Source organism: Nycticebus coucang, chromosome 1, assembly GCF_027406575.1.
Source record: "Nycticebus coucang isolate mNycCou1 chromosome 1, mNycCou1.pri, whole genome shotgun sequence".
NCBI lineage: Eukaryota > Metazoa > Chordata > Mammalia > Primates > Lorisidae > Nycticebus > Nycticebus coucang.
Window position 1 is genome coordinate 129,676,835 of NC_069780.1, and position 495,085 is coordinate 130,171,919.

General features: G+C 42.0%; 5 protein-coding genes and 1 pseudogene across 8 annotated transcripts; 3 read left to right on the top strand and 3 right to left on the bottom strand.

Moving 5' to 3' along the window:
- Positions 1 to 4,692: 4,692 nt before the first annotated feature.
- Positions 4,693 to 28,686, bottom strand: BHMT (betaine--homocysteine S-methyltransferase). The gene is made up of 8 exons (XM_053587766.1): positions 28,532 to 28,686; positions 25,742 to 25,874; positions 17,086 to 17,204; positions 15,626 to 15,817; positions 14,779 to 14,926; positions 11,146 to 11,328; positions 8,661 to 8,889; positions 4,693 to 6,021 (listed from the first exon to the last, which is right to left on the bottom strand). Exons 1-8 carry the CDS (start codon positions 28,562 to 28,564, stop codon positions 5,835 to 5,837), a joined length of 1,224 nt encoding a protein of 407 aa, XP_053443741.1. The 5' UTR covers positions 28,565 to 28,686; the 3' UTR covers positions 4,693 to 5,834.
- A 30,978-nt stretch (positions 28,687 to 59,664) lies between these two features.
- LOC128583552 (S-methylmethionine--homocysteine S-methyltransferase BHMT2) lies at positions 59,665 to 76,163 on the bottom strand. 2 transcript variants are annotated; one of them, XM_053587777.1, is made up of 8 exons: positions 76,046 to 76,163; positions 69,172 to 69,304; positions 67,003 to 67,094; positions 64,529 to 64,720; positions 62,550 to 62,697; positions 62,210 to 62,319; positions 61,667 to 61,895; positions 59,665 to 60,256 (listed from the first exon to the last, which is right to left on the bottom strand). In XM_053587777.1, exons 1-8 carry the CDS (start codon positions 76,076 to 76,078, stop codon positions 60,015 to 60,017), a joined length of 1,179 nt encoding a protein of 392 aa, XP_053443752.1. In that variant the 5' UTR covers positions 76,079 to 76,163; the 3' UTR covers positions 59,665 to 60,014. The 2 variants fall into 2 exon arrangements, with proteins under 2 accessions (XP_053443752.1, XP_053443763.1); XM_053587788.1 differs by having other exon boundaries at positions 60,034 to 60,256; positions 62,137 to 62,319.
- DMGDH (dimethylglycine dehydrogenase) lies at positions 76,151 to 162,404 on the top strand. 3 transcript variants are annotated; one of them, XM_053587733.1, is made up of 16 exons: positions 76,155 to 76,328; positions 82,821 to 82,995; positions 89,593 to 89,691; positions 91,136 to 91,300; positions 93,959 to 94,163; positions 106,781 to 107,029; positions 108,834 to 109,032; positions 116,277 to 116,446; positions 117,134 to 117,287; positions 118,968 to 119,133; positions 119,620 to 119,750; positions 121,471 to 121,688; positions 123,098 to 123,255; positions 125,285 to 125,344; positions 155,569 to 155,703; positions 160,952 to 162,404. In XM_053587733.1, exons 1-16 carry the CDS (start codon positions 76,228 to 76,230, stop codon positions 161,165 to 161,167), a joined length of 2,601 nt encoding a protein of 866 aa, XP_053443708.1. In that variant the 5' UTR covers positions 76,155 to 76,227; the 3' UTR covers positions 161,168 to 162,404. The 3 variants fall into 3 exon arrangements, with proteins under 3 accessions (XP_053443717.1, XP_053443727.1, XP_053443708.1); XM_053587742.1 differs by lacking the exons at positions 155,569 to 155,703; positions 160,952 to 162,404 and adding an exon at positions 128,479 to 129,226 and having other exon boundaries at positions 76,151 to 76,328; XM_053587752.1 differs by lacking the exons at positions 155,569 to 155,703; positions 160,952 to 162,404 and having other exon boundaries at positions 76,152 to 76,328; positions 123,098 to 123,264; positions 125,285 to 125,333.
- Positions 162,405 to 189,122: 26,718 nt separating this feature from the next.
- ARSB (arylsulfatase B) lies at positions 189,123 to 387,239 on the top strand. Its single transcript, XM_053587824.1, has 8 exons — positions 189,123 to 189,716; positions 208,227 to 208,413; positions 213,431 to 213,621; positions 223,858 to 224,065; positions 298,934 to 299,177; positions 325,238 to 325,308; positions 385,136 to 385,258; positions 386,787 to 387,239. The coding sequence occupies exons 1-8, from the start codon at positions 189,408 to 189,410 to the stop codon at positions 387,050 to 387,052; spliced, it is 1,599 nt and encodes a 532-aa protein (XP_053443799.1). The 5' UTR covers positions 189,123 to 189,407; the 3' UTR covers positions 387,053 to 387,239.
- On the top strand, positions 283,362 to 283,879 carry LOC128583578 (cytochrome c oxidase subunit NDUFA4). Its single transcript, XM_053587834.1, has one exon. It carries the CDS (start codon positions 283,457 to 283,459, stop codon positions 283,703 to 283,705), a length of 249 nt encoding a protein of 82 aa, XP_053443809.1. The 5' UTR covers positions 283,362 to 283,456; the 3' UTR covers positions 283,706 to 283,879.
- Positions 387,240 to 458,204: 70,965 nt separating the features above from the next.
- On the bottom strand, positions 458,205 to 460,626 carry LOC128589245 (ubiquitin carboxyl-terminal hydrolase 10-like; annotated as a pseudogene).
- Positions 460,627 to 495,085: the final 34,459 nt, after the last annotated feature.

The window sequence follows — 495,085 nt, forward strand, 5'->3', positions numbered from 1 at the left end:
CACCAGTAGACAGGGCCGGACGCTAGAGAGGAGCCCCATCCATCCATAAGGGATGGAGAAGGCCCACCCCTCATCTTGCACAACCTAGTGCCAATCTGGAGACCACAGGAGCACCAGATCCATGAGAGGCTGCGGAATTGACTGAAGCCGCAGAAGATGAGACACAGCCACCTCTAGAGGCTGCCCCAACACGTGCAGCAGAGCCTGTGGGTGCAGAACATCTGTAACCAGCCCCGTGAGTGCTGCAGGCCGCCGGCTGCTACAGTCAGAACCCCCACAGGTGAGAGCCAACACAGGGGCCTGCACACTTGGCTCAAGGGTGGCCGGAGTCCTGAACTTGTCCTGTGTCATATGTGAGTCACCCAAACTCGGAGTGTTAGTACCATATTGGGCAGCCCAAACTCACCAGATTTGGGACAGAAACACTGCCTGTCAGCAGAGCCCATCCCTGGAACTGGGGCCAGCATGAATTCTGGGACTTCTTAGTGCACTTGGTCACTCTAGGGGGATGGTGGAGATAAGGGACATGGGAAGGGAATGTAGAAGGTCACTGAGCACCAGGAAAAACCCCAGGACTGGGTCCCCTACTGACTAGTCCAAGTTTGGGGTACCCCTCCCAGATGGCACAGCTGACCCTGGTCACTCCCAGTCACCGAAAGGGGACATAGAAAATTTTGATGAATGTTCCTTTGGCAACAAGATTTGGGGCATTCTGCCTGGATGGCCACAGGAATTGGCTCAGGGCCCAGGGCAAGGCCACTGGGTTGGGTCTAGAGGCCAGACTGATGTCATGTGTCCATGTTCTTGAGAGAGGTCTGGGCTGGAGATATAACCCGGGAGTCATCAAGCTGCTGAGAATGGCTTTATAGAAGGAAAAAATTCTGAGACTTCTAGTTCCCAAACCCTACTACTTATTCTCAAAATGAGAGAAGCCAGCTCTCTCCCTTCCTAGGTGGATGAAGGACTCTAAACCAAGAATTACGGGCGGTGCCTGTGGCTCAAAGGTGTAGGGCACCGGCCCCGTATACCAGAGGTGGCGGGTTCAAACCCAGCCCTGGCCAAAAACTGCAAAAATAAAATAAAATAAATAAACCAAGAATTACCCACTTGACAGTTTTTAGAACTTCTACAACTTAAGCAAACCCACAAAGAACTCAGCCCTGAAAATAGAAACAGTTCACAATATAAAAATCCACAGACTCAAATCTCCTTAGCAAACAGTACCTGTGGGGAGGAATGACATTTTCATTTTTCAATACCAGGCTGAGTCTAGACTAATAACATTATCCCTGCCCTCTGAACAGTACTATTTGTTTTAGTCTGCTATCTGTTTAGCTGGGGAATAATTAATGAACAATTAAATCTGCTGGCAACACACTGTCAAGTGGCACTCGGTAAATATTTATTGGCAATGATGAGGCTATTATTTATACCTTCAAATTGGAAACAAAATTGTGGAGTTTTTCAGCAAGGCATTAGAGATTTGACATCCTACAGATGAGCAGACCAGAAAAGTGAGATGATTTACTCTGCTTACCGGGGTGGGGGTGGGGCAAAACTAGGACTTGTGCCCCAAACTTTGTATTCTAAATGGATCCTTGCCTTTTTTAAAAAACTATGTTGCAACAATGTTTTTGAGTAATGGGTGAATTCCAGTAAGCTATTTCAGGTGTTTGATACTTTAACCTTTCCAAAGAACAGTAAAATCTCATTAAGGCAAAATGATTGGAAGAATGGCCAGGCTGAATTGAGGAAATGTTTGAACTACTTAAAAAGATGTTCAGTTTTTTCCTTTCAAGGTCATATAATAAATTGGTACAAATAACCACAGAATGGGGCTAAGTAGAGGTCTTACTGATCCTGCTTAAAGGAACACGCAGGAATAATTATAAACTTGTTTTGAAGAGATGGCTACTGTAGCTATTTTAAGCATTTGGGAAAATACCTTTTCATTAAAAGTAAGCTAAATGTTTTCTTTAAACTCGTTTTATGTAAAAATTTACATAGGAAACTCACACAAATGTAAATGTAAATGCTCAACCACAAGTTAAAATGATCATGCCCTTGACGTGATGGCATATATGGTTTTATGCCAGCAGAGGCTATTTAGGAAAACTGCTTGTTTGGCCGCATGTCTGTAACTCACAGCAGCACTAATGATGACATCTGTCCTTCTCACTTTCCATCCTCTATCTATCCAGCCCCAACAGAATGCCTCCAGCTGCTTAAAAACTGGAAGCATTTTCTGGCCTTTCCTTTCCTTCACCATACTCCGACCAGTTCTGCCAAATGATCCTGCACCTCTTGTTACTGTTGGTGAGAAGCCTTTGCATTTGGCTTCCTTCAGTTGTTTTCTACCCAGTTATTAAACAGTGGTTCCTGAAGACATTTAGAAATACTGGGCCATGGCAGAACACAGTGGCTCATGCCTGTAATCCTAGTGCTTTAGGAGGCCGAGGCAGGAGGCAGGTGGATGGCTTTAGTTCAGGAGTTTGAAACCAGCCTGAGCACGAGCCAGGCCCCCATCTGTACTAAAAATAGAAAAATTAGCAGAGAGTGGTGGTGAGCACCTGTAGTCCCAGCTACTGGAGAGGCTGAGGCAAAAGGATTGCTTAAACCTAGGAGTTTGAGGTTGCTGCAAGCTATGATGGCCATGGTACTCTATCCAGGGCAACAGAGTGAGACTCTGTCCCACCCCCCAAGAAATTGGGAAAAAAAGAAAGAAAAGAAATATTTGGGGCTGGATGTGGTGGCTCATGCTTGTAATTCTAGCCAGTGCAGGTGGATTGCCTGAGCTCATGGGTTCAAGACCTGCCTGAGCCAGAGCAAGACCCTGTCTCTAAAAATAGCTGGGTATTGTGGCAGATGTGTGTAGTCCTAGCTGTTTGGGAGGCTGAGGCAAGAGAATTGCTTGAGCCCAAGAGTTTGAGGTTGCTGTGAGCTATGACGCCATAGCACTCTACTGAGGGGGACAAAATAAAATAAAATATCAGGCTTTGTAATCTCCAATTCTGTCGTTGGACCATGGGGCCTACTACCCCTGAAGTGGTTCATAGTGCCTGTTTTTCTTTTTTCAATTCTACTTCTTCCTGTTTTGTCTAAGAGTCAGGGTTGTTGACTTGGCAGGTAACACGTGGGAGGTTCCTGCTGGCTGAGTGGTATAGACAAACAGGGAGGCTCATCAGCTCCAGGCAGGGGGAAGGGTGTCTGGGGAAGATGGGGTTCTGGTTGGAGACACATAAGGCTTTCCTTGCTGGGCGGATTGTCCTGGATGGGATTCAAAGATCTGTATGTTTTAGGGGAAAAAACTGATCAAAACCAATAAAGAGGGCTGCAGATATTTCTGCCATTTAATGCTACAGCCTATCCTGATGACACAAGTTCAAAGCAAAGGCAGGCTGGCATGTGGCCTGCTAGTGACCTGCTGCCCCCTTCTGGAGAAGTTTGGAACTGAAGCCTGTGGTTGGCCCTCATCCAGTTGGTCTCCATGATGGGTCTGCATTGCCTTGACGGTCTTACCCAGAGAGGTGCTTTGCTACAGTGCTGGGAAGTGTCAGAACATACACTGCAAACAGTTTATTCAGTGAGTTTATGTTGATGCCGAGTAACACTGAGGATCTTTATTTTATTTCCTGGCTGGAGGATCACTCCATAGTTTTGTGAGCCATCTGTTCCGGTTCCCCCCTCCTTCTACCAAGAGGCTAGGCTAAAGCCATCTTTCTTGGCAGCCTCAGGCTAGCAAGAAGTGCTTCCTGACTTGGCATCTTGCCTTAGTAATTTTATCCTTAAAAGGAAGAGTCTGGACTTTTGATCACTAAGAGCTCTCTCTCTGGCTCTGATTCCTTAAAAAATCTTTACCAGTGAGAAATGCCAATTTAACATAAATAAACTCTTAGGTATTAAATGAGTTTTGGCTTTTAATGAACAAGATTTCTGGAAATAAAATGAATGTGCTTGGAGGAGGGGCTAAATTAAAAAATTCTTTCAAAATATGAAATAGACCACTAGAAGGCAGTGTTGACATATATAAGAGTTTAATTAAGAATTTCTTCAATTACAGCTCCTTTTGAGGGAAATACTTTTTATTTTTAAATTTTTAATTAATTAATTACTATTTGGGAAGACAAAAATCTCACTCTGTCACCCAGAATAGAGTGCAGTGGCTCACTGCAACCTCAACCTCCTGGGCTCAAGTGATCCTCCTGCCTCAGCCTCCAGAGTAGCTGGGACTATAGGTGTGCAACATCCTGCCTAGCCTTGAGGGAAATGTTTTTTAAATCAATGGATATATGCATCATTAAAGGTTACAATATTTTGTTGGCAATAAAGTTCTGGAAAGATATTAAAGGGGCATGCAGTTTGTATGGAATGGTAAGTCCAATGGAGTTTCACATGATTTATGTATGAGTCAACATTTTAAATACTGAACTTGATTTGAGAAGATAAAAGAGATGGTAGGTGGCAACTTTGCAAAAAAAAAGAAGTGAAGTTAGTACATTCTTATTTTAATTCATCCATGTTTTTCTGAAAGTCATGCTGGAAATGTCTTTTTCCTTTAAATATTGCCACCTGCTCCTTTAAAATTCTAGAATACTTATGAAGTAGATTATTATTTTGGTAGATAGAGGCATATGATTTCATACAAGACTTAGAAAATTACAGAATGAAAATAGAAATCAAATTCAACCAAAAGAGTCTCTCACTGTTCATTTTTAATAGCCGAAAAAAATTATAAATTTCAAAATAGCTCAACAAATCTGAGAAGATTTACAAAGCACCTTGCACTTCTTTCTAATACATTGACGGTGGCCGTACTTATTCTAAAAGTCTTGCATTCTTTAGGCTTGAGCTCTTACAGGAAAGCAGATATTAAATTGGTGAAAATATCATAGTTCCCAGTCTAGGAAAACTGGCTAGACTTTGGAGAACATAATTTTTTCTTATTATACTTTTTTTTTAAGCTACCAAAGTAACACAAGTTCATTCTCTTAGCCTTATGGACTGGAGGCTGTAGCTGGGTCCAGTTTGACCAGGACGGAGAGGACTGAAATAGCAATCTCTTCTTCTTCCTCCTCATTGGGCTATATTTCTTAAACATAGAAATGGGTCAGGAAATAGAACTCTGAGAGCAGGACTCTGGGCTTTGGGTACTTATTGATCAGGTCTCATATGCCTAATCTTCTTATAAGAATAAACTTAAACAGGATGGCCCCCATATCTTAAGTGTCCTACAGCAATGTTTTCCAAACTGTGGGTCAAAACCTATTAATAGGTCATAAAAATCAATTTGAAGGGTCTTAACCAGCATGTTTTAGTAATGAACACAATGGAAAAGAATAGAACAGAAAACACAAGAATGGATGACTCTTAATTTCAATGGTTATGTGCTATGTTTTCCTGTGTCATTATATAAATTGTGTTTCTTACAAAGGGTCATGTTCAGAAGAGCTTGGAGGTTACTTTCCATAGCACTTTATCTGTCCTTGGCTGGTTGTTGAATCATTTGTGACAATTCTCGTTCTATCCTCCTTGCTAGCCTACCAACTTCTCCAAGTGCGATTAATGTTGGAATTACTTTTCCTTTGCTGCAGTGATTTCCATAATACATTTTACTTGGTCAGCGCTTAGTAAACCTGTTTAAGATTTACTTTGTGCTTATTTTGCTTCTAATTAAATTTCTAAAACATACTTTTAAAATTGCCAAGTGCTATTTATAAGTCTATTTCCTTCAGCTAATACCAATTGAATGTATAAGCTGACATTAATACAAGCACTGCTTTTCAACTATTTTCCCCAAACATCAAGGGATTCACCAAAAATAGGTTCCACAGAGGCTACTCTGCAGATCTGATTTTCTGCTTCTCAAAAAGGTCTTTCAGCTGCTGCTCAGTTGTGGCTTCTTTCTGCTGCATCAGCTCGGCTGTTCCTTTGGTCACTCCCCAGGCATCTGGCTTTGACATTGAAGGGTTGTACGGCCTGCCTGAGGCTATGCGAAGATTCTCCCAGTATTCCTTCCTGGCCCTGTATGAACAAAGCACACAGCATCAGACCCTTCCTTGTGTCTGTGTTTGAATCATGGAGCCATCTTTGGGCTCTAAGAGGATGTCCATTAAACTACACTTATTAATCTGGACTGAAACTTTCCCCCCTGCCTATGTAGATCTAAATCACTTTGAATTTCTTCTTCTAATCTATGTACAGGGATAATTCAGAATAGGAATATTTTCTAGCCCATACGCCACCCATTTTCACGTCCTCATGAACCAGCTTGGTCTACCTTTGCTGCTCTTCCCTGAACCCTAGATTGCTTCTGTACTTCTGAGGCTGCAGACTCTGCTTCTGTCCTCCTCCTTTCCAGTTCTATCACCTCCTTCTGGTTGGACCTCAGCATGTTTGGTATCCCTCCTGGCAAGGCTTCTTCCTGGGGCTCTTACAACCTGCTAACTTGCAAACCTCACCCTGGCCTGGGTGCTGGAGACCCGCTGTGCTCCTCACAGCCTTTGGGATGAGGTCATATGTAGTTCATGAGCACAAATAAAAGGCCTTCTCCTCCAGGAATGTATCTTCCATTGATTCTCGAACTTCTGATTTCCCACATCACTCTTTCCACTGCTCAGTGCTTTCCTGCAGCCTGTTCCTTTATCAGGCGTTGTAATTCCTCTTTCAAAAGTCAGCTCAGGCATCAGCTTTCTTTTCTTTCTTTCTTTTTGAGAAAGAGCCTCAAGCTGACACCCTGGGTAGAGTGCTGTGCCATAACAGCTCACAGCAACCTCCAACTCCTGGGCTCAAGCAATTCTCCTGCCTCCGCCTCCCAAGTAGCTGGGACTACAGGCACCTGCCACAATATCCTGCTATTTTTGGTTGCAGCCGTCATTGTTGTTTGGCGGGCCCAGGCTGGATTTGAACCCACCAGCTCAGATGTATGTGCCTGGCGCCTTAGCTGCTAGAGCCACAGGGGCCAAGCCAGGCATCAGCCTTCTTAGCAATACTTCATTAGCCCCTGCCTTTTGCCCTTGTGGGTCATCATCTCAGATCCCCGTACACCTGCGCGTAACTTCATCCTTGAACTTACTATGCTCCTTGGGCCTTACCTGTTTATCTCTTTGCCTACTAGATTGCTAGCTCCTTGGGGACAGGGCTGTGCCTTGTTCAGCTTGCTACCTCAGCATCCACAGTGGCACCTGACAGTTGCACTCGATTAATGTCTGTGCATCGGAGCAGAGCTGCTCCCTCTGCTTGAAGCACTCATCCTCCACACCCCTCCTTCTCCACCTGGTGGGAGCCTACTTAGCCTTCAGCACCTAGCCTTAGAAATCCTTTCTAAAATATCTATTAGGCAGAGATAGTTATTCTCTTCTCTTGCTACTTTTCTATCTATGCCTCTACTAACGTGGCTGCCACGGTACACACTGGCTTTCTCATCTCTTTTCCCCTGAAAAGAGTGTATTTTCCCCAATATACTGTCAGGATTTCTAAGCCAGGGCCCATTTCTGTATTCTTAGTGTCCTCCCCAGTACCTGACATAAAATTCATTTATTTGTTTATTATTAACACACACTTCCCCCCCAAAGTGAATGTAAGCTCCCAGGGCAAAGACCTTCCCTATCTTATTTATCATTGGGTTTCCAGCTCTGAAAATGCTTGATGCAGAACAACTGGTATTTGTTATACTTAACTCTTAAAAACCAATGCAATTCAATGTCAGTATCCACCACACAGATGGTGCTTTACTGGAGCACCACATCATTTTCACTGCCACGTACATTATTTACATTCTCTATTCTTTTTTTTTCCAGATTCCTCTACAGCAGTGATTTTCAACCAGTATGCCATGAAAAATTTTTTTAAGATCATTAATTAATTTTGAAAGAAATTCAAAGCACAGTAAGTATATTCTTTTTTTTTACACTTTTTTTAGTGATCAGCATAATTTAAGTGTGCCATGCAAATTTAACTAACTACAGATTCAAGTGTGCTGTGAGATAAAAAAGGTTGAAAACCAGTGCTTTACAGTTCACTGTGACAGCAGAAGTCGTGGGAGACAGGAGGGCACACTCCACACATGATGCAGTGTGGTCAGAGCCTCAGGATAGCCCTTTTACCCTTCAAGCAGCTCAGCCCAAGCTTAGTTCCCTCCCTGTTCCCCTCTAGATGCACACCTACAGCTTACCAAAGTTAGTGCCTATATTCTAAAAGCTTTTGCCAGAAATCACCTAGCTAAGACTTTTTTTAGAGACAAAGTTTCACTTTGTTGCCCCAGGCAGTGGCGTCATCGTTCATTGCAACCTAATCTCGTGGGCTCAAGCCATCCTCCTGCCTCAGCCTCCTGAGTAGCTGGGACCATAGGTGCCTGCCCCACCATGCCCAGCTAATTTTTCTATTTTTAGTAGAGATGGGGTCTCACTCTTGCTCAGGCTGATCTCAAAATCCTGAGCACAAGCAATCCTCCTACTTCAGCCTCCCAAAGTGCTAGGATTACAGGCATAAGCCACTGTGAATGGCCTCATACGGATGTTTTATAAATATCTCTATGAGCGAATTTAAGGAAGATGACTGATTCTTCATGATCACACAGCAAATTAGTTATGCTCTTTTTAATGGCCTCATTTGGACATATTCGTAATCTAAATGATTAGTAAATGTAGTTGAAAGGTACTTACCTTGCTCTAATCCAAGGTTTGGTGTGCATGTCCAAACCACTTCCCCAGCTGCCATGTTTTTCTGAAGCTGGTGGCAAAAATCCCCTTTCTGGGGCCAGCTCCTCTGCGATTGCCCTGATGTGGTAGGGCTCAAATCCACAGCACCCGCCAATATACCTGACCCCCAGGTTGTAGGCCTCTCTGGCATACTTTTGAATATCCCATCTGGTGGCAACTCTGGGCTCTAGTCCTGTAATAAATGGCATTATGCATTATGAAAGCCTTTTATTAAAAAATTCAAGATAAGGGCGGCGCCTGTGGCTCAGTGAGTAGGGCGCCGGCCCCATATGCCGGGGGAGGCGGGTTCAAACCCAGCCCCAGCCAAACTGCAACAAAAAAATAGCCGGGTGTTGTGGTGGGCACCTGTAGTCCCAGCTGCTCGGGAGGCTGAGGCAAGAGAATAGCCTAAGCCCAAGAGTTAGAGGTTGCTGTGAGCCGTGTGACGCCACGGCACTCTACCCGAGGGTGGTACAGTGAGACTCTGTCTCTAAAAAAAAAAAAATTCAAGATAAATAGCTATAAGTACATTATTTTGTGTATATTCCATTGTGAATATTTCACTATTCATTATAGTGAATGAATTATATAAGTTGTCAGCATTCACTTCTTAAACTTTTAAAATTATCAGCTACCTGTGTCTATATATCCGGTTTTACATGCTGTGGTATCTGGACTTTAAGATGGTTTCCAAGGATCCCCACCTTTGCTGCTCTCACCCTGTGCAGTCCCCTTCTGCATTATAATAGGGCTGGCCTCTTAGATCAATAGACTATGGCAGAAGGAATGGCATGTGACTCCAGAGGAAGATTATTAAAAATCCCTATCATCTGCCTTGCTCTCTGTTGGAACACTCACCCTGGTGGAAGCCAGATGCCATGTTGTTAAGAACACTCAAGCATCACCATGGAAAGGCCAGTGAGCTGAGGTGCTGAGGCCTCCAGGCAACAGACAGTGAGAAACAGACACTGACTGCCAGCAGCCAATTGAGAGCACGTGGAAGCAGATACCCCAGCTCCCATCAGGCCTCCGGACTCTACAGCCCCCGCCAATATCTGGACTGCAGCCTCTGAGAGACCCTGAACCAAACTACTGAGCTAATCTGTTCTTGACTTCTTGACCCACAGGAGTTGGGAGATAATAAACTTTTGGGTTTTTCTAAGCCACTAAGTTTGCAGTAATAGGTTATACAGCCATAAATAACGTGAATGCCTTGCTACTCTCCTACGTGGTTCCTCCAGAGTGACTGTATTTCACAGTATCATACTTGTCTGAGGGCGTCCACAGAATATATGACATGGTACGAGGACCCTAGAGTGGAATCGGAGACCACTCTGGCTCCAGATTCCAAGTGGACTCACTTCCTCCTCCCAAGGCGCTGAGCGGCTTCGCCCCCTGCCTAGCCTGCAGGCATCCTCTCACTTCCTCTGCTTCAACTCCAAGTTCAAACGTGCTAAACAGCCACTCGGTGATGGTATTTTGCCCCCACCCCCCAAACTCTGGAGTGTCTGAACAATATTCAAAATTGGAGAGGAGGACCTTGGAGATGACTGGTCTACCCTTCTTATTTTTCTGATGAGAAAGTTGAGATCTAGAGGAGCTCAGGGATTTTCCTAACTCAAAAGCAGTGCTGGAACCAGAGCCAAATCTCTCTGGAGGGCATCCTTTCCACCAACCTAAAAGTAGGACCAGTGGGTTGCCTATGTAGATGCTGATTCATCTCTGATTTCACATGTAAGTTCATACGTATTTGTTTGCTGGCTCATCCCATCTTTTCCTTCTATTACTGTGGAGTAACAAGGGGTTTTGGCTGCAGGGACAAAAACTAAGGCCAAAAGATGAGATATGCAGCCATTTCTTTTTTTCTTTTTCTTTTTTTTTTAATATTTTTATTTTTTTGAGAGAGTCTCACTCTGTTGTCTTGGGTAGAGTGCCATGGCATCATCATAGCTCACAGCAACCTCAAACTCTTAGGATCAAGCAATCCTCTTTCCTAAGCGTCCCAAGTAGCTGGGACTACAGGAACCCACCACAATGCCTGGCTATTTTTAGAGATGGAGTCTTGCTCTGGTTCAGGCTGGTCTTGAACTCCTGAGCTCAGGCAATCCACCCGCCTTTGCCTCCCAGAGTGCTGGGATTAACAGGTGTGAGCCACTGTGCCTGGCCCAACCTCAAACTCTTGGGCTCAAAAGAGCCTCTTGCCTCAACCTCCTGACTACAGGCATCCACCAGAATGTCCGGCTAGTTTTTTTATTTTTAGTAGAGACAGGGTCTCCAACTCCTGAGCTCAAGCAATCCACCTCCCTCAGCCTCCCAGAGTACTAGGATTACAGGTGTGAGCCCCTGCACCTGGCCTCCCATTTCTTTAACATGGCAAAACTTTTCTGGCTATAGATTTATTTGGTATTCATCAAAGATATTGAGATTACTTATATAAGATCTGTCTTACCAAAGGGGAATTCTGGGAGGTCAATGAAGCCCTGTTTGTTGCAGTCGGGAGTGTGGTAGGCCAAGGGCTGGCTCATCAGGTGAGCTTTCAGTCCCGCAGCCCCCAGGCCTTCTTTCATGAGCTTCACCGTCTGCAAACTAATGGTGGGGTCAAAGTGGCAGTTCACACCGACAATGGAAGCTCCTGCAAGTGAGAACATGATAGCTTTAGGCTCCACTCTCTGCTCTTAATCAGAAAGCTTTTATTTAGAATGATGAATTGCAAGTACAGCACTGGGTCCTTACTCCTCACAAACCTATCTTGCTTTTGAGCAAGAATGATTACTGGCAGGAAGGAAGTGCTTTCTGTGAAAACTACTTTGAAGAGTCTGGTATAATTGAAGTGTCATTCATGCACACTTGGCTGTCCATCATTTTTCCCCAAAAGATCATTATTAGAGATCTTTTTTTACTCCAAAAGTTAGTGGCCAATTTTTCAATGCTTGACATTATGTTGCAAGCACAATGATTTTTCAACACTCGCAGCTGCTAGATTGCACCTGTATTTACCATACTGCTTACTTGGGGTGTAAATAAATGTTCCTTTCACCAGGCCAGCTTGATAATTTCACTGTCCTTTTTCAAAAATGTGTTTTTCCAAAGAAATTTTGAATCTAGGCTTAATAGTTTGTAAAAAAAAATCTCAAAAATCCTTTGACTTTAACTACTCAATGTGGTTAACAGCCTATCAATCATTTTGACAAGTTTTCATTTACACTGAGTCTCTACAGCCTCACAGCTATATGGGATTGTCTTCCTGAAACTTTCTTGTAAAATTTGTTGCTGTGAAGTTTAATTTAGGGAGAACAAAATATGTTCTAGAAACCTCATTTAAAATACATTTTTTTTTTTTTTAAACAGAGATAAGGTCTGGCAACTATGTTGCCCAGGCTGGGGTGCAGTGGTGGGATCACAGCTCACTGCAGCCTCCAACTCCTGGCCTCAAGCGATCCTCTCACCTCAGCCTCCTAAAATACAGGGATTAACAGACCTGAGCCACTGCACCAGCTAAAACCTCATTTGTTCAACAGTCTTCTTTATAGTCATTATGTTCTTAATTATATCTGGACCAAAGATGATTTATCATGGCAATCATTAGATATGCTTCTGGAAGTTTCATTCTCCAGAAGCTTAGAGGAGGCCACATGACCTTATAATTCTTTAACTCCATCCTTTCAAAATAGGAGGAATTCCCAAGTCAGCATTTTTTCCTTGCAGGGAGAATGGGGACTGAAGACCCTATTCTTGGCAAAGGAAAGCACCCCCAGAAAAAGAGAAAAACTAAAAAGTAAGCTGAGTGAGTTGGAACAAAGAAAAGTCAGCTAGTTTACTTTTAAACTAGCTTTTACTAGCAAGCTTCCTGCCTTTTCTGAAATTCTAGCCTGTTGGGGATACAGCTTACAAACACCCCTGCTGGGTCTGTGAGCACTCTGAGGAAAAATGGTCATAGAAGAGGCTATGGCAAAGACCTAGAAAAATACATTAACGGGGACATTTACTGCCTGGTAAACAAGCAAAGCAGATACCCATTGTGGAGGTTTGCATTTGCCTGGGACAGAGATCAAGGGAGTAGCTTGAGCTCTGAGATATGGGCATAAGAGCTTATATCCCTTTTTACAGAGGAAGATCCTCTGTGGTGGTGATGGGAAGAAAATTCCTTCCTCTCGCCAATTCCTCAGAGGAGATTAACACCAGTGGAGTTTTACTCCACAGGGAACTAGTGGAGTTTAACACCTCCCTAGAAATCTGTGTGTGTGACCTCAAGCCGGAAGCTCTCCCAATACAAGGCTCAGATTTCAGGTTTCTCAAGGCTACCCTTAAGGTTAATACCAATAACAATAGGAGCTGATATGCTCAATCAGAGAAACTGCTGGCGTCTTTGTTCCCTCCCCAGTCTTACCCTCTAAGCCAATGGTTGTCAACCTGTGGGTTGTGACCCCTTTGGGGAGGTTGAACGACCCTTTCACAGGGGTCACTTGCCTAAGACCATCCTGCATATCAGATATTTACAATTCAAAACAATAGCAAAATTACAGTTATAGCAACGAAAATAATTTTATGGTTGGGGGTCACCACAACATGAGGAACTGTACTAAAGGGTCACGGCATTAGGAAGGTTGAGAACCACTGCTCTAGGCAAATAAACTTCAGTAACAGCAGAGTGGAGCAAACACTAGGTGCCATTGCTGGAATCCCACAAATGGGCAATGGACCCCTGAGCTCCCACCTTTAATTCTACTCTGAGTCTCATGTCTTTGTCTTCACCGTGCTTTCTCTCTCTCTATTTCTTTAGTTGGTCACCGCCAGTTTCCACAGGTCTTAGCAGACCCTGCTCCCGAGGTGGGACCTCGACATTTCCTTTTTTTTTGAGACAGAGTCTCCGCTCTGTCACCCTGGATAGAGAGTCATGGCGTCATCATAGCTCACAGAAACCTCAAACTCTCGGGCTCAAGAGATCCTCTTGCCTCAGCCTTCTGAGTAGTTGGGACTACAGGCATCTCCACAACAACTAGCTAATTTTTCTATTTTTTAGTAAAGATAGGGGTCTTGTTCTTGCTTGGGCTGGTCTCAAACTCCTGAGCTCAAGTGATTCTTCTACCTGGGCCTCCTCAATTGCTAGGATTACAGGCATGAGCCACCTAGCCTGGCTGACAAATATTGATTAAGGACATATTATGTGCTAGGCACAGGGTACTTAGTGTGCAACCAAACATAGGCTCTGCCTACCGATCTTATAATCTAGTGAGGGAGTCAGACATTAAACAGATAAATGAATGAGAAGTGACATGTGCTATGTAGGTTATAAACTGGGTACAGCAATATCAAAACCATGGCCACCTAGTCTGAACAGAATGAGGCAAGTAGAGGCAGGCCAAGCATTCATCCCAGTTAACAACAGGGATGATAAAGGCCTCCTCTGATCTTTTTGAAAAATGTTAATTTGCTTCTCCCTCCATTTTTATATTTTCCCTCAAAAATTAGGATTTGACTCCTAAATCTAAATATTTGTTATTGTTAATGACAAATTTGAAACTGTCATGAAAACTCAGGAGTTAGATAAAAATCAGAAATTAGACAAATAGCCAGTCCATATTTCTTATCACACAAAATGAGTCAGATTCTTCCACTGAGTTATTCCTTAAAGTGAGGCAGCTTTGAAAACAGTCTGTGAGTTTCTCCTAATTGAAATGAGACTCAATATTAGGAATGAAAATTATGTAAAAAGATATATTGGGTGGTTAGTATTTTATTTCAAATGAGTTTATGATTTATTACACCAATTATAAAAGGCAAAGTATACTAGTAATTTATGAGAATGAAAAACTTTGACAAAGAGGGTACCTACCTTTAAAGTTATTGAGGGTTAAAAACTTCATTTCAAGGTGTTGAGCTTCCAACTTCTACTTATTACTTTCAAAAGGCTGGAGTGTGTGTGTGTGTGTATTTTTAAAACTTTTTTCCTTTGAGAGTCAAGAATGATATTCATATTACCAAAAAGTAAATTAGTGGTTTTCTTGTTAACAAAGTAGTACACACCGATTCACAGACGCATGTGCATTAGACTAATGGCAGTCTGACCAACATCTACCATTACCTGCTTTCACCAGGCGCACTGCACACTCCCCGGGGGATATTCCATGCAGATCTCCTTCTGGGCCAATGCACATGGTTGCTGCCACTGGTTTGCCAGATACTTTCAAAGCTTCAACTGCCCACACAGCTTCTTCAACATGTTCAAAGTACTGAAATAAATTAAGATGAGGGTAAATTCAATCTTGTTTCTCCCAAAACAATTTGAAAACTTATTCTATTGCTCAATAACTTAATTGTCACTAGATACATGTTTTTCAAACTTGGACTTGTGACCCATTAGCATTTTTTAAATATAACAGAGTAGAATGGCGATTCCTCCCTCCCTCCCTTCCTTCTTTCCTCTCTTTCTTTTTCTCTCTCTTTCTGACAGTATCCCTCTGTCACCTGGGTAGAGTACCATGGTGGGCATCAGTCTAGCTCACGGCAACCTCAAACTCATACATTCAAGCAATCTTCCTGCCTCAGCCTCTTGAGTAGCTGGGACTAGAGGTGCCCACCACAGCATCTGGCTAATTTTATTCTTGCTTAAGCTGGTCTCAAATTCCTGAGCTCAAGTGATCCTCCCACCTCAACCTCCCAGAGTACTAGAATTACAGATGTGAGCCACTGCATCCAGCCAGAATGGTGATTTCTTATTGTGAATTGACATCAAAAAGCTCGGAAAACACTATATTAGATTAACTGAGTCAAGTTTAGCAGAAGCCCTAAGTTGGAAAAAGATTTCAAAAACTAAATGTTCCTATTACTGGTTGTAATTGGCACCAAATCCCACACGGACCTCTCAAATGCAAAGGTAGAGAAAATGTACTCAGTCTATTTGTCTTATCTTTGCTGGTATCTTTTTTCACCTCTGCAATCAGGAAGTCCACATTCTTCTTCATAAAGACCTCTAGCTGTTGCTGAAATATTTTTTTAACTTCAGTTTCACTCTTGCAGCTGAGGTATGATGGTGTCTGGCTCACGCCTCCTGCCACCAAAGCATCTCCCTCGTCAGCCACTTGCCGGGCAATGTCACACGCAGCTTCATTGACTTTCTGGCCCTAAAATGGGTGAATACATGATACATCAAAATGTTCGTGTGAAATCGAGATAAGTAAAATTATTCAAACAGCTACGTCTCACTTGAGTGTTTACAATGGCGATTCTGCTCCAGAAAATGACAGTTAAGGAATAGTTCAATGCTTGACCAGGTTGAGCAGTTGGCAATAACAACCATAACAAATCTAATGGTAGTATCTAGAACGTTATATTACTGTAAAGATGTGTGAGATGGCAAAAGATTTAACATAAAAGGATGTGATCTGGTATCTGCCAAAGCCTAAATTACACTCAGAAGAGCACCTAGTAAATAGTGGAGGTAGTGATGATCTGCTTTTATGATTAAGATTAAAATTCTATTTATTTATTTATTTCTTCTTTTTGAGACAGAGTCTCATTCTGTCACCCCGGGTAGAGTGCCATGGCATCATAGCTCACAGCAACCTCAAGCTCCTGGGATCCTCTTGCCTCAGCCTCCTGAGTGGCTGGGACTACAGGCACCCGCCCCAACGCCTGGCTAGTTTTTCTATTTTAGTAGAGAAAGGGTCTCGCTGTTCCTCAGGCTGGTCTCAAACTCCTGACTTCAAGGGGTCCACCTGCCTCAGCTTCCCAGAGTGGTAGGATTACAGGCTCAGATGAGCCACTGCGTCCAGCCTTAAAATTCTATTTAAACACAAAATTCCTGAGTTCTTGTTATTATGTGTTTTCTCAGCTAACAGACAAATACATAACTAGTAAGTTCTTTTCTAATTACTTATATATTAAAAGTTGATTGTTATCCTTGAAAAACAAACACCCCCCCCAAAAAAAAACCCTCTAGCATTGTAGACTCAATTTTAGAACTTCCTATTTATTTTAGAGATGAAGAAATCTCAGCCCCAATGGGGCAAATGGTTTATCCAGAATCACAAAGCAGATGGTGGCTGAGCCAGGCACTATTCCAGGCTTCCTGTGCCTGTAATCTTTTTCCTGAGTTATGGCACATTAAAAAAACTATCAGGATGTAAAAGAATTTGAAAGAAGGTACACTTTACTCGGTGATTTAGTCAAAAGATGAGGAGAACAATTAATTATTAAATGCCTCTTCTTTCATCTGTTGACCCGGGGGACTCCAGCTAAAACCTAAGGCTATTATTCACATGTCTCTCAGTTTTAGACTTTTAGAAATAGAACAAAGCTCTGAAGAGGCTCCACATTTTTTGCTGTGAGAGCTATGGTGATGAAATGTGTGTCTACAATGACCTCTTAAGAGTCCCACAGTTTTACTCACAGATATCTTCTCTAGAACATAGTTGCCCCTGTTCTCCAGCTTGTCTTCACTGGCGTAGAAGGTGAACGTCTGCATGACATTCGATCCAGCTCTCAGGAACTCCCGATGCAGCTGGCGAACTGGGAGATTGAATGGGGAAAGGTATAATAATTTCTACCAGTGCATTAACCCATCATGTTTTTGAATGGCTCTTAGATATACAAACATGAGAATAACTGCTTAAACATCTGGTTGCTTGATGTTTGCACATCTTGGGCATTCTTGGGAGGTAGATCTGAAGACTCCTGGCAACTCCTGCAAACCTGGTACAGCTGTGTGGACAGGTTCTCAGGGGCTGCTCACATCCCTGTATTGGTTCATCCTGTTCATTGTTTCACTTTGTCCATCATTCATTGACGGTATTTGTGGAACATACTCGCAAACACAAAGATGAACAACCCATTGTCCTATTCTTGGAGAATTTCACAATCTGTCCAGAAATAACCAACAGCAGCAATGTGGAGTTGGGGTACGCAGGGAAAAAAGAGAAATTCTACCAAGGACATGGCACAAGGGTGTGAGGGCGGTCCCACAGAGGAGGAATCAGTTGAACTGCATTTTGAAGAATTCAGCATTGTTGCCAGGCAGAGAAGGTGAGGAAGGAATTCTCTACAGAGGGAGCAGCCCAGCAGAGACAAGGCAGGAACAGGCGTGGCACTGGGGGGAGTAACAAGTAGTCTGCAGGGATGAAGTTGAAGCTTGGGGGAAATAATTTTTAAAGAATTGAGTGATTCCAGTAGTTTTTGAAAGATAATTTTTTTTTGCATTTGTTAGATAAAGTCCCTCTTATAATTGTGTCTGAAAGATAATTCTTGTAACAAAGTGGAATAAGAATTGGAGCAAGGTTCCCAAGCACAGGTCCGTGGATAAAAACCAAGCGGCAAAGTGTCACCAGCTGGAGGAAGTATGGTGGGAAGTTTTTCTTCCATGTAGCTAAATGTATTCAATTTAAAAAAATTATCTTTTGCTCTAAAATAGGGCTAAATTTAGCTTGAGAAATGCTAAACAAATAAATAAATAAAAATAAAATAAAGTGGTGGCCCTAAGTTTTGGTTGCCCATTAGATCCTCTGCAAGTTTTTAAAAAATTATAGAATCAAGGGGCAAACCCATAAATATTCTAATTTAATAATTTGATTTGAGAGTGACATTTTGGCATTTTTTAAAAAGGGTTTCCCATCTGAGCCTTGTTTTCAGCCTCGTTGAAAACTGCTATTCTACAATAGTAGAAAAACACTCATTTTTATAAAATGATAGACCAGACGGCATATGTTTTGTCAGGGGGATAAACTAGGCAAAATAAGAAATTGGCGATCCTATATGAAGCCCTAAATTTTATTTTGAAATTTCAGAAGCCTATAAAATCCAAAGGTTTGGAGAAGTGACTATATCAAAGGCTATAAAATTACTAGGACATTGGAGTTCTCAGCCCTTCACGGATTAAACTAGAGATGAGTTTGTATCCCTAAAATACAAAAACCTTAGTTTTTGTTTTTAAATGGACAAACAAGTGAGGCAAAAAGAGCTTTTAATGTTAGAAAATGGGTCTCTAAGTCTGAACGCAAACATTTTCCATGACTTTTTAAATCATGAAAACTTTAGTTCTCAGCCGAACCCAAAAGCACACCTAAATGAATGAGTTTCATACTCGTTTTAATTACTAAGGAAACCAGTTAAAAATATCTTATAGGGAGTCCTGTATGTCAGATCAACCCAGAGTTGCTGTGGTTGGTTGGAGAGAGGGGAATAGCCGATAGCCTAGGTTCGTAGGCACTAGGATGAAAGGGTTTATAGCCAGGAAGTCCACCCATGTGGTCCTTGGATGGATTTTCAGAGCTTCCATGCAAAAACCCTGGTCACCCTGGCTAGAGTGTAGTGGTGTCATCATAGCACATTGCAACCTTAAACTCCTTGGCTCAAGTGATTTCCTGAGTCAGCCTCCCAAGTAGCTGGGACTATAGGCACACATCACCAGGCTGGGCTAAGTTTTTAATTTTTTGTAGAGATGGGGTCGCACTCTTACTTAGGCTGTTCTAGAACTCCTGGCCTCAGTGATCTTCCCACCTCAGCCTCCTGGAGTAGAGCTAAGATTACATGGATGAGCTACCATGACCAGCCAACTTCCAGTCTTAATTTCATTATATCCTTATGTTTCTGAAAAACTGCCATCCTTCTCTAAGGATGACCCATCTAAGAATCACCTGGGGGGGATTACTATAACTGCAGGTTCCCCAGACATCTCCAGACCCCAGAACTTCACTTCATAAATTCAGTGCTGCTTCCATTGAGTGCAAGACCTTGGTGAGCTGTGAGAAGATCTTAGGTGTACCTCAAACATTTTTAAAGATTGTTAAATTATTTTCTTTTCTTTTTTTTTTTTTTTGTAGAGACAGAGTCTCACTATATGGCCCTCGGGTAGAGTGCCATGACGTCACACGGCTCACAGCAACCTCTAACTCTTGGGCTTAGGCGATTTCTTGCTTCAGCCTCCCCAGCAGCTACAGGCGCTCGCCATAACGCCCGGCTATTTTTTTTTTTTTTTTTGTTGCAGTTTGGCCGGGGCTGGGTTTGAACCCGCCACCCTCGGCATATGGGGCCGGCGCCCTACACACTGAGCCACAGGCGCCGTGTTAAATTATTTTCAAAAGAAGTTCAAAGCACGGTAAGTATATTCTTTTGTTAATCTTTTGTGGATCAACATAATTTAATTGTGCGGTGGAAGTTTAACTATAGGTTCAAGTGTGCCATGAGATAAAAAAAGGTTGAAAAACAGTGCTCTACCCAATAATAGGATGTGACTGGTTCCTGTGACATAATGACACCGCTTCTATTAATTACCTTCATTTTATGGCCTTTAACTCCTCATTATATTAGTTTCATTTTAACATCACAGAGGCTAAATACATGTTATTGCATGATTATATATGAGCAGAGCATAGTTAGGCATTAGCCTTATAAATGTAGCTTGAGAAATGCAAGTTTTTGAAATTCCACAGCAAACTCTAAAAGGTCAAATAAAATTCTTCAGTATTTCTTTGGTGCAATAATACATTTGCAGCAAAATCACTGGGGAGCAAAATATCACCTGAGGTATTTATAATTTTATCTCAGTTAGGATAGTAATATATTTTGATGCAAAAAAAAGTGTTAATGTGTTTGATAAGGGAGGCTGCTTCAGGGTCCAATTAGAGTGTTATGTAATAGACACACACACAGCACATTCACTGTATTAACTTTGCAAAAGCCCCAAACTTCTAGATTCCAAGACACATTTAGCCCCCAAACTGGCTTGGATAAGGGATTGTAGGCCTGTAGCATAACCTTCTCCTTGCTGCCACTAACCCTAAAACGTCAGTCCCAGGCAATGTTTTAAGTGAAGTCGGGCTTTCAAGACAATTCTTTAGGGTTGTATCAATACTAGCTACCACTCAGTCTAAAGAACAAAAAACATTTGCAGATACTTAAACTCATTTATATACAGCTACTATACTACTAGCATGGTCCTAAGAAGATAGGTTCCAGGAGATTTGTCTGATGTGTCCTGTAGCCTGTTGTGGTTGACAGAATTTGAGCTGGGTACTGGCAGATTCAAACACGTGGGATTTCAGTCTGTTGCAGAAGGGATTAAGTCTAACGACTCAGTGTGATGGAGTTTTCATTAATTCTTGAAATGCCTGGAGCTCCCACAGGAAAAAGTAGAACAAATGCTCAATATCCCTAAATAAGCTCAAAATGCTCAGGACACAGATGGCTAAGAGGAAAAAAGTGCTGCTTTTGCATTAATAAAATTGAAGAAAATATCAGAGCAGTTTCTCTAGAACTCCTGTAACATGTAACTTTTTAAAAATGTGATTTACAAAATTGAAACTTGTGATTTCCTTAAAGCACTTTAATGCAAAGCATGGTTCACTTCGCAATCACCTGCAGACAATGCTTATAAGCTCAGACCTAATGAACCCAAATTTCTGTAAGTGGGGTCTTAGAATCTGAAATTTTGCACACTTTGCTGATGTAACTAAAATTTGAGCTTCCTAAGCCTACTCATTTCTTTTAATTTTTTTTAATTTCCTTTTTTAAGGGTAAAACATAGTATGATTTCTGAATTTATTCAGAAACATAAAAGTTGTGTGCATTTGTCAGGCTTCCCAATAATAAAGCTCTTTTACATTTGGGTACTATGGGGTGTTTGTTCCAAAGGTCGCCACGCATAGGAAATTAACAAATCCATATTTTATATTATATTTAACATTTTTATATTTTTTATATATGTCACATATAAAGAAATATTTTGTAAACATTTTGTAAATTTTTGTAATAAATGTTTTGTACAGAAAGGTACATTTAGCTACAATTTCCCATTTTCCCTATGTATGTATGGGGACCTTTGGGACACCCACCTTTAGGGGACTGTGTGATTTATTCTTCTCTACTTCAGCAGAGATAGATTCTGTTCTTCTCTAGCAGAAGTAGATTGACACAATGAAGAATACTATGGAAAGAAGAAACAACCCAACTAACTTAATGGTAATATGTAAAACACAGGGTGTTTCATGTATGCCCGGCCTGCTTTAAACACTTTACATATACCTTATTTAATCCTCCTAGCAACCTTATGTGGTAGATGGAAATATTATGTTGGTTTTATAGACGAAGCAACTGAGGCCCAGAGAAGCTAAGTAATTTTCCTAAGGTCACACAGCCTAGTAGCTGTGTCAGAATTTGATCCAGGTAGTCTGGATCCAGAGTCTAGAGGCTCCTTTCAAAGCTCTCAATCTATTTACGTGCCTGTTAGTTTTCATCCTTATCATTGAGTTCAGTGAAATGGTCTTTTTAAACAAACAAAATACAGTTGTTCATCATGTGTAATATTCACTAGAACTTCCTCTAGTTTCTCTTGAAAGACTCAGCTGCTTCTTTTTTTATTTTATTTTTTGGAGATAGAGACTCATTCTGTGCCCTGGACAGAATGCCCTGGCATCACAGCTCACAGCAACCTCAAACTCCTGGGCTCAAGTGAACCTCCTGCCTCAGCCTCCTAAGTAGCTGGTACTACAGGGGCTCACCACGATGTCTGGCTAGTTTTTCTATTTTTAGTAGAGACAGGATTTCACTCTTACTCAGGCTGGTCTCAAACTCCTGAGCTCAAGCAATTTGTCTGTCTCAGCCTTCCAGAATGGTAGGATTACAGGCATGAGCCACCACACCTAGCCAAGACTCAGCTTCTTTAAAAGTGTTTTACATGGCTCGGTGGCTGTAGGACAGTGGTTATGGCACCAGCCACACACACCTAGGCTGGCAGGGTTGAACCCCGCCTGGGCCAGCTAAACAACAATGACAACTGCAACAAGAAAATAGCCAGGCATTGTGGTGGGCGCCTGTAGTCTCAGCTACTTGGGAGTCTGAGGCCAGAGAATCGCTTAAGGCCAAGAGTTTGAGGTTGCTGTGAGCGGTGACTCCACAGAACTCTACCAAGGGTGATATAGTGAGACTCTATCTCAAAAAAAAAAAGAAGTGTTTAACATAGTTATCTGAACAAGGTCACTGCCACATTTCCTCTTGCCTTCATAACTGGGGCAAATAGTTAAGATAGCAAATTTTGAGCTGTCTAAATTTAGCTCAAATTCCCTTCATCTCCTTGTCCAAGGGTTATCCTCTAAAACAAACCCATAAAAAAATTAGAATGGCCTTCCTCACTTTTCTCTTTCCCAGACCATTAAGCTCTTCTAAAATCCTTCCTTAATTATACATGATTCCAGCCGATCAGAGAAGACCTGTCTGTCTCCCTTGGCTCAGGTCGGCTTTGAAGTTGGAATCCCTTCATTCACTCCATCTACACATGCCAGGCCGGCCTTCACTGTTCTGAGCACTGGAGATGCATCAGTGAATAAGTGTAAAATTACCGGTGGACAAATAATAACAATAATAAAAAACATAGAAAACTCTGATAGAGTTATGAAGAAGATAAAACAGAATAATAAAGACGCTGTAAAGACAATTAAGAGTGATCATGGGGTTACTTTAGAGTAGGCAACTAGATAAACAGAGGAAGGTTAGGGCGAGCTCGTCACAGGCAGAAGCCTCAGCTTGTGCAAAGGTCTAAGGGGGAGGGGAACACAAGCTCAAAGGAATCAACAGGACACAAAGGAGGTGGTAGTTGGTGATACCTTGTGCCACCCGGATCTTTACCTCCATGAGTCCTTCCTCCAGCTGCTAGACGTGTCAGGTACTGAGACACTCCAGAAAGTGTCTGAAGCCAAAGGGAGCTCCCTTGCCCAAGGCTAGCCCCACCTTGGGGAGGGCTAAGCGTCTGCCTCCAGTGCTAGGTCTACTGGCAGGGGGAAGACACAAAGATCTCACCACCCTACCTCCATCAGGGCAGCTCTGAACCAGCTTGTCCTAACCCAGAACTCCTGGAAGGATCAACTGAGGCTTCTGTCATAATTACATCATGGTTTAATTCCTGCCTCTGCCCAATCCTGCTTCTCTCATTCCCTTACAGGGATTATTATTTTTTTTCTTTCTTTCTTTCTTTATTTCTCAGAGGTGAGGTCTCACTCTGTCATCCAGGCTGGAGTGGAGTATCCCAGTCATGGCTCACTGCAACCTTGAACACCTGGGCTCAAGTGATCCTTCTGCCTCAGCCTCCTGAGTAGCTGGGACTACAGGCATGCCACCATGCTGAGCTAATTTTTAAAATGTTTTTGTGGAGATGGGGTCTTACTATGTTGTCCAGGCTGGTCTCAAACTGCTGGCCTCAAGCAATCCTCCCACTTTGGCCTCCTAAAATGCTGGGTTATAGATGTGAGCTGCCACACCTGGCTGGGATTGCTTCTTAAAAGCAAGTCGTAGGCTGGGCACAGTGGCTTACGCTTATAAATCCTAGCACTCTGGAAGCACTTGGGAGGAGGACTGCTTGAGCTCATGAGTTTAAGACCAGCCAGAGAGTGAGACCCGCATCTCTACCAAAAACAGAAAAATCAGCCAGTCATTGTGGCAGGTGCCCGTAGTCCCAGCTACTAGGGAGGCTAAGGCAGGAGGATCACTTGAGCCTAGGAGTTTGACATTAGTGTGAGCTGGGCTGATACCACTGCACTCTAACCTGGAGCAACAGAGTGAGACTCCATCTAAAAAAACAAAAGCACTTCCTAATAAAACTCCTGCACACAAATCTCCATTCAGAATTTGTTTCCTTGGTGGTCTGACCTGCAATAGTCGGGGCCAGGACTAGCTTAGGAAACAATTCTGAAAGCATCATTTTGGAGCTAGATTCCCTCCAGCCAGCTGGTAATGAGCGCCCACCCACTACTTGCAGTAGCAGGAAGAGTACTAGCTCCTCAAACGCTCTAGGGGTACAACTGTTAAAAGCATTCTCTGGTGAACTGAGGTTGGGGTGGGCTGCCAGGAGTGCACTAGCACCTATAGCATCGCAGATGTCTGAGAGGTTCAGGGGAAGTAGCAAATACAAGGCCTTTGGAATGAGAGAGCTATTGTGGGGCACCATCAATGCACCTGAGAAAGACAATGCAAGGTTAAGGGTGCATTATCCCCAACTTCTCCAGGGTCTCCTGAGTAGCACTAAAGAGATTCATGCCCTACAGCTAGACAGCAGAAATTGCTGAGGATTTGGCCTAGGACTAAGTTACACAGTAGCAGAGCTCCCAACCAGACAAGCCTGCTATGCCACAGTCAGGACCCTGATTAGGAAGAGCTGAGACCCTGAGGCTGGGGTTGAAGACATGTAGGTGGATTCACTCAAGAACCTTGAAAACCCAGGTCCCCCTGCACTCTCTGGCCTGGTCCTCCTTTTTACAGATTAATGAGGAGGACCTTGCTCTGGAAGATAGTGTTATCCCCTCAAGCTCTATCCCACCTCCCTTCCTGGCCATAAAAAGATCTGTAGTCAAAAAAGTGAAGTGAGAATAAAGTAGTAGAGTGCAGGTGCAAAACAGGGAGATAACTGAATTATCCACCTGTGCCACCAACAGGGCTGGGCCAGAATGCTATGAATTGGACTAGTAGGTAAATACACAATGCAGGGAGAGCTTATCTGCAAGATAGCAATTATGGTTTGGCACTGTGGAATCTAAAGTGGGTGAGGAGGGCAGGCCAGACATGTGGGGGAGAATGGGTAAGAGACACGAAGCTGGCCCGGACAAGCAACAGAGGCTCTAGATGAGGTTGAGGGGTGAGACTCCTAGAGAAGTGTGTAGAAGAGACAGGACGAGGTCAGAGAGTGGAAGCTCTGCTGCTGGCAAAGTCTGGGAGTGATTGCTGAGGTCAGGGTGGAAGAAAAGTTCCCTGGAGATGAGGAGCTCAAGGCACTGCCAGGCAAAGTGCTCCAGCTAGCTGGATTATGTGCGTGGCAGTCCCAGTCGCTTAGACGGGGAGAGGGAGGAGCAGAGAAGAAGGCAGACTCACCTAGAGTGAAAGACAGGAACGAAGCAGGCCACCGTGCTTATCTAACAAGCGAATCTACGCTCACAAACCTAGCACAGTGCCCCACACAGTAACACGCATTTGGAAAATGTTATATGATCTTACCTGTTTGATGGTATACTCCTAGACTTGGGTCAACATAGTGCCCTTTATGAGAATGCAGAATAGAGCTCTGCACCAACCTGCTTCTGGGTGCTCCACAGCGGCTTCTGGGGTCCAGGGACCTGCTTTTACATAGCCCCTCTTCTCCAGTGCAAAGACAAACCCTCCATCTCCAATCACAACCTCTCCGGCATTTAAACGTTCTAGGATGCCCTGAGATTACAGATGGGGTTAGGGGAGAAATTAGTTGAGTTTTAAAGATAATTTTCAATTTTTTTTTTTTTTTTGCTTTTGCTAACATATTCTTGAGAGGTATAATTACTTTAGAATTTTCAGAAAAAAATACGTATACATGTATTTTTTAATACCTAAATGTATGGCTACCCTGTAAGGTAAACCAGAATGTTCATATAATGAAAATTTGTATATTCATGTTTATGTATGTGTCCTATTTCTCACCACCTTCTTCAAACCTCCCTCATCTTAATCTTTCCCTCCACTGCCCCTTTCCCATTTGGACAGTCAATGCTCAGAGAGAGGAAACTCTCATATTAACCTCAGCACAGTGGGAGAGATATATCGTATGCTCCCTAATTCCCCTATCAGATCACAAAATTCTCAAGCTGGTAAGTCCATAACATAACAAGCAACTACAAAAATACTGTATAGTAATAGAATGGCTCACATGTAACTTTAAAATCCAAATATTTGTCATGATTGCAATGTTTCTAAATGCTACATCTTAACACTACAACTTTGCTTACTATGACCAGATTAACAAAAAAAAAAACGTGTGTGTGTGTGTCTGCCAGTCCAGTTACATCAAAAACATGAGAATGGGCCACACAAATGAGATCTGACTTTCTACTAATTTTTCATTTGGGTGAAATCGTTCATGACATGTTGGCAGTTAGCAGCTCTCATAATTTGTGTTTTCAAATTTTTGTACCACAACATTTTAAAACACAGCACAGCTAAGTGTCTGATATTCAGTGGTGAGGTGGGTGGTGGTGACTCAGTTACCATGCTGTTCATCAATTTGTTTAGCAATTTCATCTGGAAATACTATCTCCTAGATTCTATTGCATGTTTTAATTACCTGGGCTTTAGGATTTTCTGTCCCTAATTAAACAGATTTTTATAAAAATTGAAATATGCTACAAAAAAGATTTTTTTGTGTGAAAATATTACATAACAGTATGCATAACAGCCCATTTTAAAAAAGTACATATTTGCCTAGATAGCAAACTAGCAGACTACACATTACAATTTAGCAGGCACTGTTCTTTGGGGTTTCCCTAGTTGTTTATAATGAACATGTGTTAGTCAAATTTGTAGGTATGTTATCGTCCATATTTTAACACTTACCTATGCATGGAAGCAAGGTACTGAGGAAACTTATTAAAACTTTATGACCATCAGTGCTGAGATAATCCTTTAAAGATAATTCTTTAAAATTTTAAATTTTCAGAGTATGCATTTGGGGAATGGGCTAGAATCCATGGAGATGTATAACTCTCCCTCCCCCCATGAAATCTCTGTAGGAATTATCCTTTCCCTTCTCCAGGGACTATTCATTTAGTACCTTTACAGAATGGCAGGATTTCTCAACTTACTTTAACTGGTGACAACCCATAATTGTTCACTATCTCAAAATCCTCATACCATCAATATGTACCGGTTAATGCTGCATGGCATTTGAAAAACCTTTTCTCTCCTGTGGAGGTCTTTTTGATTTGGGGGTTACCCAGGGTGGTTTCCTGGGACAGGAAGGGCAGACCCTGAGCATGAGAAGCAGACCTGCCCTCGGGGTCCTTCCAGCCAGGAGTTACAAAGCGCTTGGCCCCTTGGCCTCTCCCTGTCACTTCCTGGGGGCCTCTGCTGGGCCAGGCCCAAGGGCCCGGTGTGTTGGTACCAAACCATCAAGCATATTCCCTTCCCCCTCCCTCCTTCTCTCTCCCCACCCATCAGACTACCCTCACGGGCAGCCAGTCCATCCACCCACCCATTTCCCAAACTAGAGGAGGGCAGGTGGTCTGAACAGAGACACTCCTCCCAATGAGCCACTGGCAAAACTCAAGAACTGGAATTAGTGGATTTGCGTTTTTTTTTTTTTTTTTTTAAATCTTAACAGCCCTTCCTCAGTATCTTACAGCCACTCTGCCCATTTTTTTTCTTAAACCGTGTTTTTGAGGCTCGCGTGGTGCATTTTTCTGTGATTACAGAACCAAATTGCAGGTGAAAACCTACCATCGCCCAACCAACGTTTGGGTCTTGGGTGCAGCGGGCAGGCGCCGCGAGACCCTGCGGGGAGGCGGCCCGAGACCAAGCAGCGCGGGCCCAGGCGCGGGCGGGAACGGTCGGAAGCGGCGCGGCGCGGGGACCAGGGCGGCGCGCGGCAGCCGCGGCGCAGACACAGAGCCGCCCGCGCGCTGAGGGGCGCCAGTCCGGGCCACCGCCGCGGGCGGGGTTCGCGCCTGCGGGACTGGGAGCAGCATCTCTGAGAGGAGTTTTCTGGTCTCGCGGGGCCAGACTCAGAAAGCGTTAGGAGTCTCAGCTCTGGGGACGCCCCGGGTCGGGGATGGCTCACAGGGTACCCTTTGGGTCCGGGAGGCAAGGATCACATAGACAGATCTAGGCTGCTTTCTGGTCCAAAGCGGGGCCGGGAGTGGTGGGGCGAGGGAGGCGCTTGGACCGAGAGCAGGAGTGGGAGGCTCAGGAGAAGTTCTGAAAGCCCATCCCGGTGCGGGGTGGGCGGGAGGTTGCCGGCTCCACAGCGGGGCTCCGGGGCCCCTCAGCGGTCGCCTACTCTGGGGTACAGAGCTGGTGGGCCGGGATGGAGAGCGTCCTCGGGTCCCCTGGCCACTCACCCTCTTGGCACTTTTGCCCCCAACAGGTGCCATCTTCGTGGTGTCCAGGCAGGTAGTGGTCACGTACGCAACCGACTAAGCGAGGATACCCCCTGCGAAGCCCGGAGCTGCCCAGCGCTGGCCGCAGACCTCTTTATACGCGCAGCTTTGCGCGGGGAGGGTCCTCCGAGCCTCGGCCTGGTCCAACGCGGGCCGCGGGCGGGGGACACGCCCCTCAGCCTCTGTTCCCGCCAGCCGCTCGTTCTCTGCCCTGCGGAGATGATCGAGATTGTTCTCCCAAATGGGTGGGAACACTGAGAAGTAAAATAAGAAGAAAAAAAATAAGGTTCCACTCACTCAGGTTTCAAACCTACCTGCACCGCTGTCTCTTTTGCCCCTGGCATGACCCTGACCCTGACATTTCGCCCGAGAGGCCCCCAAGAATTCCGTTCCGTGCTCAAATATTTGTCAAAGGCCAAGTTTCAAGATTATGGGGTGAAGAGGCAATGTCCTGGAAGAAACTTTAGCCTGAAGTGTTATCTCCTGTGTGATACACATCCAGTATAATGGGATATAAAGAGCATTTTTTTCTTTTTCTTTTTTGCAGAACCCGAACATGTGGAAAAATAAAGCATTTCTGAAGGTGCCTATTACCAATCCTGAAAAGTGGGTGTGTTCAAAAAGACCTACCCTTGTATCCAAATATGATTTGCCATTTCTAATAATACAGAGATTTCTAATAGGAATGTCTGTAAAACTTAACAAAGACAGACTTTGGACGTTTAAATGTAGAAGTAGAAACGCACTTTTAACACTTCAAAACTCAGCATGAAAGCTGTGTATAAAAACAAACAGGCTTTAGAAGAACTGGAAGGAAATAGAGAAGTTAAGGGTAGTTAAATATTGATGGTAAATTAGGGCTTGTTTTTATTTTATTCATTTTTACTGTATTTTCCAAAATAGTTGTACAATGAGAACATATTGATTTTGAAATAATAAAAATGTTTTTTTTAAAAAACATGATGCAGGCAGCGCCTGTGGCTCAAAGGAGTAGGGCACAGGCCCCCTATACCAGAGGTGGTGGGTTCAAGCCCGGCCCCTGCCAAAAAGCAAACAAACAGAAAAGAAAACAGCGGCGCCTGTGGCTCAGTGGGTAGGGCACCAGCCCCATATACCAAGGGTGATGGGTTCAAACCCAGCCCGGGCCAAACTGTAACAACAACAACAAAATAGCCGGGTGTTGTGGCAGGCATCTGTAGTCCCAGCTACTCAGGAGGCTGAGGCAAGAGAATCACCTAAGCCCAAGAGCCAAAGGTTGCTGTGAGCTTTGACACCACAGTACTCTACCGAAGGTGACAAACTGAGACTCTGTCTCTAAAAAAAAAAAAGTACATCATGATATTAAACAGAATATAGGACAACTAAATAGTCTGAAACAGAGTTCAGAACCTTTTTTCTTTTTTGAGACAGAGTCTCATTTTGTCATCCTTGGTAGAGGGCCATGGCGTCATAGCTCACAGCAACCTCAAACTTTTTTTTAGAGACAAAGTCTCACTTTGTTGCCCTCTGTAGAGTACTGTAACGTCACAGCTCACAGCAACCTCCAACTTTTGGGCTCAGGCGACTCTCTTGCCTCAGCCTCCCCAGTAGCTGGGACTACAGGTGCCCGCCACAATGTCTGGCTATTTTTGTTGCAGTTTGGCTGGGGCAGGGTTTGAACCTGCCACCCTCGGTATATGAGGCTGGCACCCTACTCACTGAGTCACAGGCGCTGCTCAGGGTTCAGAACCTTTTACCCAAACAAAAGCACATAAGAAAATTCTGAATGTAGATTAACCACCTCCATTTCAACATATGCAGAGAAGGACATTACTGTAGCAAATGATGAATTAATACAAATTTAATTTAATTGCTAAAATGATGTGTGCTTGAGATACAACTGAGAAACTATCTTTTGCTTTTAAACATCAAGTTTAAAATGGAAAAAAAAAATTGAAAAGATGAAAAGTTGCACTGTAACTCAAATCTTTCTTTCACCTGCCACCCCCATCCCTCAGCTGCTGTCTGGGGTCAGCAAGAATGAGGCCTGAGATAATGTCATCCTTCACAATACCTAGATTTTTTACCATGAAAATATTGGTATTAACCTGGTGAGTGTTGGTGAAATGAACCGGTGCCTGGCGAGCCCCACTGTGTCTGCCCGGAGAAGCTGCAGTGGTGGGTACCCGGCACTAGGGGCAATATCAGGGCTGTGACGGTCAATAAAGGCTAAAAGCAGACAGTTAGCCTCAATTGCACAGCTCTGTTGAAATTTGGCAAAACTTGGGAGAAATTTTCAACTGGTAGCATTAATTTAAAAATGAATTAGGAATTTTTAATATTAATCTAGATGCATAAAGACGTGGCAAACATTTTTTTAAATTACATCATTTATTTTCTGACTTATTATTTTACTCCGTGTATCCTAATCAGTATATTTACTAATTGATACAACATTTTTTCTTTTCTTTTTTTTAAATTATTTTTTATTAAATCATAACTTTGTACATTGATGCATTTATGGGGTTCAGGGTACTGCTTTGACATACAATGTGAAATGCTTACATTGAGCTATGTAACACATCCATCACAATTATACTCATTTCTAAATAGTTTTGAAATGTACCGTTCATGGCAAACATTTTAAAAAGTCTTTTTTCAGCTGTTGTCATGGGGACTTGAACAGTTTATTACCCGTTAACTGTCCTTCCAGAGGAACTCTTATGTATATCTAAATATATATGTATATAAAAGGATTTGTATTTAAAGGTAGGGAATTTTTTTTTTTTTTTTTGGCCGGTACTGGTTTGAACCCACCACCTCTGGCATATGGGGCCGGCGCCCTACCCCTTTGAGCTACAGGTGCCGCCCTAAAGGTAGGGAATTTTCTTCTTCAAAACATTTATCCACTCCACCTTTTCCAAAATGATTTCTAGGCAGCTGTCAAAATATTTTTGTTTTTCCTCAGCCTCTCAGTTTGTTGTCCGAACTGTCCCACTCTCCCTACTCCAAAGTAGATCCACTTAAAAATAACATTCACCTACCATTTCCATAACAGATAATAATATCCATTGTTTAGCAAGTGCCTACTATGTGCCAGGCCTGCTTACATATATAGTATTTATTCCTCACAATTCTGGGAGGTAGGCACCCCCTCTTTGTTCTCAACAACCCTGAAGTCAGGGAGTTAAGAGTTTTCAATAAGCTCTGAAGTTCCTTTGTTTTATCTTGATTATCTCTGTAAAGAAAAAAGAATGAAGTTCCTTTGCTCCATTCCCAAAGAACTAAAAGTCTGCTTGGAAAACACTGAGGAAGTGAGTTCTGTAATATGCTGTTCTTGGAAGGCTGCCCATGATCTCTGATCTCTGCTAGAGCAAAGAGATGAGGGAGGTCATAAGACTGAAGTCCTTGGTCTTGTACAAAGATGTTGGAGTTTGAAAATAAATTCCAAAAGAGGGGGGTTGGAGCTAGAGATCTATTCCCTTAGTTTTATAACTTTTTTGTTTTGAGACAGAGTTTCACTCTTTTACCCTGGATAGAGTGCTATGGTGCTACAGCAACCTCAAACTCTTTGACTCAAACAAATCTCCTGCCTCAGCCTCTCGAGTAGCTGGGACTTTTAGGCATGTGCCCCTACGCCCAGTTAGTTTTCTATTTTTGGTAGAGATGGGGGTCTTTCTCTTGCTCAGGCTGGTCTTGAACTTCTGAGTTTCAAGCAATCCACCCACCTTGGCCTCCCTGAGTGCTAAAATTACAGGCATGAGCCATCACGCCCATAGGTTATAATCTTAAAAAAGAAGTTATTGTTCTGTCTCTAACTAGTACTTTGCTCTATTATAACCCCATTTATTCATTCAACAAACATTTATTAAGTAGCATTTTTTTTTTTAAAGAGACAGGCTGGAATGCAGTTGTGTCATCATAGCTCCCTTTAGCCTCAAACTCCTGGATTCAAGTGATCCTCCTGCCTCAGCCTCCTAAGTAGCTAGTATTTTTGTATGTCTAGCATTTAAAATTTATTTATTTATTTTTTGCAGAGACTGGGGTCTTGATATGTTGCCCAGGCTGGTCTTGATCTCTTTGTCTCAAGTGATCCTCCCACTCTGGCCGCCCAAAGAGTTGAAATGACAGGGATGCGGCAGATCACCCAGCCTTAAGTGCCATTAATATAAGATTTCAAACACTATGGTTGGTGCTGGAGGGAAAGGATATCGCCGTACCCCCTTTTTTCCTAACCATGAGATAGACACCATCTCGAATAAGTGCTAAAATCTCCCTTTTAGCAATATGTAGGTAGGAAAATGTTAGGACTTTTCATTTTCTATTTAATTGGAATCTCCTTTAAAATAAAGCCGACTTTTTATAGGCCTTTTTAGACTAAAAATGGTTCATTTAGCCTTAAACCGCTGAGGATGTTTCGCATCTAACACTATATTTAATGATGCTTTACATTTTAACACTGTATTTTATGTTTTAACAGCACACATAACAGTGTTTGCAAACTGGTGACATGGAAATGGAGCCAACCTCTGAGTTTCCGTTAGCGAGGCCAGTGTTTTTAAGAGTCTCATGCCCTACCAACTGAGCTAGCCAGGTGTCTCGGGCCAGTATTTTCAGAAAATTGAATGCAAATTCCTTTATGTAGAGCATCCATCCTTCCTGTTTGTTCATCTGTGCCACACCCAGGTGCCCTATCCTCTTCTGTTCATATATTTACCTTATCTTGAAGGTATTTGGGTTTTTGGCCTCTGCTGTAAAAAGAAGGTGTATTTGGGGTTATCAAATACATGTTTCCCCAATTAGCCCCCACTTGCCTTATATTTTTCTGCTGCCACTAACCTCAGTTATTGTTCATTGCCACTACCTGGGATCATATAATAGAAAGATGATGGGAGTAGATTTTCTTTCCTTTTTTTTTTTTGGAACAGTCTCACTCTGTTGCCCTGGATAGAGTTCCTTGGCATCATCATAGCTCACAGCAACCTCAAACTCTTGGGCTTGAATAATCCTCTTCCCTCAGTCTTCTGAAGAGCTGGGAGTACAGGCACAAAACACCCAGCTAGTTTTTCTGTTTTTAGTAGAGATGGGGTCTCGCTTTTGCTCAGGGTGGTATTGAACTCCTGAGCTCAAGCAGTCCACCCACTTCAGCCTCCCAGAGTGTTAGGATTACAGGTGTGAACCAGCTTGTACTTGGCCAGATTTTCTTTCTAAAACTCTCCCCGCTAGGTACACAGGCTGCCTATTCTGAGGACTCCATTCCTCCTGTCTCCTGCAGTGAGCTTTGTCCCAACACCCCAGCCAGAGCAAACCACATCACACAGCTGCTCCCCACTGAAGGGCCTTGGTTTCTTCACATGTAAAATTGGAAGTTGAAGGTAGGTGACTTTCCAGCTTTATTTTTGCACTTGTCTGGGCATACTTTTAGAGCACAAAACAGCCTTTTCCCAGAGAACTTTCACTGCCCTCCCCATGCGGTGGCCTAGCCCTTCTTCAGCCTGGCTCTGATGGGGCCTCTGGCTCCTGCTGGTGCCTCTAACTTCTGCCCACCATGGAGCCTTCTCTTCAAATTCCTCAGTTCTTAGAAAAACAGCAGACATTTTTGTTTTGGCTGAGTGCTGGGGCTTCTTTCCCCCACAGCTAAAAACACTTCCCTCAGTGCTGTCAAATTGGCCAGCTTGTCTAGCGTCTCCCGGCTTTCCACAGAGGAATCCTCCAGCCAATGTTCCCGTCAATTCTGGACACTTCCAGTCTCCCAGGGCTATCCTTCCGGCATGGCAATTGCATCCCAAATTCTCTTTCTAGCTCTGAAATTTTCTCTTCTCTGCCTTTCCTTTAATGTTTTCTAGCACGATAATTAGCCTGTCACATGCCCTTGGGCTGCTTTTCTTTAGAAAAGCAGATCAGTATAACTTTAGGAACGCTTACTCTGGAGTTGGCTGTGCTGGGTACTTTGCAAGCATTATGTAACCTTCACAGTAACCCCTTGCCGTAGGGACTTTGCAGCCCAATTTTACTGATGACAATGCCGAGCCGTTAACAGAGATCAAATGAGAACTCTCCTCAGATCGTGTCAACAGCACATACAGAGCTGAGGATGCCCTTTGGATAAAGCGAGAGACCACGCTTTTTACAGTTACACTTTCCTTTCTTTTCAGTGTTTTTCCAAAACTCTTCCCAAACTCTTTATAACTTCATCCAACTCATGGCCACTCCTACTCACCTGGCCCAATCCAAAATTCCCTTCTCTGGGTTAGGAGAAATTCAAATTAACCAGAATACAATTAGTTACCAAGAGAAAAGAATCTGCCCTGTTCAGGCTATCACCCACAGAATACACCATGAATTTGTGTTGTGTGTGTAACCCCCTCTGGGTTGTTTAGACATTCTGCAACTTTGTTGTGGTTTTTGGATGGGGATTAGAAAAGAAAAGGACCCAGTTCTTGGAATAGCCATTCCAATCTTGGTTGTCCTTACCTTTTTGAGCTGTTGAAAGATGAGCTAAGCTATCTGTTACCTCTTTGAATGGGAAGCGGTCAGTGGAGGCTAAGACCCCCTTTTTCATTGGGGGGAGGGTGTACACAGTGGTACACAGTGTCCATGTGGTCCATCAGCTTTCATGGTACACAGTGTCCATGTGGTCCATCAGCTCCAGCACGTAGTTCTTGATCTAGGAGTCATACCCCAGGGACAACCCTGTGACTTGGCTTGACCCTGCAGAGGAAATACACAGCAGGTGTGGGTATGTGGTGTGGGCAGGGAGAGATGGGGATATAAAGAAAAGATCAACAACCGCCCAGGGAAAATCTGGTCACAGTGGTAGGAGATGTGGTTTCCCTGACCAGGGGAAAATCAGGTGCGAGCACCACACTGAGGCGCTTACATCTGATGGGAAACTCACTACCACTGTTGGAATCAGTTTCCCTCCCCACTTTTCCCACCAAAAAACCCCATGCTGTTTTCTTATTTCCATTTCCTGTTGGTTTGCATATAACTTGTTTTACTAGTCAGCTGCATCTGAAGAGGATTTGCTGAGAGCTTTTAGTGTGGTGTTGACGTTAGAAGTCTTCATTTATGTGAAGCATGTCTTTGGGGTGGGCTGGCATCTGACATGACTTTAAGATTATTACCAGTACACAGTCCTCAGTTGACTAGCAAAGTAATAACACATGTCTGAGTAGCAAAATTGTCATCCTCACAGCTTTTGAACCTCAAAAATACAGAAATACATATTTTTTTCAAGTTAACACATGCAAATAATAAGAACCCCAAGTATTTAAAAAGCATACACATAGAAAGAAGGTTTTCTCTCTCTCTCTCTCTCTTTTTTTAGATAAGGTCTTGCTCTTCCACTCAGGCTAGAGTACAGTGGTGTCACCATAGCTCACTGTAACCTCAAACTTCAGGGTTTCAGCGATCCTCTTGCTTCAGCCTCCTGAGTAACAGGGACCACAAGCACATGCCACCACATGTGGCCAGTTTTTCTATATTTTGTAGAGACAGAGTCTTGCTCTTGCTCAGGCTAGGGTTCTCTTTAACCAACTGGCACTTTTCTACTTTTAACTTTTTTGGCATTTACAACCAATCCTGCTTCAAGAATCTCTAAAAGAAGTTAGTACATCCCAAGACCAGCCTCTAGTACAGCGGTTCTCAACCTTCCCAATGCCGCAACCCTTTAATACAGTTCCTCATGTTGTGGTGACCCCCACATATGAGGAGCAGTGTCTCAGTTCCAAAGAACACCAGAAATATGTGTTTTCCAATGTTCTTAGGCGACCCCTGTGAAAGGGGAAAGGGTCGTCCAACCCCCCAAAGGGTCTCACCCCGCATGTTGAGAACTGCTGCTCTAGTGGTACCCTACACACCCACTAGAATAACTAAAATGAAAAATACGAAGTGGTGGGGAGACTGGGGAGCCATTGGAAATTTCATCACCGCCGGAAGGAGTGCATACTGGTACAATTGTTTTAGAAAAAATGTTTGACAGTATCTATTAGAGCTGCACATATTTGTATTAAATAATTCTAGTCTTGGGCGAAAATGTATATAAACATTTCCCCAAACGATGTTTGCAAGAGTGTTCAAAGCAGGACATTCATAAATGGCCCTAACTGGGAACTACCCCAACACCCACCAACACTAGAACAGATAAATTGTGGCATATTTACATACTGGCATGCTATGCCCAATAAGAATGAGTGACTTACAGCTACAGTATGAATGAATTTCATAAACTTAGTGCTCAGTAAATGAAGCCAGACACGAAGGCAATACTGTAAAATTACATTTATCTGATGTACAAAACGTGCACTACCAAGCTACACTATTAGAAGTCAGAATAGTGATCACCCTAGGGGACAGGAGAGTGAGAAGGGATGGAAGTGTTGGTACCGTTCTAGTTTTTTTAATCTTAGTGCTATGTACATGGCAGTGTTCAGTTTATGAACAGTCATTCAGGTAGACATTTACAACTTTTATACTTTGTGTATATGGTTTATACTCCAGTAAAAAATAAAAATTAAAATGACATAAAACAGATTTTTGGCATTTTGTGGATTCTAGGAGAGGCCCAATAAATTAATCTAAAATAAGCTAGTCTAGGCTGGGCGTGGTGGCTCACGCCTGTAATCCTAGCATTCTGGGAGGCTGAGGCAGGTGGGTAGCTTCAGTTCAGGAGTTTGAGATCAGCCTGAGCAACAGCGAGACCCCATCTCTGCTAAAAATAGGGAAAAAACCCCAAAAAACTAGCTAGAAGTTGTGGTGAGCACCTGTGGTTCCAGCTACCCAACAGGCTGAGGCAGGAGGATGGCTTATGCCCAGGAGTTTGAGTTTGCTGTGAGCTAGGCTGATGCCATGGCACTTCACCCAGGGCACAGAGTGAGACTCTCTCTCAAAAATAAATAAAATAAAATAAAGTAAAATAGTCTAGATTTTGAATATAGTCATTTCATTGGTGGTAAGCAATGATTTAGTCAGAGAAAGTAAACTTCGATAGTTTCCTTATTATAAAAGTAATCCATTTTGAAAAATAAATTTAGCATTTTGCATATATAATATACATGATATCCAAAAATTAAAAGTTCCTTAATTGTTAATGAGATTAACTATACAAACATGATCTAGAATAAACAATAAAAAGGAAAAATTAAAACACTATTTTATTTTCTGAGTCTCATTTTTATGCAATACTACTTGTTAGAGGTAGTATTACATAATGTGTAAAGGATCCATTTTTGAGAGTTAATTCATTTCATTTTAATTAATTATTTAATGATTTAAAATAGGTAAGATAGTATGTGGTTCAAAATTCAAAAGTTAAAAAGGGGCACTCTGTCCATAAAGCATCCAATTCTTCTTAGTCAATTAAGTTCCAGCTTTTTGGTGCATGTACAACAAAGATATATAAACATTCTTTACCCCCCATTTAACCAAGTGATAGCATACTGTAAACAGTGTCTATAACTTACTTTTTATTTTATTTATTTATTTATTTTTATTAAATCATAGCTGTGTACATTAATGCAATCATGGGGTACCATACACTGGTTTTATATACAATTTGAAATATTTTCATCACACTGGTTAACATAGCCTTTCTGACTTTTTCTTAGTTATTGTGTTAAAACATTTATATTCTACATTTAGTAAATTTCACATGCACCCTTGTAAGATGCACCGTAGGTGTGGTCCCACCAGTTACCTTCCTTCCCCCCATTCTTCCCCGTCCTTCCCCTCTCTTTCCCCTCTCCCCATATTGTTAGGCTATATTTGGGTTACAGCTTACAGCTTACTTTTTAAATGTACAATTATGTCTTCAAACTAATTTCCTATCAATACACAGGAGCTTCCTCTTTTTTTAATGGCTTAGTAACATTCTGTTGCATAGATATACCAAAATGTATAACTTGTCTCTACTGATGGACAATAACATTATTTCCATGCTTTGCTGCTTCAAACAAAGCCAGAATGAATAACTTTCTACATACATTATTTCATGTATTTGAACAAGTATCTATCTGGTGAATCAAAAAGACAAGTTAACTTTGTATCATCAGAGCTCATTGGCTTTCTCTACTTGCTCATTTTTGTTTTGAACTTAAAATGATCAAAGGTGACTCTTAGAGTTACATGTTAGAAGGATCTCAGGGAGGGGAGCTACATTCATTCATTCACATTCATTTATTCCTTCGTTAAGCCCTACTTAACGTCAGACACTGTTCTCTGCAGCAGGCCAGGCACAAAAGACAAGATTTCCTGGTGTCTGGTGTGTGTGGGGAGGGGGAGAGAGGAGATGGGCAATGCACGATCTATACAAATAAATTATAGTTACGTGCTGCTTAACAACGTTTTGGTCAATGACAAATGCATATACAACGGTAGTGCCTTAAGATTGTAATGGGGCTGAAAAATTCCTACTGCCCACTGATGTTTTCCATTGCAGTGTATTGGTCATGTGTTTGCAGTGATGCTGGAGTACTAAACAAAACTTCTGGACTGCCAGTCATGTAAAAATACAGCAGTTACCTGTATAGCACATACGTGGTGTACAGTATACAGTACTTGCTAATGATAATAAGTGACTGTGTTACTGGTTTATACATTTACTATACTATATTTTTATCATTATTTTAGAATGCATTCCTCCTACTACTTATAAAAGAAAAGTTAAGTGTGCAACAGTCTCAGGCAGGTCCTTCAGGAGGTATTCCTGAAGGAGTCATTGTTATCATAGCAGTCGACAGCTCCCTGCATGGTATTGTCTCTGAAGACCTTGCCCGTGGTGGAAGACAGCGATATTGACAATCCTGTAGGCCTAGGCTAATATGTGTATGTGTGATTTTTAACAAAAATATTTAAAGAGCAAATATTTTAAAAATTAAAAACATTTAACAATAGAAAAATGCTGGTAGGATGAGGATACAGCTGTACAATGTGTTTAGGCCAAGTGTTCATTATAAGAGTCTAAAAGTTGCTTTAATTCCCTCAGTCAGTGGGTAAATCAAACTTCTCCTTCTCCCATTTACATTAGGAACCTTCCTCAGGTAACATGCAGATAGTGGGAAATAAAACCCCAAGCCTAGCCTGGAGGGGCCAGAATGAAGTGATTTCAGGGTGGTGCCCGCTGCGTCTCCCATAGTTAGCCTCACATCCCTGCAGGACTGGCTCCAGGCTTCCCTCCTCAGAAGATGGGGAGTGACAGCCAGCTTTTCTCATTGGCTGTTCTGTGGCTGAGCTGGTCTCAGCGCCCAGCAACATTACCAGGCATATTATTTTTTCCCGTGTCCTTTTACAGTCTAGTTTTAACCCAGCAGCCAGTGCAGGCTTTTAAAACGTGAGTCAGAAGGCTGGGCGAGGTGGTCCATGCCTGTAATCACTCTGAGAGGCTGAATAGGGGATCCTTTGAGCTCAGGAGTTTGAGACCAGTCTGAGCAAGAGCAAGACCCCATCTCTACTAAAAAAAGAAGAACTAGCAGAACGTCTTGGCAGGTGCCTGTAGTCCCAGCTACTGGGGAGTTTGAGGTTGCTGTAAACTATGTTGATGCCACTCTATCCAGGGCAACAGAATGAGATTCTGTCTCCAAAAAAAAAAAAGTGAGTGAGTTGAATATGGACCGGACTTAGAGAACCACACACATGAGTAATGCACTCTATTTCAAAGAACAGAAGATTCCAGGGGAAAAACATTAACTTCATAGTGGATAAATCTGGCAGGTGACCAGAAAGAAGTCTTACCCAGATGACCAAGGTTAACATCAGGTAGCTATCGTGTGGCATTCTTTCCAAAAATCCACAACCCGAGCCTAATCATGAGGAAAACAGGTGAACTGTCTAAAGTTCATGACTTTTAGTTCATGAAAGTATAAACTGATGAGCATCCCACAAAACACCTGATCAGTACTGCTCAGACCCATCAGGGTCATGGGAACTGAGGAAGGGAGAAACTGTCCTGGACAGGAGCCAAGGAAACGTAAATGCAATGTGATACCCCCCGACGGCTGGAGCAGAAAAGGGGAGAACGAATGAAAACTTTTTCAAGTCTGCAGAAGCCATCTAATGCTGGTTTCTTAGTTTTGAGAACTGCGCCACAGTATCGTAAGATGGTACCAGAAGGGGAATCCCTCGAGGAGAGTTCTGTCAGCACAAGGTGAGTCCAAGCTGCAGGTGAAGGTCAGCCGGAGGTGGTCGAAGGGGTGGGACATGGCACCAGAGCTGTCTGCTCTCCAGGATGATTGTCACATACAACATGGCAGGCACTGCTGTGGCTTGAGATTTTGGTCCAAGCCCCCCCCCCCCCCACTACAAGATCAAAATAGGAAAGCTTACTACTGTTAACTTTTTTGTATAAGGCCCCAAATTTGATCATGGTAACATCCCTGTGAGAAAGTCTAGGCAGATGTTATTCTTCTACTTTTTTTATTATGGTGATATATATATATATAGCATAACGTTTGCCATTGTGACCATTTTTAAGTGTACAGTTCAGTGGTGTTAAGTACACTTCATTGTTGTGCGAACGTTACCACCCTCCCATCTCCAGAATTTTTTTGTTTGTTTTCCCAAACTGAAACATTATATCCATGAAAAAATAACTATTTAATCTCCCTCTTTTCAGACCCTGGTAACCACCATGGTACTTTCTATCCCTTGAATTTTACTATTCTGATGCTGTGGTTTGGTTGTGTTCCCTTCAAATTCACGTGTTGGAAATTTCATCTCCAAAACCACAGTTGGGAGATGTGATCTTTTGGGAGGTGTTTAGGTCCTGAGGTTCTGCCCTCATGAACAGATTCATTCCACTGTAAACAGGGTCAGCATAGAAAGTTTGACATCTTCTTTGCCTTCTGCCTTCTGCCCTGTGAGGACACAGCCCTTCTCTCCTCTGGAGGATACAGCATCAAGGTGCCATCTCTGAAGCAGAGAGAAGCCCTCCACAGCCAGCCAATCTACCTGTGCCTTGATCTGGAGCTTTTCTTTCTTTCTTTTTTTTTTGGAGACAGAGTCTCACTTGTCACCCTTGGTAGAGTGCTGTTGCGTCATAGTTCACAGCAACCTCCAACTCTTGGGCTCAAGCGATTCTCTTGCCCTACTCAGCCTCCCAAGTAGCTGGGACTACAGGTGCCCACCACAACACCCGGCTATTTTTAGAGACAAGATCTCTCTCTGGCTTAGGCTGGTCTCGAATTCAAACTCAGGCAATCCACCCACCTCGGCCTCCCAGAGTGCTAGGATTACAGGCATAAGCCACCATGCCCGGCTGATTTGGGGCTTTTCAACGTTTAGAACTGTGACAGATTTCTGTCCTTTATAAATTAGCAAGTCTCAAGTATTTTGTTATAGTACCACAAACTTGACTAAGACACCTAGATAGTCTATATTTTTTGAGACAAATATTCTGTTGCCCAGACTGGAGTGTAGTGGCAGAATTACAGTTCACTGCCATCTTGAGCTCCTGGGCTCAAATGATCCTCCTGCTTCCGCCTTCCAAGTAGCTGGGACTACAGGTGCATACCACCATGCCCAGCTAATTTTTAAATTTTTTATAGACCTGAGGGTCTTGCTATGTTGCCCAGGATGATCTCCTATCCCTAAGCCATCCTCCTTCCTTGGCCTCCCAAGTGCTGGGATTATAATCGAGAGCCATCGCACCCCACTGGTGGGTGCTATATAAGTGAAATCAGGTAGTATTTGTTCTTTTATGACTAGCTTATTTCACTTACTATAAGGTCTTCATGGTTCATCCATGTTGTACCATGCGTCAGAATTTCCTTCCTTTTTAAGACTGAATATTATTATTTCATTGTATGTCTGTACCATATTTTGTTTAATCATCCCCCTGTTGATGGACATTTGGGTTGCTTCTACCTTTATAATGCTATTATGAATATGGGAATATAAATATTTGTTTGATTCCCTGCCCTCAATTCCTCTGGATATATACCCAGAAGTGGAATTGCTGGATTATAAGATAATTGTTTTTAATTTTGTAAAGAATTGCCTTACTCTCTTTTCTATAATAGCTGCACCATTTTACATCCCCACCAACAGTGTGCAGTATTCCAATTTCTCCACATTCTCTCCAACACTTATTTTCTGGGGTTTGTTTGTTTGCTTTTTTGTTTGTTTGTTTGTTCTTGTTTTTTTGAGACAGAGTTTCACTCTGTCCCTCTGGGTAATGTGCTGTGGCATCATAGCTCACGACAACATCAGATTCCTTGGATCAAGCAATTCTCTTTCCTAAGCCTCCCGAGTGGCTGGGACTACAGGTGTGTGCCACTATGCCCAGCTAGTTTTTCTTTTGTATTTTCAGTAGAGACGGGGGTCTCACTCTTGCTCAGGCTGGTCTCAAACTCCTGACCTCAAGGGATTCACCTGCCTTGGCCTCCCAGAGTGCTAGGATTACAGACATGAGCCACTCTGCGAGGTCTCTGGGTTTTTTTTGTTTTTCTGAGACAGAGTCTCACTATGTTGCCCTTGGTAGAGTGCTGTGGCGTCTCAGCTCACAGCAACCTCCAACTCTTGGGCTTAAGCAATTCTCTTGCTTCAGCCTCCCAAGTAGGTGAGATTACGGGTGCCTGCCACAATGCCCGGCTATTTTTTGGTTGTAGTTGTTATTGATGTTTGGTTGTAGTTGTTATTGATGTTTGACCCAGGCTGGATTTGAACCCACCAGCTCTGGTGTATGTGGCTGGCGCTCTAGCCACTGAGCTACAGGCACCAAGCCATTTTTTTTTTTTTTTTTTTTTTTAAATAGTAGTCATCCTAATGTTTTGAGCAGACATTCCATTGTGGTTTTGATTTGCATTTATCTAATGATGACTGATGTTGAGCATCTTATACTTGTTGGCTGTTTGTATCTCTTTGGAGAAATATTTATTCAAGTCCTTTGTCCATTTTTGAATCATGTTATTCCTTTTGTTGTTGAGTGGCAGGCATTATTTATATATTCTGGATATTAGCCCCTAACCAGATATATGATTTGCAAATATTTTCTCCCATTCTGGGGACTTTCTCCTGACTCTTTTTTGTTTGTTTGGTTTTAAATGTTGAAACTTCAAGTGATTCAGTGCCTTGTCAAGATCATAAATATCTTCATTGGAGCCAGTGGGGCCTGAACACGGGTCTCTGTACTCTTAGTCTTCTATTTTATCCACTTTACCTCCTTGACATTTGGTCACATCACCCTAAAAAGTATTTTTCCTATGGCAATTGATATTGAATTGGCAAAGTACCAAATAACAAAAAAAAATTTTTTTTGAGATAGAGCCTCAAGCTGTCACCCTGGGTAGAGTACCATGACATCACAGCTCACAGAAACTCAAACTTCTGGGCTCAAGTGATTCTCCTGCCTCCATCTCCCAAGGACCACAGGTGCCCGCCACAACACCTGGCTATTTTTTAGTTGCAGCTGTCATTGTTGTTTGGCGGGCCCGGGCTGGATTCGAACCCGCCAGCTCAGGTGTACGTGGCTGGCGCCTTAGCCGCTTGAGCCACAGGCGCCGAGCCCTGGGATCTTACTGCTCTTCCCTTCTAGTCTCCCTCTGCCACCATCCAGTGTGGTGATGCTTATGGAGACACAGAACTCACCCAGGTGCCTTTAATTACTTTAGTTAATTAATGAGTTAAATTAATTTTCTGTATTATTTCCTTCTTCAAATGTTCTATTCTGCTCTTCAAAATGTTTCTAAGAATCAGAACATGTTTTCCAAAGACTGTTTTATTTATGTTAAAGACTTCTTACTGTTTTGCATTGATAGCTGTTGGATTTTTCTACCACATTTTGAAGAGACTTTTTTTAATATAATTTTTTATTTAAAATGAAAAATATTAATCCATTGGTGGGTCGATGGGCACTTGGGCTTCTTCCATGATGGAATATTATGCAGCCTTAAGGAAAGATGGAGACTTTACCTCTTTCATGTTTACATGGATGGAGCTGGAACATATTCTTCTCAGCAAAGTATCTCAAGAATGGAAGAAAAAGTATCCAGTGTACTCAGCCCTACTATGAAACCAATTTATAGCTTTCATATGAAAGCTATAACCCAATTATAACCTAAGAATATGGGGAAGGGGGAAAGGGAGGGTAGAGGAGGGGGTAGGATGCGTGGAGGGAGGGTAATTGGTGGGACTACGGTGCATCTTACAAGGGTACATGTGAAACTTACTAAATGTAGAATATAAATGTTGAAGAGATTCTTTTATTAGATGACGGCAGGCTCGTTCCCTGCTTGCCAGATTAACCCTAAAGCACCAGTATTAGTAAATGCAGGCCACTGCCTAGTACAGTGCCTGATGCAAAGTAGGTCCCCCTTAGGTATTTGTCACTTGAATGCCGTGATGCCACAACAAAAAAAGATTTGTGAGGAACACAGGTCAGAATGTTTGATTTAACTGAGAAAAAGGAGCAGTATTTCTACATGATGGGCCCACTGGAAATTGGTTTTATTTCTCTCATTTTTCATATCTGAAGCTTTGGGATACAGCACTCCTGGAAGGGGGCAGGAATCAATCTCCCCAGAACACAGCAGGCCCAGGTCGCTGCTCTGGCTGAATATTGAAGGGAGCAAAAACTTAGACCCTTTGAACAAAGCATCCTGATTCATGGCTGCAGTGTAGAAGGCTCTGAAAAAGGATACCTAGAAAAACAATTTAAAAAATTAAAGTTGGCTTTTCAACTTCATTTCTTTTTCAACAACGACTTTGAGTAAATCATTGAACTGCCCTCAGCCTCTGTTTTCTCACATCAACAATAATGGCATTGAACCAGAAAAGCTATTCTCTTTGGGCTTTAAAATGCTATAAATCTATTTTAGTATTAAATTTGAAGGAAAATCTGAAAAAATAAATCAAGTAGGACTAATAGTTACATGTAAATATTTTATTTTAAATCAAGTCCTTATGGTCATTAATATTTCTGAAAAATTTAAATGGATCTCCTATTTATTTTTTTATTTCAATTATCTCTGACTTGTATTGTCAGCTTACGAATTCAAATATGATTTGAATTACATGATTTAATTTTAAGTAGTAACATCATTGTGGTAGCTGGGCACAGTGGCTCATGCCTGTAATCCTAGCACTCTGGGAGGCTGTGGTGGGTGGATTGCCCTGAGCTCAGGAGTTTGAGACCAGCCTGAGCAAGAGTGAGACTCCATCTCTACTAAAAATAGAAAAGCTGAGGCAAGAGGATCATTTGAGCCCAAGAGTTGAAAGTTGCTGTGAGTTATGATGACGCCATGGCACTCTACCAAGGGTGATAGCTTGAGATTCTGTCTCAAAAATAAATCAATAAATAAATTCTCTTTTTTTTTTTCTTTCTTTGTTTTTGGCCAGGGCTGGGTTTGAACTTACCACCTCTGGCATATGGGACCGGCGCCCTACTCCTTGAGCCACAGGCATGGCCCCAATAAATAAATTCTCAAAGAACTCCAATTAGACCTCCCATTTGATTCTGCAATCCCATTACGAGGCATCTACCCAGAAGAAAAAAAATCCTTTTATCATATGGTCACTTGCACTAGACTGTTTATTGCAGCTCAATTTACAATCACCAAAATGTGAACACAGTCTAAATACCCACCAACCCAGGAGTGGATTAACAACTTGTGGACTATGTATACCATGGAATACTATTCAGCCATTAAAAAGATGGAGACTTTACATCTTTTGTATTAACCTGGAGGTGGAGCACATTCTTCTTAGTAAAGCATCACAAAAATCCAGTGTACTCAATCCTGATATGAAGGCAGTAGATGATCTAACACAAGGTGGAAGGGGAACAGGGATGGGGGAGGGCCGGAGGCAGGGAGCGAGGGGGTCACGGTGTATGGCACACCTCTTCTGGGTGGGACATAATTATAAGAAGGACTTGATCTAATAAATGCAATCACTGTGACCTAATTCTTTGCACCCTCAATGAATCCCAAACAAGCAAACCACAAGAACAAATTTATATATATAAATATATATAAAATATATATATAATTGTGGTGTTCCTAGTTAATTGAACATTTGATTTCTATTTTTTTTTTTTTTTGTAGTTTTTGGCCAGGGCTGGGTCTGAACCTGCCACCTCCAGCATATGGGGCCGGTGCCCCACTTCTTTGAGCCATAGGTGCCACCCTTATTTCTATTGTTTTCTTTTTTTTTTTTTTTCAGACAGAGTCTTACTATGTTGCCCTCGGTAGAGTGGCATGGCATCACAGCTCACAGCAACCTCAAACTCTTGGGCTTAAGTGATTCTCTTGCCTTAGCCTCCCAAGTAGATGGGACTACAGGCACCCACCACAATGCCCAGCTATGTTTTGGTTGTAGTTGTCATTGTTTTTTGGCAGGCCCAGGCTGGGTTCGAACCCACCAGCTCCAGTGTATGAGGCTGATGCCCTAGCCATTAAGCTATAGGTGCCGAGCCCTGATTTCTATTTTCTTAAAGTAGTCATTGTTATCTGACTGCCTACAACTTTTGAATAGCCTTCCTATATTTGGGGGGAATCTCCCACTGGGAAACCCAAACTCAATTTCCCAGTTTTCCTAAAGGCTAGGAGGAGGCAGGCCTGTAACTTAGCTTCCATTCATCAGACACACAAACTTGAGACTCTGAGTGAGGAGCAGGGAGTCTGATAAAGCAGAGATGGACCAGCAAAGAGCCCCTTTCCTGGCAGGGCCATGGCTGAGGCACAGAGATGAAGGGCTGTCCGCACCCCTAGTGTCAGGAGTGTGGGCTGCGGTGTCATTGCCCAGCTGCAGCAGCAGCAGTGAGATCACTCTTGGACTGGTTAGGTTGTCCTTTATTCACATTAGCCTGACTCTGGCCCTCCTGGAGTTTCTATGAACTTCTGAATACATTTTAACAAATCCCCTTCCTGCTTAAACTAGATAGAGTGGACTCTGCTGCTGGCAAACAAGAACATTGAAGAATAGAGTTCATTTCCCAAATAATCTCTTATGCATCTAGGATCTAAGTATTTACTTTCCAAACCAGAAAAAAAATCTTCTAAACACAAAAAAAGTTTCATCCATTAAATCCTGTGACTGATGTTTTAATAACAGTTATTTAGTCAGTCAACAAATCTTACGCTCAGAACTGGAAAGGATATAGTAATAAGGCACAAGCCTTGTCTCTGAAAGCCCACCTCTGTTAGAAAGCTGAGCATTTATTCTTGGATGATTCAATAATTATAAGAATGCTGCCCAGGCACAGTGGCTGACACCAGCAGCACTCTGGGAGGGAGGCCAAGGCACGTGGTTTGCTTGAGCTTAGGTTCGAGACCAGCCTGAGCAAGAATGAGAATCCATCTCTATTAAAAAAAATAAAAATAAAAAAACTAGCTGGGTATTGTGGCAGGTGCCTGTACTCCCGGCTACTTGGGAGGCTGAGCCAAGAGGATCTCTTGAGCCCAGGAGTTTGAGGTTGCTGTGAGCTATGATGATGTCATGGCACTCTATCCAGGGTGACGGAGTAAGTCTCTGTCTCAAAAAAAAAAAAAATAATAATAATTTAAAAATAATCGTAAGGATGCTAAACATTAATGAGTACTTACCCTGCTCCAGTCTCACGTGTTAACTTGTTGAACACCTCTTACAACGATAAAAGTAGGTACAGCTATTTCTAGCTATTTCTATTTCCTTTACAAATGAGGAAGCAAGGAGCTTCCTTCCCCAAGCCAATAAGCAGTCGGGCTGAGATCCATGCTCAGGCAGTCGGGCCCCAGACCCCCGTCCTTAACACCCCTCTATGGCTATACATCGATGTTACGATCAGAGTTTCGATTCAGCTAACACCATTCACAGCTGTCATTTTTGACACTACTTCCCTCTCATCATAAACTTGAAAGTCAACAGACACAATTGAACCAGGAAAAAGTAAAGACTCCTACCCTCTTTTTTAAAATGTGAAACTGTGCCCACAAAACAGACTGTAACCTTTACTTCAGCTTCCTTTGGCACAGCTGAGTGGGGCTAGAACTTTCAAAAGGATTATTTAAATGCTAAGCCTCCCTGCTCTTGTTCCTTTGTGGGTTATTTTTAACACAACAGCCGAAGTGAGCCCAAGCGTTTCCTATTCAAAAGCTTGCAGTGTCCTCTCTCATGGCTCTGAGTAAAAGCCAAAATCCTTGCAAAGACTTACAAGTCCTCACAGTCCGATTCTGCTCATGTCTTGGGGCTCGTGTCCTGTTTTCCTGCCCTCTCTTACTGTGTCCCCAGTGGCCTGAGATTCTTGGCCTTAAACATGTCCAGAATTTCCTTGGGGAAGGAAGGTCCTTGCTTTCCTCATCGGTAGGGATCAAAGCCATACCTGCTTGTAGAGTTGTTGGTGGTGTGCAAGGAGTTAACACACGTGCCTGCCTCTGGCTTTGGACTTTCTGGACTGCTCTCCCCAGCACGGCTATTGTCCTCATGTGCTCCAGGTCTTTTCTGGAAAGTGACCTTTCTAGTGAGGGCTTTCAGGGCCTCCCTAGCTAAAATGTCAGTCCCACCTCACTGATGTAGGATGACCAATGTTGACCCAGGACAGAGGGGTTTCCAAGGACACAGGATTTTCAGTGCTAAACCTTGTAGTCCTGGGACAAACAAGGCAGTTGGTCTCCCTTTATGCCTTCCCAGCAATAAATATTTGTTGAATAGAATGACTGACTGGCTGAATAAATGAATGAATGAGCAAGGAGGCAGGAGAAAGAAGTGCTTTAGAGGCGAGTGTAAGATAGTTTTTATTACCTCTAAAATCAGAGCAGAGAGGTATATCTGTCCATTATAGAGACTTGTAAGACTTCTTCAGCATGGAATGAGGCCCAACGTCTATGTGTCGGAGATCAATCTTTGTTTGTTTGTTTCTTTTAATTTTTTATTTTTGTAGCGACAGAGCCTCACTTTATCGCCCTCGGTAGAGTGCTGTGGCGTCACAGCTCACAGCAACCTCCAACTCCTGGGCTTAGGTGATTCTCTTGCCTCAGCCTCCCCAGTAGCTGGGACTACAGGTGCCCGCCACAACACCTGGCTATTTTTTTGTTGCAGTTTGGCCGGGGCCGGGTTTGAGTCCGCCACCCTCGGTATATGGGGCTGGCACCCTACCCACTGAGCCACAGGCACCGCCCAGGAGATCAATCTTTCTTAACCTTCCCATCAGAAAATTATCATTTTTTTTCTTTCCTTTTCTTTTTTTTGAGACAGCTGTCACCTTGGGTAGAGTGCTGTGGCATCACAGCTCACAGCAACCTCCAACTCCTGGGCTTAAGTGAGTCTCCTGCCTCCGCCTCCCAAGTAGCTGGCTGCCTGTACCAATGCCTGGCTATTTTTTGGTTGCAGCCATCATTGTTGTTTGGCGGGACCGGGCTGGATTTGAACCCGCCAGCTCAGGTGTATGTGGCTGGCGCCTTAGCCACTTGAGCCACAGGTGCCAAGCTTATGATTCTTTTCTTTTAAGACAGAATCTCACTCTGTTGCCCTGGGCAGAGTGCCGTGAGCTGCCACAACCAGCCAGAAGGTATGATTTGTCAGTTTTGTTGTTATTGACAGTGGTTTGAAATAGTGTGTTCCACATCCATCCTTTAGATGAGCATTTACAATGGCTGTATTGGCTTTATGTTTTTCAGACTTTAAAACTACTAAAAAAAATAAAAATAAGGTTTCCATATTTTATTGTACATATTTATTTATTTTTAGAGATGGAGTCTCACAATGTTGTCCAGGCTGGGGTGCCACGGCTATTTACAGACACTGTCATAGCACACAGCCTTTAACTCCTGGGCTCAAGCAATCCTTCTGCCTCAGCCTCCTGAGTAACTGGGACTACAGGTGCCCATCATTGTGTGCTTAACTTTGCTTTGTATTTATGTACAATAAAATATGGAAACCATATTTCAGGAGTTTGAAACCAGTCTGAGCAAAAGCAAGACCTGCCTCTACTAAAAATAGAAAAATCAGTCAGGTGTTGTGACAGATGCCTGTAGTCCCAGCTAGTGAGGAGGCTGAGGCAGGAGGATTGTTTGAACCTAGGAGTTTAAGGTTGGTGTTAGCTAGGCTGATGCCACTGTGCTCTACCCTGTTGAGTGACACTCTGTCTCAAAAAAACAAAGGAACAAACAAAAAATCCCTCTAGGTAAGAGAATTCAGCACAGTCACATAAGACACTTTATTCTTCTTTGCATCCCTTAACTCTTGCACAGTTCGTACATTCCTTTACCCATTCCTTCATTCAATACTTTTTTTTGAGACTTATAATGTGCCAGTTCCTGAGAATACAACAATTAAAAAGATCTTTTTACTGACCCTTTGAGCAGGGGACAGGCAAGTAATCAGGAACGACTAAGGGAGTATTAAAATACATTGACTTTATTCATGATAAATATGGGATACTATGGAACATAGTGGAGTGATTAACACCGTCAAGCACTAAATAAAGGTTATATGAATCCAGAGTGGGTGAATGAGTGACTGACTGACTGAATGAATGAATGGGTGAACATAATTAGTATTGAAAGCATAGAACCCTCCAGGTAAGTAATCACTACCAGACGCAAAGATGTTTCTCCGGTTTTACTACTTTGAAGAGCAGGTCCATTTGGACTGATGTCATGAGAAATGCAACTTGTATTTTCCTTTCTCTCTTCTTCCTTCCTCTCTGCTGCAACTAAATAATGGAAGTTATAGATAACATGTGATTGCCAGAGTGCCGCAGCCATCAGCATGCCATCTGATGTCAGGCAAAATTGTACCTCCTGTAACTCTTTTCAGCGTTTTCATTATTGATTAAACAAAATGTGTGCTGATATTCAAGGCAGCTGACTGTACAGCCAAAACGGGTTGCTTAACTTTGCTTACAATTTTGCATAAGGTATCAAATCATGGGTGTGATCATCGCAAAACAGGAATTGTTTTTCCAGCTGACCTTCACCTCTTGTTTCAATGATCTCTTACAGGTGGTTTCCATGCTAGTGATTTGCTGGTCTGTGTTGCTGATTCTGTGCACAGCAGGGTTTATCAGAGGGCCATCTGCTATTCCCGATAACTCCCTGGGACTGCAAACATCTGCTGTGGAACTGGAAAGAACTAGCTCAAACCAGTTTCTCCTAGTTTCACTGGGCACTCTTATTTTTAACAATTGTCTTCTTCTTGATTTCCTCCTACCAAATCAAAACCTGTGGCCATCTTGCCTTTTAAAAAATCCCCATATTTTTATAAGCTAAGATATTCAAAGTGAATTATAAATAGTAATTTAACATTTAGTTTGCATTTTAAAAATTCATATGCATTTCCAAGAATCAAGAACACTTTGCTATAGAGGAAAATTAATTCTGATTCTTTAATACCCAGGTCATGTTCAAATTTCCCCAATTGTTCCTAAAAGGTCTTTTATTGTTAGTTTGTCTAAGGTGGGACCAGGCAGTGTGCTGGCTGGTTACATATAAAAGAGCAGTCCCCCAACGTATCCCACTGTTTTGCTGTGCATTTAACTAATTCTGAATATGTTGCTTATTTTTTCTATATTTAATAGATTAAGATAATCTGCTTTCTAATTTATAGCTTAAGAAAATTCTCCCTTAATTTATCATATGTATGCAAGCATGTGTGGGAACATATTAACAATTGGATTGCTTTAATCTATAAATTTATAATTTCCCCCTCACTCCTTTTTATCCTGTACTGGAAAGATAACAGCAAATATTTATCCCACCTCCAGTAAGGGTACCTTTGAGGGAAGAGTACTTTAGTTTTCCATTGCTTTTGGTGTGATGTCCTATTGTAGTAACTGATCGAGAGGACAATAAGGTTTTTCTGAAAACCTTAAATGGTAGTGAGCATTGAGGGAGGTGGGGAGGAGGCATGTGGGGGGCACAGGAGCAGAGAGCTGGTCCCCAAAAGTTGTCCAAAAGAGAGAGGACATACTTCGTAGGAAGGGAAGAGAAGAGTCAAGTGAGTGAGGCCTGACAGGTACCACATTAGAAGCCAATGTGTGAGTGCTCAGAAGCTGCCTGAGCTCCCAGTCAGGGCCTACAGATCCAGCTCCTCAGTCATCTCCACTGGGAGCCTGGTGCTTCCCTGGGCACTTGACTCAGCAGCCCATCCTGCACTGCCATAGTGGCCATCAGGGAGCGGTGGTGGTGACAATGCAGTCTGACCCCAAGGCTTTGCTTTGTTCCCAACTGTGTATATCTCCCTCTCATCACATTGGTAAGCCCAAGAAGATGGGAGTAGAGTAGGGTTCCGAATGCCAGTCACATGGATGAGTGGCCTCAGCACCTGTGTGGGTGGGGGGAGGGTGGAACTAAAGCAGTGCAAGACCCCCTTCCAGGAGGAGAGGTTACTCTGACCCCCGTTACACATTTTACCCATCTGACTTTATTTTTGTTCAGAGTATTTTTGTATATGTGTATACATTTAAGTTTTTGTTTGTTCGTTTCTTTTTAGTGAGGTTCTTACTCTGTCGCCTGGGCCAGAGTGCAGTGGCATCATCACAGTTAATGGCAACCTCAGATTCCTGGACTCAAGTGATCCTCCGGCCTCAGCCTTTCAAGTAGCTGGGACTACAGGTTTGGGCCATCACCCTGGATAATTTTTCTATTTTTTTGTAGAGATGGGGTCTTGCTCTTTCTCAGGCTGGTCTTGACCTCCTGGCCTCAAGCAATCCTCCCACTTCAGCCTCCCAAAGCACTAGGATTACAGGTGTGAGCCACCATACCCCACCTAAATTTTTTATATGATATCATTTATCAGGTTTTTTTTTATGGGCTTTTCTTTCAGAGATTTATGATCAAAACTTTGATAAACCTTGAACATATTCTAAGGGATCCAGTTTCTTCTTCCCAGGTGGTTGAATAATGATCTATCATTGTTAAATAAGCCAGCTTCTCCTCACTGACTTAATGCCCTCTTTATCATTCATTAACTCTCTCTATATGTATATTAGTCTGTTACGCTGATTTTTTTTTTTTATACAAGTAGCCAGTGATTTTAATTACTCTGTGTTATATCTGGTGATAGTTTGGCAAGGCCACACTTTCCTCATTATCCCTCTTTTTCTAACTTTCCCATAATCCCTACATTTTTTTTTTTGCACATGAACTTGACAGTTTGCATGTATATTCTTCTTCAGTCCTGATGGCACTTTTCACTGGGATTGTATTGCATTTATTAATCAGTTTATAGCAATTTGACATTTTAATACAGGGTATTTGAAATTATCTAAATATACTGTCTAGTTTTGCCAGAAGAAAGTACTAAGCATCCTTTCTGGACTTTATTTTGGGGCATAATGATTAAATTGGAGTTGAAATGGTTTGAAATATGTTTCCTCAATATGCATTTAATATTATTTAAAATGTGATCCACTCGTTACATAAATTTTGGAGCCTTTCAATGGAGGAAACCTATGTTTTAAAATTTTTACTTTATTGGTCTGCCTGCATATCTCTTGGAAGTTTTATCAACTTTAGCCTCATCAACATCCTATGGCAGGCCATGGCCTTACCCAAGGTGAAAATGCGTGTTTAAGAAGCTATAATGAGATCAAACTAAAAAGCTTCTGCACAGCCAAGAACACAGCAAGTAAAGCAAGCAGACAGCCCTCAGAATGGGAGAAGATATTTGTAGGTTATGTCTCCGACAAAGGTTTAATAACAAGAATCCACAGAGAACTCAAACGTTTTAGCAAGAAAAGAACAAGGGATCCCATCTCAAGCTGGGCAAGGGACTTGAAGAGAAACTTCTCTGAAGAAGACAGGTACACGGCCTATAGACATATGAAAAAATGTCTTAATCATCAGAGAAATGCAAATGAAAACTACTTTGAGATATCATCTAACGCCAGTAAGATTAGCCCATATCACAAAATCCCAAAACCAGAGATGTTGGCGTGGACGTGGAGAAAAGGGAACACTTCTACACTGCTGGTGGGAATGCACACTAATATGTTCCTTTTGGAAAAATGTTTGGAGAACACTTAGAGATCTAAAAATAGACCTGCCATTCGATCCTACAATTCCTCCACTAGGTATATACCCAGAAGACCAACAATCACATTATAACAAAGATATTTGTACCAGAATGTTTTTTGCAGCCCAATTCATAATTGCTAAATCATGGAAGAAGCCCAAGTGCCCATCAGTGGTATATGTACACCATGGAATATTATGCAGCCTTAAAGAAAGATGGAGACTTTACCTCTTTCATGTTTACATGGATGGAGCTGGAACATATTCTTCTTAGCAAAGCATCTCAAGAATGGAAGAAAAAGTATCCGATGTACTCAGCCCTACTATGAAACTAATTTATAGCTTTCATGTGAAAGCTATAACCCAATTATAGCCCAAGAATATGGGTAAAGGGGAAAGGGAGGGGAGTGGAGGGGGGAGGATGGGTGAAAGGAGGGTAATTGATGGGATTACACCTACGGTGCATCTTACAAGGGTACATGTGAAACTTACTAAATGTAGAATATAAATGTCTTAACACAATAACTAAGAAAATGCCAGGAAGGCTATGTTAACCAGTGTGATGAAAATAGTTCAAATTATATATAAAACCAGCACATGGTGCCCCATGATTGCATTAATGTACACAGCTATGATTGAATTAAAAAAAAAGAAGCTATAATGATTTGTATCAATAATGTTCAGACAACAAGTCATCAAAGCACAACAGCACACACAAAGAGGTTACACTCTTCTTGAAAACAATTTTCATTGGCTGCACACAGTTTCATCAAGTGGGTGCAGCTGCAGTATGGCTCAGGCTGATCTTTATGTCACATCTCATTTCTCTTGTTCCTCTCAGTCTCTTTGCACATCTTCTTCAGCCTCATTTTTCCTTACTATTGTCCTTATTCACGTCTTTCAACCCATGTCACTTCTGTGAATAACACTTTTGAAAAATATATTTTAATTCTAGTATTGTATATATCACACCTGTCAATCTGGAAAGCTGAAGATTGCCTTTGCTCTTGCTGAAAGTCTAAGTTAGCTGCTCTTTGATGAGATAGCCTTAGCTGATATTCACTGTTTATGGACCAAGGGACCTAGATTTAAAAACACTTCTACAACACCTACCATATATAATTTATTTTTATTACCACTTTGAAACTGTATGCCATGAAACTAGACCATGGTCTTAGTTTATACCGGCACAAACCTAAGGAAGGGGTTCAGAGTGGAGGACAGCTCCCCTCCTGAGGTAGCCTCTTCACTCTTGCTTTCCTTACAATATTACTCACTGCCCTTTCCATGTAACCTACTAAGCAGGCAGTTACCGTGTGAGCAGTCCACTCCTGGAGTGTGGTGTCCAAGACCAGGTACTAAAAATAAGAAGAGGTGGGCAGCACCTGTGGCTCAGTGAATAGGGAGCTGGCCCCATATACCAAGGGTGGTGGGTTCGAACCCAGCCCCAGCCAAACTGCAACAAAAAAATAGCCGGGCATTGTGGCGGGCACCTGTAGTCCCAGCTACTAGGGAGGCTGAGGCAGGAGAATCACCTAAGCTCAAGAGCTGGAGGTTGCTGTGAGCTGTGACACCACGGCACTCTACCGAGGGCAATAAAGTGAGACTCTGTCCCTTAAAAAAATAAAAAAATTAAAAAAATAAGAAGAGGTTGTGACACTGTGACACTAGTCTACTACACTAGAGTCTGCCCAGATGAGAGTCAGTCACCATGAGGATGAGAGGATTGGAAATCAAGTCACGTCATTTTATCACACTATACAATAAATAATGCACAATGGCTGCCTACTATATGCCAGACACTATTCCTAGGTATCTTGTAATCTCATTTAATCTCATAGCACCCTAATAAGGATAGTTCTAGTTTATATTTTATTTATACCCTCATTTTACAGATAAAAAAATTTTTTTGTGGGTTTATAACTTTATTTGATGTATCTGTCAGTCACCAGTTAGTCCTCATCCACGTGGATGGTAGATTTTTGAGGGTGGTAACAGGTACATAGGTTGCCAAAGTATAGAGTTTGTTTGGTGAATCTTTATCTTGATTACGTTTTCTGGACAAGTGCACACGCAAACGGTATGGGACATCCTTAGGCCTTTGGCCCAGGCAGCTTTTTTGGGCCTGGTATCAGTGAGCACATCTGGAGTCCCCATCTCTTGCGTGGCAAATTTATGGATCTCTTTTGAGTACCCCAGAGGCACAATTCTCGAAGCCCATTCCATGCATGCACTTGCGAGTGTTGATGGTATATTCTCGAGTCACCACCTTGTTGATGACAGAACAGCTCTTCTTCTTCTAGCCACGCTTATTTGCGGGAGCCATTTTGCTAGGCCCAAGTTGGATAAAAAAGAGTGTAGGGGATTGTGGGAGGAGGAAAAGGGTAGTTGCAAGTACAACTTATTTTATTTTATTTTTTAATAAACAGGTCTTGGCTCGGCTCCCTTAGCTCAGTGGTTAGGGAGCGGGCCATGTATACCCAGGCTAGTGGGTTTGAACCCGGTCTGGGCCTGCCAAACAACAATGACAACTGCAACAACAACAAAAAATAACTGGGCATTATAGTGGGCACCTGTAATCCCAGCTACTTGGGAGGCTGAGACAAGAGAATTGCTTAAGCTCGAGAGTTAGAGGTTGCTGTGAGCTGTGATGCACTCTACCAAGGGTGATATACTGGGTGAGACTCTGTTTCAAAATAAATAAGTAAGTAAATAAATAAATAAAAATAAACAGGGTCTTGCTCTGTTGCCCAGGCTAGAGTGCAGTGGTGTGATCATAGCTCACTGCAGCCTCAAACTCCTGGGCTCAAGTAGGTCCTCCTACTTCAGCCTCCTGAGTAACTAGGATTACAGGCGTTTGCCTCTACCCCTAGCACGTGTTTTAATTTTTTGTAGATACGAGGTCTCAGTATGCTGCCCAGGTGGGTCTCAAACTCCTGGCCTCAACCACTCCTCCTGTATCAGCCTCCCAAAGTGCTGGGATTGCAGGTGTGAGCCACTGCATCCAACCCAGAAGAAAAGTTAAGTAACCATCTAATGTCATACAGGTAATATATGACGAAGCTCATCTTAAAAATCTATGCCTTTTGGTTGGCATAGATTGAAGAAATGAAGAGGAGTAAGTATAGGGAAGCATTATCTTTAAATTTTTGAAGACTTAGACTTATCACGTGGAAGAAACCATAAATGAGTTTTATGGGTATCACAGTCTAATATTTGGACCAAGGGGTGGAAGTTGTAGATAAGTAGATTTCTGGTTGACATAGGGAATAATGTTTCAAGAATGAGATGCGGTTTGAAAAGAAGTAAGTATTCTAGAGAGGTACTTAGTTACTACTGGACAGGTCTGAACAGGGACTAGATGGTCCCAGTTGGAGACGCTAGCAAAGATATTCAGGCACTTAAACAGCAGTTTACATTATCACCCTCAAGGACCACAGAGGGCTGGAAATGAAGGTAAATTATTCATTCTCGAGTTCCAGCAGGGTGGAGTTGTGTAGTATTACGGGTAAAGGGGCAACAGTGAATGAATTCTAGGTTATCAACACTACAAAAAACCAGGTCAGGATTGAGGGGCTAACTCGTATTAAGGGAAGTTGATAAAAAATACCTTAAATTCAGCAACAGAACACTATGGACAGATTCTGATAAAAGCGACAGCTGTGTGCAGAGTAGAGCCAGTGCAAAAGACTGGTGAAAACATGGATTCTATCTAGAGACACACCACATGGGTTCAAATCCCAGTTTACTAATCCCACTTCCACTAATTGTGTGACCTCAGGCAAGTTACTTCACCTCATTAAACTTTGGTTTTCTTACCTGTAAACTACTGTGTTAAAAACATGTTCTCATTTTTTCCGGGCGGCACTTGTGGCTCAGTGGGTGGGTGCCAGCCCCATATACCAAGGGCTGTGGGTTCAAACCCGGCACCGGCCAAACTGCAACAAAAAAAATTGCCAGGTGTTGTGGTGGGTGACTGTAGTCCCATCTACTCGGGAGACTGAGTCAAGAGAATCACGTAAGCCCAGGAGTTGGAGGTTGCTGTGAGCTGTGACACCACAGCACTCTACTGAGGGTGATAAAGTGAGACTCTGTCTCTAAAAATAAAAAAAGTTCTCATTTTTAATTCCTGTGGAAAAAAATATATGTGTGTGTGTGTATAATATGAGAAAGGGTATATATACGTATATATATTATTCTTATGTATTATAAGACAACAAAAGCAGGGGACTTAATAGGTAATAAATATTTGTCATTATTATCCCTAAGAATGTCTATCAAATTTTAAATATTCAGATGCTATAAAAAGCAAGTTATTTTTAATTTTATTAATTATCACAAATTGATACATTTTGTTGTTGTTGTTGTTGCAGTTTGGCTGAGGCCGGGTTTGACCCTGCCACCCTCGGTATATGGGGCCGGCACCCTACCCACTGAGCCACAGGCGCCACCACAAATTGATACATTGTTATGGGAAAAAGAACCCTGGCACACAGCAAATAACACCATCATAAGAAAATATTAGACGAAGATAGATTTGAACTCTGATTTTTAAAAAGGTCTTCTGTTAATCTATTTTTACTTATTTTAAATAATCAACAATAAGTATTACATTGAACATCTAATACTATGTCTAGCATTATGCTAAGTAAGGAGAAATGGCGTAAGAAGCTTATTGCATGATCTTTGTCCTTAAACAGTTTATAACCTACCTTATAAAAACATTTAAAAAAATTCTAGGACCTAACATCTTTCAGTGAAATTCATCTTTGAAAGGAATCACTTTGGAAGGTCATGCACTTATTTCAATAATCCTGACATTATTCCAATCAGTTTTTGCATCTTTTCTTTTGGGATTGTCTTGGGGTTATTACACAAAGCATCTAAGGAAAGCACACCCATTACTTAACTGCAGTGATTTTCAACTGGTGGGCTGTGAGAGATCGTAGGTATGCCGCGAAAAGTTTTTTTTTTTTTGTAGAGACAGAGTCTCACTTTACCGCCCTGGGGTAGAGTGCCGTGGCGTCACACGGCTCACAGCAACCTCCAACTCTTGGGCTTATGCGATTCTCTTGCCTCAGCCTCCCGAGCAGCTGGGACTACAGGCGCCCGCCACAACACCCGGCTATTTTTTGGTTGCGGTTTTAAAGATCATTAATTAAATTATTTTCAAAAGAAGTTCAAAGCGCAGTGAGTATATTCTTTCTTTTTATTCATTGTTTTGAACAACATAATTTAAGTGTGCCCTGGAAGTTTAGTTATAGGTTGAAGTGTGCTGTGAGATAAAGAAGGTTGAAAAACACTGGCTTAGAGTGTTGCCCCATCTTCCTCAAGCATCTAGCTTAGTCTCTGGACTAATTCACTAGGTTTGATTTATAGTGATTTCTGATTATTTTAAAATGTCAGAGTCAAATTTGGCTCTTCTCGACGACCTTCAGCAGAATGCACAGCAGCTCCTGGACAGTAAGAGGTGGGGTGCTGAGGGGCCGTTCTCATCCTCCCTGCATCTCCACAGCATCCAGCATCCACAGAGGGCTCCATCACAGCAGGAACTCAGCATGCAAACAGCCATCCAACTGGGGCCGCAGCAGGGGGAGACAGCAGAGCAGGCTGAGGAGGAAGGTGAGCAAGGATGCCAGGTGTGGCTTAAGGACAACTTCTTTCTGATCTATGATTTCAGTGTTTTCTTTCACTGTTCCTTTAGACGTCTGGCTTTGAGAGTGAAGGACAGAAAGGTCTGCCTGAAGCTGGCAGCAGATTTTCCCAATACTCCCTTCTAGCCCTGTGATTGAAAATAGATTTAATTAAAAGTCATACCTATTTTATAAGTCCAATATGTCACATACAAATGTGTGTGTGTGTAAACTCAAGATTTAATGGACAGTCAGGCTAACGTGAACTTTTGTTTCAACATGCGGACAAAAAATCTATTTCCATATCCGTTAATGTCAGGGATTTTGTCACGTTTTTATTCTTAATAATAATCCTTAGGTTTCATACCATCTTTTAGAAATAGACAATGCGTTTCAGTTTTACATGCTTTTATGAATTATATTCATTCTGAAATTTCTAAGAGTCCTTTTAACTCTACTCAATATTTCAGTGTAATAAGAAGTACGTGAAGACAGTTTTTATTTTTTATTTTTTTAGAGAGACAGAGTCTCACTTTATCACCCTCAGTAGAGTGCTGTAGCGTCACACAGCTCACAGCAACCTCCAACTCCTGGGCTTACGTGATTCTCTTGCCTCAGCCTCCCGAGTAGCTGGGCCTACAGGCGCCCACCGCAACGCCCGTTTTTTTTTTGTTGTTGTTGCAGTTTGGCCGGGGCCGGGTTTGACCCTGCCACCCTTGGTATATGGGGCCGGCGCCCTACTCACCGAGCCACAGGTGCCTCCCATGAAGACAGTTTTTAGGATAATGAGTCAAAGTTCAAAAAGTAAAAATGCAATATGATTACTTTGTTGGTATTTGTTTCTTGTTGTTAGACAAAGAAGAGTACAAAGGTTTCTGGTCAGACCTTTGTGTTAAACATATTCTTTCAGTTTTTTTCACTTTACTTAAAAATAATAAGAAAATCAATATTTTTGGCTGATGAAATGTCAGAAATCTGGGATTTGTACAGGTTTTTTGTGTAATCATAAATTCCTGCGGTTATCAGTGTGTTTGGGAGTTTACAGTACAAGGAGTGTCTTGCTTTAGTCCACAGAATAGTGTTATAATTCTAACAGCTTATAAGTTTTCAGGATTCCTAGCAGATTATAATTAATAAGGTATTTTTTTCATTTATTCCAACTATTTTCAACATTACCCACATGTGCTTTCCTCATCTTTTAATTAAACTGATATTACTGCTTTTTTCTGAAACATGATACTTACAAATACCGTCTTCTCTAGTAAATAGTCTTATCTCCCAGAAGGCAGTTTTGGCTCAGTGATTCCTTCCTACTTTTACAACCTAAATAACTTTACATTAGGAAAACGGTTCCAGTTCAAATTTCATTCCAGTGGGATTGAAATAGTCTTTATGTTTGACTATTCGATTTCAGAAAGAGGCAACATTTGGTTTTCATTTTATAAATTTCTATACTTTTTGAATTTTCATTAGTTACCGTGTGCATGCATAGTGTTTATAACAATGAATAAAAGGAGGTTAAAGAAAAATAATAAGAATATTAATTTAAAAATTTCTACCTTGCTCGAATCCAGGGTTTGGTGTGCATATTGAGGCTACTTCCCCAGCTGCCATGTTTTTCAGAAGCCAGAGGCAAAAATCCCCTTTCTGGGGCCAGCTCCTCTGCGATTGCCCTGATGTGGTAGGGCTCAAATCCACAGCACCCGCCAATGTACCTGACCCCCAGGTTGTAGGCCTCTCTGGCATACTTTTGTATGTCCCATCTGGTGGCAACTCTGGGCTCCAATCCTGTAATGAAATGTTATGGCATTTTGATTACTGTTCCCATTTTGGACATTGTTTTTCCCAATTTAAAAAACTAAACTTTAGATAATGCATTCTTCAGAGAGCTCATCTTTGGTTAACATTGACTATTTTTGTCCTAGGCAGTCTTACATTATGAAACTGTACAATAATTGATCGTAGCTGTTTGAACTTTGTCACAATGAGAAATATTAATGCAAGGACCTCGAATATGACCTGAGCTTACCGAAGGGATATTCCGGGAGATCCACAAACCCCCCTTTGCCACAGTCGGGCGTGTGGAACCCCAGGGACTGCACCATGAGGTGCGCTTTCAGCCCCGCAGCCCCCAGGCCCTCCTTCATGAGTCCCACCGTCTTCAGGCTGGTCCCGGGCCCAAATCGGCAGTTCACGCCAACGATGGCAGCCCCTGCACAAAGAAACAAAGGACTTTTACATTCATTACTCATCTATTTGTTTGTTTATTCTATTTGGAAGGTACCTTGAGTTTAGTTATCTCCCTCCGTCTCCCAAGATTTAACACAGAAGGAAACTTTCTAGTCTGCTCTTTCATTTCCAAACTGCCCTCACAACATCAAGCCAGTGTTAACATTTCTTAGGCACCACCTGAACCGTTCCCACAGTATGGAGCTACATTACCTGCCTTCACCAGCCTCTCCGCACACTCTCCGGGGGCCACCTCATGCATGTCTCCCGCGGGGCCTATGCACATGGTCGCCGCCACAGGTTTGCCTGATTCTTTTAAGACTTCCACAGCCCACACAGCTTCTTCGACATGCTCAAAATACTAAGAGAAATATCATTTTTTCTACTGGTCCAAATATAAAGCAGCTTTTGAATAGTAAAAAACAGATGTTGCAAAACAGCTATAAAATTTACCAAATAGGCGATACAACTTGCTAAGAAATGTGTCTCTATCAGATTGACTAAAGAATACTGTGCTTATTAAATATTCTAATTTCTTGAACAATAACATATAGGTTTTCATTCTGGGGTCATTGATTCAGGGAGAGGGTGATTATTATTTAAAAAAAGATTTTAAAAGTAATTGAGTACTGGCTCGGCACCTGTAGCTCAGTGACTAGGGTGCCAGCCACATACACCAGAGCTGGTGGGTTTGATCCCAGACCAGGTGTGCCAAACAATGAGAACTACAACCAAAAAATAGCTGGGCGTTGTGGCGGGCACCTGTAGTCCCAGCGACTTGGGAGGCTGAGGCAAGAGAATCGTTTAAGCCCGAGAATTGGAGGTTGCTGTGAGCTGTGATGCCACGGCACTCTACCAAGGGTGACACAGTAAGACTCTGTCTCAAAAAAATTAAAAAAGTAATTGAGTACTTAATATCATAATTTTGAAGGAACAAAAGTTTCACTAATAAACTTTGGACTAATTTTTTATGAAACAAGGGTACTCTCTGAAAAATAATATAGTTTGTCATGCTTTGTATTTCCAAGTGCTTTCATATTCACTTCTGGTTAGATAATCACAAGTGCTCCATCAAGTAGGAAGGGAAATATGATTATTCTTCTGGAGGAGAAAACCGAGGGACAGAGTAGGAGCGATAGCTACTCAGTTTCTTTGCCAGTGGTGGACAGGACGCCTGGTCTGATAAACTCACACCGTCTGCAAGGTGCTTCACCCCCTTAAGTGCCATAACTGAAAAACTGATTTTAAAGGCAACTGGGAAAACCCAGCAGAAATCTTCCTATTTCTTCCCTCTTGAGTGAGAAACACACTGCAGAAGCAGGGTGTGAGGAGTAACAAGGGAAGATCAAAAGGCGGGTTCTCCGGCCAAACTCTGTTCCCATCCATCAGGAAAACAGAGAGGGCAGAGTCCCTGCCAGTCTCTGCGGGTGACTGTTCCCCAGTGGGCTGACAGGGCTTGGGCAGCACGAAGCTTTAGGGAGGCTGAGGAGGCAAGGTTGTCATTAGACATCAGTAGTGCGACTGGGGCAAATAACAGTCTGGAGGCTATTTTCTTGTCCAGGGTAAAGACTTGGGTTGAGGAAATAGCAACTGTGTCGGGAAATGGGGAATGAGAGCTTTCTTTCTGGAGGTGGAGGGAAAAGAATATTCTGGGCCGATCAGTGACCCAATTCTTACTGATTCTGTCTTCAAAATGTCACTCACATGTTATAGCTTGAGCAAAAGCAGAGAGGCAGGAGCGAGCACGGCATGGATGGAGGAGGATGAGGCAGCTGCCTCGGTGCTGAGAACCACGCGGGAGCCTGTGTGACCCTGAGCAGCTGCCCTCCCCTGGGCTCTGCACCCACACAGCCCCAGCCCACACAGGCAGAGCCCTCCTGCCAGGCCACAGTCTCCCTCCTCCCACTCCAGATTGCCGGTGCTCGGTGTTGGCTGCCACAACCACCCAGACCTTAGAGAACCAAAGGCTATGTATGGCCAGGCCGCGCCTGGGTCTGTCCTTCCGCTCCACAGAGAACTTGCACACAAAGGAGGGGATGTTGGCCTTGCTACTGTTCATGTCACAAATCTCTGACCACTCACAGGGGAGAAATGAGGGCACAAGGCCGGCCGATACCCTAACACAATTTGAAGGCTGTGTGGTTATTCCTGTCAAAAGAGGTTTAATCTTTTCTCTCTAATACTAGGCTTACCTCTGCAATCAGGAAGTCCACATTTTTCCTGGTAAAAACCTCTAGCTGTTGTCGAAAAAGTTTTTTAATTCTAGCTTCGTCTTTGTGGTATTTGTACACGGATGTCTGGCAGATCCCGCCTGCTACCAAAGCATCACCTTTGCTGGCCACTTCCCTGGCGAGGTCACAGGCAACAGCATTTACATCTTCCCACTGGGGTTAGAGGGCGAGAGTTGAGATGGCGAGCCTGGCATTTTAAAAGTAAAATGTAACATAACAAGGGAGGAAGTGAGCAAGAAAGACGAGCATCAGTCCCTTGTATGAACTGCAGTATTGAGAAGACAGCAGAGCGGGGTCAACCTCCCCTGTTCCTTGACTTTGTATTTCCATTACGGTTCTCACCATGCTGAGTTTGAATACCTTTATTTGTTAGCCTCCCATCCTTGACGGTGAGCATTTCAGATAGGGTCTTTGGCTTTGTATCATCTTTGTATCTAGCATAGAGAATGGACCGTAACAGGCACTGTGGGAATGTTGGTTGGTTGAAGGAGTCAATGGGCATTAACACAACTGTTAACGTTTACGCTTGCAGAATATTTCACAATACTTCCACACCCTTCATCTTGACTATTCTTTGCAACAGGTCTATGAACTTAACCAGTGCTCAGTGAAGTTACGCGTCTTGCGTAGACGCATAGCCAATAGGTGGCAGTTGGATGTCAAATCTGATTTCTCTTATTTCTAGGCTGATGCTGTGTCTTTTAGGACCTCCATGTCTCCAAATGGACAAGGCAGAAGAGAAGAATGTGAATTGAGAAGGCAGAAAGAACATCGACGAGGTGTATTTTCTCTCCAGAAAACAGCATAAAAAGATAGCCTTTCCAAGGGTTTATTCTATGTCAGTCTTATCCTGCCTTCTACCTAAGGGGGCAGGAAACGCTCTTTTTTTTTTTTTAGTATACACAGGGTGCAAAAAAATGTATACACATTTTAAGAAAAAAAAAAACTGGCTGGGTGTGGTGGCTCATGCCTGTAATCCTAGCACTCTGGGAGGCCGAGGCAGGTGGATTGCCCTGAGCTCAGAGGTTTGAGATCAGCCTGAGCCAGAGTGAGACCCTGTCTCTACCAAAAAAAAAAAGCCGGGCGTTGTGGAGGCTGAGGCAAGAGGATCCCTTAAGCCCAAGAGTTGGAGGTTGCTGTGAGCTATGATGCCACAGAACTCTACCGAGGGCCACAAAGTAGGAAGGAAGGAAGCACGGAAGTTAGGAAGGGAGGAAGGAAGGAAGGACCAGGCTGGGCACTATGGCTCACACTTGGAATCTCAGCACTCTGAGAGGCCAAGGTTGGAGAATCCCTTGAACTCAGGAGTTAGAGACCAGCCTGAGCAAGAGTGAGACCCCATCTTTACTAAAAATAGAAAAATTAGCTGGGTGTTGTGGTGTATGCCTGTAGTCCAAACTACTCAGGGGACTGAGGCAGAAGGATTGCTTGAACCCAAGAGTTTGAGTTGTTGTGAGCTAGGTGAGGCCATGGTATTCTAGCCTGGGCAAGAAAGTGAGATTCTGTTTCAAAAAATACATATATTAAAATTGTAATAACAAAAGATGAATACAAGTCATGTTGAACACCTCTTATAATTGCAGAAGTCAAATGTGACCCTGGACCCAGTGGCTCACCCCTGTAATCCTACCACTCTGGGAGGCTGAGGAAAGTGGATTGCTTGAGCTTAGGAGTTTGAGATCAGCCTGAGCAAGAGTAAGACCCTGTCTCTAAAAATAGCCAGGTGTTAATTTATGGCTTTCATATGAAAGCCATAACCAGTTATAACCTAAGAATAGGGGTAAAGGGGAAAGGGAGGGGAGGGGAGGGAGGGGGGAGGTGGGCAGAGGGAGGGTGATTGGTGGGATTACACCTACAGTGCATCTTACAAGGGTACATGGGAAACTTAGTAAATGTAGAATGTAAATGTCTTAACACAATAACTAAGAAAATTCCGGGAAGGCTATGTTAATAAGTGTGATGAAAATGTGTCAAATGATCTATAAAACCAGTGTATGGTGCCCCATGATTGCATTACTGTACACAACTATGATTTAATAATAAAAAAAAATAGCCAGGTGTTGTGGCAGAGGCCTGTAGTCCAGGTTACTCAGGATGAGGCAAGAGGATTGCTTGAGCCCAAGAATTTGAGGCTGCTATGAGCTATGATGCCACAGCACTCTACTGAGGGTGACAAAGGGAGACTTTGTCTCAAAAAAAAAGAGAAAGAAATTAAATGTGACTTGAGTATTACAAATTTAATACAGTTTTTTCCTTTCTTAGAACATGTATACATTTTTGGCACCCTCTGCGTATGTTTAATCATAACGAATTAATAGAAATTTATGTGGATTTTGTAACAAAGTATTGTAACACATCAAGTCAATACCATAGCTTCCCGGGAAGAGGTTACTTTTGTTGTAGGTGAACTCTCCTCCCCCACCATTACAGTTTACCTTGCTTTCCATATTGTCCTCACTGGCAGAAAAGGTGAAAGTCTGCATAACATTTGATCCGGCTCTCAAGAATTCCATGTGAAGCTGACGAACTACAAAGTCATTGGGTTTTTTTTTAATTGAAATAAGAGAATAAAAATTTGAGAAGCTATCATTTGCTGCAGCAGCTCACCCCTCCATCTCTTTCAGTCATTCCCGGATTCAAACCTCATACTGATAAAAAATTACAGCCTACAATCAGTAGACTCCAAGGGCAGGGCACACGGTTAGAGGAGCCTTGTTTGTCCTGCTGACCTCAATGGCAGGTGCAGTCACACACAGATGGTAAAGTCCCAATTGGCCAACTGTCCCTTGGTCTCGTAGTTTGGAGAGTTTTATTCATAGAGTAGTGCTGTGAGGCATGCAGCTGTCTGCCGCAGTCAGCGTCGGGGTGCAGTCAGCAGCCCCCAAAGAAAAATGAGGAAATTCCCTCCCGGAGAGAAGAACGTCTAGGGTAGCACCCACATCCAACAGATTCTGCGGTAACCAGTCTGAAAGCTTTCCTTGGCCTATGGAAAGCAGCGCCTTTTCCCTGTCATCACCACCTTTGTCCCCACTCCCGTAGTCTTATCTTTGCTACTTCAGTACTTTCTTCCTTTAGTTTAGCAAAAAGATCTTCTAAAACTAAAAATGAGTTTTTTTGTCCGATGAAAACTTCCCTCCAAGCACCAAAGGAACAAAACTTTGTTCTGTCCTACCACAGAAGTCTGGGTGTCTAATGAAACAATAATAGTGGCCACTGGGTACTTAGGCCGTGCAGCATACTTCATATGGGTTAACTCACAAGTTCTGCCAACTGGTCCATGTCATACCCCCATGAAACAGAGGAAGAAATGGGTTCTTGGAGAGGTCAAGTGACGTGTCCAAGGTCACATGGCTGGTCAGTGGGAGAACCAACACAGGACCCTGTGTTTGTCTGACATACTGTGCATACATGAATAAAATCAGAGCGAATCAAAAGTTCCTTTCTTAGCCTATATTCTGTTCCATTAATTCGTTGGCTTTATTTTCCACTTTAATTTCAGAGAGCAAATATACAAGGTAAAATTAGAGTTCCAAGTTGGTGTCACAAACCAATCCCATCACATTTTCTATCTCCAGTTCTTTCCTTTTCCAGTCAAGGGGATGATATAAAATTGTGTGTATTTCTTTGCCCTCCTATCCCCAGAACCTGGCCAGCTGTACTCTGGGAAGCTGGTCACTACCACTACCCAACCTTACTAGGCACATCCTACTATTCAGCAGGATGAATCTGAAACAATGACAGTTTTACTATTTTAAGGAAACTGAGTATCTACAAGGTAAATCTTCAGGGGACAAATATTAAAGTAATATTCAATATACACCATAACATTTGTTATCCTGTATCTTGTATTTCTTATAGTTGCCAAAGTCAAATGTGTTACAATTGTTGCCAAAGACTTCAGTGTTACAATTTTAATACATTTTTTTAATATTAAAAAAAGTGTATACATTTTTTGGCACCCTCTGTATATCTTCGCACTGTCTGTACATGAAAATACAAGTGTGTGTGAGAGAGAGACAGACACAGAGGGGTCGTTTCCTTCCATATGTGTCAGCCGGCCTACTGGCACTGTCTCTACATCTTGGCAATTTTAGCAAGCAAAACAGCTTGTTATTGCTTCTTTTGTTGTTGTTGTTGCAGTTTGGCCGGGGCCGGGTTTGAACCCGCCACCCTCGGTATATGGGGCTGGCACCCTACCCACTTAGCCACAGGTGCCGCCCTCTTTTTTTTTTTTTTGAGACAGGTTCTCATTCTGTCGACCTGACTTGAGGGTCATGGCGTCATAGCTCACAGCAACCTCAAACTCCTGGGCTCAAGGGATCCTCCTGCTTCAGCCTCCAGAGTAGCTGGGACTACAGGTGCCCACCACAAGCCCTGCTAATTTTTCTACTTTTCTATTTCTTTCAGTAGAGATGGGTCTCACTCTTGCTCAGGCTGGTCTTAAATTAATCAGCTCAAGCGATCCTCCTGCCTCGGCCTCCCAGATTGCTAGGATTACAGGTGCCACACATGGTGGCTCATGTTATTGTTTCTTGATCTTCTCTCAATCACATTTAAGCAAAAAGTCACTGAGATGAGCACCCTCACGTGATGTGGGCACTGACCTGCGGCTGGATGTTCTACTACCGCCTCCGGAGTCCAGAGCCCGGCTTTGACGTAGCCTCTCTTCTCCAGAGTAATGAGGAAGCTGCCATCGCCGACCACAACCTCCCCACCATCCAGACGCTCCAGAATACCCTGAAGAAAAGAAAGAAAATTCACCTAAGCGCCCCTCCACTTTTTTTTTCCCTAAAAGCAATTTCTAATTTTAGGCAGGGTGGTATTATGTTCTTAGAGCACCAGTTCTATTAGTATAATGTCTGTTGGTATTTCAGAAGGATTGAGCACATTGTAGTTTATGGCTAATCCAATCAAAGGACTGTGACCACTTTTTTCTCAAATAATATTTTATTCTGAGTCAAATCATAGTGAAGGTGCTGATTCCATCACAGTTATTTAGGTTTTTCAAATTTGTGGCAACACTGCCAGTTGCCTAACTGATGTGCACACTTGCTCTTCTTCTTGGCTAATGTGTTCTCTGTGAGGACACAATGTCCCCATCCTTAAAAAACTCCATCCTTGGCCCTTTCCTCATAGTCTTGTGCTATAGTTGGGTTATAGTCTTCATGTGAAAGCTATAATTTAGCTTCATAGTAGGGCTGAGTACATTGGATACTTTTCCTTTCATTCTTGAGACTTTGCTAAGAAGAATATGTTCCAGCTCCATCCATGTAAACATGAAAGAGATAAAGTCTCCATCTTTCTTTAAGGCTGCATAATATTCCATGGTGTACATATACCACCGATGGGCACTTGGGCTTCTTCCATGATTTAGCAATTATGAATTGGGCTGCAATAAACATTCTGGTACAGATGTCTTTGATATATTGTGATTTTTGGTCTTCTGGGTATAAACCTAGTAAGGAGCGGGGAGGTTAGGGTGGAGGGAGGGTAATGGGTGGGGCCACACCTATGGTGCATCTTAGAATGGGTACAGGTGAAACTTACTGAAGGCAGAGTACAAATGTCTACATACAATAACTAAGAAAATGCCACGAAGGCTACGTTGAACAGTTTCATGAGAATATTTCAGATTGAATATGAAACCAGCACATTGTACCCCTTGTTTGCACTAATGTACACAGCTATGATTTAACAATAAAAAAAAAAGAAAGAAAGAAAGAAAAAAAAAAAACTCCAAGGCTGCCTTGCTGCCAGGAGCGGCCCTGTGACACAGTGCTGGCCAGGGAGACACAGGAGAGAAGCAGCAGAGGGTTTCTGGAAGTTTTGCTTTCCTGATACAGGAAACTTTGCCCACTCCCTTCTGTCTGGTCTCTTTTTCTCCTTCCTGACTGAAATGTCACTATACTGCCTGGGGGCTTCAGTAGTCACCTTGCAGCCACACCATTGAAAGCTGTAAGTCAAGACTGGCAGAGCCGACTAAGAACAGGTTTCTTAATGACATCCTTGTGTGGTTACAGCAGCCATGGGCTGCCAACCTTCAGAGGTCCTCAAACTTTTTAAACAGAGGGCCAGTTCACTATCCCTCAGACCGTTGGAGGACCGGACTATAGTTTAAAAAAAAAATTATGAACAAATTCCTCTGCACACTGCACATATCTTATTTTGAAGTACAAAAACAAAATGGTAACAAATACAATCATACTGCCTCATGTGGCCTGTGGGCCGCAGTTTGAGGACCCCTGCGTGAGACCTCTTGTTAGATGGAAAAAATAAACCTCCTCCCTGTGGACGTCACTGAACCTCGGTCTAACAGACACAGCATTTCGGGAACTCATGTCCTTTATATGTGCGGTGTGTTCATGCACGTGTTATTCCTTCCTGACAGCTCTGTGGGGCAGGACAGTTTTCATTCCCATGAAGAGAGAGACTGAGGTTCAGGAAAGTTGTGACTTGCCCAAGATCACAGGGTTAAGTAAATAGAAAAGCAGACATCAGAGCTTCTCAATACCGAACCTAGTCTCTTTCTATTTGACCACCTTTCTATTTAGCCCGCCCCTAACTTACTGAAGAGGTTGTATCTAGGGCAGTTAGCCTGGACCACTGTTTCCTTCGTCTAAAACATGCCTCCCCCAGATGCCGGCATGGCTCAAGCCCTCACCTCCTTCAGGTCTTTGATCAAGCGTCATCTTTTCAGAGATGCCTTTCTTGACCACTGCAACCCTCCACCCCGCATAGCAATCCTGATGCTTTTTGTACAGACTGCATTATTTGAAGATGCAACCTTTTCTTGAAAACAGGCCAGTTCATTTCAGACCTGCCCACAGCTGGACACAAAGCAACACAAGGACTGGGGAGAAATGCCTCAGGTGTCCGCTCTAACCAGCCACATCCAGTCAATGATATCGCTAGGAAACGCTTCAGTTCCTGAATCCAAGGGAGACATCAAGCAAGGTACAGAGGCAGCTCACGGGGATACATGCTGGGTTCAGGGTGAAGCTAGGAGCTGCTGTAACAAAGAGGCCTCCCCACAAAGTGGCTTAAATAAAAGTAGTGCAATCTTTCCATCACATAACAGTCCCGTAGTACACAGGTCTTTCATCTCAGCACTTTGCCAACCTCCACGGCACATGAACACCTCCAGGCCACATCTATGTTTGTACATATATTCCTGCTGGGCCCTGCACCTTGGTTGGCAGTCAGCGGCTGCTTTTGCACTACAACAGCAGAGCTGAGTAGTTGCAGCTTAGCCTGTATGGCCTGCAGGGCTGAAAATATTTACTTTCTGGCTCTTTATAGAAAGCGTTTGCCAACCCCTGACCCAGGGTACCATCATCTTCAGCCTGGTTGGAATTGGGTCAGAGCCATGTTCATATTCTGTCTCAAACGATGGGCAAACAAAATATGCTAAAGTCTTTAGCTCAGACCTAGAAGTGACTCATATCACTTATGCTCCCTAAGTGAGAATTTAGCCACGTTGCTATGCCTAGCTACTGGGTGAGCATATGCTGTGAGCTCAGTAGCAGATGCCTATGTGTCCAGCTCACCCCAGAGTAACGGAAGGAGGGAGATAGATCTTGGAGAGAAACTGCCTTGCTCTGATCTAGTGCTTGGCAGCTGCTATTTCTCCTCCAACCAATCGTCACCCAAAGTGACTGGCAAAGGTGTCAGGAGCAAGCTTCTGAGGACACCAAACAACCAAGAGTTCCTGACCATATTTTGGCCACCTTACTGGATGTATTATTTTCTTCTTTTTTCCAGGAAGGTGGAGAACCATAAAGACAATAAAGAATAAGAGTAAAACTAATTTGATTTTTGTTACAAGAGTCTTTGTTCTCACCTGCGTTATTCCTGGATCTAATAAAAGCCATCAGGAATTAAAACAGACGAGTGAGCCTCTTCCCACAGAGCCCACTCCCAGGATAGCCCTGTTAACAGTACTGGGCCAAATGAGAAACAAAATATGGCTTGAACAATGTCATAAACTCCATTGAATGACTGACTATGGGCAGGGTTTATTCTGGCTTTACTGCCTATGTCCAGTTCAGCTTCAGGGAATATAATACAAACTATTCCAGCTATTTTTAGCAGAAAGGAATTTAGTATAGAGAAATGGGTGCATAAAAATTTTGCCCTGGGGTGGTGCCTGTGGCTCAGTAGGTAGGGTGCTGGCCCCATATATCAAGGGTGGCAGGTTCGAACCCAGTCCCAGGCAAACTGCAGCAACAACAACAACAAAATAGCCGGGCGTTGTGGCAGGCGCCTGTTGTCCCAGCTACTCGAGAGGCTGAGGCAAGAGAATCAGCTAAGCCCAAGAGCTGAAGGTTGATGTGAGCTGTGATGCCATGGCACTCTACTAAGGGTGACAAAGTGAGACTCTTAAAAAAAAAATTTTTTTTTTTTTTGCACTGGGCCACCAGGAGTGACTTCTAGAAAAACACTACTGAACTGGCTTGCCAGGGGCTGTCTCCTCTGCCACAACTGAAAGAAGCCACTATTGAAGTGTTGGCTTCAGGAATGTATTAAGAGAAAGAGGTTACCATAGCTACCTCTCCCGGCTTTCCCCTGGACACTGCAGTGCGGAGCTATGGCCATGCTTGCTGTGCATCTGCCTTCCCAGACTCATACAGGGGTATCTGCCTGGGGATCCTGATTCTTATCAGAATCCTCCCAGATCCTCCATTCATGTATCCGTCTGTTGGGCAGTATCTGGTTACTGGCTTGCTGCCTCAATTCCACTGGAAGATGCTCAGGGCTAGATGACACATCTTATTGGTCTATATCCCTACCACCTCACAGAGCACCTGCCTACAAGTAGACCCTTGGTAAACCAAGCCAAGAGTTAGAGAGACAGGACTGTTTTGGAATTGTCAGATGTGTCATATGCTAGAATTTTTGTCCTAAAACATGAGAACCAAGTCACTCTTCAGCAGAAAGTTAGCTAGGTTTTAAGGAAAATTATAGTACCTATTTTGCCTGTGTCTTCATGACATTAAGTAAAGGTAGGACATTTTCATTTGTTATTTGGATGTTTGCCCAACAATTAAAATTTGCCATTTTTCTATATAGCCATTAGCAGAAATAACTAAGTTATTTGAATCCAGAGCATCGTTCAGCCCCTCCTTCACTGCTTTTTCTTACCACCTCTATTAATTACCACACCAGTATTATGTAAAGACAGCTCTGGAATGACAAAGACAGAATGTGTAAAAAAAAAAAAAAAAGCACCACAAATTAATTTGCAGTGCATTTATATTTTCACTCCATCCTTTCCTTCGGTTTGGCAGTGAACCTGTCTTACCTCTGACAGTGAGCTGTGGGGTGCATTTATACCCCCATTTTGCAGATATTCATACCTAAGACCTCTCAATGTAAGATCTGGCCTCAGCCCAACTCCATTCATACTCAGAGGAGGAATCAATGGTGGGAAGTGACCATAAAACCCAAATGCCTAAAATATCTCCCTCTCTTGCCTAGAATTGCCAATAGGACTGCTCTCTTGGGTTAAAGAACATATTTGAAGTGTCATCTGTCCTAATTAAATGAGTTCTTAAAAACCTGTTAATTGAGGTGAGAGATGAGATTAGTTCCCTTCCTACTAAACTCTGAATTTACAGGTGCACATTAACATAACATGTGGTAACTTTGCAAAGGTCCTGAAGAGATAGGGCAGGGACAGAGCATTTTACAAACTTAAAAAAAAAAAAAAGAACCGTGGGGCCATGCCTGTGGCTCAAAGGAGTAGGGCGCCAACCCCATATGCCAGAGGTGGTGTGTTCAAACCCGGCCCCAGCCAAAAACTGCAAACAAAAGAACTGTAAAAATTATCACAGAGGAAAATGAGAGAAAGAAGTCAACTCAGGGCTCTTTGCTTCTTTTTCTATTAACTTATTTCCTTTAACGTCCACATTTTACTTTAACAATCTGAAAAGCATATCGCCAAGCATGTTTTTAAAACCTGCATTCCACTTCTTATGTAACTATTATTACTGTGTCTTTCTGTACAGTGCATATATAAAAATATTTTTTGTACAGTTGGGGATCAGCCTTGTGATATATTTTCATATTTTCTTTTGTAACTTAACATTGCTAAAGCACTTTGCCAGTTCTTGTACTTAATTTTTTCTTTTTAATCGAGACAGAGTCTCACTCTGTCACCCTGAAGCACAGTGGTGTGACAGCACACAGCAACCTCAAACCCCAGGGCATAAGCAATCCTCTTGCCTCAGCGTCCAAAGTAGCTGGGCTTTGGACGCTGAGTAGCTAGTTTTTCTATTTTGGGTAGAGACAAGGTCTCTTGCTCAGGCTGGTTCCAAACTCCTGGGCTCAAGCCATCTACCTGCCTTGGCCTCCCAGAATACTAGGTTGTGAGCCACGGCGCTGGCTTCGTACTAAATTTTTTAATTGGTTGCCTGGTAACTTATTAAGTGGATGAACCTTAACTTATTTAGAAAGGCCCCTATTGTAAGTCGCCTGGGTTGTTCCTAACTTTTTAGTATAAATAAATCGGCGGTGCACGTTTCAAGGCATATATTCCACCCCACTCCCCCAAGCCCCACATCCCTGAATTCTGAATTACTGAGGGGGGTTACTTTGAAGGGTCCTGGGGATGTCCTCTGCCAAGTTCAGGCCCTTCCTAATTTTATTTAGTCACTCCTTCCCTCCACCCCCACTCACACTTACCAAGCTTACGGGGAAAGGGGCTTGGAGCCGGGACTCCAAGGTGAGGGTGGAGTGGCCCCGAGAACCCCACCCATCCTCCCCTCGCATCGTGACTCTGGGGTGCCCTTGCCCTGGGGCTGGTTTCAGGGCAGCCTGCGACCCACAGAGCCAGGCTGCTGCCTTTCCCTGAGGAGCTCTGGGGCCCTTTAACTCCCACAGAGCTGCGTGCGCGGCCGATTGAGGGAAGAGACTGTGAGCACGGGGAGTTCCGCTCCACCAGGGACCAGATCCGTGATACTGAGCTAGTCGCCTAACCCTCTGAGCCTTGGTTTCCTCCCTTGTAAAATGGGAATAACGATGATACCAAGAGACAATCTGTGTGAAGCACTCTGTGCAGTACCCGGCACCGCACAAGGGCCAGTAAACTCTATCTCACGGTATTTTTTAACTTTTTAATTTTTTTTAGATTTCACATATAAGTGAGATTATGCAATATTTTTCATTCTGTGTCTAATTTAGCACAATGTCCTCATATAATAGGGTTTATGATGCCTATGACCCTATAATGTGGCTATAAGGTTAAAAAACAATAGGGAATATAAAGTTCCTTAAATAAATACAAATTTTAAATGCTGTAGGGTGGATATTCAACCTATCAGGCAGCTCGCGGCTGAGTCCACCGAGGCTCACAGCCGGCAGCCCAGGGCTTTGCCAAAGCCCCAGGGATTGGGCTAGGGGCTGAGGCGGGATTTGAACTAGAGGCGCTCAGAGCAAAGCTACCAGGGGCTCTGCGAGGGAGGAAGGGAAGGAACTCACCTTCTTGGCCCCGGGGCGTCCAGCTGGTGCCATCGTGCAGACTCCGGTGCCGAGCGCGCGCGCGGCGGTCCAGGAGCCCGCCCTTCGCCCGGGGGAGGGTCCGGCCTGGGCGCGCCGGCCGCGCAGCCCAGGCTGTCCTCTGGCCGCGGAGCAGTTGCGGCGCCCTCTGCCTCGGCCTCGCCATGCTCCGCCCGGGCGCGCAGCGGCTGCGGGGCCTGGCGCTGCGGAGCTGCCAGCTGCGGGGCTCCCCTCGGCGACCGCGCCCCGTCTGCGGCCGGGAAGGGTGAGTGGGGCCCGGGCCGGCAGCCGCCGGGGTGGGAGCGAGCCGCTGGAGGCCGTCTCTGGGGTCCGGGGCGCTCCAGCCTGGGAGAAATGGGCCTTGACATTCCTTCTTGAATTATCTATTAATTAGAAAGTGAATCTGCCAAAAGGTTATTCTAGTGAAGTCTCTCCTGCCCCAGTCCCCCTGTGCAGTCAACCACTGTCCATATGCGGGCAAAACGCAGGGAAGCTCCTTGGCTTATTTACACCTCGCTTTTCACAATTATCAATATGTCTTGGAGATTTTCTACATCTGCACTTAACTGATTTGCCTTGTTCTTTTAAAGGGCTGCATAGTTTTCCATTCTGTCAGTATTCTACACAATAAGCATTCTATTCAGTAACATTTAAATTGTTTCCAGTTGTTTGTCACTGCGAGCAATGTTCATGTGAAAATTCTTATGTGTATATCGTTGGATACATACGGGAGTCTATCTACAGAATCAATTTTTAAACAGGAAATTGTTGGGGAAAGGGTTATGGGCTTCTGAAAGATAGCAACAACTTCTCCAAATGCGTGGCAAACATGTATGCCCCCACCAGTGTGTGTGCGTTGCCCACATCTTTCCTGGGGTGGAAAATTCTATGACCTGAAATTCTGAGATCGGAGACCTGCTTTTGAGTTCCGTCCATCTGTTCTTTCATTCAACAAGTATTTACTGGTATCTGTGATAGGCTAGGGAATAATAGCCATCACGTCATGGTTCCTGCTTCATCAGTTATTTAAAATGTGACCTTACACTTCAGAACTTTAGTTACCTCATCTATAAAGCCGTGATACGAATATTTGCTCTGCCTAACTTACAGGATTTTTGTGAATATTAAAAAAAGAAGCATGTGAAAGTGTGTTGTAAACTGTAAAGCATCACAAAAAATATTTATAATAATGAACTTTTAAAATCAAGTGCAAAATGAAATAGAAATTTAACAAATTGATTTGTTTAAACCTGATTAGGCAAATAAAATTTCAAGACTATCTAAAACTGTGTATTTTGCTGTATTCCTTTTGCAATGTGTAGTTCTATATTGAACACATCAAAATTTAAAGTATTTTATTTCTTTGTATTCTGTATATACCCAATTCCAAACCATCAAAAGGGCTTTTTAATTTGGACAGCATTTAGACAAGCACACAATAATTAAAAAATTTTCATTTCTAATATAGAAGATAGTGACCTGGGTTTTTTAACACATTTCTTCTTTACTTTATTTCAAAAAAATTTATGACTACCCCTGACTATATCCAGAAGGAATTTAAGATAGTTATAATTAAAAACACTGGCCTGGCTAAGGCGCCAGCCACATACACCTGAGCTGGCGGGTTCGAATTCAACCCAGGCCTACCAAACAACAATGACAGCTGCATCCAAAAAAGAAAAAAAATAGCCAGGCGTTGTGGTGGGCACCTGTAGTCCCAGCTACTTGGGAGGCTGAGACAGGAGAATCACTTGAGCCAGGAGTTGGAGGTTGCTGTGAGCAGCTGTGATGCCACAGCACTCTACCAGGGTTACAGCTTGAGGTCTCAAAAAAAAAAAACACAAAAACCTCTAGCCTGGAAGCCATTATGGCATGCTGGGCAGAAGGAACAATGTACATTTAGGTATGCTTTATTGTATATTTCCAAATGGAACCTTTACATCCCCAGGTTTTAGATGAGGAAATTTTGACATTTTGTCTAAATTTCCCTAAAATAGCTATTCAGTTGGATTGGGGACTCAAGCTCAGGTTTCCTGATCTTAAAAAGTTGGGGTGGTGGGGCAGCGCCTGTGGGGTGAGTGGGGTGCTGTCCCCATATGCCGAGGGTGGCGGGTTCAAACCCAGCCCCGGCCAAACTGCAATAAAAAAAAAAATAGCCGGGTGTTGTGGCGGGCGCCTGTAGTCCCAGCTGCTGGGGAGGCTGAGGCAAGAGAATCGCGGAAGCCCAAGAGTTAGAGGTTGCTGTGAGCTGTGTGACGCCACGGCACTCTACCCGAGGGCGGTACAGTGAGACTCTGTCTCTACAAAAAAAAAAAAAAAGTTGGGGTGGTGGTGTTGTTTTGGGTTATTTTTTTAACCGGAGCACTGTCCTAAAAGAAGTAATCTTTCTTCTGAACACATCAAAAACAAAACCTTTAAAATTATTATTGTTTCTTACCACTGTAATGATTTCAGCTAAAGTACAAGGTATATACCCAGGCCATTGAAAACAGATTTCTATGCAAAGTAGTTAAATCATATGGGCATTATTTTTTTTTCTTAACATGGCACACAAAAAGATAACAGTCATTTCAAAACCAGTTAAACAAAAGTACCAGAAGTTATTGTGGCACCAGAAAATAAGAAAGTGCTCCAAGAATCATGTAACCATGTCAAAAGGATACGGGAGTCAACTTAAAGAACCTCCTGCTGGCCAGATCTGAGACAATTTGGCATTAAAATAAATGATGGATAGTAATGGATTGTAACCCACCAAATACTTGAATATAATAAACATTCATAAGTTCTTATCATAATAATATAACCAACAAATAAACAGGAGTGAAAGGAAAAGGCTTTATGCCCACTAATAAATATGATAGGAATGATGGAGTTAGGAAATAAACAATAGATACCAAAACCACTCAGGCAAAGTTTGATAAGGAACAGGATATTCACATGGTTTCAAAGTCACACTCTACATTGTTACTTATACAAAGGAGAAAACAGTAACTTTACTGGATAAATCTGACAGACAAATGATCAGACATCAGAAACACCAATATTGGGACAAATCAACATCATATACTTCCTAATCATATGTCCTGGGAAGGACACGGCATCACTGCCATGATATTTTTGCCCAACTGCATAACCTAAATCTAATCATCAGGAAACACCAGACAAACTCAGAGTAAAAAAGGTTGTATCAAGTAGAACTATAGGTTCTATAATAGGTCCTATAAAGCTAGAACTATAAAGTAACTGGCTAGCACTCTTAAAAAATGTTAAGCTCTTGTACCCTCAATGAATCCCCAACAATAAAAAAAAAAAAAAATGTTAAGCTCATGAAACGTAAAGGAAGTCTGACGAACTATTCTAAATTAAAGGAACTAAAAAGTCAGAACACTGGACTTGATCTTTGACTGGAAAAAGTGGCTATGGATACATTATTGGGATAATTGATTAAATGTTAATATGAATTATAGATTAGATAATATTATTATGTTGATATTAAATTTCTTTTTTTTTTTTGAGATGGAGTCTCACTGCGTCACTCTCAGTAGAGTGTTATGGTATCACAGCTCACAGCAAACTCAAACTCTTGGGCTCAAGTGATTCTCTTGCCACTGGCCTCCCTAGTAGCTGGGACTACAGGCACCCGCCACATGCCTGGCTAATTATTTTTGTTTGTTTGTTTAGCAGGCCTGGGTCAGATACCAACACACCAGCCCTGGAGTATGTGGCTGGCGCCCTAACCACTGAGCTACAGATGCCCAGCCAATATTCCATTTCTTGATTTTGATAACTGCATGATAGTTATGTAAGAGAATGTCTTTTTTCTTAGAAAACAGGAATGTTTATAAGTACATAGATTTGATATTTGCAATTTACTCTAAAAGTTGTACACATATACATATTATGCATATATATGCAGTCACATGCTGCATAATGAAGTTTTTTTTTTGTTGTTTTTTTTTTTGTAGAGACAGAGTCTCACTTTATGGCCCTTAGTAGAGTGCCGTGGCCTCACACAGCTCACAGAAACCTCCAACTCCTGGGCTTAAGCAATTCTCTTGCCTCAGCCTCCCAAGTAGCTGGGACTACAGGCGCCCGCCACAACGCCTGGCTATTTTTTGGTTGCAGTTTGGCTGGGGCCGAGTTTGAACCCGCCACCCTGGGTATATGGGGCCGGCGCCTTACCGACTGAGCCACAGGTGCCGCCCATGCATAATGAAGTTTTGATAAACAGCAAACCACATATAATATGTAATGGTGGTCCCATAAGATTATAATGGATCTGAAAAATTTCTGTTGCCTAGTTTTTAATACTACACTTTCTTTTTTTTTTTTTTTGCTTTGAGACAGAGTCTCACTCTCGTTGCCCAGGCTAGAGTGCCGTGGCATCAGCCTAGCTCACAGCAACCTCAAACTCCTGGTTTTAAGTGATCCCTTGCCTCAGCCTCCTAAGTAGCTGGGACTACAGGCACCCACCACAATGCCTGGCTAATTTTTCTATTTTTAATAGATATGGGATCTTGCTCTTGCTCAGGCCAGTCTTGAACTACTGATCTCAAGGGATCCTCCTACCTCGGTCTCCTGGAGTGCTAGGATTACAGGCATGAACCACCTCACCTGGCCAGTTTTTACTATACTCTATTTTTTATCATTATTTTAGAGTATGATCTTATTTATTAAAGAAAAAAAAAGCTTACTATAAAACAAGCCCGGGCAGGTCCTTCAGGATGTATTCCAGATGAAAGCTCCATGCCTGTCATTACCCCCGAAGACCTTCCAGGTGGTAGAAAACAGTGAAGCTGATGATCCTGTTCCTCTATAGGCCTAGGTTGATGTTTTGTTTGTGTCTTAGTTTTTAACAAAAGCCTAAAAAGTAAACAAAATTAATGGAAAAAAAGTATATAGAATAAAGATATAAAGAAAGATAATATTTCTGTACAGCTATGCAACATTTTTTTTTTTTTTGAGACACAGTTTTACTATGTCACCCTGAGTAGAATGCCTTGGCATCACAGCTCATAGCAACCTCCAACTCTTGGGCTTAAGCAATTCTCTTGCCTTAGCCTCCCAATTAGCTGGGACTACAGGCACCTGCTATAATGCCCAGCTATTTTTTGGTTGTAGTTGTCATTGTTGTTTGGCAGGCCCGGGCTGGATTTGAACCCGCCAGCTCTGGTTTACGTGGCTAGCACCATAGCCACTGAACTATGGGAGCCAAGCCTGTTCTCACAATATCAAGACTCTTTAGCAATATTATATTCATCAGGTAAATATATTACCTCCTTCCAAATAAAGGTAATAAAATGGATGGTATAATTAGTATCATTATGTCAATTCTAGGGAAAGTTTCTATCTGGTCTCTTCTATCAGTTTAAAACTCATCCTCAGAATTACAATTTTTAGACTTTTGTACTACCAGAGTAAAATATGCAGACTCTTCCTAGTATTTTTAATAACTCATGTTGTAAAATCGCTAAGTTGGAAGTTAACGTGAAGAAAGGATTAGTGACTAGGAAAGAAGAAAATAGTAAGAAAAAGCATATTATTCATTAATATACTCAACAGCATTTATTGAGTACCTACTGTTTTAGGCGCTCAGCAATGAACTACTAGACTAGACCAAAAGAGCCCTTTGAATGGGACTTGTCTCTACAACTTTGTGGTTGTTCAGTGTCCTGGATCCTCCCTGTGCTTTCCTGCCACATAACGTCCCCACAGCCTGGAATATTCTTCCTTACTCATCTTTCTCTCTTTCTCATCCTTCGGACCTCACATAGCAGGCTTCCTCAATCCTTTAGTCCTCCTTGTAGCAACTTGTATTGCTGTAATCTCCACATTCACGTTTTATTTGACGGTTCCCCCAGCCCAACTATGTTGTGAGCTTAAAAGAATAGAGATAATGTTTGTTTTGGCTCATCACTGATCTGAAGTATAGTACCCTGTTTATGATAGGAAATACTTGATGAATAAGGGAAGATCAGATGAATGAAATGTATAAAGTATAACCCGTGGTGATAATTAACAACCCTTCCTCCCCCAGTGAGCACTGCCTCTACTAGATTTACATTCTTTGGAGGAAAAGTATGGTCAATAGAGGCTGGAGAGTAAGTCATGGCAATAATCAAATTGGTATTCATTCAACACACACACACGAGATGGGCACCATGAGGGGACCAGGAGCAGCGATGAATAACACATTGTCTCTGCCTTCACGAAGCTCATAATCCAGCTAGGAAGACAATCATGCAAACAATTATATTAACCACTGAGTGATAATTACAATGAGTGAAGCATGTCCCCAGTGCGAAGAAGGCGAGCAAGCACAATCATTTTATTCCGCCTGGCTCTCTTCAGCCTGGAGAGCACGGGCAGTGATCCAAGATTTAAAGGTGCTAAACGTCATGATTATAGATTTTTTTTCATGGAATAAAATGATTATATGTATGTTCTTTAGGTAAGAAAAATTATTCTCTAGGTTCTTTGGGGGGAAAAAGCAGCTACTAGTTCATTTCCTTAGCTCTATTAATTAGACTGGACCAGAATCATTATGTGGCTTGCGGCTCAGAGGCCCCCTCTTCTCTTCCCTAACCAGGTTGCCATGGGTCAGGGCTTAGATGCACCCCAGATGAATAACTTAGCACTGTGCAAATCTTATTGTCACTAGGTGTTAAGTACAGAGAAACGAGGAGAAGCACATTAGATCAAAACTATAGCTGCCATAGCTGAGTAAAGTTTATATTTTTTAAAAAATTTCTTCCAGAGACGAAAAGTCATCCTTATCTGCAGAAACAAAATGGAAAGACAGAGCAGAAACGGTGATCATTGGAGGGGGCTGCATCGGTGTGAGTCTGGCCTATCACCTGGCTAAAGCGGGGATGAAGGATGTGGTCCTGCTGGAGAAATCGGAGCTCACGGCTGGGTCTACCTGGCACGCAGTAAGAAAAGCACCCCAAACTGTCCTATCCACGCAGTTGTGCACCTGTGTAGTCCATCTCCTTCCTGTTCACAACTCTCGACTGCAGGCTCTTTGGAGAGCATTCCTTTTCAGTAGAGTTGAAGCACAATTGCAGTTTAACTGGCGTACTTCGAGGCAGGGATCTACGTTCATGATGTCTTTATTTGAACATATGGCTTCTGGATTCAAATCCTGGCTTTGCCATTTTCTACCCACATGACTTTTAGCACTTTACATTATGTTTCCATTTTCTGATGCCTTAATGGGAACATCAATAGTACCAACCTAATAGGGTTGTGATGAAGATCAAGTTCATATGCGCAAAGTTATTAAACACATGGTATGTGTTAGCTTTTGTATCAAAGGATATTGGCTGGGTGATCCTAAGACATTTACCTATACTCCGCTTCCCTGCATTGTGATTTGAATTTTGTGTGGTGAGACAACCTGGCCTCGTGAGGACTTAAATATCAGGACTACAGATGTGGGTCACAACCTTTGCATTAATAAAACACAAGACCAAGTCACGCTTGCATCCTTAATGGTATACATAACTGTTCCAGTGCTGCACAGTAATTGGGCTTAACTAGAAGGCTACTCGGGTAAATGAGGTGACTGACGCTGCCCTCATATTGCCATTATTTCTGAAACCAGCAAAGAATAGGAGAGGAAGTATTTATGGCTACTGGTGCGGTTTTCTTTTGGAGGGAGATTCAGGCAGCATTAGCCACTTTGCACCATCATCCCTTTTTGTCCTTAGCCTGCTTTCCTCTGCTGAAAAGAGGGAACTCTGCTTTCAGGGACTTTTTGTTTGTTTGTTTGTTTGAGACAGAGACTTAAGCTGTCGCCTTGGGTAGAGTGCTGTGGCGTCACTGCTCACAGCTACCTCAAACTCCTGGGCTTAAGCGATTCTTTTGCCTCAGCTTCCCAAGTAGCTGGGACTACAGGCGCTCACCACAACGCCTGACTATTTTCTTTTTTTTTGGTTGCAGCCGTCATTGTTGTTTGACGGCCCGGGCTGGATTCGAACCTGCCAGCTCAGGTGTATGTGGCTGGCACCTTAGCCGCTTGAGCCACAGGAGCCAAGCCTCAGGGACTTTTTGATATTCAGCAGCTGCTTAAAGATAGGCAAGGAGGGAGTCTTGCACGAGAAGGGTTGCCTGCCACTAGCTGACTCTGGGGAGGGTGCTGCACAGACTGAAGTCCCAGTGAAGCCCTTGTCCTCATGGAGGGCACCTTCTAGTGGGGCAGAGAGAAAGCGCGCAACAGTGCTAGGGAGTAATCAGCGCCATGAAGAAATGAAAAATAAAGGATGTAGAATGCTGGGGAAAGAGAAGGAGGCTTAAGGGAGGCTACTTCAAAGAGGTGGCACTCGAGCAGGGACCCGGAAGCAGTAAGCAAGAGGGCTGTGACGTTACCCAGGGAAGAACATTTAGGTGGAGAGAAATTTAGGCAAGTGGAAATACACTGTGAGGGAGGGCTTACAGCCCCTCACTGCTTCTGGGGTGTGAAGGAGGGCATATGCTTTGATGTTTGAATTCTTTATTTACTCATTTATAATAATGACTTGATGTGGCCTGCATTTTATTTATTTATTGATTTATTTATTTATGAGACAGAGCCTCAAGCTGTTGCCCTGGGTAGAGTGCTGTGGCATCACAGCTCACAGCAACCTCCAACTCCTGGGCTCAAGCGATTCTTCTGCCTCCCCCTCCCAAGTAGCTGGGACTACAGGTGCCGGCCGCAACACCTGGCTATTTTTGGGTTGTAACCGTCATTGTTGTTTGGCAGGCCCGGACTGGATTTGAACCCGCCAGCTCAGGTGTATATGGCTCGCGCCTTAGCCATGGCCTGCATTTTAAATAGCTTATAAGATTCCCTGGGATTTTATTTCTTAGATGTCCACTAGATGAAAAGCAACATACCCTTCATCTAAGTTCTTTTAAGAAAAGTGAGCAAAGTTTTTAAGGTGATGTTTTTTGTTAAAAGTCAACAACACACAATCATTTTCCTTATGCAGGAGATACCAAATGAATGGAAAAGGCATCATCTTCCCTTGTAGACAAGTTTACACAATGAGGATTCATGCAGTGTCAGCTCAAAGTGGAATCAGGCATCAGAAGCCAGGTTCTTTGGTGTCCTTGGAATAAAAGATAAGAAAGTTGTCCTAAGCGTTTTGTTTTGTTTTTTCTTTTTTTGCAAGTTATAGAGGTCTCCCTGTGAGGAGCAACATGAAGAAATCTCATATATTAGAAATTTTTAGCACAGAGAAATCTGTAGAGAAGCTATGAGAATATGGAAGGTTGAGGAGCCAGATTAAAGGGGCAGACTACAAAAATTAAGTCAGTCTCACTGTAGTATAATCTGTGCTCCATGACAAAAGCATCTAGAGAGTGCAGGAATCTAGTGCTTGGGGAAGAAGGCAGGGTGAAGGAGGCACAGCTTGCAAAGTGAATATTCAAAATAGAATCACGAATCCGTAAACCCTAATGTTTTGATATATTTTAGCAATACTGCTTCATCATCTCATGATATTCCTAACAATAAAGCATTTCATGTTGGGTGGAGGGAAAGGGGAGAGCTTGGAGTGAAAAGCAGTTTTGGAGATTGGGGTCCCCAGTAGAGGCTGGGATCCAAAGCAATTGTTTTGGAGAGCCGAGGACTAAAGATGCAAGGCAGTCTATCGGGTGGGGGTAGGGAGATAATATTAAAACTTACCATTTGTTTTTATCTACAAATATAAGAAAGAAATTAGGGTTACTAGTGTTTATAAATAGCCCTCACATTTGATGTCGGTGACATATCGTGTATGGTTTCAAGGTTGACTAAGGGGGAGGTTGGCAGTCCACGGTGAGGGTATCCACATTCTTTCTTTTGTCTTCTGTATATCATGACCTAGTGCAGATTACACATTGTTCAATATACCCATTGTGATTAGTTTTACAGAAACAGGGCTTTAAATAATATAATTTGTAATGAAAGGACAAGGGGTGAACTTGAGAGTCTTATACTACACAGAAATTTAAGGGTATCTCCCAGCCATAGTTAAAAAAGATCTGAAACTTAAAGATAAGTTTTTCTTTTACAAAAAGACAAGTTCCCAAGTAGGCTGACCTTGGCAGTGATGCAAATGGATGCCACTTATTTCTACATAGCAGATTATATGTTTAAAAAATAGATGCAGTCCTTAGCTCTACAAAGTAAAAGTGATGTTTTCAATAAGTGAGAAATAACTGCCTTTTGCAAAATAGTTGTGTTGGGAAGAGAACATGTTGAAAAGGGATGTTTGTAAAAATTGGTATTGTTATCATGTTTTCTGGCCAAAATGATATGAATCACCCAGAAAAACTCATATATGTGAAAAATAAATTTGTTAACCCACTTAACATTTTTCCATATGAGGAGTTTTACTGGGCTTTTAAAATAAAAACAAAAAAGCAATACCTAGTCCAACTAGGTTGTAACAACAACTGATGGTCAAGAAAATGTGAGATTAGAAAACCTAGGGACTGGCATGGAAGAAGGGTGTTAAGATGCTGAGAGCCCAGCACGTGCTTCTCCCATCAGGGTCTGTGTTTTATTGAGAGTTGTCTTCTTCAGCCACTACAGGCATTAAAAGTAGTCTCAAAATAAAACAAACCCAGAACCTGGCCTTTATATTGCTGTATTGCACATGTTAATACAATATATATATTTTAATAATGAAATGCATTCATCACTAGTGCTCATTAAAGTGTTATTATTATTACTATTTTTTTGAGACAGAGTCTTACTATGTCCCCCTGGGTAGAGTGCCATGGCATTACAACCTCCAACTCTTGGGCTCAAGTGATTCTCTTGCCTCCGCCCCCTAAGTAGCTGGGATACAGGCTCCCACCACAATGCCCGGGTATTTTGTTGTTGTTGTTGTCATTGTTGTTTAGCAGGCCCAGGCCGGGTTCGAACCTGCCAGCCCGGGTCTATGTGGCTGGCGCCCTAACCACTGAGCTACAGGAGCCGAGCCTAAATACTCATATTTTAGTAGTTTACGCTCAAAAATATTTACTGGGGTCATGTGCAGTGGGTTCACACCTGTGATCCTAGCACTCAGGGAGGCTGAGCGGGGAGGATTCCTTCAGCTCAGGAGTATGAGAGGAGTCTAAATAAGAGTGAAACCCCATCTCTACTAAAAATAGAAAAACATTGTTCCCTCGTTATGTTCAATGTTGCAAGACTGGCACTTCAATTAACAGTAGGTACTATGTAAGATGTCACACTCAGATAATTTCAGTGGAAACACTAGTGTGGGTAAACCCTCAATTTTAAACACAGATTAAAAGGCAAAAAGCCAATGCTTAAGAGTATAAAAATTAAATAATTTTTATGGCTGGCTGAGAAAATGGAACCCATATCTTACTTCTGACTATCCTAGCAGCAAGGAAATGAGGTTAATAGAAATTGTTCAGTAGGATTACTGTTGCAGCAAGGGAAACTAACTTTTCCTTGACCATGAATTTCTAAAAGAATGTGTTACCTAAACAAAATACACGGGACTAAATGTCTTAATTAACAGCTTTACGAAATGGACCAGTATGACTCTTTCAGATGAAAGAAAAGTAATGTATAATTTCTGGGGTGGGGAAGATGAGGATTATATAATGTAGATAGATAATTTTCTGGAGGTCTGCCTCAACCTAGGTATAAAGCTCGGAAGATCTGGAGAAGTGAATGGCAATCAGCACCCTAGGCCAATGCTTATTATTATCAGTTTTCTCACGGACAAGAGATATATTAAAGACAAAATTGGGGTCACTAGCAGACATGAGGGCCAGAGCTTCTCTTTTATTGAATCACAAAGGTCATATGCACACAGGATACCACCATGTAAAAGGAGAAGGGGATGTGTGACCAGGCGGCCAGAGAGCCTGGCTTGCAGTTTCACCGTAGTGGAAGCCCTTCTCTACTCCTATACAAGCTGCTCTACAGGACAACCAATAAGCCAGGCCAAAATTGTTCTCAAAAAATACAGCTTTAAGGCTGGATGCGGTGGCTCATGACTGTAATCCTAGAACTCTGGGAGGCCGAGGCAGGTGGATTGCCTGAGCTCACAGGTTTGCAACCAGCCTGAGCCAGAGTGAGACCTCTGTCTCTATAAATAGCCAGATGTTGTGGTGGGCACCTGTAGTCCCAGCTACGCGGGAGGCTGAGGCAAGAGGATCGCTTGAACCCAGGAGTTTGAAGTTGCTGTGAGCTGTGACACCATGGCATTCTACTGAGGGCGTCTGTCTCAAAAAAAGACGATTCTGTAGGCTGGCAGAGTGCTCACACCTATAATCCTAGCACTCTGGGAGGCTGAGATAGGAGGATTGCTTGAGCTCAGGAATTTGAGACCAGCCTGAGCAAAAGCTGGACAGCAACTCTACTAAAAATAAAAAAATTAGCCAGGCATCCTGGTGCATGCCTGTAGTCCCAGCTACTTGGGGGGCTAATACTGGAGGATCACTTGAACCCAGGAAGTTTGAGGTGGCTGTGAGCTGTGCTGAGACCACAGCTCTCTAGCCTGGGCAACAGAGTGCGACTCTATCTCAAAAAACCTCCCCAAAACAAAAACCAAAACGTCAGTTCTGGGTAAGCAGAGATGCTTGAACAAATACTGGCTACAAGCCCCAGGGTTTGGGTTCTTAAAGGATGAATGACAAACTTTAATGGGGTGTTTCTGAGTTGAGGAGGACCAAATGCTCACCACTGCCATAGAAGTACCTTATAAATACTCCTAAATGATTTTACTGTGAACAGGTTGTGTTTTGATGAGCTTTCCAGGATAAATGAACTGCAAAATGAGGTCCCAGATACCTAATTGAGAGAACCTGCTTCATTATCATCGCTTAGAATTCTTTGTCTGGATACTAGAGTGCATTGCCCCAGTTGATAAAAGGGAGTTTGATGCAGCTAATGTTTAGATATTTTTCCTGAGAGTAATTAATCAGTGTGAACTCAACAAATATTTGTGGAGTACCATTTATGTGCTTATCAAACAATTAAGCTTTGACAAAAATCTGTTCGCGCCTATACACCAGGCTCCAATCAGAAAGAATTTTCTAACTGTTGAATTTTGCGATTTCCGGAAAGGGACAGGAGGGCTGCTCCATTCAAATGAAAGGTGGGGATGGGGTGAAAAAATACATTCCTTTGCTAGTCCCATGGTCCTCCCGCTTAAGGGAGCCACACAGTATGCTGGCTTGAGCCACACTGGATGCCCTGTCCCTCTACTTCTTAATAGTGCGTCTTCCTAAACCTTTCGTCTAAATCATCCCATTTCTGAATCCCTAAACAGCCCTTTCCTGGTAACTCTTAGAAACTTAATATGTATATTCACTGGCCTGGCTCTCACTTTACTTACGCAGTTCAAATTGCTTCTTGTCATGAGCCTTATGTGCTGGTACGCTCAAGCTGCTGTGGGTCTGTGTGTTCTCATCCCAGAGAACTGGCTGATGCCTCACAGTTTCTTGCCAGCTTTAAATTACTACTGAACAGATAAACTATCAACATTTTGAGAAGGTTAACTTTTTCAGTATTTCTTTTCTTCCTTGCTTTTAAGGCAGGTTTAACAACTTACTTCCATCCTGGAATAAATTTGAAGAAAATCCATTATGATAGCATCAAACTTTATGAGAAATTGGAAGAAGAAACTGGGCAGGTAAATGCACTTAACAGGAATCCATTTGTTAGGTCAGTCTCTCTCACACATCCTGTGTGGCTGGGTGTCGTGATGTCACTGGCACGTGCAGTGATTAACGTGGTAGAGAAATGTGATTGAGGGTGTATGGAAAGAGCCCCCTAGAATTCGCTTGAAAATAAATTAAATTTCTTGAAGTGTATTATCCGTGTAATTAACCCTTTTTTAATTTTTTAAATGAAGAAAGAATAAAAAGGAACTTTCAAAAATATCTTTAGCCAGTTACTATATCTAGAAACTAAGAAATTGGAGCCTTTTAGCAATTGGATTGCAAAGAATCTGAGAGCAGCGTGTGCCAGATTGTCAGACAGCTTTGAAAAGTACTTCACTAAATGCCCCCCACCCCTTATTTTTATCCGTTCTCATATTTACTCATCCTCCCAAAATAAAGTGGCAGGCAGAGGGTATTCATAGGCTGGGATTGAAGCCTACTCAAATTTTTATTCTCTCTCTCTCTATCCTAAAACCATCAGATGGCTCTCCCTACGGCCAGCTGATTAGCATGGCCTTGGGAGCCTGACCTTCCTCGGCTGACCTCTGCCTACCGTTACAACATTTTCTCTTGCCTTGGCTCATGCGCTTCAGCTATTCTCAATTATGTACAGTTCTGGAATGTGCTGAGCTTTCAAATCACTGTTTGTGTTTTCTGTATTGTGTTCTGTTTTTCCTGTTGCCTTCTCTGCCTGAAACTACATTCGCCTCATCTTCATCATCCACCCTCCACCTTCCCTGGGTTCACCCTTTGAGAAGCCTTTCTTGACCATCCCTGCCTGCCAGCCTGGCCAAGCTAGGGGAACGTCTCTTAGTTCTAAGAGCACTTGAACACACCCCTCTTACAACCCCAATACCTCCCTATTCTGATTGTGGCTTTACGGGTTGGTCTGCCCTACAGATTAAGAGCAGCTTGAAGGCAAGGACTGCATCTTTTACCTCTCTAACCCAGAGCCTAGACAAGTGCTTGGCAAACGGAAGGACTTCAGTAATATCATCATCACGTTTAGATTCTTCATAATCTCTCCATAAATTCTGTGTCTTTCTCTTTTTCACATAATTTTCTTCCACTCTGCACATTAACACTCATCCCATGTTGTTGTAATTATGCATTTTGCTGCCTCTTTAACGGGAGAATGTATGGTCCACCGAGCCAGGGTCTTTGCTATTTTTGTTCACCCTTACATCTCTGAGGCTTAGAATATTGACTGGCATAGAGGAGAAATTTAGTATTTACTGAAGTTGATGAATAAATGTATTTTTATAAGATGCAAATATTTTATACAATTATCTTTTTTGCTCCTAGTAAATCTCATTTCTTGTACAGCTGCATTTTTGTTGTGCTGGAGGAGAACCATATTTGAGTGCCAAATAATAATTTATTTACGTGCTTTCATTGGAATTATTGTCACAGGCGGTGGGATTCCATCAGCCAGGTAGTATCAGACTTGCTACAACTCCTGTGAGGGTAGATGAGTTTAAATATCAAATGACTCGGACTGGCTGGCACGCAACAGAACAGTATATTATTGAACCTGAAAAAATTCAAGAGATGTTCCCTTTGCTCAACATGAATAAGGTATTTATCTTCAAGGCATTTTCACCATTTGTTGACTTAAATTAAAATTAGATAAAGTTATTTTAAGAAGTTAATTTGAAATAGAAAAACTTTGCACACACATTTGAACAGCAAAATCAATGATTAATGCTGGAATTTGGGTAAATTACAAGGTGGGCTATTATATATGCTGAATAAAATATGAAAAATCTTAGTTTTTCACCTATGACAACTGATAAAACTTTTTTTGGGGGGGGACAGGGTCTCATTTTGTTGCCCTCGGTAGAGTGCTGTGGCATCACAGCTCACAGCAACCTCAGACTCTTGGGCTTAAGTGATTCTCTTGCCTCAGCCTCCCGAGTAGCAGGGACTACAGGCGCCTGCCACAATGCCCAGCTATTTTTTTTTTTTTTGGTGGTAGTTGTCATTGTTGTTTGGCAGGCCCGGGCTGGGTTCAAACCCGCCCGCTCCGGTGTATGTGGCTGGCGCCCTAGCCACTGAACTACAGGCGCTGAGCCTGATAAAACATTTTTAATACTTTTCTATTACTGTGTCCTCCAGATCTAAGGGTTTCCATACACAAACCTTCTGTTTGGGAACTGCAGAGAGAATGATAACTTAGTATGATAAATACATGTCTAGAAAAATTGTGTTATTAATTTTCTTTTAAATTAAGAAGTACCGTGCTATATTGCTGCACAAATACCACCACATAACTCAAAGCTGTACTTCCCTTATACACTCTGGGCCATGTATAAATTTTGATTTATACCACATTTGCCTGAGAGAATCCAGTTGACTGAAGATTTTGTGTTTTTTCCTACTGGGTGATAACCTCTTTTGAATGATGATAACAATGACTGACATTCTAGCATATGTCTGTATTTATGTACCAGTTACTATGCTAAGCCCTTTACATGCATAATTTCATTTAACTTCGCAGTAATATTATAAGGTATATATTATTACTGAGCAGGAATGGTAGCTTAGACAGTGTAGGTAGCGAGCCCAGGCTCATTCATTGGAAAGAGCTGGAGCAGAGCTCTAAATCCAGGCTTTCTGCCTCCATTGCACTGTGCATCCTTTCCAAGTGTGCCAAGTGGGGCTGTTTGGGAGGCAGATATTTGTTTCCCTGAGGGTGAGTGCTTGCAGCAGTTCCAACTTCCAAAGGTTCATGTCATTGATCTGGGTGCTAGGGTTGTTTGTCCCTGTGTGTTTACAGGCTGCTGGCACTCCCTTGCCTGTAGTTTTGTGTGGCCCCTTGTGATGGCAGGTCGGTGTTGCACAGCATTGTTGGCATTGAAATCCCATCTCTGATATTAGTAAGAATATGCTTTAATCTGTTTATATGTCAATGCTGGAATGCTTTGCTGGAAGTCCTCACCATCACTAATTTTTCTCCAGGGCCTTAGGCAGTGGAAATACTGGATCTGAGACAGGGTACTGACGCTAACAGATATGGGACCACTACAATGAGAGTGTATCTATTATAAAGCACCAGCACCACATTTGGAAGTCTTCAGAAATGTGAATTCCGGGTGGTGCCTGTGGCTTAAAGGAGTAGGGCACCAGCCCCGTATGCTGGAGGTGGTGGGTTCAAACCCAGCCCTGGCTAAAAACTGCAAAAAAAAAAAGAAAAGAAATGTGAATTCCATTAAAATCAAAAGTCCTTTGCGCTAGACCTATAATAAGTGAAAGGATTAAAGTAGTAATCAAAAACTTCCCTCAAAGAAAAGCCTGGGCCCAGATGCCTTCACTGGTTTAATTCTACCAGACCTTTAAAGGAGAATCAATACTAACACCTCACAAACTTTTCCAAAAATAGAAGATAAGTGAGCCCTTCTCAACTCATTCTATGATGCCAGTATTGTCCTGATACCCCATCCACACCAGTCAAAAATATCACACACAAAAAAGAAAGACTGGTATCCCTTATGCATATACATGCAAAAATCATCCACTAAATACCAGGAAACTGAATTTAGCAACATATAAAACAGATCATACAGCATGACCAAGCGGAATGTATCCTAGCAATGCAGGGTTGGTTTAATATCTAAAAATTAATCAATGTAATAATACCACATTAATAGAATAAAAGACAAAACCACACAATCATTTCAATAGATGCAGGAAAAACTCTTGACGAAGCCTTCTTGCTTGTATTTTGTGCTCAGTAGACTTTTCTTGAATAGAAGTGACCTAATTATAATACTTCCCTATTCACCCCATCAGCTCGTTTCAGCTAAGTTTCATTCCCCTTTATTTGCTTTCATCATAAGCCCTAGCCTGAAACCCTACCACAAAGGATTCAAGAACTAGTTATTGAATCAAGCATAAATTTTCCTGACACCAGATATGTATTTAACATGTGAATTTATTGATAGCATTAAACAGTTGCATATAAATTATAATTAATATATTAGTTAGGATTAGACTTGCCTTCAAATGCCAGAAACCAAAATAATAATGCTTAAGCAAGCTAGAAATTTATTTATTTTCTTTTCATTTCAGCAGTCTAAGACTTGAATGGTGGCACTTTTTCATGAAGACTTCAGGGACCTAGTCCCCTTCCAGATTAGGAAACACTTTTAAAGTCCAGTTTTCCAGCAGAATATGTCTAGACTGAGTAAAAAATGTATATCCATTTGAAAATTGACTCTGTTATGATTGATTTAGGTTTTAGCTGGATTGTACAATCCTGGAGATGGTCACATCGATCCTTACTCTCTGACTATGGCCCTGGCTGTTGGGGCTAGGAAATATGGTGCTCTTTTAAAGTACCCTGCACCAGTGACTTCTTTGAAACTCAGGTCAGATGGAACATGGGACGTTCAAACACCCCAGGGATCTTTGAGAGCAAATAGAATTGTGAATGCTGCAGGTAAGCCTCACATCTTTTAAAAAATCTGTGTTTTTTTAAATGGCAAAGAAATAAGATAGCTGTAAAGTAATGTTTTACATTATGGGCATTGTTAGGAAGCACTGTGATCCTTGCAAGTTAAACATTTTGCATGTTTCTAAGCTACAAGGGCCTGCCTCTATCACTTTGCCCCTCATGACTTTTGCCCAGCCACATCCACTCCCTTTCCCTGGTAATTCCAGGCAGCTCTTTGTTGAAAGTTGTGCGAACTATCCTGTCTCACTCAATTCTTTATCTCATTCAGATCAGATCTGTGCCCATAATTTTTTTTTCTTTTTCTTCTCCATCTCTTTTCTTCCATAAGGTGAAACTTATTGGCGAAAACCTCACCAATTACATAGGCCATAGGAGGTATGTGTGTGTGTGTCCGTTTTCAAAAAAAAAACTTTACTTAAAGGATAGAAGCTCTCCAAAGTGTAAGCTTCAGTAATCAGAGGCAAAAGTTTGGATATGCTCCCTTCTAACAAAGATCAGTTTTATGAATTAAAGCAACCATCTGCAGAAGGCATTTTGCTGAAATGGTTTTAGAATGTGTGGCTGGTAGAATGCTTCCCAGAGTTACTCAGGGAGACTAGGAAGTCTCAAATTCAGACAAATCCCCCAGGCCAGCTATGAAATTTGATTAAAGCAATCAGAATACAAACTTTGAAATACAACCAAAATGTAAAATATATAAAGGCTGCTGGGTCTTCAGAATATCCATAAAAAACAGAGAGTGTAACAGAGTAGCATTCTGGTTACCAGATACTGGGAAGGGTAGTGGGGAGGGATAAAGTGGGGAAGGATAATGGGTACAAAAATATGGTTAGATAGAGTGAGCAATATTTGGTAGCACAATAAAGTGACTATAACCAAAAATAACTTAGGGCACACTTTAAAATAACTAAAAGAGTGGAACTGGAAGGTTCCTAACACAAATGTTAAATGCCTGAGGTGAAGGATCCCCCATTACCCTGATCTGATTAAATCATATTGTATGCCTGTACCAAAAATCGCATGACCCTATAAAGATATACAGCTATTATGTACCCATAATAATTAAAAATAAGATAAAAAGGACAGTCTAAGAGTAAAGATGTGTCAGTTTGCTGATGTGCTTCCAGCATGGTCCGTGGCATGGTGCTCTCTGGCCCAGAGTCATGGGCATTGCCAACTATTGACTTGGGCAGGTTACTCATCTGTTAAGATGAGAAAAATATTGCCCATCTTGGAAAGTTATTATGGGTAGTAAATAAGCTAATAATATAAAGTGCACAGAACAGGGTAGAAAGCACTAAAACAACTAGATAGAATCATTGCTATGATTATTACAGTTATTTCCTTGATAGTCTCTGCCCTAGTCTGGAAGACAGTAGCATCAGCCTTAAGAACTTCCAACTCCTTTCTTTTGCCCGATAGCCATCCAGCATCTATTCTGCTAATAAATTGACTTCCCAAAGAGCTTGGTTATAGTGTGCGCAAGAAATCACCCTGGAAGTTCCCCAGGCTTCAAAGAGAATCTAATTGAGGTATTCTGGGTAAGGGCTCAGAAGCCCCATTTAAAAAAATACTCCAGGTACTTCCTGTACCAGATATTTGTTAAAAAATCTCTGGGGAGAGGCTACTCTATGGGTGCTCCTATAAGGAGAGACATTGGACTTTGCAGTAAGTGAATATATCCTTGAGCATTCGGGACTGTGGAAGTTTCTGAGGCTCCAGAGCTTTTGGTGTGCAGTAGTAGAGCTTGGCTTTAGTGCCAGAAACTTTCAACGTGGCCTTCATTCTATCCCTTCATGCAGGTGCAACTCAGGGATACAGGCAGAAGCTATTTATTTATTTATTTATTTATATTTATATTTTTATTTTTTTTCTCATTTAAGCATTTTTTTTTTATTAAATCATAGCTGTGTACATTGATATGATCATGGGGCATCATTCACTAGCTTCACAGACCGTTTACCAAGTTTCACATATACCCTTGTAAGATGCACCGCTGGTGTAGTCCCACCAATCCCCTTCCCTCTACCCACCTCCCCCTTCCCTCCCCTCCCTTTCCCCCTTCCCCCTATTCTTAGGTTGTAACTGGGTTATAGCTTTCATATGAAAACCCTAAATTAGTCTCATAGTAGGGCTGAGTACATTGGGTACTTTCTCTTCCATTCTTGAGATACTTTACTAAGAAGAATATGTTCCAGCTCCATCCATGTAAACATGAAAGAGGTAAAGTCTCCATCTTTCTTTAAGGCTGCATAATATTCCATGGTGTACATATACCACAATTTATTAATCCATTCGTGGATTGATGGGCACCTGGGCTTCTTCCATGACTTAGCAATTATGAATTGGGCTTGCAATAAACATTCTGGTACAAATATCTTGGTTATGACGTGATTTTTGGTCTTCTGGGTATATGCCCAGTAGAGGAATTACAGGATTGAATGGCAGATCTATTTTTAGATCTCTAAGTGTTCTCCATATCTCTTTCCAAAAGGAATGTATTAATTTGCATTCCCACCAGCAGTGCAAAAGTGTTCCGTTTTCTCCACATCCGCGCCAACATCTCTGGTCTTGGGATTTTGTGATAATAGGCTAGTCTCACTGGAGTTAGATGGTATCTCAAAGTAGTTTTGATTTGCATTTCTCTGATGATTAAAGATGATGAGCATTTTTTCATATGTCTGAAGGCCGCACGCCTGTCTTCTTCAGAGAAGTTTCTCTTCAAATCCCTTGCCCAGCCTGTGATGGGATCCCTTGTTCTATTCTTGCTGATGCGTTTGAGTTCTCTGTGGATTCTGGTTATTAAACCTTTGTCGGAGACATAACCTGCAAATATCTTCTCCCATTCTGAGGGCTGTTTGCTTGCTTTACTTACTGTGTTCTTGGCTGTGCAGAAGCTTTTTAGTTTGATCAAGTCCCAGTAGATTATTTTTGAAGCTGCTTCAATTGCCCGGGGGGTCCTCCTCATAAAATACTCGCCCATCCCAATTTCTTCAAGGATTTTCCCTGCACTCTCCTCTAGTATTTTTATAGTTTCATGTCTTAAGTTTAAATCTTTGATCCAGTGAGAGTCTATCTTAGTTAATGGTGAAAGGTGTGGGTCCACTTTCAGTCTTTTACAGGTTGCCAGCCAGTTCACCCAGCACCATTTGTTAAATAGGGAATCTTTTCCCCACTGAATGTTTTTAATTGGCCTGTCAAAGATTAAATAATGGTAAGTAGCTGGATTCATCTCTTGATTCTCTATTCTATTCCAGACATCTACCTCTCTGTTTTTGTGCCAATACCATGCTGTTTTGATCACTATGATTTGTAGTATAGTCTGAGGTCTGGTAGCGTAATTCCTCCTGCTTTGTTTTTATTTCTGAGTAATGTCTTGGCTATTCGAGGTTTTTTCTGATTCCATATAAAACGAAGTATTGTTTTTTCCAGATCTTTAAAGTATGACAGTGGAGCTTTAATAGGGATTGCATTGAAATTATAGATTGCTTTGGGTAGTATAGACATTTTAACTATGTTGATTCTTCCCAGCCATGAGCATGGTATGTTTTTCCATTTGTTAATATTTTCAGCTATTTCTTTTCTTAGAGTTTCATAGTTCTCTTTATAGAGATCTTTCACGTCCTTTGTTAGCTAAATTCCCAAATATTTCATCTTCTTTGGCACTACTGTGAATGGGATAGAGTCCTTAACTGTTTTTTCAACTTGACTGTTGTTGGTATATATAAAGGCTACCGATTTATGAATGTTGATTTTGTAACCTGAGACACTGCTGTATTCCTTGATCACTTCTAAGAGTTTTGTAGTAGAGTCCCTAGTGTTTTCCAGATATACTATCATATCATCCGCGAAGAGTTAAAGTTTGATCTCTTCTGACCCAATATGGATACCCTTGATCGCCTTTTCTTCCCTAATTGCAGGGGCTAAAACTTCCATTACAATGTTAAAAAGCAATGGAGACAATGGGCAGCCTTGTCTGGTTCCTGATCTGAGAGGAGATGATTCCAATTTAACTCCATTCAATATGATATTGGCTGTGGGTTTGCTGTAGATGGTCTCTATCAGTTTAAGAAATGTCCCTTCTATACCGATTTTCTTAAGTGTTCTGATCATGAAGAGATGCTGGATATTATCAAAAGCTTTTTCTGCATCGATTGAGAGAATCATATTGTCTTTGTTTTTTAATTTGTTTATGTGCTGGATTACATTTATAGATTTACGTATATTGAACCAGCGTTGAGATCCCGGGATAAAACCGACTTGGTCATGATGTATAATTTGTTTGATTGTTGCTGGATTCTGTTTGTTAGGATCTTGTTGAATATTTTTGCATCTATATTCATTAGTATCGGTCTATAATTTTCTTTTCTTGTTGGGTCTTTCCCTGGTTTGGGGATCAGGGTGATGTTTGCTTCATAGAACGTGTTGGGTAGTCTTCCTTCTTTTTCTACCTTTTGGAACAGGTTAAGTAATATAGGTACTAATTCCTCTTTAAATGTTTGGTAGAATTCAGACTTGAAACCATCTGGTCCTGGGCTTTTCTTTTTAGGGAGGTTTTGTATGGTTGATTCTATTTCCAAACTTGATATGGGCCTGTTCAACATTTCCACTTGATTTTGGCTAAGTCTTGGAAGGTGACGTGCTTCCAAGTATTGGTCAATTTCCTTCAGATTTTCATATTTCTGAGAATAAAGTTTCTTGTAATATTCATTAAGGATTTTTTGGATTTCTGAGGAGTCTGTTGTTATTTCGTCTTTGTTGTTTCTGATTGATGAGATTAGAGATTTTACTCTTTTTTTCCTGATTAGGTTGGCCAAAGGTTTATCTATTTTATTGACCTTTTTGAAAAACCAGCTTTTTGATTTATTGATCTGTTGTATTATTCTTTTGTTTTCAATTTCATTTAATTCTGCTCTAATTTTGGTTATTTCTTTTCTTCTGCTGGGTTTTGGGTTGGAATATTCTTCCTTTTCCAGTTGCTTGAGATGTCCCATTAAGTTGTTAACTTCCTCTCTTTCCGTTCTCTTGAGGAAGGCTTGCAGTGCTATAAATTTCCCTCTTAGAACTGCCTTTGCGGTGTCCCAGAGGTTCTGATAGTTCGTGTCTTCATTGTTGTTTTGTTCCAAAAAATTGGCGATTTCTTTCTTAATCTCATCTCTGACCCAGCTATCATTCAGCATAAGGTTATTTAACTTCCATGTTTTTGTATGAGTATGCAGATTCCTGTTGTTACTCAGCTCAAGTTTTATTCCATGGTGGTCCGAGAATATGCCAGGAATAATTTCTATTCCTTTAAATTTACTGAGGTTAGACTTGTGACCTAAGATGTGATCGATTTTGGAGTAAGTTCCAAGGGCTGATGAGAAGTATGTGTATTCAGTTTTGTTGGGATGAAATGTTCTGTAGATGTCTGCTAAATCCAAATGTTGGATGGTTAGGTTTAAATCTAAGATTTCTTTGCTCAGCTTCTTGTTGGAGGATCGATCCAACACTGCCAAAGGAGTGTTGAAATCTCCGACGATTATGGAGCTGGAGGAAATCAAGTTGCTCATGTCTGTTAGAGTTTCTCTTATAAATTGAGGTGCATTCTGGTTGGGTGCATAGATATTCATAATTGAGATCTCATCATAGTGAGTATTACCCTTAACAAATATGAAGTGACCATTCTTGTCCTTCCTTACTTTTGTTGGTTTAAAGCCTATTGTATCTGCAAATAAAATTGCAACACCTGCTTTTTTCTGATTACCATTTGCCTGAAATATGGACGACCATCCTTTCACCCTGAGTCTGTATTTGTCTTTTAGGTTAAGATGTGACTCTTGTATGCAACAGATATCTGGCCTGAGTTTTTGTATCCAGTCAGCTAACCTATGCCTCTTTAGAGGACAGTTTAAGCCGTTCACATTAATGGAGAATATTGATAAGTCTGGTGAAGTTTTGGGTATCGAGTTTTTCAAAAGTCCAGTGGCCATTTTTAATCCTTTCGCCAGTGTGGAAATTGGAGTTTGATCCGAAGTTTCTGAGTGAGTTTACTTTTGTGGTATAGGATTGGGTTGGTCATTATGGAGGATAGGTCTGAGAATATCCTGAAGAGCTGGTTTGGTTATGGCAAATTTCTTCAACATATGAATGTCATTAAAGTATTTAATTTCTCCATCATAAATGAAACTCAGTTTAGCTGGATACAAGATCCGGGGTTGAAAGTTATTTTGCTTTAGGAGATTAAAAGTCGGTGACCACCCTCTTCTGGCTTGAAAAGTTTCAGCAGAGAGATCTGCAGTCATTCTAATATTCTTGCCTTTGAAGGTAATGGTTTTCTTTCTCCTGGCAGCTTTGAGGATTTTCCCCTTCATATTAACTTTAGTGAAGTTAATTATGATATGCCTTGGGGATGTCTTATTGGGGTTGAGTCGTGCTGGGGTTCTGAAGCTGTCCACTATCTGAATTTCAGAATCTCTAGGCATGTCTGGAAAATTATCTTTCATAATTTCATGCAGAAGGGCCTCTGTGCCCAGCGAGGCCACTTCATCTGTTTCTGGAACTCCTGTGATTCGGATATTTGTCTTCTTCGAATTATCCCAGAGCTCTCTGAGTGAGTGATCCGTTTTTGCTCTCCATTTCTCTTCCTCTTTGAGAGTTTGGGAGCGTTCAAAGGCTTTATCTTCGATGTCAGAAATCCTTTCTTCTGCTTGCTCCATTCTGTTACTGAGGGATTCTACTGTATTTTTCATATCTTTGCAGGCTGCAAATTCTTGCTTCAGTGTGTCTAAGTCTTTGGTGGTTTTGTCTTTAAATTCGTTAAATTCTTGAGACAACTTTTGAATTTCTCCTTGAATTCCTAATTCCACTTTGTTAATCTTGTCTGCAATCCAAATTCTGAATTCGATTTCTGACATCTCAGCCAGTTGTTTATGAATGGGATCTTCAATTGCATCTGCCATATCTTTCCTTGGGGGGGGGGTTGATGTATTCTGGTTATTCATGTTACCAGAGTTTTTCCGCTGATTCCGCCCCATGGTTATTTTACTCCCTCTGATTTTTTCCCTTGGGGCTTTGTCGAGGGCCCGTACAGTGCTATGGCCTGAGAAACTGGGGCCCTGTCTAGTGTGGTGGGGCTAAATGGTTTTGCCTTGTTTTCAGCTGGTTTCTGTTCCACCCTAGTGAAACAGATACTTTGGCTTGAAGTCTCAGCTGTGGAGAAATATCAGCAATTAAGTCACCCCGCCCCCCACCGGCAAACAATTGGAAAAGAAAAATCAAACCTTCCTACCACTGTGCACCTAGGGCACCAACTGATTTGTCCTCAGGTGATTGGTTCAGTTCAAAAATGTCCAAATCAATTGTCTCAGTCTGCACCTGTCTCGGGTGAGAGAGTTTAAGAGGTCTCAGGGAACTGGATCACAGGGGTCTGGTGACTACTCTGGTGTGGCTTGCTCCAGTGCTGCGTGGAGTCAGGAGAAGCCACCCAGCCTATAAATCAGTCTGGGAAGGTTGCTGCCTCCTTCCCCACCTTGCACCACTTCACACCCAGTCACCGATAGCCCTGCAGTTGGCTGACCCAGTTGCCTGTAGTGAATCGGTACTCCAGGAGTTTGTACCTGCCTGAATCGCAAGGAAGTCTGCCAGGCCGCTGCGCTCTGCCTCTCTCTAGCAGGAGGAGGTGAGGCCTGACAACCTCGGGCACTAGATGAAGGTTGAGGGGTTTGCACTCAGGTCCAGTCTCACCCCTGATTAATGTTACTGACAGAACAGAACAACTCTGCGTTTCCCCTGCAGAAGAGAAGCTGAATTGAGTTCCAAATCAGCTTGTCTTTGCTCTTGTATTGTCTATAGGCTAACGATCCCCTGAGGGCCAGGTGCGTCTTAGGTTTAGTAAAGCGGACCTCTGGGTCAGCCCCACCCCCGGAGTTTCCCTGGTTTGCAAGTTTATGTTGCCTCAGGCAAACTCAGAGTCTCTGGTTGCCCAGGGAGACAGGGGGTGTAGCTTCAGAATATTCTGTAGTGAGCCGTATTGCTAGCAAAAGAGGGCTGCTGCCTTATGGCTCAGGCAACCATTGCTCCGGTGTAGCTCCCCTCCGGCCAATTGTCCTCTCTCCGCTCCGTACCCCAGAGTCCGCACCGACAGGCTGCAGCCCAGCACTGTCTACACCCCTCGAGCAATCGCCCAAGAGTCTGGACCCCTGGGGGACAGGCCTCCAGACCTTGGAGGGAGAGCAGAGGGGAGCGCGGGGAGCGCCGGAAACCTGGGGTTGTGGGCAGAGAACACACACAGCTTTACACAGTTTTATGCCTGGCCGTATTATCACTAAAAGACGGCTGTCGCACTGTGCCTCAGGGAACTGCCACTCTGGTGCAGTCCCCTCTGCCCCGACCGACCGGGACTGGCCTCCAGACCCCAGTGTGAGTGAAGGAGAGCGCTGGGAGCTCAGAATTCCAGGTAGAGACCATATACAGGTTATACAGTTTTATGCCTGGCAGGAGGACACCGTGGCACCCCAGTAGGGGAGGTAGGTCCAGTTTTTAGAGGGTCTCTCCCATGGAGTGGAGTGGGAGGATCTTTGAACTCTGCCCGGTTGTTTGTGGGGCACTCTGAGCCGTTCTCATGGGGGAGGGGACTTCCGCCCGCTTGGTGATGGATTTTGTACCTTTTGTTTGTATCCTTGTGGTCGCAGCTCGCCTCAGCGGGGTTGACATGCGTTCTACAACCTTCTCTCTTAGTGCAGCTCAAATGCACCAGGTTACTTGCTGAATTTTTGTCCTTTAACTCTCCTTCTGAACGGGAGCCTCTGTGGAAAGCTGGCTTCAGTCAGCCATCTTGTCTCCTCCCCTGCTATTTCTTGAGTTTTCACTCTTAGGAATTGCGTATTGACCCTCAATGTCAATGTCTGTGAGTCTTTTTATCTCAGGCCAGGTGATTTCCCAAGAGAAGAGTCTTCCTCTCTGGTTTAACTTCTTCTCTGGTGGTGGGAGTCTCCTTTTTCCTGGGCACGCAGCCTCCGGTCAGCGGTCAGCAGTCAGGTCCCCTGACCCATCCTCTCAGCGTCCCTCAGAAGCTATTTATTAAGACATACGCTTTTTTCTGCATGGTATTGAACATTTCTCTTGACCTCATTTCTTTCTTTTTTTTTTTTTTTCTTTTGGCCGGGGCTAGGTTTGAACCCTCCACCTCCAGCATATGGGACCGGCGCCCTACTCCTTGAGCCACAGGCGCCGCCCTGACCTCATTTCTAATTGACTCACTAAGCCTGAGATAACTTTGTAAAATTTATTTAAGAATTTCCCTAATATAGTGAATCAGAAATATTCTGGGATCATGCTAACGTAAAGCCCAATGTCCAGATAAAGAGAATTGTTTGGTTTTGTTTGATACAATGTCAGAGAATGAAGCCATCGTTGTCGCTGTATAAACCATCTAGCAGAAATGAACTTGTCCATGACTCTTGAATCTTTAGTCTAAATTTTGGCTTCATTTCCTTTCTTTCTCCTTCTTTCCTTCCTGCTTCCTACCTTCCTTCCTTCTTTCCCTTCCTTTCTCTCTCCCTCCCTTCCTTCCTTTGACACCATATCCCTGTCAAATAATTTTTATTATTTCAGATTCTAAAATCCCTTCCCTCCCTTCCTTCCTTTGACAGCCTGGTTAGAGTGCAGTGGTGTGGTCATAGCTCACTGCAACCACAAACACCTGCACTCAAGTGGTCCTCCTACCTCAGTCTCCCAGCAGCTGGGACTATCACCAAGCCAGGATAATTTTTCTGTTTTTAGTAGAGATGGCCTTACGCTCTTGCTCAGCTGGTCTCCAACTCCTGAGCTCAGGTGATCCTCCCTCCTCGGCCTCCCAGAGTGCTAGGGTTACAGGCCTGAGCCACCGCACCCACATTTAACTTCATTTCTATTTATCATTGCACTTTTTAAAAAATGTAATTTCAGTTGCCATTTTTATTGACTCTTCATTTGTTTTCCAAAACAACGGCAGACTTTAGAATGAGTCCTCCACATCTGTGTCCTCTTTGATTTTTGTGGGTTGGGTGGGTGTTCTAGCAGGAGTCCAAGGGTAATGCTGGCTAGATTTAGGTTAACTTGATTGACATAGAGAGGAAAAAAATGCCAGCAGACACCATCACTGCAGGGTAAAACAGTGTACAGCTTGCCATGGGATTTGAAGTAATACAGTTGTATGATACTTATGTATACATTTCCACTTTATTTTAATGATGAAGTGCTTTAATAAGCAAGCGTTTGGACTCAGAAGTTCATATATATATTCGAGTAGGGTAGAATTTATTTTCTTCAATTAATGTCTTTAATTGAAACAAGTCTATGGAGGATACTGCAGTAGTTTGAATTGGTAGGCTGAATATTTTGACTTTTTATATTTTAAAACTGCTCAAGTGTATATAACTAGAACATGTGGCTTTATTACACGTTCCTACAAAGTTCTGACATTGGTAATGCCTATCTTCCTACTAGCAAGAATAAATTCTGTCTCTAAATTATTAAAAGACCAACAAGTAGAGCTGATGGCCACAGATCAGATTTCTGGTTTGCAAATGGGTACTCATTTTGAGGTTTATTATAGGAGCGTGATTAACTTAGCCATTAGGCCAAAACAAAGCAATACAAGGGTAATGTTTAGATGGTGAAATGGAAATAAACCTTGCCACACAGGAGCACATAATCTAGATCCCCAACTGACTCATAATTGATGGTGCTGGGTAGGCTCTAAACTTTATAATGATGGAAACTTAAGAACTCCTTTTTAGATTCAGGGGGAAAGGGCTCCAAGTGCTGATGCGACGCGCTGCTGCGCGCCAGGCGAGGGAGGGGACGTTGGCTGGTGAATGGGACTGCTCTTCTGTTTCCGCCCGCCGCGGCGCGTGGGAACAGCGGGTCCCAGTTCCCGCGCCCTTGGCGTCCTCTAGACGCACCGTCCCCACCCCCAGCTCGTCCCTGCAGGTCGCTGTCCCTGCGGCGGGAACAGGTGGACCTCCCCGCCGCCAGGCGCGCGCCGAGCGGGCGCGAGTGTTGAATCTGCCCGGCCCTTTGCGGCGCCCCGACCGCACCGGCCCGTCCCCCAGGGTCGTCGGCGTTCCCGGCCCGCCCTGGTCGTAGCTGCAGACCTGCTGCGCACGTCCCGGAGGAGTCGTTGGAGGGTTTAAAAAAAATTCCGAGAAAAGCAAACAGAAATTATTAAAAATTTAAAGAGTGTAACCTTTAAAGAAATAAATAAGATTCTCTAATAATTTGATTGATTACTCAAAATGATTGTGAAACAAGCGGGCAAATAGAACTCCCTCCTTAAATACTCCATCGGTGGGGCAGGTGACACCATATCCCTGTCAGATAATATTTTGTATTATTTTAGAGTCCAAAATACCTTTACACAAGTGGAGATACCTTGGATTTTTAAAATAAAGTCATTCTGGAGGAAGGAAACCAATAAAATGGGTTGATGACAGGCGTATCTAACTCCTCTGGACTTCAGCTTCCACATCTGTGTTCTGCTGGGACGGCCTGGGAGAGAATCCAAGGTCCTTTCAGCCGCAAATGGAAAAAATAAAAATTATGTCCACCAATAAAACAGCCTCTATGCAAATCATGAAGGGAGAAACATTTTCTTTAGGAATTCCCCACCTACTTTTTTGTGTGTGTGTGTTTGTTTTGAGACAGAGTCTCACTATGTCGCCCTCTGTAGAGTGGTGTCCTTAGCCTCCCAAGTAGCTGGAACTACAGGCATCCACCACAACCCCAGCCATTTTTGTTGTTGTTGCATTTGTCATTGTTGTTTAGCTGGCTTGGGCCAGGTTCCAATCTGCCAGCCCAGGTGTGTGTGGCCAGCACAGTAACCACTGAGCGTGGGAGTGGAGCTCTCCCACCTACTTTTAAGCCTTCCTCTGGCTCATCTTCTTCCCATTTTTTTGGACTCTTTTGTGCCTTCACGCTTTTTACAAAAAAGGTTCTTGCCAACTTATTCAAACTAAATTTTTAAAACAGCAGATAAAACTTAATGTGCTCTCTCTCCCAAAGTGTATACATTTTCAGATTTTAATTTAACAGCACCATTTTGTATTTGTGATGTTAGACATCAACAATTTGGGGAGATTAGGGTTTGAGGCCTACAGAAGTCTCCTTCCAGGGCTTACTTGTGTACCTTCCTTGTGTATTACATTGATTACATCCACACTGAATCTCTGCCTGACAACCCCTGTCCACAAGTAGGGTCAGTCTACTGCCGTATTTTTATTGATATTTATACATTCTATATAGTTGGGTTGTTTTGTTTTTTCTTTTAAATAAAATTCTTTGGGTTTTTTTTCTGCCATTCTTTTCTTCTGGGCAAAATACTTTTTCAGGCATGGAATTCCCTTAGATTACAGATATCTTCAAAACCCCAGGGAATGCAAAATACTACCTTGTCTTCTCCTCCCCTATTCAATTTTGCAATGACAAAAATTTTAAAGGTTGATACAGCATTCTTTAGACTTCGCCATGAGTACTCAAGCCTTCTAAATATTTTATTTTAATAAACATTGCTGTCTTTGCAGGTGTCTGATGTGGTATGCTTATATATGTGCTGACATTTTTAAATGACTTTTTCGTTTAAGGATTTTGGGCTCGTGAAGTAGGCAAAATGATTGGATTGGAACATCCTCTCATTCCTGTCCAACATCAGTACGTCATTACATCCACTATTCCTGAAGTGAAAGCTTTGAAACGAGAACTTCCTGTGATCCGTGATCTGGAAGGATCATATTACCTACGCCAGGAAAGGGATGGGCTTTTGTTTGGTCCTTATGAAAGTCAGGAGAAAATGAAAATTCAGGACTCCTGGGTCACCAATGGGGTTCCTCCAGGTGGGTTCAGCAAACAGAAGTGCGTGCAGGTCAAACGTCACATACGACTCATGCTCTCCACGGTGGGGGCTGATAGAATGAAATGACTCTGTAATACTAGAGCATCACATACCTGGGACATTGGAGATAGGGGTTTGAAGTGAGCTCTGTTCTTTTATTCCTTTGAATAACCACAGCAGGGAGTGAGGAAAGAGAGAAGATGGCTGGTGGGAGTTAAGCTATATAAACATGTTCCAGCTGCTTTGGAAGGCTCCAGGCACATTTTTACCTGCCCTACCAACCTCCTGCCTCCCCCTTTCTCCTTGATCTATGCCAGTGTGGTCTACTTTCAAGATTTGAATATAGCTACCATTGTGCTTTTACAGTTGGAAATATGATAGGTATTAGAGGCTGGATATCCATTCTACTAAGAGTGAAAGCCTGGGGCCTGGGTGTCTGTAACAGAGCAGGGTAGATTGGTGCTGCAAACTGAGGCCCACCCGCGTTACCTGAATGGATGTGGAAAAGGCTATCTGCTAAAGCAGGAGGTACTATTGTTTCTCTTAAATTTTATAAGGGAGATAGGTCTGTTTTTGGTTTTGTTTGTTTCTTTTTCATGAAATACTTTCACAGTGTCAAAGACTGGGTTACCTAAGGAGGTATCTCTGGTTTTAATCTATAAAAGTAGCCAAAAATATCACTGGGATACTGAAATGTGACAGGAAATACAAAGAAATGGAGGAAATGGTACTTTCTAGAATTATACTCTGATAAGTTCCTTGAGACAGGAAATGAGTCCCTCTCTCCTACTCCTCAAAGAATAGGCCCACATAACAACAAACGCTCCCTGAGCTGCATCGGAGTAGGCCAGCTAGCTTCAGGGCTTTAGTTTGGCTGAGTAGGGGGCTGCCCATTTGGGCCTGGAGTCATTCCTGATCCCAGAGGGAGAGCTGACCTGCCACTTGGGAGCCTCCCTCTCTGTTCTCCCTCACGCTGCCAGGCTCTCTTCCAAATAATGTGGAACAAATATTTAAATGATACCAGTTGAAGGGAGAGCCATATTGTTAGCTGTTCCTGGCTGTGGGTGCCCATATGTCCTAGTCCCACCCCAGAGTCTGCAGGCCTCCATGCAGCTGACCCAAATGCAGTCCCCAGGAGAAAAAGGAGGCTCTGCTACCTAACACGTGGAGTATCACCAATAGAAGCTCATTTCGTGCCTTGCTTGCAATCACAGTGACTGTTAGGATAAGAAAATGATTGCACTCCAAGACCCTGCTTCTTTTTACAGGACTCTAGCCTTGGATGTAGGTGGGAGCAGCCTGGGGGAAGGAGGCCTCCAGGCCATTGCTTCCCTGCTGAAAGGAGTCAAAAGGGCCCTAAAATCTACCATCTTCAATCCTGGAGTAGTAGTCCACTTTTCCCAGTGTCCTGGCATGATTTTGTAAACTCCCATTTGCTCTCGTCTTTGGGGGAAGAAACAGGATCTTATGGTTAATAAAGGATAAACTTGACAAACTTATGTATTGTTGCTTTTTAAAATTTGTGATCAGATTATATAGGAAACTATTAATATGCAAACATTTGAATTTTCTATTAATCAAAAGGTTAACTTTAATGATTTTGTTTTAAGAACAATAGCATTGATCTCAGTAATGGAATGGTTACCCATCTACGGATAGTGAATGTCAAATTTAGACTTAAAAACAAAGGGCTGTCCTTCCTAACAGGCCGTATTTAAATGTAGACTATGTCAGAGGCTTAAATCATGTCAGAATACTTGTTAGTACAGCTGGAACATCTTGACTGCCATGGTGTATCTTTTCAGGTTTTGGAAAGGAGCTGTTTGAGTCTGATCTAGACCGGATCATGGACCACGTGGAAATTGCCATGGAAATGGTTCCTGTCTTGAAAAAAGCCGACATCATCAATATTGTCAATGGTCCCATCACCTATTCTCCTGACATTCTGCCTATGGTGGGGCCTCATCAGGGGGTCAGAAACTACTGGGTGGCTGTAGGCTTTGGGTGAGTATCTCTAAGTAATTCGACATTATTATAGAACCTCTTATTTTCACTAAGTCTGTCCAAACTCTCAGACCATAAAAGAAAAACGTTGGTCATGGTAGAGAGAACGAGAGTTTTCTCCCTTTCATGATCAGGAATAATACAAGGAATAAAAAGTTTCAGTTAAAACACAGACTGTATTAAATACTATGTTTCAACCACTTGTGCAGGTTTTAAATATTAGCACACAGAAGGGCAGGGACTTCCTGGGACTTTCTTTTTGCATATTTCATGCCATTTCCATTATTTGTGTCTCATTCCATGCTGTGCAGTTTCAGATAGGTCAGTGTGCCCCGGTTTTATGAGGATGTTTTCATAATACAGCGTTACAAAGATAATTTAAAATATCAACTGTATTTTCCACCATAATTCATGTTTCTCCAACATGATTTGTTTCTTCTTAATTCTTCAGGTTGCTTCTTATTCACGATTCATTGCCTCTTTGCTGTTTCATTTCTATTATCTATTTCATTAATTTGGTGAAATGTCAAGCCCATTTGACTATCAGATCACAGCTTGTGATGTTCTATGTTTCTTCTCTACTTTATGTGGCAATGTATTCAACTAAAAGTTAATGATTTCCAGCTCTGTGCCAGGCTGGGCACTGGGCTACAGCTGGGGCCAGGGCAGTGAGGTCAGACCAGAGGTGGAAGGCTGGCTGGGGTGCTGTTCTGCCAATGAGGGAGAAAGGCTGGGTCTGAACTAAGGTAGCAGCAGTGAGGACTGAAAGATAGGAGATAAAATTTTTTGGATTTTATGATAGATTGCATAAGGTCTTGAGGGAAAGGGGAAAAGATCAAATAATGGCAAACTTCCTAACTTGAGCATGAGTCATGGGGAGAGAAAACCAGGAAAATAATGAGTTGATCTTTGATGACTTGGGTTTAAAGTGTTAAGTTTAGGCCCGTGGGACATCCAGAGAGAGAAAGCCAGAAGGGGATATGGGTCGGGAAGGTGTAATGTAATTGAGGACTTATGTAATTACCAATGGAGTGCTCCTGCGGGCACGTACAAGCAAGAGCACTTCTCTTACATGTCACTTGTATAACTTTTTTGGAGAAATGTCCATTCATATCTATTTCTATTCAGAAATATTCTTTTCCTATTTTATAATTAAATGGTCTTTTTATTGTTAAGTTGTAAGAGTTCTTTACATATTCTAGATACCAGACCCTTATTGGATACACAGTTGGCAAAAATTTTCTTCCATTCTGTGGGATGTCTTTTCACTTTCTTGGTGATTTCCAACAAATTTTTAACTTTGATGAAGCCCAGAATATTTATTGTTTCTTTGGTCACACGTACTTTTTGGTATTGTATATAAGAAATTATTATCTAGGGCAGCGCCTGTGGCTCAAAGAGTAGGGCGCCGGTCCCATATGCTGGAGGTGGTGGGTTCAACCCAGCCCCGGCCAAAAACCACAAAAACAAACAAACAAAAAAACACAAATTATTATCTAGGCTCAACACCTGTGGCTCAAGTGGCTAAGGCACCAGCCACATACACCTGAGCTGGTGGGTTCAATCCAGCCTGGGCCTGCCAAACAACAATGACGGCTGCAACCAAAAAAAAAAAAATAGCTGGGCGTTGTGGTGGGCACCTGCAGTCTCAGCTACTTGAGAGGCAGAGGCAGGAGAATCACTTGAGCCCAGGAGTTGGAAGTTGCTGTGAGCTGCGATGCCACGTACTCTACCCAGGGCAACAGCTTGAGGCTCTGTCCCCCCCCCCAAAAAAAGGAGAAGAAATCATTATTTAACCCTAATTCATGAAGATTTAAATCTATGTTTTCTTCTAAAAGTTTTATAGTTTAAGCTTTTACATTTACGTCTTTAATCACTTTTGGATTAATTTTTGTTCATTATTTTTGTAAAGGTAGGTGTCCAGCTCATTCTTTTGCCTGTGTGTAGCCAGTTGTCCCAGCACTATTTGTGGAAAAGATTATTCTTTCCTCATTGAATTTTGTTGACATCTATAATGTCTTTTTTCTAACAACACTTCTAATGCCAAATGCAGGGTATTTTCCAAGACCAACAACACATTTTCCAATTTTTTATCACCAACTGGGCGTCCAACAATTCGATTCAATTCTGACACCAACTGCTGGAGTTAGTGTAGACTCCACAGGTTAAGGGATCAGTTCCACCATATTGCTCCCACTTTAGACACCAGACTTGAGTCTCAGGAGTGACCTGTTTTTCTGACCAACTAGTAATAAATTTCAGCATTCCCACAATGCTCTCCTCAATTTCGGTAATTGACTGGAATGATGCACAGAACTCAGGAAAATGCTTTACTTATATTTATTGGCTTATTATAAAAGATACAAGTCAGGAGCAGCCAAATGAGGGAGACCCAAAATGGGGTGGAGGTGTCATACCACCTTCCTAGCACATCAGTAAGTTCACCAACACAGAAGCCCTCTGAATCCCATCAGGAAGGGTGTTTGTTTATGGGGGTTTCATTATGTAGGCATGATTGATTAAGTCATTGATAGTTGAACTCCATATCCAGCCCTTCTCCACTCCCTGGAGGTTAGAGCAGGAAGTGGGACTGAGAGTTCTTTCTAATGACATAGTTGGTTTTTCTGGCAACCCTCCCATATCCTGGGGCTGTCCAGGACTGCTCTCCTCTTCCCACAGGAGCCAGCTCATTAGCATTCATAATGAAATCCAAATGTTTTAGGAACTCTGTGCCAAGAGCGGGCCACAGTGATCAAATATTTATTTTTTATTAAACCACAAGGTTCTTCTCATAAATCCATAGACCCTAGAAATGAGCTTATTTCTAGACTCTCAATTTTATTTCATTGGTGTAGGTCTCTTCTTGTGCCAGTACTATGCTGTCTTAATTACTATAGCTTCGTAGTAACTTCTGAAATCAGGAAGTGTGAATCCTCCAACGTTTTTCTTTTTCAAGATTGTTTTATCTATTCTGGGTCTTTTAAAATTTCATATACAGTTTAGAAACAGCTTGTCAATTTCTGCAAAGAAGTCAGCTGAGATTTTGATAGGGACTTCATTGAATCTGTGGATCAACTAGGGAAGTATTAACGTCTTAGTAATATAAGTCTTCTGATTAGTGAACGTGGAATGTCTTTCAATTTATTTAGGTCTTTTAACATTTCTTTCAAAAATGGGTTAAGGTGTGAACTAGTGGACACAGGTCTTGAGAAAGATTTCTCCAGATAAAGATTAGGATAGAAAGAAGAAAACATTTATTGTACTTTTCTAAATGGACCCTTTTCCCCTGCACAGAGGTGGGAGAGAGTTCTGGCAGAAAGATTTTTTTTTTTTTTTGAGATAGCATCTCACTCTGTTGTCCTTGTTAGAGTATCATGGCGTCCTAAGCTCACAGCAAGCTCAAACTCCTGGGTTCAAGAGATTCTCCTGCTTCAACCTCCTGAGTAGCTGGGACTATAGGTATACAGCTAGTTTTTTTTTGTTGTTGTTGTTGTTTTTATTGTTGGGGATTCATTGAGGGTACAATAAGCCAGGTTACACTGATACAGCTAGTTTTTTTTTATTTTTTTTTTTATTTTTAGTAGAGATGGGCTCTCATTTTTGTTCAGGCTGGTCTTGAACTCCTGAGCTCAAGCAATCCATGTTCTTTGGCCTCCCCAGAGTGCTGGGATTACAGGCGTGAGTTATGCTTTTTATTAGAGGCTATAAAGGTGGGTAAAGATGATTTATGGCTACAGCCAAATTAACAGGGTACTGTGAACTGCTACATCCCCTCTGCTAGTCCTTTCTTCTTAGAGGCAAGCTGGTAGCAGAAGTGGAAGACAGGCTTATCACTGGTAATTGTGATCTTCTCAGGGATTCTGCCCTAGAGATAGGCTTTTTAAAGCAGGAACTGGGGCCTGTAACTTGCATCTCCCTGTTCAGGAGCTCTCCAAGCTGTAAAGCTGTAAAAAGAAAGTTCCACAAGGTGGTCTATAGGTCTTTAGTCAATAGATCTAAAAATTTACATTTCCTCTCTGTCTGTTTAGCTCTTTTAAGATGTGAAAACAGAGTCCCTGCAAGGTGCCTGTCACCAAGAGAGGGAGAGGAAGAAAGCTCTGTGATTGATCTTAGCTCTTACTGAGAAACTAGGAGCTAGAGAATTTTTCTGTTATTAATTTTTTCCTGATATTTTAGCAAGGCTGTCCTTTCACAATGGTTTGTAGTTTTGCACTTCTTTTGTTAAATTTATTCCTAAATAGTTTATTGCTTTTGATATTGTGATTGGCTTTTAGTAATAGAAATTGAGGATCACTCAATAAGCCACACTCTGAGCTGTGAACAAGTGATAATGTCACTGAGTTGTAAGAAACAGACAAAAACACTCAAGCATAGCAGCCAAGGGTCATTTAGAAGAATGTGGTTGTGCAGATTCATGCTAGAGATTGAAGAACCTAACCCTCCTCTCCTCGTAAAGTTCCCCTCTACTCCCACTTCACATCTTACTTCCTTATTAAAACCCTTGCAGCTTGGCACAGGCGTACTCCGTTGGTGGTCATACTGGGGCCCAATAGCACCCTGGACTGTTTGCCTATGATGTGCTGTGCAGTGTACCAAATGCTTTTTTTTTTAATTGTTAGGGATTCATTGAGGTACAGGAAACCAGGTTATACTGATTGCGTTTGTTAGGTAAGGTCCCTCTTACAATTGTGTCTTGCCCCCAAAAGGTGTGTCACATACCAAGACCCCCCTCCCTCCTTCCCTCTCTTTGTTCTTCCTTTCCCCCACCCCTCCCTCCTTCTTTCTCTCTCTGCTCTCCCCTTCCCCCACCCCCACTGTGTCCTTAATTGTCATGAATTGTCCTCATATCAAAATCGAGTACATCAAACTCATGCTTCTCCATTCTTGTGATGCTTTACTAAGAATAATGTGTTCCACTTCCATCCAGGTTAATACAAAGGATTTTTCTCCATTTTTTTTTCAAGCTGAATAGTATTCCATGGTGTATGTATACCACAGCTTATTAATCCATTCCTGGGTTGGTGGGCATAAATGCCATGACAGTTAATTCCCCACCGATACCATAAAGAAAATGAGAACATGAGAAGACTGAAGTTTAGGGTGGTCTTATAATTTGCTCAAGGTCACACAGCTAACAGTGGCAGGACAGGAACCATATCCAGACCTCTTTCTCTGCGCTGTTATACTTTTAGCTACTAAGCTATGGGTTTATAGGAAATGTTTTGTAATGCTCAATTGTATGGCATTTTACATATAGCTTGTTAATGGTTAGAGGACTGGTTTATAAAAGATTTACTTTTTAAAGGTGAATTAGATTTGTTTCAGGATTCCTTCCTGTCTACTCCCACCTCCACATTATAGCCCAGAGCCCCATTTCCTTGCTCACATGTATCACAGAAAGGGAAAGAACATGGGGGTGTAGCAGCTAGAACATAGGAAACCAAAGTAAAGGGTGGCTCTGCCCTGGGAGCCTGTCAAAGATGTAAATAGTACAGTATCTGTCGGGTGTGTCTTGGCTGAACAAAGTTTTTTTTTTCTTTGAGACAGAGTCTCACTCTGTTGCCACGGGTAGAGTGCCGTGACATCCGCCTAGCTCACAACAACCTCAAGCTCCAGGCCTCTAGTGATCCTTCTGTCTCAGCCTCCCAAGTGAAACTACTGGCGCTGCCACAAGGCCAGCTACTTTTTCTATTTTTTGGTAGAGACGGGGGCTCACTCTTGCTCAGGCTGGTCTCGAACTCTTGAGATTGAGAACCACTGAAGGTAGTAAAGTCCAAAGGCAAGGAATATGCTGCCTGCGTCAGACAACTGACTGGAAGTCCCGAATCTGCTCTTTGTTGCTGTGTGACCTTATTTCGCCCCAGTGTGACTTTCTCATTGGTAAAATAGACTTGCAAGAAGATAAATTAGTTCATACATGTTAGATGGAAACAATACCCGGTGAATAGTGAGCATGCAATTACCGTCAGCAAAACTTGATAGGCTTCAATTCTTATGAACAGTACTCATAGCTCTCCAAAATGCTCACTGATCTGTATCAACATTGGGCCTGGTTACGTGAGTGTCCTAACTTTAATAAACATTTTAAGTATGTATTTAATACTTTTTTCTCCTTTCTTGAAATTTAGAGAGGTTGGTTCTAGATCATTCGAATGACCCATGTTTCTTTTTTAACTGCCCAGAGAACTGGAAATTTTTGCCTTTTCTTCCTCCTTGAGAAATGTTCTTCTAACAAATGTAGGCTTTCATTTTTGTAAAATAGCAAAACTGGTGTCTTGATGTAGGAAAGTTAGTTAACATTGTCGGCCTTCCTAAAGTTCCTCCCGTTCTGTTAGAAGCTGTGGTTCTGCATTTCCATGTCTTAATATCTGCTCATATGGTTCCTTTTCTTGGTCCTCTTCCCATTACTCTGGGCTCATTCAATTCCTCAGAAGCTTCTCTTGACTTAAACCACAAATGATCCCACAGTGAAGGCCTTTGTTGGCCGAGAGTGAGTGGAATTGCACACGGCCGGTGTAAAACTGACCCCCCTCCATTCTGACTGATATCAAAAACCCTTTATTTGCTGCAATCACGCTCTTGGTTTTAAAGCCTCTTTATGGGAATGGGAAACAAGCCCACCTTTCCTACCAAGTGACCCATTAGTTGCAAAACACAGGGGCTAGCATTGCTTCCTACCTCATCCCCACAAGTCACCAGGGAGGGATTCTTTGCCTAAATGCTTCTAAAAGAATGGTTCAAGTTCCTTGCACAGAGATCTTTGCCTAAGGGGATCAGAACTAAATTGAGTCTGAGAAGAGGCAGACAGACAATCTACGGGACACACGTTTCTCCCACAGGGTCTCCTGTCAGTCAGGATGATCATAGCTCAAGAGGACTGGTGAGGTTCCATTCACATCTGCCTGTTTTCCTCCTCCCCTCAACCTCTCATTTTCCTAAGGTGAAAATCCTTACCAGCTAGAAATTGAAGATCAGTGAGCCTTTTCCCAATAAGGAGCTATTTTGCAAGCATGCATCTCTAGAAACTGGGGAAATAAACCAGCTATCAAGTCAGACATGTTTAACTTGGATGCTACACATGTCATTTTTCAGGAAAAAGTTGATAGCATAGAGATTATATTCCTTGGGTGTTCTGAATAGCTCAGAGCACTCCAACTTTGCGACCTTGTTTAATACTTAGTCATGTTTTGTTATTTGAAAACAACATATGTCAGTAACAGATTATCTGTCTCTGTATTTGAAAGATATGGCATAATCCATGCTGGTGGGGTAGGGAAGTATCTCAGTGACTGGATCCTGCGTGGAGAACCTCCTTTTGACCTGATAGAATTGGATCCTAATCGCTATGGCAAATGGACGACAGCTCAGTACACCGAGGTCAAAGCAAGAGAATCATATGGATTCAACAATATTGGTAAGGTGCAAATTTACTGTTGTCTACGGAGTGTTGACAGACTTGACCTGTTGCGTCTCAGATTTTAGGTGCTCTTTATTCTGTTCATTGAGGTGGGGGTGGTTAGTGACTTTAAAAAGTATCATATTTCTAAGACAACAGGGATATATATGAATGTATGTATGGATATTTTTTTGAGACAGAGTCTCACTCTGTAGCCCTATGTAGAGTGCCATGGTGTTGTCATAGCTCACAGCAACCTCAAACTCTTGGGCTTGAGCAATCCTCTTGCCTCAGCCTCCCAAGTAGCTAGGACTACAAGTGCCTGCCATAATACCCAGCTAGGTTTTATGTTTTTTTAAAGCAGAGATGGGGTCTTGTTCTTGCTCAGGCTGCTCTCAAACTCCTGAGTCAAGCAAGCCACCTTCCTCAGCCTCCCAGAGTGTTAGGATTACAGGCGTGAGCCATTACACCCAGCTGAATGTATGTATTTAATGTGTGAAGTGTATTGCTGGTTTAAAATTTTAAATATATTTTTACTTTACACTTTGATGATCAGTATAATGATGGCTTTCTTTTTTACATAAATTATATATCCCATTATGCTTCTGGATTTTAGAACTTTATTTTCCATTTTCTGAATTCCTTCAAAGTACTCTGTCCTGTTTGGGTTATACACTATTTAACATACCAATTATTCTTTTCCAGTTGGTTATCCTAAGGAAGAACGGTTTGCCGGAAGGCCAACTCAGCGAGTCAGTGGGCTCTACAAAATCCTGGAGTCCAAGTGTTCCATGGGGTTCCACGCAGGGTGGGAGCAGCCACACTGGTTCTACAAGCCGGGCCAGGACACTCAGTACAGGTAAGAGAATGACTTATCCTGCCTGTCGTTCTGACTGAGGGATGAAACAACGGAAATGCCGGCTCCCCCTCCCACCCCATCACTCCACCCCATTCCAAGGGGCATTGAGCTTTTCCTACAAAAATTATTTTCTGGCATTGGAATCAGTAGTCTAGCCCACATGACAATGGCCGACATCTAGGACCCAGGTGGCCCTGAGAGTCTCATAACTAGCCCCAGTGGCCTCTTCCACTTGACATTTACCAGACGCTCGCAGGAACTTTCCTATCCCTTTCCCTCCCCACAGATACCCACATGGGTTCCAAAGGTTTGCCAAGGTTTAGGATGCTTGATCAAATCACTTAGTGTACAACCACAAAGTGAAAATTACCTAGAGTTTTGGATTTTCCATTTATCATGAAATAACTCAAAACAACTGCTTTCTAAAGCGTGTGCACTGAGCTGTGCAAATTAGATGCAGAGTTGATAAATGAGGGAAAAGAAGATTTGCATAACATTTTAGATTATGCTAAAACATGGAGCACGTCACTGACACAGTTCTCAGAAGTCCTGTAAAGTGCTACATGGCATTGTTGCACTTGGGATTAATAGTGATTGTGTATTTTTTCTCATGAGAATCCGTAAACCAAGGGAAATCAAATGGCACACCTATAATTTAACTTACCTTTATTTTTGAGCTGTCATACTGCTTATTTAAACAGATTTTGATGACTATTTAAAGAGCAGACCTAAATGGTGCAAAGTATAGTAGTTGGCCAGTTGTTAATGAATGAATGAATCTGGGCTCTATAGGCAGCCAATCTAGATTATTTGGTGCCTAAATACTTGTTTGCTTTTTCCTAAATGACTCTGATAAATGCCAGCTCTATTCCTCACTTTGTGCTATTTAGATGTGGCCTGCCCCCCCACTTTCTTTTTTTAACATTTTAATAATTAAACTACTGAAAGCTTATTTTGCAGACTTAGCAACTTGCTCTGAAGTTAAAATATTACTTTAGAGGTCCTCTTCAGAAAGTAGAGAGGACACTTAGTAATCCAGCATTGTTATTAACTAATGCAAAGCCCCCCCCCCAAAATTACTCTGTGCCTTTTCTCTGAAAAATGAAGATGCTGGACCAGATCCTTGCTTTGTCCAGGAGGGAAGCGGGTGGAGGGAATTGCCTGGGAGCCTGTCAGGAAGCACACTGTGGGATCTCGCCTCAGACCTGCTGTATCAGAATCTGGACTTTAACAAGTGCCAGTGATTTGTATTCATATTAACGTTCGAGAAGCCCTGGATAGATAGCTTTGCCTCCCAGATTTTCTATTTAATTATGCCCAACCACTAATATGTTTTAGATATTAACTGCTCCCCAGTTAATTCTAATGTGCAACTAAGGTAGACAAACCATCGGACTGGTTGACTTCTAAGCTCTCTTCCAGATCTAAGAGACCACATGGTCACCTTGTTTTCTACTTAATTCATACTTTATTCACCTTGAAATAGGTTAAAGGGATAGAGGAGCAACTTTAAATGGTCAGATTGCAGCACACATACATGCGTATAGCAGACCTGAATGGGAGGTTGCGTGTTTTCTTCCCCTACTGAGATTTTCTAGATGAGTTTGTTAAAATAGCCTTATTCTGTAATTTAAAAAAGCGAATGACAATTGTTTTATGACACTAAACATTGTGTTTCAGACCCAGTTTCCGCCGCACAAACTGGTTTGAGCCGGTAGGCTGTGAATATAAACAGGTTATGCAAAGAGTAGGGGTGATTGATCTGTCCCCATTTGGCAAGTTCAACATCAAAGGCCGAGATTCCATTAGGCTGCTGGACCGCCTCTTTGCAAATGTCATTCCAAAGGTAAGTAGCCTCGTAGGGGTACAAGGTCCAGGATTCTGACCTATTTAATTCTCTATCCTCTCATTCCCCCCTCCCAAAACCAATGTTATCTTATTTAATAGTTCACCTAATGATTTGTGTGAACACTGGAACTCTTCCACTGACCAAAATTTTGTACAGAAGCTAATTTTCAAATTTAAATTTTTGTGGAGCAAATTGTCATCCAAGGACCTTATGATTTCTCTCAATTGTATCACTGGGAACTTAAAATTGACTACTGTTAAATGAAGTGTCATTTTTATGACAAATAGGTTTAAATGATTGTTTAAACTGAGAACTTCAACTTAATATTGGGTTGACGTTTATAGGTAATTCATGCAACTGATAAAAATGATCAGAGTCAGGTGATTTTCATTGGTAACACTCACGTTTTTATTTAAATGTGTGTTAAAAGGACACATAAGACTTTTATTTCATCCTATGGTAAATTTAAATTCCTTTGCATAGGTGGGTTTTACAAATATAAGTCACATGTTAACACCCAAGGGTCGAGTGTACGCTGAGTTGACTGTTTCTCACCGGTCTCCTGGGGAGTTTCTGTTAATAACTGGCTCTGGATCAGAACTTCATGATCTTAGGTAAGTGCACACCACTTATGTAAGAGAATTTTTTTACATATTTTATATTGACTCAATCTTACACTGAGTTTTTCTTTTACCAGTACTTCAAAGTACAACTTTAATTTTTCTTAAACATGATCATTTCAAATAAACTTCACGTCCCCTGCCCCCACCCCCAAGATAATCTATCCATAGAGTTTACTGCTTCTAATAATATTATCGCCTATTTATTAGGCATAATCAACGTGCCAGAACCCCTTTTATATATGACCTCAATTGATTCTCTTAATATTTTTCAAAACATACATTGTTGCCATTTGCAGATGAGGAAACTGAGGTGTGGACTAAAGTAACTTGCTCAAGCCAGACTTTTTTGATTCACCCACATTCAGTACCCTTCAGTAAACTGCCTCCCTGAGTTATTTTCTCCTTTTTTGTTCTGTTTTGTCTTTGAGACAGAGTCTCACTCTGTAGCCCTGAGTAGAGTGCTGTGGTGTTGATAGCTCACAGCAACATCAAACTCCTTGGCTCATGTGATCCTCTTGCCTCAGCCTCCTGAGTATCTGGGACTACAGGCACCCACCACAAAACCCAGCTAGTTTTTCTATTTTTGGAAGAGACAGGGTCTCACTCTTGCTCAGGCTGGTCTTGAACTCCTGAGCTCAAGCAATACAGCTGCCTCGGCCTCCCAGAGTGCTGGGATTATGGGAGTGAGCCACTGCACCCAGCTTGTCTTCTTTTGTGATGCTTTGTGCTTTCTGGCCCACAGCTGGACCTAAATTGTTGACCTGTCACGTCAACATGAATCTCTAGTCTACTATAAAGTTATTAGTTTAATATTCCAAAAGTGTTTGAAATATTATTACTGAATAAATGTTTTACTCTAAGACATTCTCACCTTAGTGTAAAGTGATGCAAATTATATGCTCCAATCCAAGATGTATTGGGGGCCATCTTGCAGGGGTCCTCAAACTATGGCCCGTGGGCCACATGAGGCGGTGTGATTGTATTTGTTCCCGTTTTGTTTTTTTACTTCAAAATAAGATACGTGCAGTGTGCATAGGAATTTGTTCATAGTTTTTTTCTAAACTATAATCCGGCCCTCCAACGATCTGAGGGACATTGAACTGGCCCCCTGTTTAAAAAGTTTGAGGACCTCTGGCAGTCTGTGTAAACCCACACTAACATTTTGTGATAGACTTGCATCGCTCCAGGGACTATTCAATAAATTATAAACCAGCCCTATAGCTGAGTCCCAATAACTCATCAAGACTGAGAAATTGAAACTCGAGTTCTTATCTTTTCCTTATGATTGTCAGAGCAATTATGTGTCTGGTGGCAGGCACATTATTAACCTTTAGCAACAAAAGTGTGTCTCCTGTGTACAGGTATTAGAGAAAATTTGGATTTAAATTAATTTTTTGAAGAGGAATCATTAAGACTAAGAATCATAAAATGCAATAAGTCTGTGACTGTTTAAAAGAACTGTGTGGCAGAGCTCATTTGAATGGAAGGATCATTCTGTACTGTGAGAAATTACCCCAAATTTATAAGATTTAAAGAAAACAGCTTAACATCTCAGCGAGTTGGATTCCTCAGCTTTAAAAATCAGGTGATTTTACGACACTCTGGGGACTTTGTGATGATTCTAGACACAAAGCATGTCTTCAGAGAAATAATGTCACCAAAGTGCCTTATTCAAGCAATATTTAACACAGTGCTTATGACTCAAATGCAGGTGGATTGAAGAAGAGGCAGTCAAGGGTGGATATGATGTTGAAATTAAAAACATAACTGATGAGCTGGGAGTCCTTGGAGTTGCAGGGCCACAAGCCAGAAAGGTCCTTCAGAAACTGACCTCTGAAGATCTGAGTGATGATGTGTTCAAGTTCCTTCAAACCAAGTCTTTAAAAGTTTCCAACATTCCTGTTACTGCTATTAGGATATCTTACACAGGTAAGAACTGGAAAACAACCAGAGTAAGTCTCTGAAATTTAGAAGGCAAAGCTGCCAGAAACGTGTGTGGGCGTGTGCACGACATGCTCAACTCACTTTTTGTCCTTGTGCCTTCTGAAGGAAGATGTCGTCTGCTCAACTCTTATAACAAGTCTGTCTATTCATTTCTGGGCTGGAGCGTGGTCCCACATATGTCCAATTGTTGCTCCAGTCCCATAGCTGACTACCATCTAGAAGGACAGATAAAGTGGGAAGAGTATAGCTGTTTAAGAGGTGGAATATTGAGGCAGCAGACTCTATCTGAATATTCGAGCTGGTCCCTTGGAGATAAAATTTCCCACAGAGACCATCTTGAATGCATCAAGCACCTCTCCTAGAGCTTTGCCAGTCATCCATCTTTCCTTCCAGACTGTACGGTCACTAGGAAGTCTTCATTTAGCACCTGACCTTGCACATGGTAGGGGTTTGATACAGAGAAGAAGGAATGCTCCTCAGTTCCCCAGTAGGGCTGTGGGCTCACTTCCAGGTTCCTATAGACCTTCCTGTCCCTTCACAGAAGGGGTACTTCCTGCCCAAGCACATGCTCGATTACGTGTTGCTTCTGTTCTGGTGTCGTCCTGCAGAAACATATCACCAGGAGCCCTTGACCTCAGGGAACAAGAAGAACACATAGTAGTACAAACCTTAGCTCTCTCCTGGGCTTCCATTCTACACTTCCTGTTCTTTCTTCCACCCAAACTTGGCAAACTGAGGACCAGAATAAAAAATAAGTAGGACTCTTTGGGTTGGTTTCATTTCTTTTGATTTCTGCCCACAGCTCCGATGGCGAATGAAATGATCAAATAGGAAAGAAATGGGGAGTCGGGGAGTCAGAGACTGTGGCTGTCCCACAGTGAAGGCAATTTGAATAATTCTCGGTTGGCTATACTTTTTTTTTTTTGCAGTTTTTGGCCGGGGATGGGTTTGAACCCACCGCCTCCAACGTATGGGGCTGGCGCCCTACTCCATTGAGCCATGGGCGCTGCCCAGTTGGCTATACTTTTAAACCTTGTGATTCTTAGGCAAGAGGTTGGGGTTGGGGTGTCTAACTTTGTAACCTTTCTCTTGATAAACTATGCCATGCTAATTATTCACCCGTTGCCCCTGAAAGCAGTCAAGTCTCACTATGAAGCTGAGGTCAGGGGTAGAGATTAACTCCTGCCTTACAGTCCTCCTGTGCCGTGAGAAGAGGTGTCCCATATACTACTGTCTGTGTGGGAGGCAGGATGGGGCACAGACGCATCTGTGCGTGCAGCTTTTCTTGAACTGGTCTTTAATCATGGGCAATGTCAATGTTGCATGAGCGGAATTCTGCTTCCGTGTGTTTGAGCAAATGCACATTAGACCTAGTGAACATGGTTCTATTTCAGGTGAGCTGGGGTGGGAGCTGTACCACAGACAAGAAGATTCTGCAGCACTTTACGACGTTATCATGAATGCAGGCCAGGAGGAGGGAATCGACAATTTTGGAACATATGCCATGAATGCCTTAAGACTGGAGAAAGCTTTCAGAGCCTGGGGGTCAGAGGTTTGAGATGTTAGCAACTTCATGAAAATTTTATGTTTATTGTGTCTGATTTTTGCATAAGGGCTCCCTCCAAGAGAAATGATATATAATTAGATAACCTTATTTTACTAGGAGAAAGAGATTTTTCTCCTCAATTTCCCAATCAAAAGTTCAGTGAAATTCTGACATAATATTTATTCTGCCTTAATTCCTACTGGTTGGCGAAGAGCCCCGACATCTCTGCCTATGGGGAGCCGGCCTACCCCACAGAATTTGAGCAATACCTTTCACGTTCTTTCTTCCTCTTTTCTTGAGTTGGCCATCCTCATTTTCTCCTTATCTTGCACCTTTTGGTGAATTAACTTTTCTTTCTGAGGGGTAGGCTTCCCTCACCATGAATAGGCTTCCTCCCCTGTTAATAATGGTAACTAACAAAATCAACCACAGAGTCAAATAAAAAGAAATATGAAATAATGGTAAGAGTTTCCTACCATGAAGAGTTAATAACTTTTAACCATTTATACATTTTCATATGCATGATTTCATTTATTTTCTTGACTCTCCAAGAAGTTATTAATTATCATCACCCTTACTCTATACATGATCACACTAAGTATGATTCAGAAAACAACTCGGTCCAGATGACAGTTAAGTGGCCAGACTGTGGTTCAAATTCTGTTCGCCTATTTTGCCTCCAATGTGGCAGGCAGGCTATCTCTGGAACAATTCACTTTTCAAGATTCACTAGTTGTTTCCTTGGAAGACACGGGTCTGAGAGATGAGAAAAGGGATCATGGTGAAGATGAACTCAGAGTGAGGACTCCTGCGTTTGAATTCATCTTAACCCTCTGTAGAACCTTTGTTTGCTTTTCTACAAAATGGAATATTTATCCTACAGAATTACTACAGATGTTAGAGATAGCCTATAAAGTGCCAAGCACAGAATAGTGAATTTAATTGGAGGGCACAGCCTCTGTGAAAGCCCAGGCAGGGAGCCTTGGGCATTTAGACTATGGGCAGAAGCAAGTGGGCTTGGGGTGGAGCCACAGCCTGCCATGGCCTCTGAAAGAGGAAGGGCCCTTGGCAAGGCCTTGTTGAGCTGTCTCTTTCCCAGACGTGGGAGGCGCTCTGCTCGGGGCTTCTCCACCCGCATCTGGGGCCTGCGGGGAGGCTAGCTGCAGGGAGAGAAACAGAGGACAGCTCTGTCCCCATACTCTGCAAGCAAGGAAGCCGCAGACAGTCCATTTTCTCAGCCTCCCTCCCCCTGCCTCTTCCTCTGGAGAGCTTTTCTCCTCCCGCCCCTCCAATTTCCCGGCAGTGCGAGGGCGCCCTCTGGTGGTGTTACAGCAATCTTATTTTTTTCCTTGAAATTCTGCAACTTTGAGCACATAAAAAATGATTTTAGAGCTCAAATTGAGTAAGAAATATGAGACAAAATTTTATATCACGTAACAATCTTATATTCATTTGGTTTGTGTAGTGTGTGCTGTGTTGTCTTTAAAAGCTTCGTTGGAGTGTTTAGTTCTCTGATTTACAGCAAAGAGAACAACAAAACAAACAAAAACCATTAACTCCAAGTCCATTAGCAAATATTGGCTTCAGCCCCAATTTGATGTATATTGTAATGACTTAACTGTATTTGAAAAGATTTTTTTCCTTTTCCCTGTCCTGACGTCATTTTCCTACCATCGGCTCTTCCTTGACTTCACCCTGATTCTTGACTATACATAAATTACTTAATAACTTTTCAAAGCTGAATTACGAAAAATTATTATGTTAAAAATGTGAAATCCCTGTTTCTGGGAGGAATCTCACATGCTATCCCTCAGATGTTTATTAAAATGAAAGAGTTCTGGGAAGAAACTGAATTTTAGTTTCCAAAGTCTACATTTGAATGTTGAATAAAAAATAATTTTAGAGACAGTCCCTAACTTGTCTTTTCCAGAATTTGTGTCAAAAAGTATTCTTTCTCCTAAAAAAGTATGTGAAAGTGATGTTACTGAAACGATTTGCGTTCATCTAAGATTTAAAATATGTGTTTCCTCTTTAGATGAACTGTGATACAAATCCCTTGGAAGCTGGACTAGAATATTTTGTGAAATTAAATAAGGTATGTTTACATTTCAAAGCGTGCTTGAAGTAAATCTTAAAATGATGATGCTATTTCCTGACAGAGCCATGCTTTAAAATTTAACCAAGTCTGATTATAGGAGAAATGAGTTGAACATAAATAGTAAGCTTTGCCCAATGGCTTCATATTAACCTTTTGTTAAAATTTAATCACTTCAAACTATTGAAGTATGCTTGTAGATTGAAGATAAAAGAATATAGGTTGCGCCTGTGGCTCAGTGAGTAGGGCGCCAGCCAAAGGTGGTGGGTTCAAACCTGGCCCCAGCCAAACAGCAAAAACAATAACAACAAAAAAAATAGCTGGGTGTTGTGGTGGGCACTTGTAGTCCCAGCTACTCGGGAGGCTGAGGCAAGAGAATCGCCTAAGCCCAAGAGCTGGAGGTTGCTGTGAGCTGTGACACCATAGTACTCTACAGAGGCCAACAGAGTGAGACTCTGTCTCTAAAAAAAAAAAGAACACAGTATCTTCAAGAGCTAAGTCTAAATTCTAAGATGACATTAGTAAGGATAAGATGATTATCTGTCAGATTTTAGCAGACATTTTTGTAGGAACTGTACCACGTATGCATGTTCCAGTAACTCCTGGTGGCCTGGGAAGTTGCATACTAATTGATCAAACATACTGCACGCATTGACTCTTGATGCCCTCAGCACGAAGTAGCCTCTCCTCGACAGATCTATCCATCTGCTTGTTAAGCATCTTTGTGTGTAGTAACTACAACATCTGGCTATAAGCAAATGACACATTTCATATGTGTTCAGCATAAAATGGATAGCAAGTGAGAAGCTGATACATGCCAGTGTCTCTTAACCGATATTAACACTCCAAAAGGAACCCCACTATCAGTGGTTGTCAAAGTGTGGCCTTCAGACTAACAGCATCAGCCTCAACTGGGATCGTATTAGAAATGCAAATTCCCAGGGCGCACCCCAGACCTACTAAATCAAAATCTCTGGGAGTCAGGCCAACAAATCTGTGTTTTAACAAGCCCTGCAGTGGATTCTGACGCATATAAATTTGGAGAAGCACTACCCTAAATAATTACTGTGAAAAAGCATATCGTGAGGCCCATGTATTACAGACTCACTCATCTACACAAGTCTTACAAATATTCATGAGGTTATCTCATTGAGCACCACCTGAGTACTTAAAAAGAATAGAGTTGCAGTTACTGGTAGTATCAGAGGACTATACTGTTGAGAGCACCTGTTAGAATTACAAAAATAAACCGTCCTGCCCTGGTTGCTTATAAGTTAAAACCTGTTTTCCCATCCTGTGGAAATATGTGAACACAGGTGTATGAAACAAGCTAAAGAGGCTTTTTTCATGCCCCTGCTTCAGTCCCCAAATGCTGAGCTAAAATATTAACATAAAACATGTATGTTTATAGTATTAGATTTCAGGGAAAAGAACCTCCTAAAGAGTTTTAAAGGGAATATCTTTCTGTACATTTTTTTCGTGGCTTTTATTTTTATGATGTACCATCTGCCTCCAGACCAGAGAAAGCAGGTGCTTGGAATGCAGGCAGACCCTGGTGGCAGATTGCTCCTTCTGATAACAGAAGTTTTACTTATTTTAAAATAAGGATAGAAATGGTCTCTTAAAAGCACTAAAGTTATGTTGTTGGTAGCCAATAGGTAGATTAATAACTGATTCTTTTGCTTCAGTTTCTGGATATTATTATTTGGAGATAAGGCATAAATGATCTTTTCACGCTAACATCAGATTTTTAAAACTATGATTATTAGCAGGTGTGGATTGGGTATTTACTAGTTCTTTAACATTCTAGAACCAAATAACCCAAGTTCAGCTCAGAAAAAAATGAGTTGTTTAATTGATACTCATTTTTATTTATGACATGCTTTTGTAATGTCTGAATTGTTGGGGGTTTTGTTTGTTTGTTTTTGCTCTTTTTGGCTGGGGCTCGGTTTGAACCTGCTACCTCGGGCATATGGGGCCAGCACCCTATTCCTTTGAGCCACAGGCGCCGCCCTGAATGGTTGGTTTTCATTTAGGTATCACAAAGGTAATTCCTAACCATTTTATTGGGTAAAGGTTCAGGTGGCCCAAGGACCCAGCCCTAACTGAGTCAGACTTTTTCCATCATGTTGATTCAGGGGGTTAGTTGCTATCAATCTAATCATAATGATGCATTTTTTTTTTTCAGATCCTATTTGGTAGTTTCACAACAACTTTATCATAGTTTTGTAGAAGTCTATAATGTGAAATGGCTCTTAAAAACTTAATATCCTTACAAACAAAGCTTTGTAACTTGGTGATCCAAGTCCTAGGCCTAAAAACCAAAATGTTACCCCAACTGGCTTCATACGAAATTAAAAAAAATACAGTGTACTTCTATATTGCTCAGAAAGTTGATGCTATATGAAAACAGAAGCCATGGATAATACAGAGGGATATTTATATTTGATGCCAAAATAAATGTAACCAAAAAATCCTGTCATCTTACCATCGTTTGAAATCAATTCTTTTCTTTCTTTCCTTTCAAAGCAAAGACATAGACTTCTCTGCCTGGCCTTTAAACATTTACGCTATGATTGTATAAGCCATAATGTAAGCAAAAGATATAGAGAGGCAGACTGTGGCAGAGCTAGAAGGGTCTCTGGAGCCCCGCCCTCAGGCCCCCTTCACTGAAGGTGAGGGACCTGAAGCAGAGAGGTAGAGCAACCTGGGGGAGGTTGAACTGAGATCTCTGACCTCACTGTGGAACCTTCTCACCCACTACTTTCCCCAGCAAGGCCTTTTTCCATAATGGACTTATCAGACTTGAAAGACTGCCCAGAATTTTTTTCTGGTAACATATAATTTGCATGGACTAGCTTTTATTAATTGATACCTCCCCTGTCTTTTTTTTTTTTTTAACTAATTTTATATTTTCTGGCAGAATCAGAATAGCTGCTTTGTTCATTTTAAGAAGGAAAGTGCCTGGGTGAGGAGATGGGTGATAAGGCCTCACTCATTAGGTTGAATTGACTTAAAGGCCTCAGTAGGTTGAATCTTGTTAAAATCTGTAAGTAGGGAAAAGAAAACTGAAGTATTGAAATCTTCAACCACAAAGGAAGACAGTGTGAAGGCCTTGTTTCCTTCCTTCTTAGAGTTGTATGAGCCTTACTCCCCGCTGGCACTTGGCTTGTGTGAAGCTGATACACACGGACTCACATTCATTCATCGGGAGACATCAATCACGTACCATTTATTGAACACCTTGCTAAGCTACGGATCTCAAATCAAAGATAAATTCCTGATGAGTCTCAGATCTCACAAAGCTGGAGACAAATAGTATTTTCAGGAACGGAAGTTGTAGGGATACATTTTTAGCCTTGAAAAGGCCATTCCGCAGGAGGGTTGTCTAGCCATATACAACAGTGCCATCTCGTGGAAAGTAGGCGATGGAGCCCTGAAAGGAAGCATTTTACCATGCAGGTAAAAATGATTGAGTGTAGACTTAAAAAATCACCTTAACTGAAAACCACTTCGCCTGAAACAACGCATATATCCTTGTGCTTAATGGTATTTTGATATGTTCCAAAGGAAGTAATTCGGAGGGGAAATATCAGTGGCAATTTTTTAGTTGGAAATGGAAGAAATATGTTAATCAAGAGCAAGAGGAAAATCAGCTGCCTTAGGATGGAGTCATAGTTTTTCTTGGAATTTTCCTCTTGGAAACACTGAAACTCTGTCCATTTCTGGAGAAACCCCCCCAAGATTCACAGAGACTCAAGTACTAAGTGTGGTGTGTGTCAATAGATCAGAAGGATAGGGTTTTTTTTCTGCAATGTACATTTCTCCCTCTCTTCCTTCTCAAGCTCCCTCCTCCTTCCCTGCCTTGATCTTCTAACCAGTTGAAACAGAATAAAACACAATATATACTAACCACAAGTTAGAAGACAATGTTGATTCTAGAAGATGCAGGGCTTCTTTTTGAGAAAAGATTATTTAAAGCATAACTATTCCATAAACAAAAATAAAACAACGAAAAAACTGGAAAAGAGGTGAATCACACCACTGGGCCTATTACGTCCTAAATGTTCAATGAACAGTAGCTGGTATTAAAACATAAAGTTGGTGGGCGGCACCTGTGACTCAAAGGAGTTGGGCGCCAGCCCCATATACCAGAGGTGGTGGGTTCAAACCTGGCCCTGGCCAAAAACTGCAAAACAAACAAAAAACCAAACATTAAAGTCGGAGGAAACCAGTGCTCATAGACAGCAAGTTAGGGGTGAGGTAAATAGTAATAGGAATTGAGAAGGCAGAAAATTTGCAGTGACATTCATTCTTGGCTGGACATTAGAACCATCTGGGATATGGCTCATTTAAATAATGTGTTGCTAAAATTTAAATAATGCCGGGGCCCAGACTATACCCAAAATCAATTAAAAAATAATCGCTGGGGTGGAAACCCAAGTATCAATCATCAGCTTTGTTGTTTTTTTTTTAATTTCCCCAAATGATTCTAGAAAGACTGAGAATGACTGTTTTAGACTAATGACTTGCAACTGGCTGAAGATTCCTATCCTGAAGAACTTTTAAAAATTACCTGATGTAAAGTGTGGGCCACAAACCAGCAGCACCAATGTAACCTGAGTATTTGTTAGAACATGCAAATAGTTGGGTACCATCCCAGACCTAAAAACAAGTCAGAAACTCCCCAGGTAGGGCCCAGCTACTTGTTTTAGTAAGTCTCCAGGGAGTTCTGATACGTGCAAGAACACTGACCTAGCCCAAACCAATTAGGGGTAGGGTCCAGGTTTCCTATTAAAGATCCACAGGAGTTTTTTTATGTAGTAAAGATTGCAAACCACTGCCTTGGTTATTTAACCTCATACCACCTGCGGTCCTGAGGCTAAATAGGAAAGCAGAAAAACAGGTGGACTGGTGAGACCATGGTGCTACAGAATCAATTCGTGGTGGAAGTGAGTTAGCAGATTTGTGACTTCCTCCGGCTGGGCTACTGGTTAATGATATTCTGCCCCACATCTTTGTTTTTTCTTTTAAAATTAGGCAGTAAGTTAATAGTTTTATATTAAGTCACCAAATTTTAGCCGGGTGGCCTGGGAAAGCCATTTAACTTCATTTTGTGCCTGAAATTTTTAATCTGTAAACTGAAGCATCCCTTTGCAAGTTGAAAACTCTCTGAAGTACCACCTCGCATAGTGGTTGAAGACACTGGTGCTAAACCATCTTTATGAGCCACACAATTGTGGCATTTTAATTAAGCCATCCTATTCTCTTATCCATTTGCATTGCTGAGTGATAAGGGGAAGGAGAGGAGAGGGAAGGAGAGGGGGGAGAAGGAGGAAAGAAGTAAAAGCTAGGCTGAAGTGCAGTTTATCATTCCTGAAACATCTGTCAGAGTATATTAAACTCACAGCCATTGAATCATCATTCTCATATATATCCAATTTCTGTTATGAAACAACACTTTATTTCTACCTTAAAAGCTTAAATGTGCTGTTTAGCTGACTGCTTTAAAATTTGGATATCCATGGAAACTCAGGTCTAGGATTATTAAAGTCATTTTTTAGATTGTTTTTATTTTATTTTATTTTTTGTTATTGCAGTTTGGCCAGGGCCAGGTTTGAACTCGCCACCTTCGGCATATGGGGCCGGCACCCTACTCACTGAGCCACAGGCACCACCCCTTTATTTTTATTATTTTCATTTTAACAGTGTAATTGAACATGCAATACAGTGACATATTCAAAACAAACAATCTGATGGGGTTTAGTATATGCACACACCAGTGACAATCTGATGGGGTTTGGTACACGCACACACCAGTGACAATCTGATGGGGTTTGGTACACGCACACACCAGTGACAGTCTGATGGGGTTTGGTACACGCACACACCAGTGACAATCTGATGGGGTTTGGTACACTCACACACCAGTGAAACCAAAACCACAAGGAAGGCCGTGAACACATCCCTCCTCCCCTTGGGAATCCCCATCCCCCAAACCTGCCAGTGACCTCACTGACCCCAGTGGTCCTCAAAGTGTGGGCCACAGACCAACAGCCCATATATCTGCTTTCTGAAACTAATGATCATTTTGCCATTTTTAGAATAAGTGAAAATCTAATTTTTTTTTTTGTTGTTGTTGTTGTTGTTGTTGCAGTTTGGCCGGGGCTGGGTTTGAACCCGCCACCCTCGGCATATGGGGCCGGCGCCCTACTCACTGAGCCACAGGCGCCGCCTTAGAATAAGTGAAAATCTATATAAATGGAACCATACGGTATATACTTTCGTATGTAGATTCTTTTATTTCACATAATCTGGGAGTCATCCATATTGTTATTTTTATCAATTGTTTATTCCTTTCTATAGTAAATAACATTCCATTATGTGGATATACCACAATTTGCTGATATACTCATTTGTTTTTCTTTTTTCTTTCTTTTTTTTTTTTGAGACAGAGTCTCAAGCTGTTGCCCTGGGTAGAGTGCCGGGCGTCACAGCTCACAGCATCCTCCAATTCTTGGGCTTAAGCAATTCTCCTGCCTCAGCCTCCCAAGTAGCTGGGACTACAGGTGCCTGCCACAATGTCTGGCTATTTTTTAGAGACAGGATCTCACTCTTGCTCGGGCTGGTCTTGAACTCCTGAGTTCAGGCATTCCACTTCCAGAGTGCTAGAATTACAAGTGTGAGCCACCTTACCCAGCCTTCAAAGTCAGTTTTTATTAAATTTTACCTATTTGAAGAGATGTCTATGGTGTCTCATCATGGTCTTAATTTATTTTCTTAATGAGTCATGATGTTGGACATTTTTTACGTGTGTCCTACCATTCCCGTTTCTTCTTTGGTGAAGTCTCTAATCAAATCTCTTACCCATTTTTACTTGGGTTGGTTTTCTTATTACTGAGCTGTTAAAGTTCTTTATGGACTCTAGGTATGAGTCTTTTATCAGACACATGAGTTGCAAACTTTTTTCCAGGCTGTCTTGACTTTTCATTTATCTGATGGTGTCTTTCAAAGAGTAGAAGTTTTTAATTTTTGGAATTTTAAAGTTTGTGTCAGTTTGTCCTGTTATGGATCATGCTTTCAACTCATATCTGAGAAATCTTTGGCTATGCCAGAGTCACAGAGATTTTCTCCTTGGTTTTCTTCTTTTATCCTACTTTTTACATGTAGGTTTATAATCCATCTTTAGTTAGTTTTTATATCTGGTATGAGGTATGGATTGAAGTTTCATTTTTTTGTGTCTGGATGACCAATTGTTGCCAGCGCCATTTTTTTTTGAAAGACAGAACGTTCTGTACTTCCTCACCTGTACCTCTTTTTCAAAAATCAGTTATCCATATGGTTGTAGGTCTATTTCTTGACTGTATGGTGTTCCACTGACCCATTTGTCTTTCTTGATGCTAATACTACACTGTCTTGATTACTGTGGTTCAAATAAGGTTGTGATAGTCCTGCAAATTAGTTCTTTCTTAAAGTCGTTTTGACTATTCTAGGTCCTTTGAATTTCCATGAATTTTAGAATCAGTTTGTCAATTTATACAAAAAAAAAAAAAAAAAAAAACCAGCCTGCTGCGATTTTAATTGGGATTGCATTGTACCTGTAGGTCAATTCAAGCCTTCCAACACATGAACAAGGTACGTCTCTTCATTTACTCGGGTCAGCTTTAAATTCTCTCAGAAATGTTTTATAGATCCTACCTATCTTTTAACATGTTTATCCTTAAGTATTTCATTTTTCTTTCTTTTTTTTTTTTTTCCCTTTTGAGGCAGGGTCTCACTATGTTGCCCTTGGTAGAAAGCTGTGGCTTTACAGCTCACAGCAACCTCCAACTCCCAGGCCTAAGCGATTCTCTTGCCTCAGCCTCCCAAGTCACTGGGACTACACGCACCTGCCACAATGCCTGGCTAAGTATTTCATATTTTTATACTATAGTAACATTTTTATTTCAATTTTCAATTTATCACTAATATATAGAAATACAGTTGGTTTTGTATATTGATTTTATACTCTGGAACTTTGCTAAATCCACTTAGCAGTTCTAGTAGCTTTTTGTAGATTTCCTACATGGAAAATCAAGTATAAAAATAAAGCTTTTGGGCAGTGCCTGTGGCTCGGTGGGTAGGGCGCTGGCCCCATATTCCGAGGGTGGTGGGTTCAAGCCTGACCCCGGCCAAACTGCAACAAAAAAGTAGCCAGGTGTTGTGGTGGGTACCTGTGGTCCCAGCTACTTGGGAGGCTGAGGCAAGAGAATGGGCTAAGCCCAAGAGCTGGAGGTTGCTGTGAATTGTGATGCCACAGCACTCTACTGATGGTGATAAAGTGAGACTCTGTCTCTAAAAATAAATAAAAAAAGCTTTTCTTTGTCTTCTCTTTTATTATTATTATTTATTATTAAATCATAGCTATGTACATTAATGTGATCATGGGGCACCATACACTGATTTTATAGACCGTTTGACACATTTTCATCACACCCGTTAACATAGCCTTCCTGGCATTTTCTTAGTTACTGTGTTAAGACATTTACATTCTACATTTACTAAGTTTCACATATACCCTTGTAAGATGCACTGCAGATGTAATCCCACCAATCGCCCTCCCTCTGCCCACCTCCCACCTCCCTCCCCTCCCTCTCCCCCTTCCCCCTAGGTTATAACTGGGTTATAGCTTTCATGTGAAAGCCATAAATTAGTTTCATAGTAGGGCTGAGTACATTGGACTTTACTAAGAAGAATATGTTCCAACTCCATCTATGTAAACATGAAAGTCTCCATCTTTCTTTAAGGCTGCATAATATTCCATGGTGTGCGTATACCACAATTTATTAATCCATTCGTGGATCGATGGGCACTTGGGCTTTTTCCATGACTTAGCAATTATGAATTGGGCTGCAATAAACATTCTGGTATGAATATCTTTGTTATAATGTGATTTTTGATCTTCTGGGTATATACCTAGTAGAGGAATTGTAGGATTGAATGGCAGATCTATTTTTAGATCTCTAAGTGTTCTCCAAACATCTTTCCAAAAGGAATGTATTAATTTGCATTCCCACCAGCAGTGTAGAAGTGTTCCCTTTTCTCCACATCCATGCCAACATCTCTGGTCTTGGGATTTTGTGATATGCGCTAATCTTACTGGAGTTAATGATATCACAAAGTATTTTGATTTGCATTTCTCTGATGATTAAGGATGATGAGCATTTTTTCATATGTCTGTAGGCTGTGCGCCTGTCTTCTTTAGAGAAGTTTCTCTTCAAGTCCCTTGCCCAGCCTGCGATGGGATCACTTGTTCTTTTCTTGCTTATACATTTGAGTTCTCTGTGGATTCTGGTTATTAAACCTTTGTCGGAGACGTAACCTGCAAATATCTTCTCCCATTCTGAGGGCTGTTTGCTTGCTTTACTTACTGTGTTGTTGGCTGTGCAGAAGCTTTTTAGTTTGATCAGGTCCCAGTAGTGTATTTTTGAAGCTGCTTCAATTGCCCAGGGGGTCCTCCTCATAAAATACTCGCCCAGACTGATTTCTTCAAGGGTTTTCCCTGCACTCTCTTCTAGTATTTTTATAGTTTCATGTCTTAAGTTTAAATCTTTAATCTAGTGAGAGTCTATCTTAGTTAATGGTGAAAGGAGTGGGTCTAGTTTCAGTCTTCTACAGGTTGCCAGCCAGTTGTTAAATAGGGAATCTTTTCCCCACTGAATGTTTTTAATTGGCTTGTCAAAGATCAAATAACGGTAAATAGCTGGATTCATCTGTTAGTTCTCTATTCTATTCCAGACATCTACTTCTCTGTTTTTGTGCCAGTACCATAAGTTTTGATCACTATCAATTTATAGTATAGTCTGAGGTCTGGTAGCATGATTCCTCCTGCTTTGTTTTTATTTCTGAGTGATGTCTTGGCTATTTGATGTTTTTTCTGATTCCATATAAAATTAAGTATTATTTTTTTCAAGATCTTTAATGTATGACAGTGGAGCTTTAATAGGGATTGTATTAAAATTGTATATTGCTTTGGGTAGTATGGACGTTTTAACAATGTTGGTTCTTACCAGCCATGAGCATGGTAAGTTTTTTCATTTGTTAACATTTCCAGATATTTCTTTTCTTAGAGTTTCATAGTTCTGTTTATAGAGATGTCCTTTCATGTCCTTTGTTAGATAAACTCCCAAATAGTTCATCTTCTTTGGCACTACTGTGAATGGAATAGATTCCTTAACTGTTTTTTCAGCTTGACTATTGTTGGTATATATAAAGGCTACTGATTTATGAATGTTGATTTTGTAACCTGAGACGCTGCTGTATTCCTTGATCACTTCTAAGAGTTTTGTAGTAGAATCCCTGGTGTTTTCCAGATATACAATCATATCATCTGCAAAGAGTGAAAGTTTGATCTCTTCTGACCCTATATGGATACCCTTGATCACCTTTTCTTCCCTAATTGCGGTGGCTAAAATTTCCATTACAATGTTAAAGAGCCGTGGAGACAACAGGCAGCCTGTCTGGTTCCTGATCTGAGTGGAAATGATTTCAATTTAACTCCATTCAATACAATATTGGCTGTGGGTTTGCTGTAGATGGCCACTATCAGTTTAAGAAACGTCCCTTCTATACCAATTTTCTTAAGTGTTCTGATCATGAAGGGATGCTGGATATTATCAAAAGCTTTTTCTGCATCAATTGAGAGAATCATATGGTCTTTGTTTTTTAATTTGTTTATGTGCTGAATTATATTTATAGATTTACGTATATTGAACCAGCCTTGAGACCCTGGGATAAAACCGACTTGGTCATGATGTGTAATTTGTTTGATGTGTTGCTGGATTCTGTTTGTTAGGATCTTGTTGAATATTTTTGCATCAATATTCATTAGTGATATTGGTCTATAATTTTCTTTTCTTGTTGGGTCTTTTCCTGGTTTGGGGACCAGGGTGATGTTTGCTTCATAGAATGTATTGGGTAGTCTTACTTCTTTTTCTACATTTTGGAACAGGTTGAGTAATATAGGTACTAATTCCTCTTTAAAGTTTGGTAGAATTCTGATGTGAAGCCATCTGGTCCCGGGCTTTTCTTTTTAGGGAGATTTTGTATGATTGATGCTATTTCAGAACTTGATATGGGTCTGTTCAACATTTCCACTTGATTCTGGCTAAGTCTTGGAAGGTGACATGCTTCCAAGTATTGGTCAATTTCCTTCAGATTTTCATATTTCTGAGAATAAAGTTTCTTGCAATATTCATTAAGGATTTTTTGAATTTCTGAGGAGTCTATTGTTATTTTGTCTTTCTCGTTTCTGATTGATGAGATTAGAGATTTTACTCTTTTTTCCTGGTTGGGTTAGCCAAAGGTTCATCTATTTTATTGACCTTTTAAAAAAACCAACTTTTTGATTTATTGATCTGTTGTATAATTGTTTTGTTCTCAATTTCATTTAATTCTGCTCTAATTTTGGTTATTTCTTTTCTTCTGCTGGGTTTGGGATTGGAATGTTCTTCCTTTTCCAATTGCTTGAGATGTCCCATTAAGTTGTTAACGTCCTCTCTTTCTGTTCTCTTGAGGAAGGCTTGCAGTGCTATAAATTTCCCTCTTAGGACTACCTTTGCGGTATCCCAGAAGTTCTGATAATTTGTGTCTTCATTGTCGTTTTGTTCCAGAAATTTGGCAATTTCCTTCTTAATCTCATTTCTGACCCAGCTATCATTCGGCATAAGGTTATTTAACTTCCATGTTTTTGTATGAGTATGCAGATTCCTGTTGTTACTGAGTTCAACTTTTATTCCATGGTGGTCCGAGAAGATGCAAGGAATAATTTCTATTCCTTTAAATTTACTGAGGTTAGACATGTGACCTAAGATGTGATCGATTTTGGAGTATGTTTTGTGGGCTGATGAGAAGTATGTGTGTTCAGTTTTGTTGGGATGAAATGTTCCGTAGATGTCTGCTAAATCCAAATGTTGGATGGTTAGGTTTAAATATAAAATTTCTTTGCTCAGCTTCTTATTGGAGGATCTATCCAACATTGCCAAAGGAGTGTTGAAATCTCTGACTATTATGGAGCTGGAGGAAATCAAGTTGCTCATGACTGTTAGAGTTTCTCTTATAAATTGAGGTGCATTCTGGTTGGGTGCATAAATATTAATAATTGAAATCTCATCTTATTGAGTATTACCCTTAACAAATATGAAGTGACCATTCTTATCCTTCCTTATTTTTGTTGGTTTAAAGCCTTTGTGTCTGCAAATAGACTTGCAACACCTGCTTTTTTCTGATTACCATTTGCCTGAAATATGGACGACCATCCTTTCACCCTGAATCTATATTTATCTTTTAAGGTAAGATGTGACTCTTGTATGCAGCAAATATCTGGCTTGAGTCTTTGTATCCAGTCAGCTAACCTGTGCCTCTTTAGAGGACAGTTTAAGATGTTCACATTAATGGAGAATATTGATAAGTCTGGTAAAATTTTGGGTGTCGAGTTTTTCAAAGTCCAGTGGACATTTTTAGTCCTTTCACCACTGTGGAAGTTGGAGTTTGATCAAAAGTTGCTGAATGAGTTTACTTTTGTGGTAGAGGATTGGGCTGGTCATTATGGAGGATAGGTCTGAGAATATCCTGAAGAGCTGGTTTGGTTATGGCAAATTGCTTCAGCATATGAATGCCATTAAAGTATTTAATTTCTCCATTATAAATGAAACTCAGTTCAGCTGGATACAGGATCCAGGATTGAAAGTTATTTTGCTTTAGGAGACTAAAAGTTGATGACCACCCTCTTCTGGCTTGAAAAGTTTCAGCAGAGAGATCTGCAGTCATTCTTCCCTTTGCAGGTAATGGATTTCTTACGTCTGGCTGCTTTCAGAATTTTCTCCTTCATAATAACTTTAGTGAAGTTAATTATGATACGGCTAGGGGATGTCTTATTAGGATTGAGTCATGCTGGGGTTCTGAAACTGTCTGCTATCTGAATTTCAGAATCTCTTGGCATGTCTGGAAAATTCTCTTTCATAATTTCATGGAGAAGGGCTTCTGTGCCTTGCGAGGCTACTTCATCACTTTCAGGGATTCCAATGAGGCAGATATTAGCTTTCTTTGAATTATCCTAGAGCTCTCTGAGAATGATCCATTTTTGCTTTCCATTTCTCCTCCTCTTTGAGAGTTTGGGAGTCTTTAAAGGCTTTGTCTTCAATGTCAGAAATCCTTTCTTCTGCTTGCTCCACTCTGTTACTGGGGGATTCTACTGTATTTTTCAGTACTTTGAGGGCTGCACGTTCTTGCTTTAGTGCATCAAAATCTTTGGTGGTTTTGTCTTTAAATTCATTAAATTCTTGAGACAACTTTTGAATTTCTCCTCGAATTTCTTTATTTTTTTATATATTTTTTTATTGTTGGGGATTCATTGAGGGTACAATAAGCCAGGTTACACTGATTGCAATTGTTAGGTAAAGTCCCTCTTGCAATCATGTCTTGCCCCCATAAAGTGTGACACACACCAAGGCCCCAACCCCCTCCCTCCTTCCCTCTTTCTCTTCCCCCCCCATAACCATAATTGTCATTAATTGTCCTCATATCAAAATTGAGTACATAGGATTCATGCTTCTCCATTCTTGTGATGCTTTACTAAGAATAATGTCTTCCACGTCCATCCAGGTTAATACGAAGGATGTAAAGTCTCCATTTTTTTTTTAATGGCTGAATAGTATTCCATGGTATACATATACCACAGCTTGTTAATCCGTTCCTGGGTTGGTGGGCATTTAGGCTGTTTCCACATTTTGGCGATTGTAAATTGAGCTGCAATAAACAGTCTAGTACAAGTGTCCTTATGATAAAAGGATTTTTTTCCTTCTGCATAGATACCCAGTAATGGGATTGCAGGATCAAATGGGAGGTCTAGCTTGAGTGCTTTGAGGTTTCTCCATACTTCCTTCCAGAAAGGTTGTACTAGTTTGCAGTCCCACCAACAGTGTAAAAGTGTTCCCTTCTCTCCACATCCACGCCAGCATCTGCAGTTTAGAGATTTTGTGATGTGGGCCATTCTCACTGGGGTTAGATGATATCTCAGGGTTGTTTTGATTTGCATTTCTCTAATATATAGAGATGATGAACATTTTTTCATGTGTTTGTTAGCCATTCGTCTGTCGTCTTTAGAGAAAGTTCTATTCATGTCTCTTGCCCATTGATATATGGGATTGTTGGCTTTTTTCATGTGGATTAATTTGAGTTCTCTATAGATCCTAGTTATCAAGCTTTTGTCTGATTGAAAATATGCAAATATCCTTTCCCATTGTGTAGGTTGTCTCTTTGCTTCGGTTATTGTCTCCTTAGCTGTACAGAAGCTTTTCAGTTTAATGAAGTCCCATTTGTTTATTTTTGTTGTTGTTGCAATTGCCATGGCAGTCTTCTTCATGAAGTCTTTCCCCAGGCCAATATCTTCCAGTGTTTTTCCTATGCTTTCTTGGAGGATTTTTATTGTTTCATGCCTTAAATTTAAGTCCTTTATCCATCTTGAATCAATTTTTGTGAGTGAGGAAAGGTGTGGGTCCAGTTTCAGTCTTTTACATGTAGACATCCAGTTCTCCCAACACCATTTATTGAATAGGGAGTCTTTCCCCCAAGGTATGTTCTTGTTTGGTTTATCAAAGATTAGGTGGTTGTAAAATATTAGTTTCATTTCTTGGTTTTCAATTCGATTCCAAGTGTCTATGTCTCTGTTTTTGTGCCAGTACCATGCTGTCTTGAGCACTATGGCTTTGTAGTACAGACTAAAATCTGGTATGCTGATGCCCCCAGATTTATTTTTGTTACAGAGAACTGCCTTAGCTATACGGGGTTTTTTCCGGTTCCATACAAAACGCAGAATCATTTTTTTCCAAATCTTGAAAGTACGATGTTGGTATTTTGATAGGAATGGCATTGAATAGGTAGATTGCTTTGGGAAGTATAGACATTTTAACAATGTTGATTCTTCCCATCCATGAGCATGGTATGTTCTTCCATTTGTTAACATCCTCTGCTATTTCCTTTCTGAGGATTTCATAGTTTTCTTTATAGAGTTCCTTCACCTCCTTCGTTAGGTATATTCCTAGGTATTTCATTTTCTTTGGAACTATGGTGAAGGGAGTTGTGTCCTTAATTAGCTTCTCATCTTGACTGTTATTGGTGTACACAAAGGCTACTGACTTGTGGACATTGATTTTATATCCTGAAACATTACTGTATTTTTTGATGACTTCTAGGAGTCTTGTGGTTGAGTCTTTGGGGTTCTCTAAGTATAAGATCATGTCGTCAGCAAAGAGGGAGAGTTTGGCCTCCTCTGCTCCCATTTGGATTCCCTTTATTTTCTTGTCTTGCCTAATTGTATTGGCTAGAACTTCTAGCACTACGTTGAATAGTAAAGGTGACAGAGGACAACCTTGTCTGGTTCCAGTTCTAAGAGGAAAAGCTTTCAGTTTTACTCCATTCAGTAAAATATTGGCTGTGGGTTTGTCATAGATAGCTTCAATCAGTTTAAGAAATGTGCCACCTATGCCTATACTCTTCAGTGTTCTAATTAGAAAAGGATGCTGGATTTTATCAAATGCTTTTTCTACATCTATTGAGAGGATCATGTGATCTTTATTTTTGCCTCTGTTAATATGGTGGATAATGTTTATGGACTTGCGTATGTTAAACCAGCCTTGCATCCCTGGGATGAAGCCTACTTGATCATGATGAATGACTTTTTTGATGATAAGGTGTAATCTATTGGCTAGGATTTTGTTGAGAATTTTTGCATCTATATTCATGAGTGAGATTGGTCTGAAATTCTCCTTTTTGTTTGGGTCTTTTCCTGGTTTGGGGACCAGGGTGATGTTTGCTTCATAGAATGTGTTGGGGAAGATTCCTTCTTCCTCAATTTTTTGGAATAATTTCCGCGGTACAGGAATAAGCTCTTCTTTGAAGGTTTGATAGAATTCTGGTGTGAAGCCATCTGGACCAGGGCATTTTTTGGTTGGAAGCTTTTTTATTTTTTCTTTGATCTCAGTGCTTGAAATTGGTCTGTTCAGGAGCTCTATTTCTTCCTGGCTGAGTCTAGGGAGAGGGTGTGATTCCAAATATTGATCCATTTCCTTCACATTGTCAAATTTCTGGGCATAGAGTTTCTGGTAGTATTCAGAGATGATCTCTTGTATCTCTGTGGGATCAGTTGTTATTTCCCCTTTATCATTTCTGATTGAGGTTACTAGAGATTTTACTTTTCTATTCCTCATTAGTGTGGCCAATGGTTTATCTATTTTATTTATTTTTTCAAAAAACCAACTCCTTGTTTCATTAATTTTCTGAATGATTCTTTTGTTTTCAATTTCATTGATCTCTGATTTGATTTTGGATATTTCTTTTCTTCTACTGAGTTTAGGCTTAGATTGTTCTTCTTTTTCCAATTCCATAAGATCTCTTGTGAGATTGTTGATGTGGTCTCTTTCTGTTTTTTGAATGTAGGCATCTAAAGCGATGAATTTTCCTCTCAAAACTGCTTTTGCAGTATCCCACAGGTTTTGGTAGCTTATGTCTTCATTGTTTTTATGCTCAAGGAAGTTAATGATTTCCTGTTTTATTTCTTCCTTCACCCGTCTGTTATTCAACAGAAGATTGTTTAATTTCCATGCCTTTGGGTGGGGTCGAGCATTTTTTTAGAGTTGAGCTCCACCTTTAGTGCCTTATGGTCTTAGAAGATACAAGGTAAAATTTCAATTCTTTTGATTCTGTTGATATTTGTTTTGTGTCCCAGGATATGATCAATTTTGGAGAATGTTCCATGGGGTGATGAGAAGAATGTATACTCTTTATCTTTGGGATGGAGTGTTCTATATGCGTCTATCAAGCACAGTTGTTCTAGAGTCTCATTTAAATCTCTTATATCCTTGTTTAATTTCTGTTTAGAGGATCTGTCCAGCTCTGTAAGAAGAGTGTTAAGGTCCCCTGTTATTATAGTATTATCAGATATCATTTGCTCAGACTGAGTAAGGTCTGTTTCAAGAATCCGGGAGCATTTAAATTGGGTGCATAAATATTTAGAATTGAAATGTCTTCTTATTGTATTTTTCCCTTGACCAATATAAAGTGACCATCTTTGTCTTTTTTGACTTTAGTTGCTTTAAATCCATATGTATCTGAAAATAAGATTGCAACTCCTCTTTTCTTCTGAATTCCATTTGCCTGAAAAATTGTCTTCCAACCCTTGACTCGGAGCTTTAATTTGTCTTTTGAAGGCAGGTGTGTTTCTTGCAGACAGCAAATGGATGGCTTGTGTTTTTTAATCCAGTCAGCCAATCTATGTCTCTTCAGTGGGGAATTCAAGCCATTAACATTTATTGAGATAATTGATAAGTGTGGTAGTATTCTATTCGTCTTATTTGGTGAGAGTCCATTGCTTAGTTTTATCTTTTGCATCAGTGTGGAGGTTTGGTTCTGTCTTTTAATTTCTGAGTTCTTACTTTGCTGCTGATCCATTGTGGTGGTCAGTGTGCAGAACAGGTTGAAGTATTTCCTGCAGAGCTGGTCTTGTTGTGGTGAATTTCCTCAATGTTTGTATATGCGTAAATGATTTGATTTCTCCGTCAATTTTGAAGCTTAGCTTAGCAGGGTACAGAATTCTGGGCTGGAAATTGTTCTGTTTAAGTAGATTAAAGGTAGATGACCATTGTCTTCTTGCTTGGAAAGTTTCATTAGAGAAGTCTGCAGTCACTCTGATGGATTTGCCCCTGTAGGTCAACTGGCGCTTACTCCTGGCAGCTTGCAGAATCTTTTCTTTTGTCTTGACTTTGGACAGGTTCATCACAATGTGTCTTGGAGAAGCTCGGTTAGAGTTGAGGCGACCTGGGGTCTGATATCCCTCTGAAAGCAGTGTGTCAGAATCTTTGGTGATATTTGGGAAATTTTCATTTATGATATTCTCTAGTATGGCTTCCATTCCTCTGGGGCATTCTTCTTCCCCTTCTGGAATTCCTATAACTCGTATGTTGCAACGCTTCATAAAGTCCCATAATTCTGACAGTGAACGTTCTGCTTTCTCTCTCTTCTTTTCTGCCTCTTTTACTATCTGAGTTATCTCAAGAACTTTGTCTTCTACCTCTGAAATTCTTTCTTCTGCATGGTCTAACCTGTTGCTGATACTTTCCATTGCATCTTTAAGTTCCCTAATTGACTGTTTCAGTTCCTTCAGCTCTGTTATATCCTTTTTATATTCTTCATATCGTTCATCTCTTATTTGATTCTGTTTTTGAATTTCCTTTTGGTTATTTTCCACTTTATTAGCAGTTTCCTTCATTGTTTCCATCATTTCTTTCATTGTTTTCAACATGTGTATTCTAAATTCCCTTTCTGTCATTCCTAACATTTCTTTATAGGTGGAATCCTCTGCAGTAGCTACCTCATGGTCCCTTGGTGGGGTTGTTCTGGACTGGTTCTTCATGTTGCCTGGAGTTTTCTGCTGATTCTTCCTCATGAGTGATTTCTTTTATCTTTTTCCTTGCCCTAATTTTCCTTTCACTTCCTCTTGCTCTTTAAGTTCTCGTGCCTGTGGACTAAGGGTTACAGGACCAGAAGGGTGAGAAGGTTGAAGAGCAAAAAAGGGATGAAAGAAAGGAGGACCGAGTGATAAGAAAAAAAAAAAATAGAGAAAGGAGAGGGGGTGGGTAAAAGGAATATTGACAAAAAGAAGAGAGGCACAGAAAGAGGGAGACAGAGCAATATAGGTGTATAGTAATGTACTTTGATACAACCTTAAAAAAAAAATACCACCTTCTGGGGGTGCCCAGTTGGGTGGTTCCCTTGAGGTCAGCAGCTCTTTGCTAACCTGATCAGACACAGTACCCCACCTCCACCAAGTAGAGAGGAAAGACAAAAATGCTATAAATCAAACCAAAACAAGCAAACAGAAAACTTTACGGGATAAAATTGGGTGGAAAAGCAAATAATAGCGGTAGAAACACTAACAAAAATGAAGTTCTAATTATTGAAATAGGTAGCAATGGGAAATTATAATTAAACTAGAAAAATTGAGAAAGAAAAAGGATCTGTATGGAAAAGGTTGAACTTAAAAAACAAAACAACAATCTACAACATCAAAATAAACCAAAAAAACAACCAAACCAAAAAAAAAAAAAAAACACAAGCAAAAACAAAGCAGTATGTATATGTTATTGAATATTGTCTGGGGAACACGTGGTCTTCTGGGGTATGAGATGTTAATCACAGTTCTGATATGACTGGAGACTGCTAGTTTCTCAAACCCTAGCAGGTAGACACCCTAAATCTCTCTTCAGCCCACCTAAAAGGCTCTTTGAACTTGTTCATTTGCTGAGCAGAAGCTTTCCGAGGGAAGTGCTTGTCGCTGGAATCACTGCTGAAGTGGCTATCCACTTACCCTGTGTGCCAAAACTGGTCTCCCTCTGCCCCCGAGGGTTCGGGCTGTAAGGCGGCTCAGACCCCGCCCTTAGGCTACTTGGTCGCTGGGTTACCAGCTCCCACCCAATTTTAGCTCTGCAACCCTGAGGGCGGAGCTTGCCAGGGCAGATCATTCACAGTGGCTGCCTGTGACCCAGAGCCAAACACTATTAGCTCCGTCTGGCTCAGCGGCTCAGACTGGGGCCCTAGACAAAGGCCAAAGTTCTCCGCACTCCCGCTCAGGCTCTCCCCAAGGCAGTTCAGCTGAGTGCCAAGTCCAAAGACCCCAAAACAGTTCACAGGTAAGGCCTTTCTGGTTTGCAGTCTCGCTGCTACTGAACTTACAGTTGCAGGCGAGTTTAGACGGATTGACCACACGCGACCACTTGCCGGTTTTCCATTGTTTTAGTCCTCCTCTTGGGGTCCAGAAGTCTCTCACTGACTCCCTGTATCCTCTCAGGGGTGATGATAGGCAGATCCCACCAGCCAGAGATGCCTGGAGTCCTATATCCCCAGACTCACGGTGCCCAGATGCAAGGAAGCTGTTACTCAGCTGCCATCTTTCTCCGCCTCCCTCTCCTCTCCTCGAATTTCTAATTCCGACTTTGGAATTGCTCCTTGAATTTCTAATTCCAAATTTTCCTCCATTCTATTAATCTTGTTTGCAATCCAAATTCTGAATTTGATTTCTGACATCTCAGCCAGCAGTTTATGAATGGAATCTTCAGTTACATCTGCCATATTTTTCCTTGGGGGATTTATCTATTCTGGTTATTCATGTTACCAGAGTTTTTCCGCTGATTTCACCCTATGATTATTTTACACCGTTTGATTTTTCCCCTGTATCTTTATTGAGAACCCGTACAGTGCTATGGCCCGTGAAACTGGGGACCTGTTTGGTGTGGTGGTGCTAAGTGGTTCTGTCTTGTTTTCAGCTGGTCTCTGTCCGACCCTAGTGAAACAGTTACTCTGGGTTGAAGTCTCAGCTGTGGAGAAATACCAGCAATTAAGTCACGCTGCCTCCCACAGGCAACAATTAGAAAAGGAAAATCAAACCTTCCTACAAGCACACACCCAGGGCACCACTTGAATTATCCTTGGGTGATTGGCTCAGTTCAAAAGGTCCAAATCAATTGTCTCAGTCAGCCCTTGTCTCAGGTGGGACAGTTTAAAAGGTCTCTGGCAACTGGATTTCAGGGGTCTGGTGACAACTCAGATATGACTTGCTCCGGTGCTCCGTGAAGTCAGGAGGACCCACCCAGCAAATAGATTAGTCTGGGAAGGTTGATGCCTCTTTCCCCACCTTGTACATCTGTCACACCCAGTCACTGATAGCCCCGCAGGGCTGTGACCCAGTTGCCTCTAGTGAACAGATACTTCAGGGGTTTGCAACTGCCTAAATCACAAGGAAATCTATATCTGCTCAGGTAGGCTGTTGCGCTCTGCCTCTATCTAGCAGGGGGAGGTGAGGCCTGACAACCTCGGGCGCTTGATGCAGGCTAGGAGGTGTTTACTCAGTTCTAGCCCCACCCCTGTTGATGTTACTGACAGAACAGAACAGAACAACTTTGCGGGAATTTGTTTCTGTCCCTGCTAAATTCCCCTGCAGTAGAGAAGCTGTTTTGAGTTCCCAGAGCCTGCACCTCAGGCCCTGTCTTTGCTCCTGCAGGTTTGTATTCGGTTACCTGTCAGTTCTAGCCTCCTGCCTTCCTTTGTCTATAGGCTGACGATCCTCTGAGGGCCAGGTGCGTCTTAGGCTCAGGAAAGCAGTCCTCTGTGTCAGCCCCGCCCTGGGAACTTCTAGTTCTCATGCTCCACCCAGGTCGGTACCACCTCAGGTAAACCCTTTACTCACGGGGCCTGCGTTTCCGTCCCAGATCTGTTTCATGGTGGTTGCCACCTGAGAAGATGTCCAGCCTCCTTTAGTTGCCCAGGGAGACGGGGGGGTGGCTTCGGAATATCCCGGAGTGAGCGCTAGGGTGTTTCCAAAAACGGCTGTTGCTCTGTGCCTCGGGGCACCGCAGCTCTGGTGTGGTTACCTCCCAGCCAACCATCCTCTCCTCACTCTCCTGCTGCAGAGTCAGCACTGACCAGCTACAGTCTAGGCCCTGTCCACACCCCTCAAAAAATCACCCAAGAATCTGGACTCCTGGGGGACAGGCCTCCAGACCTCAGAGTGAGAGTGGAGGGGAGGGCTGGGAGCTCAGAATTGCAGGTAGACAATATATACAGTTTTATATAGTTTTATGCCTGGCAGGAGAATGCCGTGGCACCCTAGTAGGGGAGGTAGGTCCAGTTTTTAGAGCATCTCTCCCGTGGAGTGTAGTGGGAGGATCTTTGAACTCTGCTCGTTTGTTTGTGGGGCACTCCAAGCCTTTCTCATGGGGGAGGGGACTCCCGTCCGCATGGTGATGGATTTTGTACCTTTGTTTGTATCTTTGGGGTCGCAGCTCACCTCAGTGGGGTTGATGTGCATTCTTCAACCTTCTCTCTTGGTGCAGCTCTAATCCACCACCAGGTTACTGGCTAAATTTCTGTCCTTTAACTCTCCTTCTAGACGGGAGCCTCTGTGGAAAGCTGGCTTCAGTCAGCCATCTTGTCTCTGCCCCTCTCTTTGTCTTTTCTAATCTAGATATCTTTTGTTTCATTTCTTGCCCTATATTCTTGCATAGATGTACCTTATCAGTTTCCTTCTATTACTGGTGTAAAAGTTTGTTTGTTTAATGAGGAATAGATATTGAATTTTAGCAAATGCTTTCTCTGTATCTATTGAGATAATACCTTTTTAAAAAGTCTGTTATATGATTTGTTGCATTTATTAATTTTCTGACATTATGCCAATTATTTATTTTTGGAATAAAACCCACTTGGTAATGACATATTATCTTTTTATATAATAGTGGATTTTATTGATACTTTTAAAAAGAACTCTTGCAGCTATGTTCTCCTTAAAGGACTTATTGCAATATTTGTTTAATTTTCCTCTTTTTCTTTTGAATACGACATAAGCCTCTTGAGTACAGGTGCTGGTAACGTTTTGTTTATCGTTTTATTCCCAACTCTTAGGGTTGGGCCCTAGAAGATAACCAATACATGGTTTGTTGTTGGAAGCAGTGTCAGGAGGTGACATTAAAAAAGTCCTGAGACTTCATCATGAAGGGTCTTGTCTACCAGGCTAAGACATTTGGAGTATATCCTAGAGACACTGAAAGATTTTAAGTAAGGAGTCACACTCTGGTAATGGAAAACAGATTAAAAGCGAGCTGGTCTGGTGACTGCGATTTTGGTTTTCCAATTACTGAAGAAATCCAGTGGAAGGATGGCAAAGGCTTTTCACTATAGTTGTGGCTGTAGGATAAAGAAAGAGGAGTGAGTGATAGTTAGAGAGTAGGATGGAGACCACAGAGAGTCTGCATGTGAAGGGACAGGGAGGAGGGTGTAGGACGCTGTAAATGAATGAGGAAATACAGGATGAGGGGTGTGGTTGGGTGGTGGGAGGATTTGGGGGGTCTGAGAGCTGTGGGATAGCCAAGTGGAACACATGGGTTTGCAGAGCTCTGGTCTGGAAGTATTACTTTGTGGTTTCATGCGTAGATGGTAATTGAAGTGGGAGAGTAGTGGGCACTCTCTTCTTAGAACCCTGTACTTACCTCTACCATGGTGCTTATCATGACTATTCCTGATAGTCTGACTGACTGACCACCCTATTCCTGGCCTCCTCCATGTGAACACCTCAGGGACAGAGACCAAGAATCCTTAGGGCCCACCACTGTGTCTGGTCAAGTAGAGGCTTACTAAATCCTGAATCGTGGCTCTGCCACTTACTGCTTCTAACACTAAACCAATCACTTCATCTATAAGCACTTCAGTTTTCTCATCTATAAAATGAAGAAAATAGTCACCTCGTAAGTTTGTTGTAAGTATTAGATGAGATAAAGAACATTTGTTCCTCACTAAAATGTTAGTTCCTTTTCATCTTATAGAATCGAATTTGAGTAAATCCTTTAGAGAAAAGCAACTATGCATAAAATCCTTTCTGTTTTTTGAAGATCTCAGCAAGGAGATTCTGGGTCCTTATCAGGGAGTCATTTATTTATGTTTTTCTTATTTCCTTCAATAATTATTTAGTTTGCATTTCAGCTTAAGTGCCATGTGTAAAACATAAATGGGCAATTATTCTTCACTCTAGAGAGATGAAAACTCTACATTTTAATTGTTGCTAAAGTAGTGAAACATTAATTTGATAAAGACACAGGTCCATCTCAACAGTTTTACTTTGAATCATTAGATTAAAAACTGAAAAATAAATGTTCTCTTTACTAGCAAATCTAGGAAAATCCATAGATCACAGGCAAGGAGGACTATTTTATTTTGAAAATCTGACTTTTGGTTTGAATGCTGATTAGCCTGATTAGAGCCTGGCTTACGAAGGATATTTTAAATATTTTCTTGAGTTTCTACTTTATCCCCTCCTTTTACTGAGGTCTCTTTTCTAGTTATGCAAAAGACTTTTTGTAGAAGGAATTCTTAACTGGTCAGTCATTTTGGTGAGAAAAATGCTAGATGAGTTGTTTCTTTTAAATTGCTAAGCACAGAGAATGAGAATTACATGTATGTGGGCACGTTCATTTTTCCAGCCAGTGATAACAGACTGTAGTCGCTAAACTAATAATTTAACATTTTGCTCTCGAAGAGATATTGAAACTGTGGTAGTTGTGAATTTGTGTGAGATGTTAAGAAACTTGGCATAGTAAAAAAGAAACCAAGCATTTAAACACCTGGGTTTTTCTTTTTTAATTTCAGATTAATATGAGGGTACAAATGATTAGGTTACGATGTTTGCATTTGTTTGGTGAAGTCCTTGTTGTAGTTGTGTCCCCCACCCAGGAGGCGTGCCGTATACCTTTCTTTACGTTGTGCCCATTAGGTGGGAGCATACTAATCCCTCTCCCTCCTCCCACTCCCCCCAACTTGAATTGAATTGAATTTTTCTCTTGTTTTTCTCTCTGGGTTTGAGGTTTGGTGCTAATGTGCTTTGTCCCTGTAGGCAAGACCCTTTGTTGGACTTTAGTGTTCTTATAGGGAAAATGAGATTGGACAACATTTTTGGCTTGTCTGAAGACTCCTGTGATTCCGATTCTGTGAATAGGAAGTGAATAATGCTATAATTTGTCTTGTTGGGGGTGGGTGTTAAGTCAGTCCATTCCCCCACATAAACCCAGCACACGGCTTTGTCAGTGTTGGCGAGAGAGGCACAGGTACATAGGGAACTGTACCACTCAGTGAGGAGAGTCAAGTTAACACAGACTGCAGGTGAGTAACGGCCACAGGCTTTACAAAGGGATTCCTGTAAGGGGTATTTTCAGTGAGGACATGAAGCCCATTTTAAATGAGAAACTTTTCAGGAAAGCATGGAGGGAAGTGGGACAGTGGCAGAAGCCTGTCACCGGGATTTCCATCTCCACTCTGCTACTCACAGTAGCTGGTGACCTGCGGGTCTCCCTGCAGCTGTCTTCATGCCTGTTAACCCAGGAGCATGATTCCGCAGCCACAGCTGTGCCTGACTTCCCCGGGAGCTCAACTGTGATGCCGGATGTTAGACTGATTACCCTCATGTTTTTAGATATTTAGGTTAAAAAGATTTTGGCCAAAAAGTTAAATCAACCTGATGATTTCCTTGAAATTGCTGACGGATTCTGACTCCATGCAGATAGAAAATAAAAGGTCCAAGACCACATTTTTGTCATCTCTGCCTGGTCCCTTGTAGCCCATGACCCCAACTCTCTATATTAGACCTTTCCTGCCACTGCTGCCGTCAAGTTTGACCTTTACTGCTACATATCTGAGAACTCTTCATTGCCCTAAGAATCACAAATATATTGCTTTAATTTATTTCATTTACATGTGCTGTTAGGTAATAGGCATGCTTTTAATAGAACAAATAAGAGATGAGTAATTATATTTCACTTAAAGTCTACTTAGTCTTTTCATATAGGTGGATGGTATATTTAATGTGTATTAAAAATGGCTATTTTAATGGTTCCTATTGCTAATTAAAAGTAATGAAATAAAAAAAAAACACAAGTCAATACTGGGCTGTAGTCTCAGTGCCCCAATAGTACATTTCTCAAAGGCATTAACAGCTATTTATACAGTTAATTTGGCAATGACTCGTTAAAGAAATATATTTCTGTTCTTGGGTTATCCTGAAAGTACCAATTTTAAGTATAGCATTAACCTTCAGACACATTTTCTTCTCATTTATAATTAATGACCAGATAGTAGAGTAGAATCTACAATCTTGGAAGCAAAGCCAAGTAAAATGAGAATGAAATGCCATCACCTCACTTTAAATCTTCCCAAGTCAGGAGCCTAGTTAGTTTGGGCAGGGAGATTGTGTCAGGGCAAGTGCCATCTCCCGTCTGTGCTATGACTTTGTGCTGCATATCTCCAATGATTTTTCTTGTTGTTGTTGTTTTTGTTGGTTAGAGTATTGCTTTCATTCACGTCTGAGGATGATGTTACTGACAGTTTCACTTCCTTATTCAGGGATATAGATACAGATGTCAAATTCATGAATATTAACCTCAGGGTATTTTAAAATACTTTTACGTAGTACAAAAATATTATTGTGTAATGTTGCTCAAAACAGATCCAGGGCACCTGGAAGAAATTCAGAAGAAACATTCTTCATTTATATAAGCTGAACTTTCCATTGATAGGCTCCAGGCCCAAACTGTTTTTTTGTTTTTTTTTTTGGAGATAGAGTCTCAATTTGTTGCCCTGATGGAGTGCCGTGGCATCATCATAGCTCACAGCAACCTCAAACTCTTGGGTTCAAGTGATCCTCCTGCCTCAGCCTGCTGAGTAGCTGAGACTATAAGCACCTACCCTGAAAGTCAGCTAATTTTTTTTCTATTTTTAGTAGAACAGGGTCTCACTCTTGCTCAGGCTGGTTTTGAACCCTTGAGCTCAAGCAGTCCACATGCTGTGGCCTCCCAAAATACTAGGATTACAGGTGTGAGCCATCTCCTTTGCCCCAGGCCCAAGCATTTTTAAAAATATGGATAAAATCTAAAGGTGCTGATTTAAATCAGTGTGTAACTGAGCCTCTTCCATAAACTGGGGATATTTGTCTCATAGGATCGTCATGAATGTGAGGCTCTCAGTGCAATATCTGACACATACCAAGGAGCTGATAAATTATAAATGTTACTTATTAATTTTTAAAGGTGAATTTACTACTGTATTTTTTCCTACAGAAAGTTTTTCTGCCCCCACCCCCTTTCTGTTTCCCTCCTGACTAGCTGATACCTGATGTTCCTCCTTAGCCTTTAGTGAATTAAGAATTTGGCAAAGGTAGAGTTAGGCTCCTCTTCTAGCACATCTGGTCCCTCTCCTGGCACTTGCCCCCACGGCTCTCATCTAGCACCCCTAAAAAAATCCCCCTTTCTGAAAGCTTTGGTCATGGCCGGCTTTCCCCTCGTCCCCTCCAGAGGTGCAGCAGATACTGGCTTTAGAAGCTCAGGTAAGGTTGCTCTCAGTAGAGGAAAAGAACAGGGCTGGGACTCCTGAGGTCCTGGTTCTTAACAAGTTTGTTGGGATTGCCTGTCTTTGGCTAAGTTAATTCACTGCTTTTAGACCCCCAAATCCACCACTGAGGTTGTTGTGAAGACCAAATTATAATGTGAGTACAAGCACTTTTGGAAAAGGCTGTACAAACAATAATTATTATAAAACCTACTCATCTTTCAAAATGCAACTCAAGTGACTCCTCTGTACAACTGGTGCTGACAAAATGTTGCCCCCAGCCCAGGTAGAAAGGGTCATATTCTTCCTTGCCCTCCCCCCACCGCCGTCCATGCCTCTATTCTCTATTGTAGCATCTATTAATTTGCATTTCCACCTTCACACATTAGACATTCTTTGTTTTAAATTTACAGAACTTTGGTATTTTTACACTCTCTCATACAACAAACAGAACCAACCGTGAGTCATGTTTCAAAATTAATACCACTGGTAGGTGCCATATACGATCGTGTGTCGTGTTCTGCTACATCTCCACTAACCTCAAATAGTTCTTTTTTCTCTGGTATGTTGAGGAGATATAATAATTTCAGGACCGGGCGTGTTGTGATGCAGAGGGAATGGGTTCACACTTTCCCAGGGGCCTTCCTTGAAGCTAGAAGAACACATTCTCTTAAGTTCCCAGTAGTCCATATGTAACATGGTATCTGACATATAGCAGGGGCTTAACAACAGTTGAGTAAATAAAGAAAATACTTTAATAAGGGATTCAGAAAGATTAAGAATCTTCAAGATCTAAATCAATCTCCTATAATAAAGACTCAGATTTCATAACGGGAGGTGAAGAAACAGGTTAAGACCTGCTGGGACGCTACAAGTCACACTGGATAGTTCATTGCAGCTCAGTGTTGGTGTAAGTGTTTTTCCATACAAGAAAGCATATGACTTATTCATGGTAGTTATTTATTCCCATGTCAATCAGAACTCGAGAAAGTACCCATTGTCATCATTTATCTATGGTAGCAAGTCTCCTTTGAAAAAGATAGCCACACATTTTGTTGTTATGGAGTTCTTTCTGTATTTAGATATACAATTGTCCCTCCACATATATATAGGAGATTAGAGCAATGCTGTGTTTTCCATCAGCATTTGGAGCACTTGGCTGGAAAAAATCTGAGTATGAGTGGTGGACCCTCGCAGTTCAAACCAGTGTCATTCGAGGGTCAACTGTACATGCTTTACAGTGAACTTGGTTTATGACTTTTGTTATGATGAATTTATCCTACACGTGAATTAAAATAAATTAAGCTCTTCCTGTGGTTTTCCCCCCCTCATTAGTCTTGTATGAAATAACATAGGTCCTAGTCCTTCTTACATTTTTGTGGTCTAGCTTCATAGTAAAACTTTATGGTTGGTTCTCACCACCTGGATCACCCTGGGGAAGGAGGGAATACTGGACTTTGATTTTGCACATTATTTTAACCCTGGCTAATGGAAACTAGCTTCCTGTGTAGGTCAGTAATTTAAAGTTGAAATGTCCATAGATATATTTCATTTTGGGTTCATCCTAGATGCTCTGAATCAATAAAGGAATGAACTAGAGGGGTCTCAGCAGAGGGCATGTGAGGACCCCTCCTGCTTCTTCTCTGGGAGGTTTGGGGTGTACTGCACTTAGTCCTAAATATTTCATGTGCAAGAAGAGCTATGTAAGTCTTAAATGTTAGTGGTGGGGGGCATCTTTGACAAGAAATATCGCCAATTCCTTACAGCCAATGAAATTTGTAGGCTGGTTGTGGTGGCTTGAACCTATAATCCTAGCACTCTGGAAGGCCGAGGTGGGTGGATTGCTTAAGCTCAGGAGTTCGATACTAGCCAGAGCAAAAGCAAGACCCCATCTCTACTAAAAATAGAAAAATTCGCTGGACTTGGTGTCAGGCAACCAGCTACTCAGGAGGCTGAGGCAAGAGCATCACTTGAGCCCAAGAGATTGAGATTGTTGTGAGCTATGTCGCCCTAGCACTCTACCCAGGGTGACAGAGTGAGACTCTGTCTCAAAAAAATAAATACATTAATTAATTAATGAAAAATAAAATAACATTTGTGGAATTTTTTTGTCTTTAAGAGACTAATCTATATATGGGAACTGTTTTGAGAATCTTGCATTCTACATTTTAATCTCTGATTAAATCTCATTCACCAGATCTGTATGTCACAAATTCCCTTTTCCCCCAACCTAGATAAGAGATGCTGGTCAGGGCACAGCATTTGGAAGCCTCAGCCTAAGGTCCCCAGAGAACTTGCCTTGCTCTCTCCTCACCTCTGACTAGCTTATCACACTTACCAAAGTGTGCCCTGGAATTTGGTTGGGTAGAATTCTATCTCTCTTGTTAGCTAAGGGCCCCCACTGAGGATCATTGCTGACCTGTATGCTCTATTCAGTTAAAGCATATTACTAAAAAATGCAAAAGTTGTCAAGTTTGTCAGATTCCTATGTATATTTTTTTAACACATAAGAACAGGTTCAAGGTTATCACTGTAACAATGTTGCTTTCACTCACTTACTCAGCACTGGACTAACCTGACTGTGCCCTGGGAGTGTATTAGCACTAGCATGTGTTGCACAGAAGGAGGGAAAAAGGTCAAAAAGAACAGTGTTAGAGAATGAGCTCTGTGATCAAAATGTCTGTGTCTGACCGTCTTTGTTACCCACACAGGGCCTAGGTAGCACGATGCCTCACACAGTAGGGACTCAATAAATACATCCTGAATGAACTAATGCATGCAACCCAATTAATAAATTCTGGGGACCATTATTCTGAACAAGAAAAACATGTATATTGCATTTTGGGATTGTTTTAGCATCACATTCTAAAAAAAAAAAAAAAAGAATTTCTTTCTGTAAAAGTCTTCCTGTAGGTAGAAATTAAGTTGCACTTTGCTCGCTGACAGCCTGTGCCACTGTCTAGACCCATGAAATACAAGGGTTACTTTCATAATCCACCATCACAATATGTCTTATATTTTTCTGCCTAGGTGGTTCTGGTAAAATTGTCATTACAAGTTATTACCCTTATATCTAACATATTCTGAAGGAAGAGGTGGCTGATACTGTCATTTGAGAACAAAGATATACTTGTCTAGACATTTGATCCAATCTGTATTTTTATTCGATGTGTAATTGGTGAGAAAATAGCAAAGACAAATTTAAATGCTTGCATCTCTAACCTTGTCACAGTGTCTGAGCATTCATTCATCATCATTATCTTGGATTCCTGCAGCCTGCAGACTTCATAGGAAAGCAAGCACTGAGACAGATTAAAGCCAAGGGGCTGAAAAGAAGACTGGTCTTCCTCACCTTGGCAACGGATGATGTTGATCCAGAGGGAAATGAAAGCGTCTGGTACAATGGCAAGGTGAGTACTAAGGACCTCATTGCCAGGGGACACAGCATCTTCTATAACAGAAACTCCCCTTGTTCCTATATGTTTCCTTTTATACTCTTTCGTTAGTAATTAATGTATTTATTTATTAGAGCGATGATACGTTTTGATTTTTGCACTAACATTCAAGGAACACCAAGCAATTAACTGAAAGGAAAATGAAATCCTGGTCAGTTTTGGAAACATAAAATTCTATATGCTTTGTTTAAAGAAAATAAACCCAAAGATTAAAAAAAATACATTGAACAGGGCATCGGCTGTGGGTCAGTGGGTAGGGAGACGGCCCCATGTACCGAGGGTGGAGGGTTCAAACCCAGCCCCAGCCAAACTGCAACAAAAAGTAGCTGGGCATTGTGGCGGGTGCCTGTAGTCCCAGCTACTCGGGAGGCTGAGGCAAGAGAATTGCCTAAAGCCCAGGAGTTGGAGGTTGCTGTGAGCTGTGATGCCACAGCACTCTACCGAGGGCGATAAAGTGAGACTCTGTCTCTAAAAAAAATGCATTGAACAATGATGGTAAAATAATCAATGTGTTTGTCATATCCATATCTGTGAATGCAAAAGATGGGTTTTATAAAGAATTGGACATTCTGATTTGGTTTCCCAAGAATCTTGCAGAAGGAGGTAGTTAGCATATTAGCAGAAAGAATTTCCAAATGAAAACATCTATGACAATAAAGGGTAGAACCTTGGAGAGTAAAGTGAAACGTGGCAACCATTTGATTCTTCAGGAAAAGTAAAATCACCTTCTCACTTTGGAATATGACTTTTCATGATCTCTATTTGCATTCACTAAAACCAGGGTTAGTCAGATAACTTATCAATGGGACTTCATTTTCTCCACTTTTTATCACTTTGTAAAACCCAATTTGGCTGACCATTTGGATGTGTGTTAGCTGGTATTATCAGGCAGATGGGGGCTGCCCACCTTAGACCAGGCATGGGGAGGGCACAGGGCCTGCAAGGCGAATCAGAGCAGCTGTTCCATATTGAACAGGGTCAGCTTGGTCAATACCCGAGACTCAAGAGATCCTGTGCCTGGGCTTTTTTTTTTTTCTCATTTACTGCCGCCTACTCAAGATTGTTTCCATTTTCTCTATCTCTTCAGTAACAAAAAACGTGCTAGGGCTGGGGAAAGTCAGTGGTGTCAAAGCACAGCTTTTGGATTACTAGAAAATTGGCAATTTAGGCTAAGGTGTGGACCAGTTTGATGTAGAGCTGATGTCTACTGAGTTCTTACTATTAATGTATAGCAGATACTGCTCAGGTGTTCTCTCAGTTAATTAATTGTGTAATACCCTTCCAGATATGTCTGATTATCTCCATTTTGCTTGAGGTTACACAGCCAGTGGTCGATGGAGCCAATTTCCAACCCGGGTCTTTTTGGACTGTGAATTTCTGGTCCTTTTCTGGAAGGCATGCAGAATACTCCAATCTATTTCCTTTTCTGTCTCCGTTGATCTTTTCCTGTAGTCTCTTAATAATTTACATATACACTCACACAATTCTTAGACATCTGAGTAGCAGGTGGATGTTATCAGATACTACAAAGCCAACAGACTTTTCTCAGATCTCAAGTTTACCTCTCAGACTTGACAGGCTGACCTCTACCTCCTCCTTAAGCTGGGCTAAGCTTGCTCTTCCGTTTGAACTGTTCCTACTTTCCTCTTTGTCTCCTCTTTCTGTTCTACATCTCTGGTTAGCCCTCTTTTCTTAATATATGCGCCTCCTCCAATTTCAGATTTTCCCACAATTCATGAGATTGCTCCTGATAACCAGCTCTGCCATTAACAAACTGCTTGACCTGATCCTGGTCTGATCTTGGGGCCTCCGTTTTCTCATCTATAAAATGAAGCCACTGGAGGAGATAATGTCTAAAGTCCTCTTTACTCTAATTTTGTGTTACTCATTCTGCTAGTGCATCTAGCAAAATATTTTGTATGTGATAGAGGCAGAAGTGTTAAAATGACCATTTAATTAAGTGCCTTACAAGTGTTACATTTCCTCCATTTCATTTTTCCATGGCTTTATATGTATGTGTGTGTGTGTGTGTGTGTATTTTTTTTTTTTTTTGAGACAGAGTCTCACTATGTCATCCTCGGTAGAGTGCTGTGGCATCACAGCTCACAGCAACCTCTAACTCTTGAGCTTAAGCGATTCTCTTGCCTCAGCCTCCTGAGTAGCTGGGAGTACAGGCATGTGCCACAACGCCCGGCTATTTTTTGGTTGTAGTTGTCATTGTTGTTTGGCACACCCGGGCTGGATTCAAACCCGCCAGCTCTGGTGTATGTGGCTGGCACCCTAGCCGGTGAACTACAGGCGCCAAGCTGCCATGGCTTTATATTTTTGACTCTATTCCCATCCAACTATCTCAGTACGGTCTATACTTACCCCTCCACCAACACTCTGTTTTATTTGTTTTATTCAGCCATGGAATGAAAAAGAGTTTAAGTTATACTCTATGCAACCTCCAGGTCAACTACAATTAATGGACAGATTTTTAGCTGTCTTAAATATGACGAGGCCCAAATTAAAATTTTAAAAAACACTGAAAGCCCAAGTTCCACTTTAAAATTTTATTTTCTTTGCCCTATGTGTACTCTGAGTTTACATGCTATATATAACATTTCATCTTTCCCACCTCATGCCATCTGCTTACAGAGCTGCTAATCTAATTATAGAATTATATCTCTTAAATTTCCTAATATATCATCTTATCATGCAGATGGTCCTTCTTTTGATCTTCTTTTTCAAAGGCCTTCCTTTGATCCTCTTTATACTCTGGAATGACAAGGGAATACTTTTTGCTTTTTATTTCCTGACTTTGTCCTGACTTGTGTTGTTTTTGGTATGTGGTATTTTATTTTTGCGAATCTTCGCAATGCTAGAGATAGGATCCACATTTATTCATTTATTTAGCAATTGTTTATTGAGTACCTACTATTCTAGGCACTATTCTAGGCACTGGGTATACAGCAGTGAAGAAAACAGACCAGAATCTCTGTCCTTGTATAGTTTACATTCCAGGGGGGAGAGAGACAGACAATGAACAAACTAAAGTATACGGCACGTCAGATAGTGAGGAATGCCCTAAGGAAAAGTAAAATCCAATTGGCAGCGCTAGAGAAAGTGATTACAATTTTAAATAAGGTTTAATTTTTTAAAATCAAGGCATAAGAGTGGTCCTAAAAAGGGCTTTCGTTATGTTGAGTGGATTAGTTATAAAAGAAGCTTAGCTTGGAAGGAAGTTTTGAAGAAGAGTAAGTTTGGAAGGTTTAGAAGGTTTTCTTTTTCATTATTTATAAACTAAAACATACAGGCACATCCAAAGAAAAACACAAAATTCAACTTAAATTCTGTTAACTTCCTTCAAAGACCATTTGCCATATCGTCTTCTATGAGTTTGTTAGAGATTTCTCATAATTTAAGAGAGGAAAGAGAAAGGGTTAAAAAAAATGAGAATTATTTATATCGGTAAAAAAAAAAAAAAAAAATAGCCAGTGTTCTATTTAACAAAGAATAAGAATCCAGTAGGCAGAGGATGGGGACAGGTTGTTCTTACCATTCACTGAACAAAAAGAAGGAATGGATGTAATTGAACCTGGAAGATTATAAGGGACAACTATTTAAAATTTATCCCAGAAAAACATTTCCCTGGAGATGTAATAATAAGAGGAAAGGAAAGGTCAGACTTCTAAAATACCCTGGGCTGCTCACCCCTGGATTAGAGAGAAATTAAAGTAGAAGTGAAGGTAAATTCTAGCAGAAGGCAAAACATGTTTTTAAAACAGCACTCACAAAATAAGGACTCTATTTCTCTGGGTTACCAATGCAGAGATGACTGCAAGATGGGTTACTGCTAGGATGTTAGGAGAGGGGAAGGGCTGAGGAAATGGCACATGGCTGATTGTGGGCTTTCCACCAGCGAGTCAGGGAGTCGCACCCAGAGACTTGTTCAGGTCTTTTCCTGTTTTCTGAAGACAGGGTACAAAGAGCAAACCCCAGCTCTATTTTACAGACTATACGCATTCGAGGGTAGGTACCAGGATTCTACTTGTTCCTCTAGGGCAGTGTTTTTCAACCTTTTCTATCTCACGCACACTTGAACCTACAGTTAAACTTTTGTGGCACACTTAAATTGTTGATTAAAAAAAAAAAAGAAAGAGAAAAAAAAATTATACACTTACTGTACTTTGAACTTCTTTTGAAAATTTATCTATTTTTATTTTTTTAGAAGCAGAGTCTCACTTTATCGCCCTAGGTAGAGTGCCGTGGCGTCACAGCTCACAGTAACTTCCAACTCCTGGGCCCAGGTGATTCTCTTGCCTCAGCCTCCCAAGTAGCTGGGACTACAGGCACCCGCCACAATGCCTGGCTATATTTTGGTTGCAGTTTGGCCGGGGCTGAGTTTGAACCCACCACTCTCAGTATATGGAGCCAGCCCCTGCCCACTGAGCCACAGGCACCACCCTCTTTTGAAAATTTAATTAATGATCTTTTAAAAATTTCACAGCACACCTAAGACCCTCTCATGGCCCCCCAGTGTGCCGCCACAGTGGTTGAAAATCACTGCTCTAGAGTGCCTAGCAAAATATTTTATACACGGTAGAGCTAGCAGTATTAAAATTACCACTTAAGTGACTTGCAGTTGCCAAGAATTATGAAATATTAGATATGGGGCTGCATATAATCTTTCTTATAGAAAGTTTGCTTCACAGTGACTACTGATAACATGTATATCAATAACTATAGTTAGTTCCCCACTGTTTTGGCAGGCCATTTTCTACATCTCAACAGGGACAGTTGACTAAGTTTGCATTGGATATTTAGATTTTCACTCCTCTTATCTATTTTCCTCATGCTAGTTTGATGATAGAGGAGAAATTTTTATTTTAAGTTTAAAATGAGGGTATCCGATTCTTCCTCCTATTGGATTTCTTGGCATGAAACTGAATAAAACAGCACTAGGTATTGAGAAATTTTGTGTTATTTCTTAAAAATGAGAAATTTCAGAGTAATACGGATGTGTACCCTCAGAATTATTTTTCATAATTTATAAACTCTCAGTAATCTTTTCAACATGTGAAGTTTTCCTCCTGTGTCTGGTGGTGTCCCCACAGACAGCATCTCATAAAACGTCCGTGTTGTAAGTTAAGGTTCTTCACCTGGAGAGGTGGTAGTTCTGTGACTGAGATTCTGGGGACTGTTGTGTCTTGTTTTCCAGGTGGTCGGCAACACAACCTCTGGAAGCTACAGTTACAGCATCCAGAAGAGTCTGGCTTTTGCGTACGTCCCTGTGGAATTAAGCGAAGTGGGACAGCAAGTGGAAGTGGAACTTCTGGGCAAAAATTACCCAGCTGTCGTCACACGAGAACCCTTGGTATTGACAGAACCAGCCAGAAACCAGCTTCAGAAAAAAGGTGGCAAGGACGAAGTTTGAAAAAGACCTTTAGCAATCAACTGAATTATAGCTGCTATATGACTGTATTTGATGTTATTCTAATTCAGCAGTTCTCAACCTGTGGGTCGCGACCCACAGGAACTGTATTAAAGGGCCACGGCATTAGGAAAGTTGAGAACCACTGTTCTAATTGGTTCCCAGGTTATTCAAGGAAACCAAAAATTCATTTCAAAATCATCAAAGTCTAGATCTAGAATCTTACTAAAATCTTTCTCTTCATTGTTTCCTAAGGGAGATAAAATACTGGATTGTTGATTTATATTGTTCTTTCAAATGAAGAAATTTGAAATGAATGTTTTTTATTACCCCATATTATTCAATCAGGGAAACATTTAGTTGTTTGCTAATATATAATCATTATTGTAATTTAACTTAAAGGACATTACCTAATTATAGTAACATATATACCTGTGATTCTTGATAGCTGAAGACAAATTAATTACCTTTTACATAAAAACAAATACAATACTGTTGATGGAGTTACTTCACTGAGATATCTTTCCTTAAGTGGTAAGTGGTAGTTTTATTTTTCATAAATTATCTATAAAGAGAATAGTTAAGTTTAAAATCAATAAATAACTTTTTCCCTCAATTCTCTGGAATATGTGTTCTTTTCTTAATGACCTCCCTGAAAACACCTTTATAGGACATCATTATTGTACTTTCAAAGAGAAAGTACAAAGAACAGAGTCTTCTAAAGGAAGTGGTACTTGTAAACCTTCAGAAATGAAGCTGAAACATAAATAGACTGTGCCAGTACAAACACAGTTTGAATACTGAGCACCTCTTTCTGGGACAGAATTAATGCAAGCTGACATCATGGCGCTGTTCTGAATATTATTTCGCAAAGCATTTGACAAGGCAGGTCAAACAAAAGCTGAAGAGCTGGCAGGATTGTCCTTCGCTCTATGTCCCTCAAGGAAAAAAAAATCCATCTAGAAATAATTCTTTGATATGCTTCTTGAAATTATTTGAGTATAGTTGACTGAATTAATAAAATTTTTTGTGAAGAAGTATCCAGCATACTCAATACTAATAATGTGAAACCAATATATAAACAACTATAAGCCACACAAAAGAAAATACAAATGTAGTCTAGTGAGGGAAAAGGGAGAGGAAAAAGGGGGGAAGCGGGAGGAGGAGGGGTGATGGGTGGGATCTTACCTACTGGGCACAGTGTTAGGGTGCTCAGCACACCCCCTGGGTGAGGGCTCAACTACAACTTGAACTTTACCTTAGAAATGAAAACAATGTAACCTAAACATTTGTACCCTCCTACCGATCTGAAATTAAAAAACAAAATTTTGTAAAAGGTGGTTTTTTCATTCATACTAATAATGAATTTATACACCCATTTGCCAGACATTTATCGAACTTTTCCTAGTATTTAAAAAAAAACTAAATGTGAGGCATGAGATTCTATAATTAGAATAAACTTTAAGATGATTCGTTAACTTGGAAGTTTTGAAACGGTGCCAGGTTTACATTTTAAATGTTTTACAACAATAATCATTAGTACTCTTTAAGATGCCATTTATTTCTCTTTGGTATATCCTCTTACTTAGGAAAAGAGAGAAATGCCTGGGTAACAGACATAGACTAGCTCTCCTGAATATTACCTAGGCTCTCTATCCCAGGTCCAGAGTTGGGTGCTGGTTAAAGTCTTTGTCTGGGATTTGGAAGATCCACTTCTCATTCTCTGCCTTCTGTAGTCCTGTAACCTTAGGACGGTTACCTACCCTCTCTGGGTTCTTCCACTATGAAATAGGTTTAGTTTCTCCCAGTCATTTGCATATTATAGTGGCAGGAAGAAATAATGAAAGTACAGCATTGAATTCACATCATACAGTTAATACAGCACGAAAAGCAATAAATCCAAAGAACATTGAGATGAATGTTAAACTTTTAAGGAAATTCTATCCACAATACAAAAGAAGCCTATTTCCTAATTTCCTTAAGAAGTTGCCCCCTTGTTTCAGAGCCCGTAGCACAGTGGTTACGCAGCCAGCCACATACACCAGGGCTGGTGGGTTCGAACCTGGCCCAGGCCAGTTAAACAACAATGACAACTGCAACAACAACAACAACAACAAAATAGCCAGGCGTTTTGGCACAGGCGTCTGTAGTCCCAGCTACTTGGGAGGCTGAGGCAAGAAAATCACTTAAGCCCAGGAGTTTGAGGTTGCTGTGAGCTGTGATGCCACAGGACACTACTGAGGGCGACATAGTGAGACTCTGTCTCAGAAAAAAAGTTGCCCTTGTTGCCTCTTTTGTTGTACACTTGGTGCTATTAGCTTTGCAGGTCAGACCAGACTCCTCACTCCCACCCAGTCATCATCCTGGCCTCAGCACCAGGTTTAGCATCAACCAATTCATCCACTGACCACGGACTTGAGACACAACTTGACAATGGAAGGACAAGCTGATAACCAGATTTCTTCCATGGGGAACTTGGTCTGTGAACCATCAGAGAATAATTTGATTAGTACTAAAAGCTGCAGCTTGCAAAGATGCACAGAAAGAAAAGCCATGGAGCCGAGGATCAGTGAGCACTCCCAACAGAGAAGACGACCTTGAGAGAAGAGTGGGGGGAGAAAAGACAGCTCCCAAAGCTCTCAGCTCCTGGTGGCTTTTTGGCCGGTTCTTGGGTAAGAGCCTTGGTTTAAAAGAGCCCAAGTAAAACCACTAGCTTCTAGCCTTGCACTGAGAGAGGCCTCAAAGGAATGGGCTCAGGATTAGCGTCAGCCTTGAACAGCAAACAAGCAGCATGCCTGAAGTCCTCTAGTGATGGGCAGGAGACCGTGTCTGCAGCTCAGAGGAACATTCTCAAGAATGTGATGATGGCACTTGCTTCTTTTGAGTGAGGAAAGCTTTTTGGAACTGCAAACACACTTTCCAGTCAACACATGATCAAAACATTTATGGATGTTGTTATGCTGCTCATGTTCACATCCTAACTAATCTGTGTCTTTCTCCTTTTCTACTGATAAGGAAAAGTGACAGAAAATAAAACCATTTTATAGTATGCTGGGTGGGACATTAAATAGCAGGCAGATGAGATCCTGGAATTTTACGGAAAGGATTTTGTGCATAATTGAATTGAACAAAAGGAAGCATTGATATTCTTAGGAAATATAGCAACTGACAAAGGAAGAAAGTTTCAGCTACTCATATAGCATCCTTTAGCCCTGTGGCCAAAGTCCAAAAAAGAAGTCCCAGAGAGATTTCTTCAGCTTATGGTGCTTGATACTGGGGAGTCTAAGAGCAGATGGCTGCACCCGGCAAGGGCCTGGTGCTGCTTGGTAGCATCGTGCAAAAGTGAAAGAGAGTAGAGGGCACATTTGTGGGAGAGAAAAGGGGGCTGGACTGTAATAACTAACTCAATCCCGAGGGGAAGCATTAATGAAAAAGGCCATCGCCCAAACATCTCCCACTTTGCCAGAGCTCCCGACACTGCCACACTGAAGAATTAAGGTTCTAACACGTGAACTATTGAGGGAACAGACTCAAACCATTGTGTGTATAGAAAGCTGCATTATCAATGAGGACAGGGTCATGCGTTATTTACTTGTATTTTCTCCATGTACAGATTTTGGAAGTAGTAGCTTGCCTCAAAGCACAGAGGTGGGGCTGGGGAGGATACACAGGCTACTGGGCTAAAAACCATAAGACCTGCTCCTCCCAGGACTGCCCCCAGCCAAGCACAGTCTACATAACATCTACTAAAGCTTTTTAAATTCTCTGAGTATTGCTTTCTTTAGTGAAGTGTTTATCAGTCTGCACGTGTTTATTGAGTAGTTACCATAGGCCAGATGCTGGAAAAACAGTGGTAAACAAAACAGACCACATGGTCCCTACCTTCCTGGAGCTTCCCAGACAGGCTATAAAGACATCAGTTAGGGCACATTCAGCTGCAAGTAAAAAAAGAAAATCCTATTAATGGTAGATTAAGCAATTATTTATTTTATTAAACTGTTGAACAAGGAGTGCGGAGGTAGGCTCAATGATCATTATATAGATATCAGTTCTCTTTTTCTCACTCTGTCAAATCCTCCCTCCCAATTTTAATCTCACATGTACATATATATGATTAAATCAACACATTTTTTATTGCTTAGATTTTTTTTTTTTCTTTTTTTTTTATTGTTGGGGATTCATTGAGGGTACAATAAGCCAGTTACACTGATTGCAATTGTTAGGTAAAGTCCCTCTTGCAATCATGTCTTGCCCCCATAAAGTGTGACACACACTAAGGCCCCACCCCCCTCCCTCCCTCTCTCTTTCTGCTTCCCCCCCCCATAACCTTAATTGTCGTTAATTGTCCTCATATCAAGATTGAGTACATAGGATTCATGCTTCTCCATTCTTGTGATGCTTTACTAAGAATAATGTCTTCCACTTCCATCCAGGTTAATACGAAGGATGTAAAGTCTCCATTTTTTTTAATGGCTGAATAGTATTCCATGGTATACATATACCACAGCTTGTTAATCCATTCCTGGGTTGGTGGGCATTTAGGCTGTTTCCACATTTTGGCGATTGTAAATTGAGCTGCAATAAACAGTCTAGTACAAGTGTCCTTATGATAAAAGGATTTTTTTCCTTCTGGGTAGATGCCCAGTAATGGGATTGCAGGATCGAATGGGAGGTCTAGATTGAGTGCTTTGAGGTTTCTCCATACTTCCTTCCAGAAAGGTTGTACTAGTTTGCAGTCCCACCAGCAGTGTAAAAGTGTTCCCTTCTCTCCACATCCACGCCAGCATCTGCAGTTTTGAGATTTTGTGATGTGGGCCATTCTCTCTGGGGTTAGATGATATCTCAGGGATGTTTTGATTTGCATTTCTCTAATATATAGAGATGATGAACATTTTTTCATGTGTTTGTTAGCCATTCGTCTGTCGTCTTTAGAGAAAGTTCTATTCATGTCTCTTGCCCATTGATATAGGGGATTGTTGGCTTTTTTCATGTGGATTAATTTGAGTTCTCTATAGATCCTGGTTATCAAGCTTTTGTCTGATTGAAAATATGCAAATATCCTTTCCCATTGTGTGGGTTGTCTCTTTGCTTTGGTTATCGTCACCTTAGCTGTACAGAAGCTTTTCAGTTTAATGAAGTCCCATTTGTTTATTTTTGTTGTTGTTGCAATTGCCATGGCAGTCTTCTTCATGAAGTCTTCCCCCAGGCCAATATCTTCCAGTGTTTTTCCTATGCTTTCTTTGAGGATTTTTATTGTTTCGTGCCTTAAATTTAAGTCCTTTATCCATCTTGAATCAATTTTTGTGAGTGGGGAAAGGTGTGGGTCCAGTTTCAGTCTTTTACACGCAGACATCCAATTCTCCCAACACCATTTATTGAATAGGGAGTCTTTCCCCCAAGGTAAGTTCTTGTTTGGTTTATCGAAGATTAGGTGGTTGTAAGATGTTAGTTTCATTTCTTGGTGTTCAATTCGATTCCAAGTGTCTATGTCTCTGTTTTTGTGCCAGTACCATGCTGTCTTGAGCACTATGGCTTTGTAGTACAGACTCAAATCTGGTATGCTGATGCCCCCAGCTTTATTTTTGTTACTAAGAACTGCCTTAGCTATACGGGGTTTTTTCCGGTTCCATACAAAACGCAGAATCATTTTTTCCAAATCTTGAAAGTACGATGTAGGTACTTTGATAGGAATGGCATTGAATAGGTAGATTGCTTTGGGAAGTATAGACATTTTAACAATGTTGATTCTTCCCATCCATGAGCATGGTATGTTCTTCCATTTGTTAATATCCTCTGCTATTTCCTTTCTGAGGAGTTCATAGTTTTCTTTATAGAGGTCCTTCACCTCCTTCGTTAGGTATATTCCTAGGTATTTCATTTTCTTTGAAACTATGGTGAAGGGAGTTGTGTCCTTAATTAGCTTCTCCTCTTGACTGTTATTGGTGTATACAAAGGCTACTGACTTGTGGACATTGATTTTATATCCTGAAACATTACTGTATTTTTTGATGACTTCTAGTAGTCTTGTGGTTGAGTCTTTGGGGTTCTCTAAGTATAAGATCATGTCGTCAGCAAAGAGGGAGAGTTTAACCTCCTCTGCTCCCATTTGGATTCCCTTTATTTCCTTGTCTTGCCTAATTGTATTGGCTAGAACTTCCAGCACTATGTTGAATAGTAAAGGTGACAGAGGACAACCTTGTCTGGTTCCAGTTCTAAGAGGAAAAGCTTTCAGTTTTACTCCATTCAGTAAAATATTGGCTGTGGGTTTGTCATAGATAGCTTCAATCAGTTTTAGAAATGTGCCACCTATGCCTATACTCTTCAGTGTTCTAATTAGAAAAGGATGCTGGATTTTATCAAATGCTTTTCCTGCATCTATTGAGAGGATCATGTGATCTTTATTTTTGCCTCTGTTAATATGGTGGATAACGTTTATGGACTTGCGTATGTTGAACCAGCCTTGCATCCCTGGGATGAAGCCTGCTTGATCATGATGAATGACTTTTTTGATGATAAGCTGTAATCTATTGGCTAGGATTTTGTTGAGAATTTTTCCATCTATATTCATGAGTGAGATTGGTCTGAAATTCTCCTTTTTGTTTGGGTCTTTTCCTGGTTTTGGTATCAGGGTGATGTTTGCTTCATAGAATGTGTTGGGGAAGATTCCTTCTTCCTCAATTTTTTGGAATAATTTCTGCAGTACAGGAATAAGCTCTTCCTTGAAGGTTTGATAGTATTCTGGAGTGAAGCCATCTGGACCAGGGCATTTTTTAGTTGGAAGCTTTTTTATTGTTTCTTTGATCTCAGTGCTTGAAATTGGTCTGTTCAGGAGGTCTATTTCTTCCTGGCCAAGTCTAGGGAGAGGGTGTGATTCCAAATATTGATCCATTTCCTTCACATTGTCAAATTTCTGGGCATACAGTTTCTGGTAGTATTCAGAGATGATCTCTTGTATCTCTGTGGGATCAGTTGTTATTTCCCCTTTATCATTTCTGATTGAGGTTACTAGAGATTTTACTTTTCTATTTCTAGTTAGTCTGGCCAATGGTTTATCTATTTTATTTATTTTTTCAAAAAACCAACTCCTTGTTTCATTAATTTTCTGAATGATTCTTTTGTTTTCAATTTCATTGATCTCTGATTTGATTTTGGAGATTTCTTTTCTTCTACTGAGTTTAGGCTTAGATTGTTCTTCTTTTTCCAATTCCATAAGGTCTCTTTGTGAGATTGTTGATGTGCTCTCTGTCTGTTTTTCGAATGTAGGCATCTAAAGCGATGAATTTTCCTCTCAAAACTGCTTTTGCAGTATCCCACAGGTTTTGGTAGCTTGTGTCTTCATTGTTGTTATGCTTAAGGAAGTTAGTGATTTCCTGTTTGATTTCTTCCTGCACCCATCTGTTATTCAACAGAAGATTGTTTAATTTCCATGCCTTTGGATGGGGTCGAGCATTTTTTTTAGAGTTGAGTTCCACCTTTAGTGCCTTATGGTCTGAAAAGATACAAGGTAAAATTTCAATTCTTTTGATTCTGTTGATATTTGTTTTGTGTCCCAGGGTATGATCAATTTTGGAGAATGTTCCATGGGGTGATGAGAAGAATGTATATTCTTTATCTTTGGGGTGGAGTGTTCTATATGCGTCTATCAAGCATAATTGTTCTAGGGTCTCATTTAAATCTCTTATATCTTTGTTTAATTTCTGTTTAGAGGATCTGTCCAGCTCTGTAAGAGGTGTGTTAAAGTCCCCTGTTATGATGGTATTATCAGATATCATATTGCTCAGACTGAGTAAGGCCTGTTTCAAGAATCTGGGAGCATTTAAATTTGGTGCATAGATATTTAGAATTGAAATGTCTTCTTGTTGTAGTTTTCCCTTGACCAATATAAAGTGACCATCTTTGTCTTTTTTGACTTTAGTTGCTTTAAATCCACATGTATCTGAAAATAAGATTGCAACTCCTCTTTTCTTCTGAATTCCATTTGCCTGAAAAATTGTCTTCCAACCCTTGACTCGGAGCTTTAATTTGTCTTTTGAAGCCAGGTGTGTTTCTTGCAGACAGCAAATGGATGGCTTGTGTTTTTTAATCCAGTCAGCCAATCTATGTCTCTTCAGTGGGGAATTCAAGCCATTAACATTTATGGAGATAATTGATAAGTGTGGTAGTATTCTATTCGTCTTATTTGGTGAGAGTCCATTGCTTAGTTTTATCTTTTGCATCAGTGTGGAGGTTAGGTTCTGTCCTTTGATTTCTGAGTTCTTACTTTGCTGCTGATCCATTGTGGTGGTCAGTGTGCAGAACAGGTTGAAGTATTCCCTGTAGAGCTGGTCTTGTTGTGGTGAATTTCCTCAATGTTTGTATATCCGTAAATGATTTGATTTCTCCATCAATTTTGAAGCTTAGCTTAGCAGGGTACAGAATTCTGGGCTGAAAATTGTTCTGTTTAAGTAGATTAAAGGTAGATGACCATTGTCTTCTTGCTTGGAAAGTTTCATTAGAGAAGTCTGAGGTCACTCTGATGGATTTGCCCCTGTAGGTCAACTGGCGCTTACTCCTGGCAGCTTGCAGAATCTTTTCTTTTGTCTTGACTTTGGACAGGTTCATCACAATGTGTCTTGGAGAAGCTCGGTTAGAGTTGAGGCGACCTGGGGTCCGATAGCCCTCTGAAAGCAGTGTGTCAGAATCTTTGGTGATGTTTGGGAAATTTTCTTTTATAATATTCTCTAGTATGGCTTCCATTCCTCTGGGGCATTCTTCTTCCCCTTCTGGAATTCCTATAACTCGTATGTTGGAACGTTTCATAAAGTCCCATAATTCTGACAGTGAACGTTCTGCTTTCTCTCTCTTCTTTTCTGCCTCTTTTACTATCTGAGTTATCTCAAAAACTTTGTCTTCTACCTCTGAAATTCTTTCTTCTGCATGGTCTAACCTGTTGCTGATACTTTCCATTGCATCTTTAAGTTCCCTGATTGACTGTTTCATTTCCTTCAGCTCTGCTATATCCTTTTTATATTCTTCATATCGTTCATCTCTGATTTGATTCTGTTTTTGGATTTCCTTTTGGTTATTTTCTACTTTATTAGCAGTTTCCTTCATTGTTTCCATCATTTCTTTCATTGTTTTCAACATGTGTATTCTAAATTCCCTTTCTGTCATTCCTAACATTTCTGTATAGGTGGAATCCTCTGCAGTAGCTACCTCATGGTCCCTTGGCGGGGTTGTTCTGGACTGGTTCTTCATGTTGCCTGGAGTTTTCTGCTGATTCTTCCTCATGAGTGATTTCTTTTATCTGTTTCCTTGCCCTAATTTTCCTTTCACTTCCTCTTGCTCTTTAAGTTCTCGTGCCTGTGGACTAAGGGTTACAGGACCAGAAAGGTGAGAAGGTTGAAGAGCAAAAAAGGGATGAAAGAAAGGAGGACCGAGTGATAAGAAAAAAAAGAAAGATAGAGAAAGGAGAGGGGGTAGGGATAAGGAATATTGACAAAAAGAAGAGAGGCACAGAAAGAGGGAGACAGGGCAATATAGGTGTACAGTAGGGTACTTTGACACAACCTTAAAAAACCCCACCTTCTGGGGGTTGGGTGCCCAGTTGGGTGGTTCCCTTGAGGTCAGCAGCTCTTTGCTAACCTGGTCAGACACAGTACCCCACCTCCACCAAGTAGAGAGGAAAGACAAAAATGCTATAAATCAAACTAAAACAAGCAAACAGAAAACTTTATGGCGATAAAATTGGGTGAAAAACCAAGTGATAGCGGTAGAAACACTAGCAAAAATGAAGTTGTAGTTATTAAAAAAGGCAGCAATGGGAAATTATAATTAAACTAGAAAAATTGAGAAAGAAAAAGGGATCTGTATGGAAAAGATTGAAATTAAGAAACAAAAGAACATCAACAACGTCAAAATAAACAAACAAAAAAACCCAACCAAACAAAAAAAAAAAAAGAAAAAAAAATACACAACCAAAAACAAAGCAGTTTGTATATGTTGTTGAATATTGTCTGGGCAACACGTGGTCTTTTGGGGTATGAGATGTTAGTCACAGTTCTGATACGACTGGAGGCTGCTGATTTCTCAAACCCCAGCAGGTAGACACCCTAAATCTCTCTTCAGCCCACTTAAAAGGCACTTTGAACTTGTAAACTTGCTGAGCAGAAGCTTTCCCAGCTTTCTCGCTGGAATCACTGCTGAAGTGGCTATCCACTTACTCAGTGTGCCAAAACCGGTCTCACTCTGCCCCTGAGGGTTAGGGGTGCAAGGCGGCTCAGACCCCACCCTTAGGCTACTTGGTTGCTGGGTTACCAGCTCCCACCCGTTTCTAGCTCTGCTACCCTGAGGGCGGAGCTTGCCGGGGCAGATCACTGACAATGGATCCGTGTGACCCACCGCCAAACACTATTAGCTCCGTCTGGCTCAGCAGCTCAGACTGGGGCCCTAGACAACGGCCAAAGTTCTCCGCACTCCCACTCAGGCCTTCCCCAAGGCAGTTCAACTCAGTGCCAAGTCCAAGGACATCAAAAGAGTTCACAGGTAAGGCCTTTCTGGTTTGCAGTCTCGCTGCTACTGAACTTACAGTTGTGGGCGGGTTTAGACGGGTTGAACACACGCGACCACTTGCCGGTTTTCCACTGTTTTAGTCCTCCTCTTGGGGTCCAGAAGTCTCTCGCTGACTCCCTGTATCCTCATAGGAGTGATGATAGGCAGTTCCCACCAGCCAGAGATGCCTGGAGTCCTATCTCCCCAGACTCACAGTGCCCAGATGCAAGGAAGCTGTTACTCGGCTGCCATCTTGCTCCGCCCCCTATTGCTTAGATTTTAACACACATTATAGTCTACATGGATGTTAATTTGGAGAACCCTCCATTATACCCATAGGCCCCCAACACTTACAGACTCAGCTACATGTATTCACTTTGAGAGTAAGTTTTTAACTGTTGGAATTATTCAAGTTTACTGCAGGTACAGCTTGTATCTTATTAAATCCCCGTGAAACTAGTTATCCTACATTTAAACAGTACATTGGAAATAAATAATGACAGTAGAGTGATTATAAATAAATACAAAAACCCAGAACTTGTTATTATAAATACAAAAAAAACAAAGTCCTGTCATTCTATGCACCTAGAGTTTCTGTTTATTTTATATTATGAAACAGAGGGCAAACTTTGAGGTACAACACTGTATTTGATAAGTACAAACTTCAGTCCATATATGAAATCATGAAATATCTCTCTGGTTTTGAATTTAGTTTTTAAATTCAAATTTCTTCTTTTAAAAATGTTAATTGTATCAAAACTAAGGAAAGTATTAAAAAATAGGTAACACTACAATTTTATAGTTACCTAAGTTGTAACTTTCTGGTAATTTCCTGGTGGCTGGACAATTTTTTTTTTTACTTTTTTTTTATAGTTTCAGGTTAATTTGAGGGAATAAAGAATTAGGTTACAATGTTTGCAGTTATTAGGTAGAATCTCTCTTATAATTGTGTCCCGCCCCCAAGAGGTGTGCCATATACCTTAACATCACACCCATTAAGCGGGAACACCCCCATACCTGCCCCCCACCTAGAATTGATTTGAATTTTTCTCTTATGTGGGCATGTATTAGATTGTCTACTGGCTTCCTATTAGTATTGAGTACAGTGGATTCTTGCTTCTCCATTCTTGTGATACTTTACTAAGAATATGTTTCAACTCCATCCAGGTTAATACAAAAGATGTAAATAAAGTCTCCATGTTTTTTAATGGTTGAATAGTACTCCATGGTATACATACACCAAAGCTTGTTAATCCATTCCAGGGTTGGTGGGCATTTAGGTTGTTTACACATTTTGGCAATTATAAATTAAGCTGTGATAAACAATCTAGTGCAAATGACAATTATTTATGTAAAATATCATATGTCAGACTCTAATCAAAGGAACAATACACAGAAGTCATGGAGAAGACTATTAACTATGCAACAATAAATTCTAAGGAACTGATCATTTATACTTAAGAAATAATCAAGTTTCAAAGAATGCCAGGAGAAAAAACAAAAGATGCTGGTCTTACACTGCCAGAAGAAAGCAGCAGAGCAATGTTTGAATGCCTTGATCTTTTTCACCAAGAATTGAGCACTTGTTCTAGAGCAGTGGTTCTCAATCTTCCTAATGCCACAAACCTAAGGGGTTGCGACCCACAGGTTGAGAACCGCTGTTCTAGAGTCATAGATCAAAATGTCAAAGCTTGTTATTATTGAGTCATTTTCTCTGATTTTAACAGATGAAGAAAAACTTCAGAAGTTTTTACCACATGTAGTAGAAATGTATGAAGAATTTTCTGACGGAGGTATTTTAGTGGAAAGTTTTCAACTATAAAGATATTTGAAAGCCACTACAATTAGTCCTAAAGAAACAAAGACATAGACTGTCTTGTTGTTTCTGGAGATTGCTGTGAAAGGAGATTTTTATGAATCTCTGCCTGTTGCAGGAAGACAAGTCCCAATGGAGAGAAAACACCCAAACACCGTGTTTAAAAGAGGAAGGGGGGCGGCACCTGTGGCTCAAGGAGTAGGGTGCCAGCCCCATATACCAGAGGTCATGGGTTCAAACCCGGCCCTGGCCAAAATCTGTAAAAGAGGAAGGGCTTTATTTCAGCCAGTGGAGCCAGGGCACAGAAGAATTCAACATGGCCGGGCTTTAGGACTGGCTCAGTCTTCTCCTTCTTATCCCCAGTCAGAAAGTTCCCACCGACAGGTACCTTTCTCATTGGTTGGTTTGAATCAAGCTGGAGAAGCCGGCTGGGGCTTTTACAGAAACAGAAGCAAGCATTAGTTTCCAGGTCCCAGAAGGGTAAGTTTCTATAAATTCTTAAGAGCTGAGTCACCACAAGGAAGCCCTTGCACCTGTGTCCTTGGGCCCTCCTTGAGAAGACTCTGTTCTCCTGATCCTTACCTTTTCCGGGTATTCTCTCTCATGCCAAACTTAGTGCTATGTTAAAGTCTTTTCCTCATCACTTGTACATCCGTTGCTCATGTAAAAGAAACTTCTTGAAATTACAAGATTAAAAATTGTTCTCAATCAATCATGTACAAAGATAACTGAACAAACCTGACTACACTATCAAACATTAAGATGTGAAGAAGACTAATGTTCAGGAAGTCATTGACAAACTTGGAAAGCTTGAGGCTTGAAAACAGAAATGGTGACTTTACTATTCACAGACAACAGACTGCTTTATTACAACAGAGTAATATGTAGGTGTAAATTTTTTTCAAAAAGATTAATATAATTTATAAATATTAACCTCTAGCTTTTTTGCACTATCCATTTTACTTCTATTTTTCTTATTGTAGTTTACTGGCATAATTATATAGACAAAATTTAACAGGAGACAATGTTGACTTTTGCATTCCTTCTCCAGTCATTATTATTTATTTTATTTCAGGGTTATTACTAAAAAAAATAATTGTTTCATATAAAGGAGGCAGGGTTTTGAACAAAATGATTTTCACTGGTTGATCATCCCAGGTGACTCCAAGGGTGTTGAGGGCGTCTCTCTCCACGCGGCCCCTTGCTGTGACTAACTTGCAGGGTCATTCAAAAGAGGGCGCTATACATAGAGAACCACGATGCCCTGATGGGGTTGCCAAGGGACAGTAGCATCATACAGAAAGGGGCTTCCAGGGAAGCTGGAACCGTAGAGGAGACGCAGCCATTCCGCTGAGGATGCTATCCAAAGCCTGGAGAGAAGGGCACAAGGCCCCTGGCCTCTCCCTTCCTCCCATGCTTCAGTCTCCCCCCCCAGTGCCTCTCCTTGCCTGAACCTAGCTAGAAGCCAAGTAGGGAAAGGAAGGCAGGATATGCAGTTTGTAGGATTTGGCCCCACCCCACCCCAGGATACAGAGCAAAGCAGAGGAAGATCAGGAGCTGGACTATATGCAAACAGACAGTGACTGGTGTACATCGCCAGAGCTGTCTGTTGAGCCCTGGCCAAAGTAGAGTCAAGAGGAGCAAATATGGCTACTAGCATGGACTGTAGTTGTGGGACAGGCTAACACTTTTTAAATGTCTACTTTATTATTTTTAAAAGCACTGTGTATCTGGCTCTGTGCCTGTAGCTCAGTGAGTAGGCCAGTCACAACACCGAGGCTGGTGGGTTCAAACCCAGCCGGTCCTGCTAAACAACAATGACAACAACAACAACAACAACAAAAACAGCCAGGCATTGTGGCAGGCGCCTGTAGCCCCAGCAACCTGGGAGGCTGAAGCAAGAGAATTGCTTAAGCCCAGGACTTTGAGGTTGCTGTGAGCTGTGATGCCACAGCACTCTACCCAGGGTGACATAGTGAGACTCCATCTCAAAAAAAAACAAAACATTGTCATGACACTATGAAAAATAGCTAACATTTAGATCCAAATAGGAAAATGTATATATTTAACTTATATTTACATATTTATAGATTATCCCTGGAAGAGTAACACTAGTATTACTGGGGATTGAAGGAGGCTTACTTTTCACTATATGACTTTTGTGCTGTTTAACTTTACAAAAAAAAAGTGTATGTTTCACATCTTTAAAGACTACCATGTATACACACACACATACACACATATATATTGCACTGTCTAATCTAGTAAGAGCAGATTGTTATTTTTTTGTCATACACATGACTGTTTGCATTTTTTAATACAAGTGCTCACATTGGTTTTAAATCCTTAAGCACAGTTGGAAGGAGTTGGCTTAGAGCTGATGCTTAAGAAATGGGTACACAATGTGAAAATTCAGCACAGAAAAAGGAGATGTAGTTTAGTTGTATGTAATGAACACTGTGCCAACACCAAGACCCAGGCAGTGTGAAAGGTAAAGAAAGGAAAGAAAAAATGAAATAAAATGTCACGCCAACATCCTGTTTCTTGATCTGGCTACTGGTTACATAGTGGTTACCTTGTGAGAATTCAATGACCTATATAAATTTTTTCATAAATTTGGAGAATTTTAGAGCAAACAGAAATCTTTCTCCTTTTTCCCCCTCTGATCCTTTTCCTTCCAATGCACACATATACAATAACACACAAAACAAAACTAACAAGATGCTTCGTATAAAGAATTACCTTTCTATATGCTTGGGACCTTCATGGTTCACGATGCGTTGATAGTAATTAGCACTGATGGTAGCTAATGAATGCATGTAACTTAGTAGGAACTCAAAGAAAGATAAAATGACCTAAAAAACACTTCTTTGTAAGACCTTACAGACCGTTAAGAAGATCCTCTTCTCACTTAGATACAGAGTAGGAATAAATCCATCCCCATCCATTTCTAGAACTAAATGTATCATGAAAACAGCATAAGAGCTGGCATCTAACAAAGTTTGGGTCTTTTTTCTGACGTTTCAAGTCTTTCTCTTTCCGAACTGTTGCAGGTGGTAATGGGGCAATGACTAACACCAACCACAACTTACCACACCACGTAGTTACTGAACTCAGGTTTTCTCTCCGAAGAAACATCGCTTACCACACTTATCTGTCCATCTTTTCTTCCTCTACTCCAAAGAGCTGTTAGACACTCAGAGATAAAGTGTTCAAAGTTTCTTAGTCTTTGTATGCAATATTAACCACACTCAAAGGCATTGAGACAAAAACGGTTGGGGAGAAGCACCAAAACCCAGGAATCCCGACTTCTGAGTATAACTCGCAGCCTGTCAGCACAAGCCCAGCACTAGGGGCTCTGCAAACCACAGAAGTCAAGAGGCACAGCATTAGCCTCTGTGGGAGGCTCTGAGTACTTGGCCTTTCGGCTTTACAAACTAGTTCCTGGGGGAAGACTTACTCTTGGCACCTTGTTCTCACTTATAATGAATTTTACTTTTTGTGTACATGTAAATTGCATTATTGCCATTATTTTTAATATCAATATTAGAAATAGGTGGTAACTGTACAAAGTTTAACATTTAGAAGATATAAAAGGGTGTATGATGAAGAGTTAGTCTCTTTCCCATTCCTGTCCCCAATCAACCAGCCTATCAAGAGACAACCAATGATATAATTTCTTCTGTATCTTTCTTGAGATACTCTCTATATACAAGCACTTCTCTTTCTCTCTCTCTCTATATATAAACATATAGGTTTATACACATATATGCATATCTTTTAAAGCAAACGAGAACATAACAATCACAATTTTTTGTGGCTACGTTTTAGAAATTAGTGGCATATTGGACTTTATTCCATATCATCTCTTAAATGATTCCTTAGTGTTTCATAATTAATTTAACCAAATCCTATTATTCGCCTTTTTCTATTGATATTGCAAATAAGGCTAAAACGAATATCTTATTGTATATGCTATTTCTCATAGTAAGTATATCTGCAGGTTAAATTCCTAGAACTGCAATTGCCAGATTAAAGTGTATGTGCATTTAGATAGATAGGCAAAATGGTTCCCTTCAGAGGTTGTACCAAATTTTACTTTTGTGATTAGTGCATAAGAAGGCTTGTTTCTTTCCACCCACCCCCAAACAGTGATTTTTCACTAGCATTAGTGGTATATTATTGAAGTTTCAGTTCAAAGTTCTCTGAGTGAAGTTAAGCATCTATTTATATATTTAATAGCCACTTATATTTCCTTTAATGTAAACAATTGTGCTTCTATACTTTGCCCACTTAAAAATTAGATCATTAGTCTCTTACTCGTTGACTTTAAGAGTTGTAAGAGATTTGTCACTGTGGCTTCAATAGGTTTTGTGAGGATTAGAATGCACACCAGGTAGTTATATGTAATATTTCTATGCAAAAAACATATTCTGTGCTCCAAGCACCCCACCTCCCAAACAATTTTTATCCCACTTGTAAATTGGGAGCTGCTTTTATTTCTTTCCCAATTTTTGTATCTTCTAACTAATTTAAATGGTTTTTACTGATGATGTGACTATGTACTGAGAAATTAAACTTACTCAAATAATAGAAGATAATAACTAATTACTTCAGTAATTAGTGGGACATAAATTACCATACAGAATTACTATACCATCAATAGCCTTCATGTCCACCCAAGTCAAAAGTTACAATGATAGAGAAAGCCCCATTCTATAGCAAAAGCGAAAATAAAATATCTAGGAATAAATTTAACAAGAAAAGCACGAAACTGACAAAAGGAAAATTTTAAGTGTTTTTTTCTTTTTTTTTTATTGTTAAATCATAGCTGTATACATTAGTGCAATCGCCTGTACCCATTCTAAGATGCACCATAGATGTGGCCCCACCCATTACCCTCCCTCCACCAAAACCTCCCCCCTCCCTTCCCCTTCCTTGGCCCTTTCCCCATAGTCTTGTGCTATAATTGGGTTATAGTCTTCATGTGAAAGCTATAATTTAGCTTCATAGTAGGGCTAAGTACATTGGATACTTTTTCTTCCATTCCTGAGATACTTTGCTAAGAAGAACATGTTCCAGCTCCATCCATGTAAACATGAAAGAGGTAAAGTCTCCATCTTTCTTTAAGGCTGCATAATATTCCATGGTACACATGTACCACAATTTGCTAGTCCATTCGTGGGTCGATGGGCACTTGGGCTTCTTCCATGACTTAGCAATTATGAATTGGGCTGCAATAAAAATTCTGGTACAGATGTCTTTGTTATATTGTGACTTTTGGTCTTCTGGGTATAAACCTAGTAAAGGAATTATAGGATCGAATGGCAGGTCTATTTTTAGGTCTCTAAGTATTCTCCAAACATCCTTCCAGAAGGAACGTATTAGTGGGCATTCCCACCAGCAGTGTAGAAGTGTGCCCTTTCCTCCACATCCACGCCAACATTTCTGGTTTTGGGATTTTGTTATGTGGGCTACTCTTACTGGGGTTAGGTGATATCTCAGAGTAGTTTTGATTTGCATTTCTCTGATGATTAAGGATGATGAGCTTTTTTTCATGTGTTTGTAGATCTTGCGTCGGTCTTCTTTAGAGAAGTTTCTCTTCAAGTCCCTTGCCCACCCTGAGATGGGGTCACATGTTCTTTTCTTGTTAATACGTTTGAGTTCTCTGTGGATTCTGGTTATTAGACTTTTATCAGAGGTATAACCTGCAAATATTTTCTCCCATTCTGAGGGCTGTCTGCTTGCTTTACTCACTATGTTCTTGGCTGTGCAGAAGCTTTTCAGTTTGATCAGGTCCCACTAGTGTATTTTTCATACTGCTTCAATTGCCTGGGGAGTCCTCCTCATAAAATATTCACCCAGGCTGATTCCTTCAAGAGTTTTCCCTGCACTTTCTTCAAGTATTTTTATAGTTTCATGTCTTAAGTTTAAATCTTTTATCCAGTGAGAGTCTATCTTAGTTAATGGTGAAAGGTGTGGGTCCACTTTCAATCTTCTACAGGTTGCCAGCCAGTTTACCCAGCACCATTTGTTGAATAGGGAATCTTTTCCTCACTGAATGTTTTTAATTGGCTTGTCAAAGATCAAATAACGGTAAGTAGCTGGATCCACCTCTTGGTTCTCTATTCTGTTACAGACATCTACTTCTCTGCTTTTGTGTCAGTACCATGCTGTTTTGATCACTATGGATTTATAGTACAGTCTCAGGTCTGGTAGCGTGATTCCTCCTGCTTTGTTTTTATTGCTCAGTAATGTTTTGGCTATTCGAGGTTTTTTCTGATTCCATATAAAATGAAGTATTATTTTTTCAAGATCTTTAAAGTATGACAATGGAGCTTTAATAGGAATTGATTAAAATTATATATTGCTTTGGGCAGTATGGACATTTTAACAATGTTGATTCTTCCCAGCCATGAGCGTGGTTTGTTTTTCCATCTGTTAACAATCTTTGGCTATTTCTTTTCTTTGAGTTTCATAGTTCTCTTTGTAGAGATCTTTCACGTCCTTTGTAAGGTATACTCCCAAATATTTCATCTTCTTTGGCACTACTGTGAAAGGAATAGAGTCCTTGACTGTTTGTTCTGCTTGGTTATGGTTGGTATATATAAAGGCTACAGATTTATGGGTGTTGATTTTGTAGCCTGAGACATTGCTATATTCCTTGATCACTTCTAAAAGTTTTGTAGTAGAGTCCCTAGTGTTTTCCAGATATACGATCATATCATCTGTGAAGAGCGAAAGTTTGATCTCTTCTGACCCTATGTGGATACCCTTGATCGCCTTTTCTTCCCTAATTGCAATGGCTAAAACTTCCATTACAATGTTAAAGAGCAATGGAGACAATGGGCAACCTTGCCTGGTTCCTGATCTAAGTAGAAATGGTTTCAATTTAACTACATTCAATACGATATTGGCTGTGGGTTTGCTGTAGATGGCCTCTATTAGTTTAAGAAATGTCCCTTCTATACCAATTTTCTTAAGTGCTCTGATCATGAAGGGATGCTGGATATTATCAAAAGCTTTTTCTGCATCAATTGAAAGAATCATATGGTCTTTATTTTTAAGTTTGTTTATGTGTTGAATTACATTTATAGATTTATGTATATTGAACCAGCCTTGAGACCCTGGATAAATCCGACTTGGTCATGGTGTATAATTTTTTTGATGTGTTGTTGGATTCTGTTTGTTAGGATCTTATTGAGTATTTTAGCATCTATATTCATTAGTGATATTGGTCTATAATTTTCTTTTCTTGTTGGGTCTTTCCCTGGTTTGGGGATCAAGGTGATGTTTGCTTCATAGAATGTGCTGGGTAATATTCCTTCTTTTTCTATATTTTGGAAGAGGTTTAGTACTAGTTCTTCTTTAAATGTTTGGTAGAATTCTGATGTAAGCCATCTGGTCCTGGGCTTTTCTTTTTAGAGAGATTTTGTATAGTTGATGCTATTTCAGAACTTGATATAGGCCTGTTCAACATTTCCACTTCGTTCTGGCTAAGTCTTGGTAGGTGGCGTGCTTCCAGGTATTAGTCGATTTCTTTCAGATTTTCATATTTGTGAGAGTAGAGTTTCTTGTAGTATTTGTTAAGGATTTTTTGAATTTCTGAGGGGTCTGTTGTTATTTCATCATTACCATTTCTGATTGATGAAATCAGAGATTTTACTCTTTTTTTCCTGGTTAGTTTGGGCAAAGGTTTATATATTTTATTGATCTTTTCAAAAAACCAGCTTTTGGATTTATTGATCTGTTGTATAATTCTTTTGTTTTCAATTTCATTTAATTCTGCTCTGATTTTGGTTATTTCTTTTCTTCTGCTGCGTTTGGGGTTGAAGTGTTCTTCTTTCTCCAGTTGCTTGAGATGTTCCATTAAGTTATTCACTTCCTCTCTTTCCATTTTCTTGAGGAAGGCCTGCAGTACCATAAATTTCCCTCCTAGGACTGCCTTTGCAGTATCCCAGAGGTTCTGGTAATTCGTGTCTTGATTGTTGTTTTGTTCCAAAAATATGGTGATTTCTTTCTTAATCTCGTCTATAACCCATGTATCCTTCAGCATAAGGTTGTTTAGCTTCCATGTTTTTGTATGAGTATGCAGGTTCCTGTTGTTATTTAGTTCAACTTTTATTCCATGATGGTCTGAGAAGATGCAAGGAATAATTTCTATTTTTTTTAATTTGCTGAGGTTATATTTGTGGCCTAGGATGTGGTCAATTTTGGAGTATGTTCCGTGGGCTGATGAGAAGGATGTGTATTCAGTTTTTTTGGGATGAAATGTTCTGTAGATGTCTGTTAAGTCCAGACGTTGAATGGTTGAGTTTAAATCTAAAATTTCTTTGCTTAGCTTCTTTTTGGAGGATCTTTCCAGGACTGCTAAAGGGGTGTTAAAATTTCCAACTACTATGGAAGTGGAAGAAATCGAGTTGCTCATGTCTGTTAGAGTTTCTCTTATAAATTGAGGTGCATTGTGGTTGGGTGCATAAATATTAATAATTGAGATATCATCATATTGAATATTACCTTTAACAAATATGAAGTGTCCATCCTTATCCTTAATTATTTTGGTTGGTTTTAAGCCTATTGCATCTGCGAACAGGATTGCAACGCCTGCTTTTTTCTGCTTTCCATTTGTCTGGAGTATAGATGACTATCCCTTCACCTTGAGTCTATATCTGTCTTTTAATGTAAGATGAATTCTTGGATGCAGCAAATATCTGGCTTGAGTTTTTGTATCCAGTCCGCCAACCTATGCTTCTTTAGAGGACAATTTAAACCATTCACATTAATTGAGAGTATTGATAAGCCTTTCGAGAGACCGGTGGACATTTTTAATCCTTTTGTGACTGTGCAAGTTGGAATTTGATCAAAAATTTTTTGGGTGGGTTTACTTTTGTAAGTGGTGGAGAATTATGCTGGTCTTTATGGAGGACAGGTCTAAGAATGTCCTGGAGAGCTGGTTTAGTTGTGGCAAATTTCTTCAACATGTGAATGTCATTGAAGTATTTAATTTCTCTGTCATAAACGAAGCTCAATTTAGCTGGGTACAGGATCCTGGGTTGAAAGTTATTTTGTTTTAGGAGATTAAAAGTCGATGACCATCCTCTTCTAGCTTGAAAGGTTTCAGCAGAGAGATCTGCAGTTATTCTGATATTCTTCCTCTTGTAGGTAATGGTTTTCTTTCGTCTGGCAGCTTTCAGGATTTTCTCCTTCATATTAACTTTAGTGAAATTGATTATGATGTGTCTGGGGGATGTTTTATTTGGGTTGAGTCTTGCTGGAGTTCTGAAACTGTCTGCTATCTGATTTTCTGAATCTCTTGGCATGTCTGGACAGTTCTCCTTCATAATCTCATGGAGAAGAGACTCTATGCCTTGTGAAGCCACTTTGTCACTTTTAGGGATCCCTATAAGACGAATATTGGTTTTCTTCAAATTATCCGAGAGCTCTCTGAGAGAGTGGTCTGTTTTTGCTTTCCATTTCTCTTCTTCTTTGAGGGTTTGGGAGCGTTCGAAAGCTTTGTCTTCAATGTCAGAAATCCTTTCTTCTGCTTGCTCCATTCTGTTACTGAGGGATTCTACTGTGTTTCTCAGATCTTTGAGGGATGCAACTTCTTGTCTCAATGTGTCGAAATCTTTGGCCATTTGGTCTTTGAATCCATTGAATTCTTGAGATAACTTTTGGAATTCTAATTTGATCTTATTTGCTATCCAGATCCTGAATTCAATTTCTGACATCTCAGCTATTTGTTTGTGCATGGGGTCTTGTGGTGTTTCTGCCCCATTGATCCTTGGGGGAGTTGATCTACTCTCATTACTCATATTGCCAGAGTTTTTTTGTTGATTTCACTTCATGATCGTTTTTCACCGTTGCCTCTGGCTGTCCTCAGAGTTGGGGAGGTGTCTCTCCAAGATTAGACCCCAGCGGGATCACTCTATTGTTGCTGGATCTTTGTAGGGAGTGACCCTGTGTAGTTCCTCTGGGGCTGCTCTAGCTGGGAAGTTCTGGTTGTGGAAGCAGCTCCGGTTTGTGACACACCCAGATCCAGCAACAGGGCTGGGGGTGGTGCGCACGGTTCTGGGAGTGCCAGGTGCCCAGTGACTTTGGCACAGAGAGCCCAAGTCTCCAGCAGTCTCTGGCCAGGAGAAGAGCTCTGCGCAGAGGCAGGGAGGGCTCCAAAGGTCACACAGCTACCAGAGTCCCTGTCCAGATGAACGGGCTAGTGTGGAAGCTGGGAGGACACAGGAGGGAGGACGCAGGGTTGTGTGGTTCCCGCAGTTCCTGGTCAGGGAATGTGGAGGCCCAGTGGGTGCGGGTCACGGGTTGGGGGTCGCTGCACAGCTCTTATGGAGGTCTGGGCGGCGCCAAGCCCAGGAGTTTGAGGTTGTTATGAGCTGTGACGTCACAGCACTCTACTCCCGGCAACAGCCCAAGGCTCCAGTGTGCCAAAACCGTCTCACTCTGCCTCTAAGGATTAAGGCTGTAAGGCAGCTCAGTCCCCGCCTTTAGGCTGCTCAGTCAGTAGGTTACTTTGACCCTCCCAATCCTTGCTCTGAGACCCTGAGGGCGGAGCTTGCCGGGGCAGTTCTTTCACAATGGCTTCCTGCGCCCAGCTCAGTGGCTCAGTCTGGGGCCCCAGACAATGCCCAAAGTTCTCCACACTCCTGCTCAAGCTCTCCCCAAGGCAGTTCAACTGAGTGCCAAGTCCAAGAACACCAAAACAGTTCACAGTTAAGACCTTTCCAGTTTGCAGTCTCACTGCTGCTTGTACTTATGGTTACTGGCGTGATTAGGTCGATCGAACACACACAACCACTTGCCAGTTTTCCACTGTTTTGTCCTCCTCTTGGGGTCCAGAAGTCACTTGCTGGCTCCCTGTATCCTCAAAGGGATGATTATAGGCAGATCCCACCGGCCAAAGATGCCTGGAGTCTTGTCTCCCCAGACTCGCTGTTCCCAGTTGCAGGGAAGCTGTTACTCGGCCGCCATCTTTACTCTCTCTCCCTTTAAGTGTTTTAAAAAACTTTCAAAAGTTGCAAAGATAGAGCTTAATAAAAAATAAAAGACACAGGGCGGCGCCTGTGGCTCAGTCAGTAGGGCGCCGGCCCCATATACCGAGGGTGACGGGTTCAAACCCGGCCCCGGCCAAACTGCAACCAAAAAATTGCCGGGCGTTGTGGCGGGCGCCTGTAGTCCCAGCTACTCGGGAGGCTGAGGCAAAAGAATCGCTTAAGCCCAGGAGTTGGAGGTTGCTGTGAGCTGTGTGAGGCCACGGCACTCTACCAAGGGCCATAAAGTGAGACTCTGTCTCTACAAAAAAAAAATAAATAAAAGACACCCCTTGTTATTATATATGACAACTTATTATCATAAGGATTTTTGTTCTGCTCAAATTAATGTATACATTTAATTCAATTCCAATAAAAATCATAACAAAATTTCTAATGGAACTAAACATGTTGCTATGAAAATTCATATGAAAAATAAATATGCAGAAATAGCCAGGAAAATACCAAAAGTAAAAAGTAAATCCTCTAGGACTGAGACACATTGGCACCATGAGAAAACAGGTAGACAAGTGGATGGAACTGAACGCCCAGAAACAGACCCCACTAAATGTGGAAATTAAGCACATGTTAAAGGTCTCATATCCTTGGGGGCAAAGATGATTTCCCTATGGATAGTGCTGAAATAACTGTGTAAATATTTGGAAAAAGAAAATTAGATGCATATTTCACATCATACACAAAAATAAATGCCCATGGATCAGGGATCTAAATGTAATTGGAACCATACACATAACTGCACTAGAAGAATACACGAGTAAATCTTGCTTTCCATGGTAAAGGAATAGTCTATAACTTAAAATCCACCTGTAATAAAATATTGATAAATTTGACATTAAAAAAGTATTCATATTAAAAACACCAATTTGACAACTGACAAACTGAAAGAAATTATTTGTTATACACATCACAATTAAAGGGGTAACTTCTCTAATAAATGAAGAACTCAAAATTAAGTGGGAAGAGACAAAAAATTCATCAAGAATGACATAATTACAAAAATGATGTAATTAAAAGCCCCTTCATAACATCACAAAAGATATTTAGCTTTATTCATTATAAAAGAAATGCAAAAACAAAAAAGAAAAAACTATATCCATTTCTCATGTCAGACTGGCAAAAAATTTAAACTTTTAGAAAAAGTTAAATAAGGCTCAGCGCTTGTGGCTCAAGTGGCTAAGGCGCCAGCCACATACACCTGAGCTGGCGGGTTCAAATCCAGCCCGGGCCTGCGAAACAACAATGACGGCTGCAACCAAAAATTAGCCAGGTGTTGTGGCAGGCGCCTGTAGTCCCAGCTGCTTGGGAAGCGGAGGCAGGAGACTCGCTTGAGCCCAGGATTTGGAGGTTGCTGTGAGCTCTGATGCCACAGTACTCTACCCAGGTGACAGCTTGAGGCTCTGTCTCAAAAAAAAAAAAAAAGTTAAATAAAACTTTTTAAAAAAGACTTTATATTTTTAGAGAAGTTTTAGGTTCACAGCAAAATTGAGAGGAAGGTAGAGATTTCCCATGTATTCCTAGTTCTCACATGTGCATTGCCTCTCTCATGATCAATATATCCCTTATAACTGATGAACCTACATTGACACATCATCACCTGAAGTCCAGTTTACTGTCTCCATAGTTTTGCCTTTTGCACAATGTCATATAGTTTTAATGATACAGTATGTAGCCTTTTCAGATTGGCTTCTATCACTTAGCAATATGCATTAAAGATGCCACAGAATCTTTTCCTGGCCTGATAGCTCGTTTCTTTGCTGAATAACATTCCATCATCTGGATATACCACACTTTTTATCCTTTCATCCACTGAAAGATTATCTTGGTTGCTTCCAAGTTTTGGCAACTATGAATAAAGCTGCTATGAACTTTGGTGTGTAGGATTTTGTATGGGTATTAGTTTCCTGCTCTTTTGGGTAAATATCAAGGAGCATGATTACTGGATTGTAGGGTGAAAGTATGTTTAGTTTTATAAGACACTGCCAAACTGTCTTGAAAAGTACAATACAGTACTTTTCAGTTGCTAAGGTGACAATGAAAATTGGTGCAATCTATACCTACCTGGAAGAGGGGGAATAGAACCGAAGGTATTCACTGTGAACTCATGATTATATATGTATATGTGTAGATATAGTATGTGAATGTGTATATATAAACTTACATATGTAGGTATATACATACATCTAATTTATATCTTTTTCTTGTTAGAAGCAATGACAGCTCAGGAGCAGTGAGCACACAGCATAGACCTTGGTTTCCAAATACCATTCGGCCCTAAAAAGAATTAGAATTTCTTGAAGAAATGCCTCCTTCTGGGGATGGGGAAGAAAAAAACACAAGATTATCCTAGAAAATCTCATTGTACCAAAAAGTAAGTAAATGCTCAAAAATTAAAGAGGACACCAAAAGGATATGAGTCAGATTGAAGGGGCTCCCACTGGCCAAACCAGAGAAAGATTTCAGGGTGGAAATAATTATAGTGAAGGGTTATAGCATATTGATTAATATAGGAATCCATGGCTTCATAGTGAAATAAATAAATAAGGGTGAAGAGGAAGTTCTTCCCTATGATGGGAAGGCAACTCTAAGTATAGAAGAAATGACAGAAAATCACCAGATGGAAGCCATCCTAATTATAACGGAGGCAAAAGGAAGATTCTAAAACTAGTAAGTAAAAGTTTGAGGAATAACAGGAATTTACATATTCTCAAAATCTCTCTTAATCACAAGGGTAAAACTTACAGTGGAGAAATGACCTTAAGGAAGTTATCAAATAAGAGAGCAAATCAACATCATGTTCCTCTAACAGGAAGCAAGGAGAAGCCGACCCTATCACATTTGTAATATTCCTGTAAAAACCCATAACCTGAATTTAATTAGGAAACTTCAAAAAAACTCCAATGAAGAGATTTTACAAAATAACTAAGCTGTCCTGCACATTACAGGTGTTTGATTCATAGATGAAAAATAAATTAACTCTTCCAGGGCCAAGCATGGTGGGCTGTGGCTATAGTCTCATCTACTCTGAAGGCTGAGGCAGGAGAATCAGTTGAGCTCAAAGGTGAAGGTTGTAGTGAACTAAGTTAGCATCACTGCACTCCAGCCTGATGGGTGACAGAGCTAGACCCAGATTAAAAAAAAAAAAATTAAGTCTTTCACTTGCACACTTCCAGAGCCTTATTAGCATACTTTTACTTGAAAACACAGGACCTATATAAGACCGGCTCAGTGCAACTTCAGCTAGTTTCAGGAGCAGTTGGTTAAAGGAAGAATTGTTCCTGCAGATCAGTAGCCATTGTTTGGGCAAAATGATTTTTATCAAGAAGGGTAGGGAGGAACAGTTATGCAAGAGATAGGACATGAAAGGACCACAGCAGAAATTCTCAGTCCTTTAGGATGTCTTACAGGGTAAGGCTAAAATTTCAAAATGCTTAAATTGTAACTATTTTCTGCTGAATTTCATTGATCTCTCTAGACTAGAAAAGTGGATATAACAATCTATTCATGTAAATAAAAAATTATATGAAAGAGGGAAACATTTCATGTGTTAAAAGGATAATTCTCAAAAGGAAAGGTAAAATCATGACCCTTATACAAACACAGAAGTGGCTAAGACTTTAAGGAACTCATTAATGAAGAAACAGGTAAGAAACTGGTGAGACCAGTTCCAAAAACCATCTAAAAATGTTAGGAATACTAAAATAAATGTGGAAATGGAGGCCAAACTATTTTTTCTTCGGTGTGATGGTGGTGAAAGGGGTGGGTTGTCACGTCCTTGGATAGAGTTCACTTGCATATGTATAAACAAGAATTATTTTCCATTGTTATCATTTATCTACAACTTATCAAGTTGTAAAATAACCCCCTTGCTATAGACTCGGCCTGAAAGGATGTGTCATCCAGGCAAGGTGAAAACTTTCTCCTACACCTAATCTATCTCCAGACATAGAATAAGCAGAAAGTCGTGGGTGGCAACAGGAATACACTGGTCATAAGGCTAACTTCTCGAATTCATTCCCTAATTCCCGAAAATTATTTCCTTCCACCCACAGATATTTAAAATTTGATATCGTACTTAACTGATACACTGCTTGGTCAGGGAACCAGCTCTGAATGGGTTCACACCTGGGTAAGTGGACGAGCTAGTCAATGCCCACACAACACTTCAAAACAACCAAGGCCACCTGTAAGTAGACCTGGACCTTCAAAAAGACACTAGACAGTCCGATTGTGTATTTGGCTCCTGTTTGGTAGTGGCTAGCTAGTGGTTCCATGGGGGTACAATTTTCATAAATTAATCTGAAACACCATCTAGACCTGTGCCTCTTCCCTGTCTTCCCACCTGGGTTCTGGTGCTAAAAGCTAGTCAAAACACCCAGGATTCAGTATCTGAGTCAGAGTCTCAACCATTTAGAAGCTTTTTTCTTCTGAAAAAATGAGCACTAATTACAATGCCTGGCGGCCAGGGCTGTTGAAAGATTTACAAGAAATAAGGGCTGTGAAGATGCTTAGTGAACTGTGAAGCGCTATTAAAGTGAACACATCTCTTTTAGGATGCTACAGTGCAAAGGACATCGCTGGGGCCTTGGTCCATTTCAAGCGTGGGCCCAGTTTCCACGCAGCCGGGCTGCAGGGGGCCCAAGGCTCGGCCTCTGCTGGCTCCTCCCCCACCGCAGCCCGGGTTGCAGGCGGTGGGGGTGCGAGCGCCGAGCCTCACCAGCCCACGGCCCGCTGGGGGTGCAGTCCCGCGTCGGGGCGGGGCAGGCCCTCCTCAGTTCCTGCTTCTATCAGCTGTGCCCCGGGCCGGTGGCGCCACAAGCGCCGGGGCGGCGGGCGAATGAGGATGGGCCCTCGCGACGCGGCGAGCCTGCCCGGAGGCCCCAGCTCGGGGCAGCCGCTCTTCCCCGCCGTCCTCCCGCTGCTACTGCTGCTGCTGCTGCCTCCAGGGTCGGGGGCCGGCCGGCCGCCCCACCTGGTCTTTGTGCTGGCGGACGACCTGGGCTGGAATGACGTGGGCTTCCACGGCTCCTCCATCCGCACCCCGCACCTGGACGCGCTGGCAGCCGGCGGAGTGCTCCTGGACAACTACTACACGCAGCCGCTGTGCACGCCGTCGCGGAGCCAGCTGCTCACCGGCCGCTACCAGGTACGCCGCGGTCCTCCGGCTTCCGATCGCACCGCTTCCCTCCTGGCCGCGAGACCTCGGGCGCTGGCGCACTGGCTTCTGGCGGTCAAGTTCTCGGTCTTCGCAGGCCGGCTGATCTCCTTTGCCTCTGCGCATGTCCGGCCCTGGCGCCCCGCCTCTCGGGCTTCCAGCGTGGTTTTCTGACTTTCGTTCCCGAACGCCGGGCAAAGGGGTTTCTGGAAGTGCCTGGTGCCCGGCCGGCGGCAGCGGCCAGGGGGTCGGCGCGCTCAGCGGGGCGGCCGGCAGCGCGCATGTGCGGGCGCCCCGAGCGGAGCAGAAACAAAAGGGAGAATTAAAATGAAAGAGCTCCTGCCGCCGGTGAGACTCTGGTTCTCACGGAACTAGCGGTCTTAGGCTAGAACTGTCAGAATTAAGGTAATTTTTCCTGGTTCTCAGCACACCTGCAAGGAAACCTACTTACGTTGGGTTTTCTTGGCTGCTGACATCCCTTTCAGATTTAACTTGTATTGAACTCCTCTACGCATCTTCATAACTCTCTTTAAAAGCTTCTCTGCAGAGATGTTAGATGACTAATAATGAAATATTTGCATAACGTTTTACTGTTTTCAGTTGTTGAAACAACCCGTGAGGTAATTATTATCTTTAACCCCCGTTTACAGATGAGGAAGTAAGGCTGCATAGGTTCTATAACATGTCAGGAGTCACACAGCAAGAAAGTCCTGCATCCGATAGACACCTCAGGCCTGTAAAACTGGAGTAAGGGGATGTTCCAGGAAAGAAAGAAAAGGAGAGAAGGCAAGGTCTGCTGCAAAGGGTTCTGTATTTGCTCTGAAGAGAATTGCAAAAGAATGAAAAAGCCATTCATGTCTCCAACTTCCTCCCTTACCAGTAGACTTGAACAGGAAAGCAAATACCAACTTCAAAAACCTGTTCCTGTAATTGGTTGCTTTTGTCCCCTAAAACTCTCCCCCTACCAATCTTGGAGAAAAAAAGGAGTATTTAAAGTACTCCCTAATAAGTGAAGGAAGAGTGGAGGCTAGCTACTCCCACATGGTTTAGAGACGTCTCAATGTCACTGACTCAAAGCAGGCTAGCCTCCCAAACATTTTTCACAGCTTTTTTTTACACACTTTATTTTGTTAGAGTTGATGAGACCCTATTAGAAATTGAGTTAGCAGGTATTTTCTTTTAAAGGGGTAAATATTTCAGACAGGGCTAAGGAGCCTCATGGCCCTCAGATACTAAATGCTGGTATTGTTCTGAGCTCATTTCATTCTCACAGTGACCCTATGAAATAGGCACTACTATTCATCACTACTTTTTCTTTTTTTACAAGGAAACTGAGGCTGGAAGAGGTTAAGAAACTCACCAAGATCACAGGACTTATAAATGGTGGACCAGGATTTGACCCAGGCATTATAGGTCTAGGGCTGGTCCTTATACCCACTAACCCATATTGGGAACTCAGAATTATTAAGAATATTGCAACAGCTGCTTCTCAACAGCTACTTCTCCCTGTTATTTTTGGATATTTAGGTCATTCCTAAACATCTCAATTTTAAAAAATCAACCCATCATATTTCTAAGTTGGGAATTGCCTATATTGTGTGTAAAATAAAAAATAGATTTTATTTCTGAGTCGTTTGTTGTGCGTAATTTTAAACAATAAAATGAAATTTTCTGACTATTTAAAAATTAGGTTCTTCAAAGAACTAAAGTGTCAGATCTGCAAACTTGGCAGTCATGCTTTGGGTTTGTTTTTCAGAAACCCCTTTCCCCTGATAATCTAACTTGGGATTAGAGAAGAAAAGCACAAAGTGCTAAACAAGCCTACACTGATTGGACTTTGTGGTCTCATAAAATACTGAGTTTTTGTTTTTTTGTTTTACAAAAGTATGTATTGAGTAAAGAGGATTGGTAAGGAATTATGAGGTGTAGGTACCAGTCTTGGCTATATCTGACTCTGAACTCACTGGACATCATCTTCACATCTGTAAAATAGAGGAGTTGGGCTGAGTTTAGCCTCTTTGTAGCTCTGAATTTCTTTGACTCTGAGGCTCTTGTGTCCATTTGGGCAAGTTTCTAACTTGGCCAATGCATATTTTTATCCCTATTAACCCCATCTATTAGTAGAAAAAGAGATTAATCTTGACTAATATAATGTATCTTATAAATTGCATCAACTACTACTTGTTTTGCTTCTAGAAACTTATTTACATAGGGATAAATTTTTCCCTTCTAATTTGTGTCTATTATAAATAATTCTGCTGTGAATATCCATGTACAAGTTTTTGTATGAACATATATTATTGTTTTCAATTCTCTTGGGTCAATACCTAGGAGTGGAATACCAGATCATATGGTAACTCTATGTTTCACTTTTGTTTGTTTGTTTGTTTTGAGACAGAGTCTCACTCTGTTGCCCCAGGCTGGAGTGCTGCTGTGTCATAGCTCACAGCAATCTCAAACTCTTGGGTTCAGGTAATTCTCCTGCCTCAGTCTCCCAAGTAGCTGGGATTACAGGTGCCTACCAAGACACTCAGATAGTTTTTCTATTTTCAGTAGAGATGGGGTCTCGCTCTTGCTCAGGCTGGTCTCCAACTCCTAAGCTCAAGCAATCCATCCACCTCGGCCTCTCAGAATGCCATCTCTCCCAGCCTCTATTTAACTTTTTGAGAAACTACCAAACTGTTTTTCCACAGCAGCTGCATCATTTTCCATGTCCACTGGAAATGTATGTGGTAGTTAGTCTGTCCATGTCTTTGCCAATACTTGTCATCATCTGTGTTTTTAATTATGTGCCTTCTGGTCATCTTAGTGGGTATGAAGTGGTATCTCATTGAGGTTTTGATTTGCATTTCCCTAATGACTAATGATGTTGATCTTTTTATGTATTGTTGGCTATTTCTATATCTTCTCTGGAGAAATATCCAGATCCTTTGCTTATTTTTTAATGGCATTATTTATCCTTTTATTCTTGAGTTGTAAGAGTACTTATTTTGTTCCGGATACTAAACCCTTATCAGATACATGATTTTGAAATATTTTCTTTTTTTTTTTTTTATTGTTGGGGATTCATTGAGGGTACAATAAGCCAGTTACACTGATTGCAATTGTTAGGTAAAGTCCCTCTTGCAATCATGTCTTGCCCCCATAAAGTGTGACACACACTAAGGCCCCACCCCCCTCCCTCCATCCCTCTTTCTGCTTCCCCCCCCATAACCTTAATTGTCATTAATTGTCCTCATATCAAGATTGAGTACATAGGATTCATGCTTCTCCATTCTTGTGATGCTTTACTAAGAATAATGTCTTCCACTTCCATCCAGGTTAATACGAAGGATGTAAAGTCTCCATTTTTTTTAATGGCTGAATAGTATTCCATGGTATACATATACCACAGCTTGTTAATCCATTCCTGGGTTGGTGGGCATTTAGGCTGTTTCCACATTTTGGCGATTGTAAATTGAGCTGCAATAAACAGTCTAGTACAAGTGTCCTTATGATAAAAGGATTTTTTTCCTTCTGGGTAGATGCCCAGTAATGGGATTGCAGGATCGAATGGGAGGTCTAGCTTGAGTGCTTTGAGGTTTCTCCATACTTCCTTCCAGAAAGGTTGTACTAGTTTGCAGTCCCACCAGCAGTGTAAAAGTGTTCCCTTCTCTCCACATCCACGCCAGCATCTGCAGTTTTGAGATTTTGTGATGTGGGCCATTCTCACTGGGGTTAGATGATATCTCAGGGATGTTTTGATTTGCATTTCTCTAATATATAGAGATGATGAACATTTTTTCATGTGTTTGTTAGCTATTCGTCTGTTGTCTTTAGAGAAAGTTCTATTCATGTCTCTTGCCCATTGATATACAGGATTGTTGGCTTTTTTCATGTGGATTAATTTGAGTTCTCTATAGATCCTGGTTATCAAGCTTTTGTCTGATTGAAAATATGCAAATATCCTTTCCCATTGTGTGGGTTGTCTCTTTGCTTTGGTTATTGTCTCCTTAGCTGTACAGAAGCTTTTCAGTTTAATGAAGTCCCATTTGTTTACTTTTGTTGTTGTTGCAATTGCCATGGCAATCTTCTTCATGAAGTCTTCCCCCAGGCCAATATCTTCCAGTGTTTTTCCTATGCTTTCTTTGAGGATTTTTATTGTTTCATGTCTTAAATGTAAGTCCTTTATCCATCTTGAATCAATTTTTGTGAGTGGAGAAAGGTGTGGGTCCAGTTTCAGTCTTTTACATGTAGACATCCAGTTCTCCCAACACCATTTATTGAATAGGGAGTCTTTCCCCCAAGGTAAGTTCTTGTTTGGTTTATCGAAGATTAGGTGGTTGTAAGATGTTAGTTTCATTTCTTGGTGTTCAATTCGATTCCAAGTGTCTATGTCTCTGTTTTTGTGCCAGTACCATGCTGTCTTGAGCACTATGGCTTTGTAGTACAGACTAAAATCTGGTATGCTGATGCCCCCAGCTTTATTTTTGTTACTAAGAACTGCCTTAGCTATACGGGGTTTTTTCCGGTTCCATACAAAACGCAGAATCATTTTTTCCAAATCTTGAAAGTACGATGTAGGTACTTTGATAGGAATGGCATTGAATAGGTAGATTGCTTTGGGAAGTATAGACATTTTAACAATGTTGATTCTTCCAATCCATGAGCATGGTATGTTCTTCCATTTTTTAATATCCTCTGCTATTTCCTTTCTGAGGAGTTCATAGTTTTCTTTATAGAGGTCCTTCACCTCCTTCGTTAGGTATATTCCTAGGTATTTCATTTTCTTTGAAACTATGGTGAAGGGAGTTGTGTCCTTAATTAGCTTCTCATCTTGACTGTTATTGGTGTATACAAAGGCTACTGACTTGTGGACATTGATTTTATATCCTGAAACATTACTGTATTTTTTGATGACTTCTAGGAGTCTTGTGGTTGAGTCTTTGGGGTTCCCTAAGTATAAGATCATGTCGTCAGCAAAGAGGGAGAGTTTGACCTCCTCTGCTCCCATTTGGATTCCCTTTATTTCCTTGTCTTGCCTAATTGTATTGGCTAGAACTTCCAGCACTATGTAAAGGTGACAGAGGACAACCTTGTCTGGTTCCAGTTCTAAGAGGAAAAGCTTTCAGTTTTACTCCATTCAGTAAAATATTGGCTGTGGGTTTGTCATAGATAGCTTCAATCAGTTTTAGAAATGTGCCACCTATGCCTGTACTCTTCAGTGTTCTAATTAGAAAAGGATGCTGGATTTTATCAAATGCTTTTTCTGCATCTATTGAGAAGATCATGTGATCTTTATTTTTGCCTCTGTTAATATGGTGGATAACGTTTATGGACTTGCGTATGTTAAACCAGCCTTGCATCCCTGGGATGAAGCCTACTTGATCATGATGAATGACTTTTTTGATGATAAGCTGTAATCTCTTGGCTAGGATTTTGTTGAGAATTTTTCCGTCTATATTCATGAGTGAGATTGGTCTGAAATTCTCCTTTTTGTTTGGGTCTTTTCCTGGTTTTGGTATCAGGGTGATGTTTGCTTCATAGAATGTGTTGGGGAAGATTCCTTCTTCCTCAATTTTTTGGAATAATTTCTGCAGTACAGGAATAAGCTCTTCCTTGAAGGTTTGATAGTATTCTGGAGTGAAGCCATCTGGACCAGGGCATTTTTTAGTTGGAAGCTTTTTTATTTTTTCTTTGATCTCAGTGCTTGAAATTGGTCTGTTCAGGAGGTCTATTTCTTCCTGGCTAAGTCTAGGGAGAGGGTGTGATTCCAAATATTGATCCATTTCCTTCACATTGTCAAATTTCTGGGCATAGAGTTTCTGGTAGTATTCAGAGATGATCTCTTGTATCTCTGTGGGATCAGTTGTTATTTCCCCTTTATCGTTTCTGATTGAGGTTACTAGAGATTTTACTTTTCTATTTCTAGTTAGTCTGGCCAATAGTTTATCTATTTTATTTATTTTTTCAAAAAACCAACTCCTTGTTTCATTAATTTTCTGAATGATTCTTTTGTTTTCAATTTCATTGATCTCTGATTTGATTTTGGATATTTTTTTTCTTCTACTGAGTTTAGGCTTAGATTGTTCTTCTTTTTCCAATTCCATAAGATCTCTTGTGAGATTGTTGATGTGCTCTCTTTCTGTTTTTCGAATGTAGGCATCTAAAGCGATGAATTTTCCTCTCAAAACTGCTTTTGCAGTATCCCAGAGGTTTTGGTAGCTTGTGTCTTCATTGTTGTTATGCTCAAGGAAGTTAATGATTTCCTGTTTTATTTCTTCCTGCACCCATCTGTTATTCAACAGAAGATTGTTTAATTTCCATGCCTTTGGGTGGGGTCGAGCATTTTTGTTAGAGTTGAGTTCCACCTTTAGTGCCTTATGGTCTGAGAAGATACAAGGTAAAATTTCAATTCTTTTGATTCTGTTGATATTTGTTTTGTGTCCCAGGATATGATCAATTTTGGAGAATGTTCCATGGGGTGATGAGAAGAATGTATATTCTTTGTCTTTGGGGTGGAGTGTTCTATATGCGTCTATCAAGCATAGTTGGTCTAAGGTCTCATTTAAATTTCTTATATCTTTGTTTAATTTCTGTTTAGAGGATCTGTCCAGCTCTGTAAGAGGTGTGTTAAAGTCCCCTGTTATGATGGTATTATCAGATATCATATTGCTCAGACTGAGTAAGGTCTGCTTCAAGAATCTGGGAGCATTTAAATTGGGTGCATAAATATTTAGAATTGAAATGTCTTCTTGTTGTAGTTTTCCCTTGACCAATATAAAGTGACCATCTTTGTCTTTTTTGACTTTAGTTGCTTTAAATCCACATGTATCTGAAAATAAGATTGCAACTCCTCTTTTCTTCTGAATTCCATTTGCCTGAAAAATTGTCTTCCAACCCTTGACTCGGAGTTTTAATTTGTCTTTTGAAGCCAGGTGTGTTTCTTGCAGACAGCAAATGGATGGCTTGTGTTTTTGAATCCAGTCAGCCAATCTATGTCTCTTCTGTGGGGAATTCAAGCCAGTAACATTTATGGAGATAATTGATAAGTGTGGTAGTATTCTATTCGTCTTATTTGGTGAGAGTCCATTGCTTAGTTTTATCTTTTGCATCAGTGTGGAGGTTAGGTTCTGTCCTTTGATTTCTGAGTTCTTACTTTGCTGCTGATCCATTGTGGTGGTCAGTGTGCAGAACAGGTTGAAGTATTTCCTGTAGAGCTGGTCTTGTTGTGGCGAATTTCCTCAATGTTTGTATATCCGTAAATGATTTGATTTCTCCGTCAATTTTGAAGCTTAGCTTAGCAGGGTACAGAATTCTGGGCTGAAAATTGTTCTGTTTAAGTAGATTAAAGGTAGATGACCATTGTCTTCTTGCTTGGAAAGTTTCATTAGAGAAGTCTGCGGTCACTCTGATGGATTTGCCCCTGTAGGTCAACTGGCGCTTACTCCTGGCAGCTTGCAGAATCTTTTCTTTTGTCTTGACTTTGGACAGGTTCATCACAATGTGTGTTGGAGAAGCTCGGTTAGAGTTGAGGCGACCTGGGGTCCGATATCCCTCTGAAAGCAGTGTGTCAGAATCTTTGGTGATGTTTGGGAAATTTTCATTTATAATATTCTCTAGTATGGTTCCATTCCTCTGGGGCATTCTTCTTCCCCTTCTGGAATTCCTATAACTCGTATGTTGGAACGCTTCTTAAAGTCCCATAATTCTGACAGTGAACATTCTGCTTTCTCTCTCTTCTTTTCTGCCTCTTTTACTATCTGAGTTATCTCAAAAACTTTGTCTTCTACCTCTGAAATTCTTTCTTCTGCATGGTCTAACCTGTTGCTGATACTTTCCATTGCATCTTTAAGTTCCCTGATTGACTGTTTCATTTCCTTCAGCTTGCTATATCCTTTTTATTTTCTTCATATCGTTCATCTCTGATTTGATTCTGTTTTTGGATTTCCTTTTGGTTATTTTCCACTTTATTAGCAGTTTCCTTCATTGTTTCCATCATTTCTTTCATTGTTTTCAACATGTGTATTCTAAATTCCCTTTCTGTCATTCCTGACATTTCTGTATAGGTGGAATCCTCTGCAGTAGCTACCTCATGGTCCCTTGGCGGGGTTGTTCTGGACTGGTTCTTCATGTTGCCTGGAGTTTTCTGCTGATTCTTCCTCATGAGTGATTTCTTTTATCTGTTTCCTTGCCCTAATTTTCCTTTCACTTCCTCTTGCTCTTTAAGTTCTTGTGCCTGTGGACTAAGGGTTACAGGACCAGAAGGGTGAGAAGATTGAGGAGCAAAAAAGGGATGAAAGAAAGGAGGACCGAGTGATAAGAAAAAAAAGAAAGATAGAGAAAGAGAGGGGGTGGGGATAAGGAATATTGACAAAAAGAAGAGAGGTACAGAAAGAGGGAGACAGGGCAATATAGGTGTTCAGTAGGGTACTTTGACACAACCTTAAAAAACCCCACCTTCCGGGAGTGCCCAGTTGGGTGGTTCCCTTGAGGTCAGCAGCTCTTTGCTAACCTGATCAGACACAGTACCCCACCTCCACCAAGTAGAGAGGAAAGACAAAAATGCTATAAATCAAACCAAAACAAGCAAACAGAAAACTTTACGGGGATACAATTGGGTGAAAAACCAAATGATAGCGGTAGAAGCACTAGCAAAAATGAAGTTGTAGTTATTAAAAAAGGCAGCAATGGGAAATTATAATTAAACTAGAAAAGTTGAGAAAGAAAAAGGGATCTGTATGGAAAAGATTGAAATTAAAAAACAAAAGAACATCAACAACGTCAAAATAAACAAACAAACAAAAAAAAACAACCAAACAAAAAAAAAGAAAAAAATACACAACCAAAAACAAAGCAGTTTGTATATGTTATTGAATATTGTCTGGGCAACACGTGGTCTTCTGGGGTATGAGATGTTAGTCACAGTTCTGATACGACTGGAGGCTGCTGATTTCTCAAACCCCAGCAGGTAGACACCCTAAATCTCTCTTCAGTCCACTTAAAAGGCACTTTGAACTTGTAAACTTGCTGAGCAGAAGCTTTCCCAGCTTTCTCGCTGGAATCACTGCTGAAGTGGCTATCCACTTACCCAGTGTGCCAAAACCGGTCTCACTCTGCCCCTGAGGGTTAGGGCTGCAAGGCGGCTCAGACCCCACCCTTAGGCTACTTGGTTGCTGGGTTACAAGCTCCCACCCGTTTCTAGCTCTGTGACCCTGAGGGCGGAGCTTGCCGGGGCAGATCACTGACAATGGTTCCGTGTGACCCACCGCCAAACACTATTAGCTGCGTCTGGCTCAGCGGCTCAGACTGGGGCCCTAGACAACGGCCAAAGTTCTCCGCACTCCCGCTCAGGCCTTCCCCAGGGCAGTTCAACTCAGTGCCAAGCCCAAGGACATCAAAACAGTTCACAGGTAAGGCCTTTCTGGTTTGCAGTCTCGCTGCTACTGAACTTACAGTTGTGGGCGGGTTTAGACGGATTGAACACACGCGACCACTTGCCGGTTTTCCACTGTTTTAGTCCTCCTCTTGGGGTCCAGAAGTCTCTCGCTGACTCCCTGTATCCTCATAGGAGTGATGATAGGCAGTTCCCACCAGCCAGAGATGCCTGGAATCCTATCTCCCCAGACTCACGGTGCCCAGATGCAAGGAAGCTGTTACTCGGCTGCCATCTTGCTCCGCCTCCGATTTTGAAATATTTTCTCCCATTCTGTGGGTTGCCTTTTATTTCCTTTGATGCACAACAAAAGTTGTAAATATTTTTTTTTTCCTGAGACAGAGTCTCACTATGTCACCCTCAATAGAGTATGGTGGTGTCACAGCTCACAGCAACCTCAAACTCTTGGGCTTAGCGATTCTCTTGCCTCAGCCTCCCACAACGCTCAGCTGTTTTTTGGTTGTAGTTGTCATTGTTGTTTAGCAGGCCCCGGCTGGGTTCTAACCCACCAGCCCCAGTGCATGTGGCCGGTGCCCTAACCACTGAACTATGAGCGCCAAGCCAAGACCTGCTTTCTTAATTTTATTTTTAATTGTTCATTGCTATTGTACAGAAGTGCAGCTGATATATATATATGCTGATCATTTTCTAATCTTTCTGAATTATTAGTTCTAAGAGTTTGTGTGTGTAATTGTTAGAGTTTTCTATATACAAAATTATGTCATCTTCCAATAGAAATAATTTAACTTCTGCCTTTCCAATCTGGATACCTTTTATTTCACTTTCTTGCCTAATTGTCCTGTCTAGGACCTCCAGTGTAATGTAGAATAGAAGTGGCAAGAGTGGACTTAGTTGTCTTGTTCCTGATTTTAGAGGGAAAGCTTTCAGTCTATAACCATTAAGTGTGATGTATTCTGTCATTCAACAAATGTTTATTGAGTAGCTAGTTATGCCAGTGTACTCTGGGGATGTCCTAATGCTTATAGGCTGGTGGGGCAGTATAAGGGAAAGGAGTGACCAGGAGGGGAGTGAAATAAATACAAACGGATAAGTAAGTAAGGTGAATTTTAAATGGTATGACAATAAAGGGGGAAGAAAAGAAAGTAATATGTAGTGACTTGAGAAGGTGTCTCCAAGGAGGTAGTATGAGTAGAGGCGTGAATGAAGAGGAATCAGCTGTACAAAGATCTTAGGAAAGAGAGTTGAACTTGGAGGGAGGAGCAAGGGAAGCAAAATCCCCGAGGACGGAATGAGTTTGTTCTAAGAATGGGTCTGGTGCTGAGTGAATGAGGGTGCCAAGGCAGGCCCGAGCTCCAGGGCAGAGCTGGGTCTACATGGGTCTAATGCTGCCGACTCATGGGGAAATGTTAAAACTTCAACTCTTTTTTTGTTTGTTTCTGTTTTGAAGGTTATTATTTACTAAAGCAGCAGTCCCCAATCTTTTTGGTACCAGGGTTTGATTTCATGGAACACAGTTTTTCCAGGGACCGGGGCAGGGGGGTTGGCTTTTATGAGTCTGCAAGGAATTGATCTATATATTATGGTTTCTGTGCAGTCAGACTTCTCTGCTAGTGTTAATCTGTATTCGTAGTCACTCCCCAGCATCAGCATCAGCCCTTCAGCTCCACCTCAGATCATCAGGCGTTAGCTTCTCCTAAGGAGAGCGCAACCTAGATCCCTCTTGTGCACAATTAACAGCAGGATTCGGACTCCTATGAGATTCTAATGCTGCCAGCGATCTGACAGGAGATGATGGGGAGCTATAAACACAAGTGAAGATGCCACCACATACCTCCTGCCGTGCAGCCCAGTTCCTAAGAATGTGTAGTACTGATCTGCGGCCTGGGGATTTGTGAACCACAATAATAAAGAATGTTTCCAATCTAACAGTGTTCTAAGTGAGTATTTTTAGAGATCAATCAAGCGCCAGGTGGCATTTTTTGTATACATTTGATTCCAGTTAGAATTAACTTTTATATTTTCTCTTCCATTAAAAAAGTAAGCATGTTTGTAAACTTGTAGGAAACAACATTTAAAAGGCCTTTTTACATTTAAAAGATTGAAATATAAAGGATTTAAAAATACGCGTGTATATAGTATATAGATACGAATATCTTTTCATCCTGTCTCCTAGACCTCCCTCTCCTAGGTAGCCCCTGTTGATTAGTTTCTTGGTATCTCTTAAAGGCAAGTTATGCATATCAGGAAATGGATTTTGTGTTTATTTTCCTCTTGTTCAAAATCTTAAAATTAAAAATACTAATTTTAAAACACTTCAGCTTTTCAAACAGAATTTTTAGACTGCTTTTAGATCAAACAGAAGACTTAAAAATACTAATTTTCTGTATCCTTACAAATCGATGAAATATACATGCCCTGTCTGTGTTCCTGGTATACATTTTCATGGTGGTTGGTTGTTCTGAGGTCTGACTTCTTGGTTGGATGCCTTGCTGGCCTAGAGAAATGCCTAGTGTTGAGCAGTTAAACGATGAACCTGCTGAGCAGTTGAACACCGGGCAGTTCCTGAAAGAGTTCACTATCTGAATTAAACTTAGGACCTGCATGCCTTTCTAGTCCTCTTGCTTCTTTGTTAAATTAAAAAGACAAAAGGGTAGCCAAAAAGGTATTTCTTAGTGGAAAACACTTTCTTCTAGGAAAAAAGTAAAGAAAAGTAACTCTGGTCCTCAGCGGATAACATTTTTACTTTGGGACCAAGGGCCACTCCACCAGAACTCTCTAAACCTTGGCGGAGAACAGAAGTAATAAAAGACGACTCCAAGGCTTCATTCTTAAGGGACCCAAACCCCATCTTTCTTCATCACATTGATAAACGGACATGACATTTTCACGGCTTTTCACTTGCCCCTGAAGCAGAACCTTGGATGAGAAATATAGGAAGGAGGCCATGAAGGAGCATCACGGACAATTTTTGACTTTTACAAGAATGTGAGCATGCAAGCCCCACGGCTGCGGGCAAAGGGAGTGTGGTGAGGAAGATGCTGTGCCGAGGATGCCCTCCCCTCCTTGCTTATGTCCTCGTGGCCCCCACTGACCTGCCTGCTCTCCACCAGTCCCTCAGTGCACTCCTGTCCAAGCTGACTGCTCCTTGGGTTCTAAGATTAGAAGTGGGGAAAAGAGGAGTGAAGAGCTGGAAGAAATTGGTAGACGGGTTGGGGAAGAATGCCTGTCACAAGCTGGAGTGCTCCTAGGATGCCCTGGCAAAGGTATCTGAGGAGGGAAAGGTCAGAGGGGCCATAGGCTCCTCCACAGGGAAAGTACTAGATGTATTAGCACCACAGTGATAAGCAAGAAAAGCACTGAAGGCACAGCAGGACTCCCAAGGCGGTGACTTGCTCTGGCTGAGGTGTCTTTTGACTTGAGACTTCATTCCTAAGGTTAGCCAGAGGCAAGAGGCATTTTCCCTGGAGGGAGCAGGGAGCCTGGAGGCCTTGTTGTCCTACAAGTTTTAAAGATATACTAAAGAAACAATTCTAAGTTTTTTTACCTCCCAAGAAATTGGAAAATGAGGAACTACAAAAATAAGTTGGGAGAACTTACTTGAATGTGACTAATGGACTTAGGGGATTTTTTTGTTGTTGCTTGACTTATGAAATTTGTTATTTCAACAATCAGTTTGAATATAAGCTGTTGCTCTCTGGTCATTATCTTTTGTTTTTCATTCCTTAATCACGTCGCCTTCCTAAAAATTCTTTTTCCTCAGCTTTCTTCATATTTTCTTTCCTTTTTTGGGCTTTCTGTTGGATTTACAATTTAAACAGAAGAAGACACTGAAATCATTTCTGCCTTGTTTATTCTTTTCACAAACAATATGCCTTTGTGGGTTTAGTTAGAGATTTGTACTCTTTACTAATCAACACCGAAATAAATAGACCCTTAAAACCATCAGTGATGTGGGCCAGTTCTGCAGCCCGAGTCTGGAAGGGCCAAGCCAGATGGCGAAGCCAGGCCCCCAGCACACATAATCCGTGCTCTGTACCTCTCGGCTTCAGCAGCATGGGCAGCTGACTGCTTTTTAGAGGCCTTCAGCGGGGAGGGGGCAGATTTTCCACTATCCATTTGTTCCGGGGGGCATCTCCTGGAATAAACCTAAGGTGCACAAGTGGTACTCAACTAGTTAAAACCTGTCATGTCCTGGCCAAGGCACAGGCTGGGAATTCTGAACTCCTGCTTGGCCACCAGCATATTCTGTGTCTGTGTTCCGGTCATGAAACTTCCTGCTAGGCTCTCTGATGTGTAAGATGGAGGGGAAGAGCAACCCATTTTTCTGAATTTTCCAGTACTATAGCAGGAGGCCTAGTATAGTTCATCTGTGGGTCGGAATGACCAGACAGAGCCTCCCTTCTGTTCTACTCAATATGGTCTTAGTACTGTTGAGGTTAAGAGAGAAATTGCATTCATTGCCTCCTGTGGAGCAACGGTTCACTTAGGCCCTGGAGAGTTTATTATGAGTACAGCTGAAATATTGTGCTCTGAGCTTCCCAATAGATAATTAATCAATAGACTGGCTGGACCTTTGAAAGAGGGATTACAAGAGGTTCTGATTGTTGTCTTCCTCTCCCCCAGCAGGAGATTGGGTTTTCTCATTAAGCTCACGAGACTATACAGTAAGTATTTCCTGGGTCTACAAAGGACAGAATAACTCACTGGACCAAGGGAAAAAAATTGCTTTTTTATTTTTTTTTTGAGACAGAATCTCACTCTGTTGCTCCAGGCTAGAGTGTCCTGGCACCTGAAACTCCTGGGCTCAAGTGATCCTCTTGCCTCAGCATCTCTGAGTAGCCAGAACTAGAGGTGTGTGCCACCATGTCCAGCTAGTTTTTTATTCTTTTTTTTGTTTTTTTAGTGGAGGCGTGTCTCACTCTTGCTCAGATTGGTCTCAAACTCGATGATCCACCAGCCTTGGCCTCCCAGGTGCCAGGCATGAACAACAGGGTGCCCTGCCTGGACCAAAGAAATTGTTACCTGCGCAATTGACGTGTAAACGAAGAGCTCTCACCAGTTACTTCAGAAATGAGCCTAGAAACAAGCCAGAACTGCCACTGGATTTGCAGGTCCTTCGCCTTTGTGAAGGGAGTCCTTGACGCCAAGTAAAATCTTAGGAGAAGCTGTTTTTTAGAAAGAGGATTTGGTTTAATGAAGAAGAGCCAGCCATGCATGGTGGATAGGGAGGTAACTCCTTTGGACGTTCATGTATTTCATACAGAGCCTTCTCCATTCATATGCACTGTCTCCACATCCAAGATGCGTTAGAACGGAACCTGTTTTAGATTCTGTTGTGTTTACAAGGCACCCTTATTTTTTACTATTGATTCCTATTTGTGCCCTGTCCCTGTCTGGCTCCACAAAGCATGGTGTGGCTCTGTAGCTCTGTGCTAAAGTGCTGGGTTGGAACCAGCTTGACATTTGCCTGTTTACTGCTTCCCTACACATTACAGCTTCCTTACTTCAAATAGTGTTTAAATAGACCCAAAACATGTTTTTGGCTGTCATCCAGAGTTTGGCTTCCGCTTCCTAGTAATGCCATAAAATGCTCTGTCAAATAAATTCTCAGGAACTGAAAAGAACAAATTCCCTGCTCCATATGATTGTCGATAATGGAAGCAGGCTTCAGCTGACCACTTGGCCTGGTGCCCATGGCTTAGGCAGACCAAATTGCAGGCATCCCTTGGCAGCACTTTTTAGCCATCAGAGTTAATTCCCTGCATGTGATGGATGAGCGTTCCATTTAAGGAAATTTGCACATAGCATTTATCTCCACTGGGGCTTTGGATTCCACAAAATATTATCTTTACTTATTTTGCTTGGTTACCAATTAGTGTATTATATAAGTTTGTGAGCTCTAGGATCAGTTTCCTATTGAGAAAACTTCTAATGTTAACTATGGAAAGACTCGTTCTTTGATTTGGGGTACGTGTATGTCTGTATGTATCTCTGTGTGTGTGTGTGTGTTGAGAACAGTGTTTCCCTTTCCAATGCTTTTCAGGGTCCCAACTGGAAAAGAGATGGTAAATTAAGGTAATCTGGGGAGGTTTATTTATAAAGGGACATGCACAGGACAGTGTAGTAACCCAGTGGATCTATTACTACCCCTAGACCTGAAGGGAGGAAAGGAAGGGCGGTTATCAGAACCTTGAAGGAGAGGCAGGTAGAGGCTGCCTGCAGAGTGACTTCTAGGAGAGACACGTGTAGCCAGGCTGAATCAATCCGGGAGCCCAAGGCTACTCACTCTCTCCCCACCCCACCCTTCATCTACTGCCAGGGCTGAGTGCAGAAAGAAACCAGCAGGCACAAGAGTCCTTTGATTTGGTCCTCAGAAGTCAGCTTTCCTAGGGAGAGGGCAGGACTAAGAAGACAAGTGGATTAGGAGGGCAAAAGGAAGGCATCCAGCCCACATCTCAGGGTAGGTGCCCAATTATTTCTAGGAGAAGCCTCAACGGTCTGAATAAAAAACATAAACTCTAGTTAACATAGCTTTCGTGGTGTGATGAAAATGTGTCAAACGGTCTATGAACCAAGTGTATGGTGCCCCATGATCATACTAATGTACACAGCTATGATTTAATAAAAAAATAAAAAAAAGCATAAACTCATTTATTCGTTTGTTTATTTACCTCTAGCCTCAGCCTCCCAACTAGTTGGGACTACAGACGCCCACCACTATACCAGGCTAGTTTTTTTGTTTTTAGTAGAAACAGGGTCTTGCTCTTGGTCAGGCTGGTCTCAACTTCCTGAGCACAAGCAGTCTGTCCACCTCGGCCTCCCAGAGTGCTAAGATTATAGGCATGAGCCACTGCGCCAGCCTCACTTTTATTTTGAAACAGCTTTATTGAGACATGATGGGCATACAATAAACTGCACAAAGTTACGTAAACAATTGGATAAGCTTTTTTTTTTTTTTTTTGCAATTTTTGGCTGGGGTGGGGTTTGAACCCACCACCTCCAGCATATGGGGCCAGTACCCTACTCCTTTGAGCCACAGGCACCACCCAGTTTGATAAACTTTGTTAGGTATATATCCATGAAATCATCACCACATCAAGACTGAACTACTCATCATCCTCCAAATAGACTCTTTAACTTGGATATTCCAACATAGTTCTTTTAGGAGGGCGTGGAAAGGTATCTTGAAGTCAAGCAACAGTAGGTGCTTTCTACCTTACTAAAGTTATTGAAGTTAGTGAGTTGCTGAAGTTACTGCCTGAGGTTACAATGCTCACAAGTCATGGAGCCAAAATGGGACTTAATTCCCTGAGCTTTATGCTATTCTGCTTTAAATTATAAGGCAAATCACTGGCAAACACATTTATAACAACTTATTACTAACAAATGGCTTGCTGCCCACCTTGTAGCCAATGGAGGCACTAGTCATGGCCTGTGTTGAGAACTGGTACTCTCATCTTCCATGTCTGCAGAGCCTGTTTATTCTGGGGAAATTAGGAGTTCCCTTAGCTGGAGAAGGCTGGTCCCTGGTGCCCTTCATACAAAGAAGACTGTCTCCCTGGATAAAGGAAGGGAGGAGAGGGGAGGGAGGGATCAGAGGAGGAGAGGGAAGAGGTGGGAAGGGGAGGGAAGAGGAAAACCCCCTGGGGATGCTCTGTCATGTTACGGCAGGGGGTGCAGTGGCTCCCACCAGCACAAGAGCTGTGGCAAGGGCCATGCTGGCATCTGTGCTGGCCTTTTGAACTCCCAGGCAAGTCAAGGCCTTTGTTCTGTTTCATTCCTTAGGCCTGGATTACACATACCCCAGACTTTTCCAAGGGTCACTTCCTGGTTTTATTCTGGTGACTGCTCAAATATCTCCTCCTCAGAGAAGCATTTTTTGCCACTATCGCAAGTGTCACTTCTGTCACTCTCTTCCTTTCCTACTTTATTTTTCCTAATAGTAGTGACCACTATTGGGACATTAGAGCATCAGTTCTCATGCCTTTTAGTTTTGGGACCTCTGCACTAGCTTAAAAATTCCTGAGGACCTTGAAAAGCATACATTTATGTGGGTTATACCATACAAAATTTTATCATGTCAGAAATGAAGTCAGAAATTATAAAATTTTTTATTCAGTGAAAAAAAGTAATAAACTCATGATGATTAACATAAATAACTTATGAAAAAATAGCTGCATTTCCCAAAACAAAATATTGACGTGAGAAGAGTGACATTCATTGACATTTCTATACATCTTTTCTGCTCCTAGGAGCTAGCTAGCTTGTTCCCTCTGCTTCTGCGTTCATTCAATGATCTATTATCCTGGAAAATCTCGATGAAGAAAATCTGGCCTCACAAGATATGTAGCTGGAAAAGAGAGATAGTTTAATAGCTTTTTCATATAATGGTGGCTATTCTATTTAATATTATACCAAACTCAACAAGCGTTTTAAAGGTTAGTTATTTGGACTTTGTACCGTGGGCGTAGGCATGTAAGCCATTCCCAAGCAGTGAGATGGCTGCTTTTTAAAGGAAAAGTTATCACTGTCTTTTGAGATTATTGTTTACATAAAGCGGGATAAGAAATGTACATTGTCTGTTTCATCATACTGTCAAATAACACTTTTAAAAAATCATCTTGTCTTGGAAGATTACAGAAGTTCCTTCTAATCAAACACCAACTTTTTTTTTTTTTTTTTTTTTTTTACAGTTTTTGATCGGGGCTGGGTTCAAACCCACCACCTCCAGTAAATGGGGACGGTGCCCTACTCAATGAGCCACAGGCTTCTTGGAATCGGAGCACTTTTTTCCTTGATACATCCACGCCTCGTGTTATTGCTACATTTCTTGAGATACGAAGTTTAAAGTTAATGGTTTCTAACATTGTGCTTTGAGGAATATTTGTTGAGAATATCTAATGTTTGTTGGAATGCTTTTATTTATCTTTTCAAATCCCGTTTATGTCCGTTACCTGATTCGAATAAGAGGATTCTGCCTTTTAGAAATATTCTTAAGCCAGTACAGGAATAGAGTTAAGCATCCTAGTCAATAGATGTGTCCAGTAAATTAGGCAGCCACTTTATCTGCATGTTCACAATGTTACGATGTCATTAACCTATAATTTTACATTTGTCTCTTTAAGATCCGTACGGGTTTACAGCACCAGATAATCTGGCCCTGTCAGCCCAGCTGTGTTCCTCTGGATGAAAAACTCCTTCCCCAGCTGTTAAAAGAAGCAGGCTACACTACCCATATGGTAGGAAAATGGCATCTGGGAATGTACCGGAAAGAATGCCTTCCAACACGCCGAGGATTTGATACTTACTTTGGTAATGGAAATGCACGTTTCTTTAACAACTCAGACTAGCTGTGGCCATCTCATAAAACACACCCAAGTGCAATCAAATGAAATGACTGGAAACTTTAACACAGAGTGAATCAGTGGGCACCACAGTGGGGCCACTTTCTAATGTTATCTCCATAAACGTGACTCTGCTCAGCTCATGGTGGGCATGGACCCACGGCAAGGCAATTACCTTTGCTTGAGTACTAAATGCCACCCTGGGGCCCTGGAAGAGATTACTACCTCCACATCAGAGACCATCCTACTCTCAGGACCCTTAGTACCAAAAGGGGATGTGGATTGATTTTTTTTTTTTAATTCTAGCAAAACGTACTATAACCTTTCCTTCCCAAAGAGTTCTCCTTGTGGACTATATTCAAAGGGTTTCCCCCTACCCCCCAACCCTGGAGCAAGGGAGAGACTCTTTTATTTATTTATTTATTGCAGTTTTTGGCCAGGGCTGGGTTTGAACCCACCACCTCCGGCATATGGGGCTGGTGCCCTACTCCTTTGAGCCACAGGTGCTGCCCGGGAGAGACTCTTTTATTATTGGTTTCCCTTTCCCATCTGTGAGAAATATGTTTTTGAAATCACTAGGTTGAGGAAGATAGATTTAAAGAAATAAAAGGGGTGGGCGGCACCTGTGGCTCAGCTGGTAAGGCGCTGGCCCCATGTACTGAGGGTGGCGGATTCAAACCCAGCCCCGGCGGAACTGCAACAAAAAAATGGCCGGGTGTTGTGGCGGGCACCTGTAGTCCCAGCTGCTTGGGAGGCTGAGGCAAGAGAATTGCTTGAGCCCAGGAGTTGGAGATTGTTGTGATCTGTGTGATGCCACGGCACTCTACCGAGGGCCATAAAGTGAAACTCTGTCTCTACAAAAAAAAAAAAAAAAAAAAAAAAGGGGCCAGGCTGGGGACCTCATTTCTACAAAATAATACAAAAATTAGCTGGGCATTGCAGCATGCACATTGTGGTCCCAGCTACTCAGGAGGCTGAGGCAGGAGGATCACTTGAGCTCAGAAGTTTGAGGTTATAGTGAGCTACAATCATGCTCCTGTGCTCCAGCCTGGGTGACAGAAGTAAAACATAAAATAAAATGAGGAAGGCACATAACAAGTAGCAATAGGAAGGACAGTAAGATATAATAAGTATTTTATACACTTGATAACCCTCTAAAACAGTGGTTCTCAGCCTTCCTAATGCTGCAGTGTATTTTCATGGTTAAAAAGGGGTCATGACCCACCGGTTGAGAACTGCTGCTCTAAAATATATGTGAAATCTAGAGTTTGTGCCCTCTTTAAACCCTCTTACAAACCATGCTTAATTAATAACCTGTTTATCTTGCCAGTAGCTGTACATCTTTCTGTCAAGTTCTCTTTAAATGGAGCTATCTTTCTATCTCGCTATTTAGCTACTTACCTACCTCCCATCTGTTTCTTTATTTATTTACAACCTGCTAGAGCACAAAAGGGACACATATTGAACATAAAAAGTTTAAATAGAATAAAATTTCAGGGTAAGTAGAAAAAGATGGAATAGTTTAATGGCACCATATTATATATATATATATATATATATAAAAAGGAGGCTTCACATTTAACTCTAAGATTTGAAATCTTTTATGTCCAAACCAAAAAAAAAAAAAAAAAAAAAGAAAAGAAAAAAGAAAAGGCTATTAGAATTACATTATTTACAAGATAAATTGAAACCAGATGTTCAGGAAGAGTAAAGCAATTTTTGGCTCTTAGGCCTGAAAGAAATATCTCCTTTGGGAGAAGGTAAGGTGGACAACATCCTTAAAAATATCACTTTAATAATAAAGTGGTTGTTTTCTTGTAGGTGTTTCTTGGGATATACTCTCCCATTCAAGCTAGGGCCAAAGCACCAAAGTGCAATTCACTAAAAGTCATTATATGGGGGCCAAGACAAAGTAGTTGACACTCATGTCTCTGAAATGCCTTGTTGGGCTGAGGGTTAAAATGAAGATGCCAGGACTTCAGACAGCAGGGACTTCAGATAGGAGAGAATGTGCTCTACTCCCCTCCAGGTCCTAATTAATCGTAGCATTTTTTTTCTTGATGAACCTGGATATGTTCTCAGTTTCCACAAATAGCTGTTAAAAATTGGGAGGCTGAGGCAAGAGAATTGCTTAAGCCCGAGAGTTGGAGGTTACTGTGAGCTGTAACGCTACAGCACTCTACCCAGGGCAACAGCTTGAGGCTCTGTCCCCCAAAAATAAACAAACAAACAAATTCGACTTGGGTATTTGTGATCTTAGAAATTCTAAAGGCACAAACAACCTGTATATCCTTTGAAACTTTTCAGTCAGGCCTTTGCTTAAAGATGCATGAATATCTCCTGTGGCAAGTGGATGGACTGTAGGTATTTTCAACTTTTTATTAAAACCAAGTTATGGGCTCGGCGCCTGTAGCTCAGCAGCTAGGGCGCCAGCCACATACACCAGAGCTGGCGGGTTAGAATCCAGCCCGGGCCTGCCAAACAACAATGACAACTACAACCCCCCATCCCCTCAAATAGCCAGGCGTATCGGCAAGAGAATCGCTTAAGCCCAAGAGTTTGAGGTTGCTGTGAGCTGTGATGCCCCAGCACTCTACCCATGGTGATAGCTTGAGACTCTGTCTCAAAAAAAATAAACCAAAAAGTTATATACTTTGAAATTAATTGTACAGAAGGTATAAATGACCTTCTTTTGTGGTAATTAAGAAGTCTAATCTGGACTTAGATGAACAAACACCTCACATTCATAAAATGGAGACTCGTAGCCAAGAAGGGTCTGATGACCAGGCCACTGTTATCACTACCATAACTCAGATGTTTAGTTAAAAAAGCAATCTAGTGATCATGGGGTGCTTGCACAGCCTTCAGAAAATACACTAGAACACTTTCCATGGGCACTTTGTGTGGTATATGAATTAGATTTCAATACAATTGTTAATAAAGTGGTCAGAGATTTAGTTTTCTAGAATATTCTACTTAGTAAAGTATCACAAGAATGGAAAAGCAAATATCCAATGTACTCAGTACTAATATGAAACCAGTACACAAAAAATACATGCTCACACAAGAGAAAACACCATTAAACTCAGGTGGGAAGGAGCGGGAGAAGGTGGGGAGAAGGGAGCAGGCAGGGGAAGTGCTGTGCTTTCACCCAACAGGTGCAGTGGAAGGCACACCTCCTGGGTGAGGGGCACAACTACGACTTGGACTCCCCCTAACAAACTCTAATAATGTAACCTAATTGTACCCTCATATTAATCTAAAACTAAAACAAAAAAAGAATTATTTTTTAAGTTTCCCTCCCCAAACATAGCCCTCTCTGGTTCAGTATCAAAGTTCAAATTTGTGAATCACTGTTACAATGAAAAGCTCTGTGTGCTTGTGACATGGTTGCTTCGTATCAGTTTGGCCATGTGTGTGAATAATAGTTTTATTTCTGGAATTTGCTATTTGTAATATATTTTTAATATTTACAGTTTGTACATTTTCTAATCAAGTATATTCTCTGTATATATTCCCTCAGCTGATAAAGAACCTGAAGTGGTTTTCCTCAAGCTATAACACCCAGTAGTTTTGAAGAACCCCACATAGGACCCCAGTGTCTTGACTGCTCTAATCACTCATCTAAGGGCTGAAATTATTTTTAAGGATACATTTCATTACTTCCTCTGTTACACACTGTTGTAATTAACAAAAACTTTGGGTTTCCCTTTCTGTTGTATATGCAGGAGAAAAAATTACCACATAAAAAGTTATCTCGAGACTAAGGTATGAATTGAATTCAAGAGCTTGAATTTATTGGGTTGTGAAAAAGGAAGATTTAATTAATAAAGAATTGATTTATATAAGCTATGTAAGGTCGTTAATTGTCATTATAGGGAAAGTTCAAGACTGGGAAAGGGCTAGGCCAATTTTATCATCTTTGTGGTAAGGTTAATAAGCGCTGTAAGTGAGGAGACAGCGGAGAGTACAGCAAAGTGATTTTCTTTCTAATAGCTTTACCAAGGTGCCATTCACATACCATACAATTCGCCCAATTAAAACATACAGTTCAGTGGTTTTTAATAAATTATAGGGTTGTGCCACTATCATCACAATCTAATTGCAGAACTTTTTCATCACCCCTAAAAAGAAACCCATCTCCATCAGTGGTCAACTCCTCATTTTCCCCCCAACCCTGCACCCCTAGGCGAGCACTCATCTACTTTCTGTCTCTGAATTGGCCTATTCTGTATGTTTAATATAAATGGAATCATAAGCAGCACAGATTATTTGCAGAAACAACCATTAGTTGAGAAAACTCGTTTTCTTCCATGTTCATGCCTAAATTGTGGGATAGGCAGTTGATGCCGTTTACATTTGGGATGAAATTGCAATCATTATAGATAGAAAAATCTTATTTCAGCACTATACTTTTGTTTGATCTTTTGTCTTTGTGGTTTCTCGAGATCTTCTATTTGGAAAGGTTTGTGTCTTTCACCAGTGGGTGTCAGTATGTGACTAAAGATGACTCCCTCCTAGAACCGCTTCTATGAATAACCTTGAAGCCAGTCTCCCAAAGACAGTAACAACACACATTATGCACTCATTTATGTGACCACCTTAGAATAAAAACTTGTCACAAGTCACATTAACCATATATTATTTTTAGCATTATTTACTACGTTGCTTTAAAAGATCAAGGTATTATCACCTTTACTGAATTTGAATGCTGATATTTTTTAAACATATTTACTTGGAATTACTCAAGATAGAACCTGTGTTCTAAAGACTCGAGTGAGGAATGGATTCAAATTTTTATGTGATAATGTTTAATACCTTCTGCTACCAAATATAGAGACGTTAAGAAATGGTGCTTTGATTAGCCTTGTCATTTGATTAACCTCGTCATGGGCAATCAATTGCATTAGGCAATTAATACTGAACCATTAGTTTAACAAGTTTTATGTTATGCTGACTATTTTCATCTTCCATTCTTGTTGTAGGATATCTCCTAGGTAGTGAAGATTACTATTCCCATGAGCGCTGTACATTAATCAATGCTCTGAATGTCACACGATGTGCTCTTGATTTTAGAGATGGCGAAGAAGTTGCAACAGGATATAAAAATATGTATTCTACAAACATATTTACCGAAAGGGCTACAGCCCTCATAACTAACCATCCACCCGAGAAGGTAAGTCTCACTTCTTTACTGATGTCAAAATCTCATCAAGGTGTTTCGGCGCTGGTAGCCCAGTGGTTATGGCACCAGCCACATACACCAAGGGTGGCGGGTTTGAACCCAGCCTGGGCCAGCTAAACAACTACAACCAAAAAATACCCGGGCATTGTGGCGGGCGCCCGTAGTCCCAGCTACTTGGGAGGCTGAGGCAAGAGAATCACCGAAGCCTAATAGATGGAGGTTGCTGTGAGCTGTGACGCTACAGCACTCTACCGAGGGTGACAAAGTGAGACTCTGTCTCAAAAAAAAAAAAAAAAAACCTCATCAGGGTAAAATCACTTCAGGTGAATATAGGGAAAAGCCACTGTCGTTTAGGGAAAAATCAAACAAATTCTAGGAAAGTTGTTTTCAAATTTTAGAGTACATCAGAATCAGCCTGGGAAGCATGTCGAAAATGAAGAATCCTGGAGCCCACCTCTAAGTGTGTGATTTATTAGGTTTGGGAGAAATCATACGTCAGCATTCTAAAGAAACTCTGAAAAGGGGATTCTGCTGAGAGTGGTCCCCAGAGCACAGTTTAAGGAACAATGTTGTCTACAGTGTTCCAATAAAAATCGTTTTTAAATTTGGGTTATGATGTGTATATGCTGTGACTGATTATGCTGTTTTTTTTCTTGACTGTATATGCTGTTCTTTTTTTTCTGAATGACTGATGTGTAAGATGGGGCTTTACTATGGCATGCTTTCTGTTAAAGGATATGGAAATTTGGAGTACAGAGCAAGTCCTCTAACTTGGCATTCTACCCCGCCCTCACCCAAAGAATATTTGATGATCCTAGATCTTTTGCATTCTTATGTTAGTTTTATAGTGAGGTGGGCAACTTCTACTCCCCACTCCCCCCCAGAAAGTGTATGTTTGGATTTGGATTTCATTTGTATCTGTAGACCAACGTAGAGAGAACAGATGTCTTACAATGTTGAGTTTTCCAGTCTCTAACCTGGTATACTGATGAGGCTGCATATACCATCCTGAAACCACTGTGTGTACATGCGTCATGTGCTGAAATCTTTTGACATATCTATAGGTAAAAATAAAAGAGAGTCTGAATAGTCTTTTGTCACTGTTATGTCTAGAGAGCTTCTATTTGGATGTTTGTTGTTGTTAACCTAGAGTTAATCTTATGAACTAAAGTTTAAGCTAAATTCTCTGGATTTAGCTTATAAATGCTTTTGAAATTGGGTCAACTCTTTGTGTTGTCAGACACTGTCCTCACAATACGGCTCTGTGAAGAACTGTATCAGCACACCCACAATATTAGTGCTTTAAGAGGACCCTGACACAGCAAATCACAGAATGTGCAATGCTATCTGGGTCTCCCAGTTTTCTGCACTTTGCCTCTGTGACAGTGCCTCGGGGTTCTTGGTACAGGTCTGTCTTAGTCTATTTGCATTGCTCTAAAGCAGCGGTTCTCATCCTGTGGGTCGTGACCCACAGGAACTGTATTAAAGGGCTCCGGCATTAGGAAGGTTGAGAACCACTGAGTCTAAGGAATACCTAAGGTTGGGTAATTTATGAAAGAAAAGAGATTTGTTTGACTCACAGTTCTGTAGTCTACCTGAGCAGCATGGCACCAGCATTTCCTTCTGGACAAGGTGCAGGGGACCTGGAGGTGCACACTGCATGCTGAGAGAGGAAGAGAGAGTTGCCAGGCTCTTTGTTTGTAACAGACAGCTCTCAGGAACGAACAGAGCAAGAACTCATTACCATGAAGATAGCACCACACCATTCCTAAAGGATCTACTCCATAACCGACACACCTCCCACTGAGCCCCACTTCCAATATTGGGGATGAAATTTCGACGTGAGGTTTGGGGGGTCAAATATCTAAAGTATAGCAAGGCCACGGTGTGAAGTCTATTGGCAGACCTGTTGGGACTTGGGATGTGGCTGCTGACTGCTTTTGGTCTCTTCCTGCCGCTCTTTGCCTCCCCTAACTCAGCATCAGTGATCTTTCCTGGTGTTTGTCCTTAGCTCTGTCCCACTTTGGCCTTTTTTTTTTTTGCAGTTTTTGGCTGGGGCTGGGTTTGAACTTGCCACCTCTGGCATATGGGGCCGGCGCCCTACTCCTTTGAGCCACAGGCGCTGCCCTGGCCTTTTTTTTTTTTTTAGAGACAGAGTCTCATTTTGTCAACCTTGGTAGAGTGCTGTGGCATCGCAGCTCACAGCAACCTCCAACTCCTGGGCTTAGGTGATTCTCTTGCCTCAGCCTCCTGAGTAGCTGGGACTGTAGGTGCCCACCACAATGCCTGGCTATTTTTTGTTGTTGCAGTTTGGCTAGGGTCAGGTTCAAACCTGCCACCCTTGGTATATGGGGCCGGCACTCTGCCCACTGAGCCACAAGCGCCACCCGCAACTTTGGCTTTTTAATCACCCTTACGTGCCAGTATCTCAGAGCAGCCATGCTTACTGTGGGACATGAAGGATTGGGAACTAGGGAACTGTGTATTCCCTGTGGAGAGAGGCATCATTTTACACAGAAGCAAATGGGCTTAGAGAAATTAAGTAACTTGTCCTAGGTCACAGGTCTATTGAGAGTCAGGATCAGAATTTAAACTCACACTGTCTGACTCCAGACCTCCTGCAGTTAATTAGCCTCCCTACTTCACAGCTAATATCCAAAACCAGGGAGATTCTGAGTCCCACCCAACTCATGACTCAACTTAGTGAATTCACTCCTGATCGTATACCAGAATCATCTGGGAAACTTGTGGGAAATACTGACGCAGGTATTGTAATCCATTGGTCCAAGGTCAACCCAGTCATTGGTGTTTCCTTACCTCCACCCCCACACTACCAGTGGTGCTGACGGGCAGCCACTATGGACACCCTATGCAGTTAGGAGCCTTCCACAAGGGCCCTTCAGGGCACTCCCCTTAAACACAGAGGGGCAGGCAGAAGCCAAATACCTTTTACAGCCTCACAGTCTAACAATACTTTAATCAAGCAGCAACTGTAACCTCCCCATAATAAAAACTCGTTGCTACTAAGGAACAATAGGGTATTCTGTCACAGGGCTTGGGTAACATTAAGCGAATAAGAGGAAGCAGCTGGTATGAAATCTGTGAGTGGGCCCAGTGTGGTGGGAAGCACAGGAAGGGAGGACAGGGGGAGGCTCTGAGAGCTCGCAAGCGCAGAAGGAGGGTGGTGATGGTTTGGAAGTTGCCAGATGGGAGGATGGTTATTTTCCTACAGTGTCTGAAACATTCCGTAGCAGTACCCACCATTTCCCCTTATCCTCAAAAGAAAGTTTCAAGCATAGACATAAATGAATGAAACAACCAACAGTCAAGTGGTAACCCATGAATGTTTATTGAAGAAAGTCAGGGCAGGTGTTTACATCTTCAATTCTCAGGAAAATGATGCATCTCACCAGTTTGAGCTGTGCTGCTCATCATTCTTCATTCCACCCTAGCATTTAATCTAATTCTCTGCTAATTTCTCAGGTGATATGTACAGATGGTAACAGAGACAATTTGTTCTAAGATGAAAATCACTAGAGAAATGCACAAGAAGCACCCACAAGCTGCCTTAAAAGTTTGCCTATTTTAAAAAGCCTTGAAAGGAAGAAGCACATGGAGATAGTTTGTAACTGACGAGTGGGTGTTGATGCTGGACGCAGGGCAGCGCTGCCAAGAAGCATTTCAGCTGTGTTAGGAAGGCAGGTCCTTTCTCCTTTGCTGCAAGGTAATTCTCCACAGCAAGAACACTGCAGAGTGGAAGTAACATACTCATCAAGTAGCTTCCTGCTAAAAATAGTCCCTCTATAGCATTTCAGAGAATAAAAACGAATGTGATCTCACATGCCTCATCTACTAGAAGCTTCCAAAATAAAATGTTAATCTCTAGTGGTAGACTCTTTGTCCTGGAATAATTTAGGGAAGAATGTCTTAATTTGGAAGTCAAAGATAGAAAATATAATTTCAAGACTGACTATATGCTTTTTCTTCATTTGTGCTTTCAATTAAGAAAATGTAGTAAAGAAATGAAAAATAAGGCTTTCTTCCTACTGCAATAAGTTTTCTTAGCACAGTGAGGATATTTAGGGTGTGTATGGAGGAGCCATACGGCATACTACGACAGGAAAGAACCTGAAGAATCTTACCCATGAATATGCTAATAGCTTTGGGTAATAAAGTCTTGCTTTTTATGTAATACATATATATTTAGTCATGATTTCACATCTAGAATTCCATTTTATTTTCCTAAGACACCTGAAAGTATTAAAGTTAGGATTGACATAAGACTGTCACTGGGCTGATCAGAACGGGGATCTGGACCCAAGGGAAGGCAAGGGAGAGATCAGGCTCTATCTAGCCTAAATCCAGAGACTGGTGGTGATGGACATAGGGCCCAGGACTCCAGTGTTGGAATCAGGATGTCAGTAAGGCTGGAGTGGTCCAATAAGCGAAGGCATGACAGACCTCTAGTAGGAACGAGCCCAGTCCCAGGATGGCAGCTGCTTTGCTTTAGACCGATGCTCTGGTTGGCAGGAGTGGGGAATTGGCCACAGCTGCTCACAGGCAGGCAGAGGTCCTCAAACTTTTAAACAGGGGGCCAGTTCACTGTCCCTCAGACCGTTGGAGGGCTGGACTATAGTTTAAAAAAAACTATGAACAGATTCCTATGCACACTGCACATATCTTATTTTGAAGTAAAAAAACAAAACAGGAACAAATACAATCACACTGCCACATGTGGCCTGCAGGCCGTAGTTTGAGGACCCCTGGTAGTGGCTGCAGAGAGGGTCTTCACTGTGGTTGGGGAACTGTGGAGCCCTAGTTAATAGTTCTTTCCATGGGGCCACAATATAGTACTAAAAATATTACTTTCTCTCTTTTTCAATTTAAAAATAGTATAGAGGGGCAGCACCTGTGGCTCAAAGGAGTAGGGCACTGGCCCCATATGCCAGAGGTGGTGGGTTCAAACCCAGCCCCAGCCAGAAACTGCAAAAAATAAATAAATAAAAATAAAAATAGTACAGAGACCAGGTGGGTGTGGTGGCTCATGCCTGTAATTCTAGCACTCTGGGAGGCTGAGGCGGATGGATGACTTGAGCTCAGAAGTTTGAGACCAGCCTGGGCAAGAGTGAGACCTCGTCTCTACTAAAAATAGAAAAACTAGCACACCTATAGTCCCAACTATTAGGGAAGCTGAGGTAAGAGGATTGCTCAAGCCCAAGAGTCTGAGGTTGCTGTAATCTATGATGCCATGGCACTCTACCCAGGATGACAGAGACTATATCTCAAAAAAAAAAAAAAAAAAAAATCAGTGTAACCTGGCTTATTGTACCCTCAATGAATCCCCAACAATAAAAGAAAATAATAATAAAAATAAAAAATAAAGAGAAAAAAACTCAAAATAATATAGAAATGCTCAATCCCCATTTAGCACTGTTGGGGATTGAGCTCTTTCACAAAGTTGACCTTCTGAGTACTACACCTTTATTTTTTGCCATATAGGATGGAAACATCTTAAAATGAGTTGCATCAGTCCTCACCTCTTGAACTGGGCTGCACTACTCATCATTCTCCATCCTCCCAGTGACCCGTAGCCATCCGACATGTGTCAAGCTGTCTGCCAACACACTAGTAGCTGACAGCTGCTGATGAGAGGGAAGAGATTATCTTTTGTTCAAGAAGTATTTTTATCTATATTTCTAAGTTATTAGGATCTGGTTGACAGGAGTGCAAGGCCTTTGCATGGTCTGGGCAGTCGTGTGGCGGGCTGCCTCTTACCCTTCAGAGGTTTTTTTTTTCACTTCCTTTTCTCATTTACTGCTCCGTATGTTTGAATAAATAGAAGTCTGACCACTGGACTGACGGTAATGTAATTTTATATTTTTAGCCCCTCAAGTGTGATGGTAATGTCATGACTGCTAAGGAATAGTTATGGGAAAAATTTCCAGATTACTTTTTGCTATATAGGCCGTCCCTAGGTTATGAATGAGATAGGTTCTGTAGGTTTGTTAAGTTGAATTTGTATGTAAGTTGGAACAGGTAACATTTACCTATTACCTGTAATAGCCTCCATTCATAGCTGTGAGTCTCATGTCAGATATTTATAATTCAGGGACTTACCATAATAGCCTCCATTCATAAGTGCAAATTGTATGTAAGTCGGATGTTTGCAACTCGGGGACCATCTGTATTTAACAAAATGAGTGAATGACTTCTATACTGAATGTTTGTAAGACCCTCTAATGATGGTCCCAGAATAATTTTTTTTCCCTGGCACAGTTCTAAGGACTGTCCACCACCCTCCCCTGCCATGCCATTAGGAATCAGTTGCTGGCTGGGAATCACCTGCCCTCCCTCCCTTTTCTCTCCTCCACCATGTGGGTTGCTGTGTTGCTGCTAATGACCTGGTGGAGAACATCATCTCCTTTCCCTGTGGTTCCTTCTCTCATTCCTCCCTTCTGTCCACTGTTGAGAGCCACAAACTCTCATGTTTGCAGGGGTCAGACTGCTACCCTGAATAAGTGAAGCAGTTCACCAAAAACAGTGGGAACATTCTAGTAAATTGGATAGCGGTCGGGGGTGGAGCCCCTGTTTTCAAGAAAATGTGTGTAAAAACAACTTTCTTTGTAGTATTTCCTGACTTTTTAAACTTTATGTGGGCTGCAGATCATTGTAGCCTTCCGATTTTTTTTTTTGTAGAGACAGAGTCTCACTGTACCGCCCTCGGGTAGAGTGCCGTGGCGTCACACGGCTCACAGCAACCTCCAGCTCTTGGGCTTACGCGATTCTCTTGCCTCAGCCTCCGGAGCAGCTGGGACTACAGGTGCGCGCCACAACGCCCGGCTATTTTTCTGCTGCAGTTTGGCAGTGGCAGGGTTTGAACCCGCCACCCTCGGCATATGGGGCCGGCGCCCTACTCACTGAGCCACAGCGCCGCCCCAGCCTTCTGATTTTTAATCGTGTCCCCATCCGGACAGATCTATGGCCGAAGGCTCCCCCGGCTAGTCCCGGTGTACACAGTGCACTACAGGGTCAGGTGCCCTGCACAGCCTTCCCTGCAGACGTGCCAGCCAGGTTCTCCTCAGCACCCAGGCGGGTGTCTGCTGGGATGCCCTTCACCACAGGCTGCAAGAATATGGAAGTGTTCCCATCTGACTTGTGCAGCGGGAGTGCAAGTGTGTGTGTTGAGGGGGATGGGAGGCAGACCTCATAGTGTTACAAGTTTTAGTATCTAGGTGTGTCCAAGCCTGCTGATTTTGTAAGGACTTTTTTGCTTATCTGTGGTGTCGGCTATCACCTTTCCTCATCAGCTTCCCTTAGCATTTGTGTGGCCCAAGACAACTCTTATTCTTCCAATGTGCATTGGAGAAAAAAGAAGTTGGACACCCCGGAGAGACTTTTGGAGTAGGAATTTGGGATCTTTTCCCATGGAGATATTGTACAGGTGAAGCACAACTCCTATGTTATGATTGTTTGCATTCCATCACCTACCTCTTTAGTTAAACAGGTTTGAAAGCAATGACTTCATATTTAGCAGTTATTTTTAACTTTTTGATTTGGGGAAAAACATTTTTCTAAATTCCTAAGATCTAAACTACAAATACATTTTTGGTCATCTAGTTAAATACTACATAGATGCTCCTTATTCTATCACAGGGAAGTATAATATCTAATTTAAAAGAACTTATAAACAATGAAGAATGAAATAAGAGGCCTCCCTCCAACTCTGCTTTCTAACCTTTTCCCATTCATTTATGAGATTTAAATGCCTCAAATACTTGAACAGAATTATGTGTTTATTCTTGGGTTGGACCAGTTGTTTCTCTGAGGGTTGTCAACTCATTAAAAAACTCTGTAGGAGCACAATGAAGAGGAATCCTTCAGAAATGCTCATTAAAGAGGAGAGGCTGACCTGGAATATGTTAAATGCTGTGAAGTGGTGTAAGAGGTAAAATGGTATCGCACCTCTTCGTTTGCAGGAATTCAATTGGTCCTACATCAAAGACTAAGAAAGCATAGTTAGTATGTACACTTGTTTTTTCATAAAATATATCAAAAAACACTCTGGGAGGCCTGGATTGGCAGGTGGATTGCCTGAGCTCAAGAGTTTGTGACCAGCTTGAGCAAGAGTGAGACCCCATCTCTAAAAATAGCCGGGCATTGTGGTGGGCACCTGTAGTCCCAGCTACGTGGGAGGCTGAAGCAAGAGAGTTGCTTGAGCCCAAGAATTTGAGGTTGCTGTGTTTTATCTCAAAAACTCCCCCTATATATATCTCTCAAAAAATTCTGAACATTTCCTGAAAGATGGGGACTCATTTTCAGCTAAAGCAAAAAGTGAAAGGATCTAATGCTACTATATTTACATTGTGATAATGAGTTTTCTTTTATTTATTTATTTGTTCATTTATTGAGACAGAGTCTCACTTTGTCACCCTTGGTAGAGTGCCGTGGCATCACAACTCACATTGCTTGGGTTCAAGCAATTCTCTTGCCTCAGCCTCCCAAGCAGCTGGGACTACAGGCACCCACCACATTGCCCTGCTATTTTTCGTTGCAGTTGTCATTGTTGTTTAGCTGGCCTGGGCCGGGTTCAAACCTGCCACCTTCGGTGTATGTGGCTGGCACCATAACCAGTGTGCGACAGGCACCGAGCCATAATGAGTTTTCCAATAAGAAATTGCTCTTCAATGAATGTGGTCTTATTCATATAATAAAAACTTGCTAAAAGTTAACTCATCTGTAAGATGGTTGTAACATACGGTGGTTTGGATGTTAAATGAGATGGAATATGTAAATTATTATCATCTAGTCCACAGACAACATTCGATATATGATTGCCATTATTGATATTATTTGTTTGAGTCAAGACTGTCTATGCCATTCTAGGACTCTTTTTTTTTTTCCATCTTGTGTTTTTTTCTTACATTTTTAACATCTTTATTCAGACACAATTTACATACCATAAAATTCACTTATTTAAAGTTAAATAGTAAATTCATAGTTGTGCAACCATCACCACAGTCTAAGTTTAAAACGTTTTCATCACCCTCAAGCAAACCTTGGACCTGTTAGCAGTCACTTACCATTCCTCTCCCCCACTATTTCTTGTAGCCCCAGGGAACCACTTTCTGTCTTTATAGATTTGCCTATTCTGGACATTTCATATAAACCAAATTGTATAGGGTGACCATAAAGTTTGTGCGTAGCTTAAATAGTTATGAACTTTATGGCCATGATATGTGGTCTTAGATGACAAACTCATTTCATTTAGCGTAATGTTCAAGGTTTATCTATCTTGTAGTACTATCGATACTTTATATTCCTGTTATTGCCAAATATTGCTGAAAATATACCATATTTTGTTTATCCATGCATCACTTGATGGAAATTTTGGTTGTTCCCACTTTTTGGCTATGATGAATAATGTTGCAGTGAACATTCTTACAAGTTTTCACGTGGGTGATGTGGTAATCAGGAATTGCCGAACTCTTTTTTCAAAGTAGCTATATACACCATTTTACTATTAGCAATGTGTGAGAGTTCCAATTCTTCCACAGCTTCACTACTTGTTATTTTCCATTTATTCAATTTTAAACATCCTAGCACATGTGAAGTGTTATCTCACTGTGGTTTTAATTTGCATTTCCCTATCAATTGATGATGTTGACCATCTTTTCATGTGTGTATGGATATTTGTATATCTTTTGTGGAGAAATATCTATTCAAATTATTTGTCCATTTTGTAGGGGGGTTAATTGTCTTTTATTATTGAGTTCCAAGAGTTCTTTTTTTTTTTTTTTGTAGAGACAGAGTCTCACTTTATGGCCCTTTGTAGAGTGCCGTGGCCTCACACAGCTCACAGCAACCTCCAGCTCCTGGGCTTAAGCGATTCTCCTGCCTCAGCCTCTTGAGCAGCTGGGACTATAGGCGCCCGCCACAACGCCCGGCCATTTTTTGGTTGCAGTTTGGCCGGGGCCGGGTTTGAACCCGCCACCCTCGGTATATGGGGCCGGCGCCCTACCGACTGAGCCACAGGCACCGCCCTCCAAGAGTTCTTTATATACTCCTGATATGAGTCCTTTATTACACATTTGATTCACAAATACTTTCAATGCACTCTGTAGGCTATTTTCAGTTATTTTCATTAACTGACGAATCTGGACTTCCTTATCCTTCTATATTTAATGTTTCCATGCCTTCTTAGCTGATTTCAACAAATTCTCTTTCCAGCCTCTGTTCCTCTACCTCGCTCTCCAGTCTGTCCACGAGCCCCTTCAGGTCCCCGAGGAATATCTGAAGCCATATGACTTCATCCAAGACAAGAACAGGCATCACTATGCGGGAATGGTGTCCCTTATGGATGAAGCGATAGGAAATGTCACTGCAGCCTTAAAAAGCAGCGGGCTCTGGAGCAACACGGTGTTCATCTTCTCCACAGGTGAGTCTGTCAATAGGAAAATCATCTCTCAGCAAAGCCTGGGACGGATGCTCAATAACTGGAATGAAGACAAACTGGAGTGATTAGCATTTCTTTATTAAAATAAATGCTGAGCGCAATAGTGGAGACGTGGTAACAATGGGTAGAAAGATGTGTCTGATGAAAAAAGATTATGGACTTTCCCCCTCTTCCTTCAGATACCAAATATTCTGGGAGTACTCTTGAACCAAGCATGCGCTAACTGAGTGAATGTGAGGGGACATCACTCACATGTGGGCTGCTGCGTGGAAAGTCCCTGCAGTGGCCTGTTCTCAGCTCTCTCAACGGCCCCGGCATCTTCCACACCTCCACCTCTGCTGGCTGGAGGGGTTTTTGTGTCAGTGCAAATAGATAGCCTGTGATATTAAGAAATAGAGCCATTTAAATAGGCTAGAGTCTTCAAATGTAGAGCTTTGTTTCTTCATTGTGCAGAGTATTTAGAGAGCACTTCCAATCTGAAAACTCAGATCCCTGGTTCTGGGACATTTCCTTATATTATTTATTTTGGAGCTGTTCAGCCCTTCATTTCACCTTTCTATTTCTTTCTCCACAGAACTCCAGTTATTTGGATATTAGATCAATCCTCTGATTTTCTTAGTTTTTTGCCCTCTCCTAATTTCTTTATCTTCCTTCTGCCTTTTGGGAAATTTCCTTATCATTGTTTTGTAAATTTTCTATTGAATGTATTTCAACTACCGTGTTTTAATTACCAAGAACTCTTTTGTTTTCTGATGATTCCTTTTCTATGAGGAAATTATTACATCTATTCTATAGATGTAATAACTTGTTTTCTCCAAAGCCCGTGCTCCTATTAATTTTATACATGTATGTATATATGTACATATTTTTTAAAAATATGCTTATATTCTCAACATTGTCTCTCTTCCCTTTAAGTTCTTTTGTTTGTATCTTTGTTTTAGTCTGCCTTTCATGAACGTAGCTTTCTCAAATCCATGGTGATCCGTGGCTAAAATCTAAAAATTTGATTGGAAACTCCCAAGCGTGAGGTCAGGGATTGTCACCTGGTAAGTTTTACTGTAAAATGACTGTGTAGGAGTGATATGACATGTTGAAGAATTAATCTTGGTATTCTACTCAGTTTTTTGGTTTTTTTTTTTTAAGCGTTGTTTGTTTTGCTTTTTAGAAAGTGTGGCTATTGAATGTAGCATTTACTGAGCACCTCCTGTGTGCAGGACACAATTCTAAGGGCTTTACATGAATTAGTTCAATTAATCCTACAATAAGTAATTCTCTGAGGACTGTCACTATCTTATCTTGCGGATATGAGAAATGAAGTACAAAGAGGCTGAGTATCTTGCCCAAGCTGGGCAGAGGAGGCTTCAGCATTTCTGGCTTCACTGCAGTCTCCTGCCTCTGAGATGATCTCCATGTCATACACACTGTTAGTCACACAACTTCCATGTCCTGATGTTCTTTTTTTTTATTTTTTTTTTTTTTGAGAGAGAGTTTCACGTCGCCCTCAGTAGAGTACTGTGGTGTCACAGCTCACAGCAACCTCAAACTCTTGGGCTTAAGCGATTCTCTTGCCTCAGCCTCCCAAGTAGCTGGGACCACAGGGACTCCACCCGGCTAATTGGTTGTTGTTGTTGTAGTTGTTGTTATTTAGCTGGCCCGGGACTGGCTTCGAACCCGCCAGCCTGGGTGTATGTGGCTGGCGCTCTACTCACTGAGCTACGGTGCCACCTGTCCTTATGTTCTTATTGGGTCTCGTGATATAGCAGAGCTTTCCCCAGGGTGTCTGCCACATGGATCTAAGGGGACCTGGGCAGGTCCAGGGGATAGACAGTGTCTATCCTGGGCAGCCTTATTCAGTTACTGAAGTGCTGTCCAAACACTACAATTTGCTAAGTGTGCCTGCTGAGAAAAAGATTTAGATAGAAAGTAAAATGTGCTTTCTCCAAAACTTACCCTTCAGGTAAGAGGGAGAAATCTTATACTTTTGTGACAAGATCACTTCTATTACAGGAATCCTTTTCAATTTATATAATTTTGAAGCCTACTATAGCATCTTCATCAGTGCTGGTTTTGAATGCCTATAGAGGTCTCCAGAAAGAATTAATAAAAAAATGGGGCGGGATATTTAACACTGATTTTGTGATTATTCTTGGGAAGTGACCTCACAGTTGCAAGAATTAGAAGTCATAAATTTAGAAAATAAGCCTTTGTTGTAGAGATCACAATTATAACATTTCAGCACAGACAATTTCTTGAACTGAAAGCATATATGGATTAGTGTATCATACGGGGGCTAAAAAGTGCTCAGGCAGAAATGAAGATGGTAGCTCTGAAAGACTGCATTGCACACCTCAGAGTAGCTCTTATGACAACAGCTATTGGTGTCAAGAACACATAAGAAGAGGCTGAATACATTTTTTTCATGATATGTAAGAATGGACAAATATTTTAAAGTCAGGATTTCTTTTATTATATGATTTCAAATGTATACATGTAATTGTATTTTAAAACAGTTGACTTTTATTTATTTAAGTTGGCAAAAATAATATTTAGAACGTCTAACTCAGAAAATGGAGATTACCTTATAGGATGGTCCTATATTCTGATAACTACATTATGTCAGTAAATAATATTAATCTTGGGCCATCTGTGGTTTGGGGGCTAAATCCAGCTTGATGGTGGTGGGTATATACTTTTATTATCCTGCTCAATTCAGATTGGTAGGATTTTATTCAGGATTTTTACATCAATTCAGAAATGAAATTAGGGTTAGTGGTTTCTTTTTTCTGTCAGGTTTTGTTGCTTTGATTATACTCACATCATAAAATAAGGTGGATGGTTTTTCCATCTTTTTTCTATGCTCTAGAACAGTTTGCCGAATGTTTCAAAGATCTCTGTGGTAAACTGGTCCCTGGGACCTTTTTCTGGAGGCATTTTTAAAAATTACCTCCATAGTTTAAATTTTTTGCTGAATTATGGCTAGGTGTGAGTCTTTAAAAATGTTTTAAATTAATTTTGTCTGAAATTTAGTGAGCCCTTTGAGCTGCTTGCTGAGATCGTTATTCACTCCAGGACGTTTTCCTTGCTCACGTTTTAGCTTACTGCTTTTGTTTTGCTTGATTTATATTCCAAAAATATCTTTAATTAATAGAGGCTGAATCACTGATTCAGCCTTTTTCTCATCCTCTTCAGCTTTTATTCCTTTTTCTTGGCTTTCTGGAGCTCCTCTGCACTATGAATCAGGCATTTTTGCAGTTTTAATTCTGCTCATTAGTACCTACAGTGTAGCTTATCATATAATATTTACTGTACAATAAATATCGATTGTATTTTGGGGGTTTTGGAAGCCCTTTCTTGGCCTCCACCAATTCTCTTTTCTCCTAAGCTTGTTAGTACAATACTGACCACCGTTTATTAAATACTGACTGCTGCCCAGGCCCTGTGCTGGTGCTTTTCCTTTTCTTTCTCTTTATCCCTCATGTTGTATGCTTTAAAGCTCAGAATAACCTGTGAGACAGGTTCTTGATCCCCATTTACCCATAAAAAAATCCAGACTTCTTTAACCACTTAAAGAAGTTACGTCATTTGCCCAAAGCTGCATATCTAACAAATGCCACAGCCAGAATTCAAGCCCAGATCCACTTGAGGCCGAGACCTCATTGCTCTAGTCACTTGCTCTTCTGCCATTCCTCTTCTTTTCCTTTTACCTCATCCCCAGTGTCCTTCATTTTTTCTTTTGGCTTTTTACACTTCTATTCACAGAACCTACTTTTTCCTGAATCTTTATGAATGCAAAAAACTTTTCCAGAATATTTCAAATGAACTCAATGCCAGCTGAGTGCAGGCGATGAAGGATCGGCCCACACAGAGTGCGAGGCCATCTCCTGGGCTGGGATCACTGTTTCCTGGTTAATTTTGTCTCACATCTGCAGCTTGAGGTCAGGCTGAGGCACACAACTCACTGAGGTGGCTTTTAGGCATCAAGTGAGCCATCCTCTGTTGAACCTGATTGACCTGCTTACAGTGTCTTCCCTTTTGGCTACCTGGTTCTGTGACAGGCTAAAAGAACCCCAGCATGAAATTACCAGACTCTCTTACCTCCATGTCTTCTGGGCTTTAGCTTTGGGGACGTTACTCAGAAAAGAGTGTGCCCACTGCCAGACCCTTGTCTCCTCCTGCCCTCTGTATTCTGGGGCCCAGGTCTCTAACTGCATATGCAAGTTAGGGAGATAATAATTTTCTAGTCATGTCAAAAATGATCACCATCCACAGTCCTGCTGTCTTCCTGCCTCTGTTCAGGCAGGTGGTCGCTCTGTGTCAGGAGGCAAAGCTGGGCAGGCCAGGCCTGTGCCCTCAGTCCAGCTTCTTTGGCCTGTGTCGTCTGTGGCAGGGGTGAGGAAGCTTGTTGTGTTGGAAGGCTGAATTAATGTAGCTGCAATCACCTAAGGCTGCATTTAAGAAACTTCATTTACATAGACTTAAAAATGTACATTCTTTAAGCAAGCTCTAATGTTACACCCTAGGATCGGGGTCCCCAATGACCACACAAGAGAGCCAGACACTGATGCAATCACATGAGGACGTTTTATTCAAGCTCGAGCCTGGGCTGCCGGCATTCCCAGACACAGCTGGGACCGAGAGCCCCGTGCTTGGGGCACGTGGGGGTTTGTATGGGGTAAGGGTGGGAAAAACAAGGTGTAGTCCCTGGATTGGTTATTTCTTGTACTTATACTGGAGTTTAAAGCTGATTGGGTTCTGCCAATTTTAATGGCGGGGGTGGGGGCAACAGATGCACTCTGGGAGATGGGGAAGGGTGTGGTTTACCAAGAAACGAAACTAGGGACTTTCAGGTTTGCTCTAAAATGGAGGATGAGAGCCCAAAATGTCATCACTGGGTTCTCCATTCCCCGCCTTCTCCTAAGAGGACCCAATCATGGGACCTCAGTGGTGACCTTGAGATCATCAGGGGAGCTTAAGGGCTGATACTGGGCTCTGAGGACTATGAGTTGCACTGCCCCAACTCTTTCCTTTATAAAATTTATAAGTCTGTTAATTATACAAGGTCCTACTGTTAAGGTTAGTAAGAGCAGGATTAGGGGTCCAGCTATGGTAGAAATAAGGGTGATAAAGCCATGGGGACCAATTAAACATAGCCTCATACCAATTCTGGGCCTGCTCTCTTTCTTGTCTGCGTTTCTGTAGTCCTTCCTGTACTAGGGTCATAGATTCTTTACCCCAGAATGGTCAGCATAAAAATAGCATTCTTCACCTAGAGCAGCGCACAAACCTCCTTGCTACAAAAACAGCAAGTCAAGCCCCCTCCAGTTCTGGAGCACTGCCTCAGAGAGGGAAGTGAGGGATTCCTGAAGTAGAGTGATGGATTTTTCTATTCTTTCTATATCTAGATTGATAGCCGCTCGCAGTGTCCCATAGTTTTATCTTGGAGGACTAGAGCTGAGATTCCAGTGCCTGTTACTGCTAATCCCAGTCCTAACAGGGCAGAGATGGTGAGAGCCGTCACAGGTTCCCTTTTGAAACGAAAGCCTGTGTTTTTAAATCTCTGGAAAATAGTCTCTTGTTTATGGTAAATTAGTCTAGATATCAGTTGCACAAGGACACAGTAATCTTTGGTCGCATTTAAGACTCCTGAGTGTATGCATGGGGCCAGGCCCATAGAACAAGCCCACCAGGCATCTTTGGGGGGCAGTAAATACCCGGTTCCATTCCACTGGTAGGTACTGTCACACAGGTGCCTGTGGGAGGTGGCACCTCACAAGTTGCACCACACAAGTTGCCTTCCCTGAGACAGGTTGGAGGGTAAGGAGAGGGCGGCCATGCTGATGCCAGCGGCAAGCTGTGGCCTCACCAGGAGTGAAGCTATCTTGGAGGGCTACGCCCTCATAGTAAGGGGGCTTCACATCAAGACAGAGCCAGCACGCAGCAGTCAGCTCCGGCCGTGATTGATTAAGTACCCGATAGGTGCTGACGAGGAGGTCCCAAGTAGGATCTGGGGGCCTGTTGTAGTTAATTGGTGAGGAGCTGAGAAGGGAACTAGGAGTGGAGTGTGCAGAGGGTAGAGTAACCAGAGCTGGTGGATGCGGTTGAAAAACTGGGTTTGGGCTGACAGCTAGAGGGGGGTGCTGAGTTGGGGATGGTATAGACAGCCTTTAGGGTGAACTTGCCCCCGTGGTCCGTGAGGGGCCACTGGGGGACTTTGTCATACAGGCGAATTCCCAGGTCTTGCCCCATTCCCATCCTGTTGCCTGTTTCCCTGCTGCCGTGAACCTGATGAGTACAGGATCACAAGGTCAATTAGGATAACCCAGCACCCCCGTTCGTCAGCAAGATGATAGGGCCGTGGCTCCCCGTACCATAATGAGGTCTCCTTTGTGAAGGGGGTCCCACCAGATTTGGCCTGTAGAGATGCAACTCCAAGCTTGGCAGAAGAAATGCTTAGCTCTGACACACTTGTCTACCCTGTGGCCAGGGCACAAGTAATAATGGTGGGTATATTCTCGGGGCCTTCCGGCGCCCCCCACCCCAATTAAATCATCTAAATCTACTAGTAAATCTGGGTACCAGGTGCCCTGGAGATGTAAGCCCCAGGTCTGGTTTAGAATTCCTCCCTTGGCTCCTCCCAGCATCTGCCAGGTGATATTTAAAGGCTGGTGTGGGCTGCTAGGGGCTTGGCGTGAGCTTGAGCAAGGATTACATACAGTTAACAAAAGTGCCAGGACCGTCATCAAGGCGACTGTGCTGGGTGCTTGAATTTGAGCTTGAGTGGGTTGGCAGGGTCTTTCTTGAGCTTCCATTGTGGGATATAATCCTCCTTGATGGCAAACGGGTCTGCCAACCGGACGTGGGTGTGATGGACCCATGCAGCGATGCCATCGACCTTGAGTGCAGTGGAGGTGGTCAGGATCACGATGTAAGGCCCTTTCCACCGTGGTTCGAGAGTTTCCTGCCGGTGTCTCTTGACATAGACCCAGTCCCCTGGCCAGAACTTGTGAGGCTCTGGGATCGGGCCTGCCGCGTAGGCGGCACTCAGGCAGTTCCAATTCTCTTTCTGAACCTGCTGGTAACAGCAGAGGGGAAGGAGAAAATCCTCATCATTTGCCTCTGTTAAAAGATCTATGCGGTTGTTTGGAATAATAGGTCTTCCATAAAGAATTTCATAGGGGGAGAGGCCTAGGGTGTAGGGGGAATTTCTGACCCTATATAAGGCAAAGGGAAGGAGAGCCACCCAGTCCCCGCCAGACTCTAGGGTTAATTTGGTTAAAGTCTCTTTTAAAGTTCTATTCATCCTTTCTACCTGTCCTGAGCTCTGGGGCCTGTATGCACAATGTAATTTCCAGGTTGTCCCCAGTGCTGTGTCTGCTCCCTGAGTTACTTGAGATATAAAGGCTGGCCCATTGTCTGAGCCAATTATAGCTGGTCGTCCATACCTGGGAAGAATGTCTTCTAGCTCAAATTGCCACGGTTTGAGCAGTTTCATATTTTGTGGGGAAGGCTTCTACCCATCCTGAGAAGGTGTCTACAAAGACTAAGAGATATTTTTACCCATACCGACCAGGCTTAATTTCCGTGACTTCCCAATACACACCAGTTTTGGTGCCCTCGTGTGGGTGCCTTGGGTAGTAGGCCCGGTACAGGCATTAGTGAGCTGGCAAGCTTTGCAAGTGTTAACTATCTGGTCCACTTTGGCATCCATTCGCTTGATCTTAATCTGTGCATGTCGGACTAGATCTCTTAACTTCCTGCTGCCCATATGGGTTGCCTGGTGCATGTGCTGCAAGATGTCTAGCCCTAGCTGCGCAGGGAGGATGGTTTTTCCATCGGCTGTGCACCACCAGCCATTGTATTGGGAGGGGTTATGTGCCTGAGGGATGATGCGGATCCATGCCAAGTCTTCAGGGGTGTATCTGGGCTCCTCTGGCAGGATTGGAGGCCCAGTGTCGGGTAGGGTAACTGCCAGGGCCTATGTGGCTCTGAGGGCTGCACTTCTGGCGGCCTTGTCCACCGGATGATTGCCCCTTGCCACTGGGGTAGTGGGCTTTTGGTGCCCCGGGCAATGGATGATGGCTAGCTTTTTTGATAGCCAGATGGTGGCTAATAAGTCCAGTATTTCTTGCTTATTTTTAACAGTCCTCCCTTCCGCTGTCAGCAACTCCCTCTCCTGGTAGAAGGCCCCGTGGATGTGAGCCTTGGCAAACACGTATCGGCTGTCAGTATAGATATTAAGCTTTTTCCCTCGGCCTAGAACTAGGGCCTTGGTAAGGGCAATTAATTTAGCCCGTTGGGCAGGGGTTCCAACTGGAAGGGGTTCAGCCCAAAGTGTACCGTCAGCCACCCTTCACAAAGCTGCTGTCATCTGTGAACCAAGTCTCCTTGGCATCATGTAGCAGTTGGTCGGTCAGGTCTTGGCGTGTGCTGTGGACCTGGGCCAGGATGTCCTGGCAGTTGTGGAGTGGTGTCTCCACGTCCAGGTTGGGCAGGAGAGTAGCAGGGTTCAGGTAGTGCTGGGCAAGAACCGGATTTGTGGTGGGTTTAGTAACAAGCTCTGGTAGTATGTTAGCCGCGTTACTCATCCACCAGTCTGGGGGTTGTTTCAAGACTCCTTTGACGGCATGGGGCGTGGTTAGCAACAGTTCCTGCCCCATGGTGAGTTTGTCTGTGAACTTTACAAGCAGCACAGTGGCTGCCACATTGCGGAGGCAGGGGGGGCCATCCTGATGCCGCTGGGTCTAGTTTTTTTGATAAGTAGGCTACAGGATGGGTCCAGGGCCCCAAGGTCTGGGTCAGCACTCCCTTGGCTATCCTTTTATGTTCGTCTACATAGAGATGAAATGGTTTTGTAATGTCTGGGAGCCCCAAAGCAGGGGAAGAAAGCAGAGCAGTTTTAAGTCTCTGAAAGCAGCTGCTCGGGAGGCTGAGGCAAGAGAATCGTGTAAGCCCAAGAGTTAGAGGTTGCTGTGAGCTGTGTGATGCCACAGCACTCTACCCGAGGGTGGTACAGTGAGACTCTGTCTCTACAAAAAAAAAAAAAAAAATTTTTTTTAAGTCTCTGAAAGGCCAATTCTCCTTCTGTTGTCCACTCAAAGGGGCATCCCTCCCTTCTGGATTCATAGAGGGGTTTCACGATTTCAGCAAAGCCTGGTACCCAAAGTCAGCAGAACCCTGCAGACCCCGGAAACTCTCGCACCTGCCTAGGGTTGGTTGGGGTCGGGATCTTGAGCACAGTCTGCTTCCTGGCCTCAGCGAGCCACCTCTGACCATCTTTAAAGGTGTATCCCATGTAACTTACAGTTTGCTGACAGATCTGGGCCTTCTTCACCAATGCCCGATACCCCCAGTCCCCCAGGGTGACAAGCAGGTCCCGTGTACCTTGTAGGCAGTCCTGTTTGCTGATGGCCGCCACTAGGATGTCACCTACATACTGGAGGAGGGTCAGGTTGGGGTGTTGTCTGTGGAACTCACCCAGATCTTCATGCAAGGCCTCATCAAAGATAGTTGGAGAGTTCTTGAACCCTTGTGGCAAGCAGGTCCACGTTAGCTGTCCACCGATGCCTCTTTCCGGATCACTCCACTCTAAGGCGAACAGGGCCTGGCTCTGGGATGCCAGCGACAAGCTGAAGAAGGCATCTTTCAAATCTAATACCATATACCAGGTCTGGGACAGGACCAGTGAGCTTAAGAGGTTGTAGGGGTTTGGTACAGTTGGTTGAATGTCTATTACCCACTTATTAACCTCCTGGAGGTCTTGAACTGGCTGGTAATCATTAGTGAGGGGCTTTTTAACTGGTAACAAGGGGGTGTTCCATGGGGACTGGCAGGGGATCAGAATCTCGGCGTCCAGTAATTGCTGAATGTGTGGTAGAATTCTGTTTCTGGTTTCAGGGGTCATGGGGTACTGCCTTACCCACACCGGTTCAGCTCCAGGCTTGAGCTCGACTATGATCGGGGGCCGGTGTTTCGGCCCAGGCTGACAGGTAGGATTTCAGCCACTCAGAGATATCTGCTTGGCTCCATTGCAGAGGTTGCTGATGGAGTTGATACTCATCCTCTAGGCGCAGGGTTAGGACATGGACAGGATGTCCCTGTCTGTCTTTAACCTGTGGTGTTCCTTGTTTGAAAGAAATTTGTGCTCCGATTTTGCTAAGGAGGTCTCTACCAAGTAAGGGGTAAGGGCAGTCTGGGATGACCATAAATGCGTGTGACACTCACCCTGCCCCTATGTCCAGTATTCTCCGGGTGGTCCACGAGTATTGTTTCATCTCAGTGGTGCCTGGCACCCAGGATTTCTTGAAGGCTAACTTGCTTCTACTTTCAACTAGGACTGAGTGCTGTGTATTGACTAAGAAGTCTATTGGCGCCCCCTCCGCTTTGAGGGTTACCCAGGGCTCGGAGAGGAGATCCAAACCCTGTCCCCTCTAGTCTCTGAGTTCCCCAAGTTGTAGAATGTGGGCTTGGTTTCAAGGGAGGTCCTCATTGTCCCATTTTTGGGGACATTCTCTGGCCAGTGGCCAGTCTTCTTGCATTATGCACACTGATCTCTCCGTAGCCAAGGTCATTCCCCCCAGGGCAGCTCCCTACCTCCTTTGGCAGCCAGTTTCTGCAGCCTCCGCTCCTTCTCTTTGGAGCCACTTACTGTGGCGGTGAGCAGGATCTTAGCGAGGTCCTTGGTCTGCATGTTGCTGGCACACATCTGTTTTTCTTCTGGGCTTTCTTGGTTGTTGTATACTCATTCAGCCACCACCAGCAAGTCCTGCAAGGACTTCTCTGCCAACCTGTCTATTCTCTGAAGTTTTCTTTTAATGGCAGGAGCTGACTTATTAACAAAAGCCAACATAATAGCTGCCTTACTACTGTCCTACTCTGGATCCATGGGCGTGTAGGTGCAGAACGCCTCTGTGATCCGCTCTAGGAAGGCGGCACGGGACTCATCTTTCTCTTGCTGTACATTTCCTATCTTGGCCAAATTAGTTGGCTTCCTCACTGCTTTTAGTAGACTCCCCATTAGAGTCTGGCGGTAAACCTGGAGCCTCACCTTATCTTCTGCTGTATTGAAATCCCAGTCTGGCCGGATCAGTGGGAACACAGCCTCAATTAATGCTGGGTTCATGGTAGGCTGCCTATTGTCGTCCAGAATGGACTTCCATGCATCTGCCAAGATTCGGTCCCTCTCCTTGGTAGTGAAGAGGACCTGTAGCAGCTGCTGGCAGTCGTCCCAAGTGGGCTGATGGGTGAAAAGGATAGAATCTAATAGGTCAATAAGGGCGGTGGGTTTTTCTGAGAACTTAGGGTTTTGCATTTTCCAGTTGTATAGGTCACTAGTGGCGAAAGGCCAGTAGTGCCGGGTTTCCCCCTCAGGAGGGCCCACTGCCCGGAGCGGTAAGGCAGTAGAATCGACCACAGCCTGCCCAGACTGTCCAGATGCATTCCATAAGGACCTCCTGTGGGTATGCGGTGGACTACCAATAGGTGGCGCTGCCACCACTTCAGCCTCTCCTGGGGCTGGCTGGACACTAGGGCATGCCTGGCTCGAGGGATGGTAGAGTGGGGGAAAAAGATCCAGGGGCCACCCCACCCTGCAAAACAGGATGCAAGGGGGCGGAGAGTTTAGTCCCTTTGGGCTTAAGTTTTCCTGCTGGGCAAACACTGTGCTGGCCTTGGGTTTTCTCCGACCGGAGTGGTAGGATACTTTTCAGCCAGGTAGGGGGGTCCTCAACCAGGTCCTGCCAGGTGGAAATGTATGGGACCTGGTCAGGATGGCCCGTCTTAGGCCTGTAGACAATGTCCTTAACCTGGACGATAAAGGGGAGGAGAAAAGTTCCTTCAGATGGCCATCCGACATTGAAGGTTGGCCATTCATTCCTGCAAAAGATCTCAAGTTTATTTTTCTTCACCACAAGACCCACGTTCTGTGCTTGAGCCCGGAAGTCCTGGAAGTGGTCAAGGATAAGTGAAAGGGGAGTCGTCTGAGTCTGTCCCATCATCAGAGTTGCCCAGCTAACACACAATGCAACACACACAATACAAAGACAGAGACAGACACGGCCGCTGACTGATTTGAAGCAAAACTGAAAGTGAATGGACGGCCTGGTGCTCGTCTGCAGGCGCAGCCCGCTCCTACTCAAGAGCCCTAAGGGGATTGATTCTACGTGATCCCTACTGTGTCCCAGTCTTCCCCCAGGGAGGTGGAAACATCTTCTGCTACCTCCGGCCGGTGGCCTTCCAGTATGTCCACCTAGGCTGTCTTCCAACCACACCTCAGAACCCGCACAGCTCAGAGAGAAACAACTCACCACAAAGACAAAGACACGTACACTTACCGACCCTCTGGGTGGAGTCTCTCGGGGTCTTGGGGATCCCGGATGAGCCCCCAAATGTTACACTCTATGACCACACCAGAGAGCCAGACACCAATGCAATCACACGAGGGCATTTTATTCAAGCTCGAGCCTGGGCTGCTGGCACTCCCAGACGCAGCTGGGACCCAGAGCCCTGTGCTCGCAGCGCGCGGGGGTTTGTATGGGGTAAGGGTGGGAGAAACAAGGTGTAGTCCCTGGATTGGTTATTTCTTGTATTTATATTGGAGTTTAAAGCTGATTGGGTTCTACCAATTTTAATGGCGGGGGTGGGGGCAGCGGATGCACTCTGGGAGATGGGGAGGGGTGTGGTTTACCAAGAAGCGAAACTAGGGACCTTCAGGTTTTTCTCTAAAATGGAGGATGAGAGCCCAAAATGGCATCACTGGGTTCTTCACTAACTACTAGGTACTTAAGAATTTCGAACAAATGTAACTGTTCAGTTTTAAAGTTAACTCACCCTTTAATGACTTTTTTATGTCTACTTTTGTTGGAAGGTACTTGAATCTTTGGTTGCAGCATGGAGGTCTGCAGTTCCAGTTGATCCTCCAGATGCATATCAGTTATTTGTGACTTTAAGGGCATCTGGATTTGGGTTAGGTAGGAGAATGTAGATTGCCAGCAGTAAGTAATTAAAAAGCAAGAAAGCCTTTTTCAGGCATGTTGCGGAAGGTGTGGGTGTTCTACTGCATTTTTCTTTACTTCAATCGAATCTTGCTCAGCATCAAACAATGACTTTAAAGTGTCATCTACTGAGAGCTCAGTCAACCATCTGTAATCCTTTAGGTTCTCGTTATCAACTAGGGGAGGCTGAAAGGCTAACTCAGGTGTCCAGTCGTGGTTCTTGGAGTCGGTGAATCTTTCGCTGTATTCTCCAGTCAGCAGGTCTGTAACAGCTGAGTATCATTCAAATGATTCTCACATATCCTTCTGCTCATCAATGACCTTTGCAGTGTTTATCCAAAATTTCCTTTTGAAGAAAAAGTGTTTTGAATAAAGACAGCTCTTTTGGAAATGCTTGGATTTTTTTGCCACATAGCATATACAGACTTAGTTTTACCTTACAAGGAAATATTTAAATCATTTTGATTTGACACACTATCACACAGAAATGCTGCATTTCTATAGAAATCTTCTTTCAGTAATTCACATTACTGATTCTGTTCTTCATAAAACTTAAAATACCTGTTCTCAAAGAGATAAAATTTTGGCTAACACCCATCCCTTGGAGAGCCATTGCACTTTAGAATGATATGGCAAATCCACACTGAAAACCTCACCTTTCAACTTCAGCATGTCAGGAAAGTGATGATGTCTTGTTGCATTTGCACAAAGATAGTTAACAATATTTGTAACTTGTTGCAAAATGTCACAATTGCAGATATGGCACAGAGATTTTGCTGATGTGGGAAAAGAAATGAGAGCATCTGGATCTGTTAATATTTGTTTTATCTGTACAATAAACCCTTCATGTTTTCCGGTCATGGAAGGTGAACTGTCTGTACATACACTTGCTAAATTTCTCAAATTCATTCCAGCTTCACTTCTATCTAAAAAGTTGTCAAAATGACCTGTTCCCCATGTTCTGTTTGCAAGAGTGCCCAAAGTGAGTAACTCTTTGTAGCAAAGAAAATCTGTTATGACACAAATCAACTACAAAACTTACACCAAGTCAGTAGTATGAGTTGATTGAGTAACATATATTCTCCTTAAGTATTGCACGAAGTTGTTCCGTTAAGCTGGAGGCTAATTCATGCTACCAGACAGTTGTGGTTCTCCTTGAAAGAGGTAGTTGCTTGTGCTTTGAAATGTTATCAGGATCTATAAGTATCCTACAACTTTAATGTGCATTCTTCCATAACACTTATGTCACTAAATGGCTTCCCTTTCCCCCTAAGTAATTTTATAATTTGCTTCAGTGCCATTATTTCCAGGTCTGATTTCTGCTTGAAAGAATTGTGTTTGATTTTACTTTTCAACTTTTAATTTCTGCAATATAACCTTTCATGCCTCTCCCTCTAATTGAAAATATTTGTGGTCCTTATGAGTGTTATAATGCTGATGAACATTGACATTTTTTAATGTTGATGTTGCAGTATCACAAAGCAAGCAAATTATCTTACCTTTAGCTGGAACAAAATAATATTTCAATTCCCAGTCCTCATTAAAAAATCTGTTTTCTTCTTTCAGTATTCTCTTGATCTTCTTTGACATGATGGACTGTTCAGAAGACAAAATTAAAAAATGTTGTTGAGCTGCGCAACTATTCACAAATTCTACTTCAAACAGAAACACATTGCACCATTTTCAAAAACTACTAACAGATTGGGGTACTTGACTCCCATAAACTTTCACCAACCAGTCTAATATAGTAGTTACTAGTGCTGGTCAGGCAGAAGTTAGAGCTAAATCATGAGCGCAGCAGCTGTCAATTTAGCCCTTATGGCTTACTTAATGTTCTAACTTTGTGGCTTGGTGCCCATAGCACAGTGGTTAGAGCACCAGCCTCATACACTGAGGGCAGTGGGTTTGAACCCAGACCCGGCCAGCTAAAAAAAAACAGTGACAACTCCAATAAAAAAAATTGCCCAGTGTTGTGGTGGGCGCCTATAGTCCCAGCTACTTGGGAGGCTGAGGCAAGAGAATTGCTTAAGCTCAAGAGTTGGAGGTTGCTGTGAGCTGTGACGCTACAGCACTCTACTGAGGGTGACATAGTGAGACTCTGTCTCAAAAAAAAAGATGTTCTAACTGTGCCGGTCAATGTAGAAGGATTATTTCATTGAGACTTATTTTATTCTTTGGTATTTTAAAAACATTCATTTTAAAAATAAAATAAAGATATAAAAGACAAACAACAATGTATTAATAAAAATAAAAGGATTTGTTCTATAAAATTTCAATTTGCTCAAAATGCCACACTTAAAGACTTAAAGGCCACAGGTTCCCCACCTCTGGTCTGTGGAAACTTCTCCAAGATTCTGGCATCATAAGCCATCTGTCCTTCTTGGCTTCTCATGTTGTGATGGGTTTTCATGTTGTTCTGTGTTTGATTTTTAGCAAGATAGTGATTAAGAGAGCAGCACTGGTGGCCGTTAGGAAGACACCATTTTAACCTGGACACCTGTCACCATGGCTGATCTTTATACATAGTTGCCAACGTCCAGGAATCTGCAGGGAAATCTGACCCAGAGCAGTAGGAGTTAAATTTAGAGCCAACTCTGAAGCAACTAGGTCACGAATTAAAACTAGGAAAACTGATTCTGAAACCTTGAATAAAAAACAGTGATTGATCTCAACATATGAATGTGGCCATTGTATATTTATATTAATAACGTTTTTCAGAATAACCAATTTCACTTAACATGTAGATGAGGGTTTGACGATCAGAAGAAACCTAATTTGCATTTCTTTCTCCAGAGACTGATTCTGTGTTTAGTGACAATTTCATTCCCTGAAATAGAAATTTAGTGTGGTATAATAATGTGATTAAAATCCCAGGGAATAGGACCTGGACTGACTAATCATAGGACAGGGATTAGGGATTTTTTTTCCCCCAGTTCCCCCTTTACTTCACTTAGCCCCGCGCGTATAAGTAGAAAAATACAGACTGCATCCAAACAAGTCAGTGTTAAGTCCATTAGTACAGAAAACCTAAAAAGAAACTGGCTTCTGGGTATCAAGTTTGTGTTTAGTCACAGCAGCAAAGGCGTATGTTTTAGGTTTTGATGTTTGGAGAAGGTGAATTTTTTTAAATTCCTGTTATAATCTGAGATAAATCCATGAGCTTTGCTTTCCTTGCCATCTGCACCCATCATCTCAGTACTTAGGGTGGTTCTTCTCGGGGTGCCATTCTGGGGACCCGTGGAGCAGTAGAGCATTTGTTTAAAACGCAGTTTCTGCGGTGATCACTGCACAGCATCGAGAATGTCCTAAATGTCCCAGAGTTGGGCACTTTAATACGTTTAAATTTTGTATAATGTGAATTTCACCTCAATTTAAAAAGTTCAGTTTCGACTCGGTGCCCATTGCTCAGTGTAGGATGCCGGCCACATACACCCAGGCAGGCGGGTTCAAACCCATCCCAGGCCAGCTAGACAACAATGACAACTGCAACAAAATAATAGCCAGGCGTTGTGGTGGGCGCTTGTAGTCCCAGCTACTTGGGAGGCCGAGGCAAGAGAATCGCTTAAACCCAAGAGTTTGAGGTTGCTGTGAGCTGTGACACTACAGCACTCTACTGAGGGGGACATAATAAGACTCTGTCTCAAATAAATAAATAAATAAATAAAATAAAAAGTTCAGTTTCTCAGACTCTATCACAGACCCACTGAATCAGAAAACCAGGGGTTGAGGACCAGGAATTTCTGTTTTAACAAGAATTCTGAAAGATTTGTTTATACACAGAAATTTGAGAATTTACTCGACTCTTATTCTAACATTGGGAGTTTATGTTACTAAGAATATGTAGTTACTTAACATTTTATATTTATTTATACCTATAGGCCCCTCACCTGCAGGACTATCCAGACACGGCTGCCAGAAACCAACTGGGTTGACGTCACGCTCCCTACTTAGTGTTCATTTCAGGTTAGAGGCTCCCGTTTCTAGAAATAGACTCTCCTATGATAAAAAGCTAATAAGAGAGATTTAAATTTAATCCTTCTGCTCTCCTGCCCTTACTACATACAAATTACAGCCTTGGTTGATAAATGGCGCTCTTTCTGCAGGGCGTGATTAATAATACTGTTAACAAATGTTGCCCATCTCACGACAAACATACTATTCTGTTTTGTTTTTTTTTAATCCAAAGATGACTCTCCTAATGGTTCTTTAATAGGATGTGATGAGACAGCGAGGCCCAGCTGTCCTGCCCATGGGTTATGGAGACCCTGGCCTCAGTGTTATCACCTATTAAATGCATGTTGGTCAATCATCCATTCATTCACTCAGCCTTTAAATGCAGATAAAAAGATAAATAGGACATAGTTCCAGCCCTTCGAGAACTCACAGTCTTGTGAGCAGACTGTGTTACTCTATGTAGGAAGGGCCACTGAAGGTGTTGGGGAGCCCTGAGGAGTTCGAAGTGGAAGATTTTCACATTAGGAGGCTCTCACGGTAAAGAAGGGGAATGATAAGGAGTGCCTGAAAAAAGGTCAAGGAAAACAGATTTAAGAAATACGTGGCTGGGCCCCGTGTGGCTCACGCCTGTAATCCCAGCACTCTGGGAGGCTGAGGCGGGTGGATTGCCTGAGCTTAGGAGTTTGAGACCAGTCTGAGCAAGAGCAAGACCTCCATCTCTACTAAAAATAGAAAAACTAGCCAGGCGTTTTCTACAAGCTGGGCTTATAGTCCCAGCTACTCAGGAGGCTGAGGCAAGAGGACTGCTTGAGCCAAGAGTTTGAGGTTGCTATGAACTATGACACCATGTTACTCTACTGAGGGTAATGGAGTGAGACTCTTTCTCAAAAGAAAAGAAAAAAAGAAATACATGTACACGGGACAGCTTGGAGCAGTTGGTCTGTGAGAGTTGCTGTTGCTAGGAAAGTTGACAGTTCTGTAATTCAGAAGGTTTTCAGAGCTTTTGTCTGTGCTGGTGACAGCCTGTGATGGAGCTGTCCCTTTCACTGGCCCTTGGTGCATTTGCAGGGAGTTGGAGGGCAGCCCATGGCTGGAGTGCCCACATAATCCACATGGCAATAGACCCAATGTTCACGCATTTGTGGTCCACTCGAGACTGTGAGCCAGGAGCATTTACAAATGTGCAGAAATGGCTTCGGTTGTCACAGTGACTTGAGGGTGAAGTTGCCACTTAGCCAACAGGCCCCTTCCGTGCTTGGCTGTGTTCTGCACAATGGGGGAAGTGTTCTGCTCCAGACTTCCGCAGTGCCACCATCGGGGAGCGCTGATTGGGTCCTGTTGAATAGCACATTTCTGCTTAGATGAGTAATTTATGGCAGAACCTAAGTTTAACATTTATGATATGAGCTTTCATAATATTATATGTAATTGAATATCTCAGACGGAGTTAATAAAGAATCCTAACTAATTCTTCTAAATCTTATGTCCCCTTTTCCCTTACGCATAGAATTCCATTCAAAACCAGTAGCTGGGGTAGGGAGAACTCCTTCAAGGTTTTAAATGTACTTACCCAATCGGCAGACTTATTAAAATATTATAGAAATTCTGTGCCAGGAACAAAGTAATATGACCGCTAGCAAACCAGCCTCACTAGATTCCCGAAACACTTAAATGAATTTCTGACAAAGCTAAGGAAAAGCTGTTAAGGGGAATACATCGGATAGTGTGTCTAAATTACCTCTTTCTTTGCACTTATGCATTTATTTAGCACATTGCTCATAAAGGGAAATAACAACAAAACTGTGAGACTCGAATGATCTGTTTCTTAGCCAGTCATTAATCCATGCCACCTCTTTAGATGTTACCAGTTAATGTCCATGATGAGAGCATGTTGGATCACTTTAAAATTTTATTAGTATATGTACTAATTTGTTGATTATTTTCTTGAGTGAAAATAATAAGCACTACATTTTACCAAACAGCCGCTCTGATTTGGCATCGCCTTTGGCCAAGTTCCAGAGCAGAGAGTTTCCAGGGCTGGGGATGGCCCCACCTCCCCCTCTGTCTGTGGCTGTCCCAGTGCTTCCTGGGGGACAGATAGTATGCACAAATCTCCTGCCGAGGAATCCAGGATGGTGTGGAAGCAACTTTCCACCTTGCTCTCATTTTTTCCATTGTAGAAACTGTGAGTTGGGGGAAATTCCCAGGGTACTTGGTGCTGAGCAGGATGGGGGCGGGGCAGCCCAGACGTGGATGTCTGTCTGATTCTCTTACCATGTTCCTGGAATTTTTTCACTTCTCTGTGGCTCTAAGAACTGACTCCTCCTTGAACTCGTGTTCAGCGATGTTGCTGATGATCATCTCGGCACTGGATATTTGTTTTCAGTTTTATGTGTGGGGAAGGGAAGCCAGCTTGCTTCTGTGCCACCATGTTGGAACCAGCAGTCCCAAATTTAATAACCAATACATTTTAAAGCTCCTCCCCCCAAACAGTGCACTTGTATTCTCTGTGACAATCCGTTGAATTCTCAATTCCAGAGTCGAAGGTAAAAACCTCTCTCAATCCCTACATTTATCAGATCTTCAATGTTTTATTATATTTCTTAATCTGTGCTATTATATAATCTTGTCCTGTTGATATTCTGATTTTTTAGCAGGAGAAACATGAAAGAATCATTATTTTCATACTTCTGTGAGAGGAAAGCATTGCGGCCTTTCTCTGAGTTTGAAATTAGTGGAAGATATTTATTGGGCCAAGCATATTTATTGACTAAATTGCAAGAAGCTTTCCAATTTGTTTGGGTTTACTTTCTCCTCTTCTTTTGCATTCCATTTTAAAGGTCACTTCTAAGATGAATCCATTTCTTATACTGTACACTCCTCTTAGAACTCACTGGAGCCAAAATCCCCTGTGAGGTAAGAGGAATGTTGTGTTGGACAGGCTGCAGCGAGGCTGAAGCAAAATGAAGAGTAGATTCTATATGGAAATAGTCTCCTCAAAGCCGGTCACAGCAGGTGGATGGGGCTGCAGTAACATCAGGTCACCACAAGCTGTGAACGCGTGCACGTGGCACTTATATTCCATCTCATCTGCTCTCTCCTACAGCAGCCTGACCAAATAGTTAAAGATGTGAATATATAAAGAGTCATTGTTAATGTGTGTCTGCAAACACATGTTACTGAATGTGTTGTTAGGACTCCCGTTTGGACGAGTAGCTAGGGGAGCCCTGTCATAAAGACCTAGGCAGGGCTCTTCAGACCTCAGCATTCTGCTGAGTAGAGATAAGCATGATAAATAATGAGCTTATTGGGGGCATCTGTGAGACCTGCAGGCTTTGGGGAACCTTTTGAGATGTATGAAAATGGCAGCTTCCCGTGTGAACGTAGGTGTGTTCATTTTGATTAAATCAAGTTAAAGGCAACTTGACCTTTTGTATTACAGCTGTCTACCACCATGCCTTTTTAAAAGAGCTGTGAGGATCTTACCAGATCATCTGATCTTAGAAAGGAATCAAGACCCAGAGAGGGCTTGCTCTGTAACACTCAGAGGGCAGTCTTCCCGGGTTCCACACCCACTCTCCCTGGATACTTAGGCAGTCCTGGGCAAGATTCTTAAGCTTTGGGTGCCAGTTTCTTCATTTGTAAAATGTATATAAAATTTATCCTTACCTGATAGGACTGTTGGGGTTACAACAGTTTCTGAGCATACTAGGTGCTTTATTGTAGGTTGGGTGTGGGATATAATATTCATCATAGCTAAACGGCTGTAAGCCAAACCATTTCCATCCTTTGGTCTCAAGTTTGCTTTTTGTTGTTGTTGTTGTTTGGGGTGTTTTTTTTTGTGTTTTTTTTTTTTTGTCCCATATGGCTTCTATTTCATCATGTTGCTCTCATCAGGACATTTGCTAATACCTCTGCCCATCCTTCACCCATTCATTTCACTCACTCTCAGCTGCACGCCTCCCTGGGCCATACTCGCTGCAAACCCGGGGAACAACAGGAAACAAGGCTGCCCAGTCACAGGAGAAAGTGCTTTGTTTCCTAATTTGACAGTCTGTTAGTGGGCACCAGGAATGTCAAGAATCCTCCTTTTTCAAGTGAAGATGGTTAGCAGTCTGTAGCAATTATTACAACAAACATTTTGCTTATTTTTAGCATTCACGTCCTGAACCCTGAGGAATTCCTTTTAAAAGTAGTCTTTTGTTTTTCAGCTTGGTTACTGAAAATATAATATGTATAATATGATACCATATTTCTTATATTCTTCGTTATGTTTTAATTGAAGGGGATTTATCATGGAAGCTATTGGATATATTTTATAATTGTTGCCTTATTAATGATTAAGGTAGCAAAGTTCAAATTCTACCTTTAATTTGCCTCCATTTTTTGAAAAATTTATGACCTAAAGGAAATTAAATAACCAAAAATGGAATGTGATTCTTTTTTAATTTAAAAATTATTTTCAGTAGATTTGGGAGATATAAATGGTTTTTGTTACTTGGATATATTGTATAGTGGTGATGTCTTTTAGTATACCCATCATCCAAAAAGTGTACATTGTACTCAATAGGTAATTTTTCTTCCCTCCCTCTACTGAGTCCCCAGTGTCCATCAGGTCACTTTGAGCGACCACACATACCCATACCTTAGCTCTCACTTGTAAAGGAGAACATGTGGTATTTGGTTTTCCATTCCTGAGTTTCTTTACTTAGGATAATTGTGATTCTTAATGATCATTTTGTTTAAGCTTATGAATACTATTTTACCAAATACTACTAGAAAAATTAAAATGTATTTTATATTATTATTTAATTTTTATAAATATTTACAGTTTTGTAAGAGTACAAGGTCTAGTTGCTACACTTTCTCTTTTAGTAACTGTTCATTCATTTTTCTATTTTTTAACTATTTTAAAGTTCCTAAATATATACCTTATAATATTAGCCCTCAGATACTGTAGAACCTCGATGGTTGACCACTTCCCTACATTGACCCCCTTTTTAAGTTGACCTAATTTTCATAGACCAGATGTGCACCCCATGTACGTATCAGTTCAGCAGGCCTCCTTATATTGACCACCTCCATGTGTTGACCAGTTTTACGGTCCCTTGGGTAGTCAACTTACAGAGGTTCTACTGTATATTAGTTCTTAAATATATAACATAATACTAGCAGCATTTTACTTTTAAAATAATAAACATTTATACTTTGATCAGGATTTTAACATATAAAGCAAAGCATGCAGGAGGGTTTTCTTTTTCTCCCAATGACATCTAGAATGCATATGTATATTTGAAAGAGACTACTCAGATATCAATAATGACACCATGTAATACACCTGTTTGTTTTACTGCTATAGTTACACTGATTACTTGTGATGGTAAACTATACTTCATATCCTTATTGATCATACTCAAGTTCAAGGATACCAGAAATGACATTATAGTAGGCATTGGACTATTTGGTTTTCTAGGAGCTAATGCAGAAGCTGAGTGATAGATGTATTTGCCTATTGAGGTTGAATTCATATTTATCATTATTTTTAACTCTAGCGTATTAATGATTCTTTTTTATTCTCCCTTTTCAGATGCTCAGTCCACTTTTAAAACACTCTCAAAATCAAGGTGTCAGCAAGGCTGCAGTCCTTTCTGAAGGCTCTAAGGGAGGATCTGTTTCCTTCTCATTGGGTTATAGACAGAATCCAATTCTCTGTGAATATAGGACTCAGATGTCGTTTTCTTGCTGGCTATTAGCTGAGAGCTGTTTCTAGCTTCTAGAGGCTGCTCCTTCTCTAGGAAGAGGAGAGTCTTCAACAGCGGGTTGAGTCCTGCTCATGTCTTGGATTTCTCCATCTCCACATGCTGTGATCCAGAAGGAGAACACGGGGCAGCTCAGAGCATGGCAGCCATGTACAGGAAGTCCAGATCCATGGGGTACTAGGAAGCTAGAGCTGGAAAGGATTTTCAGGGACAATTCCCATATAATGTTTTCATTAAAAAAATGAGGAAACCGAGGCCTTGACAGGCTAAGTGACGGACTGATGTCAGAATGAGACTTAGCCTGTCTCTTGCTCTAACCCCCACTCCCCACACACACACAGTTGAGTGAGTCATCTGATAAAGCTGCAGAGAGGTTAGAGTGGCCCTGGTGGTACCAGATTGCAGCTGCTGGCTGCTCAGTCACCTGGGAGGTAAAGTAGTAGCTTATATAGAAGCACCATTCCAGCCGAAACAAAGAGCCATTTGCTCATGACGTAATGACTGAATTATGTCTTTTTGGTATATGTTCAACCATCTTTAAGAATTGGGTGAGGATTGGCAGAGAAAAAAATGATTTAGCAGTAATGTGAAAACATCACTCTTTACCAAATTTCATTACTGTCTTCCAGCTTTCATTCTACCTCCCCCCTTGGTGGTAAAATGGGCTAATTGCCTTTTTATCCTTCTCCAGTTCTTCTCCTCTTCCAGTGGAAATCTGAGTGAGCAGGCAGCTGGAGGAGGAAAGGGGGGAATGAACGAGGAATCAGCAGAAAGTAGACTGTGTTGCAGGTGTTTGGGGGCTGGAATCTTATTCACATTGACATTACTACTAGACGCAAGCAAGATACAAATTTGGTTTCAAAGGGCAACAGTATTATCAGTTGGAAAACAAGAACTATGCATTGGTTATACTCATCTCTTCTAGAATGTAAACATAGGGTTACAACCTGTAGTGGTATTTTTAATAAGAAAAAAAGAGTAGTTAAATTTTAGCTGCTGAAGAACCAAAGCAGCCTAATTCTTTCCCATTTCCTCTCCTCGTGTGGGGTTTTCCTGGACGGCAGTGGTGACTGCTGTGCATATGTGTGGAATATACTTATGACGAGGTATTTACTCCAAAAATGAAGAGAGTTCCAGGGCTAGCTTTTGTCGGCATTCTGCCCCAGATTCCGCCCCACTTTGGGTTTACACAAAGATGGCTGTGGTTTTCTGACTTGACTTGAGGCCCTGTCTTAGTCAGCTGAGGAAAGGCTGCAGTCTCCTTCCTCCCCAGGAGTGGATCAGAGACTCACTCTTCCGAAGGGGGCCTGGGAACACGGTGCCTGAGCTCTTGGCAGGAGACCACCCTGCTGTGGTTGGCCTCAAACAGGCTGCTCTTGTCCTTTGCTTTCAGAAGCAGGAGTTCGCCCCACCAGGCTTAAAAACAATAATAAAAATATATTGAAAAAAATCCCCAGTCGCTTCTCTTGCTGACTTTGGCAGTTTGGTACAAAGCATCAACAAAACCTTGTATATAGAAATTCTGCCTTCCGGGCTTGTTCCCTTCTTACAGAACAATCCTTAACCTTGTAGGGCTCTTTTTCATGTTTTCTTAATGAGAAAATATTTCAGAGATTATTGGCACCACAGGTTTATTCCTTTCCGGTGGTTTTCACTTTTGACCAACTATAATCTCTAGGATCGCTTTTGTGTTTTTCTTTCGCAGTATGGGCTCCATCTCATCGGCCTCTGTGAGGGATGCTATTCGAAGAACAGTGTCTTTTCTTTTTCTTTCTTTCAGTTTTTTAATCCTTTCCATCCCAGAACAATTTTTAAATGGTGTGCATGTCTGTGGGTTTTTAATAAGTATTGTCTTTAAAAATTTAACCAACATTAAAAATGACATCCACTGCTGTAAAAATTTCCAAAAAGAGTTATAGATCTGTCCTCCAAACAGCCTTTGATCTGGTGACGTGTTTAGACTCACACCAATTAGTCAGAAGTTTTAAAGAAGTGGGGGTGGGGGTGGAGGAGGTGCTCTGTTTGAACTGACGTTGCTGGTGGTATGTGCAGTTTTTAAGTCTACTTTAGTGTCCCATTTGTGGTAGAAGGTCCTTCTCATGTATAGAGACAATAGCAGAGGCCAAGTGGTGGGGGCTGATGGAAAACCTGTCCCTAAGTGCCTATGTGTGGTACAGGCAGCTCACAGGTGTGAGTCCCGGAGGACGTGGCCTGCTTGGTGCCTGTGGCAGGTGGGCGCATCAGGCTGTGACCGTGCAGGGTCACCTGACCACTCATCATTTTCTTTTTGTCAACAAGAATCAGTTAACAAGCATGACTCTAGCAAGTGTGCCTCCATATTGTATTTTATTTAAAACAACGTGTAGGTCCTGAGGAGATCCAAAGCTAAATAAGATATAGTCTCCTGTCTTAAAAACCACCTAGCTTAGTGATAGTGGTCTTGAATTCAGTGTGACACTTAAGTGTCAGATTTCCCTGCAGGTGCAGAGAGGGTCAGGCCAGTGTACAGTGTGGAGAAGGCCTTTCCCATATCTGAGGTCAAGATCCATCCCTTGAAAGAAAAGGCTATGTTTATTCCCTGCCATCCAGTCTGAATATAAGGAGAAATGTTAATATAATATAAGGAGAAATATTACTGACAGGAGAGTGAACGGTAAGGAGGGGAACCAAAAACTATGCTGGGCCACTAGTTGATCCCAGTGTCTGACAAAGAACTCCAGGACTGTCTGAGATGCAGGAGTGTGCCTAGATTCTAGACTCGTCCACCCACCTGCACAGGCCATAATTCCAGGTCGGAACAGAAAGATGAAGTTTTAAGGGTGAGCGGTCCTCGCCCTTAAAACTTTAAGGGGAGGCTTCCCAGGGGAGATATCTATAAATTAAAGTGTGCTGGAAGGATCGCTGAGACACAGGTAGGTGAATGGATGCAGAGAGCAGAACATTTTGGGAATGCAGAGTGGCACACACAGGGGTGGGGAAGAGGAAAGCAAAGGTGTGTGGTGGGCCTGGTGACTCTGCCAGCCCACCCTTTCCATTGAAAGAGGTACCCAAAATCACAAGAGAAAAAGGGCATATCTTCCTGAAATGTTTGTTTTCCTGGGTATATGAAGGGAAAATAAGCAATTCAACTGGTTAATAATTTAAAACATTTTTATACTAAAATTAGGGTAAATTATGTAACAGAATTCAATTTCATGAATTTTTTTCAAGTTCAAAATCTCAGGCTTATAGTCTTCCTTCTGATCTTTGATGGAAGAATTTAAAATTCTTTAAAAGAGATTAACTCCATCCGTCCATTTATAAAAATAGCAAAAATGAACAGCGATCAGAATTGTACAGCGACCCCCCAGTCTTTACTTGGACTTTGAGCCACAAGCTGTGGCTCCTCCTGTCTGCCTGCAGGAGGTGGCCCCTGGCAGGTCTTTGCTGAGCTGTCTGTTAGACCACCCAGTTGGAGGCCCAGGCACTTTGGACTCATCACACTTGTCGTGTGATCACTGGCACCACATTTGCTGGATGACCAATCATGATGATGGTTACTGTGGGGCCCCCTAAAGGATGTGCCTCCACAGGACACACATGAAGCGTCTCCATGCACAGATCTGGGCCGGATTGTTGCCAGAGGCCCAGCTGCCTTGGTCTCCCAGGATAATGAAATTAAGGGTCTCTGGAGGCACGACCTGAGTCTGCAATGTTCTCTTCATTCTCCCCTACTGGTCCTAAGCATGCCATTCCTGTCTTCTGGTCCCTCAGATCCCCTGCTGTCCCCAGGTCCTTGCCCCATTCTATTCCTATGTTTTCAGCAAGCTTGGGTTGAACTTGTTATTAAAAAAGAAAAAATTATATCTCAATAACTTTTCATATTGATTACTTGTTGAAATGATAATTTTTTTGAAGTTCTTTTTTTTTTTTTTTTTTGGCCAGGGCTGGGTTTGAACCCACCACCTCTGGCATATGGGGCCTCCTTTGAGCCACAGGCACTGCCCCTGAAATGATAATTTTTTTATACATTGAGTTGAATAAAATGTATTTTATTAATAATTTTTTATTTTATTAAAATAAAATGTATTTTATTAATAAATGTTAATACATTTATTAACAATAAAATGTATTTTATTGATAAAAGTTCATATCAATATTTTCTTAACCCTTTTAAAATGTAGACACTAGAAAATTTGAAATTATATTTAAATATTTAATATTACATTGTATTTTTCTTGGGCAGTGCTACCTTAGTTTGTAGCTGCATAATTGCAATAGGTTATACCTCTTGAGAGTTCCCTTTGGATTATTTATTGAATATTTTCTCTTTCAGTGATTAGGATAAGATGGGAATAACACAGAGTAGACTATCAGGATCTACAAGGCAATTGCTGTATTTGTTTAACATACTTCTCTGGAGTCATGAGTGATGAGGTCATTTTGCTGATGAAGGCTCATAACCTGGCTTGGAAGGCATTTCCAAAAACAGCTTTGAGCATCATTTCTGAAATGAGGATATTGGCTTACAGTGACTCCATTGAAAAAATTCAATTCATTTAGTTATCTGAGTATGGAGTTGGAATGCTTAAAAACAAACAAACAAAAAAAGAAGTAGCGGGAAGTTTCATGCTTCATTACTTGAAGTCCATAGGTCTAGTGGGCTTCAACATGCAGAAAGGCTCTTGGGTAAGAACCAGTCATACCCCACGTTACTTAATCAATGCGGAATGTGGCAAGATGGACATTGAAGGGAGCAAGAAAGCCTTTTTCAGTGGCCCCAGAGAAAACCCAGAATGTTTAACTTGTTCCCTGTGATGTGATAGCTCTTCCTTCTTGGTGCCAGAAGAAAATTTGTTATAATATGTAATAAGATTAGGGGATTCTGAATCAGTGTTATTCAATGCCTATGTTGTATAATATATTTTCTTTGAAATTTTCATCATAGTGCCTGTATAGTTCAAAGATACTCTTAAGGCTAATGCATGCATGTTCAGGAATCCTTTTCTTTTTTTTTTGCAGTTTTTGGTCGGGGCTGGGTTTGAACCCGCCACCTCTGGCATATGGGACGGGCACCCTACTCCTTTGAGCCACAGGCGCCGCCCCAGTAATCTTTTTCTTTTTTTCTTTTTTTTTTTTTTTGGTTTTTTTTTTTGGCCGGGGCTGGGCTGGGTTTGAACCCGCCACCTCCGGCATATGGTACCGGCGCCCTATGATTATAAAATAATTCTTTGGACAAATTCTCTATTAGTAAAGTATTTCTCCATAAAATAGAAATAATCTTTCTTTCTTTTTTTTTTTTTTTTCTTAAGACAGTCTCACTCTGGAGTACCATGGTGGTGGAGTACCATGGTGTCAGCCCAGCTCACAGCAACCTCAAATTCCTGGGTTCAAGTGATTTTCCTGCCTCAGCCTCCCAAGTAACTGGGACTATACACACCCACCACAACAACTGGCTAATTTTTTCTATTTTTAGAAGAGAGGGGGTCTCACTCTTGTTCAGGTTGGTTTGAACTCCTGAGCTCAAGGAATCCACCAACCTTGGCCTTCCAGAATGGTAGGATTACAGGTGTGAGCCAGTACACTCGCACTTGAAATAATCTTTACCAAAGAGAAAACTGTTATTTTCTAAGTCTTTAAAAATTGCCATTTGTTGTAAAGCATGCTTTGTCTTCTACTTCTCTTGGGTAGGTTAGAAATAATTACCACCTTTTTTAAAATAGGGAAATCAGTACAGGGAGGTTGTTGTAAAGCACAGGGGAACAGAGACAGAAATGGTTTGGGAATTTAGATCTTTTGTTTTCCATTTCAGCTACTGCATTCATGGTATCACATGGCTATAGGAATATGAATGTGTCTTTTGTTTGCAACAGAACGTGCTGTTCTGGGGCGGTGCCTGTAGCTCAAAGGAGCAGAGTGCCGGCCCCATATACTGGAGGTGGTGGGTTCAAACCCGGCCGCAGCCAAAAAAAAAAAAAAAAAGGTGCTGTTCTGGAAGGCAACATTTTTAGCTGCATTTCTTTTTCTTAAATTCTACATTGTGCTTTGTTTAGTAATGTAGTTATTAATATATAGAAAGGGAAGAAAGGTAAAGGAGAATTGAATTATTGATCTTGATACTTTTAGTTTCCTCTCAATAGTAATAAAAAGGACTTAGGCATCCTTGTTAGCTCCACAGAGGCGAAGTTGCTGTGAAGCTACGAGAACATCATTGTCACATCCCCACTGCTTTGTCGGCTCGTATTTGTGAGGAATTTAATCACTTTTATTGCTGTGCCTGCCTGAAAACCAATGGCATTTATTTTCTCTGCCGAAATTTATTTACTTTTTTCCGTGGATGGCTGTCCTTTGTTGATAATATTTTCCCAAGTCTTGAAGTATTAATTGATTTTGGAGCCTAAGCAAGATCACTTTTTACACCAAATGCAGAGACTGTTTTCCTGGGGATTAGAACACGATCTGTGTAAACATCAACTGAAGATCTTGCTGAGAATTGTAAATGAGAAGGAAATTATGGGTCAGGATAATAAAATGTTCCAAGTCTGAAGATTCAGAAGGGAGCAGACATCAGCAGCCTCTTCCTTGGAGACACCCAACCTGTCATTCAAGATGTGTTTTGTTAAGCATTCAGAATTTGAACAATAGAACCTTGACAGTGTGTGTGCAGGTATAAAAGTAATGGTCCACAGATCCTTCTCCTTGTGCATATGTTCAAAAAGTGGAGGGTAAGAAACACATCTGGAAAAGAAAAATGATCTGCCTTAGGATATTTGTTAATTTTCTTTTTGATTTCTTCTTTAACTGGTTGTTCAGAAGCATCTTGTTTATTTTCCACATACTGTATTTGTGAATTTTCTACATTTTCTCCTGTTATTAATTTCTAATTTCCTACCATTGTGGTCAGAAAAGATATTTGATATGATTTCAATTTTTTTCACATATATAATTTGAAAGAGCCACATTTTTGAAAACAAAAAAGAAACAGGTAAAATTAATTTTAGTAATTTTTTAGATATTGATTATTCATATCCAAAATATTATTTTAACATATAATCAATGTAAAAGTGATCGATGAGATATTTTACAGTTTTTAAAAAAATATATATGAGATCTGGGTGGCACCTGTGGCTCAAAGTAGGGCGCTGGCCCCATATTCCAGAGGTGGCGGGTTCAAACCCAGACGTGGCCAAAAACTACAAAAATAATAATAATAATAATAATAATAATAATAATAATACAAGGTCTGGTGTATATTTCATACTTACAACCCATCTCAATTCAGAGTAGTCATACTTCAAGTGCTCAGTGACCACAAGTGTCGAGTGGCTACTGTTTTGAACAACTCTGTTCTACAAAAGGGAAATTAGAAATGGGGCTAGTGGTGATTGGAGAGTATGATGCTTAAAATTGACATTGTAGAGGATTTACAAATATTTACAATGATTTTTTAATTTGAGACAGAGTCTTACTCTGTTGCCCAGGCTAGACGCCATAGCTCACAGCAACCTCAGACGATTGGGCTCAAGCACTCCTCTTGCCTTACTTAGCTTCCTGAGTAGCTGGGACTACAAGCACCAGCTATAAGACCCAGCTAATTTTTTTCTATTTTTAGTAGAGATGGTATCTCACTCTTACTCAGGCTGGTCTGAGACTCCTGAGTTGAAGGGATCCAGCCACCTTGGCCTCCCAGAGTGCTAGGATTACAGGCTTAAGCCACCACGCCCGGGCAAACTTAATATCTAGGGTGTAAGTGTAGGATTAGGTTACGATAGCAAGGGGAAAGATTGCATCATTGAAGGAAAAAAGATCGTCTCTTTTCAGGTCCAGGTTTTGGGAAGGCTCATCTGTGTCAATATTGAAATGATCGAAGATTATGACAGACACAGTACTAGAGAGAGACTAGGTTGCTAAGTCTTTAAATCTTCAAGGAATGTAGCCAGACCGATCCAGGAATTTACAAACCTCTATAGTAAAGTGGTTGAGTCAGTGATATAGTCTGATGGCGAGAGCTTCCAACCTGGGATGTGGCAGTTAGCAAGTAGGATGGGAAAACATTAGGAAGTGCAGAAATGAGCAGCAAGGCTGCCAGGGGAAGCACCATCCTCAGGGAAGAGCTGCATTTTAACCTGAGCCAAGGGCTGTGGGTAGAAGAACTGTTGGTGGTGGTGCTGTGAGGAGCAGAAGCACAGAAGGGTTTTAGGGGCTGGAAGGGTTCAGATTTGGGGTTGGACACCAGAGAGATAGCAGTACCCTACAAGGTCCCTGCACTGAGGGGCGCTCTCCCCTCCCTTGAGATGGAGGTGCGGACCCCGGTTCTCCCCAGCCTCGTGGCCCTGACAGCCCTCATGGACAGCCCTGACCAGCAGTGCAGAGGGCCCTGGAGACGGGAGTCCACCTGTGGCTCTCCACCCTTCCTTCCTCTCTGCCTCCTGTTTGAAGTGTTCCTCAGATTACTGTACAGTCAATCTGGTTCCAGACAAGTGAATTCATCCAGAATTCTTTTTCTTTTTCTTTTTTTGTTTTTTATTAATCATATCTGTGTACATTAATGCAATCATGGGGCACCATGCACTGGTTTTATATACAATTTGACATATTTTTATCACACTGGTTAACACAGCCTTCCTGGCATTTTCTGAGTTATTGTGTTAAGACATTTATATCCTACATTTAGTAAGTTTCACATGTACCCTTGTAAGATGCACTGTAGGAAAGAATAATTTGTTTTATCTTTTGAGCAAATAATGTGCAAAGTACAAAATTTTAAAATTACAAGCGCGGCTCAGCGCCTGTGGCTCAAGTGGCTAAGTCACCAGTCACATACACCTGAGCTGGCAGGTTTGAATCCAGCCTGGGCCCGCCAAACAACAATGACGGCTGGAACCAAAAAATAGCCAGGCGTTGTGGCAGGTGCCAGTAATTCCAGCTACTTGGGAGGTGGAGGCAGGAGAATCGCGTGGGCCCAGGAGTTGGAGATTGCTGTGAGCTGTGATGCCACAGTACTCTACCCAGGGAGACAGCTTGAGGCTCTGTCTCCAAAAAAAAGTAAAAAATAAATAAAATAAAATAAAATTACAAGTGCATTTGAATGAAACTTAAGCTGGTCTCCTTTATCCCTGCCCTCCAGCAACCTGGTTTATTTCATAAGGAACAGCATTATTACCATTTCCAGAATTCGTATGTAGTGGGCACCCCCTCTGCCCCTTCCCTCCTCCTGCTCTTGGGGGTTGGGATGTAAGGGAGCCGGCCCTTTCCCCTTGAAAATGCCTTTGTGCTCCCTTGGATAGTGCCTTGCTGAGCGGGAGTCTGGGTACTGCACAGCAGTGGGCCTCTGCTCTGAATTCGGATGAGACCTTCCTGGTTACCTAACTGGAAAGCCCTTAATTTCTGGGCTCCTGAGCATATGACTCAAAACCTCTGTGGTTTTTTTAGGGGGAACTCTTCACTTGTTCATGTCTTTAACAAATATTCTTTCAGTGGATTCCCTGTGAAAGGCTTTGTGCCGACCACACAGAAGTGAATCAAACTTGACCAAACTTGCTCGGACGTTTGGACTGTGACTTTAACTCTGCCTGTAGCTGCTGGCAATGGCAGTCTCTCCCTATTCAGGAATCTCAGGGTGTTGCCAGGTGCTGACATTTGTGGTGAGTAAACATCATTTGATGCCCCTACTCCTTGCCCTGTTGTGACCAATCTCCAGTGTGGGCTGTCACAGGCCCACTGACACATCAGGGCCTGCAGTAATTCAGAGGCATTCCCAGGAGGACAGATTGAGCTTCATTCTCCCTGGCTCACCCCTTCCTTCTCCCAGACTAGAGAATGGCATTCCTGGCTTCCTGTATTAAAAAATTGTGCCCATCTATAGGAAGTCTCACACTTAGGGAGAAATCCCAAAGCTTACTTGATTTGTTTGTTTCTTCTCCTTTACTATCACTACAAATTATAGCATTTTATATTGGTCTTGTCATGCTGAAGAGAAAGGATTAATTAGGGCAACCTTCATCAGCAGAGAATGAAGCAAAAAAAAAAAAAAATCCTCAGGCATGTCACACTTCTGTGAAAACCCAATTAGCACCTTTTAATGGTTGTAATTTCTAATTACTTTTTGAACTGAGAAAAAATGTTTTTGCTAATTAGATAATTATTTGGTAGTGACTTTTTGGTAAAAAAAAATTGACTCTAAAAATATCTGGAGAAGAATTACTTAATTTAATAAATCACTGATATTCTAAAAATAAGGCATTAAGAAGAGGTCTTGAAAGATTATAATTTTTAGAAATACCATATTGAGTTGAAAGTTCTTTAGGCATATGTATGTGTCCTATGGGTACACACAAATGAAATTGAGATTTTTGCTACCCAAAATATATGGGAGTAATATATTAATGTAAGATGTTAGGGTTAGGGGAAACTGTACTTGAGGTCATACAGGAACTCTATGAATTCTTTTGTATATCTAAAACTATTTGAGTTTTTTAAAATGTATTTTAAATATATGAAAGGCCTTTAAAATCAAATTAGGTACATTGTGCAATAAATAGAATGGAAACGTTCTTGAAAAGTTTCCGTGAAGTTTAATTCCACATAATGATAACTTAATAAGAATAAAAAAAACCCTGACAATGTGTATGGTCCCTTTCTGCCCCTTCATGGTTTATTCTGAAGTATTCTGAGTTGGAGTTTTAATATCTTATGTTAAAAAAAATCCCTATGTGTAAATGTGTATATTAACTATAAAATGACAAGTAGAATCTTTACTTGTTATGTACAGAAGAAGATAGAATTCCTAAGAGAAAAAGCAAATCTATTATTTACTAATAAATCTATTATGTATACCTGATTCAAACTTATAGTTAGAAACTATGAATTAATTGTATTTAGTGTTGAAAGGCTTTGTCATGATGCTGGTGAACCAACTCAAGGAAGTGGGGTAACAGTTTCAGTTATATCTTTCTCTTGGTTTTGTTCCCTTGTAACTTTTTCATCCGAAATTAACTGACCAGGGCCAAATTTGATTGGAGAGTATCCAGTTTTCCTTGATTCCCTCGGAACCTGTGGTTTAATAGGCCACCTATAAACACAATTGCATTCACAACAAAATTTCATGTGGCCATGCATCCTATCATATAAATCAATTTCAAGGAAATTAACTAGGAAGACAAGTGATGATAATAAAAAAATTTTGATTTGAAGTTCCCTTATGCTTTCTTGCTAAGTATCATTTAGCTGGTATTTTTCTTGACAACAGAAAACTATCAGGAATATAGTTAGTATAGTCTTTAATTTAAAAGAGGTTTTGGCACAGTGTCTCCTACTACCTGGCGTTGTGTTAGAGAGGGCCTTTGAACTTGAGCTCCCTCTGCTTCAGCTCCTGGTCTGTGTCTGACCTTCACTGGGCCGACACTGGTCACTGTAATTCTCAACTCACGAGTCTGCTCCTCTCCCCACCTGATATGGTCCCTTTCTGCCCCTTCATGGTTTATCCTGTCATACAGTGGCAATTCTTTTAACTGTTTTTCGCTTTCTTTGCTTATCACCTGTCACTTTCACCAGAATTAAAGCTTCATAGGAGCAGAGACCTTATCTGTCTTATTCACCACTCTGTCATTCCTGGTGCTTGGAACACTGGCACGTAATAGGTATGCATTTATGTGTTGATTATAATAACTTGTAGAAAACAGGCCAGAAAGATCTCCCCATGAGTAAATAACATCCTCCAGTTACTAAGTAGATTTCCTTAGATGTGTGTATTGCTTTTAGGACATGATAAATGATACAGCTTATTAGGGAAATGATAAATTTCAAGGAGAAAACTTGGCGTGAAGGTAACATTTAATCTGCAAAATAAACGGATATTGTGGCTTCCTTCTTATCTTTTGGATTTGGTCAGTAAGAGAAAGATGCCTTTGGGGATGGGAAGGAAGCAGGGGTCTCGGGAAAGGATTCCTGGGCGTCATTTGCTCAGTGGCCTCTTTTCTACCTACAAATTCCCAGAAGACAAGCAAGTTTAGTGTTATCATATTAACCCAGAAATTTAATTAAATTCACTCTCAGCTTTAGACTAAAGAATGTTTGTCCATGCACCCAGGTCTAGTTTTCTTTGTTCTGGAGCAGAATAGGCCAGACAGGATCTTTGGGCCTCTGTTCCTCTTTTTTCTCATCAGTTAGGGCACCTCAATGTAGCTTGGCTTCCTCTCTGCCTTCGAACTTGCATAGGAAGCTTCTGCAGACCTGCAAAGAGCCTTTAAAGAAATGTAGGGCAGAAAAGATGAGTATTTTTTCATGTTTGCTGGCCATTCGTCTTTCTTCTTCTGAGAAAGTTCTGTTCATGTCTCTTGCCCAGTGTTAAATCAGACTGCTCTTCTTTTGTTGATTATTTGAATTCTCTGTAGATTCTGGTTATTAGCCCTCTGTCAGATTCGTAACATTCAAATATTTTCTTCCCATTCTGAAGGTTGTTTGTTTGCTTTAATTATTGTGTGCTTAGCTGTGCAGAAGCTTTTTTAGCGTGATTAAGTCTCATTTATCTGTTTTCGTTGTTGCTGCAGTTGCCAATGGAGTCCTCTTCATAGAATCTTTCCCTAGGCTGATATCAAGAATTTTCCCCCTGAGTTTTTTCCTCTTAGAGTTTTTATTGTTTCATGTCTTAGATTTAAATCTTTTATCCATCATGAGTCAAAATGCAAATCAAAACCACCTTGAGATATCATCAGACCCTAGTGAGAGTAACCTACATCACAAAGTCCTAAATCTGGAGATGCTGGCATGGATGTGAAGAGAAGGGAACACTTCTACACTGCTGGTGGGATTGCAAACTAATACAACCTTTATGAAAAGAAGTATGGAGAATTCTTAAAGAATTAAAAGTTGACCTTCCATTTGATCACACAATCCCATTACTAGGTATCTACCCAGAAGAACAAAAATAAGTTTACCATTAGGGACATACACATCAGAATGTTTATCACAACTCAATTCACAAGCACTGAGATGTGGAATCAACCCAGGTGCCTATCAATCCATGAATAGATTAATAAGCTGTACACAGTTTACTTACCTGGATAGATTCGGAGAACATCCTTTGAAGTAAAGTATCACAAGAATAGAAAATCAAATATCCAATGTACTCATCACTAATATGAAACCAAGAGATGAACAACTACACTCCCATGTGAGAAAAACATAACTACATCCAAATAGGATGGGAGGGAGAGGGGGAGGGGGTTTGGGGCACTACCACCCAACAGGCATAACGTAAGGGGAAGTGGCACACCTCCTGGGTGAAGGGCTTAACTGCAACTTGGACTCTACCTAACAAATACAAAGAAATGTAACCTAATTGTTTGTACTTTTGTATCAATCTAAAATAATAAGAAAAAGAAATGTAGGACAGAGTTTGTGATTATTGTCAGCTGTTCACATATGACATGTACGTATCTGGGATACTTTGGATTTTATAGGAGTCATGTCTCACCACATGTTATACTCATCTAAAGCTTAAATAATTTTACAGTGAATTGTTCTTCTTAGAGAAGACGTGATACACGCTAATCTCAAAGTGTTAATGAAGTCACAAACTAAGGTTACATAAGGGCTATAGAGATTGAGCATCCCTAATTCAAAATCCAAAACCTGAAATTCTCTGAACTGTGAAACCTTTGAGTACCAACAAAATGTCACAGAGAAAAATTCCACACCTGACCTCATGTCATGGGAGTTGTGGTCAAAACTTTGTTTCATGCCCAAAATCATTAAAAAATACTATATAAAATTACTTTTAGGCTATGTATATAGGTGTATATGAAACATAAGTGAATTTTATGTTTAGATATGGGCCTCATCCTCAAGATATCTCATTATGTGTAGACATTTTCACATTCTAAAATCTGAAAAAAAATCCCCAATCTGAAACATTTCTGGTCCTAAGCATTTTGGATAAGGGGTATTCAACCTATAATAAGCTGGTAAACATCCACTTAGATCCCATGAGTGTCTGCTTCCATTTTACCTTGTTTTCTGTCCCCTTTTTCTTTTTTCCCCAGTTGAGGCAGTCTTCACGTTTGATAGAAAGCCTGTCTGATCTTTTGCATTATTGTCTCTGAGATGTCTTTTCTCTCAGTGTTTAGAGTTAGCTTGCCTCAGACTTGAACAAAGTGTTTTACTAATCATGATCCTCAGTGTAGAGGGTCTTTTCTTGGAATCACTGGTCTCCTTTTAGTTACAGTATCAATATAACTCAGAAAAGTTCTTAATGATGTAATTAAGAAGTGTAGGGGGAAAAAGAAAGCCAAGGGCCTAGAAATGTCAACTAGTTAGATTGTTGCAATTTTTTTTTATACAATTTATTTATTTATTTATTTTTTGTGTGGTTTTTGGCTGGGTCTGGGTTTGAACCCGCCACCTCTGGCATACGGGACCGGCGCCCTACTCCTGAGCCACAGGCGCCGCCCTAGATTGTTGCAATTTTAATTCATTAGAAATGGCAGCAGTTGTTAGTTGGTCAAGCAATTATCAGATAACTCAAGAAAGTATGCAGGAAAGAAGGGGAAACAGAAACCAAACTGATCGTACATTGATAGTAAAGACTAGATTGATATGACAAAAGGGAAAGTTTCTGCTAGAATTGAATTACATCTCTTCTAGGCAAAAATACACTTGTGAGGAACAAGGAACTAAAGAAAGTAGTCCATTGCTTAGCAGATTACTAGACAATTAACAGAAATATTGGGATCTAAGAAGACTTTCATGAAATATAGTAAATAATGAGGTTTCTCTGGCGGCCACTCCATGCTGATACGTGAGCTATTCTGTTCTAACAAGGTATGGTACTGGGAAAGATTGGTGGAGATATTGAGAGCTTGTTTCATTTTATATTGTTTAATAAGATGGCTTCATACTGTTACTTTTCTCTCTCTCTCTAAAAAAGAAGGTAATACTCTCTAGTTCATTTCTTTCTTCTTTGCGAATTAACATTTAATACTTTTGGTCAGGCACAGTGGCTGATGTCTGAAATCCCAGCACTTTGAGAAGCTGAGGTGGGAGGATCACCTGAGAGCAGGAGTTTGAGATCAGCCTGGGCAACATAGTGAGACCCTGTCTTTACAAAATATACAAATAAAAACATTAGCTAGAGCAGTGGCATGTGCCTATAGTCCCAGCTACTTGGGAGGCTGAGGCAGGAGGATCGCTGGAGCCCAGGAATTCAAAGCTGCATTGAGCTATAATCATGCTATTGTACTCCAGCCTGGGCCATGCTTATTTTAGATTTAATATCAGCTTCTGAAGAAATCTTTAGTAGCTCTTCATTAGTTTTATTTGAAAATTACTTTAATCATATTTTGAAAAAACAAATAATTAATGTATGGGCCAGGTACAGTGGCTAATGCCTGTAATTCTAGCACTCTGGGAGGCCGAGGCAGGTGGATTGCCTGAGCTCACATGTTTGAGACCAACCTGAGAAACAGGGAGACTCCATCTCTAAAAATAGCCGGGCACTGTGGCAGGCGCCTATAATCCCAGCTACTTGGGAGGCTAAGGCAAGAGAATCGCTTGAGCCCAAGAATTTGAGGCTGCTGTGAGGTATGACATCACAGCACTCTACCAAGGGTGACAAAGTGAGACTCTGTCTCAAAAAAAAAAAAAATTAATATATGATCATGGTAGAAACTTAGAAAACTATGAATAGTATAAAGAGGAAAATGTAAATTAATACTATCCTACTCCCAAGTTAAGTACAGTAGAACCTCTGTAAGTTGGCCAAGCAACTGTAACGAACTGGTCAACATATAGAAGTGGTCACCATAAGGGTCTAGGCCTACTGTACTGAAATGTACATGTGGTGTATGTCCAGTCTATGATGATAAGATCAACTTAAGGAGGTGGTCAGCTATGGAGGTTCTACTGTATTTAACTTTGCATGGTGTAAGTTTTTCTGAAATTAAAAATTCTTTAAAAACGTGGATTTTAACAATAGCATTCATTTCAAAGTCATGATTTGGGTGACTACAGCTAGCAAAGAAAGTTCTTTTTTTTTTTCTTTCTTTTTTTTTGCTAAAATCTTGGGTACCTTAACATGATACTTTGGCATAAACACTTACACACAGTGGCAGAGAATAATTGGGCTGTATCTAAGATGGCAGGCTGTGGATTTCAGGACCAAACACAAATATGCAACATTGAATGGTAGATCAAGCTCTAATTGACGTTTATAAATTAAACCAATAGGAGCCACATTTGTGTTTGATTGTAGCAGGAGAAGCTTGAGAATCAAATGAAATAAATAAGTTCTATCACATGACAGGATAGGAAAAATACCATGTCTACCCCAAACTGCTACGTTTGTCTATGATTCAGCCTCCTTTATGAAACTCAAAGTGAATTAAAGTTTATTTGAAAGCCTGGTTCACATCACAGTTTGGGGCTGGTTGGAAGAACAGTGGTAAAGGCGGTTCTGCTCTGCCTGACCAGGAAACAGTCTTTCAGGATCCCAAGCATTTGCTGAGCCCTAGTTCCTAGCTCTGAGAAGGTTTTTATTTAAGTGATGAAACGGCACAGTGATTCTTTCTAATGACTTGAATATTCTTTCAGAAAACCTGCTTTAAAAATTATTTCTATGTATTTGGTTTTTATTAAGAAATTGGCTGGTCGCAATGACTCATGCCTATATCCCAAGCTTTTTGGTAGACTGAGGCAAGAGGATCGTTTGAGGCCAGGAATTCAAGATGAGCCTGGACAACACGGTGAGATTTTGTCTCTGCAAAAGATAGAAAAATTAGCTGGGTGTGGTGGCTCACTTGTAGTTCCAGCTACTCAGGAGGCTGAGGCAGGAGAATCACTTAGTCCAGGAGTTTGAGGCTGCAGTGAGCTCTGATGACCCCACTGCACCACGATGGCAAAGTGAGACCCTGTTTCAAAAGAAAAAAAAGAAAAAGAAATGGAAATGGATAGGGGTATTGCAAATTGATCCCACGAGGAAAATGTTTCCTTAGCAAGTAGGTGCCTTCATCAGATGGTTGGGAAGCTCCTGTCTGATCTCTCTCCCACGTCATGAGCTCAGAACATGCCTTGCACTGCCGAGCGACATGATGTGGATTGAGTGAGTTGTCGCTGTTAGGATGGTTTGGATCAGTGCTTTGCAGCCTGACCCACCTGCTGTGTTGGTAAATCTGAAACCACCGTGGCAAATATGTTTATTTGCTTTCCCCTGAAATGTGCTGTTCCTTTTTACCTCCTGCAGATAAAACTGACAGGTCCTTTTCCTGCTGGCCAAAAACAGTGATGAGAACCAGGTGGAAGATACAGCTTTTAAAATGCAGTTTTAATTCACTTTGAGTCCCATAAAGTAGCCTGAGTCACAGACAAGCTGTGGGCCTCGCCGGATCACTACATGACCTCACTTTCCTCCTGGCCAACCTCTCTCAGTGCAATACGATGATATCGCTGATGGAGTGTCAGAAACAGCTCGCTGGAGAGAAGCATGCCTGTGAGCTGGAGAGGTTGCCAGATACCATCAGTATAGTCCTGTCTTCTGTCTTTTCCCTTTTTTCTTCAAATATGCACGGTCTTCGTGTACTATAATAGTATCAATAACCAACCTTACTGGAACCACTTAGGTTGTAGATAACGAAGGCCTGCTTACATTAAAGTTTCAGAATTGAGGAAAACCTGTTGACTCTTGACTTTCCTAAAATGGATACTTTGAATGAAACCACTGATAATGGTTTTGACCATGATAATGGATCTTACTGTTGAGTACTGAGTTTTCTATTCTAGATTCTCCCCTATGTACCTCCTTTTTGTCCCTTTTTAATTATTATTGAAATTGCAGACAGAGATTTAGATGGTTAGTTGTGGCTTTGCCCCTAACTCACTGCGCAGCCTCTCCAATGCCATTTAATTTTTCTTTACCTCATCATTGTCCCGTGAAGATGTAGTGATCTGTGTCGAACGGTCTATGAAACCAGTATATGGTGCCCCATGATCACATTAATGTACACAGCTATGATTTAATAATAATAAAAAAAAGATGTTGTGATCTAGTCATGGAATTCAAAGCTTTATCCATAAAAAGCTGTGCCTCTCCATATTTCAACACTCCCTCGTTTCTGCAGGGCAGGTTCACAGTCTTCCCTTTCCAGGTCACCTAGAAAGCTCCCCTTCAAGGTTCCAGTTGCTCAAGTGATACTACCATGTAGCCAGAATGACAACCACTGGCGTAAGGTCTAGACCTGGAGACTCGTTATTATGAAACCTTCCCCTTTGCCACACCTTTTCATCCTTAAGTAAGGACAGTTTTATCCTTCAGAAAGTAACTATAGTACTATTAAAATTTACTCCTTACAGAACTTAACATCTAGCCATTTTCTCTTTGTGTAGCTTTTCTGAATTTTCTGGATTTGACTCAGTACCCATTTGTTTCTTGGCTATTTTGCCAGTCTTCCTGTTCACCTTGACCAGGGATTCAAAAGAACAATAGCAAAAAGACACAGAGTAAAACTGGTTGACTTTAATGTACACATAGTGGCCATCAAATCTCTCTCTGGAGCAGTGGTTCTCAAAGTATGGTCCCAGCAGTAGCAATCTCACTATCATCTGGGAACTTGTTAGAAAGGCAAATTCTCAGACGCCTCCCTAGACCAGACACTTTGGAAATGGGACTCAGCAACTTGTGTTTTCACGAGCCTTCTAGGTGATTCTACATGCTATTATTTGGGAGATGTTGTAGAAAGATTTTATATTTTCAGGCAGTTGGGGGATTTTTGTTGTTGGTGGTGATTTTGTTTTTGTTTTTGTTTATAGTGTGCTCAGAAATTTTGAAGTAACCATTGCCTGAATTTACTTGGTCTGGAAATAGAAGGGATGTTGCATTTCTATAGGGGATACTTCCCAGCCATCCTATTTTTTTATCCTTTATTTTCCTCATTCTTTTCTGCTCTTAGAAGGCCTATTCGTGCTGGGTACAGTGGCTCATGCCTGTAATCCTAACGCTCAGGGATGCTGAGGTGGGTGGATGGCTTGAGCTCAGGAGTTCAAGAGTGAGACCCCCATCTCTACTAAAAATAGAAAAACTAGCCAGGCGTTGTCGCAGATGCCTGTAGTCCCAGCTACTCGGGAAGCTGAGGCAAGGGGATCAAGAGTTTGAGGTTGCTGTGAGCTGCAACACAGGACACTTTAGCCAGGGCAATAGAGTGAGACTCTGCCTTTAAAAATAAAAGGAGACTTATTCATATCTCTTACCCATTTGCACACCAAAGTTTTTGTCTTAACTTCAAGGATCATGGAAACTTTGATAATTGATGGTATTTCAGTGATCTACTGACACATGCTATATGGAGCAGTGACTGATAAAACACTTATTTAATTTCTATTTCTTAGGTGTTTGTTTTTGTGGGAGTTTTCAGATGGCATTCTTTTTACTTAGAATGTGGACCTAGATTACTTTTTTTTCTTTTCGATTTAATTCTATGTTTTAAGAGACAGAGTCTCACTAGTTGCCCTCCGTAGAGTGCCATGGCGTCACAGCCAACAGCTCACAGCAACCTCAAACTCTTGGGCCCAAGTGATTCTCTTACCTCAGGTACCCGCGACAACACCTGACTATTTTTTTTTTTTTTTTTGGTTGTAGATGTCATTGTTGATTGGTAGGCCCGGGCTGGGTTCGAACCTGCCAGCTCCTGTGTATGTGGCCGGCGCCCTAGCTGCTGAGCTACAGGCGCCAAGCCCCAGATTACTTTTTAATGTTATTTTCAAATGAATGGAATTGTTTTTATAATAGGCTTAAAGGTTGCTCTTATCAGAGAGAAATTTTTACCAAGTTGAGCAGTCACTGGAAAGAAGATGTTAGCCTAATCTAACCTTACAAATTAAAAGACGAAGAAGCAGATAATGGCTTCTAGGTCTAGGTAAGGAAACTTCGACCCGGAAATCTTTTGGAGTGGCAGGACTGAGAGTCCCAAGTCTCCATGCTTCTAATTCAATATCCCTTGCATGAAATGTCACTGCCGTTAGAGATTATACAGTTAACCTGATTTGTTGGATCTTTGACAAGAGCTTGATCCAAGTGGGTTTTTTTTTTTTTTTTTGGTTTAATATATAAAGCATTTGCAAGTTTTTTCAAGACAGCACATATCTTTATTTAACTCCCTCAAGCCCTCTCACCTCTGTCAAGTTGCACCAGGAAATTCAAGGTCTAGCCAGAGGACCCCAAAGAGTTAAAAAACCCAACAGCCTGCAGAGTAGAAGAAACTGATGTCAAAAACAGATGTTCCTCTGCAGGCCTTGCTGGATTCCTAGGTCAGGGGAAAGCCAGCGTGCATGTATGCATCCATGTCAAAAAGAAAAAAAGTCTTGGCCAGGGTTGTAGAGAGCTGAAGTGTTGTCTCTTCAGTGATTCCTCTGCAGTCCTTGCTGAAGGACTTGGTTGGGAGCACCGGCTCCCCGGAGACTGGTGGCCCTGACACTCAGCCGTTAGCTGAGAAGGCCCTCTCATCTCTTGTTTCTATTGTTGGTGTTCAGGGAGCTGCCTGCACAGAGCCTGCGCGTTTGCGTTGGCTGCGGGCTTGTTATTGGAGGGGCTGACAGCTGTCTGCCAGGCCGGCTGGAGCTGCCTTCCTGTGCTCCCACCGCCACTGCTCCCCTTCACAGCACTATTGTTCCTGTTGAGCCTTTTTCTTAAAATCTTTCCCAGCTGTATCCTGATATGGTAAACCACTTAAATTAGCTCCAGATCGCTCTGTTTATTTTGTGTTAGATAAGCGACAAAATACGGTCCCAGCAGCAGGCCAAGAGGAACGTGGAAGGGGTAGGGGAGAATGGGAATCAGAGGACGCAGGGTTGTTTGCAGAATGAGGTAGAGTTCGCAGATGGAGCCGTGAGCAGGGTATGAATGGGTGATGCAGTGACGGGTCCGCCATTTAAATGTGACTCTGATGGGCTGGATCTGAGCACATACCTCATTCCAGAAAAGAACAGCAAGACTCCAGCCTCACACCACACTAGAAGGAAGCTAGCTGCAGGGCTCAAAACTGGCCTGTCCCCCTATAGCCTGAGCATCTGACGTTCTCTGTTGTCATTGAAAGCTAGAAGTCCAGAGGCGGTGAGTCACCAGCATAGGTATTTTTGGCACCGCTGCAAGTGAGGCCGCACGATGGCCCTGGCCGCAATGCCTGCCATCTGTGCGGCCGCTCCAACTGCGGCGGCCTCCCACTCTTGTGGTTGTCTTCTTTTTTTTTTTTTTTTTTTTTTTTTACTAGCCATTCGAGGATCATGGGTGTCTTTTAACAGGGGCATTCCATGCAAAGCCTTTCTGAATAATTTACAAAAAAAATTATCAAATATGATAGATGCTGTCCTACAATGAAGATGCTGCCTTTGTGATTTTTAGGATTTAATTCAAATAAAATATGAAAAACAAACTTCTGAATGCTTTAACTCAGCTAAAGCGTATAAGCAATGCCAGCAGCCAGCTGAGTTACGACAGTTAGGGAGAGTTTTGTCTGCGGTAATTTGAGATTCCCCAGGAAAGAGCTCACGACTGGGGCCTGGCTGGGCCTCCAGTCTGTGCCCTGAACCACAGTCCTGGAAGCCCTTTCTACCACGTGGAGGGAAGGGGGGGGGAAGAACATGTCTAGAGTAATAAAATGCCCTGAGACGCTGCCTCTTACTTTCCTTTTGGGAAAATAAACTTGCTGTGTAATAAAAAGGCACAAAACCAACTTTGGCATAATAATTCTAAATTAATTTCCCACCAAGTCCCCTTGCCCTCTGGCAGAACGTCCTTTGTCTTCTCCGCTGAGGATTAGTCGAATGGCCTCCACGTCACCTCCAGTCCCCCAGTTTTCGTCTCGCCCTTCTTTCTCTGTGTCTTCTTTACCCTTAGTTGTGTAGTCTTGCATTTTCTGCACAGACTAGGCTTTCTGTAGAGGTCATGTCCTCCAAGAGCAGGGACTGCGTGTTGGACTCATCTTTCCCCATAGGACTGGCAATAGTGGTGGGTACCCAGCAAAGGCTTAGTTCAGGTGTTCCAGATAACCAGTTCGTTTTTGTTCTTACCTGGCATGAGGTGCGTTCATTATGCTCCTGTATTAATTCAGACAAAGGTTAAAAAAAGCAAGACAGACATCACAAGTCTCCACAGTTCCTTCTCAATAAAATCACAGGCAGAACCTTCCTACGCCAGCCAGGGTGGGGTGAGCCAGCAACCCTACCTTTTTCACCGATTGCCACCAAAAACTCCCAAGAATACGGAAGGCAGCTCCCTGAGGCTTCAAGTGGGGAATGAAGTCAAAGCTGCATTAATCTCTTGCTTGTAACAGGGGTGAATTTTAGGGTTTGTTTTTTACTCCTGGCTTCGACCCAAGGGCAGATGGAATTACAGAACTCTGTCATAAGCATTGGCAGCAAAGTCTCCACGAGAATCTCCCTGTTTCTAACCGGAGGTCTAGGAAAGGGTCCTTTGCTAGAGAATATAGGGGATTCTCATTTTATTTATTTATTTTTAATCCTTTCTCGCTTGACCCTGCCCCAGGGCAAGCTCTAGTTGAGGACTTGCATTGCTGTTGTCATGGGGTTTGGGCACCAAAGGCCCCAAGAAAAGACTCCCATTGCTGACCGAAGTGTGGGAGAATGCCCATTATTTTTCCTCTCTCTTTTCTCTCATGGCCTTATTCCCAGTTATGCAGAAGTGTGAGACAGAATAGGATACTAGAACCTCAGAGAAACCTGTCCTTATGGCCAGAGAAACCACATGAAGGGGGCCCTGAGAACAGGAGCATGTGGGGAATCTAACAAGAAGCGAGAACTGGAGAAGAAGATGCCTGGATTCTGGTTATGAGCTGAGCCCCAGGCTCACCCCAGGCTGCACATGTGCCCCACAAACTCAAGGAGGCAAAGCAGAAGCTTTGAGAACTCAACTAACTGCCAGGCAAATCACTGCCTAAGTCCCAGACTCACCCCTGAGTGGTGCATGCACTGGGCAGATCCAGACCTCACAGCAAGGGCTTTAAAATGCAAAGTGACATTAGAACCACTCTTCACAGACTATGAGACAAAAACTTGTGGTCTGACTCGAAGTGGGTTGACTGTCAGCTTAAACAAACATCAACATCCTCAAGAAGATTTTAAGAAAGCTAGAGTTTCAGAACATGATATCCGAAGTGTCCAGGATACATGACTGGATGTGGTGGCTCATGCCTATAATCTTAGCACTTTGGAAGGCCGAAGCAGGAGAATTAATTGAGGCCAGGTGTTCAAGACCAGCCCAGGCAACAGAGTGAGCCACTGCCTCTACAAAAAAATAGAAAAACTAGCCAGGCATGGTGGCGTGCACCTATAGTCCCAGCTATGCAGGAGACTGAGGCAGAGGAAAGACTTGAACTCAGGAGTTTGAGGTTGCAGTGAGCTATGATGCACTCTAGCCGGGGAAAGAGAGGGAGACTATATCTCAAAAAAAGAAAAAGAAAAACAAGCCCAGAAAAACCCAGAATGTCTAGGATACAATAAAAAATTGCTTATCATGCAAAAACAAACAGGAAAATGTGAGCAATACCCAAGGGAAAAGACAAAATAAATGGCCGGTGTCGAGGTGACCCAAACCCTGAAGCTATCAAACAAAAACCTTAGTGCAGCCTTTATAACATTCTTCATGATAAAGTTGAACATTCTTGAAATTAATGGGAAAATAGAAGTTCTCAGCAGAGAAATAGAAACTAAAACTAGACAAATGAATGAACCAACAAATGAAAATTATAAAACTGAAAAATACAGTATCTGAAATTTTAAAATTCATTCTGTGGTCTGTGGAGGTGTGAAGGGAAACTTCCCCTTAGTCCCAAAGGCCAAGTATCAACTCACCATAAGGTAGATTAATAACAGGAAGGGGTTTATTTACAGGGAGAATCACAGAGTGATTACTCAATATCCCAGTGGAGTCCCGAAGTTTATATACCCTCATTTTAGAGGGGAGGAGGAGGTAAAGAATATAGGTAATTCTGTTTAAGATCATTAAATGGTTACTATGGGAGATAAATCGGAACTTACGAGAATGAATGGATGGGGCAAACAGATTGATTTACCTGTAGTAAATGGTTTCCTTTGAAAATTGAATTAACCTGAGAGACGAATATTATATTTAAAATGATTGGGGTCGGGTGGCGCCTGTAGCTCAGTGAGTAGGGCGCTGGCCCCATATACCGAGGGTGGCGGGTTCAAACTCAGCCTCGGCTGAACTGCAACCAAAAAATAGCCGGGCGTTGTGGCGGGCACCTGTAGTCCCAGCTGCTCGGGAGGCTGAGGCAGGAGAATCGCTGAAGCCCAAGAGCTAGAGGTTGCTGTGAGTTCTGTGACATCATGACACTCTACTGAAGGTGGTAAAGTGAGACTGTCTCTACCAAAAAAAAAAAAAAATGATTGGGGTCAAATCTAGTTGCATACTTGATCTTCTTTCCTGTAATATTTTGAGAGAAGAAGGAGGGGAATCAAAGAATTTTTTTTTCTTTTATTGGTTTTATGCTGATAGAGGGAAACCTCTTTCCAATGCCTGATGACTGATAAGGGCCTTTTATGCAAAACTCTTTATAACAAGAAGTCATATTTTGGGGTGAAATTCCCTGAATTCTTTCAGATGCATTATGTTTAGTGAAAGAAGGCAGACTAAAAAGATTATAAACTGCATGATTTTCTCTCTCTCTTTCTCTCTCTTTTTTTGGACATTCTAGAAAAAACAAAACTTTAAAGATGGAGAAAACATCAGTGGTTACCAGGGGTTCAGGCTGGCTATACCATTTAGCTACAAAGAGGTAGTTCTCTGTCTTGATTGCAGAGGTAGTTATATAACTCTGTTTGTCAAAATTCATAGTAATATATCTCCAAACAAGTGAACTTTATTGTATATAAATTCTGAAAAAAGAAATTACCCGCACACCATTTCATATCTGATAGGGTCAATATATCTTCACGACTACATGAAGAATGGAAAAGATCCATGTAATCTCTTATCTATTTTGAAGTCATTTTCCACTTGATTCCATATTTAAACTGTCAGGAAGCCAAAAATGGAATAAACAATGATGCAGTCTCTGAGTACATACAATAATCTTCCCCCAAAAAGAATTTTGTGTTTCACGCGCCAGGCAGATGTTTTATAGGGTCAGCTTACTACAAAAGTCCCTGATGAAAAAAAAAAAAATAGAAGTGTAAAAGCAGAGGTCTGTAAGAGAAAAAGAGACATGTTGAGAAAAAAAAAAAAATCTGTTTTTTTAAAAGAAGCTAAGTCAATGTGATGGACTGGTGAAAACCAGAACAAAGAATCTGATGTGTCCTGGAAGCTCTGGGTTTTGATAATCAGGGTGGTATTTAGAATGCACTATCTGGAGGAATCACATCTGTTGTACTGAGACAGATCCTGGCCTATGTTGTGAAGTATACACGGAGTGGGCAGGCTTAGATGGTTTCCACAAAGCAGATTGTATACATTCCTGGGACACCAGGAAGAGTTTTCCTGAATGTCAGATCTCCTCTGTAACCTGCCTCTCATCCTAAGGCCAAAATGTGCAGGACGGGTGCTTCATTGCAGTGAGATCCCCGCGGCTGACCAGAGCTGCACTTTCTCCCAGTGTTTATTTTCCCTTTGAAGTTATATCATCACTCTGTTTCCTCCCACATCAGTACGGGCCTTATCAATTTTTTTTTTTTTTTTTTTTTTGTAGAGACAGAGTTTCACTTCATTGCCCTCGGTAGAGTGCCGTGGCCTCACACAGCTCACAGCAACCTCCAACTCCTGGGCTTAAGCGATTCTCTTGCCTCAGCCTCCCGAGTAGCTGGGACTACAGGCAGGCCTTATCAATTTTTATACACAAATGTGTAAAAAAAAAAAAAACCTGTTAGTTTTAAGAAACCTTTGACCTATCCCAAGTCACAAAGATATCCTCTTATGTTTTCTGTAAAAGTTTTATGGCTTCAGCTTTTACAGATAGGTCTTTGATCCATCTTTCTTCCCCCCAACACCCCGCTCTCACACACGTTGTTTTATTGAGATGTAATTCACATACCTTAAAATTCACCCTTTAAAATCATACTGCTCATTCCATTTAGTATATTCATAAACACGTGCAATTATCACTAATATTATATAATTCCAGAACATTTTTATCACCCCCAAAAGAAACTCTGTACCCATTAGAAGTTGCTCCCAATTTCCTCCCTTCCTAGCCCCTGGCAACCACTAGTCTACTTTCTGTGTAGATTTTACTAATTCTGGACATTTTGTATAAACAGAATCATCTGATATATGGCCTTTTGTGTGTGGATTTCAGTCTTCACCCATTTTGTAGCATGACTCAGAACTTCATTCCTTTTTTTCTGATGAATAATATTCCTTTTGTTGCTATATATGGCTTCAAATCTACTATACGTATTTTTTTAATCCATTCATCAATTGTTGGACATTTGTGTTGTTTCCAGTTTGGGGGACTCTTGCAAATAATGCTACTATGAATATTCATGCACGATATTTTGTGTGAACTTATATTTTCACTTCTCTTGGGTATATGCCTAGGAGTAGAATTTCTGGATTGTAGGGGAACTTTATGTTTAACTTTCTGAGGCACTGCCAAACTGTTTCTGTGGTTGGAATGTGTCCCCCAAAAGTTCATGTGTTGAAAAACTTAATTCCTGTCCTTATAAATAGATTAATGAATTGATGCCTTTATGAATGGATTAATGTTATTATCACAGGAATGAGGTCATTATCTCAAGAGTGGATTTGTTGGCCAGGTGTGGTGTCTCTCGCCTGTAATCCTAGCACTCTGGGAGGCCAAGACAGGTAGATGCTTGAGCTCAGGAGTTTGAGACCAGTTTGAGCAAGAATGAGACCCTGTCTCTAAAAAAAATAGCCAGGCATTGTGACAGGCTTCTATAGTCCCAGCTACTTGGGAAGCTGAGGCAGGAGGATCACTTGAGACCAAGAGTTTGAGGTTGCTGTGAGCTATGACACTACAGCACTCTACCAAAGGTGACAAAGTGAGACTCTGTCTCAATAAAAAAAAAAAAGAGTGGCTTTGTTATAGCTACAAGCTCTCTCTGAATCTCCTGTTCTTAGTCTCTTGCCATGTGCTATCCTTCACCACGGTATGACACAGCAAGAATGCCCTAAACAGATGCCAATGCTATGCTGTTGGACTTCACAGCCTCCAGAATCATGAGCTAAGAGAACTTATTTCTTTATAAATTAACTAGTCTGTGGTATGCTGTTATAGCAACAGAAAATGAACTAAGACACTATTTTTCTTTTTTTTTAAATTTCAAATTAATATGAGGGTACAAATTTTTAGGTTACATTGTTCTCACTTCCAAGGTAAAGTTCAAGTTGTAGTAGAGCCCTTTACCCAGGGGGTGTGCTGAACATTCTCATATTGTGCACATTAGGTGAGATCCTGCCAATGGCCCTCTCCCTCTCCCCTCCCCCCTCCCTCCTCTCCCCATCCCCTTGTGTTTTATCATTTGTGTGGACATTTTATATATTGGTTTCATATTAGTATTAAGTACATTGGATATATATTTTTTCCATTCTTGAGATACTTTAGTAAGAAGAATGTGTTTCAGCTCCATCCTGCAAACCTAAAAGATGTAAAGTCTCCATTTTATGGCTGACTAGTACCCCATGGTATACATATGCCACAGTTTATTAATCCACTCATGGGTTGATGGGCATTCGGGTTGCTTCCATGACTTGGCAATTATGAATTAAGCTGCAGTAAACATTCTGGTATAAATGTCTTTGTGGTAAAATGATTTTTTGTTCTTCTGGGTAGATGCCTAGTAATGGAATTGTGGGATCAAATGGAAGGTCAACTTTTAGTTCTTTAAGAATTCTCCATACTTCTTTCCATAAGGTTGTATTAGTTTGCAATTCCTCAGGAAGTAGAGAAGTGTTCCTTTCTCTCCATGCCCATGTCAGCGTCTTCAGATTTGGGACTTTGTGATGTCGGCTAATCTTACTGGAGGTAGGTGGTATCTTAGAATGATTTTGATTTGCATTTCTCTGACGATTAAAGACAATGAGCATTTTTTCATGTGTTTGTTGGTCATTCGTCTTCATCTTCAGAGAAGTTCCTATTCAAATCCCTGGGATTGTTTGCTCTCTTCTTGCTGATTAATTTGAGTTCTCTGTAGATTCTAGTTATCAGGCCTTTGTCAGATTCATAACATGCAAAAATCTCCCATTCCAAAGGCTGCAAGACGCTGTTTTTCAAAGCAACCTCACCATCTTACATTCCCACAAGCAATGTCTGAGGGTTCCAGTTTCCCCGCCTCCTTGTGCCAGTTGTCATTGTCCATCTTCTTGCGTATGGCCATCCTAGTAGCCAAGACTTGGTATCTCCTTGTGGTTTTAGTTTGTACTTCCCTGTTGAGCATCTTTTCATTTGTCTATTTGTTGTTTATCTTCTTTGGAGAAATGTCTGTTTAAATCTTTTATCCATATTTTAATTTGGTCCTTTGTCTTTTTGTTGTTGAGTTGTAATATAACCTATTTTTCATTAATTATTATGTGTGTTATTAAGTAAGGATTGCTCAAGGTTTGGTTTTTTGTTTTTTTGTTTTTGCTTTTGTGTTTAACATGAAGAGGTGGGGTTTTTTACTGAGTAATCTATTCCAGTACCATGATATCTTGATTACTATAGCTTTGTAGTAGTTCTTTAGAACTTTAGAACTACTATAGTTGTATAGAACGTTCATTCTTCCAACTTCATTTTTCTTTTTTTTTTTTTTTTTTTAATTGTTGGGGATTCATTGAGGGTACAATAAGCCAGGTTACACTGATTGCAATTGTTAGGTAAAGTCCCTCTTGCAATCATGTCTTGCCCCCATAAAGTGTGACACACACCAAGGCCCCACCCACCTCCCTCCTTCCCTCTTTCTGTTCCCCCCCCATAACCATAATTGTCATTAATTGTCCTCATATCAAAATTGAGTACATAGGATTCATGCTTCTCCATTCTTGTGATGCTTTACTAAGAATAATGTCTTCCACGTCCATCCAGATTAATACGAAGGATGTAAAGTCTCCATTTTTTTTAATGGCTGAATAGTATTCCATGGTATACATATACCACAGCTTGTTAATCCATTCCTGGGTTGGTGGGCATTTAGGCTGTTTCCACATTTTGGCGATTGTAAATTGAGCTGCAATAAACAGTCTAGTACAAGTGTCCTTATGATAAAAGGATTTCTTTCCTTCTGGGTAGATGCCCAGTAATGGGATTGCAGGATCAAATGGGAGGTCTAGCTTGAGTGCTTTGAGGTTTCTCCATACTTCCTTCCAGAAAGGTTGTACTAGTTTGCAGTCCCACCAGCAGTGTAAAAGTGTTCCCTTCTCTCCACATCCACGCCAGCATCTGCAGTTTTGAGATTTTGTGATGTGGGCCATTCTCAGTGGGGTTAGATGATATCTCAGGGTTGTTTTGATTTGCATTTCTCTAATATATAGAGATGAGGAACATTTTATCATGTGTTTGTTAGCCATTCGTCTGTCGTCTTTAGAGAAAGTTCTATTCATGTCTCTTGCCCATTGATATATGGGATTGTTGGCTTTTTTCATGTGGATTAATTTGAGTTCTCTATAGATCCTAGTTATCAAGCTTTTGTCTGATTGAAAATATGCAAATATCCTTTCCCATTGTGTAGGTTGTCTCTTTGCTTTGGTTATTGTGTCCTTAGCTGTACAGAAGCTTTTCAGTTTAATGAAGTCCCATTTGTTTATTTTTGTTGTTGTTGCAATTGCCATGGCAGTCTTCTTCATGAAGTCTTTCCCCAGGCCAATATCTTCCAGTGTTTTTCCTATGCTTTCTTGGAGGATTTTTATTGTTTCATGCCTTAAGTTTAAGTCCTTTATCCATCTTGAATCAATTTTTGTGAGTGGGGAAAGGTGTGGGTCTAGTTTCAGTCTTTTACATGTAGACATCCAGTTCTTCCAACACCATTTACTGAATAGGGAGTCTTTCCCCCAAGGTATGTTCTTGTTTGGTTTATCAAAGATTAGGTGGTTGTAAGATGTTAGTTTCATTTCTTGGTTTTCAATTCGATTCCAAGTGTCTATGTCTCTGTTTTTGTGCCAGTACCATGCTGTCTTGAGCACTATGGCTTTGTAGTACAGACTAAAATCTGGTATGCTGATGCCCCCAGCTTTATTTTTGTTACTAATAACTGCCTTAGCTATACGGGTTTTTTTCCGGTTCCATACAAAACGCAGAATCGTTTTTTCCAAATCTTGAAAGTACGATGTTGGTATTTTGATAGGAATGGCATTGAATAGGTAGATTGCTTTGGGAAGTATAGACATTTTAACAATGTTGATTCTTCCCATCCATGAGCATGGTATGTTCTTCCATTTGTTAACATCCTCTGCTATTTCCTTTCTGAGGATTTCATAGTTTTCTTTATAGAGGTCCTTCACCTCCTTCGTTAGGTATATTCCTAGGTATTTCATTTTCTTTGAGACTATGGTGAAGGGAGTTGTGTCCTTAATTAGCTTCTCATCTTGACTGTTATTGGTGTACACAAAGGCTACTGACTTGTGGACATTGATTTTATATCCTGAAACATTACTGTATTTTTTGATGACTTCTAGGAGTCTTGTGGTTGAGTCTTTGGGGTTCTCTAAGTATAAGATCATGTCGTCAGCAAAGAGGGAGAGTTTGACCTCCTCTGCTCCCATTTGGATTCCCTTTATTTCCTTGTCTTGCCTAATTGTATTGGCTAGAACTTCCAGCACTACGTTGAATAGTAAAGGTGACAGAGGACAACCTTGTCTGGTTCCAGTTCTAAGAGGAAAAGCTTTCAGTTTTACTCCATTCAGTAAAATATTGGCTGTGGGTTTGTCATAGATAGCTTCAATCAGTTTTAGAAATGTGCCACCTATGCCTATACTCTTCAGTGTTCTAATTAGAAAAGGATGCTGGATTTTATGAAATGCTTTTTCTGCATCTATTGAGAGGATCATGTGATCTTTATTTTTGCCTCTGTTAATATGGTGGATAACGTTTATGGACTTGCGTATGTTAAACCAGCCTTGCATCCCTGGGATGAAGCCTACTTGATCATGATGAATGACTTTTTTGATGATAAGCTGTAATCTATTGGCTAGGATTTTGTTGAGAATTTTTGTGTCTATGTTCATGAGCGAGATTGGTCTGAAATTCTCCTTTTTGTTTGGGTCTTTTCCTGGTTTTGGTATCAGGGTGATGTTTGCTTCATAGAATGTGTTGGGGAAGATTCCTTCTTCTTCAATTTTTTTGGAATAATTTCTGCAGTACAGGAATAAGCTCTTCCTTGAAGGTTTGATAGAATTCTGGAGTGAAGCCATCTGGACCAGGGCATTTTTTGGTGGAAGATTTTTTATTGTTTCTTTGATCTCAGTGCTTGAAATTGGTCTGTTCAGGAGCTCTATTTCTTCCTGGCTGAGTCTAGGGAGAGGGTGTGATTCCAAATATTGATCCATTTCTTTCACATTGTCAAATTTCTGGGCATAGAGTTTCTGGTAGTATTCAGAGATGATCTCTTGTATCTCTGTGGGATCAGTTGTTATTTCCCCTTTATCATTTCTGATTGAGGTTACTAGAGATTTTACTTTTCTATTCCTCGTTAGTCTGGCCAATGGTTTATCTATTTTATTTATTTTTTCAAAAAACCAACTCCTTGTTTCATTAATTTTCTGAATGATTCTTTTGTTTTCAATTTCATTGATCTCTGATTTGATTTTGCATATTTCTTTTCTTCTACTGAGTTTAGGCTTAGATTGTTCTTCTTTTTCCAATTCCATAAGATCTCTTGTGCGATTGTTGATGTGCTCTCTTTCTGTTTTTCAAATGTAGGCATCTAAAGCGATGAATTTTCCTCTCAAAACTGCTTTTGCAGTATGCCACAGGTTTTGGTAGCTTGTGTCTTCATTGTTGTTATGCTCAAGGAAGTTAATGATTTCCTGTTTTATTTCTTCCTTCACCCATCTGTTATTCAACAGAAGATTGTTTCATTTCCGTGCCTTTGGGTGGGGTCGAGCATTTTTTTAGAGTTGAGTTCCACCTTTAGTGCCTTATGGTCTGAGAAGATACAAGGTAAAATTTCAATTCTTTTGATTCTGTTGATATTTGTTTTGTGTCCCAGGATATGATCAATTTTGGAGAATGTTCCATGGGGTGATGAGAAGAATGTATATTCTTTATCTTTGGGATGGAGTGTTCTATATGCATCTATCAAGCACAGTTGTTCTAGGGTCTCATTTAAGTCTCTTATATCCTTGTTTAATTTCTGTTTAGAGGATGTGTCCAGCTCTGTAAGAGGAGTGTTAAGGTCCCCTGTTATTATGGTATTATCAGATATCATATTGCTCAGACTGAGTAAGGTCTGTTTCAAGAATCTGGGAGCATTTAAATTGGGTGCATAGATATTTAGAATTGAAATGTCTTCTTGTTGTATTTTTCCCTTGACCAATATAAAGTGACCATCTTTGTCTTTTTTGACTTTAGTTGCTTTAAATCCACATGTATCTGAAAATAAGATCGCAACTCCTCTTTTCTTCTGAATTCCATTTGCCTGAAAAATTGTCTTCCAACCCTTGACTCGGAGCTTTAATTTGTCTTTTGAAGCCAGGTGTGTTTCTTGCAGACAGCAAATGGATGGCTTGTGTTTTTTAATCCAGTCAACCAATCTATGTCTCTTCAGTGGGGAATTCAAGCCATTAACATTTATTGAGATAATTGATAAGTGTGGTAGTATTCTATTCGTCTTATTTGGTGAGAGTCCATTGCTTAGTTTTATCTTTTGCATCAATGTGGACGTTTGGTTCTGTCCTTTAATTTCTGAGTTCTTACTTTGCTGCTGATCCATTGTGGTGGTCAGTGTGCAGAACAGGTTGAAGTATTTCCTGTAGAGCTGGTCTTGTTGTGGCGAATTTCCTCAATGTTTGTATATCCGTAAATGATTTGATTTCTCCGTCAATTTTGAAGCTTAGCTTAGCAGGGTACAGAATTCTGGGCTGGAAATTGTTCTGTTTAAGTAGATTAAAGGTAGATGACCATTGTCTTCTTGCTTGGAAAGTTTCATTAGAGAAGTCTGCGGTCAATCTGATGGATTTGCCCCTGTAGGTCAACTGGCGCTTACTCCTGGCAGCTTGCAGAATCTTTTCTTTTGTCTTGACTTTGGACAGGTTCATCACAATGTGTCTTGGAGAAGCTCGGTTAGAGTTGAGGCGACCTGGGGTCCGATATCCCTCTGAAAGCAGTGTGTCAGAATCTTTGGTGATATTTGGGAAATTTTCTTTTATAATATTCTCTAGTATGGCTTCCATTCCTCTGGGGCATTCTTCTTCCCCTTCTGGAATTCCTATAACTCGTATGTTGGAACGCTTCATAAAGTCCCATAATTCTGACAGTGAACGTTCTGCTTTCTCTCTCTTCTTTTCTGCCTCTTTTACTTTCTGAGTTATCTCAAAAACTTTGTCTTCTACCTCTGAAATTCTTTCTTCTGCATGGTCTAACCTGTTGCTGATACTTTCCATTGCATCTTTAAGTTCCCTGATTGACTGTTTCATTTCCTTCAGCTCTGCTATATTCTTTTTATATTCTTCATATCGTTCATCTCTGATTTGATTCTGTTTTTGGATTTCCTTTTGGTTATTTTCCACTTTATTAGCAGTTTCCTTCATTGTTTCCACCATTTCTTTCATTGTTTTCAACATGTGTATTCTAAATTCCCTTTCTGTCATTCCTAACATTTCTGTATAGGTGGAATCCTCTGCAGTAGCTACCTCATGGTCCCTTGGCAGGGTTGTTCTGGACTGGTTCTTCATGTTGCCTGGAGTTTTCTGCTGATTCTTCCTCATGGGTGATTTCTTTTATCTGTTTCCTTGCCCTAATTTTCCTTTCACTTCCTCTTGCTCTTTAAGTTCTCGTGCCTGTGGACGGTTTTCCACTGTTTTAGTCCTCCTCTTGGGGTCCAGAAGTCTCTCGCTGACTCCCTGTATCCTCTCAGGGGTGATGATAGGCAGATCCCACCAGCCAGAGATGCCTGGAGTCCTATATCCCCAGACTCATGGTGCCCAGATGCAAGGAAGCTGTTACTCGGCTGCCATCTTGCTCCGCCAGGCGACATCAATTTTCCAGGAAGGCAAATGGAAAGTACACAGGGAGGACAATGAACTGCGGCAAAGCCTTTGTCATATGATAGTGACCTTCAGAAATAAGACTTTAAACAGCCAAGGCATTCTTCCTCCCCTCTACCACCATCCTCAGCCTTGCTCTCTCCACCTTAAACTTACTGACACAACAACATAATCCCCAACTTCATTTTTCTATTTGAAATTGATTGCAATCCTGGGATACACCTCACTTAGTCACAGGTAGAGTAGACCCTCTTCAAAAGATGCTCACACACTAAAGCCTAAAATCTGTGAATATGTTATGTTATATGGCAAAGGAAAATAAAGATTGCAGACCGAACTAAGGTTTCCAATAAACTGACTTTAAGATGAGGAGACAATCTTGGATTATCTGGTTGGACCAATGTAATCACAGCAGATGATTGATTAAACGTAGAAGAGGGAGGGAAAGAGGATGGCCTTCTGGTATTGCCCGTCTAGATCAAGTCGTGACCTCCTTGCCTGCAGAGACTCTTTGGGCCAGCTTTGTGCCACATTGGTGCTTTTTTCAGCAGCACATCAAAACCATTCATCAGTGGAGCTGCAGCCTCTTCCACCCTGTGGGGTGAGGGGCCTGTGAGCCTGTCTCTCATCACAGGTATAGCCATTGTCACTTGCTGTGGCCACATCAGCCTCAGAGCAGGGAAATACAGGGAGCCTTGCTGTCTCTTGCTCTGACCCCAGGCTCTTCCTGGGCAATGAGACACAATTCTTTTCTGCTCTCAGAGCTCTACAGCCATCATTCCTGCCATGCTGGAATGCAGTCCTGGAAGCAGGGCCCAGGGTGTCTTCCTAGGGTCACAGCCATGTCCTCTTGCTTTGCTTTGAATCTTCCTTCTTCCCCTAACTGGCTCTGAGTATTGTTTTGTTTATTTGTTTTATTTTATTTTTTCAGACAGTCTCACTCTGTCACCCTAGGTAGAGTGCCAAGGTGTCATGGCTCACAGCAACCTCAAGTGGGCTCAAGTGATCCTCTTGCCTCAGCCTCCTGAGTTCTTCTAGGATTACAGGTGTGCACTAGCACACTTGACTAATTTTTCTATTTTTAACAGAAATAGAGTCTCACTCTTGCTCAGGCTGGGCTCAAACTTCTGAGCTCAAGCAATCCACTTGCCTCAGCCTCCCAGAGTGCTAGGATTACAGGCATGAGCCACTGCGACTGGCCTCCGAGTATTTTTAGGCAAAATGTATTAGCTCATCCATCTGCTAACTGTCCATTCCTGGATCCCAGACACTGATTGCCCTGCCTACTTTCTGAGTGGGAGGAGGTTTGCAGGGAGCAGGAATTACTAGGAATTAAAAAAAAAGAAAAGAAAAGCCCTTACTATTTGGAAACATTCTAGTAGAGATGTAAGGTGTGCGAAGCATCCTGTTGGGCCTGTAATCATTTTCTGTTTTCCATCGGTACAGCTAACTTTATGCCAGCATAGGGAAGGTTTTCATATGCTCATAGTTGTGACCTCTGCTTGGTGACAGGTGAAGACAGTCACGTTATGTTGGTGTTGATAGGATCAGTGACAGAAATATGGACTATAAACCTTTTAACAAGGTCTAACTTATCTGTAACTATATCATAAGCCTCTTAGGTGTTTTAATGATATATGATCATCATTTTAATGTTTTAGGGCAGTGGTTCTCAACCTGTGGGTCATGACCCCTTTGTAACAATAAAAATACATCGCGGCATTAGGAAGGCTGAGAACCACTGTTTTAGGGTATTATGCTTCAGAACAGTGTGGTATATTTAATATACATCACTGTGGACCATTTAACATTTGAAAAACAGGTAAATATATTTTGTTCTGGGGTTTACTTTTTTCATTAATTTATTTATTTTTATTGTTAAATCATAGCTATGTACATTAGTGCAATCAAGGGATACAATGTGCTGGTTTCATATACAATCTGAAATATTCTCATCAAACTGTTCAACGTAGCCTTCATGGCATTTTCTTAGTTATTGTCTGTAGGCATTTGTATTGTGCATTTAGTAAGTTTCACCTGTACCCATTCTAAGATGCACTGTAGGTGTGGCCCCACCCATTCCCCTCCCTCCACCCTAACCTCCCCCCTCCCTTCCCCTTCCTTGGCCCTTTCCTCATAGTCTTGTGCTATAGTTGGGTTATAGCCTTCATGTGAAAGCTATAATTTTGCTTCATAGTAGAGCTGAGTACATTGGATACTTTATCTTTCATTCCTGAGATACTTTGCTAAGAAGAATATGTTCCAGCTCCATCCGTGTAAACATGAAAGAGGTAAAGTCTCCATCTTTCTTTAAGGCTGTATAATATTCCATGGTATACATGTACCACAATTTGCTAGTCCATTCGTGGGTCGATGGGCACTTGGGCTTCTTCCATGACTTAGCAATTATGAATTGGGCTGCAATAAAAATTCTGGTACAGAGGGTGACTTTGGACGTCCGCATAGCCCCGGCGCTTAGTCTAGGTCGTGGCTCGCAGGTTTATTTTTCTTCCCCTGTAGACTAAAGGCCGTTGCTGCAAACATGCTTCGCCAGATCCTCGGTCAGGCCAAGAAGCATCCGAGCCTGATTCCCCTCTTCGTATTTATTGGAGCCGGAGGTACTGGAGCAGCACTGTATGTCTTGCGTCTGGCATTGTTCAATCCAGATGTCAGTTGGGACAGAAAGAATAATCCAGAACCATGGAACAAACTGGGTCCCACTGATCAATACAAGTTCTACTCAGTGAATGTGGATTATAGCAAACTGAAGAAAGAAGGTCCAGACTTCTAAACCAAATGTTTCACAATAAAGCTGCTTAGAATGAAGGTCTTCCAGAAGCCATCCGCACAATTTTCCACTTAACCAGGAAATATTTTTCCTCTAAATGCATGAAATCATGTTGATGTATTGTGTTGAGGATTACACTGATTAATAAATATCCGAAACTTGAAAAAAAAAAAAAAATTCTGGTACAGATGTCTTTGTTATATTGTGATTTTTGGTCTTCTGGGTATAAACCAAGGAAAGGAATTATAGGATCTAATGGCAGGTCTATTTTTAGGTCTCTAAGTATTCTCCAAACATCCTTCCAGAAGGAACGTATTAGTGTGCATTCCCACCAGCAGTGTAGAAGTGTGCCCTTTTCTCCACATCCACGCCGACATCTCTGGTTTTGGGATTTTGTTATGTGGGCTACTCTTACTGGGGTTAGGTGATATCTCAAAGTAGTTTTGATTTGCATTTCTCTGATGATTAAGGATGATGAGCTTTTTTTCATGTGTTTGTAGATCGTGTGTCTGTCTTCTTCAGAGAAGTTTCTCTTTAAGTCCCTTGCCCACCCTGAGATGGGGTCACGTGTTCTTTTCTTGTTAATACATTTGAGTTCTCTGTGGATTCTGGTTATTAGACCTTTATCAGAGGTATAACCTACAAATATTTTCTCCCATTCTGAGGGCTGTCTGCTTGCTTTACTTACTATGCTCTTGGCTATGCAGAAGCTTTTTAGTTTGATCAGGTCCCAGTAGTGTATTTTTGATACTGCTTCAATTGCCTGGGGAGTCCTCCTCATAAAATATTCACCCAGGCCGATTCCTTCAAGAGTTTTCCCTACACTTTCTTCAAGTATTTTTATAGTTTCAAGTCTTAAGTTTAAATCTTTTATCCAGTGAGAGTCTATCTTAGTTAATGGTGAAAGGTGTGGGTCCAGTTTCAATCTTCTACAGGTTGCCAGCCAGTTTACCCAGCGCCATTTGTGGGGAATCTTTTCCCCACTGAATGTTTTTAATTGGCTTGTCAAAGATCAAATAATGGTAAGTAGCTTGATTCATCTCTTGGTTCTCTATTCTGTTCCAGACATCTACTTCTCTGTTTTTGTGCCAGTACCATGGTGTTTTGATCACTATCGATTTATAGTACAGACTCAGGTCTGGTAGCGTGATTTCTCCAGCTTTGTTTTTATTTCTGAGTAATGTTTTGGCTATTCGAGTTTTTTTCTGATTCCATATAAAACGAAGTATTATTTTTTCAAGATCTTTAAAAAATGACAATGGAGCTTTAATAGGAATTGCATTAAAATTATATATTGCTTTGGGTAGTATAGACATTTTAACAATGTTGATTCTTCCCAGCCATGAGCATGGTATGTTTTTCCATTTGTTAACATCTTCAGCTATTTCTTTTCTTAAAGTTTCATAGTTCTCTTTGTAGAGATCTTGCACGTCCTTTGTCTGGTATACTCCCAAATATTTCATCTTCTTTGGCACTACTGTGAAAGGAATAGAGTCCTTGACTGTTTGTTCGGCTTGGTTATTGTTGGTGTATATAAAGGCTACAGATTTATGGGTGTTGATTTTGTAGCCTGAGACACTGCTATATTCCTTGATCACTTCTAAAAGTTTTGTAGTAGAATCCCTAGTGTTTTCCAGATATACGATCATATCATCTGCGAAGAGTGAAAGTTTGATCTCTTTTGACCCAATGTGGATATCCTTGACCGCCTTTTCTTCCCTAATTGCAATAGTTAAAACTTCCATTACAATGTTAAACAGCAATGGATACAATGAGCAACCTTACCTGGTTCCTGATCTAAGTGGAAATGATTTCAATTTAACTCCATTTAATACGATACTGGCTGTGGGTTTGCTGTAGATGGCCTCTATTAGTTTAAGAAATATCCTTTCTATACCAATTTTCTTAAGTGTTCTGATCCTGAAGGGGTATTATCAAAAGCTTTTTCTGCATCAATTGAAAGAATCATATGGTCCTTACTTTTTAGTTTGTTTATGTGCTGAATTACATTTATAGATTTACGTATATTGAACCAGCCTTGAGACCCTGGGATAAATCCCACTTGGTCATGGTGTATAATTTTTTTGATGTGTTGTTGGATTCTGTTTGTCAGGATCGTATTGAGTATTTTAGCATCAATATTCATTAGAGATATTGGTCTATAATTTTCTTTTCTTGTTGGGTCTTTCCCTAGTTTGGGGATCAAGGTGATGTTTGCTTCGTAGAATGTGTTGGGTAATATTCCTTCTTTTTCTATATTTTGGAAGAGGTTTAGTAGTATAGGTACTAGTTCTTCTTTAAAGGTTTGGTAGAATTCTGACGTAAAGCCATCTGGTCCTGGGCTTTTCTTTTTAGGGAGATTTTGTATAGTTGATGCTATTTCAGAAGTTGATATAGGCCTGTTCAACATTTCCGTTTCATTCTGGCTAAGTGTTGGTAGGTGGCGTACTTCCAGGTATTGGTCGATTTCTTTCAGATTTTCATATTTCTGAGAGTAGAGTTTCTGGTAGCATTCGTTAAGGATTTTTTGACTATCTGAGGGGTCTGTTGTTATTTCATTGTTACCATTTCTGATTGATGAAATTAGAGATTTTACTCTTTTTTTCCTGGTTAGGTTGGCCAAAGGTTTATCTATTTTATTGATCTTTTCAAAAAACCAGCTTTTGGATTTATTGATCTGTTGTATAATTCTTTTGTTTTCAATTTCATTTAATTCTGCTCTGATTTTGGTTATTTCTTTTCTTCTGCTTGGTTTGGGGTTGGAGTGTTCTTCCTTCTCCAGTTGCATGAGATGTCCCATTAAGTTATTAACTTCCTCTCTTTCCGTTTTCTTGAGGAAGACTTGCAGTGCTATAAATTTCCCTCTTAGGACTGCCTTTGCAGTATCCCAGAGGTTCTGGTAATTCGTGTCTTGATTGTTGTTTTGTTCCAAAAATTTGGTGATTTCCTTCTTAATCTCATCTATAACCCATCTATCCTTCAGCATAAGGTTGTTTAGCTTCCCTGTTTTTGTATGGGTATGCAGGTTCCTGTTGTTATTGAGTTCAACTTTTATTCCATGATGGTCTGAGAAGATGCAAGGAATAATTTCTATTTTTTTAAATTTGCTGAGGTTAGATTTGTGGCCTAGGATGTGGTTGATTTTGGAGTATGTTCCGTGGGCTGATGAGAAGTATGTGTATTCAGTTTTGTTGGGATGAAATGTTCTGTAGATGTCTGCTAAGTTCAGATGTTGAATGGTTGCGTTTAAATCTAAAATGTCTTTGCTGAGTTTTTTTTTGGAGGATGTATCCAGCACTGCTAAAGGGGTGTTAAAATCTCCAAATACTATGGAACTAGAGGAAATCGAGCTGCTCATGTCTGTTAGTGTTTCTCTTATAAATTGAGGTACGTTCTGGTTGGGTGCATAAATATTAATATGAGATCTCATCATATTGAGCATTACCTTTAACAAATATGAAGTGTCCATTCTTATACTTCCTTATTTTGATTGGTTTAAAGCCTATTGCATTTGCGAACAGGATTGCAACACCTGTTTTTTTCTGCTTTCCATTTGCCTGGAATATAGATGACCATCCCTTCACCTTGAGTCTATATTTGTCTTTTAATGTAAGATGCGATTCTTGTATGCAGCAGATATCTGGCTTGAGTTTTTGTATCCAGTTAGCCAACTTGTGCCTCTTTAGAGGACAGTTTAAACCATTCACATTGATTGAGAATATTGATAAGCCTTTCGAGAGTCCGGTGGACATTTTTAATCCTTTTGCGACTGTGGAAGTTGGAATTTGATCAAAATTTTCTGGGTGTGTTTACTTTTGTGGTTGAGGATTACGCTGGTCTTTCTGGAGGATAGGTCTGAGAATATCCTGGAGAGCTGGTTTAGTTATGGTAAATTTTTTCAACATGTGAATGTCATTGAAGTATTTAATTTCTCCATTTGCCTGGAATATAGATGATAATGGAATATAGTTATAAATGAAACTCAGTTTAGCTGGGTACAGGATCCTGGGTTGAAAGTTATTTTGTTTTAGGAGATTAAAAGTCGATGACCATCCTCTTCTAGCTTGAAAGATTTCAGCAGAGACATCTGAAGTTATTCTAATATTCTTGCCCTTGTAGGTCATGGTTTTCTTTTGTCTGGCAGCTTTCAGAATTTTCTCCTTCATATTAACTTTAGTGAAATTGATTATGATGTGTCTGGGGGATCTCTTATTCAGGTTGAGTTGTGCTGGAGTTCTGAAACTGTCTGCTATCTGAATTTCAGAATCTCTTGGCATGTCTGGAAAGTTCTCCTTCATAATTTCATGGAGAAGAGACTCTGTGCCTTGTGAAGCCAGTTCGTCGCTTTTGGAGATCCCTATAAGACTAATATTGGTTTTCTTCAAATTATCCCAGAGCTCTCTGAGAGAGTGATCTGTTTTTGCCCTCCATTTCTCTTCCTCTTTGAGAGTTTGGGAGCATTCGAAAGCTTTGTCTTCAATGTCAGAAATCCTTTCTTCTGCTTGTTCCATTCTGTTACTGAGGGATTCTACTGTGTTTCTCAGATCTTTGAGGGCTGCAACTTCTTGTCTCCTTGTGTCAAAATCTTTGGTCATTTGTTCTTTGAATTCGTTGAATTCTGGAGATATCTTTTGGGTTACTGCTTGGAATTCTAATTCGATCTTATTTGCTATCCAGATCCTGAATTCAATTTCTGATATCTCAGCTATTTGTTTGTGCATGGGATCTTGTGCTGTGTCTGCCCCATTGATCCTTGCGGGAGTTGATCTACTCTGATTATTCATATTGCCAGAGTTTTTCTGTTGATTTCGCCTCATGATTGTTTTTCACCATTGCCTCTGGCCATCCTCAGAGTTGGGGAGGTGTATCTCCAAGTTTAGACCCCAGCGGGATCACTCTATTGTTGCTTGATCTTTGTAGGGATTGACCCTCTGTAGTTCCTCTGGGGCTGACCCAGCTAGGGAGTTCTGGTTGTGGAAGCAGCTCCAGAGTGTGACACACCTGGATCCAGCAACAGGGCAGGAGGTGGTTCGCATGGTTCTGGGAGTGCCTGGTGCTCAGCGACTTTGGCATAGAGCGCCCAAGGCTCCAGCAGTCTCTGGCCAGGAGAAGGGTTCTGCGCAGAGGTAGGGAGGGCTCCAGAGGGCACGTGGCTACCAGTATCCCTGGCCAGATGAGCGGGCCAGTGTGGAGGTAGAGAGGATACAGGAGGGCAGACTCAGGGTTGCGCGGCTCCCACAGTTCCTGGTCAGGGCATGCGGAAGCCCAGCAGGTGTGGGTCGCTGGTCAGGGGTTGCACACAGCTCTTATGGAGGTCCGGGCGGCACCAAGCCCAGGAGTTTGAGGTTGCTATGAGCTGTGATGCCCCAGCACTCTACCCAGGGCAACAGCCCGAGGCTCCAGTGTACCAAAACAAGTCTCACTCTCCCCCTAAGGGTTAACGCTGTAAGGCAGCTCAGTCCCCACCTTTAGGCTGGTCTGTCACTAGGTTACTAGCTCCCGCCCGATTCTTGATCTGGGATCCTGAGGGCGGAGCTTGCCGGGGCAGTTCTCTCACAATGGCTCCCTGTGGCTCAGCTCAGCGGCTCAGTCTGGGGTCCTAGACAATGCCCAAAGTTCTCCACACTCCTGCTCAAGCTCTCCCCAAGGCAGTTCAACTGAGTGCCAAGTCCAAAAACACCGAAACGGTTCATAGGTAAGGCTTTTCCAGTTTGCAGTCTCACTCCTGCTTGTACTTATGGTTGCTGGCAGGATTAGGTCGATCGAACACACGCAACCACTTGCCAGTTTTCCACTGTTTTTGTCCTCCTCTTGGGGTCCAGAAGTCCCTTGCTAACTCCCTGTATCCTCAAAGGGACGATTATAGGCAGATCCCACCAGCCAGAGATGCCTGGAGTCTTATCTCCCCAGACTCACTGTGCCCAGTTGCAGGGAAGCTGTTACTCGGCCGCCATCTTGCTCCACCCTGGGGTTTACTTTTAAAATTCATGTTTTTCTTTTTGTTCTCCCATCCCACAGAGACCCTCTGCGGCAGTATGTGCCTCCTAACTCGCAGATTCTAGCCTGCTGTGCAATTAGGAAGCCAGACATCACACCTATTGCTAAAACTGTGTCTGAGATGACATAGGCCCTGCATTAGTCTCGGATTATATGGACTTTGTGATGCCTATTGTGGTTACCCAGGGCACCTATTTTGATTTGTTTGATCCTTTGGTCTTGTTTTCTATCCTGGTTCGAGGCTGTTCTTGTCCCTTTGTCTCTTGCTACAATGCTTCCTGTTACCCACTTACCTCTCGTTGGGCACAGAGCCCCAGGCTGCTTCTCCTCTAGTGGCTGCAGGGGCTGGCTGCCTTCACCTGCTCTGAGTGTCCAGTGTCACCTCACTCCTATGCATAGCCAGGCCAGGGACAAGCTGCACTATCCAGGAATCAGAGTGCTAACAGTTTGTTTTACTTTGGCCCTAGAGCAAGTGTCATCTGTAGATCCAAAGGAAATCTTGTTCTTATACCTTTATTAAATACACATTCAGTATTTGAATTTCTTTTTGCAAACTGCTTCATATTTAGGTGTATTGAGTTATGTTTGTGCCGTTAAATGTTTCACTTTTCTGCTATTATTCAGAGAGGATTGTGCTGGTCAACGTTCTCGTCACTTTTGCCTCGTCTGGCATTAAACACCCCAACACCAGTGAGATACTTTAGCATTTGGCAAAACTTTAGCCCAGAACACTGCGGAAACAAAATTGCCTGTCTGCTTCATTTAGTTTGTTGATTTTTCTGAGTAACCTAAAAGCATATCTTATGACTTAGGAAGTAGAGCTTTGATAAAATGTTTCTGCTTCACAGGGTAAAATTAAAAACATTTAACTGGTATTATATGTTTGGAAATATAAAGACAAATGATAGCAGTTGATATCTGCCCACATGGAATATGCTAGTTTTTTCTCCTTAACACTCTATGAAAAATCATTGATCTCAATTTCTATCTTTCTCACCATATGAATTGTTAGTACATCTGTTATTTTGAAGCCACAATTCTAGTTTTTCATGTCTGTTGATGGCGTTTTCACTTTTCTTCCACTATCCTTGAACTTGTAAGCCTCTCAAGCACTTCTGTGGGACTTTTCTCATCTATTCTTGATTTGGCATTCCTGAAGGATAAACAACTATCTAGTAAGAACATCCTCTGGCCACCTTACATGAGTCTTAGGTTTTGGAGCGGGGAGGAGCAAATAACTTGTGAGTAAATTGTAATACTCCCTGAGGATACCAAAAATGTTTAATTAGCCCTGGAACTCATTAGTAAAAAACAATTAAGCATTTTTTCATGATCAAATTATAGGAAAAACAAGCAGGATTTTAGTTGTAAAAAAGGATAGAACAAACATTTGGTACTAAATACACTAAATAAACATGGGTCTTCAGTGCTATTAGTGGGTCCTATATAGGGAGATGAAACCTGGCTTTACCCACACCTCCCAAGTGACCTTGACCACAGCCTTTCATCTGAGGAATTACAGGGAAATAGTTAAGTTGTTTATGTAATAAATCAGAACACTGTTTGCCAGTTCCCAGCTCCATTTTAACTTGTAGAGAACAAATGTTTTCAATGTTTCAACAGCCTTTGGAGTCTTTTCATCCTTAATAAATTTTAAAGGAGAGATAAAATCCCACTGGGGTCCCATCATTATAAGCAATGACATTAGCCCCATTAAAGTAAGGAAATCTTTTACTATGACCCTTTATCTTCTTTTTCTTTTTAATCCCCATTCATTCCTGATTTTGCCCTTTTTCCACATCCATCTTCCTTTATCTTCACCTCTTTTGGTAGCTACATCAGTTATTTGGGGTCTGGCTGCCAATTCCACTCCACCAGAATCCTCATCTTGCTAGCTCAGCAGGACCCTCCCCCTGCTGGGTCTTCTAGAGGAGATACTAAGTCTGATTAGTGTCTGACTGTGAGCTGGCAGCCAGAGTGCTTACTCTCCCTGAATGGTGCAAAGCAATTTAAACCTCTACCAATATTCAAATGAATATCCCAACAAATGTGCAGTGTCTAGTGTTTTGTTTGAATCCAGGCTGTCACTGCCGTGCCTCTTTATTTGATATCTTATGTCCTTTATTTAAGCTCATGGAAGCAGAAAGGAGATATCCTGCCTCTCCCCCACTAATAAAGACACCCCTCACAACTCATTGTGTTTTTATGGCTCTCAAGAAATTACCTATAGAGTAGAGAATGCAACCTAGAAGGACTCTATGCTTAGCACACTTTCTTCTTATGAAAGCATGGTGTTTTGGAGTGTGCCTGTAATCCCCACATCTACTGTATGTCTAAGAAATATCCAGACTGGAGTCTGCTCTGCTCTGGAGACTTTGCTGGTGCTGCTGGGACTGGCAACTGTCCAGTCCATAAAGATGGCTCATCCTTATTCAGCACTACTTCCACACCAGGCTCTGTATTAAGGTAGATACTGTTGTTATCCTCACTATTCAAAGGAGGACACTTAGGCTGAGAGACCGAATACCTGCCTAACTCACCTGAATATGTGTCAGCGAAATCAGAAATGGGTCAGGAGGATGACGGAGAAAAATAATGACAGTCACTTGGTCATCATTTAGCTCTCAAGTTTTCCTTAAATTCTGGCAAAGAGTATACTTAATGAGTATGGTTAGTTAGTCTTTAATAGGAAGGAACCCTATAAACACAGGGTTTATAGACACAGATACCCCATGTCTCATGTGTAACTGTATGACGCCTCTGAGCCTCCTGTCCCCATACCTGGGCTCACTCTCTTCTCTCTGATGGTCCTTGGCTGGCTCTGTTCTATCATTCTGGTTCCAGCTCCTCTAAGCGGCTCAGTCATTACCTCCCAGGCATGGAGAGATCTCACCTCTTTTTCTCACTCACAACATGAGAGAGAGATGACCTTGCCCGTCCTGTGTGCTGTCACCTTCCCTGGCCACAGTAGCCGCTGACATGTGGAGGTACTCAAGAGATTGTTAAAGGGGCGAGTGAGTTCCCACTTCCAGGCCAGGATGATGGTCCTAAATGCTCACAAATCATCCCGTTTGACCTCAGCATAACTGACCAGGGGCCAGATTGGACAAACAATTCCACTACTTGTGAGTTTGATTTGCTTAAATCCTCACTGGGGTCCAGGAGCCCCCTTTGCCGATGTCCTATAGAATAAACAACATCTGTATGTAGAACAGCCTCCAAAGGGTCAAAGACATGAGGGGGCTTGACAAAGGCTTGGGAAGAAACTGTGCAGTAAATAAGTTAGATTGTAGTGCCTTTAACTTTTTGGCAGGTAGCCTCCTCTCCATTTATTTGTTCCCCTCAAATTATTGAGCCCTTCTCCTTGGCAAGTCCTGTGCTAGGTCTTGGGAATACTAAAAATAAAATATTGTTTTTAGAGGCCAGGCGCAATGGCTCATGCCAGTAATCCTAGCACTTTGGAAGGCCAAAACAGGTAGATTGCCTGAGGTCAGGAGTTTGAGACCAGCCTGAGCAAGAACAAGACCCCCATCTCTAAAAGCTAGCTGGGCATTGTGGTGGGCATCTGTAGTCCTAGCTATTCAAGAGCCTGGGGCAAGAGCATCTCTTGAGCCTAAGAGTTTGAGGTTATCGTGAGCTATGATGCCATGGCACTCTATGCCAAGGCGATAGAGTAAGAGTGTCTCAAAAAAAAAAAAAAAAAAGAAGACATTGTTTTTTCTCTTAAGAAGCAGGACTTGTGTGGAAGACAAAGTCACGAGCAATAGACTAGCAAAATACACAGCTAAGTGTGATAGAAAAGGCGTATTAAAGTACAGCAGCAGTACAGAGAGGTCAAGACCATCACAACAGGGACTGCACTACAGAGGATGTGACGTTTAACCCAGGACTTAGAATTTAAGTCTAGCAGGAAGGAAGGGGAGCAGCATTTTATGTAAGGGAGCCGGTGTGTACAAGGGCAAAGTTAGCAAGGGAGGGGTATGGTCTCTCCTACCACCACTGAGAAGGCGATTCTGCATGACTGAAGCTCAGGACGCTTTTTTATGGGGGAAGGCGGGAGTTACTGCCCAAAAACGAGGTTGGGGTCAGATGTGAAGGTTTCTATATGTTGGGCTGAGGTTTAAACTTTTTCCTGCTTGCCAAGCAATTAGGCCATTAAACATGGGTGTGGCCTGAATGCTTTGGGTTTACAAATGCCTCTGGAGGCAGCTCGAAGCAGTGTATAAATTAGCCCAGGAGGCCAGGTGAGAGGAATGCCTGGCTCAAGGCAGGGGGGCTGGAAAAGTGGGGGATAAATTGGAAAATCATTTTAAAGATGGACTTGGCAGAACTGAACTCACATTCAATCAGAACTAATTTGATGTAGAGCAACAGGGGAGGGAGAAGGTTTGAGAAGAATGCAAAGTTGTAATTTGAGAACCTTTTAGTAGGAGAAGACCTAATTTACCTAATCCTTAGATGACTACTAAGATACGTATTAACTCTCTAGTTAATATTTTAGTAATTAAAAAGAAAAATCTAATCCAAAAGAATCAACTGTCAACAAGTGGGTACTTTTTTGGGCCAAAGAGGCTTCACTGTTTTTGAAATGATGTTACCTACTCATCTTTCAGTCCTTCGTGGGACCCTGTTCAGAAAGCTGAGGTCCTAGAGCCTTCCTTGCTTTCCCTTCTAATGATCCCTGAGTCAGAGGGAGGAGGTTGCCCTGGGTAAGCTGCAGGGGAGAGGGATGACTCAGACCAGCCCCATGCCAAGCCACAACATTAAATTGTTTGGGGAGTAGTCCTAAAAATTAATGTTGTCATAGTTTCATCTTAATTTTTATCAGCTGGATACAGAGGAGGCTTCATTGTCATCTTCTTAATGTTTTTTCTCAGCTCTTTGGCTAACCAATGCTTTTCCATGACTTTCTGACTGTTATTTTTGTTCAATAATGAATAATAAGGTGAAATTTACAGTCTGCATATAACAACATTTGTTTTATTTTGACATGTCTTTTCTAGACAGCAAAGGTTTTATAACTGGGTTTTCCCTCTGCCAAAACATTGCTGAAAAAAATACTTCATAGCTTCCTTTAGCAACTTGCATCATCTTAGTTTGATTTGAAAGTTTCTTCATAAATCCGTCAGGAAATGAAACAAAAATTTTTCCTGGAAATGATTTCTTAACAAGAAAGAAATCAACTTTTCCCACAAAGGAAATTAAGAAAGAAAATGAGGCGAAACCTATTTGAAATGCTGGTGGTTCTATTGTCTTTTTAAATTTCAATGTAGTTCAGACTTTAGTAAGCAATAGAGGAAACTCTCTTTTCAACCTTGTTTCAAGAGAGCTTATTTTATTCTTGCTGCTACTCTGATCAGTTTTGTGTTGAACTCTTTGAAATCCCCGGGAGACTGGCCTAGATGAACAGCACCCTATTACCCTATTTCTTGTGTATTTAACCAACTAAAGCCCTAACTAGGTGGGTTCTGCTCCTTTGGTGATAGGTGGCAACCATCGGCCAGGTGCTGTCTGCAGAGGGTCAAGTGCAGGTGAGGCTGAACTGTCTTCCTCTTGAGGCCATGTCTGCAGTTGGCTGGATGACAGGGGAGTCCAGGAGAAGTTCAGGGTTGTCAGGTGACAGGGCTGTCTCTCTGGAATGCTCTTGAAAAAATGATTAAGGAAGCCACGTTGGTAACTGTCGATAGAATCGCTTATCCTTCCTAATGGCAAAAACATCACAGCGAGCTAATTGCAAAAACAGTTACACTCATCAGCTCCCTACCCTAATGATATGTGGAAACACTTTCCAGCTCCTACAGTAGCAATAGTGGCCAAATTCTCTTTATAGCCCAGAGAATTTTCCTTTCTGAGTCATAACTGAAGGGCTGCTCCTGGAATCAGATTCCAGATCCAGCCACCCTAATCCCTATCACCTCCACTCTTATTTCCACCACCATCCTCACTAGTGTTTTTTTAATAAACATTAACAAAGACGTGCAACTGAAGGCCACGTTATATAATATCTCAGAAAAGTGTATCTATTTAAAATAGTTAACAGGCATCTTCTAAAGCGTTGTACTTTACGGCATTCTAGACAATCAAGTGAAATAATAGTTCTGTCTCAGCCATTCTTAACATTGGGATAGAGTGTAAACGCTTCTTTCTACTGTAGTTTTGTATCACATGAACAGCATCTGCTTTTAAGTTTTGATATATTGGTTATGGGTGACTGATACTCTGAAGTATCAGGAGCAAGGAGGAATTCCTTCAGTCCAGAGATCATTGCCCCTTGGTGTTCAGAATATACAGGTCTACCCAAGCTTTGCATGTGAAATGGAATCTGTGTTTCCTAAACTGGCTTGAGTAAATATCTGGGCTTTCAGTTTTGTCAAGAAGAGACTCATCAAGATTTAAAGAGAGGTTCTTAGGAGTCTGTGATATCAAATGATGAGTCTGTCTGTCACTCATTCCTGTGTTGAAGAATTGTTTCCTTCATCTAATCTCATTGAAGATTTTCCTCCTCTCTCCTTCACAAAGCACAGATTGTAGTTAAGCTGGGTGCGGTGGCCCATGCCTGTAATCCTAGCACTCGGGAGGCCAAAGTATCGGATTGCTTGAGCTCAGGAGTTCGAGACCAGCCTGAGCAAGAGAGAGACCCCATCTCTACTAAAAATGGAAAAAAACCTTGCTGGGCATTGTGGCAGGCACTTGTCGTCCCAGCTGTTCAGGAGGGTGAGACAAGAGAATCATTTGAGCCCAGGAGTTTGAGGTTGGTGTGAGCTATGACACCACAGCACTCTACCCAGGGCAACTGCGTGAGACTTTGTCTCAAAAAAAAAAAAAAGAAAAGAAAAGAAAGAAAGAGCTCTATCAAAACCTTCCTTGGCTTTCTTAAGTTCTTTCCCATTCACAACAAAAGTTTCCCTGAAACAAATCACTATCACCTTGAAATACATGTAACTCTCCTCTGTCTCATAGGAAGAATGGGTGTTTGGCTGAGGTGGGCCACACTGGTGGCCTTCGTTGGGAAGTAAAGCTGTATGTGACCTACCTGTGTGAGCCCACTCTTCTAGGGACAGCAGAAGCATGGTGCTCTGGGACAGAGGCCTAAGTGGGGGGCAAACAGATGGAGTTTGGAATCCTACAATTGCTACCTATTAGCTACTTGGCCTTTTCAAACCTCATATTTTTAAAGCGACAAAATGGTTATAATGCTAGACTATGTAGGTTGTTGTAAATATTAAAAACAACAATTGCTACCATTTATTGAGTACATAGGTTGTACCAGGGACCCTGCCAATAAATGACCAATAAATGGTGTCATTTCCTTCTCATCATAATACGTGGAGTAGTGCTATGGTTTGAATGTGGTCTGTCCCCACCAAAACTCACTGTGAAGTCTCATTGCCCATGCAGCAGTCTAGGGAGGTGGGTCTGGGGGGAGGTGTCTGGGTCATGGGGGCAGATCTCGCTTACATGAGTAGTCAAATGCCATCTGACTGGAGTGAGTTCTTGCTCTTGGATTAGTTCCCACAAGAGCAAGTTGTTATAAAGTAAGTTCTTTCTCCTGTTGGGTCCCACTTTTCAAGTACCCATTTTCCTGTGCAGTTCTCCTCCGTGTTATAAAGCAGCCCAGAGCCCTCACCAGGAGCCAAGCAGACGTGGTGCATGCTCTTGGATTTACCAGTCACCAGCATGGGGAGCCAAATAAGCCTCTTTTCTTTATAAGTTACCTAGCCTCAGGTATTCTGTTACAGCAACACAAAATGGACTGAGACAAGTAGGAATTATTATTTCCATATTAAAGAGGAGGAAGCTGAGGTAGCATATTGCCCCTGGTCCCAGCGCCAGCGAGCACCACCTTGGAGGTCTGTCTGACTCCAGACTCTCTGAGAGAGAATGTGAGAGCAAAGTGGGAGCTGGTGCCGTGTACATCCGGCGCTTTGCTAGATCTCTGGTTTCTGCAATAGATCTTGATGAGTTAACGCTCTGCAGAGCACATCTGTCATACTGCCCTCGTGTGGTCATTTGGGTAATAGTGGTTTTTAATAAATGTTTAATTAAAAGGGAATACGTGCAAAATAAGCATTATTTAAAATGTGTCTGTAAAGTCACATAAGTGTGTGAATACTTTTGGAGCTCTGTCTGATTCTGTAACCTTGGTATACAAGAACTATCACGTTGTGTTTTCTACAGTCCAACTTAATACTTAACCCTGAGCCCTTGCTTGGCTGGTGAAGTACTTGACTTCAGTAACCCCAGGGGCTTCTAGCCTGTCTTTGCCAGTGTTCCCTGTCCCCCCTTGTCTTAGAGAAACCTTCTCTTCCCTGGCATCGCACATGATGAAGCTTTATCTCACCACCTAGAGGAGTTTTCCTTGCAATTATTTATTTATTATTATTATTTTTTTTTTTGTAGAGACAGAGTCTCACTTTACCACCTTTGGTAGAGTGCCATGATGTCACAGAACTCACAGCAACCTCTAGCTCTTGGGCTTCCACAATTCTCCTGCCTCAGCCTCCCGAGCAGGTGGGACTACAGGCGCCCGCCACAACGCTCGGCTATTTTTTGGTGGTGCCTGTGGCTCAGTGAGTAGGGCGCCGGCCCCATATACCGAGGGTGGCAGGTTCATAACCCAGCCCTTGCAATTATTTTTGCCACCCAATTGCTCTGCTAACAGAGATAATTATAAACCACTGGAGGAATCTTCAACTTTCACACTTACGAAAGAGCTCAGCTGACCAGGGAGCAGAATGTTAATTCAATTACCAGTTTAAATGCTAGAACATTTTTCCAAAAGAAAAACCAAAAGATCCACTGTCCCCACTTACCAGGAACTTAAAATTACTAACAGAAACTCACTCCAAGTTTTCTTTTCACCTATGGGCAGGGCCCCAACTTCCACAGACTTGTTCTCCTGTGCTATACAAAATTACACATATGCACTTGAAACTTAGTTGCTGGGCACAGGGATCTCTTCAAAGCACATACCATCAGAGGACAGCCTTGTTTTTCAGTGGCTCTATAGGTGGAGGATTTGTAGGTCTCATATCAGATGTGTGCCACCTTGGATCTTGGATATGGCCGTGTGATAGATGGCAGTGTCAGGTGAAGAGGGCGGTTAGTATGGAGGGGTAAGGAGTTATCTTATTCCTGAAGCACCATTTGATAATAACATACATAGAAGTCTCTGTTTTTAAATGTATTTAAGGGTTAACAGCATGCTCATGCCAAGACCCACTTGTGTTTCAGATAACGGAGGGCAGACTTTGGCAGGGGGCAATAACTGGCCCCTTCGTGGAAGAAAATGGAGCCTGTGGGAAGGAGGTGTCCGAGGGGTGGGCTTCGTGGCAAGCCCCTTGCTGAAACAGAAGGGTGTGAAGAACCGGGAGCTCATCCACATCTCTGACTGGCTGCCAACGCTCGTGAAGCTGGCCGGGGGGCACACCAATGGCACCAAGCCTCTGGACGGCTTCGACGTGTGGGAAACCATCAGGTACCCGTACATCTCCCCCCTGCCCCTCCTAGAACAGAAACTCCAAGAACAGCTTGACTCCAGCTGAATGAGAATAACTTTTATGTGAAAATGATAGTTCAGCTCACAAATACAAGATTTTTGTTTTAGAATTGCCTTTAGAAACATTATACTGATATATCTATTTTTTAAGTTCTAAATTTGAGGTCATGGGTCTGTATTTTACATGAAGAAAAAGATTCCCCTGCCTCTCACCTCTGTCGAAGGTCTATAGCTGAGAAGCTTTGCTTAGAAGTGGGTGAGGGTATTGATAGCTTTCAGCTGCGGGTCAGGGCACCTGCCCTGTTGGCTGCTAGAAGAATGGAGGACCAAACCAGTGGAATAGCTGGAATAGGAGCTAGGGATATGTTTGGTTCATTCATTAATAGGTATCTAACAAGCACCGTGCCACTCCTGTTCAAGGTGCTTAGAAATTAGGAATGAACAAGACAGGCAAGATCCTGGTTCTCAAGGAGCTTATCTTCCAGAAGGGGGAGAAGGTATTAAGCAAGTAAACGGGTAAATAAGCAAGATGACTTCCAAGGTGATAAGAGCTATGAAGGCATAAAAAAGTATGTTGTGTTAGCGAGAGCTAGCAGATGTTAAGGCGAGCGGGAGCAGGACCCAGACTGAGCTTTTGAAATAGCGGTGGTCCTTTTCCTGCATAGACATCGCAGTGCAGAGCAGTGACCCCGGGGTGGAAAAGCATGTGCCTTCGAGGCTGAGAGGGGCTTCCTTGGAGTGCAGGCAGAAAACTTGGAATCTTCTTCTTCTTTTTTTGAGACTGTCACTATGTCACCCTCTTGGACTTAAGCGATTCTCTTGCCTCAGCCTCCCGAGTAGCTGGGACTACAGGCTCCCACCACAAAGCCTGGCTATTTTTTGGCTGCAGTTGTCATTGTCATTTGGCAGGCCGGGGCCGGGCTCGAACCCGCCAGCTCCAGTGTATGTGGCTGGCACCCTAGCCGCTGAGCTACAGGTGCCAAGCCAACTGAATCTTCTATTTGTATTTAATTTTATCTCATCCTTTTTGAAGTCTATGTTTTATGGTACAGTGTATATATTAGTAGATTTATGCATATATCCTGTTTAGAAATACATGTGTACATATTGGAGGTATTGTTTTGACAGGTGGAATGATTATTGTCTGCTATAATGGTTTTCAGCCTTTGTTTGATGTTATAGCTCAGTGTGGAGTGTTTGCCACTAATTGGTCCCCTAGTGGTCAGGAGAAGAAGACTTTCACACCCTTTCTACTTCATCCCACTCCAGGTGTCCTAGCTCAAAAACTGGTAGGCTTCAGGTTTCTGTTAGTAGGAAATACACAAAAGAGTATTCAGGAGTAAAGAGCCATGATGTATTTAATATGCTGGGAGTTCAAGGAAAAAAAATTGTGTGTGTGTGTATACAGGGAGAGAGAGAACTCAATTAGACTCCAATATTATCAAACAAAAGATTATAGGTAAAGGGCATAGGTAGTCTTTTATTATGTCTTATTTTCACAAAATTTTGTAACCTGAAATTATTTACAAATAAAAATTTTTAAAAAATAGGAAGTTCTGGCATCACTGGGCCAACAGCTGACTGGAATTAGATAGTTGCTTCCTTAGATGGTATTCACTCTTCAAATCATCAGTCTCCGTTGCTCCCAACTCCCAGCACAGGGCCCACTGCACTTACCTGTGCTCCCTTCCTAGTCCCTATGGGCATTTAAGTTTACAATCCACCTTGCACATAATCACAGTGTTCACCTGCCATACTTTAATCAATCCCCAATTGTTGGACATATAGGTTATTTCTTATCTTTTTACATTATCAATTTTTCTATAATTAATACATTTCAACATAAAAAGTAGTGTTTGGCATAAGATTGTTTTATACAAAGGAAGTCTGACAGCTACTAAAGATTAAAGGTTAAAGTCTTAGGAATTTAGAAATGGATGGAAGACGTGTCCAGCCAGCTGCCCAGCCTCTCACAGCGTGGAGTCTGTGGGCTTCTGGCTCATGAATCTCATCCAGAAGGTGACACTGGGAAGGGTAAGGGAAAATCTGATTCAATAGGCTTTATAACGTTTTGCAACTCAACGTTTCTATATTTTCCTTAGATTGTTTTGCAACTCAACGTTTCTATATTTTCCTTGGAGAATTCAGCAAACTTTAAAGATCACTTTTCAAGCAGCAAAGTTGATAGCACTGGGTAGTCATTTCTTTACTAGCATCCAAGTCACAGAAGAGTTAATGCCACTGAATAATAAGCAGGAGCAAAATCTTGTCTCCCATCAATTATTTTGAAACCTTGTACTCATTATTTGCTCATTCATATGGGATGACTTGTTTTCTCTTTCTTTAAAATATTTCTGCCTCTATCCATGACCTAAATTTGTTATGTTTAACTTAAATTTTACTTAATATCCCCAAGTATCAGTAATATATGCTCATTGTAGATAATTTACAAACTATAGAAAATAAAATAAGCATCCAAATGCCACCTGAAAATAGCTACTGTAATTTTTTTTCCTACATATTTCTTCCCCATTTCACAGATCATGGGTTTTCTTTGGAGGGGGAGTTGTTTTAAGAGACAAGGTCTTGCTGTGTTGTCCAGGCAGGAGTGCAGTGGTGTGGTCGTAGCTCACTGTAACTTCAACCTCCTGGGCTCGAGCAGTCCTCCTGTCTCAGCCTTCAAGCAGCTCTAGGGCTACAGGCATGAGCCACCACACTCGACTAATTTTTAAATTTTTTTGGTAGAAATAGGATCTCACTATACTGCCAGTCTGGTCTTGAACTCCTGGCCTCAAGTGATCTTCCTGCCTCAGCTTCCCAAAGTGCTGGGATTACAGTCATGAACTTCTGTGTTCAGCTCAAATCATTGGTTTTTGATGTCATCCAAGAAACTCATAAACACTGTTACAATGACTGCATATTCAATCATATGGATGTAACTTGATACACTTATGTAACCATTTCTTTAACTTTGTTTTTTTTATTTTTCTAAATAATAATACTAGAATGAACTATTTATACATAAAATCACTGTCTGCATTTTATAGTTTTTCTCTTAAATATAAATGATATGAAATGTGAGTGTCAAACTAAAGAAAGTGACCATTTTAAAAGCATTTTATGTTCATTACACAGTTGCTTTCCAAAAAAACTGTACCAATGTATTCTTACTCCATTGATGCATGAAAATGCTCATCCTCATGGTTTTTTCTTAGAGAGCTTTAAAAAAAATCTTTGCTGGGCTTGGCACCTGTCACACACTGTTTATGGGGCCACATACACCAAGGGTGGCAGGTTCGAACCCGGCCCGGGCCAGCTAAGCAACAATGACAATTGTAACAAAAATAATAGCTGGGGATGGGGGTGGACAGCTACTTGGGAGGCTGAGGCAAGAGAGTCACTTGGGCCCAGGAATTGAGATTGCTGTGAGCTGTGGCGCCACAGCACTCTACCAAGGGTGACATAGTAAGACTCTTGTCTCAAAAAAAAAAAAATCTTTGCTGACAAAGTGGTTTTGTTTTAACTTGATGTTTTATTATTAAAGAGATTAATTTTAACTGTTTCTATTCATTCATACTTTGTATTTTGGATGTATTCACTTCATGTCTTTTTATATTAATTTACTGAAGAACGGGGATCTTCTTGCTGATTTATTTCCTTTATGTCAAGTTTTTTGACTATTGCATTTATTGCAAATATTTTTTCTATTCTAAATTTTGTTGATGTTTTGACATGGATATCTTCCTCATGTGAACCATAAACTTACAGAAAAAAGTACCTAAGCATATGTACAAAAATCTAGATAGAACTTATTTTAGGATATTAGAAATTACACATTATTTTCTGTGTGATTACAAATTGAAAATTATGAAAGAGCATTCTTTACAAACCTATATATCTCTTGCTAATTTTAATGCAAAACTTAACTCTCACTCATGATAAAAAGGAAATGAAACAAAAATTCTCAAGCAGAGCAAAACTTGAACTTCAGTTCAGGTTATCACCAACTTCCAGTGTAAATTAAAGGCTGTAGAGGTTTGGCATGAAGTAGGAGAAAAGTCTGAATGATTTTGGTATGACAACACGCGGAGCATATCCAATCAGTTTTCATTTTTGCTTTGTGTGTGTTTTAGTGCCAAAAATGTTATAAACCCTGGTTTATAAAAGCTACTTATAAAAGTAGCAAATAGAATCAAAGCTCTATAGCATACTTTACAAGAAGAAAGTAGGCTTGAACCAAGAAATGATGGCATTCATTATTAATTACTTCCTTTGTCCTCAACTTACTGGGATTATTATCACTGACAGCGTTCACATCATTGATGTTTCTCCATATGGCCAAATTTGGGATTATAAATCCCATTTCAGTCTTAAGAGTATCCTGATCAGAAGCAACCTTTCAAGAGGTTAGCTCATGTTTGCTTCTGCCTGTGGAGAAATTGGGAAAATATTGGTCACCTTTAGCTCCAAATTGCAGGTGTTTTTTCAGTGTTAGAATGTTCTCCTAGTGACCAATCTCTTATGGAACATCTCTTTGTTCTTCAACAGCATATACGTAATGGTGACTGCAGGGCTTTAACCAAAAGATATGGCCAAAATTATTGTCCAAGTATGCTAAATCATGAGATAGTGGGCTTTCCTTTTTTATTTAAAACTAAAATTTCTTCCCAAAGTTTTTTTTTTTTTTGAGACAGCCTCAAGCTGTTACCCTGGGTAGAGTACAGTGGTATCACAGCTCACAGCAACCTCTAACTCCTGGTCTTAAGCAATTCTCTTGCCTCAGCCTCCCAAGTAGCTGGGACTATAGGCACCCGCCACAACGCCCAGCTATTTTTTGGTTGTAGTTATCATTGTTGTTTGGCAGGCCCAGGCTGGATTCGAACCCGCCAGCTTTGGTGTATGTGACGGCGCCTTAGCAGCTTGAGCTACAGGTGCCGAGCCTCTTCCCAAAATTTAATCAAGCATTTTAAGCCTTGCTCTCTGGAAATTTAGCAAATTTCTCATTAATAAGTGAAGAACCACTCTCATTGTGCCTCATTTCTTGATAAAAGTTTCTTTAAAAATGATTCACCCCTGGATCAGTGAAGTTGATGCCTCCCACGGCATGAGCAAGCCTTCTTCCAGTGTCAGGGGCAGAGCACTGGACACCCATGCTTGCTGGTACAGAAATTGACCAGCCAGGCCATTGACGTCAGAGCTTCTTTTCCAAAGCAGCAAAAACAAATGGACAGCCAAATGTCAGAGATACTTGATCTGTGCCCAGAGGTCTGGGACTTTTTCCCAGAAATGGAAATACCGTTCTTAACATGAGGGTAGTTTTTGAAAATTTCGAAAGAGGTTCATGAAATAGGAATGCCAATAACAGGGGAAAAATTGAATTGCCTGTGCTGAGACAACCAGAGGTTTAACTAGTTGTATGGTTATCAGTTTCTCCTAAGTTTGCTTCAAAATGTGAGAACTATCTGCAGTTCTGGAGTGATGACATTATTTGCCATAAAAGCTCCTTCAGCTGCTTCCGTTTTTCTTCTTTCTAAGCTACAGACCATGTTTGTCGTTTCTAGGGAATATGACTTCTCCAAGCTCTTTCCAATTCCGTAGGTTTTTCTGCTTTTCACCTTGATAAGCAGAGGTTGTTTGAAGACATTTCAGTTGTTTGACAAGAAGGAAAAGCAAAAGGTTCATACTTCATAAATTGATTTTTAATTATTTTATCATTAATTAAACTTAAAGCTATGCTTATTTAAATTTTTTTTTTTTTTTGCAGTTTTGGCCAGGGCTGGGTATGAACCTACCACCTCCGGCATATGGGGCCAGCGCCCTCCTCCTTTGAGCCACAGGCGCCACCCACTTATTTAAATTTTAATTAAACTTAAAGCAAGCCCCTGATTATAATAGTATGGATGATTTTTCTTTGTTATCAATGGAGAACTCTTTTAAATGTCTGTGTCATAACAAGACAGTGGTGACAATTGGCTATTATCTGATAATGTAAAATAGTCTAAAACACTTAATATGTTGTTGTAAAGACATTCCCCCTTCCCATGGATATCATTTCAAGAAGAAAGAAGGTTGGGTGTAATGGCTCATGCCTGTAAGCCTAACACTCTAGGAGGCTGAGGTAAGGAGGATCCCCTGAGCTCAGGAGTTTAAGACCAGCCTGAGCAAGAACAAAACCTTGTCTCTACCAAACACAGAAAAATTACCCAGGCCTTGTGGTAGGTGCCTATAGTCTCAGCTACTTGGGGAGCTGAGGCAGAAGGATGCGTGAGCCCCCAGGTTTGAGGTTGCTGTGAGCTGTGATGATGCCAATGCACTCTACCTGGGCCAACAGAGTGAGACTCTGTCTCAAAAAAGAGAAGAAGAAAGTCGAAGAAAATATAAATCACTTTTCATCCCCTTTCACGGATGCTGTGAAACCCAGTGAAGCATGATGATCCATGAGCAGGGGGCGGGGCTCATGCCTGTAATCCCAGCACTCTGGGAGGCCGAGGGGGGAGGATCACTTGAGCCCAGGAGTTTCAGACCAGCCTGACTAAGAGCGAGACCCCATCTCTACCAAAAATAGAAAAACTAGCCAGGCATTGTGGTGGGTGCCTGTAGTCCCATCTACTCAGGAGACTGAGGCAGAAGAAGTGCTTAATCCCAGGAGTCTGAGATTGCCGTGAGCTAGGCTGATGCCACAGTGCTCTAGTCTGGGCAACAGAGTGAGACTCTGTCTCAAAAAATAATAAATAAATGAATAAGGATACTTTTTTCCAAATATTGACAAGACACCCCAGAATAGTATATCCCTTTTCACTGGTTTATGGTACGACTTTCATTTTTATCAGTACTATGATTTGTCTTGGTCCTTAGTTTTTGTCCACTGACTTTTCTGTTCTCATGTTAGCACCTCACTGTTTGATTCTTATTTTTTTAAAGTATGCTTAAGTACCTGGTAGAAATAATTGTCAGCCTTTCCTTCATTGTATTTCCTTCATAAAACGTTATTGACGAGTCTCACTTTTTGATTTGTCTCTGACAAACTCTAAAATAATTTTGTTAAATTAAAAGACCAGCTTTTTATAAATTGGGTTGAGTGAGAGTCAGCCTATAAATTAACTTGGAAAGAATGCACATATTCATTCTTGTCACTTGGACACTTGAAGCTGGTCCCCAGCTTACTCATTCTCCTTTCAGTTTTTAAAAGAGTCTTTTTTTTCCTCTATATTTCATTTTGGATAGATTCTGTTGCTAAGCCTTTATGTCTAATCTTTTGTGAATTCCATCCCATGTTTTTTCATCTAACGCATTGTAGCTTTCACTTTTAGAAATTCAACTTGCATCCTTGTAATATCCTCCTTGTATCTATTTAACTTTCTGAACATACAGAACACAATTATAATAACTTGGTTTTGATGTCCCCTGCTATTTCTAACTTCTGTGTTAGTTCTGGGTTGGTTGTGATTAATTATTCTCCTCCTTATGGGTCAGATCCCTTTTAATCTTTAATTTGATGCCAAACATTGTACATTTTCCCTTTTGGGGTGCTAGATATCTTTGGGTGCTCGTAGTTTTATACATCATCTTTGTTTGAGATGTAGTTGTTACCTGGAAACAGTTTGATCCTTTTGGGTACTGTTTGTATGATTTATTAGGCAGACCCAGAGCAGTGCTCAGTCTAGGGCTTATTATTCCCCACTACTGAGTCAAAACCCTCTCTAGTAACCTCCCCAGTGGCCTGTGAATTAGTGTTTCCAGTCTGGCTGATGGCAACAGGGGCAATTCACACAGCCCTGCATAAAAGCTGAGCATTGTTCTCTTTAATCCTGTCTGATGGTTCTTTGCACCAGCTTTCTCTTCTCTGGTACTCCCACCTATGAACTCTAGCTCCCTTGGTCTGCTTGGACTTGCAGCTCTGTCTCCTCAACTCAGGGAGTACACTGGGCAGCGTCTGAGCTGCCCGCCCTGCACCAGGGCTTGGAAACTCTTCCAGGTAGCAAGCTGGACAATGATAAGACTCATCTTCGTTTCCCATCTTTCAAAGGTTAGTGTCCTTTGCTAATCTGCAGTGTTTGAAAACTGGGTTTGTTTTTTTTAAATGCCCTGTCTGTTTTTCTTTGGGTTGTTTTAAGCAGGACAATAAGTAAATCTGGTTTTTGGTTACTCTGTCTTTGCTGGAAGCAAAAGTATCCAAAGAAAATTTTATGGTGTTTACTTTCTTGCCCAGTATTTTCCTGCTTCATTCTCCTATTGAGTGTTAATTCATTTTAGGATCATAGACTCAGCTTTTCAAAATACAATATTATAAATCTTACAACTGTTCTTTCCCAAAGAAGTTTCATCTTCTGCACTCAGCTTTGTAATCACATGTAGTGAAATTATACACATATGGATCTATATGTTTAGGTTCAGCGCCCATAGCACAGTGGTTACGGCACCAGCCACATACACGGAGGCTGCAGATTCGAACCCAGCCCGGGCCAGCTAAACCACAATGACAACTGCAACAAAAAAGTAGCTGGGCTTTGTGGCATGTGCCTGTAGTCTCAGCTTGGGAGGCTGAGGCAAGAGAATCTCTTAAGCTCAAGAGTTGGAGGTTGCTGTGAGCTGTGATGCCACGGCACTCTACCAAGTATGACATAGTAAGACTCTTAAAAAAAAAAAGAGAGATCTGTATGTTTAATTATCTTTTATGTTACCAACACTTTTATAACTTTCCCATTCACTAGTTCTTAAGTTTAATTAATCTTTTGATTAGTTGGTTAATATTTTAAAATAATTTTTTTTGTTTTTTTTTATTAGATCATAGCTGTGTATATTAATGCAATCATGGGGTACAATGTGCTGGTTTTATATACAATTTGAAGTATTTTCATCAAACTGGTTAACATAGCCTTCACCTCCTTTTCTTAGTTATTGTGTTAATACCTTTAATTTTAATGTAATTTTTCAGTGGAGGTGCATAAATGATAAGTTTTTTCTGAATTTTTGTATATGAAAAAATGTATTTCTATTGCCTTCTTGGTAAGTTTCATAGCGATTATGGCACAAATGATTATTTCTTCTTTGACCCTTGTATTTGGAAGTATGTTGTTTAGGTTCCAAATACTTTGGGCTTTCCCTAGTTATATTATTGATATCTAGTTAATTTCTGTTATGATCAGAGGACATATTTTTTACTATTTTAATCCTTTTAAATGTGAGACTTGGCCCAGCATGTAGTCTTTCTTGGTGTCCCAGATGTATGTTCTGTAGTTATTGAGAATAGTGTTAGTTTTCTCTTTGTGATGCAATCTGAAAACGTTTTATTTTTGTAGACAAGTTTATTGCTATGACTTATTTTTATTCTTAGTTTTGTTATGTTATTTTGTCATGTTTACTTTTATCTATACCTTTTATTAGTTCTTTTAATAGTTAGAACAGTTTATATTTTATTTTAGTACTCACGTTATACTAATATCTTCATATAATCATTTCAGTTCCTTTATTCCTTTTTTCTTTTCTTCTGAGACAGAGTCGTTCTCTGTCACTCCAGCTATAGTGCAGTGGCATCATCACAGCTCACAGCAACCTCAAACTTCTGAGCTCAAGTGATCCTCCTGCCTCAGGCTCCCAAGTGTCTGGGACTAAAGGCGGGGGAGGGGTGCCACCATGCACAGAGACAGGATCCCACTCTTGCTCAGGCGGGGCTCAAACTCCTGGTTTCAAGTAATCCTCCCAGCTCAGCCTCCCAAAGTGAGCCACTGCACCCAGACCTTTTTTCTTATTTAGAACCCTTTATTGGCTTGTCACCTTTAATTGACATCTTCAACTTCTACTTAGAACCAGAAAGAAGTTAAGTAGTTTATGCAACTTTACCCTTTCTCCTTTCTCTTCCAGTTTTATTATAATTTGTATTATTTCTACATTGTCAAAGCATATAATATGTAATACTGATCTCTGTTCATCCACAGGTTTTAGTCTTAGATCTACAATCGTATATTTAAGTGCTAACCACTTATTTCCTTTGCAAATAAATGTCTTGGTCCTCTTGTCCGGAGGCCCAGATTTTTGTTATCACTATTATTATTGTTACTGATTAAAGTTCAAGACTTTTTCTGGCTATGTCTCAAAGGTGACCCTAGTGGATCGATTTTCCCACATATAATCGGGTTCTTGCAATCTGTACATTCAGATCTTCTTTTATATCAGAGGTTTTGTGAAATATAGTTTTAAATATTATTTTCTGTTGTTTGTTTTTCTTCTTCATGCAGTCCAGTTTGCGGCAATAGTGATCTTTACATCTACATATTTTGTTTCCATCAGTTTCTTGCTGATCCTTTTTGACTTTATTTTTTTCTTTATTTTGATTTAACTTTTTTCTCTCTTTTCATTTATATCCTCTCCAGAGTTTCACATAGAGAATGTTAATATAGATAATGTCTCATTATTTCTGAGATTTTGTCCTTTTGTTCATTTTTTACCTTTAGCTTGATGTCTGAGTTTTAAAATTTCTTTCTTTTCCTTTTTTTTTTTTTTTTGAGACAGAATCTCACTCTGTCACCCTCTGCAGAGTGCCGTGGCGTCCCAAATCACAGCAACCTCCAGCTCTTGGGCTTAAGAGATTCTCTTGCCTTAGCCTCCCAAGTAGCTGGGACTACAGGTGCCCGCCCCAGTGCCTGGCTGTCTTTTTGTTGCAGTTGTCATTGTTGGTTAGCTGGCCTGGGCCAGGTACAAACCTGCCAACTTCAGTGTATGTGACTGGCGCCATAACTGCTATGCCATGGGCGCTGAGCCTAAAATTTCTGAATCTTTTCTTTTTTTTAACATATTGGCAGTTGCTGGTTTAATTATATTTAATTCATGCTGAAGTACCAGATAATAGTTTTCCTCTGCTTTGTAACTTTTTTATTCCTTAATAGAGGAGAACATTTTCATTTGCTGAATTTTTGAATTCTCATTTCCTATTTTTTTTAACTGGTATGGTAACTGTGTACAGATGCTGAGTTCTTTTTGTTGTTGCTGTCTGTGTTCATGTATGCCAGCTTTTCCTGGACCTGCAATAGCAGGCAGTCTGTGGAGATGGGATTTGGAGAGTTTCACTTACTCCTTAGTGTAAGAGCCCTGTATTGCCACAGTGGAATGCTGCTTCTTTAATAGATGCAGCTCCTTTCTTTCTGGTCCACGTTCTCATGATTCTACCATACTCTGTTGCTTTAGTACAACCCTGATCTTTGGCCACTTCTTTCTTTTCCTTTACTGTTCATCTCCTTCTTCTTCTTCTCTTTTTTTTTTTTTTTTGTCCAGGGCTGGGTTTGAACCTACCACCTCCAGCATATGGGACCAGCGCCCTACTCTGTTGAGCCACAGGTGTTTTGAGACACTGTCTTACTCTGTTACCCTGGGTAGAGGGCCATGGTGTTATAGCCCACAGCAACCTCAAACTCTTGGGCTCCAGCGATTCTTTTGCCTCAGCCTCCCAAGTAGCCGGCAGTATAGGTACCCACCATGATACCTTGCTAGGTTTTCTATTTTTAGTAGAGACACAGTCTCACTCTTGCTCACGCTGGTCTTGAACTCCTGAGCTCAGGCAATCCACCCATGTGACCTTCCAGAGCGCTTGGCTGATAGGCATGAGCCACCGTTCCCGGCCTTACTGTTTTTCCAAAAGACACTTGTTCTCCCTCTGCTCCTCTCTCAGCGTTGGTGTTGCCCCAAGATGGCCATTTCTGTCCTGCTCCCTTCCATGTCCAAGTTACTTCCTCATACTTCCTTTCAACCTCCAGCATCCATTGCTCTGATGCAGCATTATAGCATTATTTTGTCACATCATTATTTTGGTGTGACCCTGTCTTTCTGGGGTTTATCTTATTATCAGACATGCTCTGAGTCCCTTCCCCTTTTGTACCTGCTCACCCTCTTTTGCATAACCCTAGCCTGACTCTGTCCTAGGCTGGGTACTGGCACTGACTCTTCAGAGGGTTGTTTCCTCACTTTATCTTTTGAGGTTTAAATATAACGTCTTCTGCTTGTGTTGTAGGCTTGCAGTTTGGGTGATTTTACTCTTTCTTTGTCAATATGTTTGTTTATTTATTATTATTATTTTTTGGGGGGGGGGACAGAGTCTTACTTGTTGCCCTTGGTAGAGTATCATGGCGTCATAGCTCATAGCAACCTCAGACTCTTGTTCAAGTGATTGTCTTGCCTCAGCCGCCTGAGTAGCTGAGACTACAGGCACTCACCACAATGCCCAGGTATTTCAAGAAATGGGGGTATTTCTCTTGCCCAGGCTGGTCTTGAACCCGTGAGCTCAGGAAATCCACCTGCCTTGGCCTCCCAGAGTGCTAGGATTACAGGCGAGCACTATGGTTTTTAAGGAGAACACATGGAAAGATTTAAATGTAGACGGCTGCCATTATTCTATGAAAATCTAGAAATTCACATGTTCTTAGGTTCTTGCTCCTCTTGCAGAAAAATAGCACTAGAATCTGTAGATGGAGCATTATACGTGTGGTTATGAAAAAAAGACGATAGGGAGCTCAAAACCCTGCATTCAGAGTCTACCATTCAAAGACTATCTGTGTATCTGGGTGTGTCTTTAAGTTAAAACAAAATGTTTAAGGAAAGGTATGTCATTTTTGATTCCCCACTTTGCCAGGGTCTTTGATAAAAGGACTTCTACCCCACCCACAGCCTTGAGCGCTCTGAGGGCTGCTCCAGAGTGTCTTGCTGGTGGTTTCAGACTCTAGGAAGCCACAGATCATGCCTTGTCTCTTCCCTGTCTTCTCGCGTCAGTCCCGTGTCGGCTGCTTGGGTGACATGGAGAGGGAGGCAGCCCGGGGTGGAGGGGAGGGGGCGTGTGAGGGGCTAGCTCTGAGCACAGCTCATGGGACAGCATCACTCACCTTTTCTTTAGTGTAGTCCCTGAGTCCCACTGTTTGAGGTAAACAACATGAATCCATGATTTTCTGCTTTCTTTGGGACCAGGTTTCGATTCTCATGGTAGAATCCAAGAATGTGTTGTTAATGTCCTCAGCACTGGCATCAGTGAAAAGCCCCTCGGGACTCTGGCATCTGGTCTCCTCTTTAGTTTCCAGGGCCCTTGCCAGTTTTCATCTTTTTGTAATTCTTCATGGGTATTAAAAATGGAAATTGGATGAAAGTCACATTTGGCTCTCTGGTTTATCCTGACACTAACCCAGAAGTCTTAACCAATTATTTTTCAGTAATGAATAGGAAAAGATTATATTAATGGTGATTCAGTGATTTTTGATAACATTACTTTTTCTTGAGTCGCCTACTTAAAAACTAAGTTTTTATATAGGCTTTTTGAAGCCTCCTTCATAAAAATGTACATGAAAAAATATCTTCCCCCTTGTAACCCTATAATAAATGAATTTAACTTTATATTACTTTATATTTCCTCACCAAATTTAATTAAAATTTTATAATTTGCATGCCTAGACTATGCATGGTAATATTCGGATATTCAAATGGCTTTGCACAGAGCATGAGATTTAGGTAAACTCAATGTCACCTTCACACACACATGAAGAAAAGGAACTTCATTAGGATGGTGTATAGCCTGTGGCTAGATCCGGTTCTAATCCTGTCTCCTCCATTTGTTATTGGTATGATCTTGAGCAAGTTACTTAACCTTTTTAATTACCTTGTATAAAACGGGACAACCGCAGTGCCTTCCTCACAGGCCACTAACGTGAGGATTTATGCAGTGCCTAGAACACAGTAGAGCTCAGTAGCCAGAAGTGAAGATGACAGTGATGATGACCGTGCTTACAAGGGTTAACAGGGGAGAAATGATCCAGTGGATGGCTCTTCCGTGTTGCAATCCATAGCTGGGCTTTTTCCTGTAAAATTTCTTCTCAGAAAACATGGTCATGGCCATTTCAAATTCTAAAACTTTGGTACTGCCTTCCAGGGTGTGTCTTTTATGACAGATGGTCAGCAGCTAGTGGTAAAGGAAGTATGGAATGTCATAGCATTTCATTTATTTATGGGAAATGTTTCACTGCCCCACCCTTCAACTAGTAGGAAAATGAAAGTCAAAAACTGGAAACTCTATTTATAAGTGGACAGCACTGTGATCTCAGTGTCTGAAACTGTAGACTTTTAGAAAATATTTATAGCATATTGGAAACTAGTCCCTGATCAGTGACTCACCCTGTTTTTGTAAATAAAACTAATTTGGAAAATGTGAGATTTGGGGGTAAATTGAAATGGAATACTCATATATCATCAGAGACAACAGGATATCACTTAATGAGTCTTTCAAGAGAAGAGGATGAGGACAAATGATCAGCTCTTTTGTTAATAGAGGCATTTGCAGTTAATACAGGTATTTGTTTGTGGAGCCTTAAAATAAGCTCAATGAATGGACACAACACACTCATTACTTTATTCCACCTAAAACCAGGACATACCGTGAACTTGTCTGATTATTGAAAAATCATTTCTCATGAACATCGTCAGTCATTATTCAGAGATTTAAATTTCACAAATGGAATCAACAGTCTAATGAAGACAGCTTATACAGCTAAACTAAACCATCTGCCTAAACCAAAAAATAAGGAAAATTCCTAGATAACAATTTTTTTTTGTATTTTTTAAATATATACTTTATAATGAGTAGACTGTGAGCCTTTGCTATATAGACACTGATGCTTTTCTAAAAAGAAACTGTAGATAGGAAGAAACATCATAATTATGTCTTAGAAATTACAGTTTTATTCTATCTCAGTGTGTTTCATAAAGGGATGGATAGAAGTATTCACACTCCACTTTATCTTGAGATCCTTCTTGTGTCTGTATCTCAGGTTACAGTCTTATATTGATGGTATATTATTTCCATGTCTGCAGAGTCAAGATCCGTATTTTGCAATAAAGGGGGTTTCGTTGCCTCGATTAATTCTTATAAGAACTTTGTAAGATGAATACTTTTCTCTACATTCTGCTAATGAGAGAAACAAAGCCCCAGTTTATATAGTCAGTCATTGGCGGGGTTGGGATGTACACCCTGGAAGCCTTTGAGCTCACAGATAATGTTGTACTGTCTAGGAGAGAGTGAAGCCTTCAGAACTGATAATTATCAGTTCCATAACTATTTTATGGGTTTGATAAGGCCACTCTGGGCTCTACAAGACTGTAATGATCACACAGTTGATTTTGCTGAAACTGTGTTATAAACGTACAACATGTACTTTTTTTTCTTCATCCCAACTTTAAGGAAAAAATTGTGTCATTATGCTAAAACTTTGTGTTTCCGTTACTAATATTCCTTTGAAGGGACATAGTAACAGACTGATTATAGCAAGGTATCAATAAATTTGATTTCTTAAAATGCTTTTTGATGAACCAGGAATTTCTTTCAAGGGGAAAGAAATTATCCTTACATATGGGTGTATTACGTAAGTGCCCTAAAAGCTAGGTACCCATCTCTTGCTCTGTAGGAAAAAAATTAAGAATTTAGAACATACAATTGAATTGCGACTTCACGTAGCAAGGCTAGAGAGCAGTGATTCTCAATTTTAGATATGTATCAAAAATGAACTTGCATTTTTACAAGGAGCCCAAGGTAGTTCCATTGGGAAAGGCCAACTGGATATCCACATGCAAAAGAATGAAGTTGAAGGAGAATGAGCTCAGCAGGATGGCTGGCTGGAAGCCCCTCATGTTTATCCCCCTCAAAAAGACAGCTGGACAATGAATAAATCACTTCATTTTGATGAAAGTAATTTAATGAACGTGCATGAGAGGAGACACAAAAATGCTAAAACACATAGGAACTCAGGACCGCCCCTTAGGAAACACAAAGAAATGCTGAGCCTTCACCACCACCCCATTCCCAACAGGAACCAAAGGGAACCAGGAGAAGCTTTTCCCTGCAGTGAAAAGGCAAGCAACAGGATCAGCAACCCCATCAACTCCTTGGACACCGAAAGGCCTCACCACTGGGGTCCTTATAGGCCCGAAGTTCAGCTGAGGGAGGCTGCCTGGAGTCCACATAGAAGTACTCCCCCCGAGAAGTGTCCTGTGTCCCTCCCCCTGTGGCCCACATAGCTATGTACCATGTCATCTTGGATTGGAACTGCAGCTGGAGTATATTGCACTAGGTATGAGCAGGCCTGGCACCCCGTCATCTCTGATGCTGAGCTACCACCAAACCACCCCAGTCCAATGACCCAGATTCTCAAGCTGAGCCGTGAGCAGCTATTATGCCCTTTCCTGTGGGGCCAACCAGAGGCAGAGCTGTTCTCCCTGCCTGCTTGAGCTAGAGCTGAAGTGGTACCCGACGCCCTGGGTGTTGCTCAGAGCACCATGCCTCCTTTGTGCTATCCCAGGAAATGGTGCCTTGGATGCCCACAGTGGTCATATACCCCACTACCTAACCTGAAACAGAGCTCTGTATCCCAGGAAATGGTGTCTAGATCACCCAGAACAGTAATACACCCTGGGCCCGTGCTGAAGCAGCATACTGTCCCCTGGGGAATCTGAGCAGCTGCATATACCAGGGCTAAGCTGGTGTGTTACTACCGTGTGTTTCTACGTCCTAGGGAAAAAGAGCAGTGATTGAGCTGAGACACTCTGTCCTACATGTCAAACAACTCTAATACTTTGCTTTCCCAGAACTGCACTAGCTCCCTAAAGTCTGAGCTGCTGAGATACTCCTCTCCCTGGGGTGTGGAGATAATGCTCTGTTGTTTTTTGACTCTAAGGGCCCAAAGGGCAGCTATGTTCTGTCATTCTAGGGTACTTGCTGCCACTATAGCTGGCTTCACATGGTCTGGGACACTGCTGAGCCTCACTATCCCAAGATCTAGAGTCACTACTACATGGTGCCTCATTCCCTGGGACTCTAGTTGCCACTGAGCCATATTGGCTCGGGTTCCTGAATTGCAGCCATACACTGATTTCTGGGACTAGACCTCCAGAGCACTCCTTCCCAAAGCCAAATGAATGCTGTGCACTGCACCAGGGATAGAAGTATGTAGAAACATCAGCCCCCTGGATATGAGGTACTAGAGGGTACTTCAGAGTCACAGATCTGACTCTGTGGGAAACTTACATCTAACCCTGCCACACAGAGTAGACCTGTACCCCAGGACCCAGATGAGGCCCTGAGCCTTGGACCCTGACCCCATACCTGCTATGAGTACCTGCATCTGGCTCCAGTGCTGCTACAGCTAGATTGGGCTGTGTCAGATCTGGCACCAAGAAGAACTCTATGCCTAAGACTCCCCATTGTGAGGAAAATGAGAATAGGAGGACCCCAAAAGTCATTGATACCAAGGACATTAACAACCTATGCTGTTGCTACCACAAACTTCTAGAGCTTAGGAGCCACTGAAGTGTCTATAGTTATTGCTGTTGTTGAACACATTCAAAGAGGCTGCACAGAGGCTATATGCACCTATCTGGAAAGGGAGTCTCCGTACCATTTCCAGTTAGCACCCTAAAACCCAATTGCAGAGGAAAAGTCTTTCTCTATAAAAGCCATTCTAGAAAGTTTGGGAAAGGCACTTGTTCTACCATGTACACAGATATATCAACAGAAGGACACAAGAAACGTGAAAAGGCAAGGAAATAGGATATCACCCAGGAACATAGAACTTTCTAGTAACAGACCCTGATGCAAAAGAAATCAATGAATAACCAGAAAAGGAATTCAAAATAATGACCTTAAGGAAACTCAAAAAGGTACAAAAAAATACAGATAGACAATTCAACAAAACCAGGAAGACAGTTCCTGTTATGAAAGAGAAATTCAACAGAGATATTAATCTTTTAAAAAGAGCCAAAAGAAATCCTGTGTAAATTAAAAAATTGAATGAATGAAATAAAAAATATAATAGAGTTTAAACAGTATAATTTACCAGGCAGAAGAAAGAATCTCTAAGCTAGAAGAGATTAGCTTCTCTGAAAGTGAAGGGAGTGGGGGGGGGGGGGGGGAGAGAGAAAAGAATAGTGAAAAAGAGTGAAGAAAGCCTACAGACACCATTTAGTGAACAATATTCATATTAGGGGAGTTCCAGAAAGAGAAGAGAAAGGAAAGGCATAGAAACTTATCTAAAGAAATAATAGTTGAAAATTTTTAAGGAACTTATTTCATCTATAAATTGACATATAAGAACTGAAAGTGATGGGATGGAAAGAGATGTTCTATGCAAATGGAAACCAAAAGCAAGTAGGAGTAACTATATTTATATTAGGTAAAATAGACTTTAAGCCAAAAATTATAAAGAGCGACAAAGAACACTATTGTATAATGATAAAATATCCATTTAGGAAGAGGATGTAACAGTTTTATATGCAATATGGTAATAGTTAAAGGCTTCAGTAGCCCATTATTATTATTATTATTATATTATTTATTTAGATAGAGTCTCACTTTGTCACCCTCAATAGAGTGATGTTGCATCATAGCTCACAGCAACCTCAAACTCTTGAGCAAGCAATTCTCTTACCTCAGCCTCCCAAGTAGCTGGGACTACAGGTGCCCGCCACAATGCCCAGGTATTTTTAGAGATGGGGTCTTGCTCTGGCTCAGGCTGATCTCAGACCTGTGAGCTCAGGCCGTCCACCCACCTCAGCCTCCCAGAGTTAGCCACTGCGCCCGGCCTTAGTAGCCCATTATTAGCAATGGAGAGATCACCTAGAACAAAAATAAATAAATAAATAAATAAACATTGTATTTAAACTGCAATTTATACTATGTGGACCTAACAGACATTTATAAAACATTTTATCCAATAGTTGCAGAGTACATTCTTTTCATTAATACATAGAATATTCTCCAGAATAAACTACGAGTTAGACCACAAAACAAGTCTCAACAAATTTAAAAGAATTGAAATCATATCAAGTACCTTCTCTGACCACAATGGAATATAACTAGAAATAAATAACAAGAACTTTTATAATTGTACAAATACTTAGAAATTAAACAACATGATTCAGAATGACCAATGGATCAATGAATAAATTAAGAAGAGAATTTTAAAATGTCTTGAAACAAATGAAATAAAAATACAACATACTAAAACCTAAAGGATATAGCAAAAGCTAAGTGGGAAATGTATAGCAATAAATGCCTACGTTTCAAAAGTAGAAAGATTGCAAATAAACAACCAAATGGTGCCTCTCAAGGAATTGGAAAAGTAAAACCAAACCAAATCCAAAATCAGTAGAAGAAAAGAAATAATAAAGATCAAAGCAGAAATAAACAAAATTGAGACTGAAAGACAATGCAAAAGATCAATGAAATGAAAAGTTTGTTTTTGAAAAGATAAACAAACTGAAAAATCATTAGCTGGACTAATCAAAAAAAGACCCAAATTAAATAACAAACAAAAAAAGGAGACATTACAACTAAAACCACAGAAATACAAAGGATCACTAGAGACTGTTATGAATAACTATATGCCAAAAAATTAGAAAACCCAGTGGATGAATTTCTGGACACATACAAACTATCAAGATTGAACCAAGAAGAAATAGAAAACCTGAGTAGACCAATTATGAGTAATAACAATGAATAAAGTAATAAAGTCTCCTATCAAAGAAAAGGTATCCAATGGCTTCACTATAAAATTTTACCAAATATTTAACAGTTATTCTCAAAGCCTTCCAGAAAATCGAAGAGGAGGTAATTCTTCTAACCTTCTACAATGCCAGCTTTACCCTGATTTGAAAACCAGACTAGGACACAAAAAGAAAACTATAGGCCAATATCCCCAGTAAAACTATGTGTAAAAATGCTCAAAAAAAAAAAAAAAATACTAGCAACCCAAATCCAATGGCACATTAAAAAAATCATTCACCATAATCAAGTGGGATTTATCCCAAAAGTGCAAAAATGGTTCAATGCATGCAAATCAATAAAAATGGCACATTATATCAAAAGGATGAAGAAAAAAATCTATATGATCATCTTAATAGATGCAGAAAAGTGATTGATAAAATTCAATATCTCATCATAATAACAACTCTTAACAAATTAGGTATAGAAGGCAGGTATCAATACAATAAAGCCCATGCCCCATGGCATACCGAATGAGGGAAAGGTGACAACTTTCTTTTTTTTTTTAATTGTTAAATAATAGCTATGTACATTAGTGCAATCGCCTGTACCCATAAGGTGACAACTTTTCCTCAAAGAGTTGGAATAAGACAAGGATCCCTGCTTTCACCACTATTTTTATTCAACATAGTATTGGAAGTACTAGCCAGAGCATTTGCCCAAGAGAAAGAAGTAAAGGCATCCAAACTGGAAAGGAGAAAGTCATATTGTCCCTGTCTGCAGATGACATGATATTATGTATAGAAAACCCTAAAAGCTCCACCAAAAATGTCTTAGAACAAATAAGCACTATAGGGTAACTATAATTAACAACAATTTATTGTATATTTTTGAACAGCTAGATGAGTGGATATTGAATTTCTTCCCAGTACAAAGAAATATAAATGTTTGAGGTGGTAGACGTGCTAATTGCCCAAATTTGATCCCTATACATGGTATACTTGTATTGAAATATCACACTGTAGCCCATAAATACATAGAATCGCTATGTGTCAATTCTATAATAATAGATAATAAAAGCAAAAAGAATTATATTGGAATCTTATCTCACAACATACAAAAAAATTTAACTGAAATGAATCATAGACCTAAATGTTAGAGCTAAAACCATAAAACTCCTAGTAGAAAACTTAGGAATAAATCTCTGTGACTTTGGGTCAGCCATTGGTTTCTTAGATATAATACCAAAAGCAATAAAAAATAGATATGTTGGACTACATTAAAAATTTAAACTTTTGTTGTGCAGTTGATCCTGTCAAGAAAGCAAGAGGACAACCCACAGAATGGGATAAAATATTAGAAATCATGTATCTGATAAAGGACTTACATCCAGAATATATGAGAAATTCTTACAGCCCAATAAAATATGATGCTCAACATCATTATTAGGAAAATGCAAATCAAAGCCACAATGAAGTTATCAGTTCATACCAACTAGGATGGCTCTAATCAAAAGGGTGGATGTTAATAAGTGTTGGCAAGGATGTGGAGAAATTAAAACACTGGTACATTGTATAAAATGATTCAACTGCCAGTGGTGTTTACAACTAATTGATCACAACCAGTTACAGATTCCTTGTTCTTTGTCCACTCCCACTGCTTCGCTTGACTAGCCTGAAAAAAAAAAAAAAAAATGATTCAACTGCTTTAGAAAACAGTTTGGTGGGTCCTCAGAAGGTTAAATCTAGAGTTACCATAAGACCCAGTAATTCCAGTGCTTGTTGTATGATCAAGAGAAATGAAACCAAGTGTTCACATGAAAACTTGTACATGAATGTTCATAATAGGAGATTATTCCTAGTAGCCAAAAAGTGGAAACAACTCAGATGTCATCAACTGATAAATGTGGTCTGTTCATACAATGGAATACTATTCAGCCATATAAAGGAATGAAGTGTTTACTACATGTTACAACATGGATGGACCTGGAAAACATTATGCTCAGTGAAAAAAGCCAGTCAGAAAAGGCCACATAGTGTATAATTTCATTTATATGAAACATTTGGATGGGGTAGAGTAGAAAGAGAAGAGTGATTGCTAATGGATGCAAGATTTCTTTCGTTTCTTTGTTTTATGGTGAAACAAGGTTCATTCTGTCACCCAGGCTGGAGGATAGTGCTGCTATCATAGCTCACTGTAGCGTCAAATTCCTGGGCTTAAAGGCCCTTCTGCCTCAACTCCTGGGTAGGTAGTATTACAGGTGCACACCACTGTGCCCAGCTAGGTTTTTAAAAAGTTTTTTAGAGGCAGGGGTCTTGCTATGTTGCTCAAGCTGATCTCAAACTCCTGGCCTCAGGAAGGATCATTCCACTTCAGCCTCCCAAAGTTCTGAGATTACAGGCATCAACCACTGCACCTGGCTGGTGCAGAATTTCTTTGGGGAGGACAAAAATATTCTAAAATTAGGCTGTGTCGATGATTGTGCTACCCTGTAACTATACTAAAAACATTTCACTGCACACTTTCAATGGGTGACTGTATGGTTTGTAACATATGTTTTGATAAAAGGTAAATTTTAAAAAAATCTGCTTGGGTACTTTTACAAATTTTTATGCTCAGGCTGAATCTCAGACCAATAAATCAATCTCTTGGGGTAGGTCACAAGCATCAGTGTTTATTTAAAGCTCCTCAGGTGGCTGCATTACACAGCCAAGGTTAAGAATCTTACTCTAGAACAGTGTTTTTCTTTTTTCTTTCTTTCTTTCTTTTTTTTTTTCTTTTCTTGAGACAGTCTTACTCTGTTGCCCTTGGTAGATTGCCATGGCATCACAGCTCATAACAACCTCAAACTCTTGGGCTCAAGTGGTTCTCTTGCCTCAGCCTCCCAAGTAGCTGGGACTACAGGCGCCCACCGTAACACCCCTCTATTTTTTAGAGACAGGGTCTCACTCTTGCTTAGGCTGGTCTCAAACTCCTGAGCTCAGGCAATCCACTCACCTTGGCCTCCCAGAGTGCTGGGATTACAGGTGTGAGCCACCATGCCCAGCCCTGAAAATTGTTTTAAGAATGTTGAAGGTAGATGACCATGTTCTTCTGGCTTGGAAAGTTTCAGTTGAAAAGTGTGCTGTCATCCAAATGGCTCTGCCTCCATAGGTCAGTTGGCACTTACTCCTGGCTGCTTGCAGTATTTTTTTTTTTTTTTTTCATCTTTGGACAGGTTCATTACAGTGTGTCTTGGAGAAGCTCTGTTTTAGTTGAGATGACCCAGGGTTCGATGTCCATCTGAAAGAAGTGTGTCAGGGTCTTTAGTAAAACTTGGGAAGTTTTCATTTATGATAGTCTCCAGTGGGGTTTCCCTTCCTTCAGGACGATCTTCTTCCCCTTCAAGAATCCCTATTATTCATAGGTTTGCACACTTCATGGAGTCTCATAGTTCTCCAAGTGTCTGTTCTGCTTTCTCTCTCTTCTTTTATGCCTCTTTAAAGTTAACTCAAAAACTTTATCCTCTAGTTCTGAGGTTCTTCCTTCTCCATGGTCTAACCTAATTTTGATACTCTGTACCGCATCTTTACATTCCCTGATTGTCTCCCTCATGTCCTTAAGCTCCACCATATCCTTTCTTGATTCTACATATCTCTTATCCTTCTTTTGGTTCTGTCTTTTCATTTTCTCTTCCATTCCTTTTATTGTCTTTATCATCTATATTTTAAATTCCCTTTCTGTCAAATCCATTAACTCTTTATAGGTGGAGTCTTCTGCAGTAGCTGCCTCATGGTCCCTTTGGGGAGTTCCTCTGTTTTGGTTTTTCATGTTGCCTGAGTTTTTCTGTTGGTTCCTCCTCATGTGTTCTTTCTTCTTGTTCACCTCCTCATCCTCCTTTTTGCTTCTCACTTCTTCCTTTGCTTCAGATTACCTTGTCTCAAAGCTTAGGTCTTGAAGTAGCTTCAGCTTGAGCAAAGCCAAACTCTTCCTCATGCCCTTTACTGGTCTTTTGAAAATTATGACTCTAAACTATTTCCTAGGCAAAATTGCAAGGCTTACAGAGTTGGCCTGAGAGCTCTCAGTTTATCACCCTCTCTTTCCATCCTTACCCCAGCTCCATGTCCCCCTCCTTCCAACTCCAGGTGACTTTAGTCTTTCTTCTTGGTTCCAGAATCAGTATACTATGCCTTGTCATCACTGAATTCATCAGTGGTGGTTTCTGTGTCTTCTTAAATTGACGTGTGTGTGTGTGTGTGTGTGTGTGTGTGTGTGTGTGTGTGTGTGTGTGTGTGTGTGTAATTCTTCAGAGAATCTGTGCTAATAATTTAATGTGTTAGCCACTAATGAAAACCACAGTCCTTCCTTCCTTCCCTCTAATGGTGTTTGGTCATTGTTTTAATTACTTGTCACATATTGTGTTTTCTTGCCTCGTAACTCCAACCACATCCTTATCAAAATATTCTGATTAGTGCATTGTAAAAGTAGAATCATAGCATACTTAAGATAGTTGGGGGGTGTTGGGTCCTGTTTTGCTTGGATCAAGATGACTTTGCCTATGAAGATTTTTCCCAACAAGTAATTAGTGAGCAAGGGTTATCCACAACCTTTGGTGTACAAAAAAGTCATCTCGTCTTATTAAGTTTCCTTATTTTGAAGTATCTGTGACTCTTCTGAATAATAGAAAAGTAAAATGAATGAATAATATACATATGAACTCTCTCTAAAGTTATTAGAAAAATGTCCTTCATTTAACTATTCCTCATATATTGGTATGTTCCAGTGAACTCTGCTTTTAAAGATGAGTGGTTACATATTAATATACTGGCACTGAAATTTTGGAGTTTTCCCCTGTAGTCCAGAAAAAAAAAATCTATTTTTATATTAACATTTCCCCTGCAAATTCAATGCACAAAGCTTACTTAATTAAGTATAAATTCAGTCACTAGCTTTACCCTCTTTACAGACAATACAAAGACTTTAAACGCTTTTATTCCGATTTCCCTTCCTCATTTACTTGCTATTACTATCCAGGCTTTTAATTCTGTTTGCTAGTTCTAAGCCCACAAGTCAGACATCATCATCATCATTCTGTGTAGGTTTTTTCCTATTTACCATTTTCTTTGCAAATCATCCCCACTTACGTTCAGAACTTCTGGGCTCAAACCTTCGTTCTTGGTATTTTAGACAGGTTGACATTTCCTAGGGTACTTAAAGTGCCTAAGTAAGAAAATGAGAAGAGAAAAGTCCTGGGCCATGAGCCTTCTCCCCATCTTACACGCCACCCGACAGCGCCGCCCTGCTGTCCTCAGGACTGCCCTGCCACTCTCTCTAGTCAGTGCATTTTATGGAATAAAGACAACAGCATCTCATGACAACTAGCTCTGAGTTTGGGGTGTAGACAGTGGCCACCTGAAAGCATGTCTTCTTGGTTACCTCCAGAGCCTTACTGGTTATTCAGATTATGTACAAAACCTATGGTGTCAATAGTACTTTGAAATTTGTAGTGCTTAGCTTAACAGTATTAGATTATGAAGTAGTTCTCAGTACTCTCTCAATGATTCAAATAGCGTTTAACAACTTCCATAAAGCTGAGTCTATATTAGCAAAACCTGGGTACTTCATGTGATACTCATATACCTCTGATGGTAGATATGCTCCCAATATTTTACAAACACTCCTTTGAGTGTCACACAACCCAATATTCTACTACATTCCCTCTCAACAGGAGAGGGTTGAGTCCAAGTGATTTCCAAGTTACTTTTCAGCGCTGATGTAGGCTGTGATTGTACATATATGTACACCTTTTGAGAAAAAAATATTAAAGAGATCTATTTATTTCACCTGTATCTGTATTAAATCTAAGATTCGTGTTGCAAATTTGGATATGGAAGACCTTAGTTTTTATTATGTAGGCTAATCTTTAAGACATATATTGCATCTGTAATACATAGGTCATTATGAAAATTTTGAAATACACAAAAATCAAGAAACATAAAATACACATGAATGGAAACAAATGAAGCCCTCCTGACAACACCCATAGCCGAGCAAGTTGAAACTTGCATGGGTAAATCATAAAGGATGCTGTTAACTATTTCTTGGAAGTGAAATAATGTCCCATAACATAGTGACCCATGTATTGGTGCCACTATTTTGGCAGATGCTCTTTCTTCATTTCTTTGCAAGTGTTCAGGATGAAGTCTACACAGGATGACTTGAGTTCTCATTTCTCTGGTGTAAAGAATGATCATATTTGAATACAGCCACCATGTTTATTGCAAAAGGTCCCAGGACTCTTTCATAAAATCATCATACATTGACATTGACATAATGTAAATTTTATGTAAAATGTAAAATGTTTCATCATTAAAATGTTGACAAATGATGACTACCAATGGAAGATGTACCAACCATAGATTTTGGAGACCTCTGAATTCATGACAGAGTTGTTAACTGGCAGGTTTGTTACTTCCTACAAGTACAAGGAAAGGAAGTATTAAAATAACTTGCACCCATTTGAAAAGAGGAAATTAACCTTTCCTTAAAAATTCTTTTGCAGTGAAGGAAGCCCATCCCCCAGAGTGGAGCTGTTGCATAATATCGACCCCAACTTTGTAGACTTTTCACCATGTGAGTACCCAGTTTGCTGCAACCCTATCATATCTCCTTGGCTCACAAAGATGCTTTTATTACCTAGTGCAGTGATTTTCAAGTAGTGTGCCAAGCACACTGGTGTGCCTCGAAATGTCTAAAGATTATTACCTAAATTATTTTCAAAAGAAGTTCAAAGCGCAGTAAGTATACTCTTTTTCTTACTCTTTTTTTATTGATTAACATAATTAAGTGTGCCATGGAAGTTTAACTATAGGTTCAAGTGTGCTGTGAAATAAAATAAAAAAAAAAAAAGATTGAAAGCCACTAATGTCGTGTGTCTCTAGCCAGGCTTTCTCTCTTTCCACCTGAGTTGCTGTGAAGGTGAACAGTTCTTCAAGACACATATATCACTGTGGCTCCTGTGAGAGGAGCACCTGCTTATGAATCAAGAAAGGTGAATTCTCTTTTTTTATTGAACCATTAGTAGCATTTATATATGCTATATTTATAAATGCTACCAAAACAAACAAATTATTCTACCACTCCTGATAGTGCATTTAGTCTATTACCCCTTTTATTCAATAATTTTAAAATTATTGTTGACTACCAAGGAAAGGTGAATCCTATTCTCGGCTCTGCCTCTTAGTATCTGTGTGGCCAGCAAGTTCCGTTCCTCAACTTTCCCCATCTACAGAAGGAGAACCCAGGGGATCTCTGAGGCTCCTTCTCCCTGTAGTTGTCACATTGTTGCCCTGATATTACTTGAGAGCTCTAGAAACTTCTTCTAGGAAACTTCTGGTCAAATTAGCCATGGTTGGGCTCCAGGGTTGTGTGAGCCACCACATCATCTGATAGGACTGGCCAGGTGCTGCCAAGCACCTGCTAGGTCTTCCAGGTGTGACTTTCCCGGAAGTAATTCAATGTGATACTATGTATGTATGAATTAATCTGTAAGGAGTCCTAGTCATGCCATTAGGGCAGGAGGACATTGTGTGCTCCCATATCACAACAGACTGCAGTGGTCCTGTATAAATATCACATGCATGGTTCTGATGCCCCTCGCCTACTGAGCTTGGGCCTAGGCAACCTTAACAGTTGAGCCCTTTCCCCATGTTCCACCATAAAGCTCATCTTGAGATGGGCTTACCCATGTCTTAAATGCCTTTTCCCTGCTTTCTACAGTTTTTCTCATCCTTTAAAACCCAGCCCAATGTCCCCTTCTGTGAATGCTTTCAGAAAGCCCGGGAGAAAGAGTCACGGAGTCATGGAGTCTTCCTCCATGCATTCCTTTGTATGTGACCTTGGGTAGCATCCATCACATTTTTGTGTTTGTGCCTGCTAAGCAGAGAGCTCCTGGAAATCAGGGACCATGGCAGATTATACCCAGTACTTGGTAGCCACGCAGTAATGACTGCTTGATGACTGAGAGGAAAATTGGATGACAAATGGGATGCAGTAAAGACCAAGTGAACATGTTAGATCTGGATGGGAAAGGGCCCTGAGACAGCTGAGAGTGGCTACATTGTGGAGAAATTTCTATATCTGTTGGAGTAAACTAACGTCAGTGAGAGCAGCATGGGTAGGTTTTGAGCCCTGAGGACTAAGAACAGTTTATACTTGTGCTGTCCAGGATGGCAGCCACTAGCCACGTCTGGCTATTTGGCACTTGAAATGTGTCTAATTGTACATTGAGATGTGCTGTGAGAATAAAATACACATCCAATGTTGTAGACTTAGTACACCTATGTGTTATACACACGCGCGCACACACACACACACACACACACACAGTTGAACCTCCACAGTGACCATCTCCCTACACTGACCACCTCCTTATGGTGACTTCATGTTCACAAACCAGACATGCACCCTGTGTATCAGTACAGGAGCCTCGTTCCTTATGTTGACCACCTCTGTATATTGACCAATTTGTTACAGCCCCTTAGGTAGTCAACTTATAGAGGTTCTACTGTACATAATATTTTATATTTATTACTTGTTGAGAAGACCATACTTTGGACATATTGAGTTAAATATATTATTAATGTTTCACTTGTTTCTTTTTCCATTTTTAAATGTGGTTAATAAGCCAGGCTCAGTGGCTCACACCTATAATCCTAGCCCTCTGAGAGGCAGAAGAGGTAGATTGCTTGAGTTCAGGAGTTCGAGGATGAGACCCCATCTCTACTAAAAAAATAGAAAAACTAGCCAGGCATTGTGGCAGGGTGCCTGTAGTCCCAACTACTTGGGAGGCTGAGGTAAGAGGATTGCTTAAGTACCAGAGTTTGAGGTTGCTGTGAATGATGACTCCACGGTACTCTACCAAGGGTGATAGAGTGAGACTCTGTCTCAAAAAATAAAATTAAATAAATAAATAAAGTAATAGAAAATTTTAAATTACACATGTGACTTACATTGTATTTCCATTGGTCTAGAAAAACCCTTCAGAAGGTGCTAGGTAATGAGTTGATCAACTATGTGTGAGGAGCACAGAGCTGTGACTGCTTCCTGGGAAGCCACACCAATTGTTCTTAAACTTTCCTTTGCCCCAGCACACCTAGGAGATAGGACACATTCCAGTCATATCAGAATCTCTGTGGGTGGCCAGAGGAAATTAATGGGAAGGGAGGAATAGGTTATAAAACTTCCAAGTAATTTAATGCACTGCGGCATAACAGGCCAAGGGGACGTGTAGACTGTGCTGCCCACATTGCAGTGGTTGCAAACTTTCTGCACCTGCTACGTTCTACCTACAAAGGAAAAACCGTAAGCCTCCTCCCTCATTAAGCTGTATTTTAGTGCTGCCTCCTATGCCTTTGGCTATCTTCCCTAACATGTCTGTAGCAAAATAACAGCATAGGCAGAAGGTTCGCCAGTGTAAAAACTAGTAAGGACATAGAAATCAGAGGAGAAAACTGTCTTAATCTTGCCACTCACAGACGGTAAGGATGTTTGCTTTTCTTGGATTCGGTCTCTTACACACATGGGTTGTTACAAAGGTTTTGAGATCCACCAAAATCAAGAAACATAAAATACACACAGAAAGAAATGAAGCCCTCCCAGCATCACTGATAAGCCAAGCAAGTCAAAACTTACATGGGTGAATCAGAAGGGTCACTGTCATCTGTGTTTCTTGGAAGTGAAATAATGGGCCATGACACAGTCTGTCTCAAAACTTTCATAGTATCCCACTTATTATGTGATGGGCCTAGTACTGCTGCCACAAATTCAGGGATGCTCGCTGGCCCATCTCTGAAGCCCACTCCAGGCCTGCATGGTGATGTTCCCTGCCAGCCGGGGCCTCCGGCTCTGGCTCCTGTGTGTGAGCAGGGACACGGCCAGGTCCTCATGCTGAGCTGAGGTAGAAGCACGTTGTCTGTTGGTTCACACAGAGCGTGCTCCAGTGCCTGGACCTGCAGGGGGCAAAGTGGCCACCTTCCCCCTCCCCCCACAACGCCAGGAGCCTTTTCTGCCCAGTTTTTGTATTTACTTCAGTCTGCTGAGAGGCAGAGTCAAGAAAAGGAGCAGTATCTTCGGGTGCCTGTTCTGTTTTAGGATGATGATACCAGCCCATTTCCTTTTCTGTGCAATTTATGGGGAAAAAATTATATCTGGCTATTTAAAAATGTATACTTGTAGTACAGCCAAGTCTGGAAATCATATTCATAGAACATAGAAGCTTTTGTGGAGTAAAATCAGAAATCGGCCAGTTGAGGGTGTGGATTAAGGATTGACAACTGGGCCAGTGTTGTCACAGAAACACTTCTGTGGTTTCCGAATCCCGCACTGCCCGGGTCGTTTGATCTTACTTAGAGGCGAAGAGGGTAGTGTTCTACCTCCAGCTTCCCAAAAGCTTCTTCTTCAGTTTCCTCATCTGTGAAATAGAGAATGAATTAATTGGTCTCTAAGGCATCAGTATTCTGTGGGTCTTGGTACAGGTAAAACGTCAAAGCATCACAGTAACTCAGTTTCTCTCCTTTTTTACCTGGCTAGAAAGGGTGAGCTCATTAATAAGCAGCAATGTTGCCAAAGGCACGGTCATAAATACGTGAAGAAGTGAAGAATCTAGAAAATTTTGAGCATTAGATCAAATTGAGCATTGGATCAATTGTGATCTGAATTGTACGATTTCGTTATTGCTACTTCTTGCCCACCTTTCTGATTCCTGCTCCAAAACCCACTTTTCAGTCTCCTCTCTCCCTTTTGTCGGTCATTTTGGGGGTTGTGGACCAAAGTTCCCTCTGGTCATGAATCATATGGAAAGGCATTAGACATTTCTGGGGAAGCCCTGCCTTCTACTGAGCACCACGTGCCCTCAGAAGCTGGCCTCTTGGATTTTAGCCCCCGCCCTTACTCAAGAGTATGGGGCTCCTCCAGAGGCCTTTCCTGCTGGTGGAGCTACGATTTTTTTTTTTATGGTCACAAACCCTTTGTAGGTTGTGGCTACAAAGTACTCAAAGAATGGCACAAAATATTGGTGTACACACACACGTGCACGTACACCTTGAGAGGTCAGAGGAGAGTCACATGCTGCAATAAAGCATAAAGAAGTCTCAAGGGTGCCAGACCACACACACACACACACACACACACACACACACAGCAGGAAGAACTACTTCAAAAACAGAAAGAAAGGGTGGAAAGGAGAAAGAGATGGAAGGAAGGAAAGAAGAAAGAGGAAGAAAGGAAGGAAAGAAAGAGAGGGAGGGAGGGCTGGCAGGCGTGACAGGTGTTGGTGAGGATGCAGAGAATTGGAACTCTTGTGCACGGTCGGTAGGAATGTAACGTGCTGGAGCCACTGTGGACAATATTGTGTTTCCTCAAAAAATTAAAGAATGCAGCTATCGTAGGATCCAGCAGTCCTACTTCTGGGTACACGTATACTCAAAAGAATTAAAAGCAGAGGCTCAACAAGGTATTTGTACACACTCAATTGCCAAAAGCAGAAGCAACCCAAGCGTTCATCAATGGATAGACGTTTAAGCAAATGTGATGTATACACACTCGTACAATGGGATATTATTCAGCCCTGAAAGAAGCTTTTAAAAGAAAAGAAATTCTGGCACGTTACAACCTGGATGAATCTTGAGGACATTTGCCACTCACAAAAGGACAAATACTGTACGTTTCCACCTCTATGAGGAATCTAAGGTACTCGGATCCATAGGACAGAAAGTAGAATGGTGGTTGCCGCCGTTTGGGAGGAAGGGAAGGAGAAATGGGGAGTTATTGTTTGATAGGTACAGAGTTTTGGTTTTGCAAGACAAAATTCTTCTGGAGATGGATCGTGGCGATGGTAGCACAACAACGTGAAGGTATTTATACAATTAAAAGTGGTTGAAATAGAGAATTTTATGTTATTTGTAGAGTTACCACAACTTATATATATGTAAAACACAAACATAACCCAACCCTCACTCCCCCCCCCCGGAAAAAAAAAGAAGAGGAAGAAGAGAAAGTCGGAGGGAACAGGGTCTCTGTCTAACGCACTTACTGCCGTGGGCCTGGTAGCACAGAAGCTCACATCCTAGTAGTTTCTCAAAATTACAATTGAACAGATCAACTGGTCAAAATCACGTTTATTGTCTCATAGCCTTTCCTGATCCTGAATAAAAATGCCTCCAGGTGGAAGTTCACATTCTCCTCTTAAACCCTAAACCTACATTCTACATTTTGTGCCTAAGTAAAAATAAAAGTCATAAGCCACTTCTTAATTTGTAATCGATAGTATTACAGATGTTTGAAACTATTCACCTGCTTGTAAGTACCACCTTCCCCATTCTCTGCATTGCGAAGATCGTTCAGAAGAGCAAAGGTGGGCCTTTCCCTGGCCATCTCTACTCCTTTCCCCCAGACCACCTTGACAGGCAGGTGTAGATCTCAAAGGCCCTGCCTCTGGCCTTGGTTCCAGTTCCGCTGATGTTCCTGAGTGCGGGGCTTTGCCTCTGCTCACTGTTCTCCTCGAGTTCAACTCTGTTCCTGCCTTCCTGGGACATCCCCTTTCGTTGTTTCCCAGGTCCCCAGTCCTCTCTGTGCCCCAACCCTGGCTCCACATTTCTTCCCTCCTTCTCCCCCCGCCCCCAGTTCCATGGGCAATGTCAGATTGTGGGCTGTAATTGCTTTCCTGTGAGCTTTGAGCAGACTTTTGATCCATCTTTGGAGGCTTTGTTCTGAGGCAATCTTGGAAGTGTTTTGATCTCTGTTCAAATAGCACACATACCTTTTCCTTTTCCCTCCTTCCAAGAAAAGTCCTAAGAATTTATTTATTCCCCTATGTCTTTAAAATACTTCTTTCCTAGACTGACCAGTCTTGGCATCTTTCTCCAGCAGGGCAGGATGGGCAAAAGTCTGTGAGAGACTCTGGGAAACAGGATGGCGCTGTCCAAGCCCGGGAATGCCCGACGTGGTGGGCAGGGTCAGATTCTCAGGTTAGACACGAGATCCTGCGCGAGTAAATTCAGCTTTGCATGGTTCTGAGGGGAGCTTCAGCTCCAAACCTGCTAGCATGGAGGACGATCAGTGCAGAGGCATTAGTTTGCCTCGGAGGTAACATACAGACCCAGCCTGCAGATGCCAGGCTTGATCTTGACTGGTTGGAGGCAACGACCCTGCCCCGTCTGAAACCACAACTCACCTTGGGCGCAGGCATGGCATTCTCTGATCATTAGGGCTCACTCACACACAGCGGCTTGTGTAACGTAGGCATGTGTGCTAAATGAGGCACTCAGGTCCTGCTGCAAGGAGCTTGATCACGGATGAGGGGCCCTGACAGATGTGAGCATCTTCCACACCCCCGAGGCCAGGTCTTCAAAGTGATTGTGTGCAGCTTTGTCACTATTTCATTTAAAGGACTTCTCTTTAAAGATTCTAATGAGATGTTATTTCTGCTCGTGATTATAGGGTGAAAGAACAGGCTTTCCTCCCATCCTGGGCTCTCACACACAACTTTGGTGGTCCCATTGCAAATATATGCTCGAGACCCAAGAGTCATCCAGGTTCGAATGCCTGGAGCTGCTCCCTGCTTCCTCTTGAGAGTAACATTCAAATCCATGCCCTGGTATTCTGATGTTATTTCCATGAGTATTTATTCAATAAATGCTGACAGTCCACAGTGTGGGAGGTACTGTTGTAGGCACTAGAGAGTAGTTAGGCTTTGAATCTTGTTACAACAGAAGCTGTCCTGGGGGAGGGTGTGTCACATTGCTTGTCCCCTAGGTGCTTGAAGGCTGTTGGTGGTCCCGGCAAGCTCAGACCCCTCAGCCCGCCTCCTACAATCTAGGTCATCCAGCTGGAAGGGCTTCCCGGCACCGCAGCAGTGCTCTCCCACATCCCTCTGTTCTCCCTTCCTTTTCCTGCCCCGTCTGTAGGGCCTAGTTCACATCCCTACACCTGAAGCCCTCCCTGTCCCCATCCTTCCAAACTTGAGTCTCTTGAATTTCTCTGTAGTTTCTTAGGACACTGAGCTCTGGCTACCTCATACTGCAGTATTTATATTTGTGTGTTTTCTGCACCCAGAGCTATTAGAGGGGCAAGATTTATAGCTTGGTGCCTGACGTGTAGGAGATTAATACACATTGAAAGAATGCATGCTAATAGATGAATAATTTATCATCAACTCATTTGATTGGAACAAACCTAGCAAGAGCAATAAATAACACTATAGATTATGTTTAAGGCACTTTCATTTCTTTCTGGGTATATCTGAGAAGGAGCAACTCAGAGGCAACTTTCCATCTTTCAGCCTGAACTTGGATGTTGAACATCATGAGAAGAGGTAGGCAGGCTGCCTCACTGCTCACCCCTGCACAGAACCGGGTGGCTAACGGCACCTTGGCAGTCAGTGCCTCCACTGTCTTTGTAATGCAGATGAAGGAGCAGGGGTGCCAGTGTCCCAAACCACTGGTAAATATCAAAGCTGGGTTTCTTAGCTTTGTGTTCTGTACTTGTCTTATGGGAAAAGGACACCCAGATCTTAGTTACAATCATCCACCCCTAAATAACAGCATGTTAACAGGGTACGATACACTTAAATGAGGCTGGAAAAGCAGACCTAGTGATAACACTAACCTGAGCTGGGTTCACCTGCCACTAGCTCTCTAGCTGGCAGCAACCTGTGTGTGTAACACTAGTCACAGAGGCCGGGCCTTGGTCTCCCTGTCGTCCCTTGGAGGTGGTAGTAAGGGCGGGGCAGAGTGAGGGGGTGGGGCAGGGTCTTCTAATGGAACGTGCAGAGTTTTGGGGTATGAGAAAAACTTGGGTTTCCATACCAGCTTTGACTTATTTCCTATGAGTCTGAGGATAAGTTTTTCAAGACATCTGTTTCATCACCTATCATTAGAGACAGTTATAATAATCCCATATAAATATGTGGGAACAACAGTGAACAGCAATTACATTATGGCTATCAGGATCAAGGATGGACAGGGAAGCTGTGTTCTTTACTTTATGTATTCCTCCAGTTTTAGTTTTTAGTGATGAGCACATAATCCCTCCATAGTCAAGAATAAAGCCATTAAGCTCCGAGGGTTCCTGTAATATCAGTACACCTTCTGACTAAGTGCAGGTCATCACCCCGACACCCCCCATACTGGGCCTGGGAAGCTAGAATTCCATGTCTTCTCAAGCTGCCAATATTTGTCTTTAGCAGCTCGTCAAATTTTCCTAGGTTGGTACATGCCCTCAATCCTAGAACCAAAACACAGATAATTTTTCTCCTTTTTAATTTTCAAAGTTTTCTTGTCGGCCGCCCCTCTTTAGGTTATATTGACGCCTGTTTGGAAAGGTGGCCTTTTTGACGCCGGGGGGTCCCACAAGCCTCGTATCCCTGCGTCCACTTCACACGGCGCGGCGAGAGGAACACACATCAGACCTTTCTTGTTAACACTTGTGCTGGCATCCTGGCTGTCATCCCAAGAAAACACACAAACCAAACCAAATCCACAGCACTTCAGAAACACTAATGAATGCTCACCGCTGGCCTGGGCTACACAGAACTAGCAAATCCCACAGCCCCAATTTTATGTTTGGAGAAATCAGGGTAAGCAACTTTTCAAGGCTTCTCGGAGTCAGATAACAGAAGCCGACTTGCAGGGCTTGGGCCCGCCCTGCCCCTGGGAGTTCTAGCACTTGACCTGCCAAACTCCATCCTGTGCTGCGCCCTGTGTCTCCTGCTCCCTCACCCCGTTTACATGTCAGCTTTTATCTTATTCCCAGGATTATGTTCATGCCAAACGTTCTCATTTCCAACTGACAACTTATTTATTTGCTTACTTTCCTTTAATTCTGATATAGCCCAGAAATTTTAGCCATAACTTCCAAGAGTCACTTGCTAACTCTAGTCGATTAAAAGGTCTGGGCTGATTTTGATGCTCAACATAAAAGCGAACTTCAAATAGTCTCAGGTCCAGCAGCTTCACCTCTTCCACCTTCCACCAGGATCCTACCCAGGTCTGGGAAAGATCTGGGCATGCCCTGACTCCCTTTTATCCTCTCCCCATCTAGATCAGGCACCCTTCTACTTCAATTTCCAATCTTGAAATTGTTAAGGAGATAATAAAGGTATATGTATGTGTGTGTGTATGTATATACACACACATATATATACATACACACACACACACATACATACACCTTTCTTGGAAGAGTCAACCATAAAAATTCTGAAAAAAAAATATAAAACTTCACAAAATTTTATGGAACTTATCCAATGGAACTAAAATGTAAGTCAGTACCTTTTAAATATTTATTAATCTGGTCAGTTTTTTTAGGGGCTTTAGGATGTGTGTATAAGGCTAAAATAAAATTTTAAAAAATATTTCTGGGAAGTGTGCTGTTGAAAGCCTTAGGAAACGTATAATGTAAGATGTTAGTAATCAGGCATTTATAGACTGAAGGCTGTTACTTCTGGCAGCCAACACCTAGAGAAGGAGCACACGGCCCTTGCTTCTTCAGAAGAAAAAATATGCACAGGAAAGGACATTAACACAGTTATAAAATAAAGTAGCAACAAATGAAAAGTATGTAACATTAGTTGACTACATAAGCACTAAGGAGAAATAGAGAAATGAGGGGCATCTGGGGGGTATTTGGAAAGGCATCCTCAAAAAGGATCCTTTTTAACTTGTCTACTATTTTAATAACTTTAGTTTATCATTCTTAATTTTAATGTGATTTCGGGAAAAGAATATTGCTGATCAAACCTTTTGGTAATACCATACAGTTAATGGCTTAAAACAACACAAACTTATCTTTCAGTTCTGTGACTGTAAAAGTCTGACGCAGGTCTCACCGGATTAAAATCCAGGGTATCGAATGTCAAGACTGTGGGGGGAAATCCATTTCCTTTCCTTTCTAGCTTCCAGCCACCTATATTCCTGGGCCCCTGGCCTCCTCCCTCCGTCTGCAAGCCAGCAATGAAGGGTGGATTCTTTCTTGTAGCACATCATTCCGACCCAGCTTCCATCATCCCCTCTCCTCCTCCGACCTCTTCTGCCTCAACTTTTCCAGACTCTTGTGTTAACATTAGGCTCGCCTATATAATCCAGGATAGTCTCCCGATTTAAAGGTCAGATGAGCTGTGGAGAATGATACAGAGGTTCCTGGAAAACGTGCAAATGGAACTACATATGACCCAGCAGTCCCACTGCTGGGTTTATATCCAAAGCAGGAGAAATGTGTATATTGAAAAGATCCCTGTGCTCCCTTGTTTACTGCAGCACTGTTCACAGTAGCCAAGATTTGGAATCCTTCTAAGTGTCCATCAGCAGATGAACGGATAAAGAAATTGTGGAATATACACAATGAAATATCATATAGCCACAGAAAAGGACGAAACCCTGCCGTTTGCAACAACATGGAGGAAACTAGAGAAATGTTAAGTGAAATAAGTCAAGCACAGAAAGACAAATCTCGCATCTTCTCAGTCAAATGAGGGAGCTAAATATGAATATTAAAAACAATTAATATTAGACAGAGTAGAATGATGGTTACCAGAGGCCAGGGAGGGAGGGACAAAGTGGGGGTGGTTAATGGTTGCAAAAATAGAGTTAGCTAGACAGAACAATGTTTGATAGCACAACAAAGTGACTATAGTCAACAATAAGTTAGGGTGTACTTTAAATTAACTAAAAGGGTGCAATTAGAATGTTCCTAACACAAAGAAATGTTCAATGCTTGAGGAAACGGATAACCCCATCACTCTGGTTTGATTAATTCACATTGTATGCCTGCGTCAGAACATCACATGTACCCTATAAAAATACACAACTATTATGTACCCATAATAATTAAAAATAAACTATAAAAACAAAGGTCAGGTGATGAGCAATCTTAATTCCATCTGAAGCCTGAATTCTTCTTTGCCACATAACCCTATATACTGTGAAGATTAGGACAGGGACATCTTTGGGAGGCCATTATTCTGTCTCTCACAAACACCTACTTTGCTGCCCTAGACTCCATGAAAAACACAAAGCTTAGCACAAAAAGTTAAAAGGCAGTGAAGTACATCATGTAGAGTTGAAGGCATCAGTGGTGGAGATGGTACGCATTGTCAGTGGTGAATCATCTGGTCACTCCTGCAGAGTGTGGTGGGGAGTCGCTGTGAGAGCGAAGGGAGGCTAAGCCCATGGGCACTCCTGTGCCTGCCCTGAATCTCAGAGACTTACTGAGGTGGAGAAGGCCATCGCAGGAGTGCCATGAAGACTGTACGTGAAGAGTGTGTGAACCTGTTCAGGGGACCGAGGGAAGCCACGTAGGCCAGTATGTGAGTCAGTCAGACTAAGGAGGTTGGTCTTGATCCTACATGCAATGAGAACCTTCCTGTTGGCTTTTATACAAATAGTAATGGGGTCAGGGGGCAATAATTTTTGAAAAACACAGAAGCACTCAGAGATAAAGGTAAAAAAAAAAAAGTTATCCTCATCTCATTATCCTTCCACTCCCCCCAAAAAGCATTGTGAATATTTTGGTGTGCTTTTTCTGTCTCTCTCTCTCCTCCACTCACTGACTGAAACACATGCACACATTCGTACAGATTTCAGATCACATGATGTACTTTCCACTAACTAATTTTTTAATACAAGTATAGGCATTTTTTATTTTTAAAATTCTTGTGCTGCATGCTGGGTGCAGTGGCTCACGACTATAATCCTAGCACTCTGGAAGATGGAGGAGGGAGGATCGCTTGAGCTCAAGAGTCTGAGACCAACCTGAACAAGAGTGAAATCCCGTCTATACTAAAAATAGAAAAAATAGCCAGACATCATGGAGCACACCTGTACTCTTAGCTACTAGGCAGGCTGAGGCAGGGGAATCACTTAATAAGGCCAAGAGTCTGAGGTTTCAGTGAGTTATAATGATGCCACTGTGGTCTACCGAGGGCAAAAAAACAAAAAGATGAAGAAAAGTTCTCTCTTTTTTTTTTTTTTCGTAGAGACAGAGTCTCACTGTACCGCCCTCGGTAGAGTGCCGTGGCGTGACATGGCTCACAGCAACCTCTAACTCTTGGGCTTACGTGATTCTCTTGCCTCAGCCTCCCAAGCAGCTGGGACTACAGGTGCCCGCCACAACGCCCGGCTATTTTTTTGTTGCAGTTTGGCCGGGTCTGGGTTTGAACCCGCCACCCTCAGCATATGGGGCTGGCGCCCTACTCACTGAGCCACAGGCACCGCCTTTTTTTTTTTTTTTTGTAGTTTTTGGCCGGGGCTGGGTTTGAACCCGCCACCTCCAGTATATGAGGCTGGCGCCCTACTCCTTTGAGCCACAGGCGTCTCATGTAACAATGTTATTCCTGGCTGCACGACATGGTACTCTGTGACACGGATCTACCAGGAGGCCAACCCTGCCTCCCTGGCCCTGGGCCCCTCCTCATCAAACCACCTGCTCACCCATTTGGACAGTGAGAACAACAGTGGAAACAACTGGTGTTTGCTCTTTGCACATATTTTTTAAAAACCTGTTTTACCATTTTATCTTTTACCTCATCTTTCAGGTGGTTAATATTTTATCTGATTGTACGAAGCACACAGAATCGACGCTGACAGTGTGCGTTTCAGTGAATAGTTCTCAGGTACACACCGTGGCTTTACCTCTGCAGTAACACGTGTTCGTCTCCGTTTATGCTGCAAGATGTGTACATATCTCAGTATGTTCCAGGTTGATGTTGTTACATTACTTAGTATAAACTGGCTGGGTTTTACTAACAATGATATGGCTGGATTACCTTTGGGTGACATCTCTGCAAATTATGAAGATATTCTCAAATGAAAAAGCAAGAGGACTAGTTTATCTAAGTTATAGAACTAGCTCAGTGTTTATAATAGCATATGGGTGAGAAGTGGTCTGGTGCAGTGGGCCATCCTCATATGAGAATATAGTCTCTAGGTGGTCTCTGTCCATGACTGAGCCATTGATCTGGAGCCAGCCTTTGCTCCAGGGTGCAGTGATGGACCCATATGGAGAGCAACTCCCGGCAGGCCATCTTTCCATCTCGTATGCTGGAGATGCCCGTGGGCTTCCATTTCTAGGTGATACGTAAAATATATATATATGTGTGTGTGTGTGTGTGTGTGTGTGTGTTTTGAGACAGAGTCTCACTCTGTCACCCTGGATAGAGTGCTGTGGCATCATCATAGCTCACAGCAACCTCAAACTCTTGGACTCAAACTATCCTCCTGTCTCAGCCTCTGGAGTTACTGGGACTACAGGCACCTGCCACCATGGCCAGCTAATTTTTCTATTTTTAATAGAGATGGGTCTCACTCTTGCTCAGGCCGGTCTTGAACTCCTGAGCTCAAGTGATCGACCCGCCTCCCAGAGTGCTAGGATTATAGACATGAGCCACCATGCCCGGCCTGATTCCTAATATTCTTGACCCACACTACTGAAAGAGGTTCTCGCTTGGGGGCTTCCTTTCTGTCCTGTAACCTGCCCTTATTTCCAAACTGGGAATATTTGTAAAAATCTGTTAGTATCTCTCTCACTTATTTCCTGGGGCACTATATAATTTTCTCAGGAAAGGAGCTTTCAGTCAGCTTTAGCTTCTCCCTTCAATACGTGGGGAGTGTAAGATACCCATGATAGTAGCCCTGTTTCCTAAATGCCTCCACAGAGGCAGCTTTGAACAGAATACATATCAGGAGGGAGTTAGATCACATGGAGAAAAATAAAGAAAAACTAATAGCTGTTAACAGGGCACTGTGTTCTAGGCACAGTCTCCCCTACCTTCCCTTTCTTTAGAGCACCTGTCACCATTTGGCATAATTATTTGTTTTTAATATTTATCATTTTCCTCTCCTTGTTAAAATCTATTGTTTGGGAAGGGCAGACAGTTTTCATCTTTCGTATTCATTTCTATACCCAAGGAATCTATAACAGTGGTGCAATGATTAGTAGTTGTTGAGTAAATGTTCTTTTAAGAAAAATATAAAAAGGAATGACTTGAGAAAGACTCCAAACCTTTAAAGATCCATAAAAGAGATTGGCTAGATGTCAGAGGTATTTGATTCTAATAGCCAATGTTTGTTTGTGAAGTAAGATGTAAGAAATCTTAGATTTGGCTTAATTGGCAACAAGTTTAAGAGACTTAAGTTTACTTAAGACTGACACTAGCATAAATATAAAATGACTTAAACAGGAAGTCACGACTATTTGGACTATTTATATTCATTTCAGATCCTTTCTTTTATATCACTTTGTAAAAACTCCCTTCCAAAATGTAATTCAGAGCTTATAGCTGACTTTTGGCTGCTTTCTCAAAAGAGAAAAAAAATGATAGGAGAGAGAAACTCAGCTCCAGTACTGTCCTCCCTTATCTTTTGACTCAGAGATTAAGAATTACTTGTAATACAAATATATTTCATTTAAAGAAAGTTGAGAATCATGCCTGGTTTATTTTTTGGACAAGTTAGAACATAGTACTTCATTTCTCATTGTTAACAACTAATGTTTTAATAAACCAAATGTTGGCGACTGAAAAAGAATCCAAATCTTTCCCTTGTTCTCATTTCAAGCATATTTTCACATTTATATGAGTTTTTTCTTAATCTTTTCACAAATTATAAAGAACAGCATTTACCCTACATTGGACTCAAATAAAAATTTTTTAAATGAAAACATTGACAGCAGAAACCAGTTTTAAAAAAGAAAGAACAGAGATACACATAAACCATCAGATGCTCGGACGAGCGCATAAGCAACTCTAAGAACTACGTTTTTCATAATTCTACATTTTCCCTTTAGAAAATCGCTTTCTAAATTGTTGATGGTTTGGCGGCTCCGAGGATGACATCACTCTTCCATTGTGCAGTATCTGCTTTCTTTTAGTTAACTTGGTGACACTTCATCAAGTTTCAGTGATTAAGCTGAATGAAAAACCAAGTGGGTTTGAGTTTAAATTTCCCCAACTGCTAAACCAAACACATTTCTGACTCCAAGCCTGCTTTCAGACACTCCTGAAAACTTATATTTCCCATATGCTGCTTTATTTCTAGAAATAGAAGTAATCCAAGCGAGAGCAAAATGCACGCCTTGGAGTTACTAATCACATCTGTCAGAAATGCTGCATTCTCGGTGCAGTGCTCCAGCGTTCAGATGCCTTCAGACCAACCATCATCTTTTCTGCTTATCTTTTTTTTTTTTTTTGGTTGCAGCCGTCATTGTTGTTTGGCGGGACGGGCTGGATTCGAACCTGCCAGCTCAGGTGTATGTGGCTGGCGCCTTAGCCACTCGAGCCACAGGCACTGAGGCCTTTTCTGCTTATCTTAAGCTGACCCAAAACCAAGAGGATAATAATCTTGGCATTGCTTTCCCACTTCAGAAAATCAGAGATAGTTATTGAGCTACAATCTCTCAGCAGTGGAGGACAGATTCTGATGATTGATAAGATAAGGATGAAAAGATAGTATCAGAAATCAGGCTGGGAAGAAATGAACAGGCTGCGAACAGGACTAACTACTTTCCTGCATCTCCCAGGGATTCACCTGTGCCCATCAGGTGAAAAACACTTGCATTACAGCATCTGGTCTACCATCCTACTCTGAAAGGAGCATTTCTTAAACTTGAATGTGGGGCGGCACCTGTGGCTCAAAGGAGTAGGGCGCCGGCCCCATATGCTGGAGGTAGCGGGTTCAAACCCAGCTCCCGCCAAAAACTGCAAAAACAAAAACAAAACTTGAATGCGCATATAAATGCCCTGACTTGGTTGTGGTAGGAGCAGCCTGAACTCTGTGTTTCTAGCAGACTTCCCCGTGGTGCAGATGCTGCTGGTTCTCTGACCAAAATTTAAGTAGGAAGTCCCTAGTCTACAGGACTGTTACCCAATTTGAAGCTCAAGATATATAATTTCATGTATTTGCCTGAATATTTGATCTAAGACTACTTTTTGTGAGATGTGCAATGCAGACATACAACACCTTAAGTTTCAAAACTGTTGTACAGCGTTTATAATTTCCTCCCTAAAGGTTCTCTTCAGGCTAGCTATATAGCAGTTTATGTTATCTTTCTAATTATCCAATGCTAAAATGTTTTCTAATCCTAAAGTCATATGATGTATTTGATGAAAAAAAGTCAAATATATTCAAGCCAGCAAGGCATGAAGATTTTAGAGCTCGTCTCAGAAGCTTGGTCCTTTTTCTTTTTTTATTTTTTTTAATTGTTGGGGATTCATTGAGGGTACAATAAGCCAGGTTACACTGATTGCAATTGTTAAAGTTCCTCTTGCAATCATGTCTTGACCCCATAAAGTGTGACACACACCAAGGCCCCACCCCCCTCCCTCCGTCCCTCATGTTCTTATTATGTCAACATTCAAGAAAGAAAATCCAAGCAGTGAGCTGAGTATGTACCATTCTGGAAGTGGGTCCCTGGAAATAAAAAATGAGGTAGCAGACTTCTTCTCCTAACCAAATTTTTATTAAGATCCTGCTTGGGCTGTGGATTCTGACCCAAAGTACTTCCTCTGATCTTACAGAGGTATTATGGACAGGTGTAGAGGAACCCCAGCAAGCCCCCAGAAAGAATAACTAGAGAAACCAGGTGACCAAGAGTGTACTTCTGGGTGCCAAGAAGGAAAATTCTCCATGCTCATGACTCCATAAATGGCTGAGAGGCTACCGTGGTCTGGCATTGCACACCATGCATCTGTTTGGCTGGTCAAAGTTAGTAGATGGATCCCTTGATTACTGACTGTGTCTCTAAGGGACTCAGAGCATCCTCACCTGGTGTCGTCGCTATGGGAGCAAGGCCTGTACTCTGGACTTCCTGAATGTATTGCTGTATCTCTCAGAAAATAAAAGCATAAACATGCCACATTTTCAGAGAACATGAAAACGGATCTAATCACTTACCACATTCAGAGGGAAAAAGGCAATGGTGGAATCTAATCATGCTACAGTTTTCCTTTAAAGTGTTTAGAGATTGGAAATAAAACGTAAGTTATATTTATAAGAAAAATAAGACATAAAATTTATGTTCAGTATTATCTCAGTTGTGTACAGATATAATACAGGCATCAAAATAGGATTAGAAAGACTGTATCAACATGTTATAATGGTTAATGAGGTTGGGAGGATGAGATTATGAAAAATGTATTATTCTTTACATTCTTTCCAGTATATGTATTACTTTTACAATTAAAATTCTACAAAAGACAAAGAAAAAGGAAACAAAGTAACACTGTGACCAAGCTAAAAATCTCCTTCCACTGTAAGTGTCAAAATCTCTGTTCAGAAACTTGGGTCTATAGTTAATTGTTTGATGTTTTTATGTGGTATAGATCTGTATACTGCCTTGGTGACAGTAACAAATTAGGGTGTCTCAGTAAAGACCAAACTCATCAATTTCTCCAAAATCTGTATTTGATTAATTCTGCAAAGGTCCAGGTCAATGTTATTCCTCAAACCTTATTATTTTAACAAAGAAGCCCAAACTTTCCAGCTTTGTCAGAAAATTCATTATCACTCTAAAACAGCAAAAGGTCGCAGAATGTCTCCTTCTACAATACAACAGCATATAAGAAAAATCCATTCTCCTCCGCAATCCAGTACCCCAGCAGAGCTGAGAAAAACCTTTGACATTTCAGATCCTTTTGCTTCGGGGGAAATAAATGTTTCATAGATCATGGAGAAAAATGACAAACAAATTAATGAAAAACAAATACACTCCTGCAGGATCCCCAGCCATGCCAGACCAAACACAAGTCAGAGTCAGCTTGTATGCCCAGGTCTTTCCAGTTCTGAAGAGTGACAGTTTCCATAATGGCATCAGCACTTTAGTTAGAGAAAGCTGTACATACACCAAAGGCATACAAATTAAAGAAACATGTGGTGGAAAGAACAGAAAGAAATTCTATCATTTCGTGCATATTTAACTGGAGTGGGAAAGTCATTGCTGGCAAGACATTATTGAAATCTTGAGCTAATAAGTGGAAGCATTCTAGAAGTTACTCGCTCCCCCTCCCCAGAATGTGTTATAAAAAACTTATAACTTGACCGACTTTAGTACTCAATTTTCCCACATTCTAAAAATTCCTTCCTTTAATTCATTCTGCCTCACTCTTGCCACTAAACCTGGTCAAGAAGTAATTCCCAGGTACTTTCTCCGTATCTTCAATTCACATACATGAATTAATTTTAATACCACATTTTAATTATTTGTTTAAACACAAGCAACATGAGTAAGGCCAGAATTCACCATGTGAATTCATACCCAGTCCCCCTCCACAAAGATGACCACCGCAAACGGTTTTGTTCTTCCAAAGTTTTTTAGATGTACTTACTTAGGTGGTGATACGGATTTATGGAATCTTGTGTGTGTGTGAATACTTTTTTTTCACATAAATGGTATAATATAAAATGTACTTTTGGGAGGATGGAGGCCACATACTTTCTTCTCCCAACAATCTGTCTTGGAGATCTTTCCAGGTAAGTTACCCTGTTTTGCCTCCCAGAGGGAGATTTGGCCATTTCTGCAGACGTGTTTGGTGGCCACAGCCTGACTGAGGGATGCTACTGACATCTGGAAGGCAGAGACCAGGGATGATATGAAACATCCTGCTGTGCGCAGAACAGCCCTGTGACAAAGAAGTATCCACCCAAAATGGCAATGATGCCAAAGCTGAGAAGTCTTGGTACAGGTTTCCTCTGCTCGTCTAACTGCTGCGTGGCCTTCTGTGGTTTATTTAGCCAGCCGCATGGTGCTGTGCGTTTAGATGAGCGTTTAGATCGTGTCTATTTGTGCTCACCAGTGAGCGCTTCTTCCGTGTACTTTTTACCCAGCTGCAATCAGCCTTCTTTCCTAGGCACCCTCAAGTCCATTCCTGTTGCTATAATGAAATGCCACAGCCTGGGAAATTAGTAAATAATAGAAATTTATTTCTCACAGTTCTGGAGGCTGAGAAGTCCAAGACCAAGGTGCTGGCAGATGTGGTGTCTGGGAGGGCTGGTTTCTGCTTCCGGGATGGCACCTTGTTGCTGCGTCCTCCAGAGGGGAGGAACACCGTGTCCTCACCTGGTAGAAAAGATAGAAGGAAAAGGGGGATGAACTCTCTGCCTCAAGTTCTTTGATAGGGCACTAACACCGTCCATGGGGATGCGGTCTTTGAGGCCTAATCACCTCCCACCAGCCCCACCTCTTAATACCATATCACGCTGGGGGTTCATTCCAACATGTGAGTTTGGAGGGACACGTTCATTCAAACCATTGCGACCCCCACAGGTTACCTAAGGATTTCCTAATCCCTTGGCTCTTTTTCAGTCTGTGCCAACTTGGCCTTTCTGTGACATCTCCCAGTACTCACCAGGCCCTTCTTCTTGAAGCATGTGCCCCCCCCCCACCTCTCTGCCCATGCCGTCCCTATCGGCCTCAGTGGCTGGCCGACCAGTAACACCCCTGTGCCGGGCACTGAGGATATGAAGGTGGACTATCGAAGACCTCTCTGTGGTCTAGAAGACCAGCACAGACACAAATCTCCCAAAGGGAAACATCGCCTAATCAGGGCATATGTAAAGTTTGCTGAGTGAATAAACGATTTAGAGAAAAGATTTTGTAAAAGATTTTAAAGGGCAATAGGAAATGTTTTTCCTTCAGGATTCAGAATTGACTGCATATTTTATCTTCATGACTACTTCTCCCACAATGTGCATTCCAAAAAATAAATCAGGAAAAAGGCTTTCCTCATATCTTTCCACCATCACTTTTTTTTTCCTGCTTTGAAACAGCAACCGCATTGTTTGACATTCACTCTGCAGGGAATGCACTTGGCCTTTGCCAGCAGAGAAAAGATCAAATTAAAGAAGAAACCATGCTTGCTGCAGGCTGAGGAGGGGGAAGCCAGGCCCTCAGACCTTCCTTCCCCCTCCCCTTCTTCAAAACCTCCCCAGGGTGGTGGGACCGTCACATGCCAGCAGCCCCATCCTTACTCCTGTGGGGAGATTCCAGGAGTGGACTGAGCCGTAACCACCACCTGGTCCTTGTCTCCCTGGATCAAGGGATCTTAAGCACTTACCTGAAACTTGACAGCAAAAGAAATCTCAACCATAAATCCACCTCCATGCTGAAATAAACCCCTTCAGTGTGTGCTGAATGCTCACCCTGCAGGCTGTGGGGACACAGAAAGATAAATGGGACATGGCCCCTGCCCCCAAGGAGCCAGATGGGTCCAGGAGAGAAGCAGTTATAGACACCGCCTGCCATGCAAAACACAGTAGTTAGTCCTAACAAGAGGGCTGAGCAAAGGAGATTGCCTAAGGAGAAAGGAAGGCTTAGTTATGGTAGGGGATCAAGCAAGGCACTTGAAAATCATTTCCCTTCTCTCTTAAAAATAAGAGAAGCTTTGTTTGATGGGGTCTTTCAGTTTAAACACAGCGAAAGTGGGCTTTCTGGGAGGAAATAAACACCAAGAGAGGAGAGGCCTCGTCCCATGGTTCTGCAGTATTTCTGCCACACAGACACAACAAATGTAAATAACCAAAGGAGTGTAGATAACGGTAAATATGGTGAAATAATCAGCAAACGATGTGTCTGAGGATTTACTACTTTTGTTTTAATATAATTTATTTAATTTTAAGTTTATATAATTTGACTTTTTTAAAAAAATTTTTTGAGACAGAGTCTCACAATGTTGCCCTTAGTAGAGTGCCGTGGTATCACTCACAGCTCACAGCAACCTCAAACTCTTGAGCTTAAGCGATTCTCCGCCTCAACCTCCCAAGTGGCTGGGACTACAGGCATCCGCCACAGTGCCCGGCTATTTTGTTGTTGTTGTTGTTGTCGTTGCTTAGCTGGCCTGGGCCAGGTTCAAACCCGCCAGCCTTGGTGCATGTGGCCGGCGCTGTAACCACGGGCACCAAGCCTAATTTAACGTTTGACAGTGGCTGTGTTTAACTATGGTTTACAAAATCCTTGAAAATATAACACACTCCAGCATCTACTGATGTAGCCCTTACCTCTGTTTGGCTCCAAGCTAAACTCAGCCCCCTTTGTGACCTGCGGTCCCCTACTGAGTTACCACCTGAAGAGAAAGGAGAAGAGACAGGGGTTGGCAAGTGCCAGCACCTGCTCTGCGGCAGCCACTGTGCTCAGGACTTTGCTGATGTTACTGCGTTTCACCCTCACACTAATCTCATAGCAGAGAATTTAACGCAAAGTCCTATTTGTGCTTTTTGTCATTGTATCCCTAGGACTTTGGACACTGGAGAAGCACAAATAGCATTTGTTGCATGAATGAATGAATGAATGGATGGATGAATGAATGAAGAAGCCGAAGATGAAACCCAGCTCCTCAGCCTGCACACAAGCTCCTCTGTGATCTGGCCCCAGCCTTGCTCTGCAGCCTCCTGTCCACACCCAAGGGCACACCTCTCACTTGCACATACGCACCACCAAGCCCCCCCAATCTCCCAGGCCCCCACCCCGACCCCCGCCCAGGAGGTCCTTCCATCACGTTTCTCTCTTAGGTCAGGTTTCCCAGAAACAGACTCTGAGAGATTCCAGTCTATTGATAAGTGGAATAGGAAGAAGTCCCCGTGAAGAAGTGAGGAAAAAGACAAGGGAGAACAAGCCAGCAAGCAGGAGTGGGCAGGGGAGAGCCCAGCTGTGATGCGCGTGCAGGAGAGGCCTCGGCAGGTCCCACGGGGACTCCGCATATGGGATGGCTTTATTATATCAAGGATCTTAATTTGACTTATTTCTGTTAATATGACTTATTTCTGTTCAGTCATATGACCTGATTCTTAAAGACACACCCATTTATTGCTCCATATGTGGTCACAGATGTCTTGCAGAGTCTATATGTACATTTGTCTTTATTTATATCTTTGCTTGCTTATGTTGAAGCCAAGTGGGTTCCTAGGAACATAAAGGGTATAGCTCAAGCATAGAGGCTTTTACCGTTAAATGGCTAAGCCCAGCCAGACGAGGGCAGAAAGGAAGCTCTGACAGGTGTCTGGGATGGGGAAGGGAAGGACAAACAGGAGAGGGAAGCCGTTGGTTGAATGGGTCAGTGAACAAGGATGACAATAATCTTCCTAGTTATTGTTATGTCTGACCTACTAGTGGCTGTTATTTATCTCCCCCAAGTGGAGAACTGATTGAGCTGGAGTCTGGAAGGCAATTGGGATACTACTGTAGACTTCTCAGAGGGCTGCCACATTCATCTTCTGTTGCTGTGTAACCAAGTACCACAAATTTAGCAGCTTAAAATAACACCCACTTGTTCCCTCACAGTTCCCTAGGTCAAAAGGCTGGCTGGCCGGGCTCAGCTGGGTTTTCAGTACAGGGTCTCACAATACTGAAATCAAGGTGTCAGTCAGGCTGGGCTCATTCCAGCAGAACTCAGTTGCTGTGGTTGTAGGACTGAAGTCCCCATTGTCTTCTCAAGGACTCCTCTCCCCTTCTCAAGTCCATGCATTGTGGGCCCCTCCATCTCAAAGTCAGCAAGAACCTTCCTCTCCCCAAATCCCTCGCCCATTAGAATCCCTGCGACTTCTTTCCTGTTACAAGCCCAGGAAAACTTGCTTTTACAAGGCTCCGTGATGAGGTCAAGCCCATCAGATTGTCTCCGTAAGGTCCTGGATTAGTAACCTTGACTGAATCTGCAGAATTCCTTTTACCACCTAACATAAACTAATCACAGGAATAACCCCAGGGGGAGAAGCCCACGGAGGCCATCTAAGAACACAGCCACTCAACAGCTGCCCAGGGTGTGGTTGCACCTGACCTTGATGGGATGCCTGGACATCTAGGGCCCAGAGACCAGAAAGCTGTGGCTATAGGGATGTAGGGAGTGACACAACAGGGAAGGGATAGATTCTCCAAGAGCCAAACAGAGGGCTCAGAATCAGGCGACTGTGCTGAGAATTAAGCCCCTTTACTCTGTGAGCGTTTTTGTTGAGCAGCTGCTTCTCTCTGCCCAAGCCTGAAGATGGCTTTCCTAATTAGGAAAGCCCAATTAGTCACAAGAATAATGAAGGGGACAGAGCTCTTGCCCTTGAGGAATTCACAGGCCCATGACATTGTAAGGAATCTCCTAGACTGGAAATGCTGTCCTGACTCAAGTTTACCTTGAGAAATCTACTTTCCTGCAGGGTAATAATTGGGTGTGTTTTGCAGACAAGCCTAAGTGCGGGCTGCTATTGCAGCTCTCAGGGTGTAAGGCAAGACCTCCAGAGCCACAGTGGTAGTTCTGAAGGGGGCCCCTCAGGCCACGGTGGCTCCAGCAGAAAGAGCAACAAAGGCAAGCCCGGAGAGCCTGGCGTTCCAGGCAAAGTGTCTTCGCAGAGGCAGAGGGGCTCTGGGGGCCAGCTTGCTTGGATCAACTATAAACCACCACAGAAGGGTCAGAATATTGTTTCAAAATATCTCCAGCAATGAGAATCCTCAGTCTCCATTATAGTCGAAGTTCTTTATTTTACCTTTTCCCGAAAGTAAATTCCTTCCCCTTTCTTCATTCCTCTGTGGAAATAAAATGCAAGTCCTTCACACTCGGCTGACAGTAACATGTCACATGCGGCTTACTTCTGAGCTTTTCAATGAGTAATGTTCGGAACTTTCCTCATTACTCAATAACACCTGGACCTGAGGGAAAAAAGGGAAAGTCAGATAAAACCAGACATGTAGGAAAGCCATCTTCAGGAAAGTGTGGGAGCAAAGATGCTAGGCCTGAGCACTTTCCTCTACCTTTTCGACAGGCTGCCACACACAGTGTCACAGGTTACTAACTACACACGGGCTCAGCCTGTCCTCCATTTTTTTTGTTTGCTTTTTTTGAGATGGAGTCTCAGTCTGTTGCCCAGGCTAGAGTGCCTTGGCATCAGCCTAGCTTTACAGCAACCTCAAACTCCTGAGTTCAAGTGATCCTCCTGCTTCAGCCTCCTGGGTAGGTGGGACTATAGGCACCTGCCATGACACCGACTGGTTTTTCATAGAGACGAGGTCTCACACTTGCTCAGGCTGGTCTCTAAATCCTGACCTCAAGCAATCCTCCTACCTTGGCTTTCTGGAGTGCTAGGATTACAGGCATGAGCCACCACACCCTGCCCTGTCCTCCATTTTTCAAGTCATGACATTAAGTTAAGACAGAGGGGTGTCTTGTCCTAATCTGAACAAGGAACTTTGTGAACTTGTGAGGCCATGCTCCACACAGCCTGCTGTCTCCTTATCTTGAACCTACAAGCCATGTGAGATGGTGAAAAACTAAGGAAGGAGCAATGACAGAAGGGAAGCCAAAGAAAGGATTTGGGGGATCCTCAATAGGGAAGGTGAGGAATGGGGTAAACATCTCACCTCCTGATTAGGAATATAGGGGAAATCATTTGCCTTATGCAGCAACCTCGAGACTAGGAAATAAGCATTCTCTTTAAAATAACACTTCATGTACAGTCAACTTTGTGAAAAGATAATTAAATGTGATTAAACTTATAAGACTGAATGATCTTAACTCCTTTTTTTTTTTGAGACAGAGCCTCAAGCTGTCGCCCTGGGTAGAGGGCTGTGGCATCACAGCTCACAGCAACCTCCAACTCCTGGGCTCAAGCGATTCTTCTGCCTCTGCCTCCCAAGTAGCTGGGACTACAGGCGCCTGCCACAACGCCTGACTATTTTTTAGTTGCAGCCGTCATTGTTGTTTGGCGGGCCCGGGCTGGATACGAACCTCCAGCTCAGGTGTACGTGGCTGGCGCCTTAGCCACTTGAGCCACAGGCACTGAGCCCTTCATTCCTTTAATTTTGCATATTGGTGTTTTTCTGTTGCTGTTGTTTGGTTGGTTGATTAGTTTGGGTTATTTTGCCTTGTGTGCCTTTATATATTCAACAAATACTTCTTGGTACCAGAGATGTTCATAGCACTCTGTTAGTCCTTGTACATAGTTCTTCTCCTACCCTGGTCTTCAGTCTTTAGTGTGCATAAAAATCACCTGGGCAGCATGTTAAAGATGCAAACTCCTAAGTCCTCCCTCCACATAGCTTCAGGGTCTGAGCTATATTTGGATGAAACACCCAGGCAATTCTGATGATTCAAGGACCACACTTGGAGATAGGAAGCATACAACTCATAGTTCCCATCCTCAGAGGGAATTTAACTGAGCCCTGGATGTACTCTGAGATAACTACATTATCTAACAGTGATGCTAAAAAGCCAAATAGTAGTAGAGAAAATAAAAGAATAAGTGAGATATTGGGTGGGAAGAAGAGCACTCCTCAGTAGGGTTCTCGGAAGATTTCAGAAAAGGGGTTGTGTTTTAAGTGAATGTTTGAGAGAAAGGAACGTTCGTCCTCCTCTCATTGGATTGTTTTTAAGAATCTGTCATAAGAGACCGCACGTGTACATGTGAAAAGACACATTTGAAATATAGGCACTTCGTTATGTATAATTTCAGCTTGATTTAAGTGTCTATACTGTTGAAAAACTACATAGCCTCCAAATGGCATCTGATTATTAAATTCAGATGCCAGAGTGTTTCACTGACAGCGTATTTTTTTTTTTTTGTTCTGTATATTTTCCTTCAGAAGTGGCAGGCCTCTAGACTTCTCAAACTACACTACAAATCAGTGGAATAGAGGATGTGGTCACGAAATTAAACATGAAAACGCCCTATAAACCTTGTGTAATATGGAGCTTGGTTTGTTCGTATAATCCATACTTGGCACTCGTTCCTTTCCAATGGATCATTAAGTGTTTTTCCTGGAGAGTCTGTGATACTTGTGTTTTGTAATTCTTCTTTCTCACTCAAGCAAGTTTGAATATTAGAATACAATTTCAGCAAATATTTCATGTTTAGTAAAATCAGAAGAACATAAAGAGAACGCTCTCTTTTGCCAGTACTCATGATATCTACAAAATGAGAAAGGCAGAGATTTTCAGAATGCTGCATGACTCTATTATTTAGAGTAAAAATCACTGTTTGTTTTTTTTAATTAATAAATGTTGTGCGGCTTCCAGTAGACACTGTATCTAAGGTTTAATTTGTATAATTGCATGAGTAGAAGAAACTATTAGTGAAAATATAGTTACTTATTCCGTGTACATGTACTCTGTAAGTTTCTATCATGATCATCAATTTATTACTATACCCTTATGTACATATCCCAATACAATTTTAAGCCTTCTAAGCTGCATCTAATGTTAAATCATGTGTGCATGCAAGCTTGGACAGAATGACTTGTTTCTGTAATGTGACCATACAGATATTTGTGGTTATTTTAATCAAATTAGCATTTACTTCTAACGAGTTGACCTTGACGTTGTGTAGCCATTTCCAGTCTATTACGTATATATATTTTATGTATCATTCACAACTTTCCCAGCCTGGTTTCAGATGGTTGCTTGTTGAAGAATTCATCCACTTTTCTCCCCTTGCCACTGTAAATTCTCTTCCCTTAGGCCAGTGGCTGTCCCTCTAGGACACGGCTCTCCTTCCCGTTCAGTGCCCGCACTTTTGCCTATTTCTCTCGCGCACTTCCCAGAACCTGGCAGACCGCTGAACACCTGCCGACTGCTCTGTAATGACCCAGAAACCTCAAATGGGTAGCCTTTGTGCACTTTCCTATTTCCAAGGCAATTTGCTTGTGGATTTTGTATGTGGACACATACGCAGGTGACCCTGGAATATACTCTTCCCTGCTTGGAGGCACATGCAGAGATAGGGCACATTTTCTAATTACTTGAACACTCAGGTGGATCTGAATTCGTATCTTTCAGGCAACATGTGGCCAAAAATTCTAAATATTTATCCTCTGGAGTAATAATAGTTCCGTTAGCAGATATTCTTCCATTTTAAAGAAAAAATATATATACTGATAAAAATATGAATACGCTGTTTAATTTTTCATCTGCATTAATAATTACCATTTTCCAGATATTAAGTTTCTGTTTTTTATACTGAGTTTTCAAGGACAAAGTGTGGTGAAGACACTATATTCATTGCCTTATTCAATAGTTCCTGCGATAACTGTATTAATTCTAAACGTTGATATGCCGTAAGAGAGTTTGCTTTTCCCTCGCACACATCTGTTTTGCTTTAGGCAAGGGAACTTTCTCATGCTAGCCCGCTTTCAGTGGATATCGGCTCTCTGCTTTCTGTTGAACCTCTGCAACTAACTCACAGATGCAAATGTTTAAAGAGCAGGGACGTTGATGTGGTTATTTCTTCATCTGAAACAAACGTCCCCAGTCACTACTTTTGTCCTTTTCTTCTCCAAAAAAGATCTTATTGTGTCATAAATCCCTTGTGTGTAATCCTTATACCCTGGTCTCATGACTCTCATATTGGAACTGAATTAATGAACCCTTTAGTGGCCCCCTCTGATGAATTTCACTACCCTACTAGTTTATTGCTAGTATGATTGTGGCCTCTTGATGGAATGTAGGTTCTTATGGAGGGAATGAGGGAAGCAGTTTCACTGCCCAGAACAGAAACTCATTAACCAAAACAAAGCTCCCTCTCCCCAAAACAGTTCTAGTCTACCCATGTGTGGCCTTATCTAATCAAGAATATTATGGCGCACCCGTTGTTTCACTCCGCTAAGAAATGTGGGCAAGGCAGGGATATTACATTGATGCTGACCCCCAAAACCATTCAGTCTAGTTGGAAAGATTAAACCTAAAATAGTAATAGGATGGCAGTGCAGGATCAGTGTCAAAAGCATGTTTTTGTGCTGCGTTATGGCTGCTCCTCAGAGCAGGAGTCTTGAGCTAATCACACCCACAGTGCTGGGCTTTTTTTCAAAATTTTAAATTGAACCCAACACTTTAGAATCTGAATTTTTTATTTATTTAAATTTTTTCTTTTTTCTTTTTGGACAGAGTCTCACTATGTCTCCCTCAATAGAGTGCTGTGGTGTCACAGCTCACAGCAACCTCAAACTCTTGGGCTTAAGCGATACTCTTGCCTCAGCCTCCCAAGTAGCTGGGACTACAAGCACCTGCCACCACAACACCTGGCTATTTTTTGTTGTTGTTGCTGTTGTCATTGCTGCTTAGCAGGCCCAGGCCGGGTTTGAACCCACCAGCCCCAGTGTATGTGGCTGGCACCCTAACCACTGAGTACAGGCGCCGAGCCTAGAATCTGAATTTTCCATATAAAAACTTTACCTACCTTTTTTTGTGCTGCTAATTTGTTATACCAGGTAAAGCCTTCTGTGTAGTAAACAGTTTATGTTAACAGTACTTTGTCAAAGAATCAAGGCCTTGGAGGGCTGGGGAGACATCCAACCACAATTGTTTTCTGGTTCAACTGAAAACAGGACTCTGGTTGAAAGTTCCTGAAACTCCCAAAGCACAGAAAGGCGGACTACAGATCCTAGTTAAGATGTTTAACTAACATAGTCCCTGGCAGTACTTACAGTTTGTAAAAGGAAGATCTCGTATTCTCAAAGTGCATCCTAAATAAAAACTCAGAAGTCATCCACTGCTAATTAAAGTTTGTTGGTTGAAGGTACAGATTTGTTGATGTCTGGAATTAGAACTGTGTAGTGTGTCCCCTAGAAATTGAGCTCTCGTGGAGAAAAATAGATGAAATCTACCCCCTGCCAAACTAACTGTCAGCAGAAATCTGGTCTGCTTTCTGAAATGGAATGCAGGTTTCCAAATTCTCTAGACAATCTCTTTCCAAAGCAAATGAGAAACAAATAACTCACAGGCAGCAACTTCATTTTCCACTTAAAGCCAAAAGAGTTCTCTCTGTGCCGTTTCTACCTGTGTGTTTACAAGTTAGTTCTCCCTGGATCTCTTGTACCCATGGTACTAGGAATTAATGGTACCAAAGAGCTGGTTTGGGGCATAAATTTAAATCACTCCCATCCTTATTTCCCCTCCTGCCCTGATGCCCTGAACAACAGGCTGCCTGTGACTGTCCACCCAGAAAGATCGGACTGTCTGACTCCGAGCACATGAAGAGACATTTGACACTCGGCTTTGGCAGGGAGGACTGAGGAGGGCAGTGAGGCGTGTGGGTGCAGGAAGTCTGAAGACGAGGAGGGCAGGGTGTGCTCGGCGTGCACTGTGCAGCAGCCTCTTTCCTTCTGGGACAGCACGTGAATCCGTGTCTCCTGGATTCAGGGGTCTGCTGGGCTGCTCACCACGCTGTGCCGCCTGACCAAAGTTTATGGAGGGGGCCCTGAGATGGGTCCTGCTTCCACAGACCTTCTGCCAACACCAGCTGCCATCAGGGCCCCTCTGTGCCCAGGAGTCCTAGGGTCAGCTAGAATAAGGGCGTCAGACAGAGGGGCCTGTAATCTGAGAAGTGTGTCCACAGGCTGGGGTTCAGGCCCTGGCCTGCTGTGTGGAGAGGTCTGACAGGCGGGTTATCAGGACACAGTTATCATAGCGGAGTGTGGGATGAAGAGCCCTGGCAGCAAATGTGACTAGATGCCTCAGACCAGACAGCTGTCAAATGGCTCCTGCTTGGTGTTGGGCCTGGCCCTGGACTCTGGCGGGCCTCAGCCTGACCATAGGATGTGTCACCCAGATCTAGCTGAAGGCTAGAAGGGCTGCCAACTCAGGGGGCTGAGCCAGGCCTGACAGCCCCTGTCCTCCTCCCCAAACATGCTCCAGGGTGACCTGCCTCCCTGTCATTCCTTACTCCTTCCCACTCCTCCACAGGACTGGCCCTTGGTGTAGACACAGAAGAGAGACACCATGATATGTGCTGAAAGGCCTGTCACCAGACACCTCCCCGCTGGAGGAGAGCAGGCCTGAAATCCCCTCCAGGAGAGTTGCTGCCCTCTTAGAATCCCTCAGTGAGTCCCCAGTGCCTGTTCCAGAAGAAAGCTGGACTCTAGTCCCCTCTGCAGAGGCCCCACACAGGAGGGGCCCAGCCGAGAGGGCAAGTTCCATTCCCTGACCGCTCCCCCACAGGCTCTCTGCCCCTCCTCCTGTTCCCCCAATAACGCCCCCCTCCTTCCTCACCCTGTCCCTGTTGCCTTGACTGACCTATCTTGCCTGTTTCTGCCTGGCAAAATCAGGCTCACCCTTTGATATCCAGTTCAAACATAAGCTCCCTTGGCAAGGCCTTCCCAGCCGCCAGCCCACCTCCCCTGGCAGCAGCAAGCACCAACAGCCACTCCCGCAGTGCCCACAGCCCGTTGTGACAGAGCTGTGCGTGCACATTCTTTGCTGGATTGTGAGCATTTCAAAGACCGGGTCCTGGATGTCTGTCCCTTCATCTCTGTACAGTGCCTGGAACATAGAGTCGTGTACGTGTGTCTGTTTTGCAAATCTATTATCGGAGGAGATAGGAGCCTTTAGTGTTAGCTCTGGCCAGTTGAGAAAGTCGGAAGCAGGGCACGTGGAGTAGCTCATGCATGGTGCCTTCTGTGTGCTGCCCACCCAGCCCACGTCCAGCAGGAGAGTCAGCCAGGCCACCCAGGGGACCGTCCTGGCTCCCTCTAGCATCGCTGCAAACAGGGAGGGGGCCCCAAAAAGAGGAGGCGGGAGCGCCCAGCTGTCCTGAGCTGGGAGTGAAATATGTCCCTTGTGACCTTAAAAGTATTTGGCCTTCCAAAGTTGCCTGTGGCTGCAGAAATCAGGGAAATGCTTTAATGGGAGTGCTCCTCTGTGCCTGGAGGTGTAAATGCAGCTTGGAATGAATTTCACTCCACCCAGCACAGAATGTGCCCCTCAGGCATGCTGGGCTGCCCGGGGCCAGCTGTGAGCTCCGGGCCAAGGTCCTCCCAGCCATCCCAGGTCAAGCAGGAATCTCGGAAGAGCGTCTTCAAAACCATTTGACTACTACATGGATGTGTGAAACTACTGGAGAATTATTATTAATGTTCTAGAAAACATGACTCATCTTTGTACGTTAAATCACTATTACCTGATAATATTGTGATAAGGGTGCCTTTTTTTTTTTTTTTTGAAGAATGTTTGTCTCTTAGGGATATATACCAAAATATTTACAGAAGAAATGTTGTGATGGCTGCCATTTGCTTTGCAATAATATGGGGAGAGGGCCTGAGAAGGAAAGGTGAAGAAAATCGGCCACAAGCCGATGGTTGTTGACACATGCATGGTTTATTATGCTGTTCAGACTAATTTTGTGTATGTTTGACATTTTTCATAATAAGCGGTGTTTTCAGTGTGTTGGGGGGGAAATGGAAAGATTTGTTCTCATCCCCTTGTTTCTTGGGTTTGCTTTATTGTCTCTTGGCCTTGGTCAGGGTCACCTCTAAGGAGGACGTAGGGAGGGAAGGGGCCGAATAACGGCATGTCCACCCTTTCATGAAGGTTCCTCAAATGTGTTTAAAAGTCTTCAAAAACAAGATGTATCTCCCACCATTGGTTCGGGGAGGGTGGGGAAGAGCAGGGAGTAAGTACTGGGAACCAGGTCTCTGCTCCCACTCCGGGATCGGTCTTCTTTGGAGGTTAATCAGTGCCCTGTGCCCTGAGGGCTCACTGCCTTCCTGATGACACGTTATGGAGCAGAAACCAGCAGCCAGAGCTGTTGTCCCTGTGTCTGTATCCCAGGGGAGGTGGCATGGGGACATTTCAAAGGAAAGACACTTTCCTTGGGCTAACTTACTTGACAGACAACCGATAAAGAAATGTTACCTGATGGAGCTTTGGGACCACCAGCCAGTTGGGAACATAAAATGGTGGGCATGCGCAGTGCTGAATTATTCCATCTCTCCAGTGTTTCTATTGTGTCTCCCTCCACAGATCGGAAGGCCTCAGGCCCATTAGCCTGACATTTCCAGGGTGGATTTTCCACTGGCTTTATGTCCACCACCCTCGGGTTTCGACACATCCCTTCCGCCACCACACCCCAGCACGGAATGGTCTGTGCTCACTGTTGTCGGCCCAGCTCTCTGCCCACGCAGACCTCAGATGCGCTCATGGAGAGTCTAGGGACTCACTAATGGGGGTGACGGGGGCAGCTGAGTAAGCATGGCAAGAGTGCCAGCAGCGGAGTTTTACCCAGTGCCTACCTGCTGGAGTTACCCATCTGTGTAGCTTCCCATCCTGGGCCTGCATGACTTGGCAAGAACTGTGAGGCCACATTTATCATATCTCAGATGTCCCAGGATCGACAGGTTATAGTAGGCACAGAGATGACCAAGTTGGGATCCGTGGTTGGCACGGTTGAGAAGCTGACGGTGGAGAATAAAGAGGCACCTCTAACAGGTTAGCGTGTTAAAGTTCAACGGCGCTTGGGGCCATCTTCCAAGAGTGGGCTCAGGAGGCGAGGTCGCCTGCGGATTCCTATGAGGCTGCACAGAACTGCAAATTTTTAAAAACTCAGCTGTGTGGATAAAAGAGGCTAAAAATGTTAATACTGTAAGATACCCCAGAGGAGGAGTGCCAACCCAGAAGTCACATTTGTTTTCTGAAGAAGGCTGTCCCAGTGAATGACGGCTGAGAGATGGAGAGTGTTGCTGTGTCTGTGACAGAGTTGGGTACTGTGCCTCATCCAGCAGAGGACAGTCTATAAAGATCTTCACTTAGATGAAGCCTCACACCACTCCTCAGCTGTCAAGTTGTCATGCGTACCTAGGGACGCTGTGGCTCTGTGGTCTGTATCTTCTGAGCCCCAGTTAACTTTGCTGTTACTGTTGTCATCCCCTTTAGTTCCTAACTTACACCACCAGGTGCTAGAGAGGAGGGCAATCCAGAGAAGCTTTTACAATAACAACAATAAAGGCCACTGTATTTCCTTGCTGTTCTGTGCCAGCGGCTGGCTCACACTTGACATTCATAGAAACCCCGGGAAGGCAGGTGGTCCTATCAGTCTCATTTTACAGAGAAAGTAAAGTAAGTATCAGAAAACTTACGCGGGGTGGCGCCGGTGCTCAGTGAGTAGGGCACCAGCCCCATATAGCAAGGGTGGCCGGGTCGAACCCAGCCTCAGCCAAACTGCAACAAAAAAAAAAGAGGAAAAGAAAACTTAAGTGATTTTCCCCCAAGGCTGCCTGCTAGAAAGTGCCAGGATTAGGGTTCCAGCATCCTGGATGGCCAGAGTCCAAGCATATGATGGTGTCTCCCCTCAGTGCTTGCCCTGTCCAAGTGCTTGCTCTCTCTCGCTTTTTTTTTTTTTGAGACAGAATCTTACTCTTGTCACCCTGGGTAGAGTGCTGTGCTATCATAGCTTACAGCAACCTCACACTCTTGGGCTCAGACGATCCTCTTGCCTTGGTATTTCTATATGTAGTAGAAATGGGATCTCACTCTTGCTCGGGCCGGAGGAACTTCCCTCTTAAGGGCTCCTTGTCCAGGATTCAACTCTGCAACCAACAGCCCGGTGTCTGGTGTAAAGGTACCCAGAGCCCGCTGAGCCAGTGATCATCAGAAATGGTCAATGTGCTTCAACTGGACATCGTCACCAACCCAGCTACTCTCCTTCTCAGAGGACAAAGGCAGGTTGACCTTAACTTGTCCTCACATATTAGCATTCCTTCTCTTCCCTGACATTTTTCTAGTCAAGGTCAGAGAGAACCAGAGAAATTGAGTGCTGAGAAGGGTGATCTTTGCTCCCTCGGAAATAGCTCTCACTATCATGGAAACCAGAGGAAGAGTTTGCATTAGCCTCTTCCTTGGGTGGTAGAAAATGGACAGAAAGAATATGATCAGAAATAAAATTAATGAAAAGAAACAAAAAGACAGTTTTCTTCCTAACAACCTCATTTTGTTCTGATCTCATTAAACGTTCCCTTAGCTGGTATATCACTATAATGTAGTTATGATCATGTAATATCAGCTGCCCGTGTGCCTTACTGACTTAATTCTGCTCCTCCTGTCACTCATCTGTCTGATTCTCACCACGGATGAGGGATGAATGCAGAAAGTAACTAACTCAGTTTGCAGGTAAACTTGACGTAACTGTAGGATTAAGCCCTTGGCTTGCTATGATACTCAGCAATTGTTAGGAAAAGGCTTGGGTGTTTTCAGCAGCCCTTTGAAATGTTATTTATGACAATATACCACTGGTCCAAGTCTCTCTTGCCATCTAATGTGCTTTCCTTTGAGTAAATGTGTGAGCAACCTGCTGCTTCTAAGAAACAGTGTCCGTGTGTCACTCTACAAAGGCCTGGAAGGTCTCTAGTTGGCAAATATTCACGTGGCTTTTCCTGAGTAAAGGAGCTTAAAGATACAGCCCCTGCCCTCCAGTGGTCTTGGTTTTATAGGAGACTTGCCATAAACCTCAGCAGCCGCAGGGAGCCCCTGGCAGCCTTTCCACATTCCCTAACAGTGCTCTGCGGTGGTGAGGGCCACCATCTGGGAGTGGCAGGGCAGAGGCAGGCAGACCATGGCCAAAACTGCAGGGGCGGGAGGGCCAGTCCCTCCCAGGCTGTCAGCGTCAGGGGAAGTGGGAGCTGCCCATTTTTGTACCCCTGCAGGATGCACCCTTTGAAAGCATTTGGGTAATTACAGCTTCCATTTCTGCCTTTGGTTGTTAGTTTTGGTGTATTAATTATCTGCCATGTCAAGAGATTTCACCTAATCCCTCTGCAGGCTCTCCTTTTCCACTCTGCTTGATAAGTCAGGGGTTTTCATTTCTGCTGTCATGTGATAAGTAGGTGGTACCCAATCTTCCTCTCCTTTCTAACTTACTCTCTACTTTTTTCCTTAAGAGAAGCTTATGTGATTATATTGACTGAGTAAGGCTCTGACCTCAATTACAGGGTGGGCTTGGAGGGGGTGGCAAGGAAAGGAAAGAGGAATTGGAGTAGTTTTCATTTAAAAGAAAAAAAAGCTGAGCTGGAGTGAAACACAGTTGTTTTTTTTTGTTGTTTGTTTTTGGGTTTTTTTTTTTTTTTGCCACATTTTGGTTATGTTTGCAATGAACAATTAACTAATTCCGAGAGATATTCTCTTCCCTGGTAGTTCTGTTTTATTTCATAATAATCTGACCATATGTATATCTTATTTGAGCTCCTTGAAACTGAAGAACATTAATGATGGAAGACCCTTACCACCATTTGAGTGCTCACTGGTGCCCTTTGACTCACTGGGACCACCTAGGCCCTGTCTTGCTCTGCCAGTGACTCTCAGGTGGGGGAGTAAGGACAGTGAGACAGTGGGCAGGCCAGTAACTAGACCTTGAGCTCCATGCCAGCAGGGACTAGCACTACAGCATGGTCCCCAGTACATAGTAGATGCTCAATAAATCATCACTAAATGGAACACAACCAGGTCCTAGCCCAGCACCAGGCCAGAGTAGATACTCAATAAATATCTGGTGAAATAGCAAATAAATTGCCATAGTCCATGGGGGAAGAATTCCAGTCTTTATAGAGCTTGCATCATTTGAACCTTTAGAAGGAATTTGGCCTGGATGAAGCAGGAAAGCCACCATAAGCAGGGAAGCAGAAGGCCGATCGAGCCCTCCAGCTAAAGAGACCAGCACCGCTTCTGTGGGAACTTGGGTGCCACTGACCTCACTCATGGACACTTGGGAGATTGGAGCCATCCCTGGTGGGCGCTCTGCTGCTCCCTTTGGCAGTCTGAAAGCAGCACTTGCTGTGCTTTGCCAGGCCCCAGCCTTGGCTGCCTTCTTACAGCCCGGTCATTATCTCCTCCATGGGAGGGAGGGATGTGTGCAGATATCACTTTTTAGTAGCAAATATTTCTTTTGAAAAACCCCAGTAAGCTGCCAGCTTTCTCACACATGTTTGAAGGATACCGGAGGACTGACGGGCTAATTTAATCGTGCGAATAACACAAGAAGCATCTGTCCCCAGTGCAGAGGGGAGTGTCTCCCGGTGCCTTGTCAGTTTGGGGGCTGGAGCTCTAGCACCAATCTGTGAGTGAAAACCCTCCCTGAGAGCAGGTGAGTCCTACTAGGACAGGAAAATGGCCTTTTTCCGGGCCTCAGCACTCATGCTCTTTATGTCGCAGATGAATCCTCTTTACCACATCCAGCTAAGTGTGTCATCCTCGGGAGAGCAAGCATAACCCAATAAGGACCGAGATGTCCCTGCCTCACTCTTGCAAGCAGTCCCCCTTCTGTTTACTCCATTCAGTAGAAAAGGTCCTGGATTTAATATCTTAGAACATATCGTCCCTTTAAGTCCATCAAGAGGCAGGAGGACCACAGAATTATCCTGGACACCAGTGTAAAGACGGTGATCATACACCCTCTCAGGTATCAACACAAACAGAACAGTTCAAACCCCTTTAGTATGACCGCCATACTGGACACCACCTTGGACACCCCTAGCTGGGTCAGGGGGCCTCACTTTTATTTCCCCATCTATGCACAGGGGTGCTCGGGTTAGATGATGTCCGAGGCCCCTCAGAAGCACGAACATTCTTCATTCTATAATAATCATCTCCTTAACTATTCCAGTTTCTTTTCTTTTCTCCCCTTCCCTCCCCCTCTCCTTCCCTCCCTCCCTCCCTCCCTCCCTTCCTTCCTTCCTTCCTTCCCAGAGTTTCACCATGTTGCCTGTGGTAGAGTGCCATAGCGTCATAGCTCACAGCAACCTCAAACCCTTGTACTCAAGCAGTCCTCTTGCCTCAGCCTCCCAAGTAGCTAGGACTATAAGTATCCACCACAATTCCTTAGCTCAAGCAATCCACCCTCCTCGACCTCCCAGAGTGCTAGGATTATAGGTGTGAGCCACCACGCCAGGCCCTAGTTTGTTTTCTCTACACCAGTGTTTTTCTAAACCAGTGTTTTTCGATCTTTTTTAACTCATGGCACACTTGAACCGATAGTTAAACTTCTGTGTACACTTAAATTATGTTGTGACCCAAAACAAAAAGAACTAAAAAAAAAGAAAAAGAATATAGTTACTGTGCTTTGTACTTCTTTCAAAAGTAATTTAATTAATGATCTTTAAAATTTTTCACAGCACGCTAGTTGAAAATCACTGCTCCAAACATTATTACCTTGACTCTGTCTGGGGATGTGACATTGAGAGGCAGACACTATACACCAGGGCGTGTTTCCCAAGGCTATCTCAGTCTGCAGTGCCACCCTCTCCACTCTCCACCTGTTCCCCTTAGATCACTCTCGGCTCCAATTTTGGCACTCCAGTTCATTTGCTTATTCAATAAAACTCATCAAGCACCCACACAGCGCTAGGTGCTGAACGTGCAGTACACTGGTGTGTCATGAGCTCTGCTTTTGGTTATCTTATGCTTTTCCTGCGAGACTTATACAGGGTGGCCATAAAGTTTGTGTGCACTTTTAAAGGGCACACTATTTGAAATTGCACATGCACTTTATGGCCATCCTCTATTAAATAAACAAATATATAATTACAGAGTGTAAAATGTATTATAGAAGATTAACAGTGGTTGACTTGATTGAGTTTGCAAGGTCAAAAAAGGCTGCTTTGAGGAAATGTTATTTGATCTGAGACCTGTAGAAAGAACTATCTAGGCCAAGAGTTGTAAAAAGTGTTCCAGGTCGAGGGAAGAACAAACACAAAGATCCCTCCAGCCAGGGAGGGCCAGGCTGGACCAGCAGAGCTTAGTGTGCCCAGAGAACCAAAGGACACCAGTGTGGTTGGAACCTATGGACTGAGGGCAGTGGTGCGCATGAGACCCAGGAGCAATGGGCTGGTAAAGATGAGGCTGGCTGCTGGAACAAATCAAAATTGATTTGTTCAAATAAAGACATTTGCTTCTCATTCACAAGAGGTACAAAGTGGGTATTCCAAGCACTGGACAGAGCTCTTCCACGCAATATCTTGGGGAGCTCCTTCCATTTTGCAGTTCTGTTGTTTGTAACCAGCAGCCAAGGTCACGTGCTTGTCTGTAGAGGGCTGTGCACAAGAGGGTCTTCTGGGCCAGGCTTGCCTGGAAGTGGTGCTCTTACCCTGCTCACATTCCATCAGCACACACACAGCTGCAAGGGAGGCGGGAAGACAGGGATCCTGAGGAGGGGGCAGAGCAGAGGGTGCAGGGCTTGTGGGTCTCATCGGTTTCAGCTTTATTGCTAGTGCACTGAAGAGGGTGAGCGAGGGCGCACCTGCAGCAGATTCATCGTCGTGGCTGAACCCACACGTCCACTTGCTCATGTCACCCAAAGTGCCTAAACCAAATTCATCATCCCTTCCAAAAGCAACCCTTCTCTCAGTGTGCTCTTCCAGCCCTCTCACGGTTCTTTCTCTGCTCTCTTGCTCATCGAGACCTTCCTCCGGCCTCCAGGCCTGGACTAGTTCAGTACTCGCCCAAGTAGGCTCTTGGCTTCTTTTTGCTCCATACAGGATGCTGCTTTGTACCTTGACAATATAGAATATCCCCTCCCAATGACAGAGTTGTTCCTGGCTGTATATAGAGCAACTCTTTCAGAACATCAGATCTTCTGAGAATCACAATTAGTAATCAGAGTAGTGAATATGGAGATAAATCTTGCTCAAAAAATGTACTGGCCTCTAGATACCTACTAAAAAAAGTTCTAAGTTCTGCAGTTTGGGAGAACTGACCTAATCCATCCTTTCCAAACTGTTCTTAACCTGCCCCCCTCCAGCCAGCCAGGGCACCCAACTATCCAAAGTCCAAACAGACTTGGTGAATTCCCACCTCATACTATTCCCCTCTGCCTGAGATGTGCTGTTCCTCCCTGCCGTCTCTGAATCCTACTGACCCTTCAGTGTGGGCCCTCACCATCAAGCCTCACCCTCTCTGGGATGCCATCCCTCCCCCCACTAACTGGAAAAAGTCTCACCATCTCTAGAGGTCTTTTGCATGTTCCCAAAGCACTTTGCATGATGACTTATATTTACTTGGTGCTCAGTTAATGCTTAAATTATTTAAATTGCATTTTCCCACTCCTTTGGCATGTTTCATCTATGGCCTTTTATTGACACTTATCCTTCCAATTCATTCTAAGCTGCTTATATAGAGATACTTTTCCTGGTATCTAAAAGAGTACCTGGCACATCTTCAAAAAACAAAAAGAATCAGTTAATTAATGAATGCTTTTCTGTAATTCCTGTGACATCTTGCACAGCTTCCTGAACATAGCATAAGCACAAAAGTCTTGTTAATTTGTTGCTGTTGTTTAAAAATGATCCCTTCTATTTTGTTTTTGGGGTTTTTTTGTTTGTTTGTTTGGTTGGTTTTATTTTACTTATTTTATTTTTTTTTTTGAGAAATGGGGTCTTGCTATGTTGCCCAAGCTGGTCTCAAACACCTGGGCTTCAGTGATCCTCCCACCTCAGCCTCCAAAATTGCTGGGATTATAGATGTGAGCCACCACTCCAGCAATATATGATCCCTACTAAAATGCAAATCCTGAGTCACTTGAGGAAGAATGATTTTTCTGCACATTCCAGCCCCAAAGGGGGGGGGGTCTTTGGGCAAAATGTTTGGTGGGGAGAATGCCTGTGAGCACCCCCCCATTTAGGAAGAGAGCTCTGGGTTTGTGATGGAGTGTTTGGTTACAATCTAGGATATTCCCACATTCCTATTCACAACCCTCCTTTCCCCAAGAAAGAAGTTACAGTGTATGGGGGGTTGCCCTAGGGGTCTGTCTTTTAAATTTTCATGTTATCAGGATTTTCTATGTGCCAAACTGTACCAGAGCCAGGAGAGGGCATCAGATCAACTAACTAAATTTTCAAAATTTCCCCCGACTTGGTGAGATTTGGCTCACCCAAACCTCTGTAACATACCAGCCTCTGATAAGTGAACCTCCAACATGCTCGTAGACCCTTCCCTTCCATTTCTACATCTGTCTGATTCTAAACATTCCTATATGAGTCCGATGGACAATTTAGTTCAGTCTCTCGTTTCTTCCCATCTTAACTGGTTTTCCATATGCAGGTTTGGAATGGGGTTTTGCTGTCCACAGCACCCTTCACATAAGCAGAATAGCACCAAGTATGGGGAAGGAGAAGAGGAAGTGGTGATGCTTGGAGCTAAGTCCCTCCCACCTGATTTGACAAGATGACTGTTCAGAAGACAGGGTCTCTCCGGACTGGGTTGGCCAGCACAGATTGAGATTCTGCCCCTCTCAGAGTCATTTCATGAATGCAGGTGAGGTGCCGGACAGCTGGCATCCCTGGGGAAGCTCTTGGGAATTATGGATGTGAATGTTAACATGGTGGTTTGGGAGGTGACTGAGGCTTCAGGAATCTCAGATGACTGTCTATTGGGCCCATAATCAAGCTGTCAAATTCAAATCAGCAGGTATAAATTTGTGAACATTTAAGGCGGGTGCTCTGTGGACCAGACCCTTTTCAAAGCTAATGTGAAGGCCTGGTAGCACCTCTTTAATATTTCATTCTCTCTAAATCAGTGATAGAGCAAGGAAACCGTCTTTGCCTACTGTCTCAGATGTTTTCCTGTTTTAATTAGAAGGAGAGATTGTATTCTGAATCCCGGTTTATGTAAGACCTCGATAACTTCTCAAAATATAAAACATCCTTAGTTTCAACTGGGCTACTGCCAAGAACTAGGGTCGGCTGAAAGAGTTGTCTCACATTCTGGCTTTTTTACCTTTGGCAAGCAGCACCAAGTGGCCCTCATTGCAGTGATTATAGGGTTTGTGTAGCATGCCAGGGTTTGGGGCCATGGACGGCAATGCCACGGAGGGCTGTCTCTGGAAGAGTGCCAGCTGGCTTCAGTTTTCTGCATAGTAATTGTTGCTGCTACTACCCGGTGCGGGCCCCCAGGGTCACCAGGAGCAGCAGCACCAGGCAGCACAGGGAGGCCAGGCACACCTGACAGCCAGCATGGGCCGCCTCCATTGGCAAGGTCCCCTTTCAAATTAAGTGTTAAAATAGCATTATTTCATCCGTGTCCAAAACTGAGCTCAGATCCTAGACATGTCTTTCCTGCGCACCACAGTATGAACTGTACAATGCAGAAAGAGCTCGCCTTCAGCAAGGCGTTTTGGATCGTGAGGCTTTGTGGTCAGGATTTCACTAAAGGCCATACTGGGGGCAGGGGAGTCTCTCTTCTTTCATCCCTAGCCAGGGAATGGGCAGCTCAGTCTGGTTCATGCTCATCATCTTAATCACAGGCTAAAGATGAATATTGTGGTAGGCCCCCCTTTTTTATACATACAATTCCTATTTATAGTCATTTGTCAACAGACTCCACCAATTACTTGAAAAACGTGTATTTAGAGAGAGACAGACTAAAAATATGGATTCAATGGGCGGCCATAGCTGTGTGTTCCATTAGCCTGGTGTGAAGCAGAGTGGGAGGGAAGGGGCTGGTGGCACATGGACACCGTAGTCAGAACTGGAAATGACTTTAGGATGATTAGAGAAAATACAGTCTTCTATCTTGTCTATGTTGTTTCAAGCTCATGGGACCCCAAGTTCACGTTTATCTGGGGATTTATGTGTTAAAAAGCCAGTGCAACTTCCATCTCTTTGTCATCAGAGACATCCCATTTGCCAAATCCAGTCTTCTCCTCTCCTGTTTCTTAGACTTTCCCTCTCTTGACACAAACAGTTTTCTGGGTAGAATATTTCCCCTGGCCTCTGGGTTGTTCTGGTTGAACCCCCCCTTCTCAGTCTCTGGGAGGCCTCTGCCCCTCAGCTTTGCCTTCCCAAAGGTGGTTCTCTCCAGGGTTCCCTCCTCCACCCCTTCTCTTCTCAAGCCTTATGTTTCTTCCACTTTACAACCGGAGACGTGGAAAGGAGGCACCCAGTTGGGAGTCCAGGACTTAGCATTGCACATGGGACGTCAGAGAGGAGCTTCCCCTGGACACTGTCTAAGGAGTAGTCAGTTCTAAGGATGTCTGTGCATCACACCCCCACTCCTCACCCTGGAAAGGGGCAGGTGGCTCGCGGGGGCAGAAGAAAGGTGATGAAGTCGGAGGAAGCACATACCCTTTCATCCATGGAGGCGGGGGAGGCGCAAGCTGAAAAGCTCGAACTTGTTAGAGGGCCAAGGGCAGAAACAGGAGGCAGCTGCCAGGTGCCCGTCTACAAATGCCGGAGTGGAGCCTGGATGGCAGAAGCAGTGAGAAGCCTGGGCCTTGAGTTCTGATTGTTTAAGAACCCAGACGGTTCTTCCATCCGTGTGGGAGATTGGATTATAGAGTCTAGAATACCTACGAGAATGTTGAGCATGGGACCTGAGGGACACACGGATGAGAAGAACAGAGAACAAAGCAGCTGTGAAGGAGGCTGAAAAGAATGTCAGAAGTAGGAACTAGCCCTGGTGGAGCATTGTCTCTGTGCCAGGCACTGCAGGCGCACTTTGCACACGTTTTCTCACGCAGACCGAAAAGGAGGAAGACACATTAGGGAGAAGATTGCAAGAAGAGAGACCTTCCTTCTGCCTGGATCACCTTTGTCATATTTTCTCTACCTGTCAAACTCAGCCATCCTTAGTGCCCCGCTCACAGACATCACCTTCCTGTAGCCTCCTAGGGCAGTAATTTTCAAATGGTGAGTGCGAGAGGATCTTAAATGCACCGCAAAAATTTTTGAAGATCATTAATTAAATTATTTTCGAAAGAAGTTCAAAGCGCAGTGAGTGTATTCTGTTTTAATACTCTATTTTTTTGATCAACATAATTTAAGTGTACTGTGGAAGTTTAACGATAGGTTTAAGTGTGCCTATAAAAAGGGTTGAAAACCACTGTCCTGGGGAATTAGTCACTCCTTTGGAATCGCCCAGCACTTTGTGCATTTCATTCAACCAGTCAACAAATGTTTCTTCCAGATGGAATGTATAGTGTTTAATGAAATTCCTTTATTGTTACCTGCTGGACTCTGGCTTATTCATTTTGAAGATTTAGTGATCAGAAAAATTAGGCATTTGTTTAATAAATAAATGAGTAATATGAAATAAGTTTATTCAAGATTTAGTTAAGCCAAAGCATGAGAAGATGTCTCATGAACCCATTTCAGATATAGACGGCTTAAATGGTCATGATTTGAGGATTCCGTTTTCCGTTGTTTGAATTTATACTGTACAATTGACGCTCCTGGCTAATGTCAGACGTTAGCCAACTGTTGGAGTTCCCTGTAACACCCGCACATTCTCTGAATACTTATTATGCACAATTCAATAATGATTAACATTTGAACCGTGTCTAGGCTGAGCAAGCCACATCAAACCTCTTTTTTCACTAGGGCTTTTAAAATATCAAACAGAGACTAAACGAGTAGGTGTCAGAGAAATTGACTTTGTAAACTGAAAATCATAAACTTAGATCCATTTGAAATACGTCCTGGGTAATGCATATATAAAAATTATGAGTATTTTGATTTCCCCCCTGTAGGTAATAAATAACATCTGTAATTTTCCTCCTCACCTTTTCATGATTAGCTTCATGGCTGGCATACTTTTCCCGACACTCCTGCTTCGTGTCGTGAAGATTTCTCCAAAGACAGGATTCTAAATAAGTAGCGTGAGTGTAACAGAAAATTTGTGGCAATCAGGTTTAAGTTCAGAAATGAGGGGGATTGTGGATGGTGGCCGGGCCTCCCCATTCTACTCTTCTCTGAGTACACACAAGCAGAGCTGCACAGGCCCCGAGGAGAGGCAGAGCCTGTGATGGGCAAGGGGCTGGACCCACTGTGACCCAGACCTACAACCCAGCTCGCCTGCCCTGTGCTGGCCCAGCCCCCGGCCCCCCACACACCTGTGTCCTCATGGGGGCCTAAGCAGAGCACCCTGCACCACTGGCTTCCAGCTGGGGTCCATGAAGCTGAAAGGACCTCTGAGGACTGCCAAGAGAGAAACTTGGTGGACACTGGACAGCTCTGCTTTTAGGTATTTTTTTTTTTTTTTTTTTTTTGAGACAGAGCCTCAAGCTGTTGCCCTGGGTAGAATGCCGTGGCATCACAGCTCACAGCAACCTCCAACTCCTGGGCTCAAGTGATTCTCCTGCCTCTGCCTCCCAAGTAGCTGGGACTACAGGCACCCGCCACAATGCCCGGCTCTTTTTTGGGTTGCAGCCATCATTGTTTGGCGGGCCCGGGCTGGATTCGAACCCACCAGCTCAGGTGTATGTGGCTGATGCCTTAGCTGCTTGAGCCACAGGCGCTGAGCCTGCTTTTAGGTATTTTTTATATGATGGGTGCTGCATAGAGTTCGCTTGGAGGGAATATTTAGCCACTTAAAAAGTTTGAAAACCAGCCAGGCACGATGGATCACGGCTGCAATCCTAGCACTCTGGGAGGCCAAGGCAGGTGGATAGCTTGAGCTGAGGAGTTTGAGACCAGCCTGAGCAAGAGTGAGACCTTGTCTCTACTAAAATAGAAAAACTAGCTGGGCGTTGTGGAGAGTGCCTGTAGTCCCATCTATTCTGGAGGCTAAAGCAAGAGGATTGCTCAAGCCCAAGAGTTTGAGGTTGCTGTGAGCTATGACACCATAGCTCTCTACTCAGGGTACTGAGTGAGATTCTGTCTCAAAAAAAGAAAATTGGAAACCATTGTCTTAGCTAAATTGTGTGATTTCAACAGCCATTATATTTACTAACAATGATTGAGAGTTTACTTCATGCCAGAGATCCTGCTAAGGGCTTTCAGTACACTATCTCATTTAATTTCTCCCCCAAACCCTGAGGTAGTTACTCATTTTATCAGTGAGAAAACAAAGGCTGAGTAAAATGCCCATGGTTACGGGGCTGTGAAACAGAGGGGCTGGCCAGGGCAGTCTGGCCCCAAAGCCAGAGATCTCAATCTCACTGTTAATACTGCCATGAATTAGCCCTGGCAAAAGTGGTGGGGCAGCTTGGATAACCGAAAAACAACACAACATGTGTTTAAGTGCCTGTTACAGTCAGGCATGAAATGATGCTTGAACTTCAGTGACTCAGAGCTTCCCTGTATCCCCCCGATCACACTGACCTTGCCTAATTTGGGGAAAATCTGACAAGCAGAGAGGCAGATAAATAAGGGGATAACGGAAAAACTGGCTTGGAAATATTCCCTCAATGTCCCGCTGGTCCTCCTCCTCCTCCTCCTCCGCCCCCCCACTGTCTTTCCCTTTTCTTTCCTCTGCTACTCCGTCTCCCTCTTTCTTTTCTGTTTTCTCTCTGCCTCCCTATTGTTCTTCTTTCCTTATCCTTGTACTAGATTCCTCTGGCTCTTGTTTCTGGAATAAGAGCAGGGCAGGTCACACCTACTCTCACTTCTACACTCTCCCCTCTCTTTACTCAGCATTAGTCAACCGGCCTTAAAAAAACACTTAATATTTTCATTTTGCTTCATATTCGTGCATTTAAAGAATATGAGTTGAGTTCATTCTATATTTTTCCAAACTGATACATTAATTAGAATTGCCCTAGTGGGTTGTTTTCTTAACAGAGTTGTAAAACCAGGAATGAGCAAGTGGTCCGTGAACTTACTGGCAAGAACCTTTGGAGTCCGACACAGCACCTCTAGCTGGATTCCAAATGTATAGCTCAGGAGCAAACTCCCATGGGGTGAGGCTGATTCTAGCCCTGTCGTCAGACAGTTCACAAAGCCCAAAGAAATGCTGATGCTAAAGTTAAAGGTGCAGCAGAAACCATGCGTGTTTAATGAGAATTTCTGGTATCTAAATATACGGACACTACAGAACCTTGGTCACAAGGTTGTATTGGTCACACCTTGGCTTTGGTAGTGATTAAAGGCCACAGGTTCAACCTAGCACACCACCCTGTGCCTCCACCCTTATCACTTTTTTACTTTACACCTGGCCCACCACCACCCACACCCCCCAGCCAAAATTTTAAAAATTACAAAAACCTACTTAGCCTTCCAGGTTTATGTTAGACATCATCTCTTCCGGGGGGGAGAGGGTGGTCCTCTCTTTCCCTGGACTAGTCCCCACCTTGAGCTCCTAGAGTCCCCATCCTGTGTCACAGCACGACACAAGTTCATATTTCTTGTCTGCTCATCTTCCCCTGCCTGGCTGTCTGCCCGGCCCTTAGGACTAGCTTGAGAAGTATTTGTTGCCTGAGTAAATGAATCTCTACTTTGGGGGAGACCATGGCCGCATGGTCCAGACTATTGATTTTCAGCCAGTATGCCACAGCACGCTGGTGTTCCCCAAGAGGATCTTGGGTGTGCCATGAAAATTTTTAAAGATCATTAATTAAATTATGTTCAAAAGATGTTCAGACCACAGTAAGAATATTCTTTGTATATTCTTTTTTTTACTCTTTTTTCTTTCTTTTTTTTTTTTTTATTGTTGGGGATTCATTGAGGGTACAAGAAACCAGGTTACACTGATTGCATTTGTTAGGTAAAGTCCCTCTTATACTTGTGTCTTGCCCCTAAAAGGTGTGTCCCACACTGAGACCTCCACTCCGCTCCCCTTTCCTCTCCCGCCCCCCTCCCTCTTTCCCACTCTCTGCTCTTCCTTTCCCCACTCCCCTCCCTCCTTCTCTCTTTGTCTCTGCTTTCTTTGTCCCCAACCCCCACCATGTCATTAATTGTCATTAATTGTCCTCATATCAAAATTGAGTACATAGGATTCATGCTTCTCTATTCTTGTGATGCTTTACTAAGAATAATGTCTTCCACGTCCATCCAGGTTAGTAGAAAGGATGTAAAGTCTCCATCTTTTTTAATGGCTGAATCCATGGTATACATATACCACAGCTTGTTAATCCATTCCTGGGTTGGTGGGCATTTAGGCTGTTTCCACAATTTGGTGATTGTAAATTGAGTTGAGATAAACAGTCTAGTGCAAGTGTCCTTGTGGTAAAAGGATTTCTTTCCTTCTGGGTATATCCCCAGTAATGGGATTACAGGATCAAATGGGAGGTCTAGCTTGAGTGCTTTGAGGTTTCTCCATACTTCCTTCCAAAAAGGTTGTACTAGTTTGCAGTCCCACCAGCAGTGTGAAAGTGCTCCCTTCTCCCACATCCACGCCAGCATCTGCAGGTTTGAGATTTTGTGATGTGGGCCATTCTCACTGGGGTTAGATGGTATCTCAGGGAATATTTTTTTTTTAATCAACATAATTTAATTAATTCTGTAGTTAAACTACAGAAGTTTAACTATAGGTTCAATTGTGCCGTGAGATAAAAACTGTTGAAAAACAACGCTCCAGACACTTCCCAGCTCTCTGCTCTCTCCTTCCTCTTCCCTTTCCAACTCTGATTCCCAAGCTCTCAGGGAAACCTTTCTCTTTATTTCTTCATTTCTGAAATTTACTGACAGATGGAAGACAACTATGCTCAAAGACATTTGAGTGACATTAAAATGCCAATTGGTGTAGAAACTGCCTGCTCTTCCTCGTTCCTGCTATATGTAGGATAAACACAGAGGCGGGAAAGAAGAGCTTCATCTTCTAAGGAATGGAGATTAAACCAAGGGGTAGGCTGCCTGGTGAGGCAGGAAGTTACCTGTGGGACTGGCCTAGGGCAGCAGCTGTGCAAAGACTATCACAAACACAGGCGATAATAATTGCAGCTCATTGAGGGTAGCAGGAGGCCAGGTAGCCCACACTGGGCCCGGCTGGGCCAGCCAGGAGGCCAGGGCTGAGCTGGGTGGACTCAGGGAGCAGAGGTAGGTGCCAAAGGGACTTCAGGGTTCTCATAACCCCAGAATTGGGAATCTCTCTTCTTTTTCACTTGATTTTCACAATTTTGGCCAGACTCCTGGTTTAGCATATAGAATTTAGATAGTGTTGTCATATTTCCTCCCATAATTTTTTTTTTTTTTGAGACAGAGTTCTACTATGTTGCCCTTGGTAGAGTGCCGTGGCATCACAGCTCACAGCAACCTCAAACTCTTGGCCTTAAGCAATTCTCTTGCCTCAGCCTCCCAAGTAGCTGGGACTCCAGGTGCCCGCCACAATGCCAGGCTATTTTTCTGCTGCAGTTGTCATTGTTGTTTTAGCTGGCCAGGGTTCAAACCTGCCAACTTTGGTGTATGTGGCTGGCACCATAACCACTATGCTACGGGCACTGAGCCAACCCTCCCATAATTTTTTAAAATACGTTGTTCCCTTGGCAGCTGATTCAGATCTCACGGTCATAACAGGGTTGAGCAGTTGGTCACATCTTGGCTTGATGGTGATCAAAGGCCACAGTTTCGACCTACATTCAAATGTTTTCTTTCACTTGATCACTTTGTTTTGCCTATGTGTCCCATGTCCAGTCCTGTAGCAACTACTATGGGAATTCAAGCAACCCATGCCTGGCATCTTCATAGTTATGGTGCACAGAATGCTCTCCACACACAGGAGGTGACTTCCTCCTCACACCCACCCTGAGAGGTAGGCAACATTTCCCCCCTTACTTTCCATACAAGGAAACAGAGACTTAAAGTAGTTAAAGAGATAATAAGTTAACAAAAGATTGTTCTAAAGGTTACTGAAAGGTAGTGATTTCTGCAAGTTCATTTTCAGACCTAGAGGCCAATGGCCAGGGGCATACTGCTGCTGCATTCAGGATGTACAGCTGATTACAGCTCCATTCATCCCAGCTTGCAAGCCCAGAGGGTCCTACTTGTGGCTGTTTCATCTTCGAGAATTAAGCAAAGAGGATCAGTAAAGCATCAGCTCAGAGTGGAGGGGTTCTGATCAGTGTTTTTTAGGGAGCCATTTTTAAGAAAATTTTCTATTTTTAGGTCTCTGTGATTTTTAAAAACAAGCAATCTGGACAGCAGTGCCTACATTCACATCTGGATATCTAAGTCCTTACCACACAGCTGGACAAGAGGGCGGTAGGCCTAAGCCCACAGTAATTAGGACATGTAAAACCATGAGCAGACTTGAGATTTGATCCACATGGGCACGAGTGCGTCTGTCCAAGGTGCACCCTGGATGTGCTAAGATCCAGGAAGAGGACGCACAGGCTCTGGACAGTAGGCCTCCAGCTAGCTGCCACAGAAGACCTTGGTGACCTGAACTTCACTTTGAGTTTGGGACCCACTGAAATTTTCTTAGATGGAGCCAGGAGAAAATGGTCAGCCAAACAAATGTTTAGTGTATATTAAACTTTCGTGTAAATAAACTTTAAGAGACATTTGATTCACATAATAAATAAAGAAGCAACTTTCATGAATTTTTTAGGTCAGCACAAAAGTCAAAGGTAGTTGCTGCTAATTAAACTTAAAGCTTGCCTGTTCATTAAAAGCATTCCTGGCAGTATTCTACATTAGAAAACTTAAGAACCAAATTTCTGGAAAAGCTGGGGTTTGTTCCCCATTTAGCCCATGTGTGGTAAGTAAATATGCACACTTTTTTTTTTTTTTTTTGAGACAGAGCCTCAAGCTGTCCCCCTGGGTAGAGTGCATCACAGCTCACAGCAACCTCCAACTCCTGGGCTTAAGCGATTCTCTTGCCTCAGCCTCCCAGGTAGCTGGACTACAGGCGCCCGCCACAACGCCCAGCTATTTTTTTGGTTGTAGTTGTCATGTTGTTTGGCAGGCCCAGGCTGAATTTGAACCCTCCAGCTCTGGTGTATGTGGCTGGTACCTTAGCCGCTTGAGCTATAGGCGCCAAGCCAAATAATGCATACATTTTTAAGTATGAAGATGGCATCCCTCTGGAAAAACCAGAGGGGTCACTAGCAGGACAGTGAAAATTTAAACTGACCTTTCTAAATTATAAAATTATCAAAACCAAACGGAGCTCAGTAGCAATGAATGGCAGGACGAACAGGGCAAAAAAGGGACCAAACCCTAAAAGTAGCAAATTATAGCTTCTACCTATATGTACTTTTTTTTACCTTAACCCTGTTCAAATTCTGGAGTGTGAATGGGGAAACAAATATAGGTCCTCTCTAAATCCAGACTAGAGAAAGAGGGTCTGGTCGTTTTGTTTTGTTGAGGTTTTTTGTTTGTTTTTGTTTGGTTTGGTTTGGCCTGTTTTTCTGAAATAATAATGGCTTCTGTCCACTTTCCTCCTCTTTGTAAGATCTCGAGCATGTTAAAAAAAACAAACAAAACAACTACATTCACTAATAATATCTGGCATTCAGTGATAGTTATTGACAGACATAATGACCTGTTTCATAGAGCTACTGCAAGCATTAAATGAGTTGACAAACACAGAACACTTCCAAGAGTGTTGCATGTTTGTAGGCATGTAGTAAGTGCTTGTAAGTATTAGCTGCTGCTATCTTCGGTGTTGACAATAGTCTTACAATATACCAGATACTGTGCTAAGTGCTGTGTATGCCTTATCTCATTTGCTATTTTTATTTTTTGGTTTGGTTTGGCTTTTTGAGACAGAGTCTTACTTTGTTGCCCAGGATAGAGTGCAATGACATCATCATAGCTCACTGAAACCTCAAACTCCTGGGTTCAAGTCATTCTCTTGCCTCAGCCTCCTGAGCAGCTGGGACTACAGGCATCCCCCACCATGCCCAGCTAATTTTCTTTTTTTTTTAAGAGATGGGGGTCTTGCTCTTGGTCAGGCTACTCTTGGACTCCTGGCCTCAAGTGATCATCCCACCTTGACCTTCCAAAGTGCTAGGATTATAGACTTGAACCACCATGCCCCCCCTAACTTGCTATTGTTAACTAATTTTATAAGTAAACTGAGGCCTGGGAAGCTCTGAAAGTTACTCAAGCTTGCACAAGTGGTAATACTTTTTATTGCACACTTTCTATACACTAGACTTAGTACTAAATGTTGTCAAAGCGTCATTGCATTTAGGCCATGCAGTAATACTGTGAAGTAGAGACTAGTGTCCTCACTTTTCAGATGGGGAGACCAAGGCTTAGAGAAGTCAGCTGACACCAAGGTCACACAGCCAGTGGGCACTAGAGCTGAGACTTGAAACCAAACTGGTCCCCAAAGCGCATTCTCTGCACTACTGTGCTCCATGGCTTTGTGGGAGAAGGCGTGGCAGGACTCCAGTCGCCCAGCCTTTTCCTCACCTCCTTGTTACCATCACTGGCACTGCTTTCCTTCAGGGTCACAACAGTAAGTCTTCCTGAGCCCCATTTTCCAGCTGAGCCCAGCTCATTCTGCTTGAGCAGCATGTCAGAGAGTAAAAGACACAGACCTCTGAGTCTTTCACTGCCCTGCTCAAGCCCTTACTTATGGACATCTCTACTGCAGAAAGTCACTCTCCCCAGAAAGGCCCATCTCTCCTGTCTTCCCGAAGCTCTGACTGCTAGAAACATATTCCTTACTTTAAGCCAAAATGGCACTGTGTTCCTGAACCTCTTTATGCTTTAGGTTCCTCATCCGTAGGGCTTTCGTAAGGATTAAGTGGGATGCAAAGCACTTAAAACATTACCTAGTGTGTGTTATGTTTGACCAATGTTAGCTTCTATCACTATTTTTTTAATTATTATTTCTTCCTATGGTTTCACCCTAGAAGGTTTACAGCACAAATTCAGTCCTCGAATTCACCCTTTTCCACCACTTCGTCAGCTGCAGCCTGCCCTGCCTTCCCTTTCAGGCTGCTGCAGTAGCCTCGGGCCGGTTCTTTCTCACTCCAGTCTGCCCCTACAGGCAGGATTAGGAATTGCCTGCCTGGGTTTGTCATTTCCCTTCTCACACACCAAACTGGTTCTTGGTTGTTTTCACACTTTTGATAGATTAAAAGTTTCTCTACTAGTTTCTTTCTGATACACACACACATATTTTCTCTGGCCATGAAAACTTTCTGTCTCCTATGAACATTCCTATTCTTATTTGCAAGTCAGCTAACATGTTTATTTTGTTTAAGCATTACGTAGTTAAAAGTCTCAGAGGTTTCACACCAAAATATTAACAGCAACTAATAAATCTACAAGTCATTTTTATTTTCTTCTTCATATTTTTCTATATTTTCCAACACGTGTATGATAAATATATAAATGGCATAGCTAGAAAGGATAATGCATTTTATAAAAGTACAATCATAGACTATAGCAGACAGTGATTTATTTATTTTATTTCATTTCATTTTATTTTAATTCGTTTGTTGAGACAGAGTCTTAAACTCTGTCACCCTGAGTAGAGTGCCATGGACAGGTCTCACTCTTCCTCAGACTGGTCTCAAACTCCTGAGCTCAGGCAATCCACCCGCCTCCGCCTCCCAGAGTGCTAGCATTACAGGCGTGAGCCACTGTGCCAGGCCCAGGTAGTAATTTCCAAAGAGTCAGGAGAACGCCCTGATTCAAGAGCAGCATTGTCTTTCATGAAGATCAGAAGTGTCTCCAGTCAGCCTTCAGTCCCTTCCCCTTCTGGTAAACCCCACTGCCTATTACTAGTGTCATTCAAACCATATATTTCAGCCACAGACCCTTTCTTCAAACAAAAATAGAGAAGTACAATATATTTAGCTGAACTGGAGATGGGGGACCTAGTCTCCTACCCAATAACTCACTATCCCATCTCAAGATAGGTCCTGAGGTGTTTCCAGAACCCACTGTGGGTCTGGAGAACACAATTCTCCACCAACACCATTGGTCTGCCTCATCTGGGAACTTGAACTCCTTCCAGTTTCTAGGAACTGCCCAGATAAGGAGCCCTATAAGTTACCACATATTATGTAAGATACCGATTTTCTCCATTTGCCTTAAAATTTTCTGCTGATCTTTTCTACATTCAAAATCAATACACATGGCTAATTCATCTGTCTGGCCGGAAGGCTTTATTATCTCAGAGGTAGCTTTCATTCAGCTCAGAAGGAAAAAAGAAAGATTTGTTTGTTTATGCTTCTCTCTTAACTCCCTAGTTTCTGCCCAAAGGTTAACAAACCCAGTGACCTTTTCTCATCCATCAAGCTGATAGATGGCACTTTTGACTCATAGTCTGAAACCTTCTGCTCTCTTGGCTTCTGTAATATCCTGTTTAACTGGTTTTCTTCCTCTATTATTTTCTTCTCTGTCTCATTTGCTAAGGTTTCCTTTGGCTCTCAGTACACTGTTTCTGGGTGTCTGCTTCCCTCCCCAGACAGCCCATCCATTCCCAGGGCGCAGTGATCACTGCGCTGTGGGTGTCGCTCGGCTAGCGTCTGCTTCAGTCCAGTCCTAGAGCTCCTGGATTAGCGGGTATTTCTACCTCGAGCTCAGAATGATTCCTCAAAGTCAGTATGTCTAACTCCAGAATCATGCTCTCCCTACTATTTCCTGCCCCCATGTCTCTATTCTGCCAGCATCAACAATGCTCTCTCAATCTCCACACTGGAAACCTTGGGCTTTTATTTATCTTTTCTAATCTTTTGTCACCAAATATCTTGGATTTTACTTTTAAAACTTCTCTGAGATATCTCTTTCTCATGACTTCATGTCATAGAATTTCAGACCACAATGCTTTTTTACCACACACAGTTGTTAATCAACAAATATTTCTTAAATCTAGATCTAGTCCAACTCTGTCAGAGAAATTCTGAAAGTTTGTTAACATCCTAAGAAATCTCTGCCTCTTGTCTCTGGTCCTGACAGTCTAGTCAATACACTGTCAAGTTCATAATGAAAGCATTCAGAGCGGCCAAATCTATCTTGGGAAAAGACAAAAGTTGGAGGACTGAGATGTTCTGATTTTTAAACTTAGTGCTAAGCTCTGGTCATCAAGATAGGGTGGTGCTGGTGTAAGAACAGACATGTAGTGAATGGAATAGAACGGAGAGTCTAGAAATAAACCCTCACGTTGATCGTCAATTGGGTTTTGACAAGTATTCCAAGACAATTAAATAGGGAGAGAATAGTCTCTTTAATGGGCAGTTTCCATCAATTAAAATTAAATTAACTCAAAAATTCAGTCCTGAGTTGTACCAGCCACCTTGCCTATGCTCAGTAGCCACATGTGAGCGGCTGTAGCACAGGAAAGCACAGATGTGGACAGTGCCATTCTAGACTGTGCAGTTTCTCAAAACGAACAACAATAAAATTGAAATAATAGTGTCTTTCATCATTTAGTCTTAGACTTACTTACCATTTGGGTATTTTATGTTCCTGTTTGTTTTAAGAATAAAATGTATGTAAACGTATGTGTAACTGTGATAATTTCCTTGTTGTTTTTTGTTTATGTGACATAGTGTATGTCTGTTCATGTACTCACCCATGTGGAAGTCATTTTGACAAAGGTATCATACGTATGAGTAGGGAAAAGGCAGTGTTTTTCCTGAATGGCATCTGGTCGATTGAAAGCCATATTTTGAAAAAATAATATCGATTTCTACCTTACTTCCTAGATAAAAATCCATGCCAAATGGGTTTTTAAACTAAATGTAAGAAGTTGCAGAATGTTCGTGCCATGTCTATCCAGCAATGACAAGGAGTGAAATGCTAGAAACAGGCTGAATCCCAGCAACACAGATGAATCTCCCAAACATCATGCTGACCAAAAGGAGCGAGAAATGAGACTAACATTCTATAATATAGGGTTTCCATTCACACTAAAAAGCAGGCAAAAATAATCTCTACTGTTCTAAGGATCGCAGTTACCTAGGGGAGAGGAGGACAGTTGTTGCTGGAGGCTGTCCACGTGGGTTTCTGAAGTCTTAGCAGGGTTCTGGGGTTTTTGGTTTTTGTTGGTTTTTTTTTTTTTTGAGACAGACCCTCTAGCTGTTGCCCTGGGTAGAGTGCTGTGGCATCACAGCTCACAGCAACCTCCAACTCCTGGGCTCCAGCGATTCTCCTGCCTCCACCTCCCAAGTAGCTGGGACTATAGGCGCCCACCACAGGGCCGGGCTATTTTTTGGTTGCAGCCATCATTGTTGCTTGCTGGGCCTGGGCTGGATTCAACCCGCCAGCTCAGGTGTATATGTTGGCGCCTTAGCCACTTGAGCCACAGGGGCCAAGCCAGGGTTCTGTTTCTTAATTGGGCTGGTGTTGATTGGGTTGTTCACTGTTCATCAGTCTGTTCACTTATGATTTGCATGCTTTTCTTTATGGGTCTTATAAAAGAAGCTTTTAAAGCAACCCCTGTGTTGATACAGAAGAAGTTCTAGCTGATTTAATGGGGGGGGGGGCGGGGGGGAGATGAAGTTTCTCTCAAAATTTTTAGATAGACAAAAATGTTTAGGCCTAAGAGTATAGGCTAGGAGATGAGTAGTGGAAGGGCCAAGTAGTTTTTAGATAGACAAAAATGTTTAGGCCTAAGGTATAGGATAGGAGATGATTAGTGAAAGGGCCAAGTAGTATATGTTGTAAATTTGAAAGTGTGCACCCCCTGCCACTCAGCAGCTCTGCTTCTAGACACATGTTCTAGAGAAACTCCAGCACATTTGCACAAGGAGACATGGACAACAATATTCATTTCAGGATCATGTATAATAGCAAAAAAAGAGAGAAAGAGAGAACATTAGAACAATCTGGGGCAGGCTTAGTGGCTCACGCCTGTAATCCTAACTCTCTGGGAGGCCGAGGCAGGTGGATTGCCTGAGCTCAGGAGTTTGAGACCAGCCTGAGCAAGAGTGAGACCCTTGTCTCTGCCAAAAACAGAAAACTAGCCAGGCATGCTGCCGCACGCCTGTAGTCCCAGCTACTCAGGAGGTTAAGGCAAAAGGATTGCTCAAGTCCAAGAGTTGAGGTTGCTGTGAGCTATGACACTCATGGCACTCTACCCAAGCTGACAGAGTGCGACGCTGTCTCAAAAAGTAAAATAATCTGAATGCTCATCGACAGGGAAATGGATAAACAAAATGTTTTTATGAATGAAATATTAAACAATTAAAAGGAATATATGCACATACATAATCACAGCTCTAAACACACAACAGTGAATCATCAAACAAGTTGTGTACTGTGTCTAACATAACACACAGGTACATTTTAATTTTATTTATAATAATGGTGCATATTTGTGGGTATATGTGATACTTTGATACATGCATTCAATGTGTAATGATCAAATTAGGATAGCTGGGCTATCCATCACCTCAAACATCATTTCTTTGTATTGGGAACATTTCAAATTTTCTCCCCTAGCTATTTTGAAACTTACAATAAATTGTTGTTAACTACAGTCAGTCACCCTACTGTGCTGTCAAATAATAGAAGTTATTCCTTGTATCTGACTGTATTTTTGTACCTGTTAACCAACCTGTGTGTCACCCCTACCCTATTCTTTCCAGCCTCTACTAAACATCATTCTGCTCTCTACCTGTGTGAGAACATTTTTTAGCTCCCGCGTGTGAGGGAGAACATGCTATATTTTTCTTTCAGTGCCTGGCTTGATTCATTTAACATAATGACCTCCAGTTCCATCCATGTCACTGCAAATGACAGAATTCCCTTTTTTTTTTTACAGGTTTTTATAATCTTCCATATTGTCTTATCCATTTACCTGTTGTGGTTTGTTTGTTTTTTTTGGTTTATTTATTTTTTATTAAGTCATATGCACATAGATCATGCATACATTTACCATTTATCTGTTAATGGACACTTAGGTTGATTCCATACCCTTGCTGTAGTGAATGTTGCAATGAACCTGGGGATGTAGATAGCCCTTTGCTGTACTGATTTCCTTTCCTTTGGATAAATACTCAATAACAGGATTGCTAGATCATATTGTAGTTCTATTTTTTGTTTTGTGAAAAACCTCCATGCTTTTTCCACAGTGGCTGTACTAACTGACGTCCCCACCAACAGCACAGACATACATTTTTAAAGCATAAAACAGTACTACATGTTATGCCTTGGCTCACATATATTCTACTATACTATAAAATGGCTGGAGAGTGCACTGAAGTCATTATAGCAGCATGCTCTGGGGAGCAAAGGGAGGGGCTTAGATTGAGGATGGGGGCAAAGGAGACTTCATCTTTATTGTCCAATTTTTTTATTTAAAATAAAAACAGCAAATGCATCAAAATATTAACATCCGTTAATTGAAGGCAGTGGCTCACAGGATGTCAGTTGTATTATTCTTTGTGATTTTCCCTTTGTTCAATTTTTCAAAATGAAAAACAATAAAATTGGGGGCGGTGCCTGTGGCTCAGTGAATAGGGCGCCAGCCCCATATACCGGAGGTGGCGGATTCAAACCCAGCCCTGGCCAAAAACTGCAAAAAAAAAAAAGAAAAGAAAAACAATAAAATTGAAATAATAGTATCTTTCATCATTTAGTCTTAGACTTACTTACCGTTTGGGTATTTTATGTTCCTGTTTGTTTTAAGAACAAAATGTATATAAACTTAAGTATAACTGTGATGAATTTCTTTTTTGTTTTTGTTTATGTTCATAAAACATGCTTGTTTTATTTAACATTCTTTGGCATGAAAACGTGACCTTCATACAAACTGGTGAGGGTTCATAGCTTTACCACAGTCTGTCTAATAAGAACCCACTTCCTGTGATAGACGTCCTCACGCACCTCAGTCACTAGAAGCTTGTTTGTATTGGAGCCAAAATATCCACAAGCAAACAGGGAAGCAAGAAGTGAAAAAGATTCTCCTCTCTGGTGCTAGAGATTTGTTGTTGATGTTGTTCAGACCGAAGTTCAGAAAGCACCGATGTTTATTGGCTCAGTCTCCAGTATGTCTCTACAGCAGTGGTTCTCAACCTTCCTAATGCCATGGCCATTTAATACAGTTCCTATGGGTCTCGACAGGTTGAGAACTGCTGCTCTACAGGGTTATTTCCAAAAGGCTGTCAAGATAATGCAGCTTCCTGCCTTTTCCACTCCTGACAGTGCTTCCTTCATCAAAGCCTGTATTAAAACCCCAAGAAGCACAGAAGTCCTGCTTGGGCAAGGAAGAGGGTGCCCTCAGTCTTTCAAAAAGGAAGGCAGATAGATGGTTTAACCACTACAGTGGCGTCTGCACTTTTATAGACATATCACACATGGTGGTGATTGGGCTGGTAGTTAAGCAACCTCAGTGCTCCCTAGATGATTGCCCTGACCATATTTGAAAAGTTAATAGATACATGTGGGCCTAAAATAGATTAAATATTATTCGGCTAGACTCCAAGTCAAGGTTTTAACTGTATGCACAGGTCAGAGTCCATACCTTGCCCTTGGAGATCCACCAGTGTCTTTGACTAAAGTAGCACTCTTGCTTTGCCTATTCACCCTCCCCACCAGCAGGCTAAGCAAGGCGCTATCCAAAAGGAGGATGGAGCATCTCAACCCAGACCCTTTTGTCTGTCTAGTTTATGAGCCAGCTGTCACCTAGAAGTACGTAAGCACTCTGGTCTGCTCTGGGCCCTGGACTCTGCAAGCTCAGTGAATGTCCATCAGGATCAGTGATGACAGCTAAGTCTTTCTAAATCAAGGGTCAATTTCTTCGTATATATATATATATATATATATATTTTTTTTTTTTTTTTTTTTGAGACAGGGTCTCACTCTGTTACCCTGGATAGAGTGCCATGGCTTCATCACAGCTCACAGCAACCTCAAACTCTTAGGCGCAAGCAATTGTCTTGCCTCAGCCTCCCAAGTAGCTGTGAGTACAGGTGTGCGCTACCATACCCGGTTAATTTTTCTATTTTTAGTAGAGACAAGGTCTCTATCTTGCTTATACTGGTCTTGAACTCATGAACTCAAGCAATTCACTCACCTCAGCCTCCCAGAGTGCTAGGATTACAGGCATGAGCCACCGTGCCTGGCCAAGCCAAGGATCAATTATGAGCAAGCTCTCTGCCTCAGATCTGAAGCCACACTCTCTCCAATCTCTTTTGTCAGAGCAAAAGTTTTCCTCTGTCTGGCCTCTACCTCTTGATTGGTTCCAAACTCCAGAGGGGGGTAGGTATTAGTAATTGCTCCTCTCAAAAACCTAATGATTAATATAAAACCTCAAAATGATAAGTTAATGCAATCCATGATGTTGACCAATAATTTGTATGTCAAATTTCTCCTTCTCCCCATAGTTATCCTGTCTGAATAGTTAACTGAACTTTGCTCACTTTTAGATTTCATAAGTATGGTTAAAAAATAAATACATGTTTTTTGTTTTTTTTTTTGTAGAGACAGAGTCTCACTTTATTGCCCTTGGTAGAGTGTCGTGGCATCACAGCTCATAGCAACCTCTAGCTCCTGGGCTTTAGCCATTCTCTTGCCTCAGCCTCCCCAGTAGCTGGGACTACAGGTGCCCGCCACAATGCCTGGCTATTTTTTGTTGCAGTTTGGCCGGGGCCAAGGTTTGAACCTGCCACCCTCGGTATATGGGGCCGGCGCCCTACTCACTGAGCCACAGGTGCCGCCCAATACATGTATTCTTTATCATAACGTGCTTGAATTCTCATAGATTGAGATAGACTCCATTAAAATTTACACTTTATAAACTATCATGCTATCTACACAGGCATTAGTAGACACAGAAAATGTATTTAATTTAAATGTTTAGCAGAAAGAAGGAAATACAAAAAATGACTCCTCACTGCTGTAAAGAATGCTGTTCTGCATATGGCCAGCTGTACGTTGGCAGAACATAGTGATTTTAAGGATGAATTAGACTTCTAATCTCTTTGGGATTTCCTTTATATTTGCAGTGGTTTATGACTGACATATAACTATAGCTTTCTGTTCACATTTGATAAAAGATTTATTTCTGTGGCAAGATACACATTTGCATTCCAGTGTTGAATATAAGCTGCTGTTCTGAAAGAACATAAAATGCTGATTTATAACAACACGTTCCAATAACAGCAATATAATTCTTGCAACTATTTCTACCCAGGTCCTGGGAACAGCATCACCCCAGCAAAGGATGATTCTTCTCTTCCCGGATATCCAGCCTTTAACACATCTGTCCATGCTGCAATTAGACATGGAAATTGGAAACTCCTCACGGGCTACCCAGGTAGAATGCTTAGCTTACTCAGCATACTTCCTTTCCCACAGCAGACAAGGCAGGGCCGTGTCCCAGGACCAGTATCTCCAGCCTACTTGTACTCCCAGGGGTCTACTCCCTTGACCATTCCTCTGGAAGGGGAAGACACTATTGCTCTTGTTCTAACTTCTCACCTCTGTGGCCTCTGTACTTGGCTCCTCCAGGATCCTAAGCCCTCCCACTTGCCTCATTTTGGTCAGAAACCTGAAATATTAACTTGTCTTTCAAATCTTTCATTATCCCTCCTGGTATGTGTCGTAAGAAGACCACTATTTATTCAGGATTTCATTTTCCTACTTGTAAGACTCAGCCTATTCTCCATTCTTCAGCTTTCATTGTTGTCCTGGCCTTAGGAAAATAGGCTTTCCTAAGAGAACATCAAGGAAAATTTTTGCCAAAGTAATTGCCTTTTGCAAAAAAAGTCTCTCTGGGGCTGCTGAATGAGGAGATAATGAGGAGGAATAGTTTCATCTACCAGTCCTAACTATCTCCCCCCTTCAAAAAAGCGACCAAAAAGATTGAGGATTAACTGTAGAGGAGATGTAAGGAAAAAATGCTACTGTAATGCATCAAGGAAAGTATGGATTTCAGTTATACGTTCCCACCAAGCATAGTGCATTCAGCAAGCAAAGAGAACCTCTGAGAACTACACCCTCAGCTGGTAAACACTCAGCACTGTGCACTTCCCTGCTGGGGAAAAAGGTTGCTTCCCCTGATCATATTCTCTAAAAGTGACATCTTTTCAGTACTTTTAAAATATGTGGTGTGTGGCCAGCACGGTGGCTCACACCTATAATCCTATCATGCTGTGAGGCTGAAGAGGGTTGCCTGAGCTCAGGAGTTCAAGGCCCGCCTGATCAAGAGTGAGACCCCATCTCTAAAAAATAGCCGGGTGTTGTGGCGGGCACCTGTAGTCCCAGCTACTCGGGAGGCTGAGGCAAGAGGATTGCTTGAGCCCAGGAGTTTGAGGTTGCTGTGAGCTATGATGCCACAGCACTCTACCAGGGGCAAGAAAGTGAGACTCTGTCTCAAAAAAAAAAAAAAAAAATGTGTGTGATGGGTAAGGCTATGAGGGAATTAAACAATTCTTACAATGGGGATGTTCTTGGCATTTGCAATAATTCATTGTTTGAGACTGTCCTGTGTATATTCCAAAACATTTTAGTATCACTGGCCCATGCCAACCAACTGCTAGGCCTAACCCCAGCCCCCAGTCCCCCTAACTGCTGGGCATAACCCCACTCCCCAGTCCTTATGACAACTAAAATTCCCCCCTCACATGCGCACATATGCAACGTACACTCCTGACGTCCCTAGTTGTGAAGCAGTGAGACATGTCTAGTTAAAGCACCAGAAGTTGGAGTCTAAGACAAATCTAGAAAAAGCATCACAGGTCACATCCCCAACCCAGAGAAGCCTTGACCTCAGACTCCTTCCTAGAAATTAGAAGCTGGGTGCCATGCTTCTCCGTCAATAAACTGTTTTGTTTCTTTGCTAGGCTGTGGTCACTGGTTCCCTCCGCCGTCTCAGTACAATGTTTCCGAGGTAGCTTCATCAGACCCACCCACCAAGACCCTCTGGCTGTTTGATATTGCTCAGGACCCAGAAGAAAGATATGACCTGTCCAGAGAATATCCCCACATCGTCCTGATGCTGCTTTCCCGCCTGCAGTTCTACCAGAAACACTCAGTGCCCGTCAACTTCCCTGCACAGGACCCCCGCTGTGATCCCAAGGCCACGGGGGCGTGGGGCCCTTGGATGTAGGATCGTAGGGAGGTCAGAAAACCTTCCTGTTGCAAGTTGGACTCCAGGTCTGTATTCACATGACTCTCCTCTCATTTGTTGTCCCGACCTGGGTTCGCTTGGCCCTTCTCTTCCTCCTAAACCCACACTGAGGTGTCTAAATTCAAACCCTGGTGCATTCATAAAGCTGATAAAATCTGGAACAATCCTGCTGTTGGCTTGGGTGTGTGTCTAGAGGCAGGGGTGGCTATGTTCATCCCCTAAGCTGAGAGACAGCTGGAAACTTGAAATAGGAAGTTCTCATCAAGTCCTGAAGGCTGGAGGAGCTGGCTCGTTTTGCCTCCCAAGTGGGACATTAGATTTCCCTGTGCCAATAGCTAGTTTTATTTGAATGACTCAAATTTCTTATAACAAAGAAGGGATCAGACAGTGGTTAATGGTTCTGCTGGTCAGGGGTTCTCCTTGTCTGAGAGATCACGTTCAGGCATTCCACGTGAATGACCTCCCTTGGTTCACCCCCAACTCATTCGTCTCAGAGCATAAGGCCCATTCCATTGTTAAGGTCAGCATGGAAATATGCCTAAGCCTTAAGTTTAGTTTTTGCAATTAAAAAATGTGTATTTATCCTAGATGTTCATTCCCCAGTCTTGGCTCATTCTGTCCAGACTTCCTGCCACCCCCAGCTCCCCAGTGGCCTATCTTTCCTTTGGCCCCCAGGGTCCCGCCTGGGGAGGCCACTGTGCCTCTCCACCCTGAGCACTCCTGATTTTTGGAACACTGCCCAGCCCTGCCTTCCTCTTGCCCTTGTGCTGAAGCTAGAGCCCTTCTCTGGGCAGGCGGTCGAGTCACTCCGTGAATATGCTCACGGTGGAACCATGACAGCTAGGTGGGGATGCTTGAGTCTGCAGCATCTGTCCGGTGAAGTTTTTCCTAAGTTGCATGGAGTCTATCATCACGATAGTGGCTTTCTCTCATACTGTATTAAGAATTGCACTGCAGCCTCCTTGCAGTGAGAAGAAACCTAAGGAAAAGATACTGTCCTGAGATGATGGAAGCGGGCAGTTTGAAAAAGGAAATGGCCAACATCTGGGGTACTGGGCATTGGTAAAGCAAAGGAGGGCACATCCACATTCTTCATATTTCCTGCTCTACTGCTTGTACTGAGGTGCTGGGGTCAGGGAAAGGGGATGCACAGTTTGACCTGCAGACTTTCTCAGTCCCTCTAACATCCCACTAGCACGGGTCAGTCCCAGTTAACTCCAGAGAGTGTCGTACTCAGAGAAATATGTGCAAAAGCAATACTCTTTTCTTCATTAGCTCCACTGTTTACTTTTTCTTTTTCTTTATTCTTCACTTCTTATTGCTGATGCCTAGAACAGTGTCTGGTACATAGAAGGCACTTGATTCGGCTCGGGCACCCGTAGCACAGTGGTTATGGCGCCAGCCACATACACCAAGTCTGGCAGGTTCGAACCCGGCCTAGGCCAGCTGAACACAACGGCAACTGCAACAAAATAATAGCATTGTGGCGGGTGCCTGTAGTTCCAGTTACTTGGGAGGCTGAAGGAAGAGAATCACTTAAGCTCAAGGGTTAGAGGTTGCTATGAGCTGTGACGCCACGGCACTCTACCAAGGGCGACATAATGAGACTCTGTCTCAAAAAAAAAAAAAAAAAAGTAGGCACTCGATTCTTTTTTTTTTTTTTTAATTTGGAAAAATGAGTAAATGAGAAAGTCTCACATGAAAGATCCTAGTCTAGGGAGCTAAATACAGGGGTAATATAAATGTCCTCCATCTGTTATTATCTGTTCTCACACTGCCTCTCCCTGGGTAGTAGCATAATCTGCATATCTGGGCAGCTGTAAGACACTCTCCAGCAGAACTGTAATGTTCTCTCTGGCAGGAGAAAAAGAACCATGCCTACCAAAGTTACTCTCTTGTCAACAATATTTATTTCTGTTCTTTATAGGATATTAGAAACTAAAACTATTGAAAAATGTAAGACAGGCCTTGTATAGCCATCCAGTAGCGATTGTATTGCAATTCAGTAGCAATATTTTCTGGTCACTACTGACCTATATTGTATTAGAATAAGACTACTGGGAGGAAATGGTGCTAGAACTCCAGTGATGTCTGTTACCAACTCTGGCCCAATTCCTGGGTCGACAGACATCTGGCCAGAAGGCCACCACCTCTCACCCTGAAGCCTGTGGCAGAAAGATAGTAAGGACTGACTGAGCCCAGATGTTCCCCTGCATCTGTCTGCTCCCAGGGCTGTGGGTAGCCATCACTACTGCAGGACTGGAGGCCATCACTACACGACACCTATTGGCTCTCCTTGTTACATTCCGAACAGCTGTCCCCAATTCTAGTTCTTTGATTCCTACACATGTACAGTGGGGATGTTCTGCATTCAATGGATTTAAAAGAGTTTTAAAGACTGTTTTTTTTTAAACCCATTATTTGAGATTCTGTTTTCTCCCTAATGGAAGGTACCTCGTTAGATTTTCTCACTCTGCACGAGAATGTGAAAAGATTTATATGTTGTCACTAGAAATATTAATGTTATTTCTTTCTACATTTGTTTACCTATAAAGAAGGATTTATTTAATCTTGAACTAATTTTTCTTTGTTACTACATGTTTATTTGAGGGACAAAATAAAATTAATGTTTAAAAAAATGTACAGGCTCTGGGTATGGAGTTTCCATCTGTGGTGATGAAAATGTTCTGGAACTAGATAGCGGTGATGGCTGCACCCTGCCATGAATCCTATACTTTAAAATTATTAAATTGGCAAATGTCATGTCATATGGTTTTTAATCACAATTTTTAAAATATGTCAACCACACAAAGTGAGGGTGTTCAGCATGCCCCCTAGATGAGCAGCTCGACTGCAACTTAACTCCCTTACATTTGAAAACAATTTTACCTAAAAATTTGTACCCTCATATTATTTGAAATTTTTTAAAAAGTTAAAATAAATAAAATATGTCAACCAATTTTATGGTATATAAATTATTTCAATAAAGCTGTTAAATAAATATGTATAGCAAAAGTATCAGAGGTAAAAATATATATATATATATAGTGTTAGTCATTGCCCTAAGATTATAAACTCTATGGCTGGGCACCTGTAGCTCAGTGTCTACGGCACCAGCCACATACACCAGAGCTGGTGGGTTCGAACCCAGCCTGGGCCTGCCAAACAATGACAACTACAACCCAAAAATAGCCTGGCACTGTGGCAGGTGCCTATAGTCCCAGCTACTTGGGAGGCTGAGGCAAGAGAATTGCTTAAGCCCAAGAGTTTGAGGTTGTTGTGAGCTATGACGCTACATCACTCTACAGAGAGCGACATAGTGAGACTCTGTCTCAAAAAAAAAAAAATCATAAACTCTAAAATAAAATATTGGCAGGAGGTCAAAGAAGGGTAGGAGTGAAAACAAAAAGATAGTAAGAGAATGTACTCTCTATTGCCCCAGACTCTGCAGCTTAAACAATAATATCTATGATTTCACACGTTATATGAGGACTCATGAGATTGCAGTCAAGCAGTAAGCCAGGGCTGTGGTTGTCTGAAGACTTGAGTCTGCAGGCTCCACTTCTGAGATGACTCACAAGGCTATTGGCCAGAGCCTTCAGCTCCTTGCCATGTGGGCAGCTCCATGGGCTGCTTAGATATCCTCACACATGGCAGTTAACTTGCACAAAACAAGTAATCTGGAGAAAGAATACAAGCAGGGAGCTGCAGGGCCTTTCATGATCTCAACACTCAAACAGGTAAATAAGACTGTACATCTCCAAGGATGTACACAGTCACTTCCACCTTTTTTCTATTCATTAGAAACAAGTCACTATGTCTAGCCCATACTTAAGGGGAAGAGAATCCCACTTTTTGAAGGGAGTGTCATATTCGTGGACATATTTCACACCACAGCAGAGGAGACTGGGCACATTTAGCACACGGGGGTATAGATTGTCCAAGCAAGTTCACATGCATTTATCAAATGTTGCTACTTAAAGAAAGATGGTAGAAAAAGCATCCAACTTTGCTACTTAGTGGCAGAATAACCATGGACAAATCACTTAATATTTTTCTTTGCCTCTGGTTTTTCCCTGGTAAAGTACTGGGAATTAGATAAACCCTAACGTCCCTTATGTCACTCATGTCCAGAACTACACCCAGCACATGGATGTTTTGTAAATGTTGGTTGATCTACTCTCAAATGACTGAGCTCCAAGACAAGGATGTGAAGTAACCTGTGCTAAAAAAACAGCCTGAGATTATGCTCAGTCTTGAAGAAATATCTATTTTCTAAAAGTATAATAAAAATTACTAATTCGGGGAGTGCTTATTATATGCCAGGCATTGTACTGGGTGTTTTAAAAGAACCATCTTCTTTCATATAACCAGAGGTAATGTTTGTAAAATGTATTCACTCTTAATTATAAAAATTATTATTTGGTTTTCACCTCTGCCATTTTTTAAAAAAATCAATCTTTGTCTAAGCATAAAATTACAGTTGAACCCTGAACAACTTCAAGGTTAAGGGCGTCAACCCCCCACCCCGTGCATTTAAAAAAATACATCTAACTTTTGATTCCTCCAAAACTTAACGACTAATAACCTGCTGCTGACCAGAAGCCTTACTGATACACATAGTCCATTAATGCATATCTTGCATATGTATTGTGTACTGTATTTTCAAAGTAAACTAGAGAAAATAAAATGTTATTAAGAAAATCATAAGGAAGAGAAAAACATATTCACTACTCATTTAGTGGAAGTGGATCATCATAAAGGTTTTCACCCACATCATCTTCATGTTGGGTAGGCCAAGGAGGAGGAGGAGAGGTTGATCTTGCTGTCTCCGGGGTGGCAGAAGCAGAAAGTAATCTGCATGTAATTGGACCCTGGCAGTTCAAATTCTGTTGTTCAAGGGTCAACTGTATTTACATCAAGAAAATAAGAAGGAATAATTATGTCTTTTTAAAAAAGTATATCAGAGAAATAACCCAAGTATCCATCAACCCTCAAATAGGTAAACAAAATGTGGTCTAGGTATGATGAATTCAGCCATTAAGAGGAAGGGAATTCTGATGCATTCTACAACGTGGGCTAACTCTGAAAACATTATGCTGAGTAAAAGAAGCCAAATGCAAAAGATCAAGTGTTGTATGATTCCACTTGTGTGAAATATGGAGAACAGGCAAATTCGGAAAGACAGAAAGCAGATTAGAAGCTTCTAAGGGTCTGGGGAAGGGGAGAATGGGAAGTTCAATGGGTATTGTATTGTTCAGCAGTGATGGTTGCACAACATTGCGAATGTAATCTGTGCCACTGAATTGTACACTTAAGATAGTTATTATGGAAATTTTAATGTTTGCATATATATATTTACCACAATGTGAATAAACAAACAAACAATGGGGAGGAAGGTGCATCAGAGAAATTCAGTATTGAGAAGTGAGAAGTATAGACCACCCAGAAAAAAGAATACATGAGGTGTAGGGCCTCCAAATTACTGCAACAAAAGTAGCTATACTTTTAGTCCTTTTATAGATTGGACTTCTGTGTAAGACAAAACTGATTGATGATAATGGAAGTCAACATCGTGGGGAAGGAAGATTGGGGATGGAGCAAGACAAAACCTCCTGGGGTTCAGAAAATGCTCTACAGTACATCATGCTCTGGCTGGTCTTTATACAGGTGTGTAAATATTTGCTGAGGGGTGTATGTATACTGTATGTAAGTATCTGCTGAGGGGTATCCAGAGGGAAGCATGCAATCGTTTGTTACACCTAAACAAAAACAAAAAAACATTTGCCTTGGAACAAAATGAGTGCTACATATTTGTCTCATGTTTTATAATCAAAATGGGCTTATAAACACAAAATTTGTGAACAAAAATATTTCAAATGGATCGGGGAGCAAGATGGCAGCCAAGTAACAGCTTCCTTGCATCTGGGCACCGTGAGTCTGGGGAGATAGGACTCCAGGCATCTCTGGCTGGTGGGATCTGCCTATCATCACCCCTGAGAGGATACAGGGAGTCAGCGAGAGACTCCTGGACCCCAAGAGGAGGACTAAAACAGTGGAAAACCGGCAAGTGGTCGCGTGTGTTCAATCCGTCTAAACCCCCCCACAACTGTAAGTTCAGTAGCAGTGAGACTGCAAACCAGAAAGGCCTTACCTGTGAACTGTTTTGGTGTCTTTGGACTTGGCACTCAGCTGAACTGCCTTGAGGAGAGCTTGAGTGGGAGTGCGGAGAACTTTGGCCTTTGTCTAGGGCCCCAGTCTGAGCCGCTGAGCCAGACAGAGCTAATAGTGTTTGGCTCTGGGTCACAGGCAGCCATTGTGAGCGATCTGCCCCCGCAAGCTCCGCCCTCAGGGTCGCAGAGCTAGAATTGGGTGGGAGCTGGTAACCCAGTGACCAAGTAGCCTAAGGGCGGGGTCTGAGCCACCTTGCAGCCCTAACCCTCGGGGGCAGAGGGAGACCAGTTTTGGCACACAGGGTAAGTGGATAGCCACTTCAGCAGTGATTCCAGCGACAAGCACTTCCCTGGGAAAGCTTCTGCTCAGCATGTGAACAAGTTCAAAGTGACTTTTAAGTGGGCTGAAGAGAGATTTAGGGTGTCTACCTGCTGGTGTTTGAGAAACTAGCAGCCTCCAGTCGTATCAGAACTGTGATTAACATCTCATACCCCAGAAGACCACATGTTGCCCAGACAATATTCAATAACATATACATACTGCTTTGTTTTTGGTTGTGTTTTTCTTTTTTGTTTGTTTGGTTGTTTTTTTTTATTTTGATGTTGCTGATTGTTGTTTTGTTTTTTAAGTTCAACCTTTTCCATACAGATGTTTTTCTTTCTCAATTTTTCTAGTTTAAGTATAATCTCCCATTGCTGCCTATTTCAATAATTAGAACTTCATTTTTGTTAGTGTTTCTACCGCTATTATTTGGTTTTTCCAGCCAATTTTATCCCATAAAGTTTTCCGTTTGCTTGTTTTGGTTTGATTTATAGCATTTTTGTCTTTCCTCTCTACTTGGTGGAGGTGGGGTACTGTGTCTGATCAGGTTAGCAAAGAGCTGCTGACCTCAAGGGAACCACCCAACTGGGCACCCACAGAAGGTGTTTTTTTTTTTTTAAGGTTGTATCAAAGTACCCTACTGTACACCTATATTGCTCTGTCTCCCTCTTTCTGTGCCTCTCTTCTTTTTGTCAATATTCCTTTTACCCTGGGGGCAAGACATGATTGCAAGAGGGACTTTACCTAACAATTGCAATCAGTGTAACCTGGCTTTTTGTACCCTCAATGAATCCCCAACAATAAAAAAAAAAAAAAAGAAAAAAAAAATATTCCTTTTACCCACCCCCTCTCCTTTCTCTATTTTTCTTTTTTTTTTTCTTATCACTTGGTCCTCCTTTCTTTCATCCCTTTTTTGCTCTTCAACCTTCTCACCCTTATGGTCCTGTAACCCTTAGTCCACAGGCATGAGAACTTAAAGAGCAAGAGGAAGTGAAAGGAAAATTAGGGCAAGGAAAAAGATAAAAGAAATCACTCATGAGGAAGAATCAGCAGAAAACTCCAGGCAACATGAGAACCAGTCCAGAACAACCCCGCCAAGGGACCATGAGGTAGCTACTGCAGAGGATTCCACCTATACAGAAATGTTAGGAATGACAGAAAGGGAATTTAGAATACACATGTTGAAAACAATGAAAGAAATGATGGAAACATTGAAGGAAACTGCTAATAAAGTGGAAATTAACCAAAAGGAAATTCAAAAACAGAACCAAATAAGAGATGAACGTTATGAAGAATATAAAAAGGATATAGCAGAGCTGAAGGAAATGAAGCAGTCAATCAGGGAACTTAAAGATGCAATGGAAAGTATCAGCAACAGGTTAGACCATGCAGAAGAAAGAATTTCAGAGGTAGAAGACAAAGTTTTTGAGATAACTCAGATAGTAAAAGAGGCAGAAAAGAAGAGAGAGAAAGCAGAACGTTCACTGTCAGAATTATGGGACTTTAGGAAGCGTTCCAACATACGAGTTATAGGAATTCCAGAAGGGGAAGAAGAATGCGCCAGAGGAATGGAAGCCATACTAGAGAATATTATAAAAGAAAATTTCCCAAATATCACCAAAGATTCTGACACACTGCTTTCAGAGGGATATCGGACCCCAGGTCACCTCAACTCTAACCAAGCTTCTCCAAGACACATTGTGATGAACCTGTCCAAAGTCAAGACAAAAGAAAAGATTCTGCAAGCTGCCAGGAGTAAGCGCCAGTTGATCTACAGGGGCAAATCCATCAGAGTGACCGCAGACTTCTCTAATGAAACTTTCCAAGCAAGAAGACAATGGTCATCTACCTTTAATCTACTTAAACAGAACAATTTCCAGCCCAGAATTCTGTACCCTGCTAAGCTAAGCTTCAAAATTGATGGAGAAATCAAATCATTTATGGATATACAAACATTGAGGAAATTCGCCACAACAAGACCAGCTCTACAGGAAATACTTCAACCTGTTCTGCACACTGACCACCACAATGGATCAGCAGCAAAGTAAGAACTCAGAAATTAAAGGACAGAACCTAACCTCCACACTGATGCAAAAGATAAAACTAAGCAATGGACTCTCACCAAATAAGACGAATAGAATACTACCACACTTATCAATTATCTCAATAAATGTTAATGGCTTGAATTCCCCACTGAAGAGACATAGATTGGTTGACTGGATTAAAAAACACAAGCCATCCATTTGCTGTCTGCAAGAAACACACCTGGCTTCAAAAGACAAATTAAAGCTCCGAGTCAAGGGTTGGAAGACAATTTTTCAGGCAAATGGAATTCAGAAGAAAAGAGGAGTTGCAATCTTATTTTCAGATACATGTGGATTTAAAGCAACTAAAGTCAAAAAAGACAAAGATGGTCACTTTATATTGGTCAAGGGAAAAATACAACAAGAAGACATTTCAATTCTAAATATCTATGCACCCAATTTAAATGCTCCCAGATTCTTGAAACAGACCTTACTCAGTCTGAGCAATATGATATCTGATAATACCATAATAACAGGGGACCTTAACATTCCTCTTACAGAGCTGGACAGATCCTCTAAACAGAAATTAAACAAAGATATAAGAGATTTAAATGAGACCCTAGAACAACTGTGCTTGACAGACGCATATAGAACACTCCATCCTAAAGATAAAGAATATACATTCTTCTCATCACCCCATGGAACATTCTCCAAAATTGATCATATCCTGGGACACAAAACAAATATCAACAGAATCAAAAGAATTGAAATTTTACCTTGTATCTTCTCAGACCATAAGTCACTAAAGGTGGAACTCAACTCTAACAAAAATGCTCGACCCCACCCAAAGGCATGGAAATTAAACAATCTTCTGTTGAATAACAGATGGGTGCAGGAAGAAATAAAACAGGAAATCATTAACTTCCTTGAGCATAACAACAATGAAGACACAAGCTACCAAAACCTGTGGCATACTGCAAAAGCAGTTTTGAGAGGAAAATTCATCGCTTTAGATGCCTACATTCGAAAAACAGAAAGAGAGCACATCAACAATCTCACAAGAGATCTTATGGAATAGGAAAAAGAAGAACAATCTAAGCCTAAACTCAGTAGAAGAAAAGAAATATGCAAAATCAAATCAGAGATCAATGAAATTGAAAACAAAAGAATCATTCAGAAAATTAATGAAACAAGGAGTTGGTTGTTTGAAAAAATAAATAAAATAGATAAAACATTGGCCAGACTAACGAGGAATAGAAAAGTAAAATCTCTAGTAACCTCAATCAGAAATGATAAAGGGGAAATAACAACTGTCCCACAGAGATACAAGAGATCATCTCTGAATACTACCAGAAACTCTATGCCCAGAAATTTGACAATGTGAAAGAAATGGATCAATATTTGGAATCACACCCTCTCCCTAGACTCAGCCAGGAAGAAATAGAGCTCCTGAACAGACCAATTTCAAGCACCGAGATCAAAGAAACAATAAAAAAGCTTCCAACCAAAAAATGCCCTGGGCCAGATGGCTTCACTCCAGAATTCTATCAAACCTTCAAGGAAGAGCTTATTCCTGTACTGCAGAAATTATTCCAAAAAATTGAGGAAGAAGGAATCTTTCCCAACACATTCTATGAAGCAAACATCACCCTGATACCAAAACCAGGAAAAGACCCAAACAAAAAGGAGAATTTCAGACCAGTCTCACTCATAAATATAGACGCAAAAATTCTGAACAAAATCCTAGCCAATAGATTACAGCCTATCATCAAAAAAGTAATTCATCATGATCAAGTAGGCTTCATCCCAGGGATGCAAGGCTGGTTTAACATACATAAGTCTATAAACGTTATCCACCATATTAACAGAGGCAAAAATAAAGATCACATGATCCTCTCAATAGATGCAGAAAAAGCATTTGATAAAATCCAGCATCCTTTTCTAATTAGAACACTGAAGAATATAGGCATAGGTGGCACATTTCTAAAACTGATTGAAGCTATCTATGACAAACCCACAGCCAATATTTTACTGAATGGAGTAAAACTGAAAGCTTTTCCTCTTAGAACTGGAACCAGACAAGGTTGTCCTCTGTCACCTTTACTATTCAACATAGTGCTGGAAGTTCTAGCCAATACAATTAGGCAAGACAAGGAAATAAAGGGAATCCAAATGGGAGCAGAGGAGGTCAAACTCTCCCTCTTTGCTGACGACATGATCTTATACTTAGAGAACCCCAAGGACTCAACCACAAGACTCCTAGAAGTCATCAAAAAATACAGTAATGTTTCAGGATATAAAATCAATGTCCACAAGTCAGTAGCCTTTGTGTACACCAATAACAGTCAAGATGAGAAGCTAATTAAGGACACAACTCCCTTCACCATAGTTTCAAAGAAAATGAAATACCTAGGAGTATACCTAACGAAGGAGGTGAAGGACCTCTATAAAGCAAACTATGAACTCCTCAGAAAGGAAATAGCAGAGGATATTAACAAATGGAAGAACATACCATGCTCATGGATGGGGAGAATCAACATTGTTAAAATGTCTATACTTCCCAAAGCAATCTACCTATTCAATGCCATTCCTATCAAAATACCAACATCGTACTTTCAAGATTTGGAAAAAATGATTCTGCATTTTGTATGGAACTGGAAAAAACCCCGTATAGCTAAGGCAGTTCTCTGTAACAAAAATAAAGCTGGGGGCATCAGCATACCAGATTTTAGTCTGTACTACAAAGCCATAGTGCTCAAGACAGCATGGTACTGGCACAAAAACAGAGACATAGACACTTGGAATCGAATTGAAAACCAAGAAATGAAACTAACATTTTACAACCACCTAATCTTTGATAAACCAAACAAGAACATACCTTGGGGGAAAGACTCCCTATTCAATAAATGGTGTTGGGAGAACTGGATGTCTACATGTAAAAGACTGAAACTGGACCCACACCTTTCCCCACTCACAAAAATTGATTCAAGATGGATAAAGGACTTAAACTTAAGGCATGAAACAATAAAAATCCTCCAAGAAAGCATAGGAAAAACACTGGAAGATATTGGCCTGGGGAAAGACTTCATGAAGAAGACTGCCATGGCAATTGCAACAACAACAAAAATAAACAAATGGGACTTCATTAAACTGAAAAGCTTCTGTGCAGCTAAGGAGAGAATAACCAAAGCAAAGAAACAACCTACACAATGGGAAAGGATATTTGCATATTTTGAATCAGACAAAAGCTTGATAACTAGGATCTATAGAGAACTCAAATTAATCCACATGAAAAAAGCCAACAATCCCATATATCAATGGGCAAGAGACATGAATAGAACTTTCTCTAAAGACGACAGACGAATGGCTGACAAACACATGAAAAAATGTTCATCATCTGTATATATTAGAGAAATGCAAATCAAAACAACCCTGAGATATCATCTAACCCCACTGAGAATGGCCCACATCACAAAATCTCAAAACTGCAGATGCTGGCGTGGATGTGGAGAGAAGGGAACACTTTTACACTGCTGGTGGGACTGCAAACTAGTACAACCTTTCTGGAAGGAAGTATGGAGAAACCTCAAAGCACTCAAGCGAGACCTCCCATTTGATCCTGCAATCCCATTACTGGGCATCTACCCAGAAGGAAAGAAATCCTTTTATCATAAGGACACTTGTACTAGACTGTTTATTGCAGCTCAATTTACAATCGCCAAAATGTGGAAACAGCCTAAATGCCCACCAACCCAGGAATGGATTAACAAGCTGTGGTATATGTATACCATGGAATACTATTCAGCCATTAAAAAAAATGGAGACTTTCCATCCTTCATATTAACCTGGATGGAAGTGGAAGACATTATTCTTAGTAAAGCATCACAAGAATGGAGAAGCATGAATCCTATGCACTCAATTTTGATATGAGGACAATTAATGACAATTATGGTTATGGGGGGGGAAACAGAAAGAGGGAAGGAGGGAGGGGGGTGGGGCCTTGGTGTGTGTCACACTTTATGGGGGCAAGATATGATTGCAAGAGGGACTTTACCTAACAATTGCAATCAGTGTAACCTGGCTTATTGTACCCTCAATGAATCCCCAACAATAAAAAAATATATATATATTTCAAATGCTGCAGGGATAGTCACTATTTTAACACACCTTTCTGTAAATCTTTTATAAACACAAACATGGGCTTTTGTATTTACAAAACCTAAATATGTTGATTTAGGTTTCCTAAATTGTGATTTGGCAGCCAGATTTCCTAGACCAGTGGTTCTCGACCTTCCTAATGCTGTGACCCTTTAATACAGTTCCTGTGGGTCATGACCCACAGGTTGAGAACCACTGTCCTAGATGATTCGCATCACGTATCAGGTGTTGAGGAAAGAGGTATAGAGACCAAAGAGATGAGACAAATGAAATTGAAGGCACAGCTCTTGCCCTTAAGAGTCTTACAATTGAGGGTGGCGCCTGTGGCTCAGTGAGTAGGGCCCCAGCCCCATATACCAACGGTGGGGGGTTCAAACCCAGCCCTGGCTGAACTGCAACAAAAAATAGCCAGGTGTTGTGGTGGGCACCTGTAATCCCAGCTGCTCAGGAGGCTGAGGCAGGAGAATCGCGGAAGCCCAAGAGCTGGAGGTTGCTGTGAGCCGTGTGACGCCATGGCACTCTACTGAAGGCAGTAAAGTGAGACTCTGTCTCTATAAAAAAAAAAAAAAAAAAAAAAAGAGTCTTACAATTGAAATCTGTGGCACAAAGTTCTCAGCTCATCTAGTTTTTGAGAGTTTTTTGTTTATTTGTTTTTTTGAGGCATAGTCTCACTCTGTTGCCCAAGCTAGAGTACCGTGGAGTCAGCCTAGCTCACAGCAGCCTCAGATTCCTAGGCTCAAGTGATCCTCCTGCCTCAGCCTCTGGAGTAGCAGGAACTACAGACACCTGCCTCTATGCCTGGCTAATTTTTCTATTTTTAGTAGAGGTCAGGTTTCACTTTTGCTCAGGCTGGTCTTGAACTCCTGAGCTCCAGGGGTCCTCCCGCCTTGGCTCCCCAGAGTGTTAGGATTACAGAAGTGAGCCATTGTGCCTGTACAGGTCAACTGTTTTTAAGAAAATTCCAGGCCAGGTGGCTGATACTTGTAATCCTAGTACTCTGGAAGGGTGAGGTGGGTGGATTGCCTGAGGTCAGGAGTTCAAGACCAGCTTGAGCAAGAGCAAGACCCCGTCTCTACTAAAAATAGAAAAACTAGCCCAGGGTTGTGGCTGGTGCCTGTAATCCCAGCTACTTGGGAGGCTGAGGCAAGGGATGACTCAAGTCCAAGAGTTTGAGGTTGCTGTGAGCTATGATAAGTCAGGGCACTCTACCCAGGGTGCCAGAGTGAGATTTTGCATTAAAAAAAAAAATCCAGGGTGGCGTCTATGGTTCAAAGGAGTAGGGTGCCAGCCCCAAATACTGGAGGTGGTGGGTTCAAACCCAGCTCCAGCCAAAAACTGCAAAAAATTAAAAAAAAAAAAATCCAGCCAATACTAGATATATTGAAGTATTATCTTCCTTTTTAGTGACCACCTAAAAAACGTTTAAATCTGTTTTCATTCAAGTAGAGAATAGCCATTAGTTTGTATAGATTAGTTCATTTCCTGGCTGCTGAAAAGCCAGTCTGTTCACCCTGGCCATCACCTCTGCTGATGGATGAGGCCAGGTAGATTCAAAAGGTGGAGAAGTAACAGTCACATCTCTTTCACCTTTGCCCCATTGCTATGGGAGCCACGCCCAGAATGGCAAGAAGCAGACAAGGCCACTCACACTTCCCTGGGACTGACTGTAGGGATTTATGGCCATCAGGAAAATGCAGAGATACTTTGATTCTCAAACTAAAATTCACCAAAGTTACCACCAATCATTGCACCTCAGTTCATTTAATAACCATTATTACTTCTCTGATGAGAGAGATAATACATGTTACTATAATAAGGTTTAAAAACACAGAAAACAACAGAAAATTAAACAAGTCATGACCACTGCCCAGAGACGGCCATCACTAGCCTTCTTTTTTTTTTTTTTTTTTTTGTAGAGACAGAGTCTCACTTTACTGCCCTCGGTAGAGTGCCATGGCGTCACACGGCTCACGGCAACCTCCAGCTCTTAGGCTTACACGATTCTCTTGCCTCAGCCTCCCGAGCAGCTGGGACCACAGTCGCCCGCCACAACGCCCAGCTATTTTTTTGTTGCAGTTTTGGCCGGGGCTGGATTTGAACCTACCACCCTCGGTATATGGGGCCGGCACCCTACTCACTGAGCCACAGGTGCTGCCCCCACTAGCCTTCTTAGATACCCCCAGAAGAGAGTAATAAGAGGTCCACTTTCCTGGTAGGTTTTCAAATCCCAATTGCACCCAGCTGAGCTCTCTTAGAGTCTCACAATGGTAGAGAAATGAAAAGACACACATTTAGGAAATCTTCATTTAATATCATTAATGAAATCCAGATATTCCCAGGATATTTACTGCAAAGGGCTGCGGTGTACCACTCACGTGCCCACCCTCTGCTGCGTCTCCTCCGTGGCCCCCAGGAAGGGGTCTGCACACAGAGGGGCCAGCACGTGAAGGACGAGCGAGCTGGCTTCTAGTTCAAACCAGAGTCCTGCATAGCTGCGCCGAGGAAATAAACACCCACACTCCTCCCTCCTCGTAGAAACAGGTAAATAGGACGTATTGGCCTTCTATTTACATTAGATAAATCAAATCTTCGATTTGCCCTTTATGCCACATTTTATAGGCAAGATCATTTGGGCCCACCCTGGAATAGGCATTGAGGGTAAAGAAAGGGCACCCACACCGGGCAGGGGAGGGTGCGTAGGTTGAGACTCTTCTGCCAGGGCATCTGCTTGCCATAAAACACAAACCTGAGGCAATGGACGGGAGGAGGAGGAAGACTCAGAACGGGCTGCAAAGCAGAAGGGAAGCAGAGCGACCCCCAGTCAGAGGAATGATGCTTCAAGCCAAACAAGGGAATTAATTTTTGCTTTTTATTTTTCACACCCGTTAGAGCAATGAGTTCTTTATGAAGTATTTCTATTATTTATTTTTTATTTTTATTTATTTATTTTTTAGAGATGGGGACTTGCTCTTGCTGAGGCTGGTCTGGAACTCATGAGCTCAAGTGATCCTCCTGCCTTGACTTCCCAGAGTGCTAGGGTTCTAGGCGTGAGCCACCACACCTGGACCCTTCTGATGATTTTAGGTTGACAAAGTCATCAGGTCCTCACTGACCCTCTGTGGTTAGGACTCTGAGGTGAAGAGGATCAGAACTTCAGATACATAGCATATTTCTTAAAGTTCTGTTGGTAATGACTCGCCTTTGGGGGATGGGATGAACTAAGGTAAAGCAAATATTAACCTATGTATGTGGACTTTCTTAAAAGGAATAGAGCTCTGCAAGGATCTCTCCTTGAAAAAAGTAAACAAACACTTTACGTTCATCTAGTATGTTTAGGTTTAAAATGTTATGTAAGTTAGAGAACTCTCTACTGAACACAACCTAGTTAGAAAAACGCTTTGATTTCTCCAGTTAAACATGGTCGCCTAAAAAGTTAAGTAGCTGAGTCTCAGTAATTGTACCCACATCTCCTCCTATTGGTTGGGAAGAGAAATGGTCAGCGAGAGGTAAGTCCTTGCTTTTTGAACAACAGTCCTGGGGAAGTTTGCTGGGGGCTGCTCTGATCTGCTGGCGATGTTTTTAGTGATTACCCCAGCACAAACCATCTATTAATAATGGAAGCAGGGCAGCACCTGCGGTTCAAAGAAGTAGGGCGCTGGCCCCATATGCTGGAGGTGGCAGGTTCAAACCCAGCCCAGGCCAGAAACTGCCAAATAAATAAATAATGGAAGCAAGCCAGGTGCCGTGCCTCACGCCTGTAATCCCAACACGCTACGAGGCCTAGGCAGGTGGATCCACTTGAGGAGTTTGAGACCAACCTGAGCGAGAGTGAGACACCGTCTCTACTGAAAAATTAGAAAACTTAGCCAGGTATTGGGTGGGCACTGGTAGTCCCAGCTACTTTGGAGGCTCAGCCAAGAGGATCACTTGAGCCTAAGAGTTTGACGTGGTTGTGACTATGATGCCCTGGCACTCTAGCCTGGGGCAACAAAGTGAGACTCTGACTCAAAATTTAAAAATAAAACTAGTGACCAAGCAGAACCACATCAGGTTTAGCTAACCCATCCACAAATTTGGGGCTGGAGGAGAGACATCCTATCTTGGAACATGGATAGCAGAGTACAGAAGTGAGCAGTGGATTAGCCCTTCCTCTTTTGTTACTAAGGTTCTGTGCCTTAGTAACACCATCAGTGACTAGAACTTGACCTTACTTTTACCAGTACTTACAAGCTTTAAAAGTTCTTGCTGGTTTGACAGACTTATAACAAAATAGTGTAACAAAAATGTTATACTATTTTTCAAACTCCAGGAGAGTGGAACTTCCCATATGTTTATGGGCCCCCATGGATCTTTTTTGAGGGGCCTGACAAGCCACCACCCCTAGTCTCACTGGCCCTGGGTAGAAGGAGGGGATGGTGGAAGAAAACGTAGCCTCTGTTTGGACCTGAAGCCTTAACTCAGCTGGGGCCGCTGGGCATCTGGAGTGGTCAACTACCTCCGCTTTATGTTAGGCTTTGGAATTGCATCAGGAAGCAAAGTAAAGAGGTGGACAGGGAACAGGCAAGATCCTTGTCCTTACAGTGTTGCAGGAAGACGAGGCCCAACGGAGAGAAAGAGCACCCAAACACCACGTTTATTAGAGGAAGGGCTTTATTCACCAGAGCTTACGGCATACAAGAATTCCAAATGGCCGCGCTCCCCGACTGCCTTGGTCTTTCCCTTTTCATCGAAAGTCAAAAAGTTCCAACCCATAGGTACCCATCTCATTGGCCAGTTTGAATCAAGCAGGAGATACTATTCCGGCCCCCACAGAACTACAGGATTTCACAGAAGTGGAAATTTCCAAGTTCCAGGAAGTTTACAAATTCCCAAGAGCTGAGTCACCATGGAGAGGACCCTGCAGGTGTATTCTTGAGGTCTCCTTGAGAAGACCTGTGCTCCTGGACCTCACCCTTCTCAGCTATCCTCTCTCAATAGAACCGGACTGAAACTGTGAGCACTGTGGGAAAGCTAATAATGTGGTGAGCATCAGAGTTATGTTCTTAGAATACTGGAACTGTGATGTTTGAAGAGGGACCGTGGGAGGCGAGGCTGGAGACGGAAGGCCCCCGGACACTGCCCAGTCCCTCCCCTGTGATCCAAGCACAGCGGGTCTGGTCCCAGCAGCACACCCAGTGGCAAAACAAAAGCCCTGCTATTATCTTACTACCCTTCTTAGCAGGCAGGTCAGCAACCACTTCTTTTCTTACTAAGCACAACCCTCAGCACCAAGGGTCATGTTCCACCCCACCCCACCAGGACTCTCCCTCGGGGAGATCTGATGACCATAGCTGTATCTTTCTCGTGTCCTTCAGGCCCTTCTACACGGTTTGGCCAGTCCCTCAGGTGCTTTCCTTTTGAGTGAGCCTCGATGAACGAGGTTATTGCCTTGTGTATTGCCTTATTATAATGAAAACCTTCATTCACCCTTTCTTTTCCCAGTGCAAACAACCCCAGCTCCTAGGGTTCATCTGACGTCCTGACCTTCTTCCAGCTCTTCCCATCTGCCCCTTGCAATTCTGGGCCTTGCCACATACTGGGCCCCTGGTGCAGTTTGTTCTTCTCTTTTTTCTTTGCTCTTCAGGTTTAAACTTAAAGGTTCCCTTTCCCCTGGGAAGGTTTTTCCAACCCCGCTGAACCGGAACTGATGTTCCTGACTTGCACGTCTCCTGCAAGAGCTGATGTCACACTGTACTGTTACTTGTGTATAAATGCCTCGTGTCTGGTTTGTTTCATGGAATGTCTAGCAGTGCTTGGCACGCCAATGATGCTAGTTGAGTGAGTTTGTTGAATTCCAAGGACCTAATTACTTCTTGATCTTAGGATGACGCTTTAGTCCTTCATTTCAGTTTTCCAAAACCCTCACCTCTTACCTGCTGACCATTTTCCCACCCTCCACAGTGGCTCCACCCACTGCCTGCTCTAGGGAAGTCTGTATCTGGAGCTTCAAAGGGCTTGGTCTGTATCAGCTGGAAGGGCTTCAGCACCTTCCTCAAATCAGGGTGAACCGTTATACTATCCAGACTCCTCAGGCAAGTTTTGTTTACCCTGGGATCTCCTCCAAGACATAAGCTTATGGCTTCAAACACTCTTTATGGTCTCCAGATTTGGACAGACTCAGATTTTCCTCCTTCATCTTCCAATCCTTCCCTAAGATTTTCCCCTCCGTTTGTTCACGCTGTGTTACAAATGCTTTTCCATGTGTGATTTTCCTCCCTGCAGAAAACTGGTTTTAGAGCTTATACCTAGTGCTAGCTTGCAAATGCCCAAGACAAGCTGCAAAAGGATAGGTGGCGGGTTTCCTGATGCTGTTCAGTTATGGATCCGTCTACTGAGGCTCTTCTCCTGCACAGTGAGTGTGGGTGTTTTTTGGTTTAGATACAATTGAAGATAAACTCATACTTTCCTTAGGGAAAGAGAAATTAGAAAAAATCTGTTTAAAGGCAGGAGTTAAGGTTAATAGAGATATAATCTTAGTCACTCAGTGCCTACTCGGATGGCATGAATCTTGGTGAAAAGTGCAAGGCACAAATGTGTTTGAGATTACACACATTTCTGCCTGTCGAGCACCCACTGTGTATGGATGCCACGGTCTGGCACAATGGTCCAGCAAGAGATTAACAAGACCTGGTCCTTATCCTCCAGCAGCTCACAGTGAGTTTGGACGATGCGAGTACAGAACAGTGCATGTCATGTACGGGCGGGAGGCAGGAGGGGTGTACAGGCAGCAGAACCATTCTGACTACACACAGGTCCCCTGCCCTGGGGCACTGCTGATACTGACATGGCACTAGGACTTAGAAACTGCTTTTTAAAACTTCCTTTTAAGTTCTAAAAAAAGTTCAAGAACCTCAAACACCTGGGGCCCAAGAGCACAGATGCCTCTGTGAACATCAAGGTTGTCCAGAGAGTCTGATCTTTTTCTCTCAGCTGGGTTTAGAAACCAAGGAAATGACCTCACACAAAACACACCCCAGCCCCATATTTACCGTCTATCACCACATAACAAATTACCCCCAAGTTAACATCTGGAAACAAAATATATGCATTATCCCCCCTTCTGAGGACCAAAAATTAAGATGCAGTTTAGCTGGGTGCCTCTGCCTCAAGGATGCTCATGGGACAGCCAGCTCCACTGAGGGTGAGACTTGATGGGGGATAGGACCCAAGAGAGAACAGGAGTGCCCCCGAAGAAAGCCCCAGGCGCTTAGAACTTAGAGGTGACATCCCCTCACTTCTGTCATAGTCCATCGTTGGAAGCAAGTCGTTAAAGCCACCCCACACTCGGGGGATGGGATCACTCAGGAATCCCGGGACCCTATTAGAGGGGCCTCCTGCACACACACACCCCACCCGGTTCCCATGCAGGATGTGCTCATGGAAAGGCTGGGTGGTGCTCTCCTCCCTTCTACATGTCACCAAGAGTGAGAGTGGCCTTGATAGGCCACCAGGGTGGATGAGCTGCTCGCAGCAGAACACAGGACTGGCAGTGCTGGCCGAGCCTTCTTCTGAAGAGGCCAAGCCAATGCTGAAATTCTGGGTGGGAACAGTGGGGTTCAGAAGAGGTCACTTCAGGAAGTGTTTGGCTAGAGGGGACCCATTTTGCAAAATATGCCGAGAAGCCCTGGCCTGGACCTCAAAGCTGCTGAGGAGTCTGCCCTCTGACAAAGAAGCTTGTGTTCCCCCCAGGGGCAGGGCTGAACAGCTGCTGTCCTGGACTCAGCTGAGTCCGGCCCGTAAGGTCATAAAGGCCAAACCAGCCCCATTACCTCCCTCACCTCCCCTTTAGGACCCTTCCAGTTGCCTCCAAGCTCTGTGACTCAACACCCCCCCCCCCCCGCCCTGGGCCACCTGTACCCCTCATCTCCTCTGCACACTCTGCCGCCTCTGTCTTAGCTGAAAAAGACTTAAAGTATAATTTTTCCTTGTAGACCTAAGGAGGTTTCTGGTGAAGGAGCTCGAGGAATTTCCCCCCAAATATGATTCCTGGCTATAAAGAGTATTTTGAATTAAAGATCCTTAAAGATCAACAGGCCCTTGGAAAGGGCTTTCCCTCTTTTTCATTAAAAAACCATCAAAATTACTGACTTCCCCTCCTCCCTTACCTCAGTACTGAATATTGCAGGAAAAATCAAGAATGCAACCACACTAGGCCAAACCATTTTTTAAAAATAGCTATCTCTCAGGTTAATTTCAATTCCAGGGAGAATCATTTACTGGTCTACTTTCCCCCATCCATTCATCCTCCCTATTAACCATTTATTGTTACTCAAGGAATTACCTATATTCCTCATCTCTCCTCCCCTTTAATGAGAGTATACAAACTTCTGGATCCCATTGGCAAATTGGGTATTTGCTGGGTGGTTCTCCCTAGGCACAGGGTAAATAAACCTCCATCTCTAACGAATATGCCTTTTTTTGTGAGCTGATCTTTCAGCAAACCTTCCAGGGCAAACCTACACCTGCCCCCCCACCAAGGTTACTCCAGTATTCAGTATCTAAGCCCCTAAACTGCATGGGGAAACAACACACTGTTGACTGATAAACCTGCCAGTTATAAAAGGTATCCATATGCAAACGCCAGCCTCCTTCCCGCTGACCACCTCATCCTCCTTGTCAGCCATCCTCCACTGACTTTCCACTATTATGTAAATAATACAGAAATACCATGCAAATTGAATGTAGTTTCATGCAGTGGAGAGTGTTCTGGGTAGACCCATTGACAAAGAAAGATCTGGCCGAATTTGAGCAGTTAACAGAGGAGAACAAATTGACCAAGAATTTTTGACATACAAGGAAGGCTCTTCAAAAGAACGTGATTTGAATATCAAAGGTGGAAGAATGGCCCTCAGAAAACTGATGAAACTCTTGAATATTTTTGCAAAATATTTCTCTTTATCTTCCTGTCTTTGGATGCAAAACAGAAGAGAACTTAATATGCCATCTTACAGTTTACCAAACAGCTAATACCCCCCAAAATTGACCTATTCTGAGTTAAGTAGTGCACAGCCATACATTCAGCTGCTTAATAAAATAGAATGTATTTTTATAATTTCTAGTTTTGTTCAAAGATAAAGTTCCAATCAAACCCCTTTTGTCCTCACTACTATGCCATTTTAGATAAGGTTGGGGGTGGAGAGGTGAGGCTGAAGGCAGGTCTAAGGAAGGAGAAAGAATATTTAAAGCAGAAGCAACAGCTGATGAGATGTGGAGCTGGAACTTACCCTGTTGTCTCAAGTGTGACGGGAGCTTCAAAGCTGAAGTCAGGGGGTGATAGGTAAGCACACCAACTTTCTAAAGAGAGGTGCTAAAGGAATCCCTTAGGACTTGCTAAGAGAGGCTAGAGGGTCATGAGAGAGAGTTCTTTGAAGGGAATTTCTGAGAGGAGTAAACTTTTCTTTTTCCTTCCTTCTCTCTGGGAAAGGGGATCCCCTAACCCAAAGCAAGCAAAGGAAGGGGCCAAGATAGCCCAGGTTTGTGGGGTCCTTGCAAGATGGGGAGACAAACTAGCCTCTCGCTTTGTAGATGGAAGCTTGTTGAGTGCTTCTCAAACATTTCAGCCTGCATAGTGCTGCCACCAGGGTGGAGAATGCCCAGGGTCTTGGGAGAGCTTGCCGTGTGTTTGATGGAGTCTGAAGATGCCCACTGGAGGCTGGCTCTCAGGGCTCTGAAAGCCAAGGCCAGCCAGCTGGAGCCAGGGGCGGGGTAAGGAGAGAGAGGGTAGCTGAGCAGCAAAATGCATTTCTACCATTTGAAAGTGTCAAAGCCTGGCCAGGTGCAGTGGCTCGTGCCTGTAATCCCAGCACTTTGGGAGACTAAGGTGGGTGGCTTGATCTCAGGAGTTCAAGGCGAACGTAGACAATATTGAGAGACCCCATCTCTACAAAAAAATTGAAAATTATCTGGGTGTGGTGGCACACACTTGTAGTTCCTGTAGGTTGTAGTGAGCTATGATGAGGCTACACACTACCCAGGGCACTCTAGCTGGGGCAACAGAGTGAGATTGTCTCAAAAGAAAAAAAAAGTGTCAAAAGGCAAAATAACAATACATTCAGTTTAAGAATCCCATTGGCTTCTTTTATATAGTATTTCTAGAAGTGGGCAACATCTCATGCTCTAAAAATAGAATGAAGTGTTCTGATGAGCTGAGCAGAGGAGCCTGGCTTTATAGGCTGAAAGGGCTGAAGAAATAGATCGGCCAATTGGTCAAGATCAGGTTACAGATCTTTCCCTGTGAGGGTTAAAGCGAAGGGGACTCCTTGTCCTGCTGGCCTGTTTGGGGATTTATCTATTACCTTTCTCTCTCTCCAGGTTTCTCAGAAGTTCAGATAAACTGCAACATTTGCTGATGTGGCACTTTAGCATGAGTGTTTCCATTTAGTTTGTCCACTGGGGCCTAGAGCAGGAGCTCAGCACAAATCAATGGCCTCCTACAAATTTTATTTAATAAAAGGCCAAAGGTGAGTGTATTCCCATGGGCCAAGTGACAGCCAGAGGTTTCAAAGAGGGCAACCTGCCAGGATCTGGGGTCCCAGTAGAGAAGGACCCTGAGATCAGCTGGAGAGCACACGGCCCATGGTGCAGTGTGGGAAGTCCTTGTGGTGCGAGTAGGTTAGGGTATCTCCAAAGTCTCATCAGTGTGCCCTGGAAAGAGTGGACGTAGAGGACACCAGACACTCAGGAAAGGCCAATGCACATGTTGGTCTCTGCCCCTTTCCTCTCATTCCTCCTTATCTGCTCAGCTCCAGAAGACCTTGAAGAAGGTGGGAGGGCGTGGGGGAAGGGCTGTGAGAAAATAAAAGAGAATGGAAGGACAGAGCAGGGCCCCTCATCCACTGAAGGGCAGACTGAGCTGTACTGAGGATGGATGTGAGATCCAAGTTTGGGCTCAGATTGGGCCTTTTAATGTCCCCAAATGGGACTTTTCTGATATCTGAAAGTGATCAAAGTCTTGACATCTGCCTGGAGAAATCACCAAAGATCAAGAAAGGAGAATAAGACATTGAGAATAAGCCCATTTGAAGACAAGGGTAAGAGAAAAAAAAAAATGGATCCTACCAAGTTCAGCTTGCTCAGTACATTAGTGGCTTGTGTTTGGGGAGGAAGAATATTCCAATTTGCCACAGTTTTTCTTTCTTTCTTTTTTTTTTTTTTTTTTGTAGAGACAGAGTCCTACTTTATCGCCCTCGCTAGAGTGCCATGGCCTCACACAGCTCACAGCAACCTCCAACTTCTGGGCTTAGGCGATTCTCTTGCCTCAGCCTCCCGAGTAGCTGGGACCACAGGCACCCACCATAATGCCCAGCTATATTTTTGTAGTTTGGCTGGGGCCAGGTAACAAGTGACACATCAACTTAAGTATCTTACAGATGCAAAATAATTGTATAACTATCTCATTTAACCTTCACAACAAGCAAAAGCAGGTCTTCCGGTTTCAAATCCAGGTCACCTCCAGGTTCTGCTTTTCTTTCTTTCTTTTTTTTTTTTTTTTTTTGCAGTTTTTGACTGGGGCTGAGTTTGAACCCGCCACCTCCAGTATATGGGGCCAGTGCCCTACTCCTTTGAGCCACAGGAGCCACCCCAGGTTCTCCTTTTCTCTTAGACCTAGAGCCTTCTGCTCCCATAGCTTAACCGTGGGGTGAGGAGGAACTTCCTCTTTGCCCTGAAAGTTCACTGAAAGATCAACTCACAATTAAGGTGGGTTAATAAGAGAAAGAGGTCTATTTACCACGCACATGGGAGGAATCACAGAGTGATTACTCAGTATTCCGGTGGGATCCAGATATTTTATGCCTGTCTTTTAGAGGGAAGAGGGAGACGAGGAATGTAGGTAATTCTGTTAAGGGCAATAAGTGATTTCTAGGAAGGATGAACAGATGCATGGGAGAAGAATGGATGGGGACAGACTGACTAACCTGAGAGGTGGGTATTATGTTTAAAATGGTCTGGGCCAGGTCTGGTCACATTCTTGATTTTCTTTCCTACAATACATTGAGATAACAGGGAGGGGAAGGAGAGTCAAATGTTCTTCTATATGGTCTGGTTTTGTGAAGATGGAGGGAAAGCCCCTTCCAATGCTTGTCAATTCCTGAGGACCTTTAATTCAAAATATTCTTTATACCAAGAAGTCATAGTTTGGGATGAAATTTCCTGAGCTCCTTCAAAACTTAATCCCCACTGCAACAGGGTTAAGAGGGGGACCTTTGGGGTATAATTAGGCGAAAAGGACTCTACCCTCATAAATAAGAGACTGGAGGAAACATGCTAGGACCTTTCTGCCCTTCTACCCCTTAGCTGGGTAAGGGTATGACATGTGTCCCCTCCAAAGGCCATCACAGCAACATGGTGACATCTTAGAAGCAGAGACTGGGCCCTCACCAGACACTAAACCTGCTAATGCCTTGACCTTGGACTCTGAACCTCCAAAAGTGTGAGAAATACCTTTCTGTTCTTTGCAAGTTCCCCAGGCTCAGGTATTTTGTTATAGCAGCAGGACAGACTAAAATACGGCTGCTGCCAGTGAGGGGATCTTTTCTATCTACTCTTGTGCCTCAAATTCCCCTACCATCCAGCAGCATCCAGCTCCGCATGGCTGGCCAGTGTTCAGGTTAGCAACCCCTTTCTGACCTATTGCAAAAAAGGATGTTAACCAAATCCAGATCTATATTAAGTACATAGTACCACTTCTCAGCTGTGGCCAAGGATTAATCCCTTTTTTTTTTTTGAGACAGAGTCTCACTTTGTCCCCCTTGGTAGAGTGCTGTCGCATCACAGCTCACAGCAACCTCCTAAAAGCGGTTGGGCTTAGGTGATTCTCTTGCCTCAGCCTCCTGAGTAGCTGCAGGTGCCCACCACAATGCCCGGCTATTTTTTCGTTGCAGTTTGGCCGGGGCTGGGTTTGAACCTGCCCCCTCGGTATATGAGGCCGGAGCCCTGCCCACTGAACCACAGGTGCCGCCCTATTCCCTGTCTTAATGTGAGTTCAGTTTGTGATGGGTTAGGTTGAGAACACTTGGCCAGGCATCCTCTTACATTTATTATAGCCCCCCAATACACACAGGAATTGGTAGGCAGTGAACCCAAAGGCTCTCTGAGTCCCAGCTGAAAACAGCCCTTCTCTCAGACCTTTCCATTCTCAGGTAGCACCATTAGCACACGTCTCCGAGGCATCCCTTGGTTATTAGTTCATGGTGGGAAACAAGGGGGAAGGGCCTGGTTAAAGTTGCAAAAAGAATTTGCAATGCAGAACGCTTACATTAAGGAAGCAAACCTGTGACTATCAGGTCAGGTGACATTTTTCTGCTTTTGTTCAAGTAGTCTTTTTTTTTTTTTTTTTTTTTTGCAGTTTTTGGCCAGGGCTGGGTTTGAACCTGCCATCTCTGGCATATGGGGCTGGTGCCCTACCCCTTTGAGCCACAGGCGCCACCCTTTTTTTTTTTAGAGACAGTCTCATTTTGTCACCCTCGGTAGAGTGCTATGAAATCACAGCTCACAACAACCTCCAACTCATAGGCTTAGGCAATTCTCTTGCCTCAGCCTCCCAAGCAGCTGAGACTACAGGCACCCGCTACAACACCTGGCTATTTTTTTGTTGCAGTTTGGCCAGGGCCGGGTTTGAACTCGCCACACTCGGTATATGGGGCCTGCGCCCTATTCACTGAGCCACAGGCGCAGCCCATGTTCAAGTAGTCTTAAAGGCTACTCTGAAACAGGAAATCTGAAGATGCTTTGAGCAATAATGGCATCATTTGAATAAAAAGATGATCTCAAGACCAATATTTATTTGGGTTATACATTCTAATGTGTTTGTTTAAAAAGTGTTTTATTTTTAGTCATAATTGAAGCAGTCTTTAAAGCAGTATTCTGTTAAAATAAGGCTCTTCTAGCTGAGCTGGAAAGATTTGTTTTTTTTTTTTAATGTGGATCCAGGATCCAACTTTGTGCTAAGTTAAACTTTCCAGTCCAGAAGAAGATTGAAACTTTTTGACATTGTGAATCAACAATGAGGTTAAAGGTCATAGGTTTAAAAAATCCAACACAGGGTAGGTTTGACTCCTATGTTCAAGAGGCAGATCTTTTTGACCCTAAAATGAAGGTGAAAGTGCTGGTTCCGACAGGGCAGCTCCAGAAAGCAAAAGCACTTTGTTTTGAAGGCAGCTGTTTTCCTGGGTGCCGTGCTTTAATTTAAACCAGACTCATCACGTACTGAGCAACCAATAAAACAAAAGCCTGTTACTATTTCTGCTCAGGGACGCTATCCAGACAATTAGTCCAGGAAATGGTCCTGGACTCTGATTACCTACTGCCCTTGCTCTCACTTTCCATCCATCTCAGGTCCACCCCGGCAGCTTATTTCACTTTGTCCCAGGCTTCAGGTTAAGTGTACGGGACACAGATTGGACTTCCCCAAGCTTGACCTTCACACTGGTGCCCCAGGCTTGCTGGATGTACCCTCCTCTGGCTTTCTGGCTCTGAGCTGTTTCAGAAACCACCTCTCAGCACCTCTGTGGAGGAACCATTGACTGTAATAATTAGCCATACCCCCTGTGCTGGCCACAGGGCCATAAGCAACAGGTGGGTGTGGCAGGGTGTGAATGAAAACACTATTTTTCACAAGACATTGAGAAAAATGTAATTTGCTTTTATTCAGATGTATCCCCAAAGAAGCCCTTCTGAATATCATAGAGATGAGCCTTTGTATCATGGCTTTTGCAGCTGAAACTAGCATGGGCTTATTACATAACACATTTCCTAAATCCCAGTGGATAGGATTCATCTTCGCAAGTGTATCTGAGGCCCCTAATCTGCTCACTGAGAACCCTGCCCAGGTCCAGAGGGCAGACCCAGCCCCTCTCAGTCACCATCTAGATGGTGTCACCAGCTCTTTCCTCTCATGAAAATGACACATGAATTTAGGTGTGTGTGTGTGGGGGTGGAGACAGTTGTCTTCTTAATCTTGGAAGAAAAGAAAAAATACAGGATAAGGACACAGTTCTGTTGTTAGAGTGATTACTTGGCTTCTGGCTAACCTTTGGTCTCAGGGGAGGCAGAGAGAGGTTTTGGTAAAAATTAGCTCAGAGTTTTTCCTTTCTGTAAACATAATCTGAAAAATGTAAACCGGCCGAGCCGACAGAACCCTTGCCTGTCCCAAATGCAGGCATTTAGGCTATCAAAGAATGTTTACTTAGAGACATTTCAACTGGGAATGGATAGGGGGAAATGAATGAAGAAGACGTGGATGGAACTGGGCTTTCTTCATTCATAACAGTCCACTGGACACCAGCGCCCCTTACAGAAATACTTGACACATGGTCAGGGGGTGGGAAGAACCCCCTCACAGCAAAGCCCTACATGTCCTTTGGACAGAAGTAGTTTCAAATATGGTTCAGCCCTGGGGCAGGTGTTGAGACTGGCCTGACATTTCAGAGAAAGTTCCTGGATAAGATTTTCTTCTCTCAAATTATGATGCTAATAATCTAAAGCAAACAGCCATAGCTCTCTAGGCATCCTACCTCGACAACAGAGCTAGTAGAACACTGTTTTTAAGAATATTTTTCTGCTCTTCATTAAGATATTATATTCTCTGGCTATTTCCTCTACAGAATATAGACCAAGCGATGCATACACTTTCTCACTGATAATATATGGTCTAAGATAATGTTTAAAAGTTGTTGGGACCCAAAGATCTACTACATTTACACTTAACCTATATAAAGTCATCATTTTTCTCTACCTAAATCAATCAGCACACATTCACCAAGCACCTTCCAGGAGGGCAGCACCTTTCAGACAAGTAGGAAAGTCTTGGATGTGGTCCTCACCCTCAGGAAACTTCATTTAAGGAGACCCCAATGTGACATGTTCATGAGCAATTCAAGGTAGGATGCAAAGACCTGGAGAAATTTAAGTTAGAAGAAAGAAGGGCACTTGAGGGGCAGGGCTTCCTATTTTCACTGGGATATTGAATCTGTCTCCAGAAAGAGCAACTTGGGAGTTTACAGGAAGGATTTCACCTCCTCATCAGAAAGAGCTTTTAGATTGGGAGAGCCAGCTCCGGTTGCTGGAGGCATGCACACAGAGACTGAATAACCACTTCTCAGGGAAGCTGAAAAAGATTTTCTGCATGCACTCAGAAAACGAGATAACCCTGACTGGCTTGAACCTATGAGTTAGTGACTGGAGGCCACCTCAGTCTGGACCCGGCAGAGGAGCTGGGAGCTGTGCTGTGCCTCACAAGGTGAGTACCCTGTGCCTAGGCCCTCCCCTCGCACGTGCTCTGGTACCACCCATCACTTGTTTACTGGGTGAGTCCGACTCACAGCAAAGCCATTTCCATGGTAACAGGTGCTGGGACATTCGGCTAAGGATCCAAGATGGATACAAAATAACAATTTTGTCATTGTTTGAACATCATAGTGTACACTTACAAAACCCTAGAATATATAGCCTATTCCACTCCTAGGCTATATGATATAGCCTGTGGCTCCTAGGCTATAAAATCTAAATGTAGATTTTGACTTTAACCAATCTGCATAATGATAGGCAATATGAAAAGTACTGATGTCTGCCACTTACTTTAAAATGTATTAAAATAAGATAGATTGGGCTCGGTGCCCGTAGCTCAGTGGTTATGGTGCCAGCCACATACACCAAGGCTGGTGGGTTCAAACACGGCCTGGGCCAGCTAAACAACAATGACAACTGCAACAACAACAACAACAAAATAGCCGGGAGTTGTGGCAAGCGCCTGTAGTCCCAGCTACTTGTAAGGCTGAGGCAAGAGAATTGCTTGAGCCCAAGAGTTTGAGGTTGGTGTGAGCTGTGACACCAGGGCACTCTACCAAGGGCGACATAGTGACACTCTGTCTCAAAAAAAAAAAGATTGGTGGTGGATGAGAGATACGCGACAAATATGTAGCAAAATGCTAACTATGGAACATAGGTGGCAGAGATATGAGTGTTCTGTATTAGTTTCAGCTTTTTTGCATGTTTAACTTTTTTTTTTTTTTTTTGCAGTTTTTGGCCAGGGCTGGGTTTGAACCCGCCACCTCTGGCATCTGGGGCCGGCGCCCTACTCCTTTGAGCCACAGGCGCCGCTTGCATGTTTAAAATTTTGTATAATAAAATGTTGAGAGGAGAATCCATGTAGACTGGATAGTTTTCAGTTTTCATGGACTTGGAATACCATAGAACATAATAATGTAAGCTTATTGAGTTCTCACTGCTTCACTAAGCATTTTATGTGTATTAACTTATTTATTCTCCCAACAAACTACGAAATACCACCATTTTCACCTTGTAGACAGAAAAACCCAGGCACAAAGAGCATAAAACATTTGTCCAGAGTCACACAGCTGGTAAATATCAGTGTAATGGCTATAAACTCAGGTCAGACAGACTCTAGAACCCGGGACTATGACTCCTGCACTGTAACCGGACAAAGACGATCTAGCCCCCTGTTACTGTCAGCCAGATGCAGAGACTGGGATTTGGTCCTCCAAACTTTATTGTCAGAAGGCCAGCAATTCTAGAAACAGCGAGAGTAGTCTCTCAATTCTGTTCTGCCTCAGTTACAATTCTAATAGTCTTTTTTTTTTTTTTTTTTTTTTAGACAAAGTCCCACTGTGTCGCCCTGGGTAGAGAGCTGTGTCGTCACAGCTCACAGCAACCTCAAACTCTTGGGTTTAAGAGATTCTCTTGCCTCAGCCTCCCAAGTAGCTGGGACTACAGGCACCCGACACAGCACCCAGCTATTTTTTGTTGCAGTTGTCATTGTTGTTTTAGCTGGCCCAGGCTGGGTTTGAACCCCCCTTATTAAGGGGCACACAGAACTGCCAGATGGAAATTTTCTTCTGGTTTTATTTCACTTTTTTTAAGTGTTTTTAAACAAGACACTTGACTTGAAGGGTGTATGTGGCTGGCATCGTAACCACTGTGCTACAGGCCCAGAGCCAATTCTAATAGCCTTTATAATGGGAATACAAAGAAAGAAATCTAGAAAACTTTATCTGGTAGGAGGCACCATAAAAGTAGTCTTCATTCTGACAAAGCCAAATATTTAAACAACAGAAAGGTAATTTTCACTTTAACAGAATATCTGACAGAATCTTTAAAGAAAACATCATATCATCAATGTAACCTTTACCAATACCTCAACACCTATTGTCTGTGTGTGACTGCTTCCCCCAAGGCTCCTGAGATAAATATCCTCACAGTCCTGGGGAACCCTTCAGTAGATGGCAGGTGTGTGGGGAAGGCTGAGCAGCCTAGCTCAGCTGTGCTACTTCAGCTTAGCTTCTCAGCCTGCATCCTGAGAGCATCTAGGCTGCTTCTCTAGTTTCAGCACCACACTTGCTGGCCTGTGTTGGAGGAAAGTACTCATGTTTGGGGGGAGCAGGGAGGTGTGACTCCATGCTAGCCCTCCCCTCTCCTTTCAGGGCAATTATTTCTTATTAAGGGGCACACAGAACTGCCAGCTGGGAATTTTCTTCTGGTTTTATTTCACTTTTTTTAAGTGTGTTTAAACAAGACACTTGACTTGAAGGGAAAGCTCCCTACAATTTCTTTGAGAATAATCTATCCTTACTGAAAATTAGATTGCTGTATGTGTAATGACTATGTACAAAAAAGTTACAAGATTGTCCTTGCTTTTACAATGACACACGAAAGACATTAAAATTTTCCAATCAGACAAGGTACACAAGGATGTTTAATGCTGGTTTATTGTTCAACAGTGAGAGCAAAATACAAAGAGCTAAAGGAGCTGCCACGGAGGGAAAACAGGGCATTTTCACAGGACCAACAATTTGCCCCACCCCATCTCCAGCTGATGTTGATTAAAACATACCGTTGGCCATTTAGCTTTTAAAAAATGTGATATGCTCATCACCAGTCACAGTCATGCATCACTTGATGGAGATATGTGGGGCAATTTTGTCATTGGTAGAACATCATAGTGTATACTTACAAAAACCTAGAAGTTTAGCCTGCTCCACTCCTAGTGGCTCCCAGGCTACACACCTGTACTATACTGGATGCTGTAAGCAATTCTAACACAAGAGCAAGTATCCATGTATCTAAACATATCTAAATATAGGCTGGCACAGTGGCTTATGCCAGTAATCCTAGCACCCTGGAAGGGTGAGTTGGGTAGATCACTTGAGTTCAAGACCAGCCTGAGCAAGAGTGAGACCCCCCCCATCTCTAAAAATAGCTGAATGTGGTGGTTGGCACCTGTAGTCCTAGCTACTTGGACTCAAGAGGATTGCTGTGAGTCATGATGATGCCATGGCACTCTACCCAGGATGACAGAGTGAGACTCTGCCTCGAAAAAAAAAAATCTGAATATAGAAAAGATACAGCAAAAATAGATATTATATTCTTAGGAAACCACCATCTATATGTGGAAATGTCATTATTTGACACATAACTGAACAATAAAAGGAAGGGGGGTGGGGAAATGAAAGACTAGAGACTGTATATTATAGTGGTCAGGATACGGTGAGATCATACCGTAGTGTTTTTTTGTTTGTTTGTTTGTTTGAGACAGAGTCTCACTATGTCACCCGCCATGGCATCACAGCTCACAGCAACCTCCAACTCTTGGGCTTAAGCAATTCTCTTGCCTCAGCCTCCCAAGTAGCTGGGACTACAGGTGCCCACCACAACGCCCGGCTATTTTTTGTTGCAGTTGTCATTGTGGTTTTAGCTGGCCCAGGCTGGGTTTGAATCCACCAGCCTGGGTGTATGTGGCTGGCACTGTAACCACCGTTCTATGGGCGTTGAGCCATACTGTGGTTTTCTAATTGAGAATGTATTCTCGGTCTTTAGGAGCAGTGATCTGGAGAAGTTAACAGGTTTTCTCTGCTTCCTGCCTTTTTCTGTTGGAGCACATCAATTCTATCTTCATCTCCCATTTGCACCTGCGCAGATGTATCTGTTTCATTGACTGGCTGCCTGTCAAATCAGAATCTGATCTGTCTCATTGACAAACGTCATTCACAGTAGGCTTTGCCGAGTTTACAATATGGCTGTTAGTCTTAAAATGCACCACAGAACACCCTGCCTGACAACCTCAAATCCACGTGATCATTGTTCTCAATCCTGATTCCTTGGACCTCTTGTCAACATGGATAGTGAGCGCAGGAAGTTCCCCAGCTGTCTTTTGCAGTGTCTCAAAAGAAGTACCAAGTCCCCACTGATTGTTTTTTTGTTTGCTTGTTTGTTTTTTTAGAGACAGGGTCATGCTCTGTTGCCCCAGTTAGAGTGTGGTGGCCATATCATAGCTCACTGCAACCTTAAACTCCTGGCCTCAAGCAGTCCTCCTGCCTTAGCCTCCTGACGAGCTGCCTGGCTAATTTATATATATTTTATAGACAGAGTCTGTGTTGCCCAGGCTGGTCTTGAACACCTGACCTCAAGCGATCTTCCCCACTGAGTTTTAGGTCAGACTGTCCCTGAGGAAGTGCTTCCAGTCCTTTGTTGACTGTGTGAACAGCACTTTCTTAATCAGGACCTCAAGTCATTTTTAGCTCCCCCATAGTTTGCAAAAAGAAAAAGAAAAGAAAACACTCTAACTCCTTCTGTTTAATTTCAAGTACTTAAATACCTCTTGACTGAGGAGTGGAACCTTTTGCAATGCCTCTGGGGAGCTGCGCAATCATTAGAGACAAGTTAGTGTTTCTTCTCCGAGGGCCTGAGAACCCTGGCTGTCACCCGCCCTGCCCGTGGCCTGATCCCAGGATCATCAAGGCCCCCAAAGCCCTGCCCCACCCCCTCCCAGGTGGCTGGGGTTGCACAACACTCACTCCTTTGCCAGCCCAGGGAAGGCCAGTTCTCTGCAGTCTTCAGATTCATCCTCTTTGGCACTTCTATTTTTTTTTCCACTTCCTTCCACCTTTTAAGAAGGAGGAGGAAACTGCTTCCCAAAACAGAGAAAAGGACTTACATCCCAACTGGATGGCTTCTCCACTCCCACCCACCTGCTCTCTTAACCATCACTGCCCTGGAACAGAAAACAGTGGGGAAACTACAACAACAACAACAAAAAATAGCCGGGCGTTGTGGCGGGCACCTGTAGTCCCAGCTGCTCGGTAGGCCGAGGCAAGAGAATCGTGTAAGCCCAAGAGTTAGAGGTTGCTGTGAGCCGTGTGATGCCACGGCACTCTACCCGAGGGCGGTACAGTGAGACTCTGTCTCTACAAAAAAAAAAAGAAAAGACTTTTAAAAACCAAAACCAGGGAGTAATGGAAGAAATTCCTCAAAGCTATGCCTCTGGGTTGTCTGATAACCTGGACAGCAGGCTGTTTGAGGAAAAGCTGGTGGTGAGTGCCCAGCAGTGACTCTAAGCCCAGGGGTTCTAACCAGCATCCCTGAAGGTATTGAGACTTTATCAGACCACACAATTCCAGGACAATGGGGCTGCAGAGGTTGTACACCAGGGACTGAATGTGCAGCCCCTCACACTGGACTGAGGGTGTCCACAAGCATCTTCCTCCACTTCCCAGGAAGGCCCAGGGCTGGACATGGCTCTTAGGGCCTTCAGAAGGTCAGAAGGTTTTAAAACATCAGAAGGAATCTTAGTGATATTCAGTCCAACCCTCTTTCTCTTTTAATTGTGGTAATTACACACAGCATAAAATTTATCATTTTAACTATTTTTAAGTGTACAATTCAGTGGCATTAAAGACATTTACAAAGTTGTACAATTATCACCACTACTCATTTCTAGAACTTATTCATCACCCAAACTGAGACTCTGTATCCTTAAATGATACATCCCTCTCTTTTTAGGAAAGAAGAAATCAATCAAAAAGGAAAGAGGCCAATTCATGCAGCTACGACAGGGCCTACAACCTTGGGCTCAAGAGTTTACAATCTGATTTCTTAGAATAAGGATTTTTAAAAATATGTGTGTGTGTGTGTGTGTATGGGCATATATATACACATTCAACAAGTACTTAATTGCTTGTTGTGGGAGTCACATCCTCAGAAGGATGTTGGCAAAGAAAAATGTATCCAGAAATATTGAACAGAATGGCTAGGGACCTGAGGGCCTTCTCCTTAAACTTGAGAAGAATTGGAGACAGGAGATCAGAGCAGTTATGGGTATCTTTGAGTTTCTGTTGCCCCATGCTAGAGTGCTATGGTGTCATAGCTCACAGCAACCTCATACTCCTGGACTCAAATGATCCTCTTGTCTCAGCCTCCTTAGTAGTTGGGGCTATAGGTTGTGTTACCACATCCAGCTAGTTTTTCTAAATTTTTTAGTAGAGACAGAGTCTCACTGTTGCTCTTAAACTCCTGAGTTCAAAGCAATCTACTACCTACCTCGGCCTCCCAGAGTGCTAGGATTACAGGCATGGGCCAACACTCCGAGCCCCTCTTTGAGGATTTTAAAGTATGATGTGGAAAAGAGATTTCAGCTCACATGACTTCAAAGGGCAGGACAAAGATGGAGGGTACAGGTGGCAGCAAGATCATTTCTACTGGAGATGTTGCCAAATTTTCAATTACTCAGCTAAAGCAATAGGTGCTGAGCTCCAGACTGCAGAGGTGTGGTGCAGAGCCTGGCTGAAGGCTTGTGCTGCTGAGATGTGGGAGAGATCAATGCAGCTGGGAAAGTGCCCCTTTCAACTCTGAGACGCTCATGGAGGAGCAGGGAGATACACCTAGGGCCATAAAGCCACTTTCCCAAAGCCACAGTTCATATACTCTTAGGCCGAATGGAGTAGGCTGGAGTCCTCAGACCATGGGCTTTTGAAGCATTTGATGGGAAGATGCTCCCAGTTCAGCTGATGACACACTGAGGGCAGTGCATAGAATGGCTGGACTATGTGCTCTCCAAACTACGGACCAAGAAATCAATGGTAACACTCAGCAACTTTTACAAAATGAAATAAAATGGAACAGAATATATCACAGGGCTGGATAAAGTGGCTCACACCTGTAATGCCCTCACATTGGGAAGCTGAGGTGGGAGGATCTCTGAGGCCAGGAATTCAAGACCAGCCTGGGCAAAATGGTGAGACTCCATCTCTGTAGAAAATGGAGAAATTATCCAGGCATGGTGGCCTTTGCCTGAGTCTGAGGCTGGAGGATGGCTTGAGCCCAGGTGTCTGAGGCTGTGGTGAGCTAGGATGACAGCACAACACCCTAGCCTAGGCAATACACTGAGACCTTGTCTCAAAAGAAAAAAAAAGAAAAAAAGCTTATTTACTCTTATGGGACAACACGTAGGGTAAGTATAAATAGGTGTCTTTCAATAAATTATTGGGATTATATTTTATACGTATGTGTGTACAGGGTCAACATAAAATGTATGTTTTTCTGTGTGCTTAATTTTCTTTTAATTTAAAAGTTTAAAGGCCACTATTTAATGCAAAGCATGGAACAGAAATGTCTGGAGTCTTTGAAATTGTTGCCACCCAACCAGGGTCGTCTGCCTGTTCCCCAGAAGGAATTCAATACCCAGAGACAGCAGGGTTTGCAGCAGAGAAGAGTTTATTTTGCACAGAGTTAAATGGGGGGACAGGAGAAATCCCTCAAATCTGCCTCCCCAAGAATTGGGGAGACAAGGTTTTGAAACACTGTTTGACTGGCAGGGGATTAGGTAATTAGGTTTGCTAATTGGCAATTGCTAATTTTGGAGCAAAATTATAGGGATCTGGAAATCATCTTCTTGTTTTGCTTCAGCTCCTGGGGTCACTATTCCAGTCCAGTGCGTTTCTTGTTATGGGCCGCTGGTCTGGGCGGGTCAGACAATCCACTGGAATGCAGGACCTGGAAGGTATCTTAGAAGTTGCCTTTGCACTTCCAAAAGGTGATGTTATCTAGAAGAAAAGTTAAGAATCTTTATAACCACCAGCTGGAAGAAACAGGGGAACAGTGACCAAATATTATCAAGCAAATGAGGGACAGTGGCTGAATATTACCATTATTTTAGTTAAGCCTGTTCCTTCATAGAGTTTGGGGGCCCATACTCTAGTTTTCACCTTGTACCCCTTCATCCATTTGTAAGGGCAGCTTCAAAATGGGTCACAAGTTGCAAGAGAGGTCACATATCAGAATAGGGAAGTGACAGTCCCCACCAGGGAGACAGCCCTGTCCACTTGCTTTCTTGGTACTATGAAGCTCATGTCTGCGACACAGCAGTTGGGCCTGAAGGAAATTAGAAATGTTTTATCCCAAAGTGTATTTCTTTGGCTGGGCATGGGGGCTCACACCTATAAACTTAGCACTCTGGGTGGGTGAATCCCTTGAGCTCTGGAGTTCAAGACCAGCCTGAGCAAGAGCAAGACCCCATCTCTACTAAAAATAGAAAAACTAGGTGGGCATCATGGTGGGTGCCTATAGTCCCAGCTACTCAAGAGGCTGAGACAAGAAGATCGCTTGAGCCCCCAAGTTTGAGGTTGCTGTGAGCAACACCACAGCACTCTACCCAGGGTAACAGAGTGAGATTCTGTCTCAAAAAAAAGAAGGTACAACAGTATTTCTTTGACATATTTTGAGATGGCTGCCATGTGTCTCACAGATAGAAATAACCCTGCAAAGCTGTCTTTTGTGGGAGAAAATTTACATCTATAGAGAATCTCTCTCTCTCTCTCTCTTTTTTTTTTTTTTTTTTTTCAGTTTTGGCCAGGGCCGGGCTTGAACACGCCAATCCCAGTATATGGGGCCAGCACCTCACTCCTTGAGCCACAGGCACCACCCGAGAATCTCATTTTAATGTGACCAGGTCTTTACTTATCTGACTGACCTAGGGAAGATTAACTGAGAGACTGCAATCTTTAAAGATTTGAAAAGACACATTTACCATCTATTTTCTCCAAGGGCTGCAACCTATAAGGTTTCATTTATATAACAAGACTACCTTACTAGGTAGCCAAGTCTTTTCCTTTCTTTCTCCCCAGTCCTAATTTGCTGCTTCCAACTTCCATTCTTTAAAAACCTCTTTCCTCATTGAGTTGATTCTTCATTCTGAGCGTTAAAACTGAGTTTCAAATAGAAAATGTAAAACAGATTTTTATCTTCTTCCTCTTATTAATCAATCTGCCTCCTTTCAGTGATTTTTCAGTAAACCTTAAGGGGATAGGAGCAAGAGACTTGCTCCCTACAGGCCCATGAGGTACCCAAGTTCATTGACTTGGTTGTAGCTCAGCAAAAACCTTTGTATACCCAAGGGCCAGACAGAGCAGCACATCTGATTTCTTGCTGGTCTTCCCTTCATGATGAGGGATTGTCATGAAAATGAATTTTGGTCCTCAGAGAGGATCCCTGGAGACAGAGACCTAAGTATATATGTAAACCTCCCCTACTTACACACAAGGCACCCAGACACCCACAAATGCAACTGTCCTTGTTGAATTGCACATTCTAGCAGTGGTTCTGGTGGGAATATCAATTACAGGATCTTGCCCCTCCTTCACTGAATGGTCCATAGGGAGGCAACAGACCTGTACTGGACCAATCAAGTTCTTTCCAGAACTTATGAAAATTAAAGAACTAGGCAAGAACTCAGGCTTTCCTTTGTCAACTGAAGAAATGATGAGGTTCATGAATTTGGAAAGGAGAGCTTTATTTCTCACAAAGGGTTTCATCCTGCAAGGTAGCCATTCTGATAGGCTGGGAAGCACAGCCTCAGGTTGTACTTCAAGGGAAGGACAATAGGAATAGGAATTTATTCTGAGTGGCATGGCTATATATATATATATATATATATTCAACAAGTTGTAAGGGAGTCATGTATATTTATGAAAGGAGAAACACACGTATGTACAATTGAGCTTCGTGCCCTCTCTTGGGATCCATGTTCAGAAAATAGCAGCCTTAGTGCAACTCAGGGGTGGAGCTTTTGGCCATCTGAATCAAAAGGTAAAGCAGAGGACACAAAAATCCTTACTGGGCATCCTCTGTAGACTGGTCACAACGACTCCATGGTTGATGGTCTCTTATTAGGAAAGAATGCTTGTCGATAATAGTGCCTAAACTGCTAAACAGGAGGAGTGAATCCTGAGATTTGTTTCTGTTTACCCCTGAAGGAAGAAAGCTGATGGCTGTCAGTGAGGGAGGGGTGTAATGAGGTGTGTCTGACCTTCTATCCCCAAATGGCTGGAAACTCAACTTTACATTTTCTCTAGGGTGTCTTTGATCAAGAGGGGCTACTTTCAGCCAGCAAGAGGGGAGCTTTGAATTTTATTTTAATTCACATTGATGGGGGTTACTAATCCTGGAATCCATAAGTTAGAGCTGTCTATGACCCCATTTTTCTCCAGCCACATAGAGAAGGACTATTGGCAGAGTGAGTGAAGAAGAAATCCAGTCCCCAGTTTTATGAACAAGTATATGGGGGAGGGGGGGATAGTATGAGTTTTGTTTTGACTCTTTTTGCTTAATCCAGTATGAGTTCTTTCTTGAAATTTATGCCTAAGAGAATTTCTTCAGCATGGGATTATTAGAATAAGCACAAGATTTAGGTGAAAAATCTGTGTTCAAATCCTACAGCCAGTTCTTATTAACTATGTTCATAGTTATATAACTTGACATACTTATATGTCAAGTTATATAACTATAACTTGTCCATACTTCAGTCTCTTCATCTGTATAATGGGAATGATAATACCTATTCCTCAGGGTATTTGTGAGGCTTAAATGAGTGAATTGTGTGAATGTGCTTTGTATAATAACATGTTTTCTACATATTAATGATAATAACTAATCCAAGCACCTTTCCCGTAATCACCAATCCACTCTACTTAAGGGAACTGTTCTGACTTCTATCATCATAGATTGTTCCATAAACATGGATTTGAATCCCAGTGCTGCTGACTATATAACTTTATAACTATATAACTTTAAACAAATAATTTCTCTGAGCTAAAGTTTTATCATTTGTAAAATGCATTTTGACAACAAAAACAAGTGTTATAGCTCCTTTAGAATTTATAAGATTTCCAATTTCCATGGGGGAAAAAAAACTTGTACAGTGATTGCAAAGTATGGCAGAGTTAACATAAGCTTTCTAATACAAATTCCTAAAACGTGGCAAGCTAAGGAACAAGCGGTTTATTTCTCTGCTGTGAAACCACCCAGCTTGGTGGGTGACTTAGGCACCAACGGATAGCACGTCATATGTTTTAACACCATGCATGTTTCACCAACTCAGCCAACAGAAAATGGGGAAGGAGCAGAGAGGAGGCAGCCTGCGCCCTGAGGGCTCTAGTTGAGATTGCATGTTCTTGCTCATCTTCCTGGTGAAGTGTGGTCACATGACCCCACCTCACTTCAATGGATGCTGGGAAATGTAGCCCCAGGCTGGACAACTGTGTTCCAGTTACAGCTCTTGGAAGAGACAAACAGATTGTGGTGTTGAGCCACTGCACCAAGAGTAAATGAGACAATGCATGTTAAGAGCTTAGAATAGTCCCTAAATAAGACAGTATGCAAACATAGCTGTGTTAGTATTATTAATTCTCTCATGCAATAGGAATTAAGAAAGAAAGCTTTTTCTTGAAGGAGACCACAAAATGACTCTTTCTAGGAAAAATGTACTGATCTCATGATCATCTTCTGCCAGCTTCCCTTGGCAACTGTGAGCACATTTCTTAACTCCTTTTCTCTAAGGACCTCCATTCCTCTGCCTCAAAGAGCTTCTAAAATGTTCCTTAGAGTGACAATCTTGAAAGATAAGCCATGGAGGAAGTCCAGCTTCATCTGCTGAAATGCCCCCTTTATTTATGGAATGAACAAGAATAGAAGACAATTAAAAGATGATAAATGGGTATCAGAGTTGCTCCCTCTCCCAGCCTAGTTTTCACCACACTGCAAATTCATACCGACAGTGTGGAGAGCCTAAGAGTTTTTTCCCTGTTAACTCTGGCGCTGACTATCTCCTATTCTGCTGCCAGACTAGCGGGGAGGGGTGTGTGATGGGTACCTGGTGTAAGAGGAGAGCTGAGATTGATTGATGGCAAGTCTTTCAATGACATAAATAATGTAGTCCTAAGTCCCATTAGACTTAGATACTTGCAACAAGAAACTAATGAAGTCTTTAATGATAAAGTCTGAGCTATTTAGTCTTCCCAGAACGTAGGTAGGGTTCCTAATAAATACTCCGGCAGAGGCCATAAGCAAGTGGTGGGCTGTGTCATGTAGCTGGTCGAGCATGAGTATGAGAGACCACCCACAAGACCAAGATGGGTCTTGTTCATGATTTCAGCAGATTGGCTGCCAAGGAAACAAAATTCCCCGCTGCCCTTTTCCCTGCCCCTCACCCCACCCTCTGGACTGTGCAGACAGGCGTGAGGAATTGGGCCACAGCCGAGGATAGCCCACCTGCACTCAGCTCATCCACAGATGTTCTCTGGCTCCCTAATGACTTGTTTTGAGTATCTCCACGAGCAATTAATTTGCAGATTCACCTCTTAGCTGGGAAGGGGACATGAATTCTCCCATCCTGCTCATTACAGTTCCCTGCTATGACCAAGTGCAAGGGTTGCTTGAAAAAAGTAAAAGAAGGAGAAATGATTCTCTCCCCTACATGAAGAAGGAGAAAAGCAGAGTAACCAAGAAGCACTTCTTATAAAAGTGCGTGAAAGATCACAAGAATAGAGAAGCATGAATCCTATGTACTCAATTTTGATATGAGGACAATTAATGACAATTATGGTTATGGGGGGGAAGCAGAAAGAGGGACGGAGAGAGGGGGGTGGGGCCTTGGTGTGTGTCACACTTTATGGGAGCAAGACATGATTGCAAGAGGGACTTTACCTAACAATTGCAATCAGTGTAACCTGGCTTATTGTACCCTCAATGAATCCCCAACAATTAAAAAAAAATTAAAAAAAAAGTGTGTGAAAGATAAAGATGTCCTGTGGGTGCAGCCTAAGGCCATGTCCACACATACAACATGAAGCAGAGGTAATCTCTTGATCATTTACATTAAAATTATTTTACTGAAAGATGGAGAAAGTTGAAGCTGGGTCGCTTTTATTTATTTCTAGTCTGACTGCCTTGGAAAACTACCTCAATTTTCCACCTCACTTCACTTGTCCAGCCAACTTACAGGGAACTCAATTAACTGCCTCGTTGCCAATAGGGTTCAAAGCTCAAGCCCAAGAAATGGCCATGGTGTTTGGGCCTTCCCAGGGACTGGAGAGAGTTGGTGCCACATTGGGGTAGGTGATGAAGAGAAGGCCATGTCATCTGAAGATTAAAATCCAATAGACCTCACCATAGATTTCCAAGGAAAACACCAAAAAAAAAAAAAAAAGGAAACCTACATTAGAAATCTTGAAAGCCTCCAGTATCCATGGAAACTGGAGAAATAAAGGTAACAGGCCAGCCCTTACTTCAGGCTGTTGAAACAGCCCAGAGTGAGTCTGCGTTAATGAAGTGTGCTCACTAACATCCCTGCACACTCTGTTGAGACACTTGCCTTGGAACACTTTTACATTGGCCTGGAGCCTCCAAATCCCTTCAGCCAATGATTAATTTCAGGAAAGATCCTGGGAAATAGATCAAGATTAGAAAGTGGTTTCTATCAGTGTGATCATTAAAATTTGATTAAAAGCTGGATTTGCCTAGTTACCTTTTTTTTTTAATTTTTTTATTGTTGCAGTTCGGCCAGGGTTGGGTTCGAACCCACCACTCTCAGTATATGGGGCCAGCACCCTACTCACTGAGCCACAAGGCACCACCTGGCTAATTACCTTTTGAAGACATTTTCTAGCAAGTCCTAAAAAGCAGTTCTTAGCCTTCCCCACCCGCCATGAACTCGCCTTGAATTCTGAAGTAGTCTTTTGAGCCAGTGCCTAGTAATGGGTCAGACAGAAACAGAACAAAGCCGCTGCTGTGTAGATTAGGATCTTTTCAGGTGGTGGTGTGAAGAGCAAAGCAACAGAAAGGGTTTCAAGGCTAAGGCAGTTGGTTAAAACCTTCAGAAACCTTAGCAACAATGAGTGTGCTTGACATCTGTCAATCATATCTTTTCTGTTGAGGAAAAAGTAACACACAACATCTTAAACTTACATGTTGCTTCCATCTTACAAATTAGGAAGTCCAAACTTTGGGATTTATAACTTACAAATTAGGAAGTCCAAACTTTAAGATGTTCCCGTAGTTGCAGTACCTCAAATCCTGTGTTACGATGACAGTTCTTTCAGAAGCTTGCCATCCCTCCACCAGCCTGTGCTGAGGGTCACCTCTCCGGGTGCTCTACTACCCGGGTCTGCCCAGTGTAAGTTCATTACCCTGTCCTGCGTGCCTCTTTAAATCTGCATCCCATACTAGACTAAGAGTTCGTTTTGAGAGAACGTTCCAGCTTTAGCTCAGGGCTTTGGTACTCGAATCTTTCATAAATATCTGTTGAATGAATGGAAAAATGAATGGTAATTCAGGTTTCAGGTCTGCCTTAGAAATCTATATATTTTAAAAAGAGAAAAATAAAACCCTAATTCTTTTTTTTGTTTTTTTTTTGGCTGGGGCTGGGTTTGAACCCGCCACCTCCGGCATATGGGACCGGCGCCCTACTCCTTGAGCCACAGGCGCCACCCCCAATTCATTTTTTGACAGATGATGTCTGTGCTTTTCTCCCAGCCTGATGCAAGAGTGAGCGTCACATATGACAAACTCTAATGGTTACGTGGATTCATATTGCTTATGTCAGAAATGAATTTTGGCTTCCAAACTGGAGCTCAGGACACCGTATATCATGTTTATCCTGTTTTCGTGCCTTAGTGAACACAGTTGCTTTCTGCTTCCCCACCTTCTCTGGCTGGGAGAGAGGAGTCTTTTTTCCTTTCTTTTTTTTTTCAGTTTTTGGCCGGGGCTGGGTTTGAACCTACCACCTCCGGCACATGGGCCTGACGCCCTACCCCTTTGAGCCACAGGCGCCGCCCTCCTTTCATTTTTTTTATACACCGTGCCTTGCACTTAGTACATAAAGAAAGATATCTCCTAGGGGCTCACAAGGACTCTGTACTCAAATTCATAAGCATGGTGAATGTATCCCAAGGAGCATTCTTTAAGCAATGGATCGTATACTGGGAACTGCCTCTCTCTGTCTCTCTCTCCCCCAATCCCTCCTTCCCTCCCTCGCTCTCAAAAACAAAAGGGAAAATTAAAAGACCCTTTTGAACTTTTATTTCACTCTTGTAATAAGATCATTAAGAATGCTTGATTCAAAAAAAAAAAAAAAAAAAAAAAAAAGAATGCTTGATTCAGCTGGATGTGGTGGCTCACGCCTATAATCCCAGCACTCTGGGAGGCTGAGGTGGGAGGATCCCTTGAGATCAGGAGTTCCAGACCAGCCTGACTAAGAGTGAGACCCCATCTCTACAAAAATTAGAAAAATTAGCCAGGTGTCATGGCAGGTGCCTATAGTCCCAGCTACCCGGGAGGCTGAGGTGTTGGACTACTTGACTCCAAGAGTTTAAGGTTGCTGTGAGTTAGGCTGACATCCATCCAGACTCTTTTGGGAGTCTGGCCCAAAAGAAAAAAAAAAAAAAGCTCAACTCTTAGATGGTTCTTTTCCCATCCACTTAAACTAAAGAGCATTTTAACACTTTCTTTTATGTGTTCCTTAGCTTTGCTCTTGCCATCTTGGCAAGATGCAAACACAGCTCTATCCATCTTGGGTTGCCATTAGCTCAGCAAAGCTTTTACCCTAACAGCGTGGACTGTGGAGATTCTTAGCTACTTAATGGTTAGCTGGTGTCTTTGGCAGCTGGGGTGAGAAGGTTTTGAGGATAGCAAAGGTAAATCAGGTAGGTAAGAGGTAAGAAAAACTAATCTGCCTTAAAAGCAACATCTATCCCACTTATATGTTTTGAAAAATATTTGCATAGCCAGAATAACACTAACTAGTGAATATTAATGCATCCAAAACATTCCATAACTTTTTGAGAGGATGAGGACTTGGGAGAAAGGGTATGGTAGAGGCAGGTAATGGGAAGGTTTTAAGAAGTTAAATTTAGCTCTTCCGTAGTAGAAAGTCAATAGACAATGTCCAACATTTTAAAATCAAGAAATTCCCTCATATTTTAATATATAGCATTTTTATTCATTTCCTGATATCCAAAATATTTTCTAATTTCAATTGTGAGTTCTTCTTTGATCCAGGGATTATTTAGAAGCCTATTTATTAATTTCCAAAAATATGGAGGGGTTCTCGTTATTTTTGTTACTGATTTATTTTTATCTGCAGTGCGGCCAGAGAGCATATGCTATGTGACTGTAGTCCTTGGAAATTCATTATGACTTTCTGTGTGACACAGCACATATGCTTTAAATATATAGTATATACCTTGCAGTTGTGGAATGCTCTATCCTGTCTAGTAAGTTATTTGTTATCATGTTGCTGAAGTCTTCTGTGTTGTTACCAATTTTTTGTCTGCTTGCTCTCAGTTATGAAGTATTAAAATAAGTGCCACTAAAATAATTTTTTTGTCTATTTTCCCATTTAGTTTTATTAATATTTGCTTTATGTCATTTTGAAGATATTTTTAGGCAGGTGCATATTTAGAATTGTGGTTATTTCCCTAATAAAATGTATATTTCATCATTAAGTATACCTATTTAGAGATATAGTTCACTGGTATCTGACAGTAAAAATACTATACCTGCTTTTTTTTCATTAGTATTTACAATATATTTCCTTATCTTTTTACTTTCAGCGTGTCTATATTCATAGCTAGATAGAATTCTGGTAAACATATGGATTTTTTATGCCAATTTTAAGATCTTTGACATTTATTTAATTAGAGATAGAGACTCCTCTGTGGCCTGGGCTGGAGTTCTGTGGCTCTCTCATAGCTCACTGTAACCCCAAACTCCTGGGCTCCCACAATCTTCCTGCCTCACCCTCCAGAGTAGTTGGGACAAAGGCGTACAACTCCTATTGGCTAGTTTTTCTGTTTTTTTTTTTTCCTCAGATGGGGCCTTACTTTTGCTAAGGCCAGTTTTGAACTCCTGGGCTCAAGTAATCCTCCTGTCTTAGGAGGATTACTCCCAAAGTGCTAGGAATACAGGTGTGAGCCACCACGCCCAGCCAGACATTTAACTTTTTAAATTAGCTCATCGTATTTTATGCTATAACTATTATCTTTGGGTTTATAATCCTATTAAACACCTTATCACTACTCTGATTTTATCCACATTCTTTTTTTTTTATTGTTAAATCATAGCTGTGTACATTAGTGCAATCACCTGTACCCATTCTAAGATGCACCATAGATGTGGCCCCACCCATTACCCTCCCTCTACCAAAACCTCCCCCACCCTTCCCCTTCCTTGGCCCTTTCCCCATAGTCTTGTGCTATAGTTGGGTTATAGTCTTCATGTGAAAGCTATAATTTAGCTTCATAGTAGGGCTGAGTACATTGGATACTTTTTCTTCCATTCCTAAGATACTTTGCTAAGAAGAATATGTTCCAGCTCCATCCATGTAAACATGAAAGAGGTAAAGTCTCCATCTTTCTTTAAGGCTGCATAGTATTCCATGGTATACATGTACCACAATTTGGTAGTCCATGCGTGGGTCAATGGGCACTTGGGCTTCTTCCATGACTTAGCAATTATATATTGGGCTGCAAAAAACATTCTGGTACAGATGTCTTTGTTATATTGTGACTTTTGGTCTTCTGGATATAAACCTAGTAAAGGAATTATAGGATCAAATGGCAGGTCTATTTTTAGGTCTCTAAGTATTCTTCAAACATCCTTCCAGAAGGAACGTATTAGTGGGCATTCCCACCAGCAATGTAGAAGTGTGCCCTTTCCTCCACATCCACGCCAACATTTCTGGTTTTGGGATTTTGTTATGTGGGCTACTCTTACTGGGGTTAGGGGATATCTCAGAGTAGTTTTGATTTGCATTTCTCTGATGATTAAGGATGATGAGCTTTTTTTCATGTGTTTGTAGATCTTGTGTCAGTATTCTTTAGAGAAGTTTCTCTTCAAGTCCCTTGCCCACCCTGAGATGGGGTCACGTTTCTTTTCTTGTTAATATGTTTGAGTTCTCTGTGGATTCTGGTTATTAGACCTTTATCGGAGGTATAACCTGCAAATATTTTCTCCCATTCTGAGGGCTGTCTGCTTGCTTTATTCACTATGTTCTTGGCTGTGCAGAAGCTTTTTAGTTTGATCAGGTCCCAGTAGTGTATTTTTGATACTGCTTCAATTGCCTGGGGAGTCCTCCTCATAAAATATTCACCCAGGCCGATTCCTTCAAGAGTTTTCCCTGCACTTTCCTCAAGTATTTTTATAGTTTCATGTCTTAAGTTTAAATCTTTTATCCAGTGAGAGTCTATCTTAGTTAATGGTGAAAGGTGTGGGTCCAGTTTCAATCTTCTACAGGTTGCCAGCCAGTTTACCCAGCACCATTTGTTAAATAGGGAATCTTTTCCCCACTGAATGTTTTTAATTGGCTTGTCAAAGATCAAATAACGGTAAGTAGCTGGATTCATCTCTTGGTTCTCTATTCTGTTCCAGTACTTCTCTACTTTTGTGCCAGTACCATGCTGTTTTGATCACAATGGATTTACAGTACACTCTCAGGTCTGGTAGCGTGATTCCTCCTGCTTTATTTTTATTGCTCAGTAATGTTTTGGCTATTCGAGGTTTTTTCTGATTCCATATAAAACGAAGTATTATTTTTTCAAGATCTTTAAAGTATGACAATGGAGCTTTAATAGGAATTGCATTAAAGTTATATATTGCTTTGGGCAGTATGGACATTTTAACAACGTTGATTCTTCCCAGCCATGAGCATGGTATGTTTTTCTATCTGTTAACATCTTTGGCTATTTCTTTTCTTAGAGTTTCATAGTTCTCTTTGTAGAGACCTTTCATGTCCTTTGTTAGGTATACTCCCAAATATTTCATCTTCTTTGGCACTACTGTGAAAGGAATAGAGTCCTTGACTGTTTGTTCGGTTTGCTTATTGTTGGTATATATAAAGGCTACAGATTTATGGGTGTTGATTTTGTAGCCTGAGACATTGCTGTATTCCTCCATCACTTCTAAAAGTTTTGTAGTAGAGTCCCTAGTGTTTTCCAGATATACGATCATATCATCTGCAAAGAGTGAAAGTTTGATCTCTTCTGACCCTATGTGGATACCCTTGATCGCCTTTTCTTCCCTAATTGCAATGGCTAAAACTTCCATTACAATGTTAAAGAGCAATGCAGACAATGGGCAACCTTGCCTGGTTCCTGATCTAAGTGGAAATGATTTCAATTTAACTCCATTCAATACGATATTGGCTGTGGGTTTGCTGTAGATGGCCTCTATTAGTTTAAGAAATGTCCCTTCTATACCAATTTTCTTAAGTGCTCTGGTCATGAAGTGATGCTGGATATTATCGAAAGCTTTTTCTGCATCAATTGAAAGAATCATATGGTCTTTATTTTTTAGTTTGTTTATGTGTTGAATTACATTTATAGATTTACGTATATTGAACCAGCCTTGAGACCCTGGGATAAATCCCACTTCGTCATGGTGTATAATTTTTTTGATGTGTTGTTGGATTCTGTTTGTTAGGATCTTATTGAGTATTTTAGCATCTATATTCATTAGTGATATTGGTCTGTAATTTTCTTTTCTTGTTGGGTCTTTCCCTGGTTTGGGGATCAAGGTGATGTTTGCTTCGTAGAATGTGCTGGGTAATATTCCTTCTTTTTCTATATTTTGGAAGAGGTTTAGTAGTATAGGTACTAGTTCTTCTTTAAATGTTTGGTAGAATTCTGACGTAAAGCCATCTGGTCCTGGGCTTTTCTTTTTAGGGAGATTTTGTATAGTTGATGCTATTTCAGAACTTGATATAGGCCTGTTCAACATTTCCACTTCATTCTGGCTAAGTCTTTGTAGGTGGCGTGCTTCCAGGTATTGGTCGATTTCTTTCAGATTTTCATATTTGTGAGAGTAGAGTTTCTTGTAGTATTAGTTAAGGATTTTTTGAATTTCTGAGGGGTCTGTTGTTATTTCATCATTAGAGATTTTACTCTTTTTTTCCTGGTTAGGTTGGCCAAAGGTTTATCTATTTTATTGATCTTTTCAAAAAACCAGCTTTTAGATTTATTGATCTGTTGTATAGTTCTTTTGTTTTCAATTTCATTTAATTCTGCTCTGATTTTGGTTATTTCTTTTCTTCTGCTGCGTTTGGGGTTGAAGTGCTCTTATTTCTCCAGTTGCTTGAGATGTTCCATTAAGTTATTGACTTCCTCTCTTTCCGTTTTCTTGAGGAAGGCTTACAGTGCTATAAATTTCCCTCTTAGGACTGCCTTTGCAGTATCCCAGAGGTTCTGGTAATTCATGTCTTGATTGTTGTTTTGTTCCAAAAATATGGTGATTTCCTTCTTAATCTTGTCTATAACCCATGTATCCTTCAGCATAAGGTTGTTTAGCTTCCATGTTTTTGTATGGGTATGCAGGTTCCTGTTGTTATTGAGTTCAACTTTTATTCCATGATGGTCTGAGAAGATGCAAGGAATAATTTCTATTTTTTTAAATTTGCTGAGGTTAGATTTGTGGCCTAGGATGTGGTCGATTTTGGAGTATGTTCCGTGGGTTGATGAGAAGAATGTATATTCAGTTTTGTTGGGATGAAATGTTAAGTAGATGTCTGCTAAGTTCAGATGTTGAATGGTTGAGTTTAAATCTAAAATTTCTTTGCTTAGCTTCTTTTTGGAGGATCTGTCCAGGACTGCTAAAGTGGTGTTAAAATCTCCAACTACTATGGAAGTGGAGGAAATCGAGTTGCTCATGTCTGTTAGAGTTTCTCTTATAAATTGAGGTGCGTTGTGGTTGGGTGCATAAATATTAATAATAGAGATCTCATCATATTGAGTATTACCTTTAACAAATATGAAGTGTCCATCCTTATCCTTAATTATTTTGGTTGGTTTTAAGCCTATTGCATCTGCGAACAGGATTGCAATGCCTGCTTTTTCTGCTTTCCATTTGCCTGGAATATAGATGACCATCCCTTCATCTTGAGTCTATATTTGTCTTTTAATGTAAGATGCGTTTCTTGGATGCAGCAGATATCTGGCTTGAGTTTTTGTATCCAGTCCGCCAACCTATGCCTCTTTAGAGGACAATTTAAACCATTCACATTAATTGAGAGTATTGATAAGCCTTTTGAGAGACCAGTGGACATTTTTAATCCTTTTGCGACTGTGGAAGTTGGAATTTGATCAAAAATTTTCTGGGTGGGTTTACTTTTATGGTGGAGAATTATGCTGGTCTTTATGGAGGATAGGTCTAAGAATGTCCTGGAGAGCTGGTTTAGTTGTGACAAATTTCTTCAACATGTGAATGTCGTTGAAGTATTTGATTTCTCCGTCATAAATGAAACTCAGTTTAGCTGCGTACAGAATCCTGGGTTGAAAGTTATTTTGTTTTAGGAGATTAAAAGTCGATGACCATCCTCTTCTAGCTTGAAAGGTTTCAGCAGAGAGATCTGCAGTTATTCTGATATTCTTCCCCTTGTAGGTAATGGTTTTCTTTCATCTGGCAGCTTTCAGAATTTTCTCCCTCATATTAACTTTAGTGAAATTGATTATGATGTGTCTGGGGGATGTCTTATTTGGGTTGAGTTGTGCTGGAGTTCTGAAACTGTCCACTATCTGAATTTCGGAATCTCTTGGCATGTCTGGAAAGTTCTCCTTCATAATCTCATGGAGAAGAGACTCTGTGCCTTGTGAAACCACTTTGTCACTTTTAGGGATCCCTATAAGACGAATATTGGTTTTCTTCAAATTATCCGAGAGCTCTCTGAGAGAGTGGTCTTTTTTTGCTCTCCATTTCTCTTCTTCTTTGAGGGTTTGGGAGCGTTCAAAAGCTTTGTCTTCAATGTCAGAAATCCTTTCTTCTGCTTGCTCCATTCTGTTACTGAGGGATTCTACTGTGTTTCTCAGATCTTTGAGGGATGCAACTTCTTATCTCAATGTGTCGAAATCTTTGGTCATTTGGTCTTTGAATCCGTTGAATTCTTGAGATAATTTTTGGAATTCTAATTCGATCTTATTTGCTATCCAGATCCTGAATTCAATTTCTGACATCTCAGCTATTTGTTTGTGCATGGGGTCTTGTGGTGTTTCTGCCCCATGATCCTTGGGGGAGTTGATCTACCCTGATTATTCATATTGCCAGAGTTTTTCTGTTGATTTCACCTCATGATTGTTTTTCACCATTGCCTCTGGCCATCCTCAGAGTTGGGGAGGTGTCTCTCCAAGATTAGACCCCAGCGGGATCACTCTATTGTTGCTGGATCTTTGTAGGGAGTGACCCTGTGTAGTTCCTCTGGGGCTGCTTTAGCTAGGGAGTTCTGGTTGTGGAAGCAGCTCCGGTTTGTGACACACCCAGATCCAGCAACAGGGCTGGGGGTAGTGCGCACAGTTCTGGAGTGCCAGGCGCCCAGTGACTTTGGCACAGAGAGCCCAAGTCTCCAGCAGTCTCTGGCCAGGAGAAGAGCTCTGCACAGAGGCAGGGAGGGCTCCAAAGGGCATGCAGCTACCAGTGTCCCTGTCCAGATGAACGGGCTAATGTGGAAGCTAGGAGGACACAGGAGGGAGGACGCAGGGTTGCGTGGCTCCCGCAGTTCCTGGTCAGGGAATGCGGAAGCCCGGTGGGTGTGGGTCACCAGTCAGGAGTCGCTGCACAGCTCTTATGGAGGTCTGGGCGGCACCAAGCCCAGGAGTTTGAGGTTGCTATGAGCTGTGACGTCACGGCACTCTACCCAGGGCAACAGCCCAAGGCTCCAGTGCGCCAAAACCGTCTCACTCTGCCCCTAAGGATTAAGGCTGTAAGGCAGCTCAGTCCCCGCCTTTAGGCTGCTCAGTCAGTAGGTTACTTTGACCCTCCCAATCCTTGCTCTGAGACCCTGAGGGCGGAGCTTGCCGGGGCAGTTCTTTCACAATGGCTTCCTGCGCTCAGCTCAGTGGCTGAGTCTCGGGCCCCAGACTATGCCCAAAGTTCTCCACACTCCTGCTCAAGCTCTCCCCAAGGCAGTTCAACTGAGTGCCAAGTCCAAGAGCACCGAAACAGTTCACAGGTAAGACCTTTCTGGTTTGCAGTCTCACTGCTGCTTGTACTTACGGTTGCTGGCATGATTGGTCAATCGAACATATGCAACCACTTGCCAATTTTCCACTGTTTTTGTCCTCCTCTTGGGGTCCAGGAGTCCCTTGCTGGCTCCATGTATCCTCAAAGGGATGATTATAGGCAGATCCCACCAGCCAGAGATGCCTGGAGTCTTGTGTCCCTAGACTCGCTGTTCCCAGTTGCAGGGAAGCTCTTACTCGGCCGCCATCTTTAATCTCTCTTCCACATTTTTTTTCATCCTTTCTTTGCTTTTATTTTTTATTATAAAAATCATTAATATTTCATTTTTCCTCTCCTAGCCTGAAATTTACATCCCCTCTTGCACACAAATAGTAAACACATTCTTTACAGGTCAAATTTGATCATTTTTTTTAATCTCCATCCTCAATAATGTAAGGATCTTAGAGTACTTTAATTTCATTTATTCTTCCCACCCATCTCTTATACACCGTCATGGTTGTATATATTAATCCTACAACTATTAGTGTTTAATACACCAATATTAAGTTAAATTAATCTTTTTAATTTTTTCTTGATTCCTTCCAACATCTTCGAGCTTTTATCCAGACTCATCTCTCCCAGGTGGAATAATATACTTCAGTTTAATCTGTCAGTGGCAAATTCTACTGGTTTTTGTTTGTCTAAAGATGTTTCACATTTATATTTACAGTTACTTTTTCAGTCCTTTCCCCCCCACCCCCCCAGCTGAGTCTCACTCTGTCGCCCTGGGTAGAGTGCTGTGGTGTCATCATAGCTCACAGCAACCTCAAACTCCTGGCCTCAAGCAATCCTCTTGCCTCAGCTTCTTGAGTAGCCGGGACTACAGGCACCCGCTACCACACCCAGCTAGTTTTTATATTTTAAGTAGAGACTTGCTCAGGCTGGTCTTGAACGCTTGGCCTTAGCTTCCCTGAGTGCTAGGATTACAGGTGTGAGCCCCCGCACCCTGCCACTTTTTCAGTGCTTTAAAGAGAACATTTCTTTGCCTTTCATGTGACAGTGCTTCTGTTAAGGTCAGTTTTCTATCTGATGGTTGTTCCTTTGAATGTCATCTGGACAAAATCAGCCTCTGCCTCAGATTTTTCTCTTTTTTTCTTTAGTTTTAGAAGTTTTGTATAATGTAAATGCGGTTTTCTCTTTCTCATTTTAAAATATGTTTGTTGGTAGAGTTTGTTGACTCTATGGCCTAATATCTTTCACCAGCTTTGCCAAATTCTTACCATTATTTCTTGAAATATTACTCTTGTCCCATTCCATTTCTGTGAGGTATGTGGTATCTTCTCATCCACCCTCTTGTACTTTTCTTATATGGTACATGTTAATTTACCTCTCGTGATTCATTCTGAATTATTTCCTCCAAGCTACCTGCCACTTTACTCGTCTCTCTCTCCATCAGTTGCTAAACCCACCTATTGAATTCTCAATTTCAGTTGTTATCTTTTTTCAGTTCTAAAATTTCCATTTGGTTCTTTCTCATAGTTTCCAGTTCTTGCCAAAATTACAAGTCTTTTTATTTATCTCCTTAAACCCATTAAGCAGGTAAAATCTTTCTCCTGTGATTGCCGTTATCTGAAGCTCCTGTGCGTCAGCTGCTGCTGTTAGTTTTTCACGGTGCCTTTTTTCATTGTGTTCCTTGGTTATTTCATCATCTGCCTGCCTGGTTTTTGTAATATTGTTTGTAGACTAAGTTTTGTTTTATTTTATTTTAAGACAGAGCCCCAACCTGTCGCCCTGGGTAGAGTGCCATGGCACCACAGCTCACAGAAACCTCCAACTCCTGGGCTTAAGCGATTCTCTTGCCTCAACCTCCCAAGTAGCTGGGACTACAGGCACCCGCCACAACGCCCAGCTATTTTTTGGTTGCAGCCATTATTGTTGTTTAGTGGGCCGGGATTCGAACCCACAAACTGAGGTGTATGTGGCTTGCACCTTAGCCACTTGAGTTACAGGCACTGAGCCTGTAGAATAAATTTTAGATCTAAGTTGACATTTTCCTCCAGGGAGGGATACCACCAATCTGGATTACCTCAATTCAGTTTCAGAGATGAGTTTACTTGAAGTTGAGCTTCAATCTTTGTAAGACTTTTCTAACTTCAGTTCACTTTCATTCCTAGAGTAAGTAGTCCTTTATGTTCCCAACTCTAGCGATGGGGTTCACTAGAAGCCCCCTGTGGAGGGCACTAGATTGATCACCCTCACCCAATAAGGTGCCAAACATGCCTTTTAGCCTTTCAGCCTCCCAGCCACTTCCTTCAGAGTTGGCAAAAGTCTGCAGGGGAAACAATCTCCATGTGCTAGCCCCCTGCCTTGGCCTGTCCTCCAGTCTGGAAATTCTTTACTGTCTTGACAACTCTCACATGCCTTCAAGCAGGTATTTTTTATATTTTACCTCATTATTCTTTCTTCAGTGGATTAGTTTAAATTAGCCAGTTTATCATTATTAAACTCTTAGAACAAAAAAAGAGATTGCTTCTCAGCCTTTTGGCTAAGATCGAGTGTATTAAAAAAAAGTATAGAGTCTACTTCATTATATAACTTCATTACATCTCTGGAGTTAAAAATGTATATCTCAGTTGTAGGGTGATTTATTCAGCTTTTATACCAATATTAGAGTACTAAAACTCTTTAGCCTATATTAGAGCCTAGGAAGAAAACTGCCAAAATTACAGTCATAGCATGGAAATTTTCCATTTTTTTATGATATAAAATAAACTAATATAAAAGAGCTTTCCATTTGTAGCCTTCATCTGTAATTTTTTACTTCATTTGGAAATATTCCTGTAGGGTAAATATATATTAATGTAGAATTGCATACATTTTACATTGGCTTTTATTGTTTTATGGAAGTCTCACAATGGTTTTGCCCCTGAAAAAATCTCAATCTTCAAATTTCTTTTCTATGTTTCTTAAGAATTTTCCTTCACCTTCCCATAGAGTTTTTAGCTCCTTTCCTGTGACAATTGTCTCGTGCCAGAACCCCAGAGAATTTTCACTTTAAAGGAAGGTCCCAGCATGATGGTCATATGACAGCAATAAGAGTGACTTGTTTAAAAAAAAAAAATAGAACAGGAAACAGTATCCAAGATCTTTTTTTCTTTGAGACAGAGCCTCAAGCTGTCACCCTGGGTAGAGTGCCATGGCATCACAGCTCACAGCAACCCCCAACTCCTGGGCTCAAGCAATTCTCCTGCCTCCACCTCCCAAGTAGCTGGAACTACAGGTGCCCGCCACAATACCTGGCTATTTTTTGGTTGCAGCCGTCATTGTTGTTTGGTGGGCCAGGGCTGGATTCGAACCTGCCAGCTCAGGTGTATGTGTCTGGCACCTTAGCCATTTGAGCCACAGGCACCGAGTCAGTATCCAAGTTTATTAACTGTGCTTAGATTAATATGTACTGGAGCCTCTGGAATCTCCTGGGGTTGAATAATTATTGAGTTCTTGCATCTTGCCAAAGCAGATTTGAGAGTGTTTTGCTTGATGTATTTTCCAATTAAACAATCCTCAATATTATATTTCCCCATAATTGCATCATTAAAGCTGGATTAAAGTGTATGAAACTTGCTGTAAAAATAATCAAGTACTTTAAACATATATAGATTGGAGGACTTGGACCTGATAAGTTTGCCCAATTTGGTCTTGGTAGTCCCCTTTCCTGAGACGGGCAGATTAGAAGATCCTTTCTTTTTTTTTTTTTTTTTTTAATTTGGCCGGGGCTGGGTTTGAACCCACCACCTCCAGCATATGGGACCGGCGCCCTACCCGCTGAGCCACAGGCGCCGCCCCAGATTAGAAGATCCTTTCAAATAGAGAATGCTTTCTTTCCATCTACCTCTAGGCAGATAAGTAGTTGACTGACTGTACCTTCCAAAATGAACTCTTGCTGGAATTACACATAACTGTCTGGAGCAGAGATGCTAGCTGGCCAGACACCGACCAAGGGTTCCCATTAGTAGTGGCTATTCATCTTATTCATAAAACAATATTTACTCCATAGCAGGCACTGGGAATAGAGCTGCAAAAAGTTAGACTTGGACTGCCTCAGGGGCCTCATGTTCTAGTGAAGACCTGATAAAAGTATATAATAAACAAGGAAGCATTACAGCTTGTGCTGTGTTATCAAGGCAGCAAGCAGGATGATGTGACAGAGCTTAACCAGGAGGCCACTTTGTATGGGGGGAGGGAGAGTCAGAGCCGGAGGGAGGAGGAGGAGCCAGCTGTGGAAAGACCTGGGGGAAAGACAGTCCAGGCAGAGGGAACAGCCACTGGACAAGGATTTGGTACAATAAGCGACCACAAAAGAGGCCACAGTGGATACAGAGAGAACAGGACAAAATAGAGACAAGGTCAGAAATGTGGGCAAAATATCAGGTTTTTAGAGACTTTGGTAAAGTCTAGCAATAAATCAATATTCGCTCCATATGCACGACCGAAGTGAGCCAATAATCCTTGTAAGGCCCAGGGAGCTTTGACAGAACGTCCCTCTCCTAAGCTACACAGAGGTCAGTAGTGTATGAGAAACACCCAGTCACTAACCCAAAGTTAGGACAGCCTGTGGCCCCAGCCGAGCTTGCTGTGAGGAGGGCAGAGAACTACCCCAGTCCGTCCCCTGGGGCTCTCCCTGAGCCTTGATGAAAGGAGGCACATCAGGGCATGCGGTTATTCTCATTACTCTGGCACAGTCTATCTCCTGTAACTGTCCTTTTTTTTTTTTTTTGTAGAGACAGAGTCTCACTTTATCGCCCTCGGTAGAGTGCCGTGGCCTCACACAGCTCACAGCAACCTCCAACTCCTGGGCTTAAGGCGATTCTCTTGCCTCAGCCTCCCAAGTAGCTGGGACTACAGGCGCCCGCCACGACACCCGGCTATTTTTTGGTTGCAGTTTGGCCGGGGCTGGGTTTGAACCCACCACCCTCGGCATATGGGGCCGGCGCCCTACCCGCTGAGCCACAGGCGCCGCCCGTAACTGTCCTTTTGAAGACACTTTACAGAGGCAACAGGCCTTGAGATTTACACTATGGGTAAAGAAGGGAAAACTGTGGTCACTTCCATGGTTGTAGGAATGGCTAATGGGGTTGCATGAGTCCCAGAGGCCACAGCCCATAGGATTCTACTCCTCCCAACAAACTTGATCTGGTACCTTCTGTTCAAATCCTTGCCTATATCACCTTTACTCCACTTCAGTACTTACCTGTCTTGTGACCATGTTCTCAAATGCTTCTCTACAAGGTAAGGAAGGATAGATTTATGATATTCCCACTGAGTTATATCACCCACATTAAATGCACTTGTTTCCAGAAGGCCTACGCAGCAACTTTAATTTGGGGAATATCAAATACAACACAAGCCATCACTCACTATATACAGTATGGCCATAAAGTTTCTGTGAAGTGCAAAATAGTGTGCTATTTAAAACTCCACATGAACTTTATAGCTGCCCTGTGGTCATACATACACATATGTGTATATACGTCTGGATTTTCCCATATTCCTATCACACACATATGTGTATATACTTGTGAATTTCCCCATACTCCCCAAACTGCCTTGAACGGATAGCTACTAGGGAAAAGTAGGCTTTCCCCCAGAAAATGTTAGACAAAAATAGCACAACAGATATTCCTTTTCAATTTTCTGTACATTTCTCCCCTCACTTGAGTCTTACCACCCATTTTCAGAACAGATCTCCCTGATTTATCTGATGTTTCCCACTCCTAACCCAATGTTTTGAACAGTTCTGTCCTTCCTTCCTTTCTCACTAGGAGCCTGATGGCTAAGATGACCATAAATCCCAGGGTGGTCCTGGTTTCTGCCTGTTTTTCTGGCATCATTATTAATAGCGTCCCTCCTATAACTCTCAAATGTGTGCTAATTTAGAAAATTAATTTTATTGTAACCCCCATACAGCTGAATGACTTTGAGCAAGGCTGGGAAGCAGGTCTAGGGTGAGAAAAGAGAAAAAGCTTAGAAGTAGAGCTTTCAGGGCAAAGTGAAGGAAGGGCCAGCTGCTGACCAGTCCCTGCTTGTTCTTCCTGCTGAGCTAAGTGCTGGCATCAGAAGCAGAGGGGTGAGGTTGGTGCCCAGGAGAGGTGCCTGAGTACATGAAAGCAGGAGAGTCACAGAAATTAGAGATGAAAGAGACAGGAAAGAAAATGAGGGTCGGGCGGTGCCTGTGGCTCAAAGGGGTAGGATGCCCGTCCCATATGCTGGAGGCGGTGGGTTCAAACCCAGCCCTGGCCAAAATGAAAAAAAAAAAAAAAAGAAAAAGAAAATGAGGGTCGTCTCCTGAGAGCACCTGTGAGGATGTGGCAAAGTCAGCATTCTGTTGGTGGGGTGTTACCTCTATCCCTGAGGGGCTGGTGGAGTGCCTAACACTGGAGTCTGGGCTCTGGTCCTCTTTGTTCTTTGTCACTTACCCCCATCAGGCAGGTTGGATCTGGCTGCCGAGGCCAGGAGATAAGAGACCATGGTCTGGTCTCTGGTCACTTTGAGAAAGTTACTAACCCTTTGATGGAAAAGTTGTTCATTTCCAAAGAGAACTGAACCAGATGGTCCAAATAGTTCAAATTATTCATGTATTGCTTAAAAGAATTTGAAAAACCACTTTCTCCCTTTGCAGGCATTTTTTAGAATATAAAAGTATAACTTTATTTTATATTAGAGAAAGGGAAGGGGGGGAGAAATGAGAAAGAGAGGGCAGAGAGCAAGTGAGAGAAGAGAAGACGGGGTGGGGGAGAAAAAGAGCAAGAGAATGGTGTGGCCTCCCAAAGAAAGAAAGGAAGCAGGCCAGTCCCCTGAATAGTTTCATATTATTTAAAATGTCTCTTTATCATTGGACTATTGATTACTGCTATCTTAGGGATCATTGCTGTTACTGCAACTGCCGCAACAGGGGGAGTTGCCTTGACACAAAATATAAAGACACAGAACTTTGTTGCCGATTGGCACAAAAACTCAGAACAATTATGAACTGCTCAAAAACAGATAGATACTGAAATATGTAATGAAATTTCTGATTTGGAACAGGCTGTTGTTATGATGGGTGATGAATTGGTTTGTTTAAAAAAGCAAATCAAACTTAAATGTGATTTTATATATCATGTGTAAGAAGGTGAATGAAACTAATAAGGAGACTGAAAAAAAAATGTCTCTTTAACAACATTGAGAAGGGACACTAAGAAAGGGGTTTCAAGGGGCTGGGGTGGGAGGAAAACCTGGCTTGCTGAACCGGGAAGTCCAGAGAGCCCATAGAATGTGGGGTCTCAGTAACCCATATGACCTCACTAACCAATGCCAATACAAAGAGATAATAATCAATGACCAGTAGAAAAGGGGAATACTGCCCAAAGGTGCAGAGAGGCCAGTGACAGAGAGAGTATTTATACCCCTGCAGACGGTTGCTTCTCCACATCTCTCTCTTCTCCCCATCATGAGAGGGACCCACTTCCAACTCTCTTTGGTAAACTTTCTCTTTGTTCTTCCTAAATTAAATTTCTCTTTGTTACCCTGAAACTTGTGCAGGTTACTTTGCTCTCTATCCACACTGCCTGTGCTGCTCCAGGTTTATTTCCAGCCTCCATTCATTTTTGCTTCAATCACTGCTGTGCCTGGATTGAATTTCCTAGCTCAGCTGAGTGATTGAACCAGGTCAATGGGGTGCAGAGAACCAAGACCCCTGACCTCCCAACAAGAACAACTTCTAACACATAATAAATATAAGCACTTTTAAGACCTTCTTACATAATCTTTAAAATGTATCCAAATACCCCAGCCATTTTATATTCACCATCATTTTTAAAATACATGAATAAATTATTCTTTAACATGAAAATTTGACATTGTTCCTTTTTCACTTTGAAGTCATTTTGTTCTACATCACTAGAAGAATTTAACCCCTGATATATCTGAATACTTGAAATTTTTCTTTTAAAAATCATTGTCGTTCTTGGTGGCACCTGTGGCTCAAAGGAGTAGGGCGCTAGCCCCATATGCCGGAGGTGGCAGGTTCAAACCCAGCCCTGGCCAAAAACTACAAAAAAAAAAAAACAAGAAAAAAATCACTGTCATTCTTTAATGCAACAAAAATAGATAAACGAACTAACATTAAAAATACTTCCTGTGACGATTAAGCTCTGAGTAAGGGGTTTTAAAAGTTCAGATAGAATTATCACTACAATTGTTTTGACCAAATGTAATTATTAAACATAAAGGGAAATTTTTTGTTTAAAATGCGTCTGTTAATAAGATATACATAGGGCTGTTTCGGTTTTTGAACAAGTGCAGTGATATATAGATGAGTATAATTTATCAAAAACAACAATTTTCTTCCCTTTTTAAAAAAATGCCAACACAGAACAATATTACTCATACAAATAAGCAAGACAGCAAAAGGAAGAAATTTTCTTAGAGCAGTTATCACTCATTTCACTGAAGTCCTCAGTTATATGTAAAAAACAGCCCTTGTGATCTGATTTAAAAATAATTTTTAATAGTTCTATCAGCATAGTATTCCATGGTATACATATACCACAATTTATTAATCCATTCGTGGATCGATGGGCACTTGGGCTTTTTCCATGACTTAGCTATTATGAATTGGTCTGCAATAAACATTCTGGTACAAATATCTTTGTTATGTTGTGATTTTTGGTCTTCTGGGTATACTATGCAGCCTTAAAGAAAGATGGAGACTTTACCTCTTTCATGTTTACATGGATGGAGCTGGAACATATTCTTCTTAGTAAAGTATCCCAAGAATGGAAGAAAAAATACCCAATGTACACAGCCCTACTATGAAACTAATTTGGGGCTCTCACATGAAAGCTATAACCCAGCTACAACTTAACAATAGGGGGAAGTGGGAAAGGGGGGGTGGGTAGAGGGAGGGGAATCGGTGGGATCACACCTGTGGTGCATATTACAGGGGTATTTGCGAAACTTGGTAAATGTAGAATGTAAATGTTTTGGCACAGTAACTGAGATAACGCTGGAAAGGCTATGTTAACCACTGTGATAAAAATGTGTCAAATGGTTTATGAAGTGAGTGTATGATGCCCCATAATCATATCATTGTATACAGTTATGATTTAATAAAAAAATTTAAAAAAAATAGTTCTATCAGCTGAAAACTCAATAGATCCTCTTTCAGTTTTGTTTTTTTGTTTAAAGCAAAAGCTTGGAAACTACCTTTTGTAAGAACTGTACTTGCAAAATGATTTATTTCCCAATCTTTACAGTTGTTCGCTTTTTTAAAACCTCTGCCAACGTTGTAAATTGTTTCTTTGTTGAGCCTCCCAGAGGTCTTTCCACCCTGGGGCAATTCATCAGAATAAAATGTGGGTCAAGTGAGAGAGATGTCTGTCTTTTGTGGAGTGAGAGAAGGAAGGCTGAGAGAGAAGTACCAGGAAAGTAGAATCACTCCCACCAGGTGCTTTCCCAGACAAATGCATAGAAATGGATTCCCTTAACTCCCTATCCAATGTATATACACCCTGGAAGAAAATCTTCCTGAATCCTCAGGATTCAGATTGAAGATCCAGCTGTAATAACTAAAACACCAGTATTAAAGCAAAAACAACAGACAGAAATTTATTTTTTAAGTAGCTTTGATTTATTTTTGCTGAAGCCATGCGTTCACCTGGCATAAAACTGTGCCGTGTTAAAGGCACACAGTAAACCTTTGCCCTCCCACTAGTCTCTCAGCCATCTGTTCTCCTCCCCGGGCAACAGACTAGAAAGTTCCTTGTGTAACTGCAAAGATAATCCATGCATATTTGTGCAACTAAGAACAATATTTTTTCTTCCCCTTCTTTCACAATTGCCACTGTATTATACACACTGCCCTGCGCCTTCCTTTTTTGTTGCTGTTTTGCTTCAAAATTACATTGGAGATTTTTTTTTCATATCATCATGCAAAGTATGTGTTCCTTCTTCTTTTGGATGGCATAACAATCTGTAGGATGTTTTCATTTGCTTAAAAAGGCTTAATTGTGGGCTTCTTGGTTGTTTTCAATTGTTTCTATTTAAACCATGTAATGATAAATAATATTGTACATATGTCACTTTGCATTTGTGTGAGTACATTTGCTGGGATACTTCTAAAAGTAGAATGTCTGAGAAAAGGACATATGTCCGTATTATTTTGATGAGACATTAATAAACTGCTAATCTCCAAGGAGGATGTACCAATTTATCATAGAAGCAAGGTATGAGGGTCCATAATGCACAACAAATCACCCCCAAATGTAACGGCTTTGAACAGTAATTTCATCTCTCCTAGTTTCTGTAGGTCAAGATGCTGGAGGGGCTTGGCTGGGCTGTTCTGGTTTGGAGTCTCTCAGGATAGTGCTTTTAGATGGTGACTGAGGCTGTGTCATTTTGAAAAATGCACCTGTCTGCACCAGTGTGGGAAGAGCCCACTGGCAGGTGACAGCAGAGTTGGGACCGTTCAGGTGTCTCTCTTTGTGGTCTTGTCATGTGGTTTCTCCAGCCAGACATCTTACATGGTGGTTCAGGGCTCCAAAGAGTACCTGGGAGGGAGAAAGAGAGCTGTGGGAAGCTAGATCCTTTTTATGACCTGTCCTTGGAAGCATCTCCAGGATTAGAGGATGGCAGGAGAGGAGTCTGGACCTGCAACTTAAGGAGGCAATATTTTATAAGACTGTGCTGGTGCCCTCAGAGTCCCATCCCTGCCCTACTCGGGGGGGGGTGTCCTATAGCCCCCACACACTCTGGGAGCAGAGGTACAAGCCCAGCCCAAGAGGACAGGGAGGGAACACAGTGGGAGGAAACCCCATCTTGGTGAGAAGTCTCAGTCACATTGTACAAAGAGCATCTTAGATATTAGTCCAAGCGGTTTTTTACCTTTCCAACCTGATGATTAAAACATGGCATTTTGCTTTTGTTTTTTTAATAAACTTTTTTTCTGAAGTATAATCGAATTGTGCTTTTAAAATTACATTTCCCTATGAGTGAGGCGAACATCTTTTGAGTGTTTTCTTCCTCTTGGGCTAATTGTCTCCATAGCCTTTGCCCACTTTTCTCTCAGTGTATAGATCTTTTTCTAAAAGAATCGTGTGTGAGCATGGAGAGAGAGAGAGAGGCCCAAAGAAAACTAGTCTTTTGTTTGAGATGTGAGTTATAAACTTTTTCCAAGTTTATTATCTACCTTTTGACTTTGCTGATGGAAGTTTTTCCATGCCAAAAAAAAAAAAAGAAAAGAAATTATTTTTGTATAGTTAAATTTCTCTTTTCTTTTAGTCTTTTGGATTTTTTTTATCCTTCTTCAAAAGGCCCTTCTCACTCTAAAACTGTAAAAGTTCTCCCATTTTCTTCCCCCGAGTATATGTGTTTGCATGTACACGTGCGTATATGTACATGTGATTGGTTTGTTTTTCACATTTTCACCTTTGTTGTATTTAGTATTAACTTCACTCTAAGGGGTGAGGTAGGGATGCAAATGACCTTTCTTCCGATGGGTTGATTTGAAATGCCACCTTTATCATAACAAATTCTTTTTTTTTTTGAGACAGAGTCTCACTATGTCACCCTCAGTAGAATGCCTTGACATCACAGCTCACAGCAACCTCAAACTCTTGGGCTTAAGTGATTCTCTTGCCTCAGCCTCCTGAGTAGCTGGGACTACAGGCACCTGCCACAATGCTCAGCTATTTTTTGGTTGCAGTTATCATTATTGTTTAGCAGCCCGGGCAGGGCTCTAACCTGCCAGCTTCGATGTATGTGCCTGGCACCCTACTCACTTGTGCCAAGCCCATAACAAATTCTTTATTTATTTATTATAATTATTTTTTGAGACAAAGTCTCACTATGTCACCTTCGGTAGAGTGCCATTGTGTCACAGCTCACAACAACCTCAAACTCTTAGGCTTAAGCAATTCTCTTGCCTCAGCCTCCCAAGTAGATAGGACTAAGGCACTTGCCACAATGCTTGGCTATTTTTTTGTTGCTCTTATTGTAGTTGTCATTTTTGTTTAGCAGGCCCAGGCTGGGTTTGAACCTGCCCACTCCGGTATAAGCGGCTGGCGCCCTAACCACTGAGCTACAGGTGCCGAACCTATCATAACAAATTCTTGAAGTCAATGTTTAAACCTCTTCCATTGCCTTCACTTATGTGGGTCTTTATGTGGTACTGCTACAACATTTTAAGTATTGTAGCCATGAGATATATTATCTGCTAGGGCAATTTTACCTTATTCATTTCATAATTTGTTGGTTATTGTTTCTAAGTTTATTTTTACATGAAAACAATTTCTTAAGCTAATTGCATGGTGTTAGTACTGGTCATGAGATGTGATTTCAAATGAGTGAGCTTTCCTGGGGTGTCTTGGAATTTTCTGAACATAAAAGAAGGAAATGAAAGGTAATCTGGCACTTACAAAGAAGCTGGCCATCAGGAGGAACAAATTTCAATCTCAAATCTGCAGAATACTTTGAGGCCTTGACCCGGGCAATGATGATATACTTGGAAAGAAATGACCCAAATTGGGGAAGATTCATGGGGGAGGAATCCTAACTTTCTATGTGATCATTTTCCTATAGTAATAATTTATATTTAATGCCAAATCTTTCAGAATGATCGACTCTTTCTTTATTGCTTAGAAATCACGCCTAATTTCCCCCTGTTCATCTGCGGTATGATTTCTGTATACTTCACTATGTTTTCCAGAAAGCATGGCAGGGGAGTGGTGAATGGAATTCCATTGTTCGAGGTTTTATTCACCAATATTGTGCTAGGTTTTTCCATATTTTTCAATACAGCAATTAAATGGATGAAAATCTCCTAGAGCCACATTTTTGTTGCTTTCGCTCTTTAGCATCAGGATTGTTAAATCCTCAACATTTCTGTGTTCTAACTAATGTACGATATTTAAAGCGTAGGACACGGCTCTTATTGAACCTTCCCAGCTGAAGGGATCACAGGCATTTTGCTGACTTTCCTTCCCTGTTCTCCTCGGACCCCGGGGGATCCTGCAGAGTGTCCTACACCATAAATGCACAGAATGCCTCATAACTGCAGAGACTTTCCTATCACAGGTCTTAGGATTTTAGTATTTCTATTGAGGGGAAACCCAAAACCCAAATGTTCAAGTACAATTTGAACAAAAAGTAAACAAAAACTGAAAATATAGAAACCTGGATTGAATGGTGGCTCCAAAAAAAAAAAAAGCCCCAACACTTACATGCCCCAATGCCTGGGAATGTGACCTTATTTGAAAAGAGGGTCTTTGCAGATGTGTAAGATAAGGTTTTCCAGATGAGACCATTCTGCATTTAGAGTGGGCCCCAAATCCAATGACTGGTATCCTTATAGGTAGTCAGAGAAAGGAGAGAGAACAAAGACACACGTGGAGACAGAGATTGGGGTGACCCGTCTACAAGGCAAGGGGCAGTGGAGCCTGCCAGGCAGCCACCCAAAGCTGGAAGAGGCCTGGCATGTGTCCTGGCTCCCAGCCTCCAGGGCAGACCCACCTGCTGACAATGTTTCAGACTTCTAACCAGCAGGAACAAAGGGCTATTGTTTTAAGCCACCCAGTTTGGGTAATTTGTTACAGAAGCCACAGGAAAGTAATACAGACCCTTTTACCCATCAAGAGAGGCTGAGCAGCAAAGCTTTCGCCTTCAGAGTACAGCAAAGTTGTAGAATAGAAAAGACACCTTTTCCGTAGCTCCACCCCGTGTCCCTCTATTCTGACCCCCACATCCCACTGTCCCTCTGCAGCACCTCAGCCCAATTTACCCTTCCCAAATTTACTTTCCTGCAAGTTCCAAATATCCCTCTTATTCCTCCAAGTTTTCCTCTGTGCCAAGACCCACACTGGTGATCAGCTTACAATAGCTTGGAAGCCTGTTCACAGCATGGTGGAGACTAGTCATGTGGGGTGCTGACCTCTCCGGATAGTCTTATTTTGAAAACAGCAGGAAAGGGCTTTACCACTAAGGAATTCTCCCTGCTGGTGGAATCTCTGGAGTTGGCATGTGGGCAAGGAGAGTAATTTTACAAGGGTTTTTCTCCCAACCTCAAGCCTCCTTGCCTCCTCCTTAGGGGCCCTGGTTTCTGTGGCTTCATCAGAGCAGAGGATCCCACCATCTGAGCAGGCCCCTGTCACGAGTGGGCTGGCATGGCCTGGCTGAGGCAGAGGGGCCTGGAGGGTAAGGCTGGCCAGTAGCTGTGCAGAAACTGCTTTGAAGAAAAGGAAATTTTCTATCATGGCCATATGTGGACAGAACTGGCTACATAATTGGTTTAGTGAAAAATGAAAATACAGAGCCCTTTGTTCAAACTCAGTAAGACTTTCAAGATGGCAACAGCAGAGCAGTAAGCCCTGTCTGTGCAGGACCCTTCAAAACATGAGGCCTTTGGCGCCCTGTAGGTCACATGCCCATGAAGTAGTCCCCAGCAGAAGCTTTTTTTTTTTTTAGACAGTCTCACTCTGTCACCCTGGGTCAGGTGCAGTAGTGTCATTGTGGCTCACAGCAACCTCAAACTCCTGGCATCAAGAGATCCTCCTTCCTTAGCCTCCCGTGTAGCTGGGACTACAGGCCAGCCCCACCATACCCTGCTAATTTTTCCATTTTTAGCGAAAGCATAGTCTCACTCAGGCTACTCTAGAACTCCTGAGCTCAAGTGACCCTCCCTCCTTGGCTTCTCTGAGTGTGGATCCTTCCTCCCCACCTCCCTGAAAGTTTTGAATCTAGGCCAGGCAGGGTGGCTCACACCTATAATCCTAGCACTCTAGGAGGCCGAGGCAGGTGGGTTGCTTAAACTCAGGAGTTCAAGATCAGCCTGAGCAAGAGTGAGACCCCGTCTTCAAGAATAACTGGGCATTTTGGAAAGTGATTCACAATTGTCACTTTTGTGATCTGAATAAGCTAATGATTCCAGTAACTCCTGGGAATTTGCTAATGATTCCAGTAACTCCTGAGGAAAGAACTGTACAGGGTGTCCATAAAGTTCTTCTGCAATTTGAAATTGTTTGACTTGAATCATTGACCTATGGCTTCACTAGAAGAGAAAGAAAATTGTGTTCTTTGGTTGATTGAACTAAAATCTGCCGCTGCTGTCCAAAGAAGGTTTAGAACCCATTACAAGAAAGAAGCACCACACAGGTATTCCATATAGAAGTGGATGAAAAAAATTGAAGAAACAGGCTCCGTCCATGATAAGCCACAGTCTGGTAGGCCCTGTGTTAGAGAAGGAACTATAGCACCCATAGGAGAAACCTTTCAGGCAGGTCCAAGAAAGTCATTAAGACAGGTATCCCTAGAGCTGAGGCTTCCAGAGTCTACTGCACAGAAGAGTCTGCGGACAAGACTTCACATGAAAGCATACAAAATTCAAGTGCATCCCAAGTGTTAGAAGAGGATTGTCATGCACAGCTAACTTTCTGTCACCAGTTCAATGAAAAACTTAGCAGTGATAATGCATTTCTGAGTAACTTAATGTTCTCCAATGAAGCAACATTCCACATTAGTGGCAAAGTCAACAGGCATATTGTCATATTTGGGGAACTGAAAATCCACATGAGTCTGTTGAACATGAGAGAGTCTCCCAAAGTTAATGTGTGATGATGCTTCTTGTTGCATTGCTTTGCATGTTTGACAGTTTCTACATGAGAAATTCCCTAACAGATGGTTTGGAAAAGGTGGACCATTTTCCTGGCCTCCACATTCTCCAGATTTAACTCCACTGGGTTTCTTTTTATGGGACATGTGAAAGCTAATGTTTATTCAACCAAATCTCAATCTTTAGAAGACTTGAAAGTTACGATAACAGAGTGATTGCTGGTATTACTGAAAATCAGCTTGAAAGTGTTTTCCGAGAACTACAGAATCGTATCACCCTTTGTATTGGTAATGATGTACGTGTTGAAAATTAACAAGAACAATAAATGGTTTTTATCCTTTTTACAAAAAAAAAAAATAGCTGGGCATTGTGGCGGGCTGGGAGGCTGAGACAAGAGGATCACTTGAGCCCAAGAGTTTGAGGTTGCTGTGAGCTGTAATACCACAGCACTCTACCCAGGGCGACAGAATGAGACTCTGTCTCAAAAAAAAAAAAAAAAGCTGAGTACATTGGATACTTTTTCTTCCATTCTTGAGATACTTTACTAAGAATATGTTCCAGCTCCATCCATGTAAACATGAAAGAGGTAAAGTCTCCATCTTTCTTTAAGGCTGCATAGTATTCCATGGTATACATGTACCACCATTTATTAATCCATTTGTGGGTCGATGGGCACTTGGGCTTCTTCCATGACTTAGCAATTATGAATTAGGCTGCAATAAAGATTCTGGTGCAAATATCTTTGTTATAATGTGATTTTTGGTCTTCTGGATTTATACCTAGTAGAGGAATTATAGGATCAAATGGGCAGGTCTATTTTTAGATCTCTAAATGTTCTCCAACATCTTTCCAAAAGGAATGTATTAGTTTGCATTCCCACCAGCAGTGCATCTTACAAGGGCACATGTGAAACTCACTAAATGTAGAATATAAATGTCTTAATACAATAACTAAGAAAATGCCAGGAAGGCTATGTTAACCAGTTTGATGAAAATATTTCAAATTGTTTATAAAACCAGCACATTGTACCCCATAGTTGCATTAATGTACACAGCTCTGATTTAATAAAAATAAATAAATAAATAAATAAATAAAGCTTTGAATCTGAGCTAAGTGAGTATGTTAACTCAGGTCAGCGGGTCTCGTTCTAGAAATCCAGGGTGTGGTACAAAGAAGAGCTGCCTCCATCAAAGTTGTGGGCTTCACTCAGCAGGGGGATCTCCCGGGAGGCAATGTACAATTTGTCTAGATGGGTTTGTGAAGGTACCCCCAAAAATGAAAAAAAAAACAGAAAAATGGTCTGGTATTTAAAATTCCTCCAGCAGGAGGGCTCCTGGTGGGTTTATGGACCAGAAAGTGATCTATCTTGTCTCTGCAGACCCAGGAACTAAATTGCTTTGCATAAGAAAGTGGGGAGGTGGCTGGTTTGGGGAAAAGATTAGGAGGTTGATGCTTTGGGAAACTTGGGGAAAGAGCTATATGTCTAGGGGAACTTTTCCAAGTGAAGTTTGCATTAGGGTGCTGTGCCCTCTTCCCGTCTCTATCTTTCACCAGCCTGCCCCCCACAATCCCACCTCTGCCCTGGCAAATTTCCCATTAAAAAAAATTCTCAGGAATCTTTATGGAGTGAACTTCCTTTGGAGGAAGAAAGAGAAGCATTTAGTACAGGGAGAGAGGATTGCCCTTGTTAAAATGGAGCCCTACAGAGCTCCCTGAAATGAAAGTAGTTTAGCTTAACAGCCTCACAAAAATCATGATGAAAATCACTTTACATTTTTACTTAGTTCCTTCACTTGGAAAAAATCTTTTTTTTTGGCTTTTTTTTATTATTAAATCATAGCTGTGTACATTAATGCGATCATGGGGCACAATACACTGGTTTTATAGACAATTTTTGACATATTTTCATCACACTGGTAATATAGCCAGCCCTCCTGGCATTTTCTTAGTTATTGTGTTAAGACATTTATATTCTACATTTACTAAGTTTCACATGTACCCTTGTAAGATGCACCGTAGATGTAATCCCACCAACCACCCTCCCTCCACTCAACCTCCCCCCTCCCTCCCCTCCCTACCCTCCCTCCCCTCCCTCTCCCTCTTCCCCATATGCTTAGGTTATAACTGGGTTATAGCTTTCATATGAAAGCCATAAATTAGCTTCATAGTAGGGCTGAGTATATTGGATACTTTTTCTTCCATTCTTGAGATACTTTGCTAAGAAGAATATGTTCCAGCTCCATCCATGTGAACATGAAAGAGATAAAGTCTCCATCTTTCTTTAAGGTTGCATAATATTTCATGGTGTACATATACCACAAACTTGGAAAAATCTTAAAGGAAGAAAACAAGGTTGGTAAGATCAGCTTGGAAGTGGGTCCAGTTACTGGGGAGAGAGGAGAGTGTACAGGACTGAAGGCGTTTGAGTTCTGGGGGTGAGGCCAAGAGTCAGAGGGAGTATTCAAGCCTCAGGCTCCTGCCTGGCTGATGGCAGGGAAGGCCCTGTGAGTCCCCAGGTCCCAGTCAGGCCACTTATGTTCCTCCTGCCGGTCTAGCTTTGGGTTTTTATCCAAAAGATTCAAAATGACTGCCCTGTTGCCTTCCCTTGGGATCCTGAATATTTTTATATCTTTTGAGAACTTTATTCCTACTCAATTAAACACTAGTACTTGACATTTTAATCTGGAAGGTGGGTTGTGAGTCCAGCCAGATGTGGTGGAACTCCCTTGTGGTCCAATGGTCTTGTCCCCAAGGAATATTAGAAAAACAAGGACACGTGATTTAAGGAGATAGAAAGAGAAATTTATTACTTTTCTGGGAAAATGGCAGATTATCATCTCAAAATCCAAATCCCTGCTTCTGAGCAGAAGCTCGAAGCTTTTATTTATTTATTTTATTTTATTTTTTAAACCAACTTAGTGATTTTTATTGATGGGAACAACTTTATACTCCTAGGTATCACTACACTGTGTACAGTTAGGGACGCAGCATCGTAGAAGAGCAGACAGCAGAGTTAACAGAGACGCAGGAAAGACCAGTCTTCACCACGGTGCCCACTTCTCATTGTTTGCGCACAGAAGCGCGTATGCAATTTGAAATCTTTTAATGGCAATAAAGTTACAATCACCCATCTATGGAGACTAACATTGTAACTCCAAATATTTGATCTGCAATGTGCACATAAGCAGTTTCTCATCGCACAATTATCAAAATGTATTCTTCCTATTAGGAACCAGCAACTTATTTTTGTGTTTATTTTTCTGTGAAGTAAGAACTATTTCTTCTTTGATAACTGGCTCATTGTTATTGTTTATCAAAAACTAAAGGGTGGGGAGGAAAGTGTGATGGATTAAAAAAATTTTTTAAGGAAAGATAAAATTCATTTTCACAAATTCACAAGTGTTGCTGGTGCAGGATTTATGCTACCAAGCAATTGGGTTGGGAATCAAATGCAAATTCCGCTTTCTTGTCTCAGGAATCAGCATATTTCAGAAATATGGGGGTTTATATATATTCTAAAATCAAGCCAACAGTCTGTTTCAACCAGATGATTTGGAAGTTAGAAGTCAACATAACTAGGTTGTGCACAAAGCCCAAGGCAAGTCCTTTTCATTCGAGCCCATTTTTGCAAAAGGGAGAGTTTGTCTCTACAAAGCCACTAAAGAGAGGCGGGAAGACAGTGAGAGATGGAGTTCTACAAAGCGGGCACCGGGGACACACAGCGCACAGGAGCTCACAGCAGGTCCACGCAGCCGTAATACAGGAGGGAGGCTGTGTGTTCAGCAGTTGGCTTCACCACCTGGTACTGGTTAATCACCTTGACTGGTCATCGATGTGCAGCCAGCCGTTCAGACCAATCTGGAAGATGTCCGTAGTGTAGCGAACCCCTGTGGTGCTGCCGCCGTGATGGTAGGCCACTGCAAACAGCCGATGTGTTCTGTGGCATTTAAAATTCTTATTTTTAACCCCTGGAGAAAGAAGTTCTTTACTAACCTCCAAGTCCACAGGACAGTCGATATTTGTGATAAGCTTCTGACACCCACCGGTCTTCTCATAAACAAACCGTTTCAGGTGTAGCATGAGAACAGCAGGCAGTTTTACCAGAGTCACTCTTCAACTTATTTCAACCTCTTGCTTGGTTTTTGTGGTATAACTTGGGCAGATGCTCTTGCCACCAAGCTTTCCAATGCGTCCTGGACCGTCCGTATCCTGTCAGACTGGATATCCATCTGCAACGTGAAAATGCTTGCAAAGTGGCAGATTCTTTTGAACTCTGCTGGTAAATCACAGGCCGGTGATGGGAGTCTGAACGAAATCTGCCTGGCGGGTGACTCAAGTCTTGTACCTGGGGCCCACTTGCTCCCATTCATCCTCACTTCCTTCCCCTTGCTCCTCCTGCTCGTAATCGTCAAGCGAGTGGCTCTTGGGCCTGTTGGAAATCGTAAGTTTTTCGTTATTTGGTGAGAGCAGCTTTTTCGGTTCAACATTTCCTCATGAAGTCCATTTAGAATGAAACCCAAATACTCCTCAGCATCTTCTTGGCGACCCTTCTCAGACAGGCTCTACTTGTTCACGGTCAGGAGTCTATAGATATACATAGGTTCAAAGGCAGCTCCAGGGTGGACATCCCTCACAATTTTATCCCCAAGAGCTTTTCGGGGTTTTGGAGGTACTGGCATATTAGGAAACTCATTCATTATCAGAACAAAGCTATCTATCATGGGTGTTGATGTACAAGGCCTTTGCACTTTTCAATACAGAGGCATGAACGTCATCAGGTGGTACATCGGAGGGCGTGCAACCAATGCCTGCAGTGTGGCGTTAATGTAGCACCAGTTTCCTCTATTGATCAGCCCACGGGGTTACAATGACACTGGCTTATGTATTAAGGTTACATTCTCCAGTAACTCTGCAATCTTTATGGCTACGGGATCCTCTGAAACTGGAACAAGCCCCTCTTGAACTTCAACCTGCTTTTCAGAGACCAGGGGAGATGTGGTAGGAGGGGAATGCTTGGTTTCCACATAAGCCACAAACGAAGAGGAAGAAGGCTTAGAATCATGAAAGAGACTGGCCCAGGACTTGGGCTGGCGGACAGGAAGGGCGCCTGACACAGAGACTGTGCCGTCAGCAGGCCGTGAAGCACGCTCGGGTTTAGTTGGGTCCAAATCTACGTTCTCCATAGTGTGCAGCTCCACCCCACCGGCAGCTGTGCCCTCACCTGAGGATTCAAGTGTTTGTCCATTAGCAACTCTAAGGTTTTCAGTAGTATTTGTACCAACATAGGGCTGAGCCCCAGATGTCCTTAACAGGTTGTCTCTGCCAGCCTCTCCAGGGAAGCAGGACTGATCAAAATCAGTCCCATGGACCCCTTCAGGCTGCTCTGCAGTCCTGGTGTCCCCACTGAGTGCTCCAGGGAAAGGGCCATCAGGCCCACTGTCACTGACAGAGTCTGTGGAGTTCTGAGGGCTGTCACAAGTCCTGGGTGTAACCGATGGAGGCACGTCACCCATAAACTCCGCATCCTTTATGCTGATGCTGTTTGCAGCTGCTGAATTAGCATGGCCATTGACCAGGGCCTCTGTGGAAACACTATCTTCACCACCATCTTTCAAGTAACTATAATATCCGGGTGGCTGTTTTTTCTTCTTTTTATACTCCCTTTGTCCAAGACCACCTGAGACACCATCGATTTCTAGAACTTCCACCTCCACACTGCAACTGCTGTCCTCAGCAAGGGCAGAGCCTGGGGACTGACAGTCAGTGGAACTGTAGCTTGCTTCCTTATCTGTGCCATCAGGGCTCGGTTTGGTAGTTGTACAACCAAGAATAAATTCAGGGGCCTGAGGGTTCAATGTGCTTGAAATACTGTAGCTGGGGCTTCTTGGCAAAGTGTCACTGGGCTCCATTAACACCAAATTCAATTCTCGGATATTCTTGTCTGTCGGGTAGTGTATCCACAGACTGCGTGCCACACAGAACTGTTCCCCTGTACAGAGGAAGCTCAACTGAAGAGCGAGGAGTCACAAAGAACTGATTAAATCCATCAGGGCTAAAATCTCCAAAAATATACTTTCTGCTGACTCATGTCACGACCTCCATTTCAGTTTTTTCTGCCAAACATACTGCGGGTTGTGGAGGGCCATCGCGGCCCGTTTCAATGAGACTCAGGGCTCCCCAGTTCCTCACGCTGCTTCCCCCGCGGCCGCCTAGCTCGATGCTTTTAAATGTTCTGATTAACCCCCAGTCCCATCTTCAGCAAAGACAATCTCGTGGCCTCCATCCAGATTCATCCCATCTTGGACAGTCTTATGACCTTTACTCAGACAGTTCCCTTGAGTTATCTCCTGTGGCACGAAGATCAAAAGACATTCTCCTGACCACTGGCCTGAGGCAGGGGTACAGCTTTCAGTTCCCGAAATAACTTGGAGACAGAAAATATTTTACCATTTTTTTTTTTTTTTTTAGTTCATTCCCTGTATTAGTCTAAAGCAGTGGTTCTCAACCCTTCAATACAGTTTCGCATGTTGTGGTGATCCCCAACCACAAAAGTATTTTCATTGCTACTTCATAACTATAATTTTGCTACTGTTATGAATCGTAATGTAAATATCTGATATGCAGGATGGTCTTAGGCGACCCCTGTGAAAGGGTTGTTTGACCCCCCAAAGGGCTTGCGACCCACAGGTTGAGAACCTTGCTCTAAAGCCAAAGTAGATGTCATGGTAGCTGCCAATACAGGAAAGGAACATTTTTTCTTTCATGCAGCACATAGTTTAAGTCAGTGTCCAACAATATCCCACCTAACAGGTTCTACAGATGAAACGCCTCAGGATACAATGTGTTACCCTTCACAACTCTGAAGATGTGTCCACTGATATTGTTTGATTTCTGTAAACTACACTGGAGCAAAAGAAAGGGGGTGGGGCTGCGGCTGATGTTTGGCATTCTTGTGTAGGTGGAGAGACCCATTTCTGCCTACCTGGTTCACCTGAAGTGTATCACCACCCCTTCACCCACTTTCAGAATGAAACCTTGCCTCTCTTTAGCTCTGGGGAGATTCCCAGGCAGAGTCCACCTGCACGTGACAAAGCAAAAAGGGTTCGCTCCCAGCTTGTGCTTTCTTTTTTAATTTTTTCTTTCTTTTTTATTTTTTTTCTGAGATAGAGTCTCACTATGTTGCCCAATCTAGAGTGCCATGGCCTCAGCCTAGCTCATAGCAATCTCAAGCTCCTGGGTTCAAGCGATCCTCCTGCCTCAGCCTCATGAGGAGCTGGGATTACAGGTGCCCACCACAATGCCCGGCTAATTTTTCTATTTTTTAGTGGAGATGGGGTCTCATTCTTGCTTAGGCTGGTCTCAAACTCCTGAGCTCAAGGTATCCTCCTACCTCAGCCTCCCCAGAGTGCTATACAGGCGCGTGCCACCACGCCCAGCCTAGCTGGTGCTTTCAACTCTAGTTCTCCAGCAAAGAATCAACTCAGTCATATAATGTTCTAAAGCAAAAGCTCTAAATCTACTGTATGTGAGAAAGTCTCTGCTTATAGAAGTGCTAGTTATAAAGATTAGGAACAAATAAAATGTTATTTGGTAGAGTGTTTTTAAAATTTTTCTTTTCTTATGCCACAAAAATATTTGGATACTTGAATTTTAGATCTCTATATGGGAAGTTAGGGTGATATGTGACATTTGATCCCCGAGACTGACTACTTTAAAGTCAGTCTATGTCTTTACCATCCTCCCTCACCCTCCACCGGGAGAAAGCCTGGAGGAGGTGTGTGGTCTCCTCCACTGAGTGAAATCATCCACTTCAGGATTCCATTCACCAAATTAAATGTTATGGGTTTAGTTTGTTTGGTAATTTTTAAAAAGTCCAAATTGGCTCATTCTACATAGCACCATGTGAAAGCTATCACCCAGGGCCCTCCCAAGAAATAACAGAAAATGTATAACTCTGTGAATTAAGAAGATAGCAGTTCTCAGCATTGGTCACCCCAAAGCCTGGTTGAAGGAGCTAAGAAAATTTCACCCCCAGATATGACTCTTTGGTATGAAGATTTTTTTTTGTGTGTGTGTGCAGTTTTTGGCCAGGGCCAGGTTTGAACCCGCTACCTCCAGTATATGGGGCTGGGGCCCTGCTCCTTTGAGCCATAGGCACCACCCTATAAAGATTATTTTGAATTGTAGGGTCTTAGAGATTAGCAGGCCCTTGGAAAAGGCTTACCCTTTATCTGCATAAACTGGGCTGGCCCATCCCAAAGAATAGACTTCCCTTCCTTCCCCTGTTCTCTCAATGTATTTCAGGAAAAAGGTCAAGAATGCCATCAGACTTGGGCCAAATCATTTTAAACATAATATCTATCTCTCAGATTAATTTACAAGTCATTCTGTTTCCCCCATCCGTTCATTCTCCCAACTATCTATTCATCCTCCCTAGCAACTGTTTATTGCCCCTAAAACAGAAGTACCTGTATTCCTCCTTTCCCCCTCCCCTCCAAAAGGACAGGTATAAAAATATCTGAACTTCATTGGTTACTAAGTAATCACTCTGTGATTCTCTCCCTCTGCAGGGTAAATAAATCTTTCTCTTATTAATCTGCCTTAATTGTAAGGATTAACTTAATTGTAAGTTGATCTTTCAGTGAACTTTTAGGGGGAAAGGGCAAATTTACCCTCACCCCTTCATGGTCAAAGTCTCCAGAAATGGAAAGCAACAGAGCAACCACAGCAGCCAGGTTCCTGGATTCAGTCCAACAAACATTTATTGAGCACCTACCAAGACTGTTGACGGGAGGTGGAAGGTTCAAGGCACCCATAAATCACACTCTATAGAGACATAGGTCAACCCTGGAGATAAATATGGTTATGGAACCTTCTGGAAAGGATATTGTAATCCACTCTCCCTGCCTGCTGAGTCCCATGCCACAATTATCCTGACGAGTGAATATTGCTGATGGCAGAGATCTCCCTGTTGCTCCGGTGAGATGTTCTACTTCCAGGTGTAGAAAAGGAATAAAACAAAATGTTACTTCCTTGTCTGGGAGGTGAGGTTATGACTGATGGTAACATTTGCTTTATACTTTTTTGTATTTTTCTAGAGCGTATCTATAAAACAGAATAAAATTTTATTTGAAAAATTATTTAGAAACTGATTTTCCACAGTAACATACTTATTTGCTCCTTTTTACATAGAACAAAGGTAAGGTTTACATAATAAACAACATTTGCAAATATGCATTATAGGACTACTCTCTGCGAATTGTTTTTTGGAATTATCGACCAGCCCTCCAACACCCCACTAAGAAACTGCCTGGCACCAGGCCCACAAAGATACTTCAAGAGGACTTAATCACTTCATTTAAACAACCAACCAAGCAAATCTTCATTAGCATCCGTATAGTTTGGAAGAATAAAAGTAATATTAATAGAAATTCGTTTCCCCCGAAGGATTACAATGAGTCTTGCAGAGAGGGCCTGAGATGAGGGCATTTGTGCTTTTTACCACATAATCACATTTCAACTAAAATTACTTTTCAGATGGTTGAGAGATTCACAGAACTGCTCAAAGACATCCACACAAGTCAAAATTAGCTTCTAGAGAACTTAAGTGGTAGTTGTAGGACTTGCAGAAATAACTCTGAATTTTCATCTGTGGCCAGTGATTAATCAATGCATAGGATATGATTTCCAGGAAGCATCTTAATGTTTTCCAACCATAAATTCTGCTGTCTTTAATCCTGTTGGCTAAGTGGTCATCAAAATTCATTTCTTTCTCACATGATAGAGATCATTCAAGCACACTGTTTTCTGTCTCATTGCTGGGATTAAGGTGATAAGGTGAAAATGTTCACACTAAACCAATTTTAAGACCAGCTCATTTGAGATCCGTGTTTCCAAACTGACCCTGGGGTGGGATGGGGTCCCAGGAAAGTCCAGACCGGAGCATTGACAAGCTCCCCAAAATGGGAGTAGAGGACCCTTGATCCACCTACAGTGATAGTCTTTGGTCTGGAAACTTCTCTTTGAAGTAGATGAAATAAATATTTTAAAACCAAAGTGAGGAGAAGATTAGAAGGATTTAAATTATTGCCCAGGAATTGGGATTTTACGATCTGGGTTTTTTTTTTTTTTTATTTCTCCAAACTCTTATTTAGCCTTATAACAATGACTCCTTAAAGTTGGTACAGAAATACCTGATTTATAATGCGACACACTGCTGTGACTTTCTCGTTTCTACGAGTAAGTATCCTTTGGGGTCCCTCTCACTTCAGAAAGAAAATAACTTTAAGGAAAGCAAAACTTTGAAAGATGGACTCTCTGAGCTTTATGTTGGAGACCTTAATTAACTTTAAATGGACCCAATGTTGCAGCCTCACTTGTGACCTAATAATTACCTCAAAATTTATGTAAAGTCAATTCTCTCCTGTTGGACATACCTTCTGTGTGATTTGGGGTGTTCCTGCTGGCAGCGTTTAGTGTTCAAAATCTCACATATGACACTGGACTATCTGGGTTCAAATCTGAGCTTCACAATTTACAAGTTGTGTTACCTTCAGCAAATCACTTAAACTCTCTGCCCTTTGGTTTCTCCACATCTGTAAAGAGGAAATAATAACAGTAGCTAACTTTTACAATTAGTGTTGGGATTGGAAGAGTTAATGTGTATAAACCATTGACAATATTGCTTCGTGTACAGGAAGTGCCATGCAACAACCCCTCCCTATGTGTGTGATGTTTTGTTTTGGAATTAGCCCTCTCTCTCCAAAATGTATGAAAATTAAGAGCAACCACTGTTGTGATCGTGGCTATTATTGGGACCTGAAAAAGTGAATATTCTTCCAAGGTTTCTAATTTATTCTCAAACAGAAAATCTGGCATTAATGAGAATAGAACTTCCCAAAATCATAAAGGTACTTTTTTCCTATATAGTGTTCTTTTCTTTTCTGTGCTTAATTTTCAAATGTGATAGCTGTGAGTTTTTGGAAAGATGACTTCATGGTTTCTTTCAAAGGGAGAACAGCTGAAAATTTATCAGCTTTTTTTCAAGATAATAAAGCAGTGAACCTAAGTGAGATTTTAATGTAAATCTTATATAGGAAAATAGCACTTCCTATAACAGCTATCACCTCCCAGTGCACCCCAGCATCCTGTTTACCTTTGTCCTGCAGCTGCTGGTGGGCGGTGCTGGCCCTGGAAATCATCTACTAACAATAACCCATCTGCATGAAGGTCATTCTCCCCTAAGAGATGAACACATTTTTCTTTTGTTATTTGCTTTTCTTTCAAAATTTAGTTTCCTTCTACTCATTCTAGACTGATTCTTTCTTTTCTCCTTCATTCCCCCTTCTAAATAATGGCTTGATGTGTCCTACCTGTGGGCTATGCTGCCAATTTCCCTGCTCTGCCACTCTGGAGCCCAGCATTTATTCTTCTGTCTGGGTTATCCATGCAAATCATGAGAGGGCTGGCACTCATGACTGGAGCACTCCATCAAGGCTGCCTCCCCTCTGTGGAAGTTTACTTTTCTGGGTCAGTGTCTTTTATCGCAGAGCTTGTTAAGAGCCTTTATTGCTTCAAGAAGGTGCTCCGTGGAACTTTAAGATTTCCTGTTTAGACACAGTGCAGGCCAGAGCTCAAGTTTTGCCAAAGGGTCTGAGTGGGACCCAAGAGGAACTGCAAAAGTGATTTAAAAGCAAGTATCTGCTTAGCTGAGGCAACTCTGCTAACTCTATGTGAAATAGGTCTAATGCTGCCAGTGGAGAGGTCTGCACCAAGGTCAGGGGCTCTATGAGCCTGAAGGCATCTTCTAGATCCACGGTCTGAGTGGATAAAAATCTAGGACTGAGTCCCTCTAACTGTGACTACCAGACAGACTGTTGTCTTTAACTCCTGTCCATACAAACGATATTTACAGGAAATGTGGCCTTCCCTAAATCCTGCTGGTGTCCCCCAGGGTCTGGACAGGGGCCATCGTCTGTTTCTGCTGTGGTGTGACGGAAGAGGCCTGAGCAGCTCTGCAGGAGCTCACACTTGTCTGCTCCTAGTGAGGTTTCTGAGCCCCACCCTATGACAAATGCTCCCTGGGAACAACTATGTCACACAGGGTGCCAGCAATCTTGTGTCTCCCAGCTGGGGATCTCCTCCCCAGTTGGGGAGTGGGTACCTGAGGCTGAATGAATCACTGGCAGCTGCTTGGTGAGCATGGAAGCTCAGCAGAGAGTCCTGGAGAGAGGCCAGGCTCCCCACCACAGGACGGGCCCCATGGTATGCAGTATCTGGGTCAGAAAGAGGCAGAGAGGCACAGCCTACAGGGCCAGAAGCAGCAAATCCAAGAAAAGAGTGTGTGTCTTCCATCATGAAGACGGGGAAGAGTGGGGTTCTGTGCTGCCCATCCTCCGGACCCACCTCTCGCAGGGCCTCATCCAGGCTTAGACAAGCCTGTGGTCCCCAGAATGCCCACCCTCAGACCAGGTTCTCCCTCCCCGGCCTGGTCCTGGGTAGAGCCTTATCTTGCTTCCTGGTTCCCTATACCACCCACTTCCTATCGGTAAGGTCATCTCTCAGGTAGGAGGTGAGGCAACAGCTCAATTCCAGCTTAGTCTCCCCTAGATTAGAGCCCTGGACTGGTGTAGAGTGTGTGGATTGATGCTCTGTTCACACAGGAATGTGGCTCCCAGGGGAACTCTGGTTTTGAGCTCTGGGAGACTACCCAATCCCAGGAACACTGAGGCTTCTGCAGTCACATGCCAGGTAGGAACAGCCAGAGGCCAAAGTTTGTATTAGTGTCTCTCTAGCTTTCTACTTTGACCTAAATCTGTGGTTGGAGCTGGTGGAGGAAGAGGGAGATACGGTCCTCTTGGAGGCTTCCAACAAGAGCTATAAAGGAAGCATCGCTGGAGCAGGGCAAATAGGACAGTGAACATCTAATTCCCACAAGAGCCACAGCCCACCCCTGAGCAGGGCTGGTTTCAGGCTCCATCAACTCTGGGATTTCACATCCTGAGTGTCGTTCACCCTCTCCCCCCTCGCAGAGCTGGAAGTCAATGTCCTCTGCCCATTTTGGTACTGGATTTTCACAACGTCCACCTTGCCCTCAGGAGTCCCTTGCTTTTCTCTTAAATCCTTGCCACACAAGTGAGATGGGCATTATTATTCTTTTTGTTTTGAGACAGAGTCTCACTATGTCGCCCTCGGTAGAGTGCCGTGGCGTCACAGCTCACAGCAACCTCCAACTCTTGAGCTTAAGCGATTCTCTTGCTGGGACAACAGGCGCCTGCCACAATGCCCAGCTATTTTTTTTTTTTTAGTTGTAGTTGTCATTGTTGTTTGGCAGGCCTGGGCTGGATTTGAACCTGCCAGCTCCCTTGTATGTGGCTGGCGCCCTCAGCCGCTGAGCTACAGGCACCAAGCCCAGATGGGCATTATTATTCTTTTTTATGGAAGAGGAAACTGAGGTGCTGACTGGAGATAGGGTTTCTATGTAGACCCATGACTAGTGGGTGGCCATACCAGGTCCTGTTCAGGATGACCAGGCTCCAGTTCAACACTCTCCCCAGGCTCATATAATTAATGTCTCTTCAGCAAGAGCAGATGCCACGGAGCAGGGGCTGTCTCTCTTAAAGACCAGGACTTCTTCTCTTAAAGCAGCTTTCATCCCTCTCGCCAGGGCAGCAATTAACATGAGGCTTCAGAAAATGTTTGTGGCCGGGCACCATGGCTCACACCTGTAATCCTAGCACTCTGGGAGGCTAAGAGAGACAGGAGGATTGATTGAGGTCAGGAGTTTGAGACCAGCCTCAGCAAAAGTGAGGCCCCATCTCTACTAAAAATAAAAACCTTAGTGGGGCGTGGAAGTGTATGCCTGTAGTCCCAGCTTACTCAGAGGCTGGGCAGGAAGATCGTTTGAAGGCCAGGAGTTTGAGGTTGCTGTGGGCTAGGCTGAGGCCTTGGCATTCTACCCTGGGCAACAGAGTGAGACTCTGTCTCAAAAAAAAAAAAAAAAAGAGAAAGAAAAGAAAGCATTTGTTAAATTGAGACTGCATGGGAAGGAAGACGGGAACAGGCAGCTGGAGATGGTGGCTACATGCAGCAGCAAATCCCCCCCAGGCCTGCCCAGGCCGGGCACCATGTGCACATTTGTGGAGAGTGTTGTGTGGACAGGCGTGTTACGATCTCCAGTGCACAGACCCATGGCACATGGATCTTTCACATTTCCTCTTGCTATATGGAGACAGCTTCCTGCTGCTGAAAACCCTTCCCTGAGATGCCCTGGGGTGGGGACGGTTTTATGTATTAGTGATGCTGATGAACCTTGAAGGCCAGTGGTGAGGTGATGCTTCTGAGCCAGCAAGATGATAATAGCCTGGCTGCCCTCCCTCTCTCACTTTGCCTCCTTCTAGATAAACAGACCTCATATGGGGACATCTCAAAAAGCTGAGGCCCCCAGATCTTCCACTGGTGTCAGTTCCCACAGCCTCCTTCACTTGTGGGTGGGTGAGGCTGTGTTCCTGCTTGAAGACGGTGGGTGCTGGAGTCACACAGAGTGGATTCAAATCCCGGCCAAGCCATTTGCCAGCTGTGTGGCTTTGGGCAAAGGATGCACGAGACTCTACTATTTCTGAAACTTCCTGTGAGTCCTTAATTATTTTAAAATAAAACATTTTTAAAAAATGTTTAACTTTTTCATTAATCTGATTTTTTTGAGACAAAACACTATAGTTTTTAATTTGCTTTCCTCATATTTCCAATAAGGGGAATATGGGTTTGGGTCTTTTTCTTAGTGATTTGTAGAAGCTCCTTAAAGGATTTTCCCCTTTACTTCTAATTTGAACTGCACATATTTTCCCCTGGTTTGTCATTTTTCTTTTGATTTTGCCTGTGCACAGGGGTCGCCATGCAGAAATCTTTTTCTTTTCATTTAATCAAGGTTACCCAGCTTGTCTTTTATGGCATCTGAGCTTTGTAGGCCTTCTCTGCTCCTAGACTACAAAAATTAAAAATCTCGTATATTTTTCTAGCAATTGTATAATTCTTCTAAGTCTTTTAGCTCTCTAGAATTCATTTTTGTTGGGATGGCGACCTGGTTCTCCCAATATTATTTTAAAGATGAGTCTTCTTTCCCTACTGATTTGAAATGCCAACTCTATACCAAAGTTTCTGTCTGTATTTGAGACTTACCTGTGGACTTCACATCTGCTTCACTGAACTCTATGACTACTTCTGTCTTGGTACTACACAGTTTGTTCATTTTTTAAAATTTTTTTTATTATGTCAGATACACATAGAACGTGAATACATTTATGCATAGTTGGGTACCGGGATCTGATCTAAAAATTAACTTGCCATTGGATCCTGCAATTCGTCTACTAGGAAGGAGTATGTCCAAAAGACAAAAAAATCACTTTGCAAAAAAGATATTTGCACCAGATTATTCATTGCAGCTCAATTTGTAATAGCCAAGTCATGGAAGAAGCCCAAGTGCCCATCAACCCATGAATGGATTAATAAATTGTGGTATATGTACACCATGGACTACTATACAGCATTATGTTTTGATAATACATTTTATTATATGGTAAGACTTGTGCCCTTATCACTTTTCTTTTTCAAAATAGTAAGTTTGTTTGTTTTCAATTTAATTGTGGTGGTGGGCCCATGCTAAGGGGAGATCAGGTTTTCCAGCCTGCTCAGGGCCCAGTCCACAGTGACAGGTTCTCTATGTCCTTATTCTCTGTGCACATTTAGAAGAGGGTTTATTTATTTTATTTTATTTTATTTTTTGAGAGAGTCTCACTCTGTTGCCCTGGGAAGAGTGCTGTGGCATCATAGTCACGGCAACTTCAAATGCTTAGGCTGGAGCAATCCTCTTGCCTCAGCCTCCTAAGTGCCCACCACAACGCCCCGCTAGTTTCTCTATTTTAGTAGAGACAGGATCTCACTCTTGCTCAGGCTGGTCTTGAACTCCTGAGCTCAAGCAATCCACCCTTGTTGGTCTCCCAGAGTGCTGAGATTACAGGTGAGGCGTGAGCCACCACTGTGCCCAGCTAGAAGAGGGTTTAGTAGAAATGTGAGCCCCTGTATTCATTTCCCTTTGGCAATGGCTTTCCTAGAAATCCCCTCAAATAGTACCTTTAAGTCCTAGAGGGATCCACCCTCCCCTGAGCCAGGCACAGGGCTTAAAGTACTTCTCTTGTTCAAGTTCTCAGAGTAAGTTCTGAGGTTTGATATTCTTCTCCAACTAATGTCAAATAGCAGGCTTGTAATTTTCCCAAATTTAAAAGTATTTTCCCCTGTCTTCCTGGCTGGCTCAGCCTTATAAAAATATTCTCAATATCAGCTTCACTTCCTCTAACATTGTGCAAGACAGTGTGTGGCGAAGCCTTTAGATATAAAACGTTTCTGACATTTTCCCTCTGTGACTTGCCAATTTCTCATTCGATTCTTTTTCCTCTTTATAAAGACAAATTAGAAAGCAATCACTCTATAACCTTTGGCTTTGTTATTTCCTTATCCTTTGTGCTACCCGGTCCTATTTCCCTATTACTCTTGTCTATTGATTTTGGATAGTTTGCTGTTTGCCTTTGTGCTTTGCAAAGACAGCCATTGATTTGGAATAGATCTAGAAACATTGGGAGCTTTTGGCAATAAACCCAATCTCAGTGTTGCTCTTAAAGGCATCAAACGTATTCTTACAAGTGAGTTTATTGACTCAGTCTGTGATTATGGAAATAAGGACCGCTGACAGCTGTTGGCAAAGTCCTTCGGAGTCATCATCTGCCTGTTCAATGACAGAGGAGGCAGAAGTGACCTGTTGAATGGCCTCCTGAATCACTGATGGCAAGTGTGTCTTCCATTTCAACTTCAAAAAGTAGGATATGATGTAACGGCAAGAGAACTTTGGATAGAGAATCAGGAAACCTGAATATGGTCTTGCCATCCTCCAGCAAGGTGGGATTCCTCCACAGCCTCTGGAGAGAAAAAGCTGCTTAATAATTCATAAAGAGGAAGTTGTAACATACAGACTATTCTAGATTATCTCTAAATGAGAAGGGCCGGCAATAACGTGGATAAGGAAGGCTACCTTATTCTTTCACCTTTCTTCCTCGCAAATCTTCCACCAGATTTTTACCTGGCCTCTGGAGTAAGTCATAAGAGAAATGAAGTGGCTAAAGGGCAAACTGTAGGGGAAAAAATGAAGGAAAAATGTAAGTCATTGCCAGGCTGGAAGACCAAATGCTGAGCAGTTGAACATTGCCTACAGATGTGCAGGTGCGGGATGAGCACAGCCAGCTTCTCGGCCTCAGGAAGCCTTCCCCGGCAGACGTCTAGGGCCTTGCCACCGACTCACCTGCAGCCTGCCAGGCTCCCCAGCCCAGCCACGCATCTCCCCTTACTGAGGCTATGCCTGCCAGGGTGACGAGGTAAGAGCCATTCTTCCATATAAAGCACTTACAGACACCTGGGCTGATGTTCTGATGTTTGATGCTCCAAAGTAAAGGGAATATATATATTAAAAAAATCAAAATAAGAACTGTACCTCCCCCTCCTTTTTTTGGAGATAGAATTTCACTCTGTTGCCCAGGCTAGAGTGCCATGGTGTCAGCCTAGCTAGCTCACAGCAACCTCAAACTCTTGGCTTTAAGCAATCCTGCCTCAGTCTTCTGAGTAGCTGGGAGTACAGGTGCCGGCCACAATGCCCGGGTACTTTTTTTATTTTTAGTAGAGATGGAGTCTGGCTCTTGGACTCAAACTCCTGAGCTCAAGGGATCTTCCCGCTTGGGCCTCCCAGAGTGCCAGGGTTACAGGTCCCAGCTGCCATGCCCAGCCTGTACTTGCCCTTTGACTCAGCAATTCTTATGTAAAATTTAAGAGAGCATTACTTTGAAAAACAGGATTTTCATTTGCTTGGGCTGGGAAGCAAAATGGGAACTACCTTCCAGGTTCCCCTGGAACCATCTATAAATTCCATAATTCTCACAAAAGGGAATGACTTCAGTGGCAACTGAGGAAAGAGCTCACCTGTGGGATAAGGGGTGAGAAATGGGTGGCTAAGTAGTGGGAACTGGGATGATGACTCAGGTTTGAGAGCTGATTCACCTGCCAGGGAAGCAAGACTGTCCAGGGCAAACCTTCCAAGGGAGAAGGAAAAAATGTCTTATGAGCTCTTGTAGACTTAGGTCCCAGGCTGAGTCATCCATGGTTCATTCCAACCATTCATGTCATTTATCTTCCTGTATATTGAGGGAGACCAAGGATCATTTGTCCAGCTAGAAGTCAGACATCTTTTTGAAGTTGTTTTGTTCTTGATTTTCATTCTCATGGGGCATTCTCACCTCCTTGAGTCACCATGTCTCAGGCTGGCTTTCTACCCGCCTCCGGCTCTTCCTGGACTGGAGTGGCCCTGACCCCCCTCACTCATCACCAGCCTGATGGGCTCTGTTGGTCCCTTGGGAGAAGAGTAGGCGTCCTCCCTCCTGCTAAGACCTGGACACACCTTGCCCAGCTCTCTCCTCTTGGTGAGGTGACTCACTCACATTTACACTGGCCAGAGGATGTGGAATCCCATAATCTTAGACCATTCATTTCAGCTTGTTATCTTCCACAATTTTTATCTCACTCAGTAAATGAGTGAAAGAATGTGACGTCTGGGCATGGTTTCAGTTCAGGGGAATAAAACCCCCAGTGGTCTTTAATCTGATAAAAGATACCTACCAAAATCCCACTGAAAATGGATAAGTAATATGTGATGGAGTATCAGCCAGCAGTGAAAATAAATGAATTACAGCTACATGAAGTTAAATGGTTAAATCTTAGAAACAATGTTGAGTGAAAACAATCAAGTACCAGAATCTAAATTTTAAGAAAGGCAAAAACTTTCAATAATATTCAATAAAATATTCAATAAAACTTTCAATAAAATATTGCAATATTAAAATTGCAATACTCAATATATACCAATGTATATATTGTACAAATGTATATATTTATAATGTATACATGTAATGTATAAGGTATAAATTTATGTATAATGTACAAGCATAATACTCAAGTCATAATTCACTCCTACAATTATAAGAGATACAGGATACAATATACAAGGCTGGACACAGTGGCTCATGCCTGTAATTCTAGCACTCTGGGAGGCCAAGGCAGGTGGATTGCCTGAGCACACTGGTTTAAGACCAGACTGAGCCAGAGTGAGACCCTGTCTCTAAAAATAGCCAGGCATTGTAGTGGGCACCTGTAGTCCCAGCTACTTGAGAGGCTGAGGCAAGAGAATCACTTGAGCCCAAGAGTTTGAGGTTGCTGTGAGCTGTGTTGCCACAGCACTCTACCAAGGGCAACAAAGTGAGACTCTGAAAAAAAAAAAAGATACAATATACAAGATAAGAAATATGATGGGTATATATTAGAATATTACAATTTTAATACAGTTTTTTCCTTTCTTAAAATGTATATATGTTTTTGGCACCCTCTGTATTTTTACACATATAATATGGCAATTTTATAAAGATAAAATCTAGCTAAATGAATAAGATAGACGGATATTTTAATAATGTGATAAAACATCGTGTGTGTGTGTCTTAGTTTCCTGTGGTTGCTGTAACAAATGACCACGAACTTGGTGGCTTAAAACAACACGTTATTATTCCCTCACAGTTCTGGAGGCCAGAGGTCTGAAATCAGTTTCACTGGGCGAAAAGTCAAGGTGTTGGCAGGGCTGTGCTTCCTCTTCAGGCCCCAGGGAAGAATCTGCTCCTGGCTTCTGCCAGCTTCGCGTGGCTGCCAGTGTTCCTTGGCCACATCCCTTTACTGTCTGCCTCTGCGGTCACATTGCCTTTTCATCTAGAGTCAAATCTTCTTCTGCCTCCATTTTATTAGGACATTTGTGATTGCATTTGGGGCCCAGCTGGATAATCCAGGATAATCTCTGTATCTGGAGCGCCTTAAAATTTAATCACATCTGCAAAGTCTCTGCCATTTAAGGTAACACTCACAGGTTCTAGGGATTAGGATGTGGACATCTTGGGGTCCAATATTCAGCCTACTACTATCTCCAATGTGTGTCTACACACTCTCACACACATGTTTTTTCCTGGAATGATAAATACTGACTTCAAGATCAGAGGAGCAGGTTTGTACAGGCTTGCAACAGCTGACTCCACACATCTCTTCCCAGCTCCCTACTTAGTTACTTCAAGTCCGTAGCTTGAAATCAGCTGTGTGGGAGGATTTATACCATGAAAATTGACAAGAACTGCACATCAGAGCTTTTCCCCAGAGACCAGGTTTACATTGTCAAAAGTGTGATTACCCTCTCCCTGGGAGAGGCCGAAGACTGGAATTGGGCTTGTTAATGTTCTAGTGTTTAAATTGGGTCCTGTGTTAACAAGTGTTTTTTTTTTTTCATTCATTCATTCATACATTTAGAGACAGTCTTGCTCTGTTGCCTGGGCTATAGAATGCAGTGGCATCGTCATAGCTCACAGCAACCTCAGAATCCTGGGCTCAAGTGATCCTCTTGCCTCAGCCTACCGAGTAGCTGGGACTGTAGGCATCAGTCACTTTGTCAGGCCTGTTGTATTATTATGCTTTGAATTTTATGAACGTATAGGAGACTTCAATTCACTAATATTAAAAGTTACATTCTCAAAATGAGAAAATTATAGAGATGGCAAGTAGATGAGTAGTTACCAGAGAGTAAGGATGGTGGGGGAAAGGAAGGGGTGAGTGCGACCAAAAAAGAGGATGGAATAAGGGAGATCTTTGTGGTGATGGGATATTGTGACTATTAACCTTGGTGGTTTCCTGCACGTGTGTGTGATGAAATGGAATAGAAACTATAGATATACATTGTTTCAATAACAAGTTCATGGTTCTAATATTATGTGTATCTACAGTTACATGAAATGTAACTATTAAGGGTTACACGGAACTTTTCTAAACTATTTTTGCAACTTCCTGGGAACCTATAATGAAATCCATAAAACTAAATAAAGGTAAAAGACATTTAAAACGTTTGAAAGGAAAAATAAAATGAAAAGCTATGATGGTTTTCATACGTTTCCCTACTAACTCAGCACAAAATATGACTTCTGTGCTAATTTCTTCCTTAGTTTTTCTCAAATCACCCTTCAACCTAGGGTAAGTTTCGAATCAGAGCCCCCACAGTTGTTCAGAAGTACCACTAGGGTCTCCCTCTGTGACATTTATTCAGGGGCCACGCCTACAATGCCTCTCACCCCTTTCTTCCTGACAGTCTGCTGTCCTGTTTCTGTAACCTCGATCTGGCTGGCTTCACCACCGAGGGTTATCTGGAACAAGCTTCCCTTAATCTTGCGTCACAATCTGTTCATCGGTATAGGGAGCAAACGTGCTGTTTCTTCCTCACCCAGACTGGCTGGAACATTCCTCCTCTGCACCCTGCTTGTACATCTTTGTCCAAACCTGCCTTGCTCCTGACCACTGGGCAGCAGTTTAAAAATATTTTCTTTTCTTTTTTTTTTTTTTTCTGCCTCAAGTTTATTTGTACAAATAGCACAGGAGGACCCCAGCCCCATACAGACAGCAGCCTAGACCAGCCCACTAAATTTGATATTTTCTCTCTCTCTCTTTTTAAATAATATTTGAATTTTTCCTAGCCAGCTGGCTGACCATACGTCTTCGTTTCTGTTCTCTTCTCTTCCAATAAGTAAATTCCGGCCCCAATAATATATTCTGAACAAGCCGGGAAATTCCAACTTCGATGAACCAGGGACAGAATTAATGCGGGAAGGGTTTACTGATCAGGGACTTTTGGCTTATAACACAGCATCTGAGACTAGGGCAATTTCAGCCTACAAAAACACCGCCCACCATTCTTCCCTTTGTATTTTTGTGGATTCCTACTGGGAACTAATGGGTATTGATGAGGTTTTCACTTGCCTATGAGTTGCCATTCTTTTCATAAATTAATTTAAAATTTTTTTTTTATCTATAGTCACAAAGGTGAAGTCAAGTTGTATCTCAAGGCTTGTGAGGGAGGATAGTATTCCTCCACCTTACACTTCAGTCCTGTGCCCCAGAGGTAACAGCCTTGAACTCCTCCCACTATTTCTCCTGTTATTGCCATAGTTGCACTGCTATTGCAGACACATCCATTTTAGACATTATCTTTTTATTCTAATGGATGGTAGAATGGTGATTTAGATCTCTTTCACCACCATCCCAACTTGCCCTTCTCTAACACAATAGATTGTTGCGTTAATTAAATGGACATATAGTTTTGGGGTGGGACACTGTGATGTGTGCCTATAGTCCAAGCTACTGGGGAGACAGAGGCAGGATGGTTGTTTGAGCCCAGGAGTTGGAAGCTGCAGTGAGCTGTGACGATGCCGCTATACTACAGTCTGGGTGATAGAGTGAGACCCTGTCTCTAAAAAATTAAAAATTAAAAATTGATATTTGGGTTTTATATTTTGATGTTCCCTCAGCAGGTCAAGTAGCGTAGTATAGTTATATTTCCTCTTTTATGAATTTTTGTCTTATCAGCAGTTATTTCCTTTTTCTGAATCTTGTATATATGTGTCTCTGAGACTTTCTAAACTCTGGTACAGAGCTGTAAAATTCCTTTTAAAACAATTTTCACATGGGAGAGTCAGGTAATCTTATCAGCTGTTTTTAAGCTGGAGGTTACCTTTTGGGAGCCTGAGTTGAGGTCTGTAATTCTTCAGGCTTGCTGAACAACCATCACCCAGGACTATTCATTTCTCTTCTGTATTACATTCTATGCCAGTTAGATTCTTTGAGGAGACACTAAGGTATAGTTAAGAAGGCAACAGATTTATTGAGGAGTAATAGCTATGAAAGGAAAAGGGAATGGAAAAATTGGACAGGGGACTTGCTAGCTCAAGTTGCAAGACTCCACCACCCCAAATGGGAATGCCAGTGCAGACACTGTCCTTTTCAGAGACCCCATGGTGCACAGAAATGGCTAAGTCTTCTATCAACACTTCGCTTGGTCATTGACTGAGAGCCGCCCCCAAAAGAATCTGACCTTGACTCAGAAGTCAGGGCAGATCCCAAAGGAGCTCTCAGGTAGAGTGGTGTTTTTCAGACTTTTTTATTTCGTGGCACCCTTGAACCTATACAACTTACATGGCACACTTAAATTATGTTAATTAAAAAAAAAAAGAGTAAAAAAAAAAAAGGAATGCATTTCCTATGCTTTGAACTTCTTTTGAAAATAATTTAATTAACGATCTTTAAAAATTTTCATGGCACACTTAAAATTCTCTTGGTGTGCCATGGTACACAGGTTGAAAATCACTGAGCTGGAGACTGATGGCATTCCTTTCAGTTGGGCAATAAGTCATTTCCTGAAGGAGATACGAGGGGTTCCAGGTCTGCAGCAGATCTCCTTTTCTAAATCCCATGCTTCCTTCTTCTTTCTTATTTCACACTCCCATTTTGGTGTAACACATTTTCCATGGTTGCTCAGAAAGAGCAAGACTGTAAAGATTTGAGATCTAGAATAGATCATTATAATGTGTCATTATTTTACCCTCCTATGTGACAGTTTGGTTAGGTGTAGAATTCTCCATCCGTTTGACTTATAATTTTGATGGCTTTCCCCCACCCCACACCCTGTGGGGAAAATCTATTGTCTTTTTGATTCTGATGTTGCTGTTGAAAAATGCCATTGTTTCTCACTCCTTAGAGTTTACACACACACACACACACACACACACACACATTCTTTTCTTTGTCTGGAAACTTTTAGGATCTTTGCTTTATTTCTACTGTAATACCCACTGTAATTTACAATAATATGACTTGGTGAACCGTGTTCATTCATTATGTTGGGGACACAATCCTCATGTTCAATCTAGAGAGTAATATCATTATATACTGAGAAATATATTATCTATTCAATAATTCTCTTTAATTATTTTTTCTTGAACTCCTATTTGATATAGAATTTTCTGGATTGACTTTCTAATTCTTTTGACATTTCCCTTCCCATTGTCTATCTTAGGACTTTTTCATCAACTCTCTGGAAGAGATTTTATCCTTCAGTCTTTCAGTTGAATTTCTATTTCAGCTATCAGGGCTTATTTCAGCTACCAAGGGCACTTTTTCTATTCTCTCATTGTTTTTTCATCGTATCTTGTTCAATACACACCATATTTTCTCTCATTTCTTCAAGGATATTAGAATGTTTTTTAAAATATTTGCTATCTGTATTTCATCCAAACTCTTTCCTCCTCCTTTTCTTGCATGTTTTACTCTCCGTCTTTCGCACTGAAAGTTTCCCTCAAATATCTGATGATCCTTAGTTGACCAAATTAAGAATGGGATATTGCAGAGGGCACTGGCAGTTGCTTGAGTAGGACTTGTTAGGAAGCAATCTCTGCTCTGGAGAGATCAAGTAGTCAGCTGTCCTTTAATTAGGATTCTGAAACGGCAGGATATCCAGATCTGTTCTTTGGAATTTTAAGTTCTTTCAAAGGAGACTCCTGTCATCCACCACCTGTGTGCTACATTTCTGGGGGGCATTGTTCTGCCATTGTTCCCCAAGAGAGAAAGAGACTGAGGGACTCTCCATTTGGTATTCAGACTTTTACTCAATCTCCTATTTTATTTTCCTTTCTTTTTCTTTTCTTTCTTTTTTTTTTTTGAGACAGAGCCTCACTCTGTCACCCTGGGTAGAGTCCATGGCATCATACCTCACAGCAACCTCAAACCCTTGGATTCTAGACATCTTCTTGCCTCAAACTCTCCAGTGGCTGGGACTACAAGTGTGTGCCTGGCTAGTTTTTCTATTTTTAACAGAAATGAGGTCTTGCTCTTTCTCAGGCTGGTCTCGAACTCTTGAGGTCAAGCAATCCACCAGCTTTGGCCTGCCAGAGTGCTAGGATTACAGGCATAAGCCACTCCCTCCCCCTACTGGCTCAATCTTCCTCTTTTTAAAAGAACATCTCCCTTCCATCCTCCCCTAAGGTCTAAGTCAGATGTGCTGATGTCCCAGAATGGGGAGCCTCTTGTGTTTACATTTTTCAGAGAATGAATGTGTTATTTTCAAACGGAGAGGGTGAAGCCTTGAGGGATAGAAGGGGTAAGAGAAGGTGGGAGATATGGTATTAAAAATTCTCTCTGTAACTTTCAACTAGTCCCCTGTTTTTATTTCCACAATTAATGTCTATTTTCTAAAATATCTAACATTTAATTCCTGAGACTGTCCAGATTTCTGTGGTGTGAACTGGCTTGCTTCTCACTGGTGCCTCCCTCTGAAAGTTCTTGGATTTGTTTTTCAGCTCTGTTCTATGAGTTGCTATTAACTTCCTTCAAAACTTTTATACCCCTAAGTAGCTGTCGTCTCCTTTTCTTTGTGCTGTATAGGTAGATGTAGATATAAAGATAGATAAAGAGGTAGACATCAGTGATATAGATATATCCCCACACACACTTTTTGTTTTTAGTTGTGACCTTACAAGTTAGATGAGATAAAAATGAATATATTTAATGTGGTATGTTTAACTGAAAATCTAGGACATGAGTTTCAAGTAGGCTTATAGAAAGACTATAGTAATTCCATTATTCCAAATTTTGTGACTATTGGGGCATCCTTATGACACATTTAGGGAAATTACAGTTCCAGCTTCCTATGACTCTCTGATAATGCTGTTCCCTAATTGTTCTAAAGGCAACAGTGTTCTTTGTGCAGCAGACATATCTGTGAAAACTTCTGTTTGGTAATTTTCCTTGTTATTGTGGTGTGTATTTTGCCATAACTTTGTTTTGTGGTTCTTAGTCCAAGCTCTGGTACTAAGGGTGGAATAGGAGTGGACATTGTGTAATGTCCTCACTTCCCAGTGGAAATCCAAATCCTAAGGCCTCAGATTTTTAAACTCAAAGGCTAAGGGTTGGCTGCCTGGAGAGAGTAAATGTTTTCACTAAAAGCAAAAGAACAATTTTTTTCATAAGCACAAAAATGTGTTCCCCACCTCTTCTAAGAGCCATAAAATTGCTCAGCGTGAAAAGGACTTCAAGTGCTGTCCTTGTCCAATCCAACCGCTCACCTCTGGGGCTGGGAAAATTTCTTCTGCTTGAGACAACCCCTTCCCTGTTCTCAGCCTCGACGGTTCTCATTTTTATCATCTGTGGTTTATTGAGCCTTGATTACATGCCCAGCTCTCTGCTAAGAACTTTACAGACATTTCATTTCATCCTCACCACGGCTCTGGAAGTATTGTCATTCCCATTTTGCAATTGAGAAAATTCGGAAAGCTTAACTTCTTGCCCGAGTCCCACAGCGGGTGAGTGCAGGGCCAGCAGGTGACCAGCAGTTGGTCTGGCTGCAACTCCTCATCCTTCCTGTTTCTTCTTCCTTTTGTCAAGCCCCTAATACGCCCTCTCTCTAGCTTTCACCAACCAGGCTATTTCTGTCCCTCGGGAGCACAGGAGGAAAAGCCAAACTGCCCTTCCACATGAGCACTCTTCAGCTATTTCAAGATGTTTATCTGATGACCAGTCTACTTCAGGTATGGTGTGCTCGCGCTCTCTCTTTTTCGTTTCCCAATCCACCCCCAGAGCATTAGAAATCTAAAACTTGATTGAAAAAAGAAACAAGAAAAGAAAATCAATATCTGCTTTCATGTACGTCTCTCTGTAGTTTCTAAGTTTCTTACTCCATGAACCATTCATTGGTCCAGCCACCTAGCAGGCCAAAGGCTGGAACTCTTCAGCTTATGGTTGGAAGCCGTGAGGACTCTGCCTTCCACCCACCTGCCCTGATGGGCCTGTGGAAGAGAGGAGCTTCCTTAACCTTCTCCTGACACATTCAGGATGTCACCCCCTAAAGTCATCCCACTTTTAATGGAAAGGAGATCCAGCTGAGTCCCAGGGGTACTAGTAATTGCCTAATAAAAAGGGTCTTAAATAGACTTCATCATGTTTCATTAAGGCAGCTTCAAATTATAGATTCGCATTGAGCCCATGTAAATCCCACCAGATTAGCCTGGTTCCTTGATTGCAAGCAAGTTTATTTCACTGTGCGGTTGCCCAGATTTGCCTGATCGTCATCTCTTGGGGAGATTATTTAAACTACAGAGTCTGGGACCTCACAGAGTCCTGGACCTCCTAAGTCAGAATCTACAGGGGAGAGACCTGACATTTTAATAAGCCTCTCCAAGGGATTCTCATCATCACCTGAATTTATAAAGCATTGTTTTGAGGATTCATCACCTGAAATTCCATTCCTTGTCTTTAAAAATTGGAGACACGGAGCTCAATGAAGATTGTGATGAGTAATCCTATATGTCAACTTGTCTGGGACACAGTGCCCAGATATGTGATCAAACATTATTCTGGATGTTTCTGTGTTTTGGATGGGTCTCTAGCTTGATGTCCCAGCCTGCAGACTTTGGACTTGCTAGCAACCATAATTATGTGAGCCAAATCCTTGAAATGACCCTCTCTCTTTCTATAGACAGGTACTTCTGGTTGGTTCTGGTTCTGTTTCTCTGGAGAACCCTGATTTATACTAAGATCAAATCTTTTAAGGTGGTAAATGAGGTAAGAGCTTCTTATCTTCTAAACTCCTTTCTCTTCTGGGTAGCTGGCTTCTGTTTTCAAAACAGGTTTTATAGCCCTCAGTTGGATCACAGAGAGGAGTGGATAGAATATTTGAGGAGAGAAGATCTGAGTGGAGTTGTAGTATTCTGAAGAGAGGAGAGACACTGAAAGGTAATTTATGCTTTATGAGTTAACAAAGCCCTGTGACAACCTTGCTCTGATCTCACTGTGACAATAGCCCATGGTCAAATACTTTGGAAAACAGCAGGAACTTAGCCTGAGATCTAGTTTTAATATGAGATTTGTTTTTGAGTCAGACTGAGATCTTGCTTATACATGATAAAATTCCCTTTTTAAGAAGAATGTTGGATGAGTTTTAAGCTTGCATAACCACTACAGTAATTAAGATGCAGAATATTTTCATCACCCCAAAGTTTCCTCAAACCCCTCTTTAGTCAATTTCTTTCATGCCGAGCTCCTGGTAATCACTGATTTATTTTCTGCCCGCATCATTTTAAATTTTCTGCAATTCCATGTTAATGGAATCACATTGCACGTAGCTCATTCTTTGACTTAGCATAATGCTTTTGCATTTCATCTCACAATGCTGCAGCGAATCAGTCATTTTTGCATTGTATTGCTGAGTGCTATTCCATTGTTGGATATACCACAGTTCATCTGTTCACCAGTTAATAGACATTTAAGTAGTTTCCAGGTTGGTACTGCTGAATTTTCTGAAAAACACAATTCGTCATAGACCAATCTAGAAACGTCTTTATGTTGTGTCCTTGGCCTGGGTGTAGAATTAGTTTTGTGTAAAGCATTAGTTAAGAGCTGTGGACCTGGAGTCAAATTGAACTGTGTCTGTTCCTGGATTCAACAATATTGTATTGCCTCCCATTCTGTGGATTATATTTTCATTTATTTTTTCTTGTTAATGTCCTTTGACTTAAAGTTTTACATTTTGATGAAGTCTAATTTATGTTTACTTTTCTTGCTCATGCTTTTATTGTCATCTAGAAGACTGTTACCTAATCAAATGTCATGAGAATTTAAAAATCTATATTATGCCTGTAGTTTTGGATTAATCACTAGATTTCTTCAAACCAATCATAAAATGGAAATAGTAGTTCCTTTCTGATTAGGGATGTTGTGAAGATTAAATGAGATAAAACACATAAAGTTCTTAATACAGTACCTGGTACATAATTTATGATTAATATAAGTTACTCTTATTATTTTCGTTACCTTCTTTGGAATAGCATTTGTTGCAGTAGAGTTTAATCATATGAGAACACATACCATGGACTTTATTTCTTTAGGGTAATAATTTCGAACTCAAGAAAGCCCTAGGAAACTGAAAAAGGATGTGTTGTCATTGAAAGAAGATGTTTATAGCTACTTGTAGTAAACAACCAAAAATTCATTTTATACCTTCTCTAAAGTTTCTGTCCTCAGTTTTTTAATTTGTAAAATGTGGTAGAGGGAGCCCTCACTTTGACCCTGTCTCTCCCACAGTGTTGACGTGAAGATCAAAGGAAAAGTGAAGCACTATAAACTGAAAAGTGTTATAGGAATATTTGCCACCTGTGGAAGTTTTAGAGGATAACTTTCATAAGATATGATTTAATTAGAAATATAATAAAATAGTATCCATTTATAAACTTTCTTTTTTTAATGTTACATAGGAAAAAATAAACGGACAGGTGGAGAAAATATCAAAAAAAGAAAGTGATTAAAATTAAAGTTGTAAGAAATTGGTACTGGCGGCGCCTGTGGCTCAGTGAGTAGGGCGCCGGCCCCATATGCCAAGGGTGGCGGGTTCAAACCCAGCCCCGGCCAAACTGCAACAAAAAAATAGCCAGGCGTTGTGGTGGGCGCCTATAGTCCCAGCTGCTCGGGAGGCTGAGGCAAGAGAATCGCGTAAGCCCAAAAGTTAGAGGTTGCTGTGAGCCGTGTGACACCACGGCACTGTACCCAGGGCGGTACAGTGAGACTCTGTCTCTACAAAAAAAAAAAAAAGAAAGAAAGAAATTGGTACCAAAGCCTGAGCCAGAGTGTGAGCCCATTTCTACAAAAAATAGAAAAATTGGCTTGGTGCCTTAGGCTTAGCACCTGGGGCACCAGCCACATACACTGGAGCTGGTGGGTTCCAATCCAGCCTGGGCCTGCCAAACAACAATGACAACTACAACCAAAAAATAGCCAGGCATTGTGGTGGTAGTCCCAGCTACTTGGGAGGCTGAGGGAAGAGAAGCGCTTAAGCCCAAGAGTTAGAGGTTGCTGTCAGCTGTGACACACAGCACTCTACCCAGGGCAACAGCTTGTGATGGTGCCTCAAAAAAAAAAAAAAAAGGCAGTGCTTGTGGCTCAAAGGAGTAGGGCGCCGGCCCCATATGCTGGAGGTGGTGGGTTCAACCCCAGTCCCAGCCAAAAATTGCAATAAATAAATAAATAAATAATAATAGAAAAATTATCCAGGCATAGCAGTGCACACATGTAGTTCCAGCTACTTGGGAGGCTGAGGTAGGAGGATTTCTTGAGCCCAGGAGTTTGTTTCAATGAGCTATGATGACGCCATTGCACTTTAGCCAGGGCAGTAGAACAAGACCCTGTCACAAAAAAAAGAAATTGGTACCACAAAGACCAAATTCCCACGCAGATTCCAAACCAGCACTAATCTACCTCTATCATAAAATCAAGAACACATATACAACACTTTTCACAGACTTCAGTAGGTCAACAAGCTGAATTCACCATAGTCATTTCGTAGCAACAAGAAAATGGTTTGTGTGCGCATGTGAACATCTGCTTCCAGTTGCTTACTTAAATGACACATGAGTTTGAACATGCCTCTTGAAATTCTTTGTGGGACCCCATTAATTGCATGTTTTCACAATGGAATTTTTGACAGTACCAAGAAAGTTTTCATAGAAATATAAATTATTTAATCTTCCACTGGAACCACGTGAAAGTACAAAGTTGCATTTGGGAACAAAGAGATTATGTGTACTCAGAACGGAAAAGAAGTAAGCGTGCCTTCCATAATTTGTGAGCAATAGCAGGCAGTCAGCCTAAGCTTCAAAGTCATGTTCTTGTCCCCAGGACTTGTAACACGAGGGTTTGGTCCTGCTTGTCTTATAGATGGCGTCTAAGTCTTTCCCAGCTGTCCAACAGAAAGAGGAGGTGAGAGAAGGGGCCTCAGACACAGGTGCCCCCCGAATTACCTAGTTGATGTTGATTTTCAAATGTACACATTAGCATTTATTATTTAATAAGTTGCTTTTCTACTAAAGAAAGATCATTCTCATACATTGTTTTTTAAACTCAGAAATAAATTGTGTTTTTAATTTGCTTATGGATAAGTGCATTCGTCTATCACTTTTCCCATTTATTTTTAGTATGTGGGTCATTACAAAAGTTTTGAGATACACAAAAATCTAGAAATAGCAAATCTTTGTGGATGGAAACAAATGAAGGCCTCCCAGCAACACCAATGAGCCAAGCAAGCTGAGACTTGCACAAGTGAACCAGAAATGATGCTGTCAACTGTGTTTCTTGGGAATGGTAAGTCCATCTCAAAACTTTCGTAGTGACCTACATACAGATATTCTGATATTTACTGTGTGGTCTGAATTATGATGTGTGACCAGATGTAGAACACATGTTTCATCTGGAACTCAGCCTAAAATGTCATGATTCAGAAACATTTACGCAGCATCCACCCACCTCATGACAGTCATTTTCACAAATATAATTATATTTCATTCTCGTGACAATTCTGCGAAACAGTATTTTATGTATACATGTATAATATTATACACACACATATAAATGTGCTTAAAACAAAAGATGGAGGGCCAGGGAAGGTGGCTCACGCCTGTAATTCTAGCACTCTGAGAGGCAGAGGTAGGCAGATCGCTTGAGCTCAGGAGTTCAAAACCAGCCTGAGCAAGAGCAAGACTCCTAGCCAGGTGTGGTGGCATATGCCTGTAGCCCTAGGTGCTCAGGAGGCTGAGGCAAGAGGATTGCTCAAGCCCAAGAGTTTGAGGTTGCTGTGAGCTATGATAATGCCATAGCACTCTACCCAGGGCTATAGAGTGAAACTCGGTCTCAAAAATAAATAAATAAATACGTAAATAAAATAAAATAAGAGTTTGGTACTAAGAAGACCAAACTACCATATAGATCACAAACCAGCAATAACCCACCTCCAGTATAAACAAGAACACCCCTGGCACTTTCCACACATTATAGTAGGTCAACAAGTCAAATTGGCCACAATAATTTAGAAGCTACAGGGGAATGGTTTGTCATTCTCCTGATAATGATAAATATATATGTATTTTAAATATACGGTGTATATATTTAAGTTTATATGTATATATAATATTATATATATTTAAATATATATAAATTTAAATTATTTAAATATAATTTAAATATTATATATACTTTATAATAGATCAGGAAACTAAGGCCCAGAAAAGTAAAGTAACTCACCCAACATTTCACAGCTAATAAACAGGAGAAATAGAATTGAAATATGGATTCTGCTATATGGCTGCCACCAAGCAACAAATGTATACCCTAAAATTCTAGAAATACCATATTTTGATCTGTGTCTCCCAAGGAAAATTGCTGGAATATATCAGTTATTTTCTAAGGAAATCAATCTCTAAAGTAGAGCATGTACCTTAAATATCACTAATTTCCTTAATAATCTGACACAGGTCTTTAACCCCTAAATTTTTTATTAGTTCTTGGAATTTGTTTATAGTTGCAACCTGGAATATCTCATGGGATAATAAGTACCTTAAGTTTATGACCAGTGTGTTATTAGTAATTACTTTTCTATCTATCTAAAATGTCTTTCAAACTTCAATGGGTATCCATCCATTTCTAGTATTTTGGATATGGGGGTGCATGTTTTTTCCCTACTGTACTCTCAGGATTTCATAAATTTTGTTAATGTCTTCTTCTTTAATTGCAAATAACAGATTTTTCAGTCTGTCTGAATCTGTCTTCATCCATAAGCCTCCTGGTTACAGAAGTTTACGTGGAACATTTTGCAGTTGAAAGACAGTATAAAACTTGCCCTACCTGGCTTATTGCACAAGCGTCCCCTTGTGGACCCCGCCTTCCCCTTCAGCCTATAGGTCTGCCTTTAGGACCCCTGATCCTGCCTCTCTTTCCTCTCAAGAAACTCATGATCAATTAGACTTTTGGTTCTTTCCTGCCCTTCAGTAGTTCTCACTGTTAATAGGCCAAAATGTCTCTTATCTTTCTATTGGGTGGTAATATTTTAAACCTAGAAAGCCATTTTTTTTTCTTTTTTCTTTTCTTTTCTTTTTTTGGAAACAAAGTCTCACTCTGTTGCTGTGGGTAGAGAGCCATGGCATCATAGTTCACAGCAACCTCAAACTCTTGGGCTCAAGTGATCCCCTTGTCCCCGCCTCCCAAGTTGCTAAAACTACAGGCTCCTGCTACAACATCTGGCTAGTTTTTCTATTTTTAGTAGAGATGGGGGTCTCACTCTTGCTCAGGCTGGTCTCAAACTCCTGAGCTCAGGCATTCTACCTGGCTTGGCCTCCCTGAGTGACAGGATTACAGGCATGAGGCACTGCACCCATCCAGAAGGCTATTCTATTAATAAAAAACTTCCATGAGCAGAATCAAGCAAAGGATGTGGAAGAACAAGAAAATGACCCATTCTTTGGCCATCAGTAGCTCTGATGGATGCAAGTGGAGTGGACATTAGAACACCTGCAGATTCCTGGGTCCATGAGTCTCTCTGGTGTGGAGTCCAGATGCATGTGGTTTACTGATCTCCTGGGGAGCAATTCTGACAGAAGTGGTCAGAAATACTGCAAAGGTGTCCCATGATCAGTCAAACCAGTCTTTTCTGGAAAGAGGCAAGACAGCTGATCTAAAGTGAACATTATAGCCAAGCATGGTGGCTCACACCTGTAAGTGAGCACTCTGGGAGGCGGAGGAGGATGAATGGCTTGAGCTCAGGAGTTCATGACCACCCTGAACAAGAGTGAGACCTCATCAGTACTAAAAATAGAAAAACTAGCCAGGCATTGTGGCAAGTGCCTGTAATCCCAGCTACTCAGGAGGCTGAGGCATGAGGCAAAGGTCTTGAGCCCAAGAGTTTGAGGTTGCTGTGAGGAAGCCAGGGCACTCCACCCAGGGCAACAGAGTGAGACTGTCTCAAAAAAAAAAAAAGGTGAACATTATTCATGACCTCCTACTTGTGGTAGAAAATCCTACTTAAAACTGTGAGTAATCTTAGAAGTTCATATTCTTTGGAATCGTAAAACAAGAAAGCAAACCTAACCTAGAAACCAACTACCCATCTGGTCATATAAAAATAAGAGTGACAGCTGTTTCGGGTCCATGTTTTGGAGGAACCACTCTAAGTTCTTCTCCATGAAGCAGTAGAAAAAAGAAAATGTGATTAGAGATCTGTTAGCGCTTCGTCCAGAGAACAAACAGAAAACCCTTGGTTTTTGTCCTGACCGAGAAGTGCTCAAACATCCACATGCACAATCAGATAATCCCTAAAATGCCTTTACCCTAGTCTAACTCAGTTCAGATAACTGTGTGTGTCTGTGAGAAACCCTCAGAGAAAACAATCGGGCCAAATGATCTCATGCCTGGATTTTGCAAAACAATATGTGCAAAAGACCAGAATTTATATCACCGAATATGCGCCATTCCCAAATCCAGCCCCAGTGTGTTCTCAACAACGGGTTTCTTTGCCACGTCTGAGTCACTTCCTGGGCCTGGATCCAGGGCAGCCTGCAGACCCCTGGCCACCAACAGACCACATAAGGAAGCTGTTCTGTACTATTTCTAGGAATGGCATCTTTTAAAATTACTTTACACTTATCTCACCCATTTTTGCTATCCCAGATAGTTTTACAAGGGAGTCAGCATGGCCAAAAGTGATGTGGGGTTCACTCCCCCCAAATAATTAAATTTTCTCTTGTGTTCAACTGAGAGAAAAAGCAAAGGTGTGCAAATGGTGAAAATGTCTGACAGTCCCTGAAGATGCCGAATTAGTCTTTTGAGAAAAAACCCTGGAGGTCTGTTTGCTGCCCTTGGGGATCAGCTATCTTTGCACCTCTGTTTAGAAGGCAGCGGGGACTCGTCTATCCCTTCTTTTCCAAGGAGGTCAAAAAAGCAGGAAAAGTTGTTCTGGATTGTACTCTCATCTCTGACCACAAACAGCTGCTAGCATAAGGCGAGTATCTGAAAAGTTTTGGACCAATGTTTTGAATTTTGGATCTTTTTTGGATTTTGGAATATTTGTATATACATAATGACATAACTTGGACAGGAGACCCAAATCTAAAAGTGAAATGCGTTTATGTCTCCTATACACCTTTTACACATAGCGTGAAGGTAACTCCATGCCATATTCTTAATCTTTGTATGCACGACACAAAGTTTGTATGTATTGAACTATCAGAAATGCAAAGCATCACATCAGCACTCAAAAAGTTTTCGATTGTAGGGCTTTTCGGATTTCAGATTTTCAGAATAGGGATGCTTAGCCTGTAACATTTCTTGTGCTTGCAGGTATCAGACCAAAGTCTTTGTGGTTGGAAAGCTCTGACACCATTTCCCTGGATGTCTCTTCCGAAGGGCTTCCTCTATGTGGTGTATGTGAGCTCTCACTGAGGGGAGGAGAGGGGAGAGGTGCTGTGTGCTCTGCCTCAGGAGAGGGGGCTGCAGCACAGTGCCCTAGAGGCAGGCCTGGGTCCCTGCAGGGAGGCGCCCCAAGCTGGGGACTGCAGGAGGACACCTCTAGGCCCACCCATACCAGCCCCTGTGCTGCCTGCTCCAAGTACCTCTTTTGGCTTTGTCATAAAATCTGAAATCCCACTCTTGGAAATTCATTTGAATTGGTAGGTCTCCTCTTTATCAGGTCAAATAAGAATGAGTTGGGCCCTAGAATGGGCTTCTTGGAGCTCTTCTTATCTGCTCATCCTGGGATCCTTGGCCCTGCTTTAATGCTGTGTTGGCACTTCCAGTTGGTGGAGAGTGTTCTCTCTTGGCCTCCCTGAGCAGGAGCCGTGTACTGCACACTCACCCCGTGTTTCCACTGGGCCTCATGCCTAGTTTGCTCCATAAATACTTGTTGAATGAGCCCCAGCGTCTTCAGCCATAAAATGATAAAGTAATTCAACTATAAAATGACGATGGTAATGACACCTTCCTTGGGGTGTTTGTGAGCAGGAGATGACCTAATCCTCATCAAAACACTGGTAAACTGTAAAGCACTGTCCAAGTGGATGTCATTATGGTAACTTGCCAGGAGGTATGAGCAGTCCCAGGAAAGGGCACACAGCCCTCGTCCACTCTGAATGTTCTCCTGGGGCTGCTTGTAAATGACTGTACTTGGAACTGCCCATAGACCTAAACCCAAAAGGATTTTGCTCTCTTTATATCCAGATCCTTTGCTTTATGTAAATCTGAAAGAACATAATGTATGTATTGAACTAATGTATGTATGTATTACATTTCCGGAAGGGCTTCCCTAAGCGTGTTCCCAGAGCTTGCCATTTTATAGAATGAATGACCAGAGGTTGGAATATTAGACACTAATTCTCACAGAACCTGTTTGACAAGTAGTCTGATGGATAATCGCATTCAATATTAAGGTTAGGAGTCAGAGGTGATAAGAAGCAAGAATGCGCTCATTACCTGTATAGACCACCACAGAGTGGGCGATTGCAGAGAATTGTGGAAGAAATGTCAATCATTCCTCTCCCTGGAAAACCTGCCTCTTCTCCAGCCTTGTCTGTCGATAGCTGTTTGGACAGAGATAGGGAGCAGGGGTTCCGGCCTTCTCACCTTGCAGAAGTAAAGTCACTGTGGAGCTATGGCAGGTGGGTTGTCAAGAGTTAGGCAGACACTGAGAACAAGGCTGCCTTGGAAACGTGAGCAGGGGGCCACATTGAGCCAGGCCTGAAGAACCAGCGCGCACCACAGCAAAGAAAGCATCCAAAGAAACATAGTAGGCTCCTCAGCCCACCGGCCATGTCACGGGCCTGGCCATGGCCAAGGCCAACCCCCGGAAAGGACGCTTCATGTAAAGTGTGTCTGAAATACAATGGGAGTAGAGACGATTAAAGAGTAGCACACTTGTTTTTAAACAAGACAGAAAAAGGTGAATAGAAAAGGTAGCAATGTTATTTATAGTGAACTCTGAAACATGCAACAATGAACCTTTAGAGATTTTTGTGTTCATTCTGGAGGGCCTTTGGGGCTGGCTCAAGTTCCTTAGAGACTGATAATTTGGTGTCTTGCTGTATTTAGCAAGTTTATGTAAAAACTAAATTGCTTGAGATAAAATTCGAGGTCCTGTGACTGGTGTAAAATGGAGATAAAAAAAGACTCCCATGTGTATTAAAATTAAGGAAGTGATAGCCTGTTTGGCCACTGTCTGGAATTGGTGGGGGGAAATGGTTTTGATGGAGTGGTGTGATGGTGTTGGCTATGACCAACAGTTTACCTAATCACAACTTTCTAAGTTGTAATCATAATGGGGTTGTGCCCATTTGGAGATAGTATTTCTCCTTGAGAGAAGGAGGATTTATAGGAAAGCTGGATCTCCCTCACAATGTAAACATAAAACACCAGCTGTCCTTCAAAGACCTTGATACATGAGTGGCCATAGTTATTATTTTAAATTGCACACGAACTTTATGGCCACCCTGTATTTACATTTCAAGAGTTCCCAAGGGCACTTTTATTGTTTTTCTTAAATAGAGTGTCAAAAGTCCCCCTCTTTTATTTAAAAAGCTCTTAGAACTTTTATTCTTACTTGTGCCTTCTTGTCCTAATTTTTTTTTTTAAAGGGCAGAGAGATTTCAATCAGTACCAATGATTACCATAATCCCCAAATGGGTTTACTTTTCTTTTTTTGAGACACGGTCTCACGCTGTCATACAGGTTAGAGTTCAGTAGCATCATCACAGCTCACCGCAACCTCCAACTCCTGGGCTCAAGTCATTCTTTTGCCTTAGCCTCCCTAGGAATTGGGACCACAGGCACCTGCCACCATGCCTAGCTAATTTTTTTATTTTTTGTAGAGGCTGGTCTCAAACTCCTGTCCTCAAGCAATCCTCCTGCTTCTGCCTCCTAGAGTGCTAGGATTATAGGGGAGAGCCACCAGCCCAGCTGGGTTTACGTTTGAAAGAAGAGACATTTTATAGAGTACAAATGTTCTTTTTAAAAAATGTTCACTATGTTACTTCATTTTATCACTTTAATACATTTAGGGGGTTTAGCAGTTTTTTGCTTTGTCTGGGAAAATCTTTATTTCTCCATCATGTTTGAAGGATATTTTTGTAGTTTATAAAATTCCAGGATTAAGGTTTTTGCCTTCAACACTTTGAGTAAGTTTGTTGTACCGTTCTCTCCTGCCCTGTAAGGTTTCCACTGAGAAGTCTGGGGCCAGACCTATTGGAGCTCCTCAATATGTTATTTTTTTATTTTTTCTTGCTTCTCTTAAGACCTGTTCTTTATCTGTGACCTTTGGGAGTTTCGATTACTAAATGCCTTGCAGTGATCTTGTTTGGGTTAAATCTGCTTGGTGTTGTATACCATGACCTTCTTGTATCTGAATATCGATAGCTTTCTCTAGGTTTGGAATGTTCCCAGTTATGATTTCTTGGAATAAACTTTCTACTTCAATCTCTGTCTCTATCTCCTCTTTAAGGTCAATAATTGTTAGATTTGCCCTGTTGAGGCTGTATTTTGATCTTATAGGCATGCTTTACCTATTTTAGTCTTTTATCTTTTTTCTCTTCTGACTTATTTTCAAATAAGCTGCCTGCAAGCTTACTAATTTTCTCTTCTCCTTGGTCAATTCTGCTGAGGCAGTTCTCTGCTGTGTTCCTCTGTTTGTCTTACTGATTCTTTTATTATTATTATTATTTCAATCTCTTTTTTACATCTTTCTGATAGACTTCTGAATTCTTTCTCTGTATTTAAGTTCATTGAGCTTCTTCAGGTCAGCTATTTTGCCTGAGCTTGCGAACCTCCATCACTCCAGGTTTGGTCACTGGTACTTTATTTAGTTTATTTGGTAATTTCATAACTTCCTGCCTGGTCTTGATGCTCATGGATATTCACAATGTCTGAGTATTGAAGAATTAGGTATTTATTTTTAATCTTCACAGTCTGGCCTTGTTTGAACAGATTCTTCTTGAGAAGGCTTCCCACATAGTCAAAGGGAATTGAATGTTGTGATCTTGGTCTTTGGTCACTACAGCCATTATCAGCACTGGGGGTGCCCCAAGCCCAATAATGTTGTGACTCCTGGTGGACTCTGATAAGAGGTGGGAGAATTCTTTGAATTACCAGGCCAACTCTCACTCTCTCTTCCCTCACTCTTTGTGCTGGGCTGGTGAAGTTGGGGGAGGACATGGACACTCCCTCATGGTCACCAGTCCCAGGTCAGTCTCACCCAAAGTCCACAGCAACTGTTGCCTGGCTACCTCTGATGTTTACTCAAAGCCCAAAGGCTCCTTAGTCAGCAGGTGGAGAATCCTGCTAGGGCTGGGCCCCTCCCTTCAGGGCAACAGGTTTCCTTCTGGCCCAGGGTGGGTCCAGAAATGCCTTCCAGGAACTAAGTCCTGGATTCAGGGGCTCCAGGAGTCACCGTGGTTCTTTATTTTACTGTGGCTGACCTGGTACAAAAGCTGCAGAACCAAGTCCTCCGAGCTCTTCCCTATCCTTCCCCCAAGTGGAAGAAGACTCTCCCTGAGCCACACTGCCTGGATCAGGGGAGGGGTGACACAGCCCTGGCTGGCTGCTGGTGCCTCACTGGGTCTCCTGCACCCTGAGTCCACTACCTCTGAGCCAGCACAGCCACAGGAATTGCCCAAGGACTTCGGTCCTTGTGATCTGCCTGCTTTATGGATTTAGTCCCAGGCCCCAGGCAATTTTTATCTTCTGGTCATGAGGCTCACTGGAAGGTAGGGTAGAGGACTTCCCTCTGACCAGGCTGGTATGTTATCTCTGTGGGACTGGCAGTATTCTGCCCCATGCTCTGTTCTCCCATTCTGGGGTATCCTGAATTTCAATGCAAAATTCCCGCACTCACTTCACTTTCCCTCCCCCAGGCACATAGATTCTCTGCTCACTCAGTGTGACAGCGGCACTGCCAGGGAGGGGGGACGGGTGGCATAGGCACGCACAATTGTCTTTTCTGCCCTTTTCAGTGCCTCTTTCCTTGTTATAAAACCAGGTGGTGTTGAGCCAGATGCACATTTGTAATCCTAGAACTTGGGGAGGCCGAGGCAGGAGGATCACTTAAGTCCAGGAGTTGGAGGTTGGAGTGAGCTATCATGACACCACCACTGATGTGACTCAGTCTCACCACCACCCCAAAAAATAAAAACCCCACAAAACTAGGTTACTGATTTTTGGTTCTGCTGAAGGAACTTGCTGTGTGTCTAGCTGTTTAATTTGGTGTTGGTACGGCTGGATGATCACTGGAGGTTTCTGACATCTAGTTCCTCTCTCTCCTAGAGTTTTGGGGGTTTTGTTTGTCGGTTTTTTGTTGTTTTGTTACATGACTTTTCTTCTTCTTTTTCCCAAGTATCATATTGCTTTTTACTTTCACTTTTAACAAAAACTTCCTTTTAGAGTCTTTCCATTTCTTTTTCAGCCTAGGAGGAAGCAGGTCATCTCCTCGCCTCTGCATCTGCCCCCCTTGCTTTTGGGCACAGTCCTCAGGCCATTGCAGTGTTTCAGGCCCACCAGGTCTTAGAGCGATAATGTGAAAGCTTGAAAGAACTTTAAGCCTGAGGCTATCTGTAGAGCATTCATTCTGTAAGTACAAAGTTTAAGAGAGTTTGAATGTCAGTTTATCTCAGATTCCCATTTGTAGTTCATTTAAATGATGCATATCAATTTATTGTTCTAATCCAGATCTGCCTGGACATTTCTGGTTCTTGTACAAGTTGACACCATTCCTAGCCATCACTCCTCATTGCTCTTCACCGTGATCCAATTCTTCACTTGCCAAACTGT

Bases quoted from the DNA above. Each gene is read 5' to 3' on its own strand.
- BHMT (XM_053587766.1), bottom strand. From the start codon at position 28,564: ATGGCACCTGTTGGGGGCAAAAGTGCCAAGAGG. The intron at 25,875-28,531 runs GTGAGTGGCCAG...CTGTAATCTCAG, and splicing joins GGGGCAAAAGTGCCAAGAGG to GGCATCCTAGAACGTTTAAA. The intron at 8,890-11,145 runs GTAAGACAGATC...CATTTATTACAG, and splicing joins CCTCCCAGAATTCCCCTTTG to GACTAGAGCCCAGAGTTGCC.
- LOC128583552 (XM_053587777.1), bottom strand. From the start codon at position 76,078: ATGGCACCAGCTGGACGCCCCGGGGCCAAGAAG. The intron at 69,305-76,045 runs GTGAGTTCCTTC...TCTTTTCTTCAG, and splicing joins GACGCCCCGGGGCCAAGAAG to GGTATTCTGGAGCGTCTGGA. The intron at 62,698-64,528 runs GTAAGCCTAGTA...TATTTCTCTTAG, and splicing joins TGGACTTCCTGATTGCAGAG to TATTTTGAGCATGTCGAAGA.
- DMGDH (XM_053587733.1), top strand. From the start codon at position 76,228: ATGCTCCGCCCGGGCGCGCAGCGGCTGCGGGGCCTGGCGCTGCGGAGC. The intron at 89,692-91,135 runs GTAAATGCACTT...TTATTGTCACAG, and splicing joins TGGAAGAAGAAACTGGGCAG to GCGGTGGGATTCCATCAGCC. The intron at 116,447-117,133 runs GTAAGGTGCAAA...ATTCTTTTCCAG, and splicing joins ATATGGATTCAACAATATTG to TTGGTTATCCTAAGGAAGAA.
- ARSB (XM_053587824.1), top strand. From the start codon at position 189,408: ATGAGGATGGGCCCTCGCGACGCGGCGAGCCTGCCCGGAGGCCCCAGC. The intron at 189,717-208,226 runs GTACGCCGCGGT...TGTCTCTTTAAG, and splicing joins TGCTCACCGGCCGCTACCAG to ATCCGTACGGGTTTACAGCA. The intron at 208,414-213,430 runs GTAATGGAAATG...TTCTTGTTGTAG, and splicing joins AGGATTTGATACTTACTTTG to GATATCTCCTAGGTAGTGAA.
- LOC128583578 (XM_053587834.1), top strand. From the start codon at position 283,457: ATGCTTCGCCAGATCCTCGGTCAGGCCAAGAAGCATCCGAGCCTGATT.